Raw genomic sequence first — 576,716 nt, 5'->3', positions numbered from 1 at the left:
CTCTAATTCTTGTGTGTGTGTGGTGTCTTGAGAGTGCTGCAGTATGCAATGTGTACCTCAGGGCACAGCAGCCACCACGTTGGGACTAGTAGGTTGTCTCAGCAGCAAGACAAAAACAGTTTTAACCAACACTACTGATACCAGTCCTGATACCAGGACTGATATCAGTCCAGGTTTGGAAAGGCAGGTGTCTGCCAGGGAAAACAGCAACTTTGCTTGGAATGGCATTGGAGGCCCTCCCTCCAAGCTATTTTAATTTTGAAATTAAGGAGCTTTCAGGCAAAGATATAGGAATAGGAATAACAGTTATTTACTAGGCATATCAAAAATAAAAGTGTATTAGTACAGAAAAAAGCAAACAAACAAAAAAAAGAAGACACTGACAGAGTCAGAAGAGGACCTGACACCCTGTTTGTCAGGGTGTTGGCAGCAATCTGGTTTAAGTCCTCCTGAAGCGACAGATGTGGTTCTCTTGGAGCAAAGATGATCCTGTAGAAGAGTGTAGTTTTCCTCTGAAGGTCCAGTGGTGGTGGGATGGGTCCAGTCTTCCTCTGGGAATCCAGTGGAAACTGGCTGTCCTGGTGTTCTGAATCTCAGGTTTTAACCAGGTAGGAATGTTTGGCTCCTCCCACTCCGTGGAGCATCTCACAATGGGATGATGTAATTGTATCAGCCATGCAGTGAGCCTTGATGGCCCATTAACAGCAGATATCCCCCTGGAGGGAGGATGGACCATGGAAGAGATAAGAACACTGCCCCAGCAGGTTTTAACAGCTGGCCATTAACAGAAGACACCTGCACCCTCTTCCCCCCAGAGTCACAAGGAATGGGTCATAGAAAAGAAAAACACCTCCTCAACCATTTCAACAGATGGTAATGGAATACACACTTTTGGTTATGTCTCACATTACCACCCAAGACACAATCTAAAGGCTTACACAGAGCAGAAGCTGTCTTGAGACTCGTATTGAGCAAAGGAGGCTGAAGGCTCTGGAACCACATGTTCCAGATAGAGGACAAAGACACAAACTGTAAATAGTCTCTTTTAATGAACTTTAGAAAGGGCCTTGGATGATTTTTTTGAGCATATATTCTCCAAGGTATATACTTTTGATGGGAAGGGTTTTTCATTGTAACTGTCTTTGCTTGGGGAGCAAAGTCTTTTTGTTTGTAACCACAAACTTCTGCCAAAAAACTGCTGTCACTGCAGGATGTTGGAAATTGCCTAACCTAAGTATTGCATTGTTTAATTGCACAGCGTTGACTTTTTTTCTGATGCTAATGTATCTTACACTAGACATGCTCTGTTACCAGAATAAGGACCAGATTCTGTGTATGACCTCTATAATTCCAGCTCCTAATTTGTTTCTCATGAATCAAGTTCTCTAAGTAAGATTCTGTGATTGCATTGGATTGCCTACAAGAGTAATAAGACCTTGTGAGAGTTAGCTTGAAACACTGCATGAGACCATATATCAACATCTAGAGAAGGGTTTAGAAAGTGAGTCCTATGAGGAGCAGCTGAGGAAGCTGGGGATGTTTATCCCAGAGAAAAGGAAGCTCAGAGGAGACCTTAAGGCTCTCTATAACTGCCTGAAAGAAGGCTGTGGCCTGGTGAAGGTCAGGCTCTGTTCCCAGGCAACAACTGCCAGAACGGGGAGGCACAGCCTCAAGCAGTGCCAAGAGATGTTTAGACTGGACATAAGGAAGAGCTTCTCCCTTGGAAAGGTGGTCAAGAATTAGAACAAGTTGCTCAGGGAAGTGATGGAGTCACCATCCCTGAAAGTGTTCAAGAAATGATTGGACGTGGCACATGCTGTGTTCTAGCTGACCATGTGATGTTTGGACAAAGGTTGCACTCAATGGTTTTGGAGATATTTTCCATCATTAATTATTTTGTGGTTATGCAAGTTTGGAAGTGAAATTGTTGAGGCTAATGGAAAGAAGAGATGAGAGGAAAAAGGTGTTTGTAGAAAGGCGAGGCATGAGAGTTTGGACTCAACTGTTTGGACCAAATCAGTTGAGTGATATTGGAAGGAGCAGAGCCTTTTCAAGCTGTCAAAATGTCTGTTATAATTATGTGGGAATTCTCTGGCACTGGTAGTATTTAATATGGTTTCATTCAGCTTTATACATGAACGTATGAGCAACAGAAATTAAAATAATACACAAGAGAATAATCAAAAGATTCAGTAATGAGTCTAGCTGAGTTTGATATCCTCTTAATGAATATTAAACTAAGAGAAAACCTGCAAAGCAGAGATGTATATCTGTGGGTAGCTAGGGATTTATCAGGGAGGAGGAAAGCCCATTATCTTTTACTTCTTTTCATAGGTCTGCTTGAAGGCCAGCAGTTGGCTGTGTTGTTTTCTACTGGGAGCATATTTCTGTCTTTGCCAAAACGAAATATAAAACTGTGGGAGGGAAAAGGTGTCCAACAGTTCTTTGTGAAGAACTGCTGAAAGCTAACATGTGCTCAGGAGGCACCTTTCATGCAACTTTTTAAACAACTGTTAATTTGCCATAAACAATAATATAACCATGTTGTGTTCTGTTACCAGAAAAACCCTGGCAAGTACACTTGAAGAGAGAAATAGAAAAACTACTAAGCATTTTCACCAACAAAACTGAATGGTTCAGCTATGAATGGTTCTGTGTTACCTGTTAGGATTAGAGGCATATCTTCCCTGTTTCAACCTTTCCACTATCACATCTATTTCTCTATCTAAAAAATATGAAGCAAGTTGAAATAAAATGCCATTGAGAATCCTTTTAGTCTTGTAAGTATTTGCCTTGCTATGTATTGCAGAAAATGTTTTCTGTAAGCATGCTTGCTTTGCACTACTGTGCTGTAATCTAAATTGTGTTTCACTGCTGTGGGTTTCAAGAAAGATTGATGGGTAGTCTGCATCTGCATTGCCTCCATGAGCAGAGATACCTTTCTATTTTGGAACTCTTCATAGCAGTAAGACTGTTATTTCCTCAGATTGCCTTAAAAGATTAACAGGTGCTAATTGGTATCTTGTTTCTGTGAAACCTTTTTCAGGAGATACAAACTAACGGGTTAAATCAGGAACTTTTTCACCGCCTATTTTTCATAGTCATCTATCGATATCTGTGAGCAACATTTTGCTGTTTCTCTACAACTGCCTCACAAATTTATGGAGAATAGGTATGCTATCATGCAGGTAATACATGGCAGGTTTTTGTTCCTGGATCAGGGTTTTATCTTTGCTCAAAAGGTCTAAGGATTTTGACACTCATAATTGTAGTTGATGGTTAAAATTTCTTGTACAAAATCAAAAATCAGCCCAGGTTCTAACTACCATTCTTTTGCAGGGAATGTATGAGGATGATGTCTTATTACAGGTAGAGTTTCAAACTATATGACAATAACAGCAATTTTTGTTTCATTTTTTATCAAAGAAATATCACTAAGATGATTTGTATATGAATAACAAATTGCACAGGATTTGTTCATATGTTTTATTTCTCAAAAATATACTCTATTATTGCTGTAACTCATGCAATCTTTTAGTATTGTGAATTTTCTTTTCCTTTTTATACATCCTATTCCATCTTCTCTTTCTCTCTCAGATGTCAGTGCTTCTTTCAATGAGCCTATGCCATTGCTTGCATGTTGGGAGGGTCTTAGAAAGATTCTGATATTTCGTGCAATTCTAGTCTTTTAAATGCTGCTGAAACATCTTATGTTTGAAATTCTGTTCTGTTTCATATTCTTTTTTCAGGGGAGTTTTGGAGATACTGTGCCTTTTCTAGAGAGTCACTGTATCTTTGGGGGCCAGGCAATGCACTATTGCTCTGGGAAAACAATAATTTTGCTGCAGGCTGTCCTGATTTTACAGGAAGCTCTGAGGCATTGCCTTAGATGGTAAAGCAGCAAATGTTGAGTTCTTTTTTTTTTAAATCTTGCGCACACACACTGCTAGTAATGCTTGAAATGCCTTCTATTAATGATCCTTTGGATTTCAACTGAGCCATGGGTTTTCCTTTGCTAGGAGCAGCTGCCTGTGAATCTCACTGAATCGGCACCATGCAATTGCCCTTGCAGGGCTGCCAGCCCTCCAGTTTGTGCCAAGCTTGTGCCACGCCTTTGAAAAGCATAAGAACATATTTCCAAGTTCTGTTCCTTTCTGTTAATAGGCAAGCTTTTATCCAGGGCCTCACACCAGTGAGATTCATACTTCTAGGCTAATATCCAAGCATCAAAACTTACATCAGCTACAGCTGTTCAGCATTAACCCCAGTGTGCTACATCTCTCTCCTTGCAAAAAATCTTTTGCTCCCCTGCCACCCCATGGATTCTTTGCTTCCTCAGTCTTAAAAACACGAACTGACTTTGCTTCTCTGACTACAGCCTCTTGAATTATTTCACTCTTCCTCTTTCTTGTGAACACTTCTGTCTCTGATGACTGTATTTCTTTATAACTGTTTCCTAATTGCTGCCTTGGTTAACTCCTTTCTTCACAAGCAAATTTGGGAATCCTAGCAATGTCCTGTGTAAGGCTGTCATGTTAACACAGTTACAAATTCTTTTACTTCAATCTGGGCAGCTTGACCTAAAGATTTATGTGTGTGTTCTTTGAGCTGAAGTTAAAAAAAGAAAAAAAAAAGAAAAAAGAAAAAAAAAAAGAAAGAAAGAAAGAAAAAAACCCTTATCTCCTGTACTATATAAAGTTGAGAACTTTCATCTAGTATGCCTAAAAGTCATTATTTCCTTTGGGCTGTGTCCTTTTAATTTATTGTGTAGTTTGCAATGATATTCCTAACAAAAGATCTGCATAACATTCAGAGTACTTCAAGGGACAACTGCACCATTATGAAGAGAGAAATTTCTGTAACAGGATCTCATTGTCTAAGCGCTGAAGCATAGCAAACTAAGTCAATTATAAATCCAATCCAGGCAAATCTGGATTAGAGTTTAGGATCCAATTATTTTTTATGCTAGCAGAAAAGGATAACTACTAAAAATGCTTACAAATGTGTTGTAGTGGACTTTTCAGTCAGAATCTTAAAATCACTATGAAGTAGTACATGAAAAGTTTATAAAGTTTTATTGTTTTTCCCAAAGCTCAGCTTTTTCCTGTTCTGAGTCAGCCAGCTATTATTTTTAATTAAAACAAGAATTGTTTCACCTAGGCTAAGTGTTGCCTTCTATACTGGACTACCTAGGTTCCTTACTTTAATGAAACATGAGCCTTTCTCCTCTCCTATTGCATGGCTCATTAGTAAGATTCAGTTTCAAATGTCTCTCGCATTGGATAAACACTTCAGTAATTCAGGTATGGACACATACCCTCACTAAAAGCATTTAAGAGTTTATCCCTAAAGTTTGTAGATAATTTTCACAGAAAAATTTCTTAACTTATAAATAAAATTAAGTATGAATAAGTGTCACCTTATTTAGACACCCTACAATATGAATCATGTAGATATTATCATGTTTGATCTAAAAACCCTATCTCAAATGCATGCTTACACTGGCTTATCAGGGCAAGACAAGTTCCAGCTGTTAATTTCTTTTGAGGAAAAAGGCAGTAGATTCAAAAAAGTAGTATCTTCTCCAGTCCATTGTCAGCCTGGGAGAATGAAGAACTCCTTTGTGCTGATGCTTGCTGGCACTAAGGTGAAAGACACAGGAAACCCAGTAAATGGAAAGCTATGGTAATGGAAAGCTATGGCTTGGCCATTGACAAAGGCTACTTTTGTAAGGCTGTGTTTTGGCTTTCTGGTGGGTTTTTTTTTTTTTTTGGTTTTTTTTTTTGTTTTTTTTTTTTTTTTTTCCTCAGTAGCTCCTGAAATTCATCATATATATTATAGAAACAGGAATTATGCAGGAATGTGTCTAGTCCCAAATCCACACATATTGAAAAGTGCCCAATAGTCAAGTAAATATGCTCTAAAGGTCAGTTGGCTACAGTACACTGTCTAATATTTTTATTGCCAAGTAACTTGAGCAGTATTTTTTAAAGAGAAAAAGATACAGTGTTCTTCCACTGTGACACCTAAAAAGGTTATAGTCTAAATTACATATAAATATCCAGACACATTTCAACACTGATGGTTTTTCCTCATTTTTTTAATGAACAAGTAATAACAATGAAAAAAACTTTATTCTGTACCAGAAACGAAAGATATTTCTAAAGGAACTTGTAATTCTATTCATTAAATTGTGGTTATTCCGTGAAAAAAAAAAAAAAAAACCAACAAAAAACCTTTTCTCCCTGGCGTATTTCTTGAAGAGCCCTTTTCTTGAATATGAAAAATGGAACATTGTTTAAACAGAGTTCAAGAAGTGTTTGGACAATGCTCTCAGGCCTATGATGTGACTCTTGGGGTGTCCTGTGCAGGGCCAGGAGTCGGGCTGGATGACTCTCTGTGTTCCAAATCTGAATGAATTCCTACCAGCTTCTGTGATTCTCAGCACTTAACAAAGCACAAACCAGCTTTTTGAGTTTGTTGCCTTTTAATTTTAATACATGTCCTCTGTGTCTGGGGTGTTTTTTTGGGGTAAATATGTTTCCTGTAATCCAAAGGGAGCTTATATCATGGTTTTCCTAAATCACTTTTTATATAGACATTTCTCTCTATAAAAATCTCTATATAAAAACCTCTAAACTCTATGGTAGCCCTCTCCTATTTCCCATTTATGATGTATCTTCATGATTACTGAGTGGTCAGAACTGAAGAGATGAGAAAATAAAGTGGCACTCTAACTCTCAGCTCTTACTCTGTTCTTTCCCAAAAGCAATTTAACGTTCTTCCTGACATTTGGCAGCTTGCACATTTTGTGCCAATTGTTTCATTATGTTGTCACATTGCTAGCTCTGTAGGATACACAGATGTGACCACAAACTGGTTTTGACTCATGACTGGCTGAGCCTATAGAATGCAGTTGGCACAACATACTGCTCTCCATTTGAATAAGATGATTTGCTTACTTTAGTTGCTGGGTGAATATGCAAAGAAGTCCTTGTGGATGCTTTGCAAGCCCTTACTTGTGGCTTGCAATATATTTTATGGGCAATGTGATCTCCAGTGAACCATGAACCACTTTGAACTCTAATAAGAAATTAATCATTATTATCAACTTCCATATTTTCTCAAATTATTATAAAACTTAATTTGGTTCAACAGTATTTATCAGAGTTTCTCTGTAAATATACCTTTCTTAGAAACATAGGACAGTGAATTAAATTATTTTTTAAAATATCTGAATATTTCAAAATTCACCATATTATTTTTGTTTTTAAAAAGATGACTTTCCTGTTGGCTCAGAGGATGGATAATGGCTGCATAAGACTACCCACTTGTCACTGCTTGCCTTGTCAGACAAATCTGTGTGAATCTGTTTAAAAATCAAGGTCCTACAGTTTTGCTGTGTGATCTATAGATTTCTGATTTTGTGTGTGGCTGTTTTGGTTTTTTTTTTGTTTAAATATCCTAACCCTTCCGCCTAACCCTGAGTATTGTAGCTGACGTGCTTAAAGCACAGCCTAAGGGTAATTGAATAACATTCTGCATACTGTATCATTTATTTTTAAGGAGTCTATAGCAACAGTCTTCTGTTTTCCCTTGTTACTATGAAAAACAGGCCACAGAAAGATGGTTGAAATTTTCAGTGATTACAGAAATTGGTGCTTTATACTACAAAATAATTAACATTCATGGACTAGTAAGAAAATTTCTTCTCATATTGACTAGAAATTACAGTATCTTTTATTATTTCTGTGTCTGTGTGTATGTAGTAAAATGTTTCCTCTCTCAGGAGGAAAGATAAGGATCCAGTCAAGACCACATGGGTTTTGCTCATCTTACGTGCATAATCTTCAGAATAAGTTACTTTCTCTTGCTTTATGTACTTCTCCAGTGCAGTTGGTTACCCCTGGTTGGATGCCAGGTGCTCATCAAAGCCTCTTTGTCACAACCCTCCCCAGTTGTGCAAGGAAGAGGAAATAAAAGTAAAGTTTCATGGATTGAGATAGGATCGGGGAGAGATAAATCAGCAATTACCCTCACAGACAAAAGAGACTGGACTCAGGAAATGAACTGAATTTATTACCAAAGTAGTGTAACAAGAAACAAAAGCAAAATTTAAAATATCTTCCCTCCACCCCTCCCTTCCTGGGTTTGACTTTACTCCAGAATTCTCTACCTCCTCCCTCACAGTGATGCACCAGGAATGGACAATAGGAATTATGGCCAGGAGCCCTGCAGCTCCTTCAGCCTCACACTCTCCCTGCTGCTCCCATGTGCATCCCTCCTATGGGGCTGCAGCTCTCCATGAACAGTTCCAGTATGTGTTCCTCCAGCTGGGTGCTGTCCATCTGTCCTGGGTTGTAGTATAGGATGTATTCTATCACCATCTTCATGAACTGATGAATTCAAGTGTCAGAGCAGTGTCTTCCCAGGCCCCCTCCCTCTGGGGTGCCTTCTGTTAATGGCCCATCAATGCCTTGTACATGACCCATAGATAACTACCTCAGGAGTTATCTCTCTTTAATGAGCCATCAAGGATCTCCTGTATGACTCATCATCCCATTGTGAGATGCTCCACCCAGGGGGAGGAGCCAAGCATTCTCACCTGGATATAAGCTGGGATTTGGGACAGTGCAGGCAGCCCTCACCCACTGGATTCCCAGAGGACCAGAGCTACCAGACCTTTCTACGGGATCACTGCTTCAGGAAGACCACCTCACCTGGACTGCTTCCATCACCCTGCTCAGGTTGTATTTTGACTCTGTCAGTGGTCTTTTTGTATTATTGCATTTATTTTATTTTACCTTTTTTCCCCTTCTCTTCTCATTAAATTGTATTTCTGACTTGGAGCCTCTCACTTGTTTTGCTTTCAAACCACTACACCATCATTAACAGCCTGCTCCAGGGTGGTTTCTCTCCAGAGTCACAAGTCCTGACAGCAAACCTGTGGCAGCATAGGTCCTTTCTCTCTCCACAGGGTCACAGGTGCTGCCAGGAGCCTGTTACAGAAAAGGCTTTCCATGGTGTCACTTTGGGCATACAGCTGCTCGGGTGTGGACCTCAGCTCCACCATGAATCTGTACAGGTTGTGGTGGAATCCTTGATCTGGCACTTGGAGCACTTCCTCCTCCTCATTGTCCACTGACCTTTATGTCTGCAGGACTCTTTCTCTTTCATGTCTTGCTCCTCTCTCCTTGGTGCTCTTGTGCAGGTTTTATTTCCCTTAATTATGTTATCCCAGAGGAGCTATCACCATTGCTCATGGACGGAGCCTTGGCCAGTAGCAGTTCTGTCACTGGGACATAGTGAAAGTTTCTGGCATCTTCTAATGGAAGCCAGCCCCGTACTCATTTACTAGAACATGTCCCTGCAAAGCAGTACATCCAGAAACTTCAGATCTCCTAAAACACTACCCTAAATCTATCTCTTGTTTGCAATTTTACAAAGGGTTTAATTTTTAATCAGCTGTTGTTCTCTGTCCGCTGACTAAGTATCTGTATGTGAAAGACAGCTTCAGGACATTGCTTTTAAATACTGGGCATATGCAATTTGGCCCTTAAATATATTTTAGCCTCCATGTCAGCTGATTTTACTTTGCTAGCACAAATTTATCATTTACCTTGTTCTCAAATCTTTAGATGAGTTGTGTGTTGAGAGGAAATGTCTCAGAATGGAAAAATTAAAAAAGTTCGGAATATTACTGGTATTGTGTAAATTTATGAAAACTGAGATTTTTTTCCCTATTCTCCAGCTCCAAGTAACCACTGTAGGGAAACATTAAATTGAAATGTACACTTTGTCTTCTAGAATGTTTGATCTTTGCTTCAGAGATCTGGCAGAACATAATGAGCAACAATGTCATGGGAATTTTTCTTAAGTGCTGCTATCACATGAAGTTAAAAGATGCACAAAGGAAATCGTAGCTATTCCAAATGTGTCATAATTTTTTAAGGAATAGAAATTATTTACATATATGTACCAAGGAGAGAGAACTTGCAATGGAGACACACCATCTTAAAGAGATCAGCCAGATATGTGGCCTTAAAGGCCAAAGAACTGTTTTCAGTGGCAGTCAATTCTTAAAAAACAGCTTAGAAATTTTTAATTTATGTGTATTAATTTACATTCTTAAATTGAGTTGAATACCTTGTGTTAGTTATGTGAAATTGAAAGGGTTTTCATCACATCCCTCTACTTGTTTGCTCTTCTACTTCAAATTACAGTCTGAACTAGTAATTTTTGCACTCATCCAACTCTATAAAGGTCAGACTGGCCAGACATTTTCAGTGTCTATTGTCAAATAACTTATCATGGTATGTGAAACAGGGTTAAAGGTTTAGTACCAGACTTAAACAATGGCCTTCCTTACTGCTAAAGCTTCAGGTTTCATTTAGGGGCTGATTACACAGATGACCTGAAGACTAATTTCTCCCACTTAACCTGTGTTCAAATGCAAAGGTCAAGTTTTCACTGTATGTGACAATAAAACAAAGCTAGTCATTATTCTGTCTTTCAAGGGGGATGAACAGATTTCAGTTCCAACAGCAACAGATAGAATCTCAGAGAATATAATAGTTTTTCAGGATTAATAATACACTCTCTCTAAAAATGAACAACACTGAATCCAGGAACCTAACAACCTTTGATGAATTTAATAACATCTGAAAAAGAAGTTTATCACAAAGCTGGTTGAGAAACTGATGGCAGAAGGAAGACAACTATTAAGACTGCTGCCTTGCTCACCAAAGCCACTTAAGCTAAGAGCGAAAAATAGTGAAAGGGCTGAAAACTATCTACCAAAAAGATCAGACTCAACAACATTAGCAGTAATGATGTAGCTTGTAAATTACTTATTCCAAGTTTAAAAAAAGAAATACAAGGCATTTGTGGAAGTTACCAGAAGTAACAGTCCTTCTATCTGTGACTTAATTTGCTGGTCCTTTAGTGCAAATCAAAAATTCTGACAGACACATTGCAGCAAGATGTTTTTCTGCTATTTATTACTATAGAAGAAGATATGTCCTGGTTTTGGCCATCCCACTCTGATATAAGTGGGAAGAGAATGAGGATGGATGAGAACCTCTTTCAGTTCTACAGAATACCAGTAGAGAACTATTTGATGGATAAGACATTTTTTCTCCAGTACAGGATATATGGCAATTTAGTATGAAAGGACTGCTGTTATGCCAATACAGAAGTCGGTAGTGTAGCCATACAGAGAATATTGGGAGGGCTTCCATATGAGAAATAAATAAAGAGACTAGCAATCATCAGAATGGGTGGTGGAGGAGTAGAATTGATGTCTACAATATAATGAGAGAGAATAAGAATAACGAGAAGGAATAATTATTTGTTACATCTTCAAATAGAAAAACTGGGAATCATCAACTGCCCTTTGGGTATTGCGTTTGGAACTAAGAGACGTGGGTGTCAATAGGCTCTAGTTAAGCTGTGGACTTCTTTCTAGCAAGTTCCAGTAGGTGAGGAAGGCTTATGTGGATTTAAAACATGACAATAAAATAATGGAAGAAAAGAATTAGTTGAGAGCTATTATAATCCATGATGCTTTGTCTTGGTGCATTGCTGCAATCCACCACTTGCTGAAGTGCTCAGATGCATTCTGGAGAGATGCTTTGCACCTGTTCACTATTTTATTGGCTTTTTTAACTTGCCCATGTGAGAGAGGAGCCCAAATTCTTTGAAACTTAAGTTTGACGTGTGTGGCCATTCTTACGACATAGCTGTCCACTGCTATGGAAACTAATGAAGTTTCAGTCTAGTGAAAATTCAAAGCCTTTACCTTTTCTAGAATATAATGCACCAGATTGTTTCAGTTGGAAGGAATCTACAACTCCAGTGTGACTAGTGATGTCCCCTAGAGTTTAGTGTTTTGGCCAGCCCTGTTCAATGTCTTTATTGATGGTCTGGATGGTAAAAGGATTGGGTAAGTCACGACCTTCCCAGACAGCACTGCATACGTCAGGAGTGCTGATCTGCTGAAGAGTGGGAAGGGTCTGTAAACAGGGATTGGAGAAGTGACACTGATAGGGCAAGAAGTACAGTGTTCTACAAGACCAAGTGACAAGTCCAATACTTTGGCCACAACAATGCCAGGCAGCACTGCAGGCAGGGGGAAGGGTGTCAGGAAACTGCCCAGCAGAATGACCTGAGGGCGCTTGCTGACAGTGGCTGAACATGAGCCAGGGTTTGCCCAAGTGGCTAAGAAGGCCAAATATAGCGTGGGCAGCAGGACAAAGGAAAAAAAATTACTGCTGTACTTGACTTGTACTTGGTCAAGCCGTGCTTTGAGCCCTGTTCTGTGGCCCTCAGTTCAGGAAGGGCAATGAGATACTGGAGTGAGTCCAGAGCAATGAAGTTGGAAGGGTCTGGAGCAGCAGTCCTGTGAGGAGCAGCTGAGGGAGCTGGGGTTGTTTATCCTGGAGGACAGGAGGCTCAGGGGTGATCTTATCACTCCATACACCTGCCTGAAAGCAGGCTGTGCTCAGATAGGGGTCAGTCTCTTCTTCCAGGCCACCAGTGACAGGAAGAGAGGACATAGCCTGAAGCTGTGCCAGGGAATGCTCAGGCTGGACATCAGGAAGAATGTCTTCACAGAAAGGGTGATTAAGCATTAGAATGCTGCCCAGAGAGGTGGTAGATTCCCTGTCTCTTAAGGTGATTAAGGGAAGACTGGATGTGGCACCCAGTGCCATGGTCTAACTGAAAATATAGTTGTGTTCAGGGGGGGCTGGATGATTGCAGAGGTCTTCTTCAATACAAAAGATTCTGTCATTCTATGGACAATCATCCAGTCCCACTGTCTGACCACTTCAGGGTTGACTAAAAGCTGCAGGATGTTTTTAGGGATTTTATTTAAATGTTTCTTAAACACTGACAGGCTGGGGGCATCAACTAACTCTTCAAGAGGCCTATTCCAGGATTTGACCAATCTCTTGTTAATGAAATGCTTGCTAATATGCAGTCTAAACTGGTCCTGGCTCAATTTTGAAGAATTCTCACACATCACAGAATCACAGCATTAGTAGGATTCAAATGGAAGGCAGGAGATCAACTGGTACACCCCCTCTTCTCAAGCAAGATCCCCCTGGGCACACCACTCAGGAGTGTATACAGATGTTTTTGAATATCTCCAAAGAGGGAGACCCCACATTCTTTCCCAAGACACCAGGGAGAAGTGATCATCAGCCGCTCTTAGGTTCCTCTTCTCGGGAAGAGTAGACAGCAATAAGGTCACCCCTAGTTGACTCTAAACCAGGAAATCCCAAAGACCTCACCTTCTCCTTGTAAGACATTCTTTCCAGCCCTTTCACCAGTCTTCTTGCTCTCCTCCTCATTTGAGTACTTTAATGTCCTTAAATTGTGGGGCCCACCACCACACACAGCACTTAAGGTGATGGTATTTACATATTTACTGAAACTTATGGAGACAGAAAGACATTGTCTCTCTTGAGGACACAGTATGTTAAAGTGTCCTCTCCAAACATTTCAACTTTATATGGGTTGAAAACCTCCAGAAAAGGCTGTGCATGATCTATGTCTAGACAGGGAATATGCTGTGATAACTTTAAAGAAGGATGAATTGAGCAGAATGTGCTTTAAACCATAACTCAGCTTGCAGGCTATTGCTTTTTTGAGCTGAGCAATAGAGAAGAAATGTTGAAGAGAAGAGCCAGCATTCTTTTGCCTGTCACAGGCATATAAAATTTGATTGTGGTTTAAAGATGACACTGGTAGTTCTTAAAACTATTTCATGCTCTTAAGACAATTATTTTCAGTTAGTGTTTCGCAACCAGTGTTGTGACCTGCTCTGCTTACAACTTGATTGCCTAATATTTTCTCACCAGAGAGAAAACTCTTCCTCTTAAATCTCTTTACATCCTTGTTCACAACATTTGTTTGAGAAAAAAAAAATAGCAGGACTGAGAGAACTGTTTTGTTTAGGGCTTTTTTTTCTCTACTCACTCAAATCTTATCCAGATCTAGCTGAGCTATCCAAAGTATTTAATTGCCAGGGTTTTTTTTGAGAAGAAAGAAAAAGGCAATGTGCTAAAATAACTGCACATATGAACTCAGTGAGCTGGGTTCACACTGCTGCTGCCAGAGTGACAGCTGCTGCTTTACTGAGTACATCTGAGACTGCCAGAGGGGTGAAAAGAAGGACTGGGTCAATAGTCCAGTCCCTTACAAATTTGTTGGTACCGCTGAACTTGTGGGGCTCCCAGAAAAGGTAAACTGCAGACTGTTTTTTATTCTCCTTCTTTTCTCCCTTGACTTGTAACTTTACTTTCTTCCTGACAGTCTTGCACTTCTCCCTTCTCTCTCCCAGTGACTTGGTGGGGGTCTCAGAAAGTATTTATTTTTTTCTCTGCTGCTAATATCACTCTGCGTGCATCCTCTGACTCACACCACCTCTGGGAATTGCACTAGGCAGAAAACATACTGGTTTAATCTTCCCCAATCTTTTGTACCTGGTTCTATTTTTAGGAGATCAACATACAACACGTAATTCAAATATTCTTACTTTACCCAGCTGGAAGCAATGGAAGAAAAGTCTGATATTCCCAGCTTAAGATAAGCAGAGAGATAATGGCAGGGTTAATTCTTCAGTATTCATTCTCACTCCTTGAGTACCAGTGCTTGGCTTCAGGGATCCGTCCATGGTAGCTAATGGGCTATGAGGTTCAGTAATATCTTTAAATGGTAACTGTGCTTCTGTGCCTACTCTGTTGTGTAGACCAGCAAATGTCAGATCTTCTAACCATCATGGAAGTTTTAGAGTGGCAAATGTATTGCAGTGTTGTTTTTTTTTTTTTTTCCCTGAGTATAAACTTGTGAAGTTACATACAAAAGACTTTCCTCCTATCAAGAAAGACATCCTCTGAAAATCGTGTACAAAATGGAGAGTTCCTGAATAGTTTCTGAAATAGTTTCTGAAATCTAGTTTCAAAGTTGGGAAGGCCAGGTTTTACAGTTTTATAGCTAGTTTCTCACACCATTGCAGTCCCTTCTCAAAGGACTTCAAACTTCTTTCCTTCTGGGGGCTTGAAGGCATCAATTTTGTGCATAACTGTACAGCTGTCATTTTTAAACTTTCTAGTGCTTGGGTTGGTTGTCAATGCAAACAAGTTCTAGTACAATCAGATTTTTCTGGGCGTAAGAAAACAGAAGCTTTGTAGGGCTTCCCCACCAGGGTATTTATGAGGTTTGTCAACAGGGTGGCAAACAGATTGGGCCTGCTATGTTCTGAACTTCAGTTAGCTGCTTTCTTAGCTTGTCTGGCATATGACTGAGCATAAGGCTCATCATTCTTTTAAAGACATACTCTCTTAGTCTCTTGGAGACAGTTTCTTTGTTCCTGACCAGATGTTACTAGTTACTATGGAGAAAAATAATTCTCTGGATTATGGAATTTCTCTCCCATCTCTTTATTTCTTACCTTTGTGGGAGAAAGAATATGTCTAAGTGAAAATATTTTCTTAATACATACCTGTCTTCTGTGAGCCTGTTCCTTGAATCAAGTTTCCTGTGGATCTGTACAAGTCATGTCTGTAGCTAATGAGACTTCTGATGTTATCCCCATACCTTCTTCTCCTTCTGGGATAATTTTATTACTTTTCTCCCTTCATGTACCAGCCTTTGTGTGTGAACTGATTTCCCTTGCCTCCAGCCTTTCATTAGTCTGAATGTGACTGCTTTCCAGCAGACAAAGGAGATTTAACAGTCTTTCATCACAGTTGCTCTGGGATATAGGTAATACAACTTTGAAAGCATAAAGCTGATCCTACACATGCAGGATGCTCAGTCCTACAGAAGCCATTTATACAACCTCACAGCCTCATAGGTAGTTTTTAAGCTGCAGTACATAGGGATGGAGATGGGTATCATTTTTTGTGGCTTAAGTTCTGGAGTAGGAGTCAGAAGATGGAATTCAATTCCAGAGTCAGTGATCATGGGAAAAGTTGCTAAATATTGTGTCTCCCTCCACATATGTTAAACTGAGAGGAATTCTACACTACTATATTTCTTTAATAGGTGTGATATAGAGTGTGTGTGTTTGTATGTGAAATTTGTTCTATATCTAGGTTTTATTAAAAAAGGATGTTTATAATAAAACCTATTTACCCTCATTTTTATTCTTTTTTATATTTTTTTTTCCTATCTCTTGGAGATGGTGGGCATGTCTTCCACAAAGTATCCCATGTGAGAGCTCAGTTTTAAATCTGGGACACGGGGCTGAATTATTCAGTCTGACTTGGTGCAACAGTTCTAGTAACAAAATTAATATTACTGAAATAAGGATATTTACTAAATACCTAGTTGGTTAAAAAGTTCTTTGGGGTCTTAAAGTATCTCCATTCTGAGGAAAATACAAGGACATGTATAAAACAGCATTTTTTATGCAGGCTTAAGGTGTGCTAGCAATACAGCCAATCTGTTCAACTCTGTTCTCCCTTTATGCAGAATTCAAAATTGCTTATATTGTTTTTATATTAAATTTGCCAGGTAACTGTTCATCTAGTAGCAATTTTAGCACTGGCTGAGCTTTATCATGTGCATCTGAGCCAGTAGGACAGATGAATGGGTAGGACAGATGGGCTCCTAAATGAATTTCTGTATTCATTATTTATTTATTTCCCCCCCAAATTTGCTATGTGTACAGTTTTTCTTCAGCTTGTTTTTTGTAGACACATAATGTAACCTCAAATAAATGTTATTCTTGTTTATTGTAAACAGGAGTTTCACATTCTTTTGTACCGTGTCTTACTAAATCTTTATAGAGTTACATGCTGGATGAAGTCCTTCTGTTTCTGACGTAGGATGTGTATTCATGGATCATATGTTCCATTCCTTGCATATTTTCCGTGTTTCTTTGTGTGCAGTTCAAATTATTTCTTTCACAAACCTACCATAAAGAGTACAAAATTGTTTTATGATCTGGCGTTTGTTGGCATTGCTGCTGTATCAAATAAAATCAGCATTTGGAGACATGAACAACTTGTATTAAACTACTGTATGTTTACTTATACCTGAAATCATTCAGAATGCAGTATTTGTTCCCAGATAGTATCAGAGCAACCTTATTCTTCATGTAATATTCACTAGCAGATTATAGATTCACTGGTAGATTATACCTGCTGATTAATCAGATGAATAAACAGTCACAATTTCTCTTGAAGCCTGCCTGTAGATCTCTACTTCCATTGTTCGTATCTGCAATTATTAATATTAATAGGCATATAGAATTTTGCTGCTTTTTTAGAGCAGGATGTGATAGCAATATACCTATCTGTCCATATCTTTCATGTGTGCACTGCAAAGGGTGATTTTGCAGCTTATACAGTTAGCCCACAGAGAGAAGCTGGTAGCAATTACTTCGGTATGAACTTCACAGGTTGCAGGTAACCCTAGGAAAGCCAAGCACAAATGCATTTTGTGAGAGCAAGTAAATCTGCAGATGTTTAAGCTTGCATATACCTTGTCATCAACAAGACACTTTTGGAACTGCAGGAAAAAAGGTGTGTGAAACCTAAGGGATGAGCAGCAAAATCCACAATATGATTGAAAGTGGGTTGAGAAAATGTATATATATATGGGAATATAACATAAACCATAACATAAATTGTTATGGTTTAACAGCAGCTGGCAACTAAGTTGGTCACTCACCCCCTACTAGGATGAGGGAGAAAATCAGAAGAACAAAAGGGAGAAAACTTGTGGATAAAGGCAGTGTAACTGGGAAAGCCACTTCCCAAGGGCAGACAGGGATTCAGCCATCTCCAGAAATGTTGGGCCCCATCACCTGTAAGAGTGATTTGGAAAAACAAACACCATCACTCCAATCATCCTCCCCCTTCCTCCTTATTTCCCCAGATTTATATGGTGAGCACAATGCCATATGGAATGGGACATCCCATGGGTCAGTGGAGATCAGCCTTCCCAGCTGTGTCCCTCCTGTGTGCCCCCCAGCCTCCTGGCTAGTGAAGTGGGTAAATAGCACAAATATTTTTGATGCTGTGTGGGCCCTGCTAGGTAATAGCTGATGCATGTCTGTGTTACCATCACTGTTTCCAGAAAAAATCCCACATGCCAGCTATTATGACGAAAATTAAACCCGGTCAAAACCAGCATGTTAGCTTAATTGTGCATTCTTCTTTTGGACAATCTGATTGCCACTGACAAATGTAGCCCTTTTTATCACAGGTCCCAAGTTAGCTAAGGAGAAATGAGGAATGAAGTGGTTCCTTTAGCATTTTTCCATAGAGATAGCTGTAGCTACCAAGCTGCCTCACTCATATCTAGGCTGTACTTCCCTCTTCTAGACAGATCAGTCTGCTATGCCCAGACACTTTAATGTGAAAATGGGATTCCCCTTCAGCTTGCCAGAAAGATTAACCTCCAGGCAGATAAGTGCTGAAGTTCCTGCTCGATGTTTTCCTTTTAAGCTCTAAGCTATAGCATTTAAAAACATCTTCAGCTAACAGAATAATTTCAAACATTGGCAAAGAAAAATCATTTGTGGATGAACCATTTAAAAAAACCTGTAACTGGCAGAGGAATGCGTTACTTTTAAGGGTGCTGACTTTATTAGTTGATGTGAAGTTGATATCAGTGTGGCAGACTCAGAAACACAATAAATCAGGGAGTTCTGAAAGGCAGCCAAGTACAGAAAGAATGAATTACATGCAGAAAACTCCTATTATGGAGATGAATAATTTAACAAGATAAAAAAAAAAGGATATGTTATCTTAAGTACTGAAGGATTAACTGTATTACTTTACCTCAGACAATCCAGTTATTCCGTGAAGACTTTTCTCAAGTGCAGATATTATTTCAGTTAAGTTATTTGATTTTTAATTGAACTACAGTAAACTGGCAATGTGATACAGTCCACAGTTATATAGAAACTAAGGGAATGGTACCAATTTCTTGTGGTACTGAGAGGATTTTATTTTCAAAACACTGAATGTGGGTGTCAGGTTACATGTAAAATCCTGTACTGGTGGAAATGGTAGAAGTTTATACTATTTGTGATCTTGGGAAGCAAAATGAGAGACTGTCACTCTTTGAAGGTATATCTGAGACTTGTGGTAGACTTCTTTGTTGAAAGACTTACACCTAACACATTTGTATTTTATTTAGGAAAGTTTTTAGAAGAAGAAAAAGGTGCAAAAAGGATGTTTTTGATATGGATATGAGGGAGGCATTCCCCTTCCTGACCAAAGCCTTTCATAAAGTCAGTGTATGAGAAAGAAGGGACAGTTCTGGAGCATGTTTTGAGGGGAAAGCCAGACCATTACTTGAATCAATCTGAGAAAAAGCACTTTAGCATGTGTGTGTGTGTATTCACTTACCTCTTTCATTAGCAAATATTTTCTTTGGAGGAGGTTATTCCTCAGTCATCATGGAAAGAAGCTAGCTGGTAGTTGCTTTGTTTTCCTTATATTTGGGAAATAGGGAGCTGAAATTGAAAATTATAGGACTTTCTTTTTCAGATCAGAGACATGACTTGCAAAGGTAACTAACTCAAGTTCTAAATCTGTGAAACCATTTTGTTTGTCAAATGGAATATGAGCTGGTAGGAAGGTTGCCTATGAATATAGATAACTGAAGATTTTGTATGCATCCCATAGTTGTGACTAGAATATTTTCACATTGATGGGTTAAATAGTATAATACCATCTCTTAAAATAATTTTATTTGTTATTATTTGTATGCTATTAATTCAACTTTGCCCTTTGGTTTACAAATGCTGTTCTTTGGAGATAGCTGCACTTTGGTTCTGGTGGAATTGTAGAATCTTGGAACAAAGTTATTTTAAGTGTTCCTCAAGATTCTCTGGAATACTGAGTTTTTTTCTAATTAGTAGAAACAACACAATTGCATAGCATTTTCACTGTCTGTCACAAATTGTTGACTTTCAGCATACTGGTTTTTTATTCTTTTTGCATTGTAAGTTTTCATCAAGACATATTTAAAAGGATGCAATGCTGAAAAACTTCATGATTACTACAGTAGACTGTAAACCTGGGGAGGAGCCTGCCTAGGTATACAAAAAGACATGATTCATGAGATTAATGGCTTTTGTCTCTCTAGCTCAAGTTATGGTGCCCAGCAGCACAAACTGGTTCAGATGGTCATCTGCAGCTATCAGATGTTTTCTGGGGAAGAATCTAAAACTTCAAAATATCTGTAGAATCTGTCAAATATGGTACCATGACAGCAGGAGTCATGGTACCATATTTGGTATCAAGCAGGAGTCTGCTTTATGAAAACCATTTTGCCCAGGAGGTTTCAGAAATTATTATGGCATGGATTGCAAGTGGAAGAAGAAAAAGAAAGGAATAGAAAGAATAACTCTAACTAAAAAGGATTTAAGTGTGGACAAACCAAACTTACATGATTTCTATTCTTGTCAAATTCATGTTAACACATCCCAGGTTATCCATGTCTTCCTTCAGTGTCATTGGGGTTTCTGTATAAACAGGCCAAGGGCTTATTTCAGAATCTGTACCTTTTTATGTATTAGGGATAATTTCTTACTTTTCTTTAGTAGTAGAAATTTTACCAACATATAGAATTCAGCGGACATATTTATAGAAAGATAATTGTCAAACCAAACCCATTATGCTAATTCAATAAGGTCCAAATTTTTATCTTGGCAGATTTCTCTGTATTTTTCATTAAATTAGATGAGAGTATACATTTTATTTTACACTAGTTTATAAAATAGACTATAATAATAAATATTTCAGTGTTTATGTAATATTCAATATTTAATATTAATTTAAAAATTAAATTACTTTCTCTTGATCTAAAACACTTCATTAAAGTAATTTACCAGAAAAAAATTTGAAGTAATGTTATTTTCAAATTGGTCAAACCCAGATTTTGAAACTATGGAATTTCCCAGGAAGAATAGCTTTGGCTCCATATGCAATTTCTGGTCTGCTCATATTGTTTAAAATGGTTTTTTCTTCCTTATTAATTGAAGACACATTCTATTGTGCATCTTTCTTGTAAATGATGGTCTTTTAATTCTTAAATCCTAGGACCATGCAGATGGCTTTCCAGAAAGGATGGATTGTTAATGCACTGAAGCCACCTGCCATCTGTAAAAAGAATAATCTTACTCTAATCAGATTTTATGGAAGAATGTTTCACATTTAGATGTAGCATTAAATTAACAGCAGCAGAACAGTGAAACAATTGCACAAGAAATATAAAGCCAGTTTTTATAGCTTTCTGTCAGTATTGTGAAAAGATTGTGGTCTTCTGAAATGTTTTAGCAGATGCTACGAATGTTTGACTGCGGTACTAGCCAGCTGACTGTAATGGGGGATTTTCATGTTGACTGGAATTTATTCTGTTCTTTTAACAATGAAATTGTGATTTTTCTTTTTTTTCCCCCTGTCCTTTTTACATGCTGCCCTCCCTCTACACAGAAGTCAATCCTAGATAAGCAGATTAATATGTGGGATAGCTCATCTTCATTGTTCTGTGCAGCACTTCCAGCTTTTCATAGCCAGTTGGACTTGTTAGGAGAAGCTGAGCGATTGGTTGCTTCCTGGGCTCCGTTTCATAAATTATAGCCCGGCATGCATGAGCATGATTACTACAGTTGCAGTAATCCAGAGGCCTGTCAGTTCCTGACTTTATGCATGTTTATTTCTACTTGTTTTATAATATTGCCCTGGAATTTCCTGTCTTAGATAGTTTGCTATTGCACCGCCAGGACTCTGTGAGTAATTTTGACTTTTTCTACTCTGTTAATTACATACAGTAAACAAGAATGCTTGTGTTTAGGAAATGGTTCACTGGCAGCTAACATTTGAGATTCTGTGCTGTTTAAGATCAGGTAAGTAAACTTTGCAGATCTTCTCTTGCTAGGTTTAAAACAGTTTCATGTTACATGTGGTCAGTGTATTTGGGGTTCATGCGTGTCTGAAACAGACTGTTTGGTCCCCTAGCTTTTGTTCTTCTATAATAAAATATAGTGGTGCTGGATTACACCTCATTTGTGACTAATTAAGACGTGGCATGTCTCACATTTTCAAGTATACTGTGTATTAGCAATTGGGGTAGAACTAATGAAGAAATGCACACAATTCTGAGCTTGTATTTATGATAAAGAAATCCCACTCCTTTCCTACTCCCCCTGATATCTCCCGTAAGTAAGAACAGACATCAGTTAAAGGCAAGATACTGTTAACAACGAGTTTGTTAAACACTGCAAGGCTTAACACCCTCCCCTGTTCCTCTACCCCACCCCTCTGACCCTCCATGTTTTAGTGCTGTGATGTTTTCCTTAATTTGTAGAGATATATTTTCATGGCAAGCAAAATGACAGCATGTTAGACTTCAGACTTTTAAAAGCAAATTCTACTGACAGTGAGCTAGAAACCTGTGGGAAATGCTGTACAGGATCTGTGGTTTAATCAGATGGAGTTATCACAGTGACTCCCTTGTTGGTTTCCTGAGATTGTCAAGTGTTACCTCTGCACAACTCAGGTTCGAAACAATGGAGCAACAGATTGAAATCAGAAATTAGAAAGCTACTAAGGTAACACTCTCATAAATGCTGTAAGATCATATTCATTGCTGTAAACGCATGTCCATGCAAAGGACTTTCCAGGTTGCTTTTTTTTCCACTGGAAATGTCACTTTGCTGTGTAGCATAATAAAGGTTGTGTTTGCTGGTAAACAGCTTGGGTTATACCAAGAAGCAAAGATGTTCTGCTAGCAATATATAAGCCTATGCTATTTTTTATTAGTTTTCATTTTTGACATCTTAGCTTTTCAGATGGAATTGTATGACTAAATAATTTTAAATAGTAAATATTCTTCAGACAGCTGCCTTGTTCTGTCTAATGTATATTATTGCTCCTGGGAATATAAAATGTCCTTGTAAGACTTCTCTAGGTATCTTTTTTTTGCTAACAAATAAGTTATTTATCGACCCTGAAATAGAAAATAGAAATGTAATTTTAGCAATATTGCTGCTTGCACGTCTTGCATTGTAATGCCCAGATTCTTGCAAGATTAAAGTGACCATCACAAATTGAAAGTGAACACTCTGGTGATTCTCTCTCAGATATTAGATGTGGATCAACAAAGTGAATAGCTTAGCTCCTCTAAGTGGCTTTAGGAAGTTTAACAATGGGTTTGCTTGCACAGATATTATTTGAGGTAACTTTTGCCAGCTTTACCATAATGGTCAGATAAAGTAAGTCAATATGCTATTCCCTTTGGTAATCTTAAACCAAAATAAAGCAGAGTCAAGTCAGTTTGACTGAGATGATATGCATTAAATGAGATAAGGAACTATATTATAAATTATTAATTCCTATGATAATTATGGAATAAGAAATAAGAATCCAAAGTTATCTTAGAAATGTAACCTGGTGCTCAGCAGAATTCCTCTGAGGTATGTGAAGCACAAGGAGTTAAGTTGGTGAAACAATAAACTTGGAGAATATGGTATTTTGGTCTGAACAGCTACGTGACTTGTCATGTCTCATCTGAATGAAAGTTATTTCTGCCAGGATTTTTTTTTCATATAATCAGGTTATTTAGCTCTGAACATTGCTACTTAACTTCCGTGCTCAACAAAAAAAGAGGGAATGTGGAAAAAAACTTGCAAGTTTAAGTGAGTTTCTTACGATGCTGTGTTTCCTGTGATCCTAAGCACTGTGCTGCAGCTGAGCACATGGACTGCTGACAATTCTGTTAACACCATGTTTCCTGCTGAAACTGTATTGAGGTAGAATTCTATATGTGATATTTGGAATCTAACATATCACAAGCAGTGCCTTCAGGCTGGATCAAAGTCCTGTTGTGCTGGATGCTGTTCAAACAAGTAGTGAAAGGAAGTCCTTGCCCTTGTGAGATTGTAAGTTAAACAGGGTGGTAGGCACAGGATGGGTATGCGCACAACTTAAACATAACCTTGGGCAAGTTAAAGCAGGTCGACAGCTAAAGAAGGAATGAAATTCTGGAATATATTTGCAATATGATGTTGTATTATATGGATCTGTAGCAAAGGCCTGAGGCAGTGAAGGTCCCTATTAGGACACCTGTTTGATCAGTAAGAAGCAGTACAGCTGCATTGTGCCAAAGCTAATTAGGCCAGAATTAGCTTGCACTGAGCATTTTATTGCTTCTTGTCTAGAGGCTCCCATAATTCACAACTCAAGGTCTCTGATGCTACTTACAAGAAACTTTTTGTCTTCTCTTAAGTTAAATAATTCTTGCAATATTTCACATCTACTTTAGGAAGGTTAGATACCTAGAATTTTAGAACCCTTTGGAAGGGTTTTCTCAAGTATTTAGAAGAGAGTCACACGTTTGCAGCCTGGTTTGAAACACTCCAGGGGCTCTTCTTTATAAATGCAAGGGAGCGCAACTTCAAAAAGAAGACAGCAGAAGTTATAGCTTTTACATAGTGCCTACCTTGTGTCCTTCTGTCTTTGTTGTTTGTACTGGTGCTTGGCTGAAGCAAGTAAAATTCGTGTGTCTTATTCTCCTTCGTGAGTGAGGTGTCCATGTCAGCAGCAGTTAGCCTATATTCAATAATTCATGGCAGCCTTGGGAATTCAGCACTGGTCAAAGTTGGTAGAGAATCAGACAGGGCCTTCTGTTGCTATTGCTATAGCGGTGTAATTTTGTTTGAAATTATGTGATTTGAAAATAAGTGATTCTGTGTGTGGCAATGCTTGTCTTTGAAACAAATATTTCTGCATACCTCAATTTTACAGCTATAAAATACTTTTTGGTTAAAGAAGAGTGTATTTATGTGACTGTATTCTCATGGTTCTATGCAGAAATATGTCAAACAAAATATTATAGAATTTATAACTAGAAATTTTGTATTCAGAAGAAAAGATAAAGAATTTTGCCCAGGCAAATGTACACTGAACTTTTTCTTCTCTCATTTACAGTGGTTATTAGAATTTCTAAATTAACTATGCATTCTATAAAGATTATTACAGAGCTTGAAAAATGAATAATTAGGTTAAGGTTAAAAAGGTTTTTTTAAGTTTTTTTCCTTTTCTTTTTTTACTGGAAAATGTTTTTCCCTCTTTCTGGATGACCATTAAGCATTTGAATGGTCTTGGAAACAAGCAAGAAAGTGTAATCATGTCAATACAATAATGCCTTGTATTGTCTTAAAACAGTATAAACATTCATTTTTGATGTCTGTATGTTCTGAAAGATCATCCAGCATATTGAAAATGAGTGAGGAATGAGGAGGGCAGAGAGAGGAAAGAAAGAAAACTAGAAAGAAGAACAAGTGTGTTCCTATCACATTTGGAAGAAACCAAAGGGAATATTGAAATGAAAATCAGCTGTTCCAACCAGTATCTTAAAAATATCTTAAAATGTCAATTAATAGTATTTAATAAAGTAGATGATGCAGTCTGGCCCAGAGGGGCAAATAAAAAGTTTCTAAGTCATATTAACAAACCAGCTCTTTGCTTGCTTCTGTAATTTTGTCCTTGTAGTCACTTCCTGTATGATAGTTATGCAGTGAACTTACTGATAATAAAATACACCTCAAAGATGAATGTGTGGATGTTCATAGTAGGTGAGAATTAACGTTTGTATTGATACAGAAAAGCCTTATTATTTGCAGGTATTTAAATTCTGAGGATCAAGGACAGAATTGCTTTGTTTTTGTTGTATTAGGATTTGAGTTTTGTGCATCGGAAAAAGTAATTCTCTGCTCCTGTGTCTCTGCTTGCTCTGCTTGAATGGAAGTATTGTTACCCAAAGTAGAATACAGATGTATTTACATTTTCAGGCAGTAACACAAACATTCTGCACAAGTAGCATAGCTCCTGGCTTGTGTGGAGAGAACATACTGTTCACTCAGGGCTCACTGGAACTTGCTGTTCTCTGCATGAGAAATGACAGTGTCTTTTGCATTAAATAATTTGCTAGCAAGTTTTACCTGTCATGATGATTCGGAGAGCTAACAAAGCTCAACCTTGCTATAGCCTGGAATCTGAATTTCAGCCTGTAGGTAGTCTGTTAACTTTCTTGATATATCATATTCTAAATACAATCTCATTTATATCTCCAATTCTGACATAACAAACCAAAATCGTTTTGAATTGTCATGGTCATAGGTTCTTCAGTAAGGACTGTAAGTATATATTTTGTAGTTTGCCAGACTATGAAATGAAATTATTTTGGTTCAGTAATGGATTTGAAAAGCTAAAGGGAGAAAAGTAGCTTTTTGTGTTTTATATATATTATATGCATGAAATTAGATGTGTATAAAATTTTTATCATACTGTGGATGACAAAAATTGTATTTAATATGTGTTTGGATGTTGTCTGAGTGTAAAATTGGAACGGAAGTGGAAGAGGGTGGAAGGTGGTTTTATGGCCTGTGACAGAAAAGGATATAGATAGAATAAAGGGACTCTGCTGTATAAATTGATGTGACAAAGCTTGAAAGCTGTTTTATACTCCATTTCACTGGTAAACCAGAACTTTGAGAATATAAGGGATGTGCATGCTGTGAAGTGTGATTAATTAAATCTATGTTTGTCTGCAGTAGCAGTTATCCACAACAGTTCCCTCAAATCTTTTCTGGTTAGTTAAGAGAAATTGCATTTGACTGCAGTATATAAATGTCTGACACAGTAAGGGAAAGTAATACAGCTGATCTTGCTTTGAAGAAATTCAGTATGTGTTCAATTAATATTGTTTCAATTAGTATTCGGTGATAACTGTATTTCCCCTAAGGTACCACATTTTGCAAATGCAATAAAAAATAACAGTGTTTTGTTCATTTTATCTTAGAAATTTGAACACATAAGCCCCTTTTTAATATTAAGTGCCTCAATATATTTCTTTTTACATAATTTAAAGTACTATGTGTGATAATTTATGATGATTTACCCCTAAACAAGACACAGTGTGTGGCTGTACATGTACAAAAATTTACATGCACAATTAAAATTTGAATTTTTTGATGCTGATTTTGTTTGCTGTTTTTAAACCTTGAATATAAAATTTCATTCAATCTCCATTAAAAAAGTTTAAATTTTTCTTTAAAATCAATATCTAAGAGTAAAGATGTTCAAACATAGTCTGTCTATTCCTTATCTTATCATCTAGGGATCTACTCCCTAAACTCTGAGATCTGGACACTGATGTCAAGGTTTGTGCTTTCATTAATTTATAGCTAAGGAGTCTGCACTGATTCCTATCCTTCTGTGTCTACTTTCTGGTTTCATGAGTAAACTGATATAGAAAAGAAGATATGTTTGTATGAGAATGTATTTTCTACTTTCTTTACACTCAGTACATGCATATAGTGATATAAAATTAATGTGGTAATTATATATGTGCACAAACCATTACTTACACAAAGAAAACCTGTAACATACAAATTATGCTTGGAAAAGCTCTTAAAAAATAAATCAAAGGCTGAGTTTTTTAATATTTGCACTTTTCAGAATACTGTATGCAGCTTATGGGCTCAGCTCATGTGGAGGTTTGAACATCTGTGGCTCATCCATGTAAACAGATGGTGAGATCTGTGATGTCCCAGGCATTTGTGGTGAGACGTAGTGTTTGGCAGAAATGTATCTGTACATCCACCTCTTTTTGACCATTAAAATGATTGGCCTTGCTCCAGCCGTTTTGTATATGAAATTTCTAGAAGTGTGCAGCCCTTGATCTTCAGGAACATACAGTCTGTTATTTGCCTCTGCTATCTCCATATGGACGCTTCCTATTAAGATATTTAATTAGGAAGAGAGGGGAAGTTGTTAATCACTAACTCTTTTTTTATAATAGATTCCCAGTTACTGGATATAGGAGAGTGTGTGTGTATACAGTAAATGAAACAATTAGCTGAGACCTAAACCACCAGTTATCAATATGCTTTGAATTTAATTAAAATTAAAAGTTATGGGAACATGTACCTATTGCCCTACTAATTGACATTGTGGGGTATTTTTATTTAAACATAAATCTCTTCTTTGAAAAAGCATCTGTTGCTCTGAATAATCTCTTCAAGTTTATTTTGGAGGAAGATAGCTACTCCCAATGACAAAACAAAGTAAATAAACCATGGTCATTGCAGTAATTTCCTGAAGTCTTCTCACAGAAATAACACTAAGGCCCTTTATTCAAATATTCAGATTGAATTGCTTGTGTGTGCATAGGTGTGGGAATACTAATGTATGGCACAACCCACAGGAAGAGATAGTCATAATACTGGTGTTCCCAAAAAATGCTGATCAGTGGTCTAGTAATTTTTCTGTGCAAGAGAAATAATGAAATATGACTTCTAAAATCCAGGGAAAATGTAACACTAGAAAAGAATTACATCACTGCAATGGGATGAATATAACCTCCTATGTCTAGGATTGGAGTGCAACAGGGAAACTCAGCGAGATTAAAAAAGAAAAAAAGAGAGTCTCCTATAGGTTAACAACATTTGCTGGCATACTCAGTAAGGTAGGAAATGAATAGGGTAAAAGGTAGAAAATAATCCAAGAAATGTCTACTTTTGCAATGTTTTAGACAGAAATTTGAAGATGATGTTTATGGATAAAAGATCTGATTTTTCTTACATTATCTTCTTTCTGAATGTGTTGTTTTAATGAAGGAAGAATTGCTTTCTTTTGGATATTATTTCCTCTAGCTTCAGCAACTGATTCTTAATCCTGTCTCTTAGTGAGTCTTATTGCAGCTAAGAGCGAAATATCATCTTCAAATTCGGTTATTAACATGTGATTAAATCATTCTAAGTACTTCCCAGTCCTGGCTAAGATTTTTAATGTAATCCCTGGGTTTAGACACTCTTGATCTATCTGAACTATTTGGAACGTTACTTTAAAAATTCCTCTCTTTATTGAGGATGCTTTTCAAACTTAGAAGCTTTTCATGGCTCATTTAAATTTCTGCTTTCAGTGACAGTAAGCAATATAGCATGCCAGTTGTATTAGTGTTAGGACAGCCTGTTCTGGGAAAAAAACCCATACTTACTCTCTCTGGAATTTGTTCTTTCATGGTCATGGTTTGCTGCAAGTGGACCACTAAGAGTTATAACTGTACTTTGTTGATAGAAAGCAAAGTCTGTTCTGCTTTTGTGATTTTTTTTTTTTCTTTTAAACTGAGATCTGTTTGTAGGACTGCATGGTTAGAATCCTTAATAATTCAGGTACGAATTCCCCTATGAACTTAGGACCATGCCCTCACCCACGTCATACACCTCCGTGTCTCGTGGTCCTAAACCAATTCAGGCTTCATTTGTTTATTTATCTCTCTCTCCACTCCCCATACCCACCTCCCTTGTGAAAAGTATATAAAATTATGTTGAACTTATTCTTGGTGCAGAAAATTCCTTGCATGTGAAGTTTGAGTAGTATGAAATCTGGTATGTCCAATATGCTCTGGAGTCTGGTGATTAGGGTACTGAAAGGTCAAACAACAGCCTAGGACACTAAGACCTGGAGGAGACAGTGAAAACTTGTCTGTTCTTACCAGGACAAGTCCCACCATGTCTTACCTTCCAGACCATGCTAGCTGGCAGAGCTAGCACAGTGCCAGGAAACATGTTTGTAGTTCCTGTAGTGGATCAGTGGTCCAGGGTTCAAACTTGTGCCCCAGCCACACTTTGTTTAGCTTTTGGGAGTTCAGGTCTGTCCAGTGTGTTTATTCATCTAGCTGCTGTGTTTCTTTTTGTCTGGGCAACTTCTCAGCCTGCTTCCTATTCCAGCTGACCAGCTTCCTGGTCTGCTGCTCTTTGCTTGCTTGGAAAGGCAGGTCCTCCCCAGGCAACAGCCCTCTAGTTGTCCAACGAAGGGCATGTCTGTGAAGAAAAACCCACAGGTAAGAGGAAATGCTCTCTCCAGAGCAGGGACAGCACAAGCAGGATGCACACTGCCAGAGGAACCACAACATGCTTTGTACTAAATCTGTACATGAGGGCTTTGGGCACAGTCTGCAGCTGACCTGGGAATCCCCAGAAGTCTGGCCCCAGAACAACCCCCTCTCTGCTTCAGTTGTCTTGCTGCAAGTTTGCTCTGGGACTTTTGGGCAAAAAGACTTGAGGAAACTGTGAGTTAAACACTGGATTGAGACTTTGCACGGGAAGCTGTATATGAACTCACACGTTGTTTATGTTTACAACATATAGAGATAGCTAAAGAGAAAACAGCACGAAATATTTTAAAGTTTAAACAAGTTAAGCTAATGGCTTTCAGTAGGGTTGTCTGCTTCAAACTAGATGCTAGTGTAGCTCCTTGCTGTCTTGGGTTAGTATTACATTTTGGATACTCACAGTGAAAAGTTTGAAGAATGCGTGTTTTGCTTTTGTACATTGCAGTATATTTGTATCAAAGTTAATTTCTGTTCATCATAGGGATAACCCACGACAACTTAATATCTAGGATTTTTTTTTATTTTGTATTTTCTTAGTCTGTTATTGATTTGTTTCACACCTTTATATGTCTAATTATTACATAGTTCCTTTAGTTTGGATAAAGCTGTTATCTCATGGAGAAAAAAATGATTCTGCTTCAGGCAATTGTTTGATATGTGCATTAAATAAAAATCTAAAAGCTTAGAGTGGTGATTCTTTAGGAGATCTGAAATTATGTTGTTTGAGAGAGCTAATCCATGAACAGACAGGCTCTAAAAATATAAATACATACACACAAACATAAAGCATACAGATATATCACTGGGTAAGAAAAATCTGAGCCCAAATCTGAATCCTACTATCGAAGAACCAAATGTTACAGGTACCAATTTATGTGCAAATTCTTGCTGATGTTTCAACGTAAGCTATATGCTGTGATGATCAGATATTCACTAGTGACTGAATTTAAAGACAACCAATTTTGAAGGCATATTATGTAATTATGACAGAATGACAATTTATAGTAATTTATAGGGTTTTTTTTTCCTAGTTGTTACTTAAACTCATTTTCTCATCATTCAGATTTCTATGTCATCCACTGTCAAACTAATTTTGGAATTCAATTATACTTTTAATAATAAAATTCAGAGAAAGAACTTATCTAAAACTATATAAATAATAAAATTGCAGTCTATTTTAAAAGTAGTATAATGCTAAAATAATTTGGAATATTAATCTATTAATGAAATTAACTTGATAATTCTAAATGTTTAAATGATACATGACAAGATTTTACATGGAACTAGTTTTGCAGAAATACAAACATTGTGACATGTTGCACAGCCAGTCCAAGCTAATTCCAATTTAGATCTTTGCAAATAAAATGCAATTAAAGCATGAGACAAAATTTTAGGAGTCCTACTGTCAATTACCTGTGCAGATGATTCATAAAGAGAAAAGAAAGCAGATACGATCAGCAGTTTCATCTGCATTTGCTGCTTTGTGACAGTCCTGTCTATGGACACTGGAATTCTGGGTTTATTTTTAAGGTTTCTGGTGTATTATTGTTCAGCTTGGAGAAGTCTCTGGGGAGAATATTTTATTATTTAGGAATATTTGTAGAAGTAGTTAAAACACATTCCTTCACACGTTTAACTAAAGGAGATTTTTTAAATTTCTCCAAATTTACTGAATCCTTCAGCTAACCTGTATCCCAAATATTCAGTTTGAAGTACACATCTGTTAAAGGAAATTTTACTCCAAACAAATGAAGCTTGGCAAAATTTACCAGTAGCTGAAAATACGTTTGTATGAGTAGAAGAGTAAAGGAATCTTTATCTAAGAAGTGTAACTGGCGGGTGCTTAGCTGTCCTTATTGCATGAGCCTTGTGTGGTTGCGCCCACAAGGATGAGAAGGCATCAGTTTCTTCAGAGAGCAGTGGGGAAGGGGAGCCTCTGGTGCAGCCCCCAGTCACAGTGGGGCTGGGGGAGATGGCAGCAGCTTCACCAGAGCCACTGCAGCTGAGGCATTATTTGCTATCTTGCTGCCTTCTGCACTGGGAAGTGCTTCACACACTCACCCCTGAACCAGGACAGGCATGTGTTGTTGTCTGACAAAGCATATCTGTGTACCAGCATTAGCCTGGCTTGAGATGCAGCTGACCATCTGGACCCTGAATTTCTAATGGATTCTTTCCAAATCAGGCTTAGCATTCCCCTCTGCTACATATTCATCTGGTTTGGATTCTGTTTCTTGGGAAATATGTTGCTGATACATACTAGGCAGATCCTGTACAGCAGGAGGCTTTCACCTTCATATTTTAAAGAGCAAATTATAATTTTTAATCTAAATATTTGCATATTTTTAAAAGATTTTAAGACAAACTCCAATAAAAATGTAGTTGTGAATTGAAAAGAATTTTAAGAAGCTTTGCACAAGGTTTTCAGAGATAATGAAAGTTTTACATTGAAATTTACAGGTTTAATTCCTCATAGCTATTCTTTTATATGTAAATGATTACATATGCTTGTATGAAATTATTTATCACTATTATGATACTTGTATGAGTTTTTTTAAAAACCACTGAGAAAAATACAGAATGATATTTTCTTTTTCCCGCTTCAATAACTGGTGAATGATGAAAGGAATCTGTATAGATAGTTTGGCTAAATGAAGACAGATTTGTGAATACAGTTCCTTAGATCAAACTTCTCCTTTCCAAAGTAAAATCAAGAACGAATCTTCCTGTTGAAATGAATGTCAAACCTACCAAAAGATATAAAATGCATAGGGTTCTTTCACCTCCTGAAGAGAATTCTTGTTTTGCTGAACAACTGACTAATGCTTATGACGCTTCAACTTGAATGTACAACCTAAAATCATACTTTTTTAAAATTATATTTTGTGACTAACAGTATCCTGATTACTTATAATTGCAATAGAGAGAATCACAGAGTAGTTGTGGCTGGATGGCTTCTCTGGAGATCATTTTGCCCAGTCCTTTTGGTTACCTAGACTGGGTTGGCCAGATCTGTGTCCAGTCAGGTACCTCTCTTAACATTTCTGAATACTTTAGTTTGTTTTGGTCTTTTTATTTTTCTTATTAAGATATTTTTCCAAATTAAACTCAGCATGTGAAAGTGCCAGTCATAGTCTGTTTGCCTAGACCAGACTTTCTTTGGTGGGAAAATGACTCCTTTCAGAAGATTTTTCTCTAAAAAATATGGCCTTCTTTCACACCAGGAACACAAAAAGCTGTCAGACTATGTAAACAAGAAAGTTTGAAAATTCTTTCAAAGGGAAGTTTGGAATGAGAGAATTGCCTTGAGGCTCACCCAGTTATCACAAACACAGAACTATGTCTACAAAATAATCAAGGTGATCTACAAAAATTAACAGGCAGTCTTGACTAAGGCAGTGAAAACTGGGGAAAACAGGAAAGAAAAAGAACCTGTATCCAAGTTTGTCCCCAAACAGTTTTCAGATTAAACATTATTTTCATTAAGGCATGTACTTGTGGAAGGAGCAGACTTGCTATTTGTTGACAAAAAGATAAAAGCCTTTCAGGTATTCGTATGTATTTCTATAGTAAAAATACACATTGACGGATTGAGAAGAACGGAGCAGTAAATATTGGATATTTACCTATGGTGGAGTGCAAGCACTGCCTATCCTAGTTTGTTCTTTACTTGCGTTCTTCTTCCTTTACTGAATGTTTGTGTATTGCACAGATATTGGCATTTCTAACTTTCAGGTTAATCTCAATGTGTCCTTTGTCTAACTCTTTGTCAATGCAATGGAATGGGGATCTAGAGGTAGAAACACAGGGGATAAATCTCTTGTACAGTAGCAGGTAATGTAAATAGAGGGATTTTTTTAGTGTATTTACATTAAATGTTACAGGCATTTTAGAATTGGCTATAGCGTAAAATAGAAAATCAAACAAAAGACTGAGCACCATGATCTTTCCAGATGTCTTTGTCATGAAAAGAACTCAATAGCTGGGAGGAAATCAATGTCCTTCAAGGATATCATCAGGTAGTCTCTTCTAAAGTTTATGAGTTAATCCATAAATGTTTGGCACTGTCTGTGCCCTAGCTGCATTTTGCCAGAAAGTTTTGCAGGATTTTTTTTTTTTCTTTTATGGTAGGGCACTTCTCTTGCTGCCAAAGAGTCTCAGAGAGCTTTCTGTACTCCTATCACAATAATAGGCAGGTTAGTTTTTGTGCTTAGATATATTTGGGCTGATGCTCCCCTCAGTGGAATGCTACCCACAGTTTCTCTGGCCCCTCACATGGTGCCTGCTACCCCTTGCTGGTGCTGGCTGTGACTACAGAGCCGCTCTGCCCCTCAGCCTCCGTTGCACCCCCACCATGTCCTGCCAAAAAATGCAGAGTGCCTGCCTGATCTTTTCTGCCACCAGAAGCAAAACGCAGAGAAAGCCAACGAGGGCAGTGGGGGAAGAGAGGTAAGAGCCTCTTGTTGGTCTTGGAGGTTGAAAAGTCATCAACCAGCCCTGAGGGCTGTCTCCACTTCCTCTATCCACACCCCTGGAGAGTCAGCATGGCTTGGGATAGCACAGGCTACCTGCATGAGGTGTCAGGGAAAGCAGAGGTGCCACTGGTGCCCACAGTTTTGGGTCAGCCACTGTGGGGAACCACAGCCCTACCCAGCCAAAGTTCTCTCCAAATGCAGCACTCCGAGGGCAGGACCATGTCCTGGCTCCTGTGTGCCCACCAGGGCTCTGGACTGAGAGCCACAGTAAGAGCAGATGGCAGAGCCATGGCAGATAATTCCCAGAGATGTCACAGAGTTCAGGCTGGGACAGCAGACACTACAAAGCTGGAAAGACCCTGCTGCAGAGGACCTTGTCCTCTTTTTGTAGCCTAGTGGGGATGGTTTAACCTCAGGTCAGATTCCATGGTGAGAGGCCATGACTGTGGATACAAGGGCCTGGCACTGGGACAATGGGACCATGCAGGTGGGAAATCTTGCTGACTTCCTTGGTGCAAAGAGCCTTGACTCAGCTTCTCTGAGGGCTCAGGGGAGATGGACTCACCTATGGTGTCCACTGGGAAGGCCCCATAGAACACAGAGAATGACTGAGTCTGGAAGGGCTCTATGGAGGTCACCCTGTGCAACCACCAGCCTCCTAGAGCCAGTTACCCAGAGCCGCGAACAGGACCTTTCCAAGAATGTGCAAGGAAGGAAATTCCACAGATTCTCTGGGCAACTTGTGCCTGTGTTCTGTCACCCACCTAGTGTTCAGAGGCAGGTGTTTGTATTTCAGTTCTCATCCCTTATCCCTTCTCTTGTCACTGGTTAGCTCTGGCTGACATTCTTTCTCTCCTATGTGGGTAGTCCATTCCCTGGAGCTCAGCCAGTCCATCTTGTTGACTCTCCGAGTATTTCCTTGCATTTTTTTGTCAAATGTTTTCGAATTGTCCTTTCAAAGATATTTGAAATTTTTGCAAGTCTGAAATAACAGTAAAGGAAATCAAATTTAGTCCCCATGACCTGGTAAGATATTTGATAGGATTGGAGTAATGAAGTAAATTTGCTGAACGATATGACTAGGATAACACTATTAACAAGCCGTAATGCTTCAGACTGTGATTGTAATTTGAATCATTAGTTCTTCCTCTTCTTTCATAACCCCTTCCAGCCCTCCCCTTTAAATATTCAGGAAAGTATGTTTCTTTCACCTGTGCCAGCAGTAGGTCTCAAACTATATTTATTAAACTCATAGAAGGGTCACAACGTACAGGACTCAATAAAGAGCTGTGTAATATTGTGCTGCAGCGCAACTCTTACAGCTTTCTATGAGTCCTCTTGAAGTGTGAAACTATCTTGGCTGGTATTTATTTAGCAACAAAGGCACCTGTAGAAATGAAACCAGGATCTAGCAGAACTGAGAATTATGAAAGTGTTTGCCTTTGGATGACAGATTCCATCAAGGCAAAAATTAATTTAAATTTATATACAGAGTGTTCTTGTGAACTGAAACTCAGTATTATATATTTTTAAAATACATAAATGTATCTTAAATATTTTTTGCTATAGGCAACAGTGTTGCTCCTGGCTGTATTCCATTGGAGGTTTTTGCCATTTTATTCTTGTTAGTTTCAATAAAGAATGTGAGTCAGAATTTTCTCCAGGGTCTAGATAAGACTCCCTCTCACCACCTATGGTTGATGCTTTGGGTAAAAACAGATATACCAGAGAGAAAGAAGAGCTTATTTGCCAGTTTCTATTGGTGGGATATTTCCGAAAAATAAAGAAACTGTTGGCTTGGGACAAACTTGTTAGAGAAGAATGTTCCTGTTTTTTCGGATTACTTGGTGCTAATCACTACAACTGAAGTGATACTATTTGTAAGAAAATTTTATAGCATTTAAATGAGCTAAACTTAGGGCTCAGAGAGGATGGTGAATAGCTCTTTTGAGATTTTGTCCTCAAAATTTTCAAATGTAGGCTTTGCTGTAGAGGGTTCCAAGCCTTGCAGACCCTGATGAATGCATTGACTGGGGTTGAATGGGGTCATTTGCCAAAGCCATGAACTGTGGTACTCTGGAAATTCTAGATATTTATTCATCTGTGCATGACCACCTCACTTCTTATAAAATAGCTTCTGAAGTCACTCAAGTGCTCTCAGGATTAATTATTTTTTCCACTACTGCCTTCTACTAAAATGCACTGAAAAGGAAAAACACTCAAATAAGTTGTTTGATAGAACCGTTCTTATTTTCCCCTTCATTACAAGAACTGCCTACATATTTAAACTTACACTTTGATAATATGGTCTTGGAAACAGCATGTCTGAAATACTTCCTTGGTAAATTTCCTATTTTCATCCTGCAATCTGGCCTTGAAGGCAGCTCCTGTACCACAGCCTGAAGATAGGGGTGAAAGACAGACAAAGTGCACCAGTGGGTAAAGAGCTAATGCTACAACATGGAAAGTGAAACAAATGTATTTCAGTTGGAAATGTGGATTTTCAGGTGATTTTTCTGTTGTCTCAGAACTGAATGGGGATTTTGGACTTCTGTAAAATGCAGTGAAAATGACAGTAAGTCCAGGAAGGGGAGCAATAGGCTCTTTCTGAGAGGAGAGTGGGTTAGTGTGAGTACACACATAAATAGAAGTGTATGTTTAATATATATTGTAAGCATGTTATAGATATGTATGCAGGGCTTCTTCTGATGCTGTTCTTAAAGGCTGTGTACAACTAATTGTGGTAAAAAGCCAAAAGTGAGAAGTCAAGATAATGCTGCAGAGAGATCCATGAGGACATGTCAGTAACGGCCCAAATAAATTTACAAAAGCAACGTAAAACTAGTAGTAGATTATATTTAAACAGTGCATTTGAACTTAATGAGAGTATTTGAGAAGATGAAAGTATAGTACTAAGAATCAGGAATTTTTAGCCTGTGAGCAGTAGCTGATTACACAGACAAAAACTTTCAGAAGACAAAGAGTCAATAAGTAAGAAACTGAGTATGTCTTTCCAAGATGCAAAAAGACCCTGCAAATGCAATGCAGATGTCAAGCAGCATGCATAATTGTAATGAAACTGAGAGGCAATAACGCCTTTAAATATATCTCTAAAATAAAAAAACCCCACCCCATTTTTTGTTTTTCAGGGTTTTTTTTTGGTTGTTGTTTTGGTTTTTTTTTTACATTCAGTATGAGAAAATTAAGGGAAGCAGAAAATGAAAACAAAAATGGTCTCAAATTAATTGCAAGGTAGAAGTCAAATATGACTCATAAGCTAGTAAAGATGACTCAGTTGCCAGTTTCAACACTTTCAAAGAAAAGGTGACATTTACACTAAAACATAGCTGGATTTTGTTGACTGAAAATGAAGATGAGGATATTTGAGTGGTGGGAACTTGCAACTTACTGTTTACAGTCCATGTTCCCTGACTTTGCGTTTCTTAGTTAAGCTATGCTTCATCCAGGAAATTTTATTATGAGTGGGCATGCCTGCCAAGATGGTGCCATTTAGGGTTAAACAAGACAGCCTCGTATATAAAACTGCTCAAGTACACTAATGTTTCATGCTGATTTATTTTCTTAATGGGTCAAGTTTTCTAAACTTGGCTTTAGCTAAGTACTGAAGGACAATTTCATATGTCTAAACATGGGGACCCACAGGAGAAAGTTTTAGGCCACCTTTTGTACACTTCAAGGTATCTGAACATTAAAATTACAAAGGCAATTTATTCTCCGGTTTCCTTTGGAAAACGTATTCGTTGTGTATTTACACTACTAAGGGCCTAGATAAATTTTAATGTGTTTTTATTATGACAGTCATTATGCATGCTGGGAAAAGACATGCACGAAGCTAAATATGACAGGAGCCCTTAAATTGAAGATATTTCTCTTCCTGACAGTCCAAAGTTTTTGTTCTGCATCTTTCACAGGAAAATCCCTGAAATTTATTAATAATTAATCTTCAAGTGTGTCTGGCTTAGCTAGCATTGCTCACTGACTTTTTAATAAATCAGACATGAATAAGAATAGTTCAAGTAAACTTGGCATTCTACAGAGAAAATTTAAAAATATTTATTTACTTTCATGTGCTATCCTTCACACTCATTACCATATGTTAAAATGGAGTGCAAATAGCAATAACAAAATGATTTACAACAGGAGGCTGGCAAAATGACATCCAATCTTCTGTTTTCCTCAAAGTAACTTAAAATTGGTATTTTCAGAGAATATACTCAGGCTATTTATGGCCAAGTATGACAAATGTCATAAATTGATAGAACATATCTTCAAGCCAATAAAGAATAATCTCATATTACAGTAGAAAATTAAAACCATTATTTAGAGTAAAAAATTAATTAAAGAAATATTGTATCTTTCTGAATGGAAGAAATCTACAATAAATGATGCAATCAACAAAAACAAGATTGTTCACTTATAAGGTTTGCTTCATTTAAGGTTGTTTGATGATTTGAAAGCAATTAATCTTCTTTAGGCATCGTATCCCTATAAATATTATATTAGTCCTAGTTAACAAGCCAAATTGTTAACATGATAGTTAAATTATTACCTGAATTAAGAAAAAGAAACTTTCATTTATATAATAATCATTGATTGTATATTTCAAGCCTTTTGAGGCTGTCCAGTGAAAGTATTTGGGTCTGGTTGTATTTTTCTATGGGCATCAGAGGGCAGCACTTGGGAAAATAAGCAAGAACACTGTATGGCATTAGAGCTCAGACTGATTTCTCCCCTTCCCTCTGTAACAAGAATGAAGGTCCTCAATTTGTCCCAGGTATAGCAGGGCATGAGAAACTGGCATTGCACCCTAAAGTTTCCCTACTTCTCTATGGGAGACACATGGTTAAGGTAGAGTAAAAGTGATTTTGTTCGTGTTAAAACTCAATGGTAGAGATAAATTTCTGACAAAAGCTTAATCCTCATAGGGGCACGACAGTGTTTAAATGAAAGAAATAAAAACGAATACAATCTTTTGGTGCATCATAAAAATGTACAAAAGAAGAAATCTTTATTTCTAATCTTAGATACTAAGAAGTTTATTCTCTCATGTCATTATTGCTTATGTCAGTAGAGTCCTCTATTCACTGTAAAACGGGATGGAAACAGATTTTAGATGTTTTGTCAGTCTGATATTATCTGACGTTTATTTACTTTTTCTACTTCTCCGAAGACTACTTTGGATCCTTATGATTTAAGACGTGTCATAATTAGGGATTTTGTACTTTCCTGCCTGGAAAGTCCAGTGCAGACTGTATATGGCATTTTCAGGCATCAGATAAGAATCAAGGGAGATGAAGGGCAGAGGACTGCTTTATTTAGAAGTGTATGTAAAAGGAAATGCCCTAAGAAAGTTGCTTAGTTGGAGCAATCTTAGTTGCAAGATTTGTAAAACTAAACATGTTAGCTCATTTTTAAAAAGCACAGACCTTGATAATGTATGTGTGTACATAAAGACATCAAAATATAATTTAAAATTATAGTCTCACATTGCTCAATTAAGAACGTGCATAAACTGACCTTTTTAAAAAAAATTTTAAACAATGCCTTCTCAAAAGCTAATGTTTAGTACCAATACTTAAAAGTATCACTTTTTGTGATATCACAATTTGTTATTGGTATAGCACTACCCAATTTTGGTGGATAAAAACAAGATACTGTTTTAATTTGGATGATTGGTGGCATTCCTTAGACGTATAGGAATGCAATAATAAAAGTTCCTGCTTTAATGTGGTTGTGATTTTGAGGGGCTTCTGGCTTTCAGGTTCAGAGTTGTCTTGGCCTTGAATGGCCTAGTGCAGAGTTCTGAAGTCAAAGCTGCAGATATTGAATTTGGTTTTCTAAAGGGGCTGAAAAAAAGGCTTTTTGCTGTCCTTATCAGCTGCAGAATTGCAGTTTCATTTTATAACAGTCTCTTTCTGAGCTTTTTGTTCTACCAGTTATTGGGTAAATTTTTGCCTGGATCTGTATTGCTTGACCCCTTTGCATGAGCTGATATTAGCTCTTGTCCCATTAGTCAGAGTTCAGCAGAGATGCAGACCGTTTCTCAGAACATCACTGTCTGTCTCTCAGAAAGGTTATGAGTTTTGTGAAACTGGTCATGACATTCTTCCATCCACCCCCTCAGGGTCTACAGGGTAGTAAGGAGCTGCAAAACTTGACAAACTAGATAAATATATGTTGTAAAGCAAAGCAGCTGTTCAACTTCCTCCTTCCCCCTCACTGTGCAGTTCTGCGAACACAGTATTCTCATTGCTATATTCCCACACTTCAGTGGTCAGTATCATCCTGACCTGTAGTCCTCTCTTCTAAGGATTGGTTTTTACTGTTTATTTCTTTTCTGGGCAAAAATGTCAGTCGATGCCTTACTTCAGAACAGACATGCAGGGCAGTTTCCTCTCTTTTCTATGATGAGGCCAGACCCATGACGAACATGGAAAGCAAGTTGCGGCTCTCCAAAGTTTAATGATGTACTTAATGTGTTCCATTACAGGAATGTGCTCAATGTGTTTCACCCTAGCATGAGAGGAGCTGAGCCCTTTGAGAGCATCTGAAACACTGGAGCACATTAATGTGTCCTTGTTGGCAAACATCAGGTGAATTTTACTAACTTAGGCTCTGTTTTGTGAGCATGTGCAGCAGCTACCTGTTGTCAAAGCTGCTGGCACAGTCTCTATCTTAGGACAACTTAGCACTGAGTGTCTTTCACTGCCTTGTGGTGTTCAGATGATTCCCATCATTCTTCCAATCTGATGTAGGAAGAAAAGCGATCTTCTAGTTGCCAAGGAGTTGAAAAAACATTCAGAAACAAAGGCTGTGTAATCAAACCAGAAGTGTTTATGAGAGTCCATAAGCAATAAACAGTGTGACACTCCAATCTGCTTGGCTGTAAATATTCAACATCAGCCAAACCTTCCAGTGATTTAAACACATATGCCTTGTTTCCCATCTCTCCCACTCTGCATTAGTATTCTTTTTATCTTTTTAAGAACAGATTAAAGCAAGCAAGTAGTGATATTTTATCCTGGTGTATTTGCAAAGCAAATACTCTTTTCTTCAGGAAGTGCAAGGGGAATTGGCAGTAGTTTGTGTAGGTATGGAAATCCAGTATGGCTCAGTTTTATGCTGCTGGAATCAGCCCAGTTATTTTTAAGGCTGTTTGGAGTATTGCTTTGAAACAATGTGCATGAGTTCAGTTTGACTAGAGGATGTGAGCAGCCCAAGGAATCATCTCCTGGCCATTTCTGGTCACAGTTACCTCTGAATGTTCAAGCAGTCTTTGGAATTTGAGTCCATGCCTTCTTTTGCAAGTCCTCTTTTTTCCACCAAGGTTTTTCTGGTGGCTTTACTCCTTATTGCTTTGGCTCCTTCTTGGGTACTAGCGTCCTTTTGGCTTTGCTGGGAATTAATACTCCTGCTTACAAAGAATCATGTGCATCTATACCTTACTAATTTTCTTACAGTTTCTACCTTTAAAAAGTACTTTTGTTAACTGGATACTTTATTTCATGTTTAGGAATTTTCCATTCCTTTGACCTGCCTCTTTTCTTCCAATCAGCAAAATAAGGAAGAATAAATTTCACCAAGATTTAACTTACATTTTATTTTAGGCCAAGGCTCTTTGTACACTAAAAGTCTTTCTCTCTCTGTAACTAAATTTCCTTATTTGGAGTAGGTATGCATAGACTAGCATCCTTGTCTCTTAAATTCCAGGAATGTTTCTGGTGAAACAAAGTCTTGAAAGCAAATACCTAGAAACTACTGCAAACTCTTATATCATATCACACTTTTCTATAGACTCAGTTCACACATTCTCATGCTTTTTGCAAGTTTTACTACTAGAGGAGTTAAATTCAAGTTACAATTATTTTCCAGAAACCTTAAATATAGCAAAAGTGAGGTCCTCTAAGAGAAACGTAAGCTAAAGTAAAACAATAGTCTTGTATATGGGTAAGCAAATGTTATGGTATTTTGCTTCAGTAATTCATGTGAATCATAGTTGTTCCATGAATTCTGAGCCAGAAGTTGCTCTATTGTCTCCAATGTGACCTGTGGCCACCCCTGTGTGGCAATGAATGCAAGCAAGTGTTATGCTTAGGATCCTCCTTCTAACATAGGCCATGACTTGATAAACCAGAATTAGCTGTCTACTTCTTTCTGCATCCTCTGGAAAGCAAGTGGGAGTCCTAAAGGCCTGCAGTACTTGGGCATAATATTTGCAGCTTCCCTCATCCCTCATGTGTATTTTGGCACAATAAAGACTTGAACTATGTGGGATCTTCATTTTTATCTGCAAATCCACAGTTAGAAAAAGGTCATGTCTGTCACCAAATCTAATGAAAACAATATGTTTCGGTGTTCTCAGTGAAACAAACTCTGGAAACTCCTTTCAGGTGACATGAGATGTTTTGTTTCTGTTTTAATGATAATTCTATGTACTCTAAAACTATAACAATATGAGTTCTGTTGAATGGCAGATAAAAATGCTCCTTTTGTAAAAGGTCAAAGCAATTCTTCAGCTATATCAAAATGTATTTTAGCTCTGAAAATGCCTTTCTGAAGCAAACTCTCTTTGAAATGAAGGAATTTCCACATAGTCATTTTTCCTTGATGAAATACGCCCTTAAAATTTTTTTAACAAGTTTAGTTAGTGCCTAGAGAAATGTCCCAGTAATAGCTCATAGTTCTTAGGCTTCTGGACGGGAGCTGCTTTCATCTCTAGCTATATTCTCCTCAGATTTACACTCCTGGTTGTTTCAGTGATGATAATAAAAATAATTTTTTTTCTTCAGATTTATTTTTTGGTACAGTTGTGTGATGTGCTGCCAACAGTTTCACCCAGTCTGGACTAAAATTTACAAGGACCCCAGGTGGGATGTCCTCTGTGCAAAGAAATGAAGCATCTGTGTCAGACAAGCACAACCACAGGCCACATGGATAACCAAGAAATTTTCTTATAGCAGCAAATACATCCAGAAGTTTCTAAACTGGGTTGGCAGCAGTCTTAAAGCATTTTGATGATGAGCAGAAGAAAGTCAAGAATGGCTGTTAAGCTGTTCTTCCAATAGGCTGGAAGCCTGGTTCCAAAGCCAGAAAAGGCATGCATAAAAGAAAGGGATATAGTTAATTTGTAATTAATAAAAAGGTTTTGTAGTGAAATTTACCATCTTCAGCTGAAGATTGAAGGTGCATTCTAAAAAAGCAAGGAAACTGAGGCATGACAGTATCCAGTTTGGAAAAGCATGGTGATTCTTGATATTGAAGCCTCTTGGTGGAAGCATGCAACAAATGCAAGGAAATCAACAGTGAAGAAGTAAATATGGAACCGAGAGTATATCTACTCCAATACAAGATTCTGAAAGAAAAAAAACACCTTTAGAAATTATGTTTTATAGAAGTTATCACATTTAAAAATTCCAGAATTAAATTAGCAATCTTTCTTTCCAAAGGAAAATTATGCAAAATTAGGATGATATTGTTAAACTGGACTGCCAGGCCTACAGTTCTCTCACTCCCTTATTTCCAAGTGATTAATTCTAATTCTTTTGATCAACTAGAGTATATCTAGCAGATGATTCAATTTGCCATAGTGTAATGGTAGAAGCAGTATCTGTTTCTGTAAATATTTTTTATATTTAATTGAAATTGGAAATGATGGACATGGCTCTTTAGAAATTTAATTTGGTATTTTTAAAATGTAGCTGCAGAAGTAACCTTAAATGTCTGGTTTGAAATTGCTTCATTATAGAACTATAAGGAACATGTAGAGAAACGGCAGATGAAATTATTGCATATGAACAATCACCCACACGAGTACAGATTCCCTACTTTAATTTCACTTTTCCTGTCTGCTGATGAGGTAGTTACTTTGTTTTGATCTTTGAAAGCTCGTTAAGAACACTCATTAAGCCTCAGAATACTCAGTGAAGTATAGCTTCTGCTGTTACATGCAGGGTACAGTTCAATAACCTTTTCAGATTATAACAATTTGGAGGTAATCAGGAATAGTACCCCAGGGACTGAGTTACTGAAACACGATATCGATAAAAACAAACATAGAGATGTCAGGCTGATGTGTTGTCTAGGCTGGCACCACTATCATATTTTAAGATGCTCAAACTTTGTCACAAAGAGATTGGAAAGCAAATGAAAAGTACTGACACTTCAGCTGTACTTGTGCAGATTGGTTATTTTAATATCCTTCTCCTTCCTGCTCTTTCTTTCTTGTTAGCTTGAATTCATTTACACATTTATTCTTCAAACATTTTACCTCTGTTTTCTGTCCCCTCCTCCTCTCCAGTGAGGAAATCTTTTAGGCCCTTTTCTAATCTCTGCCTAAACTTCCTGAATTTTTAGTAATGTGCCACATTACTGCTGCTTGCATCCTCAGATTCTTCCTATGAGGCTTGGAATCTGTTTCTTTTGGACCGAAAAAGGATAAAATATTGCATTTAAATGTATAATATCTTAGAGCACTTAGAAAACAACAAAAGTGGGAGTACACAAGCAAGCTTCAGTTCTGCTGAGGGACAAAGCTCATGCAAAATTCTGTAGGGTTAATTTCCTTTTTCCTGTGTTAAGGAAAATCATGCTTATCCCTAAATGAGGAATATAAAACTTTACATAAATTATTAGCTGAGAATTATCATGTGGAACTTTTCTTGCACACAATAAACCCGTTCCTTTTAGTTCAGTCTTATCTTTCAGTCCATTAGTATCAACCACTCATGAGGCATCAGTCCCTTTTCCCCATGATGCTCACTCTGCTGAGTGCTCTAATTTTCATCTGTTCTAATTTTCTTCATTTCATTGGTTTCATGCTTTTTGTCTCATTCTACGATTAAGATGGTTCCTGTCTCTGCCATCCTTTCTCCTCCCTGCTCTTTCTCTGCTCCAAATATGCTTAACAGCTGTTTGCTTTCTCTGTTGCACATTTGATTCTCTGACTCATGTATCAATAAAAAAAACCTGCCACAGATGAATGGAAGCAAAGCTGAGATGTCTCAAAAATATTGCTTTTAAAAGTCTGCTTGCTCCATTACACCTATGTCACCTGGAGGGTGTGACAAGTCATGGTAAACTTCTGAAGATTTGGGCAGTCCAGTGACTCGGTGAGGAAGTCAGGAAGCAAAGGCATTGGGACTTTCTGTCCGCTGTAGCCTAGGGGGACTCACAGGGAGATTGTTCAGTAATCGTCTGTGGCTGGGCAAGGAAGGAGGAAATCCCCTCCTCTGCTAGCAATCCTGTGTTGTCAGAAAAGGGAATTGAGTGAAATGTAGGCTCAGACAGGGACATGGTTGAGTCTTTCTCAGTCAGCTGAGCACATGGTTTGCTGAGTCTTCTAGCTAAATTGTGAGGAATCTCCCTTTTTGGCAGTATGGAACAGAAGCCTAAAACATCAGCTGAGGTTTTATCTTTGATTTAGCCTTTCCAAACAGCTATTCTGTTAATCCAGGGTGGGTATATCTCACAGAATTGTTGCTGGGGCTCCACTTCATCTTTGAACCAGCAGCACTCAGAGCCTGAGGGCAAATGAGTCACCCAAGAAAGAAGGAGCTGTGGGAGAAGTTAGGCTTGAGCAGGAACATACATCTCTGTCTGATGCAGATAGACTTTCCTTAACCTTTACCTTTACCTTAACCAGAAGACCTGCTGGACTAGTGGCATGATACTATAAGAATTATCTTAGGTGTTATTAGGCATTACCCAAGGGCAGTGAACAAAATATTCCCGTATAGTTGTGAACCAATGAATTAGAAAAGAAAAATTGTTTTGATATCTTTACAAGCATAATATTATCATTTTACCACTTCTAATTACTTTTTCAATTTGGAATAATAAGCAATTAATTAAAAAATAATTACATTCAACCTCAGCTATAATGGAATTAACTTTTCTTAATTGCCAAAAGAAATAAAATTTTGGTACTCAGCATGGCTTTTGAAGGGAATGAGAGATCATCAAAGTAAATTAAATTAGGAGTGCAATTGGGAAAATGAAGACTTTTCACCATACAGGTAATTTCAATATTCAACATATTTATTATTTGAGGATATTCTGTTACAGTTTCAGAATAAGCCTTTAATATTGAATCAATTCCATATTAAACCAGGTTTTCCTGGATATTTGAATTACTGTGTTTCCAATTATTAGATTACATCTTTACATGACCTCTACCTTGATATGACCGTTCCTTTATTTAGCATTTCAGTGTCAGAGAGGATTATGTTGCACCACAGAAGGCCATTTAGAAGAGAAGTCTGATTCACCCCAGATGGGCTAATCTGGAGAAATAAAGCATAACTTCAGCAAGCAATTCAAACTGGAATCTTGCTGAAATAGCAGTAGTGGCAAAGGTCAAAGGCCCATCTTTCCCTGCATCATAGGATGATTAAATGTTTTGGGTTGGAAGAGACCTTAAGATCATTTAGCTCCAAAACCCCTGCCATAAGCTGAGAACCTTTTCCTCTGGACCCGTGTAACCTCTAGAGACTCTGGGCATCTCTTGCTGTCTCTGGCTCACTGGCATGAGTGGATGGCCTGTCACCCCATGCCTTATCACTGTTAAAACTGATGATATCCCCTCTCCCATCATATCTCATTTAGCGCCCTAGGAACAGATTTTTTAGGAACAGATTGCCAAAGATGATTTTTCCCTTCTGAGACAGGTGAATCCTTTCTGAACTCAGCAAGTTTGGTGCCATGTAGGCCATCCCATTGTCAAAGAACACCAAATTTTTGTGCTTACAACGGTCACAAGGTCATTTAATAGTAGACTGAGTCCACCTGTTTTGTGTCTATGTTGTCACCTGCAGCTGGAAGAACAGAAATAGGAATAACCTGAGGTTCTGATTCCCTCAAAGACTGTCCCAGTGCCTTGTCCAGTCTCTTTGGATCACCTTTGGACTGTGTCTTGCATTTTTGTGGCTGTGCATATGGGGGTAATTGCTGGAAAAAGGAAAATTCCTGAAATCTGAATTTCAGTTTCCCATCTCAGTTTTGGTTGAAGGGTGTCTGAGAAAGATGTGGAACTAAAACAAGCACAGATAATGCCTTCCATAATGTTCAAACTTCCAACACTCTCCAAGATATCTCTATGCTGAAACAGAGGTAAAATTTCCTGAATCAAACATGTTTTCTGTTTGGGTCAGAATCATACATATCAATTTTTCAGGTAAAAACATGTCTGTTACAAGGTTTGCCTTACCCACCTCCTTCTGCAAGCAGATCTTCTGCTGGCAAAGAATGAGAAATTCAGTTTAATATTGGACAGTCCTAAAAGAAATATTTTGTCTCTTTCCAGTTCCTCCAGAATATGCTATGTTTGTTCAAATCAACCAGAGCTATGTGACCAAAATGCCTATATTTAGTTTTGTTTTTATTTTTTTCTCTTTAAGATTGAATTTTATGCTGTGTAGAAATAGAAAAAAAATCTCCAGTAAAGAAAATTTCAGTTATCTGCTATACTGCTCTTGAAGACACTCCCAAAAGAGAGAGAGTAGTGATTTTTCAGTAACCAATTCTGAGTTTCAAATAATAAATCAATAATCCTTGAGCAAGATTGAAGTAATTTTGTTCTTTGTTATGCTGGTTTGTCACAACTTGTTAGGAGGATTTATTTCCCTTTGGGACCATGACACTGCTGCCATGACAACAGTAATTCACAAAGCCAGATTCATCCCGTGATATGTAAAATTATGGAAACTGTCTAGGATGTTGCTAAGTATTATATATTTTCTTTTCTTTTGTTAGCAATTTTACTTGGTGGGTGGATAATAACACCACCAAGTTGGGAAGCTTTCAGATGCCTATTTGCCTATTTCATTCTATATGGAATCTTTCTTGCAGAAAGTTCAAAATCTAATACAAAACCTGTTTTGCACATGATAAGCCCTTGGTAAGATGCAACAGCATTAGCAGAGGTCCAGGTAATTCAACCAAATAGGTTTACGTATGTGATCTTCATAGCTATTTTTTATGACTCAAGGTAATTTTCTATTACATTTTGGGGAGAAAGGGAATGTTAGCACAATTTATTCACTACCATATGCTTGTTCTCAGGCTATATGACAAATAGAGTCTATTTCCCAGGCATTACAAGGGGCTTTCAGGAGTAGAAAAGTCTGTTTTGAGCTCAGAAAGCATTAAAACAGTTCTCATCCAAGTTTTCTTTCTGTAGGAGAAAAACTGCAATTTCCAGTGCAAGCCTGTATCAGCTTGATAAGTAATGGTGATTTTGTCAAGCTCTTGCCATCATATCTCTAATTTGTCAAAGCAGAAAAAGCATGATTTCCTTGCATTTCATCTGTTCTCATTTTCCACTTAATGATTTTTTTTTCCAGAAAATTTTTAAGTGACACTTGACAGTGCTGGCACTGTTTCCTGAGTCATTTAAAAAGCAAAACAAAGGAAAAAGTCCCTTCCCTTTTCCAAAGTATTTTATAAGAATTAATTTCACTTTTCAGTGTCTTGTGCAGAACTGACAAGTGCAAGCAGTGGAGTCGCTGGTTTTCCACTCTCCAGTTTCCACATATTGCCTGCCACAGTGATAGAGAGAATCTTTAACTCTCTCCTTCCACCACTCTGTATCGAGCTGTTTGGCTTCTGACCTGCTAGTCATGTGCAGCTTTGGGAGTGCTTAACTGGCTGGTGGTAACACGTGTTTCTGAGCATCACTTCTTCCTCACTGATCTGAGAAAACTCTGAGCTGAATGATTTTTTTTTTTCAGCAGGGTGGGCTTGCCTGTGTGCTGTCAGTCAGAACACGTTCAAATTAAAACAATATGTGTGCTCTCTTGTTCAAAATCTCCCAGTGGTACCTTGATAGGCTGCTATTAGGTCTGCAAGGTGCATACCTGGAGTTTCAAACTCCCTTGGATTTTGGACCAGCCCCATAGCTCTGAAATCTACAGTGCCCACTTACCCCTTGTCCTCTGTAAGTGGAGTCTCTTACATCCCTTACTGAAGTGGGACCAGTGGCAGTGAGCACTGTGCAGTTCCTGAAATATTCCTCTGTGAGGGTAGGTGATCCCACAGAGATTGTCCAGGTTTGTGTTCTTCAGGAGCAGTAGACTGCTAAATGAAACAAAGACTGCACTGAAGTAGAATGGTTCATTTAAAATATTTTAGGTTCATTTTAGACTGGATAAATGAATGACATATATGTCTACCATTTCTTTGAAATGTAGTTCAAATTTCTGCGTATCCTTTGGACTTTGAGTTGGATCCTTTCAATTTTTCAGGTCATGCATGGTGTGTGGAACATTTCTAAAACAACGTTCTTCTTTGACCTCATCAGTCTCTGGAATTTTGTTTTTTCCCCTTCCATTTTTCTGGGTTCAGTTTCTATTATTTTTATGAATACACTTCAGTCCCTTCAGGAAAATTCTACCACACTCCTCCTTCTGTCTGTCTCCATCCTTACAGGCAGGACAGAACAAGCCTGGTTCCACAGATCACAGGTTTTTGGCTTTTTTGTGTTGGCCATCCCAGGGGCCATTAGGAATGAGAATCCCATGTCTCCAACTTAGAGAAATTTTGCAGTCTTTGCCATTTAACCCTAGATAACAAAACTGTGTGTATCTTGTGACTGGTATTCAGTATTGCATAAATTCTTTAAATCAACCGGAATCAATAGATTTCTGTAATACAAATTTCACAGTCATTCTGGAGGTGCTATAGAAATCAAAAGTAAAACACTTTGGATTTCATATCCATGCTTAGATCATATATGATTATTTCAATTTTCTTTAAAATATTTACTGCTTCCTTACTTCTGCTTGTAAATATTTTTCTCTGTGTGGGGTCATGCTGACAGTAAATTAATATGGCATCTTCCAACTCTTCCATAATGCAGGGCTAGAAGTGCTCTAAGTGAGATTCCCTGGAATAAAATCTGTGGCTGTTTACTGTGGATGTCTTCAAAAAACTTTATCAAATCTGACCTGTAATTTTAATATATTATTTTAACTGTTAGAAACTTGTTTATCACTTCAACCTTTCACCCAATTTCTTGGACACCTGTGCTGTTTTCTAAAATTTGGCTTTGATTTAACATCTATGTCCCCTGCCTGTGGACTGCACAGCAATCAATATTCCTCCTCATCCTATATACAGCTGGTACAACAGTGGCAGCAACAAAGGTCAGTGTTGAGACTTGCCAACTGAAAAGGAAAAAGTTGGACTTGCTATTGAGATTATAACTAATATTAAATAGAATATCTCCCCATCTCCTTATATTGTGTGTTTGTATGAGAGTGCCTTCTTCCCTTGTTCCTTTTTTTGTAATTTTCCCCTTTCATTTTCCAGGGGAAGAGAAAAAAAATGCTTATATTTCATTTGAATAAAAATTACTTCATTACATTAGAAACATTGGGAATGGTCTCATTTCTTGACCAATTCCAGGCATAGCTTTATTCTCTGCTTTTTCGATTACCATGATGATTTGGGATAGGGCATTTTTTTCTCAAACCTTTTACCTGCAATTTCTGCCATATTCACAAGCTGTTTTACGGCACTTTTGAAAGGCTCAGTGAGCTCAGACTCTCTGGAAGTTCAATTTAGGACTACAGAGGCAGTGAATATTTAAGATTATTGTTAACTGTAACATATATGGTAATAAGACAGTCTCCTCTTGTTTGTATCCTTCTAGGGAAACTTATTAATATTCATTAATTTGCATCCAGCAATGAATATTGAGCATTGCCACTACTTAATACATGACATGTTGCCTTGCATAACCTCCACTGCTGTATTTGTTAACTTCCAGCTAATTATTTTTTTTAAATTCAGGGCTATCTATAACTATTGTCTTCATATTGTATAACATGCAAAGACAGAGATCTGCTGGTTTTTTTAATTTTAAATCTGTGAAAGAAGGAACAAATGTAAGAATTGCCATTGATGGAAGAGAAAGTGGATAAAAAACAATCAATAATATATAAAAAAGAGTTTTTCCAAAGGAACTCTAGAAGCAAAAGTAATTTTGAAACCCATATCTGTCTCCTTTTTCCTACCTCCCTTCTGGACATAGCACTGTGATGATTTTGTAGCAAGGAGGACAGAATATTTGTAAAATTCAGGAAGCATACAGATTAATAAAAAATTATTCACATATTTTTGCTGGGTTATTCAGGAATCCTATGGGCTAGACACAACTGCTTGAACTGAAGTTAATGTTCAACTTATACTGGTTAGGATTAAAACCTTTGCCCACTGAAGTACCATTTGGGTTGAATATCAAAATCCTGTGCTCATTATTTGAATATGAAATACCAGCAGTTTCATATGACAATACCGGCTTTTGGAGAAATACCTATTCAGCTGAAGTATGGGAAGAATAAAATTTTGTGATATTTCTTTCCAAAGTAATGCTCTTTTATGGTAAAACTTCATAATGTGAGGCCAGAAAGATACTTCAGAGTGCAACTTCATTAGAGATCCAAAACTTAAAAGATTTAATTAATAAATTGAAAACATCATCCATTAAGAATGTTGAATTAGAAGAGTCAGATATATGTTCAGATTAATTTGTTTTAAAAATGCAGAAGAAATCATAGAACAGTGAAAGCATAGCTGTACTCAGTTCCACTGGTTGATGTGCCTTGGCTTTGATATATGTATTCAGAAAACCTACAGAATCCTGTTTACTTTTGAATTTAACTTGGTAAGAGCTGCATTTTTATCTTTATATCTGATACTTGTTTTCATTCAGTAGAACAACATGTATATCTAAGTAAAATCACAGTGAGGTCTGAAATGCACCGTGAAACATGTCAACACGAACATCAGTGGATTTTAACTGTGTTTCATGAATAGTCTTTATTTGCTGCTTCCCACTGAGAACTTTTATCACTTAACCCGTCACAAAGGCTGTAAGTCAACTATTTTGAGCCAGAGTAGATAAACTCCAATTCCAACTCCATTGCCTATTTCTGAGAAATTTAAAATTTATTCATTTATTAATCTATTTAGTATTTTATTTTATTTTATTTACAAGGGAAAGCAATTCTGATACATTTCTAAAATTATCTTTTAAACACAAAAACTGCTGAAAGTTTTTGCTGGAAGGATGGATTTATTAATTTCTACTTGTTTTATTAAAAATACTTTAGTTGGATTGATGATTTTAAACTGCATTAGTTCCATTACATTCTTCATAGAAATGGATATCAGTACTAGCTCACACTGAAAAGTAGGTGCACAAGGAATATCTTAACCAGATAGTGTGTGTAGGGAAGGCATATGTGTTTTCTATAAGAGAAGATAGGAGCTATTGAGCTGCCAGAGGAATTAACTTATTTATTTCCCGGAAGTCTGAGCTCAGATTTTGTTAAATATTTGAGCTTCTAAGGTGCTGGTGTATATTGGATTTTGAGAGAAGAACATGGAAGATAGTCTGGGGCAAGTCTGTCCCATTCAGGTTATCTTCAGCTGTTCGACTTGACAAAATCAGACACAAAGTCATTAAAGTAAGAAGTTTAAAGGAATAAATAAAATTTCTTACTGGAACAACTCTTTACCTTTAGAACTGGGTTTCTACACACTGAAGTTACTAACCAGTTCCTGTCAGCACAGGACTCTGCTGCATTTTGTGCTGAATTCTTGGTGAAATTGACTCGAATTATCCCTCTTAAGATTACTAGATCAGCATGAAAAGCTTTTTTCTGATCTTGTATTATCACTATTTTTAAAATTCAGTTCAGCTGAAGAAATTTTGGAGGTAGATTTTTACTAAGCTGTTTTCATACATGTAATCTTATTTGCATGGAACAGTTTGTTCCTGTTGCTTATTCTTCTTTTAGAAATATTGTTTTACTTTGGAACATTAGAGTGGTAATAGGTCCAGGGAACTCTGTTTAAGAAGTAGAGGAGAAATAAGCTAAAAAGTTGTTAAGCAACCAACAATTAGCCCTAACATGGTGCAAAAAACCCATTAGGTTGAACACAAAACATATAGGCTAAGGACTCTCTCAGTTAGGGTGGCTACCTCCTTGTGTCTTCATTACTTCAGACTTGACATAAACATAGTGAAATACTGAATGGCTCCTGAGCTACTTGCCAGGCATCTGATTTTCTTCTATTTGTCGGCCTTGTCTCAATTCTTCCTGTCATGGTCCTGAAGGTCAATGGTCAGAGGAACATGAGTACCTAGAACATGTGAAATTTCTCTATTAGGTGCTTCTCAGTCATTAAAGATTGCATCAAATTCTTCTGTTCTACTGTGAATGGTTGTGAAGGATCAAAGGTTTAAATGTGAGAGCCATGAGATATGCTCATATGGATACAAGCGCTGTGGGCTAATATAAGCTAATCCAACTATTCATAGAGATATCTGCACTTGAACATTCATTTTTTGGACCTCTCTTTCGTCATTCTTCCATTTGATGAAGAATGATGTTACTTTTGCAATGACATTTGATAGCATAATTTTAAGGCTGACGAAGGAGTAAGCAAAAAAAGCAAACATAATTCTATATAAGGTATTTTGTTTACTGTTGAGTGAATGTAATATAAGGGAAGCTAATCTTGATAAAGATAGTGAAGTTATATTTTTAAACTCTCCATTTATCCTCTTACTTTGAAATTATAGAATTTATTTGTGAAAGAGCAGAAAAATTTCAGCTTTAAACTTAAAGTATTTTATGAAGTTTCACCTAGGTAATGATAATATCAATGGAGGAGGATAATGTTCTGGAGGAGGAAAAATCTTTCTTAAATATTCTTCAGTTTTAGTGGTGTAAGTGTATGTACAGCTTTTAGTAGTTCAACTGATTATGAAAGGTGATTTTGTGGAATCTATGAAGAACTTCAGGAATAAAATTAATCAATATTAAGTTTTTTTCCTGCTGTTTCCTTCTTACATTGCTTTTTACTCATTTGTCCTTTCTGTCTTCTCTCCTGTGTCAGTGGTACTACCTGTTAACCATAAAAGTCTCAGTCACCCTAAAACTCTGCTGGCTGCTGTATCCTATAATTGACAGTGACCTGAAGCGGATGTTTACAGAGGAGTACAAAAGGGCATGTACAGAACAATACTTTCTCTGACATTTACTCCCAGCCTCTGATACAGAGATATGCAATGCAAATTAAGCTAGGAGTTTATATTCCAAATAACTGATTTGTTTTGGGTTCATTCCAGAAAAGGGCAAACAAGGAAAATCATAAATGAGTAGATTTTTCCAATTCTAAATATAAAACTGTCCCCACCTCTTGATGCTTTGCAGGCAGTATTAGCTAGTCCTTAATGTGTTGTGAATATCCTTTCACAATGTGCTTCATTAAGATACTATCTTCAGGAGAATAGAGGGTTTTCCAATAAAATGGAAACAACAAGTACATATATTTTTAAGAGTAAAATGCTTTATGGTTTGCAGAATAACTTCCCAGTTGCTTCATGTAATTAGAATTTTGAATGCAGTATGAACAACAGGTTTTTTATTTCTGATGGATGAAAGTAATGTCATTTGTTATACTATACTTATTAAAATACATAATTTCATGCTGTTTATTTTCTAATATGCTCATGCTACTTTTTTCTCATATTTAGAATATGCACTTGTATTTAGAATACAATTAAACATGTAGAGTTTTGAGACTTATTATACATACTTCTTCCCAAAACTTGTAGGAAAACAGCTAAGATACACTTGGGTTAACAGCTTGAAGAAAATATTTGTGTTCCAAACAGGTATGATAACAGCAATTTCTGAGATATGCTGCCATAGCAGTAAGCCTGCAGCATATTGTCAGTGGAACTGTGTAATTGTTTTCCATGTGTCCTAGAACAGTTCCTATAAAATCAACTTTGTGGGCATATTCACTTGAAAATCAATAAAATTCTCGCTAAGGGCAGAAGTCCTTGTAATGAATACCTACAGGTCTATTTTTTTTTCCTTATGAATTTGTTAGTAGCTAGTTAAAAAATGGGTTTCAAAATCCATCCATGTAGTAACCTGTGTATACACTCATTTTTCATATAACCGTCTTTATCTTTGTAGCTTCTAGGTTTGTCTGGATAAGTAGCATGGAATACCTGAGCTTTGGGGGTTTTGATGGATCATCTTTAGCTCAAAGAATTTGGATGGCTCAACTCATAAGAAAATGTAAACTTCAGGGTCTAGTTTCCAAGTTCTCTTTTTTTTTTTTTTGACATCACTTCTGAGTCTCACCACACACACACACACACACACACACACCTTGTCTCCCTCATTGCCACCCTCCATCCCCAGTCTTTGACAAAGAACAGATTTTTAAGAGATTTATAATTCAGTTCAGCCCTTTGCCTTCAGTGGTCTTGAATGAAAATAAGTTGGCCTTTTTGTCTGCTAGCTAATTTGTGTCAACTGTAAAACCAGAGGATGATGAACTAGATTAAGGTATTCCACACATTTCCCAGAGGCCACCAAACAGCTTTTATTCGATAGTATAAGAGATGTGAAAAACTAGGCAGAATTAGACCATAAAATCAAGAGACATATAAGAATTTTTTTTATTATGTGACCATTTATCCACCTACTTCTCCAAAAACCCTAATACCCCACTTCTCCTCAAAACAGAATGACAATTTAATAGCATAAGGAAGAAAGATGTAGAAGTACAACTAGTTTACTTATACATAGTAATGTTTAACATAGATTTGTTTTTAGCTGTCTTGCTATCACTTTTTATGTCTAATATGTTTCAGTATTTATGATATTTATGGACTTTTACTAATTCGTTATTTAAAGGAAATATTTTCTATTGTACTTCTGAAGGATGGTTGAGCTAAATGAAAACCATGGCTTATTTTCTGAGGCTCTTGTTTAATGTCTCCTGCATACAAATATGACAACGTTCTTCAGGCAGCTGCTAGCTAATGTCATGGTAAGGAAACCCTGAATTTTTAGTCCAGTTCTCAGCACTGGAGGGTTACGTCTACTGATGTTCCTCTTATCTGACCTGACATATGTCAAACAAACAAGCCAGCTCTGGGGCATGGATTTCCTAGGGGAAAATAAGGAGCTTGCATGTGGCTGTGGTTTGTGAGGACGACTTTCTGCTGCAGCTGCAGGCTCTGTCCCAGTTTGCTCCTGGCTGGAGTAAGGGTTTCTGCGCCAGGCGGCTCGGTAACTGCTGAAAACAGGAGGAAACCTCCCAAATGACTAGCAAGCATATTTGTGTGAGAATCACTCAAATAGAAGGAGACAAATTTTGAGCATGTATTTCTAAGCTAATGTAGTAGTTTTTCTGTACTGTGAAACAACACTTGGTAAGTAGCATCAAATTCTCTTCTCCTTAAGTAGCGACAATAATTACTCTTGTTTACTGATTTTATTTTATAGCTGTATGTATGCCTTGCTCTAGAGAAGCTACTTAAGTGAAGTTCCTTTCTTATCACACACTCTAAGTTGACATTCATGTGGTTTTGTGCTGGTAGTACTTGCCTGAATTTAGGAATAAAGACCATACTTTTATTTTTTCATAGCAATTGCCAGCAGAGGAACAAGAAGTCCTCTAATGGTTTCTAGAGCCTGCAGATTCATCTCATTTTTCTCTCTCTAGAGAAGGCAAAAGTGTTCTCAGTGAAAGGGGGAGAACATATAATTATTTATTATTTCTCCTCATGTACTTTCAGTTTTGACTGAATGCTCTAACCAAATGTTAAGAAGGAAATTCTAGTAGTCTATTCATCTGTTGAATCACTGAGCCTGAGATTAAGGGCATGAAGTTCAACAATCCAAGTGTTCGGTCTGTCACTTTAGTCACAGCAACAGTTATGGCAGTGCCATAAGGTGGAACAGAGTGGCAGGAAAGCATCCTAATGGAAAAGGATCTGGGGGTGCTGGTGACAGTGACTGAACATGAGCCAGGCTGTGCCCAGGGGGCCAAGAAGGCCAATGGCATCCTGGCCTGGATCAGCAATGGTGTGGACAGCAGGAGCAGGGCAGGGATTGTCCCCCTGTGCTGGGCACTGCTGAGGCCACACCTCGAGTGCTGTGTCCAGTTCTGGGCCCTCACTGCAAGACAGACACTGAGGGGCTGGAGAGAGTCCAGAGAAGGGCAATGGAGCTGGGGAAGGGTCTGGAGCAGCAGTGCTGTGAGGAGCAGCTGAGGGAGCTGGGGGTGTTTGTCCTGGAGAAATGGAGGCTCAGGGGAGACCTTGTCACTCCCCTCAACAACCTGAAAGGAAGGGGGCAGGAGGGGTTGGTCTCTTCTCCCATGCAACCTGTGACTGAACAAGAAGGTAGGGCCTCAAGCTGCACCAGAGGAGTTGAGTTTGGACATGAAGAATTTCCTCACAGAAAGAGTTGTTAAGCATTGGAATGAGCTGCCTAGGGAGGTGGTGGAGTCACCATCCATGCAGGTGTTCAAGCAATGACTGGATGTGGCACTTAGTGCCGTGTTTTAGTGTTTTAATTGACATGGTGGTGAGCAGTCAAAGTTAAGACTTGATTGCAGATGTCTTTCCAGCCTAAAGCGTTCTGTGATTCTGTGAAAACTCTGAGGGTTACTACTTAAGTAACATAATCAATGTTCATCAGGTAGGGCCTTCAACCTGATGTTAGCTCGCTGCAACCTGTTGGACATTCCTTTAACAGCAAACCTGTAACAGATTCAAGCACTTAGACATTACAGAGTGTTGAAATAGAGGCTGTTGTACCTCTACACCACGGACCAGAAGGCACATGGGATAAAACCAGGGTAGGTAAGGTAGTAAAGTGGTGGCAGGAGATACCATTGATACGTATTCAATGTAATGATATTTATGCAACAGTGTATTATAATCAGTCTGGTAAGGTGTGAAGAATCTCATTTCACTGTAATCCCTGCAGTAGCAAAGTTAGCCTTGTTAATGTAAAATAACAGATGCAGGTTAATACCCCTTTCATTCCTATAAGATTTTATAGTTTATATGAAAATTTCTTCTGTCTCTCTAGTTTAGTTTATGTGTGTTACTAATGATTTTACGTAAATTGTGACTTTTCTGCTCTATTATAAAATAACTCACTTAAAATGAGTTGATTCAGCAATCCGGGACTTGTCTGGGAACATTGCTTATATGTATTTAATATTATTGAGATGACTTTCAACACTAGTTTAAAATCTATGCTTCTATCTTTTCTGGCATCCTTTTTTTACCCTACCACTTCATTAATTTTTTCATGCTTCAAATGTGGACTTGCTAGCCTGGTGATTGCAGGCCTTATTTTCTTGCTCAGTGGGCCTGAAGCACCATAATCTTTCTGTATCCATTAGATCAAGAGTATTAAATATTTCCTATGAATACTGATTGAAAATGTGCTGTGTCAAGTGCTCTCTTGACTTCTATAAAATCAGCACTACTGTTCCTGAATATTCACCGTGATAAATATACCAGCCACTTGCTTTTATTTCAGCTTTTGCTTTTGATTAACTTGTATATTTTAATACAAAGTAAGCATTCTGTATTGATATCTATATTAGGGTTATGTATTTTCAAAGTATGTAAAATTTATTGTGAATTCACAAAATTAAAAGAAAGGTTACACTTTTTTATAACTTTGCTGCAATGCAGCATCAAAGCTATAAATACTTAGAACTGTTTATAAATAAGGATATAAAAATTGCAAAGTGTGCACTCCTTTAAAAAACTTACATAGCAAGACAATAATAATAATAAAACTAACTTTTTATTAACCATAATATATGTCTGGAAATTACTTGTCACATCCAAAAAAAGGTGGCTATTTTCAAAGGTGCTGGTATTGGGGAGGCAGAGAAGCAGGTGACCACAGGGGTGGGGAAGGGGCCAGAAATCCTGTTAGTTTCCAGCCAGCTAGCATTTGAAGAACTGATGCAATCAGCAGACTAAACATAAATTTTATAGGTAAGAAGTATATTATATGATATAGACTTCAGAAAATTAGCTCCAGCAATTTAGCCTTCTTGTGAAATGATTTTATGAAAGTCAAGGTGAAGTATCTCAATTTTTGAAAAAGCCAGCGAAGAAGAGAATGGCACCAATTCAGACTCATTTCTCCTCAGTGAAAGGAAGTAATCATTCAGCCAGTCTTTGCTAAGAAAATGGAGGAAGCACGAAGCTGTCTGAAACCAGAAAATGCTGCAACTTTAAAAAGAAATGTATTGATCAGAAAAACGCAGCTACAGTTGTATAGGTTACTGTTAAAGAGCATTTCTTCTTGTTACCTTATTCTACACTATTTCCAAGCTATTTTCACACTGACTGGTTGGTTGCAGAGTAAGATTTTTCCACTCTGTGGCTGCAGAAGAAATACCATGTTAGAAAACATCTTACAGAAGAATAAAAAGTTTTAGAATTGGAAAATAAAAAAGAACTGTTGCCTGTCTCCTGACCAAAAATAATAAGAAAAATATTTTTATGTATTCTCATGATCACATAATTGAAACAAAACAGTATTTTCAGACAAACATTATTAGATAGTGCAAAATTAATTGAAAATGAGACAGAACCACACAATTGCATTGTACTTTTGTGTCTTACTTCTTCTCATGGTTTTATAAGCACCTTGCTCTTTATAACTTTAAAGGCATTCAGCCATGGACATAAGTAATGGTTTCCTAAAAGATTGAAGGTGAGATGCTATCCTGCGGTAACAGTTGAAAAACTGCATACTTGTAATCTTTGATCATTTTTAATGGCATCTTGTGAGGAAAATAAGTAGCATGGGTCTTTTGTATTCAGGTACCAGCATTTGAATTTCTCCTCTTTGGTGAAATGAATGTTACCTCTTAGATGATTTCTTCAAAAAGAGTCTAATTGGAATAAAGTATGTTCATAATCCATACTGAATCAGACAGAAAGTTACTTGTGATTTCTCCCTCTCTCTCCCTCTCTGCCTCCCCCCACCTCCCTCTCTGCTCTCAAAAAGCCCCAAAAAACAACAAACAAACAAACAAAACAAACAAACAAAAAAAACCCCAAAACGAAAAAACAAACAAACAAAAAAAACCCCCACATGGGTAGAAAAAGACAGTTGAAGGAAATGTAGAAACACAGAATCCATTTTTCTGGACTATTTTCAAACTTGAATATACTGAAAAGACTCATAATTGTTTTTATGATGCAGTGTGGCAGAATCCACCAAGATTATTAAAGCTCTCCATTCAACCCCATGTCCTGTCAAAGTTAGGCTTCTAGTGAGTTACTTTGTCTGTAGTCTGAGAGCTTTCAGGAATACAAATGTAGGAACCTCCTGAAGACACTCCTGCTGTGTTGCTCATCTTGTTTCCTGTACTGATCAACAAGTCTGCCTCTGAATTAAGGGATTGTAAAACTGCTTCTTATAGTTCTTCAGGCAGTTAGCTGGGCAAGATCAAACGCCTGGTGAAGGTGGTCTGAACTACCTAACTTGGCCTGAATTGTGAGCGCCCCATAACCCATCTCTTCCACTGACAAAAACATTGAGAGGTTGTGTTGGATGGATGGTAAAAACCAGCTCAGGGACAGGTAGGTGCATCCAGAGGCTGCAGTATGTAATTTATGCTAACAAGTGTCACTCTTGGTGTCTGCTTCAAGGTCCATTTTAAATCGTACAGCAGTAGTAAATGCACACCACAAGCTGAGACAAGAGGCAATAGTAACACACAGTCCTTAACTTCCACCAAATTACCTTTCACTGTGTTCATGCTTATCAACTCTCCATCTGATAGAGGTTTTACTTTTTTTAAAACATATATATTTTATTTTTATGCTATTCTATTGGTCCTGATTATTGAGCATTATAACAAGGATATTGACATTTTCAAGCACTTTTTTCCTTTGAATTCAGACATGTTCATGTTTCTTTACAACATGAACACCTCAATTTCATACCACTCCAACTGTGTTAGGTTTTTGAAAACCAGCCTATTTTAAGAGACTGGCCTACTGCTCCTGATCATAGAATCATAGAATGGTTTGGGTTGAGAAATGCTTTAAAGGCCATCTTGCTCAGTTCTCCTGAAATGGACAGGGACTTCTTAATCTAGATAATTTTGCTTAGAGGCCCTTTCAGCCTGACCTTGAATGACCCTTGACTTTGAATTCCCTAACCCAGGAGAGGGGCATCACCCATCATTCTGGACAACCCGTTTCACTTCCCTCACCATAAAAATTTCTTCCATATATCTGTACTGAATCTACCTCCTTCTAGTTTAAATCCATTACCCCTTGTCATATTACAATGGACAGCTTTAAAAAGTCTATCCCCATGCCCCCATAATTCCTATTGGCCCCCTGCGAGTGCGCACTGATGGGTCAGGTCCAGTTTTTCATCCACCAGTACCCTGAGACATTTTTGGCAAGGCTGCTCTTGATCAGTTTGTTCCCCAGCCTGTGCTGATACCAGAGTTTCTCTGCCTCAGGTGCAGCACCTTGCACCTGGCCTCATTTAACATCCTCCTTGAGCCTGTCCAGGTCCTTCTGGATGGCACCCTGTCTTTCAGGGTGACAACAGCACCACTCAGCTTGGGGTCATGTGAAAATGACAAAAAGTGTACTCGACCCCTCTATGTCATTAATGAAGAAATTAAATTACACTGGTTCTAGCCCCTGTTACAAACCTCTGATTACAAACCTCTGTTACAAACCACTTGGCACTGATATCCATCCAGACACTGAGCTGGTTACCACCACTCTCTGGATGCAACCATCCAGCCGATTTCTCATCCATGGAATAGTCCATTCTTTGAAACCATCTCACCCCCAATTTAGAGAGAAGGGTGATGTGGGGGATCATGTCCAACTCTTAACAGATGTCCATATAAATGACATCTGTAGCCCTTCCCTTGTCTCATGCAGACACTGCATCATAGAAGCCCACTGGTTTGGTCAGGACTTTCACTTGGTGAAGCCATCCTGGCTGTCCCAAATCCCCTTCCTGTCCTCCTCAGCACAGCTCCTTAGAGGGTCTGTTCCAGGATCTTCCCAGGCACAGAGGGGAGGCTACAGGTCAATAGTTCCCAGGGTATAGCAGTCTAAAGATGGATACAAGCTTTCCATTTTCACAGTCTCAGGAGATTTCACCTGACTGCCATGATTTGTCAAACATTCTGGAAAGTGCTTGGCAACTACATCAGCCAATTCCCTCTGGGTTCTGGGATGCAGCGTTGTTTGTTACTGCTCAGCAGTCCCTTTCAGACTCAGTCAAGCAGCTTATATAGAGTTGTCCTTGGCTGCTTCATCTTCACATTAGAAATGTGACGGAGACTTGTGGAATAAGAGTGTGAGAATAAGAAATATTTTTAAGAAAGGCTTTACTATGTAAAATTTGTCCTTCAGCACAGTGTCTTTCACTAGACTGTTTGGGGTATATGTTTTGTTTCCTAATGCTCTACCTTATTAGTAAGGACTTTCTGGGACAATCTGACAATACTAAAAACTGTAACAATTTTTACAAGATTTTTGAGGCATTTTCAGGTACTTGATGCTACCTAAATTACTAGTTAACCATATTTCCTCCTTTCCGAAGTGACCAAAAGGAAAAAAAACTCAAACAAACAAACAAAAACCAAACAACACCACCACCACCACCCTCCCACACAAACAAAACAAAACAAAACAAACCAACCAAACAAACAAACAAAAAACCAAAAAAACCCACCACCCCCCAAAAAAACCCCCAAAACCACACAACCAAAAAAGACCGTGCTCGAGGGGACCCATTTCTGACAATCACTGCCAGCATGAGTCAGTCTCTTTAACACCAGATGGAGCTGCGGTCATGCAACCCCGAGCGTCCACGAGTGAATGAAGGAGCAACCAGAGCTCCTCTCCCCCAGGCCTCAACTCAGGTGCCAACTTGTCTGGTGCACTTGGTAGTCCTCTGGAAATGCTCTATCATGCTCTAAGAGCCATTTGCTTTGTACAGGAGTAGCAGTACTGAAAAAAAAAAAAAAAAGAAAAAGAAGGAGAAAAAGAAGAAGAAAAAGAAGAAAAAGAAGAAGAAAAAGAAAAAAAAGGAAATGAAAAAGGAAAAGAGAAAGAAAAAGAAAATGAAAAAGAAAAAGAAAAAGAAAAAAAAGAAAAGAAAAAGAAAAAAAAAAAAAAAAAAAAAAAAAAAAAAAGAAAGTCCTGAATCGTTTTAAATGGCACCATAAGAACTTGAAAAAAAATCGAAGCCAGTTCAGGGATTTTTTGGGGGGGAGTAGAGAACCACTTTTCTCCTCCCCCTTCCTCTCCTATAAGAAAAGGAATCTAGAAAACTCTGGCTGTCATTCTCTGTGCTTTTAGTAGAGAGTGGGGGTGGAAGTAAACACAGATTTTCTGCAGGGTAGAAAGGAAAGGCCTTGCAATCTGAAGTTGGTGACTGAAGTGACAAAGCATTATAATAGTGCTGCAGCTGTTATCTTGTCATGAAGACAAAAAAATTCCTGTTACGAACTCAGTAGTTTGGATAGGAAAGCTAGCTCTGTTTCTTTATGTCCCCAGGAAGAAGAAAGGAGAGATAACACTTCCAGTTAAGGAGCCTTTTTGTTGGCTCAAGGTCTCGTTTGGTGGTATTTTTGAAAGTATTTTTTGCAAACCACTTATTTGAGTTTCAAATACCAGTTTTAAAAGCAGCAATTAACAAGGTAGTTGGATCATTAAAAAAAAAAAAAAAAAAAAAAAAAAAAAAAAAAAAAAAAAAAAAAAAAAAAGTAAAATAAAGGCAATAGCTGCTATCTGAAGTGATTTGAATGCCGCAGACCAAAATTTTGATTTACCTGTACACCATCTCAAGGTAAGTAGATCATGATGCAGTCTAATTCTGTCAGGTTGTCAGAAATCATATTTTAATGAGTATGTTCCAAGGTGGAAGTGACTGAAGAAGCATCAGAAGTAGTCAGTGTTTAATATCTGAGGAGACAGGCAACGGGCAGCTAGACCTGCTTCATCCTCTCTGTGGTCACAGCGAGGTGAGATGGCTAACACCAGGGTGCCTCTTGTCTTAGCATGTCCTTAAGCCTTCAGCATCAAGGAAATGCATTGCACATAATGATTTCTGTCTGTCCCTGGAAAACTCATTATCTGAGGAGCAGAAGCAATGGTAGTGATTAATATTTCAAAAGAAAAAAAATTAACAGGTGGCTGTAGTCTATTAAAATGCTGTGGGATCTTCATGTACTTGAATCTTACCACTACAATCTACATCTCTGATAGTATCAAAGGATACCTCCCATTTCTTTACCCCAAATGACTGCATTTGAAATTAATTCACAGATAATACTGATCCTACTGAAATTATTGCTGTTCACTAAAACTTCCTGTTTGCTGAATGATTTCTCTTCATCGTGGTGGTGAAGTCCATGAATCTTAATGTCAGTGCCTTGAAGATTTGAAGTCTTTCTATAAATGGACTTGTTTGTTCTTTCTAGTTCTCTTTTGCCTAGATTTTTTCTCTTTGGCTGTCACTGTGTTACTCAGATCTGAATGCATTCAAATTCAGGAACCTAAGACTGCAGTTGAAAGTGTTTTCTACTTTGCACTGACATTTCCTTCAGAGTTAAAGAAAATTTCCAAAATGTGTGAGAGTCTCTTTTCAGCTGAAATGGGTTTCTACTTTCTACCCATGACTAATCTGATTCAAGAAAGAGTTAAAAGTAGAGACATGTTTAAAGGGCAGACTTTCACATCTTCTATAGGTATCTGTGTAAATTGTGTGTAATTTTCATGTCTGACAGATGGTATTGTATTAGCTGGATGAATGGAAAGGAAATGTTGTTAAAAACACTATCAGATTGTGTCTGCATTCCTTGCATTATCAAGTAATTTTTAATACACTTGTTCAATAGTAGAGCTTTTGAACTACTTTATGTGGGAATTCTTTGCTTATTTTATTCAAGACCCACCAATTTTTTTTTTTTTTTTTACCATAAAAATATTCACAAACAATCTATTCCCTGAATGAGTTTTAGATTTTTCACTAGAATCTCCAGCATTCAGTTCAGGTTTTTCTCACTTACAGCTAGTGGAGCAATCCACAACAAAATGTTCTTCCTTGAGTCATTCAACCTTGTGTACTGGCAGAATGGAATATAAAACTTTTACTATGGTGATGATTCAGCTCAGAATATGCACATTTGACAAAAAAGACACCTCTCATGTGAACTGAGTGTGTGCTTGTAAGATCATGGATTATTTCCAATGTATGCCCTTTAACTTCATGTAGCAGAAGTGAAAGTGTGTAGTTTGTTGCCTTCTCTATTTGCACTTTTCAAATTTATTGAGACTGTAACAAAACAAAAAAAGATTACAGATTTCAGTGTTTGCATTTACTGGTAAGTTTTAAAACACTCCAGAAATTATCTCTGCAGGATGGGCGTCCCTTTACCTATAAACCTTCATTTCTGCTAGGTGGAAATTGGAATTTAGTCCAATCTTGAACTATTTTATACTTCTCAGTTGCCAATTTTTGAGTTATCTTTTCCTTTTGACTACTCATGAGGCCTCTCTGGTGATTTTTCTCTGGCAGCTCCCTGCTGCTCCAAGGCACTCCAGGCTGTTATGTTGCAGACAGATACTGGCAGGGCGTGGGTGTAGAGCAGCAAGTGTGCTAATCAGCTGTGTGGCCTTCATTATGTCAGAAGTGACCCTGAACACACATCCCCTACCATCCTAATCCAAAAAGAATATAGAATGCTTTCTTAAAGGGCAAGGATGAAGGGAACATCTGGAAACACTTTAATGAGCAATCTACTTTGCTAAAATAGATTGCAATCAAAAAACCCCCATCAAAACCCCCACTAGAAAAACCCCAAACCACATCTAAGTAGAGTGTCCTGTGACATTGCAGACTCTTCCAGGATTTTCCCTTGCACCAGGCAGCTTAAATGTACAGAAAGCAAATGTGGGTTATATTAGCATATTGTGGTTTTTTAAGTGTGAAAGAAGAATTGTTATCAGATAATCAGACAATTCTCTTACCACAGATGTAATGAAGCTGGTGTGATCTGCATTATATTGAATGCTTCTGATTAAAATTCTGTTCTTATAAACGCTTGTAACTAGAAGATAGAAATATATATATGAGTCCTCAAAGTCTAGGACAAAGCATCAGAAATATACTGGTTGTGTTTCATAACTGAAATGTCTGTGCTCCGTTTCACTCCCCTTAAATGCATTGCTTTTCGGTTCACCACATCTGGGTACCTAATCTTCTACATATTTTCCTGTTGCATAGAAATAGAAAGGGTGATTACAGAAATTTCAGAGAAGTTTCTTGTCAGCGCAACGGCTCAGGAAAAGATGATGTAATACAATGTTGCATAAAAATGTATTAGTTACTTTACTCTGACACAATTCAATAGTTACAAAATACAATTGCCAATGCAGAACTAATTTCAGGTGACTTTGAAATGAATTGATAGATTTACATTTCTGCTTTGCAGGTCTCAGTACTGAAAGCAAGGGTAGGAAATGTCTTTCTTTGAGGTTTTTTGTAGCTATTTAAGGAAAAACTAAGGAGTGCTGCTCTTTCATCCTCTGTGTGCATAAATGCACCTTTCCTTTTCACTGGTTTTGTATATGGGGCAATACTGCAGTCAGCCTGAATCTTTGATGTCATGTTTTGCATAGACTGTGAGCAGGACCTTGGACAGGAAGAACATCTCTTATGTATAGTCATTCTGAGAACAAGAAAATTAATCTTGCTTTGCGAATTTTTGGCAAAAGAACTTCTGGAGACACCCCAAAATACCACAAAGATATGTGGATAAAAAACACTGAATACTCGGGAAAAGCATGAGGTATGCTTTTTGCCAAAGAAATCTGGAGTTTACCTGTCTGAAAAAAAGGAGACCTGCTTTCCTTCAGATGAAATAAATACGAATGGAGCTGTTGGCAGCTCCACCCATCCTCTGCTTAAACTATGCCTTTCCCTCATAAAAAGACTCTTTAAACATTCTAGGTTTATCTGCAGTCAAATATAGCAGCATGTATCATCAAAGGGGACAGTGTGGTGAGTGTTGCAGAAAGCTGCTAACAGCTGAACTGCGGCTGTTCCCCAAATGTCACACCACAGATAAATCAGAGCAGCCAAGCACATACATCATAAAAAGCCAACCAACCAATGAACCAACCAAACCAACAGAACAAAACAAAAAAACTCCAAAGCAAAAACAACAACAAAGCTCCACACAATATCCTACACCTCTTTTTCAAAATATTTAGCAGGAGGACTACATAATGCAGGTTTCCAGGAGCAAAGTTTCAGTTGGTAGGAACTGTAACTGATTGGTGCAGCAGGGCCACAAAGACTGTGTGAAGAGTGACAGATTGTACTGACCTGGGTACTTCATAGTAAATATTTATTTTTATCCTTAAAATGGAAGATAAGCCAAGTTTCACCACAAGCAACACCCTCAAAAATAGCAATTTTTGTTGATTCAAACCAGGAAACTCCTCTCATACTTCTTGCAAATTTTTTTTCATAATAGAGATTAAAGATGGCTACTCCTACTTAGCTATGTTTCTTGCAAACCTAGAAAAACAGCATTTGCCTGTGGTAAAGTGATTCTTCAGATTTAGCCTTGAATAGATTTTTGGACTCTGAATGCAAGATTCCTCTTAGCCTCTTTATCCAGGGCTGGAATACTTCATACACCTTAACCAAATGCAATTTATTTATCTATTCTGTTGCTATTTCAGTCCTAAGTGTTTCAAAGTGTAAAACCATGAAATTCCTGCTGAGAAAATAATGGTGAAATGAAAGGTCAAACCTTTTAGTATAGTGGCAGGTAAGCAGGGAGTTTTGGTGGCCGCCTTCAAATTTGTGGTAGGTGTTATTTATGCTCTTAGATGCTCTGCTTCATCGCCACTTGCACTCTTTTCAGAGACAGTTTCAGACTGGTTTAGAAGGTGTTTAAGGTATTTTAGTTATAACTGCTCCCTCTTGTGCTTACACTGCTCTGCTCTCTTTGCTGCATGGCCAGATAGATCAGACTCTTGGATTTTGTGCTGAAATGGAAGAGATGTGGTAACTAGCTGGGTCAGAGCTTGGTCTCAGTGATTAAATGTCAGATGATGTGAATCACCATCCAAAGAACAGCATATACAGGGCGTTCAGCCTCCCAAAGGACAGCTGACTCACTTCAATGTCCTGCTCATCAGAGGGCTGGAATGAGAGCCAAGGCTGTTTGAACAGCCTGTGAGTTACGGATAATGCTTGGACTGTAACAAGGAGGCTCTAACTAAGCATGCAAACCCAGCATGTTCCTGTGCAGCTCTGCTCAGCTGGCAGCCTGCATGGCAGGCCTTTGCTGTGAGTATTGCAGTGAGATGCTTGGAAAAAGTAAAAGGAATGCTGCATGGAATGAAAGGTTAAGTGCTGGTTGCATGTGAACTAGAAAGTGCCGTCAGGTGTAGGCAGTAGAGTGGGACATGAGTAAACATAAGCAGTGGAATATGCAATGCTCAGAAATTAAGGAATATACCAGATCATTATGTCAGCATAATTCAATTGCATCTTTACTCAATTGACATGCTTACCTGCCTTTTCACCAAAAGGTGGATCATTTGGAGCTTATATAAAGAAAAAGTATGGGCTCTAATTTCTATCTACATTTGTGGAATCTCAAAGAACATATACAATAGATGTATAATTAGAATTCTAGTGTTAAAGGCTTGCCAAAATCAGTGTACAAGTAGAGGATCAATCTGAACTTTGAAAATAACCCCTAAAAAGAGCAAGAAAACTCATTCTGACCTCTGACAGAGGAGGATGTCTTTGCTAAAATGATGCCTGTGCTTAGCTGAGCAGTAGGGATGCAGTCACCTAGGGGTCACCTATTGTGGTTGGCTTTTTTGGGGTGGGGGCATGGTTTCCTCTCAACCCCTTGTCCACCTTCTTTAAAGACAGATTAAGGAATGGGGATAGGGTTATGCTGGTTGCTTGTATACACCTCACCTCAAGTGGGACAGTTTGGGCAGCACAATATAAGAAAGACATTAAAGCGCTAGAGAGCATCCAAAGGATGACAGTGAAGGTGGTGAAGGGTCTGGGAGGGAAGTTTTAGGAGGAGCAGCTGAGGTAATTTGGTTTGTTCAGCCTGGAGAAGACTGAGAGGAGACCTCATTGTTGTCTTCAATGTCCTCCTAAGGGGAAGCAGAGGGGCAGGCACTGGTCTCTTCTCTATGGTAACCAGTGACAGGACCCAAGGGAATGGCCTGAAATTGTGCCAGGGGAAGTTTAGGTTTGATATCAGAAGGATGTTCTTCTGCAAGAAGGAGGCTGGGCACTGGAACAAGTTCCCCACCAAACTGGCCACAGCACCAAGCCTGAGAGAGTTTAAGACGCACTGAGGCAATGTCCTCAGGCACAAGATGTGACATTTGGGGTATAGTGCAGGGTCAGGAGTTGAACCAGGATTTGAATGCTTTTAGGCTCCTTCCAACTCAGCATATTTTATAGTACCATGACTTTCTGATATCTCATTATCTTGTAGATGCTAAAAACCATTTGATTCAGATTCCATCTTGTATTTTTTTACAGTTATGCCATGAAAGGGGAAAGACAGGATAAACTTCAATGTGCTGTCTTTGATTCTTTTGGCAGTCTTGGAAGCAGACCTTTGCTTGCTATAACTGCATGCTTGCATTATTTTCTTGAGAGGCTCTTCAACTGTGTGTGACTGGAAGGTGAAAATGAAATTCCTAGGTGTTAAGGTTGAACACTGTTCATTTTGCTGTCTGAATTTGTTGGGCTGTACTTAATGTGTAGGGAACTTCCACAGAGCACTTATCTGCCCAGGATCTCACTGGCTCACAGAATTCTGCTGTAATCACTGGGTTGGAAGAGAATTTGTTAGCTTCTGCTGCTATCCCACAGCACAGGCAGAGGTACCTATATTTCCATTTGAAGGAGAGGTTTTCTAGGACCCCTTCAAAGAAGAAGGCCATGGTGTTTTCACGTAGAGTATTCCATTACACCCCCTTCTGTGCTGTCAAAATTGTCCTAATATCAGCTTGTTATCTTTCTAATTGAAATAGATGGATTCAGTTCTGTTTGCCATAACTGGTTGCAGTCTTGAAAAGATATTCAGCTATTTATATTCTACTTGTTTTAAGCCTTATTTATGTTAAATATTGAGGGAATAGGCTTGAAGACACTAGTGAGCTATTCACTGTTGTTGCTGATGATTTCTTTGTAAATCTGAATTACACAAAACTAAAAAACACTTTTTGCTTATGTCTATCAAATTTTGATGTGTATATATTTCTAATTGATAGATCAGTCTTGGGAGTTTCTCTGTAATAAGAATTTAGGGTCCAGATAAGCCATAAGAAAAAATATGTGAACAAAAGGCACTCTTGCTATTCCTGCTGCATAAAGATAAATGCCCCAGATATTGTAGGTTATTTAGATGATCATGGTATTGTCAGTGTACTCATGGAATTCAATGGAATACAATGGAACTCAATTTCCTTTTTCCCATTGTCTTCCTAGTGCCATATTTGTGAATCAATTCACTAAATCTAGTGAAAATTAACTTGCACTTAAGCATAATTAATTTACTCACAGTTATGCATACAAAACGGTGTTTTTCCAGTGGTTTTCTTCAAGAACTGGGAAAAGTCCTCTGATACTTATTATATAAATATATTTTAAATTAAGTTACATGGAATTGCAATTTTAAAATGTCAGATATTCAGGATTTGATTTGCTACCAGATACTGTTAAGGTCTTTGAATTGTTTAGTAGTTATTTGATGGAATTATTAACAAAAACTTTTGAGGTTTTTGATCTGCAAGTTTATAAGGTAAACTGTTAAAAAAAGAATTAACATGCCAGCAAAAGGGGTAAAATTTGTTTCAGTTTTTCAATAAGTCCCAACATAATTTTTGCATTTTCTTCCCTCTCCTCTCCTCTCCTCTCCTCTCCTCTCCTCTCCTCTCCTCTCCTCTCCTCTCCTCTCCTCTCCTCTCCTCTCCTCTCCTCTCCTCTCCTCTCCTCTCCTCTCCTCTCCTCTCCTCTCCTCTCCTCTCCTCTCCTCTCCTCTCCTCTCCTCTCCTCCTCTCCTCTCCTCTCCTCTCCTCTCCTCTCCTCTCCTCTCCTCTCCTCTCCTCTCCTCTCCTCTCCTCTCCTCTCCTCTCCTCTCCTCTCCTCTCCTCTCCTCTCCCCTCCTCCCCTCACTTTGAGGCAGACACAAAGCACAAAATTCATGTACAAATTAAAAAATAATGCTAAGTGTCTTGGTTTGGAAAGACAGGTGTCTGCCAGGGAGGGGCAGGAGCCTCCCTTGGAATGAAGAATACAAACCCCCTCCCTCTGAATTATTGTAATTCTGGAATTATGGGGCTCTCAGACATGGATATGAGGATAGGAATAACAGTTCTTTGCTAGTATGTATAACAACGCAACCATACAACAACAACTACAGCATTTACAAGAAAACAGAACCAGGAACCCCGTGATGGTTTCTCAGCCAAGACGGGAAGGGATGGAGGAGAAGCTTTGCCTCACAAAAACCTAGCAGTCTGATCCTGGTGCCTCTGCAGGACTCTGAGGAGCACCGAACTGGAACAGCAGGAATGAGCAGAAATCCCGGGCTGGTGGCTGGGATGTGTCAGAAGCTCCTCGGTGGTAGCTGGAGCTGTGGGGATGTCTGGGCAGGGCAGGGAGTGTAGGGCTACAGCACAGCAAGGACCCAGGGCAGTGCTGGAGAAGTGTCAGGGTGTGACACAGGCAGCCTGGGTCCAGCAGGGCAGGAAAAGGTGAGCTCGGGATTCCTGGACACACGAGCAGTTGGTAGTTGTAATAAATGATCAGCCAATTTTATCAATAAAGAAATTTATGGAAAAATTTGGATATAAAAGTCAAAAAAAGTCACAAAAAAATGCAGTGTCAAGCTTGGGATCGGCACTGGGTGAACCACAGACCTGGCCTCTATCACACCGAATCTCCCTCAGTTCACAAATTTGGTCTTTGCAGGGTCAGTTTTTATACAGTTTTTTTCGACTGGACAGTGGGTTGCTTCATTCTTTCATCCGTCTTGTTTTTCTTACATATTCATGTATCTTTTCCTCCTTGCTGCCAGTCTGATGAACAGTTTGATGAACAGTTTTCTGGGCAGGGATGGACACTTGATTGCATTTACAGGAACCAGGCATTGGGATGCACACCCATGTCGATGTAGATAAGATGTCCATCAGGTGTTGATCACTGGGTTGTTGGCGATCCCATCTTCAGAGGAGACCCATCTCCTCTTGGAACCACCCTTCTTTCTGTTGTAAATGGGTTGCTTCCCCTGGTCCTGGCAGAGACAGCACAGTTCCTGAACACCTTTATTTCTTACACATGAATGATTTTATACCACATTTTGCTATAAAACACGAAATAATGGCATAACATGTATCACAGTGGTTGATCCCTAGGATTGGACTCCAGTGGTGAGAAGGAATTCTCTCTGCAGTAAGCAATAACTGCTTGGCCTTCCTCCTCTGATGCTGAGAGTTAGAGCAGCTGCTCCCAGCCCTATCCTTTACCTACCCCCAAAACTCCTGGTGCCTTCTTCTTCTGGGAGAAACTCCCAGAGACAAAAGAAATGTAGCCAGGTACTACACTCCTCCTCTCTGGCCACTTCTTTTGTTTTGCTTAAGTACCCGTAAGTACCCAGTAGTTAGTTTCCTAGCAACTTATGGGAAGAAATCCTATAAATAAAAAAGAAACAAATCTAGCTCCTACTAAACTAAATTTCTGACATTTTCAGCTTTGCATGTTGCAACACATGGAAGCACTACTTTTGACATATGTTTTTCAGTTTCTAGTCTTACTGATACCTGAGCTAGAGGTATACACCTCTGCTGCAGTTCATGCTGACCCTATGTAGATGAAAGCTGCAGAAGGGACATCATCGGCACCTCTGCATTTCATTATATTTTAAATACTGAAGTGACTCATTAAGAGCAAATACTGTATTGCTTTTAGTAGACTGTGTGAACAAGAAATATTGAAAACCATCTTTCACTTTTAGTCTGTCAGCAGACAAAATGTTGGATCATTAAATCAGAGCTATCATGTCTATAGCTTATCATATTAGCATTTAAAAGAAAAAATATTTAACTCAAGTAAATCAGAAATCAAAATTAAAATAACTCTGAAACATGTTTTCTAGATAACTCTCAAATTTATTTTACATTTAATTAAGTGTTTCCCGCTACTCTGTTATTGCATGCATTATTGCATCCCTCATTATTGCATGCAAGCAGTTTAATCTTTATTTGAGTACACCAGACATGGAAAAGAAAAGCAACTCCAAAACCATAAATAGGTCCATTTCCCTGAGTATGATCTACAGAATTTTTATACAAGTGCTACTTGGACAACATTGAGGTTTTTTCACAATATGGTTCAGGTAAATTGTCCAGTATATTCTGTCTTTTAGTAAGACATAGATCTTGATTTAAAAGAAAATGTTCCTGTTAGATGTCTTCTTTATCCATTTGTCAAATGGTAAAAGTGGATCAGCATTTTTGAACACTAATTTCATTGCCAACCTGTTTTTGTTTTTGATGCATAGAAAAGCTCAAGAAATAAATAGCTCAATAAATGATCTCTGATATTCTATGAATACTGAGTTAAACTAAAAAGTCTGGATCTCATGCATTTGGACGTTTGTTTTGAAATCCTGAAAATACCCTATGCCCATTTTTTAGAAGTAACTACTTCCCCAGGACATAAGTTTCTTTATCAAAAGTCCCAGACACCTATAGACAGAGCTGGGCAATTCCTGGAACTTCAAAAAATACTTATTCTGCAAAACCCATGAAAACCAATGAAGTACAGACAACTTGAAGTTTTCAAAGATCTCACTAGGTAATTTTTGCAACTAGAAATTCTTTGAATATCTTTAATGGTAAAGTTCAGTCTTTTATCCTGATCTGTGTTAACAAGACTCATGGTCTGATGAAGTCTTTAGTTAATAATGTAAGTTAGATAAATCAGAATAGTTAGATTAATCTAGCTAATAAATCTGAATTTCAAGGTAACATTTTTCTAAAAGGGAAACTTATTTCAGAGATGCAATAACATTCAATAGTATTAAGATTGTGGTATAAAAAAGCCATCAGAAGATCTGTTTGTCTTTTGTAAATATTTATTACACAACGGTTTAAAAATATTTTCTAAAATGTCTGTGTTCTTTAGGGTCACTGTAGTAATTTCCAAGTGTGGTGTCATGATTCATAGCCTCTTGAACATAACATCTTGAATAGCAGTGTGTGAAAAGAAACTTTAAATGGAGGTAGATTACAAAATACAGTTCTTACTTCTGGACCAGGAAGTACCTGGAATGTGGCTGGATTTTAAAATTGTCAGAAGCTATAACTTTGCAGCTTTATTTTTACTCCACACTGACCAAATGGAATAGTATTGGAGTCTCATTTTATGGGGCAGAGAACATGTAGGATATAGAGCAGTTTTATTGGAAGCCCATCAAAATCCTTGTCTAACTATGCTCAGTTTTAAGGGACCAATGTTGCAAGGGAGACAGAGGGAGGTTGGTTAGACCCTGTTTTTAAATATAACTCAGGTTTTCTGCCTGTAAGCACAACCAATTAGGAAGCAAAAAAACATACCACATTTTAAATGTCTGCCTCTGAAGCACAGGTTAGGCACCCAGTCATCCTACGCAGCTGAAGAAGGTTAACACAATCTCATTCACAGCTGCTATCACTAGCAATGAAATGAGTTGAGGGCTAGATCCCATCTCAGATGCTTTTCCTCAGGCAGAAATCTGCTGTCCTGTCAGCTGCCTTGGGGGACCAGGCTTCAAGACACTGCCCTGCAATGAACTGGAATAAAACAACCCCCTACAAAACACTTGTGGGGTGAGAGAGGCACCTGTAGTCATTTCAGTGATCTGGTTTGAAATGTAGTCATGATGGTCGTGTTGTGTTGATACAGCAATGATGAGACAAACTCCAGTGACACAGAGAGGGAGAGGCAGGGACAAGGAGATCTTTAAAGCTTCTTTGCTATGAGAACCAAAGTGTCTGCCACCTCCACCCTCACATACCTTTTATGGCTCACTGGAACAGCTATGTGACTCTTATCAGCACCTTCCATCACAGTTATACCCCTCAGACAGACACGTGTAACACGATGGTGTGGAAACCCTCAGTATTCTTCTTAAATTACAAGTATTAACAATACATATTAAATAGGAGATGAAGAATTAGTAATGTAAAACTTATCTTCCGTTAATTCCTATCCCTTGTGAGGAATATTATAGAATACCTTGAAAATGAAATAATTCTCTCCATGGAAACAATAGTGATGTGTGGTTTTGCTTTTCTCCAGTTTAAACATTAAAAGGTTGGGTGGCGGCATGTATATGTGTTTTTTGTGGTGGTTTTTTAAAAATCAAGGATTGCAAATACTGTCAGCAGCAAATAGATTGGGTCAGATCTGCTAATAAAAGGGAATAATTTTGTCAACAAAAAACCTTCTTTTTCTTCAGCTTATCTTAGCCTAACTCTACTTATGTTTTTCAAGTCATCTTGGGAATAAGACATATCTTAGGCATAATTATGCTAAACCTGTTCTGCTCACAGATTCTTGTGTTTCCTGAAAAACTTGAATGAGGAATTAAATGGAAACCTTCTGTATTCATAGTATGAATTTTTGTGAGAAACTAATGTTATCACCTGTCTTCATATTTAAATTTTACCCATTTTTTAAAAAAGGAAAAAAGAGATTTTGGCATTTATCAGAAGTCTTCTTACAAACTTTGAATAAAGTTAAATTGTAGAGATTCTGTAAAAAATGACACAAAACTGGAGAGAAACCTTCAATAATAGATAAATCCTGTTCTTTTCAGCTGTCATTGTAACATACTGTGGCAGAAATCTCTGCTCTTGCTGGCACAAAGAGATTTAGATTTCTATCTTCCCCTGTAATTGTTTATTAAGGGATTTCTTTTATTGACCTTAGAAATGTAATAGCGAATACAAGGAATTGGGAAGATAACACTATTTTTTCCTATCTCACTTTTTTCTTTTGAACTATGAACCTGTTCTGGTAACTGAACAGGTGTATTTGCATTTGGTATTATTCACTATTGGTTAACTATGCTATTTGTGAAGGCAATAAAAATAGTTACAAATTCAATTCAAACTCAAATATTTTCACTTCTGGCTGAACTTGGCTTTACCTTTTGTTCATGAGTAGCAGTTGTAGCCGCATTGTCTAGACTTAATTTATATTTTGATTGAGTTTTAAACCTTCTTTTTGGAAGATGATATTCCAAGAGATTACACAACACTTTCAATAATGGACAGACAAGCACTTTTTATGATTTCTTTTAAATATGGAGGAAAGTCATAAGGAAAAAAATATGTTGCCAATAGAACAGAAATTAAAATTTGATAGTAATTTGATGTGAAACAAATTGCACCAGAGGAATCATAGAAGCCAGATTGTAAAATTGATATTTCCCATAACTGTCATCATTAGAGATCTTACCATTAGTACCAATTGTACATCTACAGGCCATACTTCTTTCACAGTCAGTTGAATTAAAAATGGAAAGGTAGTTGAAGTAGTTAAATTGCCTTCTAAGATTAAAATTTAATTTACATTATTCTTTATGACATTTTAGTGTCATAGCTGCCATAGATATAAAATAGCAATCTTTGAGCTACATAAAGAGGATTTTTTCCTCTCTTTCCTTCATGGCACTCTGTTAGGTCACTTAAAACTAAGGTTTTGTAGTTCTACAGAAGTTTCTTTTATTTGAAGAACATAACATAATCTTTGATTATCTTTTCTGTGCTGATAACCAGTTTGTATTTGATACCTTTTGGGTAAAGGAGTGCTTTGTATGTCAATTAAAGGAAATAAATATAAAGCAAGATTTTTTCAGAGAGAAATTGTATTTTATTTTCCTAGGATTCATGACTCAGAGTGAATGCTGAATGTGTTTGTAGGTGAAGAACTTCTAGCTGCATTCTGACAATGTTTCAGTTTAAATTATCTGTATTTTTGCCTATATATGAAGATGAAATTATTTGATCATAGACTGTTGGGTCAAAATAGTTCAACCAACTTTTGGCATCAGTTGTAGTTTGTGTCTACCTATTCAACAGGTGAAATAAAAGGATGTAAGGAGGTGGAGAGGGAAAATAGGAAATAGATTTATTTATTTATTTAACACCTTGTATGTGTAAACCCCTGTGATGTATCTACTGTGTGCTTAATTATGTTGTTCTATTATAACCTTTTCATTGCAACTTCTGAAACTGTCTAGTAATTCCAGACAAATGAGAAGCCTTAAGTTCTACTGTAATTTGGAAAATTAGCGCAGCTGATTATAATAGTTCTGCTAATGTCATTTAGCAGAGGAATATATATAACTAGTTATTATAAAATATGCTGTATTGTTATATTTTAGTGAAGGACCAATAGTTATGAAAAGGAAAACGAAAGCAGGTTGCATCAAAATAACCTAACTGAGATAATTTACAAATATACCAAGATAGCAAGTTTAGATTTGTGCTACACACTCATAAATTGAAGTACAGAGAAAAATCCGACTTTCTGTTGCACTTCCTCTGAAACAGACAAATACCAGGAACTTAATTCAATTTTCTAAAATCCAGCTGCAACAAAACGAGCTTCCTTCAAATTTTACAGTTATAGTAGTTGCTAAACCATCCTATACTCATGGGCAAGGTCTGATTCAGCTCTGCTGCTTTAATGAGATACTGCCTGCAGTTGGGTATATAAGAAAAATCAGCACTAAATAAGCATTTTGTAACTTCCCTGCTCGTTAGTCTTCTAAAGCAGGATAATTGCATTAGAAAGGTACAATTAAGAAGACTACTTCCTTTCACTGTGTTCCTTCCTGTCTCAGCTAACTCTCCTGCATACATGTTATTTGTTTGCATGACCTGAATCAGACCTCACTCAATATCTGGATAATGAACTGAAAGGTCAAGATATACTTCAGTAAAGAAAGCAAACCTGGGACCATAAGTAAAAGTGCTGATATCCTAGTGAGATGCTTGGCTGGATTGTTCCACACAGAATTGTTTGAGGCGTCTCTCCAATCTGTTTGAAAGTTGCATCTTTTCTTCCAGTACTGCCTTCAGACGTCTCAGAATTTTACCTGATGCCAGCCATGGCCTTCTCTCTCGCCAAGAGAACCTCTTCAGCTGTTATGTGGCAGCTGGTTCCTCTAATTCCAATGTTTTCCACATAAGAACATGCGAAGTGAACTGTCCTTGTCAATTTGTATAGCTTTTCAGAGGAATGTTTTAGTTCATTCCTGTTGGTTTCCTAATATGAAGAGTTTTGCTCAGAGCTCTGAATGGTTTTCATAACAGTCATTGAAAACTCACTTACTGCCTTTTTGAGCACATTTACTGGCCTAACGAGCCTACAGAACTAAGGTAATTTGTTGCAAAAATTGGTCTGGAATTGAGTATTTGCATTTGTTGAGAAACAGTTGCAGTTATACAATGATTAGAACCTTGTAGCTACAGGCATGTACATTATATATTTGCAATAGCATTGTGTATAAACAGCATACTTTTAAAGGCTTGAAGGGACATACAATCCCACCATCATAACACAAGCTCTAGCAGTCCAGAGAAAGTCTTGCACCAGACCCAGTCATCCAAACTGAAAATAAAAGCTTCTACTAGGATTGACCAAGGTGTCCCTTAATAAATATCCCAATGGTTACTCAACATTATTGTATTTTTTACTTAACTGAACCTATTTAACATCAGTTGGATCCTTCTAGTGGTTAGATTCCTCCACACATTTCTAAATAATTTATAAAAAACGTCCTGATGTTGTTCAAGTGTGGTGAGCAGATGGCAGTAATGCTGAAATATAAGTAAGGGACAAAGGAAGAAATTAGTAGTCAGCTCAGGTACACTTCATCACATCAGTGCTTTGCACTTAAGTCAGATTAAATTTAAACATATTTTTCTCCCTAAAAAAGGGTGGTGACTTGCTGATTAATACCTATCTAGATTCAGGGAGTCACTTCTTTCCAATTCTCCCTAATATGAGAAGATTGCTTCAAGTACCACTTAGGTCTCCCAACAGATACTAGAGCAGAGGATTGCAAATTCTGTTTGAAATATTGAGAGTACAGTTAAATTATATAGTCTACGCATAGCTGACCTGAATAAACCTTCTTTTCACCCTTTCTGGGGTTGAAGTTGATACTCAATTAGTGGATAGTGGATATTTTCAGGTAGTGCTCTTGGAAATGATGGATTAGGCAGGTCTATGCATCCTGTCACCCAAGACAGGAGTGAAATGCCTCAAATCTGTAGTATTCCTCCTGGTACAGTCTGAGGCTCTCTTGAACAGAAAGTACAAATTGTGCTAAACCATGTGGTGATTTTTTTTATATACTCAAATATTAATTAATGTTTAGTTTGAGTGATCTCACTTACCTCCCCACAGGTCTGTTGACTTATGCATTTCTTACTGTGAAGAATCTCAACTATTACCAATTAGAATGTGGTTTGCTGACTCACATTTAAGCATAGTGCATTTGCCATATTGTGTAGCACACCAAAAATAAAGAGCGCATTTACTATAGTTTGCACATTTCACCAGCAAATGAAAGCTCCAGCAACTGTAAAAGTCTTTTCTTTAGGCAGAACAGAAGAAGTTTTTTGCAATGAGGATGGTGAAACTCTAAAACAGGTTGTCCAAAGAGGTGGTGAATACCACACCCCTGGGCTCCTTCATGATCAGATTGGACTGGGCTCCGAGCAACCTGATCTAATTGAAGATGTCCCTGCTATGGCAGAGGGAATCAGTTCAATGACCTTTAATGATCTCCTCTAACACAAACCAACCCATTATTCTATGAAAACTACATGTGCCTTAAAAAGTGATGAAAATTTTAAATGACACATACTGGTTTAGGATGTGGAGGCTGAGCTTCACTTCCTTCATTGTTTCACATGTATGGTTCAGTTTCTAAAATTTTTGTTTTATTTTTATTAGAGCTCATGGCATTTTTGTGTTAAGTGCTTCCCTGATACAAATGTGCTTTAATAGAAAACCAGCAAGGCATTTAGCTATTCCTAATTCATAAAAATAGGTTAAATAGTTCATAAGGAATTTTTCTTTTGAAATCAAGCTGCCTGCAAAATATGGGTAATCACGGATGAAGATATTTCAAATAGAAAAGCTGTTATTTTACTTTTAACTCCTCTGTTAGAAATGTTATAAAATAAGCCTGGGAACAGTGCTCTGATCTGTATTAGAGCCTTCTATGTCTGTCCTCCACCTTCCTGTTTTGTATGTTGCTCTTTTAGGTCTTTCCAATTCTTTAAAGCAGTATTTTTTACTGGGAAAAATTTCACTCAAGTAGCAGGAACGTTAGGAGTAGATCTATTTGTTATACAAGAAATTAATGTCTTTTTATGTCTTTGTAGGTTCTTTGACTAATCTCTTTTTTGGAATGCCATGCTGTCCATGAATCTTGATTTAAAATGAGACATTTCTGTAGATTAAGAGAAGATAAGTGAAATGGCAGAAATTTGCTGGATTTTTCTTGCTTGCAGATGTTCTCTCATTTCCCACAGTTATTAGCTTCTTCTTTGCCCCACCCTGAGTTTCCCCGAAAAAGCATGGATCCACTCTGTTGGTATGTGGAGCATTTGATGATTCCACTTAAAATCCAACATGGTGTATGGATTCCTGTTTTGCTTGTGAGTACTCATTTCTCTGAGATGAAACTACCATTAATGTTGCAATATCAAACAACACAACTGGCTTCTTTATCAAGGAATTGCATGTGGAATAACCATATTATCAGTGATAACACTTACAATAATGAGTAAAGGCGTGGGCACAGATTTGAGCTTGAAGGGGATAAAATTAGATATTAGGGAGGCTGAAAGATTTCCTCAAATTATTTTTTTAAAAGCTAATAAAATTGTAGCTGTGTATGCTTCTCATCTATAGGTTGTTCTCTAGAATGAAGAGCAGCTCATGTTAACCACATTCTGCCTGTGAGATTATTTGTATTATTAAATAAATATTGTAAGGTATATAGATTGATATTACTGGTGTTGATTTTTAATATTTATTTATGCAGAAACTCTGAAATGTTATTTATTTCTCAGACTTTAATGGTAGTAATACAAGTGGTGTCTTTCTAGTCTCAAGAATTCATGGTAATGCACAGTGGAGTTTATTAGTAGTTAACCTATGATTTATCTTTTGGGGGGCATCCTCTATGATTTCAGGAAGAATTTCTAATTTATTTCAATAAAGTGATATTTTGTTTTACCTATGCAGTGGACATTCTCAATTTAATTATCACATTAATATCTTTGAAGAAAGGAAGAAAAGAGGCATGACATTTAGTAACTGTGAGCTATAGCTTGTATAAAGGACAGCTCCACCGTCCTTAATAGTTTTTAGCTCTTGGGTGGTTCTTAGGTGGTATCTAGAGTGGTTTGGCTATGTCTGGTTAGCTGCATGTGCATTACTTTATTATAGTGTGACAAGTAGTCATCCTATCATTTTAGAAACTGTATTAATCTGAAAAATGTTGCAGGCTTTTATTTGTCAGCCTCTCAGGAGAGAGATTTAAATGGAAGACTGAGAATGAGCACCTACAGAGCTGCTAGTACATGTTCATTTCCAAAAATAATTCAAAAAGTCTGTCAATACCTTAAAAATTCATGTTCTGTTTAAGTTGTTCTTTACTTGATGCTTTGTCAATACAGTGATTTATAGTTTTCTCAGCTGAAAACTCAATAGCCTCTTAGACAAATTTAGAGTTGGCATTCCATGTTTCTTAAAGCAGAAGAACAAAAAGGAATACATGGATTACATTTTTTAAAGGCTTTAAAAGATAACCTGTGGCTAATCTCTTTGTGACCAAATCCTTCTTCTCTGAGAGTCCAAGCGAGATTGTTCATGACATACCCTGATATATGGCTCATTGGTTTACAAAGTGGCACAATTTGCTGTGTATTTCTCTATGTACACTAGTCTGTCCTATTCTTACTGCTGAAAGTAGCTGTAAAAATGGCAAGAAAGGCTGTGAGAAGCTGTTTGTTTGATTGTTTGTTTGTTTTTCCTCGTGAGGTCATGTTTTTGTATGGTTTGAATCTTTCAGTTTGAGCCTGTCAAAGCTAAATTAAATCACAGAGCTGCTGAAATACATTTTTCTTATGGTCCTCCTATAGATCATTTACAATCCTGGCTTGAGTGTTTGTTTATTGGAAACTATATTCATGAAAGGAGAAAAAGCAACACTCACAACAAGGAGAATGACTGGTCCTGCATTTGGGTCACAGACTCTTAGGTTTTATTTTACTTGGTCTGTGATGGAAATTCCACAGCCAAAGGCCACCCATTCTGGAATACTGATGTGTGAAGTCCCTGTCACTTTCTCCTCATTTTAACCTAACCCATGAAGCCTCTCCTGTTTCTTCCCACTTCTCGAGCTTCTACATCTTTCCAGATGCATGTACAGATGAGCGATCTCGACATCAAACATTTCTGCTGGGAGGGAAAATATTGCTGCATATTTAATTTGCTGCACAAGCAGGTTTTATTACTTACAACATCAGACAACTCAAACTCACTAAGCAGATAGGTAATCAGGCAAAACAAGAGACTAGAATAGAAGACTAAGGACTTTGTCTTAACCAAAGGTCCATAACATAATTTCTGAACTTTATGCACTTTTAAGGAGTTGCTGACTTCTCTAGGGAATCTAACTAAATTTTAAGTAGAGTCTTCTCTCCTGTCATAATACAATGTTACAAAAGTATATGGAGCCTTTATTGCATTGGTACAAGTATTGCTTTTAGGTGACAAAAATGTGAAACTGAGGTCCTTTTCATGTTTCATCATTCAAAATGCCATAGGTCTGTTGTATTAAAACAAGGGTATAAAACTCTGCGTTTGGGCCAATATCTGAAACAGATATTTATAACAAATACTTCATCATCTAGGACTCTGTCTTATGAAATATCATAAAGATTTATTTGCTTAAACTGAGTGTGTTGTATAACCTCACATAGTCTGATTCACAGAAGCAAGGAGATCTAAACTCCCAGATTAGGTGCCTTGAATTTATCTTTACTCCAAAATGGAAAATATTCTCTTTCCAGGCCTCATGTAGTAGTAATACATGGTTGCTTTGTGTGAAAGTACTTGAAGAATGATCTAGATGCAGACCATATTATATTCTTCTAAGATTGGATTTGTAACAAGGCCAATCTTCCTACTCAATTTGTCTTTCAATTTGCGAGTTAGTAGAGTGCTGTTTTGAATTATGGAAACTTAAGTTCAAGGATAGTGAAAAATTAGAAAATACTTGGGCAAAATGACCTGACATGACAAGACTCAAGGAGTTCAGTCAAATGAATTAGAGAAGACTGAAATGGGCACAGCATTAAAGGTCCAAACACCAAAGCAAAACAAATTTGTATGATGGAGGAAAGTAGCTTTTTTATAGAATTTGAGTGGTGTCAATCACAATATTAGTTGTTAAGATTGTCATGGAGTCTTCAATGTGGCAAAATTTTAATCAAAGTTTGATATTTTAGAGTGAATCTTGTCATTTAAATTACAATCTACGCAATCATTTGGATTTTGCATGTAATTGAGTTTGATCAAAATGATAACATTAAATTTTATAGTGATGTAAGCTGCTTTAAATTAGAAATATAGAAAGGGAAGATGCTTTTAGAAAATTTCCCATATATAAAATTTTTATAGTCTTCAAAGACTTTTCAACCAAGTGCATAGGGCTGAAATTAAATAAATTTTGAAATTTTTAATAGATTGCATTAAATCATCTTATAATAAAAGAATCTCTGTGGCTTGTAAGGATTTCAATTGTGCTGTATTTTCTCTCTTTGAGGTAAAGAAAAAGCTTTTTTCTTCAGAAGTTCTTGTTTGCTTGCTGGCATTTAGCAAGGCTCTGAGAAGTTCAGCTAAAAACATATTGAGCCATACATGATACTCCTATTAGCATTTTTTTTTCTGTGGGACATGAGTGGTCACATCTTATATTAACACTGTTATTTATTATTTTTTTAAATAAAAATGTGATTTTCACATTTACTATACAAAGTATTTCTCCTACCGCTTTATACTTAAATTCATCAACAAAACAGTAGAGCAGAATGAAGCCTTTGTGCAATATGCTCCTTCAGAATGATTATCTTCTCTGCTTCTTCAGTTACCCTGCTTTGTGTGGTTTGGGTTTTCCTTTTGTCTGTTGCCTTAATTGGATCACAAGGTGCTCAAGATTTTGTAGACCTTCACAACTGTGAAGTCTTCTGAGACATCAATATATGTTTTAATTTGTATCATCTTTCAGGTGTGTTTTGCCTGTTTCTGTCAGCATAATAGTTGAATTTATACTTGTTAACTCAGTATTGTGATCTTTTATTTTCTGGCTTTGATCTCTCTGTTTTTAGAGCAGTAAAAAAGTTTAAAAGAGTGAGTATCAATTCCTGAATTGTTGCTTGTTTTGTCATGGTCACTTGAAATGCACCAAGCTGAGAGATAGGCTTTCCTATCTCTTATTGTTAGACATCTGGTTAAGACTTTAACAGTAAATGAGTGTGTGTTTTTTTGCTATTCTCAAGGTGGTACATTGAGGATCTTATGCCTTTGTTTCAAACACAACAAAATTCTTGCAAAGAGAGAAGATCGTAGATAGAAGCAGTCTCATGAGGATTATTAAGTTTCTTCAAAGACAAATATCAAATCCTCAATGCATTTCCTCTTCTCTCTTCATTGAGCAAATAAACACCTTTTTCTAGGGAGAAAAAGACAAGATGTATTCCAAAAGCATTACTGCTGGACAAATGTAATGACTTACCATTGCCAGTATTTTCTACCTCTCTTACTACCTCTTCTATATGACTCAGACCATGTCTTACTAATAATCTTAGAGAGGACATTTTTACAGTTCAGTCTCTTTAGATTCAAATAGCTTAAAATGTAGCATGACATTTATTTATCTAAATTGTGTAGAAGAGAGTAGTGATTATCTGAATCTGTTGAAAAAAATCATGTAACATTTATTTTACTACACATTTTTTCCTTTTTAACCAATATATTCAATTGCTATTCTTACCCTATTTCATTTTATCCCCTAAGAAGAAAGAGAAAAAATTACTTCAGTTCTGCTCAAAGAAATAACTTTTTGATGAGGGTGATATAGGCTTATATGTTTATCTTTGCACTTTTTTCCTAGGCAGTTTTTTCCAGGCAGTTTCTGATGTAAATGGAAAATACAATGTAACTATAGCCAATACATTGCAATATTAAAATAAAGCCAGGATAATTTTGTTTTCTTTCTTCAACACAGACAAAACATTTGCAAATGAAATATAGCAGTTATCTTTATTATCTAGAAATTGAAATTGACAGCATTTATGTTTCGTTCTTCTGTGCATTGTAAAGATATATACACCATAGAAAAAGAAACACTTCTACCTTGGAAGGTAAAAAGGGACCAAATCTATGACCTACGCTTATTGTTTCTTTGAAGTGAAAATGTATTTATTTAAAAAGCATGAATATATCTGATATATCTGTAGTTTTCTAGCTGATACAGTTTATTCAAACTTCAGGTGACTTAATTTATGACAAAGGTATCAGAGGCTTTTTGAATACTAGGGCATTACTCTGGCTTATGTTGTTCCTGACTTGGAAGTTGCTGGAGTCTTGGAGATTATGCAAGGATAACATCATCTATTCTCTTACTCCTTCATGGACATCTGGTGAAAAATAAATAGATTGTGTTACATGGACCTCTAATCTCATAATTTGACCAGTTTTTCCTGTTTGTTTTGTTTTATCCATGATTATAAAAAAAAAAAAAAAAAAAAAAAAAAAAAAAAAAGGAGAAAACTGTGGATAAGTAACCTTGTGAAAAAAATTTCATGCCAATTCTGTTTGTAATTGTCATTTTTAGTCCTTTCTTTTACTCTAATATATAGGATACAGTTAATGTCAGACTCTGTAACTCTGTATTTCAGTGAGGTAGCATAAAATGATACCATCCTTATGGCTGCCACTAGCTGATAAGAATTGTGGCACAATACTGTGGTAAGAGAATCTTCCTTCTTTCAAGACAAAAATGAAACCAGTGCCACAGCTTTCACAGTGCTCATGGACATTTATTTTATTTCATCTGAGATTAGTAATGTTTAGATGGCCACTATTTCCTTTCCTATGGTTTTGAGAATTCTTCCTGTCTGCTGCACTGAGAGCTCTTGTTTGCAAAAGTTTCCACACACTCCAACAGTGAATGTCTGTCCCTGCCATAAACACCCTTCCCAGAGCTTGGCTTTCTCTTCTCATGGTCTTTAATGCCAAGAGCCTTTAATGCTATCCCACATGCAGGGTGGAATTGTTGGCTGTCCATCATGATTGTCACAGTGGTGGCAATCAGTAAAACCTCTGCCTGTGTGTGCCCTGAGAAAGAAATTCTGGATGGCATTTCCTTCCTGTGGTGACAGATAGCATGCTAGATAAAGGCCTTGTGTACAAACAAAACAGAATTAATTTAATTAAGGCAAGTTGGACATTTTGAGCAACTTTTGTATTGATACTCTTGATTCCTTAGCTTAGCTAAGCTCCTTTTCAAGATAACATTTGTAAATCCTGATTTAGAAGTTTAGCTACTATTAATCATTTGAAAATAGACGAACTACCAGTATTTAAATAGTTCTATTTAAATTAATGACTTAGATCTTCTTCAAAGAGTCAGTGTGAGGACCAAAGCTGGCTATGGATTGGACACGACCTGTATTTTTTCTCAATTAGGATAAAGACAGAATAGTGATGGTCAAGCTGTGCTGTACAAAGAGCCATAAAGTAATCTCAGAAGATATACATCTGCATTTTCATGGTTTGGTTTTTCTCTCTCAATGAGATTTACATTCCTAAGCATCAACTTGTGGATAATTTCTGGCCTCACACCTTGCCTGAACTTAGGCCATAATTCCTTGACTGTGATGTTACTACTGTTTCCAGATCAATTAGTCATGCTCAAAAGAAGATTTTTGTATGCAATAGGGCAAGATATAGCCTGATTAGATGAACTGCATGGTGACAACAATTATGATTTGAAGCTCAAATGTCCTTTGTATTATAAATCAAATGAATTGTAACATAAGGGCTAGGAAAAAAAAAAAGGAAGTAAAGCAAGTAAGTCTAAACATTTCAGTTGTACTTAATTTTTAAAGGAGCATCTGCAGGGCCTGAGCTCATTGCTTATTTTGGGAGAAGGGATGTCTATAGTCTGTTTTGGGCTTTTGAATTGTGTTTATAATGGGTGTTTTTTTTTTTTTTGACTTTCAGACTTACAAATCTGATATATACTTTTACTGCCAAATCATGTATCATGAATCTTTTTAATATTTTCAGATCTGCTATCATGCTCAGATATTTAAAGAGTAGGATATGTACTTGGAAAAGGGCATATATTCTCAACTTTAACACAAACCTCTTGGGGGAGAAACTCTGAGCCCATCTAGTGTGAGAGAAGAACCAAATAATGAATAAAATATTTAGAGATGCCTGAAAACATGAAGAGGATGACTGCATCTAAGTCATCTCCATTGGGATTTCTGTGCTGAGCAGTGGCTGGTTAGTGTTATGAGTACAGCAGTTACCTTTCTATTCAGTGAGGGGACAAAGAATCACCTTTTTCTCTGTAGACACTTAATCAGTGGAGGCCACTGCTCCTAAAGTCTTCCTGCAGAATGGACAAAGTAAAAGATGGAGTGTAGAAGCCGACAATGACTATGACTGTGACAATGACTATGACTGCTAAATAAATTAAGAGGCTGGTGATTTTAAGGAATGGCAGGACAAAATAACAAAGTACAGGGTTAGAAAAAGACATAGATGCAGTAAATAGTTTTATAGTTGGGAATTAGATCTCTAAGGAAAGGTACCGAGTTTTACTTTTTTCTGATGAGCTAAATGAAAAGCATCTCTCATGTCACCCATCTGCAAGAATAGTTGGGACTGCATCAAAAATGAAAAACCCTGATGCTATTATAAAGTTTTCTTTTCCTTCAGTGATATAATTTGTGAATTTTTGGCTGTATCCTTCTTCCAAATGCGATAGTCATAGTTTGAAAATAGAAAATTGGATATTTATAAGAATTGTTTCTCACATTTTCATCATTAAATGCATCATCAGATCCCTTATTAACATTCTTGCCATTTCTGAGAATGGGTATTTTACATAGGCATATCAGTATGTATTCCAGACCTTGTAATAATTTTTGTGAGGCAAGAAGGAAAGAGATATTTTTCTTGCTTTTCCCCAATGTACTAAATCATAAGCTATTTTTCTAACTTTTCACCACCTTGTGTTCTACCTGTAGTAGCATTTGCTGCACTTTTTATCTGATATTTTCTAACTCCTACGCTACAAAATCCCTGAAGATCCAGCAAGAGAGGACAGGGACAAATTAATAAAAATGTTTTTGTTTTGTTTTCTTTGTTAATCATACACTGTACACAGCAGAGCTGTCTTGGATTTTTTTGTATATTTTTGGCTCATTTAATCTCAACAGAGAATTGCTATGGCTAACTGACTCCAGCCTGTGAATCCTAGAGAAGGTGCAGCAACCCTCTTTGTTTCTAATTTCCCAAAAATAGTTATTTCATCTATATTGCTCTTCAAAGCACAGGCTGAACATAGGTACAAGGATAGATGTTTCTAATGTCATTTGGTCATGCTTATACAGGAACAGCGAAGAAACTTGATTTGAAATTTTGAAGCCGTTAGGTCTCCTTAAAATGTAGCAGTTCTTGGAGTTATCCTGTTACACATATGTAAACTAGATGTGAAAAGGAAGCTTTGAAAGGTCCCAGACAGAAGTTTATTATGGAGCAAAGTAAGTCAACAAGTCAGTGGATATAAATGTTAAAAATATTCAGTTTTTAAAGGAAAATTTGTGAAATCTTTGTCATTAAGGTCCCTGTTCACACATCCTATTATCCTATTTTTGTCCGTCTTTGCCGATTTTTTTTCTTTTAATCAGCCTGGATGCTAATATAGAAAGAATAAGAAATGAGGAAGAAGGGACAAAAGTAATAAGGCACAATTAGCATTACAACTTAACTGACATAACAGATATTTGTAGGATTATTTAGCAGGAATAAAAGAAGAAACATATAACAAGGAAGATTTATGCGGCTCTGTTATTCAAATAAATGTATGCTTGACTTGGAATTCAGAGTGGAGAAGGAATTGGATCTGCTGAAATCCCATGGGCAATAATAGAAGGAAATAATCAGGGACACTATTGTGTTGATGCTGCATGGCACACCCTCAGATTTGTAAGGACAGGCAGACAGTGCTCTCCGTGAGCAACTACAGACTAAATCAAAGCAGTGAATACTGCAGTAGGAAGTATTTCCCAGGAATCTTTTGTGGAAGGTGTACTACAAGATGCTAATGGCCTATCAGATTTTTGATAGTTTTGTTACATTTTCTTTGTATAGAAAGTGAAAATACAGCTCAGATAGGCACCCAGTAGTGGCATTTAGTTGAGAGTGTGGAAATGGAGGACAGCTTTTTGAAGCTAATGAAAAGAAGAGAAAGTCAAAGAACAACAAAACCAAACCAAGGAACTAGAAGAAGCCAGACTCCAGACTGCAGTGCAGTTAGAAAGTTAATGGATGAAATTTTTTGTAATGCAAACTTAGGAAATCAGGCTGTGACAGTGTAACAAAGTGAGAACAGCAGTAAAGACACAAACTAATAGTAGATTTAGTGAATGGTAACACGAAAATAAATGAAACTATTTTTATTATCCCCAAAATATCAAGCACCACGTAAGTATGCTGCAGTGTAAAGTGATGCTGCAGAGACGAGTAAGACAGAGCATTAAGTAGGAATGGACACATGGTACTTACATATGGGAAAAGTTATCCTCTGTGTTTTAAACATACATGACAATGTTGAAACCAACTTACTATGAGCTTTCCTGTGTAATTTGGTTGTTTCCGTACCACTATATAAAAAAATTTCAGACTTAAAAGTCATAAATATTTATGATATTTTTAAAGAATACATTTCTTGAATTTGGGTATGCACATATTTTAAAATCCATCCATAAATTACAGCATTTAGAGATTGTTTCCCTTTGGTTACAATCTCTTCTTTGTATGATTGATGAGGATTTTTTTTTTCCATTTATTGTACTTAAGAAAGTTAAATTAAAGTGTATCCCAGTGTTCTTGTTTAACATCTCCTATACTGGAGAAGTGCCACTTTGATAATTTTTATAACTTTGACCTAGAAAGAAATGGATATATTATGCATATTTTTGTCTCCATATTTTTTTTAAAATCCATTCAGTATGCCACTTAAACTGTGTGGTTTGTGACAGAAGTGGCATACTGAATGGATTTTGACCAATTTTTTGTTCCAAGGATTTTTAATCTATATATGCAAAATTATCCATTCAGGAGTTCTGATCAATGCAGATTCTCTTATATAGTTGGGAAAACATTTTCTTCTGGATGAGATGGTACCAGATGCTTTCTCACCTTCATGTGTTTTGCTTGAGCTGTGAATTAAATCCCTTCTGGATGTAAGTATTGCTGATTTTTATGGCCTCTCTTTAAGTGCTTCATGAAGTCATAGTCACACAAATTATCTTAGTCATAATCTAATTAAATAGAATGAGAGCTGTGTTTGCATTTTAGAGTTCTGTCTCCCACTCATCATAAATATAGCAAAATTGTGTATTTTTGCACAGGCAAATATATGTGTGTATCCCTATATATGAAAACATGTAAAAATATAACAGGCCTCACAGATTTGCTCCCAGACTGAGCTCTCAAAATAGAAAGCAGTAGGATTGAAAACTAGTTTTGATTAAAACTATGGGTTCTAGTGCTTAACTCTGCAATCCAATTGGGTGTAAAGCAACTGCAGATATTTGTTACACTGTCTGACTAGCAATATAATGCTAGATAATGAAAAATATAGGCATACAGAATTAGTTTAGTAAGACAGTGATGTATATATTGCCAGACATGAAAACAGTTCAAGGAAGAATTTTTTGTGCATTGTTCATATAGTGATTACCATAACAGTGGTTTGTAAAACAGTCTTTGAAGAAAAGCTTGATGTTTAAGGAGAAATTTAAAGAAATTTAAAAATCTTTTTATTTTGATTGGTAGAAGAACAAAAATAATCCTTATCATATCCCAAAATACTATTCCTTGAACACTAAAGAATATTGTAGAAATTAATACAGAAACCTAGATGTACAGATTTAAAGTTCTGCTTTCCATTTGTAACAGGATGACTTCATCCAGCACTGGGCAGATTACATCTAATGAAGAATGTAAAATGTGTGCAATTATTCTTGTTTACTTTCTAAAGATACACTTCGATTACTAGAATGGGAAAACAAGTATGGGTCTGTGCCTGATGTAGGTTTTATGATGTAATTTCCTATTATTTCATTATTCGGACATAAAATGATGCAGTGTTGGAAACTATGACCACACATAAACTTGCATTTCTTATGTACAGTTCTATGGTATTTCAGATTTACCCTAATCCCAAAGAATTTACTAGCATAAACTCATGCCATTTCTCCAGTCTGGTAAAAATTTGCACTTCTAAAATATCAAGAACACAATAAATGACAAATTTTTTGTTTGTCAGATCTGTAGTGCTGCAGGTATAACCAGCTGGTAAGGTCCTGGCCCAGTGGGCCAGGCCTTGCAAAATGTATGTGATTATCATGGTTATTACTGTAGCCACAGTTCAGGTGGGAACACATTCAGATCAAAATAATAAAATTACAGAAATACTGATAGCTCATCCAGGTGCACTTAAAAGTAGTTTTGCTGAGTTTGTTGTGACAACATTCTGCTATTTATTTCTGTTTTGTTTAAATTTTCCTAACATTTGCTTTATCTTTACATTGAAAGAATTTAGGAGTATTTCTGTAGTCAAATCTGAATAAGAACTTTAAGTCCCCAATATGTAAATGCCAGTCTTGTTGCTTGTGTAATAGAGTCCACATAAAGGCCCATATAAAGTGTGGGTCCCCACCTTTTGTGCTCTGTTGGTACCTATGGAGTACTTAGATTTCACAGGTCTCTCTTTTTTTTAAATTGCTACCAGTGCATTTTGCCACAAAGAGGCACCAGTGAAAAATTTGGCAGTTAACCCTTTTCATGTCTAAATTTCCATAAGGAGTATTTAACTGGTATCTGGCCCATGGGGATCAGTGGAGTGGGGATCAGAATTCTATGATTATGGATTGGTAAACAGGTTCTTGTGCAGTAAGCCAGTGAATACACACATTCTGGATGTCAGTTTCTTTCTAAAAATTAAACCCCATATTCTTAGAATCATCAAACCATAGAACATGCTGAGTTGGAAGGCACCCATCAGGATCATCGATCCCAGCTCTGAGCAAGACACCCCAACAATCACACCATGTGCCTGAGAGCATTGTCCAAACACTTTTTGAACTCAGACAAGCTGGGCGCTGTTAACACTCCCCTGGGGTGTGGGTTCCAGTGCTCAGCCACCTTCTGGGTGAAGAACCTTTTCCTTATATCCAGCTTAAATATCCTCTGGCTCAGTTTCATGCCATTCCCTCAACTGATCATGTCACTGATCATGGGAACGAAGAGATCAGTACTTGCCCCTCTCCCTTTCACTTGTGAGGATATTGAAGAACATCTGAGGTCTCTCCTCAGTCTCCTCTTGTCCAGACTGGACAGACCAAGTGACCTCAGCTGCTCCTCATATGGCTTCTTTTCCAGACCTCCACCATCTTTGTTGCCCTCGTTTGGACACTCTCTAGAAGTTTAATTTATCTCTTACAATGTAGCACCCGGAACTGCCCCAGCACTTGAGCTGAGGCTCCCCCAGTGCAGAGCAGAGCAGGATAATCCCTTCCCTTGCCCAGCTGGTGATGCTGTGCCCGATGTCATGGATCCTAGGACATGTATGCCCTTCCTGGCTGCCAGGGCACTGCTGACTCAAGTTTAGCTTGCCATTGACCAGGACCCCCAGGGCCCTTTCTGAAGTCCTCCATTCCAGCCTCTCACTTCTCACTCTGTCCATACACCCAGGACTGACATTGCAGAATCAGAATCCAGTACCTGCCCTTTTAAAACTTCATGTGGTTTGAGGTTGCTCAGCCCTCTAATTTGTTGAAGTCTCCCTGCAGGGCCTCTTTGCCTTGGGGGAATCAACAGCTTTGCTCAATTTAGTGTCATCATCAAACTTGGTATTCTTCTGAGCTCCATGTCAAAGTTGTTTGTGAAGATGTTGAAGTGAAGTGGGTCAAGGATGGAGCCCTGTGAAACTGCCCTAGTGACAGGTCACCAGCCTGATGTCACCCCATTCGTGTAACCCTTTATGCTCCATGTGAGAGCCAGTTGCTTGCCCATTACATAATTCCATCCTGTTGTGGGCTGGACAATTTTTCCAGGAAGACACTGTGAGAGATGGTATCAAAAACTTTGCTGAAGTCCAAAAAGTTCACATCTACTGGTTCTGTTGATTGGTAAGATGAGCTACCCTGTCTTAGGTCCAGTAAGCAGGACTTTCTTCTGATGAAGCTGTGCTGACTGTAACCAGTGACTGCATTTCCCTTCAGGTCTTTTTCAATACTTCCCAGAATAATTTTTTCTATTAATTGACCAGGAACTGAACTGACACTGACAGACCTGTAGTTTCTGGGGTCCTCTTTCCTGCCCTTCTTGAAAATTGGGACGGTGTTTTCCATCTTCCAGTAACAGTTGGGACCTTTCAGGAGTTCCAAAACCACTCAAAAACTATTGAGAGAGGCATTGCTATCACATGACCCAGCTTTTTGAGTGTTCTCAGATGAATCCCATCAGGGCACAAAGATTTTCAGGCAGCTGGAGCAGCCAATACTGCACAGTTTCAGGATCAGCTGGAAGTTGATCATCCTCACAGACATGGTCCTCCAGCTCAGGGCACGGAGACCCCATTGGTTTGCCATCAGTGTTGAAGAATGTGTCAAACACCTCTACCTTGTCCATGTCCCTGTTTGGGAGGTGACTATTCTCAACCTGTAATAGGTCAGTGCTAATTTTACACTGCCTTTTGCCATTTATATATTTGGAAAAAAAAACACCCTGCTTTATTGTTCCCCACACTTCTGGCGGCTTCAGCTCCAGCTGAGATTTGGCTGCATGAATTTTCTCCCTACTGTGGCGAGCAGCATCTCTGTATTATTCCCATGTCACCTGACCTTGCTTCCACTGGGCAGACACCTTCCATTATTGCCTCATTTCCAGGAGAACATCCCTCCTCAGCCAAAGTGGCCTTCTGTCTCCCCTGCTTGACTTCTGATATTTGGGAATTTCCTGCTCCTGTTCACTAAGGAGGTAATGTTTAAAAAGTGAGCAGAGCTGATAAACCCCTACACCTGCAGAAACTTCTTCCCAGGAGGACTTTATTTACTAATTCCCTCAGCAGCCTGAAGTCAGCTCTCCTCATGTCCAGAGTGTAGGTTTTGCCAGCACTTTCCTTCCCTCAACAGAGATTTTAAACTCAATCTTTTTGTGGTTGCCGTGGCCAAAATGGCCCCAGTCTCTGCTTCGCTCATGAGATCCACCCTGCTGATCAAGGTGGATCAAGGACAGTGTCTTTCCATGTCAGTTCTCTTAGGACTTGTTCTATACAGTTGTCATCCAGGTCTTTAGGAATCATCCGGCCCAGAGCTGCACCAGCTGTGTGATGTTCCCAGTTAAGTTCTGGCAAGCTGAAGCCCCCATAAGGACAAGGTGGTTGACCTGAAAGGGTCCCTCGTTTCCTCAAAGAATAATTAATCAGTGCCATTGTCCTGGCCAGGAGGTCTGTCCTGGCCAGACTCCCATGATGACATCCAGATTAATTGTTTGCCCCTTGATTCTTATCCAGAGGCTCTCAACAGTGCCCTTGCCAGCTGTGTTATTGCCAAGTGTGCCAGACATTCTAACCCTTCCATTACATGTGATGCCACCCCTCCACCTCTTCCACCCTCCTGAAGAGCTTGTGAGAAAAACAGCAAACCTGAGTCCTCTCTTCTTGAGGACATTTTTTTGGAGTTTCTCAATTACTGTTTCTTCTGCCAGAAGAGGGAGAAAAAAAATCAATCAATAAAAGTATTTTTAGCCTGTCCTGAGTGTGTAGAGATAAAGTTTTAGATTTATCTTTGCTGTATCTAAAATCAAATTCTTGTCCTGAGGTTATTGTGATTTAAAAGAGATCTTACCTACAATGCTGGTCTGATAAAAGTTCTGACATCATGAAACTAGTGCCAGCTGTGTCTGTGAAAGCTGCTGTCCAGTTGGAGATAAAAAGCTAGGAAAATCCAAAATGCTGGACTAGCCTTGGACATAGAGAAAACTTGTATTTCTCATTTTCAGTTGTTTGGGGGTGTGTTTGGGGTTTGTTTGTCTGTTTTTTTTTTTTTTTTTTTGTTTAAAAATGTTCTTTCCCTTTCTTTTGTACCTTCTCCAAATACTTTTAATCTGAATACTTTTAAATTCTTTTGGCAACAAAAAGTGTATATTCAGAAAGCTGTATTTTAGCTACCCTGTGAAGATTCTTTTTTACTGTTTTTGATCACATTAGCTTCTCCTCCATGAGGTACTTACTTTTCATTGACAAGCTGTAAATATGCTAAGCAGAAAATTAAACTAGTTTTTTAATAAAAATCTAGTACTTCTATTAAAATAATGTATATTTTAAAAATATTGAACAGCAGGTAAAAGAAAATAGATTTTGACCTCCAATCTCTTTCAATTAAATCCAGACAAAGGAAGAATAATGTAATTGTATTTTATATCTCTTCTCAGCTACTATCACATAATAATAACCTTTCAAATTCAGGTTTATCAAACATAAGAACAGCTCAATTTCAGTCTCTGAAGTAACTTCAGAGTAATTTTCTTCTTGGTTTTGTCATAATTTAAGTAAAGTATATAATATCATTAAAAGATACATATGTGTCTTGTTTTATGAAATCCAAGATCCTTGTTACCAATATATTTGTGTTTTGAGTTCAAGAATCAGAGGTTAGCAATTTGACCTTGACAGTCTTCGGTATGTGACAGGAATATAAAGCAGGAGGTTTATTTGGAGAAAATATGCCCAAGATTTTTCTAGTCTACAAAACCTCCTAACTGTGTTCTTCACTGTTAGACAAATAGTATTAAAATCATAGCTGACACGGTTGCTCTCTCAACTTAGGTTTGCCAGCCCTGATTTTATTCCACCTCTTCTGTGGCAAAGTTCTGTTCAAATATGAGATAGAAAGTTATCATACTTAAAGGTGTTACTTCCAGCTTTTAGGAAATCTCTTCATCTGTTCTCAGCCCTTACCTGCATGAAGAATCTTACTTGCAAACCTCTGTCTTAAATGGCACAACTGTTAGCCTTGCATAGCAAGTTTCAAGGGTTTCTCACTTGGATCACTCAGCTCTCTTTAAACAGTCATTTGTATGCAGTGTCTTATATGCTTTGATACAAAGCCAAATTCAGAGCTCCAATGCCTTGCTACCACTTCAGTCTCAGTCAGTTTCTCTGAAAATGCCCTGAAAAGATAATAGCATAAATTTGAGCAGCCTAGGGCAAAGGGATTATTTTTTAATAAACTCAGCTATGAAAAATAAGAAATATATGCAGTAGCAAATGTGAACAGAAGGAGGAAAATTACGATGGGTTTTAGAAAAGCACAAAGTGTGAAGAAATTATAGTGCTTCAAGGCACAGGTGAAACTAAGTGCTGCCCATAAAAGAAACAAAACCCATTCATTATACAGCCACTGAGTTGCTCTGTAAGATCATAATGTGAATGCATGTCATGGGTTGAAGGCAGAAAACGATTACTGATGCCTTATAGTGGTCAAAACATTTTTAAACTGGATTGGACATGTTGATTTTTTAAAGATATTTATTTTTCAAGATAAGGTATCAAACATGAATTTTGTGTGCTAGAATTGCAGCAGTAAATTTTAAGAGTTGTAGTTATAGAAAGCAAAGAAACGTGGTTGTATTATTCTGAAATTGTGTTATTGCTATTCTTTATTCAAATGAGTACATGAAGAGATGGGGAAAGCGTGAAGAGTTCCAGAAAAAAATTTCAAAACTTGTATAAGTAATATTCCATCTCTGCAGTATTCTCTCAAGTACTTTCCATATTGCATGCAAAACCTGCAAGAAGAAGCGGAGGGACAGCATTTCATCTTGTGCATGAGAAAATCAAGAACAAGGGCTTTATGCCTTTAGAACAGAACAATTCTGTTGACAGAGATAGGCTTTATCTGACCCTTAAAGGAAGTAGGCAACATATCAAATCAAGAGATTGTACTAAGATTTTAAACCCTTTGAGGTGAAGTTTTATCTGAGGTTTTAAATTCAAGATATTGGAAAGGAAGATAATTCTGAAACAGCACATTTCAGAATGATGGATTTCCCTAGGTAATTTTTGTATCTCTAAAGAAAAGTAGAGCTAGAAAATTTTTATCAAACAGGAAATCAAAAAAGACAGACAACAGTGACAAGAATATTAGACACAGTAAAGGAGAAAAATGGCATTATTCTGTACAAATTTTTTGTGTGTCTATGTAAAACTTGTAAAAGCCCAAGAAAAGCAATGGAGAGGATATGAATATATAGTTTGCAATTTTTGGGGAAGTGAAAAAAACCTGTCATGGGGAAAAAATAGGATAAAGACAGTGTTTGCAAAGACACCTTTCAAAAACTTGAAGCTTTGCCCAAATGTGGAAAATACAAAACATTATAAAATTTTAAATATTACATACAAAAATCTAATATGAAAGACCATAATGGGCAATTGAAGGAAAGGTACAAAGATACAGCAATCTTTTAAGAAACTTTCTCTAGATCATGAAGTCACCTGAAGAGTTTGGAAAGACATACATACAATAAAAGGAAAATTTAACAAAGATGTAGTACAGGAGAATTTGCAAAGTCTCTTATGATAGGCTTTTTCTTGTGAGAGACATCAAAACCTGCCCCAGATTTAGGTTATAGTGGAAGAAATTGTTAAATAAACAGGTAAAATGGGCAAAGACTATCAAAACAACACTTCTGTAAAAGCCCACAGATTAAAAATTTAACTACTAAATTTGAAATATGAGCTTACCAGGAAGCACAGCTTTGTGCTGCTCTATATGTTAAATAAGGTTTAAGGAAAAAAAAAAAAAAGAAAAAGAATTTGGTAATACCAAGCTATTCATGGCTTTAAAGAAAACTATGCGAAACTGCAAAACTGCAGAATGTGATAAAATAGCAAATGAAATCTAAAATGAAATATTAATTGATGGACTCAGTAGGAGCACTGCAAGATTGAAGTTGCATGAAGTCCATTCACTTGGAATGAACATGGCTGTGTAGAAAAGGGTCTTTGAGCAAAAGCAAATGGTTGCATGAATATCCTAGCTCGATGCTCAGAGGTCAAGGAAGAAATTGGAATATTAGGAAGTGTGTTGGAAACCAGCAGAATGTGAAGTAGAGTTTGTTATGCTGGTCTGTATGTGCCAAGGCTGCCTGCATGTTCAGCAGTATAGGATGTTCTGGTCAGTCATCTTGAAGGGTACCAATTTCTGTGAAATAAATGTATCATCCATTCAGTGCTAGGAGAACAGGGACATTGGAGGAGTTGCGGCAATTTTAAGCCAATTCCTCCATGAAAAAGAGTGCAATCTTGGAATAGTCATTACCCAAGAGGCACAAACCTGGGACTAGCAGTGCCTGACCTCGCCAGTGCTGTTGTGTGGTGTCAGTGTCAGGACACACAGAGTGTCCTCTTGTGTGTGTAACAGTCAAAATGTTTGTGAGAGAAGTTAACCTTGTCCATATATTAGGACTGCATGTACTTTGGGCAAAGGCTGTGCTATTTGGTCAGTTTTGATTCAGTCCCTAGGACTGAATCAGACCAACCCAACAGCTGAGTCCTCAGTAATAACCCAGGAGTGATGGATAAAATACTAACAATTGGTCTGTAAGCTTATAAACAAAGTTATCATATATACAGTCATAAGGAAAATATATTTAGTGGAAATATTCTTACCCCAAAATACTTTTTCTTGTCCCATCCCGAGATTCAAAACCTGACTAATTTCCCCAGCTTTCATGTCACTGTCTATCTGTTCTAAGTAATTTCTCAAGTCAGGTAAGTGCTTGATACTTATTCTAGGATGAATGGAAATTACTTAAAAAATGCACTATGTGAAATTAAGTGTCTTTTTAGCAGTCATGCCGTATTCTGCTAAAATAATATTCTCGGTCTCCAAAAAATGAGGCTTTATGGTATTATCTAAGGAAAGACATAGAAAACACAGCAATATCTTTACATTCCTCAGTGCTTTATAACCTGCTACAGCCGTTTTACTCCCACTGTTTTATTAAAAATACAGCATCCTGTTGGGCAGTACATTATCTAATACCTACCTGTGATTAATGATATTTCTAGTAACAAGTCCTCCAAATTGCCTGGCATTGATATTCGTGTTATATCCATAGAGCAATATGTCTTCACAAAACTTTTGAAAATATACTCTCCTTCTTGAGTAGGCTGCTAGTGTTTTCTGAAAAGTGGTTCTAATAAACTGTATTTCATGCTTTTCAAATGTAGGAGAAAACTTATGGGAAAGTAATTCTCCAGTGTTAACTTAATTTTGTTCCATAATATATTGGGAATTTGCATCATATCACTGAAAGAGTATAGTACTTAACAAGCAAGGGCCAACAGTAAAATCATTTGGTGTTATTTTTAACACAGATAATGGCAAATACTATTTTGCTTTCCAAATTAAAGAAGAATGCTCCTGCAAATGTGATAACAGTTTATGTCTATTCTGCTGAATTTAAATGTTGGTGTTACCTGGATCAATGTCAAAATTACCATTTTCTCCACTGGAGAGAGACAGTTGATGTGTCATTCATGCCTACAGAAGAGGTTATTGTAGTACAGGAAATATTAAAAACTCCACTAAAATACAAAAAATTATGATTTCATTCAGTCTAGCTGACAAGTTTAAAGGGCATTTTTATGCACTCTTCAGAGACATTAATATAGTATATAGTGAATTTCCCCATGTACACTTGCTTCTACAGTAGTGTTTTTAAATTTGGAGAATATAAGGAAATTAGAAATTGTACAAACGAAGTTCTTATCTTTTTTTTAACTCATATAGAAGTTAGTTTTTTGTTATGGCATTCATAGTATTGCTTGCTCTGCATTTAGCCAAGTGTAAAGTGGAATGCTCACACTCATGTCAATTATAAATTTTTTTAAAGGTAGTGTAGACACTTTTTTAATGTTGTATTAGTTTGAAAAATGCTTACAATGGGAAGCAAATTATATATAAAATATATATCATTGAATTAATGGAGGCAAAAGCTACTCTAACTAAGCAAGTTTGACTGATTTCTGAGTTATGCTTTAGAAGGTATTTAAAGAAATAAAAGAGCATGATAATAGGAATATATTTGGCTCTGAATATTCAAGTGTTTATTTGCACAGCTTTTTCTTAATAACAGATTTCTCATGCCTCAGCCTATCTATAGAAGCTGCTTTTTCCTACTCAGTCATAACTAGGAAAACACAGTGGCTTGCTTACTGGAGGAGAAAGCATGTACTGATGAAGCTTTTGCCTTTCTTTCACATCTGTTCCAGTTGTCTAGGTCTTTCACAGCCTGTTGCTTTGGAAAATTTCTCCAATGAAGCTTAGCAGATTCATTGGAGTGTCTCTGCTCTTTTGTTTTAGCTTTTTTAAATTCCTTTTATTTTCTTTTGTATACACTTGTGCTAGGGAAACAAGTCAAACTAAAATTATACAAGACAAATTAAAGTGTTCCAGAAGTGGTCCTGGACACTGAATGAGTCATACACTGCAGATATAAGCTCAGGCCTTTTGGATCTTTATCTTCAGTTGTAAAGTGAATGTGCTCTGCTTGGCTCTGAGATAAAAGCCTGTAAACAACACATTTTTTCAGAGAAATGGCAGTTTTCTTACAGCAGATTGGAGAGACAGAGGATCATTCAAAAGCCCTCTGTCTTGCGTGATAATGTGTTTTTTCCCCTATTTATTTAACTGAGAGCAATTTGGTTTCTTTACCAGCCCAGAACTGCTCAGAAACAGAGACATGTCAGAGGTGATCAGTACGAGCTCTTCATCTCACTCCTGCAAATGGATGTCAGATGGCAACAGGGATTAAGCTTTATCTCAAATCTTCGTTGTATAACTTTTATAGAAAGATTTTAGGCAGTGATTGGCAACCCAAATCACTGTTGAAAATCTTTCTAGATCATGAATATATCCAAAGGATTAAGTATAATATTTGTACAGTTGTAAATGAGAAAGGAGGAGAAAACTCTTAAGTCTAGTGTTGAATTTTGTTAAACACAGCTCTGATCCAGCCACAGGTGACCCTGGAGAATTATTAACCATAATCTTGCCAGCTTCCAGCAGCCTACTCCCTAAAATCACTTCATTCTACTTGGATATATTGAAACCCCTTTGCTCAGGTGTTAGGTAGGTGCCTAAGATAACTTAAACATCATATATAAGAGTGTGCAAACACAACATACAGGCAAGCAGAGTGTCAGCTCCTGATGGAAGAACATGTCTTAACCTTAGTTTCTGGTTGCTGAGTGCTTGTTAGAGGGTGGATGTGCCTGTTGCACACAAGAGAGATTGTTCAAGGTCAAGTCGTATGTGATAAAATGGCATAAGTATTTCCCAGATAGTTTGATGCATTCCTGTGCAAATTTTAGGGAGTTTTAAAAAAATAAATACTGTTAAAGAAATGGGAGGTTATCTACAAGTAGGAAGAGCATATGTTCATTGAATTGTGCAACAACTCCTATTTTACAGTGTTCTATAACTCTCTTTAAAGAAAATATGTTTTTTCTGTAAAGAGACAGACATGCATACAAACAAATCAACAACAAAAAAATCCCAGATGTCACAAGAACATAAATCTCCTGATTTACCCTGGAATCTGCTCAAGCAGTCTGTCAGAATTTTATGTTGTTTCTTATTCCTCCTCTTATGATATTTCTTTAGCTGTTTTTTTTTTTTTTCTCTTCTTAATTTAGAACCTGAAGTGATAATATTTTGCTCTGTGTGAATGTGCCACTTTGCTCAATGGAACTTCACACCTGGAAAATACCTTGAAAGAGTAGTGAAAACTAGAGCTAGAAGCAGATCATAAGGGCAAGTTGTTTAAATTGATTTTGTCATCTCTTAATCACCTGTTCAAAACAAAAATTGTAATTGATCAACCATCTCAGTAGAAGCATTTAAATTGTCATTGCCCTCTATAATTTAGAAAATAAGCAATCTCAGAAAAATCTTCAATTTGAAGTCGCTAGTTTTTTTGTTAGTCTTTGTTGTGCTTACAGTTCTTATATAAGTTGTTATTGTTTAGGCATAATGACTAAGGTAATGAAATAAAAGTTCATACATATTATTCTGCTTGTAGTCCAAAATAAATATCTTCTGTTTGCACCATTTCTTTGGCTAACGTTTTGGACATACCATATTCAACAGGAATGAAATCCATAATACTTTAATGAAAACTTGGAAAGCTTGTAAGGTCTGGAAGAAGGACATCTGTCTGTATGACTCATGTCCCTGTTACAATAAATGGCACCAGCCTGGTTGTTGGAAGTACTTCTGGGCTAGTTCACTGAGGTTTTTTCTTGCGGTGTTATGTGTAAATTATGTAAGAATGTAGATACTGCACTTAGAGAAAAACAGGGGTTAGGGAATGTTCTTCAATCTCTTCAATTAAATTTACACAGGACAATAAGTTAGCTCTCAGACTCCTACTGAGAACTGAATATCCTGCATTTTTCTCCCTTACTTTAAGATATTAAGAGCTCTACTATCCTGTTTTCTGGCTGTGATATGGACTGATGTGTTAAGGTTGTTCATAGAAACATGCCTGAAAGTGTTTAAGACAGAGAGTTGTAAAATGTAAAAGAAATATTTGACTCCCATTTAATGTGCTAGTTCTTCTTTCCTCAGTTAAAGCCATAAACTTGTACCTTGATTTCATACATCGTTCTAGGTATTTTATTAAACTCTTATGCTTTTGCTAAATGCATTAACTAGTTTAATTAGCTAAGTGTATTTCTCTCTTGTGTGTATTGCTAGAACAGATTGAACAATGATTTATTTACCTTTGTGTCCATTGAAAAAGTAATGTGAGGATAATCTTGTGGATGTTGATTTTTGCTGATATAATTGATGTTGTATTAGAAGATTTTACTGTAGCATCTCTGTTGGTCAGAAATTGCACTTTATCTCCTCTTTGGCTGGCTGAGCTAAGGGAAAAAATGTGTGCAGAGATGTATCTGGCTAAATGAAAATATAAATCTTTTAACTGCCTGATCTCAGAGCATCTGAATTTCCCTTTAATTCCACTCTTCAATGATTATTGCAATGCATGTAGCCAGAGGCTGACAAATGCTTCTTTTCAAAGCTATGATGCCATGCCATCATCAGTTGCTAGGGTTTTTTGCTTAGTTATTGTTTTAATACAATGGCAAATTTGTCAAATTCTGACAACTATATGAAAGTACCCCACTGCTGGTTTAAGCATTCTTAGGCTCCTGGATTTGAAAATTACTCTAGATGACCTTATTTTTCTGAATTTTTAGCATATTTGTGGTCTGAATACCATATAAGTTAAAAGATGCCTTTAGATTAGACTGAGAAACTGGACAAAAATATCTAATAAGCCTTATTTCATTATTACAAACCATACTGCCAATGTCTAGTTAAATATACTTGTGGCAAAAAGCCCACAGTCATAAGCCTGTAATCTTTTGCAATTTTTGGAGTTGGTATGCATTTGTTATTGACTGGAAAGCATTCTCTTTTCACGGATAAGCTTGCTGTATAGTTCAGGGTGACTATGTGTTGAATGATCTAGTGATACATCAAACATTTCCTCTAGTGGATCTTAGAATGTGTGCAGCTTTTATATACTGGTGAAGTGTCTTATGCCTGAATGTTGAACAAATTGAAAGGCCTTTGTTTTAATTATAAAAATTAATTTTCTTTCAGTGTAGAAGCTATTTGGTCGAGTTATAAAACCTCAACTCAGACTTGCAAAACACTCCTGATTTAGTCCTTGTCACCATGAATAAGAATATCTGTAGTCTACATGGGAAGAGCAAGAGTGTAAGTAGAAGGTTTTCTTTTTCTTGCTTTTATATTTAATATTAATATTCTTCCACACTACTTCTGGGTTGTATTAGCCTTTCAAATGCCACTTTCTGAGATGGAATGATAAAATCATTCTTACTTGTATCTGTGTCTAAATACAAGTGTATGTATCTGGGTGTCTCTCAACACCCAGATAGAAGATTACTGAATCTTATATGGTTTGAGTGACATTTTAAATTTATATTTTGCAGTTGAAACATTAGTTTTCCACAGTTTATTTTTAAAAAAATTGTTTGAAGTTATTTTTTCCTTGAACATTCATTGAAATATAGGAGTATATAATGTCTACATTGTACTCAGTTATAAACCTATATGCCTGCACAGATATCAGGAACTGCACTTGCTTTGATACAAAATGTTGACTGTGAAATGTTCCAGGAGATCAATGAGAAAATAAGCTAATTATATAAGCATAGATTTGGATAAGGCTAATTTTTACTTATTTTCTGGTCTTTGTCATGTGTTTTCTGCTTTGTATATACATCTCTATGTATATACAAAGAGTACTTCTGCAACAGAGAGGTTTGGACATTACAGTCTGTGAAAGATTTTTTTTACCTTCAAAATAAACTTCCTTATTTTGGTGTTAAATCCTAACATATCTTGCTCTGTGAACTTAATTAGAACCATCTGCAACTATTCTCTCTTTGAGCTGGGTACACAGAATATTTCTTACTGTTTGTTGTTTTGAAATTGTAAAATAGTTAATGTCTGAGAAATTATTTTGAGCTATGTGGTATTATCCTACATAAATAATTTTTGACTACTTCTTGTAGGGGAGTAGCAAAACCATTTGAGCTACTTGAACAAAATTGACTTTGGGGACGCCTCATCAGACTTGTTGAGCACAGCCAAGGACTTCATATCACATATCAAATCTTCTACTGTTCCACATGCCTGTCAATTTGAATTTTCATTGTCAAAGTCATCCCTGATCTGCCAGACCAGTAATTTCATGAAAAGACCCACTGGTGAATAAGTAAAAATGCCATCAGTTGAACTGAATAATCCTAAAAAGAAAGAATAGAATATATTTTTTATTTTTATTTAATGGGGTGTTGTCACATATCTTCCAAGAAAATTTTGTATCCATTTTGGAAGCATGGGAATCAAGGTGTTGGTTCAGTGATTTCAGATGTCAGTGAACATAATTTACTTAATATAGAAGATGAACCTGGAGATATGTGTGAACATTTGGATATTTTCACCAAATATAGAACTCACTGTGCATCATGAACTAACTGAAGCTAACTTTAACAGTGTAGCATAATAGAAACTGCTGATAGAAAATACTTTAAAATTTCCATTCCTTTTTTGACAACACAATATATGTAGTACTGTTAAAATAATTTGTAATTAAAAATGTGTGGTTAATATTTATTAACTGTACTTCTAATAGATTTTTAAATTCCATTCCATTCCATTCCATTCCATTCAGATGGCACAATATGCCTAATCCTGCTAGACCCTTACTCTCTCCCTGATGGTTTACACAGTATTGTTATTCATTCTTTTGTTGGTAGCCTATCAAGTTGCCTTTAACTATGTTTGTGAAAAGGATTTATATTTCTTTCTTTCAGTGTTGCTCACAGCATCCAGTGAGACTATCAGCAAAAATTTCCTTTCAGTCTATGTGTACTGTTTGTCTAACACTTTTCCTTAGATATACTTATACAGATCTTTATTTCTTTTATAATTTTTCCTCTTATATAATTTTCTCCCGTCCTTTTTTTTTCCTTCTTTTTCCAGCACTTTCAACTTAGAATATTCTAGGTGGTCTAATGCTTATGATTCCATGACTTATCTGGCACTTCTGAAAAGATAGCTAAATCTTTGTCTCTCCCTGTCTCCTTCCCTCTCTCCCTCCCTTACGTTTGTTTTTTTCGCCTTAATTTCCACCCCCCTCCCACCAAAAAGTTACTTCTAGCAAAGAATGGAGTTATAGTTAGTACTGAGCTTGGTGCTGATTAGCCATAGAATGAGATCTTTTTTTGAACGTTTTTTATAATAAAACAGTGAACTTGATTATTTAGTGTTTCAGAAGGGCTTCGTATGATTTTCATAACTGCATAAGCAAGGCAAAGTATTTCCCCACACTGCCTATACAGCTTTGTGTATGTAAATATATTTTTTCTTTATCAAAAGCATGATGAAGTTTATTTATTGGCACTTTCAAAATTGGACTTCAAGCCAATCTTCAATGAAATTAGCATAGTTTTACTGACAGTACACCATCTATAATAAATAACTTTTCAACAAAGTAATGTAATAACTAGATTTCTGTGGGAGTATATTAGAGCATATTTGGTCAGCTAAAGGAAGTAAGAGCACTTTCAGGTGATGGGCATGCTAGTATCAAGAATGAAGTCTGACTGTCACACTGTGTGGGATTTTATCTTGGAACATTGTGTCAGAAGTGAGTCAATCCTTGTGAAATCTGAAAGTAGCTATACTGCAAGAAGATGAACCAAAAAAGAGGATATATTTAGCAACTGGATCTGCTTAAACTATGGCATTTCAAGAGTTTCAACAACAACAAAAGAAAAGTAGCTGGGGCAGAAAGCCAAATTAGAACTTTAAGGGTATTTTGTCCACCTTTAATTTATTGTTATCTGCAGAAGCCTAGGAGTGCAAAACTTTTGAATTCATAGACATAAAAAGTGTATTTTCAACAATGATCGCTTTGATGGGATAAACTACGGATCACTAATAGGCAGAGAGGCTGACACTTTGTGATCAAAACTAAAATCAAAGTTTTGACCAATGGGGACAAAAAGTGGTGGACCTCAAAATGGAACGCTCTCCAAGGAGGGGTTGCAGGAAAGATTCTGAGATTTTAGCTGCATGCAGAAGTTGTGAGCAGGGGGAGGTGGTGGTGCTGGTGACAAATCGCCACTTGGCGAATGCAAAGCAGGCGCAGGGCGCCCGTAGAGGAGTGCAAAGGAGGGCAGAGAGCTATTTGCAAACAGCTGACTCACAGACAAGTTTTCATCTAAAGTTCTTAGGGCTAGATTGTCATAACCTTTGCTTATGAAGTGGGGGAGTAAAGCAGAAGTTAAGCACTTCTTTGATTCCCATGCTCATTTCTCCTTAGATTGTCATCTCAGAGAAGACATGGGCAGAGGGTTGTCTGCCACTCCTCCTGCAGAGAGAGGGAATGTCATCCTGTGTACCCCAGACAAATGCACTACACTCCTCTACTCACCAGCTAGAATAGTTAGTCAGCAACAGGGTAAGACAATCAATACCAAAAAGTAGAGTGATATAGTTATCCACTTGAGAGTATGAAGGAATTGCAAAGAAGATCAGTTCCAGGCCCTTTTCTGTAACAGAGCAGTTCTCTCAGACAGAAATTCTTGCTTTAGGTCAATAATTCTAAGTAAGCAATTTGTCAACAGACAATCTTGCAGTGTTCCAGAAGCATTTTTCATAATAAAATTGCATTAGTTACAAATAAATTGATTTTTCTCTCATCATCAATGGTGAGGCCCATTTGTTATCTGATAGAAGGATACTTAGAGAGAGATTGCTTGGACTAACCATTCTTAATTAATGGGAACCCATTACATTACATATTCTTTGCCTTCTTCCACCTCTCTGTCTGTAATATAGCCTTTGCAAATGGAACAAGGGATAGAAAAGGCAAAGGTGGGACATTGCCAAAGGGCAAATTGAAATTCATACAGTGGTGCTATTTTCCCCTAATTTCACTGATTGACTGGCAAACTGGACACTTTAGGCAGCATGTTTTCTTATGTAAAGCAGCAGCTTATGTGCACAGAATTTCTGAAGAGAGAGTAAGCAATGCCTGGCACAGCTTTCATAGGGTTTTTTGAGCATTCCTTTTACAGAGGCTAGTAATTAATGCCTATAGTGAGAGTCCAGTCTGAGAAACAATAGCTGGATTTGGATCCTATTAAATTAATTATTTATGTAATTTACTGTATTCACTTCATAATATCCTTGTGTGTACTTGATAATATCCTTTTAGCTGTGAGAGTACCTTTTGGAAAGTGAGGAAAGGTAGCATAGCAGGAATTACACTAGTTTATTCTTGACAAAGATATTGCATGTGCTCATTTTGTCCCAAATTATTCTGGATTTCTTCATTTCAGTCTTCCACCCTCTCCAGTCTTTCACGGAAGTTCTGACTAATGTTTCTAGCTCCCCTGTTCTGTTCAGATCCCAAATTCTATTCTCCATGCTTTTCTTCCTTCTGACTCTGATATTTCTGAGATTAATAGACATGCTTTTGTCATAAATCTCTCTTTTCTTCTCTTGACTCTTCTACTAGTTCATCTCCCACCTACATTCCTAATTAACTTCCAGACTTTTTAAGCAACCCTTCTTATCTAGGGCCTGGGCAGTATTTAGAATCTTGAGGTATGACTGCACCATTTTGGATCATGAAAATACTCCCACTCATGTGCTAACAGATATAAAAATCCTAATTTGTAACTCAAATATCATCCACAATTATGCAGATTTCAAAAATAATCTGTGGGGTAGTGATATTTATTTAGTCCAAATTACATCAACAGAAAAAAAAAACCTCTTGATGGTTTGAGTGGGTCTGACAGAGAGTTTTGTGGCTCAGCCATGCCAACAAACCCCTGAATTACTTCTAAGTCTCTGCCTTTTGAAGTTCTTGCACTGCTGTGTCATTGGAATCCATTGTCCCAGTTCTTCCTATCTGCAATGATTGTATGCTGGGAGGTTATCCCTTCCCAGTAACACACTTATGCTCTCAATTTTTCCACCCAGTGCTTTATTTCAGGCTGTCCTGAAGAGGCAGAGTGTATGGCTGAGGCCCTCTTTCATGGGAAGGACTGGGAGGTGTTAATCATTTGTTTCAAATTTACACCTACTTTTGTGTTTTACTCAGAGTAATTATCCTAAATCTGACACCAGATCCAGCCCTTTAGCTTTTACTGTTTGATGGAGACTGCTCCTAAATTAGGAATAATTTACTACAGGAGTGAAAATGACATAAAAGACCTCTGAAGAGCTCACTCTATGACTATAAGAAAATATTTTTAACCTAAAAAATGTGTACATTTAAACGAAGTAGATGTTAAAAGAGTAGAAAAGGAAAACATGGGTAGGTTACTGAGTCTTGGAATAGACAAATTAGGAGCAAAGACAATAAAGATCAGGAGTTTATGCATTGCACTTCACACTGGAGGCAGCTGGTGATCAGGGAGGAGTAAAGAAAAGGCATAAAGGTGGTGGATAATATAATTAAAACAGAGTAATATTAAAGAATTAATGATCTCCCTACTTTTGCTTCCTACTTACTTATTACATTTCTAATCCATGATTGAATTTCTAGACACTCTTCTCTCTTTGAATATGAAGATAGTCTTTCTGGCTCTTCAGCTTACAAACATTGCATCTTTTGATTTCCTCTTTCAGACTAAATTTTGAAATGATGCCTAGGAGAAGGCTGACTGATGTTGACAGAGTAAGAGATACACAAGAATGAGCATGTAACTGATGCAACCTATATATCGAGGGAAATGTCATATTGTGTAATTATTTTTTAATGTAATTTCTGTTCTTATTTGTCTTTCACTTGTCACTTAAAATTATAATTAGTTGTTGGCAATATATATGCATCTGTCAGACTGCAATGGATAATGCATGTTCAGTTTCTCCTGCATGAAAAGGTCCCTGAGATAATTATAATACAAATATTAAATATTTTCAATAGAAATATAAAATTTCAAGACTTTGGAAGTATGATAGATGTAGAGTACTAAAGAGAGGTAAGTAGCAGTCACATGGATGATGGTTTTAGAGGAACAAATCCTGTAGTAATGGCAGAACAATTTGCTAGATATTTTTGTTGAAAATGTAAATGGCTTCATACTAGCTTTTATGGCAAAACAGATCATCCTCTGGCAAAAATTATTCTTCTTTGGCCACTGACAGTAACAGAAGACAAGAATAATTTAAAACAGTGAATTTCTAAGTAGTATTAAAACTTGAGTAGGTTGACAAGAGCAGTATATTCCACAATTCCTTCAACTCTTAGATGATGGCCTTGCTATTCTATTTTGTTTCTTTAGCAGTGGCTTCAGAAACTGCTGTGACTGTACAGAAAAATGAGAACTTTTTAATGTTGTACAGTTTTTCCCTTTTGATGCAGAATGTATATCTTGTCTTTTGTCTACGTATACATAAGTCTGTACACATAAGGATAGAGCCTAGAAAGGCAGAAAGCATATGCTATGTATGTCCATTAGGAAGCCCTTAATGAAGAAGGAGCATTATTAGATTTCCTTAAATGAAGAAAAAGTTCTAAAAAAATCAAATCCAGTTCTGAAAAGGGTTAATGTCAAACTTCCTTTTCTGTGAAAGATGAGGCTTCTCTCACTGACCTTGAACTCTGTTACCTTACACAGGACCTCAGCAGGAACACTGCAAACTGCCTTTGAACAGTGAAACTGTATAACCTGTAGCCCCTGAGCAGATGCATCTGGTGGCTTGAGGTTGAAAATCCTAATATTATCCATGGAAGGACTGGTTAAATCCTCAGATTCTCACCTATTTCTTTCAGCACTGCAGAGTCTGGGAATATCTGTTTTGTCTGTTTCTTTTCTTTCTCCCTCCTTTCTAAACTTTGTTATAATTTGGACCAGAACTCAGCTAAAGTAAAGGAAGAATATGTTGAAGATCTGGGGAATTTCTGCTTCTCATTGCATCCTTTGATTCTATGGTTCAATGCAGTTTGAGGACACAGTTAACAGAAAGAGACAAGCAGCATTATCTCTAGTCAAGTCTGTGCAACAAAAGTCGCCATAAAGTGCTTCCTTCAGAACTGGGGCTGGATTCATGTAAATGTCTTGATTTTGAAAATGGAGAAAAAACCTGTTTCCAAGACTTTTGATTAAAATTTTTTTGTCAGTTACACCTGAATATTTGGAGATAGATCTTAAATAATGTTCCCAAAAGACCAAATAAGGCATATCAGGTACTTGTTTCATGTCTCTGTAAAGAGGGGGGGTAAAATGAAATGAATTTTGTGGTTTGTCCTTCCATATTCAAGTTCTGCTATTTACAATATTCACATTTAAATATGAAAAATAACTAGAAATTTCCCAACTTGTCCCTTTGTCTCTTCATATATCCAATAAGTATTGTCCCACACTTTCAGGCAGTCTTAATGAAGATGGCTTTTTATTTTGGAACTTCCAAAAGGCTGTGATTTACTGCCTCTGCCCTGTCAGTCCTACACTGGAAAAAATAAAGGAGCCACAGACTTGCTCTAGGGCTAGTAGTCATATCTCATATCTCAGATCATGTGTTCTAGAAAATAATTTGATTTTGATTTTTCAGATTTTTTTTTTCTGCTGCTATACTTCTGTTCTTGTTCTTCCTCCCTCATCCCTGCCTTTTTTTTTTAAAGTCAGGATAACTTGCCTAGATACTTGATTATTTATCACTTCACCTTCTCTTTATAAGTATATAAAACAAGGGAAAACTTTGAATCTGATGGATTTTCAATGTTATTTGTGGCTCTCCTGAACACAAGGCATTCTTTGGTATAACTTCCAAGCTTTTCTCTTGCTTTGAGTTCTTAGATGTTAGCTTCCCCTATGCTTTTGACACATACTTATAACTTTTTCATGGTCCTATCTCCATTTTGGGAGCATTTTCTGGATCTCTGTTAGGATCTTAGACCACCCATCTTCCTTTCCTATTTAAGATCCAGAAAGCAATTAAGGCTATGGTGCAATGTCCAAAATAATCACCCTGTTACAATGTGCAAATTAAGCAAAATTCTGTTAGCTCTTTTACCAGATGTTACAGATTAGGATATTGCAACACCTCATCTGGACATTTTTCTGTAAAATACAATGATGAAAACAGAGTTAAAAAATTAGGGCTCACCTTGAAAAGCCAGTGCAGCAATATCAAAGAAACACTTAATTTGGTATCAAAGAAACACAGATAATTTGCATGGTCTTAAATAAGTACAAACTACAACTGATTGCAAGGTGATTTTAAATAAATGAATTAGCATACATAATATTTTTTGGCTAAAGGATTGAAAAAGTCATCAAATTTTGTGTGAGAAGGTGGATATTTTTTAATGTACAAGTCATGCTTCTTATAAATTTTAAATTACCATGCCTTGATAAAATTGATTTCAAAACATAAGTGAACTTTTGAAAACACTTAAAGGCAATAATGTCCAATTTCTCCACTGGGTAAGTGAACTACAGTTTTCTACCTATGTAATTTGAAACTCAGACAAAGGTTGTGAGACTCTTATCTACACCCCTTTCTCTGCATGTTCTTCATTAATACTGGCAACTAATACAAACTTTCATCTCTTTCTGGAGCAGAAAATTTCATATCATTGATGTTTTTTTATCAGGGATCAAAATCTGCATTATATGACACATGCCAAGACCTAGATTTTTCTTAGTTACAACAGTCTGAATAATATAGTAAGAACAAATGAATTAGGATAGGAAGGGAAATTCAGACAAATAGTGAGGAAAACTTAGATTAAACTGTTATATATCTACAAGTATCTATATTGGCCTTGTTTTTGTTGTCTTTGCTTCAGAGATAAATTGTTAGATTTTTTCTTGATGCCTTTGAAAATTTCTCTAGAAATGATTTTCACTTACTATTCTCTTCATTAGAAACCAGCTCAGTGTCACAATCGAGAGAGTTAAAAATCAAGAATCAATGGTTTTTCTATGCTCTTTTCAAAATAAAGAATATTGTCTCAGTGCATACATTCTTACTTAATGATCCTCTCAAGAGAGAGAAAATTAGGATTTTTCTGTTCTTTTGAAACAGCAACTCCTCTGTTACAGGAAGGGTTTGCTTTAAAAAAAGAAAAACAAGAAACCACACTTGAAAATGAGATTAGATAAAGCATGGGAAAATAATATGTTTTGGAGATTGAGTGTTTTTTAATATAAAACCTGTGAGAGGAGATTTATGGGCACAAAAACCAGTGTGGTTTTATGGCTGTACCCAGACCTTCATCCATGCTGATTTGCAGGTTGTTCTGGCATCTCTCTCAGTATGTTATCTAGCATTTTTTTCTTTCTTGCATCTTCAATTGCATGTTAGAAAAACTAAAAAAGTATAAAAGAGAGACATCAAAGATACTTGTCACCTATCCATTTAATTACTCTTATCACTCTTTTCCGTCCTGTGCCTGTGGGGTCACTTTAGAGTGAAAAATCTCAGTTCATAAAAATATGTAAAAATAGCAGTCTTTTATATTCTTTTGTATTTTATCTTGATCAAATAAAAATTACTATGTTACTACCTGGACTAGTAATCATAATAGTAGCAGATAAAAAAAATAATTGGAACACTTAAAAAACTTCTGAGCCTTGTTATAGAAGCCGTAAATATCTCTACTGAAAGTGCTTCACGTTTTCCAAACTACCCTCTGGTTTCTTTGGTTGCACAGTACTGTGTGTAGTGAAGCACTCCCAATTAACCATTTACATTTTCTTTATCAGGAATACATCAGAAGTCTGATCAGAACTGTTGTTATTTTACAAGCATCTGCTATTTCCATGGTTGTGTCTTCCTCTTCATCTGCACTTCGGTACAAAGATTTAATTAAAGTAGTTAAAATAACAGACAACAGATGTGATCTACTCAACTACTAGTCAGCAGTTTGAGATTCCTCTGTGGATGAACAGAAATTAAGACAGCTAAAATTCTGTAATTTATTTCAATAACCTTGTGTATCAAGTTTAGTTAAACATTGTTGTCTTACAACATTGCTTTTCAATAGCTAATAATGTGGAATTTGTAAGAGCTGCCAACAGTCTTCACAAAATTCCTTTTGGACATGTGAAATTCCTGCCTTTTTTTTCTGATTTCCTAATGAGAGAGTAGCTTATTATTTCTTTATTATTCCTTGGCTTTTTTTCGCATTAAATAATCCACAACACTATGTCCTTAGTGTATGAGTTAGCAGCTGCAGAGGTAGACATTGGAATCTCTAAATCTTATATATTGTCATAGCAATGTAATCAGTCTCATGTTCTGCACAGGGAATGGATGTGGCTTGCATAATTCCTTGGGAAAGACATGTTTTGTTTCAGTTGCAAGCTGGGTATTCAATTGTGGCTATTCAATTGTGGCTCAAATCTTCACTTGCTTTCTTCAGCTGTAGGATCTTTTATTTGAAGAAAATGGTCTGCATATAGAAACAGGAAAGAAAATGTGACATTTTTTCCTCTAAAAATGCCTAACTAAAATTAAATATATACAAATTAATTAGCTTGTGTTGACCTTGATGTTATAAGTTGTTGAGTTGCTGTCCAATGGACTTCATCACTCACCAGAGTAATCAAGATAAAATGGGATGCAAATAAGGAAATAAACATATGGGATGTTTCTACCCTAATCATGCCTTCCCCTTCTTCCCCTCAGTGCTCACGAGTACTAGGTCTCTGTTAATTTTTTTCTTTAGTTAATCATGTGTTCTTTCTCTGTTCTTCCATGCATAACAATTACTTCTACTCTTCTTGTTTCTCTTTGTGATTCCATTTTAAACTTTAATGTCTCTTCTGCTCATGTTTCTCCATAAATAATCCCTCTAAATGGGAAATGCAAAGTAACTAAAAAAAATAATTCCACTACATTGTTCTAGGGTTGAATCAATGAATAGAGATGTAATGGACAAACCACCATAGCAGTAGTGAGTTTGGGAGATAATATTATTCTGTCTATCAAAACATTACAAACTAGCTCTGGTGCATAAATTGAAAGAATTACTATGATGGAATTCATGCATCATTGCATCACCAAGGGAAAAAGTGCAGTTAAGTACCAAACAGTTAAGTAGATCAAAGTACTACTTTCACAGAGCTGAATGATATTCTTTCCCCTGGAACAAAACTACTCCCTCAAGAAAAACATCTATTAGCTTAGCAATATTCCTTGAAGCTTTGCAAAGAAATCCTCAGAACCTGGTAGAATGCAATTTAAACTAAGTTGAAAATCAATTCATTACTTTTACCGTGGCTCTGGTATGGTACCTTATGATATGTGATACCTTAGGATATGAGGAGGGTGTTCCTTTCACACTTAGCTTTGGTTTTTTAGCTTTTTCATTATGCTTTACCTATATTGAGATCCTGCATGCTGTCTTTCAGCCAAAAGCAGTCTCAGTTAAAGAATGAGTGGAGGGAAAACATGCAGTTATTAAAGAAGATACAGAACAGGCAACCACATATAAAAGCTGTCCACACATTATATTTTCCTCTACCAACCTCATCTATGAGGCAATAAGAAAGGGATAATGCTGGTGGAAGTTAAATTTTAAAATGGTGGTGTGAGAGCAGAGACATAAGATACCTTCTCAGCCAGGGATCACAGATTTGTTAGTAGCACACTGACAATACTTTCATAGAATAGTTTGGGTTGGAAAGGACCTTAAGTATCATCTAGTTCCAATCTCCTACCATGAGCCAGAATACCTGCCACTAGACCAGGGCTCAAAGCCCCATTCAGTCTGGCCTTGACTTGTGGATGGGGCATCCACAGCTTCTCTGGGCACTGTGTTCTAGTGCCACATCAGCCTCACAACAAAAAATTTGTTTCTAATATCTACCCTAAATCTACCATCTTTCAGGTTACAACCATCCCCCCTTGTCATGTCAACGCATTTGTAAAAAGTCCCTCTTCATCTTTCTTCTAGGCTCCCTTCAGGTACTCTAAGGCTGCAATAACGTTGCTCCAAAGTTTTCTCTTTTCCAGTGTGAACAATCTCAGGCATTTTTCTCTCAGGCATTCCTAGTATGGAGTTGCTCCACCCCTTGATCATCTTGGTGTTCCTCCTCCAGACTTGCTCCAGCAGGCTGGTGATCTTCCTTGCTGGGGACCCCAGAGCTGGATGCAGCACTGCAGGTGGGGTTTTACATGAGTGTAGTTTGAGGATAATTGATGAACCAAAAAAACCCATTGCTTTACATGGAGAATTTGCATCTCAGTCTTTGGATCTTTTTCAGTCTGAAAAACTTAGAGAAATAAAAGCTGCAGAAGTTGCTGTGGTTGTTTCAGTGTTCAGTATTCTCTCCTTCCAGGAACAAGACACAGGAAAAATAAGAGAATGCTGGAATAGCAGTATAGCAACCCTTGAATTATCCTATAGTGAACAACATTTTGCTGAGACACTTTTATTTTCAATACAGGCTGTGTGTCAAGGATGCATCAAACCAGCAACTGCATCAAATATTAGCACTTCATTCTGCCTTTTTCTGTCCACGACAGCACATGGCCCCCTGCCCCAAGTAGTTCCTTCTGGAGCTTTGAAATAAACACTAATGTTACAGAGGTGCTTTCAGATGGGAAATTATTAAGGGAAGGAATTGCTCAGTTTACCTATGTTGAGGTGAAAATGAAAAGTCTGGGTGTTAAAATTATGTGTAACAGAACCTGCTTACCCAAATCTCATCAAAATGCTATCTTGGTGTTCTTCTTTCATCTATCACAGATGTCCAGAATTATTAAAATGAAAATCTATTTCTAATGTAAGAATCTATTTTGTGGATGGTGAAGTTAATTAATAACACCAACAAGGAACTCAGAAATAACACTGTAAGCATGCATTCTTTAGAGGTGTGATAAACTGAAATTACAGACACCACAGTAGCATTAGCAGATGTATTTGAAGGCACCTGTTCTTTGGTTGGTGCTCAGAGGTTGAAGGGCTGCCCAATACAATGATTGTGTAGGAAAGACTTTAATTTGCTGGCTGGGTTAGTAAATAGGAGCAGAGAAAGACTCAAGAAACGGTATTTCTAACTATTTCTCTCTGTTCATGAAGCACTGAAGAGTGTATTTTTCAAAGTAAAGAACAGAATTTAGGAATCTGTGTCTTCAGTGAAGCCAGAAACAGTAAGACACATGACTTAGTATAGCATTTGTAAGCAGAAGAGTGGGGAAAATGTTTGAAAGTTGGACTTTCTTACTGGAACATAAATATGAAACAAACAGTCTAAATATATGCAAAGAAAAATATAAATAATAAAAAATTCCTTTAAAAGCTCAGAACTTCTGGACTTATTTGTTGTCATTCCTCTCATGGAGTAAAAATGCGGAATGATTCTTCTTGCTGTGTAATTTTTTTAAAGAAGTGTGCCTTGACATTTTTAACTGTACATAAATGGACACATAAGATTTTATAAGAGATTCATTTTTTTAAAGCTTGTGTGCTACTGCTAGAGGAGTCTTAAATTTTGAAAAAGAAAATATTTTTAGTTATGCAACTGAGTTTGTATAGTGCCATTTTCAGAATAGGTGAAAATTTTATCAGTATATGAAGTGCTTGTCTGGACAAAGACAAGTGATTTGTCTACCTTGAGCTCTGCAATGTGGCACTACAAATTTTGTCCAGATTTTGTTAATTTTTATCTCTTACCCTTTTCCAAATGTTAAACCATCAACCTCCTCCTCCTCTCCCCACAGTACATGGGGATTTTTTATAATTTTTTTTTTTTAATAATGAATCTCTACAAAAAATGAATTTGTAACACTATTGTATGAAATGGCTAAAATGGGTGCAAAATAGATTATATTTGTAAGCATATTTATTTATTGTCTGTCAGAAATTGCATGTTAGCTGTTAATTGCCAGATTCTCAGGTGAAAACAACACTCTTAGGAAATTTTCCTGCCCACATGCTGATTTACAGCTACTTTTTATGTCTGTACAGCACTGTATGTGGTGCCAGGAATGTGCCACTGTATGATGGCCCATGCTCTGGGAGACTCAGAGCTCCAGCATAACTCTGTATTTTAAAAGCTGCAGAAAATTTTAGAAGTAAACAAAAGGAGAGTGGATTATATTTGTGCTAAACAGCAGAAACCTTGTACATATGCCTACAGTTACAATCTCTTTTTTTGCTGTTGAAGCTTATATTTCTAAAAAACAACCCTTCTGTGTTCAAAGATCTGTGTATGATCAGCGAGACTGATGGATAAAAAAGAATGGAAAGTGAGAGAAACATCTAGGATTTGAAGTGATTCCACAGTTTAGATGAAATCATATTTTGGCATCATAACACCGTTTTATGCTGGTTATTCCAGGGGAAAAAAATAAATAAATCAATTTGATTTTGTTATGATTTTTTGAAAGGAAATACCTTATAGAAATTTTGTTAAGATGCTTAGAGTAAATCTCTTTACTGCTTGGAAAAGAAGGGATATTAAGTTTAAAAATATGCAAAATAAGTGGTTATGATACCATAACTCATGTTTCATTTTATTTTTTATTTTTCACTTTTTAAACAGATGAAGAATCTAGGATGATAGTGGCACTGTTCTGGCCCCAAATCTGTCCTCTTCAGAGCAAGTTTTAATTTTTAATATTTGCAGAAGGGAACCTATTGTGGAAGCCATATGGAAATTTGGTTTTGGATCAGTCCTCCCTCGTGTCCTGTGCTTACTCAGACCTTAGGATAAATTGCTGATATGACAGTGCCAAATTCAGCATATTGCAGCTCTTCTTGCTTGACCAGCTGTTATTAAACGTGACAGGTAATGCAGTCTGAAAATAATCAAGGCCTTATGTTGACACAGGAGGGCATTTCAACTGACACGCAGATGAAAGCTATTGATATTTACCTTTGTTTCATTATGAAGTTAATGTGGAGTTTGGAAATGATAGCAAATACTATTCATCAATAGAGTGGTCCATTTACAGTGGTCTGAGAAACTGCAGCAACAGTTAGATTTTTATGTACCCTACGCTCGACTGAGTAGATGGAACTATCAATTTCTCTTCTTTCACTGCTGGGCTGAAAAGTATGAGGATGTTATTGCTTATGTAAGAAGTGGACAGTCTGTAACTCTTGAACCTCATGCAGTTTGAAAAAGGTTACTAAAGAGAGTAGTTAAATCTGTAGTTTGATTCTGACGGTTTATTCACTGATGTTAAATCATGCATCAAACAGCATGGATTTAAGCCTACTGCTGCACTGCAGGTGTTGCAGTCAATTATATAATTTGATCGTAATAATTTTGTTAAATGAATAATACTATGAAACAGCAAAATTTAATATGTATGCAGTAGTTAACTCTTGAGTCTTATCTTTCTTCTCATGAATATGACTCTATATAGGTCTAAAGAAGTCTTCTCTAGGATATCTATTAATGTGATCAAGTTTTGAAATTAAAAGGCCACTGAAATACCTTTCAAGCAAAAGAAGAAGTGGCCATTCTCCAACTGAAATTGTGTATTAATCTCTAATTCAGTATAATGCTCAGACTGGCCAGTGGAATTTAATTTTCTCCCTCACAGCTGTCATAGAGCTGTGGCCTTTTTATCTACCTGAAATCTAAAACACCATTTAAAACATGAAATTCGTGTGGTAATATAATTGGTTCTCTTGGACTGCCTTCTCTGAAACAAAACCAAGAGCTTACAAAGCACTTGGAACACCTGCATGTGGTAAAAATGGAAACCAAATATGTGTGATGTTATACATATCATTGTTGGTAAATTTATACTGTAACTTGAAAGCCAGTTGTATTTCAAACACAATTGATCCATATCAGAGAAGAATTGTACTGTTCTAGAGATATACAGTTATCAAATTATACACATAGCATGAAACTTCCTACAAAGTAAGTCTAAATGGAATTTGCATGGGATGTATTAATTACTAACTTGAGATAAAATTCCTAAGGAGCTATAGCTATGAATTCCTAGCATTAAGATAAGCCAAGGAATTATCAAGTTAACCATACTTAAAAACATGTTCAAACATGGAAATATGTAGTGGTAGCATGCAAAGGTTGTCATGTACTGGAACCCATATGAAAAATAGTGAAAAGGAGTAACACAAGCATTGTAAAGTAATTCGGATCTCAAATTTTCATATAGGTTGTAAAATGTCTAAACCAGAGAAATGTGCTCTTATTAATGATTTTCTTGTAAGAAAATTTTATTTCAGTCGAATATGAAAATGTTAAATCATGAAAAATATTGTTGAGTAGAAAAAATCCTATGAAATTATTTCAAATTTTGAATGAAAATATTCTTTAAGGATAAAGTTCCTACAGAATAATTTAAGATAGTTTGAAGTGTACAAAAATGCAGAACAATACCTCTAGTTTCTTATCATGTTCTTCCTTTTTTGTCATATCTGAGAAATAGTTCTACCACAAAATATTTTGTGGGTTTTTAAAAAAATATTTTTGCTAGCTGTGCCTGAAATCTTTTTCCATTATGAATTATGGCTTTAAAAATGTTATTACTTGCTTACTGCCATTTAGGGTGGGGTCACCATGGTGTCCAAAAGTTCAGGGAGCATGTCTTAAAGTATAATTAAAAATGTATGAATTTAAACCAGATTAATTTTAAAATTAATCACTGTTTTGCAATAGGATGTTTTAAGACAATTATTGTATTTTATTTTCTAGATAAGAAAATTCAACAACTTTAATGTAGTCAGACTTTATTGGAACATCTGATATGACATCCCAAATGTGCTGATTAGTTAGCATGGAGAGGAAAATGATCAGTTTAAGAACCAAAGGTTGGACAAAGAATTATCTAAAGGACAGGCAGCAGATTTTATTGAAGTGATAGCTACAATTTTATTGGGAAGTTACACAAAGATTTCCTTTGTGGTTTGGCAGACTTGATTTATTTCAAGTCATGAAGCATCATCTCTAAATGGAAGTCTGTGACTATCTACTGTTAAGATGTTACTGGCTTATTGGTCTAGCTGAAATACAAAGAAATGCAATAACTTGAAAGAAAAGTCATGCACATAGGGGATATAATTACAAATATATCTGCTCTAAGTTGGAGGCTTACTAACTTCAAAGTACAGAAGAAAAGACAGACCTCAGTCTCTTAGCAGAGTACAGGTTGTCTAAGTATTAACAACATGAGGCTGCTGTGAAAAATAAAATGAGATTCTAGAATACATAAGAAAAGCTCTTTCTACTACCGAAAAGCTCTTTCTACTACTGTTGTACTGTATAATGGAAAACCATCCAACTGGAATATATTATACATTTCTCTTTACTTGAGTTAGTTAAAGGTTTGTTCATATTGGGAGAAATATTGTGTGGACTGGTATTATGATGTCGTGCTGCTGAATACTCTTAGTGAAGGCATTAGCAGCCATAGAAATGGATAAATAAAGTCTGGCAGCTAGGAGGAAATAAGAGCTTGTTTCAACCAAAGGAAATATCAGTACCAAAAATAAAAAAAAATGGAATGGCTATAAAGAAATTTAGATATTCAAGTATAAGGTATGAGGAAAGTCAGATTTCAGAGCAGACTTCTAAGTAGGTGAGTTGGAACAAATAATATTGACTATTTTGTGAGAGGAATTATGTGGCTGCAGTGGTAGTAGAAAGCTTAATTTGGTGACAGCATAAAATTAATAGAATTTTTAACAGCAAGGTAAAATAAAGATCATTTTATAGGTTGTGGTTAGTGGATGGACAATTAGACCTTCCAGGTTTATAGAATATGAAGATGATAAGCTTCTTAATAAAGTTTCATTTCCCAGACTGACAAACTAACTACAGTTTCTGGTGAAGGAAATTTTCTAAATGATAGAATTTTTCTTGTGACTTCCAGTTAAAGAGAACTTTCAGGTCTCAATAAAAGAGTTTTGGGATATGAAGAGGGTTACTGTCAGTCATACCAGATGTACTCTTCTCAGGTCTCACACTGGGAGCTGTGCTTTCCTCTGAGTAGGAGACCTCCAGGGCAATTCAGAATATCTAAAATGGAAGGGTTCTCCTTTCTGTGTTGAATAGGTAAAGAACTTGCTTCCAGACTGAAGGTCCACTTGATCATTCAGACAATGAACATCAACAACTTGATCCTGATATCTGTGTTAACCTGTCTTTCCTATCCACTTCCTTCTTTCCACTTGGGTTTTTATTTTCAAGTGATTGAGAAACTACTGGGAGTGGAGGAAAGAGGAGGAAAAGAATGATATAAAGACAGAAGGAAGAGGAAAATAAGTGATAGTAAGACAGCATCAGACTTTTTTTTGCCTACTTGAACACTTAGTTTTTCAGCAAAATCTGTACATTCAGGTTGTAGGTATGGAGAAAAATGTATCAGCCAAATATGTTTGCTTTTATATAAGTCTGTGTAGCCTAGGTGAGGAAGTCTTAGGTGAGGAAGTATCTTGAAACCAGGAAAACAATGTGATCCTGTGTCTTCATTCTGAAAAAAATAATATTCTTAAATGAATAAATTTAAAATAAGGATTTAGTTTGTGAGAGGGATAAACAAAAATGTACATGCTCTGGCTTTTAGGTTATTCACTCCTGCTTTTAGTGAAATTTGGTGATTTACTTTTGGAAATCTGGAGGTAACTACTAATACATGATTACTTCCTTTGCTGGGACTTATGTTTGGTTTTATATGACAACTCCTTTCAGTAATGTTTGTTCTGAAATGATGTAATCAAAGATTTTATGAAGCCTTGGACTGCATTGTGTAAAACATTCAAGGTAGTTCAAATATCTTTGGTAGAATTAGAAGATATGTCTTGTTTCAAAAGAGATATATTTGGCATACCTTTCAAGTGGAAACAGGACAATGTAAGAAAACCTTTCTCTTTAGGAAAAGGATTTATTTTCAAATGTGTTTTCTCTGCCAGATTTTTCAGGTTTCTGCCTGCTGAGTTATTCAATATTCTCCTGCCACTCAGGATAAAAATGAACATAAAAGCTGCATCTCAGCACCATTTCCCCAAAAATCCTCAAACCAACCCACCAACCAATCCACTGGTGAAAAAAAAAAAAAACAAAACAAAAACCCACAAACAAAACAAAAACCAAACAACCCACAAAACAAACCAACCAGCCAGCCAACCAACCAAACAACCAAACTCCCCCAGAAAATAATAAAAACAACAACAACCCCCCAATCTCAATGATATCTTTCCATCTTTGAAGTAATTTTTGGTCCAGCAGATTTTAAAATTGCCTTAAGCCACAATAAAACATTATAGGACGTTTATTCACATCTTAATGTGAAATTCAAATAGCTTATTCTACTCATAATATTCAAAATGTCAACACCCAGCTCAGTCTATATAACCAGTATGAGTATTACATTTCATTCATGGACTTTGCACAATATAGTGTTTTCTCTCCAGCTACAAATATTTTCTTTCCCTGTGTGCGTACTATTTTCCTGCTTAAGATGTCACAATTGTAGAATTCTTCAGGGTTTTTTGTCTAAAATAAAATAACTAATAATGGTATCTCTCATAAAAGCAGACATTTCAGTTTTAAAAGACAGTGCATTCATGGTTTTGGTGTTGACTTTTGATAAAATATTTCAAGTTAAAGCTTTTAACTTTGAGGTCTGTTTCTTTTTAGGAAGCCGTACAAAGAGAAAAATTTCTCTGAGATGGATAATGATGGTCTTTGGTTTTGATTTTTTTTTCTGCTTTTGTACAAGGGGTTTATATTTTCCCCTCTCCCTTCCACGCTGATGAATTTGTGGATGCAGCTTAAAAGACAGGATATTTGGAGAAATTTTTAATGATCAACAACATATACTGAGGAGAAGTTTATTACCAAATGTGTTTAGTGCTGAAGATAGTCAGTAAGCCCACTGGTAGAGGCACTTTGGGGGGATTTTAGGAGCGCTTTGAAGGTAGCAAGTAGCATTAATCCCTAGTGTTCAAAGAACACTATGATCTTCTTTCATATCAGCATGAGGTCTAGCATGCTTGAATGGCTTCCTGCCCAGCAGAACCATTATGTGTAATGCCTCCTGAGCCTCTTGATGGGTTTTTTTGACAAATCTTCACTTGCCTGTGAGAGATGATGTTTTGCGTCTTCGGCTAGCATAGCTGAGTTTTTCAGTGGTAGGTTTTAGAAGAATGATCTCTAAAACTGCAAACAATTTTGTTTGATACTCAATTGTGTAAATAGGTTCTGGGAGATGGGTTATCATTGCACAGAGTTGATGAAGAATAAAATTGATCTGAAAAATCTGAACCTACAGATTACCATAATCTGTGGTCATGCGTTACCAAAAGCTGTTGGTTTAAAGCACATTGATGTAAAAGTAGTTGTGTCAGGAAAGAAAATAGGGTCATTTAGGCAATATCATGTCTCCTAAACTTTCATAAGGAAGCTTCACTGCATTGTCCTTCTGTGAGTGGATATTCTGAGTCTCTCCTCAAACACACATAAAAATTCACAATCTAAAATAGTGTCAACAGAGTTCCAGGGTTTAGCCAACTGTGTGGAATCTTCTCTTCCTTTGTCTACTTTGAACCTCACTCCTGCCATCTTCATTGATGATTACTTCATACAATTTTTATATTCACTTTATATACAAAAAGTACTATAAAAGATGATCCAGTTCATTGACTTTCACTGGTTTTGACTGGATACAAAGAAAGCACTTTCTATTAATTTATATTTACTTTTATTTCTTGCAGTCTGACAAACCAAGGAGTAACTGTAGGTGAATATTTAAACACGAAATCCCTAGTTTACAGAGTTCAGTAATGCAGAAGGGCTCTCTGTGCTCAAAACTGATAGAGCAATGAAATACTATGTGATTGTACAGTAAGAAGTCAAATAAATAAATTCTTTGCTCAGAACTAGTACTACGTTAAGAATGTAAACTCTACAATTTGCATGACAATAATGCCCTTCAAAAACATTTCTTTCATTCAATTTCTGTTTATTTTTAAAATAAGAGCTTTAGTTCAGATTTAAAACTTTTTCCGATATTTTCCCCTGGCAATTTTAATAGATAATTCTGTATATTCTGAAGAGAAGGTACTTCAGAGCGTGTCTTCAAGTGCTTTATATTCAGCCTCACTCTGAGCACCTCTATAATACTTTGCCTGATGTAACTCCTAACTCCTGATTTATACATGTTTTGTTTTTATTATTTTTACAGTTAATCATGACAGCACTGGGGACTTTTCACCAAGATTTATTTTATGAGGCATAGAATTTGATTAGAGCAATGAAAAAGAGCTGCTTGTAAATAAGAACAACACAATCTGTGTTAGCAGAGTTTATTTAACGATTCTTTAAAGATAAACTTGTGATTTTTATTTCCTTATTATAAATACAGCTCCAGATTTTGCTGTATAGATGACCAGGTTCCTATCACTTGGCACACTCCTGCTGGCATGACATCTTTGTTTACCATTAAATGTTAATTCCTAAAATAAATATAGTATACAGAATTCATCTGTAGGGAATTGTTTTGTCAAATTAAGTTTAGAATTGTCAATAAAGTATGTTGTTTCTACAGGGTGCTAAGGGTATAAAACCCTTTCTTTTGAATAAAGAAGTGGTAAGGAGATTAAGTAACAAGATCGAGTTATAGACTACTTATAAGACATGCTCACTGGAAATGGATTTCTTCCTCATGAAGTAGAACTATCTATCTTGAGTATTATGAAATAAAATAACAAATTAAATTCCTTGCTAAAGTGCTTTCAGCAGGCCAAAGTCTGTCTGAAATCCAAAATCTGTTGCACTGTAAATCGCCGTAGCACTTAATATTATAATGAAATTTTCCCAAATTACTTCACAAGATGAAATCATTAATATGCATAGGTTTTTTGTCCTACCTTTTTGTTTGGAAAATCCTTTTGTGACTGTAATATGTCTCATGCCACATCCTATTCCTAATATTGGAAGATCCAACACCTATAAAATTTATTCTGTTATGCATGGCTCTAAACTAAAATTCTTTTTAAAACATTTCCTGAAATATTCATAAACACTAACTTTGTACGTCATTTTCCTCCTTCCCACATTTGCCCTGTATGAACATATCCCTCATGTAAACCATTGCAGCAAGGTTTTAAAAGTACTTGCTAGTCAAACTTCTTATGCATACTGTTCTCCCTGAAAAAAATATGAGTAATAAGGAATTTCCAACTGCTAGGAATTTATTTCTCTTCTCTTTGGCCTTCTGTCTTCAAAATACTGAGTTTGAGTAATTTCTGTTTTACAAAGATAATTAATTTGTTTTGAGTATTGGGTTAAAATTCTGACTACGTTGAACAGAGATGGAATTCTTTCCATTGGAAATGGGAGGATATTAAATGGGAGGATATTAAATGACATATTCTGTATGAAAATACATTTGAGTTCTGGATCTTAGGTTTTTTTCTCAGTGCAGAGAATTGGGAGATTATTAATTATCTTACTGGTCTTATTTTTTAGTTATTGATTTCATATGGGTAAATGATTTATCTAAGTCATATACAGTTCAGTTTTGGAGATAAGATTTACTCTGGTGTGATAAATAATATTAGGATTTAGCAAAAGTAAGGGTTAATGTAATTCCTGACAAACTGAATGGGAATTTTCCCCCCTGATTCTGGAGAATGAAGAGAGGGTGATTACTGGGCAAGACCCAGGAAAGGCCAACCACTCACAGAACCAGAAACACACACAGGTTGTTAGCAGCTGGAGACTCCTTGCTGAGAGGTATACAGCAAGATGTGACCATTTGTCACCTCTGCAGTGTCTCTAGAGGTTTGCTGCCTGCCAAGAAGCTGCATCCATGGTGTCACAGAAAGGCTGCTGAGCCTGCCCACTCATTCTTTTTATTCTAAGCAGGACTGAATAATGCTGGAATGAAGTTATTCAGAAATATTAAAAGACTTTAAGTCCTTTAGAACATTCCCTTTTCTAGGGTCCTCCTCACCCTCCCAGCCAGAGAAGGGGATTTGAGAAAAAGGAGATGGATTAAAGAGGTGAGTGATTGTCTTAATAGCTAGTGTCATGCTCAAAGTCTCAGCATCTATGATCTTTGCACACCTTAGAGAAGTTGGACCTGTTTACAGCTGGTAGAGCTCAAGTGTTGAAGGGTGAACAAGAATGTCCTGGGCAATAACCTGTCTGGACGGAGAACTAAATTAGATTAAATATAGAAGAAGAATGGTGTTCTAAGAACTCAAGAAGAGCAAAAGGCTCTTGGGGCATTAGGAACCAACAGGGAAGCCAGTGTGAACTCCCTCAAAGGAATTAGTATAAGTTTCTCTAGAAAGGGCATGAGCCAATAGTCCAGCCAGATGTGTCTGTGTCAGGGAATGCAACGTGGGAAAAAAACGAGGAGCTGGAGGGTTTTGCTCAGGTGAAAAACTATGAGCTGGTTGCTACCACAGGAAGTCAGGGAGATGAATTCTATGATTGGAGTGCTGTGATAAATGGCTACAAGGTATTCAGAAGTGACAGGCAAAGGAGAGGTGAGCAACTGGTTCTCCATGCTCAAACTGGGATTACTTGAAGCTGTATCTGAGGAAGAGAAATGCACATGTCAAGAGTTTATGGGTTAACAAAGCCAACAAAGAAAACTTTGTCTTCTATAAACAGACATAAAAATGCAGTCAATGCCATTGTACTGTAATTATTTTGCTTCCTTTTTATAGTTTATTTATCACAAATATGAGACATGCTTTTTTATTTTTTTTTCCATTTTTCCCTTTCCCCCCTCAAATTGTCATTAACAGCTCTATGCTAAAGTAAGTTATGGCAATCATGAAGCTCTTCCTTCTCATTTTGCTAGGAAGAGCAAAAAGGGCAGTGTGGCAGTTGCTCGTCTAACTGCACATTTCCTGCTTGACAGGAGCATCTGATATTCATTGGATCACTGCACAGCTTTGCACAGCAGTACTATTGTTCTGGCTGCAACATCTATTTCAGTATATGCATTCAATTTTGGATAAAGGCTAAAAAAAGGAAAAATGTGCCATAAATCAAAGTGCAGCAGTCTTACACATGGTTTATCATCGGATTCTTCAGGCATTGTATCCTAATTCAGCACAATTTGCAACTCAGATTCATATTTTCCTATATGTTGTACATCCTAATGGTCTTTGACAAAGGTGCGTGGTATCAATCTCGTGTTTTTCACCTTAAACTTAACAGTAGAAAGGCATAGCATTTATGCTACTGTGGACCATTCTTGATGCATACATGTTTGATTGTGAATGTTAAGTTTATTTTGTTCCTTTATCAAATCCTTGCCTAAACTTGATGAAACAGATTCTGTACTCCCCAGTTTCATGTCAATGTGATTTTCTACAACTTTAGAGTACTCTCTGTTCTGAGGTCAGAATCTGGTGCTAATCCTTTGTCTCTAGTGATTTCAGCTCAGCCAATAATCAGCACTCTGCATAGTGACACTTCATAATTTTCTATACATATTGACAAGGTTGCTGGTTGAACCAGATTCAGTAATTTCAACACCTAGTGATTTTCTTCCATGCTGTTTTTAGTATTTGATAGTATTGGTAGACTAAAAATTTTTAAAAACACCCAAACCAACACAGGATTAATATGCAACAACATTCATAATGCAATTAACCACTATTTATGTATTCTGTACATAATCTGACATATGCAGTACTTTTCTAGGAGAACAACTGTAACCAGACAAGCACTGTTTTAGAGAGCTTGTAATTTAGCATAACACAATGAATAAGAGTAGCAAATAGGAAGAGGAAAGTATACATAATGTGTATAAGAACTATGGCTTTATGAATAGGTTCTAGAGTATGAGGATCCCTTTCCCAGAATCAATCTAATAATTTAGGTTGGAAAAGACCTCTAAGATCATCAAGACCAGCCTTTGGCCAATCACTACATTGTCAACTGGACCACAGCACTAAGTGCCACATTTACCCTGAGATTGTTTAGGTGACACTTCAAGAAATGTAAAGCCAAATAAATGCAGTAAACTCCCTTTATGAATTGAAACTTCAGTGAAATTTTGCATTTTACAGACTGTAGTCTAAAATTAATTTTTGATGAATATTTTCATAATTATTTATTTACATGCTGATCTTTCACTTTTTATTTAATATCTAACTGATAGCTGAACCTCTTCTTCATATTTTTGTCCTATCTATGATCATTTATATAGGGCACAGGCACTGGCTTCTTTAAGCACAGGTGGAAAGAAATGGATAGTGCTAAACTCATCACAACATTGTTTGCCCATTGCAATTCAAAGTTACTGCTCAGGAAAACATAATACTTTGAGTTTAGATTTGACCCATTATAATAAGTCAGGGTCACTACAGTTTGGTTTCTTGTATCTATTACTGAGGTCAGAACATCAGTGTTAATAGCTGCTGCTGCAACTTTGCTAATTTGCTGTTACTCTAAAAAAGCTGTTTTACTATTGTGACAATGTGTTTTATTATGACATTAGTATAAAGGTACAGTAAGAGCAGGAAATAATGTTCATTAATATGATTTCTGAATTTATTATGGATCCAGCTTTAAGCCTGCTCAATGCAAGAGGAATAAAGACAAAATAAAGTGCAGCAGAGGAAAGGCCACTGGTGTTGTCAGGACTGGAGCAAATGACATTCAAAAGGGAGAGTTGATGGGCTGGCTTGGTGTAGAGAAAAGGCTCAGGCATGGAGAAAACACACATCAGAATACCACAGTCCAGAGGGTTATTGTAAAGGGGAGGTAGACTGTTTTTCCCCAGGGGTGCCAGGTGAAACATTAAAAAGCAGCAGTAATAAATTGCACCAAGGGATAACTTGTTGGGTAAAAGAGGGAAATTCTTCCTGTGGGAGTGGTTCACCACTTGCAAGGGCTGTGCATAGAATCTGGAGGATATCCAAAAAGAGAGAGTGACCCAATACCACCTGGACAACCAGACCTAGCTTTGAAGCCAGCCATGATGGGATAAGGATGTCATAGCAGATAACCTGCAGAGGTGTTTCTCCAGTCTTATTTTCATAAGGATCACAAGCATGAATTTAACTATTCATTTGTTTAAGAAAACAGTGCAGAGGGTAGGAGGCTGTGGGGTGTGTGTATCCCATCCCTTACTACTCTTTAGTTGGCCAGAAGGCACCAAGCAGAATTTTGGCTAGGCGGCTGTACTTGAGTATCTTTTCTCTTAAGACTTGTAATAATTCCTACCCTGTCTCATCCTGTAAGTGGTAGATAGGTACTGCTTGGGACAGCATTTGAGAGATGAAGTGCCACTGGGCACAAAGAGGAGGTGAATAGAGCATGATAAATTCCTGAAGTATCTCAGTTGCTGTTTCAGGTCACACTGTCTAAGCACTGAGCTGGAGGAAAAACGCAGCTAGGTCTTAGTGTGTGGGATAGTACCAGGGAAGCAAGGCTTCCTGGAGTGGAATTTGGATAGAAGCTCTTATAATGAAAGTACAATTTGGTTCTAGGAAGGTTACCACTGTGTTTTCAAAGACAAAGAAGAAGAAAACCAACCCCATATTAGAACAGAGTGACTCATACAGCAAATATTTTCAGAAATGTTTGGACCTATTAGTGTGTCAGAAAGAAAGCTACAGGTGGATCCACTGATCCTGTCACAGCAAAGAGTAAGAAGGGAAAGGCAGACAGCAAGTCTGTCAGCCCAAAAATATCCCAGGATAAGTTTTCCCAGTGCAGCCAAATTCTTCCTGGGGATCACATCTATGACACAACCTGGGTTCTCAGCTGTTGCATAACTTATATATAGGGCTGAATCTACCTTGAAAAATGTCGATTCCTGTCCTAGGAGATAATTACGGCATTTAATGGACTGTGAAGTGTGTGTGTATTATTTATGTATACAGAACACTCGAGGGCAAGATAAGAAATTATTGTCAATGTATGCCATTACAAAGAGTACAATAAATTTTCAATCTTATAAAATTAAGTTGTAGAAGCAATTTTCTTTAAATGAAGTGGCATTTTAGCAATTTTTATCTGCCAAACTATTTGTAAGCAGAATTTTGTAGAGATTTCAATATTACGTTATGTTATTTAATGGGAGCACAAAACAGCAAGACTTGCACTGGAATGCTGTTTTCATGCTTGTTGAAGCCTGAAGAACTTAAGCTTTTTGTCAAGTGCTGAAAGCCAGTTCAATATAGCCCTTAATACCTGGAATAGAGTGAGGAGATGAGGGAATAAAGTTTCTCTTCCTTATCACCAGTAGAAAAGATAGTTTTCAGAGATGGCAATTTATTTCTTTTACTAGTAGAGTCTACGTGACTAGAAGTTGTTAAGACAAGTCCAATAACACTTGATATTCAAGATTATTGGATAGAGACTTTCAGCTCCAGTTTACTAGCATGAATCCAGTCAAAGTGGAGCTTGAATGAATGTGTCTAAACTGAGATGAACTCGCTGTTGTGGATTAAATACCTATTGTGCAACTTTTGTGTAGCAGAACTAATAACAATTATGGGAAGATGATGTAGTTTTTACTTCGCAATCAAAGAAACTGGAAGATAATTTTTTGGAAGTATGGTTTCCATCTGGAAAGATGAATCCAGGTTTTATCTGGAATATATTATGCTACTGACTTCAATTTTCCTTCCTTGAACATAGTGACCCTGAATCTCTGTAACCAATAACAGGTTTTCTACAAATTCCTCCAGTAATGGAAATATGCTACTTTTTTCTCCAGAACAAAAAGTAATAATGGGAAGCTTGAATTGGGTTTTTGTTCTGTGTTTTCTTTGTTTCCTTGCAAATAAAGAGCATTTTTAATTGGGTCAAGTATAATGAAAAAAAATTAGGAAGAGCAGCGTTATCAAATGCTGAATAGTATCACAGTGTTCATGAACAGTAGGTGTCCATAAAAATAGAATCATAAATTAGGGATAATACATATACTGTGATAATGTAATTTTACTTGTCACAGCTAATATATTTGTAAAAGTAATTTTTATATTTCTTTCATTTCTCTTTTTTATAGTTGTGTGTATGCAAGTGGAGTTATTAATAACATTTAGATGCCCAGTCTGGAGGAATGCATACAATATAGAGCACACTAGACATCAGAATATGCATACTGAATATTGCAAGTGTGCCTATTGTGTCTTTCCTGGCTTAGTTACCATAGAAATACATAAATGCAAAATTGCTACATTTGTTACTAGTAAAGGAATAAAATTAGGATAATGCCGTTAATATTGTGCAGGTGAAGGTGAAATAACCTGTGCAGTACTTTCAGAGGAATTTTGCTGCTATCCAGAGTCTGATTAGTCACTCCTGGTTGCTGCCTACATTTAAGTATGATGACTTCTTTATCAGAACAAAACTATTTGTTTTCTTGAAGTGGTGCTAATAACAGTGGAGATGAGATTACCTTTCTGTACTTTCTGCCAAATCTGTCTTCCTTGCATGTGTGTGTTGTCAATAAAACAGACTGGTATAGCTGATTTAATTTATATAATTTCTTCTGGCATAGCTTGAAATGATGCTGGGGGTTTCTCTTAGTCCAGCAAAGAAAAACAAACCACTAGAAGGGCTCAGAAATGTTCCTTTTTTATTGGTCCTTTTGCCATCTTCTGAAGGAACCGTAGAGTGAATCCATCACTACTTATTTCACTGATATTAAGTGCTTTAGTGGACTGCTAACTCTTCAGTTGCTTCCTTTTTGTGATAATTTGAGAGGAAAAGGCATGAAAAAAATCTTTGAAAAGCTTTATGAAGTTTTGGATTTTTTTTTCACTTTCTTTTTTAATATTGCAACACAAATCAAAACATTTTGAAAACATATGAAAAATATTATTTTTAAACAATTTTTTCCTATCCAGTTAGGCAACAGTAGGAGAATTAATTTGTAGTTTATACCAACCTATTTGAAATATTTTAATGGATTATTTTTATTACTGTACAGTTCTGTACAAGATTTCCTGTTTATAACTGACCTCATGTTTTAACTCTAGCTGACAACTAGGTGCCACATAGCTGTTAGCTCTCTTCTTGCCGTACTCCAGTACCACGGGGAGGAGAATCAAAAAAATATAAGACTTGAGGGTTGACAAAAGAACAGACTAGTAATTGAAATAAACTAATATATACTACTTGCAGTAATGAAAAGGGAGATAGGAAAGAGAGAGCAATAAAACTCCAGATAAACAAGTGGTAGACAGCACAAGGTCTCACCAGCTGCTGGTTGATTCCCAGCCCATCCACCAGCAGTCACAGCCTCCTCCTGGCCAACTCCCCCAGTTAATATACCAAACATGATGTCCTGTGGCGTGGAATATCTCTTTGTCCAGTTCATGTCGGCTTCCTTGGCCACACTGACACCCAGCTCACAGGCAGAGCACAGGACACTGAAACATCCTTGATTTAGGGTAAGCATTAATTAGCAACAAATAAAAGGTCAGTGTATCATCAATGCTATTCTCACATGAATCCCAAGCCACAGAAGTAGTAGTGTCAGCTACTACAAAGAAAATGCACTGTATATTTCTGTGGGTCAGCCCTATAAAATGTCCATTGAATTCCTTCCATTGAGTGACTTTGGGTTCCAACTGCTTTAACAGTCTTTCAGGAAAAATTACGTATGGTGCTAGAATATCGCATAAAGAAGCCAGTTCTGGTTCCATCACCACTGTGCTAGTCCAGTTTCACCAAAGTACATCTTTCATTAATCTGAGTGATTTTTACAGCAATACTCTTGATATGTTGGCCAAAAATGAGTGAGCTCAGATCCCCGTAACTGTAGTGTTAGAAAAGGATTCTTGTAGCTCCAAGAGAAGTGACAATATATAATATTTTACAGTAATTAACAGAATACAATGTAATTAGTTTGCGATTCCCATCCAAAATCAAATCCCTTTGGAGTACAAAATGGATCTCCTCATCCTTCTACACTACATATGAAGTGCATCTTTGTCCTTGAGTACAAGAAGTTCCACAAATGGATTTGCCTCTGCCTGAGTCAGTAGTAAGTAACCCAGAGTGGCTTTCTCAGAATGTTTTCTAAGTGGACTATGGGAACTTTGTCCCTTACTATATAAAATGTAAATGTAAAATGGTATATAAATCTTTTGATTGAGCAGGGCCAGATCGCTGACCAGTCCCCAAGAGTTGACTAACCCAGCAGCTTTTACTCAATGCATATCCCAGCATTTGAAGATCCCAATTCCCACTGCTCTCCATGTAGTTTTTAACAGTCCATTGCATTGTTTGGTTTTTCTGGATGAATGCTGCAAGGCATCCCCATATTTACGTTTCAGCCATCAGTCTCCATACAAAGGGGGTTTTAAGCAAGAGCTGCTTGACATGCTTAATTGCAGGGCATGTTTTGCATTCATGAGGACCCTGTGCTGAGGACAGTGTCCAGCTAAGTTCACCTCTCAGCCATGAGCCCACATGCAGGCTGCATCCCGTCCCTGACAGCCCAAAGTATCACGGAGTCACCAACTTAAAACATAATTCAGTGCTGTGTTGCCAATCCAGATCCACCTGAGACGCTTTAATCCTGGCACTCTGATTCACCTGTTGGTTATTACAATATTTTTCAGTGGTCCAGCTCTTGTGTACATGAGCATCTATGTGATACACATTCACACAAGCATTCCACAGGAGCAGGAATTTCTTGCCACAACGAAGCCCTTTAAAAATTTATCTTTCTTACCCTCACTACTTTAACTGCTAGGAAACTTCTCTACTCAAGCACTCCTCAATTAGTTTGGTACTCTTTCCAGTGCACAGACTATGTCACCATTTTGAAAGGATGATTGGTTAAGACCTTTTTTCTTTAGTTATACACTATGAGCAAATTATATAAAATGAAAGTAGTCCTCCTTACAATACTACTAAAATATTTTCATGGTAATGCATGTTCTTAGAGAACATGCATTAATTAATCTGCAGTCCAAATATTTTATAATGTCATGTTTAAAAAAGGAAATAAAATTGGTCTGAGTCACAAACCAGAAGAATGCTGGAGATGGCAAACAAAAACTTAACACAGGAAAAAAAGTCTTCAAAGCATATTATTTTATTAAACTATCACTGGTAACCTATAAATAATTGTGTTAACATACAAAAATATAATTTTATTTTCACAGACATGAATTTGCAAGTTTCAGTCTGTATCTTTGATGTCATTCCTTGGCTAGAATAATAATCTAATCATAACAGAGAATTATGAATGTTGCACCACAGTAGACCTGATATTTGCTAACAAAAAAGAAGGAAATTTAACATAATCTAGTTGGCAGATAGTTCTCTTATGAACACTTACTGCAGCTTTTTTAACAAATACCTATATTTAAGTTCTTTTTTAAAAAATCTCTTAGTGAAGAAGGGCAATATGAAATGAATTGCAAAAAATTAGAGTAAAAAGTCCTGACAGGGTCAGTACGTGAAGCTACTAGTCATAAATAAAGTGATTCTAGACAATAATCAGGAAAAAATTTCAATATCCTGCTGAGATATATCTGATTTTCTGATAATAAGGAATGCAAGAGAGTGTCAGAAAAATATTAAGTGGAAAAAGGAAAATGGCAATTAGGTAGTTAATATGTCATGCAAAAGAGACTTATTAAAGTAGTAATGTTTTAAGGTGAAGCATGTGGACACAATATTACCTCTTTTCTGTAACACTGAAAGTGTCACAAATGATTGCCAGACAGACTTTAGTTCAGTACATCTGAATAACAGCTGGTTCAAAGATATGTGATAGACACAGATTAGCTGCTACTGTGTGCTATTAACATTATTTTTCATCAATTTGGTCAAGAGTTATAAGTAGCTGATATCTGTGATAATACCAGAACCTTAGCGAAAAGGTCTAATGTTTAATTTAATGATCTTGACTCTTGCACTATTCAGTGAGATGAAAGAAATGGTAACTACCAGTTCAGTAGTTAATCATAAATGTTCTTTTCTAGAATAATAATATGTAATTCTCTTCTAAAGGTTATTGCTTATTACACAAAAACTTCACTGAACCTTTTCAGTTTAAAACAGCTCAAAAAGTATCTCAGGATAGCAGTAAATAATGATGAAAGTGTTCCACAGGGCTCATAACCATAATTTTTTTTCTGATAATTCAGACCATTGATCTCAGGTTTTTCTATGTACATCAGGAAAAAGCAAGCAGAACTTTAAGACTGAGAAATCAAATGTGAAACATTTTTAAAGTCAAAGATAGACTTGTCTTTCAAAATCATGATTTGGAGGACGACTTGCTGCATTGATAAAAAATAATGTGTGATTTGAAGTTGATGTCAGAAGTTATAGGCATTTCTAATCTTGCTGGATTTCTCAATGAGTTTTGAAATAAAAAATTTTAAAAATCCCCTAACCACCATGCATAGCTGTAGCAAGTGGTGGACATGCTTCTTCGAAGTTTCTCCCTTTTGCCCAACAAGATATCCCTTAGTAAGATTTATTATTTTTGCCTTCTGACCTTTCACTGGGCACTCCTGGGAATAAACATTTTACCTCTTCTCTCAATCACTCTCAAGACTGTGGAAGTCTGAAGTGAGTTTCAGCCTCCACTTTGGATGTCATTTGCTCCAGCTCCTGACCACACCAGTGGCCCTTCTTCTGCTGGACTCTATTTTGTCTTTATTCCTCTTGCACTGGGTAGGCTTAAAGCTGGATCCAGCATATTTAATATCCAGGTCCATGGATATGAAGAGGAAAAGGAAAGAAGAGACAAATAGTCACTTCCCTTTGTTCTGTTCTTGCAGCCTGGTATTTGTTTGAAGTCTATTCCAAGATACATAAATACTTCATCTATACACCAGGTTTTTCATAAGATAATGGGCATTAAAAATTCTCTATGTGGAGCAAATATAGAATATATTTCCTAATGCTTACAAAACCACTATCTTCTCTATGTTATGATATTCAGGGTTTTTTTCTTTAGAGATGTTAGGAATGGGGAATTCTTTGTACAATTGTAACAAAAATATGTAATAATAAACCAGGAGGGAAAAAAAAAATTTTTGGCCTGTGACAAAATATCATGAGGATAAACTAAGTACATCTCTAAGACGTACTTAGATCTCTAATGATAGAGATCATTTTTGCAAGCATGACAACTATTTGTCCCATAATACATTAATTATCATAGTAATATGCAAAATTTGCCGAAGAAGATAATCCAGCTAGGCAATCTGGAATCTTTCTGGTTTTCCATGCTTCCTAGGATAAAAATAGGAGGTAAGCAAAGTTGTTCAAATAATTAATTTCTTTCAATTAATATTTTCTGGAATGCTATTAACCCAATGTTTATTTGGGTAAATGTAAAAACCTATTTCTAGCTTTTGAAACAAATTCTTAGTTTTTCTTGTTTTATAAATAGTTCTTAATTTCATACTATAACGTTGTTTTTACTGAAAGAAAAATCCTCTACTTTTTTTTAATTTGAAAAGAAAAAACAGATCATTAACTTGCTAACACAAATAGAATGCTATGTATATACTCTGTTAAAAGCATACCAAAAAGAGAACCTTATTAAATTCTTACCAACTTGCTTTATAAGAGGGACCTGAGATTTAAGCTGCTCTTTTTGTGTTACACTGAACAAATGCCAAGCTTTTTTGTATTTTTTAGAAATTTTGTTGAAGAAATAGAGAATAAAGAATACCACTTTCATTAAACCCAAAATTTTCATTTTTGGACTCTTTGAAGTATGACTACTGGGCTAAAACTTTACATAAGATTATTGTTTATAGTTGTACTTATCTGACTAATATGTACTGATATGTATTGATACTGAGATGCTCCCAGTGTGCAGCTGCTTCTGTGATTAGAAAACACCCTCAGTTGCCTAAAGTTGATTAAAATAAGAAGTTTACATCCTGGCTTCCAATCAACATCATTGCCAGAAAATTAAAAGCCATCTGGTCTGCAAGGCCTGACTGGAATCTTACACTTGAATTGCCCTATCACACTGTACAAATTAATTTTTCATTTCTTTCAAGCCCTTCATGGAGAAAATTAAAATTATAAGAAAAATAATGTTTACCTCCATTTTAGAGTTCTTGTTTCAGTAGAGAATGAGACAACTTATCTTGTATTATAAAGGATTAATTCTGTCCTCTGAAAGAACATAGTCACTTTCATGCCTATGTAAAAATGAGACAGATCTCTATGTCTGTGTTAGTAGGAAAAACCAGATACTTGGGACATTTATTTACAGTCAAATAAAACTAGCATCTTTAAGGATATTAAAATCTTAACATTTCTGAAAAGGAATTTATTGTGCTTTGTAGTCACTATACCCACAGTTCAGGTTACAAATACAAATGTTGACTGTGAATCACATCTGTTTTGAGCATTGATGATATATATATTCACAATAACTCAGTATGTAATCTTGTTCACTGAGTGACTTGAAAAATATTTCTAAGGAAATTCATAAGCAGGGAGTTTCATGAAAATTTTGTTACTGTTTTCTCCCTCTGCTTTTTTTGCCCAAAGTTATTTCTTCTAGGCCACTTGCCAACACATTCCCAAGTGACAGGATTTTGCTGCACCCATTAATGAAATCCCTCTCTCTAGTTTAGGGAAAAGGATGTTGGGGGAGATGGTTTCCAAGGATTTACAGAAGTCCTGGTTTGTAACCCTTCCCTTATCCACTGATTTGGTCAGTCCATAATAGAAGGCGACTGGGTTGGTCAGGCAGGACTTTCCCATGGTGAAGCCATCCTGGCTGTCTCAAATCACCTCCTTGTCCTCCTTAGCACAGCTTCTAGGAGGATATGTTCCATGATCTTCCCAGGCACAGAGGGTAGGCTGACAGGTCAGTAGTTCCCAGAATATTCCTTTAATTCTTTAAAGACGGGTGAAATGTTCCTCTTCTTCCAGTCACCTGAGGACTTCACCAGACTGTCATGATTTCACAAATATCACAGAGAGTGACTTGGAAGCTACATCAGATATTTCCCCAAGGATTTTGCTATCCATCTCATCATGCCCTAAAGACTTATGCACATTTGGGTTCCCCAGGTGGTCATGAGCCTGATCTTTACTTGCAGTGAGAGACACTTTGTCTCCCCCATCCCCACCTTGAGATTCACCCACTCAAGAGGTGTGGGAAGAGATATTGTTAGTACCTCAGTTTTCTCATCCTTTAATTTTAGCAATTTGCGAGCCATGTTCATCAGAAGGGTGCACTTTTTTGACCTGTCTTTTCTGGCTGACATACTTGTAGAAACATTCCTTGTTCTCTTGCCCCTTGTCAACCTCAGCCACAGCTGTGCCTTGGTCTTGCTGACCCCATCCCTACACAAGCAGGCGAAACTCCTATACTCTTCCCAGGTTACCTGTCCTGCCCTGTTAGTTCTTGCCCCTTAGTTTAACCAGCAGGTCCTAACTCATGCATGCCAGTTTCTTCCCTTCCTTTCCTTATTTCTTACTGTGAGTCAGGAGCTTCTGTGCCTTTTGGAAAATGTCCCTAAAGATCTGCCAGCTTAGTTCTGCTCCCTTGTCCCTGAGGCAGTTTCCCAGGGCATCCTACTGACTAATTCCTTGAGCAGCTGCAGTTTGCTTTCCTACAATTCAGGGTCCTGACTACACTCTTCTCCTGTGCCAGATTCCTCAGCACTGCAGACTCCACCAGTGATGTTCACTGCAGCCCTGGCTGCCTCCATCCTTGACATCACCCATGAGCTCTCTTCCTCTGCTGACCATCAGGCCCAGTAACAGCTCCCCTGTGTCAGGGCTGTTCATTTCCTGGCTTAGGAAGTTGTCCTCTGTCCATTCCAGCAGTCCCCTGGATTGCCTACAGCTCACTGGGCCTCTTTTCCAGCAGAGGCTGGGGGTGGAAGTGCCCCAGCAGGATGAGATCTGGTGAGTTCAGTGTCTCCTGCGGCTGGAGCTGGAAGGTGGTGTTGTCAACAGGCTCCCCTGGGTCAGGCAGCCTCTAATAGACACCATCCACAAGGTTCCCTTTGTTACCTCAGTCTCTGACTCTCACCCATGAACTTTAGACTTGTTTGTGGCAGTTCTTCAGAGCCCTTCACAATCCATTTATTTCTCATGCAGAGAGCAGCCCACAGAGAGCCTTGCCTGTCCCTTCTGAACAGCCTGTAGCCATCAATGGCCTCACTTGCCATGGGATTCATCCCACCAGCTTTCAGAGGTGACAAGTAGTTCACAGCCTTTCAGCAGCACAGTGGCTTCCAGCTCCTCCTCTTCATTGTCCATCTGTACCCACTGGTGTAGAGGCACTTCAGCTGTGCTGTTGGCCATGTCACCATTTCAGAAGAATATGCCTTAACTCCACTGAAATATTTCAGTTGTGTTCACCTATTGGCTTCTATCACCCCTGGAGCCCTTGGCACATCTCTGTAAGACAAGCTTTATGCCCAACACAAAGATTAATTTTATAGAAGTTAAATTATTAATTCAAAGGACCATCACTTTATAATGAATCATGGCTTGAAGGCTAAATTCTGCACTGAAGCAACTTGTGTGCCAACACAAATTCCCTTCTGCTGATATGTCAGCATTGTGAGTAGCAACCTCAGCAAACAGGACGTAAAGACAAATAATACTTTTAACTGCTGGCAGCTATTTCTTCTTTAAATACTTGTCCAAGTGTTTTTTTAATTTTTAAGATATGTAGCCAGCTCTATCATCCAATTTGTCACTAGACTGCTTGCCTTAGCCTGAACCTTAAAAGCAACTACCATAAACTCAGCATATTCTGCAACTGAAGGATGGCTGAACAAATGTAAATATCCTGTAATAGAATTTCTCAGGAAAGGAGTTAATTTCATCATTTCAGGTTTTGGGATGCCTTTTTTCCCCTTTCTGTTTCAGATACATATGAACTTTGCTATCTGAAATGAGAAGCCTCTCAGGGAATCCTGTTGAATCCAACAATGCTAAAGCTTTTGTGATATCAACTTTTTATAAAGATTATATTATTATGACTATATAGAGACTATATATTAAGTCTTTAAAATGCATCTATATATATATACATATAAACTATATGAAATATATAATTGTGGGTGGTTTTTAACTGATACATTTTCATTAATTAATGTGGGGAAGTGACGACGGGTGTTTTGAAACACATCGGTTGAATCAACCTTTTTGTTGAGTATTGTGTTTGTCTTAAAAATTAAGTATTTTTGATAATCTTAATTTTGTCATATTATCAGACAGCAAGACACCAAATTTTATCTCTTCTGCTAAATACAAAAAGATATTTCATCAGAGTTAGTTGTAAATGTATAAAAAACCCATATGAAATATCTTTAAAAACAATTTTTAAGGAGTTCATACTGGATAAGAAGAAAGTTTTCGATGAGAGATATTTTAAGTTTATCAAGTATATATTAAATACATCAGAACACTTACTGAAATATTTTTATCCCTTACTGGTTAGAGTACTTTTGACTGCCTAAATTGTTTGAGTTGCATCAGGCAACTTAGGGAAGTTATTTAATTTTAGGGAAGCTATATTATTTTTCAGGTTTAGCTTTTCTTTGGTCAGATAGCTGTGCAAAAGGAAAGTGTACATGGTGAACATCAATGTGTTGCTAGTTAAATTAATCATTTGCAGGCTGCTGACTGCTTTTTGTGTGTGCACGTGTGGGGTAAATCCTGGTCTCAATGCACCTGTTCAAATGATACACTAATTTGTGTGATAGAATTATGTTTATTTTACATAAAAATTAATTTGCCAGTAAAAAAACCCAAGCAGACACCTCATTCACTTGATAATCATGAACCAGTCTATTTTGAAGCAATTTCTTTCTGTAAATCAGGTAATTAAATATGCTGAAGTGTTTAATTTTGAAGGGAAATAATACAAATGTAAGTTCTGTGTGAATCTCGGGGATAAATGGTCAGGGATTTTTGACAGTCTTTGATGTATTTGTATCTGTAGAAAGCTATTTTATTGTTTTTGCTATATTTTTTTGTGGTGCTGCTATGCTGAAATAGACATGCCCAGAGTAAGGAATTCATCTACATGACAGAATCCCAGCATGGGTAAGGTTGGAGGGTACCATGTTGGAATTCTGGAAACTTAGATATTAAGATTTTAGTATACAGAAATAAATGAGCAAGAAAGAAGCAACATGTAGGATTTAAGGCATTGTCTAAGCCATTCTTCTTCATCTTCTTCCTTCTTCTTCACCTTCTTCTTCCTTCTTCTTCATAGGTTTAGGTGGTTTTCTGTTATTGGTTGATGGAGTCTGAATTGCAGACATCAAGTAGCTAGTTATTTGGTTTAAAATGAAAATAATTTAGGTGGCATTTCATAATTGGACAGATTGTCCTTGAAAAACCAGGAAGAGATAGACAAGACTCCATTTTACCTCAATCCTCTAACTTGCTAGTTAGAGCTCACAGCTTGTAAGTCTGTAAATAGATAAGAAATAATAAACATCCAAGTCTGAACAGGAACTTTGACTCCCATGTATTAATCCTGATCCTGGCAGGGGAAAGGAGCCAGAACTGTCACAACCACAATGGGTCATCTGGGCCAATTTCCCTGGTCAAGCAGGGCCATCCTAGAGTACACGACAAAGGACTGCATTTGAGTGGTTCCTGAGTGACTCCAGTGGAGGAGACTCCACAGCCTCTCTGGGAAATCTGTTCCAGGGTCTAGTCATCTGCACAGTAAAGAAGTACTTCCTCACATTCAGGTGGAACTTCTGTGTCTCAGTTTTGGCCAATTGCTTCTTCTATTGCTCAGCACCACTGACAAGAGCCTGGTCCATCCTCTTGAGACCCTCCCACCAGATACTGATAGACATTGATCACGACCCCTCTCAGGCTCTTCTTGAGGCAGAACAGACTCAGCTCTCTCAGTCTTTCCCTACAAAAGAGATGTTTAAGTGCCCTTATTATCTTTGTTGTCCTTCACTGGATCTGCTCCAGGAGCTCCATGTCTCTCTTGCCCTGAGGAGCCCAGAACTGGACACAGCACTCCAGGTGAGGCCTCACAGAACTGAGTAGAGGGGCAGGATCCCCTCCCTCCACCTGCTGGCAGTGCTCTTCCTAATGTCCCCAGGATCCCACTGGCCTTCTTGGCGACCAGGACACACTGCTGGCTCATGGACAGCTTGTTGTCCACCAGGAGCCCCAGGTCCTTCTCCTCAGAGCTGCCCCCCAGCAGGGCAGCCCAAGGCTGGTGCCTGGGGTTTTGCTCCTCCCCAGGAGCAGGACCCTGCACTTGCCTTTGCTGAATTTCAGTCCTCTCTGTCCATGTCTCCATCCTGTTGAGGCCCTTCTGCACGGCTGCACTGTCCTCTGGGGTATCAGCCATTGCTCCAGCTCTGTGTCCTCAGCAGGTTTGCTGAGGAGGCATCTGTCCCTTCACTCAGGTCACTGGCAAGTTAAACAGTACTGGGCCTGGAACTGAACCCTGGGGAGCAGCAGCAGTGACAGGCCTCCACCTAGACCCTGTGCCAGTGATTACAACCCTCTGGGTTCTGCCATTCACTTCTCAATCCACCTCACTGTCCTCTCATTCAGTCCACACTTCTTGAGTTTTCCTACAAGGATGTTATGAGAGACAGTGTCAAAAGCCTTGCTGAAGTCGAGGTTCCACTGCTCTCCCCTCCTCCATCCAGGCAGTTGTGGCATCATAAAAGTCAATCAGATTTGTCAAGCATGATTTATCTGCACTGAATTCATACTGACTATTCCTGATCACCTTGTCACAGGAACTTCCAAGGACTGAGGTGAGGCTGACTGAAATTAGGCCCCTCTGTCATCCTTCTTGTTCTTTTGGGGTGATAATTGCTTTCTTCCAGGCCTCAGGAACCTCTCTTGATCTCCACAACCTTTCAAAGGTGATATAGTGACTGGGCTCTCTATGGTGTAGACCAGACCTCTCAGCACTTGTAGATGTATCCTGCCAGGGCCCATGGGCTTCACAGTCTCACGTTTGCCCAGGTGTTCTCAGAATCCATCCTTCTTGACCAAGGGAAAGCCTTCCTTCCAACATCCCTTTAGCCTAGATTTGTGAGTTAAAGATCTTAGGGCTGGTACTGCCAGTGAAGACTGATGAAAAAAAGACATTCAGTAACTGCCTTCTCTATGTCCTCTGTTACCAGGGTTCTTCACCACTCCTTCAGTAACACGTCCACCTTACCCTTCGTTTTCCTTCTGTTATTACTGTATTTCAAATAGCCATCATTGTCATTGATAAATTTGGACATCAATGTACATTCTCTAATTTTTAGCTGAAGTTGCCTTCAGATTTTCATAAATTTACTATCTAAATATATAAATTTGTGATAAGAGAGTTAATTGTGAAACAGTGTTCATTTGCATAAATCTAATGTTTCATGAACGGAAAAGAGTTGGCTCATTTTGAGCTCTCACTTTGGCTGTTACAGAAACTGATCTATTAGGCAAGATTCATTTAACATTGAAAATGTTTGGTGTTAGAAATGAAATATTTTCAGTACTTGAAAGCATTATTTCTATCATTATTATGATCTTAGCTTTTACATTTCTAAATTTTTTTTACAACATAGGCAAAGAAAATTTTCTATATTGAACTTGTTCATAAATACATGCTTCTGCTCCACTAAATCTTTCTACAAATTCCAGCAGTCTTTGCCACACACATACTCTTTTAAGAGCATAGCTGCAATTTTTGCTCCTTTGCTTCTCATTTCTCCCATGATGACAGACATCCATCCATGAAACATAACAGGATTTTGAATATTATTATATTCAAGTATGAAATAGAGACATAAAAGTATCAGGAAAATATATAATTAATTTATGTGAGTTATACAGGTTAGGAAGGGAAAAGGGAATATACAAGTTAAAGATGACTTCAAATAGAACATAAATTGGTTAGAGCATGAATGAAAAGCTAATATATAATAAGCACTACAAATCAGATTTAATATAATAAATATATCAAACAGAGCAGGTATGCACATGTTCATGTATGTTGATCTGTGATCTTTCCATAATACAATTTTATGAACATGAAATGTTTTATAAAATGATAGGCTTGTAATTTTTGTGATGAGCTGAACAGGTCAGTTTTGACTGGCACTAGGGATAGGAGACCAGAGCTCATTGCACAAGAACTGAATGTTCTACTAGGAATGTCTTGTACAGAAGCTGGCTCAATGACAGAAATTGTTATGAGCTAAATTCTAAATTCTGCGTTCAAGTATCATTTTGCCCAGATACTATTCCCACTAGAATTGTTATATGCCCACATATATATATACACACACACCCCCCATAAACTTGATTGAATTACTCAACATGGATGTTGCTAAAGAAAATTTGCTAGCTATGATTCCAACAGAATGCATTTCACAGCCTTAGAATGAAGACAGGATATTATAACTGATGATTTTCAGCAGGAGGAGTGAATGTAAGGGGAGGATAACTTTGGTTAGATGCTTTTTCCCAGTTCTACGAAGTGCAAGTCCAATTTTCCCTCTGCATCACAAGAAATATGAAGAGTACCTTCCACAGCTTGTTACCTTACAGTATGGTGTTGCATCAATGCATATTATTTGAGAGCCAGTGGTGAGCTCATACCACACTGTTTCATGGAGACTTAAAAAAGTAATTCTAAAACTCAGATGAACAATACCCTCCCTCCTGCCCCATTTTCTGTAGTAAGCAAAATAGAAGCAAATTCATATAATAAAACTATATTAGATGGATTGGAATCTAAATTGCATCAATTTCTAATACTTACTTATTTGAAGAGAGCACAAAAGCCAAATTCAACTATTTTTATAGCCATAGGAATGTGACAAAACATATGTTGTGGACCCTCCTGCTGGAACAGAGCATGTTCTCTGAAGAAGCAGAAGTTATTACTTCTTTTGAAGTATTTTAACAGGGGAAGTATAGGTTTGACCCACATTTTGAGGACCCACATTCTGCAGAATGTGACTATAATAATGAGCAGGACAGTTGATCAAGAGTGCCTTGAAAAAATCAAAGGGGTTTTAATAAAGATGAAAAATAATGCAGAAAAGCAAACCAACAAAGCCAAACACAGCACAGAGACAAACTCCTTGCTTGCTACAGCACCTTGAAAAGAGTGCAGTTCCTCTGTTTTTTTTAAACTTATTTTTTTAAAAAAAGTGTTGTGTTTTATTATTGATTTTGATTTATTTTAAAGAGAATTACTTTATATAATGCTATTGTCCTTCTAGCTTCTATAATTGAAGGAAATTTCAGTGTTGTATTTTCTAAAATAGAGGAAGCATAGGGAGGTAAAGAGCAGTAAATAAATACAGTTTTGTAACATTAAGTCGTAACAACAGAAGCAGTTAAAATAAGTCTTCAAAGCAGTGAATTCAGCCTTATGTGTGCAGGATGTAAGTATGAATGCTCAGATGTGTTTTGTTTTTTTTTTTTTTTTTTGTGTGTGGTACTATTTTATGGGAGGGCAGAGTACATGGTCTTTGTGTACCAAGAAAACATCTGTTCATAACAGTGGAGTCCGAGGGCATCCTGATGAGCATTACATTCCCATTGTTTTATCTCCCTCTTCTCTGGATGCCCTGCATAAGGAAAAATGGCCTTGCTTCAAGTATTTAGCATTCATTATTGATGTGTACAGTTGAAAAGAAAAAAGGATTAGAAAGACACACTTAAAAAATGAACTGTCAGAAATGTCTGCTAACTTGGCAGAGCAGCTAAAAAAGAGTAGGCATTAACCGTAAAGACACAAAACAGTTATTTTCAGATAGTACTGTATAGAACCAGGGACATACACCTTACTTTGTATTTTACTAACATTTGGCAAAGAAAGTCTGTACTCAGTGGAAATAGATAGGTAATCTTTCTACCTTAGTCCCCAGTCAGTGCTTTGTTACAACTGTCTGTTGCTTCTTTTTAATGCATGACTCAGAGCATGATAGAAATTTGAGCATCAAGGTGGCCTAAGCTTGTGAGTGGGGGTGTTGATGGGTGTCCTTAGAACCCATTTGCAGGTATTCAACCATGACTTCTGGCCTTCAGACAGACCAGCAGGCCTTCTGCTCTTGAGCTGGAAGATGAAAGTCTAGCTATAAAGAAAAAAAAATCAGAACAATTCCTGACCAAAGCACTCCAGGCATGCCTTACAAGAAAAGTGCTGTCTAATGCATTTCTTGACACACTGGTTCTAAAAGATTTCTTTTTCTTGGAGACGTACTAAACACATACCTTACGATTAGTTGGTGGAAGTATTAAAAAAATGCCTCTATACACCATATGAAACCAATTTGGGGATATTTTCTTTTTTATTGCTGCACTTTCTAGAGTTTTAATATTTTTAAGCAGATACAAATCCTTCTGTGTGATGTATTAGTTTAATTTATGCCATTTCTCGTGTTAGAAAAATAATCACAGCCTTTAACTTTTTAATTCTTCAAGTGGCTTTCTGTAATGTTTTAGTCAGAATAGTCATATTTGTAATTGAAAACCTGATAACGTTTTTAATTATTTATGGAATTAATAAATAAATAAATTAAAATCGTAAGTGTAGTGGGTTAATTTTGCTGTGTTTGACAGTAATTGTGCAGGATATACTAAACAAAAATTGAATCAATCTGTCATTGCACCTGCTCAGACAGATTTTATTAGGAAGCTGAAGTTCAGTACCATTTTATGAATGACCTTGAAAATTATATTTTGAAGAAACACATGTTAAAAATGTTGTGCCAAATATCCCACACTTGAATTCTCTGTTCACCTTTAATGTTGCCTGCAAAAATTAAAATAAACCTTTGGGATAAGAAAATACAAATGCAAAGTTTAAGTTTTGCATATAACTTGCATTTACATACTTGCAGTAAATGTTAAAACTTCAGGATAAAAATCCAACACTATAAAAGTGATAATTAGCAAAAATTTAGGAATCAGGAAAAGGTAGATGAAAGATGGAAGATTATTAAAGATGCAAAAAAGTAATGTAAAGACTGACAAAAATTACTGAATGTCAGTGATGAGTTCAGGTGTTTTGGCTGCTCCAGTCTTAAGACATGCATTGCCTTTTCATTGGGCTATATCCTGAAAAATGCCGAAATCACGTAGTTAACCAGTGGAATCCGTGTCAAGCTTATCTGAAATCTTGTTTTCAAGAATTCTTCACACTCAAATCTTAGCAATGTCCTAAAACTGCACAAAGGCTGGCTAATAAACTTAGCTACAGTATCTTTTTTTATAACTTGAGTAGTTACAAAGTATAGAGGGAGAGGTTAAAATAGTCCAATGCTCAAATTTTACATAGAGAAGTGAGCAGTCACTTACCATGTCTGCAAGACTTAATTGGGATTGGATGTGGATTGAACAGCTCCCTAAAGGAACATGAGGCCAGGTGGAGGACTGTGGTTTTACATAGCTACTAATGATTCATTTGTGGTTGCTAAATTATGTTATTACCCAGTAGGATGTATTATATATTTCATAATCTTGTCACAGCATTCAGTAACAATGTGGTAGTACAGCAAAGAGAATTCATACCAGGTGTAGCTCATATAAAGAAGAGGGCCCAAGTGACTCTCATTCATACCCACTTTAAGGGTAAATGCTTAGATGTGCCCCTGGGCTGGGGCAGCCCTGGCTGTACAGACAGACTGGGGAATGAGAGGCTGGAGAGCAGTGCCATGGAAAGGGCCCTGGGCTCCTGGGCCAGGGCAAGTTGAACATGAGCCAGCAGTGCCCTGGCAGCCAGGAGGGCCAGGCGTGTCCTGGGGACATCAGGGACAGCACGGCCAGCTGGGCAAGGGAGGGGATTGTCCCCTCTGCTCTGAGCTGGGGCAGCCTCACCTCCAGGGCTGGGGACAGGTTTGGGTGCCACAGGATAGGAAAGCCATTAAATTAAAATGTTTTCTCACCTGAAACATACACTTAAAATAAGCATTTTACTTGATGGTGACACTGCATCCTGTAAAAAGACAGTATAGTTTCTGTCTGTGAAGTAATGTGTAGATTATTTCTGGTTTGTGTATTATATCTGAGTAGCAGTATTTAGTAAACAAGGGACTAGTTTTACCAATGCTGATAAAATAGTAGTAACTAAAAATTAGTATTTCTACTGTTGCTTATTTGTACAAACAGTTTTGTTTTGCACAGAAGCTAAGCATAACTTTCATATGTTCGTTATAAACTGCCTGAGAATTTTGCATCAATTTTATAATTGCTTCAAATTTTTTTTCCCTGAACTTCTAGTATGTCTCAGAAAATGGAGATGGAACCACTTTGTTTCATCTGTATTCATTTCATGTTTAACAGGTCTTTTTGAGGAAATGTTAAGAAAAGCTATGCTGGTAGAAAATACTGGTTTATTTTCTCCACAGGGTTTTTACTCATCTACACAGAAAAGAGCTTTATATCCTGATGTTGCAGAACCCTACTCCCACCTTTGTATTTTTGTCCCCTCATTGTTAGTCTTTTCATACAAATTTTTTTTTTTCAGAAAGTAATTAATCAAAAAACTACATGTCATATTGATTAGTAAAAGGATTTGTTCTTCTCCATTTCATCAAAAAAAAACCCCACTCACTCATTCACTTACTCACTACAAAAAACCAAAAGTAATTCTCTGGCAACATAAGCTTACCTTTGACACAAGTCCTCGCGGTACATGGACTTAAATAACAAAGGCAGAACCTTAGATCTGGTCCTTGGATTAGAATACAATAGAATAGGAATAGTTCAATTGGAAGACACCTATGATGATCATCATGTCCAAATGCCCTGAGGCTCACCAAAAGCTACAGCATATGGCTAAGGGCAATACACCCTCAGCATTTGTTGTCCAAGTGCTTCTTAAACACTAGCAGCACTGGGTTGCTGGCCTCCTCTCTAGGAAGCTTGTTCCTGGGTTAGAACACCCTCTTGGTAATTGAATGCTTTCTAATATCTGGTCTAAACCTCCCCTGCCTCAGCTTTGAACCATTCCTATGTCCCATCACTGGATACCAGGGAGAGGGCATCAGCACCTCTGTCTCTACCTCTCCTCTTCAGGAAGCCACAGAGAGCCATGACGTCACCTCTCAGCCTCCTTCTCTCCAAACAGACAAACCCCAAATCCTGATCTGCTCCTCACGGGACATACCTCTAGCCCTTCCACTTGCTAGAATTGTTTACTAGAGTTGGAGAAGTGCTTGCAGGACCAATTTTTGTTTAGGAGTACAAATACTGATATACTACCTTAGTTGCTCTGTCTGGATCTCAGACATTTTTTTAATAATTTATTTTTGTTGGATTGCAGTGTTTGAACCTCATCATATGACTACAAGATGTTTCAATACAGTTTGAGATAGCCCAGTGCTGCTTTGAGCAACTTGGTGGGTAATTGGGGGACCAAGAGCATATGAGAACCTTATTATACCATGCAGAAATGGATGAAAAAGAAGTGCTGTGACCCATCCCTACCCTGCAGCACCAATTCAGTACTTCTCATGATACGTGGAAAGTGCTGCAGACACTATGCAGGCAAAAACTGAGGTGAATTTGAATTCCTCCTTGATATCATGAAGTTCTTTGCATGATGGAACTAAACAATAAGGGAAAATAATACACAAGGCAGAAATCAAGTAGTTCATTGGTATACACTCATTAATTTGACCAAATTGCATGATAGGTTTTCTGTAATGTAGATACTGTTTTCTTATGGAGCTAAGATATATTTTCTATGCATTGTGATTTTTTTTCACCCAAAACCCCTTTTATTTGCAGAGGTTAACTTCTGTCAATCATTGTAAATTATAAATTTTCACTGAACATCTTATTCTTTTTGTCATAAAAATAGCAAGTAATGAAATTGCTGATCATTCATTTAAAAATAATTTAGTGTTGCGAATGTATGGGAAGCTCACTATCCTATACATGAGGAAAAAAAGATTACATGGAGCCAAATATTTTCAATCAAACTCCAAGATCTTGAGATTGAAAATCAAAACATAGATGTTAACTTCTTGTGGTGTTAGCTTTCCTAATGATCTGCAACTCACTATGGGGGGGGGGTGGGGCTCACAGCAGAGAATGATTCCACAAGCCAAATAAACTTTAATGCTCAGATTGAAAGTAAATGTTCAGCACCCAGGGAGTTTTGTGTTTGATACAGTCTCTTGTTATTTTTTTATACCATGACTCTAATTTTCTGTGTGAAGTTCTGTTTTTTTCTTCATGAACTTCATGGGAAATTATAAGAAACCTGTGATATACCAGTAGACGGATATAATTATTCCATAAAAAGACATTTCGTTCCAGTTCATTAATGCTAGAATACTTACTAAATTATGTGGTTAGCATTAGGGGATTTTATTAACTCCTGTGGTCCTATCTTCACAACAGGAGACTGCTTAGGTAGAAGTATCTGATTTTTTCCCAAGGCATTTTATTTCCTCTGAAGTGATGCTTGCTTTTAAAGTCTATTTTCCTCCTGTATTTCATTATCTTAAGTTTACTGAAGTACTTAGAGAGCTTAGAGAGCTCATATAATTACATGAACATCTACGAAACGCAATTGGGGCATTAATGATTAACATTTTTCTCTCTTATTGTGGATGACATCAGGAATTGAGTCCTAATTCATGAATGAGCTTTCCCAAAATCACTACATGGTGGTTTACACTCAGTGCAGTGAGGTAATTTTTTCAAGTGAAATAGAATCACAGAATCATTAAGGCTAAACCATGTCCTTAAGCACTGCATCTACACATTTTTTGAATGCTTCCAGGGACAATGATTCCCTCACTTGCCTGGTCAGCTTGTTCCACCACTTTCTCAATGCAGAATTTTTTTCTAATATCCAATCTAAACCTCCCTAGGTGCAATTTCAGGCCATTTACTCTTGACTTATCGCTTGTTACCTAGGATAAAATACAGATCAACACCTCATTACACTCTCCTCCCTTCAAGTAGTTGTAGAGAGCAATTAGATCTCCTGTGAATTTCCTTTTCTCCAGCTGAGCAACCTCAGCTACCTCAGACACTCCTCATAAAACTTGTTCTCCAGATAGTTTGGTAAAGGTGTCAAGAGTACCACTTAAACACCTATAGGGCATGGTAACTGCTAAAACCACTCCTGGAAGTTTGGCAGGCTAGCAGACTCTTCAGGAATATTTCCAGCTTGAGTTCCATGGCAGGGCAATCCAGTGAGCCAGTGCACAAAAACTGGCTCACTGGATTGAGTGAGCAACTTTAACGTTGCTCATGATTCCTGTAAAAATAGAATACTTTAAAAATTAATTAATAGTTTTAAAAATCAATTTAAATTTAAAAGTTTGAAACACAGAATTTGTCTTGGGATAATAATTTCCTTGTGGCTATACAGACCTATTTAAAAATATTAATGTTATGCGAATCAGTGATTCAAGCTATCAAGATTTGCTGAGATCTTGACCAGAACCTATCATTTAGACTGTTGATTATCTAATGTCCTAAAAGTCATTAGAGAACTCAGGCTTGCATTACAAATGAATACAGCCTGGGTCAAAAAAACCAACAAACAAGCAACAGGAATTTGCTATTAAATACATGAACATAATCCATAATTAATTGTCACAGCATTCTGTTGTAATAGCAAATGTTACATACTTGGATTATAAATATAGACCTGAAATAATACCTGAAATTGTAAAAATTAATGCTGAAGAAATAGAACGAAAGAAAACCTGAGAAAGATACAAACTTGATGTTTTTGTATTTAAAATTTTTAATAGGTTTAGGTAAGCCTTTATAGGAATCAGATTTTCTTTTCTTTCAGTTTTACAAGGGTTTTTTTTACCTAGATAGATTTTTCTTCCCTACCATTAACCAAGTCTGAAATAGCTATAATCTGGTCTAAAGTGGAAATTACACTAATTTATTTATTTGATAAATGTAGTATAGATTTTTCTTTAAATACAAGACATTTGCAACATATATATTCTTTTGCTCTTATTTTTTTTTCCTCCATGTGTATATGTAGATGTATGAATTATATACAGTTCATAACCACCAGTGAGGGAGAACTTACAGATATATGAGCAGTTGCAGTCAAACTCTTAGGCGATGCAATAGGAAAATCATATTTTTATGTCCCAGTGCTTTTCAATTGATCTTTAATTTAAATAATCTCCCTCAGCAATTCCCAGATGAGTCTAGAAAAAATACCTTGCTATTATTTGAACATAATCTTCCTCTTGGTTTATTTCTGTTCTAACTGAATTGACTCTTATTTTACTGCTGTTAGTGAGGAACAAAACAAGACAGAGCTGCAAGAGTTATGCTTCAAAATGTGATGAAAGAAGAGAGAAATGTAGAATCATTGTGGTTGCAAAAGCCCTTTAAGATCATTAAGCCAAACTGTAAATGCAACACTACCAAGTTCAGCTCTAACCCACGTCCCTAAGTGCCACATTTATAGATCTTTTAGGTACCTCCATTGATTGTCTACTCCTTCCCTGAGCAGCCTGCTCCAATGCTTGACAATCTCTTTTCATTAAGAAATTTTTCATAATATCCAATCTAAAACTCCTCTGGTGCAGCTTGAGGCCATTTTCTCTTGTCCTATTGCTTGTTACTTTGGAGGAAAGATCAACCCCCACCTGGCCGCAGCCTCCTTTCAGGCAGATGTACAGAGTGACAAGGTCACCCCTGAGCCTCCTTCTCTCCAGGACAAACACCCCAAACTCCCTCAGCTGCTCCTCACAGCACTGCTGCTCCAGACCCTTCCCCAGCTCCATTGCCCTTCTCTGGACTCTCTCCAGCCCCTCAGTGTCTGTCTTGCAGTGAGGGCCCAGAACTGGACACAGCACTCGAGGTGTGGCCTCAGCAGTGCCCAGCACAGGGGGACAATCCCTGCCCTGCTCCTGCTGCCCACACCATTGCTGACCCAGGCCAGGATGCCATTGGCCTTCTTGGCCCCCTGGGCACAGCCTGGCTCATGTTCAGTCACTGTCACCAGCACCCCCAGATCCTTTTCCACTGGGCAGGTTTCCAGCTATGCTGCTCCAAATATGTAGTGCTGCATATGGTGTTGCTGTGACCCAAGAGCAGGATCCAGCACTACATCTTGTTAAAGGTAAATGCTCTTTTGCTCTTTTAAAACTCAAAGTTTTTTCTCCTGTGTCATAGGTCTTATAGAAAAAGAGTAAAAGCTGTGCCAAGAATAAATTATTTGGTTTTAAAGATTTTTCTATCATAAGTTACTACTGCTAGTGTTTTAAAGTACATCAAAAGTGATGAAAGTACACACAGTTAGACTAATGATAAGAACTGGCAGGGTTTGGAAAAGATTTAAGGGATAAATGTTTTAAATTAAAAATCAGTAACCCTTGCTGTATCTTTTTCTCAAGAAAGACTTAAAATAAAAATTCACCAGGTTTCAACATCTCCTCTGTGTTATATCCACAGTGACATAAAATGCTGCTGAATCTAGAACAACGAATGCTTATTATAATTGAAATTATCAATTCAGCATTTGGAGATGCTTTTGGGAGTCCCATATTGTCATCATTTGTATGGAAGCAGTCTGAAAATAAGAGGTTGCAGAACAAGTGAAGATTGAAAAGGTACATTGAAAGAGTTAAACAAAATTACTTTGACTACATTAAACAAATTAAATAATTATTTAAAATATTTTAGAAAAATTTAGTTTTTAATGACTTAAAATTATTGCACAGAAAAAAAAGAAGGTTATTATGTTCAATTCTCTCACTAGAAAAGATGTTGCAATAGTCCTTTTAAAACCAAGCAAAGAGCAAGTATGAAAATTCATAAATCATAAATTGCATAACCTTGAGGGAGTGAAAGGGTGAAGAGATAAACTTTTCACAAAAGATAATAGTGAAAAGAAATTATTTTCTGGAATGTCAGAAATTTCTAGCAGTGTCAATAAGCTGTAATTTTGCTAATTTTAGGCATGCACTGATATGTGGCAAAATAGTTTTGGGTGTATAAGACTTGCTCCTGCAAGAATATTTACTATGGGAACTGGGAAGAAAAATCTAGCATGTTTCTAAGGCTGTGCAGGTGGAGAAGGAATATCATTGGTTTTTACACAAGACGAGGGACAGAGGGACAAGAGCCTGAAAATGTATGTGTATTCTTCTATACACGGTTAAGTCAAGACTGGGAAATTCAAATTTATGAGAGTTTTATTTGCATATAAAGAGCAATATTCAAGAAACCGACAAAAATAAAAGTGCTTGTACAGGGCAGCTCTTTTAGAAGATAACATACAATTATCCATTAGAAAAGCCAAGAGATGAACATGAATACAGAAGAAACAACATGATCACCTAGTGGTATGGGTATTTTGTAAGTACTGAATCCTGAATGCATTCAAAATATGAATGCTGATGAATAATTTGGCTTTCGTACATAAACAGTAATAACTTTCAACATCAGTGAGTTTATGTGTCACTAAACTTCTGCAGTTTAATAATGAAAACAGAAAAAAATCAATTAGAAATAGTTCGAAATATGAATTAAGATTAAATGTGAGGTAAAGTGTGAATTTTTAATAAAGAACCTTAAAACTTTGTAAGTGAAGAGATGACAATGACTGATAGCTGATGGTGAGTCATCTGTTACATTGCTTTCAGAATTCAGAGCACCAGAACAAGAAATAATGTGATGAAAGAGATTTGTAGTAGAGAAAAATTGTACACATTTTCAGCAGGGACAGGCTGATTCAGTTTTAAGGGTTCTCAGAGGAAAATATGAGGTAGAAACAAAAAGAAGCATGACATATACATGGGTGCCTAAGCAGATGAGCTCGTAGAATTTTTATGCAACCCCAAAGAAATGAATGAGATTATTCAGAAAATAACTGTAAATGATCTTTAAAAAGTTCAGTACTTTTGTCAGTGGATACTAAGAGATAGAAAAGCATTTTCGTAGCCTAATATAAAATATTAAAGTATTATAACCTAAAATGGTGATAAACTTTAGTACCTTGACATGACAGAGCAGCATTACTTGGAGTCATATTGAGCTGAATCACTTAGTCTAATATGTGAAAGCTGAATCCTTTCTTCCCCTTGAGGATTTCTGAGGTTCTTCTCTGATACATGATTACCTGTCATGTATCAGAGAATTGAGATATTCCTTTTCTTTTTTTCTACCCCATACCTTTTCCAGTTTTTCAGTGGCTGGGTGAGGTTTGAAGGCAGTGAAGAGGTGTTGAGCATGAAGGATTCCTCACCACGCCTTCATAAAATACTGCCATCCCCAAACTGCACAAAACTGAAGCTATTATGTATCATATTTGCTGGTTCTTCTTTATTTCCCCTTCATGTTTTGGCCTCTAAAAACTGCATTGTATCAAGGCAGAGACAGGGCTTATTGGTGCCTGCAAATGGGTATACTGGTCCAACTTATTCCATCCTGTCTTGTCTGGACTGTGAATAAAGTTGCAGTTTTATGACTGTACAATATTTTTTCTGTTGCCATAGCAGAAGGAACTGACTGGATTTGCCCACCATAATGATACTCAGTGTAACATTTCCTGTATCATCACTGTGTTCCTCTATCACATCTCCCACTTGACAAACATTCTGGACAATCAGCTGCTACAGTGCATTCTAACTTGAACCAAACATTGTGAGTTTTTTAAATACTGAAACTCAGTATGTCAGAACTTCAAAGCATTTTACACCACTTTAAGACAAATTAAGCATATGATCAGAATTGCTTTCTCCTTGTTGAAAATTGATTATTTAGAACAATATAGCTTTCTTCATCATGTAATTCTTGTAAAAAATAAATGAAATAAGAAGTAGTGTTTTTCTTTCTACTACTGCAGCGAGCAGCTGCTGAAACATCACCTTTAGCAAGCCTTGCTGTAGTTGCTGTTACTTTATCCAACAATTTGGAGACTACCCTTCTCTTTCTGGGTCATTGCAGGCTAGTTCAAAATGGGTTAACTCAGTCCACATCAGAGCATGTCCTGCATTACGACACCCTGTTTTATTTTTGTAGATACTGACAGTATCAGCTTGCATCTTCAACATCCCATAATATGTGTGTGGTGGGATTTTTAATTTACTTTTATCATTAGAAAAGAAAACAATTTGTGAAGACTGAAACTTCCCATACAAATGCAGACGAGACCTGATGAGTCATTCACTGAAGATTACCCTGGATACAAAACCGGATTTCTCATTAGAATAATTCAATTCCTTTCTTTCTCTCCACATGCATTGTGCTATTCTGGCTTATATTTAATTTGAACAAGAACTAGTCTGTAACTTATCTATGTAGATGAAGAGTAAGTCTCTTCCCACCCACCTCAAAAGTAATTAGTTGTAGGTAATGATCTGTTTCAAAAGGAGAAATTGAGAAAGGCCTACCCCAGTACAGCAAATACTTTTGTGAAATCCTTCTGAGAGGACAGCAGGGGAGTGAAGTACTTGTGTTTTATGACTGGAGTGTTGTGATGGATCGATATTGGTTCTTTAAGGAAGAAAATGAGGAGGAAAGCTGCCTTTCATTTATGAGAGCAGCAGGAAGAAAGGAAAGGAGCTCTGCGTATTGTGAGATGATGAGCCAGCTGAAAGCTGATGGATTTGGGTTAGTGGTCAGACCAACAGAATTGGTGTTGTGGTAGGAGTCTTCTTCAGATGTCAAGAAGAAGTAGTAGAACTGGAAGAAGTGTCACATTTACAGGTCTTAGTCCTGTGGAAGGACCCTGTAACAAGGCACAAGCAACCTAGGAGACCTCTGGAGTGCTTTGATGACAACTTCTGATGCAGGTAATCAAGGCACCAACAAGGAGAAGTGGACCTGATACTTAAAAAAGGAGACCTGTACAGGAATTGAATGTGTGCAACAGCCTCAGCTGCAAAGGCTATGGGATGTGTGGAGTTCAGGATCCCGAGAGGAGGGAAAAGAGAAATAACAAGATCATAGCTCCTAGGCAGTAGGCTTTGGCCTGTTAAGGCATTTCCTAGAAATGGGATACAGCCCTTGTGACAAGAGTGGGACCTGGTTGATTTTCATGGATCACCTTCCCTAAGCTGAAGAACAGCACATGCCAATGAAGGGAAAATCAAGCAGCTATTTGAAGAAGCCTGCACGTGATAAAGAACTCCTGAACTCCTGATAAACCTCAAACATTAAAAGGAAGAATACAAGAAGGGAAGCCAGGGGCACATGACTCAGGTAAAATACAGAAATACTGTTTGAGCATACAAGGATGGATTTATGAAAGCCAAATTCATTTCAGTTCAGTTGAATTCAGTTCAGTTGAATCTGGAGAAAGATATAAAAGGTAACAGGAAAAGTTTCTACAGTTCTATCAGCAGTGAGAGGAAGACTAGAGAAAATGTGGATCTGCTGCTGAATGGGTCATGGGACTTGATAACAAACAAAAGGGAAAACACCAGACTACTCAAAGTACACACTGGAAATTGCCATCTGGAAAAGATGGGCAGAAAAGTACCTGGGCACCCTGGTGAACGAGCTCAGCAGGAAGCAGTAGTATGTCTTTGTAACAAAAAGGCTAAGAGGATTCTGAACAGCATTAGTAAAAGCACCTCTAATTTGTCAAGCAGAGCTATCCTTTCCCTCTACTCAGCCCTACTGGAAGCATATCTGGAGTGCTGTGTTATGTTCTGGGCGCCCCACCACAAGAAAATCATGAATCACTAAATGAGTGCAGCAAAGAATCATGAAGGTGATTAAAGAAACTGAGCATGTGACATAGAGAAGGGTCAGGGCTAGAACTGTTTAGCCTGGAGAAGACATACACATGTATCAATATGTATCAATGTGTCTTGGGGGAGTATTCATAATGGAACAAATTTCTTCTTAGTGCTCAGTGACAGGGCAAAACGGAACAGGCATATATTAACTATTTAAACATATGAAATTTCATCTTAACGCAAACCCCCATTTTTTCAATGAACTAAAATTTGTTTATTTATTAACTATGTACTTTAAAATATTTTTATATTATTTATATTTTTATATTATTTTAAAATAATAACAACAATAATCATTGTTATTATTATTTCATTATTGAGAGATGGTCAAACACAGGGCCAGGTTGTCCAGAAAGATTGAGGAGTAGCCTATTGATAAGTCCAGAACCTGACTTGACACTGTCCTGATGAACTACTCTCTGAGCTTGCTTGAGCAGAGCTTGAACTAGATGACCACAGAGTTCTTCCAAGCTCAGGGATTAGGTGATTTGCACCTGGTTGATTTGGTTTTCAGGAGACTGTGGTGTCCTGGACTATTTGACTCTGAGGAGAAAGGTTAGCAAAAACATACATCTTGAACCATGCTGCTTATGAAAATGTTGAAAGAACTTTCTTTTCGTATGTCATGGAATAAGAAGATTTCTAAGATGAAACAGTCAGGCAGTATACAAAACCAATTTCCTACTCAACTTATGATGGCATAAGTGTTCTTGGAAGATAATGTACTTGTGCAATATTACATAAAACATCAGCATGATGTTCCTGTTATGGAACTGGTTTATATCAAGTTTTTACCTTGAGCTATGATTGAATTAACTCAAGCAATAGTTGTGACCTGGTGAAGGAACACAGAGAACACAGAGAGGCAGCAGCCATATCTACCCCTTCTATAAGACAACAATCTTGAATGCTATTATCATTTGAATTTCTACCCATATCTTGGCAATTCAGGTGATCTGAGTTTAAATAATTCTTCTACTGAGGTTATTCTGTGTAGATGAAATACAGAATTTAACTGTATTTAAACTGTACTTTGATTTTTGAGAAGATAAGCCTTATGAAGAGAAGGTGGTTATCGTAATAAACTTATACTCTTTAGTTTATTCATATTTGGGTGGTTGTTTGGTTTTCTGCTTCTCAGTATAATTTGCTTAAAGACTTTAAGTCATTCTTCTTCTTTATTTTTTAATTTTCCTGCATCCTTTGTTTTGAGTACTTAGATACAGCTGTGCCTTTTTAGCTATCAAATACGTCTTTAGCAGAACTCTCCATATACTTTTATCGACACAGTAATTTATATAAGTTTCTTTTGTGAAATCATTATGTACAAACATAGGAAGACCATCTGGAAATTATGACTTCTGTTGTGTGCACTTAATTTTACATTTCTCAAGTTATATTTTTACAATTATATGCAGCATGAAGGCTTTGATTATTATTACTTAATGGAATATAAATATCTAACTTGAGTAGGATGGTCTTGAGAGTTCATGGTTCAACAAATTGACAGCTTTTGATGGCAAGAAAATGCAATATTTTTAATAAATCACCATAAATTGCAATTTATTCCTGCAACAGTATTTTTCAAAGTATTCCCTATATAAACTATAGGAATTCTATTACCTTATTGACCTGAGGGAAAAAATAGAACCTTCCTTGATTTGCAGTTTTCTTCCTTTTAAAAATTATTCTAAATCAACAGGTGCAAAGTAGATTCTTTTTCAAGGGCTGTTCTCAATTGCCTTTACTTGGGAATGTAATAGATACCTGCTTGCAAGGTAATGTGCTAAATAATCAAAGCTAGTTCTTAATTTTCTGAAAAAAAGTCCTAAAGTTAATAATTCCACTGATTTTGAGTCTTAATACCAGGCTGTATGAGTAACTTGGCCTAATGGTGGTTTCCCTGCCCATAGCAGGGGGGTTGGAATGAGATGATCTTTAAGCTTCCTTCCAACCCAAATAATTCTGTAGTTTTATGATTTTAAGACACTTTACCAACTGTGACAAGTAACAAAAAAATGTACATAATACAAAACTGCTGTAAGTATGTAGTAAAGGTTTTTTTGATGGCTGATTTCACCATTTAACTCATAATGGAGTTGGACACTGTGAGTGTTCAACTGCAAAAATCACCTCAATAGCCAGCAGTGAAAAGTCAGATAGAATATTAGATATTATCCAGAAAGACATAGAGAACAAAGTAATAACTGGCGTGCATTTAAAAACCAAGATGAGTATTTTTTTGCAGAAAATGTAGAAATAAAAATTTGCAAAGTGTAAGAGGAAGTTGTATAAATAGGTCCAAAAAAATCACATAAATTAATGGAATTACCATTTGAGATTCTAAGCCCAAATGAAGCCTCTATGTAAGAATATCTTCAACTTGATTTTAATGAAGGAATATTAGCAAAATGGACGAGGATCACATTTAGTCTTGGTTTTTTCTAACACAGTTTCCCTAACCATCTCTTTCAAAGTGTCATCAGATAGGATACTGGGGTAGGTATAGAACTAATATGGAATGTATGGCCATCTCTCCCTGTGTCAAACAAGGTAAGAAGCTGTGGTGCTCACATTTTTTTTTTTTTTTTTTTTAGTTACAGGAGTAAAACTGGATATATTATTTATTTTGAATAGAGAGTCAAATATTTATTTGTTCTGAATACAAACCTTCTGAATACAAAACTTTATTTGTTCTGAACACAAACAGAATAGCTTGCTTACTATTGGGCAAACAGCACACCTTAGTAAAATTTAAGCCAACAATAGCAAGCAAATAATAACGAAAATTCCTGTTCATGCAGTAGTTTAAACTTGGTGAGCTAAAAGGATATGAGTTCTGCACCTTGGGTTGCCATTTCAAAGTACATTATGAAGATTTCAGAAGCTTTTGTACTGTATTTCTTGTTAGTGTAAAATACAACCACATTTATCTTGTACTGTTTCCTGATAAAGTGAACTGCACATTGGCATTCTCTTAAAGTGGCAGTCATTTCTCCAAAATTGTATATAGCCAAGTTTAGTTTTGTCCTGCTAAAAAAGTTGCTTAGAAACCGCTTGAAATACAAGAAGTGTACACCAACAAGAAGGATGAAATTGTTTTCCCCTTTATACCATAGCTGGACGGCTTAAAGGCAGCTCTGATCCCTGATGATAAAACGATCATATTAAAATAATACCTTTGAAAACCTGAAAAATAAAGTTTAGTTAGAAGTTTTGGTTCAAATTTCTCTACTTGTAGTCTAATGTCTATTCACAGTACCATGCAGCTGCTTTGCTTACTCCCTCACCAACAGGAAAAGGGAATTGGAAAGGTTAAAAACAGGAAACTTGTGAGCTGAAATTAAAGACAGTTTAATAATGAACACCAAAGCCTCACACACAAACAAAGAAAAGTAAGGAATTCACTGCAGGCAGGAATTCAGCCATCTCCAGGTAAGCAAGGTCCAAACACACAACAGTGACTTGGGAAGACAAACTCCATCTCTCCAAATGTCCACTTTCATGCTGTTTCCTGCCACTTTATATACTGAGCATGATGCCAGATGATCTGGAATATCCCTTTGGTCAACTGACCAGAGGTCACCTGTCCTGGCTGTGTCTCCTACCAGCCTCCCAGGCACCCACAGTCACCTCACCAATGTGGCAGGAGGAGAAGCAGAAAAGTCCTTGGCTCTGTGTGAGCCCTGCTCTGCAACAACATCTCTCTCTATATTATCAACCCTGTGCTCAGCACAAATCCAAAGCACAGCCCATGCCAGGCACCAAGAAAATTAGCTCTACCCCAGCCAAGAGCAGTACAACATCTTTCAGAAATGCTTGTTTAAGTACAACAAGGAATAATTGCGTTATTACAGAAGATTATATTGTTTCTTTTCTTTTCTTTCCTTTTTTCTTTTCTTTTCTTTTCTTTTCTTTTCTTTTCTTTTCTTTTCTTTTCTTTTCTTTTCTTTTCTTTTCTTTTCTTTTCTTTTCTTTTCTTTTCTTTTCTTTTCTTTTCTTTTCTTTTCTTTTCTTTTCTTTTCTTTTCTTTTCTTTTCTTTTCTTTTCTTTTCTTTTCTTTTCTTTTCTTTTCTTTTCTTTTCTTTCCTTTTCTTTCCTTTTCTTTCCTTTTCTTTCCTTTTCTTTCCTTTTCTTTCCTTTTCTTTTCTTTCCTTTTTTCTTTTCTTTTCTTTTCTTTTCTTTTCTTTTCTTTTCTTTTCTTTTCTTTTCTTTTCTTTTCTTTTCTTTTCTTTTCTTTTCTTTTCTTTTCTTTTCTTTTCTTTTCTTTTCTTTTCTTTTCTTTCCTTCAGCTAACTCAGATAGGTTTTTCCTTAAGAAAATGGAACCTTTCCAGTTTCTTAATGGTAGATATTCATCTGCTTGCCCAAAATTTGTTTTTTCTTGGTTTTTAGTCTGGTGAATTTTACAAAATTCTAAAACTTTATGAAAGTGTATTTAAATTTTAAAGTTTCTAGAATACCATAAAAGCAAGAGTAGATACGGCTTAGCTAGATTACATTTAAATCTGTAATTATTTGTTTTTTCTCTTAGTGCTGCCAGAGATCTCTACTCAAATTGATAATTTGCTCTGTTCAGCAATTTTCAAATATTACTCTTTTCTGTAGCTTCTTTAGCTTGGGATATTTTAATATCACTCCTATTTTTTTAAAATTTATTTTCTCTAAGAATTAGGAATATTATTGTGCTATTCAGCTCCACTCACAGTGAGAGGATAAGGAGACAAGTTAATCCAGAACACAGTCTTTAAAAAACCTGTAGTCTCAAAGTATTTTGGATGCATGATACTGGTGGGTTATATGCTTTTTTTTCCTTCAGCCTGACAAAGATTTTCTCAGGTAAGTCACAAGATATATTCTGGCAAAACTCATTTACAGAAAGGAGTCTGTATCTTTTCCTCATGTAATGCTCATTTTGCCCCAGCAGCTAGATTTCCTAAGCTTGTCTTGCATGTAATCAATAGTCATGGAACTAGCCTTATTTATAATTTCTTGCTGGAAGGAACATTTTTTTGCATATTTTTTCTTCATCCAGGCTTCTCTAGAATGGGCTAATTTCTTATGCCAGTAGTGGAAATTTTTTGCAAAAAATTATGCATTAGTTGTGACAAAAGGGAAATTGTAATGCTTTCAGATACATGAATATCCTGAAAAACTCAGTCATCCAATATTTGTGTGATAAAAGGATGTTAAAAGTAAACAGGGTAGTGTGTGTAGAGAAAACAAACAAAACTTTCTTCAGTGATATTGATGTTAATGTGTTCTAATTTGCATTTCTGAGGACATAATTGCATACATAAGCTTTGGCACAGTCCCAAATATTTGACATAACTGGCATAAGGGAAACCTGGCAGGATGAGACTGGAGTGCCCTGCTGGGTGACTACAGGCTGTTCAGGAGGGACAGGCAGGGCAGGAGGGGTGGAGGGCTGCACTAGTGGGTGGGCTAAAATGCATGGAGCTCAGTTCGGCAATGTCAGCTGAGGCAACATATAATCTAAAAAAAATTCAAAATATGTACTGGAAATACAGAGAGGCCAAATATGTATTTTAGAGCTTATGCCTAAGTAATCATATGACTTGCTAGATAACTCTGATTCTTAGACTGGAAAAATAGGAGGTAAAGACTTGTGGGTAAAGCTTTATACTCAGAGCTGCAACTGGAATTTCATTAAAAAATATCAAGTTCCCTTTTGAGTAAAAAACTACCTCTGTACATTACTTTGCTGTGGTTATATCTTAATATAAAGCTCCACTACCAGGGAGTCCCAATATTTGATAATGTGCTTGTAATGTTAGGACCCTATTTTAGCATATTTATTGGAAAAAAATTAGTTTTTTTATTAAAAAATCAATAGTTTTATTTCCAGAAGTTGGATGAGATCAGTGAAAGGATTTCATCCCAGTATTTCTGACAATAAAGTCACTTGTTTCAGGATCTGAAAGAAAATTGCTATCATGAATATTTTGTCAGCTTCCTCTTGTATGTTCTTGTCATAAAGATGCATTTACAACAATAAATAAAGTATCTGTTTCAAAGCTTTCACTTATCCTGAAAATTTTGACATATGTGATGCCATATAACCCTTTTCTGTAGGTAATGGGATGGAAGAAGCTTTTTTCCATGTTAGGAACTTAACTTTTTTGCATGTGTGCATGTCTACTTCCTCCTCATGCAAGGGCGAGTACACCTGAGTACACTTCACAGAAGTCCAGATAATTGCTAACAAACTCATTTTTCAATAAAAGTAGTTACTATACAATTAAGGCAAGTACGGGTGAGCCTTTGTTTCTTGATTTTTCATGTATCATTAACAGGCTAAATTTTGTACTGACATTTTTTGGAACATTCTGACAAGTATATAGCTTAGTTATGAATTCCATAGGATTTGAGATTATTACTGAATGAGTCCCTCCTACTCAACTGACAATGCATCATGAAGTTGAAGTGTGATTAGCTCTTCTTTACTGAAGCCCACAAAACCTAGGTGTGTATACCTGTAGGTTTCTCATTATATGTGCAGCAGACAATGCAGTACTCCTGGCATAATCTTCTATATAAACAGATCTGAAATTCAAAATGATATGATCAACGTGACTTTGAATAACTTGCTTCAGTTATTTTTTCCCTGCTTTTGGCATGATGTTTTCATTACTGAGCATGTTCTGATCTGCAGACAATTTCCAAAAAATATGCTGTCAGAAGAATAGTCAGTGGAGATAAAAAAAGAAGAGCTTGTGAGAAATTTTCTGATTAAATAAGTGCAAGACTTAAAAAACTGTCTATATATCAACACCTGAGCTGAAGATAGTGGAAGTGTCCACAAAGTCCTGAGGCTGGAGCCTTGGATTTTAGACCTTTGGGCTAGGTAGATCTACCTAACCCCTGAGATAGACTTACCCTATATCTTTCCAGGAAACAAGTGCTGGGACAAGAGGAAACAGCCTCAAGATGTACCACAGGAGATTTGGATTGGACATTAGGAAAAAAATTCTTCACTGAAGGTGTTGTCAAGGTCAGCATCAGACTGCCCAGGAAAGTGTTTGAGTCACAGTCCCTGGAGGTTTTTAGAAGATGTAGATGTGCAGATGGGATGCTTAGAGATGTGGCTTACTGTTGGACCTGAACCTGTTAGTTTTACAATTGGACTCGATCTGAAAAATCCTTCCCAAACTTAATGATTCTATGATTCTTAAGAATGCAGCTCAGTATCAAGGAGTGTTTACTGAGTTAGCCCTCATTTTTCTGCTAAGCTGAGAGTAACTCCCAGATGAGTCTGGGAACCTAAAAGTCTGGTAGGAAATTGCCAGGATCTCTGCCTCAGAGACAGACATACTCATACAGCGTATTTTTGTCATCAGTTTCATGTTGGTGCATTACAAAACTCTGTCGTGTATACCAACCAAATGGCAATAGTTTGTTTGAGGAGATGTTTCCCATGAAGTAAAACTCACTGGATTCTTCTGGCATCTGTATAGTAATATGATTTATTTCTTTGTGTGATATTGGTAGGTCCACTCTTCTACTGGAATTTAAGTCCTTTGATTTTTGTTTCTCTTAGAACAGGTGATTTTCCAATTCTTTCAGACTTCCTATTCTTCCCAGGATTCATCATTCTTAAAGGACATAAAGGATCATCTATTGTCTTTTTTAGACTTTTTCTGTGAAAATACTTTGTTCTGTTGAATTAAAACAACTTTTTTCCTTAGAAAACTCTACATATTGATGCAAAGTGTTCCCTTCTCATTTGCCTCAAGTATATAATTGTCATCCTTCTAAATACATAGCAGGAATAAACATGGATATTCCTTATACTATTAACTAGTATTTCACAATTTCAATCTGATTAACTATATTATTACTAAAAATTTTTAATTTTTTAATGTAAATGAGTACTTTATTTATTCTGAGATACATAATCACATTTTAAATGGTGTAATTATTTGAAAATAACTGGAAGAAATATATAGCAAAAAAATTATACTGAACACACATAGAGGCTTGTTTTACTAAAAATATTTGCATCATTAAAAAAAAAAGAAAAAAAAGAAAAAAGAAAAAAAAAAAAGAAAAAAAAAAGTGAAAGAATTTCCAGACATAATAAAAGTTAATTTTATTTAACTATGATTTTAGGAGTATGAATCATCATTGTTTTCTCCTTTTCCATACTGCAAGTAATGAATAGCAATAAATCTAGTCACAGTGAAATGCATCATTGAAATGGTCTGTGAATAATATATTCTCATTTACTTTTTAATAAAAATTAGAGAATCAAAGAGCAAGAACATTTACTGGTTTGATAATTTCCTTGAGTTATATTTTCAAAGTGTTTAAATAGTTATTGGTGAGGAAGAAGTGAAGATAGTGTAAGAATGGAAAGCAGAGCATTGCTTGAAAGAAGAGCAGTGTATTTAGTTGAGATCTAAAATAGCTGTGCTTATAAATAGTGGTTGTGGATCTCAAACACACTCACAGCTCGAGGGGAATGATATCAGTTATCCAGGTGTAGAAGCTAAGGCATGGTGATGGTGAAAGCATTGCCGGTACCATTAACATTCAGAGTAAAGCAGAAAAGAAACTCCAGATATTAACACTATCAAGCCAGCACCTATCCTTTGTGTCCTCTAAATATATTACTGGTTCATAAAACACTAAGTATATAGCGAGGGTCTTTTTAGTGGAACTGTTTGAACACTTAAGGTAATAGTAAATAATCCTATGTCATCTTTTAATAAAGCATAAAATCATTATTTCTTGTTCTAAGTAAAAGTACAAAATCAATATTTAGATGTTTTCATCAAAATATTCTGTTGTAAATGAGGGAATTACTTTGTACAGATGTTGGTAGAATTATTAGAGATTATTATTTTCTGACTCAAGCCAGTCTTGAGTCACAGAGCTGAGTCAAGAAGTTGTTTTGTAGGTGGGATAGTAACAACCCTATTATTCATTAGAAGAAATGGTGTCAAACCTCCAAAATGAGCCTCTGGCTCTTTGGTGCTCAGCATGCCTCTGGGCTACAGGTAAACAAACTGAGGCGATTACTTTAGCCTATTTTTCAGATGACTTATGATTCAATTCTGTCATTGTACATAACATTGAAATGGAGGAACACAAGGTGCTGCATCCTTTTCTCCCCACGACCGGTATTCTTTTAAAGAGCATTGTGCTGGCATGTCAAAGTTCTTAGAAGAATGACTGCAGCACTGGGTGTTTAAGTCCTTTCATAATTGCCTATTTGTTCTTGGAAGAGAAAGGAAAAACTTTAGGATACCAGTAGTCATTTGATCCATGTTACAAGATTGGGCTCCAATTGGAAAGAATGGGAAGCTGTGCTAGGGTGGGTTGGTTAGGGATGATTCAAGAACTGACACTACACATTTTGTTAGAAATGTATACTGTGATGCTTTTAAAAAATATTTTTAGCCAAACACTAGGGAAGGTTAGAAATAGATAATCTTTTTAAGTGTGTCAAGTGGTCTGCAGAGAACTGGCAAAAAACCAATCTGCATTTCAGTGTCAGGATTCTTTGCTTTTTGACTTCTATCAGGCTGTTTTTATTTTCTGGCAGACTTGTGATATGTGGCTGACTTTTGTTCGTTAGGTTACAGTGGCTTATTTTTGCACAAAAATCTATGCCTACTAATGAGCAATTACTGATAAGAACTAAGAAACATGCCTGCTAATTAGAAGGCTAGCAAATGATCCCTTGAGCATTAAGTTAACCAACCAGGAAAAAATGAAAAAAGGAAACAGACATTTTAAATGTCCCAGCCCAGAGTCTGCTCTGGACAAAAAGTGTTGAAGTAAGTTAATTGGTATCTGAAAGGTTGCCATGTTCTAGAATTCAGTTAATTGGTTACAGGGCAGGGATTAACAGAGAGTCTTCCAGACCTTTAAGGTAAAAAAGAAAGCCTAATATGTTCCATTTAGCTGATTTCATGAACAGACACTTTACAGGAACATTTTTTTTCTTTTGTACATTCTCAGAGATAAGAAAATGTCAGGAGCAGAACTATTTCTTGTTTTCTTTTTATCAGCAATCATGGTCTTGGATCATTTCATGTAGCAGGTGACACACCTGCCATGCCAAGGCTTGATTTTCATTCTTAGTGAGTGATTTTGTGGTAATGACAGCAATGCGTTTTGTTATGCTTGCTCAACAATTTCATGATGGAGTGCTGGTATATATTGCCTAAAAGTCTGTTAATACATATAATGCTTCTTAAAACCATACTGAAAATTTAGGCAAATCTACCAAAGCATGTTTCTCTTCTGTTTCCTGAGATGGATAAAATCATTATGATGAACATTTCCTGGTTTAGGTGCCTAAATATCTGTACTTGAATAGGTGGCCAGTTTTTATACAAATTGATTTAGTTTTCATTGTCATTAAAATAAACATTAGGTGCCTATTATTTCATTTCTCCAAAACTTGGTTTTAATATTTGTGTTGGAATTTTTCCACTTCTTTCTGGCTTTATTCAGACCATATTTCTCTACCTCTCCAATTTTTGAATAGGAATTGAAGAAGCTGCCCAGTGAGATCACTTTCTCAATTCTGCTATCTAGTTTTGACTGTCTGTGGCTCCAATTCAAGGATTTTTATGGTGTTTGGACTTGCCCCAAAAACCCCAACTGGTGAAATGTATCAGAAAACCTCATGTGATAGACTATTTTTAGCTTTGATATCAGCATTTTTCATTTCTTGCAGAGCTATAATTAATTTAATTATTGTTTTTAATTTATTCAGCTGTCTTAAATATACACTGTGCTCTCACTGAAAATACAAGCATGAAGTTAAACTTCTCCCTGGATGACTATAACACATTAATTCTTGTCGTTTTTTTACAGTGATTGATTTTACTGTTGATTTCCTTCAGAGTATTTGCATTAATGCATACAGTTTTATAATATTTATTTTCTTAAATTATATTACAGCTGAATTAAGAAAAATAGCTAAATTATTAATTAAGATTTAATGATTAAAAATTGGAAACCATTTGCTTACAGCAACTGCTCAAGCTCCATGTACAAAAGGAGCTCTCATTAATGTTACTGTGGTGGGTTGGCCTTGGAAGGATGCCAAGTGCACACCAAAGCCACTCTATCACTCCCTGTCTCAGCTGTACAGGAGAGAGAAGGTGTGATGAGAGGCGTAGAGGTTGAGATAAGGCTAGGAAAGTCACTCACCAGTTACCATCACAGAAAAAATTGACTTGATGTGAGGAAGTTCACTATACTACCAATCATATCAGAAGAGGTTAGTGAGGAAAATAAAATTAAATCTTAAACCACCTTCCAACCACTCCTCTCTTCTTCCTGGCCTCAACTTCACTCCAGGATTCTCTACCTCCTCCTCGCCAAATGAAGCAAGAGAATGGGGAATGGGGGCTATTCACCATGTTGTTTCCACTGCCTTCTCCTCCACCAGGGGAGTACTTCTCACGTTCTTACCTGCTCCACCTCGTGGTGCCTCCCATTGGAGAAGGTTCTCCACAACCAGAGTCCTTCCCATAGGCCACAGTTCTCCTCCAGCATGGGTCCTTTCCACAAGGGGTAGTCCTTCAGCAACAGGCTGCTCCAGCACATTTGCCGGGGGGTCACAATTCCTGACAGCAAAACTGCTCCAGCAAGGGCTTCTGGTGGAGTTACAGCTTCTCTTCAGGCATCCACCTGCTCCAGTGGCCTCCTCCACGGGCTGCAAGGGGATCTCTGCATCCCCAGGCATCTCCATGGGCTGCAGGGCACAGCTGCCTCACCATGTCTGCACCAGGGGCTGCAGGGGAACCCCAGCTCTGGTGCCTGGAGTATCTCCTGTACCTCCCTTTCCTCTGACCTGGGCATCTGCAGAGCTGTTGCTCTCACATGTTCTCATTCCTCACTCTGACTGCAACTGCTCAAGGTTTTTTTTCCCTTTCTGAAGTAAGTTATCGCAGTTATCTGCTACCACTACAGATGCATCTTGCAGCTGCTTGGTGTTGGCTCTGCCAGACGTGGCAACAACTTCTGACATGCTCTCACAGGAGCCCCCACTGTAGCCAACCCCTATGAAGCTCTTTTCCAAAAGCAAACTTCTTGAGAATTTTCTCTCACAATGGTGACTCATTTGTTAAAATTTCAGAAACTTTCAGAGCAAATTTTCCCCCTTTAAATCATTACCAGTTGGAGTTTTCTTTACTGAATTATCTGCCATTATTCTTTGATCCAGAGAATATTATCATACCTTTAGATGATTAAATTGAAAAATAATGTTTACTAATATTTAAACAGAAGATTTAATTAGGGCCTCACCTTCAGAGGCATCCAAGATCCATGGTGGTTGCTTTAAATGCTCAGACCTTACAATTAGCATGAAATCACTGTGAGCAAGAAGGGAATGTGGGAGTTGGGACACCTGAGAAAATATAAGATAAAGTTTCTCCTGGTTTTAGTCAAGAGCTTAAAATCTCTGATTACCTTTCCCCTCGCTCCCCCCCAACCCCTCAATATGCATTTTATTATCAGTCTTTGGATTCTCAGTTCTTCCAAAAGCTAGATAGCTTCTAGGGAAGCATACATATTGTGGGAAAGAAATTCATCTAGTGCAAAGCTTTTGTTCCCTATAGAGGTTTAAATGAATATTTTACATAGCAGTGTGCTAATGTCATGATAAAAATACCTTCTCTTTGCTTTTAAAACCATAGATTGTCTAAATCCTTGAAATTTTTTATTGTATTTCATCATTCCTTTTAATTTTCTCTATAATGATATAACTTTCTCTAGAATGTTCCTAATAAATAATATTTATTGGAAACTAAGTTACAGAAATAAAAGTGTTATCAAATTAAAATTATGAGTATTTTCTTACATGGTGGATATTTTTTTGCCTTCATCCCAGGTTTCAGAAGAAGCTCTGCATCACAGCACTGAGGATGAAGAGTCTTCCCAGGGAATGGAGCCCTATCTCGTACGGAGATTATCGTCCCGTAACATTCAGCTTCCCCCACTGGCTTTCAGGCAGTTGGAACAGGCAGACTGGGACAAAAAGAATGACACTGAGACTATCCCAAGGCCCACGACTCTTCCACTGAGGATACCTCCTCTGATTGCCATTACAGCTGCTGAGTCCAGCAGGTAAGATCCAGTAATTTTTTTTTTTTTATTCAACATTCCCTGTGGCAGGTACAGGGCTGCAGATGCTGCTTCTAGGAGAGAAGTCTATTTCTTTTCTAAAGCCACTAAATGAAAAAGTTGAATAAAATATCTGTAAATTTGTGCCTGACACTTGGTAATACTGCTTGTAAAGCTTTTGGTCACATCTAGTAAAACAAACTCTAAAACATTGTTTTCTGAACATTATTAATATTTTGTATTCCAAAAGAAAATTTCTGGGGACTTTGATTAGCCATTTGTGATGATGAAGGGGAGGAGGAGGTAGAAGATGAAAGAAGCTTTTTATACACAGAATTCTTTTTCAATTATATAATTTCAAAACTAGTTTCAAGAAATCCTGAGGGGATTTTGCCTGCTCTTGTATATGTACATTATTTGTAACATAAATGCTTTGAACTTATTTGTTTATAGTAATTTCCATAGTAGCTTTTTCATATTACATCTGTGACTTTTTATATAATACAAGCTTTCTAAAAACTTTCTGATAACATACTATATTCTGTCCATATATTCCAAAATATAGAGAGTTTAGTATGAATGGTTTTTTTACAAAGGTGAAGGCAGTACAACTGTTTGGTGACATGATAATATATAAGGAAAAGGTAACATGAACACGGGGAGAGCTAAAAGGCAGTACTTAAGAATTTGAGAACATAAGTTTCTTGGACAATATTCTGAATAACAGTGGTGTAATGATATATTGAGAACATGAGTTTCTTGGACAATATTCTGAATAACAGTGGTGTAATGATATAGTGATGAAAATAATGTAGGCCTTGTAGTACATGAGTAAACTCATAAGTATCATTATGATGCTTAGCCAAAAAGCCGGCTAATATTAACATTGAATTTAATACCACTTCCCACATTTTATTTCCTCCTATATATCTTTATTTTTTGAAGAAATTAGATCCATTCTTGAAACATGCTCACAGAAATATTGACTACATCCATAAAAACATGTAAACATTTAGATTGTTTACAAATGAAAATAATATTTGGAGAGTTAAATGGAATGAAATTTAGTGATGTTTTGAAGATAGATGGGTGTCTTGATTTTTTTTTTATCCATGGAGTCTGGACAGAAGGTTGTCTGAGATATGGAAGGAAAATAAGTGCAATACTTCTAGGAACACTGACTGGGAAAAAAAAAAAGTGATCCTGATGTGATACATCAGAAAGATTAGAAAGAAGGATGAGAAATATTGCTGATGAAAGTGGCTAAGTGATTATAAATTTCTGGTGAATCCATTGTTTTCTAGGCTGGATTCAAACACAACAGAGAAAGACAGTTCAAAGGTTACTCAAATAACAAATCTAAAACATTGTGGTTACTATGCGTAGCTATCTGCTGTACTCAGAGAATGATTGCTTCTTTGAGAGCCTTCTCTGTGGGTATGCATCTCTCCTCAGCAGTAAGAGATAGCTTTGTACCCTGTCTTTGCCATTTATTCCTGTGGTTGGTAGGAATGTGTTTTGAAGCTGGACAAAACAAGATTTATTCTGAGAGTGACAGGGAAACAGCAGACAGATTGTTGGATGGAACTGCTGGGCTGTTCAAACAAATAAACTAAATGTAAACACAACAGCAAAAGCAATTGCAATTTTGATCTTACTCTGTAGCATAAAATCTTTAGGTTTTACGATTCTTTTTTAGCTAAAGAGCAATTACAGTGATACAGGAAGAATATTGTTCAGGAAATTGAATTTCTCTAGATGTTTAGTGCTGTTTTTCGGTTGTTAGCTCTCTCTCAAGCAGCTATGAATTTCCCATTTACATGCTTATTATGCCAGCAAAACAGCTGGAGAAAGCTATCCTTTTATCTGTGTTCTCATCTGCATGAAAGCACATAAACTTAGGGGTCCTATTATGTCTGTGAAAATGCAGCTTACCTCCCTTGCCTTTGAAATGTGCAGTTGAGGAAAGGGAATCAAAGTGTGTGTGTGAGGATTCTCTGTCTTCAGTAGGTAAATGAAGGTAGAAGAGCATTTGGGTCATAGAAGCTCATTTTAAAGAAGAAGAATTTAATCATTGAAAACATCCTAAATTATAAACGTTTGTGTTTGGAAGCATACAATAAAAGATTAAAAAAATAGTATTATAAATCCATTCTGCTTTGATTTAAATGACCGGAATACACAAAATTAAAAACAATGAACAGTGGATGTAGTTTTTTAAAAAAAGTATGTGTCCTGTTCCTGGACATGCACACATGCATGTCTGTAAACACACACTCTCATTTTCATTCTCCTTTTGTCTTCCTTTTTCTCTCTCTTTATGCTATCCCAGGATTGTTTCTGGTTGTGTGTTAGCTTTGTACAGGAATTAAAACAAAGTTCATAATTAAAAAAACCAAAACTAAACAAAATCCAAACAGCAGCACAAATTGAAATTTGGGAAGCAAACTTTCAGTAATGTTTTTCTTAATCTTTCATACTTTGTAAACTCCTACCCTTCTGACTCTGAGACATCACAATGCCTTGCCATTTCTTTCACCCTTCTGATTTCTTTCCAAGCATACATGGAGCCAAAATCTTATATTTTTTATCCAGCCTAGACTGAGACCCTAACAAAGATAATATTTAAGGTGAAGAATTTATGTCTCCTATTGAAGTATCATATGCAAAAATGCTTATTATACTATAAGAACAAGTGCTTGAAAATTGATAGGCTGACCTTACAGCTGGTATCATCCTTGCAATTTTGAAATGTAATAATTACTAGAACTTCTACAGGAAAGATTGGAAACAAGCAGATAATTGCTTTTAATATGTCAGGGTTTTTTATTTTAATTTTTAGTTTTAGTCTTAATTTATTATTATTATTATTATTATTATTATTATTATTATTATTATTTTAAATTGTTATTTTTTGAAGAATAACCTGTATATATAGAATATTTAATGTGATATTTTGCTGTAAGCTGGAATAGCTTGACTATTTGGGGTGTGGTGTATGCTTTGGACAGGTTTTTCTCAAATAACTGTAACTAAATTTACCTATTTCTTTGGTGTAAGCAACAGCTATAATGACATTTAGTATGGGATGCACAGACTAGGAATGATTTGCAGTAGGATTCTTTTGCTTTCTCCAAACAACCTCTGCATTGTCTTACTCCAAGGAAGAGATGGTTATGAGAAGGTGGGTTAGGACATGGCCCCTACCGAACACTGTGAATTGCCATGGCACATATACCTTCCCTTCCCGGTACAGATCCAAAGTGTCAGGGACTGAAGTCTTTCTTTGTTTTGCCTTTTAAGAATGGCTTTTTCAGCGAAAAAAGGTCTATCCTAGCTGTTGCTGTGATACCTGTGTCCTTGTAACATGTGACTAACAAAATCTGACTGAAAATGTCGTGTTCATTGCATGCAAACATGTGAAGATGCTGTTACAAGTATTATTTGAAAACAAAAAGTTGTTCTGGAATCAAAAGGTGCTTAGAAAGGCTTTCAAAACAAAAATATATAAAACAATCTGATGTCTCATTTAGTTACCTGTGATTTGGTATGGATACTGTCTCTTCTTACCATTTATCCCAGTCTTTGCTCAAACATCATTTGGGAGAGATTATTATAATTGTACAACATAAAATCTATTTTAAATTGCTTTTGTATTGCTTATGTACAACTCAGACTGTGCATATTAGTGTGTTTATGAAACTCTAGAGAGCTACAAGAACAACTTACATGACAGCTAATTTCTGAAGTGTCTTTTTTGCAATGTTCTTTCTATCTTAATTTATGTTTTCCCTTAATTTAAGTTCTGTGGATTAGATAGTCAGTATACTGCTTAAAACTTCCGTGTTTTATTATCCACTAAAGAGGCAATCAACATCCTCTATATTGGAAATCAGATAAAAACTGGATTTAATATTATCCACAGGCCCTTTAAAGATGAACTTAAATTTTTAAAAATCTCTTTTTGAAATGAAATATTAGCAAATTGTTATTAACATCATCCCTTTAAGTTTGATACAATGCCAATACAGAATTAGGATCTAGTTTCAAGCTAAATATGTCTTAACGCCTACCACTAACTTGCTTATTGTCTTTTTCATGTCCATGGAATACCTCAAAGACCAGATTTTGTCTTCTGTATTCTAGGCAAGAAAAGATTTTTCAAATGCTAGAAACTGAAACATGTGAATCCTGAGCCATAATTTTGCTGTTATTCACTTACTATACCAGCAAGCTATTTTTAAAAAACAGCTAGGATGCTAGTTTTTATTATTGTTTTAAGGATATAAGTGTTAGAGAGAGATCCCAAAGGCAAGAGGATTTGACTTTAGCTGAGTAGCACACAATAAAAATAAAATCTGAGAAAAGCTGCTCTTCAGGTTTTTTTTATTTGCAACTCGGTAGAATTGTGTATGTAGTGAAAATAAGTGGGAACTTTGGTTTAGATAATTCTGAAAGAAAAAGAGAGAGGAAAAAAAGGGAAAAATCTGTTATTTAATTTATTTTTAAACTCAGAATTATGACCTTGAGCCTGCCAGGTAGTAACTTTTCTCAGAAAGCTTCTCATGAACCTTCTTCTAAGCTCTCTTCAACACATCTGTGTTCCTGAGTCACCCGCTAGTAAAGAATAATGAGGAGCAGCACAATAATTCTTAGTATTTTTTTTCATATTTTTAATTTTAAAAGCATTAGAAAAATGAGAAAATCTTCACAATACCTTTGGATAACCTTTCCTTACGGTGAAAATATAGTGTTATTTTCATTTTGTGCATGCTTGCATACAAAGGGGAAGTGCAACTGGCCAAGGCTAAGGAACAAGCCAGGAATCAAACTATAAAGAGAATTTGAGAGTGTTTGACTTCTGTTTTTGTGTCTGCTTTATTCCACCTGTTAGGTGAGGATAAATCTTGGGGAAAAAAGTATGTCTTACATATTATAGGAAAATAGGAGAAGCCACATTATCAACAGGTGGTTCAAGGGTTGTTTGTTATCAGCAGAATTTTGGGTTCTTTGATCATAGGGCAACTTTTTTGCCACCTGGCCTGCTGGAACTGGATGGGCTCCATCTCTCTATTAAGGGCAGAAGGATTTTAGCTCAGGAACTGGCAGAACACATTTAGAGGGCTTTAAACTAGGTTTGAAGGGGGAAGGGGATGCTGACAACGCTGACATCCTCCTGGGAGTCTGATATTGTCCACCCCTCTTCCAGGAGGAAGAGGGGGACAACTTGTTCTATAGGCAGGTGAAGAATGTCTCAGGATCACCAGCCCTTGTTCTTGTAGGTGACTTCAACCTACCAGACATCTGCTGGGAATTTAACAAAGCAGAAAAAAGGCAGTCCAGGAAGTTCTTAGAGTGTGTGGAGAACAATTTCTTGTTGCAGCTGGTGAGTGAGCCCAGCAGGGGAGGGACTACGTTAGATCTGTTGTTCACAAATAGAGATGGGCTGGTGGGAGATGTGGTGGTTGGAGGCCACTTGGGGCACAGTGATCATGAAATTATAGAATTCTCCATATTTGGTGAAATCAGGAGGAACATCAGTAAAACTTTTACATTGGACTTCTGGAGGGCAGACTTTGGTCTATTTAGGAGACTTACTCAGAAAGTCCTTTGGGAAGTAGCCCTTAAAAACAAAGGAGTTCAGGAAAGGTGGGAGTGCTTCAAAACAGAGATCTTGAGGGCACAGGAACAGACTGTCCCTGTGTGCTGAAAGATGAGTCAATGGGGCAAATGTCCAGCCTGAATGGGCAAGGAGGTTTTGAAGGAGCTTAGAAATAAAAAGAAGATATATCATCTTCGGAAGGAAGGTCAGGTTTCACAGGGAGTATTTAGGAAGATTATTAGAGCATGTAGAAAAGAAATTAGGGAGGTCAAAGCTCAGTTTGAACTTAATTTGGCAACTTTTGTAAAAGATAATAAAACCTATTTTTACAAATATGTTAATGGTAAAAGGAAGGGTAAGACCAACCTTTGCTCCTTATTGGATGAAGGAGGGAACTTAGTAACTGCAGATGAGGAGAAGGCAGAAGTGCTTAATGCCTTCTTTGCCTCAGTCTTTAGTGTGAAGATGGCTTGCCCTCAGGACAAATGTCCTCCTGGGTTGGTAGATGGTGTCAGGGAGCAGAATGGTCCCCCTGTTATCCAGGAGGAGGCAGTCAGAGAATTGCTGAGCTGCTTAGATGTTCATAAATCTCTGGGCCCAGATGGGATCCATCCCAGGGTGATGAGGGAGCTGGCAGATGAGCTTGCCAAGCCTCTCTCCATCATTTACCAACAGTCCTGGCCCACTGATGAGGTTCCAGAGGATTGGAAGCTGGCCAATGTGATTCTCATTTACAAAAAGGGTGGGAAGGAGGATCCTGGTAATTACAGGCCAGTTAGGCTGACCTCAGTGCCCGGTAAGGTAATGGAACAGTTTCATCATGCAGCATCTACAGGATGGGCAGGGTATCAGACCCAGCCAGCATGGGTTTAGGAGGAGCAGGTCATGTTTGACCAACCTGGTCTCCTTTTATGACCAGGTGACTGCCTGGTGGGTGAAGGAAGGGCTGTGGATGTTGTCTATTTGGACTGCAGCAAGGCCTTTGACACTGTCTCCCACAGCACACTCCTGGAAAAGCTGCAGCCCATGGCTTGGACAGGAGCTCTCTGTGCTGGGTTAGGAACTGGCTGCATGACTGGGCCCAGAGAGTGGTGGTGAACAGTGCTGCATCCAGCTGGGGACAGTCACCAGTGGTGTCCCTTAGGGGTCTGTGCTGGGGCCAGTTCTGTTCAATATTTTTACTGATGACATGGATGAGGGTATTGGGTTGTTCATTAGTAAATTTGCAGATGACACTAAGCCAGGAGTGTGTGTTGATCTGTTGGGAGGTAGGAGGGCAGAGAGACCTGGAATGTCTGGATGGATGGGCAGAGTCCAGTAAGATGTAGTTCATTAAGTCCAAGAGCAGAATCCTGCACTTTGACCACAATAACCCATTGCAATTTTACAGGCTGGGGACAGTGTGGCTGGACAGTGCCCAGGAGGAAAGGGACCTGGGGGTGCTGGTGACAGCAGCTGAACATGAGCCAGCAGTGTTCCCTGGTGGCCAAGAAGGCCAAAGGCATTCTGGCCTGGATCAGGAATGGTGTGTCCAGCAGAAGCAGGGAGGTCATTCTTCCCCTGTCCTGGGCACTGGTGAGGCCACACCTGGAGTGCTGTGTCCAGTTCTGGGCCCTCAGTTTAGGGAGGATGCTGAGACACTTGGGCGTGTCCAGAGGAGACAACGAGGCTGGTGAGAGGCTTGGAACACAAACCCTGTGACGAATGGCTGAGGGAGCTGGGGTTGTTTAGCCTGGAGAAAAGGAGACTCGGGGTGACCTTATCACTCTCTACAACTTCCTGAAAGGTGCCTGTGGTCAGGTGGAGGTTAGTCTCTTTCAGTAGGCAGCAACCGACAGAACGAGAGGACACAGTCTTAAGCTGCACCAAGAGAAATACAGGGGTTTAGGAAATAGAGAATATTAGGAAAAGTTTTTTACGGAAGGAGTGATAAAGTACTGGAATTGTCTGCCCGGGGAGGTGGTGGAGTCACGATCCCTGGATGTGTTTAAAAAATGACTGGATGTGGCACTTGGTGCCATGGTTTAGTTGAGGTGTTAGGGTTTGGGTTGGGTTTGATGATCTTGAAGGTCTCTTTCAACCTAGTGATTGTGTAATTCTGTTATTTATCTCAACCTTTAAACTAAACCTACTATGTCAAGGAGAATTTCACTGATCAGGTCTTTGAAGGTTTTAAATTGTTACTAGTAAGAGTTAAGCATATTACTATTGTTATACTTGCAGACCCATATTGAACCTGTGTTTCTATCATACTGTGTCAGTCACATCAAAACTCGACTGTGGAATCTCTTGTGAAGAAAAACCATATTTAATTATCGTGGAAACCAAAACTGAGTCAGCATATAAGTGCACATTTCTCAGTGGGAAAAATTAGTGGGAGTTTTTGAGGTTAAGTGGATGCTAGAAGCTTTAATATTTGTGGAATACAAGCCTCGGCTTTTAAGAGAGTCTTCAGTTCTGGTGACCAGTGTCCACAATTTCTATGGTGCTATATGGATCCCGGAATAATTTTGGAGAACAATATAAAAATAATTACGTTGGCCAAGAGTTGCATTGACTTGGTGCTTAAGAAATACAAGGAAGCTTTGAAGATGACAGATCCTATATCAGAACACTTGCATAATAGCATTTCCTAGTACTCAAGGATAACTTCAGATGACACAATTACCTCAAGCCCCTCATCTCCCAAATAAAAGGATTTTTTAAAAATTATGTCTAGCATAAAGGGAATGATTTAGATCTGATGCCCAGGTGGAGGAACATGGAGGACAGCAGATACTGTGTACAGTCCTGCATTAACTATTCTGAAATCCTTTTTAAAAATTGGAATTTTGATCAACTCTTGCTCTTTTACTCAAAAATGGTAAAACTTCTAATTTTTCAATTTGATGTATTTATTTATATAGCATAGACTGGAAACAGATGTTACCGTAAGTTGTGGATAATTCACCTATGTGTGCATGTATTTTCTAGTTTAGGAAAGGAAAGTTTTGTAAGTATTGTTTAAAATATGTATTTTGAAACAGTTACTTTCAAACAGTAGATAATTTGAAAAAATCTAAAATAATACTGTGTTAAAGGAGTTAAAATATAATCTTGCCCCACAGTGGGTGGTATCTTCTCCTTCTCAAAACCTAGCTTTCGGACAAGTTGACCAGGGAGGATTGAGAACAGACCTTGACAGTAAAGTAAGGAAAAGAAGGGTTTGGATACTTTAGCATTTTCCACATCCTCTGTCACTTGGGTCCCTACTCCATTCAGCAGCTGGCCCGTGTTTACCTTTTTCTTATTTTTTCTTTGGTGTACCTTTCTGTTGCCCTTCATCTCAGTTGCCAGGTTCATCTTGAGTTGAGCTTTGGCTTTACTGGTGCCATGTCTGAAAAGCCAGGGGATATTTTGACATTTCTCCTTGGAAATGTATTTCTTCTTCTACTGCCTGCACTTCTTTATCTCTATCAGAGGTTCTCTGTTCAACCAATTTCTCATCCTTTTATTGTTTCCCACCCCTTAATCATAGTTTATCCAACATTCTAGGGAAAGTGAGTCAATGGCTGATTTTGTAGTATTTTTATGATTAAAGTGTTATTTTAATATTCAAATTTTATTAAATTCCTGGATGAATTCCATCTAAGGGGGGACTTTTAATGACTACACTCTGTTCTTTGTTTTTGCACTGGTATAGTTTTCTTTGTATTAAACAGAGTAGCAGGGATTTTTTTTCTTGTTTCATAGCTTATTCGACTTTTTAAAGAGACAAATCATTTACTAAAGGATCACTTTAAATGATTTCTCTTGATGATTCCTCTTTGCCTATTGCACTTAAACCATCTGCTTAGATGCTTAGGTGCAAAGGTCTACAGCTACAATGGCTCATCCTTTTGGGGATACCTTGAAAGTAAAAGACTGTTTCTAATGGGTTAAAATTTCAGTAAGGTAGCAGAAGGCTGGGCATTCATTAACACAGCTTTACTTTCTGTACCATAAGTTGTCAACGTATTATATTAATATTTCTTAAGAAATTTGTAATTTTCAGGTACTGTCTACGTTTTTTTTTTTTAGTTAATCAGCGAAGTAGTTATTTTGTTAAAATACATCTTCCAACAGTCAATCAAACCCAAATCCACACACTAGTTAAAACTGTGTGAAATTGAACATGGTGATTCACCAATGACAGTGCAATGTGAAAATTAATGCATAACACAATAATATCTTAATATATACTTCTTCACTATGTCACATTTACATCAATTTAGAGATGACAAAAGAAATCAGAAAGCTTATCCAGACAGAGGAATACATCTTCACAAGGACTTTTTCGTGTTGGAAATTATTATTTTAGATTAGCTTCACTAGTGAAGATGTTGGGCTCTCTTGATTGACATTTCAATCACCTTCACAGCAGGAGTGTATAAATACAAACAAGCAACTGGACTGTCAAAGGCACATAAAGCTAAGGGAAAAAAAAGAAATCACTTCAAAATAATGATCCAGGCAGCAGTTCTGGGTGAATCCAACCTTTGGGACAATTTCATCCAAGCTGCCTTGGCCCAGAAGGATATATTTGATGGTTGAGAGAGAGCACTGAGCAGCTCAGAGGCACCTGGTGTGGTTGTAAGAAGAATGATGCCTAGTCTCTGAACAGCCAAAGCACATGAGAGAGAAAACCAAATCATAAACATATTAATTCTGAGCATTTACATCTTTCTTTAGGTCTGTATGCAGACTTGCTATTGTATGATCTCTGTTAAGACTGATTTACAGGTTTTATTGTCAGTTGTGATTCCTTCTCCAAATTAGCAAGTGACAAGGAGTTGCATAGGTAAAGAAAGGCTGCATAGGCTCTCTCAAGTGTGTGGAGAGAAGCATCTGATCATATAACCTAGTAATTAGTAAACACAGTTCGTAGTAAAATTGGATGCCATTTTACATAAATTATCCTTGGCTAAAAAAATCTCTGAGATTAAAATAGGTAGATTTTTAAGAGGATACTTGCCTTTTAAAGAGTATAAATTATGGCTGTCCAATTTTTCTATTCTCAGGTATCTGCTTATGGCCAGTGCAGGTCACAGGATGCTGTCTAGAACTCTTGGTCTGGCTAAAATGCATTGTAAGAGTTTTTCTAGACTCTGGCCAATATGTTAACAATATACATTCCTTCAGCTTGATTCTGCAGAAATTTCATCCATGTTCAGACTGTTGATAACCATAGCTTAACTAATATATAAGCATGCGAATAGCAAGGCCTTGTTTTAGGATTTATATATTTTTAACATATTTCCATATTTCCATTAACAGTTCATATTGCTAGCAAATGATGCAGTTAAAGCAGATTCCAAATGTCACTTTGGAATATGAACACCTAATAGCTTTCATGATTGACATTTAAATAGTGTAAAACATAACATCCAAGTATATATAGAAGAATTTAGATAGAGGTGATAAGGAATTTCACTGGTAGGATTACATATTGATGCAATGGAAAAAGAATTTGTGCAATTGGAAAGTTTTACCAAAATGTTTATGTCGTTAAATTAATTTTTTTTGAACTTTATTTAGAGAAAAAGATAATTTTGTGGTTTTTACTGATTAAACTCAATTTTCTTTTGACTATGGAGCATTTCCTTCAATTTAAATAATATAATCTCTTATTAAGTATAAAGTTTAAATGGAGAAAGTCAAATTTGAATTTATTGAATTCATTTATCAATTCTTTGATTCCCATTAAAAAATTAAGTGGAAAATTCATAGAGCAGAAAATGAATAATATTCCAGTTTGGAACAGAGGAAAAAAATGGAATCTTCTGAATAGGAAGTTGTTTTCTTCACATTTGTAATTTATAATCAAAACAATAGGTTGAAATGATCCAGCATAGAAAGCGATTTCCACATACATATTTTACACTAGGTGTACTCACTGAGAACAGTTTTTTGAGTAAATTCATTCAACTACTAACTTTACTTTTCTGTTTCTAGTCTAAGGCTCCAGATTATCTTCTGAATATTCCCTTTTACTTCAGATAAAGACTGGAGATTAGGTCTCTGAAAAGAAAATTAATTAGATCCTCTTCAGAAAAATCCCCATAATTTATCTTTCAAAAAAATGGTCTTCTTTAAAGATATAGGGTTTATAAAGTGGAGATTAAAAAAAAAAAAAGGATTTCAATATTATCTTGAAAAAATTTATAGACAGATAGTTTTTGCTGTTGTTATAGGTAAGAGAATAGAAGGGTCAAGCTGTGAAAGGCTGCAACTCCAGTTTTACCTCTTTTCAAGCAGTGAAAAAATTTTATGGGATGTTTTTCTTATGTCTGTTGCTTTAACTTCTGAATACAGACTCTCTACTCAATGTGACAGAGTAAAATCAGGTTGACTGCCATTGCTTTCATAAAAATAAGTTTTTGTGCAATCTCAGGTAACGGCTAGGTAATACTTTTATTCTATTCTCTCTTGCCACATCCTTTTTCAATTATAATTTTCTTTAATTCATAGGTAACTCTTTTATTTTTTTCTAAAATAGGTGACAGGTTGGTTAAATACAACAGCTTGGTGATGAGAAAAGTGTCATTAGATAGATACAGAACCTCACAGCCCTTACAATAAAAGGTTTCCTTATGACCCTCTATGGCCTTATCAGATCAAACATGTCAGACATGTCAAACAAAGATATGTCTGCATATCCTTAACAGAAAATAAAGATAATTTTTGATAGCTGTGTAAGACTAGAAATTAATTGAACAGTAGAATTTGAGACATTTAAATTGAGACAAATCAGAAACATGGATTTTCAGCTGCTTTTATCTAGTATTATATACAAGCAATTGGATTTGTATGATAAATTTGTCTGAAAAGTCTGAAGGAGTTGTGTCTTTCTCTGACTGCAGTCATACTGCAGTTGTTCCTTCCTTAGTTTCCTTCTGCTAATCTGTTTAGCTCCTATCTTCTTTCTCTTCCAGATGTGTCCATTCCTCCAGATGTTTATTTTATTCTCCACAAGCTCCAAAAACATCTATTAATTGCACACATTGTGCTTTTCTTAGCCTGCCATACTGCAAGATAATTCTTTTTCATGTTCAGTGCCATTTTTGTAACTGTTCCTTATCTTTGACAAAAGACCCGAGTTCAGTAAGTTTTGAAGTTATTGACACTGGACCCACACATGATTGATGGAGTACCTTGAGTAGACTGCATATAGTAACTTACAAAATGTGTATCAGTAACTTATGCTATTTTGAGTACCATGGTTTCTAAGATATTTTATGTAAACAAAATAATTTATGCTTTGTGCCATTGTGGGAAATATGTTGTCAGTTTTTTTATAGGTAGCATAAATTCAAATGTGAATAGTACCACTTGATATATATAGAGAGAAAACTACAGCAAGATATTCAGTAAACAGAAGTAAATCTTGATGTTATGCTAGTTATTCTCTACAGTCAAAGGTCTAATCATATTTTATAATTGCAAAAGTAAAACGTGAAAAAATTCTTAGCCCCAAATATTGCTGTTGAAATGCCTCTTTTATTATGTATGCATGAATCAGTAGCAATTGCTCTACTGCATCAAATGTGAGTATATAATTGAGCTTTTTGATTCACAGATAAATTGGTGTAAATTCCAACTGTAACTATGCTTTTGTCACGTTTGTGTTTGATACTAAAATTTTTTGGTTGAGAACATTCTTGCAAAGCCTGATTCTTAGGCATGAAGGGATGGTGGCAAAATCCTTTTCAATTAAGTGGTGACAGGATGTGGCCTACACAGAGGTGCTAAAAGCTGCGTAGGAGATTAATGTAAAGACATCAGTAATATGGGGTTTTCTCTGGAGATAGTTCCACAAACTTAGCCTTAATTGAAATTAGAGGAAGAAAGGGGATCGTAAGATTTTCTCTGTTAAGTAAAAATTACATGCTAGCTTAAAGTGAGTAGAAATTATTTAAAAATACAATAGAATGATGATATTGTAATGTAGTAGAGGAGGAAATCACACGCACAAAAAAGAAAGATATTAAAAAACCTTTAAACCCCTAATATTAAGATAACAACATAAACCAGGAAAAGTTTGGTTTTCTGTAGTTTAAAAATCAGTAAGCTCTTCATTAAAATGCTTATATTTGAGATGATTGTTACTGGTTTCCTGGTTAAAGCAAAGGTTGCATGCACTTTAGAGAATATTTCCACAAAATAAAGTAAAAGTTGCCATCCTTAAAAACAGTTCACCCCTACAGTTAAATATACCTGAGAGTTATATTTCTTTCAATATTAATTAATATTGAATTTGTACTAGAAAGTTTTCTATGGTTCTGATGACCTGACCTCAGAGGATTTTTTCCTCTTGCCAAATGCCTTAGTGCATAATCAAATTGGGTCTGTTGAGTTTTTTGGAATCTCCACTACTGTCCTGAATAGAATCTGACCATCCCAAATTCCAAGTCAAATGTAAGTAGCATTTCAAGTAAAGTCTGAATTTAAGAACCACTTTGATATATGCTTGCCCTTACATAACATCCCTTGAGAGAGGTGAAATCTCCAATTTACAAGAAAGGTGAGGGATTTCTAGGAGTTTCTAAGTGTAAGAGTTTTCCCTTAATTCGAGGACAGTGAGTTCAATATGGTGTTGTTCTGTGTTGCATTGATACACCTTGAATGTTGAAAATAAACTCCTCAAACAAAAAGTTCCAACAATAAAAAATCTTAAACATATTAGTGAGAACAGTCTATCAAAGCCCAAGCAAAGACAAGGAAAAGACCTCGAACTGTGTTGAAAACATCCAGGAAATAAAGAGAATTCGTTCAAGTTATTTTAAATATTGAGCAGAAGTAGCCTGAGATGACAAGGACTGTAACATCAGAGAACATGTTTTAAAGAAAACTGAAATAAATTGTAGTTTTTGTAATTTTCAAAAATCATTTGGGGTTTCCACTTTTCAGCTTAAATATCATTGACAGTAGTGTATCTAAAAGTAATTGAAGTCAGAGAAGAGACACTTGAGCCTCAAACTTTTTAATTTTAATTTAGACCTTTGAATAGCTGCACTTCAACTGACAATAAATTTTCACTCTCCAGTCTCAGAGTGTCAGCATAGTCAATTAAATAAAAAAATTTGCAAGCCTCTGTAGAATACTTTCCAATGAACCTTGCTGATAGTGCAGGATAACAGAAGTAATATAGTCTAATACAGCAATAGTAATAGTTACTTTCTTTTGCACCAATTCATTAGATGCTATTAGCATTAGAATGAGAAGAAAAATTTTTCTCTCTTTTGGCTCTATAGCTTATTTAGAATTCCATTTAAAAAACCAAAACAAAGCTACTTTTTATTGATCATTCATTTGATTCCAGGTGGTAGGACAAGCAGTTTTAACACAGAGAATTCCATAATTGTTTTTTTTAATTAAAAATTAAAATGACTTGAAATAGTATAGATAGCTTAGAAAGATTATTAGATAAATAGCCTGGAGTCCAGAAAAAAATTTGAACATATTTGGAGAAAACTTCTCACTTTACAAAATACAGAAAATCAAACTTATACGCTGAGCTTGATTGCAGTAAGGCACTTGCCAAGAAGCAAGGTGAAGACAAAGAAAGAAATCTGGAAAACTATTATACCATTTTCATACATTTTAACAAGGCTGATAAAACGTGTATGGTGTATGACTGAAGTAACAGGGTGTACCATGGAACTGTGATGATAATTAGTAAATTATATTGTTGAAATTGTTTAAATTATTATAATTTCTCCTTCTATAGCATTTTCCACCAAGACCTGTATAATGCTGAATAGCTACATAGTTACATAACAGAAACGTATCAATTATACAATGTGCTTAACTGAGAATTAGGAGGGTATGGCACAACACATTGAAGAGTGTAAAATGTTTTGGAAAACAGTGGGAATATTTTTAATACCAGTAGAGGGGTGAAAGAGAATGAACTAAGAATATAAAATTCACTTAGAAATTATAGTTAGATTCTTTCTCTCAATCATTTGAACAGAAATTGCCCAACATTACCTGTTTTATGACAGCATTTACTGTCAGCAATTATTTCAGTAATAAAAGCAGTAAGTGGATTACAATTTCTTACTGAGTACTATCTCTCAGTCAGAGAAATCATGACTGTTGAGTTACCGGTGGTGGTTTTTACTTCAACACTAAGTGAATATTAGCTATTCATCATGAATAAGACCAAAAGTGATTTAATCACCTGAGTGATCAGTGGCACTCAAAATCCTAATTCCCTAATGTACGAGGTGTTTGCTTTTATCTGATGCCAAGTATTAATTAGAATTTTTTTGATTATTTCACACTGCAAGAAAATAAACCAGTACTTAACTTATTCTGTAGGCAGATGTTGCAGCATTTATTGCTTCCTACAAGGACATAGATTACAAACACTTTTGGGAAAGTATTCATTAGCAACAGTTTATGTGCATGGAAAGGTGCTATTTTGCTCTGGAATACCCTTGTGATACCGAATATGTGAACATTCTTTTCTTTAAAGAATTCCCTATTAAAGAAAAATTGAGATGTATAATCTACAAACCATCAGTAACAAAAATGGAAAGATAAAATTTTCCAAGAGTTCCCTCTTAATTCTGAGGTGGTAATCACTTCTAACAATACTGGCTGGGCACTGATAGTTTCCAGTATCTTTGACCCCATCTTAATCCCTGTTTGAGTACAAAATTAACACATTCTGATTGCACTGGGCCACGTTAGTACAAGCAGCATGCAGTCAGAATGCTCTAAAAGAGGCAATAATTTCTAAATCTACTATTGCCTTTGCAAAGCTGATAATGAGCTAGAGGAGAAGCAGGGCATTAGTGCTTCAGTTAACACCGACCAAGGGAGACACAGCTGGGAATAGTTTCAGACTTTCTCTCTTTGTGATTGCTGCTTTGGATAGTGACAACCTGGCTAGCATCCCTGTAGGGTTTATAAATTCTGTAAATATCAAGCAGAAGCTCAAATTTCTGTTTTTTTTTTTTTTTTTTTTTTTTTTTTTTTTTTTTTTTTTTTTAAGGACTGAAAAGTAAGTTTTAATAATTCAGTCTTTATTTCTCTCCACTTGAAAATACTGGTGAGAGGAAAGAAGGAGGTGAAGAGAACGAGTGGGTGCTAGCTGAAGTTATAAGATCAGATAAAGGCACTACACGACTTCTGTAAAAGAAGTAATTTGAAAAATATGGCATTTTACTGTGCAAACAGTCACCTATGAGATCTTTCACGTTTGTCTCTGGAGGGCAGTACTCTTCTTCTGAAAGTGATTAATTTGACAAATGTGACAGAATTTTCAGCCAATGAATTTCATATTTTCAGAGCATAACTAAGCATGATATATTATACAGGCTTCAGGCAAGTACTGCAATTTAAATAATGTTCACTTGTAGCTCAAATATGAGCTGAACAATCCAAGTTGCAATGAAGACAGTAGAAAAACCTCCTAGTGGTTTTAGCTGGAGGACTATCAAGCTAATATGACCTAAACTCAGAAAATAAAGCCATTAATATCAGGGTATTTTCAGCAAGTATAAGATGAACAAGTAACAAATGACAATTTTGGTAAATAATGCTTTAAACTCCTTTTTAGTTTTGAAGTTAACATCCTTCAACAAAGACCTTTACTTTGAAAAATTTCAGAAGAGAAATTAAATTGCCAGTATTTACACTCACACACATTAATGATGCTACCTCTCCTCTATCCTTCATTTAAATAACAAGTAATCCAGTGGCAAGCAAAATCACATTTTTTAATTCAAACTCTTAACATTTTTTGATTCACTAAAAGCAAGTAATAGGGAATGTTTTTACTGCAAATGTAATTTGCTAAGATAAATTACATCTATATGACTTGTTTGCTTAAAAATAATTTATTTTTAAAAAATGACCAATCCTTATTCTTGAGTATATAATTAAAAATATGAAATTTCTCCTCTGTTATAGATTTTTACACTTTAATTAATTTCAGGGGATTGTATTTTAAAATTTTGGTCTGTATCTGACAAAGGTAAGATTAGGTACATGTTAAGTAAGTCCAGTAACAGAAATACATGACACAGCTGAATGTAATTTTATTTTGAATGCTGTTTCCAAGAAGAAAATAAATTCCATTATTCATTCTAATGAGAGTTATAGGAACTACTGCTTTGTTAAGAAATATAAATAAAATAAGATCATATATATATTTTAGGATGGCTTGAGTGTAATTAACTGGAATCTATTGACAGGAACCTTTCCATCGATTCACTCCTTCTTACTACCTCAAAATGGTCAGGTAAAATACATGTATTCCTATTCCTGCAAAGTGACTCCTTTAAAGCTAATTTACAAACATTTTTACTTCTTCTTTCTATTTTGCTTGATAAAGTTGGAGACTATTAAACTGTTAAAACTGAACAAAATTAAAGAGGTGAAGAGGGATAAGCATCTAATTAAAAAGAGTTGTTTCAACATTACCCCTATCAGAAATATTGGTTCAGTTGAATTGATGAAATACATAGTAGCCTCTATTTTTGTTTTTTTTTGTTGGTTTTTTGTATCTTCAAGTGAATTTAAATAGCAGATACAAAGAAGGGTTCAGTAACTCCAACTTTGATCAGAAATTTTGAAATACATTAAGCAATGACTAGTAAGCTTCATATATAGCTTGGGTAGCATAAAGGACCCCTAGAAATATACTGCCTAATTCTGAATACATAGCTTATCTATCTTTATTCAAAAGCTCAATCTTTACCAGTTAGAATTTGAATTTTCTAGCAGCTTTAAAAAGAGATGGACTAAAACTTTAAGTCATGTAAAACTCACTGCCTTGGATTTTGCCTGGAGTGCTTCAGGTTTTGGGGTTTTTTTGTCCTAGTGTTAGTTATTTCAATATGTTTCTATGCTTTTTTTTTTTTTTTTTTTTTTTTTTTTTAAACCAAGAAATGAATGAAACTAGATTTAAGAGATTTTTTTAAAAAGATCTGGTAGGCTTTTATGCTTGTCAGAAGTCAGAGTAAAATCAAGATGATTTCAAGCTGTGCAATAATGTCTTACCAAAATGAAATGCTCATAAGCTCCTGAAACCTACATTTCAGTTCAAAAGCACTATGTTAAGTGCAAGAATAAACTTAAAAAATATTTTGGATGCCACAGATTGTCCTCTGTTTGAGTAAGCAGATCAGTAATTCTACTGATACAATGTAAAAGAAACTGCTGAAGTATCTTTAGCCTTCAAACCTCGTTCAAAATGGATTAAGTGCTCCATTAGTGATGTTTTTCTCGATTAATGGATGATGAAGAGTAGCTGTATTATCTGGGAATTACTTTGGAGAAAAGTTTCAGTCAATGTAGCACCATCCCCTATTGCTACACAAAAAAGAAACTCCACAGAGGCTGTCTTAGGGTTTATGCTTTGCTTAATCTGCTGCTGGGGTGCAGTGGAGAAGAGGCAATGGGAAGAGCAGTAACTGTGCTAAATCCCTCCTCTCTCGCTCCTGTGCTCTCCAACGGGTAAAATAGCAACTGCTGCAGGTTTTTTCCTACCGCAGCTGCAAATCAAGGCAGTCAGGTAAATGTTAAGATCTGTCCCCTTTTAGGTTCAGTAATTACATAGTGCTAGGGAGAATTGAGCTTGCGTTTTTTAGCACGCTTCTGAGATAGAGTGAGTCTTTGCTCACTGCTCCAAGTGGGAGGTTACATGAAATTGTGAACTTAGTGGGTGCAAAATGCCTTTCATCTCAGTCAGTTCAGCTTTTCATCAGTAGAGTTCTGCACCAGCCTGGGGGGTGTCAAAGCCCAGGCTTTAGTTTTGTCTGTCCATGTAGTTGAACTATCAAGTTCTCTGTTCTTACATATTTGTCATGTTTTAAACTACCTGAGTGAAGAAGGAAGGTTGGCTTTGTATGTCAGGCTATTTCTCTGTGGATGGGTTGTGATGAATGTATTGCACTGGACTGAATTCACTCCTTTAATATACAAAGCAAGAATAAAATTTATACAGAAAAGCTATGCTTTTACAATTGAAATGTCAATAAATTCAAAGAAACATCCTACTGGCATGCATAAACTCTGTAAGAAATAGAAATTTTGTGCTCACATGAAATTGCTAGCTTTAGGTTTACATTAAGATTTTGAAAGCTATGCAGTATTTTGTATTGTAGCAAATACTTAAATGGATATGATTTCTGCTTTGCTTTATACTATAAACTAAATTGGTATCTATATCACTGATTGTAAATAGATCTTTGAATTTATTGTGAATGAACACAGGAAAAGTTAAAAAGCACTCAATAATATTATCTGTAGGGTAATAAATTAAGCATTTCAATTATACTTATGTAAAGAAGACACCAGATAAAATAGCTTATCACATTGCAATATTGGGATTTTTTTTTCAAAACTGAAAGTGTTATTCCTGATTTAAAATAATACCAAAAAAAATTCCCACGGAGCTACCTGCAGGAATATCTTTCACAAACTGGAAAAACAGCCTTTCTAATAGGTGATAAGAATCACATCTGCATATTTATACCAGCCTACCTATTTATACATATTTATATTTATATTTATTAATTCTAGATTAATACCCTCTTTATCATGTTAATAGTGATTTCAGTAGGATTTGATTATCATTATGGAGTCATTCCATTATTTACAAAAGGCATTCAACAAAAAAAGACGGCTGGTTGTTAATTTCTTTCTGCAATAGGATTTCTGAATACACATTGAAACAGGTACAGTGGTCTTAGTCTAAATGCCCCTTATTTGCAATGGCAAAGAAGTTCGTGTAATGAAAAAAGCATTCTACAAATAGATTGTGTGATACCTATATGGGTATATTGTTGTAATATTTTCTTTTTCTAGGATTTGAAATCACACAACTAATAAAATATTCTGTATTTATTCAATCCTCTACTTTCTAAAGCAGTTTTATTCCTTTTTAATAATTCATGCTTTCTGTTGAGTTATAGAATGACGATCTGCTGAATTCCTTTTATATTGCTAGCAGCAGGAATGCGTTTCTGTCTTATGAGTCAGATGTGATACAAAAATTTATATGAACAGCTAGTGACTTCACTGTATCTGAAATTCAAGCTTATTGGACTTAAAAGACCTCAGTGAATCTGTATATGTAAAATATGGCACAGTTTCTAAAGAGCCATTGCATTGAATTATAACAGGACTAATATCAGTGCTGAAGTCAGTGGTGAATTCTACGGAACAAATTTATTGTCATTTATGTTAAGGTGTTACCATTGTTTATTTTGTTGTAGAGATGATGCAAGTTATTTCCTCTCACTTCACCACTGTTTACAAGGTCTGTAAACTATTAAAAAATCAGCTTCTTTGACATGAAGTGGGGGGATATTGTTACTTTCTTAATTAAATAGCTGAATAATTTCCTTTCTAATCCACTTATACTTGTTATCTCCTTAATACATTGTTATCTCTTTTAATGATATGTGTTTATCTCAATTTTGAATTCTTTTCTATTGCACTTAGGTAATATATATCCCTTGTATTCTGGCCAAAAACACAAGACAGCAGTTTATAAGGACTAAACGTCATTATTACGCTAGAAAATGAAAGTAAAAAACAAGGGGATCCCCATTATTTTCTGTAAGTCAGAACTACTTATCTTTAGTGCAGTACTTTCACAAATATCTGCTAAGAATTGCAGTGCTGTTCTGAAGGAGTAAGTGATACAGCAGTTTATCTAGTACACTGTGAATACTAGCACCATCAGCTGAAGAGAGCCTTGAAAATATTATCAAAACCTTTGTAAACAAGGCTACAAAGGCAAACAGAATTGTTATTTTTTCAGAGCAATTCCTTCTATTATTCTAAGTACTTCTTGAAAGCAAGGATGTGCTTTAAAAATATTTGAAAGGTTAAGAATAACTTAAAATGGCATTCTCTTACGAGGTAAAATGTTGCATCTTATTTTATGAGTCTTTGTGCATTTTGGCATCATGTACACAGAAAGCTCTGATAAGGCAAAGCTCTCAAGCTGGGTGTGGCTGGAGAAGTAGTTCTTATATTTGAGCCTCAACTCACTAAGGAGTTTCTAGTTTCTTCTGAGGAGGCTTAGGCACGTTCTAGGAGAATGGAAAGAAAGGTGTTCTAAATAATTTTCAGTTACAACTCTCAAATGTATACTGTTCTATTGCTATTGAGTCATCACCATTCTTAGTACTTTTGAGGATTCTGTGTGAAATAAGCTAGGCAAGCAAGAAAAAAATTGTCTTGACTTCATATAGGAAATATTGACAAAAAGGTATTATATACTTCTTTTTTTTTTGTTTGCCTGTTTGTTTGATTTTTAGATAAAGCTGCTAGCTTCCATTTATATCGTATTTTGCCAGGCAGTATAAATATTCTGTGTAAGTGTTCTTGAATTGTCTTAGCACACTGGTGTAATAAAAACTGGTCATAAAAAGGTTATTTTTAAAATTTAAATACAAGGATTAGTAGGATGAAATGAAAGTCAGATATTTAACAGTACATGAACATATTCCTACTTTTATACATATATTTTATACATAGCCTTTTTATTGTGCCATGTCTTGTGCCCTATGGTTCAGATTCTATTTCAGTGAAATACACAACATACACAACATTCTATTTGTATCTTTTTGACAAAGTTTTTGAAAAACACTTTTTAAATTCAAAACCACATCATTTTTAATACTGCAAAATGGGTATCCAAATGGAATGCGCCAATGCTGTTTTTAAAAAAATATGAAAAAAAAGAGATATGAAAACCTTTATGAAGTTTCATTGGCATGAAAGGTTTTTGCAAAGTACAGCAAGGTTTCTGCACAAGAAAAAAAAAACCACACACACACACAATCCACCACAAATAGAACAATAAAAAGAAAGAAAAACCCCAATCAACCAACAATGAAAACCAAACCAAAAATAGTCAGGAAAGGATTAAGAATTCATGTCATTTTGATGATTAATTCTAATGCAGTAGTTCAATTTCAACTTGTGCAAGTATTGGTATTTTATTATACAGGAGGCTGTACTTCTGCCGTATTTTCTATGTTTCTCAGAGACAATTTTTTTATTTTAAATGCTAAAATGCTTTGATTATCTGTCAAATAGAACTTGGTGTCTAAAGCATTAGGCAAACTCTGAAAATATGAGATTGAATGGAGAACACCAGAAGTGCCTTATGAGCTTAAATATTAATTCACTGCTAAAATGCAATGCCAGAGTCAAAGCAAAAGGCATCCATGAGACTGCTGGGTTTTATCTGTGGAAAGGGATGGTGGTTAAGGAAGTCTCTGTCAGGTGGGAAAAGGTCTGTTACACCCACTCTTAAGAAAGGCAAGAAGAATAATGGAAGTACTATAGACTTACTGATCTCACATGTGTTGTTGGAAAGCTCCAAGCACACTTTGAAGTCTATTTCAAGACCTCTAAAAGCAGGAAGGTAATGAGGACTACTCAGCACTTAGATTTACCATGGGCAAAAATAATGTGTGTTTGTGTTCCATTATGAAATATGGATTGGGATACAGAACAATGGGTGCAACCCACCCTCAGTTTAGTAAGGATTTTGAAATAATCCCTCAAAACTTTTTCATATTGAAACTGAGGAGGTCTTACCTGAATGAACAGACTGTTAGGTAGGACTGAAGTGTAGAGAATGGTCTTTCAGCACCTGGCTGGCAGGTGGTAAAGAGTACATCAGCAGAAGGGGCTGATAGCAGAGCCCATGTTGAACAGCAGCGTTGGGCATACAGACAGGATAACCTGGCAAGTGACTGACTAGATCATGGCCTCACTGGAAAGGATCTGGGAGCTCTAGTGGACTGTAGGGTGGGCAACAGCTGAACAGAGCACAATTCATCATAAATAAAGCTATGTGCCAAAGTACTCTAGGTGGTGGATGAATGGGAATGCTGGGAACTCAGAAGAGGCTGCCAGGATGGCCTAGGGCACATGATCAGTGATGAGTGCTTGAGAGGACAGAGATTGTTGAGTCTGATGTGGAGGAGGTAAAAGGCAATCTAAAGACAGCCTGCAGCTATAGCAAAATTAGTTGTAAAAGATAGCAAATTTAAGGTCTTATCAGTGATGACATGCTGTTTAACGAGGGGCAAGGCTCCTGTTTGGGAGGTTCAGATTGAACAACAGGAAAATTGTCTTTGTTAGGGATGTGGTGAAGCACCATAGCAGGTCATACACAGAGGCTAGTGATTTTCTGTTGAAGGGTTTTGAGATTCAAAGACAGCAGTGGCCTAGTGATCTAGTATTGCTGATAATCCCATTTTGAGCTTTTGGTTAGATTGGACAACCTGATGAAGGCCCTTCCAAATGGCAGTTCTGTGATTCTGTGAAATTGTAGAGCAATTGGTCACAAAAGGTTCATCTAATTTTAAGGCAGAGGGAACTAGCAATTGTGAAATACAATCCCCTTGCAGTATCCCACAGGAGGTTCACAAGGATAAAAACGTTTTTTCTCTTTGAGCTTTTCACAGAACAGCATCCTATATGCCTATATTCCATGATGCAATTATTCCCATTGTTACATGTTGGGTATAATTCTCTGCAGTTGTCTGACTTGAGTCTTTCTCTTTTCATTGTCCCATTTTTGTCTCCTGTACATGCTTTCAAAACTGCCACAGCCTGACACAGGTGGGAAAACGGTAGCATCTAAGATGTCTGGCTTGGAAATACTCTTAGATGTCTGGATAAATAGCAGGAGAATCAGAACTTGACAAATGTGAGCTCAAGCTCAAGTTTCCTTCAATGGAACTACTACTTTGGCTCTTTTCTGGTACTTATTTATTTCAATTTATTATATTCTGGGGGATTTTTGCTGCAACTGACAGTTTTTAGGGCAGGAGAGAAGACCTGAAAGGATGGTGCATGATTACCAGGATTATCTAGGAACTCATGGCTCAAAGAAACATAGACTGGGTGTTCTGCCCAACAAAATCCTGTATGTGTGTGTTTGGAGGGTGGCTCTTAATTTTAGGAGCACTGTATGTTTAGAAAGGAAGGCTGACTTTTAAGATGGAAAATGGAAAAAAATGCATCAACACATTAAAAAGTTGTCATGAGTGCATTAGTAAGAAATTAAGTTCAGAGAGAAATTTACGAGAATTGAAATGATTGCAGATTTGCAGATCTGTGATGGAAAGGGAAAAGGATTGGCAAGACCAATTTTATGATTGAGGAAGTAGAAGTTGTGCATGAAGCTAATCAGTACAGTCTAATGAGTAGATGAAGACTGATTAGAAAAAAATGTATGCTTTTGTAAAGATATTGTAAGAGAGACATTTTTACTATGCTTTCTTGCTTAGTACTGATTCTCTGGCAAACATAATAGAAGGACAAAACAAATTCATATTAATGGTTTTCAAATGAACACTTGCACGTGTCATTTTTATCATGTCATTCCATATTTTATCAGGAGGGTGGAGATTATAATTTTGCCCCAAATAACAACTGCTAGATTTTAGAATATTACCACACAGGTCAAGTGTCAATGCGTAAAATAAAAAAAAAAAAAAAAAGAGAAACCTAATAAAATTCCCTTCCACCGTGACGAATTGGTTGTGCATGAGCACAAAAGAATTTGAAATGTTAAACTAATTAAAAAGAACTCTTCAGTATGAAGTTCCTGTTCTGTAGATTTTAACTTTAAATAATTTTTTTCCCGCGGCAGTTACAAAGTCCTGAAGCTAGTGGTATGTCATATAAAAGCCTCTCTGTAGCAGTAGGCTCAGCATGGCTATAATTAAACCTTCCTCGCCTTGATTTGCAGCCAGTCTTACTCCTTGTGGGGAGAGAGCTTACTCATCGGCGAAGACAAGACCAGGAGAAGGTTTCAAGTTGGGAAACACGATTTCTGAACCTGATGTGGACTAGAAACACGATATAGGGAATAAGGGGTGGCGGGAGGCGGAGTTTAAGGAGTGAGAACCCATTTTTAACCCACCTCAAAGTTCTCGGTGAACAGGGGCGTGAGCAACTTTGCCACCTGCCGTCGCCCGGCAGTGAGAGTCCCGGGGGAGGGAGTCCTGTCCGGCCAGCACCCACGGCCTCAGGAAGGGAGAGGCGTGCCTCAGGAGAGGCGGGCGGCAGCACCAGCGGCGCTGAACCCCTCCACATCCACTCCCGGCCCCATTCCCACCCCCGCGCCCTGCCGGCATCTCCTGCGCCGTCTCCCACCTCCCGCACACCCCAGCACTCTCTGCCCCCTCCACCACAGACCCCTGCCGGGTCTGCTCTCCCCGCACCGGGGCTCCAGCCTGGCTTTAAATATTTCCGAGCGGGATGCCAGCCCCTCCTCTCCTCCTCCTCCTCCTTCCCCTCTCCCCGCCTCCCTTCCCGCGGAGCAGTCAAGACCCGGCGGCGCGGCTGCCCCAGCCGCTCCCACACTCGGGCGAGGGGTGGCGCGACAGGAGCTGTCCAACTTTTCAGCACAGTTTCTCGCCGCTGCCCGCAGGGAGGCGGCAGCCACCGCCCCTGCCCGCCCGCCCGGCGCGGCCCGACCGCCGGCAGCATGGAGGCAGAGAGCAGCAGCAGCCTGTCCGCGATGCCCGGCGGCAGCGGCAGCGACGGCGGCAGCGACGGTAGCGGGGGTCTCAAAGCCCCCAAGCATCTGTGGCGGCAAGATCAGCACTACCCACCGCAGCTGCGGCAGCACCAGTTCCTCCAGCACCAGCAGCACCCCGGGCAGCCGCCGCCGTCTCCCGTGTCGCGGGGCCGCTGCCTGGCCGGGGCTCGCGTCAGGCACCGCGGCTACTCCGACACGGAGCGATACCTCTACTGCCAAGCCGTGGACCGCTCCTCCTACGCCGTGGAGACCGGCCACCGGCCCGGCTTGAAAAAATCGCGGATGTCCTGGCCCTCCTCCTTCCAGGGACTCAGACGGTAGGAGAGGGCTTGGCCCAGCGCTCCGGCCGCGGGTGGGGGGGTGCGGCGGAGGGGCGCCGCTCCCGGCCGCGGGGACGGGGATTCAGCGGCCGCCGTGAGGGGTGGGCACCGCGGGAGCCCCGTCCGACCGGCCTCCCTTCCCCCGGCGGCCGGGATAAGGAAGGGGCACCCTGCAGTCGCGGAGGCTCCCAGAGGGAGGTGGGCTCGGGCTGCGCTGCCATGCCGGGGACCCCCGGGCCGGGACGCCGCAAGGAACCCCCCGGTCAGGGCTCGCCTGAAGCGGGCGTGACCGGGGCACGGTCGGCGCCGCGTCGTCCCGTACACGCCTGTCTGTGGGTGGAAGAGCGGCCGCGGAACACGTGGGTGGGAGCGGGACGGCGGCTGTGCCGGCGCGGGGCCGCGTTCCCTGCGCCCGGCGCCGCTCCTGCGCTGCCTCCGCGCTGCCGCTCCTCGCCGGAGCTGCCCGCGCTCCCCGGGAGCCTCCAGCGCTGCTGCCGAGCGGGATCCGTCTGACGTTCCCGCAAAGTTAAAATAATGAGAGCTCTGGGGGGTGGGAGACAGCCTGTCGAATCCAGGATTAGGGTCCTGTTAGTTTGAATGGGCTTAGTTGAGAAAATAGGCTAATGGTTTCTTAGCCAGAGGGAGGACTCCGTCATCTACTAGTCTATTGTTCCCCTTTAAATGAGCTGTGGATTTATTTTTCAGTGTGTAGCTCACCAATGTCTATTTTACCCTTGATGCCTGTAACAGGCGTCTGTTTTAAAATCAAATTCTCTGTCAAAATCAGAAAGATGTTGTATCTGAAGAATCAATTTATTATTCGGACTTCATTTTTAGTAGCTGGAACCACTTCCTTTTAGTAGAAAGACACACGCTTGCACTTGAATTTTAAGCAGACATTGTGAATAAAGAATCTGTGGAGAGAATGGTGGGCAGAGGGACAATACTTGATACTGAGGTACTCTGTATATGTTTGATTTCCTGGATAATCAGATTTTTATAGCGTGATATGCTTGATGAATAAATAATAGAATCCTTTCTGAACGAAGATTGCTTTGTGTGTTTCTGTGGTGCACACCGCATTCTTTATTATGGAGCCTTGGCATAAATCTGAAAAAGACATACTTGTATATTCTCTGGCAGTGTTAGCTCTATTTGTGCCTAATGGTAACTTCATTTCCACTTCATATATCGTTAAGAAATAAAAAGGGATTCAGCAATTGTCAATTAGAACTGTATTTTCATAGAAGTAATCTTTAAATATGTCTTTTAATATCTTTGATTTTCATGCAGCTGTTCTGTTGCTACACATTTGTGTCACTTCTGTGAACTCATGCTTGTCTGAAGTTAATGACGTCAAATTTTTCACCATGTAAGATTAGAAAGAAATAATAATAAGCATAAAAAATTAACAAATGTTCAATTTAAAGCTTTTTCCCCCAATACATTCCTGTTTCTTTTATATAAAAAGTCCTCTAGGGGTCTAGTATTTTTGACCTTTAAAACAGAGTGCTGAATTTTTATTTTCTAATTGCGAAAAAGTTTAATTTTTTATAAATCATAATGGTTGACTTGAATATGTTCATTATTTTTTCATAAGTGATTAGTTATTGAGGGGATACTAAGTCACGGTGGAAAGGGAGGGTACACATACTATTTCTTTTATTAGGATTTCAGGACTATTTTGAATTGCAATTCATATGACACCTATTTAAATAGAAATTAAAAATTCAATATAAAAAGTATTTTTGTTTTTTAAACCTTCATTCTATTTATTAGCACAAAAATGTTGTTTTGACAAGACATGCTACTTAACTGAGGTCACTGGATTTTATTTTAATTTTATGGCATTAGTGAAAATGCTTCAGATGAGCTTCCTTTTGGGAAGCAGTAAAGCAAGGCAGAGTAAAGTTCAATATAATTCATCATCAAGTGACTTAGAATAAAGTCTCAGAGTAAAACATCTTGAATGAAGCAAACAACTGTAGAATGGAAACGCAAAGTGAACTGTAACAAATTGCTTTACAAATATATTCAAGAAACACCAGAAAAATGATGGTCTTTCCAGGACTTTCATTTCAAGGTTTCAATAGATTGCTACCTTTCCCCTCCTTTTTTGCATAAGAAGCAAAGAAGAATATCTTCTTAGTACTGTTGTAAAAACAGTGACTTGCAAAAACCCCAAATATTTTTGTGAAAGGCACCTGTCCTTTTAGAAGTATTGCTGTTCCCTTTGTGTATTTAGAATTTATTTTTTATTTCTTCCTTACTTAGACTGTTTTTAAAAGAACATTTCTGTATGGATTCCTATGGATTTATTATGGTGTAAGGTGACAAGCTTGTATTTCAGAAGACCTCAAATTACTCTGAATAGGGTGTATAAAACTGTCTAGAACTGGGGAAAATTGTGTATAAAAGTATGGAAAATGCATCAGAAGAAAGGGGTAGTATTATACACTGATGTATCAAATGTGAAAAAATTAAATCTATGTAACTGGTTTTCCAGAATTTATTTTGTTTCACTCAAAACACATCATGGTTCTGAAAACCTCAATGAAAACCATAAAGGACACTTAATAAGCCAAATATACAACTTTAAAGTGTTTTCTCCTTTAAGTTTTGTAGAGAATTTAAAAATGTGCAACTGTTCCATTTTTCAAGAGAAATGAGAAGGAGAAATTACTAAAGTTAAGATTTCAGCTAGAACTGACTAGTACATCTTTATTATTTAAACTGAAGAGAATTAACATTTAAAAGGCAAAATCAACTAGCAAAGATTCTAACCTGAATCAGTTGAAAAGCACTATGTGCTTGTAGTTATTCCAGTGCTTTCACTGTCTTTTCGTGACCACCACTAACTTTGCACTCAACTTATTTGGAACACGTGCTGCAGTTCTTTCAAGGAATACAGTAGCATTTCATTACAGAGAAGGATGCATCAGGATCATCAACTAATGTATTTTACTTAAAAGTCGAGATTATTCCTGCATTTTTAGATGAGAAGGTAAGTACTTTGAATTCATATGCACAAGAGCTGTACAAAACCCAGGGTAGTCAAGAAGATGACTGAGGTTATCTGTGGCTGGGGAGGTTTTGCCATCATTTATTGTGTCTTGTGGAAATCATTTAATCTTTTTATGACAATATTTTCTCTTCTAGGTAATTACAGGTTCATACTAAAGTGATTTTTTTAGGATCATGGACTAAAAGGTACTATGTAATAATGAACAATAGTAGTGGAATTGGGAAATAAATACTTCAACTCAAATAATTTTCCAGTCAAAAATACAAAATATCCTGTGTAACAAATGAAGCTGTTCTGGTTATCTTAAAAAATTTCAGGTACCTCTTTGCACATAACTAGCACTATTGCATGGCCTATATACACAGGTTACTTGATGTAAAAAAACCCCACCGTAGCATTTTTAAAGGCAATTAGTCATATGTCAATTAAATCATCTTGCCATATCATCTTTCTATGTTCTAGTCTTCCTTACTGAAATTTCAGACTGGAAAAATAGAGAACAAATACCATCAGTCCTAACCACTAGTCATGGAATTTCCCAGGATTTTGTAGTTTTAAAGTAGATCTTAGTCTCTTAGTTTCTTTTTGTCAGGTTTCCCAGACAATTATTATTTTACAATAGGTCTTCTGTAAATTTAATCTCAAGTGTTGTTTTTGGTCTAGACTTTTTCACGAAAACAACTTTTCATCGGTGTTTAAATGAAAACATATGCTTAATGGTGAGACAACACTAGGTTTTACAATCTAGTAATCCTTGTATTTGTTCCCTATTGCTGTCTGTTTAAAAAACTACTTTCATAAGTGACGATTAAAATTAGTTGCTGTCAAAAAAATCTACTTGCTATATTTCCATCTCATGTATGAGACCTGGTCTGACCAAGTAGCATTCATTACTGCATTGCTTACATGTGAAGATTGCTCTAAAGTATGATTATTTTTCTTGAAGTGTCAATCTTGTCCTTGTACCACTCAATAATAGTTAATAAACCAAAATAACACTCAAAATTGAATGGAGTGTAATATTTCAGTTGCCCTGAAGCTTTATTCTCTATTAGGGGAAGAAAAGAGGTTTATGCATTAGTTTGTCAACTTTCTGAAGTCTGGGATATTGTATACCACTATAATAATTTAAATAGATAAACTCTTGGGCTTTGTAGCTACATCTAGAACCCCTGGAAAAATAATGGAGCCTTTGCAAATCTGTTTGGTTCTCCAACAAAATATGCACCTCTTTCCATCCTAAGCCACATTCCTTCCTTCTGCTTGGTTTGGAAAGCTCCTCTTGATGTATTATGGCCTACCTACTTCCATACAAACAAAGGAAAAGGAAGAAGAGTGTTTTCCAACTTACAGGCCCATAAATAACATTCTCAGAATTTAGTAGCAGCTTCTAATTTAGAATTTTGTTGTTTACTTGTCTGGCAGTGTATTATTGCTTTGTTTACTACTACATAGTACTAGCACCCAAGATGTTAAGATAATTGGCATATGGTAGCCCTTCCTCAAAGACACAAATAAATTTTACAGCTTAGTAAACATTGTTGGATTACTGTTCTTTATAATTGTCCATGGAGATAAATTAAACAAGAAACTTACGTTGTCAATATTTTAATAAGCAACTAATAAAAATGTTATTTTCATGTTGTGAAAAGCTTACATTTTCTGATTGTTAGCATTGTGTGACCTGAACTATATTAATAGCATTAATTTTCACGCTGTTGGAACTTGTAAAAATACGAGCTTTTAAAATTTACATATTCAAATGTATTTTAATATGAATGCTGCTGAGAATGAATGGCTCAGATTTCTTAATTTTGTGAGCATACACCTGATAATTTAACAGGATAATCTCTTCATAATCAAACAGAGAATAATCAGGATTTAAACACTTTTTTCTCAAAGATGTAACATACGAAGTTCTACCTTAAAATTATTAACATAGTTATTGAATGTATTCCTATATTTTAAATAGGCTTTAATATAAGAATATTGTTTGAGTATTAGTGAAGATGTCCGTTGAACACACAAGGTCATGATGTCAGGTCAGTGGTGCTCAGCTGATGCTCTAAACATGTGGAAACCAGTACGTAACTGAAGTGTAATTTAGATGGAAGTTTTGTGTAAAACACTAAAAGAATCTTAGTAGATTTCCTTAAAAGTCATCTGAAACAGAGTTAAATAATTTTAACTACGTCATATCTTCCTTTATAGAAGACTTTGGAGCTAGCAGGAAAACCTGTGAGAATAATGTTAAAACTATGAATGTGAGAGGAAGCTGGGAACATACAGGAGAGCAAGGCAATGCCATTTGACTGCTAAATAGTTTGACTCAATGGAAAAGTTCCAAGAATGAATTTTTTGCTACCGAAAGGCAAAGATTTAGTGAAAAAGGGTGTTGGACAAACATGACTGTGTCAGGGTGATTTGAATGTAGGCTGGTCCTACATTCAAATGTGAAGGATGTCAATGTACCCTTGCCACTGTCAGTAGAAGACACTTAGCAGGTCTAGAAAAATGAGCTTTGAGTTTGTTTTCATGAACAAGAATACAGGCTATTTCTTAGAACAAGAGGGTTTTTTCAGTAATAGAATGGATCTGCCACCATTTCAGGATCAAATCCAAAGCTCTTCTGGTAGTCTAAAGAAACTAGATTCAGTAATTAGAAATTAGATTTAGAAATGCATGTTTAGATTGCATATTTAAAGGGGACAAGGTGACAATAACATTAGCTAATAGAAATGAAAATGTACAGAAAGATTTTAAATTTTGTTAATATTGATTTTGATCCTGTTACCTGCATCTATTTCTTGATGCTTTAAGGTCTTAAGTTATATATAGCAAAGGTTCCAGGAGGGGAGCAATAGCTGTAGCTAGGACGTGTCTCACTGTTGTTCATTCCCCAGACTCCTTTTGGTGGTATCTGTCCAGTCCCCCTGTATGTTCCCAAAGATTTAGTGGGTCCTGCTGTGGAGATGTCAAACTAAAACTTTAGCTTAGTAATGTGGCTGGCATTGTGCGTAGATGCCTGGCTACTTACAGCTATTTTAAATAGGTCTGTATTACAGTGTCACATGATAGTATTTGTGCCAAAGTTGCACAGTATCTTTTAGTTCAGTTAAGAAAAATAACTGCGTGCTGATCATAGATAAGACAAATCCTCCCACTCAGTTAAGTTAGTACATGCAAATAAATGAAAAGGTCAGAGAGGAAATAATGGATATATACCACTATACAATAATGGAATCATGGAATGGTTTATGTTGGAAAGGACCTCTGTAAGTAATTTAGTCCCACCATTGCTCAAAGAAGATCTGTTGAGAACAGATTCCCCAGTGAGGTGTTATATCTAGTCTTGAACACTCCCAGGAAAAGAGGTACTACAATCTCTCTAGACAAATTGTTGCAGGATTTGGCCACTTCACTTTTCTAGTCAGTTCTGTGTTCTGACTTGGGTCCTTTCCTTCACATCATATCACTTCCAAGAAACTCACTCCATCTCCTTTGTATACATTCTCTGATCAGGGAGGTAGCGTAATTCCCTCGATGCAGTCTCACAAATGTGTAATAGCAATTTCACAGGTCCACTGGGAAGTCTAGTGCTCTTAGTGTTCTTTTCAAGTGCCATTTATTGCATACACAATTCTAGGAATGACTGATTCCTTTGGTAGGTTAGTTTGCATAGACTATCCCCTCACTCTCTACTGGTCTGGATCTGTAACATATTTTCACTCTGATTTCAGTGAGAGAGTTCAGCTGCAAGAATACTCAGGAGGAATAAACACAAGAAAATATCACCATGATTTCAAATAAAATAGTTTGTTGACGACTTTAATATCTCTCAGAGATGTTATGAGTATTTCCACTTTTGCCCCTCCTGCCTTGGGCAAGGTTATCTAAGGCCATATACAGGTCCAGATAGGAAAAGTAGGCATGATGGAAATGGTTTTCTCTGGGCCGTCCATCCGCTCTTCTAATTTCAGAAATTAAAACAATGCAAACCAAACCTCATTGAAAAATCCCCGGTCCAGTACTTGAACCTATGCCTCTGACTGCTGAGCTTTACTTTCTGTTACTTCCAGTATTCTAAGGTTTCAGTTATTACATGACACAATGTCATGAAAATCGGAGATTGCAAACTGGATCTTGAAATCCCCCATTACTTACTTTATTTTTACCATAACCACTTCCAAAAGATGTTTCAAAATCTGTCCTCCCTGGGAAAAAAGTACAATGTTCTGGACTGTACTGCCTAGAAAACTTCTCATGAGCTCATCTCACACAACAAGGGAAAGTCTAGAAGGAAAAAAAAGTGCAAAAATCTACCATCTGTTATTCCTCCTAAACCAGAGTCTTAGAGCATCATTCACACAAAGAAGTATTAGTGTAAAATGAGTGCTTGGTCATAAATGGGGCAGGGAAATAAAAACCTCAAAACATCCAAGAATTATTTGGATATGTATTTAATACGTGTCTAGAGGCAACCTGGACATATTCAATCCCAGAGAATTGTCCAGTTGTATACATTTAAACTTAGAGAGATTCAGTTAATGATAAGTTTATATTAAATATAGAGCTCATTTGGCAAAGGTATATTTTCACACTTCTAGGATATGTTGTAACAGAGGGATGAAAATCTCATGTGTGATTCTGGAACTGAGAAACTATTGGATGATCATCACTCAGTTATCACTACGGTTTTTCAGACCTGTATTTTGGCATGTGGTCACATTTGTGGTTGTTTATATCAGATGATCATAAACAGTAATGAGATTCAGAGCAGCTGCCATTCAAATATCCTTTACTGTGTTGGAAAGGTAATAAAAGTTTATCTTTGTTTTCAGTTATTACCTCTACACTCATAATTTTAGGTTAAACTCATTAACTTCCTCTGCTTTTTACTTATTTTTTTTCTCTCCACTTAGGAAGTGAAATAGCATCAACTATTACAGGGCAAAGTTAGGTTCTCAAGTAACAGTGAAGGGACTTTTTATAGAAGTGAAAAGACATGCTACTAGTGAGAAAGTATTTGGAGGGAGGATAAACATTCTGTTGAACAGTTTTATTCGTTGTTATAATATCAAATAAAAAATACCCCGGATTTGAGGTGCTTTTTTGTGGAGGCACTTGTATGCATTTGCTCTTTCTCTCGCTGTCTCACTCAAACACTTGAGATAACAAAATAAGACATTAGCAATGTCCTATCCAATGACAGGATAATGATATAAAGGGCAGCTGGATGTACATATGTGCTCCAGGAACTGATGTTCTTTTAATTTCCCTCTGTCTACTTCAAGCCTTAGATTATCAGCTTAGATTATCCATTTCTCAGTGTAGCAATGTTCTAGGAATTTTTAGGCATAATCTGTGCTTGGCTGAGAATAAAAACAGTTTACAGTTAAGATAGGTATTTTGATATATCTACATTGTTTATAGGGTTTCCCATATGTGAGCAGAAAAATGCCACCGGGATATTTAACATTACATAAATTTCACTGAAGATCTATTTTATTTTCATCAGTGACCAAGGAATACTGAATAGCATAAAATACAAATTACTCAGTTGCTTACCTGAATTTATATTTTCCTTTAGTGTGACTTGAAAAACTTTAAAGAAAATTGTAACATTAACCATGAGTAACACTCTGAGGACACTAAGAAACAAAGATATTGGAAAAGAGAGAGAGAAAAATTGATTTGAGGAAACAGAGCCTACCAATAAATCTTGACTAAAATTGCCTAGCAATTGGCCAGTGTTCTTACTAGCTTTGTCAATCTATCTCTGCAGTGATTTGTTGTCTTTCCTTAGGAGATAAATAAATTTACAGTCATGCTTAATGACTGTAACTAACAGTTACTAACAGTAACAGGAAAGGTGTTCAACTGGAAAATATAAATTCTCCTTGTGTGGCCAACAGAGCAGTTATAGAGTATGGCAGGAGATTGTTCTGAGCGAAGTAGTTTACCTCCCTGCTTGTACTACCAAAAACTCTGCATGTCATCAGGAAAGTACAAATAAGCTAGCATTCCATGTTGATCTCCTCAAGACTATCAGATTTCCTTAAATTAAGGACGATTTTGTATTAGCACTGTATTTTTCTTTTGGAAAGGTTATGCAATATTTCAAAGTAACATTTTGTTAAAGGCATAACAGACCTTTAATATAGAAGTTTTAAAACTGGATGGCAAAAATATTGTCCATTTATTGCCTTAGAATCCTAAAGATGAGAGAGATTTCATAGCTGGAAGAGAGCTGATCAAGGAATTAGCTGTACCATTTGCAGATATTTGCCTTGCTGCTTTGTTGCTTTGCCTCATTTTCTCTTTTGGTCTCTCTCGTTCTCTCTTTCACTCTCTCTTGCTCTTTCTCTCTCTTCCTCTTTTCTCTCTTTCTTTATTTTTCCCATACTTTTTGTGGTTTAATCTGGTAATTCCTTTCTTTTACACGCTTTCCATTTTTAATCCATACCTTTCATAATTTAACATGTCCAAAACTGTTTCAAGCCTTCAGTGCTATGGTGGCTGTTCATAGAGCAGAAGTATATATAAAGTGTTTTGCAAGATATGCCTCTGTATATTTATCCTAGTTTGATGATTGATTTTTTTTTTTCCAACAGCATGGAAGTAGTCTGATCATAAATGGCTTTTAATGCACACTAATCTGAAATGTTCCACCAAACTGGTATCTAATGCTGAAGTTCTGCAGTTTCCACCAGTTTTGTGTTCTTGCAAATTCCCAAATAGGTATCAAATACTTTGAGCTCATGAAGCATGAAAAATTACTATGATCAAAACAGCTTTATTTGTACCAAGTAATATGTAGTATAGGGTCTGTAGGAAGCCCTATTAAATTGCTAAAACTTTTGATGCAACATTTAGTAGTCTGTAAAAAGCTAGAGGAAAAGCTTGGGACTTGATAGTCCCACTGCAGTAACAGGCAACCATTGATGCTATAACAGTAGAAGTGTTAGTGTAATATAAATGCAGGGTAGTGTAAGAATAAAATATAATTTTTAGTTAGTGTTTTTATTGAGAAATGCATAGTCAAAGGAAACAAACTAAGGAAGTAACTTGAAGTGCCTCTTTTTTTGGGGTGAAATACAAAGAAAATAATTAAATTATTCATTGTGAAATTCTTATGTCTATTAAATAATGCAGCAAGACAGCATAATCCAATGAATGGAAACAACTGACTAATCTTTACATGGATCACACTCAGAGGCAAAATTATGTCAGCAAAATTTTAACTGTGAAAGTCCTCTATACACTTGTCCAGAATGTACATTAAATCTTTTTAGACCTATTTAACTTTTAATGAGAATAAACGTGGTTGAAAAATTAATGACTGGATCAAGGAAGATGAAAATTGTCAGATATGGGAAATATTTTTTGTATTGTTTTAGAAAACCTTGGTGCCCAAAATGCAAATTAAAGTAGTTGATTTTTTCTCTATTTAAAACCCCCATCTTTTCTTAAATTTAGAGCTGCCTTTTGTAAGAGTGAGGAAACATGTTGTGTAATTCGAAGAACAGAGAAAAAAACTTAGTTTGAGATGTTGGTAACAAAACTGAAAGAACTAGGAAATTAAACTGGTACAGAAAATTAGAGAAATGAGCAGATTGAAACATATGTATATTTTCTGTCCTCAAAAGACATGATATTCAAAATTTTTTACTTGTGCATAAATTGGATATTAGCTGAAAAATTAAACTTAAGTAGATGCCAATTTATTTCAAAGTACAGAACTTAGTCACTTAAATTCTTATTATGCTTTATATACTTTGCATTCCGTTTAAGGTAAAGCATTATTAGATAGTGAGAAAGAAAAGACAGTGAAGAAGAAACATTTCTGCTTCTATGTCTACTTTCCCTTCCAAGAGCTATGTATAATAAACTAATTGAAGTCCAAATTTCAGTAAACTTTGTCCCTTTAGACTTTTTAACAGGGAGGTGATAAGGCCAAAATGTCCCAGAGCGTTGTTATCTTTACAAGCTTATTTCTAAGGAAAAAACCAGCTTCTGTTAGAACTAAAAGACTTTTGGCTTAATATGAGCCTTAACATTCATCACTTGTTTGCCCTTCTCACAAAAAAAAAAAAAAAAAAAAAGAGAGAATCAAAAGAGAGTTATGCAATAAAGAATTCAAATGGTTCTAATATTTTTAGCTATACAGTTTTATTCAGATAAGGAATGGAATGCTTTTTCAAGATGCTGCTCTGTGACGGCAGGGTTTAGAATCATTAACAATATCATATGATGGACTGAGCACATGTTTTAAATGCAGGGTATCAAGTAACAATTCTAGTAGCAATTTACCCCCATTCTTACTTTAGCTCAAATGTACTGAAGTGTGCATTTTAATTTAATTTATTAAATTATTTAAATTTATTTCCAGGTTTTTGATTCTCCAGATTTACCCTAATTTGTAGCTTGGAGAAAAAAAAATATTTTGGATGGAAAAAAAATCCCATTATTTACAATACTCAATGAAAATTCATAATGAATATCTCAATATGAACTTCATGTTCTGAAGAGTTGAATGTATTGCAAACTTAGCAAGTGATTATTTGAAACACCCTGGAATATGTCTGCCAAAATAAGTTTAAAGTGAGTGTCAATTTTTATAGTAGAACACCCCATTTTCAGTGGAAAGATAAAGATGCCAAGACATGTTGTGCTTTGCTGCTGGTTTCATAAGTGCAAAGAGTTCAGTGCAACAGACAAAGTTCTTCAGTATCTGATTCCCACTTTTGTAGTTTCTCACCTGTAAGAAAGGATATATGTCCAGCTGGTCAGATGTTACCAAAATGTGAAAACTCTGTAAGAATATCAAACATGTTTGTGAATATGTATGCCTCAGCATGAAAAAATATGCTTAAAGACAGTCTAAGCTACTGTTAATGTTCTGTTTTCAAACACATGATATATGTGTAAAATTGCATGTCTCGGGCTGGATCTTTCACCTTTGATTTCACTTGTGATTATATCTTCCTCAACATACTTAGTGTCTCTTTTTTTGTCATTTATATATTATTTTGTCATTTATATATTATTAAATTTGGTTTGCGCTAAGTTTAATTTTAAGTATTTTAAAGAAGATAATTTCATTTCTATAATGCTCTTCTAAAGTTTAAAAAGTGTTTCTGAAAACTGTTGTTAAAATCACTGCTTTCTCCGTACTTCCTAAATCCACATTAAGAAAATCTGCTGCAGTGATTGTGTTATTTTGGTGGATTTGAAAGGAACTGGATTAAGTCCAGAGAATTTTTAGTGTTGCATCTTTATCAGAGATTTGTTTAGATTGGAAAAGGCCCTTAAGATTGCTGAGTCCAACTACTAATCCAGCACTGCCAAGTCTACCACTAAACCATGTCCCCAAGGGCCACATCTACATGTCTTTTAAAAACCTCTAGAGATGGTGACTCAGCCACTTCCCTGCAGAGCCTGTTACAATGCTTGACAACCCTTTTGGTGAAGAATTATCTACTAATATCCAAACCGTTTCCTCTTGTCCTCTCATTTTCTACCCAGGAGAAGAGGCCAATCTCCTCCTTTCAGGCAGTGGTAGAGAGTGACAAGGTCACCCCTGAGCCTCCTTTTCTCCAGGATAAACACCCCCAGCTCCCTCAGCTGCTCCTCACAGCACTGCTGCTCCAGACCCTTCCCCAGCTCCATTGCCCTTCTCTGGACTCTCTCCAGCCTCTCAGTGTCTGTCTTGCAGTGAGGGCCCAGAACTGGACACAGCACTCGAGGTGTGGCCTCAGCAGTGCCCAGCACAGGGGGACAATCCCTGCCCTGCTCCTGCTGCCCACACCATTGCTGATCCAGGCCAGGATGCCATTGGCCTTCTTGGCCCCCTGGGCACAGCCTGGCTCATGTTCAGTCACTGCAACCAGCACCCCCAGATCCTTTTCCACTGGGCAGGTTTCCAGCTATGCTGCTCCAAACCTGTAGTGCTGCATATGGTGTTGCTGTGATCCAAGAGCAGGACCTGACACTGGGCCTTGTTGTACCTCACACCATTGGCATTGGCCCATTGATCCAGCCTGTCTAGATCCTTCTGCAGATCCTCCTGCAGTCCGGTGTCATATACATCAACAGTCCTGCCCAACCTGGTGTCATCAGCAGAATGGCTGGGGGCACCATCAATGCCCATGTCAGATGATCGATAAGAACATTAAACAGGACTGGCCCTGATACTGACACCTTGGGAGCACCAATAGTGACTGGCTGCCAGCTGGGTATAGGTCTGTTCACCTCTCTGGGTCTGGCCATCCAGACAGTTTTTAAGCCAGGAAAGAGTGATCCATCCAAGTCTTGAACAGCTGGTTTCTTGGGAAGGGTACTGTGGGAAATGGTGTCAAAGGTGTCAAAGGCTTTTATGAAGAGAAGGCAGAGAAGATCCATAACCCATCCCTCATCTATTCAGCCAGTCTCCTTGTTGTGGAAGATCAGACTGGTCAAGCAGGACCTGCCTTTCCTGGCATGGAACTCATGCTGGCTGTTCTGACCACCTTGACTGATTGCACTTGCTGTAGGGTAATGATCACGATGATCTGGTTTGTGAACTTTCCCTGGACAAAGATCAGTCTGTAGTTCCCTGGGTCCTCCTTCTGACCTTTCTTGTAGAGGGGCATGAGATTTGCCAACATCCAGTCACCTGGGACTTGCCCAGTTGAGCAGGATGGCAGGCAAATGTGCTTGAATGTGGCCTGGTGAACAGTTCTGCTGACCCCAGGACCCCAGGGTCAGCATCTGGCTGACTCATCTGGCCCCATAGACGTGTGCAGGTCAAAGTGGTCTAGGACGTGGCTGACCATTTCCTCCTGGGTTATGGGGGCTTCATTCTGCTTCCTGTCCCTGTCTTCCAGCTCAAGGATGGGCACCCAAAGGACTAAGTCTTACTAATAAAGACTGAGGCAGAGAAGGCATTAAGTGCCTCAGCCTTTTCCTCACGCTTTGTCTCCAATCAAGGCTGGAAGTTCTCCTTGGTCATCTTCTTGTTGCTGATGCATTTTTACAAACATTTTTTATTGTCTTGTACTGTAGTAGCCAGATTAAGTGTTGGGGTTTGGCCTTTCTAACTTTCTCCTCATATATTGTTGTAGTCTTCTTGAATTGCCTATCCCTTCTTCTGAAGTTCATGAACTCTGTTTTTTCCCCATTAGTTCCAGAGTTCCAGCCAAAGGAACTAGGATAAACTATGGTGGATAAGAAAATATATTCAGCCTAATATTAAGATTCAGCCTAATAAATTAAGATTTAATAATATCTATATATTCTGAAGATATAATTTACTTACTATATAGGACAGCTAGTATAATAAACATATGGACCTTATGCTGGCACCTCAGATATTGCATAAATTTAATTTTACATGAATAGAATATAGCTGGTTATTCAAAGTGATATGAAGCATTCTTTCATTGAGACACAATATTAAATTTTAGAAGCCAGAAAATGTGTATAACTTTCAAAACTGACTCAATAAAAGAAAGTGGTTATTTATAGCCCCTCTATGTCTTATGTCTGTTATTAGGCTACCATTGCCTTAGTTTTGGTAGTGTTGCAGCCTCAGATGGAATGATGAGTCATTCTAAAGATCAAACTGTTCTGTAATAAGTCAAAAGATTCTAGAATTTAGTTATATGGAAGGAGATTGCAGATGCAAGGAAAAAGACAGTACTTAGGGGAAACAGCTTAGATCAGAATTCCAAGGTGTCACAAAAAGATTTCCTTCCATAGATAAACCTTCTTGTCACTTAAAATTGTGGAGAAAAACAGCGACAGTGTTTTGGAATATTGGTTTAGCCCAAGAAAACATTTTTTAGTATTTTTTAGTATTTACCTAAATAGATGTAATTGAAAAATACCAGTATATTAATATTGATGATATATTGATGATACCAAAAAAACATCACCCCCTGATTATGTTAATTCTCAGAAGGAAAGCATTTCTCTAGTGCATGCACTTTACAGCTTTTAAATTATATGAACTTCCATTTCTGCTTCCACTGATTTTGTAAATGCTTCTGAGTTTTATGAATTTCTGTATGATCTGTGAGCACTTTTGCCTCTTGAGACAAGCAGAAGGGTATCTGAGTGGGAGGAAGGTGGTGGAGTCAGATAAAATCACCTTTTTTTTTTTCATTACTTAGAAGGAACTTAATGGACAGACCTTTGGGAGAATATTAAAATTTAACACCAATAAAATTTATGTGTACTGTAAGTGGTGCAAATGCTAATTTTAAGTAGCTTTTGTTTCAAAATACTTTAATATTTTTTCTGTTTCATATGTCAGCCCTTACTTTTGATATTGGAGGATTATTTTCTCTGAAATCCTAATGGTGGATATTACCTGTCATCTGAACAGGTTCAGTGTATGGCAGGATGTATGGTTTGCAAATAAATCTACAGTACAGGATCTACAAATCTCATGCTGAATTGCTTGACTGTCAGGCTTGATAACTTTAAGTTCTATTCGTATGGAATATTATCAATATTTTTGCAAATACCAAGGAAAAGCAGTCACTCCAGTCGAGAGTAATGTGTTAGTTGAGCCAATTACTCTCTGGTGGATTTCTCCTAGCAGTAAGATAAGAACATTTTCAACTTGTTTGAAAACTTGACGAGTGTTAATTGTGAGTTGATATCCTGAGCTGATTTGGAAGTGGGAGTTTTCATAGACATAGAACAGAGTAAGATGTAGATATGGAGGGAATAATTAATGACCAACCTGGAAAGGAGCCATATCTATTTGATGTTATAGAAAGGGGGAAAAGACAACAGGTGATTAGGTAATTTTCTTTGCAGAAGAGATCTTTCTGAATAAAGTAGATATAAATTAATAAGAATCTGGATGTTAGTATCTTCGCAGGTGAATAGGAAAAGTTGCATCTGAAGTCTGAAAAAAGGGTTTTTCATATCAGTGTGCACCTGTTACCTTGCATAGAACAGTCCTGAACAAGTATCAGTTACATAATGTAGTCATACTCCTACATTCAGTTTTGTTTAGTTCATAGAATCACAGAGTAGCCTGACTTGGAAGGGACCCAAAAGGATCCTTTACTTCATCTTCTGGCCCTGTGCAGGACATCTCAGCATCACACCATGTGCTTGAGAGCATTTCCCAAATACTCCTTGAACTTTGTCAAGTTTGGTGCTGTGCCCACTGCCCTGGGGAGCCTGTTCAGTGCCCAGCCACCCCCTGGGTGAAGACCCTTTTCCTGATATCCAACCTAAACCTCCACTGACACAGCCTCAGGCTTTTTCCTCCATTCTTTCACTGGTCATAGAGAAGAGATCAGTGCCTGTCCAACTGCTTCCCCTCATGAGGAAGTTGCAGACTGCAATGAGGTCTCCCCTCAGTCTCCTTCAGGCTGAACCACCCTTGCACCATCAAACCTCAACCATATATAGAGGAGCTGTGCATCATATGAATTTATTTTGGGAATTCTGTAGGCTCAAAAATCATATTTATGCTCTAGTACTTGATGTCTTTTATTTCCTTTATATTTTTCTAAATATATTTTGTTTATTATGTATTTCAGTAGGAATTCTATAGCATGATTTTACATAAATATGAAATGTTACTTATGGTGTTATCCATTTGTGAGTGAAACATGAAAAAAAAAAAAACAACAAAAAAACCCTGAGAGATGTCTCCCAGCATGTCTAGAATTTGTGTATCAGTAAAACAGAAATGTAGCTCCAGATACTTTCATAGCACGTTCAGTATTCCAGTGAAACTCTATGTTTATTTTGCTAGGAAGGTCTCTTGTTTCACCAACATGTGAGTGATGATTGTCCTCAACTATCTTTCTCAAATGTTTGAGAATGAGACTTGTACACTACTACATTTTATCACATTATGGCACACTCTACTTATTTTGTCAAAACCATCACTTTTAGACCTTCTTGGCTAACATTAATATCCTAGTAATCAGAGGAAGTTTGTGAACTTGATTTATCAGGGGTACTTTGAAAAGTATTAGATATTTGTGCAACAATTACACCTTTTTTTTTTTTCTTTTTTCCTTTCAACATTTTTTCTTTTAGTTCAGTGATATGGAAAAGGTATTTCCCTACACTTGACTGGGGAAAAACTGCAGGTAATTCATGTACAGTGAAGTGGGATTACAAACCTAGATTTTTCTAGCACACTGTGCAGAGGCTATAGCCTGCAAAAGCCTTCAATTATTCATAAAGCCCTCACAAAACTCCCATTTTGAAGATTCAAACATTACTTGCATGAAGATTGCCAGCTAAAATGGAAGGACATGCAAAATAATGTTCTAGTTTTGTTTAGATGAATCTCTACAAAAAGTTTCTTTTAGAGTTAACACAAAATACTTACTCACTAGGTACATGAGGAGATGATAGTTGCGTGAAAACTGAGACTGAAGAATAAGATACTCCACATTTTCTGTCGGGTTAGGGTTGAAACCAATTTGGTACTGGGATAGTGGCAATAAAAACCTTATATATTAGCTTAATTCCCAGCAATTAGTTATTACTGTTAAGTGCAACGGAACATTTAGGCTTTGGATACCTGATGGTAATTTGATATAATACTGTTCATACAGGCTCTGTTCTTAAAAAATCTTCTTAACCTTTAGAAATACTGCATTCTTCCAAATAAAAAATTTAAAAAGCTCAGAAATTTAGGCTGTTGGACAAATACTTATCCTTGAGATAATTTTCCATAGAGTGGATCTTGAAATACATAATATTTGGGTAGATATGCTTGGCAAGAAAATTTTTAATATATTTTATTCATGTGTTCTTATATTTATGTGAACATGTAATATTTCAACGTGTATATGTGTTATCTGAACACTCGTGTATGTGTGATTCTGGTGATTTATTGAAAGTATGCAAAAAGACCAGCAACCGAGAGGTTGTAAATGTAAGTTAAATGTCTCTACAAACAGCTATTCTGTGTTAATATTAAGAGTATTCATTGTCTGTGTCTGTATGAAGCAGAGACATTCTACTGTCTCTGTGTATAGAACATAATGAAAATTACAGACTTAGTAATAATAGATTAAATATAAAATATCTTGAGACTAAGCAATGTACATTAATTATGACTGTAAGACCTTTATTAAAATGGAGATTATATACACATGTGAGAAAATTTATTATGAAGAAATTGAAGTAAAATAAATCTGTAGCCACTTTATAGAAAATTAGGTTTAACAGACATAAATGTTCTACACTTTCACTAACTAGGAAGACTGGCAAAACTAATGTGTTCCTAAGGGATCAATCTCGACTTCCATGTATATAATTTATTCTTGCAGTTGCTGTATAAATAGCAGGTTTGATAAATACAGTTGTAAAGTTAACTTCTTATAAATTTGGAATATATTGGGATTTTCTCTATTCCTGCTTTGATTATTTGGCATACAAAGGTGATGAGCAAGAAAGAGGAAAATCTTTATTACTTTCTAAACCTGCAGTGGGAATTCCTACAAATAAACTGGAAGTGAAACTGGAAACAGAAAGCCGGAATATGCATGAGGTCTATGTGTTAAGTTTCAGCTTAGTGACTATAAAAGCAATCTACCCAGAAAATCAAACACAAGTTCTGTCAAGCTATCTATTATTCAATTGCTACAAATTATTGTATGCCAAGTTACCTATTACTTGATTTATATATGGCTCTGCATGTAAGAAATTAAACTGTAAGTCCCAGTCCGATTTGAATATGGTGATGATAATTTGTTCCTTAGTGTTTTGTCTCAATTTCACAAGAAAGACAGAACTCCTTTAAGAATGCAGGTAAAGTGACAGTTTTGCAATCTATGAATGTGTTTTGTCTTCTGAATTATACCTTGTTGTTTGATAGTCAGCTCTGGTCACTCTTCACTTCTTGCTACTTAACATAGAATTAACCAAAAAAACCACCCCACTCTAGCTGTGTAATCTGAAGTGCTCTTAATTAAAGTTTCTGAGACAATAAACAGTTTTTAAAAAGAGTTGCCCTTTTACAAAATCTAAGCATATTATATGCCTATATATAGGCATATAATGTTTTTTTTTTGGTGTGGATGGGGTTTTTTTGTTTGTTTGTTTTTGTTTGTTTGTTTTGGTTTTTGTTGGTTTTGTTTTTGTTACAAGATATGTTTTTTATAAAAAAACATGTTGTGAACTAGTTATACCTGTGTGTGTGCAGGGAAGTCCACACTTACCCTGTTTTCCTGGTAGTTTTGCCAAATGATGCACTCATATCTATTGTGAGGTATTCTATTTAGTACAGGGAGAATGTTAGATGTATGACGACTGGAGAGGAAGCACTTAACCTAGAAGTACACCATATTACCTACCATATTATTTAAAAAACCCACCCAAATTCTGCAAATCTCCTGAGAGAACCTTTCTAGATTTCCAACTACTGACAAAGACACCTATGGAGGCAGAGGTTACTTCTCTAACTAGGTAGTTAGCTTAAATTCTGTTCTACCACCTTCTGTAAATTGAAAGGCTAATGAAAGCCTTGTGACTTATGTGTCAGTCTAGACATCCCATGGCAGGGAATAACATAAAACTGTAAAATACTGAACAGTGAGATGAGATACAGCTGTGGTTTTTGCCCAGGCCTTTTATAATTTTCACCAAAATTTTACTTTGTCTGGTACCTTATGTAGGAAATTACCATCATGTAGGAAATTTCTAGAATTTAATATAAAGGATCTATGGAAGAGTGATGATACAATGTATTTGTAATTGTAGAAGTCTACAGAACATCGAATTCTGATATTTTTAACAATAAACTCATATGTGCAGCTCTGTAGAAGACAGACAGTATGACTCATATTTCCTTAAGCACTCAAGATCCTGTGTTTCCCTAGAGAAGGGAAAGGTATGCAGAATACTGTCTGGTAGAAATGATGACACAAATTGTAATTTCTAGTTCAAGTTAATTTAAAATAATATTTTTATTGTAGTGCAATTTAGAAATGTTAGTACTCAGAGGATCAGATACTTTAGAATGGACAGCTAAGGTGATGTTGCATTATACAAAGGGTTGAAGAATACTACCTTGCAAACCTTTGTTGATGATTAATTTCTTTTAAGAAATGTTCATGTGTGAGTTGTTTCTTTAACCATCGTCTCTGGGATATTCAGCATATCTTGATTGATATTTGATTAAATATTAACCCTCTTTATCTTTCTTTTCATATTTTTATATTTAATATTATTTTAAAATGAGATCATAAACATGGCAAACAAATTCCTCACATTTTATTCTTCTCATTGCTTGAGATCTTTGACCTATATCTATGTAATACTCTGATTTAGTAAATTTAAACTAGTGAAAAATCAGCATAACACTGAGTAAGACCTGCCTAACAATGTCGAAAACTAATTTCAGCTAATTTCTGGTAGAGTGTCTGCAAGGTAAGTATTTCTAGGAGGATGTCACATCATTTTATTATCGTCTAAACAGGGTTTGGAGAGTAAAAAAACGTTCTGACAGATAGTTTTTAAGTGAGATTAAGAAAACACTGAAGTAGTGACAAAGATGAAATATCAGAAGAATCCTACAGGGTGATCGAGAACACAGTAAAATTAAACCCAGGTTTTAAATTATAAAATTCAAAGTCAGATATAAATAAGTTAAGAATACAGTTATATAAAATGGACTGAAAATCTTTGAGGAAGACAGAATTGTAGTGAATAATATTTGTTGTACTACAGTTTTTTTCCATAATAGCTATATAACATTTTCGTATTTTCTTCTTAGAGCTGTAATATTTCAGCACTATAATAATGGTAATCAAGTTAAGCCTATGTAATATCTCATCATTGAAGAAACACAATCAAGAGACATTACCAAGAACAAACAATTTTTAATTCAAAGTATGTACTTGCATTTTTTTTATGTGGAGTTGAGGTAAAGATATTGAAATGGTTGAAATAGTGCCGTTTTCTAATTTTTGCTGTTCTTCTGATGAAACTTTTGTGGGTTTGGGACAATACAGTTGGCTGAAAAAAGATGTGGGTCATTACTATTTTTCTTTGTACAATCAATTTTACTAAAGTTTTGATTTTAATCCCTGGTGTTCAACCTACCATTTGTTTGAAAGGAACCTGACAGTACAAATTGAAATGATAATTTGTCATTACTATACATAAGTAGAACTCTCACAGATATATTTTAGCAAAACCACCATCGCATTTCCCCAGACTGTGTTTATTGCTATTTAAAACACTTTTATCATACAAGGTCATGTTGTGCACTACAACATTTCATTTTTTGTTGACAGTAATTATCCTTCCAGCTCAATGAAAAACAAGTTTGTAATGCTTTTCATGAAAATGATTACTTGGAGATACTGCCAAATTTTAGATAACTTTTCACATTATTAAAAAGTATGTGAGCTTCAGCTGCCAGGAATAAAGACAGAATAATATTCTCTTACATTAATTTTGTATGTTTCACTTTCTGTTGTTTATTGCCTTTGTACATTTTAATGATAGTTTTGCCACAACCGTGGCTTACAGCCTGTGGTGTGGACAGAGGCATATATGGCAATAAGAATGCCTGCCTTCATTATTAACATTTTACTAGTTTGAAGATTGCTGACCCATATTTATATGTGCAAAGTATCTCATCCTTGAATTAAAGCTCACTCTGTAATAGAAATTTCTTTTGGTACTTTTGTATGTCTGTATATCCAAATCATTGTGTACATATCTGTATATCTGTTTACGTCTGTACATCCAAAACTCTAAAATAGTATTTTTGCATTAATATATACTCTTAATTTAAATTTCATCATCAGACAGCTGGTGAAGATCATGGCCACAGTAGGGCAAGACAGATGGCAGATTTTTCAAGAGAAATCTTGTCTGCTTTAGGCACCCAATTGAATTATTTGGTTTTGCATCTATTCAGCATTGCAGGACTACCTTGGGAACTATGGGAACATTTGGTATAGTAATATTTTGCATATGTAAGCTGAATACCTTTTATCCTGAATACTCTAAAAATATTTCTTGTAGTTATTATTTGTCATAAAAAGCTATACTTGTGTAATCATATGTGTAAACACAAGTTTCCTCGAGGAAATTCTTATTTATTATCAATATTAACTACAAAACAAAGTGAATGAAAGAATGTAGGTGCTTTTTTAAAAAAGGTGTTTCATCTTGAAAAAAATTAAATATCCCTATGCCCCATCTAAAATTAATTAAATACTAGTCAATGACACAAATATTATTTTCAGTCCTAAACAGAAGCAGATGCAAACTCAGTATCACACTGTAGGAAACTGAGCAGCAAGGCAGCACCTGTACCTTCTCCTGCGTGTAAACTGATACCATTCACTGCCTTGAGTTTCTGTGCTTAAATATATTTTAAGTAGCAAGGTACATGGAGTTGTTTTCCTATTGGTGCAGATCACTCCAAGAAGAAATATGACTGGAGTGCTTTGTGTCATTTCAAGCTACCAAAGAGGCTGGCTCCAGCAAACAGGAGTTAGCAGTTCTCCTGAAAAAGTAAAAGTAGAGAACACAGAATACACTTTAAAACTGGATCAGGAAGTATAACAATGACAGCAGAATGCTATTATTTCAGAAAGTCATAATTGACACACAATGTAAATCCTTAGAATTTTTAACCAGTAAACTATTTCATTTAATGTAACTTTGGATTAATTCCTGAAGTTACAACTAGAGAAAATATTCAAAAAGCTGATTCTTGGTAAAAGAGGATGCAGTCAATCACTTCCCTAGAATATTTGCAGCATGAATAATTTTATGCTTCTCTATGCAGAGCTTTGATAATATTTCAGTATTTCTTCAAAATGTAACTGTGATTTTAAGATTTAAATTCTTGATTGTTTGTTAATGCAGCTGCTGTACTGTACATTTTTTACATCATAAGAATGTTTGTTAGGGTAAGTATCTTATTTCAAGATAACAATTCAGGCAGCTAAAACTAACTTGTAAAAATCAGATCTGTGATCTCATGTCTGAACTGCCTGCAATAGCTCTACAGATACTCATGCTAGTTCAGAGTACATGCAGATTTAGGGAGGAGTGCATCATTACCAAAGCTTTGTTTTCTAAGAAATAGGGAAAAATACTAATATAATTCTAATGTGAGCCAATGGTAGGAACAGAAGGCCTATAGTCCTGACTGCATACCTTGTAAATAACCCAGAGTACCCTTTTTTAGGCTTGAAGGGAAGCTGAAGGAACAGCAGGAGTAAGAGGGCCTGCTTAGGTACAGATTGGGCTCTTGCGGTTGATTGGTTTCGGTGTCTGAACCAGTAAGTTCTCAAAATGAATATTTTAAATGAAGTTGCATCATCCATAAATATTCTATTCCATGTGTGTCCTTTGAATGCAAAGTTCACACTTAGTGAAGCTGCAAATACAGTTTTTCTCCCTTACCTAGCTGCCTTACAGAATGTACAGTCAAAAAACACTGTTGCTTTGACTTTCTTAATCTTTACTGTTTCTTCCTTTAATTGGTCAATTTCTTCCAAATTCATTATGAAAAAACGTCACTTTCTCCTTAGGATGTTAACATAATCAGACTAAACATATTGAGGTATTTTTGGTAGAGGGATATTTAATGGTTTAACCTAAGACCCTTTTCTTTCTGGCTGAAGGTTTATTTCACGTAATGTTAACTGAAATTTTTAAATTTAAATTATTTGTTTATATTTTTATAAATAAAACTGTTCTTTGTCTCAAAATGCAAAATTTGATTTATGTAAAATATTCCAAGAAAAAACCGAAAATCCCAGGTTTCCATAATTGCAAAAAAACAAGTGTAAAGTTATTTAGAAATAGATAGTTGTTTAAGTTTAATCCTCTCTCCTTAATTTGTCTTATAAAATTAAGTTTCAAGAGAGGGATACCTGTTTAGTTACACCTATAGAATCTCTTGAACTCTTGCCTGTTATTTCAAGGCAGGTTTAATAAATCTACCTCTCAGCTGCCTCCTTTACTCCAGATGATATAGAATATGCTAATTTCTGTATTTAAGTCAGGAGAAATTGATTTGGATTCTGTGGAGAATTTGGTGGGAATAATTTCAACTGACACATCTTTCTCACCTTATTTATGGTAAGACTGATTCAAAGGAAATGGTAAAAAAATACATGGCTTGAGAAGCAAGGATACCCTATTTCAAAAAGTGACCATTGTAATCTACAATGGTGTAACATTCTGAGCACCTGAGTTTTGTGTAATTTTTCTCTATACTTTTCACCAGTACTTTGTTCTAGGGGAAAAAAAAAAAACTGTCTTGAGCTAATTTTAGCAGAGAAGAATCCGGGTTCCCACATTGTAGCAACTTTAAAATAAATTTGGTCTGAGTATCCATAACATTCTGCTGAAGAGTTGACACCTATAAGGAAAAGTTTAGTTCTCTGGTAGTTAAAAAAAATATTTTAAAGCAATTATTCTGTAATTTGGCTGTTGAGTGTCTCCTCTTCCTCTTTTTTTCTTTATTTGGTTTAGCCCTTATTTCAAATCTACAGAAAAACTATATTTTACATGTCCAAATGCATTAGGTTGCCTGGATTTCTGTTGTTTGTTTTTGGTTTTGTTTGTTTGTTTTTTCATTTCCGTAAAAATGTTTATTATTGTGTGTAAGAAATTACTAAAATATGCCCATATAAAAAATTAATGGCTTTTCTAAGATCTTGTTGTTGCTTCACATTCTGAGAGCTGGATGTGCTTGATGTGTGAACAAATCCCTTCCAAGCCCCCTTTTAACTGCCTAACCACCCTGTGCAAACATACGTACGTATTTACTTACGAAGCTTTGCCTAATTTTAACTATGTGGATAACTGGTCAGTTTTTAGTGACGTACCAAAATCAGAAGTATCTGTGTAATTTATTTGGTTTTGATTTTGAAAACTAGCTGCTGGTGCTGGTTTGGAAATGCAGCATTTTAACTGCCATAGTGGGGGACATTATATTTTTCTGTGAGGATTGAAGAGAAAATTATATGCCAGCTTAGTAAAGAGAACTAAAGTGATAACTTTGAGCTGTGTCCCAGAAAGAGGTTGTGTTATGAAAATCAAAAAGAAAAAAGAACGAGAACAGCTTTGGATATGATCGAAGGAAAATACTTTTTTTTAAAAAAAAAAAATAAATCTGTCTTTAACATTTTAATAGTGATTTCACCGTGATTTAATCGTAATTTTGCAAACATGCTAGTACTAATTAGAATTAATTAGAAAAACTTGCTTAACATTACATTGAAGCCCTTTTTTTGGTGTGCATTATTAGTGTGCTTCACCACTGTTTCTTGTAACCTGCTTATGATGTTTCATTGGAGAGTTCAAAGAAGTATTGTGAACTAACTTGAATATTGTTAAATATATTTAGTAAGACACTTTTCCCTCCTCTAAGAAACTGCTAAGAGATTTCATTATTATAAAATACGTGCCACTGTAATTTGATGACAAAGAAATTCAACCATTGGAAATAGATAAATGCTATTATCAGGGTGTCAATATGCAAATAAAAAAGAGGACATATTTTGTTGGGGTTTTTTTAGGGTAAATACGATAAAGTTTGGAAATTTAAACACCAAACAGAAAAAGTATTGTTTTTGCATTTTAGTATTTGAATTACACCTCAGGAGATACATTTTTAAAAATAGTAATAGTTTGTTGGCATCTGTAGGTTATTTTCTTTTATTTGTATAGGGTTAGATTAAATATATGGTGAATGAAACAGGTCAGGTAACAGACAGTTGCAAACGACTTATGATAGTAGAGAAATGAAAAGATTGTTACTCCAATATGAGTAATGAAAGTGAAGAATAGAAAAATTGGAAATGGCAATTTTTGTTTGGTGGAATGGTAATTACATTTTCAGTGGGAAGAACTTGGAAGAAAGACTTCTATGGATCATTGGTGGGAGCAGATGGTCAGCTGATTTAATCATTACAGTGCCACTGAACGAATTTAAAGAATATGGGGTCGTATTTATTTTTAATTATCTTGAAGCAACTAATTTAGAACATGAACCAAACCTGAATGAATCTATCCTTTTTCTGGACAGGAAATTCATACTTGCCCATGGTAGATAGTGGTTAACTGTGTCTTGTGATATCTTTTTCCTTCTTTTTGTTCTGCTCTAACTTTTGTTCTGTTTTTATAAAAGGTAAATAATTGAGGTAAAATTAGGATTGATTTTCCCAGTAAATCAGAGCTTGTGGGGAGTCAAAATAAATTTTTATTTTCAATACGCAGTAACTTTTTTCGATAATACGCTTGCAAGTGTTTTTTCACGATTTCCATTTCACTAGTAGTAGTAGTGAAGACACTAAATTCGACTGTCGAGGCACAAGCAGGATCTTTTTCGAAGGAAGCGGGCCCCCTCTGCTGTCAGACGGGAGTAAATGCTGCTCTTGCACGCAGGTGGTTTTTTTTTTTTTTTTCTTCCTGCAAATACGAAGATGACAAAGGATGGCTGAGGAAAATGCAGTAATCAAGATCTCTGATATTTTTTCTTTCTTCATAATACAACATGGGATTATATGTAAAGATGAGGCATGCTATTTCCATTTTGTGTATGAGGTGGTCATAATCTGTAGAGACTCAGGAAAAATGAAAGACAGTGTACAGGACTTGGTGACTTTAGTTGTCAGAGCTATAACTCCCATGTTTTAGCTGCACAGATTCAGGCGACTCTTATTTTCATCTGTACCTTCCTTCCATCTGTGAGACTTCACTCGGGCTTCAGGATTTTTTTTTTTTTTTGGTTGTGTGTGTTTGTAGCTCTGTATTTGAATAATATACCTTTTGCAATGAAAGTGGCCTTTTAAAAAGAAATGATTGTACAGGGTTCCAGAGAGCCATATTTCTATATTGATGCCTGAAAAAATGTGTATTTTTGTTCCCTCGTGCTGGTAAAGAAAAGAGATTCATCGACTACAGGTTACTTACCTAATTATCGACAAAGAATATACAGAAATTACGCTTATGAAGACTGCCTTCTGTGGAACTGTTTCATAGTTGCTTTAAGAATGGCAACTTGGTTGTTGTTTTTCTTTCAAATAATGAGAGTGTTAAAAGTTTTTTCATCAGTACTAATGAAAGGACTTCTTCAGACATGTTTTAACACTATGAAGGCTGTTTCTTTATCTCTGTGTGAGTTTTCATATCCTATAAAGATAACCTAGCTATATGTATTTTGAGTCCTTTGAATTATTCACATTTTATTTTAAAATAAAAAGGGGTATTTATGAAAGGCAGACTTTGCAATTTTCAAAGAGAAAGATTTCTTTTATTTGCTTGTTGGCTCTTTTAAGTATGAAAACATTAGAACTTGCTAAAAAAGCTTAGGAAAGATGTTTTTACTGTAGTATGTGCCCCATTAATAGAAGCAAGGAATGGAATTTTCTTAACTGTAGTCTGAGACAAACTAACTGAATACTCACTCTCTTTATGACAGAAGAGTGGGATTTAGATTAGCATACACTTACTATAGTTGAAGATAAGCATAGAAGAATCTGAGGCAATGTTGTACAAAATGTATTCAAGAGAGTTTTGTACTCTATTTCTCTATTCTTAAACCAGTCCTCTTAAATACTTCCAAAGGTGAGAATTCTCTTGTGCTGTACAGTATTCTTAACATGGCAATCCTGTGAGGGGAAATTGGATTTTTAAAATGCTTTGTCTTCAAGTGATACTTTACAAAGATTATAACATTGTCATTTGAAGTCTCTAAAAGTCTCATTTTTTCCTTGAGAATGATTACATTTACTGTTATTTTTTAGCCCAACAATCATGTTTTATGCAAGTAGAGAACAGAAGTATTTTCTCTCTTGAAATAACTTCATTTCATATAAAATATAGAATCAGATTCACTTATAAATCTACTCCAAGTCCATTCACAATTAGAGATGACTAAAAAAACTAGCAAATTTATAAGAAATTACATTTGCAATAACAGCTATTTGGAGTTATCACTATAAATTTTCACCAATTCTTTATAATTTTACAAAAATCTGCATATTCTTGTATTCTTATATTCCTTCTGCTCTCTTGGTACTTCAGCATATCAAATCTTTCAAGCTTGCAGAAGAATTTGTGAAAACTCCACTCTGAAAATCCTCGACTTTCTTTAAGCGTGTTTCTAAATTCCTTACCCTCCGTTTGTGATCCACAAGCAAACCCTTATGCTTATTCTGATGTTTTTAGTTATCTATTGTTTTCTTTTGGTGACCTCATGCTTTCCTTCTGTTGTAATATGCAGAACATTATTATTTTAAAAGTCTGGTTTTATTGTTCAACCAAGGTTTTTCCTTTTGTTCCTAAACATATTATGGAATACATTTGTTCCTCCGTTTTTTTCCACTCCACATGAAGTTAAAATTGCTCATCTTCAAATCTGTGCAGTTTCCATTTCAGAAATTCTTTTTTTGCTAGCATTTCCCTCTTTCATATTACCATGGCTTTTAACTATTAAATTGTGAGCACTGTACCTCCCTTCCTTAGAACAGCTGGTTGTGGAGAGGGCAATGGTTTAAGTCTGGCATTTCTTTTTTGACTGTGATTTTCTCCATAGGCATGTTTCTAGGAAAAAATACTTTAAGATAAAGTGTAAGAATAGCACAAGGATATATGATAAGCTGACTTAAGACATTTTCATCTCCCAGCCATTTTCATCTCTGAGTCTTCTATGCAGGATGTGGATCCTATTGAATTAACAACATGACATGGATATCTTTTCCATGAACTTGTTTTGTGTGCTCTTCAGCTCATACAAACTTTTGTTCTGTAGTAACTCTTCACAAAGACTTCCAGAGATCAACTGTGTGTTACATAAAGAACTGAATTTTTCACCTTTGAACTTTATCCCCACTAGCTTCATGCCCAGTCCCCAAATCAGAAAACAGAACAAAATATTTAGTCTATCGCCTTTCCTTTGACATAATCTTGTAGATGAGTTCGAGTCTCCTGTATTTGCTTGCATTCTGTTTTTCTTACATATTTGCAGTGCATTATTGTGGGCTAAACCTAATTCTGAAAAGTTGTATTAATTCTAAAAAATTTTCTGATCCACAGTACTGATAAGGCAGCATGCAGACTCAGAGAGTCCCATATGTTCCTGATATTTCTCACCAGCCTCCTTCTACAGCATGTTGCTCAGGCACTGATTAATTGGATTTTGAGTATCTCCATGGGTAGAGTTTCTACAGCTTCTTGGGACAGTGTGTCCCAGTGTTCAGCCATCCTCATGGGAATTACTTTTTTATATATCCAGTCAGAATGTAACATGTTTCCACTTGTATCTACTGTTGCTTATCCTCTATCTGTGCAGTTCTGCTGCAAGTCTCACTCCCTCTTCTCTACACCTTCCTATTAAGTAGTTGCAGACAGTGCTGGGGTCCCAAATTAGTATTCTTTTCTTACATATGAACAAACCTACTTTTCTTAGTCTCATCTTTCAGTCGTTCTCTGGACTTGCTCCACTATTTCAGCATCTTTCTTGTACTTAGAACACCGAAAGTTAACCTGCTATTCTTCATGTGGTCTTAAGATAGTGAAAATCACTTCAGTCTGCTGAGAACAGTCTTGTTAATACAGGTAAATATGTGGAGTGGACTTCACTACTTCAAGGACACATTGTGGAAGCTTTTTGGGTTAGTATATAAGTTCCCATCCACCAGAAACCTCTGTTCTTTTCTAGATGGCTTTTCCTTGGCTAGACAGAAAAGTGCCTGTACCTACTGCATGGTGTTATCCCATTCCAGCTACAGTATTTTTGCACTTAATGATCCGTGAACTCCTTGACAATCCTGACATCAGAATACTTTTATGTCCCAAACAGCAGCCTTATTTTCCACTTATCAACCATCCCTGGTCTGGTGTTGTCACAACTGCAGCTCTCTGTTGCAGATGCAGAAAACTCAGATTTTTTAGCAGCCTGGAGATGTAGGTTAAAAATAAAAATTCAGATTTGTCAGTGTTTAAGACTAAATGTGTTTGAACAAAGAAAGGAAAAGTTCATTATTGGTTAAAATTTTACTGCTAAAGAACAGTCAAACTGTTATGGTGAATGTCACTGTATAGCAACAAATTGCAAAAGAGTACCTTATGGCTAAATTCAGTGCATAGCAAGATTTAAAAGAAAGGTCAAGAAGATATTGCTAATGGGTGTTAGGGAGATTTCAGGTACTGTGTTTTTCCTCCCTCTCTGGGTTCCTATGTGCCCTACATACCTGCTCAGCTTGCCTCTGCAGTGACTGTGTTTTTGCCACACAGTGTCTATTTACAGTGCACTCAAGAGGAGCTCAGCTAGAAGCAGATTTTACAGTTTCAGCCTAGTGCCCACCACTTTGCCTCTCACACAGCTGACCCGTCATTCCTCCCATCCTCCAGTCACTTTCACACAGTGTGCACAAGAAATTATACCCTTGGTGCTTCCAATTTCATAACTTAAAAAAATTAAGTTCAATGAACTGAGTATCATCCTGTGAGGAAAAGAACCTCTGGCTGAAGACATTCCATGCTTCCAATATTACTAGAATCACAGGGCATAATCTGTTTAACTCTGCTTGAAATGTACAAACTTTGCCCCTTGAGGTGGAAAGTGTGAATCAAACTTTTTCTACTGACCAGTGATTACAAGCAGATACGGTTCAACTGAGATGAAATATCACTGGATATATTAGAGAGCTACTTGAATTAATTACATTTGATTAAGGATCTGCACTTTCCTTGAATTTAGGATGATCTTGCCAACTCTTGTGTGTAATTCTACTCTCTTCTACAATTTTATTTTGTCCAGTAAACAAGGTGTTCTCTTCCCTGCCACTCTTAAGATACCCTGAATAAAGCCTGCTATTATTCATTTCTGCTTTGCTTCCTCCATTTTCAAACCCGGATCACATTTTTAATCAAGTCCAGCCTTTCTCTTGTTCCATATTGTAGGACTTGAAGCTGTGTCACCCCTTATCTGTACTGCAGGTTATAATTTCTACCTATGTTCAGACGACAAAAATTAAGAGGAAAAATGGGAGCTGCAGCATGGAAAATCAGAATAGCACTGCTGTGGTTTAATGCCAGCTGGCAACTAAGCATCCCACAGCTTCTTGCTCACTCCATTCCAGGAGTAGGATGGAGGAGAGAATTGGAAAAGTATCAGTGAGAAAACTCATGAATTGAGATAGAGACAGTTTAATGGCACAGAAAAGGAAGTAAATAATGATGCTTACATTAATAATAAAAGAGTTGGAACACACAAAGCCAGTGATGCCCAGTCCAGTTGCTCATCACTCTCTGATTGATGCCCAGACACTTTCTAAGCAGTGGCCTCCATCCAGCTTTCCTGCTTTTTTTATGTCCTAAGCATGATATCATACAGTATAACCTGCTGGCCAGTTTGGTCAGTTCCCTCACCACTTCTTGTGTGTCTCCAGCTTTCTTGTTGGCTGGGCATGAGAAGCAGGGAAGCCTTTGACTCAGAATAAACACTACTTAGCAGCAATTAAAGCCATCAGTGTGTTATCAACATTAGTCTCATATTGAATACAAAACCAGAGCACTGTACAGCTACTAGAAAGAAAATTAACTCTATCCCAGCCAAAACCAGGACTGTATTTTCCACTTATTGAATACCATTTACAAGATGTTCAGGTTCTACACTTTCTGATTAATCACCTTGCTTGTCTTCTGATATATACACATAGATACCATTCACTTAGAAATGAAAATAATATAACCTCAGGAAGAATTTAGCTTTTTCTTAGTGAATTCTTTTGATTTTAGAGTGACAGAATTACAGAACAGTAGAAGTTGGAAGTGGTCAATCTGGTACCAGTGCTCAGTAGGCCACCTGCAGATGGTCCAGGGCTCAGTAGGCCACCTGAACAGTAAAGAATTTTTTCATCATATCCAGATGGAATTTCTGTGCATCAGTTTCTGCCTGTTGCCTCTTGTCCAGTTGTTTGGCACCACCAAGAACAGCCTGGTCCATCCTCTTGACACCCTCCTGTCACATACCTGTATACACTGACAAGTCATCTCTTCTTAAGGTTGAACAGGCCCAGCTGTCAACTTTTCTTTGTAAGAGAGGTGCTACAGTCCATTAATCATATTTCTTACCCTTGGCTGGGGCTGCTCCAGGAGCTCCATGTCTCTCTAGTCCTGAGGAGCCCAGAACTGGACACAGCACTCCAGGTGAGGCCTCACCAGGGCTGAGTAGATGAGCAGGATCACCTTCTTTGATCACAAAGAGATCAAAGTCCTGTGACTGCACACAGATCTGTAATTCATCCTGTTTGTTCCCCATACTGCAAGTGTTTGTTTACATTTGATTTTGTCAATTTCCCAGTAGAATTGCAAAAGGATGCCCCATAGTCCTATCTTGTAATTAGGTCTTTCACTGGTTGTGTTTGCTTTATCCTCCTTTTGCTATGGGGGTGGTCACTATAGCTCTCCTCTTCCCACACCTTGTCTCTTCGAGACTGGCAATATTCCTATCCCCCTTCAAATCTGGTTTAAGGGTGTCTCAACAAGCCCTGCCAGCTTGTCAGCTGAGATCCTTTACCACCTTTGAGACAGCCCCATTTTTTACTGACAGGCTCACTATTGTATAAACTGACTGTGATCAAAACCCCATTTTTTTTTCTGGTAACACCTGCCCCAAAGCCAGATGATTATCCTGCATTCATCTTTGTGATTATCCTGTTTCTTGCCCCATCATTCAGAGCAAGTAGCAGGACAGAAGAGAATATGGCCTGTGCTCCAGATCCCTTGACCAGTTGTCCCAATGCCCTGTCTTGATTGGACCAGTTGTCCCAAGTTCTGTCTTGATTTATCCACAGCCTTTCTGTTGGGACCTCATCACTGCTCACCTAGAAAACCAGTAGAGGGTAATAATCCATGGGCTGCAGCAGGCTAGCAAGTTTCTCGGCGATGTCCCTTACCTGGGCTTTAGTGGTAATATGCCTCCCTGTGGGTTGGGTTGGATCTGGTTTGCATATTGGGCCCTCCATTCCTCTAAAAAGGGAACTACTACCCTTCTTTTATTGATTTTCGAGGAGGTTGTGATGCAAGGGGTAGGCTGCCCTTCCCTGGGTGATCCCTCCATCCCAGAAGAGCCTTCATCCACATCCTCATTTCCCTGTTTCTCAGATTCCAGGGCCTCAGAGTATCAAGGTATAAATAGACTCAATATTTATTTTTAATGGTTATCTTAGGATGATATCTAATTATCTCAAATGTAATAAAACCCCAGACATTGTGAAAATAAGCAACAAACAGCAGTTAATTCAGCTGCTTTAGGATTTGTCCTTTGGATTATTTCTTTCATTTAATATATTTCACATTTTACATTCATATGAAAAGAAATCCCAGTGAATCCTTAATTCTTTTTCAGCTTGCTGGCAAATGTTATTTTTAGTGAGCTTTATGTATGTTCTTTGCTAACATTAAATAGAATATCCTATGTAAGCACAGAAAATATAACTTAAAATTCAGCTTAGAATTTTGGATTCTGCAACTGCAACTCTTTGATTTAATTTTTGGCAAGTTAGTATGATTTGGTTTCAGTCAGGTGTTAACAAATATTTAACATGTTCTGTAAAGATCTGCCAATTGTGTTTGCCCTCAGCTTTATAAATAAAAAAAGAGAGATTTTGATTACAGTTACATCTGACAAGAATGTTTGAAGCATTTAAGCTCTCTGAAAATACAAGTGTTCCTTAAATCAGTGGTGAAGTGATGGTATAGATTTGTTCAATTCCCTCTGGTTTAGGATTTTTCCTGTAGAGGGTGACAGAGGACCAATGATTTCTTATTTAATTTTCCTAGTTTTAGAGATTGTTCCTGTCCCCATTTGAAGTCAATAGACACAGGCTGAGAAAAAAACCCTCTCTACAGCAGTAATTTTGGCCAGTCTATCAGATGATGTTAAAGCTCTGCTAATTATATTTATTGCCTAAATATATCGGTTTTCTTTACCTCACAGACTACTGCAGTCCTTTGGAGTATCTAATAGCAGATTAAATCTGAAGATTTAAATGTATTTTCAGTTTAAACATATTTCCAGATTTATATATATTTCAGATTTAAATAAATATATTTTATATTGAAATATATTTTACTCTTCTGTAATGATTATTACCCTATGATATACCTCAATAAATTATTTCAGATGTCTCTAGATTGATGCGCTAAATTGCCTACTTTGTTTTCAATTTTCTCTAAGAAATTATTTATATACTAACTTTTATAGTGATACTAACTTTTATAGTGTGCATCATGCTGTAGTCTCACAAAAAACAGATCTCTTACAATACAAAAAATTTATGAGGCATATGCAACCAAAAGGAGCTTTGAAGATTTCTTTCCAGGTACATTTTGAAAAAAAGTAACAATATTTAAAACTGCAGAGTATAATTCTGCAAGATAGAAATAAATTTCAATAGAAGCTTTATGAAAGTAAGACTTCTTAAGTCCTACTTGAAATTAAGAAAGACACACTATGGATTTGGCAAGCACACATATAACTACTGTTGATTCCAGAAAGGTTTCTGGGAAATTCTATGAAGGAAGAAGTGTTATGCATTTAAAGTATTACAATCCCAAGCTTTTCCATGTAGGGAAAGAATTTTTTCCACTTTAAACTCTTTTGGTGTGCCAATTTTGAAAAACATTGTAGAAGAACATCCTTTGTGGTTTTTGTGTTCCAATTATTTCAGATCTGCAAAGTGACTGGCTTAACATCTATAGAAAAGATACAGAAATTACTCCAAGTGAATTGTATGAATTGTTACTTTTTAATGTTTAATTTTATTTTCTAGTCCAAATTTTAGAAACTTCAGATTTCTAAAACAAATCTTAAAATAATGGGTTTGAACAGAAGCCTTTACAAGTTCAACAGCCAAAAAAGGAATCTCTGGACTCTGAGGCATCCTGTGATATTAAACCATGTTAAATAGCTATGATTCCTCTTTTAATGCACTTACTTTTTTGCCATTAATTAGTAGCTTCATCTCCAGACAAATGAATTATTATCTATAGTAAAACTTTTGGAGTTACTTTCTTTTCTTCTAATCTCTTACAATTTTATAAATATTTCTTTGAATTCTTCTCAGTTTTAAGTGCATGATCAAAATAAATTAAAAAAAATAGTTGAAATACAACAGATGGTGTAGATTTCTTATAAAGTAAACTCTCTGTGCATGTGTCTGACCCCAGAGAAATGTACTTGTTTATTTGTGCATTACATTCTGACTTAACCACCATGCTTGGAGAGCCTGGGTTAAGTCTAGTTTAGTAAAAGACATATTGCTTGTGCTAGCTTGAGAAATAAACTCTAAAGTTTAGGAATCTGGAATGTCGATGTACTTAGTGCCAAGTGCCTATGATACTTTATAATCCTAAACTTTTTACAAAGCCATCATGCATTCATTGCTATCAATAGGCAAAAATTGTGCTTCCATGATTAAGCTAAACAGTTTTCTGAAGGTTCTAACAGCATCTGTTAGAGTCTACCCTTAAGAGATCTAGGATTACAACAAGCTTGTTTAGCAGCTGTGCTTTTAAATGAAGTCTTTATCCCTATGAAACACAAACTACATGGTTTGACTCAGTGTAGTTCCTTCAGCGCTGTGTCCTTTACACTGACCTCTCCTTTCCCTTCTCCTCAGGACTGCTCTTCAGAGCAACTTATACTTGTAGTTCTTCTTGCTCGTGTGGGCCAAGTTATTTCCTGGGAACTACCTAATAGTTATCAGATCTATTGGTGCACTGCAGTGGCTGAAATGCTGCCTAACACTCATGCCTGTTCTTTGATGTAATTGTGTAGAAGTACATTAATTTTCTTTAATCTTACCCCATGAAATGTGGGGTTTTTTGGTTTTGTTTATTTTTTTGGTTGGGGTTTTTTTGTGGAATCATGACAATATTTGCAAACATGGAAAAAAAGAGAAATCTTTGACAAAGTCACATTTTACTGACTTGCAAAGTGAGATGTTTTTATTAGAAACTTCTCAAGAATGGAAGTGCTCTAGAATTTTAAGTGATGGCAAATGGTTTTATTATAGAGGCAAATATACCATACCAATGTGTATTCTGTTCCTTTTCTAAAAATATACTTATAAATGTCTGTGTATTTGATTATGATTTTGAAAGGTCTTTGAATGCCAGGTCTTTTGCCATGATTTTGAAAGGTCTTTTTAGGTCTCTAATGCCATGATTGGAAAGATTTTTTAGGCACCATTGTTCTGTTAGGATGTTAAAAATGTACTCAGATCAAAGACAGAAAGTGAATACAGCAGCCTAGAATTCCCTTTGAAAATTTAGACGCACATGTGTTTCCTGTACCTGGGTCTATTAAAGGTTTAATCTCTTGGTGATTGCCTGCCATTTCTGTGCTAAGTGCAACCAACCCCCTTCTTACCTTTTCGCAGCTGTTTGGTACCTGTGGTCTCCTCAGCAGGCCATGCATGTCACTGCTAGGAAAACAGTCTGATAAACACTACCTTTCACTTGGCAAATCCATAAATGCCATCCCAGCTCTTTGAGAATGTGACAATTGGCAGGTATTGAACTTCGCTTCACATAACATTTTATTTAGACTTCTATCACCTGATAATTTCTTCTTTTATCCTTTTCTTCCTCACTACTATGCTCCTCAATTCATTTATCAACCTGTCTTTCCATATAATAATCATATTGCCAACCAAGATTCTTATTTTTTACTTTATCTGGAACAATTCTCTTTAGTCGTCTCATACCTTCAGTATTATGTTATTTGCTCCAGGAAATTAAACCATGGCATACCAGCCATTCTTAACAACCACCTCTGGCTTATTCTTCTTTTTTCTCCACTTAGCACCATTCTCAGGTGCTCAAGTGCCTCAGTGTGGTCTGGCCTTAAAGCTGCTCCTGCAGAAACGACTTCATCAGGGGAGGTCAGTATCAGCTTCTGTGATCCTGTGATGCTGATCTGCTTGCTTTCAAAGAAGTAACACATTGAAGGATTGGGTTTGGCTTGCATTCCTGTGTGTCTGGCATTCTCAACTTGGTCCCAGTTAAGATGTAAAAAAAGTTCTGTTTCTTCCAAGTGACTGAATTTATTTTCTAATAAGAAAAACCCTCTTGAAGGTAATGTAAAATAGACATAATCACATAATAGATTTTATATGTTGATTAGCAGTTAAAAATATTACAGTAACTTTATCATACTCTGTGTTCAAAGTAGTTGTAACAAAGAAAGTTCTCTAAAATCCTTGTTTACGGTCTTCTATGTGAGATCAAATACTTGTTTAATCTTGTACAGTACTCTCTGTGGAACCAATTCTTTCTATATGCTGCAACTCAGGAAGTCTTTGTAATTTACTGAAGAGTAAGCATTTTAAGCTTGTAATTTTTTAAAGTACATTTATCCTAAGGTACATATTTATTAGGAAAGTTTGTGAAAAGTCCAAGAACTGAACACTTTAATTTCATTTTTTAGTATCTTTAGGTGGTCACTGGAAGACAATTAAAGCTACTGGTACTTCTAGATTTTTTGTAATGAATTTTCCTTATTGGGAGATTCTAGTTCTATGCTTTTGTCTTGAGATTTATAATGATTCAGTTAAATGTACAGCAAGCAGAATTTACATCTGTCCTTGATATAATTTTTACCTATGAGATGTGACTAAACAAAATCTGCAAAATTAGATTTAATTGTCAATGCCTTTAAATAGGACATACAGCATGCTTAAAGCACTCTCAGTACTAACTTTTGGAAATTAGGTATGTGTTTGCTCTCAAATGTTCTTACTTCAAAAGGACCAGTAATTTTTAAAATTTAATTTAATAAAAATTTTCATGATTTCCTTTCAATAGGGAAGAGCCAAAAAATTAACTCATCAGAATAGAAGAATGTAAAAATACTTTTTTTGTAATCTTTATTAAAACCTCTAGAGAGCATTTTCTAATTGAACCTGATGCTTTCTTAATGTATGTGAAAAACATATACTCTGTTTTTAACTCGGGAAGGTTTTCAAAATTTTATTAATAATTTTGGTGATCTTTGTAAGAAAACGAGATTTTTTTATTGTAACACTGTCTAGTAGGGCTGTTTCTCAATTAATTCTTATAGAAAAAGAAGTACTTAGTTGTCTTTTTTTAACACATTAAATTGGAAATGCTACTTTTTCTTTATGGAACAGTTTTCTTTTATGTCTTTATTCTAATACCTGTGTAAACACCTCATCCTACTGCCATTTTTCTGCTTTATCGTTCCTCAATCTTGACTCTTAACCTGAGCATTTTGTCTAACTCACATAATACTTATTTGATTTTGCTGGAAGTTAGATCTCTGCTTTTTGTTACAATGAAGACTGTTCATATTTCTAGTCTATAATAAAATCAGTCCACAGGTTTTAATTTCAATTCATACTTAAGACTTTTCCTAGCTTTTCTTTTTCCTTTGAGGACAAGGAGGAGGAAGATGGGCAGGCATATGTCAAAAGGAGGTATCTGGAACATGGATCATCTATGTTCAGAAATTTAACCTAACACAGTCAGCTTTTCATTAGCTATTCGTGCAAATAATGACTTAGTTCACTTTCTATGTTAAGAGATTTATCCTGCTGTTCTATTTACATGATAACTTACCTCTCTGAAAATGTAACAAACCCACTCAATATCTGTAATCCAAGATGTCAAAGGCCCTTGTTGACTTAGTTTAGGAACAAGGGTAATAAAACTGCTGATCTGTGGACTAGTGCTTTCCTCTTCCATAATTACCTTTGAAACATGGAACACCTTAAAATATGATCCCAGGTCCACTATGATAATTGTTAATGGTCTTAATCACATCATTGATTGTTGATCTCCAATGGGTCAGTCTGACTAATTTACTAAAGCCACTGCATTAATCTGAAGACTATGCTTTGGAATAGACATCAGATGGCAGTATTTCATAGCAGAAAAGAACATAGCTCTTGTTATACAGACTGCATTATTTAAAAGAAGTACTTGGAATTATTATGAAATTGTTAGTGTTTTTTACTAATTAAGAAAAAATAACAGAGGGTGGTATGTGTGTTCTTCACAGTTACGAGCATTTTAATATATCATGCTTTTATTTTTTCTACTTGTTGAATACCAGTTCTGTGTGTACTACTCTTCCAGTCAAGAAGGTGTGGAAGCAGTTATTGTGCTAGTTATCAAGTTCTTTTTCTTTCTGTGAAATACCATTTTATGTCTGGTTTGATTTTATTCTTGATGAAACAGCTTAAAATGTTTTGTGTAGTTTTAATAATATCTGGGCTTTATTCTAAATTTGGTTAATGTTAATTTTTACATAATGATTAAATTTTCTATAAAATGTTAGAGAAATACAAAAACCACAATGCACAGTAATTTCTGCATTCTGTAGTGCTGTTCAATACTGAGTTAAATTTGCAAGTACATTGTTATCAAATTTCACTATGACGCAGTACAGTTGAAACTTGTCTACATAATGGGGTTGACACCTGATAGCAATGTCATTCTTAATGTAAGCTAACCTTTCCACTACTGTTCTCATCTACTCCTGTCAGCATCATGATGTTCTCTTTATAATCCTCATCAGGAATTGTGGCTTCAGTGCTAAGTACAAAGGTGATTCCTCTCCATTGTGAGAGAAAGCTGCTTTTGCAGGATTTCTGAATTTGCAGCAAAACAGGGAGCAGTGTTTGCCTTTCACACCTGGTCATGCAATTGTAAATGCCCTTCATCTTACTGAAAGCCAAGACACTGTGCTTCAAAGAAAATTCTTATTCACAAAGGATAGCTGGATTCTAAGACAAAGTATAAGAGAAAACAATATATTGCAGCAATGAAAATTATATGAAACCAGTGTTCTGATTTAAAAAGAAATCTCTCACAGAGAAATCTCTCACAAAATGTTGATTCTTTGTTCCTCTGGGATGAACAGGAAGTATGCTTATAACTGAAAAGACTGTTGTTGTTACTGTTGCTGTAAAACAAAACTTTGAGCAAATTTTCATCTGCCTCCTGTTATTAGAGTTCATCTGCTATTAGGGAGTTACCAACACAGTTTAACGTTTATAAAATTTTTATCTTTTGTAATAAATGAAGTTGGTTATTTTATTAAAACTGAAAAATGTATAAGGCTACAATTTGATTAACAAAGGTGTTGTTGTATCACAAAAATGCACCAACATTTTATTTGCATAATTACATGAAAATAAATATGAAATTTATTAGCGGTATGCAAGTAGTTTTGCCTTTTTATCTTCTGTAAGTTCTGTTTGAATAGCTTTTTGATATTTTGTATCCCCATCATATCTGAATAGAAAAAAGGCATTTTCTTAGTTCAATCAGTGGTAATATTATGATGAAAATACTAAAATAAGACTATCTCATTAAACACATATAGTAGCTGTCATAGTCATATTGATGTGCATCTCTTAAATATTAGGTTTGTTTTTCTGAAAACTATTAGGTAGCAAGTATGTGACTTCCCTAAATTCATTTGAAAACTGGTTGTGATAAACTGACTCGAGGGCAGGGAGGAGAAGGCAGAAACTAAGCCCTTTTTCACTATTTAATTATAGCATTTTCTAGCTTAAGAGATAATAGTTTGGAATCTTGAATTTTTCCTGGAACATGGAAGATCCTTGAAAGACGAACATGGTAGATCCTTGAAAAAAACAGAAGAGTTATTCCACAGTCCCCCTTCCTCTCCACGTCCCTGAAGCTTCAGGAATAAGCAAAGGAAAGAGTAATCAAACAAAAGGAGCACACATCTGATGTTTAAGCCCTCCTCCAGCACTTTTTATGTACATAACCAGAAGTCACTCAAGCAGCTGCAGCACATTAGTTACGATAGTTTAACAGGCAGCTTTACAGCTCTGATAAAGCTTGTGCTAAAGCAATTTCTTCCTCTTGTGCTCACTTGCTATGATAGCTCAGAAGTGATCTTTGGCAGCAGGGCTGTGAAAGGAGTGGTAATGTTTAATCGGTTTCTGTGGAGGAGTTAGCCTGCTTTTTCCTTTGTAGATCATTATCTATAGACAGACGTTAAGGGCAGGCAACACCATGTTGAAAACAGAATAGGCTGAACTGGTGCAAGGTCTCTGAACAGTTCTTGGGAACTGATTTAGAACGGAAATATTTTAAGCAGCTAAGCCAACATTTGATTGTATTAGATCTTAATAGCAAAGTTACTTGAGAAACATGGCTCAGCCGACAAGTCCAGACAATTTGCCTGTTCCTGAAGTGGATAATACACACAGTCAAAATCCATGGCTAAATGAAGATCTTGTGAAGACCCTGAGGGAAAACCTGTTGCAACATGAAAAGTCCAGGACAACTCGAAAATCTTCACCTGCTTCTCCCCGGCTGTGTCCAGTTATTTCTCCTCGAAACTCTCCAAGGCTCTTGAGAAGGATGTTTTTAAATAGCAACATACCAAAACAGCGTCGTTTCACTGTGGCACATACCTGGTAAGCACTGAGATAAAATATTAGATTATTTTTTTCATGGACTGTATATCTCTTCGATGTTTGTGTTTGTTTCTCGGTTTGATCTCTGCATTAATCTCTCTGGTTGAAAGAGACAGTTCTAATTTGTGACTAAACTTAATTGCAGTCCAGAAGTTTAAGATAGTAATTCATATAAAGTAAGAAAACATATATTTCCTTGTACAAAGGCTGCCAAATTTCCTCTGATTTCTTGGGTAATAACTCCATTCTTTCCTCTCCTTCCAAAATAAAAGAAGTACTTGCATTCTGTGCTGTTCTGGCCTGAGTGACTTGACAATTCTTTTTTTTTAACGTGTCTGTTGGAAATATTTTATTTTTTTATTGACAATTTTGGATCCCTTAGCCTCTTAGCAGAATAACATAAGTTTATTTATCTTTTAACAGTGCTCAAATTAAGAAGGGCATGATAAAGAAGAATGATAGGTATAGATATTTCATGTGAAATAGTGATTTTTATTAAAACAGTTGCTAGAATAAACAAGAAAGATGGTAAGGGAAGCCCTTGGTAAATGATTCCCTAGTAGTATTTCTTTGGTAACTTGATAACTTCTTAGATGTATTTGTGATTAAATCTAAAAAAGACATTCTTTGTTTCTGTCTATCTCCTGTAAAAAAGCAGTATTATTTCATTACTTCTAAAATTATTCCTTCAAAAGATGTTTTATATGAGATTACTGTAACTCAAAACCACATTTGTGTTTGTTTGATGATCCTGAGATGTTTAGGTTTTTTCTTGTTCTTCCTTCCCCTCCCCCTTTATTCCTCTAATAAAAATATAATATATAGAAAGGAGGGCGATGAAATATGTTCAAAGAAAATAAGTCATGCATTCTAAGCAGCAAATGAATATGCTCATAAAGTTTATCTTAATTTATCTGAAATTAGATCTTCACTGTAGTTATGTGATTGGTATGTGCATTGCACATTGTATACTAGTGTGCTTAAATTTTTATTATGTATGTATTTATATAGTTAAAGTACTTGTAAAAAATAATATTTTACCCCTGAAAAGCATAATAAACAGCATGTGCCTTTATAATTTAAGAATACATTTTTGAAACTGATGTACCTGTTCAGATATTGCGTGAGTAAAATAGAAAACTGAATTAAATCAGGATATTTCATGTTTCTTTAACAATTAGGCATAAATCTCAACTGCTGTTCTGTCTTAAATAATTTATAAAAAATTCTATACATATGAAAGTGCCAGTTAAAAAGGTAATTCAGGCAGATCTGTCTTACAATGTAAGATGAAAAAAAAAGTCTGAAAGTTTAGAGAGGGAAATTATCATGTGTGATTTTGCATGTGTAGGTAGTCCAACATGACAGACAAGGAAAGGAGACAAATATGAAGTAAAAAAACCATGTTTGGGCAACATAAAAGGACACAGGCTTGCAAAGTATTAAAAGTGAAATTTTGTTCAAATGCTCTTTCTCTAGTGAGCTTCAGAAGTTTGTGTAAAATGCCTTTTTCACTATGATGAGTGTAGAAAACACTTGAGGTTTTCCCAAATATGTGAAAGACTAGACTTAAAATCAATACTTCATTGTTTTGATTTATGAGATGGGCTGATCAGAGTAATGATATTTTTTCCAGCAAGCAGAGAAGTACAGAGTCAAGCAGCAAGTTACAATTAATTACCTGAGAATCTGCAAAGAATAATATTTCTGAAATGACAAAGCAATAACATACATGACCAGAATATCAGGCATATGAAGGGCTTACAAAATTTATTTGTTGTCAAAGATGGTCAGGTCCGTAGTTACTGATATGTCCTCACTTTTTTCTGTCCCGACTTTCTAGTCAGAAATCTGAGATGCTATGTGATAGACCTGTGGTTTCTGTACACTTTGGCTACATAGGCACTAGAGTGGTTTTAATTCCATATGTATATAATCCATTTTAGACAGTTTGTAGGAGAACAGTGCATTTGAAAATGGAGTACTTTTAACCTTAATTCAAAATGTTATGCTATGAAGGATCCAGTCTGGGGTTAGTTAGGCCCACTATAGTAATGACCATCTCTGCTTTATTTTTCTTGTGTTTCTAGTGTAATCAGTTGTGTATTTTAAGAAAAATTGTTGAATTAATGTATAAATCATTTTGTTTGTATAAATCTTTTTTGTTTAGTGCACTGTTCATACAGGCATTAAAAACTTTAATAACATGACCTTATTCAAACCACCAGTAAACTGGTAAGCCATTTTGACTTTGCAAAATGTCACATTTTTTTATATTTTATTTTATTTTATTTTTCTGGTGATTAGAAAGTTACATACAGTTATATATATAGGTAGCATAAGAAATAAATGTATGATACTAAGATACTGCTGTGTGTTGCAGTGATGCAAACAACCACCATGGATCCAGAGGGCCAAACCCCCCTAATTTAGATTGTTTTGCTCCCTGATTTCAAGGTTCTGAAGCAGCATTCACACACAGTCAAGAACTGAGTGGGAGTTTCATGAATCGTTCTGGCAACCTATTTCTCCTTCTTTTTATCATAAAGTCTGTAGCTTGCCCTCTGTAATGTCTTGGATTGTAGAACATTTGACACCAAAATGCATTTTCTTAATCATATGACCTTGATCTTTTCATGGTAATAACTGGGTTACACTTTGAGTCATTTTACAAGTCCTTCTCTACTTCCTTTTTCTTATTCTTCTCTAGCTGTACCCCTGAATTCATTCAATAATTTGAAAGATAAATTGCTACTTTGAGGAAAAAAAATACGGCCTTTAGAGTTGAAATAGAAGGGTTTAAGTGGCAGAGGTGCATAAGGCCTTCATTTTTGTTGAAGAAATTTCTGAATATCTTCCAGTTTCAGAGAATGTTAGTTATGCCTAAAACTGAAATTCAGACTAGTTATCTTGAACTTTTAGCCCGGATTCCTCTCAGTCTGTAAACAGTATCAATCTACAGTCTGTAGGAAAAAAAAATAGCTACAAGTGTTTGAAAGTTTTGTGGCCAGGGTTTCAAATACTCTACCCAAACCCAAATACCATTTCTTCTCAAATCTGTCTTATATTGTATTACTGTAAAAATATTCATAATGCTTTATGATCTTACTAATAAAGTAACACTGCAGCACATATTACAGCTGGAAATGGACAAGATAAATTAAATCCTCTGGTATGTGCTTGACAAAATCAGCTTCTGGGTTGTCTTGGTTTGCTCTTCATGAGGCTTTTTAAATGTGCTGATTATCTCTGTGCCTTTTGGCCACAGATCTTGAGGGTGGAATCATGCATGCTATGATTTGTGAGGAGGGGGGGCTTGCAGATCAGGGAAGGAGACTGTCAGTTCCCGTCTGTGTGGACGTCCAGCGTGTGTGATCTCTCACACACACACTGTCCAAAGATCTGTGGAAGGATGTTTAGATACTTCTAAATCATACACTCTTAGATAACTCGTGTGGAAAGTCAGCTTTCCTTAATTTTCTATGAAAAATTCCTTTCTGTAAAGAGAGGAAAAGCAAGAAACATAAATATTTGGAGGAGGATAGTAAGGTCAGTGGAACATAACAACTAAATTATATCTGTTTAATTGAAAGGATGAAGTCATGGAACACATGTGCTTTTTTTTTTTTTTTACTTGTGTTTGCTGCCTTAATACTTCTCAATGAATACAAAATGATCAACCAGTTGGTTTTTTCTGTGTTGTATATGACTTTGGACTGTGTATTTGCTGCCTTTGTAATTTATTTGTGTGTGTGTGTTCAGGGACAGCAGCTAGTCATATTTTTTCTCTATTCTATGTGATATAAAGTCATATTTGTTAATCACAGGTCCAGTGTGGGTGTTCCCCTTTGATAACTGTTCCCTCTCCAGCTCTTAGGGAGTTCATTTAGTACTTCCTGAGACTCAGAGCTTTGTGCTCTTTAGATGCTTTTTTGAAACATGTACCCCCAAACCTAAGCATTTAATACAATTACTGACAGTAAAAATATAAGTATGTGCTCAGCTAAATGGAGTACTTTCATCTGAATTTAGCCAGTCTTTGTCCCCACCCATAGTAAATATTTTACATTGACTTTGGCATTCAGATATGAAAATGATAGATGCCTTAGAAATATTTTAGATAGATATGGGCAAGGTGTGCCATTTTAAGTTTCAGGAATGTAACTGTCATTGGCGTACCCATAAAACGAGGTTTGTCACTATTTTTATTGCACAATATCTTTTCATGCACTAATACTGCTAATTACAAAAAACAACAAAACATCAAGTGTTAGCTATAGGTAGATTGCAAAAGAGCAACATATGTAATTTGATGTGATTCTACACAGCCTGGTTCAGAGCATTTCAACTATGAAAATGGAATGGAGCTGTACCACATTAAATCAATATACTTTTTATCAGTACTGTTTTATTGCAACTTACAGTATAAACTTTCCTAAAAGATTTTGATACCTATGTTTTCCTCTCATTCGCTACTCACTGCTTTTCCGGAACTAAAATAATTCCATTTTGGCATGTAGAAGTAATTTCAAAATAAAGAAACATCAAAGCAGATAACTAAAAAAGACAGTAGGTTAATAACTAGTTCACAAAACCAGATGTATACCGGGCTGCATCCAAAGCAGCATGGTCATCAGATTGTAGGAGTTCTGTCCCTTTACTTCATGGTGCTGAGACCCCACCTGGGGTACTAAATACAGTTCCGGGGTCCCCAGCAGAGGAATTGCATGGACCTGTTGAAGCAGGTTCAGAGAAGGGACAAAAACGTCATGACTATGAGGAAAGGCTTGGAGAGCTGGAGATGAGCCTTCAGACAGAGTTAAAGAAGATCAGATTGCTTGAGTAAGATGATGTTTGCCATCAGGTTAATGAGTTGCATCCAATAGGATGTAGTTTAACAAGGGCAAGTGCTGGATTCTGCACCTGAGACAGGGCCATGCTGGCTGTGTGTAGAGTTGGGGATGAGAGGCTGGAGAGCAGTGCCATGGAAAGGGCCCTGGGCTCCTGGGCCAGGGCTAATTGAACATGAGCCAGCAGTGCCCTGGCAGCCAGGAGGGCCAGGCGTGTCCTGGGGACATCAGGGACAGCACGGGCAGCTGGGCAAGGGAGGGCATTGTCCCCTCTGCTCTGCACCTCCAGGGCTGGGGGCAGAAAAAGACAGTAAACTATTGGAGAGCATCCAGAGGAAGGCCACAAGGATGCTGAAGGGTCTAAAGGGGAAGTCATGTGAAGAGTGGCTCAGGTCACTTGATTTGTTCAGTCTGTAGGAGACTAAAGGAAGACCTCATTTCAGTTTACAACTTTCGTGTGAGAGAAAATGGAGGGGCAGGTACTGATCTCTTCACACTCATGACCTGTTACAGAACTTAAGGAAATGGCATGAAATGAGCCAGGGGATGTGTAGGTTGAATATCGGGAAAGCATTTTTCACCCTGAGTGTGGTTGGGTACTGGAACAGGCTCTCCAGAGCAGTGGTCACAGCACCCAGCCTGACAGAGTTAAAACCCTGTTTGGACAACATTCTCAGGCACATGGTGTGACTCTTGTGGTGTCCTGCATCAGATCAGGAGTTGGATTCGATGTTCCTGCTGGGTCTCTCCCAACTCAGCATATTCCATAATTCTATGATCATAAAGTCCATCTATGACTATGTAATCTTACTTATTCAATTAAAAAATATCAGTTTCTTCTTCTACTTCCTTGCTTTTCTTTATTCACACTTTCTAAATCAGATCACCAGTATTGCATAAAGTTTTAGTCAAGGTAACACCTGGCATATTACAATGGACTCTATTCCTTGTTTTTCTCAGACTTTACAGACTGAGTTATCACACTTTCTTCTAGAAAAATACGTAAACCACTTTACATAAAATGTAAAGATATAACAGATGCATAACATTATAAGATCTAACATCATAAAAGATGCATACATATTACCCAGGAAATAATTTAATTCCCAATATTTTCACAGAGACATACCATCTTTTATAAGGTAACTCAGTCCACTCTTCTTTAAATTCTGTCACATAAGGAGGTGCATGCTTGTATGGATGCATAGGTTAGTGGGGCAGAGAAAAAGAATAAGCTTTGAGAACATGACGCTCTGATATTTTACAGAATGATTTGTGGTAAGCTAAGAATGATGAGCCATGGTATTAACTACTGACAAATTTATTTGACACAGAGAAATAATACTGTTTCTCCACAGCTCAGACCTGAAGACAGACAGATGAGGAAAAAGTTAATGTTTCCATAAAGAAGGAAATAGCAAAGAATTGCTATTTGAATTTTCTCAAATAAGAGAATTTTAATTAATTTGAATTTTCTCAAATAGGAGTTGTGTTAAAGAGAGCTCGTGGTACTGGGCAGGGAAATTGAAAACCACTTCAGAAAGATCACAGTGAGCAATCAAAGACAAAGTTTAAAGTTTCTATTGTACAGGAACAAATAGCTGAGCAAGGAGGAGCAGAGGGAAAGAGAAGAAATGATAGATTTAGCTGACTAGATTGTTGTAGTGCAGGACTTGTAATTTATAAAAATACCTGTTGCATCTCTCCTTGTCTTTCAAAATAAAATGTATCGCAACCATTTTAATTGAGCTTTTTTTTTCTTGATTATGACCTGCTTGCCTTGTAAAATTGGAATTTCTTTGTGAGTTTTAGTTACTGATGCACTATGCCTGGACCATGCTATTTCCTGACCTATGGTCTTGTCCTGTGTTAGACAGAGTTTGGGAGAAATTTAAAAAAAAAAACTAGCAGAGGTGAAACAGAGTTCCTGAAGTTCTACGTTTGTTTAGCACCTACCTCAAAACCTCAAACTGCTTTGCTAAAGTGCTATTGCACCCCAGAATTTTTATTATGTCTTTTTCTACTTGTATCACAAGCTATTATACATGACTGAAAAGGTTTTAAATATTGTACTCTTGCAATGTGATATTGTCTGTTTTCAACAAAGTTTTTTGAAAATCTGCAAAAGGTTTCAGTAGGTTTTTCCACAAGATTTTTTAGCTTAATGTGTAACACAGGCCTGTTAGACTCAAGCAGTCTTCCACATTGTTCCTTATTGCATTACTCTGGGTGTATTTTTGCAAACTTACTCTTTTCTTTTTCACTTTGCATGAGTAAAGTACTATTTTATTTGTGGCTTCCTGAAAATTTATTTGTTCTTGACCCATCCCAGGGGATCCTGCCTGGTTTCTCTGCAGTCTGACACATTTTCAAAATTTTATTACATCTCAGATTTGTATTGCAGGGTTAGCCATTCCCTCCATCTGTATATTTGCCTAATGATTTCATAAGTTTCATACACAAAATCTTAAATTTTCCAGTGTGTTATAAAATATTCAGAGATTTATTTCCCTTTTTGTTTCCTTGTAGTAATTCATATCTCTAGATGTGTTTGTTGTGGGAATAGATATCACAATATTTTTAACAGTCTAACAGTGAGCTAGCTTTTTCTTTCATACATTCTTGAAAAGCTTCATGTTCTTTGGGATTTGTAGGTATTACTCCCTTTTTTTTTTTATCTTGTGACATTTCTTCTGTATCTCATGACCTTTTTGGTATTTCATTCTTCTCTTTTCGTTTAGTACTGCACATAATTTTTTTCTACTGGTCATCCAGGAGAAAGCTTACAATTTGGAGGAGTTTATTTCAACAAGAGATAAATTACCATTTAAGTGACTGTTGTGGTTTGAAAACAAACTAAGTGAGAAGCTCTAAGTCAGAAATAAAATTTAATGAGAAGAAAAGGAAAATAAAATAAAATAAAATAAATACAAAAAACCCCCACCACTGACAGAGTCAGAATACAACCTGAGCAGGGTGATGGAAGCAGTCCAGGTGAGGTGATCTTCCTGAAGCAGTGATCCTGTAGAAAGGTCTGGTAGCTCTAGTCCTCTGGGAATCCATTGGGTGAGGGCTGCCTGTACTGCCCCAAATCCCAGCTTATATCCAGGTGAGAATGCTTGGCTCCTCCCCCTGGGCGGAGCATCTCACAATGGGATGATGAGTCATGGAAGAGGGTCTTGATGGCCCATTAAAGAGAGATAGCTCCTGGAGGGAGTTATCTATGGGTCATGCACAAGGCATTGATGGGCCATTAACTGAAGATGGTGATAGAATACATCCTAAACTACAACCCAGGACAGTGACAAAAAGGATTGGGAGAAGGGTCTCATCAATCTCTGTCTTTCAAGCTACCAGTTCTTTAAGGAGCAACTCTTAAGTGGAACCAGCAAGTTTTACTCTGTCATTGGGCAGAGTATCTATCAGACTTCAGACTTTACTATCAGACTTCAGACTATCAAACTATCAGACTTCTACTTTATTCAAAAAAGCAGTGAAACATTTGGAGAAGGCTGATTTCTGTCCTGCTCTGGGGGAAACGTGCAGGCTTGGAACTGTTCTCTATCTGGGTCAAGTTCCTTAGGCTGTACAAGCAGTGGTGCCTCAGTTGGGGTGGGTGGCTGCCAGACCTGTCCTTTCATTCATACACTCCTAATGTTTGATCTTGGTCACTAGAGAAGCTTGGTAATATTGTCATTTGCTTTCACTGCAGAGTTTTAGGGAATAATCTTGTAAAACTTCTATTGCTATCCTGTGTTGTATATTCTCTCATATATTCTATTGTATATTCTATCATTGTATTATACAATATTGTATGATAAAGTAAACTTAGTAAATCTGTTGTGTGTTGATTTTTATCTTCCAAACCCTCGAAATACAGTAAGCTCTCTTCTCTTCTTTCTCTGTCACCAAACAGGGCATGACAATACATAGTGAACACTTAATGTTAGCAGAAAACTTTTCTTCTGGTCGTTGTATATTCCCCTCTTAGTAAATGCTCAGTATCTCCTATCTGTTATTTTCAATGGTTTAGTTTCACTAAACCTTTGCATTCAGTTGCTTAAAAAAGGACACATACAGAATTAATAAGAAAAAACTAAAAATTACATGCACAGGATGAAATGTAAGGAAATATACACTCTGTTTAATTTATTTTCATTTTTAATAAAGGAACACTCATCATCATGTTGTAATGCCTTAATTTTAACCTGTTTTTTTCTTATTTGGTATTCTCCAGTGTACTAAATTTACCAACACTCATTAAATATTCTTATAATGTAGAACTTATCAGTTAGAATCTCATGTAACAAGTACTTAACAGGTGTGTGTTCTTGATAGTGGGGTAAAGTTATTGTAGGCTACTAGTAACAGACTTTTATTGTTCACATAAAGTTGGAATACTTTAAAGTGTCATAAAGTATAAAAATGAATGACATATAATTAAATATATTATGGGCCAGACTGACTTTAACTGGAATGCCCAGGAGCTTTCATAGTGTTCCTTAATGCACTAATTTACCTCCAGGATAATCTCTTGATAGCTTTTTGGCTAATTGAAAAACCCAATTAAATAATTGCAAATAAAGTGATTCAAAAAGTGAACTATAGATTTTGTATATATGTGGGTTTTTTTGTGGTTTATGCTTTACCGGGCTTCTGTCATAAATCTGCATCTGCTGAACCTGACTATCTCCAGAATAAGCAGGAGTGTGCTAGATAATGAATCTCTACAAAGTGTTTTAAGAACTTCTGTCTATAAATTAATTTTCCCTAAAATAGAATAATTTATTTTGAATAAAAGGTTTTAGTTGCCTTATTCTGTCTTAGGGAGGGAAAATTAATGAACTTTTATTCAAAATAAATTTTGTCATTTATATCTTCATCTAAAAAATTTATATTTCCTTATTAAAGTATGCATTTCTGCTGTCCATTTTAATGTTGTAAAAGTCCTCCAGATATATGCAAATAATTGCTTTATTTGATCCTTACTATAAATATGATTTTGTGTTACACAGGACACATACAATCACAGATAGCATTTTTATTTTCTTTTGGGGATAGAGTGGTTCACTGGATGGTGAATCAGACAAGTTAGCTATTGTATTTCCAATGTTAATAAAAAACTCTAAAAACCTTTAAAATCTGCTGCATGTTCATAAACACAGTCACAAAGCAATAAAATATAGATCATTTAAAAATATTTGCTTCTTGGACCTCCTCATTATCATGCACATATGCATGATAGAGATTAAATTCTCCAAAGGTGTTAATTACAATCGTGGCATGTGGTACATTAGGGAAAAAAAAAAAAAAAAAAAAAAAAAAAAAAAAAAAAAAAAAAAAAAGAAAGATGAATGGGGAACAGAATAGACCACATAATTAAATGTAGAAATCTAGCAAGATCACTAAAAATATTCATTAAAATGCCTATTGTACAATGAATTATATTCCTCCCATTAAAAATAATTTACCACAGAAGAAATACTTAAAACTTCTAAACAACAGTATGTTTCATTCGTTTCCAAGGAATGCAACATATGTCTGAGAGAGCTAAGTTAGCTATGCCAGCTACAAGATGACCATTTTAAGAATCATTGTGTACTTAAACATTTGTCACATTTTGTGGCTAATAGTTGCTGCCTGGATCCTTCCACATGTTTCTCCTGTGAGTGTGTTAAGGATGGTGTCTCATGTTTCACTTGTAAGAAACAAGTTAAGATGTGCTTTGTTGATATAAAAAATTTCAGCGGTAGCTGTGTCTGAGTTTTAACAAGATTTGATGGCAAGGTGCACTCAACTATTTACAGCATAGAGGGCAGAGTAAGACAAAGCTGTCAGGGAGATCCATTCCTTGAGCCATGAGTTTCAGACAGGGCTCCCTTGCTTTCCAAACTTCTTAGAGAGGAGTTTAGGAGGGGCTGGATCCAATCCTGGCAGCACAGACTTGGACAGTGGTTTATGTCTGAAGGATTACGTGTACACAATCAATGCTTTGTGTCACTCAGCTGAGATGTCAAAGTTTAGCAACCAGTTAATCATTTACTGAGAATGTGCTGCTGCAAGGAATCCCTCACCCTCGAGGTGTCGCCTGGACAGACATTCCTGCTCAGGAGGAGGTGCTGGTGTGCAGGACAGCCCCCAGGCCCTGGGCTGCCCACTGTTTATGGCTCACAGTCATGATTGCACAGCAGCAAGGTGTGCAGGTCACTGGTCCAGACAGCCCTTGGCTGCCAGGTCTCTTCCATGCCCCAAAGTCCAGGGTAAGCTGGATGCAGCCATCACAGCCCCCGCTGGAGACTGTGGCTTCAGCTGGGGCTGGGGCTGGGGGAAGCACACTGCCACAGCATCAGCTGTGTTTGTCTGCAGTGGCTGTGCAAGGTAGAAGCAAATGTAGATGTAGATGTAGATGATGTAGGTGTAGATATAGGTGTAGATGTAGATGTATCAATGTTGTTGTAGCCAGGGCCACACAACACAACTCTCTGGTGGTGCTATCTGGTGCCACTAGCACAGCATAAGACCTGTGACAATTTCAAAATTTTGGCCTTTCATCAACAATAACTTGCCCAGAGAAACAATATATGTTGTGAGGAGGGGAGTGGACTATGAGAAAAATTAAACCCCAATCATGTGACCACTGTAAGCAATTTGAAAAGGAACACTAACACTGAACCATGTTGAGTTTAAGATTGGACTGAATGTTTCAGTGTGTAAAAAGTAATTTCAACAGAAAAAAGACAGATTTCAGATAGAACTTGTGAGGAATTTAAAAAAAAAAATTGCAAAATACCAACTTATTGTAACTGAAATATTTAATTTGAAATACTTCACGATTTCCCACCACCTGATCTCCAAGAAATTGCTGAGCAACAAGGAATGCTTGTTTCAATGTCTCATCTTTTAGTAAATTCACTGTGGCCACTGTAAATACCCAGTGGCCATACCTGCCAATTATTCTCTAATTTTCAATTTTACATTATCAATATTTTTCTGACCTCTTCTGTGGGGTTTTGCTCCAGTCTGGAAGCCTTCCCTTGGAACACTATCATATGCACATCTGTCTCTTCATAAGAGTGTTCTGATACCCATTATTCCAACTAAGAAGGTCAGCACCATATCAACCATGCTCTCAGAAGCATGATATCCAGTATTTCATGATGTGGAAGGTCTTCTGTGAGAAAAAAAAGAAAATTATATGTTATTTATTTTTTATTTATTAATCTCTTAACTTGATTTTGTCCAGACAATTGTTAAAATTTTTTAGGACTAGTGTGAGAATCTTTTAATCTGGCTTATAAGCCAAAAACCCTGAATGAATATACTTCCTAAGAATACATATTTTCTGTATTTTTATTCAAAAAATATACAAAATTGAAAGTGTGTCTTCACAGTCATAAATCTTCTCTACAGAATCTTTGTCAAGACTGTTTTTTGAGAAGTTGTTGTAACTCTCTTTTTCTGCTTAGTTCAAATGATCAGTCATCACATTGTCCTGCTCTTCACAAAACAGTTGTGAGTTTTTTTAATTTTAAATAATTAATTACAAGGCTTTCCAGAAGATGACAGTGCTTCTTTCAGAGATTATATTACAAGGTAGAAGTTGGACTTTTTCCTCATGAATTTAAAGTATTTTTGTGAATAGATCAATAAAAATATTTTTTAAAATAAATTATGTTTCAAACTGTGAAACAAAAATAGTTTAACCTTAATGTCCAATGAATTGTTAAAACATGTGACTATTTGATAATTAATAATTTGTAAATTAACTAGATTCTGAATAGATAACATCAGAAGGGATTTTCACAACCCCTTCAGGCTGTGGAGCATCTGTTGCAAATCTTGTAGGTATACTGGGCAAGGGTAGCTCCATTTGTGGTGTGTGAGGCCTTTTTTCACGTGAGGTGAGGAGAATAAAAGTAAAATCACAGATGATTCTAAGGGAGGAAACCTCTGTCTTTTATTCTCCATGTACTCTCATTTATATAGTTCTCCATACTATGTGCTACATTTAAATAAAAATCTACTCTAGACATGCCTTACAAAATAAAAAAATGTTTTGTGTGTTGTGTCTTTGCTACGAGCTGCTACTTGCATGTCCAAAGTGCAAAGATCATCACCAATCAAAAACAAACAAAAGAAATTTATTAATATTTAAAAGCCACATAAAAATGTTATCAATTATTTGAAAGCACACGATGAAACATCATTGTTAAAATGACAAGGGCAGGTGAAAACATGAAGTGACTTTGGCCTGTAGAAGTTGCTTGGTAATCTATTCTTCATATAATCTTGTGCTATGAAATTAAGCTGTTCAGTAGCTGCTGTTTCCATCCACACCCATTCTGTAACAGGATGTTACGCTTTAGTTGTCACAGAAGGAGCTATAAAGAAGACAAAAAAGAATGATTTGAAATGAAAACTGTGCAAGAACTGAAGTTTAGAAAACTTGGTTGGAAAGTTCAGAAAGCTTACATCAGAAAAGAATATGACTTTTCTGGAATTTCGTGTATATAATGTGAAAGAAACTCTTCCATAGAAAGATGATGTAGTTACTAATAGATGCAGTCTTCATTTGTGAAACAAAATAGTTACACGAAATACAATTTAATCCTCTTAGGGATGTTTAAGCCTTGAAGTAGGCTTAGCTCTTTATATAGATTGTGCAAAGGTAACTAATACATTTGCATACCTAATTATATAATAACTTACAGAGAAGCTTACTGTTTAAGTGTGACTTTTGCAAAGTATAATATATAAAAAGTATAAAAAGTATAAGTGTATAAAAAGTATATAAAAAGTATAAAAAAGTATAATATATAAAAATATTATATTTTGCAGACAGTAAAATAAAGGCTTCATGAGGAACAGTAGTCTTAGATATGGAATTCAAGATGAACAATTGGAGGTGTAAAGAAAGCTGGTTTGGGGCATTTGAGTGCAGATGAAGTAGCCTTGGTGAGAGTTGGACACAAAACTCAAACACCTAGAGGTAGAGCCTTGTCAGCAATGTTAAGATTTGAGGCATAGGAAGGCTGGAGAAAAACAAGAATTGTAATGCTTGAGTGTATGTGAAAGTAATTTGATTGAAAGCCAGTAAAATTGTCGGACTCACTTTTTACTTCTAGAAGACAAATAATGCCTCAGTATGTTGACAAACAGGTTGCAATGCAGGCCACGTGCAGTAATATCAATGACCATCTCATTTTTAGTGAGCTTATTTTAATTCCTGAGAAGTTGTTAAACACAATTGTTATTTGCCCATTATAATCCAGTCTAATGAGTAAGAAGTAATGATTCTTTCTGTAGCAAGTTCTGTGTGCTATAATAACTAATTTATCAGTAGTTCTCTGAAAATCTTAGTTGCTTTTATACTCATCATGTCATAGTTACATGATTGCAGGTAACATTTTGGCATGAATTTGAAGTTATTTTACCTTTTCAGGAGTTCTGTTGCCCCTAAAATGGGATATTTGAATATCACTGGATTTTCATGCAATGACTAATAAGAATAATTAGTATCATGCTTTAACTAAAATTAATTTAAATTGTTTAAAAAATAAAAATACTGCCACAGAACTATTCTGTATGATAATTTACTGCTTGTAACTACAAGAAAAAAACTCCAGCTTTTCTATAAAAAGACTATTGCAACATTGCTTAAACTGGTAATTTATAGCTAATTTTTAAGGGTAAAATCTTTGGGTGAGGATTAGGAAGCATTTCTGTAGTCTACTTCTGCTCCATTAATTTATTTGAATAGAGTGTTAAGTCATAACATCTAATTATTAATTGTTGTGAGTTGTGACAGTTGTGAGACTGAGTCAAAATATCCTGGGATTTTAAACCTAGCAGTGCCATCAGTTCTTATACTTTCGAGTTAACAAAGTTGTTCATAATATACTGTCCTAATTTCTAAATACTTTACACAAATCACTGCATTATTTATCTCAGGAATGTTTTGGAAAATATCGGGAAAAAGATTGAGAAGTATGAAATGCTATCATCGCCTACATGTTAAGAAAACATTCAGTTTTCATCTTTAGAATATGAAATACTCATACAGAGTTTTTGTGATGTCAACATTCCAGGTATTCTAGGAATCTAGGAAAACAGTTTTGAACTTTTTAACTATAGCAGAAACAAAAGCAATACAAGCTTTAGGGTTTCTTGACACATAATTGTTAGAGAACCCACTGACCTGTAGCAAAAATCTGAAACATTAATGTAGTTGAACATTACAAATACATTGGAACAAATTTATCTTGGCTGTCATCAGACTGAGCAGTTCATATGTGGCCCACTAGCCTTGACAATGCAGTCCAAAGCTCAGCTGTGTTGATTTACAAGAGGAATAATAAATGCAAAAGTTTACCTGCTTTGATAAAGGCATAGACATAATTTGTGGTGGAGAATACGTCAAACATGGGTTTACAAAATAGTGGCTCCTTCTTAAATACAGTGTGTATGTTCCCTTTTTGAAATTACAGTTTCCAGTGTCTTCAAAAACTAAGGGGCAACCCCTCAGTCTGAGGCTCTTTTGCTTCTTTGTTTGAAAAATACATTTGTTCTGCTCACCCAAAGTATTACTGCTCTGATGGAAAAGATGATTGTGATCACCTTTAAAGACCATGTCTCTCATGTGTGCTGATTATGGCTGCTTGGACAAATATTTTAGCATTTTTAATTCTTAAGAGCCCATCCTAAAATATTTATAGCCTTTCCTGTAAGTGTTTTCTGAGTTCAGGTTTGGTTTTTTGGTTATTTTTTTTTAATTAACAAAAAATAAATGTTGTCTTCTTCATTACTTTCCTGTAGGCTTGGCTGTAATGTATTTGCCTTCCATACTTATATTAGGAGAGATTTACAATGATGAATTTTCTAATATTGAGATGCTGGAGACACGTAATATCTGACTAAGTACATTAGACATATATCAATATATTCAAGATGGGTCAACATGCAAAACTGCAGAAATTACGATTTCATTTTCAATATAATTTCTTTTACTTGAAAATAATCTAAACCACTTGGGATCATAAAAGGATGAATGTTTTCCAGAAAAGACTTCTTGGCTGATCTTGACATATTTCTATAATGGTTACCTATTCGTGATTTAACTAGAAAGGCTATGGGAGCTTGTTGAACTCTAAACCACTTTATTTCTAAGTTTTGCATTGTAAAGGGACAGGGTTTTCTCTGCTAAACCAAAGATCTGAATGAAAAAAAAAAAAAAAAAAAACCAAAAAAAACCCAACCAACCAAAAAAAACAAAAAACAAACAAACAAAAAAACCCACAAACCTTCAGAAAATAGACATATATATTAAATACTGTAGAAATAAAATGTGGAAATTTAAAGTCCAAATATCTTTTTATATTCTCTAGGGGGTTAATTAATTTTAATTTTACATTCTGCTTCTTGTTTGTATGTGTTTCCATACTCACAACCGTGGTAATTAAGCCAAAGTTTTTATCATGTCATGGCTTTCCATGAAATGTCTATCACATAGGTAGTGATTCTGTAGGTAATGGGTTAAAAGCCCTATGGCAAAATGAATAATTTCTTTGCATTCTTATGCCTCTTGTACATTGTAAGTGTTATAACCTTCCTGAGACCTTCATGTGTGCTACTTCTGCACCTGTAGGCCTCTAAGACCGCTGAATTTTGCAGAACATTCACTGAAATTGCTTAAAGAAATAATTCTTTTTATACAGCTCCAAACAAAGCAGAAACTGGGGAAGATGGTAAAAGAAAAGATTCCTATTCTACTAATAATTATACTGCCATTAGAGACATAAAATATTTTTCTTTCGGGGCAAACTAGGACTATTCGTATGGTAGCAAACCCATCTTTAATAATTATAAAATTCAAGCTGGAACAATGCAAATATTACAGTTTTACTTGAATATTTACTACTAATAACTACATAAATTTTTCCAGAGATAAAAAATTAAAGAAAAAGAATTAATTAAAAAACATTTTAAAAGAAAAATAATTTAAATGTAGCAAACTTGAATTAGCTATTGGAAATTGAATGTAGTTGAAATTCTCCTTGCTGATGCTCTCTGTGGAAAAAAAATAGAAAATTAATGTCATGCTGACAATTTCCTTACTGTGAAATATGTGGAGGGAGAGCTGGGCAAAATATTATGATAGTTTTAAAATAAATCAAGTCAAATTAATTTTGCCAAGATCATTGTTTTGTAAATATGCTTTGTCCAGAACTTAAGACCAAGAGAAATGTAAATATTTTTTAACACATAGATTACATTTCTTTATATCTTAAATAAAATACTCATTTGATTGCACATTTATTGCTGCCAATTCAGAAAGACAGGCATGCAATCATAAAATGAACATAAAAAAATCAGGAATGAAAGACAAGAAAAAACATAAGAGTTAAATACATAAAAGGGAAGACAGAGTGCACAAATCATCTATTTATACCTCAAAGAGTAATCAAAAGGAATTTTCTTGTCGAGTTTGTTGAAGTGAGTCTTAACCTGGAAGTATTTTTGTATATATTAAAGTTGCATGAGTATATTGTAAAGTTTTGATTCTCTTTTTGTTTGTTTGTTTATCATAATAACCCATCCATTTAAAAACTGATCAAACAACTTAGTTTAAAAAAAACTTAGTTCAGAAAACAAAATCTTTCTGTTGTTGTTTCTGACCAGCTTAGGTGTCCAATGTAGAAATTGTTTAACCTGTGTGGGAGAACAAATGTATTGAATTAACAGAAACATGGCAAAATAGTAGATCTCCTTGCAAACTGATTCTTCTCAGTCATTGAGCAAAGCACAAACACTGGAGCTGTGAGACTTTATTGTTGTTTGAACTGCACTGCTTTGGGTAGTAGGAGGTGGTGGATGCCAGGGGAGGAGCAGGTCTGAACAGGCAGGGAGAGGGTGTGGGTGGTGTGTTGTCAGAGGCTGGCTGCTTGATCCGCTCAGGTTAGAGATCACTTTGCACTGAAATGTTGCTTTCATTGGGAGTTGAGACCTTGTCATGGCTCTGAGTGAATCTTCCACAGCTAAGACCAGAATTATACCTGACTGAGGAATAAATTGTCCCATGTGATCACTTTTGTTTTATAACCCATATATTTATAATATGTGCTATGTTTATATCATAGATATATTTAGGGAGAGGAAGTAGAAGCTCTGCTTCTTTTAAGAGGATTTACTTTTAACAGAATTTTATATGTTATTACATTCAAGTACTTATGCAATGTATGCCACTACAGAAATACACATTTCAGATATGTAGTGACTGAAAACCATTGCAATTGGTTAAAAGCAAATATTCTACTATTTTGAATAGCAACATAGGTAAATTTGCAAAAAAAGCTGCAACGGTAGAGATTTGTTAAAGATCAAAAAACTTCTGGTTTTCCAGTGATGGAACTGCAAGAGTGAACAGGAACACCCTAGAAAGTAAACAAAAATAAAAAGATTAGTTTTAACTGATTTCTAATGAGATTATTCCTTTTAAACAAACTTCTTTGTAAAAATACTTTACATTTGTTTTTATTTCTTCTTTTGGAGGTAATTTTCACCAAATAATTTCAGACTACTGTAAATTAGGATGAGTATCCCTATTACTGTTCAATATGATTAAGGTAAGCACCTCTAAATTAAATCTTCTCTGGGATAGCTGATGTTCAAGCTACTAAATGCCCTCTGTCAGAAGTCTACCTCCTCTCCATTTTCTAACCCACCTGAATCAAAAGAGGAACAAGTGCAGAACTGGCAAAGTTATGTGGCTATCACACAACTGTGGAATGTCTTGCATTGGAAAGGACTCTGAGGATCACCTCGCTCCAAATCCCCTGTCATGGGCAGGGACAGCTTCCACTGGGCCACACTGCTCAGTGTCTGGTCCAGCCTGGTGCTGAACACCTCCAGGAATGAGGCAGACACAACTTCTCTGGGCAGCCTGTTCCAGTGCCTCACCACCTTCACAGTGAAGCATTTCTTCCTAATGCTGATCTAAACCTGCTCTCTTTCAGTCTGAAGCCATTGCCCCTTGCCCTCTCACTACACGCCAATGTAAGAAGTCTCTCTCTGCCTTCCTTGTAGGCTCCCTGCAGGTACTGGAAAGCTGCAATTAGGTCACCCCAGGCCTTCTCTTTTCCAGTGTGAGGAAACCCAATCCTCTCAGCCTTTCCTCCCAGTACAGGTGATCCATCCCTCTGAACATCCTTGTGGCCCCTCTCTGGACTATCATTTGATTTTAATAGCATTTTAGTAGTAGATGGTTACTAAGGACAGACTGACACTATTTCAGGAAAAGGATGTCCTCCAACATGGCTAAAAGAGGTGGAATAAAAAAAAAGAAAAAAAAGAGAAAACAAAGAATGAAAAAAAAGAAAAAAGAAGGATTGGAATACATGAGGTGGAAGAAGCAAATGCTTATATTTAAACTGCATGATAATAATGAGTTCTAGCACCTTTTGGAACAAAGACCAGCATGCTGCATAGCCATTACTTTCCTGTGTTGCCTGGAAACTGACGTGAAATATCCCTGTTCATTTGCATCTTGCCCTAGCTCTCCCCTGCTGAAGTGTTTGATAGCTCAGAACAGAATATATATTGAGCAGAACACAACATTGGTAAACCCATTAACTATGTGGGGGGTTTTAAAGTGTGATTAGTTCTACTACATTTCAGTACAATACCGCAGAAAAAATAAGAAGGAAATTAAGGTGGAGGTAATACAGGACTATTTCAGTTCTGTTAATCAGCAGTGTATTTTCAATAAAAAACAGAACTTAGTCCAACATTCATAATATCAATACTGATAGGTCTGAAAAACTGATAGGTTTCATGCTTGGCAAACTTTGGCAAATTATGCCAGTTTCTAAAATAAGAAGTAACAGTCTTTGTTAATTCCTCAATATCTATCATTTAAAATATTTATTGAAAACAATAGAATTAATAGTCTCAGTAAAAGACATGTGAATCCTATAGGATTTAATTAAAATTAGCTAGGTTTTGTGCCACGTATCTCCCCCCCACCATCACCCCAAAAGAAAAAATAAGAGAAAAAAAAAAAAGGAGTACATTTGTGGTACAAAGAATAAACCCAAAATTTTTGTTATTGGGCAAGTTATTTTCAAAGACTAGATCCTTCTACTTAAACAGCTGTAGAATAAAAGCTACTGTTGTCTGATAATGTGCAGTTTCTAAGTAAACTTTTATGTTTGTAGTCAAAAACTCTTTGAAATATTTGTCTGGAGAAAAATAATAATTTTCGACAAGCATTATTTTTAGTCCAGCAAATTCTGTAGAAAAGGATACAGGACTGGCTTAAGGTCTAGGTCCCTGCATGCCTCTCTAAATAGCTAAAAGTTAATTGCACTGTGCTTTTACTTGATCAAGCCTAATTCCAAGTATTAAAGGACAGTGCTAGTATTTCTAAAGTTGTATAAATTCTGTCATACATTGGAATCAAGGGTATTGTGCAACACCTAAAAGTTATTAACATACCTTCAGTTTATCAGAGCTTGTTTCAGATTTTCTGGTTTCACATAGGTTGATAATTGGCTTTTTCTAGCCCATTCTATAATTCTTTTTGAAAAGAGCTCAGTGTTTATGTGTGTAACATTTGAAATGTAACCTGATAAATGACTGAGAGATAAGAAGAATGTTCAAAAAAGTTAAAGTAAGAGCAAAAATACAAACCAATTTTGCTTCTATTACACTTTACTAAAAAGTAACAGGCTATGTTGTGCAGGAGAACTTTTGTTTGCAAGTGATTAATTTAATGCTTGCTTCAGACAGAGACAATGACTGCTCAAAAGAAGAGTAAAATTAGTAAGTTTATGTAGGGGGTTATGTGTTCAGATGCTTTATGTGGGGGGTTATGTGTTCAGATGCTTTTCATTTAGTATTTCCAAAATAATTCAAATACATAGAACTATTACTTCCAGCTATCAGTGACATCAGTGTTATTACCTGAAGATCAGATGGTGGCAAACATGATGCTGTGTTTTTAATAGACTTGTTTTTGGAGAGAAAGAGAATTTGGTTTTTGAGAAACCAGAGTATTTGTAGCAAGCATGCCTTAATTCTGTATGTAACAAACTCCAGAAACTTTTTGGAATAAACAGACAAGCAAACAAACAAACAAACAAGCAAATAAACCCTTTTAGTGCAATGGGCTTTCATAGAGGAAAAGGATCCTTCAAAACTAGTTAGATAGTGTGGTGGGTTTGGTGATTTTTGTAGGTGAGAAGGGGTATGTTGGGTTTTATGTAGAGTTTTATGCTTTTGTGTCTTTGGAGTTTTCTTTGTTGTTGTTGTATTATTTTAGGTTTGGTTTTTTATTTTTTTAATGAGGTAATGAATGTAAGTCACATAATCCATTTTTTTAATATATATTGATTTCAAAATAGCATATTTTATTATACCCTTTAAAGCTCCTGGAGTCAAGACTATCAAGCAGTAGTGATTCCATGTGAAGAAACATGCTGAAGAAAGTTCATTGGCCATAAATACAAGAATACAAGAGAGAAAAAACCAGCTTTAGCTAGGCTTGGCTAACAATGGATCTTAAATAACAGTTCTGGGTTCTAACAATCATTGTGGGTAGTTATCTGGAAATATCTACTTGGTGATAAGCAGGAGTCTTAAATGACACCTAGATTGTTAGGAGTTACTAAAAAAGAAATAGGAAATAGGGAAAAAAGCAAAGATTGGTCAAATAGAATTAGGTGCTTCAGTTTGGAAAAGAGCTCGTGTTCCTATGAAAATATACACAGATGTGAGATGATGAGGAAATCTGAAAAATCCCTCACTATTTCTCATGTAAGACCCAGGTTACTCAGTAGTGATCAGGCAGTAGGTTACAAATAAATTATTTTTTCTCAGCATTTATGTGAATGCTAAAGTATATGTGTGATCAAATATGTTTAGGTAAAATCCAAGGATAAAAGCCTGTTGAAAGTTATTCAACGCAATGATGTTTTTTATTCAACCACAGCTTCAACTTTCCATATTCTGACAAGAAATATTGAGAGAAATGCCGTTCTGTTTCGAAGTTCTATTTTCACATTTTCTGTGAGCACCTGTCAGTAGCCTCTGTCAGAGAGTCCAAATCTCAGCTAGGTCAACTTATACTCCAGCCCAGCGAGGTTGTGTGTGAGTGTGGCCAGAGGGTTTGTTTGTCTGTAGCCAACCAGTGCTACCTGGAGGGTTCCCAAATAGAAAAGATATTTTTAGAACTGTTAATTTGAATTCAGTGGTATCATGTACAACTGAAATTATTCTCCAGTAAATAAGTGTGGAAATTGACTGAGTCAAAGGCAGGAAACCCTTCCTTTCCTTTTAATGCTTTTCAGTAATTAATAACAATCCCTGTGAAGACTTCTCCTGCTCACCTGAATTGCCTGTCATTTTCATATGTCCTGAATATTGTTTATCTGCATGCTAGACAGTATTTCATCAGCCTCAAATTCTGGTGAATTGCTATCATTGCTCATCCCAGGGGAATGCTGAGGAATTCATCTTTTGAAAGATTTTACACTTGCTACCAGTAGAAGCAACATTGTATCTTAAGATTCTTTGTTACTCATAACAACTCTGGCCAAACTGAGATGAGAAAAACAATCCCTAGCAAAAGTTTACCAAGAACTCAAACAGCTTTATAACTTTTGCTTTAAATACCTTACTCTTTGATAACTTGGTTGATCTCATTTATTACTTTTACTTCATTGATTTCTATCCTAAAAGGGTTTATAGAAATTTCTTTGTGTTTAAGACCAAGAATGTAGTACAGGTTAAAAGTTAGGGCTGGGTGGGACTATACAACATTGGTAAAGTATACTACTAGAGATTTGGGAATATCTTAGTCTTGTAATGATTAAGCTAGCCTTTTTTTGGTATTGTGGAAAGTAAATGAAAATACCATGCTGTCCCTTTTGCTTAGGCGGATTTATCTTAAAGAATTACATTAAATAATTACAAAGCAGAAGATTTTCAATATTTTTAGGGTATGGGCATATTATATTGCATTTGTTAAAAACTTTATTTTTGAATAGTTCGAGTAAGAATGTTTAGGAAGGAATTGGTTCAGGTGTGGACTGTGCTTTTTTCCTTTTTTATGTGGAATAATGTGAAATCTTTAAATTGGTATGTGTGTGACATGCATCAGAAATGTGTAAGACAAAAAAGTGGCTCTTTTATTCAAAAGACCAGCAAAGACATAGTGGCCTGCTGTTAGGTAAAAATAATTACCCAGGATTTTCACAGTATTTAAGCTGATTGAGGATTAGTAGAAATTTTTTGTGATCACTGATTATTTGTTTATTATATTCATTTTGTTGAAAAGCTATCACATTTTCTCACTTTAGAGGACATTTTGGGACAGTGTTATAATACAACATTTAAGCTACTGCAAAAGGCATATAATGTGGTTAAAAAATTACTGTATAACTGACTTTACTGACTTTCTACTTGCTTTCCTTTGTAAATAATTGAGATGGTTTTGTGTGTTCATGTAGGTATATCTATCCTTTATTAAATGATATAATTTTATCAATTATATTTCTTCCTGTCTGATATTTTTCGTGCATATTTGGCATTTTTTGTAGCAAATTAACACTCTTCACCTGACTGTCTATAGCTTGATGGGCTAAATACATCAAGTAGAAATATTAAAACAGAGTTTGAAATGTATCTAGCTGACTTACAGATTCATGGAGCTGTATCTTTATATGTATATGTTTATATGTATATAAAAAGCATAAGTTTACTGCAAGTCATTTTCAAGATAATGCAACATAAACCAGCAATTGCTGCTGCATACCCTCTTTGATCTATATTGGTTATGTCAATTACAATATTCTGGATTGAGAGATCCTGAAAAATTTGTTGGAAGCTCAGAATGTCTGAATTAACAATTGATAAAAAATTAACAATTGATGAGCTGTTATGACTTCAGCTCTTGTTATAGCGGAGCAAATCACCTTGTGAATTTACAGTACGTTCCCTGTTTTCCATATGTTTGTCATTGATGCCCCAAGTTCCACTACTCTATCGTCTCTTTTTCACATAATAAAACCATCTAAAGTTATGCATCTGTATTTAGCCACAAACTCAGCATCTGTGATACCACTGTTGTGCTGTATGGAGCATTTTGGAAGTGGGTTTGTGTTTGCTGTTTGGTCCTCCTCTGCTGTTTCTTCCCTGGCTCCCTCTGACAGTAGCTGCTTGCACAGACACTCTACACCAGTTTGAGGGATAAAAATGTGATAGGTATTAGCCTCACTTACTCTTTTTTACTCTGCTGAGAAATGTGTTTCAACAGAGCAGATCTGCAGTCTTTTTGTAAGTTTGCTGAGTCCTAAGTAAGAATGCAAAAATAGGAAATTCTAATGAGAGCTGAAGGAAGAGGAGTATTGCAATGATTCTCGTCGCACTTCACACAGCAGGCCTGTAGTCTGTAGGTTATATTATGTCACTCATGAAGAGTGTCTTTCCAGCAGTAAAGCAGAAGAAAAGAAAGGAAAAAAAGGGAAAAAGTGGTTTAAGGTGGTAAAGCCTAGGTATTGTGTGTTTTAAAAATCATCACTTGCACTGAGTGCAGAGCCGTGGTTTATGTGAAGTCAGAAGAACTGACTTCTTTTACTAAGAAAAAAAAAAAGCCATATTGCACTGTTTCTTATCTATTGCATAGTAAAAAGGAGCATATGAGCAAACACCACAGAGCAATAAACTCGTAAAAACTTGTAACCCCAGGAAGGCTTGTCAGTGCTTCAGTTTTTTAGTTGCTGCCCCTACTTTCCTGGCCTGAGCCCTAGCATTGCTAGAACTTCAATTTATACATTCTGGCTTGCCAGATACTTTGAAATATAACATCCTAGAACTTAGCCTAGAGTTCTGTATTTGAGAATGGAAGCTTATGCCAAACCTCAATTTGTCATTTGGACTACCAGTGCAAATCGTTCACAATGTGAAGTTGTCAAATTTATCAGGAAATAAGCTACAAGAGGGAATTGAAACAAATACTTCAGAGGATGCAAGTCACTGTTAAAAATATAAGTATATTCCCTGCTAATTATTTTGGGGCTGTAAAGGACAAGTATAGTGACTTTAAAGATTAAAAAAATTCATTCATAAATGTTAGGTTAAGCAATGTTTGGGGAATGCTGGTGGTAAGTATTAAAATGCATTAATAATAGTAATAGAACACAGTGTTAGAAACAGTGTAAGACAATGATATTGTAACGCCAATGAGAGAGAGAAAAAGTAGTCCATTGCTTTTAGACAATTAGAATTAGGCAGGTAATTAGGTAGGTGAGTATGATAAACTTCTGGTTTTGGATAGAGCCCAGTTACCTGAGCTTGCCTGTGAAGTCCTACCTCCCCAAAGCAGATTAATTTATGAAGCTGGCTCATGTGGCTTTCTATGAGCACTGCAGCAGAAAGTAAAGAAAATACTGCATAGAGGTAATCTCAGAATTTCTGAGCAGCAGTATTCAACCACTATGTTAGAAAAAGTGAGTCATGAAACAGTGTAGATTATAATTACATCATGAAACAATGTAGATTATAATTACAATCTTTAAAGAAAGTTTAATTGTGACTTGGATTTCTTTTCATAAGGTAATTAGTCCCTATTATTTGCAGAACAAAGACTTGAAACAAATCCATTATTGTATATATATATTTCAGTCCATTATTGTCATTAAAGTAATCATACTACTATAATATTGTATGAAAGAGAATGTGCCTTGCTAATTTACAATATTCATTGAACTAATTGTTGTCTTCGAAAAAAGCAGCTCATACAGAAATGCTAAAACTGAAATAAAGCAATTTCCTGTTGGTCTAGGCAGTAATTTAGGGCAGAATCTGTGGCAGAACGTTTATATGTAGCAAGCATACCATAAGTTATGAAACCACACTGTGAGCTTTCTTCTTCCTTCCATCCTGTGTTCTTTGGATGTTATAGGTTGCAACTTCTGCCAAATAGAAGTGCATATATGGATAAGACTTGTAAGTAAAGTACTTTTTAAAAACCTTTCAAACTTCTAAGTGCAGATACTTTCTAATGAAAATTTGGTGATTCTGTATTTCATAGCTGAAAAAGAAAAAGAGAATAACACTTTCTGTATATTACAGACAGGTTGTATTTGCTTTTTCCTGAGAATGGAAATAACTATTATTAGTAAGCAAAGTAACAAAAGCAATTGATTTGCCCTTGTAAAATTTGAGACTATTTTTCAGCTGTTATACAAATACCAGAATGGTTACAGTGCTACTCTAGAAATGCTAAAAGGACCACAGAGAAATTATATTCTAGGACAAAAAAAAAAAGATTCCAGAAGAAGATGAATAAAGTATACAATTAGTGTTTAAAGTAGTCTACAGGACATCAGTGACTTGAAAAACAACTTTTTTTTTTTTTTTTAATGTGATTTAAAGAAAATATACATGATTTATAATAATTTCATGTAGCGACTTTTAAAATCCTAATTTTTTCAAACAAATAACGTTTTTTTGAGTCATTTATTTAAACTTAGTATTAAAAAGACGTCAGAAAAGAGAAGCTCTTCGACAAGCATATAAGTTTTGTAAAAAGGCATTTAAAATGATATAGTAATTTATCAATATATTTACACAAGAAAGATGAATCATTCTTTATTAAATGTAAATTAGACTTACTTGATAATTATATTTTTATATAGACACACAGAATTATTTTGACTACAAGGGACCTCTGAAGGTCATCTTGTCTTGTCTAGCTTTCCTCTCAAGCAGGGCCACTTAGAGCAGGTTGCCCAACCTCCAGAGGGCTCTTGAGTATATGCAAAGATGGTGCCTCTACAACCTCTAAAGGCAACCTGTGCCTGTGCTCCCCATCACAGCAAGAAGAAAATGTTTCCTGATATTCAAAGGGAGTCACTTGAGTTTTAGTACCCCTTGCCTTGTCACTCAGGACTGCTGGGAGGAGCCTGACTCCATCTTTTTTTATAACATGCCTGCAGATATTTGCATAGATTGATATGACAGCCCACACCCTTCTCTTGCCTTCTCTAGGCATAACAGTCCCAGCTTTACCAGTCTGTCTTCATGTGAGACTTGCTCCAAACCCTTGATCATCTTCGTGGTCCTTTCTTGAACTCTTTTCAAGAGCTACATATTTCTCTTGTACTGCACACGATACTCCAAGTGTGGGGTCATCAGTGCTGAGCAGAGGGGAAGGATCACACCTGTCAATCTGAAGGCAACTCTCTTCCAGTGTAGATCAAGGCCATGGGGCCATGTAGATCTTTGCCATAAGGGCACAGTGCTGGCTTACATTCAACTTTGTGAGCTGTAGGACTCCCTGGGCCTTTGAAGGAAAGCTGCTTTCCAATAGGGTGGCCCCCAGCAGCTGCTGCTCCATTGCTCAAATCTTTGTGCAACTTTCCTTCAGCCCATTTCTCCAGCCTTTTGAGATTCCTTTAGATGGAAGAATGAACCTCTAAACACCTTCCAGTTTTGTCATTGGCACACTTCTTAATGCTACGCTCCACCTTGTCATGATATTGAGCAAAGTGAGATCCGGTGCTGATGCCTAGGATACAGAACTAGATGTTAGCCTCAACTGGGCTTCACACCACTGATCCAATTATGGATCCAATTATTCCACCAGTTTTCAGTCTGCTTCACTGTCTACTCATCCAGCCCTATGCCCCATTAGATTGTTTCTGAGGAACTTGTGGGAGACATTGTCAAAAGCCTTTCTGAAATGGAGGTAGAAAATATCTTGCTGTTAGACTTCTTAGAGGAGTAATCTTCTCCTGCTCATGTGACTTTGCAGAGTGCAAACTCTGTTGATTGCTTTTCATTTTGTGTGACTGTCATACATAAATAATAAGAAAGTTTTAGTTCAGTTGTATTTGGATTCGTTTTCCCCCTTTATGATGCAAGAATTATTTTTCTCATGAACAGTTTCATCAGTAGGGCTCCCTGTGGGCTCTCAGAAATGCCTGTCCACTCTGCTTCTCTGTTCCAATGGTTCCAATCATTGGTGATAGCATATGAGGTGGTTAATTTCTGTTGCTTTTAAGCATACAACATGAGAGATGCTCTTGCCTTTATTCAAGCAGAAGAAAAAGCAGCCACAGAAAGGTTTGTTTTAGAATGCTAACAACTTTGAATGCATATTATCAGACTGAATGTATAAGAGTTATACTTAGAAAAATGTAGCCCTGTTTTCGTATTTAAAATAATCAGCAATTATTCCTTTATAATTTGCTTATGGTAGTTGCATTCTTAGTTGCATACACTGAGAACCAAAGGGACAGTGAGAGGCAACATCCTGCACAATGTTAAAAGAGGGCATGTAATGCAGGAGGATCATATCTGTGGATAGGTCATAGTCTCTCAGCTCTATTTATTTTGCTGCAAATTTAGTAGGTAGGCAGCGAGCCTCAGGCTACTTGTGAGTCCTTATTTTATAAGTAAGGAGGAAAATAAATGGATTATCCATAAAGCCCTTGCTAAATTAAACTGAGGAAAAATATCTCCTGGGATATATAATTTTCCATTATTTTTATAGCATATTTTCCAGGTTTTATAATTCATAAGAAAGCAAGTAGTGTAAGTTTAATGATATTGAATTAGTTCTTTAACTGTACTAAATTTGTAATTATTTTTTGTTTTGTTTTGTAATATCTCATACATTGCACAGTTAGGTTGTCAGTTTGTTGGCAGACTTTCACAATCATATCTCTTGGTGTTGTAAAGCTCAGTATGCTTTGTAAAAGTCTGTTCTCTGTTTTTCTAATATTTGAGCATTAATTATAACGTTTCAAAGCAAAACCACCAACAACTAAACTTGCAGTAGTTGATACAGAAAATATGTGCCTGTGCTTTTTGGTTAATTTTGCTATGATTTTTGTCATCCTAATAGAATTACATTAAGCAAAATATGTAGTTTGGAAAGAATTTTGAAGTCCTTTTGATGCCATGAAATTAATATGAGTCATTTGGCTAAAACAGCTTAATTTCTGGTAATCCTTGTAGAGTCTTAATATGTTCCAATTCAATTTCTGGGTTATTCTTAATGTTGTTTCATAACAGGAAGAATGCAAACATTCTCAAGTTTTTTGGAAATTAGGACCAGGTAACAACCAAGAACACAACACTTGGGATGGTACAAAAGCAGGGTTATACTCTCATGTTTTCTTTTGTATCTGCCACAAGAAAAGTTTACTTACAGCTTGAATTATTAATAGTTCTGAGTGCTTAGCCAAATTGATACTATAACATAAAGTGGAACAAGTAATCTACCTCAAAAATTAATGTTTAAGGATATTTGATAGTGTTAACACTGTCTTGTAAACCCACACCACGTGTTAGGGGTATTTACTGTTCTGTTCTGCAGAATGATACACAAGTGGAAGGAGAGAGAACCTGTGGTTTAGAAGTGAATTTTCTCAGCATATTTGTGTAGGTAGAATGGCCACTCACTGCTGACACACACTATTTCAGTGACCTCATGGAAATCAATTAAACCAAACAAAAACTCCTGGAACTACACACTATTAAAATTATAATTGTTTTATACTTAAAACAATTAAGCAGTGATAAAGTTTCAGTGCTCTTCAGCATATAAATACTGTCAGTATCTCAGTAGTGATTTCAGGCTCATGTAGAATTCTGTGCAGGCATTGAGCCTTCAATTTTATTTTGAGATTCTTGAGAACTGGGATGACAAAGAATTATTTGTGTTCCTTTTCTTTCTTTTTTTCTTCTTCTTGGGTATTTTTTTTTAAAAACCATAATATTACTTTTGTTTTTTGTAGACATAGTCAGTAATCTGTACTAAGCACTTCATACAATTTGCCCGTGAAATGGCTTTCAGACCTCCATCACATAGGTGATGTTTCCATAGGAGGAAGTTTCCAGAGCACAGCAGGTACAGTTTCAGTCTGCTAAGACTCTTACAGGATATGTTGGAAAACAGGATATGCTAGAAGATAATATTAATCTTATGAGTGCTCTGGATTTTTTTTAATTTGAATTTTTTTTTTCTACTACTAGGGCAAATCATTATCTGTATAATCTTCATTTGATGTAAATAATTTTCAAAAGCTAGTGTAATGATTACAATAAAAAGACTGTGAAGCAGGACTGTCTACTGTTTTGACTGAACTTAAGATTTATATGTCTGCTGTTTGGAGTTTTAGTTTGGGCTAAAATCTTTGCTGCCCCCTTTTGCTGATGGTGTCCTGGCTGTTCTAGCTATGTATCATGACTGGGATAAGGAAAGTCAAAAATACAGAGTATATACACATCTTTCCAGCTTTGTTATGCACATCATGCACAGATGGGCATGTTTGCTGGAACCACAAAATTCCTAGGTTGGCAAAAGTGGAGCATTTGTGTTATAGATAAGAAAAAAGAAAAGCCAATTACTATTGTAACCAGGTTACAGGGCAGAGCATTACAAAACCCAGTGCAGCAGCTTCACTGCTATTTCATAAATAAGTGATTTAGCTCAGTCTGATTTGGATCCTGACACCATATTTGGCTGTGTAGAAGTAGCTCACAACAAACAAAACATGGTGTGAAACAAATTAATGTCTTACATTTCCTAGTGTCATAACAGATATTTTGTATCAAATTGCACTTTTACCTTTAGTTTAACAGGAACTGAAACCTTTCTGTAGCTAACAAATGCTCAGGAATCTTTTTTGCTGTGGAGTACTCATTTATTATGCTTGCAGATGCAAAGGATTGAAACATTTATATACAGCAACACAAAATAACTAAGAACAGCTCTACAAGAGTATGGATCAACCATGTGCAGAAATAGAAGTACTTGGTCAAAAGATTAACTTGGGGTTTGTTTGGGGGCTTTTGGGTTTTGTTTTTGCAGTTTCTGGTTTTGGTATTTTGGTTTGGGTGGGGGTTTTTTGGTTGGATTTTTGTTTGTTTGTTTTTGGTTTTGTTTGTTTGTTTGTTTCATTCATGCTTGTGCATACAGCAGTTTAGGGACTGTCTTACATAACTGGATCTGTTCTGGCAACCTATGCCCAAGCTAAAGCAAGACATTCACAGCTTAGAAATTTGTACACATCGAGAAATTTCTCCTGTGTTCTTTTTGGTTTTTTTTCCCTCCTCTCTGCAAGAACTGAAAACAAAACAATGCCTCACGATTTAGTGGTTTGAAATGACTTTAAAGAGTTTGATTAATCATGTTTGTCCTCTCTCCATTATATACCATATGACTGTGTGTTTGAGGACCAAAGTTTCAATTTCATTATTGACTGATCTTTTGCAAAGTTGGTCAAGAAAATTTTGTGCTATATTGTTGGAGTGTTTTTTATCCTCTAGAAAGTAGGCAACACATGAAATTGTAAAATTTGATCTATAAGGTTATTGCTAAATATTAACAGTTTTTCGAGCTGAGATACTATAAAGAGTATCTCAGCTCAAAAAAAGAGTAGAATTTCAGGGTAGCACTATCTGAAATCAGAACATAAAACTGCATAAAAATATAAACTCTTAATCTTTTTAATAACCTGCTTAAAAATACAGCTGTTTTTTTAATTGAATTGTTTAATTCTGTGGTTTAAACATTTTTCAACATATTTTTCTGTTGCAAATGATTCTAAAAATTTGAATTTAGGGCAGGTAGCAGAATTTTGCAAGTCTTGTTATACCTTAAAAGCTGTGATTTTCCAATATTAAGAGGGGAAAAATGGAAAACAAAGCCAATATGGTATTATTTTTAAAGTATCTGACTATTCATGATGAACAGAGTATAAGTTGCAAGTCTAGGAATATGTTTTAGCTGGAACCTTTTGGCAGTACAAAATTTGTGAGTAGAATATTGTGATCCACTGGCATTTTTAGGATGCTAATAAGTACATGCATTGCTGTATAGATATTTAAGGTCTCTTTCTATTTATTTGCTTAAGTTAAGTACCATTTTTGAAGAAGTTCATAGTTTGGAGGATGTTTGCCTTGTGCCCTTCTATGAATTCATATGTCCAGTGAATACATACAAAATCTTTTAATGTCGTGATATTTTTAACTCAGAAATTACTGTCATGTGTAATTAAATCTTCCTGCTGTGTTCTCTGGATTTTACATGAGATCTGTAGGAACACATCAACAAGTATGCTCTTGTCCTTTTCTCTGACACATGCTGCTTCAGATGAGTGCAAACTAAGGCAATATTCGTGGTACTTTTCCACGTTTAGAACTCAAGTACAAAAATCTGTACGTGATTTAACTGCAGTGTTTTCAGTTAGCAATGATATTGGCTCATTATTCTTATTTTACTGCAAATATGAAGTCAAATGAGTTACCTTGAATGCTGCTGTTTAAAAAAATTTAAAAATTTTAAAAAATGCTGCTGTTTAAAAAAAAAAATTGCAGACCTGCATCAGGATTTATAGCAAGAAATCAGTAAATATACAAGAACTTCCTCCAAAGTTTTTGAAGCTTATATGCAAAGAGTTTTAAGGAACAAAACTAGGAGAGAATGCAAACTATTTACTCAATGCTCATATGATGTCCAGCAAAAATATGGTGTTCAGGATGTGCAGAAATTGATATTCTGAGCTCTAAAGATGTGATTCAGCAAACTATAGAAAGGCCTATTTTTAAAGAAAATTGTAAACATTTAAAGAAAAGTATAACTTTTAAGACTACTAATGTCTAATTTGCAAGTTATACATTTGCATTAAAAGATGCTATAAACGACTTTATCTGTGGGTGGTTGGAAATAGAAAAATATATGTAGTTTTCAAATTTATATGAATATTCATGATCTTAAGCAAAAATGCAACTGTTGTATGAAATACCTCATGATCCAAATGATACACAAAAATCTTGACATTTCTGTGTTCTTTATGAACTGTAGTACTGGCAGACATGAGTGAAAGCTGAAACACACAGATCAGGAACATTTTTATATTCTAGTAATTCTAATGAACTGTTTTCTGGACTATATGTAGATTCATGCTAAACAATGCTGTATTGTCAGAAGTTGTATTTTCACTTCATATTACAAAATAGAGAAGATAAATTAAGAAAATTTGCAAGGTGCAAGACTGAAGATGACATTTTTCATCTCTATTTGCAACTGATACATATCTGTCTATACATATACTGCCTTAGGAAGCAGCAGCACATTCAGGATCTTACATTAACTGTACAAATATTTTATATATTTTAAAAATGTGTATCTCTGAGCTAGGCTCTACTGCCCTTCTGTGAGGAAAGTTTTTTTTTGTACCTTCCCCAGTTTACTCTGGACAAGATTCCTGGACTTCTACTTTTCCATGTTAGAAGTTCATATACAGAGTCATCTGTCAGTTGCTCTTTTCTATGTCTGTGTCCTCAAAGCATGACCTGCTTTCCCTGGAGACTGGGAGAAGATTATATCGAGATCCCTTTGTGTGTTCCTAGATCAGTATAGATGAAGATTGGAAAATTCACTCCACGCAGCATAGGTTATTAGGACTCTTCTACTAAGAAGTTAGTCTCTCAGTGATAGCATGTGGTAAAACAGACATTAATTTGTGATTTCTACAGTGCAGCTTTGGACACCCACAGTGTTTATTAGGAGCTTGCTCAGAGGCATTACAATCTTGTAAAGACCTCTTGGGCTGACAAATTTAACTGGCAAATAGGGTGTAACAGAGGTTACTGCAGCTTCAAGTGGTCAATACTGATAAACCAATGCCTACATGGCCCATACTTGAGATTATTTCTACTTGTGTCCCACTGACCACAGAACACTGTGTACACAGACCTGGTACCTGCCTTTGGGTTTCACTTTGTTTATGCTCTGTTTATGTGCTACAGGACTTCTCTGCTGTGCACAACAATGTGGTAAAGGTGGACTAGTTTCACAGTGCACTCTGGAGCCAAACTAAAGCACAAATGCAGCATTGAACTGTTGGCATTTTATCTAATTTGCTGATTTTGCTAAGGTGTTTTACAGAAAGAAAATATGCATATGTTCCTTAAACAACAGCATCATAACATGCATCGTATAGAAAAAGAACTCTGAAATGAGTGAAAAATTATGCTTTTTTTCTGAAATGTAAAATTTGGTCAACTATATAAAAATGTGTTATATATATTACTGGTGTAATCCTGAACAACCAACATATGGAGCAGTTAACTAAATAAGCCATTTAATCTTTTCAGCTACAAATACAGATTTCATACTTTATTTCTAATGTGGAAAAAGAGATGGAGTTTATAGTATAATTTCTTGTAAATAGCCTTACTTTAATAAAATTTATTTATTGTTAGGCAAACTAGAGTTGTTTTTAATAGTATATTATTTTATCATCATCCTAAACTTCAGCAAAGTTGGTGGTTCAGGTTTTCCATTGTAATTAGAGAGAATACTTTTTGTATCTAAATTATGCAATCTATTTTCTTAATAATTTATTAATTTATTAATACTTAAATATTCCTGTTTAGGCAGCAAGAAATAGAGTAGATGGAGAAGTCTTTAAACTAGGATCTTTATTTTGACAAACATGATTAATAATAAGAATTTACTGATGTAGATATTTTGATTACTTTTTTCAAAGTTCTCTGGTGCTTCTCTTAGAGTCAGCATAGGATTAAAATGAAATTAGATGTGTTTACCTATTCTCTTAATCCCTGTAGAGGTGCTCTGTTTAAAACTTGGTGCAGACTCAAAAGGCAAAACATATTGCCTACTTATTTTATGGGAAAAAGCATGCATGTAAATAAATCTTTAATTCACAATGCCTGTTTTTAGGAATTTCCGACAGTGTTCTTTACAGATATAAGAGGAGAAAGATGACCTATGGTCAGTACAAAATTTGAGTACATTTTCATTTGTGTTACTCTTCAGAACACACTATGAAATATGTCTAAATTTCATAACTATCCAGTGGAATTCATATATATATAAATATCTATATATCAGCTATTGAAATAAAAAGACACATTGCATAAATATGCTCCAGGATTTTCCTGAACTAAAATTGCCTAGTATATTATATGCATTTTTTCCCTAACAAGGAAATAGACAGTTAAATTACTGTATCATTACTGAAACAGCCTTCTAAGTTAATTTTAAATTTTATCAGAAAGAAGGGAAGAACCAGAAGATGATATGTAGAACACATTGGATAATGTAGCTACTGTGATAATAGGAACTATAGTTTTCCATAATAAATTTATCATCAAGGACACTTAGGAAGGAGGCCAGAATGGTACAACAGAGCCACCTACATTACAATGATGTGATGTTCAGTGCCTTTTTTGTAGGACAATTAATAGAACATAAAATGAACCCCTAAATAATACAGATGTTTTACACAATTTTGTGTTGTCAAGTTAGTAAAGTAAAAGCTGAAAAAGTTCCACAGTATACTAATGATATTATGAAGAACTGACATCCAGAAATGTGAGTACAAATTTTATTTCCCAGAAATTTGTTCACTGTCTTGGACACTAGGAGGGAAGGTATGCCTTCTGGAGAAAGAAAACCCCAGCTGTTTAGAAAAAATTACAGAGACTAATGTTGCTGAACTCATGCATTTCAATCTGTAACTGCAGTGCTACCATGAAGTTTTTTATCTTATTCTCTATCTTGTGGGCTGAATAATATGAATTCTTAACTATCTTAGTGTAGAATCCATTTTGGGAGCAATACGGGAAAATATAAATAGTACACTAGCCTTTGCTAGTTTTGCAAAAGAGTTTGTCAAGTGCAAGTTATAATTTACTGTTTTCTGAACATGCCAGTGTGTGAGAACTTAGAGTCTGGGGTACATTTGCTCTGCAAAATTAAAATGCTGTGCATTTAAAGGCTGTTGGATACAGACTGAAGCAAGCAAGACAATTTAAGCTGTTTGGTTTTTCTTTTGTGCTGATTTTTAACATAAAAAGCGTTCATCCTGAAGTTGCAGGGAGTATATTGTGGCCACAAGTGTAGAGGTGAAAGTGTATTCGTTTAGTCCTGCATAGGGAAGACAGAGTTGTGATTTTCTGTCTTGTCACTAGATGTCATTGTTTTTCTCAACAAAATTGCTAGTAGACATTTAAAAAGTTGGCCAATATTTCAGTGAGTATATATAACTCGATAACATGGGTTATAAAGAAAAGAGTTTCGTTCTTTAAAGGAAGTGAGATGTTTTACATAATTTGTTTTGTCGGTTGTGATTTGCTGCCTCTTTGTGTAAAGTTCTGGGCACAGGCTGCAGGATTGGAGGCTGCCCATTCACCTTGCTCTGAGCACTTCACACTGAATAGATGAAGCTCTGGAAAACAGACTGTACCATTGCAGAGAACAGCTAAAGATGAGTGGGACAGGGGAGAGCCTGAGAGAGAAAAAGTCCCAGTGACCACAGCATGAAGAGAGCTAGGCAAAAACTCTGAGTAAAGCCAAGAGTGAGATGAGTGACCATGCCAGAGCAACGGGAGAAAGAAGATCTTTTCCCAGGGGCATGGCTGGGAATACATTCTTAGCAGATGCTTAGGAGATTTGGTTTTGGATTGAGAGTGAACTCTAAGGGAAGAACCCACTCTGTGGTCTGCATCAGCCTTGTTGATGAAGAGGCATCTATATTCATCAAGTGTCATTCAGGTGTATTCAATGTGTCTGACTAAGATAAAGTGCAGCAGAGCTCTCTCAAATCTGCTTGAGATAATCTCATTACCACCTTATGCTTTTTGACATGAGGGTGTGCAACGATCAACCTACTTCAAATATCCGTAACTCATTATTGGAGCTAAGCTTTTCTTTTTTTTTTTTTTTCTTCACTTTTTTCCCTAATCACATTCTAAGTGAATGTCTTAGTCATTTTGTCTCACAGTGTGGCAATAAAAGATATAAGTAATTACACGTTAATATTGTTTCCTTGCTTTATGTATGCTAAATTCATTAGGAAAAAGTTGGTTCTGAAAGACAGATATTATTTGCCCAATATTCATGCAAAAAGGGAACTTTTTGCAATTTTTCCAGCAATAGTTCATGTAAAAAAATTGTTAGATACTTGTATAATATTCTTTCCTGAATAAGGGCAATTTGATTACTTATAAAAGCAAATTCTTAGAACTTTAATCTCTGTTTTCTACTTTCTTACATAAGATACAGTATATTAATTCCTATTCCTTTACTAAATAAGCCTCTTACGAAAATTTTGTAAAAGTAGGTGGCTAATCCATGAGTGCATAAGTTATGAGCTAATTTGTATCTTAAGATCTTATTTTTAAAACCTTAAGTAATTTATATATTATAATATTATTTTGTTATTTTGTTATATATTTTTGTTATATATGATAACATTATTTTCATCTTCTATATTCTATTCTAGGCAGATGCAAAGGGTATATCAGAAAGCTATTTCAATAGGAATATCAAGCAAAAATATCATAAATTCTTCCAATGAAAAAATTGCTACTTTAAATTTCCTGTAAGTCTTTATATCTGAATGGATTTCAAGACAAAATGTGAGCAACAGGTTGTTGTGCTGGTTACATTACATTTGTTAGTTAGCAGCATTTCAAATATTTGGCAGTCATGTTTTCAAATTATTTGGAAAAATCTGTCTGTGCTAGATGTACTGCAAGTTTAATAATATTTTTTTTATGATTGTGTTTTATATGTGCAATTTTTTTCACTTGTAAGATGATTCTTGCCTTGCATATATATTATATCAATTTAAACACATGCACATTTATGTTATATAATATAGAAATAAAAAAAAAAAAAAAAAAAAAAAAAAAATTTGGGTTTTTTTCTGTATGTATTTTTTGTTGCAATGCAGACTATGAGATTTAATATCAAGACTACCATTGCAAAAAAAAGTAGGCAGAATATTCCTTCTGAAACAAGTGAATTTTCATAGTGAAACTGATTTGTATCACTGCAAATTAAAATACACAAATTTGTAACTTACCCTCAAGTTTAGGTGAATTTCTTAGTGTGATTATTTTCAATGACAGACTGAATGAAAAAAAAAGCGTGTGGGCTGGGAGTGTGACTTCTTAATGCTGGACTGCATGGCCCAGGTCATGACTTTGACCTGACCAGCCAGAAGTTAATTTTCTCAGTAGTGTCAAAGTAAAGTGCTAACATCTCTGTAATCAATTATTCACAGTGCCAGAGATAGTGGTAAGAAACTCACAGTTCCTCACCTCTGTTACTTGCCTAATGTTAATTGTCCTTATTACTGAGACCAAAAGTGTTTGAAATACTCCTTGGAATTAGCTTTTTATAGTTGTGGGTTACAGGCCACATTCAATAATCTCTGGTAGTGGCCATTAACATCTTTCAAACCTATCAGTAATAAGAAAGTGGGTTTGGAATATAGCCATGGCTTTTATTTTCTTTTCTTAAATTGCTGCCTTGGTTTTTGAGTGTCCTTCTTTTTAGAGTCCTTGATAAAACCTTTGCTTGCTGATGTCTTGAACTGAAATCCATTCCAGTATGTCTCATACCTCCTTACAGTGCTTGCTATAAATAAGAAATCTGGAACTCTGCAGACTCAAAAATTAAGTCAAAACTACCACTTTGTTGCCATAATAATGAGGAACATATCAGCATAGTTATTATATTCAGGCTGGCCTTGGAGGTTTTTCATGTATCTGACATAGCTTAGCTAATTATAAGCTATAGTGCTTTAAGCCACAAAAGCCCATGGCACTGCACAAACAAAAAGGGAGTTAAATTCTTTGGGATTATAAGCAGGAAAATGGATTATCAGTAGGAACCTTTTTAAGTCAGCAATTTTCTTCTTGTTACAACCTGAAGTTGAAAACATATCTTTCAAAACAATTAGATTTTTATAGCTGGAGATGAAACAGCCATGTTTGTTCTCAGTATCTTTATTTAGTGAAATTGAAATGATTTATTGAAATTCAAATTAGGCTGTACGTGTATATTTTTATAAGGCAACCATTTAGTTACCTTGTATGGAAAAAAGTTATGAACACATCTAGTGCTGACCTTTCCTTAAGCCTGCATTTCCTTTAAAAGGCAATTCTAAACCCTCATATATTTCTGTTAGCAAATCCTTCTCACAACAGTGCTATGATCTTGACTGTCCTCTTTGCATAGTGACAATCAAATGTGCAAATGTTTGGAGAGAATGAAATTTCTGTTTTGGATATGATTGGGGTACAGAACGTGGATCTTGACTTTTGCACATCTCTGTGCATCTTCTGGCATCAGTACTAGGGCAGGTCATAGAGCAGCTCATCTCGAGTGCCATCATGTGGCACGTGCAGGACACCCAGGGGACCAGGCTCTGCTGGAAGGGGTTCGGGAAAGGCAGGTCCTGTTTGGCCTCCTTCTAGCACAGGGTGACCCGCTCAGCTGATGAGGGAAAGGCTGTGGATGGATGTTATGTGCCTGGACTCCAGTAAAGCCTTTGACACTGCCTCCCATAGCATTCACCTGGAGAAAATGGCTGGTTGTGGCTTGGATGGATGTGCTAATGCGCTGGCTAGAAACCTGTCTGGATGGCTGTGCCCAGAGAGTGGAGGGGAATGGAATTATATCCAGTGGGCAGTCAGTCACCAGTGCAGCTCCCAAGGGCTCAGTACCAGGATCAGCTCTGTTTAGTATCTTTACTGATCATCTGGACAAGAGGATCTGGACAACCTCAGTCCATTTGCAGGCAAAACCAAGCTGGGCAGGAGTGCTGATCTGCTGGAGAGCAGGAAGGTTCTACAGAAAGATCTGGACAGGCTGGATTTATGGGCCTAGGCCAACAGTTTGAAGTTCAACAGGGCCAAGTGCTGGGCCCTGCCCATGGGTTACAACAACTCTAGGCTGTGCTGCAGGCTGCATTGCATTTGCATAGCCAGGTTTTGTAAGTAGGGTGGGAGGAGTGGTGGGGAATCTACAGGAGTGGGTTCTGTGAGAAGCTGTGAGAAGCTTTCCCCATGTCCGAGCCAATGACAGCTGGCTCCAAGACAGACCAACCACTAGCCAAGGCCAAACAAATCAGAGATGGTAGTAGCACGTCTGTGACAGCATATATAAGAAGAAAAAAAAAAGTTATTATGCAGTTGTAATCACTCTCAGAAAAGAGAATAGTGAGAATATATGAGGAACAACCTGCAGACACCAAGGTCTGTGCAGAAGGGGGGCAGGAGGTGCTCCATGAAGGAAGGAAACCCACACTGGAGCAGGGGACACCCATGAAGAACTGTAGCCTGTGGGAAGGAATCATGGCAGAAAAGTTTGGGGAGAACTCTCCTTTGGGAGTGACCCCACGTTGGAGCAAGGGAAGGATTCCTCTCCCTGAGCAGCAGCATAAATAATCTATGATGGACTGAGAGAAAACTCCATTCCTCATCTCCCTGTGCTACTGTGGGAGGAGGAGGTAGACCCCAGGAAGGAGGTTAGGACTGGGGAGGATATTTTTAAGATTACTTTTACTTCTCATTATCCTTCTCTGATTTTGAGTGTTAAAAAATTCAGTATCCCAAAGTTGAAATTCTTTTGTCTGTGATGATAGTTGGTGACCAATATCTCCCTGTTCTTGTCTCAACCCATGAGTCTTCTGTTATACTTTCTCACACCTGTCCAGTGGCACAGGGGAGTGATAAGTGAGTACCTGGCATCCAACAAGGGTCAACTGACCATACAAACTTAAAACAGAGTGTCTGGAAACCTGCCCTGTGGAAGAGGACCTGGTGACAACAGCTGAACATGAGCCAGGCTGTGCCCAGGGGGCCAAGAAGGCCAATGGCATCCTGGCCTGGATCAGCAATGGTGTGGGCAGCAGGAGCAGGGCAGGGATTGTCCCCCTGTGCTGGGCACTGCTGAGGCCACACCTCGAGTGCTGTGTCCAGTTCTGGGCCCTCACTGCAAGACAGACACTGAGGGGCTGGAGAGAGTCCAGAGAAGGGCAATGGAGCTGGGGAAGGGTCTGGAGCAGCAGTGCTGTGAGGAGCAGCTGAGGGAGCTGGGGGTGTTTATCCTGGAGAAATGGAGGCTCAGGGGAGACCTTACAGTTTGCTACAACTACCTGGAAGGAGATTGCTGCAAGGTGGGGGTCAGCTTCCTCTCTCAGGTAACAAGAGATAAGACAAGAGGAAATGGCCTGTAACTGTACCAGGGAAGGCTTAAATGGGATTTTAGGGAAAAATTTGTTCACTGAAATGTAGTCAGGCATTGGACCAGGCTGCCCAGGAAAGTGGAGGAATAAATGTTCCTGGAAGTGTTCAAAACTGTGTGGATGTGGCACTTGGGGACATCCCTTGGGGTTGATGGACTTGGCAATGCTGGGTTAACCACAAGTCTTGATGATCTTAAGAGTCTGTTCTAACCTAAACAATTCTGAGATCCTAAGATTCTCAATTATCCAATACTGGATTCAGCAGTCAAGTCACTCAAATAAGATGGCAAGCAGTAATGTACAGTCCAGTGGTGAGATGTACTAATATCAAAGATCTCTTTGATTTTTCAGGTTGGGGACCATGCTGAAGCAGGTGTGATACTGTGTGCCAGCCCCTAGTGAAATAAGGGGAGCACTAGACATTGTCAGGCACATTAAACTCAGCAAAGGAGTTTCTACAGATTTCTTCCTGAAACAGGGAGATATTGGTCACCAACTATCATCACAGACAAAAGAATTTCAACTTTGGGATATTAATTGAATTTTTTAACATTCAAAATCAGACGATAATGAGAAGTAAAAGTAATCTTAAAATTTCTTCAGATTTCTTCCTGAAGAAACTGTCATTAACTAGTCAACATTATTTTCCAAAATACTTTGTATGAAGTATAATGTCCAGAGTGAATTGTTGGTGAGCATATTTAATGCTGTACTGCCTTGAAAACGGTACGCTACAGTATTGCAAGTACTGTCTGTGCATGCCTGCTAATGTTCCCTGATATCCTTAGCAATGAGGAGAGACAAAGTTTGTCTAGATAAGGGGAAAAAGAAAATGAGAACAATATGCATCTCTAAGGGAGAGCTAATAGAGAATAATTTGTGATGTCACTGGGCAAAAATAGGGCCCTGAATACCCAGATCTGGCTGGAAAATGAGAATTAGCTCTTGGCGAGAAGGAATTTTAATATTACCTTTCTGTGTCTGGAACAAACCCAAATATGGTAAATTTATAAATGTAAAATTTAAGTGACAATGCTCAGCCATACTTTCCAATATGGAAATGTTTAAAATTTATTTAATTGTGATATAAAAAGATGAAATAAGTTCTTCCTCTGCATGTGCCAGTATTGAGATTCAACATGCATTTCCCACAACACTGCTGAATCCTTTAACAGGGGATAACTAGGATTCCTGGAAATACAACCTAAGCATGCAGTCTGATTTAACACTTCTTCAGTCTGTTTAGCTTTTCATGATCTGCAGGACAACAGGTCCAATTTTCATTTTATAGACAATGAGATCAAAGCAAAATACCCTCTTTTATCTCCTTTAATCCTTAGCATGCTTGGTCCTTGTCCCCTTCCTTCTGCTCTCATCACCTTAGTCTGGATTATAATTTCTAGAATATAGAATTGTCAAAATCAAAACACCATAGGTTTAAAAATGGGCAAAAAACTGCAATCAGCATCCTGCTGTTTCTTCCCACTCTCCAGCTGAAAACTGTGTGAATTTTCTATAGCACTTTTTTTATAAAACCTATAGTTCAACAGCTGTCTTTCCTGTTGTTTGTTGTTGGTTGGTTTTTTTTTTTTTTTTTTTTTTTTTTTATTATTATTAGCATACTGTGTTGTATAAAGAGTTACAAAACAAAAAAGTTTCTCATATCTCCAATATTTGAGAAAAAACAACCCAAGTTTTCTTAAAATTCAGCAGTGTGAAATCGCTCTGGATAGAGAAGTTCCTCTTTCTGATGACTTCTGCTCAGTGCCAGCTTAATTATACTGCTTGAAGTACCATTTTCCTTCTGCTGACTATCTTCTTCAGAAACATCTGGCAACAAAAATAACCATACATTCAAACTTTCTAAACCCCAAGGTTTGCCACATCAACTAGGCAACAGCAGCAGATTATGTGCGCAAATCTGGAAGCCAATGTGTGAGTTGTCACAGCAGGTACAGCACTGACAACTCATCATCTGACCAAGCTGTAGCAGACAGGTTTAATCAGGGGCAGGATGATTTAACACTTCCTAAGCAATGCTCACATCTAGCCCCCAGCTCCAGACAGTGGCCACAGTAGAGACAACAGCTGTTTCCAGCAGAATTATATCACCTCTGCATGGCAGAGATATTAATTAGCAAGATGGGAATATAGGAAAATCAAAAAACTTCAGCTTTATGCCTAGACAGGTGACTTTCGTTCTTGCTCTCTGTATAGATTTATAATGATTCAGCATTTAATTAATTAATTAATTTTTTTTTTTTTTTTTAAATTTTTTTATTTGGAACCTGTTTGGCTGGCAGGCACAGTCAAGGTTCAGTGAAGAACTGCACCTGCTAAAAAGATTTTACAGCAAAAAGCATCAGAGGGTAAAGACAGAAAAACAATACAGACACCAATGAGAGGAAGACCACTTAATTTACAGCACTGAAGGGATAATGAATTTGTGTAATATGCTTGAGGCAAATTTCTCTTGAGTGTTTTTCTTAAGCTACTACAGTAAAAGGCTATGGTCAAAATCCTTTTGTTTTATATTTAATTTTCCTATTAGTTTTATTTTTGCCATTTTGTATAGCCTCCTAATTATTGTCTTAACAATTACAATTTAACTCCCACATTTTCTCATTAATTTTAGTCTATTTTACTTTCTGCTTGCCCCCAAAAAAACTTCAGGAATGTGTAATATACCTTTACATTGAAGAACAGCAAGAAATGTACTTAGTTCTTTTCAGACAGGAAAGAATACATACCCTTTTCTTTGTAAATCCAGTATTAATTTGTTTATTGACAGTATCAATGATGATATTAACAGAAGTTAATGTATCTTGTACCTGTTACTTCTACTGTGACAGAAAACAGAGATAAGCAATTGCCTGAAGGAATAAGAAACAGAATCTCTGCATCAAAAGGATTAAAATGCAGTATTTCATATAACATGCTTTAATATCAGTATTCACTCTGATGTACCTCATCATGGAAAAAGTACTTGCAAACTTGCGAAATTTTACATCTGGGGTATTAGTTGATGAAAAATATCAAGCAGTGACAGCAAAATGAATGAAATGCGGTGAAATCTATAAGTGTAACAAGAAATGGATTTTCAGCCCCCAGCAACTGAAATATCTATTAAATATATTTAGCACAACACAGCCACCACAGTAGCACTATTGGGAGCTGCTTACCTTATGAGAAAATGAGTCTTTTACATAGTTCAATAAATCAACTATTTAATGCCAGGAAATGTTAGTTCAAAACACTTCCTTTTTCCACCTCCTTCTTTACACTGCAAAAGATGTCAGACAGATTTATTCACAAAATTTTTAGAACACATGTCCTAGGGGCAGTTTTGGATTAAAAAAAAAATGTTGCCTTGGGGACTTTTGCTTCAGAAAACAGTATTACTATTGTTGTCAGGAATTTCAAGTAAGTTTGTCTTGTCCCCAGGTTTAAAACCCAAACGGGCTTATTTATGAAACAATGTACAAAGAACCATTTTTAAAAGCATACACCCGATGTAACACTAAGAGTCTTGTTCGAACTTTGGCAACATGTTATTGACATCCTGGTAGGCTGATACAATGCCAAAAAAACCCTTAAGTGGAACGACATACTACTGCAATTATAGTAGTGTTTCCATGTTACAAAAAATAAAAATAAAATAATAAAATAAAATAAAAAGCCCAAATCAAAACCCAAAAAAACCAACCACAGTATTTAGAAAGAGTATTTTCATTACTATTCCATCTGCTGTGAAAACTTGTGGAAAGTAAAACAGTTATCCTAATTCCTGATCAAGCATTTAAAATCAGTATGCTGAAAAGTTAAACTGGCTGTAAGAAATAGTAGCTTATTACTCTTCACAGGTGAAGAAAAAAAAGGGTGATTAAAAAATGTTTATTTTGTCAGATTGTTTTGTCAATAATGAAATAGGAAATCTGCTTAGAATTTTTTTTTTTCTTTTCTAGCAATGATTTTCTTTCTCCTTCTTCTTCTTCTGCTAATCATTTAAAAAACACTAAAAAACCCAAACCAACCCCATATTCAGAATCCTCTAAACACCCTCAAGGCTGAATCTCAGTTATGAAGGATACAAAGAAGTCTCTTCCTATACTTTCAATTATTTGCATGCTAGTTAAAATCCATATCCATCACTTATCTTCTTTAAATATCTCTAGCATAGTAATGATTTTCTATAATAAACAACTCTAATAAACAAAAAAAACACTCAAAAATGCTGAGTTCCCATTGTAATAGAATTTTAGTTTCCTGTGAAAAGGGGCTTTCCAGAAACACTGAATAAAAGATGTCATCATATTTTAAAATGGTGGCATTTAATATTTTAACATCATAAAAATAATTTGACAAATAAATGTCTACTGAACTGTGGAATTACTTCAAATATACACAGGTATAGTGTATCTTGATTAGTAAAAGTAAGTATGAACTTTTAAGGGGATGAACATTTCTTTAGGTAAAAAACCCCAGGAAAAATACAAACAAATTAAATCAGTGATTCAGATATTGAAATTATTGAAATTCTTTACATTTTCTAATTTGAATTATATTAAACTTTAAAGATTTAAATATTTATTTAAATCTCTCAAACAAAATTAGGGGACTTAATCTCTTCTGTGTTTGAAGAACTTTTACCCAAGTTATCAAGACCTTCTGCCTGAGATTCTGAGTTCATCTTGGATTGAGACCTAAGGCCATTTCACAGACATCTGGTCAGACTGTCCTCAGAGAATGAACTTTACAAAGATTGAAGAAATCTTCCATCTGTCCTGAAAAATGCATCAGTTGTATAAATTACATGATACAGAGGGACCCATGGTGCTCAGGACCTTTACAGTGGGCTGTAGCTTACAGTGGTCTTTGCATAGCATTTGTCTCTGAATTCCCTCTGGATCCTACATGATACTGTTAAGAAAGCAAGAGAATAATTAATTTTTATACATTCAGTTAAAAGCATTGGAACTAATAAATGACAACATAGGGTGCATTGCTGCCCACTTAAGTGGTGCTTTTACCCTGTGGCTGAGGATTTTGCATGAAGGCCTTTAGTGGCATTTGGGGATAAAATATTCTAGGGTAGCAGTGGAGGATTGTCTAGGTCAAGTGAAACCAAACTTCATGCAGTCTGGTCTGTATTACCTGCTGGAACTCATCTTTACAATGAACTATTTCAGGACTGTATCCTGATTTTGTCTTAGACAGAACTAGCTGGAGTGGTCTGGGAAAGAGCCACGAAGAGAGAGGCTGTGGGGCTCCAGAGCCTGGCAGCTCATGGGGTGTCTTTGTTTTTGCAGTGTGAACACAGCCAATGCTGAGGCTGGCAGTGTCACAGGTGACAACACTGTTGGTAGCTAAGGAAGTTCCTCTATGTATATCTTCCTCTTCTATGTGTATTGATTGAAAGATATGAGTGTGGAGCTAGACAAACTCAGTTTGAATCTTTGTGTCTGAGGTTGCTTTGTGGCTGCAACCAGAATATTGTCCGGTTCTTGATACTGTTACTTTAAAAAATGCAGTCCACAGATGTTTGAAAGAATGATTTGGAAGTATGGAGAATATTTTCATGCCATCTACAGGATTGCTATAGGACAGGATTTATCAAAGAACAGTTTCATATTTAGAGCTAGTAAGGTATTCCTTCCTGAATATTTTTATTGGTAAACCCTGATGACAGTGGTTCATCTTGTTGTTAAGAAGTTGGTGGTGGTGGTGTTGAAAGGAATTGAATTTATTACCCAAGTGGAACACTATGATTTACCTGCACCAAAGCTTTGAGTTGGACAAAACCCCACCTATAAAGCATAATTTTAAAAATAGTTATTGGATATTAAGTGTGGAAAGTCTACCTGAGAAAACACAGTATTAAAATACTTAATATTTATATGCTTTCTAACCTGGCAGGGAAAGCTATGACAATTTTACATCACTGTACAAAGTTAGGAAGATATTGTAGTGGTTTGAAAGCAAAACAAGTGAGAGGCTCCAAGTCAGAAATACAATTTAATGAGAAGAAAAGGGGAAAAAAGGTAAAATAAAATAAATGCAATAATACAAAAAAGACCACTGACAGAGTCAGAATACAACCTGAGCAGGGTGATGGAAGCAGTCCAGGTGAGGTGATCTTTCTGAAGCAGTGATCCTGTAGAAAGGTCTGGTACCTCTGGTCCTCTGGGAATCCAGTGGGTGAGGGCTGCCTGTGCTGTCCCAAATCCCAGCTTGAGAATGCTTGGCTCCTCCCTGTGGGCGGAGCATCTCACAATGGGATGTTGAGTCATACAGGAGGTCCTTGATGGCCCATTAAAGAGAGATAACTCCTGAGGTAGTTATCTATGGGTCATGCACAAGGCATTGATGGGCATTAACAGAAGGCACCCCAGAGGGAGGGGGGCCTGGGAAGACACTGCTCCAACAATTGGATTCATCAGTTCATGAAGATGGTGATAAAGTACTTCGTGCACATGCTATACTACAACTCAGGACAGATATATAAAGATATTTAAAAATGAATCACTCAAAAAGCCCTCAAACAAAACCAAAAAACAAACAAAAAACCCCCCCCCCAAAACCAACCAACCCCCCCCAAAAAAGCCCCCCAAAAACACCCCCCAAACACCCCACCCCCCCAAACCTCTTCAAAACCAAAAGAAAAAACAAGCAAGCAACTGAAAAGTTTAAACTACATTTTACTGGGATAACTTAAAAAAATAATGAGCTAGACTTTGTTGACCTTTGTTTCTTTTTAAAAACAGCTGCCTATAGTGAGATCTCCCAGGTGTAAAATGTAAGAACTGAAATACTTTTATATATTCAAGAGACAATTCCAGGGGATAATAATAATAACAATAAGAAGTTATTGTTTTCTGTGTTTCCAACTCCTCCATTTTGCTATGTAACAGTTTTTTCTTTTTATTTTTTGTACCAAATACAAGATCTCTTTTCCAGGAAAGACTGGACAAAGGTGATCTTCTGAAGTCCATTCCAGCTTGGTCTGTTTTATGCCTCCATGATTCTAAATGGCATTGCAATGATTTTGTACCTCACCAGTACCTGAAAGACAATTATTAATTCAGATATATGGGCTTGCAGAAATGCTGACAGTCTGACCTTCAGCTCAGTATAAATGTTGATCAGTGAAGCATTACTTGTCTCTCTACATTGAAAACAAAGTAGCCAAACAAACCACACACGCACAAAACCTAGACAAAACAAACAAAAACCAACAGTAAACCAGAACTGACTGATCTGACTGAGAATTTATTTACTTTTCTTCAAAAGAAAGACAGCCAATTTATATTTTCCATTTTTACAGACATGCCACAAGCTTCAGCATACCTTTACAGTACCTTCTTACATGCTTTGCTCAATTGTGCCAGAATCTTTTCTATATCATGGGTAAGGGGTTTTACTTTTGGAAGTCTGTGTGTTTATAATTTCTTTTAAACATTGGCTGTTTCAGATCATTGCTTTTCTGGAATAAATGTCCTATTATTTAGGAGCTTTCTTTTCAATATGCTTGTGAGCTAATTACCAGGCAGTCCAGGCATAGTTTTGAACATGGTTGTGTTGCAGTATTTTCAGCTATTTTGGCGTATCTGTGTGTGTGCTTATAAATTCCCTAGAGACCTGAAAGTTACACAACTTTTAGTGAATGTATACAGATGGACTATGACTTTAGAGAATGCTTAATATCTGTCCTCCAGATCTTGCCTTGAGATTTGAACAGAAATGTTATACACTTGCGAAATTTTTATCGTATGAACACTCTTAAAACTCAAATAAAGTGTCTATTTTCTAGAACTTTTGAGACCTCCTAAGGAAAAATAGAGAGATTTAGTGCTGGAGGGAGGAGGGAGTGTTCTTATATGACAAGCTAATAATTTTGTCCCCAAAATCTGAGATTATATTTTCTTTGCATTCATACTGGAATTACATTGAATTGTGTGGAAAAAAAAGCTTTTTATGAACAATGAAAAAATTACAGAATCTATGTAAAAAGCATCCTTCCTAAAAAAAGGAATGTATGCTTATCTAAAATGCACATGAAGAAAAACATATCCTTAAGCCTTCCTTAAGAACATGCCTTAAATTTTACAAGATTTGTTTACATCTTTAGATTTTTAAAAAGTCTAGGTATTGATACATTTCATAATGAATATTTGCATTATGATGATTTTAGATGTGACTGAAGACATCTGGTTTCAATATTGCCACCAACTTTGTAGCTAACATGTGAGTGCTTAAGGCATACTGCATCTTGCGACAGCTATCTTTTCATTACTATAAAAAAACAGGGCCTGTCTAAATATTTCATCTGGGTCAATGTAATAGGATTCCATAACCACTGTTTAAAACATCACAACAAATTTAGAGCAGATGAAGAAGCTAATTTCCATAAAACTTCCTTGTCCAAACCCAAAGACATTTTATCAAATCATTCTGAAGTTTTATCAAATATTTTGAGGTGTGTGGTATTAATTGCCTGGGTAATAAAAACTAACTGCCATAGGGTTTACCTTGTTTATGCATGTGAGATCCCAGTTCCATGACTACTTTCTGAACATAAAGAATTGCTCTTTTGTACAGTCTTCAGCTCTGTTAAGAAATATATTAGGGGCTGATGGTTTAAAAATATTTTCAAGACTAATTTTTTTCACATGAAAATCTTGCTGACTGTATATTAAGTCTTTAGTAAAATGCTACTTAAATACTGATTCCTAAAATGCTCAGATATTTTTCCATTTTCTCATATGACATATAGATTCTTTAAAAAATTCATGAAGGGTGATGAAATGATCTTCCAGGAAGCTTGTCACAGTTTAAAAATAGCACATTCTACTGGTTAATTGCAATTTGCCATCAAACTCATATAAGTATCACAAAGAAATTTATTATTGAACATTATTATATGCACTATTGGTGTATTAACTAGATTAATTTTATTTGGCAGTCACAGCCTTACATCTTTAGAACATGTTATGAAGAATAATTAATCTTTGCAAAATGATGTAAGAGATCTAAATGAGACTGAAAATGTACTCTCTGGGAGGAATTTCTTTGTGTAGGATAGATCGGGTATTGTACAATACTTAAAAAAATATATTTAAAATTTTGGTCACCTTTTTGACAGAATTTATGCATAATTTTTTATAAAAGCCTTAATAATGGTTTCTTATATGGTATAAGAATATATATACATATAATTCCTAATGTGTAGAAGGTATCTGTGTACTGCTGAAGTATTAGCACAGAGAAATGTAAAAAGACTGAATGAAAATAAATTGAACTGTAAATTGAGGATTCAGAAGACATCCAGAAACCTATGAAACCTCCTAGAATAGAATGTATAAGAATATTCCAACCAGTGAACACATTGTGAAATAGTGTTTCATTGAACTTCAATTTCTGCCTTTACCTTCTAATAAATTTATGTAAAATTATTTGAAATATGCTTTTTTGTCAAGATAAGTTGCACTAGTGGCTGCAAGTAAAATTTTTAAACATCGGATTAATAATAGAAAATCTACATGCCAAGATGTCATGTCACTTGATTTGCCATCAGAAATTCCATTTGGGTCTATTACAGTGCACCAGCTCTCAGTTTAGATATCTTCTTCCTCAATTAAACATAACTTTGCTTCTTGATGCTGGGGAAGAATATGGATTTTATGCTCTATGTTTATGCTACAATGATGACATGACTAATTTTAAATAGATATTCCTACAAGAATAATTGTAAAATGAGTTTGAAATTTTCTTGTGGACTTTATTGCTTGTGAATCTAAAGATGATTTCAGATATTTTCAATTTTTTTCCATATAAGAAATAATGTTAAACTAAGTTCAGTTGTGAGCTCTCTAAAGAATAAGCAAAAAGAGGTACCTACTGCTCAAGTAACTGAACTGGGAATTTCATGTCCATTTCTGTATTGCTTTCTAAAGACTAGACTGAGAAGAGGAGCAGGTGATCTTGGGCCTAGTTAACAGTTCCTTTCCATACAGATGTCATAGTTTCTGTTCAGATAAAATCTACAACAGACACCTTATTCTTGAAATAGCAACTGGCAAATTTACGTTTGGTATAATTTCTGTGCTAATTTAATGTGGTATGTTCTAATGGAAAAAATCAAACCTGGGTTTCAGTGTTACTAGCATAGTCAATTAGCCTGATTTTTCAACAGCTGAGCTTTCCAAATTTCTATTCATTCAGTGGAGCTGCTCTATGTCCAGTGGAGCTGCTCCATGTCCAGCCCTTCAGGGGAAAATTTCAAATGTTCAGTTTTAATTTAGGTAATTCTGTTACTCTCCTAGCTTTGAAAAATATTAGTTGGGCCTTCACCTTTTCTTTTGGGAAATCAAAACTTCTATTAATTTTTTTGGTAAGAAAGTATTGCAACATGGCCTTTCAAGTGATCAAACAATAGCCAGAAAAAAATCCTCTTCATTATTCAAGCAGTCTAAGTTTTACTTTTAGAATTTAAACATGGATTTAAATGAGCGTTTAGAAGCAATTTTACCAAACATATTGCAACTTAATCTTGCTTGAAAAAACTGAAAATTTTTTTATGTTATAAGTAGTAAACTTGTGGACATGATAACAGAGATCAATAAAATAATATAAAAGGTCTGTTTGACACCTGTCAAGTGCAAGATACAAAATTCATGCATTCTTTTCTTCACAGAATATTTTCTAGAGAGTTACAGTCTTCTGGATGAACTGTCACTGAAGTATATTAATAAATTGAAGAAAATAGTCAAGCAACAATTTTCTCTGTATTTCAGTATTAGAACAAGCTTAAAGTTAGTACCTGAAAAAACATTATGAGAAGATATAAAGTACTCAGATGCTGGCATCAGGCTTTAGTTGTAATGATATATTACATTTTGATAATAGGTTTATTTACTTGGTAACCTAAAGCAGTGTTTATTGGAGAAGCCATTCAGTAACTTCATAGTTTTAGCTTAATATTTGCAAAGGAAGCATATCATGCTTCTGTCTTATATGTTGTGTTCTAAAGATCACTTCCACAATGAGTTATCTGCCAAATTCACCCAATAAATACCCTCAGCGTGGACTAACATTGCATTATTTTAACATGCAAATCCTGAGGGTAGTCAGAAATCATGTATATAACTTCACTATCATTTTGTAGGGAGTAGTGAGATGGTGCTGTGCCCAGTTACCTGCATTAACTGAGGGAGAATATTTGAGAATGTAAACATATCCAACTTTAAGGACAGTGTCATTTACTCAGACAAATCAGTGTTGGCCTATGTGAGTAATAACATCTGTTCTGCTTCTTCATTCACACAAGCTTTCAAGCAAAATATATAGAGAAAAAAACCAGAGCCTTCTCAGAACACTCCCGAAAATACATGTTATGAGGATCACTTTCTCAGGAAAAAAATTGGGGGTTTATTCAGATGGGTATTTTTATTCCAATTATAATAATTATAAAAATATATATTATAATTATATTATAAAAAGATATATATTATATAAATACATCTATAAAATAAAAATATGTATAATTATAAAAATTATTTAATTTTTATTTAATTACCAGAAACTGTCCAGTTTTGGAAATAGAGAACATCAGAAAAACAGACTTTGAAAGCATGATCTCTTTCTTCTCTATTTTAGTTTATTTATCCGATATTCAACTTTATTGGAGAATTTCATGTGAAGGCACATATAAGTAAGTGCTTTTAATACTTGTTTTTAGAGGAATTATGGCTTCTTATCCATACAAGAAAGTATATAAGATACATACAAGAGTACAAGAAAATAATAGTATTCTAGTAGCTTCAATTAATAGCAAGCCTGGAAAATGTATATTTAGGAGGAAAAAACCAAACCTTTAAACATATCTGTTTTCTTGACAGATGTAAAGTATAAATATAAATATCTTAGATTATGTCTACATTGTAGACATACTTGATATTTATTACTAGGACATTGTTTTAGTAGCTGTATTTTTGAGTAAGTGGCAAAAGTAGGTTTTTAAAAAAATGGTTACTACTATTTTACTACGGCCCAAATATAGCATGACAAGTAAGTGTTAATAGTTCAACCAGTGCTTCCTTGGCTTTCCATAATGCTAAAAGGTTTCCATGTTTCTCATGGGTTATGTTGGCAAAGTACTGTAAAATCAATCTATGTTATGAGAGCTTTCCAAATTTCCCAAGTGTTACTAGCTAGTGACCAGAGGGTGCGACTTTAGAGACCTAATCCTCTGACTGTACTTTTCAATGTCTGCCTTTATACCAGTGATATGTTCCTTTTTTCGGTCATCAACTGCAAGAAAAAGAAAATCAAATGTCAAATAGGTGTCTCATGTTTGCAGTAATAATTTAATTCTCCATTTCCCTTGACTAGGTCTAAAATTTAGTATGTAAATATAGGATGTAGTGCCCTGCCATCTAAGGCCTAGATTCAACTGATCCTGCAAAGACATCAATATATGTCTGACTTGGGTCCTATTGCATTTCACCATCTCATCTGACTTAAATAATAGCAAAATGGAGGGATTTCTCTGAGGAATATTTTAGTATTCAGACAAGAGATGAATCTGTAGTTGAGCTGTCTAAAGCACCTGAAGTTGTTGTCTGTCTCTCTCAGAGATACTCAGTTTAGGAGTCTGTTCTTCAAAAACCTTGGGAGCATATACAAAAAAGAAGGCTCATTTTTATGTTTTGTGTGCTTCCTAAAAGCAGCAGTTTATAAGCATTATACTTTTAACAGGCTGAGCTATATTGTGAGGGAAGACTTCCATTTCTCCCAAATACAACTGAGAAGTAATTGGTGAGCCTTCAGAACTTCTCTCTGTTCACAGTCACACAGTTAGTGGTTAACACCATGGATGGCATTGGGGTATTCCGCATTTTTTGTGATGTAGGACTTGGACTTCAAACTTTAGAAAAGGCTGTTATAATCTCATGCAAATTTGTACTTCAATCTGAAAATCAGAGCGATTTGCTACTTAGATTGTCACATGTTTGCTCTTTATTGTACTACTTTAAATAATAAATTAAAAAGAAACTAAGAATGGCTTTGTATACAGGGAATATTGGCCCATATTAATCTTATAAATCTCATTAAGTACTTTATAATCAGCTTATTATTCTACTTCTGTTAAGAATGTTTTAGTCCACTTCTCTATGTAATGAATAATAATTTCCCTCTGTTTTCTACTTATTTTAGGACTGCAAACCGTTTGAGATAAAGATCTTGTATTATCTATGTTTCTTAATAACCCTAAGCATCTGTGGTTCTATGTAGCTATGAAATACTATTCTACAATTAACTACTTGTCCATAGCTACATCCCAGTTACATATGCACAACAATTTTTCATTCATCAATATCTGTTAAAGCAACTTCTGCATACTATTCCTGGGGCAGTAAGAATCTTTTAATATTATAAAAAGTCTAGGGTTTTTTTCCTATTATATGTAGCTGGGAAGCAGAACTGTTATCTGAATTAGCTTTCCTTTGGGCACTCAGCAGTTTAAATTATGTGGTAATTCTTAAACAGCTTTTACTTAAGAAGTTGACTCTGGTTTCAATGTATTTTCAATTATGAGTTTAGGCAGTCTTGGCTCTTGTACTTGAATTCAAGTTACAAATATATGTATCTTTGTCAGAATACAAGTTGTCACTTAAGGCTAGAAATTGCCAGACACAGAATACACAATAATAAATTCATATTTTGGCCATATCTGAAAAAAAGGAAATTGCATGTGTACAAAAGGTAATTATCATTTTAATTCCTGTCTAAAGAATTATCAGTACATGTGTGTGGAGGTGGGTGGACAGCATTATATATTTCTGCATGAAAGGTGATCTGCAGACCTCTAGAGATTGTTGAACTGGTTCTAGAGATATATGGGAAAGGCAATTAGAAAATAAAAATGAGTCAGCTTGCAGGAATTAGCTCTCTGGGATCTGTACATCCACTGGTAGGGGCAGGGGAATTATAGTTTGATGAATTGAAAATAATACTGAACATAAAAAGGAAGATGTTCCACATAGGCAAAAAAAAAGTGTGTTGTCTGTATATTTCCTGAAATCAGTACCAGGAATTACGATATTAAGAGAAACTTAAAACTTCTCATGTATGGCTGCGCAGAAAAATCTGTAAAATATAGTAAGGGCTGAATAGTTTGACAAGATATATGTAATCAATTTCTTTATCAATATTCAATGAATGAACAGAAAGCAGAAGAGGCATAGTGTTGATAAAATTATTTTAAGCATCAAGACAAGCATGATAGATAATAGGAACAAAGGTATTTAAATCTAAATTACTACATTTTATCTGGAAACAAATCTCAGGCAATAATACTCTTAAAGTTAAGGGGACTGGATGATCTTTGTTCAAGAGCTTTGAAAGAACTGGTACAGGAAATCTCACTCTTATAGCAGGGATTGTTAATAAGATTATAAAATCAGGAGCAGAATAATATTAAACATGTAACTTGTATTTTAAGATACCTGGAGTGATCTAGACAGGCACACAGCTTTTTTCATTTAAGAAAGAAAAAGAAAAAAAAAAATTAAAGACTTTTGAAGAGTCACTAGTCATCAAGACAAATATAAAATTGGATACTATTGTTATGTGTTTACAAAATTAATTTGCTCTCTGAAACCTTATTTTGCAAATAGTAGGTAGACTCATAGAGGTGATCTTTGTTATAATGATACTTGAGAAATTTCTATTTAAAATAGAAAACATAAGTAAAGAATTTTAAGGCAGATTAGGAGGTAGTAACAGAAGAAAAAAAGGATTGTAAGAAGGTAATATTATTTTCTAAGTAAAATGCTATTAGAGTTCAAATATTTCACTTAGTATGTTTATTCATGGAGTGCACTAGTGACATTTTCATATGACTCAGTGTTACAAAACTACCACTATAGAGAAGAATCAGATTACAGGAACTTGCAGTAGTTCAGTAGGAGGGAATGTGAAGCGTACATGTTTGACGTCCTGAAATCTTTTGAAACTGTGAAAGAAAATAGAAAGTGTATTATGACAACGAACATAGGCTGACCACAACTGAAAGGCAAGTTCAGTGACTCAACACTACTTATATTGCTTCCATAATTGCTAACCTTTTTTATGACATAATCTCAATGTTTAAATGGTTTGATTTCGCAAGGCCTGAAGGTTTTGACATAATACATTTATTGATGACAAAGTTACAAACAGACAGAAATTATGTGGCTATAAATAAAGTTAAAAGCAGCAAAACTGAGGCAAATCACATCAAATAATAAAGATATTCATTCATTAGTGTACATTACCTCTCAAATTCCAACTTCATATTCTGATTTCAGAAAGAAGTTACAGTCATGTGGGTAATTTTTGTTTTTTTCTCAGAAAAGTTGGATCAAAGGTGCTAATTTGATAGAAAGCTGGAAGATCTAGGTTATTTATTATGAAATTCATAATAAAAATTGTAAAGTTCATTCAGGTATCTGAAGAAGTTCTAGGAATCCTTACATTAAAAAGTATTTTCATTTCTTTAAAGGAAAAGAATTGCAGTATATTTATTTCCATCTGAAAAATAACAAGAAAAAATTTTGATTAATAAACAGCTCCAGACAAAACAGAATTATTCTAATGGTCATTAATGATTTTAATGGGTCATCTACATTTTGGATCTTCAAGATGCTCTTTTTGAAATTATTAAGAAGATTATTCAAATGTCTAAACCATATTATAAATCATAAATTGAAATTTAGTTGATTGAACTGTTTAACACAGAAAGCATACTTGATAGAAATGTTAGATACATTAGGAAGAACCACATTTCAGCAAAAAACCCCCAAAACTTCAAAGCATTTTCCTGTGTTTTACATGTGCCCATTCTACTGCTTTTCCTTCCCCAGCCCAGAAAAGAAACTACCTAGATAGGAAAGTGTCAAAAGAAAAATAAATTCGACAAGAAAAGTAAGTTTTTTTCCATTTCTTGTGGTAAATCATAACTGACTTGTTCAATTCAGGTAGTTTTCATTCCTTTTACAAAATATATTTCTGTTCAGAATAACATATGATGCTTGGTAATATAGGAAGAACCATCTTCATGAAGTTCATTTGCAACAGAGTAGTGAATGTAATGCAAACATTACTAGATATGGTAAAAAAAAAATCAAACAAAAAGTATTACCAAGTAAAATTTCATCCTACCTTGTCATTTAAGATTCAAATATTCTGAACGGTGTTCTATTTGAAATGCAGTTGACCAAAAAAGTGCAAAATAACCTCCATATTATAGAACTCCTATATCATGACTATTTGCTGGAAGCATTTAATCTGACTTCAGTTTGCTAACACTATATAAATAAAAAACCGGTCATAGTTTTTTCATTGTTTCCGTTATACAGTTGTGAAAACATACAATTTTATTTCTCTTAATAACTGCTGCCAAACTGTCTTTGGGAATTTTAGCAATATCTAATACTTTCATTGAGGTAAAATTTTAGAATTTGTGGTTATTGGAAGTCAGTTCCTGTTTCATAGCAGACATACATCCAAAATGAGAGTGTGTTAGAAGGCCCATATTCCATAGCAGTAATATGACTCCTCACAGAGAGCACAAGCTCTGCTTCTGCCCAAAAATAAGATAGCTAGGACATAGGAGGCAAAATAACTAGTTAAATATGAGTATAAACTGTCACTCATTTTAGTATGTTAAGTTTGTATTATGCCAGCAAACTAGAATAGTTGCTTTTCTTTTTTTTTTTTTTTTTTTTTTTTTTTTTTTTTTTTTTTTTTTTAGGCAAACAAGATTCATTGGTCAGTTGGTGGGTAGGAAAAAGGGTACAACAGGAAAAGAGAGAAAAAATAATCTGCACCCCTTATTTACATTTCTTTTGCATAGATGTAAAGTTTTTGATTATATTTCTGGAATGATTTTTAAGGCATCTGAACCCTTTCTTATTCAACAGTAAGATATGAGCCTTTGAGCAAAAGCAGTGGTGCTTAATCTAGGGAGATATGTTGCTATGAAGGACATTTATTTTTCTTCAGGTATCACTAATCAGTGGTATTCAGGACAGCAAGATAATTTCTCTTCAAATGAGATCAAAAGATAGTTTAATCTCCCTGAGATGCCTTGCCATTCTTTTCCATTCCACTCCTTCTAAGCCAGTTTGAATCTATGGAGCTTTAAGGATCTTTTTGTATAAGTTATAAGACGTAAATGGCACAACAGAAGTATAGCAACAACTGATGCTTACCAAATGAGATGAGGATTTTATACACCTAAGAAGATTTTACATTTTAAAATGAGATTACCTGAAAAAAATCTCTTGCTCTAATTGAAGGGAAAAGAGAGACACAGAACAAGCTAAGAATTTAATAGAAGACATATAAAATATTCATTTTTCAAAGTTTTTGACCTGAAGATTCTTTGGACTTCAAAAAAGGCTGGGGTTTGGATGGAGAATGTTCTTCTCAAATTACATTTATAGTTCAGCACATCATTTTCAGAACAAAAATATACTTGATAACTAAGCTCTTTTTGTTCTTGACGGATAGCCGCAAGCTCTTAGCAACATTACCTAATTCATGATTGTTGTTCAAAAGTGAAGTATATGTTTTTTGAAGTTTTCTCTTTTAGTAGTCATTTCAATGAGATAATTATGACTCTAATCTCTCAAGCCCTCGGGGCAAGTTATGTGGTGTGGGTTATTTTCCCACTGCATAATGCTCATTTAGACCTCTCTGAGTACAGGAAGCAAATTCTCTGTCATTTTTCAGTTCAAAGTGTCTGAAATCATGTGAGACTCTGTCAGAGCCCACTGGGATGATGTTTCTATAGCATGACACCAAATGCATGTGGCTTGTCTTGTGATTCGTCATGAAAATATCTGAGAGTGGAAGGTCTGTAGGGATGTAATGACTGCAAAGGAAGAATAGGGACAAACTACTGTTATCTGGACTGATTGTAGAAAGTGCTTCTAAGTTACACAGGTTTTCTTTCTGAAGATCTAGTTTCGTTACTCCAGAAGGGAGTCCAATAGAGAGCTCATTTCCTTGCAGGGCAAATGGCCAAGGAAGAACACAGGACAAAATCCTGTTTCTTTTCTTGACACACACTAATGTAACGCTTGTTTGTGAGCAAAAAGTCTAAAATGTTTTAAGAAGTTCACTGGATTTATTTGCTCACTCTGATGAAGATTCTGATGAGATGAATTTGTGCCTCTACTTTCTATGCTATTATTACTGAAGACAATTTGTGGGAACCTAAAAAGTTGTATGACTGAAGACCTATCACTTGGATGATTTCCTTCAACTATGTGCAGTGGGATACATTTCTTGCCAGTTCAATAACAAAACTGATATTTCAATCAAGGTGCTCTTCATGGAAAGTTTATAAATAATGATGTCATCCTAACATTCAAAATATAGAAATTAATCCCAAATGTGGAGATTTTTCACATCCCTGTGTTATATTTCCATAATATTGCAGATGAGTACCTATTAGGATTTAGGTGACACCTATTTTTTCCAGTTCTTTCCTTCTGTTTTAAATAATCTCTTGACCTTTTTTTTTTTTTTTTTTTCCTTAAAAATGGATGCAAAAATGCTTTCAATTTTTTTTTTAAGAAAAATTTTTATTTCAGCCTTCTTCCCAAAGCTTGAATTTACCTTCTGCACTAGTCATTTATGTTAGCAATGTATTTCTTGTATGTACTGGCGTTGCTCTCCAGAAACTCTCCGTTTTACTGGTAGCATATTTCAGGCTCCACAACCATTCATTACTTGGAGGACATTTTGAAACTTTTTATGGAATAAGTTTTTTTTTTATTGATAGTTGTCCAGAGTCTACTGCTCTGGACACCAGCTCATCTTGCAGCCTTAAAAAATCTGCCATTGGTCATTATTGCTAGTTAATAATGACACTGATGAAATTTCTGTGAACTCATATTAGGAGATTGCTTTTCAGCATTACTTTAAGAATTATCTTTATCTTTTCAGATACATGTTTTGCCCTGTGTACTACTGTGTTTCAAGCAAAATATTTCATCCAATTACTTTTGTTTGCCCCCATTTTGTAAAAATTAAAGAAGCAGTCAATTAAACTGATCTCTTTGGAAAATTTGGACTCAATCTAAGCATACAAATATTAGTCCTATATGCCCCTCATGCAGTTTTCTTCTCAGGATGTAATGTCTTTATTATATATATTTTCATTGTTTTTGCTGAGTTTATATTAAAAATCTAACACTGGTAGAACATTCTTATCTCTCTTAGCATTATCATAATTTAGAAAGGTATGAAATGATAAGACATAGGAGACAAGATTTTAAAATAAAAGAGTTGAGTCAGAATAGGTGTAGGAAAGAAATTTTTTACAGTGTAAAATACTGGAACAGATTCCCCAGAGGGCTGGTAGATGACCCATCCCTGGAAACATTCAAGGTCAGGCTGGACAGGGCCTGATCTAGTTGCAGATGTCCCTGTCATTGCAGGGGGTTTGGACTAAATGACCTTTAAAGGTGCCTTCCAAGCCAAACCATTCTATGCAGGATAATGGCCAGAAATGTCACAAGGTAAACTCTGCCTTTTGTGTCTGCTAATGCATTTGCATCTATGAGAGGAAAAGAAAATATTCTAGAGGACTTCAGTTTAACAGATACAGCCCTTAGTCCATTTTTAAGTGAATTTTCTGGTATGGCTAGTAATTGAAAAGTTGAGTGCTGTGGGAGGAAGACTACATGGAAATGGAGATACAAATACTCGTGTCTTTGTTTTTCCTTCCCTGAAAAAACAGAATGGAAAGGTGCTCGCAATTTTGCAGTGTTAATAGGCTGATTAAAAATAAGGTTTATAGGACATATTCTTTAATCCTCCCTCTTCAGAAAGTTCATTGGGCAACAAGAACTGAAAAATTCCCAAGGCTGTTCAGAGGGAGAAAGAGGATAGATTCTCACCCTGTAGTCCAATGCAGCTATTATTGGAAGTGAAAAGTGGTTCCAGAAAATCTGGTTCCTGCTACAATGTACTTTGTCCCAATTATTTTAGTGGAAAATACTCAAAAATACTTTGTATAAGGACTGTTATCTAGGGTTCTTTCACATCAGGGAAGAGTCATAATCCCTTGTAGACTTTTGTTTGTGTCTATGTCATCCTCCCTCCAAGTTCTTTATGCCTAGTCGATATTCTGTTTGAATGGGGAAGATGGACTGCACTATTGTATAGCCTAAATTCTAGTGGTCAGAGCACTCTTCTGGCAACCAAGGAATCAAATCTGCTTCAAATTTTCTTTCTTCTTTTTTTTTTTTTTTGCTTGTTTTTTGTTGGTTTTGGTTTTTGCTTTGTTTTTTAAATGCAGAGTGGCTGGCAAGTTATTATGGGCTTGAACAGGAAGAATTTCACAAGGCAACCTATCTTACTGGGTAAATTCTACAGCTTTAATTTACCCCTACTCTGGACAGCCCATATATTGTGTATTCCAGCTTGCTGGTGAGTTAACTGGTTTGTAATACTGTATAGTAACTTTATATACGCCCACACTCCTTCTGCAACTCTGCTTCTGAATGAAATTAGCTGAGTCAATGGGTGCTATGCTTTGTGCTGAACTTAACACTAAAGAAAAACAGAGAAATTGTAACACATATGCAGAATAGACTCATTTACAGATTTCAAATGTGGTAAGTGACATGTCAGTGCTGAGAAGCCATTTCTCAAGATAGTAAGTCATTATGTAAGTCTAGTGTTGAAAATGTCAGTGCCTATGAGTGATCGGGCAAGTATGCAGTGAGATAAGTGCAATATGAAGTAGTAATGATGGTGCAGATTTGTGCAGGTTTTGCTACAGTTAATATTTCATAATAAGTTTATTCAGCTTAGAGAAAGCAGTAGACAACTAGAATAGATTTTTTTTTAAATATTCATATTAATCCCATGATGTTGCAGCTTTTAGAGTTTTGTTTATAGTCTCTTCAAACATCTCTGGTATAAACTGCCAAACTATTTGGGAGATGTGGTATAGGGGTGCTTTTTACATAAAGCATAAACATAACATAGTTATAACAGCTTATCTGGTCCGTTTTATGTCATACTAAATAATTATCTTTACTGAATGATTTTATGTTTTGTTTTGTAGCATTTTAGTGAAAAATGCTGATTTTCATTTTTATTTCTAACTCTCAGAGTAGGCTTTCTATCATGGTTGTACTTAAATGAAGAAAAATACCTTCTGTATAGAGTAGTAGAACACAAATTATGTTAGAGCCCCTTTAAATTTTGTAATCGGTTGTACTTTTGTGCTGTAAGTCTTCAAGTAAGTAGTAATACCAGTAAAATACAAATATTGAGTAATATAAAAATGTGTGTGGCATTACAGTCTCCCTTTTTATTACTGAATTGAAATAAATGCCATTTCACTGTCAATACACTGTGACATTCAAGTACTTTAATATTTTTTTCTTTCTTCAGAGTGGCATCAACTCTACTAGGGCTAATTTGGGGTATTGTAGAATAGGGTTGTGACAAGCAACAGAACTGATCTTAAGGAAATAGGATCTATACAAATGTGACGTGCAATAGCTTATCACGTTACTCCCAAGTTCACCCACACCCTAATCAAATACAAAGTCTTATCACAGGTTTTAATGTCATTGAAGTTGCAGCTGGCTTCCATACTGCAGGATTTCCTGCCCAAAAGGGCAAGGGGCCGTTAGAAGTTTAAGAAGCCTTAGTGCAGTGTAAACCATTTAGAAGAATGGCAAGCAAACAATGTATGCCCCGGGTATGCTGAAGTATAAAAGTCCAGAAATCTTTCACATCTCAGTACAGATCAACATGGTGAACTCTGCTTCCTGTGCGTCTCTTTTCCTGCAGATTTTTTCACTTCCATGCAAAATTTTAGGTGCTTTTCTGTCACCCTGGAGACTCGGGCCGTCCTGAGGAAGGCTCTACCGCTAGTGCCCCGTCCTTCCCCTCCATCCCGGGCGGGTGGGAGCGGCAGGGCAGGTTGCGCGGCGCCGGGAGAACCCACCTAGAGGGCCCCCTTGACGCCAGCACAGCCTCTGCCAGGCAGAGCCCTCTCCGCAGCCGAGCCCAGTCTGCTGCAGGACCAGTGCCACGCAGCCCGACACTGTCCGGGGCTGCCGCGGCCGCTGCTGCTGCTGCTGCTGCTGCTGGGCGAGGAGACCAGCAGCCCCAGGGCAGGCTGGAAATTCTGGTCCGGGAAAGGGAAGTGTGAGCCTGTTGACTCTGCATTGCTTCAAAATAGATGCCGTCTCTGTAGCCTGGGCTTAAGAATCTTCCCGAGGATGTTTGCCAGAGCGTAAGGAGTGATAACTACTGTCTGGGAGCTGAATTGGGAAAAAAGGACAGCAGAGAAAGAATGCTTAGGTAACACGGGACTTATAGCTTTGCTTTCGTTTTGCAACGTACAAATTGATGCACGTGGGTTTATATACAGTATAATATCAAAACAGAATTAGACTCTGCAGTGAGAGTCAATAGCTTAGTCATTTCACTTAAAGGGAGCAGGCAGCCTTATTACGGGGTTAGACAGCAAAAATGAATTTGATCATGACATGATCATATCCCTTGATAGTATCTAACTATAGTCCTGTCCTATGGAGTGGAAAAAACATACTTCCTTCCTTCTTTCTTAGCTGAAGAAACAAAGTCACAGTATCAAATTCAGAAAGAAGTTTGGGGTTGTTGTACAAGGCTATTAAACATCCTCCTGTTCCCCAGGCTCGTAAGAAAGGAAAACTGCGTTAAATTGATCATTGATGAATATGTGTCTAAGAAAGAAGAAAAAGCAGTATTCATTTCTGAACATGGCAAAGCAATCTGAAGTTACACATCTCTCCCTAAACACTGATTTGGCACAGATGGCAAGAAACTATCTTTTAACTAACCTTTTCCAACTGTCCAAAATGCTGCATATGAAGATGCTTTAATTCACAGTCAAAGCACTTGGATTTTTATCAAGGCAAACTGTTGGCATTGTCAGAACAGTTTCTGTATACTGATTAGTTTAATATTTTCTTTAAAATAGCAAGTGATGCATAAATGGATGGACGTGTACCTAGAAAACCCTGTGAGAAGTCTTTCACTGGATCCTGGGAATTTTTATTTTTCTGGATTACAGTAATTCTTGCAATAATATCTGCTGTTGACTGCTCATGCAGTTGTTCTGGCATGCATCTATGAATATAATAACAGATAAATCAGTCTGGCAAGGAAAACACTAATGTTGGAAGACCTGTGAACATGATGCATGTGAATAATTTCCCCTTTAGGAGGCATTCATGGATATGGTGAGTAATCAATACACATTATAGACTGTTAAACTCAAAATGCTTGTTTGCAAAATACTGTGACAACTACCAGATGCTGTGCGTTTACCTGAATATATGTCAAGTGTGGACTGTGAGTCCTCGGAAATGAAAATCAGACACAGATAGTAATGATGAAGTAATGTGAGTTTAGCACTTCTTCATATTTGCAAAATAGGCAAGTCAGAGAAATTGCATCTTTTTTTGGTCATGTTTTCTTACATAAGTATTTTGAGCAAGGTTATATATTTTCTTCTTGTATCAAAGGAACAGTTCTTCACATTTGTTTCTTAGCCTGATTTGAAGAAAATAACAAAGGCATATTTCCCCCCTATGTTTCCCATATTTTTCCCTCCTGGAACTTATTTATTTATATACTTTAAGTGACCTGAAAAAAAATGCTCCTTCATATGGCAATTGAGTAATCATTTGTTAAAGATATGCGTAAATGCTGTAAAATGTTTTTGTATCAGAGGTTCTCAAATGTGGCCGTTTGAAAGACAATCACATAGCATTAAAATCCCTTTATCATCATTAAAACATCTGTTTCCTCTTTGAATCACAGGCATCTATAGTTCTTCCTGACTGAAAAATCTTTCTACTTGCTTTGCAATACAGTGCAGTCAACTTGCTTATAAATTCTACCAGTGGCTGTTGCGTCATGTCTTCCTCCTGATGCTGCCTTGGTTAGTGCTTAATGAAGATTATTAGCTAAGGCAAAAAACACTTCCCCATAAAACTTTTGCCCTTTGGGTATATACTAAGTCTTGCAGAGCAGTGGAAGCAGGCACATTTTGGGAGCTGCCGCAGCACACCGGCCCAGGAGGCGCGGGCGGAGGGGCCGGCGGCAGGGCAGCGTCGGCGGGGTGGGCGCAGTGCCGGTGCGCGGGGCGGGCTGCGGGCAGAGCCGAGCCGGGGGCAGAGCCGGGCCGGGGGCAGAGCCGGGCCAGGGACAGAGCCGGGCCGCGGGCAGAGCCGGGCCAGGGGCAGAGCCGGGCCAGGGACAGAGCCGGGCCGGGGACAGAGCCGGGCTGCGGGCAGAGCCGGGCCGGGGACAGAGCCGGGCTGCGGGCAGAGCCGGGCCGGGCTGCGGGCAGAGCCGGGCCAGGGGCAGAGCCGGGCCGCGGGCAGAGCCGGGCCAGGGACAGAGCCGGGCCAGGGACAGAGCCGGGCCAGGGACAGAGCCGGGCCGGGCCGCGGGCAGAGCCGGGCCGGGGACAGAGCCGGGCCAGGGGCAGAGCCGGGCTGCGGGCAGAGCCGGGCTGCGGGCAGAGCCGGGCTGCGGGCAGAGCCGGGCTGCGGGCAGAGCCGGGCCAGGGACAGAGCCGGGCCAGGGGCAGAGCCGGGCCGCGGGCAGAGCCGGGCCAGGGACAGAGCCGGGCCAGGGACAGAGCCGGGCCAGGGACAGAGCCGGGCCAGGGGCAGAGCCGGGCCGCGGGCAGAGCCGGGCCGGGGACAGAGCCGGGCCGCGGGCAGAGCCGGGCTGCGGGCACAGCCGGGCCGGGCTGCGGGGCAGAGCCGGGCCAGGGGCAGAGCCGGGCCGCGGGCAGAGCCGGGCCGCGGGCAGAGCCGGGCTGCGGGCAGAGCCGGGCCAGGGGCAGAGCCGGGCCGGGGACAGAGCCGGGCCGCGGGCAGAGCCGGGCCGGGGGCAGAGCCGGGCCGCGGGCAGAGCCGGGCCGGGCTGCGGGCAGAGCCGGGCCAGGGGCAGAGCCGGGCCGGGGACAGAGCCGGGCTGCGGGCAGAGCCGGGCCGGCCGCGCCGCCGGGACACGCCGGGGCCGCGCCGCCGTCACCGCCCGCGCGCCGCGCGTCACCGCGGGGGGAGTGAGGGCGGGGGGCGGTGCCGCGCGCCAAGCGGGCAATTAGCGGGCACGCGCTGCTGCTGGCGCCTCTGCTTGTGTTCTTAATTACCGCCTTGGCCTGAGATCGCGGTTCGGTCTCGGTAAAGCCCTTTGAGAGCCAGCTTCAAACCACACTCCTCAAAAATTACTGGCGAGATCTCGGAGGTGTTTCCTGTCCCTTTTTGGCCGCTTTTTTTTAGCGGAGTGTGCTGGAAAGGACACTGCAGGTGTGCCCGCACCTGACAGGGAAACCGCTTCCATTGTCTTCTAAGAATGTGGTTTACTTCTGGTGTTGTTAACTTAGATGTTTTAAGCGCTCCTTAACCCACAGGTTAATTTCCTGACTAAGCATTTTTCAAGCACGAACAGTGGAGTCTGCTGAAAGACGTTTGGAATGAATACTCCGTTTTTTATTTGTCTTCACTAAACGCTGTCTTCCCTGTCTGCTCCTTGCCAGCCCTTGCTGTCTGTCATAGTATGTGAGCCCATTGTCTGGGGAAGCCCAGCAGAAGTATTTGAAGGGAAGACATAGGAAGATAATTATATGTTCTAGATTTGCTATTTTAACTGAGTGCTAACCATACCATGGTTTCTGCCCGCATTTGTGCTTACCTAATCACAGGCCTTAATTTAGAATGCAAATGTTTTTAGCATTCTGTTGTTCATCTCAGCTCTCAGAGAATAGGCAAGTTTGCTTATTCATGCTACAGTAGATCTGTAAGGGGCGGGTTTGAGTGTCAGGATGTTAAGTTGCCAGTCACTGCTTTTCTTTTAATTCTGAACCTTCAAAAATCCATGCAATGCCTGTAAGGTATGCTGCCCTTTTCTAGGGGGAATGGGAGTTGTCCCAAAGTTTTCTGTACCTATATACACACACACACACACACATATATATAAATATATATATATATATATATATATATATATAATCTCTCATGCTGTTTTCAAATGCCCTTTAAAGGATGACAGTGAAGATAAAGGAATGTCTTTCATGGGACAGTTGATCATCTTTAACAGTGTTTCTTCATTCCTGATGCAACACATTGAAGGTGTCCTGTGGCCTGTGTCGTATGCTTCCTGATGTTTGTAACGTCTATGAGCATGCAGAACCAAATATTTCAGAACTAGATAACTGATATTAAAAACATTTTCTGTACCTCAGAGACATGCATCATGCCTTCATGTGCCAGTTCCTGCTTATCTTGCAACGAATATGGGAAAAAAGACTTATGGGGAATAAAAACGTGAACCTTTCTGAAATACAATTTTTTTTTTTTTAATAGACAGGATTTAGTGTTGTGTAACAAGTCAAGGAAGTGGATATGTCTTTTGTGTTAGGCCTTCGATTTGGATTTAGGGAAAGAACAGCCAAAAAAGTGATGGCCTATAAAACAGAGTTTGATTTGGAACCCATAATCTTTAGTAAGTGCAGTGAAAATTCCAGTATCTAAACCCTCCTGATAATGTTAGCAATAGGTAGGAATGGACTACTGGTGCAAAGCAGCTATATGTAATGTATAATGTTCTCAGGCAGTATGACTGGGAGCACAGCTATATCAGACAGATAACAGCTTACAAAACTGAGACTGGAGTAAGCATAAAAGGTATTTTGTCTGAAAATATTTCAGAGTTTGGATTACAAAGAAGCAAATATAAAATGCATTAAAGAGGTAATGGTTGGAGCAAGTGGTGTCGTGGGTGAGGATGAAGTTAGGCCTGGAAATACTGACACATTTGTGATGATAATTGGAGAAGCAGGATTTTGTAGTGATTTACCACATTACACACTATACAGTATTAATTATGTATCAACAGTATGCAGCCTACAGCCATTCACACTGAAAATTATTTTAGAAATATTTTCTGCTGAGTTATGTAACATGGCTTTCCTTTCCATTGCATTCTATCTGCATTTGTGATGACAAACCAAATAAAGATGGTATTCAATTTTAGCTAGCTTAATTGCATAAACAGCTACTGTGTGTGCCTTTAAACTGGCAAAGATCTGAAATCAATCCCAAGGTTAATACCTTAACTTCAGAATCAAAAATGTAACCTGTAACTGTTCTATCAAATTTCAGCCTATTAAGATTAAATAAAATATAGTTTGCTTATCAAGACAGTGAATAAAAGAAAAGAAAAAACACCTTTCTTGGTTCCTTGTTAATCCCCCCATATCTACTTGACTATTGTTGCTCTATATACTTAAATGAAAAACAGTGCAAATGCATGGTTATATATGTTACCCTTTGCCTCACACTAATTTCATTATTAACTGTTTTTTCAAAACTTCCTAGTATCATCATTTATTATCATTAGCATAATTTATGATTAGTGCTGTCTAACAGAGGAGGTCATGGATGACTGCAAGTTGGCCAGTTTGATGGCTGTCACAAGGAGAGCTGGAAGGAGGATCTGAGCCTGTCAGCCCAGAGCAATTATAGGGCTGTCAGCCTGACCTTGGTGCTGGGGGTGGTCACGGAACAGATCATCTTGGCTGCCATTATGTGGCACTTGCAGGACAGAGGACCAGGCCCAGCCAGAATGGATTTGGAAAGGCAGGTTCTGCGTGATTGACCTGATCACCTTTTATGGTCAGCTGATCCGCGCAGTGGATGAGGGAAAGGCTGTGGGTGTGGCCTGCGTGGACTACAGGGAAGCCTTTCCCACAGCAACACTGCTTCCCACAGCATACTCGTAGAAAAGCTGGCAGACCATTCAGAGGACAAGTGTACCCTTTGCTGGGTTAAAAACTGTCAGGCTGGCTGGGCCCGGAGAGTGGCTGTGAATAGAGTCACATCCAGCTGGTGACAGTCAAGAGCGACATTTCCCTGAGCTCAGGATTGGGACCAGTGCTGTTTATTGATGATCTGATGAGGGTGTTGAGTGCACTCTCAGTAAACTCACAGATGACACCAGTTTAGGTGGAAGTGCTGACCTGCTGGAGGGCAGGAGGGCTCTGCAGAGGGATGTGGACAGGCTGGATCATGGGCTGAGGCCAGTGGTGTGAGGGTCAACAAGGGCCAGGGCTGGGTCCTGCCCTTGGCTCACAACAGCCCCAGGCAGGGCCACAGGCTGGGACAGAGGGGCTGGAAAGGACCTGGGGGTGCTGGTGACAGTGACTGAACATGAGCCAGGCTGTGCCCAGGGGGCCAAGAAGGCCAATGGCATCCTGGCCTGGATCAGCAATGGTGTGGGCAGCAGCAGCAGGGCAGGGATTGTCCCCCTGTGCTGGGCACTGCTGAGGCCACACCTCGAGTGCTGTGTCCAGTTCTGGGCCCTCACTGCAAGACAGACACTGAGGGGCTGGAGAGAGTCCAGAGAAGGGCAATGGAGCTGGGGAAGGGTCTGGAGCAGCAGTGCTGTGAGGAGCAGCTGAGGGAGCTGGGGGTGTTTGTCCTGGAGAAATGGAGGCTCAGGGGAGACCTTGTCACTCTGTACACCTGCCTGAAAGGAGATTGCTGCAAGGTGGGAGTTGGCCTCTTCTCCCAGGAAGTATGTAGCAGGATGAGAGAACACGGCTTTAGGGAGTTCAGCTGGGACATCAGGAGGAATATCTTCACTGAATGTGTGTTAGGCTTTAGAATGGACTGCCTAGGAGGATGGTGAAGTCACCGTCCCTGAGGTGTTTAAGAAATGACTGGACATGACACTTAGTTCTATGGTCTAGTTGACAAGGTGGTCAGTTTAAAGTTGAGGTACAGGATCTTCAAGGTCTTTTCCAAGTCAAACAATTCTCTGATTAGTAAATCCCTGAAAGAATGCAGTTGTTAATAAACTTCAATCTGTTTTTGCCAGTATTCTAAAATAATGATGCCAATTTTTTTATTTTTGCCTTTTGCAGAATGCTACATGATTTTCAGCCAGCCAAAATTGGTTTGGTTTTCCGTTATTATGCAAATTATTCCAGTTTATAAAAGTAGAATGGGCAACTATAAAGAAAACTGATGGAAAGTTAAACTATTATGCTAATTCCTGAAATCAATTTTTCGTTATGTTCTTAGGATATCATGAGTCACCTCAGCTCATGAAGTTATCATTGGGAACTGAGTCTGACCAGTGCTATGCCCTTCTCATGGCATAACTCTTCACTTCTAACCGAAATGTTTCATGCAGTATTTATTTATTCATCTGCTTTTTTTAGAGGAATTTTATTATTTATATTTTTTAGCGGGGAAAGGAAAAAGGCTTCTTTTCTAACTGCATTTCTATACAGTATTTAATTAGCTTTCATATATTTTATACTTAACATAAAAACACTAGAAGAACATTTCAGTTTATCCTGTGGAAATCTGGATTTGAACCTGAATATTGGAAACAATAATGGCTTCTTAAACTAAGAAGCACTCTTTTTAAGAGCAAAGAAATTTGGTCTCTCAACAGTAGATTTTGACAGTAATGCTAAATATGAAAGGTCACCTAAATCCCTGTTTTCTTATGCTCAGTGACAGATGTAACTTTTCTCTGGGCATAGTCAAAGCCTGTTTCTCATGTTAAAATGAAGGGAGTGAGATGCAGTAGGATACTGACTGAAACAATAGTTTAAATTTAAGGTATCTTAAGCCTTTTCCTTTGTATTTATAACACCTTATCTGCCCAGTAGCATCTAACCAACATTCAGCATGCTGAATATCAGATGAGAGATGAAATAATTTCTGCTGTTTGGAAGTAGAGCAAGGGTTCATTTGGGTTTTTTTATATTAGCAGTCATTTGACTTACTGTAATGTTTGCATGTGAAAAGTTGAAAGTACTCCAGATACCATACTCAGCTAAGCTTGCCAGCACCTCTGATGGGTGGGTTAGATATGTATCTGTATATGTGTATGTAAATTACATCCCTTACCACAGAAGTTCTCTATAGTCTTCCATACAATAGCTATGGCACTGTTGCATGGAAAATTTTTGCTCGGGCGAGATAATTTAACCATACAAGCTAATATAAACTCTAATTTCTTGATTTGGATGTCCTAGATAGATGAGTATGCTGTTGGGATTCTAATCACTTTTCCCAGAATAATGAGATCACATAACCTGCATTTTCAGATTACTGTTATATTAATGTTATCACAATTGACTGAAACAAAACTTTTTTTTATATTTGAAATGTGGATCTTACCAAACCCTGTCTTCTGGTCTTCTGTCCTTAGCATATAATCTGCAAATGAAGCTGTTATTGCCTAACTTGATCCTTTTGATGTGCTATCCAGTCATTTTCAGGCTAAGTTGAAGTAATTTTTTGAAGCATACTAAAAACTTACAGAAAGTCTTGCTGTCACTTAATATAATCCTGATTTATATGTTCTTGGAAAATCAAGTCACAATCAAGTCAAATCAAGATGCTTCTTCCACTCATAAAACACCTGTTGAGTGTTCATGCATTTCTTCTGCAGTCTTTTCACTCTTAACTGCTTACAAAGAGTTGCCTTATCTTTGGGAAGAGTTAATCCATACTGCAATTACAAAAACTGCAAAAACTACCCTGCACCACTACGTACTAGGTATAATTTAATAATTAAGAAAAAAGCCTTCAAACCCATTTAAATTATTGTTACATTTAGTACGACTGATTACTTGCTCTTCCATTTGTAAAGTATTTTGTAAGTAGGTTAGTGGCTGCTTATATTGTTTCTAAATACTGTGGCCTGAGTTTAGTGGGTGTGGTCTTTATTCACCAAGGAGTTTATTTGAGGAATTTGGCCCTTGATGGAAAAAGAAATTATAGTGTTAAATAAAATGGTGAATTAGGAGGTTTACTTGAAATCCATGCATTTGGCATTCATTGATAGCTAACGAATTGTCCAGGTCTGTAAGTGAAGACTGACTATTTTGTTTGCTGTTTTCAACACAGTATTTGTGGTCAGAGAGAAGAGTAGAGAGAAGGGGAGAGAATAACAGAAAATATTGAAAGCTGACAAAAAATGCAGGAGGTTACTCAACAATTATAACTTACAGTTTATCATATTCTCATCTCATTAAAATAGAATTAGTTAGGTTTCAGGGACACGCTAATAGTAATTTTTGTTCTAATATTAATTCAGTATTTCCTGCTGAAACCTAAATTGAGTACATGATGCTAGATATTTTTTGTGACTCACTTAACCCTTTGATCATAGCAGAATGATTTAAGATAATTGTTATTTTAACCATTACAAAATACAAGAATATTTCCAGTAAAAGCTACTTGTCAGTAGATGTTAATAAACAGAGTAATTTTACCTCTGTGATTCACTCCATGGAATTAGCAAAATGGAGGGCACGAAATAAAAGACTTCAAAGGAGTGGATAAAATCAAATGCATCATCTGAAAAAAGAAAGAATAATTTTTCTCAATAAATTATTTTTGTATCTGATCTGTTTTTACTATGAAGAATGTAAAAATACTAGGAGAAAGAGAGGACATTTATTTCTCTGATTTTACAACTAGCTAAACTGATGTTCCTAGATTACCTTGAGAATTTATTACACCTACTCCTTCATGTGTCATGAAAAATGGTATGAAAATTTGTATTTTGCCTTATTTAGGCAGTAAGTCTTCTGCTATTGTGAACTGAATAAAACAATTCCCTGCATATTAAAGATATTCAACCTCTGGAAAACTGTAGTGAAATTGAGTATACCCAAGTCTCAGATTCAGTTTTGTGAAGGAATCTGTTTCTTTTAGTTCTATTTGGCTTAGTTAATCTCTCAAAAAGATGATCTCTAGTCTACTTATGTCACAAATTTTAATTTTACTGTATGACTTTACTCAGTAACATTACAAAAAATGTGGAAGATTTAACTTTTTTCCTGAAGTGGCATGGCTTCATATTTTAAATTGTCTGAAGCAATCAGTTTAGATTGAATTGTTTCATATTGTCTCCTTTTAATTTGTTTACTTTGGTATGACAGAGGATGGCTTGCTCTCTTATGAAAACTGATAATTCTTAAAGAGATGACTTTTAATCTTTCCATCTGCAATGAAATTTAGCTCCTTATGTAATGATTTTTGTATAACACTGACCAAATTCTTAGCTTTAGCCACTACAAAATGTATATACCTGGGAGATTCAGAACAGGGCAAGCCCTTCATGGTGAAATAGCCTTTTTGGTAATAGTAGAAGCATCACGCTTAGAGGCTTATAAACCCCAGTGATATATGCACATGGATACTAGGGAAAAATATTCCAAAAGTTACTTTTTTGTTTGCCTTTGTATTTGTGACAGCCTATCCCTCTACAGTATCCAACTATGTTCTCTCTAGGCAAATAATGCCCTCAGGGAGCAAGGAATGCCCTCAGGGAAGTGAGTAGGTTTTAGTTATCAGATGATTGATTGCAATGATTTTCATTTAGCATAAAAATAAATACTTGAGATATAATAAAAATAGCAAGTTGGCTGTGTTTTTGACTGCTACTTTAAGAAGCTTTAGTTTGGTGGATCTGGGCTTCAGTTGCTATTTTTTATTTTTACTGAATATTGACCAGTAAAAAATTATCTTGATACAAAAGATAATAGAATCATAGAATGGTTTGGGTTGAAAGGACCTTAAGGATTCATCTAGCTCCAACCTTCATGCCATGGGCAGGAACTTTGACCAGGTTACTCAGAGCTTCATCCAGTTTTGTCTTGAGCTCCTCTGGGGATGGGGAGTCCACAAACTCTGGGCAACCTGTTCTAGTGCCTCACCACTCCCACAGTAAGAAATTTCTTCCTAATATCTAACTAACCTAAACTTCTTCCTTTTCAGTTTAAAGCCTTGTCTGTGTTCTTGTAAAAAGTCAATCTCTTGCTTTCCTCTAGGTACCCTTCAGGTACCAGAAAGTGTTATGAGATCTCCCCAGAGCCTTCTTTTCTCCAAGGTGTACAGCCCCAACTCTCTCAACCTTTCATCATGGAAAGGGTGTTATATCCAGCTAATCATTTTATGGCCCTCCTCTAGATCCATTCCAACAGGTCCTTGACCTTCTGATGCCCCTAACCCCAAAACTGGATACAACACTGCAGATGGAGTCTCAGCAGAGCAGAGCAGAGGGGCACAATCCCCTCCCTGGCCCTGCTGCCCACACTGCTCTGGATGCAGCCCAGGAAACATTTGGGTTTCTGGCTGGTGAGTGCACCTGGCTGAGTCACATTGAACTTTTCATTCACAGATACTCCGATGCCTTTTTTCCCAAAGCTGCTCTTGATCCATTCTCCAGGTCTAAGATTTTATGCATCTTAAGCCATTTTTAAAATTTTGTTTTCAGGGTCTATGAATTTAAGAATGTCATCTTCCACTGTTCTTCTTGGGCTAGTTTGTCTTTAACAGAATAAGTCTAATAATCAAAAAAAGAGAGAGGTATGTCATCCATACCGACTCTCAGAACTTCAGAGGAATAAGTATCGTGTCATGTTCAATATCTACATACATTCAGAAATGTATGGAAATCTACCCTCAACTATACTAAAATGTACATATTCAGGACAAAAAAATGGAATTTTAATAGGTTATATTTGAGAAGTAATGTACAAATCATGCCATCTTCCACTAGAATGTTTATTTACTAAAATAATAGCAGTGTGAGAAGTTAATATATTGAGCTTTGCATTTGATTGCATCTGATCATCTGGTCATCAACTTACTTATATCTAAGCATCTAAATAATAACTTAGTCTTACAACTTCAGATACTTTATTTAATCTTTAGTCCTGAATAGCGGTATTTTATGCAATGCTTTTCAATTTATGGGGCTGTCCAAAAGTTCCCAGCAATTGAAATCTGTTTGTTTTTTCGTTTTGCTTTTGGTGGGTTTTTTGGTTGGTTTTTTGGTTGGGTTTTTATTTGTTTGTTTGTTGTTTGTTTTTTGGTTTTGTTTTTTGTCTTAAAATCTGTAATTTTTTTCCTCTACTCATTATAAAGTATCATTTCATGCAGTAGATCTCATGGCATAACTGTCCCAACAAACATGGCCTCTAGCTGCTATTTGGCTTCTGTTTTTTGCCTTTCCTCAATGTTTTGATTTGTAAACAGTGGGCCTAAGCCTTTACAAACATTCTAAATTAGCAACACAATTTCATTTTCTGTATTTGGCTTCTGTGTGTATTCTACTGTATGGCAATTTTTTCATCTGGCATCCATCATCTCATATTTTTAGTGTTTTATTTTCTTGTTCTCAAGCAAACTCAACACACAAGGTGAAATAAAAATTATTATTTTCTCCACAAGCTACTTAGAGTTTTGAGGTATGAAGAAATTAACACCTGGGAGAAAAGTGGGAAATAAATTCTTTGAATGTTAGTATCATACAGAAAAGCGTATTTTCAGGTACAGGCTGAGACATACCCAGCGCAACATCCACTTATTTTTGACTTCAGCCCTTCCACATTTATTACTGTTTGTCCCAGAAGCTGAGAGAGTGTATTTTTTGTCTTTAACATTAAAACATTGGAGATTTGGGGAAGGTTAAAAATCAACTTTCTTTGTTACTGTTTGAACTTTTCACCTTAAATGTCTCAGGAATGCTCTTCAGGTTAAAAAGTACAGCAAAAAAGTGTGCAATTCCCCCACAGAATTTACCATCTTTTTGAATAATTGGCATGGAAAATGGTCTTTCTCATGGAATATCTGTGGCAGAGTAATCTGTCCTATGAAGGTATAATCCTAGAAATTGCCCAGACAAGGAAAGTACTGCTGTATTTTTGGTTTTGTATTCACCTGTCTAATTCAACAGTGTCTTTCCAACATTAGGTGAGTTTTTACTGGGGGGTTTAGTTTGGGATATTAGACACTATATCTGGATAAAAATAGAGTTAAGGTGCTATGTTGGTTATATGTATAATAAGTATTTTCAATTTTAAATGCTGTTGTGCTAAATCATTGAAGAACACATTGGTGAGCTATATACTATACAGTATCTATAGCAAGAGTGGAATCTCTATACACTGTATAATCCTCAAAGCCTGATCATATTTCTTTCTGTAGGATTTCATTTTGCAAGGAGATGTGGCTTGTGGTGAAGTAACTGCCACTGGGAATGCCACAGTCACAAAAAGGTATGCATGCTGAGCTGCAGCTGAGCTAATATCTGCCTATTTATGGCAACCAAGCAGGAATCAGAGATTAAGTCATAATAAGGTAGGGATTGTACCAGATAGAGGCTCACTTGTTTGTTCCATGAAGAAGGATTTTAGAGAAGATGATTTAGAGCATTGCTTATTCCCTGCAAAGTGACTATGGATAAAAGTTTTAAGAGGTTTTTTGCATAATGAACATTTTTGAACCGTGGCTGCGGGCAGTCCTGCTAGAATATCAGATGCTCAGGCTGTTGTTTCATTTGTTATACAATATATTAAAAAAAAAAATTCTGAGCAGCAAAGTGGAAGTACTTCCTGGAACAAAATGCATTATAATATATCAGAATCTGCTTTTAGATTCTATATATAGGAAAGATATGATCATACCAATAGTGGAATCTGTATTAAGAATGAATAAATAATAAATCACTGGTGAAAACAAACACACCTGCAAATTTTTAGTCTTTCTCTTTGCAGTTTTCATTTAAATGTTTCATTTTTTGCCATCCCCCGATACCAAAAACAAAACAAAAGAAAACAAAAAAGCCCCACCACAAAAATGTTTATCTAGTACTTTTATTAATGATTTTGATACTTGGAAAGTATAAAATACACAAACATACGTACTTACTTACTTACTTACATACAAACTGTGAGTTTAAGTTCACTACTTTCCTGAACTGGCATTTGCTTTCCATATATTCACAGATATTTTACTGGATTTTAGTCAAGTGAGCAGATACAGAATGCTAGGCAGGAAGAAGTGCTTTGAAGCTTTGAGACTCTCATTCATATATATATATATGTATATATACACATATGTATATATAAAACATATATATATATGTTTTATATATACATATATATAAACATTTATATATATAACATTTATGTATACATATATACACATGTATATATAAAAACACACACATATATATGTATTTATATTTTTATATATATATATATATATATATATATATATATATATATATATATATATATATATATATATATGTATTTAGAGATGAGGTTTTTTTCCTGGTTTCTTAAATGAGGCCTACATGATTATATATATCTGTTTTTTCCATTTTATAGCTTTGGAACCTATCATCTGATTTCAACCAAACCTTAGATGACAGAATTTTAAAAGTCTTTTATAAAACAGCCTTGGTTAGAAAAGACCTTCAATTTGAGCTATCCCTACGGAAGTGAATTCTGAGTCCTGGCAGTGGCCAGGCAAAGCCCTTGTGAGCCATTTGTCAGATTTGTCAGTTCAGTGCTTGCTGACCCCTGTACCCTCAGACTGAGCTTGTGCTGGTGTCTCACTGGAGAGGGAGACATCTAAGCTTCATGTTTTTCATGCAGCAACTTACTCTTGCAATTCAGGTGTACTGTGACAATAATGCCAGTGAAGTGTGTTATTACACATGGGTGGGAAATAGTATAGTCCAAGCATTTTCCATGTAGACATGTTCAGGACAGAAATACAGACAGAATGGAGCCTGCAGTGATGATTAGTCCCTATCTCTGATAGCTACAGATTTAATCTCTTAACGTCATATTTTGAATATTTTCAAGAATCCCTCATACTGATCTTAAGTGCTTTAGCTGCCTCTAAACTCCTGAAAAGAAGTGGCCTTACGGAATGGCAGGCTAGTCCAGTTGTGTTATCATTCCACATTATCAATAATGTAGGTAAGAGACAGGATTGGGAAAGCACCAGAACCTCTCAGAACAACAATGATGCAATATTTTCCTTATTGAAAAAGTGCTCAGTATTTTAACTGTCAATTACAGAAAACACAGAATGAGATAGTTAGAAGCATCCCTAAATTTCTTAAAAACCTACTCTTGTTTTCTAGCTATTCACCAGTGCTTGAAGTGCTCTAAAAATGCTGAGTATTCAAGATGCCCCAGTTTTATGTTTCAGGAATGTAAGTTGAGGACATCAATACATTTGGAATGAGATTTGTTGTAGAAGCAGTGAGTGCTACAGGCTTTAAGATATATTTCTGATATCAAAATAGGTTTTGGCATCCTAGGTAAGTTTTGCACTATCATTAATGTTTGTTAGGGGACACTTTGAAAAAAGCACAAATGCGCTTACATGTTCTAAAAAAGTAAGGAAGACCTTTTTTAGTGTTCTGCGTCTCTTGGGGGATCACATAGAATCAAAAAATGGTTTGGGTTGGAGGGGACCTTTAAAGGTCATCTAGTCCAACCTCTTCTGCAGTAAGCAGGGGCATCTTCAGCTAGATCAGGTTACTCAGAGCCTCTTTCCAGCCTGGCCTAAAATGTTTCCAGGACAAAGAAATCCACCACCTCTCTAGGCAGCTTGTTCCAATATTTCACTATCCTCATTGTAAAAAAATTCTCCTTTAGTTCTAGACTGACTGCCTTCTTTAAGCTCAAAACCATTTCCCCTTAACTAATCACTCTGTTAAGAGGTCTGTTGCCATCTTTCTTATAAGCTCCCTCTTCGTACTGAAAAACCACAATAAGGTCACCCTGGAGACTGCTCTGGGTGCAGCCCAGGACATGTTTGGCTCTCTGGGCTGTGAGTGCTCATCCTGGGTCACTTCTAGCCTCTCATACACCAGCTCCCCTAGGTCCTTTTCTGTCAGGGCTGCTCTTAATCTCTCTATTTCTGAGCCTGTGTTGATCTTGATTGTTGCCCCAATCCAGAGTCAGGACTTTGCACCTGGCCTTGTTCAACCTCATTAAATACACATTAATTCACTTCTTGAGCTTGTCCAGGTCACTCTAGCTGGCATTTAATCCTTCAGGTGTGTCAATGGCCCCACTCTTCTCGGAGTCGCCTGCAAACTTACTTGATCCTACTATGTAATTGATGAAGATAATAATCAGTCCTAGTCCCGGTATAGATCCCTGTGGGACACCACTCATCACTGATCTCCATCCAGACACTGAGCTGGTTACCACTACTCTCTGAATGCAAACATCCAGCCAATTTCTCATCCACTGCATAGTCTATCCATGAAATTAATCTCTCTCCAATTTGGAGAGAAAGGTGTTGTGGGGTACCATGTCAGGTACCCCACAACAGCCTTTACAGAAGTCCAGGATATCTGTACCCTTTCCTTTGTTTACTAAATTTTACCATAAATTTTACCATAAATTTTACCATTAATTTTACCATAAAAGTCCACCAGGTTGTTCAGGCAGGTTGCCCTTGGTGAAGCTGTACTGGCTGTCTTGGTCCTCCAAGAACAGTTAGCACAGTTTCTAGGAGGATTGCTCCATGATCTTCCCAGAAACAGCGGTGAGGCTAACAGGTTAATAGTGCCTGGAGTCCTCTTTTCACTCTTTTAAAAATAGATGCACTATTTTCCTTTATCCAGTCATTCATGGCTTCACCTAACTGCCATGACATTTAGGTAGCTACAATCAAGGATTTTCAAGTGAGACTTTCTGTTACAGAGCAATGCAGTTTCCTTTTCAGGAGAAAACAATATATGATGTTATTGAATTCCTTTACGTTAGAAGTCAGGGCAGGGGAATAAAAAAATGAAGTGCAAATTTGTGAGTGGTATATCTTGTTATTGCACATAGGTTTTCAACTACTGAACATCAGAATTCCTCACACACTATAAAATTGAATAGCAAATATTGGATAATTTTTGTATTCTAAACATATCTGCAATGACAGGAGATGGCAGAGTCTAAGAATTCTCATTAAAAAGAAAAAAACCAACATAATTTTAGAAATATAACCCTTGATAAAGATTTGCTTGAGATGGTAAAACAAATGCCTTGCCTGTTGGTCCTCTACTGTTGGAGTTTTAAGGGCAGGTTTAACTAACATGGTTAGGCAGATTTAGTTACAGACCACTGGATTTTCTTATACTTCTCTGTAAGGGCCGTGTTGGCAAAATAGAAGTCAATGGGGTTTAATTGGCCACTGGAACAGACTTTCAATAGCATACTGGAAAAAGACATGAAAATGATTGACTGTTGTATGTTAAAAATACCTATGAAGAGGTTTCTACAACATGGAAGCATGGCAGCAGGGCAGCTAGAAAATCCATTCTGGTAAATGAATTCATTCAAGTACTTGTTTTTGATTCGTTGGTTATTTGGCTGGGGATTTTTTGCATTTTCTTTATTTGTTTACATTTTTTGCCTACCATTTTTGAGGACTAAATTTTTTGAACAACAGGGATCTGGTAGAATTGCTTTAGTGATGCAACTGATCATATCAGTAAATATAAGTAAAACGTAAATATATGTAAAATGTATAAACTTAAAAATTAAATATAGTTTAAATTATATCTGATACCCATTTGGGTTGTCATTGCATTTTAACTATTTCTTTTAATGTAATATATGAATTGTTTACCTTCTCAAAAAGTAATTACTGCAGGCTAGTGATCAGCTACTTCTTTTAATGTTATGAAAACAAGAAAGAACACTGATGAAACTGTGAACAAAGTAGATTCTTGGTATAATAATAGATCCATGAAGAAAGTTCAAGTAATTGAAACATTTAAAAATGGGATTTATAACAGTAGAAAACTTTTTTACCAAGGTATTATTTGACAGCCATTCTTTGGTTTCCATAAATACCAAGAGTACCTCTGGCTTAAATTGCATTAATAATTTCAACTTTAAAAAGGGTAGTTCATTGGATAAAGATAGTTCTGTTCTGGAGCAGTCTGCCAAGCTCAAATGCGAGTTTATGGTTCTGAGGGTATCCTCGTCCACCAAAAATAGCAGCAAGAATGCAGAGAAGTTTTTTTCTCACATTCCACAGAATTGTAGAATGCCCTGAATATTGGGCCACGTAGTAATCTTCTGGGTCTTTATTGCAGTTCTTTTTGCTGAGACATTACATTTTGCATAGAATGCTCCCGTAGTGATTCTGTATCAAGGTGAATAGGGCAATCAGCAAACAGCAGAAGCAATTAAATGTAGATCCTATTGTTTCATGGCAGAGCTGTTTAATAAATTATGATGCCCCTGGCAGCAGCTTCTTATCTCAATAGGTTTTTCATCTCAGTGAGAAAAGCAGATTAAAAATAATTTATGAATAATCCAAATTGATTATTAAGGGTTTTTTTTTACGAGATAACCAAATAAAAAAAATCTATTTATTTCAGCAGTATTATTTGCAAACTTCTTTTCCTTGTTAGATTAATTTATAATCCTTTATACTTAGGTCTCACACCTCATGTGGATCAAAAAAACTAGCATGGCCGAGCACAACTGCGTTCTGTAATTGAACATAATTCTGATGATGGCTTTCAGTTCCACTGTGTTGTGTAATTCAAATATTTTCAACCTGATCTGGTATGAAATATCTCTAAAACAATATCAAGATACAAATCTATTAAATAAAAAGTAAAGTAGACAGTATACTTATTATCCATGTGTCAAAATTTAACAATTCTATTATTTTTGCCGAAGATTTTCTGTATTTATTATATGCCCAGGAAAATGCATACTTTTATGTAATTTCTGAATTCGGATGTTTTCTAATAAACTAAGCAACTGAAAGTAATATATTAAGGGGCTTTTTTGCTAACGTGCTCAACTGCTAATAAGAGCTTGTATATCTTTTACTGACAGCCTAGTTTTCTCTTACATTATTCATTAATTATTTGGGTTAAATTTTATATTACTTTAGTTCCTTTGTGCATATTTAATTGTAACATAATATCTGAAATTGAGTGACAAGCATACTATGTTTTTTCTGTCTCATTCAATTACAGAAATAGTTTCTATCTTGATTTAACTTGAGTATTTGGCAATATGTTACACTGTTCTTGCTTTTCCTCACTAGACAGAACAGATAGATGTTTTACAACATGATTTTTATAAGGTGTTTGTTCAACAGCTTCCAGATAACATTTCAAGCATGTAATTTGAGTAATATTTAAGAATGGATTATTTTTTATTTCTTCAATAATACTTGGTATATTTGGTCATTATGTGCTTACATTTCATGTTCCACTATTATCTGCAGTAGTTTTATGCTTATATTATCAGTTACTTTTAGTTCCTGTTAAACACTTACATTTTTTCTTCATAAGACAACATTAGTACCTCTGATATGTTATTTTCTGTATAGTTCTTGCTGCACATCTTGCTGCAAGCATTATAGAACACTGATACCAATAACATACAGTGTGGAAAACATGACTGCTGCTGGAACCTAATAAAGTGTTTTCTCCTAAATTTTTTTTTAAGGGAGTAGATTCTTGAGAAAACATTTTCAGAAAAATGGTAAACTAGCAAAAATCTCATTTATTTTCTTTGTGTGGTTTGTTGTTGTTGTTGTTTTTTGTTTTTGTTTTTTCTTGTGTGTTTTTTTTTTAATGGTTTTGTTTATTTGTTTTGGTGGTGTTTTTTGTTTGTTTGTTTTTTGGGTTGGTTTTTTTGGTGGTTGTTGTTGTTGGGTTTTGTTGTTGTTTCCCACCCCCCCAATCAAGATGAAATATCTTCTGCAGAAGTTTCAGAAAACTTTTGGATGATTTCTTTTCTCACATATCCTACTTCTGTGTATAGACTGTGACACTTCTGTGTATAGACTGTGACTATAAATATCAGAAAGCTTCTAGTGAATTGTATTCTCACCGGTGAGCTTCTAGTACCCAGTAGGGCTTTTTAGCTCTCTATGTGATTAATAGGTCAGTTCTGAGTTCTCAGAGTACTATTTCAGTGCCTCATAATCCAGCTCTGCTGTAGCTAATTTCATTGAGACGTCAGCAGCTGTTATTCTCACCAATGTTACTGGTATCACTCTTAAGGACCCATGTGACTGCTTTTCTCCTTTTTGTCTAGTCATAATGATATCTTTCACTTTGCAACACATCAGACATCTCTTTTAATGTAATTTGACTTCACTTCTACTGTGTCTTCATGAAGGCCTTTTATTTTGACATTCACATCTTACTAAAAATAAGATCATGTGCAGATTTCTGAACTAAATTTTTGGTAAAAAAGGACCTATGTTCTCATGGTCAGGAAGGAACAAACAAAAACTCAAGCCAAAGCAATGTAATATTACTGATCATATTATTACAGAATAATCTTATGGATCTGCTAACAGGATAGAATGTACATTGCTACAAGAAATGTAAAGATAAGTTAAGTCTTCCATAGGAAATGGTTATTTGCTTTCCAGTAGTCATGAATCTATTCTGACTGAATATTAAATAGAATTCTAATTTAAAATAGAAACCCAAAAAGTAAGGGTAGATTTAGGGGAAAGCCTGATAAGAATATGAAAAGAATTAGGTGAGATAGTGATGCTCTGGATATTCTTTAAAAGTAGAGACTGTGGGTAATTTAGAATTGTGCCAGTGTTAAATAATTTGCAGACATACTACAAAGTAGTTGCTGTATCTGCTGAATTTCTGTTCAAAATATTTTCAAAAGGTATCTGAGAAATTTCCATGATTATAGGAGCAAAGCACCCTGCATACCATATCTGTAAAATATTTTTTTACATTTTAAAAGGCTCTTTCCATCCTAATAGCAGCAATGAAAAGTTGTGACATGGTTCTCAAATGACCTACTTAAATATCTTTGAAAATTTTACAGTAATTAGTGAACTGATTTTCCTTTAAAGCTTGCTTCTGCAGAACCAAGACTTCACTCTGAGATTTTTTGAGTTTTGTTTTATAATTATAAAATTATTAAACATCAGGTAGGATTATTATTCCCATTTTCCCTCCTTCTTCTTTTTCTCTTTTTCTCTAGCAGTTGTTTGCAGGGTTTAAATAAATTTTTAGATTTCTTTGACAATTTAATTTTTTGTCTTTAAATTGATATGTGATACTACTGGAGGATCAATAATTTCTTATCCTCAGCCTGAGATACCATGGTCATGTGTTTCCAGCCACTCACACTGCTGAGCACAGAACAACATACTGAGACAGGTTGAGGAAAACTAAAAAGAATGGTTTTAGTTTCAAAATTAGTATCCTTTTTTTACTCTGGTGTGTGAGGTGGTCTCTCACATTTTCCTTTCACTGCAATATCTTTTGTATCTGAATCTTGATCTAATGAAATGAACATGCTTGAATGACAAATCTTGTTTAAAAAGTGTGTATTTAAAGGAATCCAGATGCCTATCCCACAAAATGCAATTTTATCTTTGCTTAATTAAAAATTCAAGGATTTTTTAAAATTAAACAAAAATTTTAAAAAATCATCTGCTGGCACAAGAGATTGATTTTTGGAACCAGTGAAATAATTCTAATTTTAGAGCATATAGACTTGAGTCAAAGACAGCTGAGCTTGCTAAATTTTTGTCAGAGTCAAGGCATTTTTGTGTATGTTCCCAGCTCCAGGTTGTGAATTTGAAAACTGTGTCTAAGATAGCTTTAAATTTAATATTATAGTCCTGAATTATTTTATTTTTAGCTATCACCAAAATTAGTAAGTTCATTGTTTGTATACTTTTCAATGTCAAACCAAATTCCTGAGGATAAACATTTTGCCTTTTAGGAATAAGAAACAAAAGGTGTTGTGTTAAACAGCATTTTATTGTCTTAAACAGGACACCGAGTCCCATTAGGGTTTCTGCCTGGAAGTGGCCTCCTCCCTGTATATGAGAAATAGCATATTGACTGAGCTGCTGTGTTCTCAGGGATTCTCTAAAGCCCTTAGCTGTTATGCTTTGGGAAGGAAAAAGCCAAATTGCCCCACAGCCCAGTACTCAGCTCAATGAACCATGTATGGTGGAAGACCCGAGGCTCACACTCATCAAAGCTGCATTGTGCTTATTACTCATGATAAGGACCTCTGTAAAAGGATGGCAGCTCTTGGAGGTCAAACTCTTTTCTGGTTTTTAGCATTCTGAATAGTTTTGAAACCATGCTTTCACAAGATATTAACTAGCCCAAAATTACTTGTTGTTAATAATACCCTTTAAAAGTGTAGAGATGGTACCAGTATCAGTCTCTGGTACCATTCTGAAACTACTGGCTCTTTCTCTGTGGATCAGTGTTTTAGCAGGGTTCTTAAAGTACTTTATTTTCTTATTTTCAGAGCTGATTATTAATCTAATATATTTAATATTAATATTTTGGGTTTTGTTGAGTCTACTCTGTACATGAGTAGTAAAAATTATATATATATATATATATATATATTAAAATTAGACAGTAGCCTCTGTTTTCATACTGTAATTATTCTTGACAAAACTGTATCCAGTATCATTCTGTGACTTAAGTTCTTTGGGAAAATATTTTTCACAAGTCTTAGAGTCTTATGCCATTGAAAATATTTGAACTTTCACTAAATCTTATCTACTAAGATTATTTTATAAGTTGTCATTTTACATTTCACCCAGACTTCTTTTAGAAAACATTTTTTTTAAAAATGGGGGTCAGTTGATGAGAGGCCTTGGTACCCTCCAAGTTTATATTCTAATATAAGAGACATATTATTAGGCAATAAACCAAGGTTTCTTATGGATCAGAATGTAGTTTGAGGGAGTAATTAAATGAAAATCTATAGATTAACAAGCTTGATGGTGATCAGTCTAAATGGTTCATTATGTAGCATTTTTTTGAGAGACAAAGAGCTTTTGCTTAATTTTGAAGTAACATCCTTTATTCGCTCTTTGAAATAAGGAACAATTAAACGAAAAATCACATACAAATTAACTAAATGCAAACATCTCATTTTTCTGTGGGACTTGTAGGAGGACTGAAATTGTTTTGAGCATATAGGTAGGATTTACTGGCTAGAATTTTTTTTTCCCGAGAAAATGGTATAGGTCTTTTTCTTAAGATAGCAGGAATGCCTCTGCCTCCAGCTCAACCAGAAGAGGTGATATATGATACTGTTAAACTAAGAAAGAAGGACTAATGATGTTTTGATTTTTTATTGTGATTTGCTTTAGTCAAACATGGATTTCTTGACATTTTCAGAAAAGCAGAAAAACTTTTAGAGAAAGCAAGTGCTATTCCTCATTTGTCACTTTAAGGTCTTCTTACCTACCACTTTATATATAATGGAAACACAGTCTTTCTCAACCAAATTTTTATAACTACCATTAAGAGACGAGACTTGTTGATTTTCAGACTACTTCTTTCCACTGTGAAGTACCTTTCTTCATCATAGTTTTCTTCAACAGATACAGGCTTAATATTACCAAGAAAAAAAACACATTAATGTAAAATTTGAGGGGAATGAGAGGGCCTAAAAATCTCAACATATTGAAAGGCACAATTGCAACATATTGAAAGGCACAATTTCAACTACTGTGATTTTCTCTCATTTCTTATTTATTGTCCCACTAAATTAGAACAAAAGAGCTATACAAAGTGTGATTGTTGAAAGGATTAATAGAACCGCAAGAAAGAACAATTGAAGTTTTCATTTTTTACATGCTTCATTATGCATCCTGTTTGTTTCTTAGTCATAAGGACACTAAAGCCATATCTGGTTTCAAGTTTATTTTATGCGTAGAATCACAGAATCATCAAGGTCTATCTTTATTTCAGTTCCTTCCTTTGGAGGAAATAGTGAAATGTCTGTTATGACAATCTAGTATCTTAATTTTTATGATTTTTTTATAGCAGGTATTATTACCACTAAAGGCAATATGGCATTTACAGATGTGAAGTGCTGGACTTTTTAGGGTGCTTTGCAAGAAGGAGTATATGTCAGAGGTTAATAGAGCTCTTTCAAATAATGAAAAAACACAGTTTTGTTCAATTCTGTCTTCATCTTAGCAGCTTGCATGATATGTTTGACACCAATTCTTGAATATGATGCTGTTGCACAAGTCACATTAGATTTAGATTTGAGAAGGACCACAAAAGGTTCTAGGCTATCAAACCTGTCTGACAGTTCATGTGAGAAGATTATAGATAAATGGGAATTTTGAATATTTCCCAAATCTCCCTTGATAACAGTGATTTTCTCTGACTGTTAGGGTTGGAGCTAGAAAGATACAAGACGACTTCTAACCTAAATGCCAAAGGTATTATTTTAGTTTCTCTTTGAACTACAGGAATGTCATGTTCCACCACCCCTCAAATCTCCTCCACCAACCCCCAACGCCCCCCCCGCCCCCCCCCCCCCCCCCCCCCCCAGTTTTGAAAATGATAGAATGCATACCTTTCTCTATAGGAGCTAGAAGTTGCTTTTTTGTTTGCCTGGGGGTGGGATGAGGGGGGTGAGGAGGAAGCAGGGAGGGGACAGGAGTGGGGGAAAAGGTGGGAAGCAAATGCAGCATCTCTTTCCCAGGAGCTGGAAAATAATTTTCTTTTGTCTTAAGAGGACTGGAATCTGGATCTGCAATTCTGAAGTTCTTCTCTCACTTTCTTGTAATAGTGGCCCAGTTGTATAATGAACACTACTCTAGAAAGAAACCAGAAATACCATATTTTAGATATATTTTTATGTTTGCATGGGTAACTTATTATTAAAAATATTCTTGCATTAGAGAAGTGAAGGTTTAAATTTTTTAATTTCCTTAATTATTTTATTTATGTATCTTCTAGGATATTTCATTTTCATGGTAATTTTTTTAATTTAATAATTTGTTTCACATAAGAATATTTAAGTTCATTTTGGAAAGGTAATTAGTAACATTCCTTTCTGTGTACCAGATTTACCAGGGGGATAAATGGAAGCACAGAAAGCAGTTTCACCTGTAGTATTTATTTTTGTAAAGTAAGTTATTTGTTACTGTTACAGTTGCGTGTAAAGATTATAATTAAGAGTATGATTTTTGTTTTGATAGTTGACATTGTTGGAATTCACAATAAGAACTAACCTCTGCCTCAAGGAGTTTAATCTGGATTCAGGGGCAGGGGTGGGGTAGAATTCAAAGGTAGAGAGAAGTGCACTACAAGGACGAAATATTTGTAGGGTCCTGAAGGTTAACTTCTGCTTTCTAATTCTGTAGCTCATACTACATCATCTTGCCCAGATAAAACTGTTTTAGTTCAATTTTGTTGTATATGGTTGGTTATGTTGCGTAACTATACTTTAGGAGTAGATGTAACGGGTACCTCTAGACTGGCATTCAGGGTTTTTAGCAGATGTTCACAGGAGAAAGTGCAATATGATACTCCCCACAACTGCTCTCCCAGAGCCCAATTATTTTCAGCTCAAGAATTTCCTAAGCTTTTGTCCAGTATCTTCTGGAAACTTTATGAACCTTTTCATCTTCAACATCCTTTGACAGGAAATCCCTCAAGTAACAGCAACCTGTTGTATGTAGGATATCCTCCATTTTCACTTGGGATGTAGTATAATATTTTTTTCTGAACTGGTTACTCATTGAAATTTAGGTTTATCAAACTTAGTCAGGGAATACTGGGTACTGTTATATATTACCAGCTTCTCACTGAAGAAAATCTTGTTCATGATTTTTTTTTTTTAATAAGTTGTTTTATCTTATGTAAAAAAGAGACCATCTTTGAGGCTGATAGGAATTTTTTGTCAGTCTTTAAGCTTGTTTTATCCTCTTTTGAGTCAGGTCATTGTGAAAGCCCAAGAAAAACACCACTTAAAAATTTCTGGATGTCATGCAGTTCCTTGCCTTCTATTTATCTGTGTTCAGATGGAAAGATAGTACCTGACAGTAAAGGTGACTATTAGTGGTTTGGACTTGTTTTTCTTACTGTTTTAAATGTTCTTGCTATAGAAATTTTATTTTTTAAATTTAATTTTTCTTTCTGCCTTGTAATTTGTGCTATAGAGAAAACAATTTTTTGGTGTGCTTATTTCCCTTTACAGCCAGGGATAGATAGGCAGGAATAGCAATACAAGGCCAGAAATTTTATACCCACTTTCGAAGACAATGTCATTATCAACAATTATCTGTCCTTATTCCAGGTACCTCCATATAGTGAGACATAACACTCAGATTAGTTAGATTCTGATGAAATATTTACACTTACAAAAGTATTTAAAATATTTAAATACTTTTTCTGACTGTACCAAACCAATTGTACTTTGCAAATCTCAAGCGTTCAAAAATTTTAATGATGGAGAATGTGGAAATCACCAGTTACATTCTCATGAGCTTGTTATGCACATGCAAATTGAGTAGTTGCAAAGAGGCTTTTTAATAGACTCCCTGTTTCCTCTCATTGAAGTTTACAGAATGTACTAAGGCATGATTTCACATGCAGCTGTTTGAATAAATTTAGCATCATATATAAGTAACCTTTGTAGCAAAGACTGAAACTGTGGTTTATGAGCTTGCATGAAAACAAGCCTAATCTTGTTAAAAAAGAGGATTTGAAGGAAAAAAAGTTAGAAAATGTTACAAATTTGGTAATTTGCACCTTATGGTGGCTGGAAAGTTGGCATTCCTATGCATGTGATTTTCTTGTTCCAAATGCACAAAAGCACAATGTAGCTTCAGTACAGTACACCTTATCCCTTCACTGCCTTGGCAGTTATCCAATATTTCTTGTTCAGTCAACAACCCAGCACTTCTTGTTCAAAATAAACAATTTTAAATCTGCACCAGATTTAAAAAGGCCTATTTCTTTATGAACTCTTCCCATTGTAGAAGCTGTGTGCTTTACAAAGATTTAAAGCTGTGCTGTAACAGCACTGACAAAATAGTTGTTAGGTCTGTTCTAGAGATAGGGTTTTGGAATATGGAGTCAGAAATTCACAGTATTCAGAAACTAACTATCCAGCATTTCTAGTACTTCAGTAGTAGAAAAAATAATACATATACTGTTCAAATCAAGTTTTTTGCAGTTGGGATTGGTCTTTCTACTAATCCATCTTCAAAGTTCAGAGCTAAGCACTGCTGAAATTGAGAAAGGTGCCTGTGGAGATCATGTTTGAAGGGTGTGGATGTGACTGAGAGTAGGTGCCCCATTATCACACAGGAGCTCAAAAATCTCATTTTAAAAAACTACAATATGAAGTTGTCAGTAATGAACAGTCTTGGGATTTATACCAAATATAAAAATTTCTGGCTGGGTGAATAATTTTAGGCAAATCTATAAATAACAAAAAAGTAACATCTTAGAAGAAATGTTGGGGAATTCTAATGATCAACAGTGTTATAATTTTGTCAGAAGAACTTTGAATCGTAAGTGCAGATTAGCACTAGATTCTGCCCTTCTTATACGTGAATAATTTGCACAAGAAAAAAACATTTTATGCACTTACTTTTTCCTAAATGGAATTAAATAATGACCACGAGGTTAATCCTTAAATACATCTTTGCCTCTTAAGAAAGCTGTTTTGGTTTTCTAAGGATTTATTTTCCTGGACCATTACCTGATAAACAGCAACTTGTTTCAGTAATGCTTAATGACGCAGGACCCATCTGGCATTATATCAGGCTGTGCAGCTGGCTATTAATTACTGAGAACTCCTCCACAGCTCAAATGAAACCATCCACCAAAGATCTGATTGAACAGATTCTTTTTTCTTTCTTCTATAGAACTAAAAACAAAGAAAGAGTAAATAATTCATACTTATTTACTAAGTTAGTCATGGATACAAAAGTTTCCAGCAACATGAATGTTGATTGCATCAAGGATTTCTATTCTCCACTTGTCCTGTGTTTTATTCTTGAAACAATGTACATTTTCTCTTTTGAATTGTCCTTCCTTTATGGGGTGTATTTTTTTTATTTTTTATTTAAAGGTTTACAGTGTAACAATGCATACAGTTTTGCCAAGGATGTTGGATTTTGTATCTTCATCCATGCCTGGTAGAAGTGAGGTGCTGCAGATCAGTGTTGTCTCGGCCAGCCTGGATGCAGCATGAGCATGCCTTCCCCATGGGCACTCAGTGGGCTGCAGATCTGATAAACACATGATCATGGTCAAGGCCACGCATATCAGCACAGATAGAACCACTTGGCATTCAAGGCAAGCCCAAACAGCCCTGTTTGCATCTCATGTCCTCGTCTGGTTGATCAGGATGAAGGTCTCTTATGGGGACATACATATGTTGACAGGAGCTGGACTGAAGTCCCAGTAATTATGTGCCCAGCAGCTGGTCCCTGTTTTCCTCATTTCTGTCAGCGTGCATGTGTGCACATGGACACCCACATGCACTTTAGATCTCTTCGTGAGAGATCAGTCTTTGAGACCCAACCCTGCTGCCTTCTACTCAACACTGATACATGCAGATCACCCATAACCTGCACCCTCTGGTAGCTGCCTTCTCCAGGTGCCTCACTCATAGCACACACCTCCCAGACAACTCAGACTGCTCACCGGATTGCTTGTCTTGATGCTCACTGACAAATACACAGGGACTTTGTCCAGTTGCTGACACGTCTGTAAACTGGCCCCAGCTGCTTTGGCGTAGAATGGATAGCCCCTTTCCCAGGAGCAGAGAAGGATGTGCGGTTTAGTAAGCAGACCGAACAGACTCTGGGGGATTTAACACGGGGCATCATCAGACAAGGGAACCAACCACCTGCTTTAATGCTTTATCTCTCTATTTTACCATGCCTGCTCCTCTGAAAACCACCTTATCTGCCTTTTCTCCTACTTTTTCTTCCTCCCCTGGACATCCCAACTCATCAAAGCCCAATACCTTGTCCCTGATACCCCATAACTTGTCCCATGCCCCCCATGGCAGTAACCCTTCAGTCTGTAAGGAGCCTCTCCCATCAATTCCCCAGGGAGGGGCTAGGTGGGGACTGTCTATGACTGGACTGTTGGGGCATCACTTCTCCCATCATGGCTCTGTGCTCCTCTGTGTCTGTGAATGTGTGAAATTAATTACATTACCTTTATGGTTCTACTGTTACTCTGAAAATAGCATTTTGAGCAATTTCTCTGTTGTTTTACATACACTAAGTGATAAATCTTCTTTAAAAGCATATATTAACAAAAATGTGCATCAAAAATGTTCTAAAAATAAAAATACTTTGTAGGAAAGCACAGAAGAAGTAAATGAAGTGTTGTCTCATAACTATAATGGGAGATTACTAGTATGAAAATAGTTCTACAAGCTATTTAATGGAAAGAGATCTAAAAAACAGTTCTTTGTGTTAAGACATCACTAAATAGTTTTAGTAAGCATTTTATGGAAACGTATTGGATGTTTTACAAGCTGTTGTGGCTGCATTATTGCTCATCTCATTAAAAAGAAATGGGGTAAATGTCTTTCTGACTTTGACAGCACCCCTGAACTGGCATTGACAGAGAGCTTGTCAAGGCAAATAGCTGCTACAGTCCCACTCCAGACTTGTACATTTTGTAATAAATTTTTGTACACTTCTAGAGGTCAGACATCCAAGGAATGCTGGAGGCCAAATGTGGTCTGACTCCACCAATTATTTAGCTGTTTAAATGAGCTGTCCTGAATAAATAACTGAGCCTGGGTATTTGAAAAATGATTGCACAGTAGCTGGAGCTGAAGACTTGGCAGAAATACTTGTGCAGCAGGCTAGCATCACAGCCAGGTAATTGGTTCATACAGCAGTATTTTTTCTGGTCTCACAGAGGAAGGAGGTCTGAGTGTGTACATGTTACCAATTTTCCATACCTCAAGATTCTAATTTTTGGAAGAAAATGTACATTATGAAAAGTCAATTAGTGATTCTAGCAATTTTAATGTATTACTTATCTAAAGGAAAATTTTTATCAGTCTGGTATAGGAGCAAAAATACAAAAATATTTGTTGCAAAAAATAGATTGGGTGTTCAGTTTCTGAGAGAAGTTGGGAAGACTGAGTTAGCGGTAAACCATATGCTTTGTTTATACGGACTGTGTTTGTTACTTTATTTTCTATGTTCCCTTTTCAGGCTTTTTTTTTTTTTTTAAGTGGTAAAAACTTGAGCAGTGAAGGAGGTGAGGAAAGAGGAACTTCTCTAGTCAATTGTATAGTGTGTAGCAATTTTTTGTAAAGAAACTCTAGGCAACCATTAATTTTAATCCACTGTATTTTAGCATTGAGGGATCAAAAATTTAAAAAAAAAAATCCTAAATTTTCTATGATACTGCTAGACTTAACGCCCACCCCCCCCCCCCCCCACCCCCCCCCCCCCAAATCCTTGTCTTTGCTGTTCGGTTGTGCTTGAGGCTCCTCAGTAACACAGATGAGGTTTATCATTCCAGAACAAAAACTGCAATATGTTCTAGCTGGTGAGTTGCACTGTGTAGAATGATGAAATTGCTACTGCCCGTGAGGAGCTGCTGGCACTAAATTTGCTGTTTAAAAGGGTCACTGTTCACACACGGAGCCATCCTCAGCATTCCGTTGCCATATGAGTGGGTGCAGCCTTCCAAGCTTTGTGTGTAGAGAAGAAGACATGCTGTCTGCTCAAGCAGACTGTGCTTCCCAAGCAGCTCGTTCCTGTCTTGCCAGCCTGAGGAACTCCCTTGCCTCCCTGGATCCCCACTGCTGCTAATGGTGCACTGTTGCAATGGGCAGCTACACATGAAATGGGCTCAGCACTGCAAAGCATTTTCAAATTTCCTTAGAGAAACCGGGAACAGGATGTGTCACTAAAAGTTGAGGTTCTTGCAGTTTTTTTCTTAGCTGATGTTTTATAAAGAAATTCAAGGTCTTGTCAGACTGTTTAGTGATACAATGAACAATGAAATCCCTACCAACTTTGCAGAAATACTGCAGCTTTGTGGAAAAATGTGCTGATTAATACTACTCTGTCTTTGTGTGAAGCTTGAAGATAACAATAAATATGCATATTTGCACATCTAAGTCTGTTAGAAAACTGGAACTACTGTTGATAAGGTACTTTCTGTTGAAATCCTTGTAACTGTCTAACCACCATCTTTCAATGAAAATGACTTTTTAAATTGGGAAGGGATAATTTTAAAAGTAAATTTTATCTGAAACTCAGCACAAAGAAAGGGTTAGGTATTCAACAGTAAATGAAAGAGCTGCAAAGTAATGTGAGGTGGGAGCCAAGCTTGGTGAGTAGAAATAAAAAAACTGAATGGGAACACACTAATCGTTATTAAGGTAATTACTTCAACACTACCTGCAGAACTTCAATATATCATAAATTTTCTGGAGAAAATGGCTATTTTACCCCCCCCCCAAAAAAAAAAAAAATTCAGGAACATCATTAAAGGTCATAAATCTTGTAAATTATATAAAGTATATTGCACTAATTTTGAAATTCTGTCTAAGACAAGAACGAAATGGAAGTAAAAATGCCCTCTTTGTGAAGCATTTTTAATAACAGGAAAAAATATGCCTATGGAGAAAATCCTAAAATTCAGGTATTGGAAGAGAAACAAGAAGTCCTTCAGCTTGTAACAACAATAAATGATGAAGTTTGCTTTAACAAAATGCTGTTTAGGATAAGTCAAGTAATGGTGTTTTTTCATAAGTTAAAGAAGAAAATCCCTGAGAGCAATAATTTCTGATTTAAAAAGAATCTTGAGTAGATTACTTGTTTTGCATGGAAGTCACCTTTACAGTGAAGGAGAGAATAGCTGACATGGAGGCAATTACCTAATAACCCAAGAATGTGAGGCTTTGAAATGACAGCTGCAAAATATAGTCGAAACCATCCTCAGTCTGTTGCTTGAAAAGGCCCCTTTTAGTTTCTCATAGAGTTTGTGTAGAAATATTTGTTTCTTACTTGGAAACAGCTGACATTTCAAGTGAATCCTGAAAAGAAATTTGAACTACATTGATGGAAGACAGTCTTGGCAGTCTGTGAGCTGTGTACTCCCAAAGTTCAGTTCTGCTGTTCCCTGTCATATGCTTTGCCTCAGAAGCTTGAAAATCCTTATGCTTTCAAACATGTATATGGTGGAGCCTTACATTATTGGTGGCATTCTACAAGAAAATGCCTTAGCAATTTCAAATTATGATTTCATAGTAATAAATAATACCTTATATTTTTCTATGAAGATCAAAGGTAAAACATTGTCTGAGGCCAATGTCAACTTTCTCATTGATCTCCTACAACTGAGGTTTTAAAAAATGTTTGAGATGAAGTCTTTAGAAAGACAAAGAATTGTTAAAAATATTCTGTGCTTTTAACCTGTTAATTACATGTTTAAATTGGTTGGACTCACTAGTGATTTTGTAGATAGCTCCTGCACATGTAACAGGGACATCATAATTGTTCTACAGAGCAAGTGCTTTTTTGTCATAGTCTATTTAGCAGGACTAAATTTTCCTTCTTTTTGTCTTCTGAATATGCAGGCTGCAGAGCAAATATCCCTTTCTTTTGCTTTTTGTGGCTTTTATAATGTTAATAACTTCATTATAATCCTGCATCCCAGTGCTCTGCATGAACACTGGCCAGACTTTATAAAGCAGGCAGGAACATTTCCTGAAGTAAATAATGCCAAGGAAAACCACATGCAGGATGTGTGCTTGGGTTCTCTGCACCTTTTATAGTCCTGGACTGTGTAAATTGGTGCCAGGGGGGTTTCCTCATATTGTTCTATTATGTTTCACAGACTTCTCTATTTTTAAGTGAATTGGTATTTCTGTTAAAATTTTCTAAAAAGCATTTGGAATGGAATTTTCTCTTTATTTGTATTTGTATTTTACTAGAAAAATTGTAAGTTTAGGCAACCTTGTTATTGTTTTCTTCAGCTTCTATCGTAAATATATTTATATAAATACAACATATTCATTATATTTATGCATATATAGTCTAGGAACCAATTACAATTATAAAGAATTATGGGCAATTTAATCAGCATTTAAAGCCATCTTTTTGGGAAGGGAAAATGAAAGAAAAGAGAAAAAAATTACTCCTGACATAGTGATTTACGAAGTTACACATTTCAGTTAAAATTCAGTCCTTCACCTGTTTGATGCTTTCCAGCTCCATTACTTCTTACACTATGCCTTTGTCTCACAGCTTCACCAGAACTTCGTTGAGAACTTTTTTTAACAAGGATTTCAAAGGTCAAATGAGTATTTCAAATAAATCTTCATTTAATTATTTCTACATAAAAAGAGAAAATGAAAACAAGCTTTTTTATATTCTTGTTTTCTGTGTATAGCTGAGTTGGTCACATCTTTACATTCCTTCTCATTCTATACTACTTTTTGTTTTCCAGTTTGACTGAATAATCATGGATTTTGAAGTGGTATCCACACAGTAATGTTGAGATACTTATTTAGCCTATCTCCTTTGAAAATTTAGGCCCAATCAAAAATTATCACCTATCACTTATTAAGCAGTACTAAAACAAAAGAAATATTGGCAGTAAAGGAGAAAAAATAATGTGGCAAAAGGACAACTCTTTTCATGTACAGCTCACTAACACACCTAAGATCTGTGACCTTTTTCTCAGCATAATTTATTCTGGCCATGGTGCTGTGCATTTAAGTGTCTAATGCCTATTGATTTTGATACAGGAAGTTATGTACCTGAACTGGAGGGGAGAATCAAAATCTCCAATGCCTTGCTTGGCAGTCAGTATTTTAATTTTCCATGAGAACAGTCTGAAGAGAGTCCAAAAAAAGGTATTAGTTTTCAGAAGCAGTCAAATGGAAATGAAAAATTAATTTGCCTATCTGCTTCGCTTTTTTTTTTTTTTTCACCTCTATCCTATGACTGCTGAGTGTAAACCAAGCCTATTTAAGTTCAATAAAGTAGCTTATCTGCTCTGTTGATAAATATTGCACAGGTTCTTAGGTAAGCCTTTCTGCCTCTCCCAGTACCACAACATACAGAAAATCTAAACTATTATGTGACTTTTGATAGATTATGCCTACTACCTACCTGCTCTCTACCTACCAATACCATGCCATTGTCTTGTCTTAATTTATTTTGTTGGTTGTCTTAATTTATCTGCATCTGCCTATGTCAGTTTCTTTTCCTTGGAGTCTAAGGACTTGGAGGTAGAAACTAAGTCTGTTGTTGCTGTTCAGCAGCTAAACTGTGTGTTAATGTAGAAAAGCAAAGCTGCTAATAACAGTGGGAGGCCCTTCAGGTTGCTGAGTGTTGACAGTTGTCATTTTAAATTTGAAAAAAACTCACATATATTTACTCTTTTATAACTTCTTATTATCTCCATAATTTACTGAATTTATCACCCAATTTGCATATGTTCCTTTAATATTTAATATATTCATCCACTATTCTTAAATTAGGTTTCATATTGATTGCCTGGAAAATAATTTTGAAAATTGAATAGAAAAGGTATTATTACTTCTATCAGAATGGAAAGTAACTGAAGAGATCATTATGTAACAGTTTGATGCAGGATCACATACATCCAGAAACTTCATGAAGATTTTAAGTAACCTAATTTACTGTCTGTATGGTATCTGTCGTGTGTGGTATCCAATAAGCAGGAAATATGTTTCAGGTTTTGAGCATCATTATCTTTAAAATGGCATCTACACCAAATTACCCTGGGTCCAAATGATGCAAGTTTCTTGTCTCAACTCACAGAGCAAGGTGAATAATCTATCAGTTTGTTTTTCACAGTGTTGTTCTCAGTGTCCAGGTTACCAATATCAATTGCCTGTTAATCCATCTGTCTCAAATGTTTTTCATCCCTTTTCTACTTATAAAATCAACTCTTAGTCACTTCATGTTTTACTTCAAGATAGTAATGAAAATGTGATACACTCTAAAGGACTTTATTCAAAATGTGGTATTACTATTTGACAGTTCTGTCCCTGTTTACTTTTGTCCATGGTATCTGCTTCTATCAAGTATCAATTGAATCAAACCTAGGCATACCTGTTTCATTCCCATGTATGTCCAGTGTATATAAAGCACTACCTAAAGTTTTGCTAAATTCAAGATAGAGGAAAACTACAGCTTTCAATTTAAATATGTATCTGATTGGTTATTTTGCCAAAGAAAGTCATTATGATCTTGCAAAATTTTAAGCTATTTTGTTTGCTTATTAAAATCTTATCCTTTAGAGTCTTGGTTAGTGATCTACTTTTGTATTAGAGTTTAGCTGGATCCTTCTCCTTTTCCATACTGGCATTTTCTCCCTCGTCCAATAACCTCTGCTCTCACTGGTGTATTCTGTAGTTCATGAAAAAAATCTCTCTACCTAAATATTATTTCAGATAGTGATTGATGTGATGTGATGTGATGTGATTGGGGTAGATTTCACTTTGATGATTCTCTACCAGGTATTTCCACTGTTATTATTTGGTCTCTATTTTTAAATGGTTTGACATCTAAATATTACAATACTTCTATTATATTTATATTAAATGGGAAAAGATAATATCCTTTTGTTAATTTGAAAAATGTCAAACACTGCTTTCAAGTTTTTCAACAGACTTTGAAGTAGTTATTAAAACTGGGAAAATTAACAAGCTTCTACAAAAATTATGAATTATCTTTTTGTCTGGTTTTCTTTTGAGTCATAGTGTCTTCAAAGTTTCAGTGATGACAAGCTATAAAACTTACAGTGCCAGAGATGGAGAAATTTCAAATTTTAAGTGTACCTGGGGTGCTGCAAGTTAAGAACAACTTTTAGCCTATATAACATGGCCAGTAAAATACTCCCTAAACTAGGATTTTCAGTTCTTGATAGTGTTTACTAGGAGAATAAAGACAAAATTCACTAAATACTGGTTTTATATGTGTGTGAATTTGCTCTTCTGTTTGGGGATAACCATATGAGCAGCATATATTGTAATTAGCAGGTATTTACCTACTCATTTTGTGAGGAGGAGTAGCCAGAAAAAACATTGCTTCCTTTGGCTAGAGAATGTGCTTAGAATTTTAAAGCTATGAGGACTTTTAAATTACTCAAAAAGAGTTCATACTTTTCAGTGTAGTGAAGCAGAGTTTTAAAATATTGCTAATAATCTGTTAAACTTCTTGTGATACTAATATGTGCAAGACCAACAAATATTCTCAAGTAAAAAAGAAAAATTTACCAAATCTGATTTGGACTCTCTGATACCTATTTACTCTGAACTGTGATGAACTGAAACCATTTCTCAACACTAATTTGTGAAGATTTAGCTGTCAGGTTGAAGACATTTTAGGTTTTATTCTGAACAGTTCTTCTGTTCAGAGCTTCAGTTCTGCAGAAAAGAAAAACAGCCTTGTATTGCTAAAAGAACACATTTAAGTAATGAAACATTGTGGACCAGGTTTGGCCTTCATCTGAAAGTCATGCTGCTATATAAGAAGGTAGCAGTAGTGTATCTCAGGCATTTTTTTACTAGGCTGCCAAGTGTCAGTTTCCCGCTGGAAATGTGCCCCTCCTGCAGGAGCCTGCAGCACTTCCCACCAATCTCCTGTGCCTGGGGCAGCAGACTCCAGCACACAGGAGCATCTGGCAGGCTCAGGTACGCAGTAGCAGTGATTTGAAAGGGCAATTAGCTTCAGAATTGCCTTTTTTTCCCATTCAAACCATTTTGTTAGAAGTACTCTCTTTGATTCTGGGCTAAGTGTATGAAAATATATTTCTAGTTTCTTCACTGGAACTGAAGAAAATAGAAACATATTTGCTTGGCCAAACATGGGAAAATATTGTTGCTTTTGAACACAATAAATCTTAGAAGATTGAGATAAACCATGTGAAGAAAATCCAGGGAAACCTGGAACCACATCATATTGGTCAGGTTCATAGAACCATATTCTGAAGTGATGTTTGAACTTACCTTGAATCTAAAATAATGCAACTGTGCATTCTCTTACTGCTGTGTATTGCACCATTTAACAAAGCCACTGCTTTCATTAGATTTTAGTTTAGTGCAAAGATGTACCAAATTGTTTGGGTGCGAAAAAAATTAAAAAAAGGTTTGTGCAAGCCTAACTATAGCAACTCTGAAGAATCAGTAATGACAGACCTGAAAGATTATACAATTATTCAGTTCCTTTCTCTCAACTTAGACTCGTCGCAATTTATCTGCCTGTTTTATTTCCTTGTGATGGATTGCCTAATGAATTAAAAGGTTTTTCATCTTAGTGTCCACTTATTTTTATTTAAGACCCCAAACCATTGGTGCAATCCAACAAAATGGGGCATTGCTGATGAAAAATAGCCTAAAACTTGAAACAACACCAATAAAATCAAGAAGTTATTTCAAGTGCACTCTGAAACCTATTTAAAGGGCATAAATTTCTTGAGCAACTGATGATATACTTTGTGTTACTTGTGTATTTTCTTTTTTAAATTTACCTTTGATATTCTAAAAAGTATACATGCAATCTTTGAAGTGGCAATTTCTCTCTCTTGCATGTGCAGTCTCTCACATCTGTATATCATAGCATTTTTTTTAATATTCTTTTATTTATCTTGGTTTTCCAGGATTTTTTCACTCCTGTGTAAGGGAGGGAATAGATTTCACCCAGTCATCTGATATCTTTGGCTCCATGACTCTGCAAGCCCTAACATCTTTCATTAGCAGGTTTTAATTTCAGAATATTCTGAGCAGCACAGCAGTCAAATATTTGAGTTTCAATAGTTCTTTGTGACTGTTTTTTTTATTTTTCTGGTGTGAAAAACTTGAAATGAGAAGTTATTTCATTAGTTTTAATTATCTTTTATTGTTTAAATAGCTAAAATATAAAACAATTGAACTAATCAGATTTCTATTACTGGTTCCCTCGTCTAGCTGTCCAGTTACTTTTAGTGGTTTTCCTCTTTCAATTTTAAGTGTTTTGGTAGAGCATAATTCTTATATATTTGTAGAGAGTATTAAGTTTGTCACATGTTTGTCACAGTAACTCGCAGGAGTCTGTAGAAATTAATGGAATATAACTTATAATTTAGAAAATTTATGCCGTTGATTCATAATGTGGTTTTGTTTAGTCTTTGGATAGATTGATAAAAATGAATAGAGCCATTATTTTTGTTCTGTTTTGTTTTGTTTAAAGCCAAATTTACTCGTTTATTCCTAGAAAGAAATTTACAGTTTTGAAAATGAGATAGGATGGTGGGAAGGAAGATGAGGAGATACTAAGGAAATTTAGTTCACAGTTCCGTGCCAGAGTTAAGGAGAGAACTTTGTCATTTTACTTTCACTCTTTCAGCACTTTGCAGGTCAGCACAGGCAGCATCTCCTTTTTGTTCATTTTATCAACAGCTTTTTAGTATGATTTCTCAGGAAGGAAATAAATGTGTTATGTAAATTAGGCCCAGGGTTTGTGTCATGTCTCTTTCAGGCTCTGTAAACTCTATTTTGAAATTGGTAGCTTATCTCTCAGTGGCAGAACTGCTCTTAGCAGCTCAATGCAGCTGTAGTTTCCCAGAGTGAGTAAGATGAATATAAGTAAGACCTAGCATGATACCTGACATCCTAGCTTAGTCACTGGGGGTTTAGGCAGGAGAAATCTTCAGTGATGAAACTAAAGCTGTTAAGCATCACCTGCACTGTCATAATTTTTGTACGGAAATCCTGTATATATAGTCTCAAGTTGGAAAAACCATCAGGACTAGAATTATGGGACCACTCAATGGCTCTGATTACAAGTTAAATCAAATTTTCAGAGTTATTAAAAAGTACAGTGGCTGTAATCTGAGTCTTAATTGTCCTAGAGAAACAAAAGCAATGGTCATAATATACATTCTAATGCAATAAAATTATAAAAGATATTGAAACAGTGTTTAATTGGTCTGTGTGTTTCCCTGCTATGAGATTAATATAAAGTCAGGTGCAATAGTGGATTTCAAAAGAAGCCAAATATTTTTAGAATTAAGATTTTAGCATTAGCATTTTAGTGCCAGCAGAGGTATAGCTAGATAAGCTTCCAATTGCCAGCTGGTTTGCTGCAGAGTTCATGTGAGGAGTTCCCTCACCTGCATGCACAACACTCTTCACAGAGTACTCTTTACAGCCTAAAAATTAGTGGCCATGTCTCTGTTTTCACAGCTCTTGAGGCTAGGAAATGACACTTCCAGGATAAGAATGTTTAATAAATTGATTCTGTGTGTCATTGCTCTCTTACTCATGTGTTCACAATGTCTCCTATTCATAATTGCTGTTGCTGTTCTTAGAATTATCTTGAAATGTTCATCAATTTTGTACATTTTACTTATTTCCTTGAAAAGTGTGAATGATTACCTAGTTAACATGGGAAACAACTGGTAATTGAATTTCATTTTTGTCAGATTTTCTTTTGCTTTGACTCATAAATCAAAAAGCCTTTTCTTACTACAGTTATTTTAAAATTTCTTCATTTTTCATATCCCTGTTTGGAATATTTTTCTCTCTGTAATAGAATAGTGTGCAGTATTCATTATTTAAAGAAAACAACAACCCACAATAGTGATGCTGGTGAATTTTCACCAGTGACTACTTGTTAATTTCAGAAGGTACAATGATAATATTTTGGGCATATTACTTTTAATTCTTTTCTTTCTATTCTATTTGCTTTTTAAATTTGTGAACAGAATTTAATATCTATTTTTAATTTTTCTTAGGATGCTTTGATGCATGCAGGTTCTTATTAGCCCTTTTTTAGCTCTTCAGTCAGGTTGCTGGTATTGCAAGTAAAGAGTCCTGTGCCTCTTCCGAAATATTCTGAAAAAAAATTTCACTCTCACTTAGGATTTTTAGAAAATACTTGATTTCAGCAGAAAAAATTCCAAGAGCTTTATCACGTTTCAAATTTATCTACATAACTGTCTAAAAAGCTAAACCTGCAGATTGATTGATTGATTGATTTTCTGGCCCCAAGGCTAAGGTTAATGAGAAAGACAATAATCATGGTAAAAAAACCACAAACAAAACCCAAAGAGTTAAAAAAAAAAAAAAAAAAAAGAGAGAGAGAGAAAAGTAGGAGTGTTCTGAAAAGAAATGTTCAAATTTATAGATAAGAAGGGCAAAATCAACATGAAGCCACCAACAAAATCTAGTGTAGCTTCCTGGGATATAAATAATTTGTTAAGCATGCTGGGAGAGTGAAGATATTTGTGCTTCACATGCTTCTGTTGTTGTTAGAAGAAAACACTGATAAATTCAGAGCTTGCTTTTCTGAAACTCTTCTTTTAGAGAATCTGTCAAAATGCTTTTCATGTTAGTCACTGACTCACCTCCTCCCCACCTCAGGACACAGTCCTAAGTGAGAGCTATCTAATAGTTTCATGCCATTTGCTAAAAATACTAATCCATAAGACAATGTCTTATATTTGGGGTCATGTTTTGAGATACTCTCGGTGAATTATTTAGCGTTTCTTTTTCGGATATGTTTAGAAAATGCTTTCTGACTTTTGTTTCACCATCCAGTTCCTTTCTGTCCCTCTCCTTTCCCTCTTTCCCGCTCCTGGCTGCGGAGCGCAGCTGGCTCGCACAGCCTGTCTTGGAGCTCCCCCTGCTGTGGTACGCCTCTAAGATTTGTTCTGCCTGGTTAGCTACAACTAATAATAATACAGCCTTCTCAAACAGCTTTTTCCTTGAAATTTTACCTCTCTTTTACGTACCTGCAAGCTGAGTCAAACCAAGCAGTTTGTTCGCAGCCACCTAATGAATAACTGATATGAATGATTGTCTAAAGGGTGTAGGTGGAACTTGCAGCCATTGCAAGATTTCAATGAAAATTTCAGTGAAGATTTCAAGAAATTGTTTTAGTAGGCTGAATTAATTCTTTATTTTTTGCAATATGTTAATGTTGTGTGCTTATAATTTAAAAGCAAGCGTTAAACAGTACCAGTACCATGGTACTAGTCTTATTAGTCTTGTCATGATGCCTAGTCCACCCTGTACTTTAAACAGTGAAATAAAAATTTCTCCTTGAGAAAAATATTTTGAGACATCCAACTACCCCTAGTACCTAACCTAAGCAGCTGGTAATAGACATGATCTCTGAGAAGAAAAAAAATATTTCCAAAGATCAAAACATAAGACAATTCCAATTATTTTCTGTTTCAAGATCATGCTGATCTGTATGCTAAATATTTGCCTTCTTTTCATTCCCTGATAATATATTTTCTCAAAATATTTTTATTTGATTTGATGCTATGCATACTTGCATAATGCATTTTTGAGGGGCAATCAAGAAGAAAAGAAATTTAATTTCTGCTCCTCTTTCAGCAACCCTTCCGGGAAGAATATTGATGGAAAAATCAATTCTTTATTCATCTGGTGGACATTTTCTGGTATTATTAGAATAATAGATATTGCTAAATGCACTGATGAGCTCTCTTCCTTTCAGGGTTTGCCAGAATTCCTAGACTTCCTGTTTTGAAAAAAAGTACCTTTACAATCTTTTTTAAGCAATCAGACTGAGAAATCAAGGACTGTGCCAAGGCAAAGAAAAAAGCTAAGCTGAAAAGTTTTATTTCTGAAGGGAAGGAGTAGGCTATATCCTCGGTAATGCATGGAGTTGAAAGGCTGAAACTCTGATCCTGTTTTTCAGGAAGAACTTTACAACACTAAATTCTGCAGGTTTCTTAACTGATGCAAAAGAGCAAAGATTCATGCCCTTATAAAGGAGAAAGAAGAATTTAATATTGAAATAAAATCATTCAGCTTTAATTTGTGAAATAAGAGTTTATCAATTTTTAAAGTATTGTTTGATGATTCCCTAAATTTTCCTATAATTTCAGGATTATGTAATGTCAGGAACAGGCAGACACCACTACTCTGAACTCAAGAAATATATTGAGATAAGCCGAAGGTGCTGACTGCCTTTGAGTCTAATATGTATCCACAAAGGGACACCTTATGCAAAGGTATTTAACTTTTCAGATGCCCTGAGAACTCTCACCCATCTTTATTACAAAGTTCATATTCAAGCTGAAACATTTTGATTGAGGAAAACAAATACTTATTTCAAATATTTGTACATGAATCCTGACAAAGATAGCGTTTGAGTATAAAGTATATAAACTAGAAGCTGATCAGTGTAGAAGTCTCATAAAGTGAAAGGATGCAAAGAGGAGTGGAGATCCAAGAGAATCAAGACTGTTTTTATAAGATTGTTAGGTGAATCATCCCAGCAATCCACTTTATACTGTATGAGATAAAAGCTGTCAGCCTATCTATATTAAAGAAATAAATGAATTTAATTAAAAGTTTTGTTCTTTCATTAGTGTAGCAGGTAGAATAGAAATCAACTTGTGAAAAGAACCCAAAAATTAGAAAATTGTGAAAATAATATATACTGATTAAATGAGGGAGTTTAACCAATTTGACTTCTCCAGCAAAGAATAGAAAAGTGGCAGCACAGACATATGGATAAGAGCATAATTGTTTAACAAGGGAAGATATATTTTGCCAAAAAAAAAATTAAATTGAATGACTAATAGGCAAAAGTAGAAAATTATCTTGAGAAACAATATATACATTTTAAATAGAATAGATATTTTCTAAATTAATTTACCAGCATTTGCAGAGATTCTTCAACAACATGTTTTAGAGACATGTTCTGTTTCAAACAGGATTAATTTAGTGTGATTTAGCAATCTAACTTATTCAATGAGTTAGATTAGGTGATCACAGTAGTCAGTTTTAGCTTCACAATTTCTAATGCAATTTGCGTTACTTAAAGTGCAGCCTGTATGTTAGTTGCTATCTTTTTTTCCACAGATTGTGGTACACATGAGTAATGCCAAGGCGACTGTGAGATCTCATAATAGTTATCTAAAGTTAAAAAAAAACCATTCAGGCATTACTCTGACTATGCTTTCATTATGAGGGAAAACTATTGTCGAGGCATGGTAAAAAACCACAAATCATCACAACATATATCAATTATATATTAAATAATTTAAGTGCTTATTTTCTTGTGTATTGGTAGTCCCCAATACATTTGGTAAACTTTAAGGATCTTACTTTGGAAAATAAAAACAACAAGAAAAAGCTGTACTAGTAACACAGTGCTGTTGATAAATCTAAGAAAAAAGTCTTGAAAGATTTGATGACCTGAAAACATTCAAAAAGTTGCTACTACACTAGTAAGATACATTTTCTTCAGTATGTATGCAGGTTTTGTGCAAAGGAAATGGCTAGTTTTCCCACCACTTTCCAAAAAACGCCCTTAACAAAATATTAGAATGCCTGGAATCATCTACAGGGCCCTTTGAGTCACACTAAGTATTAGGACCCTATCTGTGCATCCCTCTGAGCCGTAGCAATCCATCAGTGGCATGGTTAAAAAATGTCAATGCTTCAAGAGGTGCTGCATTAAGGAAGCCCTGTTGTTCTTTTGTAGTATGTGCTCATATCACTGTTCTCTAACTCTGACACATTTTGTGATATACTGCATTAGAAATGAAGCATAGTTTTACATTATAAGAACAAATTCTGTTATCATAAAAGACTAAATCATCTATTGATGTGTTTTCAGTGGGAGTTTTGTTCACCTAGAAGCAGATAATTTGGCTGAATGTTGTAGTTCACAGTACACTCAGATTTATTCTTATTCTTTTCAACTTCTCAACATCACCTCCTGGTAGGACTGGAATATGAAGAAAGGAAAAGAAAAGATAGCTTTGTTACTTGGATCTGATTGTATTATTTCCTGCTGTGACAATCTATGGTTTGTGATGAAAGACTGTTAACATTGTTAACTTTAAGGGGAAAAAATAAATCTTCCTTTAATTGAAGAGGAAAAGTAGTAAGTAAATAAAATTTGTGCTTGGGCGTGTTTAATTTGTCATTAGCAGGTTATTTTCATCTTCTGTGACTGAGAAAAATATTGCTAGAAACCCAAAAATGCTTTTTAGAGAATTATAAGCTAATGTTTTTGAAACTATATGAAATATTATTTCCAGTCACAGATATTTTCACTTATAGAATAAATTAGACATATAACTGATGAAAGTATTTAATACAAATTCTCTGGTATTTTACTTTTTAATTTAAATGACACATGTTGATTTTGTTGTGTTAGGCAAGCTAAAATATGGGCTCAAAATGCTTTGTGATTATTCTTTAAGTAACCATTATATTTCATATGTATATACTTAGAGAAATAATTGTTTCTTTTGCTTTTTGTTAAGGATTTTAAGAATTAACTCAAAGTTATAGTTTGCTTTTTTTTCTCTCTGGAACTTAATTTTGTTGCAAAGTAGAGGAGATTGAAATCCCTTTCTGATTGTATATACAGGCCTCATAATGGAAGGACCTACAAAACCCTAAATGTAAATACACTTAAAATACACTGTAAAGTACTTAACTCATCTTGGGGGTATTTTAGAAAGAAACATATAAGCCCCAAATACAATCAACCTGCACAATATCGAGTTTGTATAAAAATATTCCCAAACATATGTGTGAGTATCCAAGTCATTCATTATCAGGTTTATTAGTGGAGTTAATTATACAAAATCATGTGTAAAGGGGACTCATTTTGTAAAGTACTATTTGCCATCTGAACACATCAAAGGATTTATTCTGCCATCACTGGAGGAGATCACACAATATATCAGGAGATCCAGTAGGGAAAATGTGCTTGAGAAGATCATCTCCATTAAATTCTGCTTGAGAAATAAATTTTGTTCCAGATTTCTGGAAGAAATCCTAAATTAACTTGCTGTTACAAGCTTCTTCCGAACTTGAAATTATCAGAACAAATAATACCAGTTTTAAAGCATTAAGTATAAGCACTGTGACTCTGTTGCAGCAGAAGACTACTGTAGGTCCCTTCATGACTGCAGCATTTTCTTATTTGGGATACTCTCCTTTGTTAGTAAAGGTATCCTCACCTGCAAGTACAAAATACCTGAGCACAATATGCGGCACATCAATAAACGAGATCTGTTTTCTACTTAATAGTAATAGATGCAGTGCTTTTGTTCATTTTTAAACTGAGAAAATGGAAAGGTTTTGCAGAACAGTTTTGGGAAAGATTTCCTCATAGTAAAAGAGTGTTCTCTTCTATCTCCCTGATCAGCAGGGATGAGCAGCTGGATGCTGTTCTGGGTTGCACATTCAGCAGTTGAAGCAAATTGGTTGTGAGGTCTCACGTGTTGGAAGGGCTGTAAGGGACAGGGCTGGACCAGTTCCTAAAAGGGAGAGGGAGTAAGCCTGGGAAAAGCAGGCATAGCTCTTTGGTGCACCCACAGCCCTGGCAGCATCTCTGTCTGCTATTTCCTAATGGCATGGAAAAGTTTGAAAACAACATTTACTGTCTGGTTGCAATTCCTGCTCTATCTGCTGGAGCCAGAAATGGATGCAGTTATTGTTGCAGTCAGGAATAGTTAAGCTGGGATTTCTCTAAGGGCTGAGTAATGATATCCATTTCTGTGTCCTTTTCTGCATTTATTTTTTTACTCTGTGGCTTTGTGTTAATGACTAAATGGAACCCGGGCTCGTGTTTTCTTCTGGTTTTGTTTTTTAAAATGTTTGAGAACTGGCTTTGTTTCCTAAAAAATAATGCTGTGAGATAATGGTGTGCAGGTGTATTCCTCTGGCTCTAGGAAAATGAAATTAAACATCTGCAGATCAGGTTGCGTCACCTCTTGTTTAGGTGCTCAGAGAAATCAGAATGGGCTTCTGATGAACAGGGAACTTGTAGGACATCCATCATAAGAATACAGTTTACTTTGGTCCAGCTTTACTGTTTAAATTTGGACTTAGATTCATTGTTGTTGCAAATAGTTGACTACTAAATCTTGACCGTACAAGTAAGAAAAATATTTCTGCCTGTAGTTGCATTGTAATCAGTCTGAGTGAGTAGTTCCACTTGTGAGTTGGGCCACAGGTTGTTATGATAAAGAATATTTTTCCTCAGAGCATCCTCTTCAGCTCATCTTCAGAGTATCTTTATTTCTGTGTGTATGGCTGAGCAGGATCAATAGTCTGCATTCAACAGCAGGTAGTAGAAGTGTTAACACTTACAAATACCCTGTTATCTATAGAATATATCTATAGGATATATTTATATTTAAGGTAAAGCAAAATTTTCATGGAAAAATCACAATTTCAAATTTGCAGTTTTGCCAACAAGAGTTTGACTTTTTTTATATTATTGGAATGGTGTTCTACTTTAGGCAAGTATTTGATGTTATTTTTTCATATGTAAGCAATTATAGAAGCCTTTTTATATTTGTCCTTAATGCTGAGGCATGTGAATAAGGAGAGGGGAAGGGAAGAGAATGCAAGAGAAGGGTGTTGTTTCCTTGGCAACAGGCACTCTGCTGCTCGGGGCATAGGTGGCATCTATCTTAAAGACTGTTTAGCAAAGCATGTAGGAAAATATGAAAAAAAGAAGGATTTTCTCAATCAGTCCCAAATAACTTCAGACACTTCCAAAAAGTCTCAGCTGATTTGGTTGTGAATTTAAATAAAAGTTAATATGAAATAAACATTTCTGTTTATTACTAAAAAAAAAAAAAAAAAAAAAAAAAGTCAGGAAAAATATCTTAGAAACTCTAGTAATCGGTTGTCCTGATGTTGCAAACTTATAATGCTCAGCTTTAAGTCGGAAATAATTTTTGAGAGATGTCAGAGGCTAGCCAAGCAAATTACAGCTTTTGAGGCAACCTGGCATCACTGGCACTGGGAATGCTGAAAGCAATTTGGAAGTTATCTACTGTGGGTGTTCTGGTAAGGAGCACATTATGCTTTTAATTTTTCTGCAATGTAAAGGTAACATGAGATTCAGTGTAAAAAGAGGAATGTATAATAAACTCATGTAATTTTGAAACTATATTCTCTTCCAAATTTTCACAATTTATGATTCACAAAACTCTGCTGAGACTCTGTTCTGACTTTGCTATTCTTCCATTAGACATAAATTCATGTTCATCAACTTCTTGCCAATGAAGCTGAAGTCCTTTCCTCTGAAACTTTACTTTTAGACAAAATTATCTTCAATTAGTTGTTTTGATACAATAGTTTTAAAATTAAATTTGCATTTTTCATGTGTGCATTCAGTTATGTCTGGAATTGCAGTAGTTATGTCAGAAGAATAAATGGCAGATGTGGTAGATGTGGGTAGTGTGTGTGTACTGCAAAAATAGCTAACACCAATGAAAATAATATAAATGTCTCTTTCATAGAAAATTGTATTATCTTAGCAAGTATTTTCAAAGACAGCCTGCTTGATATTGCAGTTTGGGAGCACTACTTTTTTCCAAAGTGTTCAGAAAAGCAGAGAACTGAAGCAAATTATATTTGGTTTACTGGTGAGAACTTGGAAAGAAAAGACAGCACTGAAAGAGATAAGATTCAACCTAGATACAAAAAAAGAATTTTTTTGGGATGAGGGTAGTGGCACAATGTAACAGTTTCCCAGAGAGATATTTTCCTGGAAATATGTAAGGTAAAGCTGGACAGGCCCCTGAGTAACCTGATCTGGTTGGAGATGTCCCTGCTCATGCACAGGATGTCCTTTAAGGGTCCCTTCCAACCCAAACCATTCTACTCCCTATTCTTTGATTCCGTGGTACAGATGTACATCCAGACAGAGGTGTTCCAGACAAAACATGTAGTTTCAGGATCATGGCTCTTCCCAACACTAAAATTTTCAAGATTAAACTTTGTGGAGTTTTGCTTCTTTCCACTTGCTCTGCTGGATGCAGGCAAGAGCTAAATGGTATTTATAGGTGTATGAAAGATAGAAGTGGCTGCAGTAGCACAGCAGTTTGGTGTTTCATTGGACATTTGGAAGTATCTTTTGCAGCACTGACGGAGAAATAGATTGATTTGCTATTTGTGACAAGTAATCCATAGATATTTTATGGGAACTTCAATGAGAATGAAGAAATACTAAAAATATGACTGCCTTCCAACTACTTGCCACATTTCTTTCTTTAAAAGGGTCACTAGGTTTTGCCCTGTTTTTAGCAGGGATCCTCAGAGCTCCCTTCAATTCCACTACTCTGAGTTCTATGTATGTGTACTAAAAGTAAACACAGTATATAAAGGATTAAATAAAACCAATATTGAATGCAGGTGGTGCTAGCTCCTGCAATTTTCTCAAGAAATTTAGGATGGAGAAAATGTGTGATCTGTTGCATTTTTAACACACATTTTAGACTGGAATTGACATATGTGGGTATTGAGGTTAGATCTGCAGGAAGGTCAAAAGTTTTACCAAAATGTAGTGAAGGATATTTCAGATCATGGATCCTAAATGTATTTGTCTTCTGGGTGCTTTAATATCAAGAGATCTGAGACATTACATAAGATGGATTGGTATTGGTGCCTTAATTATTGACACTTGATAAACAAACACTCTGTATAACTTTCAGTAAAGGGTTTTATTTCAAAGGCCAGAATTCCCATTCTTACATAATAAAGTACCAGCTTTTAGAAAGATAACATACAAATTAAAGGACAAGAAAGTAAAGAATTTTGCCCCAGATTATGCAAGCTCACTGGGACAAACAAGAAGCAGACAGATTTCCTGGTTTACAGTCACAGACTTCACATTTCAGAAGAGCAAATGTGTATCTAATTACTTTCAAAAAAGATTTCAAATGAAGTATTGGGGGAATCAGAAAATTTCGATATAAAGGTAGTTTTTTCACTTCACTCTGTCAGTGTGAGTGCTCTTTTGATATCTTTAATTACATGGACACCGTGCTTTTCATGATACCCTCTAATGAATGAAGGAAGTAATGTTATTTACTTCTGTTTAAAAACTACATTCTCTCCTAGGGCAAGTTTTATCCCTCATGATGGTGTAATACAATGAAATATTCTGTTACAACCAGTGAAGATGCATTATTATATTCAGTAATTACATTACAAGATTTTTTCAAGTCATAAGAGCAATCTAAATATACCTGTAAAAGAACATCTCTAAATAATAGCAATTGAAAACTTTATACTAACATGATAGAGGGTTTTTTTTTTGTCCAAGGATATTTTTTATCCTATTTTAAGAAAATGACTTATAAAGTGTTTGCATATTGCAGATAAGAACTGAGAAGAACTGAGAAAAGCGAAAATTAGTTTAGTGCAGGTTAGATAATCTCTAGGGAGTGTAATTTTGATATGTTTTGCTACCCAGAAGCCACTTTACAGACTTTTTTACAGCACTAACTGATCAACTTGTGGATGCCAAACAATTCATGTTGAATTCAGTATTTCTAGATATGAAATTTTATTTCTTTAGATTTAATGTGTGCTATATGCATTTACAGTATTCACCAATTATTATCTCAATCAACAGGTCAGAAATTTACTATTATATATCTAAGCAATGTGTTTACAAGACATTTATTATGGAAAAAATTAATATTCTTAGTAAATAAGTTAAATTAACTGTATTTTGCTAGTAAATAACAGTATTCTGAGTTATCCAAAAGGACAGGGATGAATGCCACTTTAATTAATTAGACACAATACAACAGCAAATTTTTTTTTTTTGGCAGTCAGTATTTCAACATTACTGACGTCTGCTCTGAGCAACTTAACAACTTGTAAGGCTATATGAATTTTGTATTCTATGCATCTGTAATTAAGATGTTAAATAATTCAAAGCAAATGAAAACAAAACCTGGATGATTTGGTAAGCCATGGAATTAAGGAACATTTCTCCTTATGTTTTTTATAGTTGCCCAGAAAAAAAAAATATAGCAATGCTATAAAGATTATAAGAAGAATTTATTGTGCATCATTTATATTCATAATTGTCCTAAAGAATGATTATCAGTTTTTTATATTAATGACTCTTCATTATACAGTACCCTACAAAGTGCAAATGTTTCTGGAGTCTCTAACAATTCGAAAAAAGGGTGCATAGAAATGAGAATTAGAATCATAGAATCACAGAATGGTTTGGGTTGGAAGGGACCTTAAAAGTTCCAAACTCTATGCCATGATTAGGGATGTCACCAGCTAGATCAGGTTGTTCAGGGCGCATCTAACCTGACCTGGACACTTCCAGGGATTGGGCATCCACAGTGTGTCTGGGCAACATGCTCCAGTGCTTCAGAAATCTCTCAGTAAAAAATTTCTTGCTGACATCTAATCTAAACCTGCCTTCTTACAATGTAAAACCATTATCCCTTGTCCTGTCCCTTTCCAACTATAGGCTATCCTTGCTTTTTCAAGACTCTTCCAGGTAGTGGAGGAGTTTACCAGTCACAGGTAGGAATATTTACTGCAGAACTAGTGTTTTAGCCATGTGTTATGGCTTTAGCTTTTGAGGAGTTTGGGTAATTTTTTTCTAAACAGAAAGCTGGTTTCCCCTGTATTGTAAGGTGACTTTAGATTACTGGTTCTTAGATTTGAACTGGTGCTAGATAGCGCAGACTTGGTTCAGCTAGGACTTGTGGGAAGCTGTCGTTCTGCTAGTGTCTTTTATTTCTTAAGTGTTTCCAGCCTTGCATTCACCTGCTTGTCCCTTCTTAAATTATTTCTGGGAAGTGCTATCTCACTGGTTATGGGCAATACAACAGCAGGTTCTGATGTAAAACTTCCTTATCCTGCCTCTGTAAATATTATTGAGAAAAGGATACAGGCATTATCAAAAAAAACCTACTAATTGGAAAATATGGCGTCTGTGGATGAGAATGTACTAGCATAATCTTCTGATTTGAATCTTATGATTCAATTCCATACCTTCTGATGTATAGAAGAAGCTTTTTGTGTTCTTTCCCTTCAACAAATATAAAGCTGTTTCAGTTATCTTGATTGTATGTCGGTGATATCATTAGCCATTTTTCCTAACTTCTGAGAGCAGCACAGGATTATCATTGCCATGGCAACTTTTGAAATCCTTAAAATATAGTGTATCACATGTTCTTTTCTTAGGGATGGAGTCCTGCAAAATATGTCAGAAATTTCATATTGGTTGCATCTTACTGCTAGAATAGTCATATAATTATGCACAAAGTAATAGATAATCTTAAAAAAAGAGCTATGAGATTAGATTATCAACTATGTGTATTTATTTTCAGAGGTATGTTTTCATTGAAATGTTTGAAGACTATTGAAATTACAACTACCACACCCACTCTTTAAATATACGGAAAGTTGTGAAGAGGGGAATTGCAGTGGTGAAGCAGGCAGAGCAGCAGCAGATAGAAGGCAATTTAATGCTACAAATTCTCTAACATCCTTTAATTAATCTCTTTGAAACATATTTTCTTCTCTAGTCATCAAGATTTTCAATTATGTGATTTAGAATGCTCAAGTGGGAGCAGATTAAGTAAGGTATGGCCATAATTAAGGCTCAAATAAATAAGTATGTAAATTGTGGATTCATAGGTGAAACCTCATCCCTGCTTTATCTTACCTGTTAGGCATGGGAAATAAGCTTTCCTAAAAAGCCTAATGCCACTTGCATCAGAGATGCTGGATTGTCGGATGCAGCCAGAACGGCAACTCCCAGCCACACAGGATCTCTGCAGGACCTGAAGGGACCTGAAAGTGATTTTACACAAAACTAAGCACAGAGGAGTATACAAATGACAGAAAGTGTTTGGGAGGAGGAAAGAAAACAGTAGTGGGTGGTAAAAATACTGCTGTAGACGGTAAATAACATCTTTTCATGACGAATACTCATACAACATTAGCTCATGCATGCCTCTTCTGTTGTCAGTTCTTCTTCTCTTGGTGTTAGGCTGTCATAAAAGCAGAAGCATGCAAAGATGACTTTCTCTGCCTAATGTCTGCCATTGGCATTTGAGAACCATTATTTTTAGAGTGGACATCTTTGATCTTTACCAAGAAGAACAAATGAAAGAGTAGGAGAGCTAATGCTCTGTGAGTTGTAGCAGTGCCATATAGCAGTTGGTTTTCAAATACTCATTATCCAAGTATTTTTATTCTGCAGTCTAGTGAGAAGCAAATTATACTTATCTGATTTCTACAAAAAAGGCTGAGAGGATTTGAATGTATTTGGGGGGAGGAACTAAAATTGCTCCAGATTTCTTCTTGTCTTTGTAATTCTTCCTCCAGCTGTGGCTTTAATTAGTCCTGCAACAGCATCACTGAGAATCTATCCTTCATTGCCCATATTTGAACATTATAAATGTACATGCTTTTGCATGTAAAGAAAATAGATTTACAAAGATGGAACTTGTTTCTAAAGTTGTATGTAATTTTGGCCTTTAAGATGATTTCAGCTGCAATATTTAAACTATCAGAGAATTTCATCTAAATGATAACAGAAGCTCATCCTTTCCATCCTCCATCTGCAGATATATACAATATCAACATACAAATACTGACTGCCAAGTACTTCCTGGATGTGTCCTTCTCAGATGGCATTAGGGGGCATGCTTGACTGACACAATAAATAATGGTTGCCAAACATTATGAAATAACACTTTTAATATTTTTTAATACTAATTCAATGTAGCAATGTTTCATTGTTGTTAATGATATTATATTCTGGTTTTGTTCCTATGTGTCATTTCCATGACCTTCTTTCAAAAAGACCCTGTTGTGGAAGAATCTAGCCCAGAATCCACAGGTACAAGCTACAATAAGAAAAGCTTACATACATTTCAAAATTGCCCTAGTATTTAAAAAACCATTAACATATGGGCTAGATTTAAAAAGACGCCAAAAATGAGTGTCAATTTACACTAGGGCACTGATAACTCTGTCTGCTTCTTAGGAAATCTCTAATTCCTTTTCCTGAGTTTCAAAACTGTTTTATAACATGTTACTTAATGAAACAGGTAATGATTAACAATACTTAAGTGTTCTAAGAAGACATCTGTAGCCCAACTGTACAGAATAGTTTTCAGAGCATATGGCCTGCACAAAAATGATGGCAACAAGGAACCTCTTAGCTTTAAATATAGAAAATGAAATTCTGTCCTGCTGTGTGGATGCATGGAGTGATGCCTACAGCTGATGTATGTTTAGCATCACATCAAGGAAAGGAAAAGGTATAAAGAATGTCTTGGCCTTCTCATTTCTATTCTCTTTTTATAAAACTGTGTTATTAATACAGAGTTAGAAGCATTGAATCATAAAATCAATTAACTTGGCATGCTTGTCTCTAAGCTTTCATCCCATCTTCTACAGACCACAGGGCTAACATGGAAGTTTGATCAAATTTCCCAGGGGCTTAATCACTTCACTAAGAAATGAAGCTTTGAGCATTTAAGAGAGTGGAGATTCCATGAAAGTTTAGGGCAGCTGGTTTCTGTTACTCATTGTAACTGTGACGGTTATTCTTTTCTAGTGTTTCCTTGTAGTATTCTAAATACTATTTTGTGTAAACTGCGACTGTTCTTTCTTTAATCTCCATGAATGGCTCGGAAGAGTTCAGCTTTACCTCTCTTTATCCTTCCCGTAGGTAGCTGAGTACAGTAATTATATCTCTCTCCCCTTATGCCTGCTATCCAGACCCTGTTCACTTCCTCACCAGGAGTCTCAGCAAGACGTTCCTCCATTCAGATCCCACCAGTTTCTATTGTCAGTGGAAAAGTTCAGTGATGGCTCCATTAATAGTCTAAAGTGCTTGAGATAAAAGCCAGTCTAGCAGACAATCTAATAAGCCCCACCGAGGAAGTTAGCGCATTAACTTGGGCTAATAAGCCCCCCTGAGAAAGGGAACACATTATCTTGGGCTTGATTCTGTACAATACAATTGCTCAACACAGCTTTCTAGTTTTTCCTTCACCTGGGTCGGCTGGCAAAAGCTTTGTCACTGCCCAGTACCCAGCAGTGTGTGAATTGTTGCTGCTGTAGTTCAACAAGCAAACTTACAACTCTTTATCAGAAGCTGGTATCCTTTGAAGGTCCAGCTGTTTGAAAATCGTGAATATTCTAGCTTTATACATAACAGTTACAGTCTCCTTAGGTAAATTAAAGCTAAACCAGTTACCCTAACCCCTTTGCTGGTTGTATGACATATAAAATCTGCTTCCCTTTTTAAGTACTACTTTGTAGCTCTTTTATCACTGAAGCAACATGAGGACAGAGGGAGATAAATTGTGCTATTTTAGGATAGCATATTGGGATGTGCATCCTGTTTTGATCCTCTGGGTCTGAAGCAGTATCTAAATCTATTTGCACTGCTTAGCTAAGTTAGCTGTACTCTACACCAGTACAACATACTGTCTTAATGTGTTAAAACAGGAAAAAACCCTCTTTAAAATGAACAAATTTTTTCCTGCTGCTGTTTTTTCTTTTGGCCTTAATGTGAAAATATTCCTTGTGGCATTTGTCACAGGTATTTTCTTATAATCTTCTTATTTCTGCTATCCCCTAAGGGCAAAAGGATAGATATAATGAGAGCAAAAGGGTTGTCTTAAAAACCTGTTTTGACAAACAGTGAAAATGTAAGTCAACCTACAGATGTAAAATATGGAAGTGTCAGTTGTCAGGTTCTCCTGACTATAAATATTTTTAGCCTTCATGTACTGAGAAATTTAGTTAATAATATTTATCCTTTCAGCCACTTAAGGTCTTTTTTTCAGCATGTTTCTGCTGAATGCTGTACCTGTTCCAGAAAATAATTCCTGGAAAAACTCCTGGATTTTTTCCCTAGGAGTTATGTCCAATATAAACTTCAATTTTGTAAGACTTCTAATTTCACTCTAATAAAACGCTTTTTGCCATACTTTTCTTGTAAGATTTTGTTGTTAATTTCCATTTCTAAATCATTAAGTAAAACTGTTGAATATAGAAAACCCCAGTGTTTTTAATAAAGTACAATCAGCATTTGTAGGAATGTATCATACACATAGAATTGCTGTAATGAGAATTTATAGGACCTCTAACAAATAACTTTTCCCCTCTGATATTCTCCTCATTTTCCCCAGTCACTGATTGACATCTAGATTGCACTGTGCTTGTAGACTTGTTAATTGTGTGTGGTTGGCAATACCCAGGGGAAGTAAATCATGAAGTCTGGAGAGTCCAGGTGTTGGGCTTCTCAACAACACCAGGGGGTGAGTCTGCTATTTGCTGAGGGAAAGAATCAAAAACATGACAGGAAAATGATGAATAGGAAAACATAGGGAGAAACGTTTTACAGTAGCAATGGCTTCTAATGTGCATCAAATTCACTTTTATAACCTTATATTCCTCATGAGACTCTTCAGTGTCACTTCTGGACTGAGCTTTAAGACATTTGTTAATCATATTTTCACAGTACTTCTACTGAAAGTCTAATAGGTTGCAAATTCAGTAGTACTGAATAATAGTTTTGTTTTGTGATTTTTTTTTCTTTAGTTTTAAGTTGTGGAGAGCTTTATTTGGCCAGGAGTTTCTCTACATATGTAACTGGGATGATAGGATGTTTTAAGCTGCTGAAGGTGATATTTTTCAAAACACTAATTCTTTACCATTTATTGTTAGCACAATTTGTATTAATTGCTAGGGAGAAACATTGTAGAGAGCACTGGTAAAAATCCTGGCGGTCTAGTCATGTTTGAAACAGAGACCATTTTTGTATCCTCTTATATAGTTCTCCCTATAACTCAAGTAATTTTTGTAATATTTTTCTTTTTCCAGTTTATGCCATAAATACTTTTGATGGAATTAAATAGCAAAGAAACTTTAGTGATCTTAAAATACCTTCATTACTTCACTTTTAGTCTATCTAAAGTTTGATCTACCTGTATGTATAATGACTGAAAAACTACTTTTTCTATGATGGTATGACAACTCAAAGTTTACTTGCATGTTTTGGTATTAGTAAATACAGTTATATTCAAAAATACAAAAGTAAAACTAATTTTAAATGCAACTGTATAAAAATATATACTGGAAGCTGATGATTGTAGCTGGTAATTGAAATAAAAAAATTCTATTATACTATCCACAGAAAGATATAAATATTTTGTACAGAAGCTGTCAAAAATAAGTGTTGTACTAAATTTTAAGTATGTTAAGTAAAAAAATTCTTAAAAATATTCAGAAAGATTTTTGGATAACCAAAGAAAGACAGTGTTATATATATATATATTTTTGTTCTAACTCCACATTAATAGTGCAATAACACAGAAAAATAGCATTATTACCCAAGGAGAAACAGTAATTTTTTCTAGGGCTTCTTTAAGTATTTATACATGCTACTGATGCAAGTAAAAATTGTAACTTCTGTGTTCTAATGATTTCTTTCTTACTGTTCTGTTTTCTAGGTAAGTACTCTCTGTCTTTTTCTTCCTAACATTCTTCTCTGCCTTCTCGAAGTTCAGTGAAAGAGGTAATAATCAAGACAACAAAAATGAAGGTCTGAAGGTTTGGTAAGAATTTACTTTGGTTTACATGCTCATCTACTTTTTTCTTTTTTAATTGAAGCAGTTTACTGATTACAGAGGATTAGTTTGTGTAGAATTGGATGGTAAGAGGACCCATTTAGAGGATCTGAAATGCTGGCACTGTCAGGCTGCCCAAGTGAATTGCAGACAGCATTCCCTCCTCTCCAGGGTCTAGGGTCACACTAAATAGTGTAACAACTTTTCTATTTCTTACATATCCAGAGAGTTTTCATGGCAGATATCTCTATGTTTGAAAGTTATTTGGCTCATATCAAAGATGGAAGAAACTGCCTGTTTGGAAAAGGTGTTAAACAAGGCATCTGAAGCAGTAATAAGGCTCTTACTAAAGTACAATTTGATCTTGCTTCCTTGAAGGGAAACAAGGCAATTACGGGGCAATAGTGAAAAGTGAAAAAATAGGGGAAAATGCCTATAACTGTGGTTCTCTTTAGTTTGCCTCACAACCATTTGATGAAGCAGAAGAACAGATGACCTTTTGAACTTCTCCAAAATATGGTTGTCTGTGCTGAATTGAAGCCATTTATGACATTACTGATAGCTTCCAATGTAGTTTCAGTTACAGGAATGCAGAATGCACCCTTAGCAAGGCTAGGGCTGAAAACTTTTAGTTAGAAGGCCAAGGAGAGGAAAAAGAAAAACAGCAGAGGAGGAGACTGAGTATAACTGCAAGGAAGACAATGACACAAGTGTATGTTTTTACAGCAGAAACCTGGATCTCACATGCCATGCTTTTAGGGTTTAACCAAAGATATTTGAAATGGTGATGTCCTCTGGAATCATTCTGCAAATCAGAGTTTTGAAAGCTTAGTGGTGCAAAGGGGATTCCAGGGGTCCTGGACATGAGCATGGGAGGTTGATATGCTAGCAAAGATGAATCTCATCTATCTGCCTGACCTTTGTACCAGCGTCAAACTGGAAAATGCTCTAGGATGCATATTACCCTCATTTTAAAGAATGTCTAATTCAGCTTTTTAACACCTAAAGAAGTTCAGACATAGAGAAATATTGCCTTAAAAAGTTACAGGTTACTGAAAATAGGAGATTTAATATCTCCTAAATGCAAACTTTTGTCTATTGTTCATAACTAAATTATTTAATCTAGCTATAAAAATCAAATATTCCTCTAATTGAAAGAAAATGAAATAATTTTCGAGGACCAACAAGAACAACAAATCAAAAGTCACATATGCTGCGATTTTTCACATTTTACATGTTATTTAGTGACTTCTTGGTGAATCTACACATAGTGACTCTATACTGAGATCTTTAAAACTTCTGTATTTGTTTTGAGAATATCAGGGAGAAAAATATTGGCTAATATTATGATGACATGTTTTTAAAGCTTTTCATAATAGATGTTATCACTCAGATGTATAGGAGATAACATACTTCAGAAAAAAAGTAGTTTGATAAGGACTATGTTACTGAATCAACCTGTGGAGAGGAATATGTGTGTTTTAGCATAGCAAGTGATTAGCTGAATAGGGAAATTAGAACATTCACTAAGGCTTCATTATAAGGAGTTTAAGAATTCATGAAAATTGTTTCTGGATTTTGCTGCTCAAGATACTAAAATAATATATCTTGTTCTGAGTTGTTACGGAATAGAAACTGTCTTTCAAAGTGACTTGTTTTTGCTTTTTTTGTTTGTTTTGGTTTGATTCGGTTTGGGTTTTTTGGTAAAAAACTCTTGCTCTGCAGTTCTGGTAAGAAAAAAAAACAAGCAAAAAACATTTAAAGAAAAAAATCCTGTAAACATTCAACACTATGTTCCACAGTATTTGCCTTCAGATTAATGCATCGTACGTAAAGGGGGAGGTTAAATATATATTTTTGTATATAGATAAATATGTATAAAACACACCCGTGATTATGTGTCCATTCCATACAACTTTAAAATTCTTGTAATTTAGAACACCCTTTGAGGGAGTGGAGTAAATTCTGTGGTATGGTAAAAATCTGCCATGACATGTGGGCCTGGCAACCTCTTGTTTTTTGGTGCTAGCAGATTGCATAATGCTGTAAGCTTTCTGACAGAAGATTAGGTTGAATTTGACTTTTTGTGAGTTTTTTGACAAGGAGCCTGTTGAGGACTGCCTACTGTGATCTCTGTATTGCCATCTTCAAAGCATAAATAATAGAACCATTAAGAAAGGGTGCCATAAGAGGAAAGGAACTGGCGTTTGGAAGGTAGAATGAGTTTCTTTTGTACCATGCAAAATAAAGAAACAGACATATTTCAAGCAAGATCTTTAATTTATTTCTGCAGAGACCGTTCAACTGTGCAAATTGTACTATTTAGGAAATATCTTGTGTATACACATAATATCTTGCAGTACCTCATGCATGCACAAGTGATAGTGTTGACAAATGGTGCAAACATAATTGCATTCTCATAAACACAGCAAGCTGAAATAGAATGCAGCCTTGCTTTGGAGCTATTTCTAATTTTTTTTTTTTTAACTCAGTCTTTTTTGAGTTTTAATATTGGCATTTTATATTCTAGCCGCTTCTGCTGATGTTTTCCTAACATGTTTTGTCAAACCAATTTAATATGCAGCTGTTCTCTCTGCTAGAGGAAAACTGTATGCAAATCATGTATTTAGTAGCGGAATCTTATTGACTTCAAAGCTTGAGGGTTTTTGGTTTTTTTATGAAATCTTTGTTGTTTAGCATACAGTGGGCTTTTAGTGGGTTTTGAATACATTTTCTTTGTCATCCCTATACTTGTTGCATTATAGTACAGACACAGAATTAAGCACTGAGAATGTGTTCTTCAATAGACCAAATAATGTATCTTCTAACAGGCTGTTACAGGAATTAAAGCTGTGAAATCATAAGGATAGGACTAGTAAATTGTCATTTTGGAACAAATGGACTAATAAAAGAGGAACAATCATGGATAGTGTGTGCTATGGATGATGACAGCAGAAATGGAAATGTACCTGGTTTGTATTGTTGTAGCTAAGCTCAAAATCTTTGTTCTTATCTCAGTTTGAGGCTAGTACTCTCACATGTTTAAGATAACATCAGATAACTATAAGGTTATTGCATACTTTCCGTATTTGGAATGTGTGTAAAATTACTAACATAATACAGTTTGCTCAGACTCCTGCATAATCCTAATACAAATAAGTCTGCACTACAGAGCTACATGAGTTTGGTACAGTGACCCTCTTGCATATGGAAAATACAAGATACCTAGAGGGAAATTACAGAACCTGTGTTTTTCCATTTGGTTTTGGATTTGTGAATGATCTGAGGGTAATCATCCTTTGGTAAATTTTTCTAAGTCGCTCACCTTTTTAGGGCCAGAAGAATAGCCTGTTTCCTGACTCTTCTACAAGTTTCGTGCTTTTACTTTCTTTCGTTTTGGATCTGGAGCAAATAAAAGTCCAGAATACCAGTCTGCACCCAGTCATCAGAGATGCACAGGAAACTTTCAGCATTGTTGGGTGGACATGGGCATTATTATCTTTCTCTCTGCCTTTCATTCAGCACAACCTGCCTTGTTCCATCAGCATGACTCTATTCCCCATTTTCACCCGTATTCCAGATGGGCATATTCTCTGTTTGTTGTACCCAACCTTGTCATTCACTGGTGGCTTCCAGAAAACAAAACAAAAAATTTTCCTGTGTTTACAAATACTTTAGTCTTCTAAAAAGAGAACCATATTTTGAGATATTATATAGTGGTGTACAATTTATTTTACACATTATTTGTACACCACTATATAATATCATGATGCTATCCTGCAAAATTTTACTCTTTCCTCTTCTATGTCTTAGCCTTTTTTGCTCCAAGAATTTGGCACAGAAATGACTTGTCAGACAGAAACCATTGTGAGTCTGGTGGTTTTCAATTGGTGGGGTTCTCAACAGAAAATTCCATCATATCCTGAAACTGTATTTGGATGAGACCATGTCTTGTTCTGAAATGGAACTATGATGTACAGTGACTACATCCAGAGTACAAATCCAGTCTGTGCTCATGCAGTTCCAAGGTCTGATTTCGCATTATTATGACATCCAAAAGCCTACACTGCAACTGACTCTGTAACATGGTTCATTCCAAAGGAGGCTTCTCTTTGTACTGTGTTCCTTCCTCAGCCTTAAAATCAGTTCCCTGTGATTCATGGGCAGTCCCATTTTAGCTTTTTCAAACTGCTCTGTTTACACCACTTCTTGCTGCAGTATTCTTCTCCAAATGTCTACTTCCTTAACTGGAAACGCACAAAGGCTTTGAGCACAATAATGGCTAAACCTTCCTAAAAGCAACATCACTCTGAAATCAGTTACTAAATTACCTTCAAAACTCCACTGAAATCAAAGTATTAATTAATTGGTAACCTCTGCAAAATTTTAATTTTGTCCATGCTTTATTGTATCAAAAGAACAACGCTATAGAGAGTCTTCTCTGTAACTCCTGGAGAAAGAAGGAAAAAAAAAAAAAAAAAAAAAAAGGTGACCAAGTTTGTCTGAATAGATAAAAATACTCTTAAGTTCACACAGAGAGTTCTGTCCTCTTCCATCAAAATGAAGGCATGCTCTATCCACGTATCCACATTCAAGTAAGACTCAAGAGTCGATCTTGGAGACAGAGCAGTTCTCAATATCTTCTAACAACCAACATGATGTTCAGCTGTGTCAAACATATAAAGTTAACGGGATCATATGACAAATTTAAGAGTGGCATTAGAGTCTGACTGATTATGCTGGCACCATCCTGAGGGGGTAAAATTTGTCAGTTGTCCACAATTGAATCTACACTGACACGTGGATAAAACAAAACAGATTGTGATCTTTATAACTAGCCCAACTCCAGCTCTGAAAATAACTTGCCTACTTTTCTCCCAGGGCTTGCTGGGCAATATTCCTGAATTTTTTTTTCCCTGGCATTTTACCTGCTGCAGTTATACCTAAGATGGCATGATGTTTCATGTGGTACTGGTCTCAGGTTTAACCTCAAGCCATAGAAAACATTAAAGTGTTGACAAGGATCACCTTAGCATTTGTATTTATAACATACTAATTAACATCAACACTACAGAGCAGAGTTGTTTCATTTTCTCCATTACTGTAGGTATCTGATAACACGGGAGTAGGTAGCCTTTAGCTGGTAATCTTTAATAATTCAAATGAGAAGTTTAAATGGACTTCAAATTTAAGGTCATGAAAGGAAAAACAGTCTTTGGTACAAAACTTCAAGAGCTTTGTGATGATGATTATTTACTTTACTGTAAATTATTATGCATGAACAATTATATACAATACAAAATTAAGATTATGGCTTGAATTTAATTTTTCTCCTCACTTTTATATTGATCTTCAATACATGTTCATCAATTTTGGAAGGAGTGTGAAATAATATTTGCAAATACTTAGTAACCATATTGTTCTCCTTAACTCTTGCTCTGCATCTCACCCCAGGAAGCAGTATGACTCATTTCATACAATGAGGCCATTTTGTAAAGAAATATTTTCTATGAGGTGGTGATGGCTTGCATTTTATAATGATAGAAATCAGAACTTATCCATAACAGACATAGAATACAAACAAGTATATCCATTATATTGGAAGAGAGGATGATTAAACACTAATTATTTAAACACTTTGAAAAGGGGAAAGGAAACCTTTCCCAGCACTTCCTGAAAGAGAAATAAAACTATTTTTTTAATTATAAAAAAGCAAATCATAATAGCATGCCTAAGCAGCAATGCAGAAGCTGTGTCCCTGTGTGTGAAAGCAGATTCTCTGTTCATTTCAGTTGCAAATCAGCATGTTATTTTCTCTGCAGTTCCTGATGTTTATTTGTAGCAAAGATCAGAAATTGGGATGATGGTATCAAGGAAAATACTCAACATGGTTGGTGCAACACAAAGTAGTGTTACGGCTATCATAGTAAATAAGCCAAAGTGCAGTACTTACAAGATCTCTGCGGAAAAAAGGGGATTTGTTTTTTATATACAGACTTTGGTTTATGCAGTATATTCATAGCTGCGAATATTCTCACCTTTTCAATTTGCTTCATCTTCTACAACATCCTTAAAATTCTATACCAAAAGAAAAGCATTAAGAAACATACGTGTTGCAAACTTTGTCATTCTAGTTTTATAAAGGATTAAATTATCCTTAGTTAGTAAAGTTAATTTTGACTATGCATACATGGATTGATAGTCTTCACATGTTTAATTGTGATCTTTTACAAAGGACCATAGTCTTATATATTTAATGAGGCTGACAGGACAGTTTCTTATTTAGTCTTCACTGGTTTTTGTGGAGAATCCCCTTACCTGTTTTTTTTTTTTTTGTTTGTTTTGTTTTGTTGTTTGTTTGTTTGTTTGGGGTTTTTTTTTGTTTTGTTTTTTGTTTTTTGTTTTTTTTTTTTTTTTCCTTTTAAAAAGCAACTCTGTCCCACAGGCTATAGAATGTTGTGAATCCTGACAGGTAAAAAAATTTATTCCCTTGTTAATTTTTCTGGAGTGTTCAACAGTATAATATAATTTATTTTTACAATAATCTGAACATTTAAAATGGTAGCAGCTCTCCTATTGTTGGACATAAGGAGATCAATGGCAAAAATACATGCTATTTATTTATTAGATATTAAGTTTGCAAACCAACAATCTGATTTTTTAATGGCATCTTTTTGGTCATATTGCTCACCAAAAACACTTACAGATTAATGTTCAGCATTTCCACAAGAGAGGGAAAAAGGATTCCGTGGTATACCTGGTTAAAGGCAGACATCAGTATTGTAGACATTGCATTTGGATCTGTTGCACTAGGCACTTTTAATGGAAAAGACATCAGTATTCCTAAGGAGCAATTTCTTTTGTTCTGTAAGTTTGAATACTCATCTTAGTGAAACATTACTTCTTTCTTTGCTCTTTCGGTTAATAACTGGAATCAATTCACCAGGGGCTCAAATGAGCACCCTAATCCACACAACAAGAGCAGCAGGGAAGCTGGAGGCAGTTCTGCGCATGTACACACACCCTCTTATCCAGGCTCAGCTTCAACAGGTTGTGACAGAGTCAAAACTGTTGAAAGACACCCAAGATCTTAAGAGTTATTCTATTTTCAAACATAGGGAAAAGACATATAAGTGTTGATTCCTAAACAAACCCTTAACTATTTAGAATGATAGATCCTATTAGACAGTGCTATAAATTTCTCAGAGCAAGAAGAACTCAGGTTGTTAGAACATATATCAGGCTATGTCCTGTAATTATGCTGGATCACCCTGTTTTTAGGGCAAAAGTTTCTCCTTTCTCCTAGACAATATAGAATTAAGACTCCTTTGCCTTCAGGAAAAGGATTTTTTCCAGCAGTTACATTAAATTGAAGGCACATCTTTCTGCTCTTTCTCTCATGTGTGATTTGTGTGGGGTGTGATAGCCATATGGACAATATCACTGTGTTTTTTATTTTGTTTTGTTCTATAGGAAGGTTTTAGACAGCCTGGTTATATCATTCTAGGAAGAGATAAAGAATACTGGGAGACCTATACAATAAATTTTAAAATGTCATGGAATGTAGAGGTGAATTTATACCAAGTAGGGATATCAACACCTTACAGTTTCTCTATGGGAATCAGAAAGCCTCCATAATGTCAGTGTTAAAGAGGACAGCACAGTTCTTCACTTTATTAATGAAATTATTAATTAAAAAGAAGTAAGTTTTCATAAAATTCTTTATAAACTGACAGTTTTATGGAAATATTTAATCATAAGTAGAAAAATTTGTTGTTAGCATGCTGTAGAAATATTGCATATTATCAGCTAACTCTACTAACTCTACTAAACTCTAACTCTACTAAAACATCTTTTTTTTGCCTATTCAGTAAACAGCATTGGCAATACTAACTTGATATTCTAAATATAGTAGTAGCAGCCAATGTTCAAGGAAGATGTTCATTTGGTGAGACGAATAAACAGAATTATTCTGCTGTGTAACTACTGCAGTATGTCATTAATGTCTTTTAATGAGTAACATTATATGGAGTGACACTATCTATGCTTGCAGACTGAATTTAATAAGAACTCCTGATTTTTTAATTGCTTCTATTCATCAGCTATTTTATGTCCTTAAATAACTTTTTCTGTGAAAAGAATATTATTTCCTTGCAATGAGATAGCAGAAATTCAATTTTTCAAACCTTTTTGGTTTTATTGTTAAGATGCATGCCAAGTAAAGGGCAGGCTTCTGGGCCAGTGTTGCATGCAGCGCCGGGCTGAATGAGCCCCCTGCAGCTATTCTAATGGATTAATGATATGTGAGGTAGAGAATAGAAGGTCTTAATTCAAGATTCGGTGCATTATTTGATGAGATAAAGGGAAGCAAAAGTGTGTAGGAGTCAATTGAAAAAAGAGGGTCTTCAAGGGCAGCAACATGTAGCCCTGCATTTCAATAGCAAAAGTGTATTGTCAGAGTTAAAAGAACATATGTTGAAATCAGATCCATCTTTGTAAGACAAATTTAAACATTAAAAATTGAAGCCAAGTATATGCCATTATTGAATATTTGTCTCACCCCTTTGAACTGGAGGACTTTCCCAGTCTGTATTTGATATAGGCTGCATAAAACCATTTTTGTTATCCCCATATGTAACAGACTTACAATATGTCTATTCACTCTGTGCAGTCCTGTAAGCTGGTTCTTATTCACACCTTTATTATATGAACCCATATGTTATGAGTTTTTGCTTCTGTATTTGTTTTGGCTAGTACTATGTAGGACATATAGCATAATTTCTCAGGTTACTACCAATTAGCACTTATTAAAAAACCATGCAAGTAGTTTTGGACAATTGAAGCAATAGTCTTCATTTAAAATAAATTAGCAGTACAAGTTTTACGAAATTCATTCTCTAAGAAGTGGGGGAGACAATCAAAATATTCATCAATCAAGAAGATGTGTCTTGAAATAACACCTTAATTCCCATATTTCTTTTGTCTTTCCATTCAGAGTTAAATGATTGCACATATTCAGCAGTCAGGGAATGTTCAACAGCAATATTTTAAGTAGTTACTTAATAAATAAATAAATAAATAATACAATATTTAAAAAAAAAAATATATATATATATATGAAGGGAAAAATCTTCAAAGCATTTATGGGAAGGGGACTTTGTCCAGTCTATTAATCAGTGAAGGTTCTTAATAATAATTGTACTCTGGACAGGCCATATCTTCCTGAGAGAAATTTGTCACATATTGCCAAACCATTCTCATGTAATCTGTCAATTTTTTGCCAGTCATATTTCAGGGAAAAAAAATCTTGTCACAAGTAAAGAGGTCTAGTCAGTAGATAGAAACTGACACTATACAGATGAAGAAAAATCTTTTCATATATTTGGACTGTGAATGTGAGGAACATCTGACTTTTCCAGAAAATGTTCTCTAGTTTAGTGGAGGCCATGACATTGGCAGAGGTCATCTAATCAAAACTCTGCAATTTAACAGTAGTAATAGGTGTCAAAATCTTATGTAATTTCTCTTGTACAGCAAGAGAAGGTTTTGCTAATTATTTAGCAAAAAAAAAATTTTGCTAATATCAGAGTGTTTCCTGATGTCAAACACAACCCAAACTTACTTTTAAAAGTTTTGCAAAGATTGTCTAAATTTGATACATAAAATAGTAATACAAATATGCTATATGCCAAATTAATGTAATTCCTTAAAAGACACAAGGTTAGTATTCCTCATTTCTGAGATGTGCATATGAAAATAGGATAATAAAAAAGTAGTTTTTGTTGAATAAAAATTGAAAAAACTGTTTAAAAATTTTCATAAGGCAAGTAGGAAGATGTTTGAGTAATACTTGAATCTTCATATTATATTATGGGCACAAACTATGATTAAGTTTAATTTCATTTTTTTCAAGTAGTTTGAGGTGTTTGAATTAAACTGTGTGGCAATCCAAATATCAATATTCATCCACACAGTAAAATCTCAGATGGATTAGTTGTACATCTACTTCAATATATCAGATTGAAAAACTGAAGATATTTATTTCACATAAATGTTGATTTTAGAGAATATTTGAGTATTGTAACATGGTGCAGACCACATTGTCAGGGAAAAAAAATTAGATTGCTCTTAAGATATCAAGATTAGGTGGTTTTAATTTTTCTGCCAAAATTCCATAAAAGTCAGTCCAAATGCCTTGATATATCCCAATGCTGAACTGTTCCACTGAAATTTCCCTTGAGACTAATTTGAATATGGTCTAATTACCTGCATACATGTTATATTGGAAACTATATCAAAGTAAGTTCACTTTTCCTGGCTGTATACTTTACGAAGATGTTAAAGCTGAAGATGTGTTCAATGTGTTGTTTTCAAAAACTCATCCTTCACTGAGGAACAAAAGAGCTCTCAGGTAAAAGACAAGTTCCATGGAGCATATCTGGTCTCAGTGTGGCTTCAAAATTATAATAGTTTCATACTTTGAATCTACCCAAATAAGATAAAAATACTCATGTCCAATGGTCAGATTTGCAGAAAGTGTTTTGCAGTTGATATGATATTCCATCTCACATGTGACCACAGACCATGAGATGGGAAGATATTGTTTGCTGTAAGTTTCCCAATAAATTTTCATGGCATCTAAAGACAGAATACTGGGAGGAAGATTGGGACCCCCCAGTTCTTCCAGTCCAGTGCTGCTGGGGGCAGCAAGGGTGCAGGCATCAGCATTGCAGTGGAGAATTTACTGACCCAGCATGGCTCCTGAAGTGCTGTTGTACCCACTTTAATTCCTTCTTCGGTGAAGAATCTTCAATGCATAAATTAAATCAATTTTGTATCTGGAGCAAATATTTCCAGTTGTGCGTATGTACCCATAATGAAATGAAAAGAAACTATTCCACTTCATTAACAGGGAAGAAACTGTTCCATATATAAAAATACTGATTTACAACCAACTTTAGTTGCACTTAATTAAACTCCAAATATAAACAAACAAACAAAAATCCTACCAAACAAGAACCCAACAAACAAGCCACAACTGAAGAAAACCCCTCTGATTTTCCTTTGATCTGATTTTTCTTAAATGATTTTTAGATTTGACTGATTTCCTTACCTTTTTCTCGTTTCTTTTTCTTTCTTAACTAAAGAGCTAATAGGCAGGATATTCAAGTTGCTTGCTTTTTACCTTGGGTTTGTTTGTTTTTTTTGTTTTTGTTTTTGATTTTGTTTTTGTTTTTTGTTTTTTGTTTTTTGTTTTTTGTTTTTTGTTGTTTTCTTCATAATAACTGTATTTGCTTGTTGGAGAATGGCTACTTGAGGCTTTGATTAGATATATTTGCTTATTTTAGCTTTCTGCTGCGCAAAGCTGAAATAGTTTCTGGAGGATTTTTTTAATTGTTGGTATTTTTATATCCTAAATAGAATCAGATGTAGGCTTACACTAATGCTACATTTAAAAGACTAGTGCAGATTTTCTGCTCACATCCGTCACATTTTCATCTTTCCAAGGGAGTGGACTCCTCTTTCCTTAGAGTGTGTGTTAATGCAAAAGAAACTTTATCTGGATTGAATTCAATCCTGTAATAGCTGTGCATTCAAAATTATATTCCAGTTATACAGACAAAAGTGTTTCAGGACACAAACAGAATTAAGAACAACCTGTTAAATGTCTTATGTGTTACATTTATCTGTTTGTATTAGATACAAAGAAGGCACACAGTATAGATGACTTTCCACCCTTTTCCTGTTTTTACATCATCTAACATGGTCAATCCTGTGAGGACTTTGACATCTGCCAAGGGTCCATGACAAATTGTTTCTGCTTCCAGCAAGGCACTGAGGATGGCAGCACCTGGAGCAGCTGCATTGTGGTTGCAGGCCAGAGCACCCCTCTGATGCATCTGAACTTTTGAACACCTGATTCCACCTCATTTTAGTGGTTCTAAGGCAAGGCTTCCTTCTTCCCATTCTGTCAGACACCTCTGTTACTTGTCTGCTCTCACTGAGGTGTATTGGGCACATCCTATCCATTTGCTTCTTTTTCCTTCTCTAGAGAACTGCAGCCTGGGAAAGGTAGATGTTGTCACACCTTCTGGAGCCAGGCATAGGGTATTCCTCTTTTGGGAACAGTGCAGCATCCATTGTTCTCACATCTTTCTTTCTATCTTGTTTCCTGTTAGGTTTCCAGCTTTGCAGCCTCCTTTGGTTTAATGCTGGGAATTCTAGAGGATTAATACCAGCCAGATAGATTGAGGTGCTTATAATACTTACATATGATACACACAAAATACTCCCAGTTTTTCAGTTCTTCATGATAGTTTTTTTGGTTTTGTTTTTTTTTTTTTTTCTGTGCTGAGCATAAATATCTTTCTATCCCTCAGATTCTCATGCTATAGTGTAAAATCAACTTCATAATTTCATTGCGTGTGAAAGTAGCACTGTAGTACTACTTTTGTTTTTCTTTTTTTGTAGTTGGGACCTATAAGAGCATTGCACAGAGACTGACGTAGAGGAGGCCAAGTAGATGTAGTTTCATAATTAAAGGCAATTCCTCAGATAACTGTGAGTTTTTTAATTGTATAAAGTATCTATAGGTATGAGAAAATAACTTTATATGTTGCTGGTTTTTAGAGGGAGTAGGTTCTTAGACAGGTTTATTCACATTTTGTTAGTTTGTATTAGTGAAGGATGCTTTGCTATGCAATAAGAAACATACCTCAGAATATAAAACTTCATAAAATATATAATAAATTTTGTGATTTTCATTTTGTCTTCATAGACATGAAATTCCAAAATAATTTGTAAAGCAAATCTAATTATTCACATTGTAAATTAAAAAAGTTATTTGACCTTTACAAGTGTACCAGGAGATAGCTCCTCCTTCTCCCTTTTTGATCTTTTGATATATGCAAAACCAACTCTTCTGGCCCACCTGCTGCTTTAAAGTGAATTCAGTCTGTGGCTTTTTCAGGTATTAGTCTTAACTGATTAAACTATGCTTATGGTCTGTCTCCCCCCAGAAAACAAAACAAAATAATAACAAAAACAAAAAACCCAACAACAACAAAATTAATAGGTTTAGTGACGACAGGTGAGGGAATCTGTTCCTGAGTGACTTTTTGCTTTATCTGGTAATCAGTAATTGGTTGGAGTATGACTGGGTGGAAATAAGCAGCCAGCTTCCTGAATCCATGAGGATGACAGATGCAGCTGAGATGGGGAGCTTTTGCTTTCCAGGCACAGGGCTGCTTGGCTCCATTGGAGCAGCATACTTCAGTGGCGTTGATTACCTTCATGTTCATGTACATTTTGTTTCCAGTTTTCCCAGGAATGCATCCTTTGGGCTGTTAGTCTTGTGCTGCTTCTGTTGGGATAAAATGAGTTTACCACCTAGCTGTGATCACCTGGCTCTGGGGGAAGTGGCTAGATTCCAGAATGCTTGCACTCACGGATCACCTTATGCTATTAACAAGCCAATTGATATTAAACAGCAAAGGAGACGGTATGAGACTTTATTATTCTTCAGCAAAGTGTTTGCATTGTCTGCAGCTTGCTGCCTTTAAACCTTCTGTGCATGTGTGTAGAGAGAGGGGGAGAGGGGCTGTACTATAAAAAACATCATGCTGTTTGTGTGTTCAGTACTGAATCATGGAGAAGTGTAATGAAAAAAGAACAATGGTACAATTCCAGGTAGCAGAAAAAAATACAGCAGCAGAAAGTGATATTTGTGCTGTATGTATGTGCAGTTACCAATAATTAGAAAATTTTCAGTGACAAAAAGGAACTTAATTTTTAAGTTACTTTTAAGTATGGGTAACTAAGGCTATTGTCTTTAAATTTCAAGCAAAACCAAAAGTAATAATTTGATTAGTGACAAATTTCTTAATCAAATTTTTCAGATATTATGTGCGTTATGTACAACATTAGATATTTTCTGTATTTTTCTCTAGAATATATTTGTTACATTTTTTGCAAAATAGCTGGATCAGCATATTGTTCATTTGGCAGAATTTCCATCCAATTTTATCAAACTGTGACATGAAGAGAAACTTTATTAATGGAATTGAAAGAGTTACTGAAACAACTTTTGTGAAAAAATCGCTCTCCCTTGATTTTGTCCCACTGGGGAAAAAAAGGATGTAAAACTCCATGTCAGATCAGTGTTTAGTGATTAGTTTTACAGTAGAGGCTTTTTTGAGTAAAAAAAAGTGAGATTCTAATGAAAAAAGTTTACTTAAGAAAAAAAATAACTTTTCTACCAACTGCTTTACCAAAAGTAATTTCAGGTGAAATCAGTATTTGTAGTGCAACATCTTTAATGTGTTTATATATTTCAAAGTATATTTTATTGAAATTACTAGATTGTAAATTGGAAATGTAGTTTGTAAATAGGAAATACAAATTTCTAGAAGAAAAATCTGAAAAATCTGCTGGAAAACTTCAATGAAAACCTTTCTCCAGCTGAAAAAAAAAATGCTATTCCATATCATTTCTGATGTTAATTAGAAAAAAAAAAAAACTTAAAAAGATAATCAAACTAATAAGAAAAAATTGAGTACTTTTTAAATTTAATGCTTCAAAAGTACCATGATTTTGCTAGAAAAATTTAATTTCTTCTTAATTTTTTATGGTTTGAAAAATAAGTGTAATACATAATTTTTCCCAAGATTTTGTTTCTTTGTCCAAAGATAGTATCAGGCTATGCTAAAGCTTGAGTTTTGATTTTGGTATTAGAAGGGCATATTTCTCTACTCTGTAGGTGATTCCCACCATGTAGAGTTCCATGTTTGCTGAGTACATATCAATGTAACTGTTGTGGAGTTTTTTGGAGAGTGAGGACATGATTTGTGTTTGGATCGAGGGTGATCTATCCTGCCTGGGCCTCAGTGCAGGCTGCAGGCTGTGCTGTGTCACAGCACGAAACTATGTTAAGGTGCCACATGGAGATAGTGTGGTTTCGTGGCGTGAACAGTTCAGCCACAAATAAGAATAAGAATAAGATAAATAAGGCTTGTTTGCATTCTTTGTATGGACTGTCATGGCAAACTATACTGAGAATCTATATAACCCGCTGTCTGAGAGGGAATAAATGGAGAATGTCGTGGTAGCCACATTGGTTCAACATGTTTTTGCTCTCTGTCTTCCCTCCTATTATTTAGAGCTCTGCTATATGTAACTTCATCAGAGCTGCTGATATACTGGCGAGAAAAATCAATCCTACAGTGAAATACAAATGATCTTTTAGAAATGCATAACTTGATTTTACAACCAGGAATTATTTTTCTGTCTTTAAGCCAGATAAATTTCCTCTGTTGCACTACATTGAGAGTGGGAAATGTATTTCAGTCTCAGCTGTCTTTAAAGAGCATGGAGGCAGGTGCTAGCATCTGCTAAATATGGTCTGATATATGTCAGTCTCCATCTCCAAGGCCTTTTTAAAATGTCACATGAATCTGGAGGCTGCTGCACTACTGCCTTTCAGAAGGATGATGCTCTCTTGTTTAATAACTGTTCTAGTTAAGATTTTAACCTTTATTATTGTTGGTGTAATACTTAGGTCTCCATTTTTGTAAGAGATTGATGCATTGTCTCTTCTTATCCTTCCTTTTGTGACAGCTCAAACCCAAATTAGTTTAAAACCTGAAGATCTTCCACAGTTTAATTGGTTTTTACTTGTTGTTTTACCTTCTTTAGAAAACTCATAAACAACAGTGCAGGATTGTATTCTTTACAGTGGGACTATTTGTTGACTTTTTCAGGGAGAAGAGATCTATGTACAGGTTAATTTGAAGTATATAAAAAATGCATATGGGTCAAATTTTTCAGTGCATTAGTTTAAGGCAGGACTTGTAAAAACTAGCTGAAGAATTTCTAAGCAAAATATAATTGTTTTGTCTTTTGTCATGCCAAGTATTATTAAGGAGCTTGTAAAAGAGTAGAACTCAAACTATTTAAAAGGATTAAGGTGAATGGGAGTATTTACATTGTGGAAATGAAAATATTTATTATAACTTTGAAGCCAGAACTTGAAGTAGACCATGCAACATTTACATGCTGGGTCCCTGAGAATGCTTCTACCTCCAAACACACCAAATTAGTCTTTCTGATTGAGGATTTGCAACAAGACTTTTCATGGCTAATAGAAAAAAGTGCAGAGTGTGAAAAGAACTTTTATGGGTATTGTTTGCCATTAGGTTGCATTTGTTTATTCTTGCTTTCAGTGAGTGTATGAATACAAGGGTTTTTCTCAAAGATCACACTATTTCTTGACATGCAAGATGTCTCCTAGCTGCCTTTGTTTTTGTCGTCAATGTAAAATGTCATCAAGGTTTGGGGGAGTAATTGCATGTTTCTTAACCAGGGACTCAGGAGGTGAGAGGTAGACATATTGAGGATATGGAGTTAGAACTATGAATTATTTTCATAAGTGCAGGTCTCTTTTTAGAGTAAAAAAATCACTTATATGTGCACATATAAACCTTCTACATAGATACACACACAAATATATACATTTTGAAATGATGAAATGATTGTTTTCACCGCTGTTACTAAAACTAAGACAAGCATTTCTCTTTTTCAGTCGTGTTAGCTGGATGTGTCTTGAAAATTAATACTTTTTACAGAAATGTTTAACACCAAATTCCTTAAAGATTTTCAAACTGATAAATCCATATTGACTTTAGGATGGGTAAAAAGTGCTTCAAAAGAGATTTTTGATTTTAGATTTTTATATCATCAGGCTTTCACATGCTAAAAAAACCCAAAAAAAACCCCAAACAAGTAGGAGAAACATTTCAGATTTCTACTACGAAATAGAATTCAATTACCCTCTATACCAACCTTTTAAAATTTTGTGTCACTTGAAATTAGTATTATGTTCTGGAATAGGATGAAATTTCAGAATTGCAATATTACCAGTTAAAGCAAAAAGATTGTTCCTGATATTGTTCTGCCCCTGAGTACAAATTGGGAGTTTTGTCAAATCACCAAGCCAGTTGCCATTTTGTAATTATATCCATTAAGTGTTTAAATTCCAATGACACAGTGGTTAGGACATAGCCTAATGGCAGTGTTTTAGTTACATCTTCATGTCCATAGAAACAGAATGAAACAATCAGTGAGTCACAATATATGGTGAGCCATGTTGCAAAGCTCATCCTGTTCCATGAAGGAGGACCTGTTTTGTCTACTGAAAAAAAACTCAAAACAAACAAACATACAAATAAACAAAAACCCAAACAAAAAACCCCCAGAGTTAAATTATATCCAACAGATAGGGAAAAATATTTTTCTTTGAAATACAATATATCATGCACACTCTTAAATGCAGTGCTTTGGTGGCCTGGTAGAGCTGGAAGTGACAACTTGATGAACACTTGGCTAGTCAGATATTGATATAAAACTCGAGTATTAAACCCTATCATTAGTGCTTCTTAATCTGTGGCACAAGCAGGCACAAATGAGGGAGCTGAATTGCTGTGTAATTTATTTCTGTTCTATTCTCACTTGGTGTGAGCAACTTCATTTCACAAGGAGGTCTTGCACTGAAACATTTTGGTATATTCTATTTTGTTTGAAATGCTCTCTAAAAACTGCTTTTTATTTTGGTGCAATGCTGAAGTGTGTGGCTTCATCATATGAAAACTCTGCCATGTTCTTTCAGTCTTCCCTGTTGTAACTCTTTATGGGGTAGATTCTTTGTGGAATTAAACTTCTGGAACATTTGAAAGAGATCCTGCTTTAACAGGTGATCAAAAACTGATCAAAAAACTGTAGTGGCAGACTGAGGAAGATTCTCAACTGACTTACAGTGCTGTTCCTTATGGTAAAATTTTGATTCCTTTTTCTACCTCATCCTCTATTGCCCTGGATGGTTTTTACCTGGATTGGGAGCAATTTGAACAAAGGTAGAATTAGTCCAGCAAAGAAATTATGGCAGTATTTGTTTTCAGGAATTACAGTGACTCCCAGAGTATCAAATTAGTTTAGAAATAAATAGTTAAATTTTCTCGTTGTAGCAACAAGTACTGAAGTGTGCATGTCCCGTTGCATTTAGAATGTAGTTTGCTAATCAGTAATTATATATTACATAGTCAGTAGCTGTGCTTGAGGGTGAGGGGAAAAGACCAACTAAGTAATTCTTCTGTATATTAATTTAGCTTGAAAGTTGAGTCTGATTTCAAACTTTCTCTTCTCTGAAAGCAGTGCTCTGAAAGCAATGTTCTGAACCAAGTACTGATCCTTCACCTTGCTTAAGTAACACTGTATTGCAGGCAAGTACACCAAGGGTTGATGGTGGATTTAGGCACAGGGAGATGTGCCATAAAAAGTTCTGAAATTTGAACACTGTCATTCTACTAGTGAGAATGTCAAATGCTGTTTCTGTCCTAAGAGAAAAGCATCTCTGTCAGTAACAACCAATTTTAGACTATTGACAGCCACACTTCCTAATAATTTTAACTGAACACATTTTAAGAAATTACCTAAATAACTGGGCAATTCATTATTTTCATACAGTGAGATAGATCAAGTGAAATAATGAGGATAAACAAAGCTCCATCCTTAAAGGTTGAGGGAAGAGCTTTATGAAATACTGCAGGCATCCTGATGGCTGAGGCACAGGGCTGTGCTGCCTCATTTCATGTATCTTTGGCAACAGCTCTTGCCTCTTGCAGTCAGAAGAAAAATGTTTCTCACCTACAGCCTTAACTAGTGCAATTTGAGAGTCTGGACAGACATACAGAAAGTAAAATAAAATTACTAAAACTCTCAGTCAGTGCTCTCAGCCAGCTGTTCTGCTCATAACAATTGATATTTGATCTCTTTGTGAATCCATTTCTGAACCCCAGCCATGTCTGTATTTGGCCCTGGGTATTAATTTACTGTCCAGTTCAGTGAGCCAGTAGTACCTACAATTGTTTCTATTTTTTAGATGATATAATGTATTGTCTGTCAGAATTTAAACCTAAAACATTTAGCCCGTGGCTTGTCATAGCCTAAAAAGTTGCACCCCAACAACAACAACAGCAGGCTTTGAAGAAGAATGAAAACTTTTCAAGTGTAGCTGCATAGTTGAGTCTTAGTCTTCTTGATGAGAAAGTTAATGATTTATCATCTAGCAGAAAACTAAAATGAAAAGAAGCCCTGACAGGCTTTTTGGACCAGGGCAAATCATGACCAAGAAATGTAATGCTCTTTAACAGGATAACTGGACTAGTATTGAGGAAAAATATATGATAGTCTATGCTACTGTTCCCTGAGAGACTTGTAAGGAAAGCAATTGCAGTGGTTTGGATTACATTTATATAAACTGAGTACCCATCTTTAAATTTAAATGTGTTTTCAGAAAATAGCAAACCTTTAATTTCAAGTAGGGTAAATTAAATGAACTTTTGTGGAGATCTTGATTTAAGTGGTTAAACAAGAAGAAATTTGATGACAATCTGAGGAAGGGTCAAAAGGGTTAGTGTCATAGCTGAGATCAAATCCAGATAAATTTCAGTGTAGACAAGTACGAAGTGTTTAGAAAGAAGAAACAGACTGTATAAAGAGGTGGGCACATCTGCAGACAGCTATTAGGAGAGGACTGGTAGATTGTGGTGAATAACAAAGATGGTGGTGATACTCCATCTCAAATACAGCAACAGAAACAACATGGGAAAGGACCTCAGTGTACCGAATATTTAACAGAACAATGAGTTTAAATAAAAACTGATAAATATGAAGTTAAGATGTGTGGTGAAAAAAAATAATAATAGCAGCTCCCTGAAAACATTATGTCAGCACTGTTTATCTGCCAAAGAAGAAAATTATATCTGTAGTTATAAAGAAAAATGTAAGGAGCAGAAAGGGAAACTTTATGCCATTATTTATAGCTATGTTATGACCAAGTCTTGGATGTTAGCTGCTCTGATTTCTCTTGATCTCAGAAAAAAAAAAGGAGTTGAAAATGCTACAGAAAAAGATAGCAAACATGATGAATAGCAGGAACATCTAATAAACTGAACAAAGACTAGGGATTGTCAACTTAGAAAAGAAGGACAACTGGAAAGTTTGCGAAAGACTAGGAAGAAAATGAGTGGATAAAAGCTGTTCAGTATCTTCAGAGCAATGAGAAGGCACTGGTCAGGAGCAGGGCGCCATCCTATAACAGAAGAAGGAAGACATCTTTCCATGGAATATGTAGAAATTATATACAAGTCACAATCATCAGAATTAATTTAATACTTTTAAAAATTCTATTTAGTTGCTTCTATTCCTTCACTATGAAGAAATATTTTAGAATATTTAAACTTCTTTAATAAACAGTGAGAATAAACAGAACACTATGGAAGTTTAGCCTTTCTATTTCTAATCTACAAAAAATAATTCAAAACCTTAATTCGAGCAGCAACAATGAAAACATACCTATTTCCTAATATGCTTGTAACCAGGTCTCCTAAGAGCAGTGTGGTAATTAGCCAGTGTACACTAAGACAATACCATTAACACCCCTAATCCCCTCACCGATGTGTGAGGCAGAACGTGGGTGATAAAGGGCTGTACAGAAAGTGTTTGAGGGAGAATGGGATAAACAAGCAATCATAGTTTTCACTGGGCTGAGCTGCTGACTGAGCTTTGTGTATTGGGATGGGCTACAGGAATGTGCAAAGGGAAGTTTAAATATGGCATCAATGGGCAGCACTAAACTTTTTGAGTGACAGCAGTTATCAGTCAACATGAAGCCTCCTGTCTGATGGCAGAGGTGTTGTGTGCCAGCCATGGGGATTCTGCATGTGGTCTGAAACACTTATTTCTTGTACTAACATGCTGTGAGGAGGAATTGACCACAGCTGGATGCCAGGTGCCCACCAAGCACCCAGCTCAGTAGAACACTGGAGACAGAGAATCAGATGAAAAACCTAGTAGGTCAAAACAAAAGCAGTTTAATGAAGTAAAAGCAAAGGCTATGTGGAAGCAAAGGAAAAAATTTATTTTGTTCTCTATTTCCCACCAGCAGACAATGTTCAGCCACTTCTTGGAATGCAGGGCTTCAGTACACAGAGAGATTTCTTCAGGAGACAAGTATGAAGAGTAAATAGCCTCTTTTCTTTGTCCTTTCTCTTAGCTTTTGCTGCAATGCAAATCCTATGTGGTATGGAATGACCCTTTGGTCAGTTGTGCCCTCTTCCTTAATTTTGCCCATCTCCAGGCTATGGATGCAAGGATGGCATGTTGGGAGTGCCAGCACTTCCCAGCAGTCCCAAAACAGAGGCATGCTACCAACACCTTCCTAGGTACCACTGGAAAGCACAAAACTGTGAGAGCTGGTGTGGGGCAAATGAGCTCTGTCTCAGCCAGACCCAGTGCTCATGCACCACTGAAGTTCACCTTGCTGTTGTGGAAAAGATAATAGTTGTTTTTCAGCTACTGACATTCCTTTGGGCGTATGAGTAATTTAAGGGAGTAGTGCAGATGCATTAAGCTACTTTAATGTAACTGAAAATTTTTCAAAGAAATTCCAAAACAAGTTAATTTCTATATATTTCTACTAATTGCATCAGGGTTCTTTAGAAAATGGCCCAGTATAGTATGCATTTAAATTTTCTAGATGAGTAATTTGGCCGGAGTTGATGCAAGCTTTCAAAAATTGGTGGAGAGCTGGGCAGTAGGTTTGAATTTGTCCCTTTATCTTCCCTTATACAAAATATCAGCTAAGATTATTTTTTGACATGCTCAAATACTGAGTTTTATAGAAGTAGCTTCCTTCACGTGAAAAAGATATTTGTATGATAGGGTCTCTTTTCTTTTTATTTTTTTTCCTACTGTTAATACTCATAGTCTGCTTTATGATTCATCTGGAAAATATCCATCATAATGTGCATTCATAGCTTATATTCAGTGCTAAGAATCAAACATGTTAGGAAGCTGTCCACTGAACTTTATGTGCATCTTGATAAATTATAAGATGTATTGTTTATGTAAACAAGTACTACAATTGTGTGTTTTCCTTAATCTAAAAGTTGTTTTCAATAAAATCAACATCAAATAGTTATTAGAAAAACTTATCAGATATATCAGCTAACAAATACCTTCTCATAAGTAAATAGATGTTGGCAAATAGATGAAGAAACTTTTTTTTTTTTTTTTTTTTTTTTTTTTTTTTTTTTTTTTAATTTAGTAATGGAAATGTACATTTAAATAGCTTTATGACTGAGACAAATCACCCAAACCAAGAAAATTTAAAGCAGATGCTTGCATTTCTGGAGCAAGTTTATGACTTTGTAATGTAGTATATCAGCCATTAACATTAAAAGAGTTGCATAGATGCAAAACAGAAGTATGGACTCAACATATATTTGCTTTTCACTTGTCCTCCTTTGGGTTTGCAAATGCCTGATTCCAAATGTGCTTGGTGTCTGAGGTAGAAATATTGAGGCAATATGAAGACTTTGGTTGTTTAGTGTTTGAGGAAAATGATTAGTTTTGGTTAGATGCCTAGGTATGAGGGATTCATCTTTCACTTATAGCTGCTAAGGATTGGTAGTACTGCTAAATTCATGCTGTTTATTACTATATTTTTAAGGAAAGGTATTGATGCACCTCTCATGCTATTTCAGTCCTACTTGCTCATTCTGTGATGGCTTTCTCAGTTATGGAGAACTAGATGAAGTTCACTCATTTGAGTTTTGTGGCACTTGTTTCATGCTGGAGTTCTTTGCAATCTGCTTTATATTACTTTGACAATCTGAAGTATTCCTAAAATGAAAACTGATTTGCTGCTCCTTACAGCTAAGATTTTGCTAAATTTCCTTCCAAAAAGAACCCAGAACCCAACAAAACAACAACAAAATCCCTCCCCCAAAACAACAAAAATCCCTCCACAATAAAAACATCAGTTAAAAAACTCCACCCCAAATAATATAATTACTTGTATTTGCAATCACGTCTGATCAGTCTGCCCTCTTCTACTGGTAGGTTTTTTTTCTCTCTCTTTAATCAGTAAACTACTGCAGGTGGCTGTTCAGTAATATAATAATTCAAAGAAAGAGAGTTCTTTATGCTTTGCCGGTTCATTCAACAACCCCAAATTTTCTCCAGCATTTTTCTACACAACAAATATAGTCCTCAGTATTACAGCAACAGCTCACATGCATCTTTCATTTGCATCTGCTCTAGTGCTGTTGGGATTAAGCCCTATAAAAATCTCAAGATAGAATATGGCATAATGACTTCAGTGTCTCTTCAAACATTTTAATAAAATGCCTTTTCTTGTCACTTAAACATCACTCAGATGACACTACCATTCTGATACTTATTAACAGCATTTCCTGAAATGCTGCTATTATTAGAGAGGATCATTAATACATCTTTTGGGGCTGGGAAAGCAATCATATCAGTTTATTTTCTGCTTATGAGATATTGCAGAAATAGATAATCCTGAATTATGCTCAGTTTAATCAGGAAAGTTTGGGAACCCAGAGATTTTCCACTGAATTTCAAGGTGTACATAAAAGCACTTTATAAAAGGAGGTATTTCCCAGAAGAAAAAAATTTGAAAACAAATTTCAACTTTAATAAATTTAGATAATTTTTTTTCCTTTTGATATTGATTTATTGATTGTCCCATTGGAATTATTTGAATATGAGAGCCTGTGTGTGGCTGAAATGTTCTTGGTTCACAGCTAATAATCCTTAACCCTAGTTCACTTTGAAGGTTCCTTGGTATTAGAGTGACTCATAATGAGCAGTGATAAGAAATATCTTTGTTGCATTTTGAGATAAGCTATTGTTTTACTGATGAGAAAATAAATGCAGGGAGTTGACATTATTAGTACTGATTATTGCTGAAATATGTGATATGGCAGCTCTCTGAAATAAAAAATCTACCGAAGAAATGTTACTTATCACAGGGAAGCTAGATCTGAACTGCTGAAAAGAGCATTTTCAAGGTTGTTTGGAATAGGATTCAGCTTCACAAAATAAAATTATTAGGAATGTGGATTCTTTATCACAAAATAGAATCTCCCAGAGGAAATATAAAACACAAGGCAATATCAAGACTGTCACTAAATGTGCTTTCCTCAGAATGACAGCTGTAATGGGACATAGTGTGCTGATTTATCACAGCAGAATATGCTGTCTGTATGAGAAAAAGCAAACTTTATGACAATTCATCTGAGATAGGTCCATGGTAATTCTTTAGTACTGTACTAGTCTCTCCCATGATGCTGTGGCACTTTAGAGCTTATACAAAGCCAGATACTTCCTAGGCCAATTATCCTCCCTTCCCACATGTGGCAAAGAACCAAAAAATCCAATTCCCTATCACCAATCCCTCATTTGCAAGACATGACAGAACCAAGTGTACTTAGAAGTTAAAAATGGGTGATAAACTGGCACACAATATGATTGTTTGGAAAGTGGGATAAGTAATCCTCTAAAACCTGCATAATGAGTTGTGTGAAAAAAGGTGCTTACAGTAAGAAGTGAACACTTTGTGTTCGATTTCCTGTGTAGAAAGATAAATGTAGAATACACACTCTGCAATCCAGTACTCCACAATGAAGAAAAATGTTTAAAAGTATTGGTTAAAGATAAAAATAAGCCTTGATATCATAATACCAAATTAAATTTCTGTCCTTTTTGTGTGGTCCTTAAGTGATTTCTTTCACAAAAAATATTGTGTTTTTAAGATTAGAAGCTTGAAGAAAAGGAATTGAGCAAGCAAAAGAAATTAAATTAATACAGCTACATCCTAACAATAATCAGCTGGATTGTAATTCAACTCCCAACCCAAAGCAAAGCATCTTTGTTCATAATCACCCAAATTTCTTTTGTGAGTATTAAAAAGAGGAGGGCACCTCTAAAGTTTCATCCAAAACTGACCTTTGAGGTAAATGAAATTAATCACATTTTCAAGAAGCCTTTCTTTGTTCATTACTATACAGAGACTAGTGAAAATATTTCTAATTAAACTAACTTTTAAGTGACTGAAAGTAAGTGAGGTAAATTCTTTTCCTGTTGAAACAACAAATTTTTTCATCCTCCATCATTTGCAATAGGAACAAGTAAAGCTATCAGGTACAGTTTTTTGAGTTACCAGAAACAATATAGAACACGAGATGAGAAGTCAACAATTTTTTTTTAATTCTATAGAAGAATACCCCATAATTTCGATTTTATGGAATGAAGGCTTGCTGCCTTTGCACTGTGTGTCTATAGGGACTGCTGCAAAAAGGGTCCATTTTGAGATGGAAATGATGCTGTGAGACTGCTCATACTCCTGAGATCCTATTTACTAAAAGAGGAAAGTTTGGAGAACCCAGAATTATCCTTGAAGGTAGAAGATCCATTTTTAAAAATGAAAAATGATTATACGTAGTTAAGAGTTGCTGGTTTAAATACTCATGTAAAATATGGATTGCTGCCAATACATTTGTAAGTTTTTGAAGAAGTGGAATGGAACAGCTTTTTATCTGCCTTTACCAATGTAGGAAAATTGATTCATATAACTACTTGGTTATTAGTCTGATGCTCACTTGAACATTTTCATTCCGTCTTTTAAATTAAAAATAATTTAGCAATAGCATAAAATACAGCACTGAATAATTAATAACTTTAAAATATTCAGTATTTTAATTCAGACTCTACTTGCTTGATAAATAGCTTTTGGGATTTAAAGAATGAAATAAAGGTAAGACTGTATATATTTCAAAACAAACAAAGCACATCCAGGAGGCATTTTGATTTGTGGGGCAAAAGGAAAGTGACTAACATGACAAATGTCAGCAATTCATGTGATGTGAGTGACAGGAGAATTGTGCTAACCTTATGAGGTTCAGTAAGGAGAAATGCCTGGTGTTGGGGCACAATAACCCAGGCAGGGAGTAAATAGCTAACTGGCAATTCTACTGAAAAGCACCTGGAGATTTTGATGGACATCTGGTTGAATATGAGCTAATAGCACACTTTCACCATGAGCAAAACAAGCTGCATACTGAGATACATTAGGAGATCTGTGGCCAGCAGATCAATGAAAGCAGTTATTTTCATCATAAATTGTGAGTTACTGAAATACTTCTTGTAGTTCTGGGACTCCAATTAAAAAAGGGGTTTGGAGAAGCCCTCAGAGATCCAGTAAGAGAACTTGCAGAGAGGACTAAAGAGATGTTCAAGTTTACTCAAGCAGAAAAGAGGAACTAAGGAGGGATCTAATAGTCTGAAACTATTAGTAACAGGCTAATAACAGCTAGTGAAGGATAGCTGGAAACAGAGACATAGAAATCTGTTCCTCATAGTGAACAGTGTTCTAAGCAGGCCAATGGTCACAAATTGACTTTGGGGCTTTGTATCTTGTTTTGAAATACTTTTTTGGGAGCGGGTTTTTTCCAGCTGTGAGGGTAGTGCAGTGTTCCATCTGATACCTGGAGACACTGTCAGATCTTCAGCTTTGGAAATTTCTCAGACTCAAGAAGATGAAATCATGTCTGTAATTTCCAGTATTGATGATAACCTGCTTTCCAGCAGGACTGTGGGAGAGATGAGTTTCTGAGACCCCTCCACTTAGTGTGTGAATGTGGTCCATTGCTGCAGTCTTGAGTACTGTACAGCAGAAGATTTTTTTTCTTCACAATGGAAAGTGATCGATGAGGGTCAAATACTGCTTTCTGTCTGTAAATGAATACTGAATAGAGAAAAAGATTAAAATTTCACTCCTTACTTTATGTACATGGTTGAATGCCTCAAAGACTTACAGTAAACTTCTTTACTTCTTCACAAAAAGCTTTCTTTACCTTCATCTGTGTTTATGGATTCAGCCAGCGCATTAGCAAAGCTAACTCAGGTAGCCAGAATATGAAGAAAATATAGCTGCTATGACTTTTTTTTTCTCTGCCCTCAATTTCCTTAATAATAAGGTCAATCTTCAATTTCTATAATTTCACATTTTATTTAATACACAGCTATGAGACATTCCTCTCTTCTTGTCTTATCTGTCCATACTTACTTTCCCCTCTGCAGCTCCATCCTAGTGGATGACATGGACTAAAAGGTGTATTAGGCCTTTTCCTTAAAAACTGTGGCACAATACACAACCTACAAGGAGGACAAAGGTGTTTTTTGTAGTCATAGACATTTTAATTTAGCCTGATTTTTCTTCAAGAACAGTTATTGAAAATATTAGTAATTGTCTACATGCACATTCTAATTCTCAGTGTGCTCTTTAAACACAAGTCCTCTTTGCACTTTATCTGATTGAAATGAAGACAGGTGAATGCTTTTTAAATAAATAAGCTGGCAGAAAAATTTAACAACTATTTACTGGATTAATAATATTAATTGGCGTAACAGTCAGGACTGGAATAAAAGAAAAGGGCTAGTAGAAAACAAGAGTTCTTTGTATTTCTCCCCAGTAACTGATAAGAGACCTCAAAGGACAAGGAAGACTTTGGCTAATACAATTCTCCTGAAGATTTTTGAATCCAGGGTTGTTGAGGCCAGTGCCATGTGAGTTTATTGTAGACATGGAAAAAGGGATTCTCCATTTTGCCCACTGAATTTCCCAACACAGTCATCAGATGAGTACAGAATTACCGTGGCAATGTAATATGTGAGTATTATATACTTGCTCATATTAAGTGAAAAGTGATCTACTACACAGCAGGCTGCATAATCCCAAGGCTCTAAAACAAAGCCATGCAAAACATTTTGAGTTAAAAAGCCAGAAATTTGCACTTTCAATGTCAAGTGGCTCAAATTTTCTGTTCTCTTCGCAGAAACCAATTGCTAACATTCTGAGATACTGTATCAAACTTGATGCTTAAGTGTTTATTGAATTGGAATCCTGGAAAACAAAGCGATTTTTTTCTTGTCCTGGTTTTATGGGTTTTTTAATTAAATGTTTTCTATTGTGGGTCTTCATGAACATGTAATTAAATCGTTAAATATAATTATTCATGAGTGGAGGCAATTATGTTAAAAAATGTGTATTATTGGATCTACATATAAAGCTTTTGCTGACAGGGACTGTAATATTTTTGCTAGAACAGAATGCTTAATATCTGTAATAGTTACCAGTCCATAGCAGATGAATCACATAGAAAAGCACAGGTACACTTTGAATTTGAAAAGCCAGGGCACTCTTTTTACTCTCCTAACAGTTGCTCTTGAAAAAAGTTTCACTAGATTATTAATTATCTTTTAAATAAGATCTTATTTAAAATATAATTTTAAAAGGTGATTACACAATTAGTTTATCTTATTTAAATACTAGACACATTATGTACTTCAAAAGTTATTTTTGCCCTCAAATCAAGATGAAACTCCCTGTGAAAAATGTGTTGCTTTTTTGCTGGATGCTGTAAGAGACACTAGTAAATTTTGAAGCATTAATACTTAATTGGCAGTGTTTCCAATATTTAATTGGAAGTTAGCTGGAAAGCATTATTCTTGTCAAATAATGGCTATGCCAACATTGCTGTGCAATAATTTGGGGGCAGGATGGAGCTTTAGGGAGGAAAACTCTGCAGAATTCATGAGATTGACTGCATTCAGTGTGTCTTTAGTTGAATAGTTGATGATAATATGAGGCGAGCCAGGCAAACCTACACCTATTCTGGTGGTGACATTGTCTCTGATGTCAGATGGGCAGGATAACATATGACACTGCCAAAATACTAGCATTAATGAAAAATTGTTAGGTTTGGGACTTTTACCAGAAAAAGACAGCGTATGAGCAGTGTAGACAAACACAACAATTCTGTCTCAGTCTTGGAAAGGCAGTTCTGCAGACTGAAAAAAACTCACATTTTATGAAAGTCACAATTTTTTGACTTGTATCAAATTTAACAGATATATTTCAACTGATTCTTAAAGCAAATCCATTCAGAAAAGCTTACAGTTGAAAATATTTGGACTTCTAATGAGGAGAAATATTGACAAAATAAGAAAATGAGGGGAAACATTAACAATCAGCAAAGTCTGTATTGTAAAGCAGATAAAATTATTAGGTGATACTAAAGGAAGTATACTGGGTCAAAGTATGATCAGAAATGGTAAAATGTCTTGAAGATTTCTAACAAGAATGATGGACATGAAATAAATGCACTCTACTGTATTTCCTGGTTTCAGCCATGATTGCTGACTCAGCTTCATCTGTTGCAGTCAACTGTCAATTTACAGGAATATCATTGAACTAATTTCCAAAATGTCTTTATTCTTTCAAATAAGTATTGTCTGTTCTCCAGAATTATGAAGCTGATAAAAATGTTTTAGTGCACTGGCAACCAATTTTGCAAAACAGCATAGTACTCAAAAATTTTTACAAATGCAACCTTGCAATACAATATATAATCACAGCTTCTACAATTTGAGAATATTGAGCAATGGAAGTGCTGACTCACACCTTGAAAGTAGAGAAAAAAATAGAGGAAAAAAATCCAGTTATGAAACCAAGTTGATAAGCACTGCTAGGAACTTTCAGATCTCTATTTTACTTTTTCTTGTGCTCTTAAAAGTACTACTAATTTTGTTCCAAACTTCCAATTTAGGCATGAAAAAATTTTCTGTACTAGTTAATGCAACTATAAAAGCCTAGTACAAATTCCCAAGGTATGCAGCTGAAATCACATAAAATATTTTAAGTCTGAGGGAAAAGCTTAGACTTTACTATGGGCTTTCACCAAGACTTTGTTATAAGGGGAAAAATAAATTTTGGATGAAAATGGTAAAAATTCCTAATTCTTCTCTCACCAAAACATATATGTGGTAATGAAGCAGTTTCTCCAATGAATTGGAAAATAAAAAAAAAAAAAAAAAAGACAAAAATATTTTAGACTAGAAATTACCTCCTCCTTTCCCCAGAAACTGATTTGACTTTGAAACCAGAGGTTTCTTCAGTTCATATTTGCTCTGTCATCTCCATGCTTCTGATGAAATCTCTTATTCCTTCCTTGTCTGCTAACGCCAAACTGACTACAGTTCTTCTGGTAGATTTCCATCTTTCCTTATCTTCTCAGAGTACCACATAATTCTGTGTGAAAACCCTTTTCTTCTCATTTCCTGTGGCTTTAATGAAATTTTCTGCATATTCAAACTTTCAGCTAGATGCACCTGACTCCAGGACTGGTACCTTGCTCTTGTCTTGGGCCTTGACTTCTCATGAAAAAAAGCTGCTGCTCCTCTTCTGAACAAAGGGTTTTGTCTGCTTCTATATGCACACACACACACACACAGGTGCAAATTCTCTATAAATTTATGTGTGAAAACTGAGAAACAAAAGTATTTAATAAAAAGTGCAAGAAAATCTAATCTGAGTTTCTAACCTGAAATATAATGTCTGTTTGGGGAATGTCTGCTCCTATTTTTTTTTCCATGTGTTCTTATTAATAATTTTTCATATTTTCGTTCTGAAAAGGATAAAAAAAAAGTTTGTTTGGATCTTTGTTCTACTTCTGTTCTAACTTTCTATTCTAATTCTTTAGGTTACAAAACTTTATATAAATCTATTACTCACATATTCATGTGAAAGGAAATAATCATGGATGAACAGCTGTATCTGAATTCTCTACAGGCAGTCTGTGTCTTGCAATCTCATGTCATGGTAAATGGTGATAATTCTTTTTCTATTTTCATTATCAAAGAATAATTTTAAAAATTTTTGTGATAGAATGAAAACAGAATTTTCTTTCAGTTCTGTCAGGATCTGAGAGGAAAATAAGTTTATACTTTCTACATTTCAGAATCTCTGTCTAAAAATATTTTTTTGTCTAGAATTAATCTTCAGCTTCTATTCATTTTTTTAATAACAGATAGGATGGAGGGATATTGCTAGTGAAGAGGTTTGGAGTTTAGATTGATTTTTTTCCATGGTAAGTGAAATTGTTAGGAATTGGTTGGGGTTTTTTTAAGTATATACGGAGACTTAGCCCTGGCTGTTGAAATAATGGGCTGCCTTGGTGGAGCTGGAAGGTGGCAGTGTGCCCCTTCCCACTGGGCCAGGGCATGAGGACATCGAGTGGCCAGTGATGAAGAGCTGCCCCTGAGCAAGGCACCAGCAAACGCTGAGCCATGTCATAACTTGAAAAGGTATGGGTTATGATTTTCATATGCTCAAGGATCTGAGCCTTTTTTAATGAGCACAAACTGTTACTGGTGGACTTGTTCCCAAGCTGCTGAATTAAATTCTAGTTTATGATTCATGCTGGGTATGCATTTTGGTAAGGGAACTGTGTATTGGAGATGGCCCCAATAGTCCCCACAATTTCAAATATTGAAATATTAATATATATTGCATATATATTCAGGTAAGTAAAGTACAGATGGTCACTGTTTTTTATTTTTCAGGAAAAAATGTATTTCAACCCCAGCTACTTAGAAGAGTCATAACTTAGCCTTGCTGCTGCAATCATCTTTAAATTGGTTTATTTGTTGCTGCTCCAGCTTTAGTCACATTGTGTTGAGACTGAATAATATGTTAAGCGCTTTGAATTTCACAGAGCTTACATTTTTAAATATTAGGAATTATGCTTCCCTTAAAAACGTTGTCTAACCCCGTTTTGTCAGGGATTTAAGCCCTCAAGAATCCAGGGAAGGAACTTGCTTCAGTTTAGGACAGCCCTCTGCAGATGTGATCTGTGCATTTGTGAGAGGTGAGAGGCCCTGCAGCTGAGAGGCAGCTGGTCAGGATGGTCATTGTAGCTAAAGATCAGCTGATGATAAAGATCAGACACATCTGGTGGCAGCTAGCTGAACAAACCCCTCCAAAGGAGGAAAATGACCTGTTTATGGGTGTGTTATTGTTTTGGAAGTAATTGTTCTGAAAGTAACGTTTTTTACTTTATTGAACACCAGAGGGCACGAAAGTGTTTCTACAGAGGGAGAAATGCTCTGCAGGCATGTTAGAGCACTTCTGAGATCGCGTCGCTTTCACGATGTCAAAGCCTATCAAAAGTTGGATTCCTTTACAGCATCACAGAATCTCTCAGGCTCAAGGCACCTCTGGAAATCCTTTAGTCCAACCCCCCTGCTCAGGCAGGATCACCCGGAGCAGGTGGTCCTACACCACGTCACTTGTTATATTTGTGGCCTTACATCTAATTATGATGTGCTCTCAACGTGAAGTGACCAAAACTATTACGCTATAGTTTTCCGTATTTTTTTATTTCTGTCAAGGATGTTTCAGTAAATTCTTACTAATGGATTTTCTTCAGTCAGCTGCAGCAAAAAACTTTCTAATATTACTTTCACGTCTGTTCAGTTTTTAGGGTGACTTGCAATGCCAAGCATTACCTCTTTCATCCTTTCCTGAGTTAATTCTCATAATTTATTCTAGCAACTTCATTATAGTGCTTTCAATATAAAATCTAAATAAGCTCAATAAGCTCTTCCCATCATGTAATATATAGTAATTCTTGTGTTAGGACTGTGCAATTAAATGTCAGTAGAGCTAAAGGAATGAATTACAAATATAATTACCTCAATTTTCATAGCCTCAAGCAGAAATTGAATGGGAATAAATATAATGAAAAATTTTTAAAAACTAAATCTAAGAAATTTTTTCCTACCTACAGTGTAATTCCTTCTTTCAAAATTAAGGTTGTTACATTTACATTACTATAAATTATGAATTATTATTATACATTAGAGTCATGTGTTAAGCAATGTTCTGGTCCCAGTTCAGATACTGATTCCTTTTAGGTTAAAATATCTAAGTTCCTTCAACTTGCATTTTCACTGCTTGAAAAAACGCTTATTTACAGATGGATAATTTTAATTTTAATAAACTGTTGAAACACACAAAATAGATACTTACAGTGTTCTCTTGATCACTTTATTTAACAGTTTTCTTTAAATATAAAATATGTAGAATGTTGGTTAAGTCAGTTTATTCCTTAAAACCTTTAAAAATACCGGGGAAATTAGAATTTGGATCATACTTAGGCATGTAGATAAGGGAGTTATCTCCATTTTTTCCTTCCAGGCACTATTTTTGTGTTTTCCTGTATTTTTGTCTGCCATGTTGACTACCAATTAACTCTGCTAATTTTCACAGGGCATATTTTCTTGGAGACTAAAATTAAACCACTATTTGCTAATTCTCTAAAAAGTGTGCCGTGGGCAGCCCTAACACCTTTCCTCTAATTGTTCCTTTATTCAGCATAAGGCTTTGATACATAAGAAAAATGTCCCTGTTTAAGAACTTATGAATGTTGTTCGTCATCTTTAAAAGACAGATGGATGTACCTATCTGGGCAGCAGAAGAATTGATCCATGCTTTTTCCGCTGTCGCGCAAGCAAACAGGGCTGAGTTGCCCAGACTTTAAGACTCAGATTTCCCAAGTCTTGCTGGCAGCTAATTCTATGTTCTGCTGCTTTGAAGGCAGGCATTCAAGTAGGATCTTTTTTCCCATCTTTATGAAAGATAATTTAATATTATACCTGATACAAACAGGATTTCTTGTATGTGTTTACAGGTAGTTCAGTAAATTGAAAAGTAGACTATAAATTAAGCTTATTTCTTTTTGCATTTCAGCACCATCCAGAGCTGTCCCATTTTTTGCCCTTGTCCTAAGGCACTTCTCAAATTAGCTCTGATCTAAGTGACTCTGATGCTGCTTCTGTTGCAGTCACCTAGAAGTAGAGTGTGTTCCTGCCAAATAGTTCTTGAAATCCCACTAAAAGCATAGGATTTTAATTGTTCAGGGCAAAAAAATACCATTATTCTATGCCAGATCTTCGAGGAATCAAAGAAAAAAACCTGGACGTCTTCCTAGGTAATTTGCTGAATATACATTTTGTTTATCTGTGAAATCCCCTTTCAACAAGCCAGCTCCAAACATGAGTCAAAGGTGCCTGGTAATCATTTGCACAAGCTCTTCAATTTCATTTGTACTAAAATTAGGTTCCTCAGTAGTTCTAGAGACGCCATTTGTCCTTGAAGTTTATCAGCATCCTTTGAAAGAACAGATAAATAGAAAAGCTTAGATTTCAGCTGTGATTTAAAAAATGTGTGACTGCAACACACATTCCTTATGCAAAACATTTATTTTGGTAAATATAGATTTAATAAATAAAGTAAAATTTATTGGAAAATTACCAGGAATAACAGCATTTCTATAACACAGTTAATCTGCCTGCCATTAAAAAAAAAAAAAACAAAAACTTTCCAATTGTGTTTTTTACAGAATTCTGTAGTTTATATCTCTATAAGCTGAAGATCAGTGCATAGTGCTTGTATAATGTCCATAGATAACCATAATAGTGTGTAGCAAGGATAATGTGTTTACACAGTCTGCAGGAGTTTTTGGAGAAACTCTGACAAAAACCTTGCTCAGTAAAAGTTGTTTGTGCAAATTTCATAAAAAGCTCTGCTAGATATATTTCAATAATCTTAACATTGCTGCAAGGCTTAGCACCTTCGTTGTTAAAATAACTTCTTTCTGAGCTCAGGTCTCTCCTGGTTTTCTGATATTCCCTTCTTGATGATATCTGTCACTTATAGTAGGTAGTGTCTGAATGCATGACTAATGGAAGAGCTATCTGTTTAGGCTGGTACATTTTTGACATCTCTCATCTTGCTCTCTAGTATTAGTACTTTAATCTGTAGGAAAGAATTTCACACTGTTTTAATCCTTTGTACACTTATCTATTCATGTGATTTGCTTCCAGCACAGGCACACTCATTTTGCTTTCTGAGTGAGAGCTTCATCAAATAACACTGGTGACAATGACAAAAGCATCAAACTTCCTTTCACTTTAAATTAGTTATCACTATTTACAATAATTTCAACAAAATAAATATATGAGAGAACACAAATAGTTAATGACAGATGAGAAAAAACCCTTTATAACATGCATCTCAAATCCGGTCATATCTGTAAAATTAGCATTAGCAAAAAATACATTTTTATGAAAGTTACTGAAAAGACAAAACTCAGATATTTTATTATGTTTTCAAAATTATTATATATTTCATAATTACAAAATGAATGCATTTAAGTGTATGTTGTGTGTATGTGTAAAATGTGTGTATGTGTAAAATATATGTATGTGCAAGTGTGCTTGTGTGTATGCATATTTTTATGTCCTTCTAGATAATTTTTAACCCTTTAGTGCAACAGTTTTAATAGGAATCTGGTAGTTAAATAAAATTATTAGAAGTTCACAATTGTAGTAGGCTAGGTATGTAAGACACCCTTTTAATAGAAGGGCTACAGGCTATGATGATTCTTTATAAATCACAAAAAGTTCTTAGCAGAGGATTCTTATGGATGCTCCAATCACAAGAATAGTGTCACTACTACCAACGAATTCAGAAACCACTGTTCAATAAAAAAGCCTTATGGAAATATTTTTGCCAGATTTTTTTAATCACAGACACAAGGGCTGCAGGATTATGCACTAAAGCTAAGAAGGTATGATAAGTAATAATAATCAGAAAGCGTTTGCAGTGCAAAGAGGTACTAATCTTTGATAGACTATTAAACTTAACAAAATATGGAGACAACATGCCTTTTTCTTGATACTTCATCCTGAATGAAATAACTTGTGATTTATTTTGCATTGCACACTTTATTAGGGCCAAGCTGCTATCAAAAATAATATATATCAGACTCCCTGAAGTGTTAAAATAGATCAGAGTAATGGAAAAAATGAAAGACTGAAGGAAATCTGCTTGCCTTTTGAAAGTTGAGGTTTTCAGTTTACAGGTTAGTCAGATTTGGAAAGGGTTTTTTGTTTAGGGTGACCCTATTCTTTCAGGAGAAAAAGGAATACTTCATATTTCAGGATACTTATTACAGGGGAAAATATCTCTGTTATGAATATTCTGAACCAGAATGATGTAAAAAATAGAATTAGAAGATTTTTTTTTTTAAATAAGCTCAAAGTTGTCTGAAAACTAGATGAAATGTAGAAAATAATTTTATTAAATTCTAGACCTTACATAATTTAAGCTTTCCAGCATAAACTTTTATTGAGGTATATGAATGAAAACTATGTGAAACTAAACACTATCATTCTACTGAGGAAAATGAGAATGTAAGTTTATCCTATATTTAAATTTTTCCCTCTTAATTCTTGTTTTGAAGGTTGTGTTTCATTTGTCTTGATACCAAGACAGAAAGGATAAAACCTGGGAAAATATATAGTCCATAACAAAATTTACATTAATATTATTGAATTATTTATAATTTGAATTGTGCAAGATATATATTTGAAATAGTGGGTAAATATTTTATTCTAGCTATACAAAATTTAGTGGCATTTTGTTTGGAGGTGTCTAACTAAACCATATTTTGAAATAGGAAAATGATGGTTTGAAAACCGGAGGAATAACTCTGAGAGAAGCATCCATAAAATGCTGTGTGCTATTTTAAACCATCCTGCCTTTTGTAATGACCTCAGTTTGAACTGTTTCTGAGTTTCCAGTTGTTGATAAATAAGAATTTTTTAAACAACAGTCCTCCTTTCTACCCTTTTAAAATATGATACAAAGTTTCCTCTTTCCCAGTCTCCTGGGACTTCACTTGACTGCCATAACTTTTCAGACATCATGGAGAGTGTCTTGGCACCTACAGCTGCCATTTCCCTCAGGGCTGTGGGATGAAACCCACTGGATCACACTCACTTATGTGCATTCAGGTTCTTCAGGTGGCCATGAATCTGATCTTTACTTACAGTGGGAGAAGGGCTTTGTTCCCCCAGTCCCCATCCTACTGTCCATGCACTTGAGAAGTGTGGGAGGAGAGGCTATCACTGAAGCCCAAAGCAAAAATTCATGAGTGCCGTGGCCTTTTCCTCATCCCTGTTACCAGTTTTACAGTTTTGTTCAACAGGGGCCATTACTCCTTCTTTGACCTTCCTTTCCTGGTTAACATACCCACAGAAGCCCTTCTTGGTATTTGTGTTCCTTGCCAAGTTCTGCTCCAGCTTTGCGTTGGTCTTTCTGACCCCATCCTCAATAATTGTCCCTCTCTATACTCTTCCTGTGTCACCCATCCTAGCTTCAACTGTCTGTGCAGTTCCCTCTTTTCTTTTAGTTTGACCAGTAGATCCCACCTGAGCCATGCTGTTGCTATTGTTACAATAGGAACTGTAACACCCTTTTTCTCAAGCTACAACCCTGCCACAGAGGCACACAGAGGGTACAGGCTTTGGGAAGGCTGCCCAGAGAAGGAGCATGACTGTGCAGGAGCTACAAGGGGAGGATGGAGGAAAGCCCTCAGCTTAAAAGTATCCTCATAGTTTTTTATTCTACTTCCTACATCTACCAATACTTCATCTGTCAAAATAGGAAAGTATACCATGTCTGTGAGCGTATTTATGCTAATGGCCAGACCTTGTTACTTCTTACAGGAGGTTTTGCACTTATCTGACTTCAACTGACCAAAATAAAGTCTAGTGGGTTTATGTGCTCATTATTACTTTAAGTTTTGAATTTTTAATTAAGCTAAGTATTATTTTGCTATTTATTTGTAAGAAACTTTCCTGTATAAAGTGGTAGTTGACATATATGAGAGAATAGTGAAAATATTTCTAAAAATTCACCTTTTGTGAATCCTGTAAACCTGAAGATATCATAGCACACTAAAGAGGTACCATTGGCCAGCTAGGAGTGTGGGGCTGATATCCCACTATCTGTCAAACCATGTGGAGCAAAAGTTGCAACCACAAAACTGCATAGAATGTCAAAGATATGGCAGAATAATATTTATTACAGCATTCATTTCTATAAAAAGTCTGCATTATCTCTGAATGCAATGATTGATTATACCTCTTTTATATAAAACTGTGAATTTGTTTACTCATACTGTTGAGCTAGTTTTTTTTTAAAGAAACACTTTTTAAAAAGCAGCAACTTCATGTCAAACCCTTTTATATTATTTTAGTGTTTCTAGAAGGGTTTTTTTTTGGTCTGAAAGAAAAGGGAAATGGCTGAAAGAGTCTATCTACTTCTCTGTAAAAGTCAAGGTGTATTACAGACTTATTTGCTCCTTCATTTCTTTGAATCTCTATAAGCACTGTGGCGTGTTTTGGTACAGTGATTTACTGCATGCCACTACACAGTGACAATAAGTGGTTTTGATATCAAGGTATAAATTTAGTCTTTAGTAATCTTGTAAGGAGCTTATTTCTGTGACCTTATTGTGGTTGCCTTCATTAGAAGATTTAGTGCCACAGTGAAGGAAAGGCACCAAGGAGGAAAGAGAGCTCACAATAAGTGTTCAGATTTTTTAGTTCAGTTTTCTTTATTAAAAGAAATAAAAAGGCAAATCTTGCTGCTGCGTTAAAGTGTTGTACAAAATCATTTTTAGAAACAGAATGTGAAAGGAAAAAATACCTGGCAATATTAAGATACTTAGGATACAATTATAAAAATGCAGCCTACCCTGGCTTTATTTGCCAGAAGAGAAACATTGATCTTGGCAACGCTCGCATTCAGTGTTATTCAGGCATGCTTAAAGTGATCTATTAATCTGTCAGACTTTAATGATATAATGATTTTGAAGGACTATAGCTTATGATACTCAGAAGGCTCCTTACTAACTGCTGTTGGAATGATTTCAATCCCATTTCTTTGGAAATTAATTGCTATATTATTTTAATTCAATTATATAGTCCATACTTTTAACTGCTCAAATAAAAATATCAGTTTTGGCCTTGTTGAGGCTTTCTCATATGAATCCTACATATTGAAAACTTATGATATTGTTGATATACAGTTGATGCAGTAGCTCATTAGTCAGTGTAAAAGGAGAAAAATGGTTCCTCCAAGGAGAAAAATATAGCGAGCTATAGTACATCTACAATCTTTCTAGAGAGTGTGCTTAGTCATAGTACACTTTAACATGAAACAGTACATTTTATCAGATAATTGATGGATAGTCATAATGTATCCCTAGAAATTAATTTTTCTAAGTCTCTGAACTTTTCTGGTATAGCCCTGAGTAATTCTTAATTTTTATCTTTAACCTTGCTCTGGTTACTCAGTTTCTTCTTGATTACATTTCTTATGAATAAAAAATCTGAATTTATTTTGTTTCAAGATCACTGGAAGGGGAGAATACTCTGCCTACCAGGCAGAGAGATCATAGTCACATTGAGAGCCTCTTGCTTTTAGCACTGCTAAAGGTAGGCTGAAACAGTTGCATGCAAGAGTTGAGGCTTGCATAAAAAATAAATAATAAAGCATAAAGAAGTGCAAACCCAGCCAGCCAAACAAACAAAAAGACTCTGAGCTGGAATGACCTCAGGTAGGAATGGTCTGGGTTCAGTTCTCAACGTCACAATGCAGGAGTAATGTCATCAAGAAAAGCTGCAAAGAGGCCTGAAAATTATCTCCCAGACTGAGACGTACTTTCTTGGAGTGGCTGATCTCTTGTAGATCATTAAGCCCTCTCAGGAAAGCTGCTTAATGTTATAAATTGATTCTCTTAAGAAACTGTGAGGACGGAAGACACACTTGAAAAGAGTTAAGAATTAAACAAAGAGGCAATTGAGGGATTTGTGATCGTGTTTCCAGCAGCAGTTTTACTCCCTGTTTACTAACTTCTTGCTGTGCTGCGGGCACACGTTGAGAGATGCAGCAGAATTTAATTTGGTGGGTTTTTTTTTCATTTTATTAATTAGTGGGGGGTTTGTTTTGGTTTTTTTTTTTTTTTTTCTCTCCATACTCTTAGCTGCCTGATGTCAGTTGAACAAGTTGTTAAAATATAATCATATTAAAAATACTTTAAACAGACTGTTAAGATATATGAGAGTTTTTGTCTGGGCAGCAGTGAATAATCAGAGCATTGGCTATTTCTGGTCTCCTTTAGCTCCATAGTTCTGTGCTCTTTAGTGGCTGCTGTAACTATCTAAGGGTTTACCATAAGAGTTCTCACTTGAATAATGCGATAAGAGCCCTGAATATAGGAGATGTTTATGCAAAGGGCAAGCCTCACGCAGCAGGAAATCCCAGTTATCCCTTTAGCCTGTGCTCTCAGCCAGCCACATCTCTGCCAAAGCATACCATAGGAAAAGGACATACCCTTACACAGTTACGAGCGTTTCATGATTAGCGTGGGGCACTTCCAGCTCTACTGTCCTGTGTCCCCTCAGGGATATATTTATTAAACAGTTTTGGAATTAGCTTTTCCCATGGCCTTTCTGTGGGATCCCTTTGGAGCCTATATGCCTCGTCCATCTCCAAGAAATAAGATGAGATTTCGCTTTTTGAAGTCCTACAGGTACCTCTTCTGGTGGCTTACAGTGCAATTGACAGTGCTAATAGTTGCAACTGTGGATCTTTTTTGTTCTTCTACAGGATTACAGTCTGTAAAAAAAAATTGAAAATTACTTGTATTAATTGTGACTCTCTTTGGCTTGTAAAGGTTTTGCTGAACATGGTATATCAGAAAAACTGGTATTGTTTTTGTATAAGAAAAAATACTGTGAGCAAGTGATCATAGAAGTGTATGAATCTGCACTTTTCAAGTAAATGATAACTTTGAATATTTTTGGCACACCACGTTGTTAGAAAAGGTAGATTAATGTTTATGTCAGTGTTCTTATGAAAATAATAATTCTAAGTATTCACAGTACTTATTATAAGTTAACATATTTAATTAAAATATGACACACAGATATAGACTATCAAACCTGAATTAATATTTATAGTTGTGAGGCTTTTGCCAGAAAATTATATTTGCTAATTATTTTTTGTTAAATATTTTTGAAAGTAAATATAGCAAATGAGGAAAACACAGGGATTGTATTTTTTCCTAAGCTATTGTTTAAAAATAGCAGCAGCAATGCTTGACTTCTATTATTTGTCACATTGCTTTTGGCAATTGAACCAATATTTGTTCTTCAACTTCCTTACATTTATTTATGACAGATTCATGTATATTTTCAAGTAAAATTTCTTACTATCCTCCCATTTGTATATAATTAATTGAAAAACTTTCTAGATGTTGTAATAATATCTTTTTAATCAACGCAACATTCAAATTGGTTTGTACATATGTACAATACAAAATGAGGATAAATGCTTTATGTGGGATTACTGATAGCAAACATTGTGTAGGTGAATATTGAACTGACTAGGTGAACTGTCCAATTTCTCTTAGTATTTTCTTTTGTAAAATTTAGTCTGTTCATACAGCGGGAGCAAGGTTTATGACAAAAAAAATAGTTAAAGCTATTAGAATAGAAAATAAAAATATGGTATCTGTTCAAAATTAGATCACAGAGTTTAGTTGAGATTCCCTTAAGAAATCTTATAGCAAGGGACTTTTCACTTAAAGCAAGCTGCTTTTATTTCTTGTACAAATTTTTAACAATATTTCTATTTCTATTTCTATTATTTCTATTATTTCTATTTCTATTTCTATTTCTATTTCTATTTCTATTTCTATTTCTATTTCTATTTCTTTCTATTTCTATCTATCTGTCTATCTATCTCAATGCTTTAAAGGCCAAAAGAAACATGTTTCAGGTAAAAGGTTAATATAGGATCTGATTATTTTCATTATCCTATACATACTACACATTTTCTAATTTTTCAATATAGCAAAGCACTTAAGTGTTGTTAATTAAACTGAAAAAAACAAGAAACCTTAATCAAAACTCCAGAAGTGTAAATAAATTATTTGTTACCCTAGAGCATTACATGTTTGTTTTTCAGGACCTTTTAAGAGCTAGGATGAGGTTGAAGATATTTTTTTAAAAAAAACATCATAATGGTATTACTGAATTTGAACCATATTCTTTGCTACTGTTTAATTTAACTGTAAGTCTCCTAGAGGAGAAATAAAATTCCTTAATATATATACATTGCCCTGTCACTGCCGTGGCTCCATTCACACTGTAGGTTAAATTTAGAAATCTACTACAAAATTTTACAGTGCTTAGTGCCTATGTAATTTAATAACCTTGTTTATGTCAGCTGACAGTTCTGCTCACGTTACTCAATCATTTGATGTCAAGGGACTTTGGTTTCTAAAACTGTGTGTCTGATAGTGCTATGCATTCCATGATGAACATTGTTAGCAAACCATTTAAATTGTGACATTTGCTATAATTTAAATTTTCCTTTTCTTATATTTTGGGAAAAAAACCAGAATGTTTGTTTTGTGAGATAATCTATTGATTAAATAGACCATCATGTTTTAATTTACATACTTAATTTCTGGGAGATTCTGTGGTACGTTGACCCCCGTTACAGGAAATTAATAATGCCACCTTGTAGTGAAATAGTGAATAGGGTTTCTTTACTCATCAGGAAGTGCTTTCAGAAGGTAACAGAAGACCCAGGCTGATGCAAGTTTTCCCAGAGCAGGGGAAAAATATGTTGAAACAATGCAATTTTTCTAGGAAGATACAGAATGCAGTGCAGTCACTTAGAGCTCTTCATATTCCACCTGTCCCATCAAATAAACCATGTCTTAAAACTTCAGCAAATTGAACAGAACAAAAAAGAAAGAAGTAGATTAAAAGAGCTGGTAGATCTACTCTGATTCACTCCACACCAGAAATGCAAATATTCACAGCATTTGATGTAGAACCAAGATCAGGAGTGGGTACTTCACAGAGAGGAAACTCAGGAGAATGCCAAAATATTTCACAATTTGTGTAACTTCTTGCAGGCTGGAGGAGGAGGGTTGTTTAGTTTTGTAGGGATGTGTACCCGCTCTGTTCTTGGGAAGATGAACATTCTTCTCCTCCAATACAAAAAGGAGTGTATGTCTTTATTCTGTTTTCAGAACACAGAAAAGTTCGCCTCTTTTCCTTTTGGTTTCGCCTCCCCTTTTTTTCTTTCTTTTGTTTTAAAAACTTGAGTCTCTTTAAACTGAAGCACTCCTCTCTTACTGAAATAGGGATATGGTTTTCCTGATGCTTTTAGATTTGCTCAGGAAAATAGCAGATGTGACTGTGAAAACTGTGTACTAATAGCAGCACAGTGGTGCTTTTTCCCGAAACCTCTGAGGAATGAATAGAGATAGAAGCTTTAGGAGCTTTTCCCATGATCTCTATATCCTGTCTCACATGGATGAATAAGAACTAAAGCACCTATCAAAATTGCCTGCACGTAACTGAGATGTATGAATAAGAACATGTTATCTGACACTCCATCCTGCTAGATACTAAACACACCTCCCATTGACAGGTCCTCAGGACCACGTAGAAGATTCTCCAGAGGCATCACGATTTGCCTGGCTGGTCATTAAGTCTTTTTCCATCATATGTATGTTATTTCACCATTTGTGAAAAGCAAGTGACTATCTGCTGCATTAAACCTTTCTGTGGAGACAATTTTGTAGAGATGATAAACTCCAAAGTAAAATACGTGTTATGGAGAAATGGCATGGTCGATAATATGTGCTAAATTGGATAATCAAATAATTAGTTAGTTTGCTAAATTATTCAATTGTCAGAACTACATTTTCATTCAGTTAATTGGGGAGATACGCTTCCTGAAACAGTAATCATGACACTTACACCTTCATCTGGAAAAGAAAGAGAGGTTCTTTGTTGGGTGATGTGATTTTTCTTTTGTTCTGCTTTCTTTCTGTTTTTCTTCTTTGGCTGCCATCTGGCATTTCCCTGAACTAGAGGAACAGTCATGTGGCTGAAGCAACTGCCAACACCACTTCTGCAGCCAGCTGCTCACGGCATTTGTACATAAGGAGGCAGTTTCTTTCCTGCCAGATGATTGTACTCCAAGACACTAAACTCTTGGGAACTGGGCTGGAAAGTGGTATATCTCTCTTAAACAGCAGTTTTCAGGAATCCCTTCTCTAGGGGGATTTCTTAATTATGTCAAAGCTGTCTTAGTGACAAGAGAACTTTTTGTTATTACAAGCTTGTTGATGATATGGAAATAGAAACCAGATTAAAGTTTATTATTTTATTTATTAGGCTTTACAGTCCCAGCTCACTTGAAATGTCTTGGTTCTATTTGACCAGCCATTCAACATTTTCTGGGAAATAAAATATTTGAAAGCATAAGTATGAATTTTTCTAGTGAACACAGTGAATCACACATTTAATTTCAAATTAGCTGTTCATATTCTGTAATTCATAGAATGCCATGTCACCCCTAAAGGGATGTTTTGAACCTCACTTATTTTAGAAAAATTTACATGTCAAAATGTTATCTACCTAAATCAGACATTTGGCAATGTTGACTTGAGGTCTTGAGAAAAGTGGCAAAATAGCAAGGCACATTGCAAGTCAGATTAAGTAGCAATAAGAGAGGGCAAGTGAATCACACTTAACTCTTTGTTGCTGCAGATTTGTCTTGTCAAAACTGCCAACACAGTCCCTGATAGTGAATAAATATGGAGTCTCAATACCATTTCCTAACAGTTCAGAAAGTCAAGCTTCACTCCTTATGTCTCAAAAGAAGAAAAAACTGCAGCAGAAATAACGTCTTCATGAGTTTCAGCTTTTGGTTAAAATTTATATTTCAAAGCTGATCATGACACAGATAAGTTAAGTGAATCTATCACAGTGAGACAGGTTGCATCTGTCAGTGTTTCTTATTGCTGCTTTGGATTAGTGTTACCTGAGTGCCTATTCTGTGGGATTTTGTGGTTCTTGCTGCAGTCTTGGAAGTGATTTAGTTAGTGTGAAATAAATAGAAAACAGAAGTATATCTGTATGCATTCTATTAGTGATTTTTTTTGAATTTATGCTTAAGTATGTTCTGAGAGTCAAAGCCAGATCTATGAATAACCACAGGAAACATTCCTTCATACACAGTGAGGTAAACTATGATGACTGGTGTTACTACAGGTTACAATAAATAAATGGCTGGGCTTTGCTGTTTGTGGCTAAAATGTCCCCACACAATGCCAGCCTTCAAGATGAGGCTGGGCACAGACACTAGCATCTCTTGGGATGCAGAAGAAAATTGCACTAGCCATAAACACCAGGAAATACTCAGTTTGATTTACAAATTGTAGATGTCTATGAATATTTATGTAAATGTCAGAAGTAACTGGCTTGTAATTCCCTGATGTATCACAAATTCTGGGAGCACTATAAATAGACATATCATCCAATCTGATACTGAATACCTCAGGAGCAAGCTGACGCAAGTTCAGCATGTACCATGTCCAAATGTTGTAATTAATTTTTAGATACCTCATTAAATAAGAAAAGTAGTACAAAGGTAACATATTAATGTTTGTCTTATGGCAGTCTAGAATTAGTTTTTTTCCATTGTAGATCTGAATAGATTTCTTTTTTAAGGGAAAGCTGACATTTCCTCTTGGAACTAGTAAATCCAATTTATTTCTGTGCCCTAAAAACCTAATAATCTCCAGGTCATTTTGTGTTTGAGTTTTCTCTATGGGAGGAACTTGTGAGTGTTAATTGAAAACTCTTCTAATATGCTGAAAGGTAATTTAATGTTCTAAAGCACCTCTCTTTATAGGGCAATAAAGGAAAATAAGAGCGAAAAAAAAGAGGTTCCTGCCCACCTGGAGGGGTCTGGCATAAATACCAATCTAGTGCCCTTAGCAGTAGGGGCAGTTATAGTGCAGCACATGGGTGGTCCATGCAAGCTAATCCAGCTCTTGGTCTCTGCCAGCAGTCAGCACAAATATTTGAACAGCAACAGTAAGACACTTGATGGTTACAGTATAATCTTCCCTGAGGGATAATCTCAACATCTTCAGTAGTTCTCTGTGTATGATTATGCCAGAACTCTCCTCACTGTGTGTGTTACTTAGCCTAGAAAGTCCGAGTTTTACTTATTCACGCTAAAAGTTGATCATTATACAATAAAAAACTGCTGAATTTTTCTCTTTTGCAGATTTTTTTTCCACTCACTTCCACAGATAAATCCTATGCAATGTACAAGATTTTATTCATCCTGGTGTCTAATTTTCCCTATAATACAAGTATTGTGACTCAAGGATTTGTTGTTTTATATACTGGTAGGCAACATTTTTTCATCAGCTTTCTAACTAAATTTTTCACATGGAAAAATTTTGTGTCCATATAATTCATGTTGCCAGTCTCTTAACACCTCCTCCTATCACAATGCTCTTTCTAATGCAGAATGGCCAGAAGCAAGCACAGAGCTTCTGATGAGGACAAATGGTCTAGAATTATAATATTACTATTCTCCTGGGAAAAAAAAAATCTTTATGAAACTTCTATTGTTCCCCTCTATCTCATTTCTGATGTAGATTAACAGACTTGCTGATTAACTTGTTTTAAGTGGTGAGCAATGACTTCGCATTCCTGTTGCTGTCTGTACTAGCCAGGCTAGATATTCTGTGTTCTTAACCCTGTTGGTTAGTCTTACTTCCATTACTGTGTACTTTTTCATCTCTACTCATTTTTTTCTCAGAGAAGTTTACAAGGATATTGTGTAAAGGCAAGGAGGATCATTTCAGTAGGTAGAATTTCAATCTCACTGGAAATTATGCATTTTTAAAAGAAAAAATCCAACCCAACCTTGTAAAAATAGGTTTACATAATTTTCTATGGGAAGAACATTTATGTTTTAAGATAAGGAAATATAAAATGCTATTCAGGTTTTCTTTTTTTTTTAAATAGTATCTCTTCTTGTTAGAAGGCTAGGAAGTACTTCAGGAAATATGTCATAATGCATGCAGCTGAAGAAATGGGGGGTTTTAGCAGTAGGAAGAGACAGATGTTTCCCATCAACATACCCCTACACTTGATCATTATATACATGTGTAGTATATAAACAGTCTGCACACATACAAACATATGCGTGTGGGTGTATCTTACACTGAAGTGTACAAATTATCAGAACTTTTCCAGGAAGAAGGTGAATACACAGCACTTGCTTTATTGTTTGTCCATGTGAACTTGGTTTTCCTTTATTTGTTTTACCTTTGCATCATTTCCAGTCAATACTTGGCTCTTCAGAGATTTAGCTTTCACAGGCTTTGGTACAAATTTCTGTTGCAGTTGTAAAAGTAAATGACACAGTTGAACAAACACCGGGATCAGATAAACTCTTGTTAACACTAGCTGAAGTTGTTTAGCTAATAAAGAAACCTGAAATGGAAAAAAACCCTAACTATTTAAAGGGGATATAATTGTCTGCAGATGGAGGATGGGAGACCTCACTTTTTTTTTGTTGTAACAGATGTAGGTGAAGCAAAGAGACAAATATAACAAATAAATTTATAACTCCAGCTGAAGCTACATGTGCATTGGCTTGATAGATGCTGTGAGTTACCCTGTGAATACAACTTAGTTGGCAGCTGCAGGGAAGTGGTCATTGCAGCTGGAGCAGAATCTGCTGCTGAGACGGCCCTGGTGGAAGGCAAAAGTATCATGTGGCACTATGAAGCAGATGCATTTTTTTACCTTACTTCTTATGTACTAATAGGTGTGGATACATTCTTAAATTTACTTGGTTTTTCTAAGTATGTGGAATGTACTTAAACTTCTAGGTAGCCACCCAATTGCATAATTTTTCTGCTTGCTCTTCCTCGTGACACAAAAAAGAAAAGTAAATATTGTCATGCAAACATTAAACTGGAAACTCAGAGAAAGTGGTTATTTTAAGCAATAGAGTTCATCTGGTTTATATCATGGACTGGAGGCCAAGTCAACATCATTTGCATACTATTGAACCAGGGACTGAACAATCAGAAAATTGATAATTAAGAAACTGGATTATGTCTCTAATGCATTGGAAGTAAAATCCACCAAGTTAAGTTTCTGCTAGTGGCAAAGGAGAAAATGAAATTTCTTATAAGCATCATATAACAAAAAAACTACTGCAATGAACTTGCCATGCAGTATGTAGAAGTGGTGGGCTCCTTAGGAGAAGTGCCATTGAGACCTGAGAATCAGGAAGAAATTTACACTAGTCTAGCATATGTGGTTAATCTTATGAACCTTCTGAAAGAAGATGTTGATTTGCTAAGAATTTTTATGTTTCAAATAGAGGGGAGAAAAAAGAGGGGAAAAAAAAAAAGAAAGGAAAGAAGATAGGAAGGGAATGTAGTTTCTTAAGATTGATCCCAGCATCCAGATGATTCCCTTGATGAGCTAGTCATGCAGTCTTAATGAGTGTGTAAGTGGCAAATGGTGTTTGTTCTATGTCTCCTCTATGCCACAGTCTTAATTTAAGCTCTCTCCCACATGACACAACAAAGTGTAAATTGGAACATGGGACATGACATATTTGAGGCTTATCTACTTCGGCATAAAAATACATGTGGTTCTGCTTTACAATAAACTCTGCTTGGCATCATCAGAGACAAAAGGAATTTTAGAAAGAGTGGTTTTTACAATACAAATACAAGCACACATTAATGCCAAAATAGGGTTTATTTTTTACAGATAAGAATAAAATTATTTAACGCAGGTAGTGTATTAATTTTTAGGTGCATCCAATAGCAAATTGTAGTGTTATGTCATTAAAAATCTGTTTCATGATACTGCCAAAATTTTGTCCTCACATACAGAGGAACAGTTAGATATATCTGTAATAAAAAAAAAAAATTAAGTTTTGTTTTCACAGTTCTAATGCTTGACAATTAGACTACAATTAAAATATAAAGTTTTACTTATATGGTACATAATTTTCAGTCTGGATTACTAAATGCACCATATATTAACCTAAAAATTCAAGTAATATTTAAATATAGATATGTAGTAATACAGGTAGAGTCTGTTAAACATCTAATCACACAATTATATGACTGCCTTATAAATGCTGAAAGTCATATAGGGTACATTTTTATAAAAATCTGATGTAAAAACTCTTTTTTAGGTAGCTTGATGCTAACAAAAAATTTCCAGCTGCTCTGATTTTAGTGAGTACAGTGTGAGGGCTCTGATTTTTCCATGGTTGAATCAGCAGATTCAAACATCCCAGAAGTCTTTTCAACTGGTGAACTGTGACTAGATGGCATGACATGGCCAAGAGGCTGTAGAGGGGGTCAGGCTCTTCTCCCAGGCAACCAGAAGCAGGTTGGAGGACCAAAGGACACAGTCTTAAGCTGTGCCAGGGGGATTTTAGGCTAGACATTAGGAAAAAAAATCTTTACAGAAAGAACAGTTGAGAGACATTGGAATGGGCTGCCCAGGGAAATGGTGGAGTCACTGCCCATGTGTTTAAAAAACAGGTGTTTAAAAAAAAGATTGGATGTTGTACTCATTGCCATAGTTTAGTTGATGAGGTGGTGTTAATTTGGCTTGATGATCAATAAGGTCTTTTCCAACCTAGTTAATTCTGTGATTCTGTGACAGGCCATGTCAGTAACACTAATCTCTCCTGCTCTCTGGAATGTTATATGAGGGGCCAAATACTCTTCTGGAAGGGTCCTTGCTTCAGGGCTCAGGTGATCTGCAGTAGCGTTCAAACTAAGAATGGTTGGCAGCCCTTCTGCTGCATTAAAATAGATTGATCACAGTTTTCTACAGGATGATATTGTTTTCGGCTCACACATATTACTCTACAGTTAACTCCAACTGTTTTTAGTTATATCTTGAAAGAATTACAAGAGGTTTTTATAAAAGCCTTTCTTTTTTCCTTTGTTCTCAAGCAACTAAATCTTAAAGGTTTATCAAACCCAGAAAACCCAGGAGCCTTCTTAAGGTGCAGCTGAGATTTTCGTCTAAAACCTGGACTCTATAAACTTGAAGGAAAATACTTAATGTGAGACTGGAAATATCATTTCAGTGGGTAGCAAGGCAGAGTAGTGTGACTTTGTTATCCACACCCTGAAAAATTTAGTTATCTAAAATTCTAGTTTTCACTGCTCAGAGTGGATGTGTGACCCAGAGTGGTCATTGTGATGCCCTGCTTTTTCTTCTAGGGTTCAAAGTAGAGAGCCATTAGGCATCAGTATAAGGAATTCACCCAGACTAATGTCATGCAAAACTCACCAGCTTCTTCTTCACTGACATTCTTTCAAGACACAGATTTCCCAGCTGTCTAACTATCACTGCTTTAGGAAGTAGGGAAAGGAGCAGAGAGTCCTGAAAAAGCTGTGCTTGCTCTTTCCACTAAGAGAAAGATTTGCTGGATTTGTATTTTCTTCACCCTTTCAAAGAAACAATTGGTCTTTGGCCAAGAAGATATTTTATAATTTGGACGATTTATTTTAAATTAGTATGTTGTTCTGATTATGGTTTACACTAGTTAATATAAGTTTAAAAGAAGAAGGATAAAAAGCAGTCAGAGGATGAGATGAAAGTGATTTATTGCAGTGTAGAAATATCTAATTGATCTGTAGTTTACCAGGTTCTTAACTTTGATAAAGAAAAATAGATGTATTATATTAACAATTTATTGTAAATATTTTCTCACATGATGCTTTTAAATTCTTTAGATAACATTTCCTTTGGTGCAATATATTTATTTAATCCTGGAACATTTAATTCACCATTAAATGTCATACACTCTGTTACTATAAAAGGATAAAACTGCTTCCAAGTACATATTGTTTCAGTAACACATGAGCTTGTCCATGCCAGGTCTTTGGGTTTATAAAGTCACTTCAAAATAGCTGCTTTACAATTATGGTAATGTAAAACAATGTAAAACTCTTTGTTGTAACAGTATAAAGTGTTCTTGAGCATTTGCACTTGAAGTCCTACAGTGCTTATCCTAACTTTGGACAGCAGCATTGTTTTTGCATTTATAGTGTATCTTCTAGGAAAGTAAAATATGAATTCAATGTTAGACATTGTGGTCCACATCCTTAAAGAATGGGGTTGTGTTCTTCAATAATTTTTTCATCTTTAGTTCATCTGTGTTTAATATTTTTATGTATGACCTAAGTATTTGGTTTTTAACAATAGTTGTTGTCCTATTGATTAATTGAAGTCATTGCAGAATTTCTGCCATGTTTTGGGAATTTATTCTGGCTAACAAATTTCCTGCTGTAGCTACCTTTTTTCTGTTTCTTGGGTCACTAAGAATATCTACTAACACAATGATTTCATTTACAGAAATGAAATAATTTCATTTACAGGTAGATTAACACTTGGTTGATATGACATCTGTGAAAACAAATCTTTTATACATAGTAGGAAAATAGAGAAATTGTTGTCATGATTTTCTGTATTTCTAATAATCTGGTGATTTCCTTAGGCTTTGTCAGCTTTAAGTTGAAGTTAGAAACAATATGATACTACTTTTCATCCACAAATGTCAGGTTTTACTGTAGCATTATAATATCTGTGAACTCAGAGTTGCAAATTGAGAAATGGTTAACCACAGAAAATTCAGAGGAGTCATAGAATTAACTTCTATGGATTTCATATGCAAGTTTTATTTGGCAACATGACAGGAAACTGTAGGGCAAAGAGTGGAAAGGAGAAAAGAACTGTTAAGGGGAGGATAGTATGCATTGAAAGAGACAGGGTATGACAGCAAGACCTCTGTTTATTCACTTGGTAGCAAAAACTACATCACACTGCTGCAGCTCCATTTTTTCATTTCTCTGTTTTAAAGGGCTGAAATTGTTTCCCAGCTGCCTAGAGCCTTTTGATCTGTAATGTCTATCTATAGTAAAACAATATTTGGAGCTCCTTAGAAACAGGAGCTCCTGGAGGTGACAATCTACCCTGGTGAGCTACCTTCATGGTTACACCTTTCTGAGATCAAGAGAACATGATATCAATTCCCCTTCCAGTAATATAAATTGAATGATTGTAAGTATTTGTCTAATAAACAGCTAGTAATATGTGTAATGGCCAGGCATAGGTCAGAGCCATCCCAGGTTGCCAGTAACCAGTAGAATCTGGATGCAGATGTCAGTTAGAGTCACACAGAACCTTAATTACAGATTTCAGTGCAAAATTTTATGGCAAACCCCTAGCACAGACAAGCATTGCAGGCCAGTGGTGCTAACACACAGAAACTTCCTGTTTCCAGCCTCAAACCATATTCATAAAATTTTACATAATTTTTAATCAGTTCTGTATCTCTAACAGACTCTGTAATTTCAGAGGCATTTATTTAATTTCTTTTTGGAACTTACTATACCATAGTGAATGCATTATTGCTATAAAAATTTTGTTTGTGACTCTTATTTGGCAAATATTCAGAATTTTCAAGGTTTCTGTTGATACCTCTATCAATTAAATTTAACAAAAAATATTGCAAAAACTTTAAAGCTCTCTAAAGAATTTTATAATGAAGGAAATGCCATTTAAGCAATTCTGCTGGAAATTTAATTTACAAACTTACTTGCTGTACTATCCAGGCCACCCAAGTGGCCTTGAAGCACTGAAATTTCCCAGAACATCAGCTCACAGGACCAAAACAGCATTCCTGCTCCCCATGTGTCCATAGGACTGCACACTTTGGAGTAATAGACAGTAAACCAGTACTGATTTAGCTCCTTCCTCTTAAAACTCCTGTAAAGTGAGGAAGTCAATGCTGTAAAATTTAGTTTGTGTAAAACATCACCTTGAAATTTTGCATTTAATCTTCAATCATATTGGAATGGTACAAAGAGTTAATGTTTGATGATAAAGAAGTCAAGAATTTTTGTTGTCATTCTTTTCCATTTTTAGTTCAAAACAAAACTTGCATATTTTCCTCTAAAATAAATAAATAAATAAATAGATAGATAAAAAATTGGAGGCCTAGTTTAAATAGATCACACAGTGAAACTCTAAGATGTTGATCAATGTTGAATATTTCTGAACATATTAAACAGAAGCCACATGCACTACCGAATCAAACATATATTTTACCTGTAATTTGATATGCACTTCAAATTAATTCTCTGTAGCACACTGGAGTTAGTGACCACTGGTGTGTTATACGAAAGTACAGGGAAAATATTTTCAGGATTATCTCTTTGATGTCTATTTCATTTGGTTTGACTCTGAGATTTCCATGTTTTGTGAGAATTTTATATATATAAAATAGTAAAAAAACATAGAATAGTGGTCAGGTAGTTCAGCTTCTTGCTACTTATACCAGCAAATTTACTGGGACTAATGTTTTCCAAAAGCCATAGGAAATGAAGTTAACTGAACTGAACCTATCTTGCTGAGATCATTGTCAGGAAAGTGACATATCAGGATGAATAATCCAAGTTTATTAAAACCAAGGAAATGAATTCAAATGAGTAATACTTGACTGTAGATAGTCCAGTATCTATACTATCTATACTATCTATCCAGTATAGCTGCATTTCTAGCATTTATATATATAGAGAGAGAAGTGACAGTGGAACACATGAAAAAATACAGCTGTGAGATGTGAAGAGGGTCTCCAGTTGTTCATTCAAGTACAAACCTGGTTACAAAAGCTGCAGATGGTTTGGTTCATTCTCCATTATTTATTTTTTATTTTGCTCTTGACATATTTGGTTTTTTAAACATAAGGGGCTGTTTTTTGGGTGAGGCTTCTATCTTACTCTCTCTACAAACTGGTTTTAAAAAAGATTATCATGATATATTATTTCTGTACTTTTTTTTCCTGTAATGGAAAATAAGCCACCAGTTTTCTGAGTGGTTAGAGTTTGCTGAAGTTACAATGCAAAATGAGGTAAGAAACTGTTATTAGCAATCATCAACTTCAATTTATAAATCAATTGTAATAGAGTAAAAATCAGTGTGTGTACCTAAAATCTGTCATGTAAACTATATTGAGCCGTTAAATACCACTTTGTGTACTTAATAGCCATGTTTGCTGTAGCAAGGTTTAGTTGTTCAGGAATAATAATGGCCCATCAGCTTTACCTGAAAGAAATCCCAGACTGATTTCAGACATGAGTGAGGAACTAAACCATAGGTGCAGAAATCTAAATTAAAGAACAACAAGTCAACAACTATTTGAAAATATTATTTTAGCATTACTTTTTGTGTAGCAGTGATAGTATTAGTAGAAATTTTTTGCAATATGTGTCATGTTTTCCACTTTCAAGAAAAATTTTTACTTTTTTACTGATATACCTACCAAGGGAAAAGCAACAGGTTCTGTCACTCCATCGTAGTGGCTCCACTTTTCCAAAAGGGCCTCTCTTAAAAGAGCTGAAGTGGGATACATTTGAATGTGGAACTGTCATGCATATTCGCTAATTTAATAATATAATATTCATTAAACCAGGGGTTCATGTCTACACAATGAACTGGAATCACTAAAGTTCTATCAGATTCACATGCCTGTGGATAAATCTCTACAGGAGAGAAAGATTCAAGTTATTAATTTCATTACATACTGCAAGAGACAAAAGATTAAATAAGTTTCATGTTCAAACTAAGACCAGACCAAACCCAGGATGCATAAAGGGTGACTGTATTGTAGGAGAGGACTAAAGATTGTTTAGAAACATGATTCAGTGGTTTGTCCTCATTAAGATTTTGTTTGTTGATAAGAGTTGAAGAGAACTTTTTGTCAGGGAAATTACTCATATTATTCCTAAGCTCCAGTGCATATTTTTCTTTTTTCTAATGCTCTGAAAGCCCCTTAGCCATAAGGGGTTTACAGAATTGAAGGAGACATATTTAAGATGGCATTCCCCCCCAAAAAAGCAAGGCCAAGTCAGAAGGATTTGACAGAGCTTAAAACCAAAACACCTTAGACCCACAAAATGAGGTTATTCATGTAGAATTTTTTCATCTAAAATGAATGCAATTCATCTCTAAAGCTACCTCAATCAATTTTTTTTTTTTTTTTTTTTTAAATCGATGGTTTCTCATTACTGCAGTATACTTTATCCTCTGCACTGGACATCATCTAGGAACCATGAGAATCAAAACAGACAAATTCTACAACCTAGAATCATTTTCTGAAGCAATGGAGGAAGGTCGAAAATAAAAGGAGCTTTGTTGTATCTCATCCCTCAGTGTGACATGCAAAGGACAAGACACAGAATTTAAAATTGTCATTTTGCTGGACGCTAAAATTAATAGAATCACAGAGTCATTGTTATTTTCAGTCTTATATTTTCTTTACCATCCCACAGGTCACCTTCTGTTTTATGGATGCTATTTCTCTCTTTTTTGATCTCCACAGATCTTTTATTTGCTCCCTTTTCGGCATCTCTTCTTGAGTGATCTTTTGTTTTGTTTTGTTTTCCTGTAGGTTCGTTTTATTCTAGCACCATCAAGACACTTTTTGAGAGACATGTTTTTCTGCAAATCTTGCACCTCTATAAGTATTTTTCATTGATTAAGAACTTAGAACATTAACATATTTGAGCTCTCACTTATTTTGTTACTACAGGTTTAATTGTCAGCGTCTACATAGTTGAAAACCTTCGTTCAGACCTTAGAAGGACAGAACTTGGAACTTAACAAATAAAACTTTGTTTTATTTTGAAAACAAAACCAATCTTCTCCAACATTCTTACTATTTTAGAAGTTAAGAACTGATATTTAGTACAAATACCTATGACCTGTATTTCAGAAGTTTATGGTCATCCCCATCAAGGCTATGAATGAGTAGATCTGAAGACTCCTTGCATTCCTGAGAGCTCAGCCTCTTCTCTGAGGCTTCTGAGCCTCCAGTGATGTGCAGTGATGTGGCACATGTCTGTGTCAGGCACCTCAGCCACAGGTCCTACTGCTTAATTTGATGGGACTAGGCATGCAGAGGGTCTGTATTAAAAAACCCTCATGCATATCCTCAAACAAGAGGACATGAACCTTTCACAAACTGCAGAGCTGAAAAATGCTATCATAGTTCTAGCAGTCATGGTTTTCAAACGGGCTTTTCTCATTTGCTTGAGTTAAAAAGATACTTTTCTGTTGCTCTAGGTAGTTGAAAATTTATTAATTATTAGAAAAGTTTTTGAGTCTTTATTTTCCTTAGATGCCTTTCTGAGAAAGAATATTGCCAGAATTAGTGGTTGCTATAAGTGGTTCTGTGTAAGCTTTTTCATAATAAAGATTTCTGCACAGAGCTTTCTGTAAAATTAGGACTTTTTTGAACCATCTGGCCAAGAGTCATAAAGAAAGTAAGCAACAGAGTGCTTGAGGGGAAAGATGCTATGCTAGAAGGAAAACACAGTGCAGATGCAAACCAGAACTTCCAGTGCACTGTTTGGAGGACTTTGGAAAAAGATGGGATAACTAAGCTCCAAATATTCATAACATTATTAAATTTATCAACAGTGTTATAAACAAGTTTAAAACAAACATTGTAGAAATCCTAGTTTTTTCCTGCAGTCAGTACAGTATGTTTTAGAATGAGAACTTTTTAGGCAAAGCAGCTTAGTAGCTCATCCTTGTCTTTGCAAAAAAGCATCCTAACTGAGAAAGGATTTAGATGCCAAAACTTTTTTTAAGTTGTAAAAGGCAAAAGTGAATAATTTATTTGTGTTCTTGTCCAGAGTAACAGAACACAATGGATGGAAGCTAAAGGGGAAAAAAGTCTCTGCCAGTTTCTCTCTTCTTAAATGTCACTTTATCTGGATGATGATCAGCTGGTTTGACTTTGCAAGACTGACTTTATTTACACATACAAAATTGCTTAAACAACAAAAATGAATTCCAGTGTTTTAAAACTTCATATTCCAGGGATAGTAATGTGCATCTTGCTATGATTTGTAAACCTGCCAGTGTATTAGGAATGCTAGTTGAAATTAAATTATAAGTTATGAAATATGTGTGTATGAATATGTAAATTAAAATAATATATTATTACAGCCAACATTTAATGTTGGTAGTTGTCTTTAGCAATGTTTGCAATATAAAATACAAAACAATTTTCTGAATTTTTAATGTGGTGAATTATTATAAAAGAAAAAAAACCACTGTTAAAATATTTGTAGATTATTTTTTCTGAAATTTTCTATAAATTCAAATTTATGTAAGCTTTCACATAGTCTTAGAGATTTTTTTTTTCAGTATTTTCATAGGTAATATTAGGTGATAATTAAAAAAAAATTCAGAAGCGTATTTTAACCTTCCCTTAGACATGTAATGGAAACCAAACACATCATCCTTCCAAGTTACATGTAAAAAGATGACAGTAGTTTAAAGGACTCTAGTTTTTGAAGGTTTTGTGAAAACACACTGAAATACAGCCCATATGGTCTGTGAGAGAGGCTGCATATATTGTGTCAAATAAGATCTGCTGCAATTTGATTTCCTTTCTCTATATTAATGGAATAGATATTCATGGAAGCAATGCTCAGACATATACAAGATAATGAAGTGAACCAAGGTAGCCATGGCTTCACTAAGGACAAAAAGGGCCAGACCAACCTCTGGGTCCTCCTGTGATGGAGTGACTGCAATGCTTAGAAAGGGTAGACTACCTGGTGTAAACTGCCTGGGCTCCTGAAAGCTTTAAACACAGTTCCATATGGGATCATAACCTCCGAACTGATGATGTGGAGTTGGATTATAAGGGTAAACTAAGGAAAGGGTGAGATGGGTGCAGCCAGAGGGTTGCAGTCAGTGTCTCTGTGCCTGGGTGGAGGCCAGTGATGAGTGGAGTCCCTCAGGGCTGCATTGACACTCAGGCTCTGCAGTGTCTTGGTCAGGGGCAGAGGCACTGAGTGCACCCTCGGTACATTTGCAGGTAACAGGAAGCTGAGCAGGGCAGGTGACACTACAGAAAGGTGGGACGCCATCCAGGGGCACCAGGACAAGTTTGAGAACTGTGACCATGAGAAGCTAAGGATGTTAAAAATGTCCGAGTGGAAGGTGTTGCACCACATTCAGTGTGAGTCCAGGTGTGAGTACAGAACTGGGAGGAGAATTTATAGAAAGCAGCTCTGCCAAGAAGAGCTTGGAGGCTCTCATGGCTGAAAAGGTGGTCATGATCCAGCACTGTACCCTTGCAGCCCAGAGAGCCAAACGTGTCCTGGGCTGCATCCAGAGCAGTGTGGGCAGCAGGGGAGGGAGGGGATTGTGCCCCTCTGCTCTGCTCTGCTCAGAGCCCACCTGCAGGGCTGCATCAGCCCTGGGCACCCGGCACAGGAAGGATCTGTTGGAGCAAGTCCAGAGGAGACCACAGAGATAATGAGAAGGCTGGAGTTCCTTTTCTATGAAAAGAGGATGAGAGCATTGGGGTTGTTGAGCCTGGAGAGGAGAAGGCTGCAGGAAGACCACATAGTTAAAGTGACTTAGAAAAAAGAGGGAAAAAAGCTTTTTACAGGTGCAGATAGTGATAGAACAAGGGAGAATGGTTTAAGATTAAAAAAAAAAAAAAAAAAAAAAAAAAAGATAAACTATTAGAAAGAAATTATTTATTCAGATGGTAGTGAGGCCCTGGAACAGGCTGCTCAGAGAAGTTCTGAATGCCCTTTTCCTGGCTTTGTTGATGGCTAGGTTTGATGGGGCTCTGAATAGCCTGGTCCAGTGGAAGATGTGCCTGCCAATGGCAGAAGGTTTGGAACTAGGTGATATTTTAGAACTCATTAACCCAAGCCATTCTATGTTTCTATGAGTTTTTTCTTCTTTTTAAGGAAATACATTTTAAATTTGATGTACACAATTTAATTTAAATAAATTAAAGGAATAATAAATTCCTCTAAATAAAGGAATCAGAAGATTTGATTTGTTTTTCATATTTTAGTTAGAGATTCTCTCTTTCTGTGTTTAACATAGCAGCATGTATCTAAAAGGAATTTAGCTGGATTGAATTCAGTGTTAAAAATAGAGATAGCTTTGCTAATCAAGTACTGAAGAAGACCACCAAAAAAATCAAATAGATTGATTTTTTTTTTTTTTATTAGAAGGCTACCATTAGAGTGTGTAAAAGTAAAACACTACCTAGGTATGAAGTAAAAATTTACTAGTCTCAGAATTGCTGTCCTGCAGGAAGTATGTTGAGGTCTACATATAAATACTCCTCTGTGGATAGCCATAGAACAGGCTAAGCTGTGACATGTTTGATGACACACAAAATATCTCCTGCTCATAGAAGGGTAAGCAGGAAAGATGCACATTGTCCATGGCTGTGTATTAGCAATACTGAAATGCATGCATCCAATGTAGGGAATTTGTATTTCCACAAGAACATGAAGTTTCTGGCTACTGTCATCTCTGATAGTATTTACAGCCTGTGTAGCTGAGGGTTTCTTGGGGATTTATAGTGCAACATGGTTTTCTTTTGCCTGGTACATTGTTTAATAAGGGGGAATTCAAACATATAAATATGGAATAAAGAGTTCAGATAGATCTAACAAATTGGTCCTAAAATGAGATGAAATTTAGAATTTATGGATATCAAAACATACGGTATCTCTCCCTCCAGATGCCTGAAAATTCAGCACAAGCAGGTCCTACATGAGTTTCCAGCATAAGTGTTGTATTATATACACAGATATTCCTTTTGATCCCTTTGCTTTTCCTCCTCTGGGAAGGAAGGAGGGGGACAGGTCAGAAGTGCAGCTTTTTTTTTTACTACATTAAATATGGATTGGGGCAGTGGTCTTGGCATTGTTCATCTCTCACACAATCCAAATATGATAAGATGTGAGGCCAAATATAGAAATATGTCAAGTTTACATTTCCATAAAAGGAAAAAAATTAATTCTATCTACATTCAGTTCAACTACTACAGTAACAGAGTAGAGAGGCAAAAAGTCTGCAATCCCCATATAAACTTATGGATTTTATCTTGGTACCATTGGATTTATCAAGCACATCATGAATTGCCCAGAACCTAGGTTTCTAACATAAAATTGGCAGGAAGCCTTAGTCCACAAAGATAGACAGCTGAGAGGAGCAGTTCTGTCTGTCTTAAAATAAATGTCTGAATCATGAAAACAGACTATCCCAGGAAGTGCCTATCAGAGCTGTCTCTAGCAGGAGCCTAGCTGACTGGTTTAAATGAGCAACCAATCCTCTGGCAGCTCAAGGCTAGTGAGAAAACTCCTTTCTTAGTGTGCCTTGTTTAACTCTCAGTGAATAATTCATGACGAGTAATGTACTCTCGATGTAACCTTCATTTGTTCTCAGAGAAACTCTCCAGTAACTTGCAACTCTTTTTAAATACATAAGGTTTTTCTTCCTTTAATTACAGTTTTAAGGTTGACAGTTTTGCTAAAAATCTAACACATTTTGTACCTTTGAGTGTTCGTATAAAATGTTTTTTTTATTATTATTTTTTCACCTCATACAAGCCAGATTAAATCCAAATCTCAAAAACAAACAGAAGTGAAACATGAGTAGCAAATTTTATAAATTCAAGGGGATTTTTTAAACAAAAGCGTCATAGAGGTATACTTCCTTTTCAAGAAAGGACATGTAACATAATGAATAATTTAGATTTAATTTTAGTTCCTGACATTTTTCTGAAGGACTTAGAAGTATGAATGATGTCATTCTACCAAACAAGAGTCTTATCCATGTCTGACTCATTCAGGTCATGGTCCCATACCTGTAGATGCCAAGTTTCCAGTGAAGGGACGTGGAGAAATCCACTCTACTGTTTTGTAGAGAACTCTTCTGTTTCACTAATGTAATTACCTCACCTCAGATTTGCTTTTAGGATGACTTTCTGACAGTAAAAGTTGATTGTTTCCAAATAGGACAAAGTATAAATTTTCAGATTGTACATGCAAGTTTTGTTTGCTTGAAACAGTGGTCTGTGTGTACTCTTGAAATACATGCATAGTCTTGGAATGGTGGTATTCCTAAGAGTCTTCCAACATTCTCTTGTTTATCTCACACTATCTTCTGAACAAAATGATGATGAAAGAGGACGTGTCTTACAAAATATAATGATTCTCAGATAGTAAGCTTGATATTTGAGAGTAACTTTGTCCAGGACCAGCCCTAATTATGATATCTTTGTAAAAGAAATACAATTCTCTCTTGCCTTTCCTAGCAGCCACTGCTTCATTGGAAAAAAAAAAAAAAAAAAAAAAAGAAAAAAAAAAAAAAAGGAAAGAGAGAGAGAGAGAGAGAAAAAAATGTTAGTCTATTTTTTTTAGCCTAAAAAAGCTGGCATATTACTCTTGGAAATCTTAGCTACTGCTTACTACTGCTTAACTCCCTACTGAGTTTAGTATGAACCACCAGTGTTTATTTTTTAAGCAACTATTTAGCTAAGAAATTGTACTCCAAGTTTGTGTGAGCAAATAATTAAAAAACAGAACAGTCTGATGGAAACATTGATAGATTTTTTCCTTTTAACCTTGTAATTAGTGCTGTACTACTTCAGTAAGCCCATTTAGATCTGACAAAAAGACTATGTTTTTATAATGCAACCCTTATTTTTATATGTCTATGTATTCATAGATAGATAGATAGATAGATAGATAGATATAGCCATGGTTCGAGGTGATTTTTTAATTTTTATTTTATTTTATTTTGTTATTAAAAAAAAAAAAAAAAAGCAGCCTGAGAAAATACATTAGGCAGCCTTAGCTCAGCTGAAGTCCAAAGACTTCCGGTCTGATAGTATTTAATTTTAGGGTATTCAATGCCCAAATGCATATAATGTTAATGCAAAGTTAGCAGACATAATTTATTCCAACCTTAATGACAGAGGTAACCATAGACCACAGCATAGCTGATGGCACTGGTTGCATTTACAATATAATGTTTATCAGAAGAAAAGTTCTCCTACTCCTAAAAATTAGCTCTTTTTATTTTCTTTATGAGTGTCTGGCAATGAAGCTTTGCACAGGTTCTATTTTTATTTCTGCAATGGAATCTATGCAGACCAGCAATGGTCAGTCAGTACTGAAGCTGATAACCTCTAACTGCAAAACTGATTAAATCAAATTAAAAGTAGACAGGAGTAAAGGCAGAAGGACACGTTTTCAGCCTGACATGTATCAAGAATCTGACTTTGTTTTGTAAGGCAGCAAGGCACCATAAGGTCTCCCTGTGACACATTCCTCCTTTACTGCTCATGGTTCAACTCAGGCAGTTTCAAAGGAAACTGAGACTGAGCACCTTCAGACAAGGCATCATATTAGAATTGAGTATTCTTACAGAAGACTCTGCCATGCAGTCTATGAGGAGTCTGGCAAATTTGGTTTTGTGTAAGTCCTGTAAAGCACATAGTAACTTTGTTTACACTGTAAGCACTGAGCTAATAAACCATATTTATTTATAAATTGGGTAGCTCAATCCAGGCAGCTAGATATAAGTGGATACGGAAAGGAAACACCGGTGACATACATCACATTTCTGCTGTGCCCTTTGGTTTGCCTTTTTTCATTCTTATGAATTCTACATTTTAGTTACCATTACATTTTTTAGTTCTCTTACTTATGCAGATAAGTGTAATCTTTTTCATCTTTGCTAAAGGACTCCAGTCAAAAGGGAATATGCTGTTACCTAGGCATGAATGGCAAAGTTTAGTTTTCTGGAATTCTAACCCTAAAGAATGTTTCTGAAATCACTTGCTATGTTAAGCAGTGGCAAAATCTGCAGCTGGGTCAAAAATTTGTTCATCTAGTTCTCTGATTTAATGTGCTTTTGAAAGATAAGTCTCCTGAACTTACACCTGCTTTACTAGTTCTCAGACCCACTCATGCAGATAATATAAGATAATTTTGTTAATCTTTTCTGTCCTTCAGTTTGTTGTGCAGTACAGGACAATAAGAGGACAATCTAGTTCTGTGGATGAGCTAGAATGAGCTGTGCAACTCATGAGTTTCACTAAACTAACTGGTGTGGTGCTCAGTTTTGGAAAAAATATCTCCTACAGTAGAATGTGTGCTCCAGCAGATTCGAAAGGTGGATTTCAAGTTTAAATGAGTATTCTTCATTTATTGAAAACTATATTTCATATAAATATGGAAACTGGAAAATATATAAGAAGAAAACAAAGATATAACCTGTGAGCAAGACCAGATGCAACAGTAACTAAGAAATAACAGGGATAGTCCTGAGTGAATGAGCCCAGCTCCAAGTTTTTCAAGATATTTTAGTTATCTGACTTGAAAAAAGACCCGAGCAAACCCGAGTAAGACTAAGACATTTGGTATTCCAAATGACACTCATAAGAGCCAAGCCATTATTTATGTCTGAAGACTTGAGGCTGGGAATCCATTTCTTCAGATTGGACAGAGCAGCAATAATAACCTGCCACCTACCACTTTTTTTTTTTTTTTTTTTTTTTTCATCAGTTTGATGTCCAAGTGCTTTTCAAGCAGCATTATGTGGGTTATCCCTGTTTTAGAAACTAGGAAAACAGAACCTGGGATGTTTAAGCAAGTTTTCCATAACCTCAAGAAAGCGATGTTCCCAAGCATGGGACAGAACAGTCAGTCCCCTACCTCATTCCCTCATACATGCTTTTGGCAATTCCTTTTAACATTCAATTCTTTCCACTGTAGCACTGATTTAATTCAATTAGTTACTGATTTGAAGATGAGTAGCTAAGCTGTTAAGCATGCTCAAAGGGGATAGAATACAGCACACTTTTCATTTAATGGTGTTTTATTTCTGCATCTTTTTTCCTTAGACCTTAAAAATGACTGTAAAAAATAAAAGGATTCCAAAAATGAAAAAAAACCCCAAAACCCTGGGTTTGTTAGGGTTTGGGGTTTTTTAATTACAGGATTACAGTCACAAATCAGCTATTTAAATAGTAGTCATTTCTCTATTTATTCTCTAAATTTTCCTTGATTGTTTTTTCTTTTAAACAATGAATTCTCATAATTCCTCAGATTATGAAAAATTCCTTAGATTATGAGAAATTAATTCCTCAGATTATGACAAATTGAGAGTTTTTATTATTTTACCCCATGCAAAATACAAAAAATAAATGCTACACCATCTTCTATGAGCACAGTGGATTATCATGCTCCTATCTTTATGTAAAAACTTTGACAAATCTGCCTTTGATGTTAATTGTAGCACAACAGATTTTATGTACAAATTAGGAACTACTGTTAATTGCTAAAGCTGTTCTAATGGGTTCTCTAGAAACCTCTCTAGAAAAAGGTTGGCCTTTCTTATAACAAAATTACAAGGCTCCTTTGTTTTAATGTCGAGAAAGTCAGCTGATGAATTTCAGATAAAAGGAACATTCCCTGGAGGACTGTAAGCTCTCCTTCCTCATGGTAGACTCCCTTATTTGTGGGAAGACTGTGATTTTAAGGTTGCTCCCTGAAGTCAGTTTCTGATTTGGCTGCCTGAAGTATGGTTGCTTAATATATATTTCATAATAACTGAAGCTGGTAGGTACTTGGAGAACAAGAGTTTATTTCTAAAGAGCTGAGGATGGAGAGTAACAAAGAAAACAGGTTCATGGTGGGAGATGGTATTTGGTTAATGAGATGGAGGACTCTGATCCCATGAGAACATTTTTTCTGAATTGACATTAAAAACAGTGACTCCAACATTTGAGTACTTGCAACTAGAGTGTATTTATATTGTATAGTTGTGCTTAGTATCTAGATGTGTTAATATTTCTAGTTATATTTCTAATAACTACATGTAAAAGGCTGTGTTTTGTCTGATACACTATTGAAAACAGATCATCCTTACAGATTTACTTTGTGACAAAACAGCAATAGTCTTTGAATATTCCATTCCAGTATGGCATTGCAAAAAACTTAGTCAAAAGCTCTGTTCTGCTTAATTTAATTTTCCTAAATAAAATTGGAATAATGTTTATATTAATAAATAATCAAGAAAAAGTTAAAAAACCACCAGAGCTTTAAAATGGCCAGGTATTCTGTAACAGTCGAGAATCTCTATTTTATCTGACTTTTTTTTCATGACCTATTCCATCTGTTAAAGGAGTGAAAAAGTTTCACAACATGGTGCCTGATTTATGTGCACTTCTATAGACATGTGACCTGCACAGTGACAGACCCAACTGTTACTAAAGGTCCTATGACTCTATGACCCTTCAAGCTAAATTTACCACAGATTCTTTTTCCATGCATTGAAGTTAACTTTTGTGATTCCTTAGAACCCCTACAAAAGGTCCTTTGCAAGTCACTAAGTGATATTTGGGAGATAAGTCCCAGAAAACATGAAAAACACGAAGAATAGAATGTAGAGCAAGAAACATTATTAACATTCCTTCTGCTCTTGTGGAACACTTCATATGCAGATCACTGGCAAAAGCCTCCAGGGCAGTTGGGATCTTTCCTGGTGATATACAGTGTAGTTGGTATGCATTTTATTGTACTGCTATAAAATGAAGTGCAAAGATTTTAGAGAGCCTTATACACATTCCAATTTGATTAAATTTTTTATCTTTTGATGTGTAATATATTTATCATATCTTCCTTCTATTTGCCAAGTCTATATAAATTTCATAAATGCAATCTTCAGTGCTTGTTTTCATTATTAACCTAGATGCACTACCATTCAAAATAATGTACTGCAACACTTGTAGAGACTGTAAAGGAATGGCTATTAAGCATGTGATCACTTGTTTAGCAATAAATTTGTTTTTTCAGTTTAAAATCAATTCTAACACAGTTCAGAGTATTTTCAAAAATTTATAAATTAAACAATATAATCTCTATTTTGTTTGCTGCATTTCCCCCTCTTTTGATGCTGAAATTGCCAAATATATCAAATAGGAATAAACTCTCAAAGATTTTATGATTATTTTTTGTCTAGAAATTATAAATGGAATTTTTAGTAATGCATAAACTAGTAATGTAATTATTAGAACAGGAAAAGATACAGGTGGTACAGCAGAAAGGATGTCATGTTATAGTTCTTCAGTTAAGGTATTTTGTCCTTCAGTGATTAATAAGAATTGCTATCTATGTGTGTTTTACTTTAACAGTCAACAAGGTATTTAATTTTTACTTAACTTCCCCACAGTGTTCTGAATGTCTTTCAGACAGGGAATACTTTCTGGTTTGTAAAATTGGACAATAGCACTTATTCACAGTATATAAGCAAATGTTTGGAGAAAGAGAAAGGGAAAAACTACATTTCTGTGTAAGGGTTTTAGTTGATTTGGAATAAAAAATCTTTGTTCCTTTCTTTACTCGGCAGAGACTAATTTATCTGCCCTGTCAGTAATTGGAATTACTCTGCAAACTGAGAAATGTTACTGTAACTTAACGTTCATCCTTTGCTTTCGTTTATTACACAGAAGTATTGTTTCTTCTTTTTTCTTTTTTTTTATTTTTTTTTAATGTTATTGACCTTTAAACCTGTTGTTATCAAACTGCAAGAAAGAGATAGGGACTCTTTTCAGCTGCCTTCATTCTCATGTGACCTGAAGGGAGAATAGGTTCAAAATAGACTAGTTCCTCCCAGAGCAATACAAGACAGAAGAGAAAAGCACTGTCATTTCCGAACAGCACAGTGCTAGAGTAAACTCAGCATGAAAAAGGAAGGAGTTGCAGCACGTTAGAATTCTTCCTCCACAGCCTGGATTTTTACAGGAGACGGATTTGGAGGGTGTTAAAAAGCAGAGGATTTTAAAAAAGCACTTTGAAATGGAGTACTCTGAGAATGAGCTTTTTAAGGACAACTGATGTCTGACTGCTAGCAATACTGAGGGAATTTTTCAAAATGAGCATTGTTATGAAGCCAAGATCCCGATCTACCAGCTCCTTAAGGACTGCCGACACAATGTGGTAATGTGGTTCGTTTGTTTCTTTCAGGCTCTCCTTCCTATTGTGACACGGAGATATGTCCCAAGAAAGTCACAGGCATTAATTTTGATTTCATAGATTTTGCATGGTTATTGAAGATGTTCAGCTGTTGAGTTGCACAATTATTAATAAGAAGCTAAATTGTGTAGCTTTTTGTTGTAAAATACAGTGTATATAATTTTTACAAAAAGAACGATTTTCCTACTTTTTGTAATACATTACATAGATTTTACCCATTCAGCAGTCTGGTTCAATCCCTACAGTTAGAGATACCTTCTAAAAATCTTCAGTACACTTATTTCAGTAAAAGAAATCATAACAAAAAGCTTGCATTTCTGGAGGCTGGAGAGCAAAATGAAGTTATAGTTTGTGTGACCTATTTTGAGATGCTTATATGTAGTTTTGCTACATAAATAGACTGACTGGTAGAGCTGTGTCCTGGGAAGCAGCAGACTTTGTTGCAGCATGTGTAAGACTGTGCTGTGTTATGCTTCATGTGTTTCCCCTGCCTTCTGAGGCTTAGAGGACTAGAAGCAGTCTGTGATATTAATCTGTCTGATTTTCTTGAAGATTTTTTCAGTTAGTAATCAGCAAAGCTTTTTTTTTTTTTTTTTTCCTTTTTTTTTTTTTCTTTATGCTTTTTTAAGCATCACTTTATGCTTTTTAAAACTTTATAGGCACTGACAGGACATCTTTCTATTAAGTATGAGAAATAAACTACATTTAGGCCTTTAATGTGTCCCACATTTTGTTCTTCTTGCTTTATAAAACCACCATAATTTTAATAAACATATAATAGACTAATCATTCAGATCTATATTTTACAGGTATAAAAGATGTATTTTAAAATACAGCTTTTTTAATATATAAATTGCTGACGTGTTACTGGCAGATAGATTAATAACTTAATACAGTTCTTTGTCAGGAAAGACATCCACTTAATTGCATATTAGCCTTATAAAACCATTATGTTTCAAATAGTTTTGGCTCCGAGTTAAAGCCATATCAGTATTACCGTTAAAGCGGTTAGTAATTTCTTCCAGTTATCTTGTACTGAAACCATCTTGTAATAAAAGTAATTGAACAACTACACTTCTCAGTCTGAAGAGTAGTCCTAGTTCTCAGAAAATCGTAAGGCAGAGGTCTGCTGAAACAAATGCAGTAAATGTTGTCTCTATGTCCGTATTAAAATGCAGTACCATGTTGGTAAACTAAATATTGCTAATGTGCTGCACTCTGCAGGGTGTCTCCAAGGAAGTGAGCTAAAACATACATACCTTAGCTATTACGTACAACTGTGCAAATAAATCAGTACCTCTGATTAAGTCTGCCTCTTTTTTTCCCCCCTTATTTTTTGGTTGTTGACTACCTCCATTAATTCTCACAGGGGGAAAAAAAAGAAAGTAGTTTAAAAGAAAAAGAAAAATCCTTGTAACTGATATTTGCAGGTTAATTTGAGCACCAAGTATTCTGTCTAAAATACCTTCCTGCCTCCCTTTTGTTGCTGTTGCCTTTAGTTCTAGCGGCTGCTAATCTGATATCTGAGAATACCTGTTCTGCTGGTTGTAAACTGGGAGTCCGCTGCTACCCTGCTGTTTGGGAACACGACCTGAGCTCAGAGGTGGCTCTCAGGGAGACACTTGAAGGCTATGGAGAGGGTACATGCTGTTCTCTGGCGGTGTGGAGCAGAGCCAGGCAGGCCCTGTCCCAACCATAGGGAAAACGGAGTGCAGAGATAAAAAGAGAAAGGGAGGGAGCTGCTGGCTGCCCACACTGAGCTCAGCTCCTGGCTGCCTCTGGGGAGGTGGCAGCTGGAGCCAGCCCACCCCACCCTCACTGCCCAGACAGAACCTGCAGAGGTGGGCTTGGGCAGGACCGGTTTCCAAACTGTCTGCCTGGCTTCACTTTGTGTGCATTATTGCCTGAACTTGTGGGTATGTACCCGTGGGTCAGCACCTTCCTGCAGTTCTCTAGGAGAGAATAGCACCACTATAGTCTTGCTTAGGGGCAAATTAAATCAGGGTTAAATCAGAAGCACTGGTAGGTATTCAGGCCAGAAGACAGGAAGTGCGTAATTCTCCTTTCTGAATCTGTTGACATAGTGATCCCAGTCTATGCAAGAGGAGCAGGAGTGCCTCAGAGGAAGGAGAAGATGGGTCTCAAGAACACAGGGACTTGAGTGACAGGACTGTTTTAAAGTATGGATACCTCTCTTGAAAGGTTTGAGAAAAAATTATCCCAGGATTCCCTCTACTATTTCTCATGTGGATAAAGTTCCTGTGAAGATCAGAAACTGGGCTCCCAGCACACAAAGGCCATTGAAAGTACAGAAAAGATGTAAAGATAAGATAGAGGAAGCTCTGCTCTTGGTGCCCTGAAATCAGACTCTCTCTTTGTCCAAAAGATATAGTCAGTTCAGTGTAAAAGCAAAATTTTTTTTTTCAGTATCAATATTAGAAAGCAATCAAAGGATATGTCCAGTGGTGGTGCTATGATGGGTACCCCAGCTGACTTTGAGCAGATGCAGGTGAGCTCAGATTGTACTTATATCTCCTCTTTAAAGCTGCTTAGGTTGAAGATGGCTGCTGTTTAGTGTGATGGTACAGTCTGTAGGCAAGCCTTCTCTTTCCAATGTGCCTTGGAAAATTTATCCTGATGTTATGGTGACTGAAGTAAAAGCAGATGGTATTTATACAGAACATAAAGTGACTTATATAAAGGTTATAACTTGTTACATTAATACTGCTCAATTCTCCCACTCATTCCCCAGTTCAGATTGTGAAGTATGGTTTTATATCATAAATCTTCTGGAAAATAATCTAGAAAGGTTGATTGTGCAGACTATTCAACTAAGACAGTTGATGTGTCTTTTTATTCCAGAGAAGAAATAACAAGGAAGTAAGAAAATCACAGTAGGTGAAGCTTTGGCTTAGACAGCCAAATGAGAATATGATTATGTTTTCTTGACTATTTGTCTCTGAACAGTAAAGGAGTAGTTCCACTTAAAATGCCATATTTCTGTTGCTTTTTTTTTTCCTTTTGTAATGAAAGAAAAGTTTGAATGTATAAAAACCCATCTATTTGGAAGAACTGAATTAAAATTTTGGAAGCTTAAATGAGAAGTTGAGAAGGCTTGCTTGATGGCAAGTTAAGCAAGCAGCCTTGGTTCTTGGACAGAACCTACTGGCTGGAAATGGTGCAGCTGATCAGATTTTAGAACTGCCTTTGTTTTTTATGATACATATAACTAGCCAAAAGAGCTGTAAGCCTCTGGAGTAATGTCAACTTTTTTCAGCAATTCTTTCTGCATGATGTGACTGGAGATAGTTACCTGTTTAATTTGTGAGTTGGCATTACTGGATTTTATTTGGTTTTTTAACGTTGGCCACTTTGGGCTTTTCGGAGATTTGGAACTCAGGGTTGATTGATCTGAAAAGGGCACAGCCTGTCTAGTGACCCAGAGAGTCACTAGAATTGACTTCAACAATTCTGTCTGTGGTATTATGTAAAACAATGTATCTGTTCTTACTTACATCCGTTCTTACTTCACCCACTCTAGAAGTGGGTGATAGTGCTTGTCTGCAATATGGTAAGTTCAGTATATTAAAAATTACTGAAAGCTGTTGTTCAAATATGGATTTCTCAGTCTGTGACATATTTATATATAAGCGGGACAAAACTGATCTCTTGTACGGACTTTCTCTGACCCTTTATATGTGGATCACAAGAGTGATGTTAAATAAAATTTTATTGAATGGAGACAGTGAAATTCTTGTGGCTTGACATCAACGAATAGCATTGTTTCTGGGGCAGAAGGGCTAGAACAAACAAATGACCTGACATTCAGTTATGCTGACCTCAGGTATTTGCACTGGTTTCCTGACTTAAAGATACTGTGAAGTGGACCTCTGCAATAAGTGTGACCCAGACTTTTGGTAGCCCTGTCTGACAGGAGGAATCCACATCACACTGCTTAGGAACTGGCAATCCCAAAACAATTCCGTTCCTTGGTTAATCCCTTGGTGATGGCAAGCCTACTGACATTACAAAGATGATAAATATATTCAATAAATGACACTGAATGAGTCATATATGTCTAGGTTATTATTAGCAGACCTATATTTAAAGTCAGCTGCTGACTTCCAGGATGGGAATCTGTGTGCTGGTGAGATCAATGCCAAAACCAGGGTATTCCTTGAAGGAATCTTTGTCTACAGGGCAGAAAATGTAAACATAGGTAAATGTAACTGTGAACAATATGAACAACTTTCGTATCTCTTGGTTGCTAAAGGGTTAAGGTTTTTAATTTCTGTGTTGGATTAATTTCTTTTCCTCCTCAGTATTATGATTGTCTATGTGAGGCATTGGTGATATTACTTGTCCCTTGTTGCCATATCTTACAAAACTACTCTTAAACAAAAGAGGGTTGGGACCTCACACAATATCCAATTGTACTTTGAGAAGTTGAAGGTATTGAACAGATTGCACTGGAAAAGTTCAATGCAAGCTGCACACCATCTAAACTCACAGGCAGGGGTCAAAGTACAAGTATCATATGTAAAACTGTGGGATTGCTGAAAGTTGAGGAAAGCCAACAAGATAGCCTTTCCTACATGAAGTCTGACTTTGATGGACTTTATAGGTGACTTCATTAGGAAAAATAGGCTTTCTTAAGCAGTATGAGCCTTTAAATCTAGACAACCATACAAATTCAACGTGGTATATATGCTATTATTTATTGTTCAGCACTAATGAGGAAATCTGCACAGTCAACATGACACTATTTTCCAGAGTGTGATATGTAAAAAAGTGGGTTTTTTACAAAATGAAAGTGAAAAATGCAGTTTTGTCCACAAATAGTGGTGGATTTTGAAATGATTGAGTGTTCTATTTTCTAACAGAATAGGACATGTTCTAATGGGCCTGACCAGTAGTTTTCCTAACCTAGTATTCTGTCATCCCCTGTAGCAACAGGAGTACCTGGGTCCCTGTCCAGTTTCTGCAATCCATCATGTTGCCCAGCATTTACTGCTGTTGTATTAGGGATGTTACAGGGCCTTCCCTTTTGCAGATCATCTATGTACCTGTTTCCCTATATATTTGACTAATGTCTTTTCTGAATCTGCCAGTAAACTGCCTTTCCCTACAGCCTTCTGACAACCTTTCTGCCTGTGCAGGAAAGCCACATTCATTACTGGGCTTTAAAATGAGTTATGTCATTGCAGCATTTAATGAAAGAGTCTATATTCACTTATTTGACAGCTTCATGGTTCTATAATATTCAGTTATAACTTCCACAGCCTTTTCTTGTAGAAATGGTAAAGTTGTAGCCTTCTTATAATTTCTTTTACAGGCTACTGACCAATCCCTTGATCACATTAGCCCCCATTCACTGTATTTTCTCAAAGACCACTGTCTTCCTGAAATGCAAAGACCAGAGGACAGCATTACCAAGAAGTGAGCACATCAAAGTTCTCACACAGTGGTCAAATTATAGCTCCTTTTTTTCTCAGCACTTTTGTTGATGTTCAGTATGCTGTTAGCTATTTTGACTGCCATTTCAAGTTGAGCTAGTGATTCTAAATAATTTTAACCATTTTTGGCATGCTTCCATCTCTGTATTTTTGTAGAGCAGAAGTAGTAGACTTGCCAACATAAAATCCAGTTACTTTAACATTAATGTGATAAGAACTCCTGTCTTGAAATAACACGTGTGTTTTTTAAAATAAACAAACATTGCAAACCATGCCAAAGAGAACGAATTGCTAAGTGCAATTCCAGCAAAGGAAGGCACTTCCTCAGAGATTCTTTCAAGCTAAATCTGGATAAACTCATGTAAAATTCTTTCTCCATCACACCCAACCCCACAATTAAGTCCTCTGCCACTCACTTGAGTGTATTAACAATACACTTTCAGTTTTCCTGAAAATATAATCTTGTCTTTACAGCACACTTCTCACACCTTCTCCCTGAGCACATCTGGTATGTTATCAGCTTGTGGACAAAGCTTTGTTCAAATCTAACAACCACAAGGCCCAGTGAAAGTGTGGCACTTTGGCCTCTGTTTCTAGTGTAAAATAAGGAAGAGGACAGCATGTTTCATGGGGATTTCACTTGACAGCTCAGATTGAATGACCAAAAGCCAATTTACAGCTGGTTCAAGTGGGAATAAAAGGTAGTCCCAACCTGGATCAATGTTGAGATACCATGATGGAAGTCTTCTCCCTTGCCTTCCACTACACCACGTCTGAACCAGTTGTTTGTATTTAACTCCTCATTCAGGGGTTATCTTTCTACCTTGTATTCTCCTACCCGAGAAGCACAAATAAAGTGTAAGGCATAACAGGTGAGATGCAGCTCATCTAGACAGACATTTATTCTACCTGATCTAGTAACCTGGTGGAAGGAAATACTTGCTCTCAGGGTATGACATGTCTGTGACATATTTTAGATGTCTGCCTCAGAAGCAGAGATACTCTTGATGTCACTGATTTTACCAGCCTAAGCACTATTCAACATAAAGCAATACGTATACATGAAATCTAACTTGTATGTGGACACATGCAGTGTACATATATAGCCAGATGAATTCTTTCTGATGCAACTAACTTAGCTTATGCTGAATACCTGCTTTAATATTTAGTAGTTTTACTATTATCTTATAATGTAAGGGAAATGTTCACATAAAATAAGGGAAGTCCATATAGAATAGGAAGTATTAGAACACAACAGCAAGAATAAATCAACTACTTAGGCTAAATATAATGTTGGAAGAACCTTGCAGTCAAAGTGAGGTCAGCTCACAGCCCTGAAATCACTAAGTAGTGGTGTCATCATTCCAATGACAGCACAAATGACTTAATCTTATTATGATGATTCCCATCAGATTTCAGCTATGGTGCTTTCTAATCCAGACTAATATGCACTAGAGCATGTTTCTTATCTAACATTACACAACTAGAAGTAGATTTCTGCACTTCTTTATTTGGTACCATTGCTGATGCTGTGAAGATGGGGGCATTCATGACTTAGATAGATGCTTAATATGATATTATATGACCTTTTAAATATTTTTTATTTCATCAAAAATCATGCAAGCCTTTCAGATCTAAATTGCAGAAACAAATTTGTTCATCTGGCCTCATTTTCAAGGATTTGAGAGGCACAAACAACTAATGATTTAAATTTGTTGCTTCTCTATTTCATTTGCCATTTTATAACAGCACTTTTTGGTGTCTTTATAAATACACTCAAATACTAATACACTCAAAACCTCACACACTAATTCAAAAATAGTTTTCTCTATAGTTATTTAAGAAATACCTTTTACTTCTATTAAAGTGTTAAGCATTAAAAAAAAGAAAGAAGATTGCTTCAGAAACATTATTAACTGTCTTTTTCTTTGTCAGATTTCTCAAAATAAATCCAGACAGATTAATTTAAAAAAATTAATTTTTGTAGCTTCATTGTGTTTTGTTTCACTTTAGCAATTTAAAATCATTATTGAAATAAACTATTTGAACAAAAAGTCAGCTTAGACTAGAAAAAACGGTATTTATGTTTATAAAAAAATCTTTCAGTAGTTCTAAAATCTATTGTAAACTTTTTGTGAGTTTTTTTGTTTGTTTATTTGTTTGGGGTTTTGTTGTTGTTGTTGTTGTTTGTTTTGGTTTGGTTTTGGGTTTTTTTTAAGTTTCAGGTAATTATGTTAGTTAGTTATCTAAATGTTGAAGAACTTCCCATATGGAGTTCCGTAATACCCTACTGAAAAATATCTCTCTAGCATGTACCCATGACAAATTTCAGAAAAAGGCCGCAAATATATATATTTATACCCACAAATGCTGTATTCCTACAGGACAAGACAACACATGGCAAAGAGTTGCGTGTTGGTGCTTGCTGTCCTGCCCTGGATGCTGGGGGGATGGTGTTGTAATAAGGCCAGTTAAACCTCTGACAGGGCGTTTATGGAACCCCAGAGACTAATTCCACTGCATCTCATAGCCACTGCCAGCGTGCTCCCTCACACACATCAGAGCAGATTACAATTTAGGAAAAATTTAAGAAATTCTTTCCAAGAGGTGCATATGGATTTGTAAACAGCCAGTCCCTATGAAAGCTCCTTGGGTGCTGCTGCCCTGGCACGTCCCCTACACAAGATCAGTTATGTAAGATCATCTTCTTCTCAGAGCTTTATATTCATAATCATCTTTATTGTCTCAGATGTTTCCACATTTAGTAGTTTTAAGCTTGTGAGCCGTGCTTTCATTTGATATGTGGCCTTTCCTTGGCTTAAACAACATACATTTTTCTCTTGTTCTGGCCCTCTACATATGCCTTATTATTGGGTTCTGACACTGTAGCTAGTTTACCTTTATTTCCTCCCATCTGCATGTTTTCTGTCCCAGTTTCCTTTCCAACTGAGTTAGAAATAGCCTTTGCCATTTGAATGCCATTAAAATGTACCTTTGCAAGACTGCCAGAAAACTTCTTTTCATGTTGTTAACTTCACTTAGTGAAAAAATACTGTTTTCAATTTTAGCCTGCAAAACTTCTAGATGTAAAACAAGTTTTTTTATGTCTAAAACTGAGCAATTGCATTACTGCATCTTCCATCCTTCCTAGTTCAACATCTGTATTGTTTGACACCCTTATTGCTGTATCATGAATACAGATATGTTTGAATCAGTTTAATCCTTTTAGTGTATTTGCACTTTAGGTGTGTGATGTCTGTAAAGTTGGTCAATAGTCCTTTTGTGGAAATGTGCATATATACATAAAATATATCATCTACATTATACTGTATAAATTACAGTTTTGTTGCTTGTATCTGTATGTTTTCCAGGTGCGTCCAGTGAAAAAAAATATTATTTACCTGTCACAAGTTTTATATCTTCATATTTAGTGTGAGAAAACACAGTCTGATAAAGTCTGCACTTCTTATGTTCTATATGACCAAGTGAAGTGCATCACTTTCCCATAAGTGAATGTCTTGGTCTAACTACCATTTAGTCTTGCTGATTTCATTGCATGCCATCTTAAGAGGTGTCTGAATTAAACTCTATGCATAAATATCTTTTTTTTTTCCCAGGTTCTAACTTTTGTTCCAGTCAAAAATTTTTCTTTCATAAAAATCTTTCTTTCATCAATCTTTTATTGCATTCTCCCTTGGTGTAGCTTGAGGAATTTTTATATATGCAAGTCTAATTATCACACAACATTGTCAGCTCTCACATTTAAAAATTAAAGATTTAATGACTATAGAAAATATTGTAAATTTCACAAAATAAAAGGTGAGGTAAAGATCAGGGTTTTTTAAATCTTACCATTTTCAGACATTCTTTCACCATGCTTGCATAGTCAACACAGGAATTCATGTACATCCAGAGGGCATTTCATAAAATCAGAAATGACATCCTAAGACAGACAGGTGCTTCCAGATTTCCTCTGAGCTCTCTCCCCAGGGACTTCTGGGGAGCCTGACCTTCAAGTTTAGACATTTGTGCAAACCTGTGCTGTAAATTTGCCCTATGTGATATTTAAAAAAAAGTTTTTCCAAGTTTTTTCAACTGATGTTTGGGACCTTTTTTAAAAAAGATATATTTTTTTTGTGTATGTGTATTTACTTCCTATTCTGGATTCATATGTATGTTTATTTTGCATGCTTTGCATAAAGATGGTGTGATAATGCTTTTATCTGCTGGTGCTGAAGTATACACAGGAAAAAGGAAATACAGAGGAAGGACATTTGTTAGACTGAAATGCTCTTTCACAGATGCTGGATAGATTAAGTCCGATTCCTGTGTGTAGTTTTTAATTGCTTTTCATCTGTTATGTCTGAACCTGAATTAAAAAGTTGTTGGCAGGTATAACCCCATTTTGTGGAGAGAAATATAATTTGCAGTAAGAGTGTGAGATTTCTATTTAAGCTTTCTTTGACAGACTCAGTAAGGGTAAAATGGAACATATTTGTCTATGACAAAAGAAAATGTCAGGTCACGAAAGAACAGCAGTACCTCATCTGGTAGATGTTCTGGTTATACTCATCAGCAGAAGCTTTTTAATGGGCAGAGACCATGTTAGTCTCTTGTTGCACTCATTGCATGCTTATTTTGGCTACCAAATGGACAGAGTTACCCTGAGAAGTTCAGTAGTGGAAAGAGATAATAAAACACCATATGTTCTTACTGGGTGTAAATGGAACTAAGACCCTGAAGGGATCCTTTGCTGATGCTGGAGACTGAAGACCCTTTTCCCACTCATTTTCATTGTAGCACAAGTTTCTTTCAAATTATTTTCAGTGGTGTGGAAGCAATTAAAAATATACAAACAGCTTTCCATTTGAGCATGATTCTGTAAAGCATGGCTTGAAACTAATTTGCAATAGGCAGCTAGGTGGAGAGGAACATTTACAGAGATGTTAATGCTTTCAAATGAGTTTAAGGTTTTCTTTATGTCATCCTCAATTTTACATTACTTTAGTCTTAAAATAGTACTGAATTCTGAAATTGAAATATATAAAGTAAAATAATTTGATTTCCTACTACTATTTTTATCCCTTGTCAGTCATTCAACCACCTGGACATGAAACAATTCATGTAAAACAGATTGCAGTTTCAACTATATTCTGCTCAATCCTGGAATCTTGTTTACTTGAGAACAATGGTTAATTTAAATGGAAAAAAAATCTACATTATAAATTAAGTAAATGCTAATTTACAGCAGCAGACAGTTGGGGTTTGATAGCTTTTCATTCCTGACTCATATTCTCTCCTTTTCTAAATTTCTTTAGGTTTATTTACCCTTTAATACCCACTGTTTCCTAATTTTATTTTCCAGAGATTCTGAAAAATTCAAACCAGTCCTGATTTTGTTCTGTCAACAGAGCAGAGCTGAAAGGAGAATTGGGTGTGTGTCAGGAACTATTGTGATTTGTTTCTGTCCAGATTGAATAACAATGATGTTTCCCTGACTTCTTTTCTGCCTTTATTCTGCAGTATAAACCTCTGCATGAATAAGATAATGAGATAGTAGATGTGTGCCTTTCCTGTGATAAGAGAAAAAACATTCTGCTCAAGTTGCTCTGGCTGCTCTTTGGTTTGTGTCTCAGAGAGTGGATATTTTGGCTCTGTCTTTATGTCCTTTTATAGCTCTCAGTTCTTTTCTTGTGGTTTAGAAAACAGACTTTTAAATTTTGAAATATAATGTTTTCCTATATCCAGCTCATGATACACCAAAACCTCCACTCTAAGTATCCCAACACCTCCAAAGTTTCAGTATTACTGCTCAATGTTCAGTGTCCATTTCTACAACTACTCTACTAGCTCTGGAAGACAGTCAGTGTCCGAAGAGGTGACTAGATCATTACTTTCTCCCTCTCTTTAGTATATTAAAGTCCTTATTTGATAGATTTATCTGCCTTAAGTTGCTGACAGTTCAAAATCTATTTCACGATAGAAAAAAATTGGTGCTTTAGAACCCAAAGACAGTAAAATTCTGTACCAGGCTGTTATCACGGTTACCTGTTATTACAGGAAATCCTGGTGATAATAGTCTTATTTTTACCCACACATAGAGGAAATCTGTCAAGAATCAAGGAGTAATTGACACAGGGTGTGTGTGTGGGGGAAAATTACAGTATTCAAGGGGAAATATACACAGCATGGGAGGGCTTTTAAAAGTTAGAATATTTTGGAAAGGCATGAGAAGCGAATGCATAAATCAAAGCCAATGGAATCCCTTGGTTTAAGTTTGCTCATCATCTGTGATAGGCCTTACCACTGCATAGTTACTTTCTTTTCAAAAGTTCAACCTATTCTGTGTCAGTTCTCAAGCAAACTGTTCAGGTGCCCTTCATTTAATGAGCTGGAAAATGATGCTGGCTGGCTCAGTGATATTGAAGCTGTGCCCTTTTCAGCCTAGTCTGCAAAAGCTTATTTTTTTTGATTTATCCTCTAGGGAACACTGGCCAAGCTAATCTCTGTTTTTGTTTTAATGTCCCTTTTGACATTAGTCAAGACATGATAATTCCCTCCGTACCATCTGCTCTGAACTCCATGCTGCTAAGGAAAGATCTATGCTTGCCTAGGTTTCAGTATGAACAAAATGACTGTTTAGGTTTGGTGCCACGTAGAGTCCAGGACATTTGAGGAAACATTAAGTGACTCAGTTGATATTGGCACAGGCACTGTTTTTGATGCTTGGTAACACTATGATTAGTGACTTAATTGCTGTTTCCCATTCTTTAAGGGTCAGGACATGAGCTGGGAAAATATTAGGAACCACTTTTTGAACCCCTATCCTGGTAGTAGTCAATTTGTAACTGATGCTCTTACAAACATGCAGTGAGAGCCCTTCCCAATTAATATGAATTTCACCTATAGATATCTGCATTTCCACAAAAAACGTAGAATCCCAGAGTGGTTTGTGTTGTAAGGGACCTTAAGGATCTCTGTCTGCAACCTCCTTGTCATGGGCAGAGACACCTTTCCCTTGCTAGGTCAGGGTACTGCCAGCCCCATCCTGCACAGCCCCGAAAACTTCCAGGGATGAGGTGAATATACTTTGGGCCTTACTCATATTTATCAGCAGTGCCACAGTTTTTCTTTGATTCACAGATAGTAATTGCATTTGCATTTTTGGCAAGCAGGGTGTTCACAGCTGTGAAGCAATGTATTTTTTTTCCCTTGGTATATCCATTCTTGAAAAAGGCTGGAAATGAATAACTAGGAAATGACATTTTGTAAAGCCATCACAGCTTTTCATCTTGTCCAAACAGCTTTTCCACCACAGAAAGACTTCCCTCCCCCACAGTTTCTCCCCATGTTAGTAAGATGACCATATGGCTTTGTTACTAATATTGTGCATTTATAACTTTCTAACAATGATTTATTTCAAAAGTAAAATATTGTTTTATATTTGTGCCATTATTATGGTATACGTATCATTACACGGTACGCATCATTAGATGTATGGGACGGATGTGTTTTTGAGTTTCCAGTAGCTCCTCAGAATGTTTTGCTTCACCACCTAAAACTGATTGATTTCCTAACATTCTTATTGGTTTCTGGTACTAGAAATAGTTCTGTATGATTCATTGTAACTGAAAGCAAAACACTGTATCTTTTTTTAACATTCAGATAGGCCAGCTGCTCTCTCTTGCCTTCTCCATTTTTCCTTTTTTCTATTTGAGGTATTGAGCATGGTAAAATTTGGGTTTTTGCTTCAAAAAAAAGATTTTATTTTAGTTTAAATGCTTGTTGATATTTGGAAATCCAGAATCACAAGATGAAGAGTTTTCAAGGACTTTCCAGTTACTTTCAAAAATCCTAACAAGAGAGCCCTGAAATAAAATAATAATAAAATTGGGATATTAATTGAAATTTCAGTTCAGTTGTTCAGTTGTAGAGAAGAAAATCTAGGGCTATCAGCTCTTGGAATGTACTTTTGCTCATTAACACATCACTTTTCTCCAATCTTTAATAAGAAGCATTGATAAATAGTATTTCATTTGCTGCAGATGGATATTTCCTAAAAGGGATGCAAAGTAAGAATCCTTTGTTGCTTATTTTCCCTTCTGCACACATGTCCAGTCCATTCCCCTTCTGCCTGTTGCTCCTCTTTTTAAAGTGTGAGAATCTTGTCAAGGACTTTGCCATAAAAATCCTGGTGAATAATGATTTTGAGAGCAGACTTCTCAACCTCTTTGACCTTGCTATCTCTGTGTTGCTCAGAACCAGCATCTGGTTTCAGAGTTACTTTCTATTTCATTTGATGCTAAATTAGCCTCAGACATTGTATTCATCGATGGTAAATTAAAGGAACCATTTCCTGAAATTTAGCTTTGTAGAATCAAGTCTTGTGAAATATTTTTTATTGCAGGTACTTGGAAAAAAATTAAATCCAGCTTTCCATAAAGGATGGAATATGGAGACAATCGCAAATATTACTGTATAATGTAAAAGTTCTTGATGATTTAAATGATCCAGATATTCTCATAATTGTTTCTTTCACTTACTCAGGTGCCAGGGAATTGGATGAACTTCAATATTTGAAATATAAGCAAAAACTCTCTGCCTTCCCTCTCTCCTTTAAAAACTCCTTGAGGAATTTATTTTGTTTTAATCAAACATTTAATTTCTCGGGCATGTTATCCCTGAAATTGTACAAACTCATGAACATTCTGAAAATTTATGCTTACTAAATTGCACTTTTATGTTGACACTGAAGTTCATTTGCAAAAATTCTGTTTTCTTATTTCTACTTCATTCGTGCATTAGAGAAGTCAGATATAAATTAGTTTATGTTTTCATCACCTTAACTTTTAACAATCACAGAAAAATTTCAAATAGAAAAATAATTTACAAGCCTGCTATCTTTTTTAATAGCATGTTTTTCTCATGGATGGGCAGTTTCTCCTCTGTGGGCAAAAAGCCAAGGCTTGGATGGGTTAAAAAGGCATGTTGTAGGAAAATACGTATTGATGAGGCTTCCTTAATGCAAAACTACAAGATTCCCAGGAGGAGATACTTGCCCATGTGCTGTCCTGGCAGGGCTGAGTAGTGAGGTATTCTAAGCATGTATTTAGTCACTGACAGGTTTTTCTCCTTTATACCTCAGTAATGTTTCATCTGGTACATGAATTGTCTGTTAAACTGTATTTATTTATTTTTATTTGTTTATTTTTATTTGTTTATTTATTTAGTCCTCTCCATTATTGTTCTGGAAAAAACCCCAAACAAATAATTTAATTCTGTCTGAAAGGAGAATTCAAAATTTTTTCTGTGTCTTACAGAAGTACAGCATCTTAGGGGCAAAAATAAAACCACATTTTATAAAAATCTAATCAGCTTCTCACCTGAAGTGAAAAAGAGTTTCATTTTCTAAACTTTTTTTCATAAATTTTCTTATATTAAATATTTGGTGGAGGGCGGTTTTTTCTTTTCTGGTCATTACATTGTTTTTTTTTTTTTTTTTTTTTTTTTTTTTTTTTTTCTTTCTCCATTACTACCTTTTTTTTCACATTGAAATGTCACAGAAATACCTGGTTTAATGTCTTCCACTCCATTTTTATGGAGGGGATCGTGGTGAAAAGCCCATATACCAAAACAAGTAAATAAGCTAGTATTCTATCCTTTCTATTCCTTCACATGTTTTCTATGAGGATAAGCAGTAAATTTCTAAATTTCTTATTTTCTCATCTATATCTGGTTTTGATACATCCTTTAAAAACAGTGTTTCTGATGCTTCTACTGCTTTCCTTAACTCCTACTACTACATTAAAACTGCTCCTACTGACATTAATTAGTATTAGTTTTAGGCAGTACAAAGTTTTTTATTTGTTTTGTGTTAGTTGTTTTCAAGGATCAGAACTCTTGGCGCTTTACAAAGTTCCCATTCTTCAGGTAGGGAAATGTAAGCACAGAAGGGGATAAAATGATTCAGTCAGGATGACTCATCCAGTGAGAGAACAGGTTTTGAATCTTCTTATCCTAATTTTTTTCTCACAAAAGAAACAAATGTAACAAAGGATATCCTGATGGTTTGTCCCTCCTTCAGCTGCCTGGGTATCCCCTCCACTCTGCTTAAGGTTTCTGCTTGAGACCCAAAGCCTGTCCATGGATTTTACCCCAGATCATGGGTTAGACACAGTGGTGGGTGGTGCATATATGTGGGAAAGGGATTTGTAGAGAATTCTCAAAGCCTGACAGAAAGCTCACAAAGTATTTATCTCTCTGCAAACTTCTAGATAGAAAATGCTGGCTTAGAAATGCTGCAGAATAGGACAGACATTGTTGAGAGAGAAATGGAACTAGAAACAAATTTCAAATGATGGCCTTGCAAATAGGACTGGATACTTTGGAGAAATAAAACTATGAAAGATGCATTGTAAGGGCAATTTTAGATAATTGGCTTTAAGGCATTAACGGCATTGTGTGGCAAAAGCTGATAGGCCAAGAAGCACTTAAAATGTATTGTAATTAGGAAATAGTTTGGCTTCTGATTGTGATGGTATGAATTGTAACATCTGTGTTGTCTCACCCTTCACATGAGCTAGAAAATGGAATAAAAGTTTTTAAAATGCCTCTCAATTGCCCCGTTTCTGGGTCAGAAAAGGGTAAAATCTGACACATCTGCAGTGGTGCCAGCTGGGAGAGCACATCACCACTGCCCTGTGTGGTCAGCGTGGCAGTGCTTCGGGTGCCTGGGCTGAGTTTGGCTGAAATGCACTGCTTAAAAGGCAGATTTCATTTGGCAAAACAGTTGATTCTCCTGGGAACACTTCACAGGATGAAATAACTAGATGTCAGGGGAAAATAGTCGAAGACTATTCCAAAAGCAACAATGTTACAGTGACATTTTTTCATCTGTAGGAACTGATGAGAGATAGTGGGCTTTCTCCTTGCTCTCTTGGATTGTGCATTTTTTAATATTTCCTGAGTGATATAATCTACTCCTTGGCGCCAGCAATTATGGCGTGTCCTCTCCCACTTTTAGTAATGACATCAGGATCAAGAAAATGGACTTTTGGAATCAAATTGCCCAAGAACTCTTTTTTGCACTGCACCAACTAAACCATGCACAATTTTTCCTGGTAACAGGAAATTTCTTTATGCAAAAAATGCCCTTATGCCTCTAATTATTTTTTCCTACTTGTAAACATATGTCATGTTAATAATTTTGTCCTAAGAAACTCTGTAGTTCAGTTGTTATGATTTGCCCAGACTGTGCAATGATTTTGTTAGTTTAAACATATATTATTTTGGTGTTTGGGGAAGGGCTTGTGGAAAGGATGGACAAGAATAGTAGAAAGCAATCATCTCCCGTCCCAAATTTTTAGTGCAAATTTGATCACAAATCTTATTCTGTGGAATTGCTTTGTGCTTACAGATAACTCTGTAACCGATAAGAAATTTTTAGCTGGCCTTAATAGATCTGCAGATATTTATTTCTGCATGGGGCAAGGCTGAGTTTTAAATTTTAATAAGATTATTTGGTCTTCCGCTGTAAGAATTTCACAGAAGATTTTGTTTTACAATACACAGTGATTTTTAACAGCTCTGGTATGCTGGGTCACTCACATTTATTTTTAAAAAGTGTATTTTTTTCAGCTTCTCTTTCAACTAACTGCATATAATCTGCTTAAAGGTGAGGGTTTTTTTAATACTGGAAAAAAATGCCTTTCTACAAGCAATGTAAACTGGCATTTCTGTTAGTACATTCCTGCACAGAGAAAAACATACAAAAGTGTGATATCTTAGCTTAGCATTGTGTGTGGCATCTGAAGACTGTAGCAACCAGTGTTAGAGGTTTTTCTCTCATTTTTAGTTAATTTTTTAATAGTCCTTGAGCATTTTTAGACTTTGGTTCATTTAGATATTTTACCAAATGAGAGTTGTATAATATGTATAGTAACTTTACACCTCATAATATTATCTTTATTTTGTTAATAGTTAAAGCACTATATTTATGGTTTAGTAGGTTTTGCTTTGTAATGTTTGCTTTCAGAATCCAACAGTCGTGTGCTCAATAGGGATCTTACCATGACTGGTAGAAACAGACAATATAGGAGCACAAGAGAGTGTAACGAAAATATGCTTATATAACAGCAGTAGTTAATCAAAATGAGAGTGTTCCAATGATCTTGAGGATGAGTAGAAGATGAAGTTAATCAAACTTTCATTATAACCAAAATGGAGTATGTTCTTCTTCTGTGTACTAACTGTCAGAAGGCAAACCTGCAACACTGCATTTGACCTCTGAGATTTCTGATGGTCTGCTGGTAGTGCTACAACAGGCTGAAATAGAAAACTGGAGTCAAGCAATAGTAAATGCAAGGGTCTTCAACATGTGCTCAAATGTATGCACAATAACTTGATATCCATGTAAGTATGACTGAAAAGTCAGGCATAAAAACCAAGATTGCATTTGGCTTTGAAACTTTGGTTTAGTCCCATGCATAAATAATTTCATACTTCACCTATATGGTTTTATATTATTTTTATCTCACTGAGTACTCAAAAGAAATGCAGCTCAATTAATGAAATATTTGGTATTTTATACTTTTCTTGCTTCTCATTATATGGTCACATGTTTTATTGACAATCTGCTGTTCATATGTATTGTAAAAGCAGCTCTAATGCTCTCATTAGCTTTTCTATGCTGATCACCACCATGACACTTCACTGCTTCTAACAGATTATTAAATTAATTTTCACATCACCCTTGTGATAGAAGGAATTGTTACCATTCTTACTATATTAAACCATGGAGATTAAAGTGAAAGTATTCCCCAATTCAAAGATTCAAAATACAATGTCTAGGACTTTGGTTTTTTGGTTTCCTTGGCATGGAATGACTCTTGCATTCAGAGCATTGTTTCAATGAAACAGTGAGCAAATGATGAGGGGCTGGGTCACTAGGGAGATGTAGCACTTCTACTTCTTACTCTTTTCCATTGGCATTCACTTTTAGCACTCCTAGAGAGACAATAGTGGATCTGATGGACCTTTGATCCATCCTGAGGAGTAGCTGCTCAGAGGTTCTGGATTAATCTGTGTTTGTGAGTGTTGGTGGCTTGAGCATGTGGATACCTCAAAAATGAAAAACATTTAACGAGTGATGCATGATGAAGTTGATGTGACTGGTTTGTTATCACTGCTTTGCAGCTTGAGCAAAAATTATTTCCAGTTCCTGATAATATAATTAATCACTGTTACTTCTTGGTAGCCCTTTGATCAGTACCTATCTTACACAGTGAAAGATACAAATACCCCACTAACAGGGGCTTCTTCCTCAAGGTCCTCTGAGACTGAGCAAGACAGGAGACTTTAAAAAAATACTACAGTAGCACATGAGGTGACATACCTAATCTTGGCCTATACTTACAACTTTTTGGAATTTATGAAGAGATTCACAGAATCAGAAAAAACTACATTTGTAAACACTTGGCTAAACCCATACTTCATGCAGCAAAATATCAGTCCTTAGATTATCTCAAAAAAGTTTCCAGAATGTCAAAAATATGAAAAGATATTTTCTCTGCCAGTTTCTATCAACATTTGACCCTCTTTCCCCTCAAAAACTTGGAAAAAAAATTTGCAGCTCAGAATCTAGTAATTTAGCAACCAGAAAGCACAGTCCTCTAATGTGGAACATCAGGCAGCCCTCCTAAGCACTGCTATTAGGCATTGTAATAATATATTTGACATTAAAATAATGTTCTAAAAATCAGGAAAAACAAGACCTAAATGATTCATCGTTGTAGATTATAATTTGATTTTGGACTAGTGAGATGAATTATCTTTGACATTACATGCACTAAGTGAATGTGCTTAGGGTCTAACAAAAGTGTGAGTGCATACACACAAGATAATTCATCTCAGCAATCTTCCAAGTTTAGCTCCTGAACTTGTTTCCTTTTAGAGGCTGTTGCTTGGATGTGGAAAAGAACTTCCAGAACTCAAATCACTACATACACCTTGAGATATTTAGTAGAAGTCTAGGGAAGACGAAGCAACAGAAAAATCTAGCACATTTGGTAAACTAAATACAAAAACACTGTATAAAATAAAAATAATTCAATATGAAAAATAGAAACTAAAACAAACAAACAAACAAACAAATCCAAACAAAAAAACCCACCAAAAAACCCCAAAACCAAACCCCAAAAAACTCAAAAACAAACAAACAAATCCAATACCTAGAATTTAAACAACTGAAATGAACTCAAGTGGAAAGGATGAAACAATTTTGTTAAATGAAAGTAGAAAAATTTTAGAACTCTGAAGGTCTTAGTACTGTGAGTTTTTCACCCTTTACAAAATATAGAGCTGGCTTTCAGTGATAATTGCTGTTAACATATCGCAACACGAATTCTTTTGGAAGCAGAATTTGTATGTGATTTATTGCCAGCAATTTGTTATTGCAATGAGAGGAATGCTACAATGGTCTGAAGGGGTAAAAAAAAAAGTTTCCTGTCAAATATAATTATGTGTCCTTTACTTAGAGCTTTCATTGTCATGGGCAACTTAGAACAATACCTAAAGAAACAACTGCAATTTCTTATCCAGCTGTCTCCTGTCCACCATCCCCTGAAGATGACCTTGATTTCATGTTGATATTTAACTGTGCACATTGTACTGGTGTAACAAATCATCTTCTATGTGCAAGGTCCCTATAGTTTGGGGTTTACAGCTTCTTCTGTTTGGACATTTCTGTCCACAGCCCATATCCATTTTCTTCAATGAATAATTTTTGAAGAAAAGTTTGCTTAGGTCAGTTCTGCATGGATTTAATAACTATAAAAACTATAGTTTTATAATTATAACATCATATTTAATAAGTGATGCTGAGGATTTCAGATCCTCTTGTCATAAGGATCACACCTCCTGGCTCACTGGATCTCTTTCCTAGAAGGGCCTGTTTGCATGAGTCCAGGAGGAGCCACAAAGCTGGTTAGAGGGCTGGAGCACCTCTTCTGTGGGGACAGGCTGAGGGAGTTGAGCTTTTTCAGCCTGGAGAAGAGAAGGGAGGCTTAGAACACCAGGGAGACATTAGAGCACCTTCCAGTATCTGAAGGGGGCCTACAAGAACCTTGAAGAGAGACATTTTATGAGAGAATATATTAACATGAAACAAGGTAAAGGCTTTAAGATGAAGAAGAATAAGTTTAGATTAAAGAATGTTAAAAAGACATTCCCCACGGTGAGGACAATAAGCCTCTGGAACAGGTTGCCCAGGAACTTTCTGAGTGCCCCATCCCTGTTAGTGTTCAAGGCCAGGTTGGGTGGAGATTTAAGGAACCTGACCTGGCAGAACGTGTATTCCTTCTTGTCACAGGTGGGTTGAAATGAGATCCCTTTTTGGTCCCTTCCAAACCAAACCAGTCTATGACTATCATTTTATGTTGCATTTTCTGGCATGGGAAAGTAGCATGGAGTAGCCATGAATGCTTAGTCCTGCCACCTTCTGTCACAGGTGCTCTTTGCAAAAGATCTTTGCCACTAATCACAGGGTATGTGTAACCATACCTTCTGTGTTCTAGCATTTATCACCACTGCGGCTGTATATGATGATGCTTCAGAAAGACATGTTTTCTTCTTTCAGAAAAAAGCTTTGTAATGCATATTACTGTTATCCCTTGGAATTTTTTTCTCTATTTTATGGACCCTATGTTTTCATCAGTACTGTAGGGGATTAATTTAAATATTATAGGTCTGAGAAACTACCGCTTTTCCTACATGCTTGCTTTATCACACCAGTAATTCATTAAGAATATATAAGCAATTTAATTGCTTTTGATAATGGCATCCAACTGGATTCACAGAAAGAGGAGGCTGAGTTCTTGGAGTGTATTGAATTTTCCTTCTCTGGCACAAGTTTGGTTCTCAGTCATGGTCTGCTAATATCCTGGGAAACTGCATTTTAACTGGGATTAGGAAATATGCTTGGTCGATGGTTTGCATATTTTTATGAATTGATAAAGGAACATTTTTATATGCTTTGAAATTTTATTCTACTACATTTAAAATAAGAGAAAATTAATGGCACTGTGCATTACAGTAAATTCATGGAATATGGTCACACTTAGTGCAAGTTAGTTTAGTATCCTAGCATCCAAGTACTGCTCAGAAAGTAGTGGTGCAGTAGAAGAGGTTGGAATAGTTGGATCAAAACTCATCCTGGAAAGAAAAATTGTCTTGAAATTCTTGAAGAAATTAGGTAAAGTGATTTTAAAAAAGATTTGAAGATAGCTCACTATTTGTGCCATCCAGGGAAATCTAAACAGACTCAAGAAATGGGTGCAGAGGAATCTTATGAAGTTTAGTAAGAGCAAGGTGCTGGACTTGGATCAGAGCAGTACCTGAGGGCATGAACAGATCAAGAGCAACTCCAGGAATAAGGACTAGTGAGGCTGGACTTGTGAGGCACTGACAGCCCAGAGAGCCAAACATGTCCTGGGCTGCATCCAGAGCAGTGTGGGCAACAGGGCCAGGGAGGGGATTGTGCCCCTCTGCTCTGCTCTGCTGAGAGCCCACCTGCAGGGCTGCATCAGCTCTGGGCTGGACACCAGCACTGGGAGGACATAGAACTGCTCAAGCAAGTCCAGAAGAGGCCACAAAGGTGATCAGAGGGATAGAGCACCTCTCCAATTAGGAAATGCTAAGAGAGTTAGGTTTGTACAGCCTGGAAAAGAGAAGGTTTTGGGGTGACGTAATTGTAATCTTCAAGTACACAAAGGGGATTTACAGGAAGGATTGAGAGAGACCATTCACAAGAGCATGTAGTGACAGGGCACAATGGAATGGCTTCAAAGTGAAAGAAAGTAGGTTTGGATTAGATATTAGGAATAAAATCTTTACTGTGAGGCTGGTGAGGCACTGCAACAGGTTGCCCAGGGAAGTGGTAGATGCTCCATCCTTGGGGATCATAGAATATTAAGTCCATAGGATTATAGTATGATTTAAGTGAATGGTGACAGATGGACTGCAATCATATAATGACAGTAATAGAATGGAGAACCATCAAGCTGAGACTGCACTCCTAGAAGTGCCATTTATCTGCATATGGGGGTGTCAGGGACCAGCAGGCTTGTGGGGTACTTGGAGCACCCCAAGTGCCTAGTCTTTCTTACATCTGGATCAAGTGGCTCTGTTTTTCCACATTATTTTTCTCAGATTTCCCAAAATACCTCTAATTCTTTAACATTTTCTGCATATTTTCTCATTCAGATCTCAAGCGGTCAAAGATTTTAGCAGAAGCATGGGGAAGAAGAGTTATGTCACAGTCTTGGTGGCTTTTTTTGGTATCTAAAAGAAGGAATATTAGTCCCATTAGGTCTATTAGATCAGAAGAATCATAAAAAATTACTTAAATCTAGTAAAAGTATGAACAGATTGCAACATTTCTTGGAAATTATTTTTCATTTCATTTCTGTTGTGGTTTGTGTTTGAATTGTTGTTATACTAAAGTAAGAAAACTATTTCAGCTTCAAAGAAATATTAAAACATCAAATCCATGTGATAAGATGTGGATTCTGGCATTCTTATTGAACATCACATAAGTAAGAAAAGTTCACTCCAAAGACCAAGTTTAGAGAATGAAACTTGCCAGGTGAGGGATGACATTCTGTCTGAAGAAAAAATAAAAGGAATAACAAAGGAATTCCCAGTATGGCTGAACACAACAGGCAATCTGATTTAATAGGTGCTTTAAAAATATTTCATGCCAAATGGATAGACTAAATCAAGAATAATGGGGTGACATTGTGGAAAGCACATCCTCAGCTGAGTACGAGAAAACTGTTCAAAGCTAAAAGTACCAAAGCTAAAGTACCAAAGAGAGTGAAGAGTCATCACAGGAAACTCCTTGCTTGGAAACTTCATCAGAAAACATGAAGCAATTTGTTTTGAGTGATTGCATTTCCTGAGATGCTTGCTAGAAAAACATGACACAGAAAATCAATAGATAGTCAGAGTTCCCTGATTAACATATTTGAGTTGACCTGTTCGTACAAACCAGTCTGCTTCATTGTTTTATTTTTGTTTTTGGTCCTACACATCTTCCGTTTGTCTGTTTCCTGTCTGTTTCCTGGTAATTCTAGACCTAGTATTAAGCCCTCTACACTCATGTTTCTAGAAGTTATGCCAAGAGCAAAAGCCAAGTTCTATTGCTAAAAAAATCACTAAATGTCACATTTTATGCATTTGCTTGGAATTCTGATTGGAAAATCTATCCACAACACTTCTAAATATGGAGTTAATCATAGGGCTTGCTTTCTTAATTACTGAACTGGAGACTCAAAGCCAAAACCAGATAGCTGGCTTGAATTCTACAGTGGTACATGAAAATTCAGATTTAGATCATATGTTCCTTTTAATACTATTTGCTTACAATTGATTGGAAATATCTAAAGTAATGGAAGGCAAAAAATTTTCTTACATTTCCTAGAAAGAAAAAGTCAGTTCACATATAAGCGTTTTTTTCTTCAAATGAAGAGAGTAGGTATTATATTCCTTCTAAAATATCAAGACACAAATATTTCTTTTCTTCCTGCATTTTACTGAGGTGAGGTGTGGGGTTTTTTGGGGATGGTTTGGTTTATTTTTTGTTTTGGTTTTTTGTTGTTGTTACTGTTGTTGTTTGGTTTTCATTTGATTCGGTTTGGTTTTGGGGTTTTTTTTAACTACTCTTGGGGAAAAAGAGAGAAAGAAAGGAGAAAACCAGATGTCAACAGTTCTGCATCATGGGGTAGGCATTGTCAGTAAGGAAACACTTTGAAAGGTCTCAAAGAAAGAATTAGCCTCTTATTCAATTATATAAATCCACAGGTTTAGTTTTACTTGGGTTTTTTTCTGATGCTGCAGGTTAGCCTATCCAATATCTACGATCTTCTGAGAACTCGTGGCAAGAGCAGACTGGTGACAACTTATTTCTTTATGATAAAGAAAATTCTAAAGTTTCATCTCTTAATTAGTAATAACTATGCCTGCCTAAAAAAGGGGACACACAAGTCAGCAAGTTAGCAGTTGTCACAATTTAATGCTTAATTTATTAACAAGCAATAGAAAGGCCCAAGTGAAATTGCAAAGACCTACCAAGCAATCTTAAATACAATCACAATGTGGCCTTTCTCTACAATCCATATTCATGGTGCATGCCATCATCTGTGGTAACCCACTGCTTATTTAAATCTGAAGCAATCCAAGCAATAAATTCAGATTCTTCTTTTGAAGGTAGCATCCAATCCTCCCTTTTCTCCAGTTGCTAAAGCCTCCTTCCCCAGAGATGGGCTTCTGTCCTAGGGCACAAACAATAAACAGTTTACTCTTTCCTTGGAACCTTATAGTTTCATTACCTTGTTTTTACTCTAAATTAGCTCCTGCTCAAGGGGAGTTGCTGCAGGGCAGGTCTTCTGTGATAATTTCAGTGAATTACAGCTGCTATACCAAATGCACCTATTTTGTGTGATATTGGGAATGTGCTACCTGGTGAAAAAAACAGGACATGGCTTCTTGAAAGTGAGGACATTGAGAAGTGTATATAGGTCATAGCACAGATGGCTGGAGAGATTGCTTGACACTGGGACAATGGTCTCCTTTGATGGAGGAAAAAATTGCTCCTCTAGAACTCGCCTGTCCTTCTGTAATGCTAAAGATGGCCTTAAAAGATAAGATGTCCCCAAGAGTAACAATTAATTTGGCTCTCCCTCCCTGTAGTTTCCAAGATAAGATGAAAGTGGGAAGACAGTTAAAGAGGAATATTATTATTAAAATACCTAATAAGTTCTTCATTTTAGGGTGAAATATATTTCTTTCTCTCTCCTACTATTGCATATTTCTCAAAAATTAAAAACCACACAAAAACTGAAGAAAATAACCACCTACCCCCCCCACCAGTGCTGCAGGATAAGTGCTAAATTCTCAGTACTAAGTAAAACCAACACTTAGATTTTCTATGTATCCTTAATAGCAAACTCTTGGGTATAGTGATTATGATGCCGTTATTCCTTATGTAACTGAAGTTTATATTTTGTATACAGACCTCCACATTTTTTCTTTTAGCAGCCTTGCATAGAGTAAGGAACAATTTTTTAGGAACTCAAAAGGAAGTTGACTGTTTCTTTAATATGCAAAGAATCTGTGCAGTCATTAACAATGAAGAAGAAGTCATCCTAAGATTCATGATGCAGAACCTCTCCTGTTCTTGCCCCAGAGTCCCAGTATTCTCTGATGCAAATCTCTAATAATCTTCCTGAAGTTTGCTTCGTGATGTTATTTGCCCTTATTGCATTGGGAGTACAGGGAAAGATCAGCCATGAATGTTTACAAATCACTCAGTTTTCTCCCCATCTTAGTACAGACCCTGGATGACAGAAAGTGAGCAAGAAGTGCAAAAAAGATGAACAGCCAAACAAGGAAGAAAACACTGAATTTCATCTCAAATCAGCACTGGACACTGAATAAGGCAGGCTCTAAAGATAAACACTATTCACAAACGCCTTAAAGCATTTTGTCAAAATGCAGACACAAAAGTTGCTGAATTATCATTGATTTTCGAGGCTTTTGCATCTCCAGAGTTGCAGCAAAGGTCTTTGAACGTATAAAATTCTGTGATGTCTGTGCCAAATGCTCCTGTCACCAAAGGCAGTTTCAGTTTGCATGCATTATGCAAAGTGCCCAGGGCTGGCTGCAGAGCAATGGTGTAAAATGCTGTCTTTAAATTGCCACTTACTGCCTGTGAAAAGAAAGCAAAACCGTTCCTGTCCTCTTTAGTAACAACTTCCATGAAGATGTTGTTACGTTTCTCTGTTCTTTCTAATTCACAGCATATACTTGCTGTGGCTTAAAACTTAGTGGGAGTGAAAAGATAAATACGAAGCAAGCACAGCTGACTTTTTGCAATTTCTGTTCAGGCAAGTTAAAGAGGCTATCCTGTTTTGTGTCTTAAACTTTCGATCTTTTTCAGTGTATCCAACAACAAAGAGCAAAGAGCTGGTGTGAAAGTGTTCAATTCTCCATTCTGATTCTCTTCTTTTCATACAGTTTAGTCAGAAGAACAGATGCTTGAAAAGACGACTTGTGATTCTGACAAAGTAACAATTTATATGATTTTCATTGTAATAACTCTTCTTTTGATTTAGAGTTCTACAAGCTTTTGGCAAATGTCTCAGAAAGATCTAAATAAGACACTTTATTGTAACATTTCAAAAACTTTTTAATATAAATATAGGTTTCTGAAAAAACAGTTCTGTATTCACACTCCTTTTTGTCTGTAGAACTGAACAATTTTTTTCTTGATACATATTTTCAGAGAAGACTTTCTTGGAACAGCACGAGGCAAATCCAGCTGATATATTTGGATCGTGTTTTTTTTTTTTTTTACTTTTTACACCCATCTAGTGGTCACCACGCAGTACAACAGGATAGAATTTCTGTTGCAGCAGCAATGCCTTGCACAGGTTACCTGGCGATGTAAACCAAAGGACTTCTGCCAGCTGGTGAAACTGCAGTTCTAACTAACAGACTTCTAAATTTTAAAAATTCACTGTGTTACAATCCAACAGTGAAATAATTTATAGAAGCCTGCCTTAGTTTCTGGAAGAAATAAGACTGGTAAAATAATATTCATATGATGTCCACAAAAGGGGGAATGAAGAAAATAAAACAAAACTGCAAATTAAACCATATTCCTTTGATCCAAATAAAGACTTTTGATTCATTTGAATATTTAAGTGCACTGTAAAGAAATCTATTTAGTATTAACTCTTCATTCAAAATTTTTGTCCTGTGTGAGGGACCTACATTAATCTTCATTTATTTGTATCCATCTTTTAACTATTAATTTAAAGTTCCCAGGCAAGTTTATATATATTTAAAATGATACTGCCATTGCAGAAATTAGTCTTACTGAAAACCGTCTTCTGTTTTACCTAAAATTGCAGGAATTATCTGCCCTCCTACCCTCAGTAGAAAAACAAAATACACAGACCATGTATTAACTAGGAGACTCTGTTTTCTTGAAGCTGTTTAAAGGGGAAAAAAAATATTCAGGCAATGAAATATAAATGTTAGGAAATTTGGATATGATGAGCTAAACCCTTAATTAGTATTGTGATTATTTTGTGCTCCTGTAATATTTAGAAATTCAAGCTAAAAGGGTATTGATTGATAATAACAAGAACAAGTAATAGTAGTCATGTTAGTAAAAATAGTAATGCGGTTATGAACTAATGATGCTACAAACTGCAAAGGATATTTTACTGCAGCATTCAGAGTATCTTGGCCTTTCCAATAGATTCTCAAATACTCTTTGTGAGAAGATCTCACAGTAATCACAAAGATGCAACAAATAGGGAAAATGAATGGCAAAGAGGAGCTCTGCACAGTCCAAGATCACCTAGAAGGCTGGTGGCAAAGGTCTCATTTGATGTCTCATGGTTTAAAATTTCTCAGTTTAAGGCTGTTAAAGCAGTGAGACATTTAAAGACACAGAGGTCTTATACAGGCTTAATCAAATTAAATCTAGCCTGGGATAAGTGCATGTGTTTGGATTTACTGACAGGTAATTGTTCTGAAAACTACAGTGAAAAGAGTATTCAATTACTGTGCTCTCCTGATGTGTTTAAATATTTTATGCATTTTTTTTTTAAAAAAGAGAAACGAACTAGCCAACTACATTTGTTTTTCTACATTCAAACTGTAAGTGGTGAATACAAAGATAAAATAGTATAGTCTGAATGTGGCAGTAGTAATATGAATTATGGAGCTTGCAGTTCCAGAAATATATGCAAAGGAAAAAATAAACAATGAAATAAATCACAAAGCAAAAGAATATCTTCTGCCAGGCAGTGTGCATCTGTGTCAAAATAAGCAATATATGCTTTTTGATTGGTTCATTTAACAAAGGGGAAAAAAAAAAAAAAAAGGCTGTTGGAATGCCATCACTTCAGCAAAGGATTGAAGTGGCAACCTCAGGTCAAAGGGAGCTAAACCAAGCTGGTACAGAGCAGCATGTGCCAGCTTGACACTTGTGCTAGGCTGATCTCTAATCAACAGCTGGCTTGCACTGCATCTTTTCTGCTGTCATTATCTGTGACTGGGAACCTGTGTGTGTCCTCCAAATGAACACCATTTTAAAAATGAGTACTTTATGTGTGTTCAGCAAAAATGCACTGTATGGTACTAGCGCTTATCTATGTTTAAAAAACATATGAAAGATCCTCTGTTCATCCCTCATTCTTAAATGCTTTAGCAGTGTTATTTTTGTCCCCATTAGTATGGCAAATGATCCTAGAGACCTAGTCTTGCTAATCCACACATTTTTAACCTCTCAGATTGCATACCACAAGATATGCAAACATGAAGCTACATGCTGCAAAAAGCCTCCATACAGTACCAAATGCAGCTGTTGGGCTGTCAAGCAACATAGATTGCCATGAACTCATCCTCTCAGCTCCACTCACCCTGTAACAGTGTAATTGTTTGCAGACTCCAATTCAAGGTCTTTGCACTGATTTTCAAAGCCCTTTGTGGAAACATTACTGTCCATATAGAACAGCATCTACTCTCTCTTTCTGTTCATCGTCCTTCAGCCTCTCATGAGAGAAGTATTCTCTAGGAATGATAAGCCTCTTTACCACCCTCCATATCAAACACAACAATCAAAAGTACTGAATCTAAACTGTGTGGTTCAAAGACACAAAAGGCTACAGAAGTTCTGCTGCTTGGCCTCACTGCTTGCATCTATTTGTAAAACAGCAAATGTAATGCAGGCAGATGTGCTCAAGCATACACATGTGCTTAATGCCACCCCAGCACTTTGTTTACTGGGACAAGATAAAGTATTAACTTGAAATATTTTTTTAGTAAAAAACTATTAGGATTGGATACTCAATAAGAAAAAAGCCCTCAGCTGCCTCTAGCAGTGGGAGTCAGGATAATTGGTGTCCAGTTCAGGAGAGATGGCAGCTGAAGAAGTAAATAATGAAATGTCATGTTTTCTCTGGTGTAAAGCTCATGGATACTCTGCACGCAGAGAAGTATAAAGCCTTCTTTATTTCTAATAGCATGGGGGTTTTCTCTGCCAATTTTCTTTTCCTTCAGACTTGGGGTTTTTTTGTTGTTGTTTATCACTAATTTTGAAGTATCTGTCTTGTGTGCCTTGTGGTTTTTTGTAGCAGTGGACATGACCAGGTCTATTTTCTCCATTACTATCACAAAGCAATTAGCTATGATAATTTGTCAGAAGGGTGTTCATTAAATTTTAAAATTCTTAGGTCAGTAACATTAAAAAATTTTTCTTCTTTTTGCAGTTTCGACGTAGACAATGGTACATCATCAGGACGAAGTCCCTTGGACCCCATGACAAGCCCTGGGTCAGGGCTAATCCTCCAGGCAAATTTTGTCCACAGTCAACGTAGGGAGTCTTTCCTCTACCGGTCAGACAGTGATTATGATCTATCTCCAAAGTCCATGTCCAGGAATTCCTCCATTGCCAGTGATATGTAAGTACCTTATAAAATACTTCTGGGCTATAATTTATCCAATATCAAGATTTTTGCTGCCACAAGAATTTGTTTTATTTTTGTTTAAGTCAGACTGTAATACTTATGCTGTGAAGTAATGGAAAATTGTTTGTTTGTTTCTTTAATGAAGAGTATACTTGTTCCTGCAGCTTTTTGAAGGATATCATGAGGGTGTGCTTGATTTGTTTATGCACTCTATTAACTTTGACGGAATAATAATGATAGTCACTACTGGTGTACTAAAACACTAAGGAGAACTATTTTCTGTCTGTTAAGTTATTTTTGAGAGAAACAATACAAATGTAATTTATGCTTCTTCATGATTTTAAGAAAGATTCAATTTATTTGCAACTGGGGTCTTTTAGATTTTTAGAGAATAAATTTACCAGCTTGCAGAAAATAATATATTTGAGAGAAAAAAATTCCCTCTTAACTAAAAGAAAAAATTCTAACAAAAAACCATTTTAAGCTTATTCTGTCCTGTCTCACTATTATGAGAAGTGTGTATTTTCTGCTAGTGAGTCATACTTTTCAACTGTGTGTGGACCCCAGGTTCCATGCGTAGTGGAAGTTGGATGCAAATAACTGTTTATTTGTAAGATGCCACAAACATCTAAATGTTCCATCTTCTAGTTACTTTTAAGTAGGAGAAATTAATATCTCTTTTTTGTTTGGTTGGTTTTGGGTTTGTGTGGGTTTTTTTTGCCAAAATGACTCCAAATTTCATGGCCCAATTGGTGTTTATGGTTCAAATATATATCTAAAATAAAGGATCAGCCCTGACAGAATACCACTGTGAATGGTGTTTTATAATGAGGCAAAGACCAGTACATATTGCCTTTAAAAAATAAGAGCAGTCACAAAGAAGGATAAGGGTCTTCATAATAATGAGTGAAATTAGAGCCGATACCTATTTTGAAGTTATAAATGTACACTCTTATTTTTTTCAGCTTATATGATTTTATAACTGTTACTTTGTTTAACTATAGCTCTTGTTCTATGTAGAGTGTCAAGGTAAGAAACATTTCTCCCTTTAGACAGGGTTGGTGTAAGGTCTATGACTCAGTTAAGATCTGTAGATTGAAATACTCAGCAAACTTTGTTCCAAGTGTGACCAGTTTTTGTTGAGACAAAATGAGTTAAAAAAAGAGCAATTCACCTTGTTTTGTTATTAAAAAAATGCATTTTTCTCGGGAATAGTCTCCCCCTCCCAGCAAATCTGACAGATATCCCTTTTGTTAGAGGAAGAAGATTCAAGCTTTCTGTGTGGTACCTGTACCAGGATAGCATTTGTAAAGATTTTTACATTCAGGAGGACAATCCAGCTGACTACATTGCTTAGATGAGTCATTTCAATGAAAAATTCAATTAGTGCTCCATCCTTGAACTCATAATCCACTTCACTTCCTAGAATTTTGGGTAATATTTCAGCACATGGCAGTAAATTGGATAAACAATATAATTATTGAAAAAGCACACATTTTTCCCCTTTTCCCCTCTCTATTCTTCCTTTCAAATTTTTCTGGAAACACATTTACATATAAAATTTATTTGACCTCACATCTTGATAGATTTTCACAGTCCTTGTGACATATAAACTTTTGTACTAAGAAGGTAAATATTCTTGCTACTGTTTAGGAGGGGAGCACATTAGGAAATGTAAAAGGCAAGTTGTTCTCACCATGGAATGTTAATCACTTATCAATAAGCCTAACTATAAGAAGCTTGGCTGTACCACAGAAATTAAGTGAAAAAAAGAAAAGGATAAAAGAGGGGAAAGTTTAAAAAGATAAAATAGCAAAGATTAAAAAATAAAAGTCACAAAAGTCCTTCTGTATGTATACAACCATACAAAATCTGAATGTACTTGTGGAAAGGAAACCCATAGAATATTATTAAAATAAAGAAACTACTCTGATTCAGGACCTTGCTAAATGAGGAAGAAGATGAAAAAGTTGAAAGGGGAATACACAAGTTTTGGGATACTTTCAAATTATCCTATTTCCCTTTTGCATCTGTATACATGCTGAAGTATTGTTTGTTTTTTTTTTTTTTTAAACAAGAGCAATATATATTACAAAATATACAGATCATTCAGTCAATTAATTGTACATGGCAGTTTAGTCTAGATCCCCTGATTCTTCAACTAGCCTCCATATTTCTGTTTGTAAAGAAAAAGACAAAGCAAAAGACATATGTCGTGTATTTGAAAGGAATAGATTATAAAGAATTCTGACATTTCCATTAGTCTGAAATACTGAACTTATAATAATACATTCCAGTCAGTAGCAACAAAAGCAACACTTCCAAGTTTTAGTCAAGTGTGGAATTTCATGTTAGGACGGCCAGTGGATGGCAGTGCTAAAGTGCTGAATCCACTGTGTCACTATTTATTATGTATACAGCTCCAGACAAGGAAGGGAACAAGTTGTGCTCAGTTGTTTGCAAACCCAAAGTGAAAAGATGGGCTCTGCTACAAACAACCTATAAAGTCAAAGTATAAGATGACAATCAAGAGACTAATACAGTCAGATACTATCCCCAGGAGAAGATACAATGCTAGTCACTATGATCAAAATAGTAAAACTCACGGAGAAAACAAAGGGAGTTTCATTCAGGGAGTTCAGATAGAAAGTAAAGAAACAAGGGCAGAGAAGAGACAGGTGGAAAGTTATTTTTTTTAATCCGAGAATCCAAAGTACATTTTGATGAATTAGTTATGGAAAAGAATAAAGGGATAGGATGAGTGCAAGGCTACTTTGATGAGAGAAGGTTAGTGGAACAGTTATGGATGCAGTTAGGCAGAAAAAAAACTTAGTGTAAGGAAGGAAAAGCACAGAAAATGGAGGGGGGGGGTCAGAAACATTGATTCAATTATTCTTTGGAAGAAATAACACGGTCTTTGAGAATAATAAAAGCAGGACATGGAGATTATATACAGAGTTTAGGAGAAGTTGCTAAGGTTTGTGAATCGGAGAGGTGAATAGCTTAGACAGGAAGATGCAAGGTCTGAGGCAGATGAACACAGGTGTGTTGTGAAGCCTCTCTCTGGGATTTCCAGCAGAGATAAGGATGCACAAGAGAAAAAGAAACAACCGAGTGAGGCAGTGAGGGATAGTGAGGCAATATGAAGAATTATAGTTCAGGATCTGTCATGAAAGACAGGAAAACAAGTTTAAAGGGAAAAAGAATAAAGAATGGAAAACAAAAAACAAAAACAAAAGCAAAAACAAAACAAAACCCCACAAAAACAACAGCAAAAAAAATCCCAACAAAAACACAGAGGAGAAGAGAAGTAGTATCTAGATGAAAGAAGTGCAAAATCATTATCTGAAGAATTATCAGGCCTATCTATATTTGAAAATATTAGTGAAGCAGAGAGCTGTGTAGATGTCTTGCTGAGGTAACCTGATTGCTTAATGCTGACTTGTTTGAACTGGTGTGGCTGCCCACAACTTACAAACACAGGAAGACGTAGAAGTGATAACCCTTTTTATGCCCTTCTTGTTAAGGGATCACTGCCCTGGCTAATGGAGCAGGAGATCAAATTAGTAGAGAATTTCTGTTTTAGCAAAATACAGTTCTCTAATCAGGTTAAAAAATAGGTTCCTAGAAAAGAAAAAAAATCAAGCCAATAAACTGTCCACTGCTGCATCACAGCCCCTGTTTTTTATGCCACTCTGAAGGCTGAAACCTTGTGTAACCCCCCCTGCAATTCTGAAAAAGCAGACCAGAGGATAGCAGTACAGACCAGAGGACCAGACATTCTGAGCAGACAAGTCTGTCCAAGCTCTACTGTGTCTTCTGAGTGTAAGAAGGCATCTTCTCATTTAAGTCTGTTCTCCCATTTCCACAAGTTCTCAGAACACTGGTCAGACACGGCACCCTGACCTTCTCAGGATTTGGCCAACTGAACCTCATTCATAAAAAAGCAGTGCTGGGGGAGCTTTACAGCCTTCTTTAGAGAATCTCAGCATAGTTTTCTTTATCAGCGTATCACTATAAGCTCCAACTAGTATTATTACACAAAATTTGCTGATTTCTATTAAAACTTGCTTGCATGTGTTAAAGGAGCAGAACTCAGCCAGGTCAGTCAGAACACTGACTGTGGGGAACTGCAGGGTCACTGGTCTGGTGATCTGCTAAATGGCCACCATACACCCATTTCCTGAGCTGGACAACCTACTGCTACACTGTCAGTAACTTCTGAAGACAGCAGCATTCCTCTGCTACTGTCTGTGACAAAAGAAATATCAAGATGATGAAGTTTACTCCAGGACATTTTCCCTATAAATACAGTTGCAGAGGATATTTTTTCTCATAAGGTAAACCTATTCTTTTGTTTCTGAGCCAGTAAGGCCTAGTTTTATTAATAAGATATTATGGTTATGAATCTTGAGTTATGGAGAAAAAACCCATCTTTTCCATGAAAGGTGCTAGCCAGGATTCTAGGACAGCAGACAAGACGCATTTACTGAGAGGAATAATTGCACTTCAGTTTAACAAATTAGAAATAATTGTCTTTTCTCTAGAAAAATTTCACCTGAAATTCCTTTCAATGTATCATATGCTTTCTTAGGAATCTCTGATAGTACTATATCATGGACATTACTGGCTGAAAATGGACAGTTAAACTTCAAAGTCCAGCCTAGTCTAAAAAGATCTTTTAAGAAGAATCTTCTATGTGTGACTCTGTTTAGAAACAATCTTTAATTAAAATAATACATTAAATTGCTTGAGACATTTATTTGTTCAAGGAAAGAAATGTACTACATCACTACACACATAAAAAACCAGACAAATAGTTTTCTTCATTTTTTTGCTTTTTTTGCATTTAGGATCCTTAAATGAAGTTCCAGGTTGCAGCTTAAATCAATCTAAGCAATTTTCAACTCACAGTATCTTTTTGAATTATAAACAAAAAAATTTTTAAAAAATAACACTGTACTTTCCAGGTTTTTGACACATTTTATAGGTGGAATTCAAAACAAAGAACTCAACTTAGAATGTAACTAGCTTAAAGTTGAATAATAAATTTGTGTTAGCCTTATTTATTGATCAGGAAATTGGTCATGTTGGAAAACAAAAAGAAAGCATTTTTGCATTGAGAAGACTTTAGCTGCTTTTTATTCAGAAGAGATTTTTTGTTGATGAAATTTAAATATATTTTATTTACTTTCAATCAGTGCAGAAGCATGATTGGTTTTGTGTGAGATTGCTAAAATTTTATAGTTTTCCAAACATAGCTCTCAGTTATTAAATACATCACTTCCCCTTTAAACACTTCTAATGTTTTAGGCATTTTTTCTTCACTCCTCTGGAAATAGTGGATGTTTGAAGGAAAATAACAAGTTGCTACTGAAGTTACAACCAAAACAGACAATTCCTACATCTATTCAGTCACAAGTCGGATGTTCTTAAAAACATGGTACCAAAACCAATTCTTTGCTGGGATTTCTGGTATAGCACAACACCACTGCTCCCTGAGCTTGCAACAGTGACCTGCAGGGGAGGGGAGGGTGGACATGTGCATTTTGTGTGTCTGTAATATTGAAGGATGGGAAGAAAGTTGCCTTTCTTTGTGAAGAAAGGCAACTTTGTATAAAGGGACTTGAATGTTTTAGGGGATCCCTTTTGGACTGTTTCCCTGGCTCAGTGGTTGCCTACATACACAGGTTAACTTTATTTCAAAACCCAGAAGAACATTAGGTGTCATTCCACCCTTCAGGGCACAAACTGAACGTTCTGAATTCTTTTAATGGCACTAATGCTCAGTTAGTTGTAGAGTTCAATCATTGAAAGTGTACAGTCTGAAAATCTGAAATGTTCTTCTTAACATCAGCTTGTTTCTTCTAACATAAATTTAGGGACCTTTGAATTTGGTTAAGGGATCATTTTTTTATAAACCTTGAAACTATCTGAGGCTGGCTGATGGGAAGCTCTCTCAGGCTGAGTTGGATTGTATGAGTGCCTTTTTCTCAGCAGCTCTGCTGTTTCTTTGAGGGAGGGAATCTCTCATCCTGCATCAGGAGGAGACTCACATGGAAAATCATGTGGTCTTACTCTTCAGAAGCAGCACATCCATGTTGGTTTTAAACACCTAAGCAGGTGGAACAAGAAAAGAAAAATCTGATGATTAAAAGTAGTTCCAGGCAACACTTTCATTTGCAACAAGGTAAAGAGTCTATGTGTGTCAGCTAATGCAATCAAAACTCACTAACAGTAACTCATTAAGTGGCACTAACTTGGTTGCTTTCAGTCATGTATGCAAACCCTGTCACTAATTTTCTCGAACCTGAGAAGAAAACAGAACTACTCTGTAGTCTCTGATGCCTGTTTTGACAGTAGCCTCTGATGTTTGTTTTCCAGTCCTGATACAGCTACATGATGACTTTCTATGAAGAGTCCAACAGTGGCACTCCTGAATTTGCCTGGACTCTTCTGATTGAGCCCAGCATTTTTCTCATCAAAATTCTATCTCCTCTGGCTTAACCCAGCCTGTCCTTCAACACACAAAACAAAGCCTCACACTGCTCTAGCTTCTTTTCCCTTGCCATTGCCTCAGTGACCCCCAGGCAGGATACCTTCTGATTTTAGAAGAAAAAACACCTGCAGCATTGAAACACTCTGGCAAGGTCATGCTCTGTTTGCCTTCAGAACTGAGTAATTCTGTCAGATGTAATAGAGGCCAGTTGCTCAGTTGCCCACTATTCTCCTGTAATCTAAAGGATCTGCTATATTATGACAGGATAAGGCATTGAAACTTGATGGATGACTAAGCCAATATGATACAAATGTTTTCTTGAGTTATCCATATATTTTATGTAACACATCTTGCTGACATCCTACTGTGATGGTCCAGCACATCACTAACTGTGTGATTTCCTCAGGTAGATTACACGAGTCAGATGTGTGAGTGCAGTGTCTTTGGAAAAGGTATAGGCTTCTGAGCAAAGTAGCTGGGGCTGACATAAGAGGTCCTGGCGGTCCTCAAACTCTTCCAAAGGTGTTAGGAGACTTTCTTAGTAGATGGAAGAAGCCTAGTAGTGTTCCTACAAGACATTATATAGGATGGGACAAAATAGTTATAATTCCTGTGTTTTTGAGATAGTCAGCCAATTCTGATTCCAGCTCATCCAGCAGTTCTGAATGAAGCTTTGGATTTGATGGGTTGTGTTCAGATCACTGTCACCGAGACAAAATATAGCCCTTGTCACCCAGCAAAATATTGTTATTTTTAATCTGGTCAAAAGCAGAGGCACTGTGAAAAGGAGCACAGTGAGGTGCACCTGTAGCTAGATAGTACATACCTGAGAGTCCCTGGATTAAATCTCAAAATACTGATTTAGAATTGCTAATACTGTTCTTTTCCAATTCCTCAGTCTGTAACAGATGTGGTCCTTTTATCTTTCCAAGTCTTGAGAGAGTTTCTCACTTTGTTCATCTTGTTCAATGCAGTTCAGCTTGAATTAAGATTTCAGTTTGGGTAACCTAACTCTGATGACTGCAACGGGGTAAACTGGAAGAATTCAAAGGCTTCTTTCAAGCCTAACGAAGTCTATTTTCAGGACCTGAGATGCTGGAATGGTGAAATGAAGAATTAAAGTATTTTCTTATATAAAATATAAATTGTATCTATAAAACTCCAGGCATTTTAGCACATAACGTATGTGTATTAGCCAAACATAATAATCCACATTTGTTTTGAGGTTTTTTGTATCTCTGATTGTAAGGCAGACAAGAGTTATTTTCTTGATCAACATCATAGTGGAGTAACTTGATTTGTGCTCCTTATGAAGTCAGTTGGGGTCTTTGGAAAGACATATCTGAAGTTTTTATCAGTGACATTTACGCTGGAGAATTTTTTTTTTCTCCCTTTAGTCTGTCTTTCTAAATCTCACTTGCTCAGCTAAACAGCCCAAGGAGAATTGCTAAAACCAGCATTTCTTTTGGCTGGGATAATGGACTTCTCAGATGCTGTGAGCCAATCCTCCTTCCAGTTTTCTGAGCCAATCCTCCTTCATCTGGCTAAGCTCAATTAAATTCACTGTCCTGCACTCCCAATATAACAGCAATACTTTTTTACTAATTAGGGCTAGCTGCGTTGCTGAATTAGACAGATGTATCAGGAGGACATAACTGCACAGTGTTACAGAAAATTGTGGTGTTCTGAAACACTCAGACAATAGCTGATGAGAGTCTGCTTCATTTAGGGTCTAATTTCTGTGGTTTCAAGTAGCTCTTTTTAACAATCCTCTTATGTACATGTTCGCAGAAATAAACAAATGCTCTGGGAAAAACAAGCCCCTCCTCTATAGCTCATGGCTCCAACATCAATTTTAATTGCTTGTCTTCTCAGCCCTAAATCTCAGCCTGCTCACACTGATGTAGTCTCTATCCCCTACCTGAGATACCTGATCATGCCCCAGATTGTGTTTACCCTTTTAAAGATGTGCAAGTCACTAATAACCCACTGACTATCTAGGAAAAGCTGTTATCCCATTTCCACAAGCTCTCTTTCTTAATGTGGGAAAAACATTAAGAGCTGCCACCTACTCTCATTTAGTTTTGGCTTTTTGGGCAAGGCCTAAGCTATTTAAGCTAATTATTCTCAAAGTCTTTAAAAACTGAGATGACATGATGTAAGCACTATTCCAGCAGAATAAGCTGACTCGGAGCACTGTGATTTCTGACTTCACAAAATCAATTTTGCAAACTAACCCATTTGGTTTTTTTCCAAATGCAGATGATGATGATGATAAGCTGCATGGAGCAGGCAACCACTGCTGCTCACTGTGCTCAAAGCCCAGCTTCTGATGGCTAGTACTATTACTTGAAGTTTCCATTGCCATATCAGGGTGCAATCTAGAATCAACTTTCATTGCTGCAAAAATGTAAATCTGAGCGGTGTGAATACTTTAGCATACCAGATTCAAATGTTTTGTGTGTGCATATTTGGTTTCAATTATTAAATGTTTTTGGAACAGAAAAGAAAATCCTGTCAGTTAGGGTACTCTATCAGCTTATTCTCTGTCTTTCGTTTGTGGTTTTGTACATCATATAATTGTGTGCCAGCATATATGCAAACAAAACACAAATGTCTCATCTAAACTGAGACACAATTGGACAATAATTCTGATTCAGCCTTGTATACAGAAATGAGTGGATGCTATGTTTAATTCAAATCTAGATGTTTACACTGCAAAAGGCAACAGCCATGTATTTTCTGACAGAAACAGAAGAGTACTTTAGTGTTCATCTTCTTTCAGTTTTTACATTTTATGTAGACAGTGAGGATTTGCCATACTTTTATGCTTGTTATGCTCTTATAGTGAAAAAGAAAAAGAAAAAGAAAAATAAGAAAAAGAAAAAGGAAAAGAAAAAGAAAAAGAAAAAGAAAAAGAAAAAGAAAAAGAAAAAGAAAAAGGAAAAGGAAAAGGAAAAGGAAAAGAAAAAGAAAAAGAAAAAGAAAAAGAAAAAGAAAAAGAAAAAGAAAAAGAAAAAGAAAAAGAAAAAGAAAAAGAAAAAGAAAAAGAAAAAGAAAAAGAAAAAGAAGCCCAAATACAATTCTTTAAAAAATGAAGTAAATTCATGTGTCAGTATGATGAAAGCTCAGCTCTTAGACCTTGATGTGGAGCTTCATTCAGGGATTCCATACAGCCACTCTCCTCTTGGGCTTTTCCCTTCAGTTGGCAACTTTATTCTTTAAAATGGTCTGTGTCCAAAGTTTGTAGCCAGAGTATCCAACACAGATTATGCCAGTTGGATTTAAGCCCTGATCAGCATCCTCAGCTGGTACTTCTCCTGGGGATATAAGTAAGGTTTTGATTCAAGTGGATAAGTGTTGCAAACCAACAAGATCATACTTTAAACTGGTAGCATTGTGTCAAACTGGTCTAAGTATGTGTTGCATGTTTTCTCCCCTCTATTTAAATAAGGCAGAGCTCCTAGTTATCCTGCTTATATCTCACAACTTCAATGCGTGTCCTCAAGATCACTCACTTGCTGAAAATTCATGTGAAGGTCTAGAAAGACGTAGAAGGTCTTAATCTGTGTTTACTATGGCCTTTAGAAAAACAAACACTGAGAACCTTCTCTGTGAAACTACACAGTGGCAAGTCCCTCATTTTCCTGTTGATCTCCAAGGCCTGGGATTTCCTTCTCCTTAGAGGATATTGTGAGTTTTTCTGACCACTATAAAAAGCATCCACTCTTTCTTAACTGCATCCTGATAGGTCTGCAGAATATCTCTCTAGTTACTTCTCTTATTAGATGTTATATTAAATTATGACAGTTTAATTATGAAGTAAAGGTTATGCAGTCACCCTTCTTATCCTTGTATGAATCTTCCTGCCTGCTTCTCTATCTATCCATGCATCTCTAAGTTCCTTATTTATAAGGTAAAAGTTAATTACTGTTCTGTGATTGGGACAGAAGAGACAAATTTATGCCAATCCTGAGGAAAGGAAGCAGAACTTTTGTACTGAACATGTTCAACTAACTTCTGACCTAATGCAGTGCTTTCATCTCTTCTTCAGTGTGGGGGTCAGCATAGGTTATATGGTTTGAGTTCAAGTGTCTTATAGGAAATACTAGGAAGAAGAAGCCACAATTTTGCAGAAGTCTAGGCTTTGCCACTTTACCATGGCTACTAGCTTGCAATATGGTATAAAATCTCTGTTCTGCTAAAAAATTTAGCTTGTCTTTTATGTGGCAGTCATTCATCTCATGTGGGCCAGTGCATGTTTTATCAATGGTGTTTCGTGGTGGAGAACTGATAATTTCAAAATTTGAGGCTATGTGAAAAATATTCTGTTTTCAAACTTTTTTCCTTTGAAAAACGAAGATGTGAACCAGTACGCTAGGGATACTAATTAAGAGAGTCTAACACTGATGTCAACAATTTCTTCTAACTTTAAAGGCTAATACTTCTGTCTATATTTAGAAGCTTATGACATATTGCAGTATTTACACTCCCTCTTGCTGCTTCTGCATACAGTATCATAGGGTGAGTGAAAGAACCACCCATCAGCTTCCCTGTCATCTAAAAACAGGAGGACACTCACATTGTAGTGTTTATTACACTGTAGTGCACTGTGTATCAATGGCATTTTGAATCATGTGCTTTTGCTCTTGTGTACAAAAATTACCACAGCTTCTTTGGACATGTCTGCTCCATTTTTTAAACATTCTCACCTTGTCCAGATTTTCTGACCCAGTGTTGATCAAAAATTGCTCACCACCTTTTACAATTGCATTGCAGTTCAAGTGGTCTGATGAGTGCTGAAGTATTTTGTGAAACCTGTGAATATCTGTACTTTCAGTGTCAAATTTACCAAAATAATAATATCTGGAATTGTTGCTCTTGACACAAGGGAGATTTGAAAAGTGTAAATTGGGTTCTGGCTTGCTTTCAATACATTAAATTACTACTTAATCATGCCTCTTTTAAAGAAGCTAACAAGCTACAGTATGGTATCAGTGTTCTTCAGTGAAATGCAGTCCAGAAACAACTCAAGTAGAATCAAGTTTGAAAATGAGAAAAGTGGGATCATGTTATTTTATATAAAAGAAAAATATATCCTCCAGGGCAGAAAGCCAAGAACATGTAGCTGTCGCCTTTTATGAGTGTCTCAGCATCCAAGGAGTGTCAAACAAGGGCTAAATGGGAAGAAGAGGAAGTACCATTTACAACAAGGAATCTCATGAGAGATTTTGAGAAGGACGGTCATATTTTCATATTTTTTTTCCAATTTGGACTTAACTGTTAGAGACTATGTTTCGGGAGCTGTCTGGTACTTTGAATTTTTTGTGCATTTGTGTCATGTATTGGGCATTCAGAGTGTTTGCCACTGACAGATGCTAGAAAGAACTATCTCCATGTCTCCATTGTCTTATTAACAGGCAGAAATAAATGAATATTTTTGTTCTTTGTCTAGTGCTGCTGCTACCTGTAAACACTTTCATCTTCAGAATTATGCCCTTTTGTAATTTCCAAATGTGCAAATTAGATTAGATTACTAAAAAATGGTTTTATGTTTTGAGCTGGGACCCCTTTAAGTTTTAAAACAGAAGCAAAAAATGGAATAGCTCTATGCAAATAATAAAAATATCCTTTCTATAAGATAAGAAATTAAAGGGTTACTGAGAACATTTAAGTCAGCTGTCACATATCAGATAATGCCATTTCACAGAACTCGAAGACAAAGAGCATAATTTTCCTGGAAGTGAAGTGGCATAGTCACACTCTCTCTCAGTGAAGAAGAGGATAAAAAAAGAAAAAAAAAAGGCATTTGGCTTATCTTCTGCTAAAGCCTTTATGTAATTCATTAAGCAACCCTTATCTAAAATTATAGTGTAGGGCATTTGCCTGCGTTTTCCTGACCCAATGAAAACATGAAGAGGTATTAAACCCAGCTGGTCATTAACTCTCCAGTTAATGCTCTGGGCTGATTCATGTTGTCTATTACACTCGATTGGATTTGGCTTCCCTGAGCAATTAGAGCCTCCAAGTTCCTTCCATGGAGGATGCTTCTTCTGGTTTGTTCCAAGAGTCAAGCTTATATGCCTTCCACCCAGTCTGAGTCTGTGGTTTCACCTGAAGTAACACCCTATTCCAACCACTCCGGCAAAGACTGTTCAAAATGCATATTTCTTCCACAGGGTGTTTAAAAATGTTTAAAAATCCATTTGTAAATCACAAAAGGAGTAAATGAGATGATAATAAAAGTGCTTACACAGATTTTAGACATTTTGATGACCTTTAATAATGTGCACTTTTGTTTCATCCTTACAGACTGATTGTACAGTGGTACAGATTGCACTCTATAGATACTGCTTTTTAGTTAGGTTTTTGCATTGTCTGCAAACCCTTGCTTTCTTGTTGACAGTATATAGATTATCAGAGCAATGTTGTAGCAAGTTAAGCACAAACCACATTTCTCCATTTATTATCCTTTTTTCTAATTAGATTTTCATGGACTTGAAATCCAAGGTTTAAAACTTGTATTTTATGCTTAAACTTATATAACATTAAAATAGCACCTAATCTATGGTAGTTTCTGTTAGAAGTTGCAACTTGTAACTTATGATAAATTCACTGCAGAGAAGCACAAGAAAATTAAAAACCTTTTTTTTTTCCCTTCAGAAAATTTATTTTCAGCTTGATTGCTGCCATATACTGGATAACTGAAAATGCCAGTTTTTCCCTATATCTATATTTTGACTCTATATCCTCAATGCTGCAGATGCTACTTTCATGTCCTTCAGTCTACTTGTGTTTACAGGGCTGTAGTTTTTGACAACCATTTCAAGTAGCAGTTTTCTGTGCTGAAAAGAAAGAACCCTACTTTCTCTTTCTGTTTGTAGGCCTTTTGCCCTACAGTGTGTCGTCATGACACCTTCTCCATGCATCCCTCCCATGGAGGTGAGGCTGCCACAGTGACAGCACACCCTTGGTCACAGGCCCCATAACTACAGAAGTCTCAGTCACTCTGGGAGTTTTAGTAGGTTTTTATTCATCTGTGATGTGCTGCCCAGCCATCCACCTGTTCCATCCTCACATGCCAGGTGACAGCCCTCAGTGGAGTCACTTTTGGAACATTCACCTCCATTCTTTGGGTTGATTTGTCTGTAGGTTAATCCCTGAAGGTCGGTCACCTGCCCAACCCACAGCACAGAAGGTGGGTGGGTCTGTCAGCCTTCCCACAGACTTGCCAGGCAGTTGGGCAATAACTAAGCTGATACTTGCTTTTCCAAAAATGTGTGGAGCAATAAGAAAGTGTGACTGCAGAAGAATAAAACTGGAGTTACCTATATTGCATTGTAAAACCTGATTTTCTTTCTGTTAAAGCAGCAAATTTTGCTGATACCTAACTCACAACTCTATTTTTTTTTTTTTTCCCAGACATGGAGATGACTTGATTGTGACACCATTTGCTCAGGTAGGCACAGCTTTGCTGTATTTCTCACGTGGCCTTGTAATTTAAAGACAAAATCACCAAGCTAGTTGTTTTCTGTTGTTGATATCGCATATGTTTGCTTGAAACAATAAGTGTTTCAATAGAAAATAATAAACCTTCCATTCTGTTTAACTACACCACTCTTTCTTAATCCTTTTTGATTAATTAAAAAATTGAAGTGCAACAGCATGATAAACACCTTTGATCTCTTTTCAAATAGTGTAGCAGGACATCATGATTAAGACATTCCTGATTACTGTTATTCTGTTATTTTTCTGATTAAAATTTCTCCATTTGGACGTCTCTTATGCATTAAATACAATGAGATTTTTAGACATAAGTTAAATTTTACCCAGAACACTCATGTTCCTTTACAAAACCAGGTTTGTTTTTTCTATTCAGATTCTGCTTCATAAAATACCAACTCAAAATTCTTTATAATTCAGATAAAAATGCCACAATTTTTCACAATACAGCTGCCTTATAAAGTAAGAAAAGTTAACATTGCTATTCCTTGGACTAATGATGATGCGTTTTACTCCAAAACAGATAGGAATTATAGTCAAATCATCATAATTATGAAGTCATATGTGATTGAAGGTGAATGGAAAGAGAAAGGTCGCATCACACAGAAGTGTCAAATAAGAGTAAAGTGGCAGCTTTAGCCACATTATGAAGGTTGCTTTAGTCAAAAATTAAAAGAATATTAAAAGAATATTAAAATAATATTAATTTAATAGTTTATTGTATATTTAATTATATTACAAATAGATGCAGTCAAATAATAGATGCATTACAAATAAGACTCAGTCAAGTCCTTAATATGAATAAAACCATCATCTTTTACCACCAGAGGAAAGATTAGCAGGGGCCTTTTATAAAAGTACTCTGAAATTTGATGACCTATATAATTGTTTTTAATCCATGCAGAGTTAAAATTAAGTCAGTTTCCTTCCTGATTTTTGTAAAGAAAAACATAATGAAATCAATACTGTTTAGTTAGCCAAATACATTTTTTATTACCTCAACTCATTTCAAAATTCCCTTCACTAGCTTGAACACTGCCAGTCATTGCTAGTTTTTAAACAGTTTGTTACAAGCCTTCATTATTTTGTTCTTTTTTCTTCATTGTCCTACTCCTTTTCTACCTCCTGTATACATTTAAGGTGCTATGAAAGGAGGGTTGTGCACTGTTCAACTCAAATCTCTGAAATCCAAGTTCCCATTGCTGCTTTTGGCATTCTTCAAATGGATTCAGAGGCAGCCCAGTCTGGGCTGAGAAAAATAAAAATAGTCAACTTCTGTAAAGATATGGCAGTGATTAGTGTTGCTGCTTTCTCCTATTCGAGCTTAGCTACAATCAACTCATGGTTACCCTCTGGCATCAGCTGAACTACCTCTCCCCTGATAGAGAGGTTCATCTTATTATCCTCTCATGGTGCAAAATTTTTTGCATGCTCCTCAACTGCCTTCAGAAGACAGTGTCTGTGCCACTTATAACAAAACACACCCCCTCCACTACATTCACAGTCTGCTACCTCACATGAAATTAGGTCCAGAAAGGAATTAGTTCATTTATGTTGTCTTACCCAACGCATAAACTTGTAAGAGCCAGCAGACTTTTCCTGCATTTTCAGGGGAAAACGTCCTCTTTCTCTGGCATTCTGCTCTAAGGTCTCAATTCAACTCTGCCTTTTAGAGGATGCACTTTTACTGTTTGACTTTTCTTGACATTCTAGACAATCTCAATTGCTTTGTCCTTTCTGATTTATGTGGACTGAACTGCAAATGAAGATTCTGTAATTATTTCTTATGCATGAAGTATTAGGGTTGAATGGGCTATTATTTTCCAAACTCAAATGCTTTTATTGTTATTTTAAAGAAATAAGTAGAATTATGTAAAAATTTTCTCCCCTGCAAGTCAGCCTGCCTTCAAACAGATAATGAGTTGTTTAAGAGGGGAACCAAAAATAGATATAAACTACTGGCTTTGTATTACAGACATATTATTGTTAAATAATAGCCAAAGGTTCTGGACTAACCAGCCCAGGAAACCTTTTACAGTGGTTTTGCAACGTGCTTTCCATTTTCTTTCAGCAGAGTGGAGCAGATATAGATCAGTCTCACTTGTGCAGAAATTCATACTGAAACCACTTTTTTTGTTCCAGGTTCTGGCCAGCCTGCGTACTGTCCGGAATAACTTTGCTGCATTAACCAATTTGCAAGACCGGGCACCCAGCAAGTGAGTGTCATTTTTTGGCCACTGAACTTTTTGCAGTGATACCTTTTTAATGTAAGCTAAGAAAACAAATAGATGTTACAGATTTCAGTCTGTGCTACCAAACCTGCATGAAATGGTGATGAGGAATAAGTTTATTAATACCCTAAAGATGGTATATTGATAGCTGAGACAACAGCCCCTTTGCCTTCTAATTGATCTTGCAATTGCTTTCCTTGCATAAATTTGGAGTAGGTTTTTTCACCTTATATGGTTTTAGATAAAGTAGTCACATGTCTAAGATCATTCAAAGGTGATCATTCTGGCATAGTCAGAGTCTTGGAAAAGAAACAGAGTGAATAGACAGCTGCACTCACTGAGATCTGCTTGTATGATCTGTACCTAGAACTCCACTTATCCAAGGCAGTGATACCCTACCTACCCACCGTGGTTCATAACTATAAATTAGACATTATAAATATGATCTCTCTCCAGTCATGCTACAGCATCACAGTTAATACCAGTGTTAGTTACACTTGCAAATGTAGTGAAGTGATTTCCCTCACCCAAAACATGCATCTCAAGACCTAGAAGTAATTAGCATTCCAAAGAAAATAATTTATTTGCATATGTTTATAATTCACATTTCAAACTATGTATACGCTGTGATTAGGCAGGCATTTAACAAACCTGTAACTTCCTAAAATATTCCTGTCCTGGAGTTCCCAAGAAAGTTCCCAGGTAATGTATTTTCTGTTACATTGTTTAGTCATCAGTGAATTTATTAGGCTTAAACATTTTTCATTTCCTTTTTAATAGAAGATCACCAATGTGTAGCCAACCATCTATTAACAAAGCAACTATAACAGGTAAGAAAAATTTATTTGTAAGAAACATCTAAACTGAAAAATGTATTTTATAATAATAAACGTACATCGCTTCATATCCTTATATCTGTTTTATTGAAGAGGTTTTGAGTTTTTGAGTCACATAGTGATTCGAATTGGTGACTTTTAGTGCTCTATCCTGTTAACTTCTGTTTTCTATTTTATTATCCTAGTTTTAATTTAAGTTCTTTCCCAATTCTTTTTCTTTGTATACCAGTGTATGACTGTGTCACGAGCACAGTAATCCACTAGTAACTTTTTGCAAAGAAATCCAGTAGAAAAAACTGATATGCAGAATCCATTCATCTTTCTTTTTGGGACATAGAGTTTGGTAGTTATACGGACAGAAAGTCTTCACTTTAAAAGTGCTTCTGCTATGAGGAGAAATTTTCAAAACTGAATTGTCTGATTTAGAATTGTTACTCGTACTTTTATAAAATTTGTATGCGCAAAAAAATCCTTTTAAAAGATAGTATTATTTCTAAGGAAACATTGAGCAAGTGTAAATTACATTAATATTTTGGAAAATTTTACTCCATGCTACTTTTGGTTATTTTGATGACAATTTGGTCTTGGACATCGTTATGGAAATACAACTGATTGAACCCCATATTTTCTACATCATGTTAATTCACAACTTACACTGTTTAGTTTTCCATATAGTTACTTTCTCTGTTGTATTCTGTCAGAATGAAAGAGCATTTGCTTTTCTTCTTGATGAAAGTATACAGATATTTATGAAACAGGCAAATTATAATTTAAACTGCCACCAGAAATGCAATTTCCCATAATTTTCAAAATGTCTTATCTTTTCAACTGAATTGTACATTTGTATCCCTATGAAAAAGTGGTATTTCTGCAATTTTGAGGAGCAGTGTGGCTTTTCAATGTTCAATAGTTTCTGCCTTTAGGCCCTGGAATGAGTTAAAATCAATGGGTTTTTTTCAGCTAACCTCTCACCTTAAAAGGACCCAGTCTTGGCAGTTCTGCACAGTTTTATTCTCCTAGGAACTCATGCAATATGAGTGTGTAGGGCTCATCAGGGGATAAAAGGTTAAGAGGTTAAATCTATTTTATAAACAGAAAGGCATCACATTAATTAAATAATAGAAAGAAGATATATGTATAGACCAATTATATTAATGATTCTTTGTTAAAATATTCCTTGAAGAGGTAATTTTGGGCATTGCTTTCAGATTGCATCCTATAAACCATTTCAGTTTTGGATATTGCATCTATTTTTGATTTTGTGATTCCTCTTATAGCAGAGTAACTCAGCACTATACTAACTGGAGACAATAAGCCTCTTTCTTTAACTCCAAGGTACTAACTTTAGAAAACCTATAACACGGTGAAATTCATGACAGTAAAAGAAAATATGATCTCTAGAAGAGAAGATGTGAACACTACCTTACATGCTCTCTCACAGCTATTTGCCTGAGGTCAACTTCTTTTCTCCAACAGGAGAAGCTGTTCAGACAGCAGGACCCAAGACACTCTCTGTTGAAAGATGCTGTTGCTCTTTTTTAATTCTCCCTGATCTGAAGGTTTCCATTCAGTTAATTCTCAGAGTGTACTCTATGTCAGCCATAAATCATTTGAAATTTTAAAGTTTAGACAGGAGGTACTACAGGCAGCTCTCCAATTAATCTAGAAAATTCTTCTTTGCCAATAAAGGCAGCAAGAAAAGGCAAAGAATAGTAAAGATAATTTAATCTAATTTAGTTTAATCTGATTTCTCAGAAATTCTGCTGGAATTACTGTGCCCAAATTATGCATTGAACTGAATGATCTGGAGCCTGTGTGCACTGGATATGAGTGGTTGAAAGGCTTCAGTGATATAACAAAGCCACTATAAAGCATGAAAATGGCTCAAATTCATTTTGACTATTGAATGGAAATTGAGGCTGGATACTTTATTGCATGAAAGGGTTTACCTGTTCTTAGTTACAAGCTGGTTTTGATATTTCCATGGCAACAAATTTCATGGCATAGGTGCAGAATTATGCATAGGTTTGTTCTAGGGGCCTATAGAATCCTAGTAAAATGTCCTAACAGCAGTATGTTAAGAAGGAAGGTATATTAAAAATGCTTCTACATTTCAGAGAATAATTGAAAACCTTTTTAGATGCTACTAAGTTTTTTTCATTCTTGTGGGGAATGTTCAAAACGTAGCTCATACAGATCCTTCCTGCTGAGAAAGCCTCCTAGTTTTGCTGCTCTCCGAATTTGTGTCATGGAGTATGCGGAACGGTACACCAGCTAGGGTAAAGCCTCATCATGTCATCCAGATGGCACAGCTTGAGATCTCAGCATGAATTTATTGGCAAGGTAGCAATCTAAGTGACTGGAGGGGCACAGTGTCAGTAGGCTATATTGATGATAAATCAGAAAACAAACACTTAAGATGGAGATTTTATGTTGCTAAAGTTCCTGGAAGACATGTCTCTGGGAATTCTCTCTGAGGAAGGGGATGATCACAGAAGGGAACTACTGCAGAAGATATGGGGGTACCAACAAGGGAAACATGATAAGCAATCTAGTAAAGCACGTAACTAGGAACACAAGAACAAAATTCTCTCGTTTGCTATCTGAAGAATTCACCATGAGGCATAAATCTGCGGCAGCATACCTTAAGAAAAAAACTAAGAAACATTGAGAAGAGAAGGGGCACAGGAATCATATATTCAAATTCTTAGATGCAACAGCCATCATGGTAGCCTTAGAACTTATAGTGATTTTTCAATGGAAATATGTAGAAGTTGTGATCAAAACAAAGTCTTTTCTATTCAGTATATTCTTATTAATCCCTTTTGAAGACTGTGCTGAAAGAAGGCAACGAATATCAATTACATACAATATCATGTTCATTATCAGACAACTGTGTTATAGCTGTTCCTTTTGCAGATAAATTAGGAGGTAGGAAATGGGAGCTTTTCATGTAACAGCAGAATTTTTAGATGGCACTCTTCATACTTGCTTAAACTGTAGGAGGTAAATATCAGTTTTAACTATAGTCAGTGTGAATAAGCAGAGATGGGAACTTATTTCTGTTAGAAGTCTTCAAAGGGATATGAATTTCCTATAAGTGCAATTTTCCCTCATTACTGAGACCAGCCTGGGATAACTGGGTTTGCTGAAGTTCTCTCTGAAGTTTGCTAGGTGTTCTGTAATTCAACCAAAAGAGGAATTTCCCTCACTATGAATCATATTTTCTGGTGTTTAATTTAAAACTGACAGTAATTCTCTTAATGCAGCCAGTGAGATACAAATATTTTTTCCAAAAAATGAAACTTTCTGTGACTCAAGGATTGAGTTCGCCAGTTTTATACCACAATTCTGTCCACTCATCCAGTCCACACTTACAGAGTTTTCTTATGGTGGTATTGTGAGAGAGAGTGTTTGAAGGCTTACTGAGGTCACTGCAGGAGACCTCACCTGGAGTACTGCTCTTAGATCTGGGTCCCCCTTGTGCCATTTGAGAGGGAGCCATGATCAGAGATGATCAGAGGGCTGGAGCATCTCTTTTGTGCAGACACACTGATAGAATTGTGCTGCTCTATTCAGAAAAGTGGAGATTCCAGAGTGATCTTATTGTAGCCTTCAAGTACATAAAAGGGCCTACAGGAAACCTGAAGAGAGACTCCTTACAAGGGTTTGTCAGGATAGGACAAGGGGAAATGGTTTTAAGCTGAAAGAGGGCAGATTTACAGTAGGCATAATGAAGAAATTCTGAGAGTGGTGAGACCTTGGAATAGGTTACCCAGAGAAGTTCTGAATGTCCCATTCCTGGAAGTGTTTGAGCAGGGTCTCTGAGTGACCTGGTCTAGTGGAAGATCTTGCAATTAGATGATCTTGAAGTCTCTTCCAACCCAAACAATTTCATGATTCTATAAATTCTAGTAGTAGAGAAAAAGAAATTTATATTTTGCAGTCTAGGTCATATTTAGATTTAGCTTCCATTGAAATCCCTCCATCTGATCTATGAAGTTCAGTAACCTAGTGGCAGTGCAGATGTCCATTGTTTTAGCTAGTTTCAGCTGTCTCATTTTTGCAAAACAAGCTTACAATTTTTCCGAGTGTTTTGAATATAGGATTGATAATTATCAACTTTAGTGGAGTTGAACAAATCTAGTAGAGTTGAACCAGTTCTCCATCATTGCTGCGAAAAGCACTTTAAAGTGATCTGTGTATTGTTTTCTTAAACAATCTATAATATTTTTCATAAATAGGACAGTTTTGAAAAACAGACATGTTTTTCAAAGAGGCCTTATCTAGGTCATGATAACCAAACTCAAGTTGTCTCACTTATAGCCTTGTTAGCTGTTATGCAAACAAAATCATATTGCTTTGTGAGATACAGGGCACAAATTACATTCAGACTGAAATTCATTCATACATCCCCTGACAGTAAGGTATGCAGTGAAGAGGTAAGGCATCAGAGAGCCTGGAGTCTGCTCCCCACCCAGAATTTCACAGTCACTTCCTTATCTTTGGGGCTGAATTAGCAGCTTTGTCCCTTTTCACATACAGAATTTGTGAGCATTTAATATTGATAAATGGAAGCCATATTTTCTTGCTTTCAGAAACAAATCACAGTGTCATAGCTAGTACAGAACTTTCATGTACTACAATTTTAAAAAATAGCTGCTTTAATGGAGTCATTTAGTAAACTAGTTTTCCTTTTCAAAAAGTATTGGTTCCAGTTCAGCCTCATTTGTTTAGGGATGAGGTTGTTTCTAACAGGATACAATTGTGAAGGCTTGCTGAATGCTTTCTTGATCTTGACTTGTAGAGTTTTACTTAATGTTGCGAAAGTTTTCTAACCAAAAGGCTTCAAATGAAATCTATTTGTAGGGCACTTTTAAGGTCAGTGGGTTTGTAAAACAGTGATTCACCTGATTAAGGCAGAACAGCAGGAAGAGGACTGACGTGGCTTTGAAACAGATAAGCTGTTCATGTATCACCTCACATTCGAGGAAGTGAATAAAGCCAGGGTATAAAATAGAATACTCTCCATATTTGAATAGTGCTCTTCAACACTGATACCTGTTAGGAAAATATGTAAGCTTTCATAAAATAGAAAGTTAAATGAAGAAATATAAAAGTCATAGTTTACAAGATTCCTGGCAAGAATGCCCATGTAATTAAAACTAACCACTTGAATAAAAATTAGAAAATGAAAGTAGAAATTTTGCAGTGTGTAGATGACAACACTTGGTCCTTGTGTATGAATTAAATTTTTTAACAGTCTGCTTGGTAGACATATGTGGTGGTTATTGAAGTGCATAGAACCTAGAATGCATCATAGGGCTGAGCTCTGCTTGTTGTCTTCATCTAGCACTTAAGATTACTTTTTCATAAGACTGCAGCGTAGTAGAGCCTTGATTTTGTTGCAGACTTACACATTTTGGAGATAGACTGGGGATCAATTTAATAAGAAAGCATGAGAGGCATTATCAACCTCCACATCAATAATCTCATACACAACCCCACATAAATCTTTGCTTCTTACATTTAAATTGGTCTCATATTTTTCTGCACCAATAAAAGTCCTTATATCACCATTTCACCTAAACTGTCCACTTCACTGAAAAGAGAGACAGGGTGACAAGCTTCATGAACTTCTTCTCCTTTCAGCATGTGTCACTTACAGGCACTGGTAGAGTAGCACATCAGAGAACTGCACATGACCCCAGGCTATATTTACTGTACTCGTAACAGTGGCAGAAGAACTGAAAAGAGTGAAACCTGGTTTGGTTTTTAAGACAGAGTTGAGAAGAATCAGAAAGGAAAATAAGACTCTTGCCTGTGTCATTTTTCTCATTACTTTTACAAATGCTGTCCTTTGTCTGATGAATATAGAAAATAAAATTGAAGCAGATATGGTTTCTGGTATGACTGTTGGATGCAGTCTGAATGTACCTTCTTTTCACATCTTAATCCATTTTCTGATGTTTCTGGTCAGGGACACATTTTTACTTGTCCACTTTAAAAGATATATTTGAAAGTAGATCTTTTTTTTTTTTTCCCCTCTAATAGATTACTGAGAAACTGGCCTATTCAAGCCTATTCACTTTCCTGAGCATCCACTTAAAAATTAAGGGCTACATTGAAATCACCCATTAAAGTGCATAAGTTCTCCTTTTATTATATGCACGTTCCTGAGTAAGGAGCCTGAACACAGCAGTGAATCACAGCAAACAGAAGCCAGGGTCAGATGACTCTGAAGACCAGCTACTGCAAAGCCTCTCTTTTCTGTATTTTCTCTCTCTGGCCTCGTGTATTTTGCTTTACATTATGCAAAATCACTTCTCTTCAGATGAAAGTTGTAATCCCAGGTCTGGTGGTAGGAATATCCACTGGTGCCTACTGCACTTTCTCAGGCACGAGGATTAAAAAAATTAAGCATAAGCAATCCCTAAAATTCAGTCTTCTGCTCTCAGGCCAAAAGTTATTAGACCAATATATTAGTTCAAAAAGACCTCTTTTCCCAGTGTTAGGTAACAGCTCAGAAAACATTTGGTAGTGGGAACTGGTCAGCAAATGGAAGCAACTGATTGAAATTCCATCCTGTATTCAGACATGCCCCTGTGCTTCATGGTTCCATTTGGCTCTCTTGGTGACAAATCCCTCCAAACAACCACATGCATTCTTTATAGTCAGCGGAGGCAACATGTAGAAGACTAATGGCAATAGGACATAAATACTGCCTCTGCAGTCAGAAGGCAGTAGAAATCAGGTGGCTTTATTTACAATTCATTCAGCCCTTTTATAACATGCTGTGCTAGGAAGGCATGTTATTGGTCCGTAGGACTGACACCTCTCCCATTGGCTAAGTAACAGGAACAGCAAACACCTGTTGTTATGGGAAAGGAATATTGTTTACACAAAGTGTTTTCTTGGGGAAAAAAAACCCTGTTGAAAAGTTTCCCTTGGGAAGAGCTCAAAAATTCTCAGCTTCAGAAAATATCAGGTACACTCACACATGCTCTAAACTCCCACACTGACCTATGCAAAATCTTGAGTCATCCAAGAGACATTACTTTGGTGTCACTACCCATGAGAGACACCAGCAGTAGGCAGCCTAGCATAGTACCAAAGTATCCCCTACCAGAAGCTTGTCAGGGAAGAACTGCAGAGAAAATTTTACCAAATTTGACTTTGAGAGGAAAGATGAGAGGCAGTGAAAGACCCAGTTGTTCTTACTGGAGACCTTTCACTTGAAATGTTAAATGTGCCAGGTTATGGCTTCAAAATTTCGTAATCAAACCAAAACCATAGTTCTCAGCCAGGTTTTTTGTAGTTCAATGACTCTTGCTTTCTGTTAACAGAATTGTAAAATGTATGTGCTTTTGTCATAGTCCTTAATCAGCTCACCTTAAGAATATTCATCTTTATCTTGTGTCGAGGCAAACTTTTTTTTGTGCCAGGACAGTCTTGATTTTATTCCCATTACGATGAGATTCTGAGTTAATGAAGTAGCTCTGGTCACAGGCATATAGTTTTAGTTATGATGAAATATTAAAAAATATTCCCAAATATTTGTATTAAAATGCTAGCATAAAATTGCAAATCTGATTAATTATTCATTCTACACACAGTATTTTAAATTAATTTCTGCAATGATATTTATATTTAATGTTTAAATTAGATTTGAATTTGGATGAATGTCAGGCCAAATAAATAATAGAAATGAGAGACTAAAAATTTAGGATCTATCTCTCAAATCATAGGATAGTATGGTAAAAATAAAATAAAAAAAATAAAAGGTTTATTTTCTTAATTACAATGAGCAAGGTAGGATTATAGCCAAGTGAGTGAATTTTGCACTATGGAGCTTACTACTATGCTAAAAAATTGTGAATTAAATCAGGAGCATATTACAGAAGTGACTATTGGATTAGCAAGCATTTACAAATTCTCCCTGTACAAAGTAAGTCATATGCTAATAGTTTACTTAGTGCACATACTGTGAGAGCTATTGCGTAATTAGTCTTTAATGTAAGGATTACAAAGATGAGTAGAATAAAAAGCCTAGGAAGAAGTCTGTGCCATAGAAATGAAGAAGAAAAATCAAACAAGAGTTTCAAAACCTGGAAAGCTGAGCTAACTAAAGGTTGTCAGCAGGTTTTGGGAAGGTCCAACAGAGGACAGTAGGGAAAGAAACTAATGGGAAAGAAAACAGTTTGAGGAAGAGTCTTTAGTATTGTTTTTATCATTATTTTAGATATGGTTGGCTTTACTATTCATATTACTGGGTTTGAACTCTGCTTTTCAAAGGGAAAAAGAAAAATAAGAATTTTGTGTAGGTTCATTCTTTTGAGCTGGATTTCAGCTAATACAAGCAATAGCAAATGATACCTGACCCCCAAACTGTGTTTTGTATCCTGCCCTTTCTCTGACCTTTCTGTTTCCTAAACAGAAAGAGTTCTGTATATATGATCTATTTCAGCACTTCAACTGCAAAAATCCATTTCTTCTGTAGTGTCATCCTCTTTTTTTTTTTTTTTTTTTTTGGTGGTGGTTTGGGAGTGAATCTCTTTTTGCATATCAGTTATAAGCTGAAGAGAATTTGAATCTCATTAAATTTCATCTCATGAATCTCACCACAGTCTCATCTGTTTGTTTGAATCTAGTCATTGCTCATTCAGTCTTTAACTCTGAAAATCTATCACATAAAAGAGGTGAGCAGAGAAGCCTTAATCCTTCAGCAATATATGTTGCAGTTTAAGGTGGTATTTTCAAAGAGCAAGTAGCTGATTTAGCTATTATGCATATGCCTTTCACACAGGAAAACAACAGTCATGTGGTTAAACCATGTAGTTATCACATGCTTCTGCTGCTTGGAAATGTGTATAAGCATGTAACCTATCAGCCACAGACATTCCTTGAATGATATTGTGAAACCAAAATCTGTTTGCCTTGCTTCTGCTGATTATCATGATGACATCTCTGAGTTTTAGCTTTGCTGAGTTAAATCTGAAACTGCAGCACCATTAGTCTTCTACAAAACTTTTCTTTGGTCTAGTGCAGTTCCACCCTCCTCGCAGATTTATGCTCCCTTGACTTGGGTTTTGTGTTTGGGTTATTTCTTCCTTAGGAGGCAGGGGTGGCTTTATGATGGCTGTATGATGCAGTGAAAAGCCATGGTGTGGAAGAAAAAGGCTCCTTGTAGCCTCAGTGCACACTCCAAAAGAGAAGGGCACAATTCTTTTCCACAAATACTATTGCCTAAACATACCAACTGAAACACAGAGTTGATGCTCAAAGGAATAGATGTTTTTTTCATCAAATAATATGTTTGTGATAAGACCTGGTGTGCTGAAACACTTGCCAGTTCTACTTTGAAAACTCTGTTCTCCAAAAAAGGTGTTAGTCTTCTCTATAAAAGAAAGGGGTATTAAATTTCATGCATTTTCCAAGAATTTCTTTGAAGATTGGTTGTTAGAATACATAGCTATTTCTACTTCATAGTACACGTAAGTTTACTCATATGCATTTAGCTTTGAAAGCAGTATGCTTTGATGGTTCTCTGAGAGGTCAGTCCTGCAAGCATTATTTCCAATCACAGCTCAATCCTGTAAAGCTTAATTATAAAACATCCACTAAGGCCACATTACCATTGCAAAATAAAAAAGGTTTACTTAAGTATTCTAAAGACTAAAATTCCATGGAATAAAATCAAAATCTAATAAAAAATTTTCTTTTAAAATATAGTTCTTTAGAAGTAACAACTCCATCAGTCAAAAATATACCATAAAAATCCATCTTTCTCCTAATAAAATATATTTTTTTTACTTTTCAGCAACTTGGTAGAAAAGGCAAATCACCATTTTACTGTCTGGGTTACTGATTAGCTCCTCATCTGGCAGTGCTTGGATAAGTTTATTTGGAAGCTCTTGTTAATATTTCAGCACAGGGAAAGAGCTTCCCTAGTGCATTCTCAGGTGGCCTTGCAAACGAAGAGGACTACAAAACATATAAATACCTCTCAGCTCATTCTATTTAGTGTGCAGATAACAACAGAAATGAGCAAGTGCAGTGTGACCTTCATCATCAGAATAAGTGCTCAGTGTTAATAAATGCCCAAGCTAAAGCCCACAGTCTCACAGATTCATGGCTAACACATTAAAGCTGGTTTACCTATGATTATATCCCTGGCATCAGTAGCAACATAGCTTTAAATGAATTATACATAAAATCCATACTAGCCACTTTCCTTTCACGAGAGTTCTCAAACTTGTCTCTGTGTTGTGTTGCTGGTTGTGTTGCAGGATGGACTGTTGTTACCAGGTGATAGTCAGGATCATTAATAAAGACTAGTCTCTGCAACAAGCAGAGTAAAACTAAAGCATTAACTATTTCATAGAAAAGATTGTTCCCCACATGTAAAGTTTAATTGTGAAATTGTTTAGCACAAAAACACGACTCAGAAAATAGTGTTCTTGACTTTGTTCACTTCATACAGCTGTTCTCTTAGCTGAGGCTGGAAACAGAAAGCTGGCTGTACTTTAAAGGGGCAGGAGATGGTGGAAGGGGTTCTGCTTATTGTATTCTTCTACAAAGGGTTTCTCCATGAAGAGAAGGTTATTAATGATACTAACATGGCCCCTACTTCAATCTGGCCATATTTCAAGGCTTCAATTTTTGCTTCTTTCCATTACAGAAACTCCTGTGATATGAAAACATGGCTTCAGTGTTACTAACACTTTGGAAATGTACAGCTGAGAATAAATGCCAGGCTGTCCTATGAAGTGGAAGTGTTAGCACAACAGACTGTAGTCCATCACAGCTGTAAATGGGAATGGAATTTCAAGGCTACTCCTAAGGCAAAGAACCTGGATCAGTAGTTGTCATTATGAGTCTGACATAGGTGGATTGCATGTCTTGCATGAGTCTGTTAGGTGGATTTATCAGAAACACCCAGCTAGAAATTACATTTGACGAAATAAATATCCTCTGGCTGCTATTTCTGGGGGGAAAAAAATATATATATATAACCAGGCTTCTAATTTTAAAATTGTTTTACTTTCAATTTTTAATATATTGTTATCCCATCCTGACACACTGTACATATTTATCTTGTATAGGTAGTTACCTCCCCAGTTCAATGTTCTACTACTTTCATATTGGACTCAAGAGCATTACAAGTTTATTTTTTAAAATATACTAGTAAAACAAGTAAATTTTAAAATTTTATTTACTGCTGTAAGTGCACAGACAAAGTGCACTTTATATGGTGTAAGGACTGTTTTCTGATAGTCTTTGCTGCTGTATTGATGATCTTAAATGGATTCTACAACCTAGACAAATAAAAGTCTTATCTCATTTAAAGGAGTTACACAATCAGAATTTTTTTTGTAAGCTTAGACTCAAATCTCCCAATAACTTCTGAATATCTTTTCATACTCCTACACAAACAAAGGCAAATACACTATTTTCTTAGAGCCAGAGTCTTGAGTTCATGACAGGCAATATGAATGGACTCCACAAGCAGAGCTGACAGTTCCACTGGATCTTAAAACTATTGCATTCAATATAAACAGAATTCAGGCAAAATTGTTTTCCAAGATTCTGTCATTGACCATTATGCATGAATCTTAACCATTTTTTTAAGGTGTGGAAATAAGGGTTTCATTTCACTCATTTCTCAGTTACTGCTCTTGATTTGGCTGTCCAGTCTGTAATTGAGGTAACAACCTCAGTGAGTAGAATTTGATTAAGTTTTTTCTGGCCTGGCCAAGATTTGACGTAATTTTTTTCCATTTCTCTTTCTCTGGATTTTCACCTTGCTACATAGGTGGTATAAATGATAGCAGTCCTCTCCACTTGGTAGTATTACAGTTGTTTTCATTGAAAAAGGTGATGGCTGGTCAGCATTTGCACCTTTATTGCTGTGTCTGGAAGAGTGACGACAATAACAGTCCAATTTTAAAAATTAAGGAATTTAGTCATGGCTTTAGGGAGCTGTGTGTAAATGGATTAAGCCTGGTTGCCTCAAACCATTTTTGACAGTTTTTTCAGGGGTTTTTTTAGCAAAGGCCAACTGTAGCTTAATCCTGTTGATGCAGCAGGACAATTTTGTAACACATCTGACCTTCTGAAAAAGAATCACTATTTCGAAGAATGTAGATGTATGACAGGCTCTGTTTTTTCTGTTTCCTGCCTTGCATTGACTTCATTATTGTAAGAGACAGCTGCCACCATGACCAAGAATAATATATGACTCTCAGATTAAGAAAATGCTGTTAGATTTTTCACTCCTTTCTCTTTTAATTCAACCTTTTGAAGTCCTATTGCTTTCTGTGGAAATTACTCACTTCCTGTAATTGAAAAAAATGCATCTGAGTGATGTGCTTACTTAGCAGTAAAGGAACATGTATAATTTCTAAATGCTTTTTCCATCTCGTTATCCATGCATACCCAACCACTTGAAGAAAAGCTTTTCAAAACGGAAATAACAACAATATTTGTGAAGTGCAGATATTACAGTGAAACAATGCAAGAACCTCAGAAGCAGCAGGTGTGTCTACAGCTCTGCCAGTCTGCTATGCTTTGCCTCTGCAAGTCCATCAAAGTGCCACTTCCCACTTTGTGGGCTGAAGTCATACACAGGACCAACAGCTGTAATTATTTTGAAAAGTAATGGAGTTTCAAGTGTTTTTGCTAGGACTGAACATTTGGCTCTCACTTTTGGGTGGGTGGGTGGGAGTGCTAATGATTCATTATGCTCACAGTACCTCAGTTGAAAACTGTTTGTTAAAATGCATCTGACTGTAAAATCAGAAACAATCCAGGAATTTGTATTAGTATGTAAAAAACCTGGGGCTTAAATGATGCTAATACATTTCATTCAAAGGGTAATTTTGCTTTAGATTCAAGGAATCAACTGGGGTAATTTTCTAAAATTGAGTTTGTTGGATTTTGTACATATAGAATATGTTGAGGACGTATAGATGACACATGAGGGTATGGATACATAGTAAAGGTTTGGACAGGAGAGGAAAGCTTGTAGGAACAGACATTTTGGGACATTTATAGTAACAGCCGACAATCAGCCAAGTCATATTATGAGGTGCACACCAGACTGACACACTATTCAGATGCTGCAGATTTCAGTGTAAACCCTGTAAAACTTGGTGTCATCAAGTCAGTCTGACAAACTAATTAATCACTGTCCTCCTCTCCCATGGTTTTCACACCAGCTCAGGCTTGGAATGTATTTTATCTCATAAATTCTCATAAATTTCCCCCTTTTGTTTTCTACAACACAACGCCTGTCGTTTGATGCAATATCCTGCCTGCATGCCGGGATATGACTTCCCAGTTGCCACACACACTTCTAATGCCTGTTCTTTCCACACGGTTCTCCCAGCATCATGTTGAACATTCGAGCATTGCATCCATATAGCTTAAATGCTCCCGAAGGAATGTCGGGTGTCAAATCCCGTCACTCATGGTGCCAAAATAACCACAGGGTGCCAGGTGCATCTCATCCTCCTGCTGCTGCAGTTAGGTGGGATGGCATCGAAATCAGAGATGCTAGGCGTGACACGACACTGCCATCGAAGGGGAAAGACTCGGCCCCTCGGGGGGAACGATTTAGACACTTCGGCTGGAAGCCCCGTTGTTCAAACCCTCAATGCCTTTAGAAAAACAACTTTTCCCTGGCTCTCGGGTGAGCTCCCCGTGGTGCCCGCCGCCCGGAGGTCCCGCTGCCCCGGCGCATCCCCGCGCCGCGTAACCGTGTACGGGAAACGCCGGGAGCTGTCGGGCTGGGACAGGGCTGGCCGGAGGGCAGGTCCCGAGGGCGATGGCTCTGACTGCAGCGGGAGCGGGGAAGGGGCGCTCGGAGCGTCCCTCCGCTTCTCCGCCTCGACCGACGGGGGCTGCGCCCGGCGACGCTCCAAACAGGGCACACATAGCCGGAGCTGTGCCACCGGCACGGCCCGCGGTTGGAGCCGAGCTCTTACGTGTTTGCAATCTGCGGGGTCATGTCTGTGGAGCCATGGAATGATCTGACTAAAGGCGCCTCAAAGATCATCTTTTTTCCAGCCCTCTGCCGTGGGCAGGGACACCTGGGCTAGACCGGGCTGCTTACAGCCTTACCCAGGCAGGACCTGAACGCTTTCAGGAACGGGGCGTCCACTTTTCTGGGTAACCTGTTCGAGTGCTTCACCATCCTCACAGTAAAGAATTTCTTTCTGACATCTGATGCAAACCTCTCTCCTTTCTGTTTAAAGCTGTGCTTGCCAATATAAATGCACCTCTCCAGCTCTCTTGTAAGCTGCCTTTGTGTAAACAAAAGCCACAATAAGGTTACTGATGCCTTCTCTTTCCAGGCTGAACAATCCCAGTTCGCTTAGACTTTCTTAGTTGGATCTGTAGGATCTGGAGGGAGACGATTTAGATGCTCCTGTAAAATTGTGTTCCTGATGGGGAAGAAAACAAAGTCTCTTATTTGGAATCACCTTAAAAATACAGTGGTAGTAACTGATGCACTTCCATACAATGTAGAAATAATTTTGTATTTCCTAGAATATTAACTACTGAATTAACTAATTAACCACTCTAATTCCTCAATATCCCTATGAAGTCACTAAAATCATCACCAATGATGGCACTCTATAATGGTCAAATTGAAATCGGATGTCAGATGTGCTTCTGCAATCTGCAGGTAAATTTTAGCATCTCTTATTCAACCACATCAAATTTGAATCTGTCTAGTTTAATCTTATTTATGTCTTTATTCCTTTTTTGATGTTTGCTATTTCTAGCATGCCTACTCCTTAATATATGCTTAAAAATCGGCTTCAAATGAGACAGCATCACTAGGATGACACTTTATCTGCTTTAGGCTTTAGTTATACATAAGGCATATGTGGGGATAGGTCTACATTTCTAAAGATCTTGGGAGTCTGTGCAACGAGTGAGAATTCTGTTCTTCCAGTCCACCCTAGAGCCATTAATTAGGGTGTTATATAGCAATAGTGTCAGGAAAGAGGCAAGTTTCCTTTGTCTAGAACAACAAATGATAAAATAACTCCTTTCCTCCTACATCTAGAAGTCAGCAATCTGCTTAGAGCATCTTTTAACTCTGTGTACCTTTTCCTCTGTTGACTTTGGACATGTCACTGTGATCTCTGAAAATCCCCCTGCTAGCAATGTGAAACAGTTCCCATTTTCAGATTTAAAAGTAGATACTTTATGAGATAGTCTAGAAAATGTAGCTGAAAGAGACAGTTTGTGCCTGTCTAACTGTGACACTCTATAACTGGATTATAACTGAATGATGCTTAAATTGGCTAGCTTTCTATAGCCTTATGGATGTGGACATGAATTCACTTAAATGAAACACTTTTAAACTAATTTCCCAGAGAGCAGTGGTTGCCCTGAAATGAGAATATCCCTATTTGCTGAGTGCACATCAACCATTCTAAAACACTCTCAGTTTTTCCTAGTTACTTTTATAGTTTTCTTCAGCCTAAGCCTCTACATCATGTATCTGATGCTCTGTTTAAATATCACACTTTTTTGTCCAGTAATCCATAAAATATCTTGGAAATAAGAGAGTTATGTATTAAAAAGAGAGAGAGAATTTACAGTGATACTTTCTGTATTTCTCCAAAGGGATTTTCCAAATCTCTTCAATGGTAAATTTCCTATGTTTAGATACTGTGCTCCATGAGGTAACTCGGCTGAGGACAGTGCAAGTGGTATTACCTGCAGTCTTTCATTTGATGCTTGACCTGATTTCATTTACCATATAAATCTTTAGACGGTATCAGAACTATTTCAATGTACATTAATTTTTACAGCAGCTTTATTGTAATTGAGCTGTCCTTGAAATAAGTTGAGTGACTCTACCTTCAATTATAGCATTTGCTGTGTGAATTATTGAATTAGATAGCTGTTATCATTAGATCAGTTATCTAGGAGTTGTTATTATTATAAATATTCATTATTAGTTTTTTATCTTTCACATTTCTGATAAATTTGTGTAAAATACCATAAGGAAGGGCTTTATTTTTATTGATATCATAAGGGTGTAAGGCCTACAAGGAATGGAAGTACTTGTGTTTGCACCACTTCATGTAATAAAATTTACATTATTAATACACAAGCAGTATGTGTAGTGTGGCATTTTCAACTTTACTAGAAATCACAAACTGTAATAAAGACATGAGCCTCAGAAGCAGAGGTCTGACTGTGTTTCCCAGGACTAGTCACCCAGCACTGATGTATATTAGAAATTATTAGTATTCTATCATGGTTGTTGCCAGTCCACTGTCCCCAGCCTGAGTTGCTGCATGAAGTGGTTGCTGTTCTGCACAGCCTCCAGGATGCAGTCCCCCCAGGGAAGTTTGCACAGGAGATGTTTTGCAACTGATGACTCTTGCAAGCATCCTGGATATTCTCATGCTGCAGGTATCAATGGTGTTTTGAAAGACAACAGCATAACAGTGTTTTGCTGCCCTTCAGCATCAGATTCTCAGAAAAACATTCTCAGTTTTTCTTAAAGGATTAGCACTTATAGATTTTTTAAAAAAGAAAAACCTGTAAAAGAATATTGTTAATACAGTAAACTTTGGAAAGTAATAAGCACATATATAATTTCTGTACATTTTGCCCTACACCAATTCTATCCAATGCAAATTTTTAAATCTAGAACAGGGTTAACACTTAACATGAGTGTCCTAGAAGATTTAGTTTTAAATCTGGATGTAGACTATTCATGCTCTGTTACACAATCAGAGTAGAAAGACAGTTAGAGAGGCAGTGAAGTTACCTGGACCTGCTGTCTGAAAAAGTCAAAATACTAAGGATGTTAGGCTGATATTTTTGTCCCCTGATTATAATTTGCAGGGTCAGGACTAACTTGTTCCAGCTAATGTCTGAAAAACAGTAAATATTTTACTATTGGAAGAATTTACTAGTTGCAGCTAATCGACTTTTTAAAATGGGATTTTTCAGCATTTCTGAAGATGTTTGAGTCCACATTGTGATGTTCTTGATTATTGGCATCTCTGATTTAAAAACAAGAGAAGTCTCTTTTTTCATTGTCATACCACAGTACCAGTAAGGAGCTCCAAGCTATAGCTGCTGGTCTGCATCTCAAAGAGGTTTTTTATTATTATTAGGATGTAAAGGAAGAAGGCTATAGATGGGTAGATTCAGAAGAAATAAATGATGGAATTACAAAGGCAAAAACCACTCTGATGGCATTATTTGGCATGAGGGGCAGTTGACACAAAACAGCAGCAGACTTCATTTTAGCAGTTTTAGATACATCACAGCAATTGGAACATAGGGGAATAATTTCAATCAGAAGAGTGTAGCTTTGCTAACAGATAGACAAGATCCTGCATGAGTGAAACTGCAAATGTCACAATTTGAAGGTGAAGGGACCAGAAAAGTACTGTCTCAGGGCTGAGTCAAGAATGACATCAGAAGACAGCTTGTAAAGTATTTAAACCCGAATGCGAATAGCTGATTTCTGGCACATTACAGAAGAAGTAGACATAAGAGGGGCATTATGAATTATGTGAACATACAGAGACTGAGAAAATTAGGGAGATCAGGTCTGTATTCATGTTTTCACAAACTTTTAAAACTATTTTGTTATCTGTTTTCTTGGTGCAACTTATGACTTGGGTCATGCCAATTGCCAGATCCTGCAGCCATGAAGCACCCGCTGGGTATATTCTTACTCAAGCCCTGAAATTGTTTCTAAGAAGTATCTAATAAACATGTTTCTTTGTACCCTAATGATGCTTTTGTTGCTTTTACTGGAATTGCATTGATGTTTACAGGTCTCCTACTGATCAGGTTAACACATGTAATAGCTCATAAGAGGAGCTATTTATTTTCTAGATTTGCCTGTGCAAGCCTGAACTATTAGGTTCTGCAAATCAATGCTAACAACATGAAAAGAAAAAGCAATAGCCTTTAACGCATAAAGTAAGTTACACTTAATCAATATAAACAATAAAATCTAGAGTCTTTTGGGCAATATTTTGAAAAAAATTAGAAAGGCCATGCCTCATTGTTAGCCAGGTGAACAATTTAAAGTTCTATGGTGATGATGTTTAGAGATAATCATGGATCAGGCTGTGATGTTATTAAATAGTTCTGACTTTGAATTCAAGGAAACTCTAAGAATAAAACTGCATGTTTAATGTTTATTTGTGACTTCTGATAGCTAAATGCAGGAATTCCTTGTAAATCATTATGAGTTTTTCATCATTTCCAATAAGAGGAATAATAGCAAAATGGGATATAAAATAAAAGTGACATGTACAGGTTGTATAAGTATATTCAGTGAAATAATGAAATAGCTCAGGTAATGCTCAACAATAAAAAACCATTAGGCATCCATGAAGGTTGTTATAGAGAGTTTTTTAAAGGTCGTGCTTGCGTTTAACTTGGTGATAAAAGAATAAACTGCTTTTCTGAGGTACTTTATCTGAACATCAAAAATGCAACTGGAAAAAAACCATAAAATCAATAACATCCTTTTGTTTAGTTGACATTATGTGCATAGAACTGCATTAACTGTACCAAAAATATCCCTTTTGTGTCAGTGAGTTCCAACAGACAAAGAAGAAGAAATGAATACATTGCCACTTACGGAGTAATGGCTTAAAAAAATAATAAGCATCCTACTCTGGGTACTGCATTTTCCTTTATTTTCCTTTATTTTATTTTATTGAAAAGACACTGTCCTTTCTTGTGGACTTCAGACCAAAATGTCTCACTTTTCTGCCTGTACCTTGCTTCCTTCAGGCCTGACATCATACTGCTAGATGACATCACTGCAAAGCATTAATTTAAATTTTATTACTAGAGCTTTAGATTTGTTTATATTTGAACCTGGCATTCTCTTTGAAGTCTGTTGACATCTATTACCCCTTACTCTTTCAACCTTCTTACCAGAGGATGCTGGCAGACATTATTATTTACCTCGTAAGTGTTGAAATAGTTTTTCTGGGATTCTAAATTTTAATTATATTGCAGTATGCTCTGCTCTGTTAGGAATCTTTCACACAATGAAGGAGGTACCACATGGAATCAGAAGAGTACATTTATTGTAGGTTTTATCTTTGTTTAACTATAGTTTCACTAACAAATAAAAAAAGCTTCTGTGAAAACGTTTATTTGAGCATTACCTGGCTGGAGTGCAAGAACTTAAAGAATTGTTTATACTTTTCTGAGAAGCATAAAGGAGAATTTGTATATCAGTCTTCCATTAAAAAAAAAAAAAAAAAAAGTTAAATAGTGGAAATTAAATTCCTTTTTAAAGGATATTCATTATTGAGGCAAAGGGGAAATTAATGTTAAGCTTTGCTACACACTATTCATGGATGTTCATGGAGATTTTTAATTAATATTGAAGCAAAGGAGGTTTATATAGATAATGCTCTTGGCAACATGATGGGATTTTTGGGGATGGTGCTGTGCAGGGCCAGTACTGGGACTTGATGATCCTTGTGGGTCCTTTCCAGCTCAGCTTATTCTGTGCTTCTGTGATTCTGAGTTAGAAAGACATAGCAGGGCAGACTGAATTTATGTGTGCAGGCTAACAGTGATAAACAGCCTTCTGGTCTTAAATCTTTAAAAGACAGTGTGGAGCCCAGGTTTTTTCTTCTTTACATCTCACCACTGACTACCTTAATGTACTTTGTTACTGCAGATGTCATGAATTTGGGTGAGTGGTTCTGAATTTTATGCATATTAGAGACTTTGATAGAGTGTCCTTACACCAGTCTATTTATAGGGATTAAAAATGCTAATCTGGGCAGATTGTGAAGTGCTTCTCAATAGGTATTTTTTTAAGTAGAGTGGTGCAGAGAAATCCTTTGTAGTTTATATGTAGGGAGCATAAACCAATGTCTATGTAAAAAGCAGGAAAAAAACTAAGTAAGAAAATTATAAACCTGAATTTTGGGAGCAACTTAGTGATGTTAAAGATACTAGCTGAATTATTTGCATCTAAAATAGTAAACAGAGATAATCTGAATTATTCTGAGTCATGAATAAGCCAAAACTGCTTTCATTTATCTTAAAGAAGGAGAGAAATTATAAGTGAAGGGAATATTAACCTTCGTCTTTTCCAGGACATCACCAAGTGTGAGGATCTAAGGACATACCCTATTGCTGCACTCATCTGTGGGAACAATTATGTCAGATGCAGTGGTATCATGATACCATGACAACCTTTCCCTTTTGGATAACAGTTGTCTGTAAATTTCCAAAATCATTTCAAATATGAGCTATTAATTGCATGGAATTAGTAGTGCTATAGCTACATATTAGGACTGAATCATTTGGGAATTCATTGTAAGATGATAAAAGTTTCTATTTCCAGTTACATAATTGAGACCAGTTTCACTAGGTAAGAGATTTATTTGTGATGGTTTAGGTAAATGCAATCCCTAGTTCCAAGAAATGCTTTTGCTTTGGCCTTGTCCTTCACTATTGAGTAGTGTGCTCTTACCCCCCCTCCAAAAGTTCCTGTTTAAGTAACATATCAAAAATATATCATTTTATGCTTAAATATAAAACAGTGTAGCAAAGATTAGGAATTTTGCTGAAATAAGTTTGCTGAAATCTATTACTGGTGGAATGATAATTTAGAATTTAAAAGAAATATGGCAGAACTGTCTGTTTTCTTGCACTCCAAATTTCTGCATGGAACAACAGAGAGAAAAGATTCCTTTAGTAACACACTTCCTTCAGCATATTCCTCCTCTATCACATTGTGGCTGCATAGCCCAAGCATCTCAGGACTTCTGTTGTGTTGATGATGACGCTTAAAGGCATTATAATCTGATGTCCTTTCCTTCTTACCAATAAGTTTCATTTTCTGGCAGAGCTAATTACACAGCCCTCCTTATCATGTTAAACAATGCGGCAACAATGTTTTTTTGTGCTTTATCCAAACTTTGCCTTTTTTTCAGACCTGATGCGGGACTCATGGCTGATGACTGTATTGTAAGGGACCAGTTGTATTTGTACCAGCAAATCATGACCTTTGTTAGCCCATAGCCACCCATAAGTATATTATATTCCACCTCAATGCTAGGGAGACTGCATTTCTTCTCTAATTTTCTTCCATCATGAATTTCCTCTTCTACTTAACTGTTTTGCTAATAGTAAAGTTTTTCTTATGATAAGCAAGCAGATCTCACATTTTAATTTGTTTCCCTATCAGACTCAACTGGAAAATTCCTATATTTTTATTTATTGCAGCAGATATAATTGGAATATTTGCTCACTTCCCAAGCATAACATTTTGCTCTTTTGGGTGCACTGAGACTGTCATTCAAGTATCACAGCCCTTGGTGGTGCAGTGTAATGGAATGCTTTAGTTAGATATGCCTTTTATTTTCTCTGAGAGCTTGCCATCCCTACTATATTAACTTTAGCTGCAAGTCATGTTTTGCCCCAAAATTATTCTTGTGTAACTGGTGATGCAATTCAAATTGTACCCCAAAAAGATTCTTGTTTTATGAAGAAAAAATAGAAGATTTTGAAGGCAACAGGGTACCTGAGAACCATTTTTAATCACATTACTCCTAGATAAGTATGATTCCTAGGTGGAATCCTGAGCTGAATTTCAGAGATCTTACTTATTGTCACAGTTGTTGATAAGCAAGGTATATGGTATAGATTTCATAGCTTATTTTTCCCCTCTGTGTCTCTCTGTTGGAATACAGATACTTTAGGTTGCAGACTGTGTCTTTTTACAATGTTCTTCAGTTAGTGTCACTAAAGACTTGAAGTTCAGATTTTTAAATTCTTTAGCATTACTGTAGTATGTATAATTAATCCATCTTAAACCAACTACTGACTAAACTTCTGTAGAAATGTACAAGTCCATAAAAGTAACTAGATTCGATTTTTCATGTAATTTAATTCATATTTCTCATTGCTTCACTTTATTTTGCTGTAGTTAAACAAAGAGTTGTTAGACTGATAGGCGCCATAAACTTATCTAAACTGAATTTTCAGATGTTATTCTTGCTTGCAAAAAGCTATACTGATAACAACTGTGAGCCAATGGATGCTAGTCTCATGTGAAATCTTACTCTAAAACACTGAGTATTTCATACTCTTGATCTTCATCTGTAAGGAATTATAGAATTTTTGGCTGGGTTCTTTTCATGTGATGATACCCCACATGTTAAGGATGAAGAGCTGGAAGGCATGATGAGGATGCTTGCCAAGAATAATTGGCTTCTACTGTGTGGAGCAGCTCCAATATTGTATTACAGTATGTAATTTGGGTGTGCATATTGCCTGTAGTTCAAAGCATTTCATTAATCTGCAGCAGCAAGATTATGAAATGTCTCCTTACATATTTACTGAACAAGCTATATGCAGCACTTGAGAAAGGGATTGCCATTTCCAGCTATGGAGGGAGTTCTCTTTGGAATATAAAGAAATTAGTCAGAGTTTTTTCTTTCCATTTTTTTTCTAATGACTGTCACATTCTGCCAGTCATTCTTGTAGCTTTCTATTATACCTAAAAACCTCTTTGCTGGCACATGGATGTAAGTGGCAAGAGTAATTGCAGAGTTCTCTGTGGATTGGTAAAAGAGTTGTTATATCCTTGCATATATGCTATTTATTAAACTGTAGCAGTGTTCTCAAAAGAAAGTTTATGCAAGTTCACATTTGTCATCTGCAACATATAGAGACATTAGAGATCTTTAGTTGGTTGATTCTGTCTTGTTTTCTTTTCTCCAAACACTTTTTATGTGCTTCTCTTACTCTTTTCTATACATACTCGTTTAGACTGTGCTCTGATATTTTTCTCCTTCAGCTTGAAGGGATGGGAGAGATGGAAGGTGTATTTCTCCTCATCCTCAAGGAAAAATCCAAAGACTTTAAACTTAAGTCTTTACATATCCACAGTCAAAGATCATCTGAATCCCAAAAGTAAAGAGCTGTCCTTAGAATTTTACAGGACAATATTTCTGTGTAGATAATTCAGGTTGGACAGGGCTCTAAACAACTTGATCCAGTTGAAGATGTCTTTGCTCATTGCAAGAGGTTTGGACCAGACAACCTTTAAAAGATTGAACTGCTACTTGAACTGCTCCTTGATTCTATGAAGCATCTCTGGCAGGAGGTAAAAAATGCCCAGCTTTGATGACTGTAAGGTGCATGTGGTTCTGGACCATCCCACAGGAGGACATCAGATTGTCTGATTTTGTACACAGCACTTTGCAGCCATGAGCTCTGCAGCACACAGTACAGCAGCACAGTCTCATCCTGACTATTCATGTTAGACACACCAGGGCTGCCAAAGCTGCCATTCACCAGCTTGCTGTGCCTGGCAAGTAGGGCCATCAGCGTTCAACCAAGCTCAGGGACTCCTTTTTCCGTTTCAGAAACAAATGCTGTGTTGACAATGAACTGCTTTAAGGTTTGTGCTGTTATGAGGTAACTTTGTAGATTACGTAAAACACTAATTTTTGCCTTTCACTTTTCATTACCTTGACCACTTATCCAAACTCACTGGAACACATGGCTTCCTGTTTGCTGGACTAGTTTTACAGATTTATCTTCTTAGTCCTGAGTTTGAATTCATTTGTATAAACAAATATAAGCTACGGGCCACATCCTCACCTACAGTAAATCAGTGTGGCACTTTTAAAATCTAGTGGCTGCCTACTGGCTAAGATGCAGCCATTTATTTTTCTATGCTTATCTTCGAGGAGATGTACTGTATTTTAGAGTATAAGGCATTTAAACTACACCTCTGGGTACAAAAAATTCTCCTTGCTTTAAAGAAAGAGTGACCTTTACACTGGACCAAATGGAATTTAAATCAGAACACTCCTCTATTTAAGGTTAAAACAGGTTGTGAAACCCATTAAGAAGCAATCTAGAGTCCTACAATAATTGTGGTGCAGAGGTTAAGAGAATGTAGCTGATAATCAAAGCCTGACCTAATGTTTCTTATGGCAGAATGTTCAGCTGTTTGTTCCAGCATGCTATGTTTTTTTTTCTAATGAGTGCACATTTCTTTTAAAATCTATTTTTAATTGATTCTGGTCACTAGTGGTGTTTCTCAGGACTTAGGCCAAATCCTGTTCAGTATCTTTATTGATCATCTGAATTAGAGGATTGAGTGTACCCTTAGTAAATCTGGGTACCACATCATGTTGAGTGGTAGTATTGGAAGGCTTTACAGAGGGTTTGGAGAGGTGAGCTAGATGGGCTGAGACTGACAGTATGAGGTTCAACAAGGCCAGGTCCTGCCCTTGGCTCACAACAGCCCCAGGCAGGGCCACAGGCTGGGACAGAGGGGCTGGAAAGGACCTGGGGGTGCTGGTGACAGTGACTGAACATGAGCCAGGCTGTGCCCAGGGGGCCAAGAAGGCCAATGGCATCCTGGCCTGGATCAGCAATGGTGTGGGCAGCAGGAGCAGGGCAGGGATTGTCCCCCTGTGCTGGGCACTGCTGAGGCCAGCCTTTAAATGACAACCACCTCTGTCATTTTACAACCTCTATTCATCACTCCTGACAACTCTGTGGAGTGACTCTTTGGTGAGATTCCGGTTTGTTGAAATCAGTAGGACTGTCAGTTACAATAAACTCGATGTTCATGCTGCTGGACACCACTGCCCACCAAACCTGCTCTATCACTCTTCCCCTCAACTGGGCATGGAGAGAAAGGATAACAAAAGGGTCACAAGCTGAGATAAGGCCAGAATGAGATTACTCACTGATTACCATCAAAAGTAAAACAGAATTGACTTGGGAAAATTAGTTTAGTTTATTAACAAACAGATCAAAGTAAGAAAATGAGAGTTAAAACCCAAAGCCTAAAATCTCACAATCTTAAAATCACCCGTCCATCTGTTCCCTACTTTCTGTGCTTACCTTTTTTCCCAGTTTCCTCTGCCTCTTCCCCTCCAGTATTGCAGGGGAGTGAGGAATGGAGGTTATGGTTAGTTCATCAGACATTGTTCATGTAACTACTTCTTCCTCAATGCAGAGCTCCCTCACCTGCTCCATCATGAGGTGTCCCCCATGGGAGACAATTCTCTGTGTACTTCCCCAGTGTGAGCCCTTCCCACTGACTGCAGTTCTGCACACACTGCTGCAACATGTGTTGCTTCCACGGGTTGCAGTCTTTCAGTTTCTCCAGCATGGGTGCCCCACAGGGTCACAGGTCCCTGCCAGGACCTTACTGCAGCACAGGTTCCCATGGGGTCACAGCTGTCTCTCAGGCATCCAGCTGCTCCAGAGTGGATCTCCCCTGTGGGCTGCAGGGGCACAGCTTCCTCACCATGTTCTGCACCACGGGCTGCAGGGAAACCTCAGCTCTGGCCCCTGGGGCACGTCGTGCCCCTCCTTCTGCACTGACATGGGTGCATTCAGATCAGTTCCTCTCACATATCCTCACTCCACTCTTTTCTGGCCACAATTTGCTTCTGCACAACAGCTTTTTTCCTCTCAAATGCATTATCCCAGAGACATTGTCACTGGCACTGACAGACTCTGCCTTGGCCCATGGTGGGTCCATCCTGGAGTTGCCTGGCACTGGATCTTTCAGGAAGAAGCTTCTGGGAGCACCCTTGTAGCCCCCCCTGCAACCAAAGCCTGGACATGCAAACGTAAAAGATACTTCTTCTAAGGACATTTAGCATGTCTTTATTGCACAGGTCTTCAGTAGAGACTAAGCAGGTTGAAATGAAGGGATCAACATGTTTTCCCTGGAACTTCCACTTCCTGTTATTTTTGGACATATACCACTGATCTATCTTATCTTCACAAACTGAATAAGCTTCTTTTGCAATGGAAAGGATGCAGTGACTTTGGGTTGCCCTTCCTGGCAGTATTTTAAATTTGCTTCTTTCAAGAAGAATTTCACTCACCACATCCCATTGTGCATCTTCTTAATCTGTTCTTTCACTGTCTTTTATCAATCCTGTTTAAAATTATTTACTAGTTTATGCAATACCTGATTTGAAACTATCACACTCCTCTTTCATGTTATTCAGTCTCTCTTTCCTCAAAAAACAACTGGAGGTAATGCATTTTTGCACAAGTTTAAAGATGAACTGCAGTCTGTGAAATATAAAAGACACATAATATAGTTTAAAAATCCTATGCATCTTATTTTCCAGTACTTTTTACTGATAACTGATGACATTTAAAATGCTTGTGCTTCCCTAAAAATTTTGAAATATTTCCTTTAGGTGAACTGATTTCACCAGTAACATGTAGAGGAGCTCTACTCCAATTAGCTTCTGAGATCTAATTCTTCAGGAGAAAAGTGGTGCTGGCCCTCAAATCTCAAGACATTTTATTTTGATTTTTAAAGTGCAATCATTAGAAAGGTTGAAGCCATGAATTTTGTTACTGGGACTAAAACTGTTAATTTTTTGTTTGTTTTTTTTCTTAAAAAATTCACTTCTATGGTATTTTAAATTATATTACTTGATTTTCTTTTAATTTGTGTTTTAATTTTTACCTATTATGTTCTTTGTCTTTTATATTATCCTGTGGTTTGACAAAAAGCAAAATGAGAAGAAAAATTGTGCTGGTCACTTGCAGGCCTAGAAGGGGAGAAGCTTACTGTTTATCCATGTCAGAAGAATATTAACAGAAAAAAAAAAGCTAGAAGAGAAGACCCAGAGTTTTGATGGATTTCAACCATCTAATCCTGATTGCATCTCTTGAGTACTTGAATATATTTATAGGCAGTTATGCCAAAACCGAGGAGATTACAAAAATATTTATGACAATAGTTAGAGAATAGTTCTGTTAGAATTACCTAACTAAAACCAGAGTTTATCCACCATCTTAGTCTTATAATCTGTAGGCAAAAGGATTATTCACTTCTTCAGCACTGTCACAGAGAAGTATGGAATTTTACAAAAGATAGAGGAGACGATCTGTACATTTTGTAGAGTAAGGATCTGATGCAGCACATATTCACTGGGAATAATCCATCAAGAGTATCCATTCAGACAAGAATTTCACATTTTTCCATTGTCATGAGACTCCAGTGATAAGAAGTGTGCTGCTAACCCAAAGGCTGACTCAGACACCACTTGTCCCGGGAACAAAGCTTTAAAAACTAAATAAATATTGAAGCTAAAAGAGATGTTTACCAGTTGCCTCTGTAACCTCTGTGTGCTATGCAAATACAACACAGCTAACTGTGTGTGGAGGGAAGAACAGTTTCATAAAAGGAAAAAAGGAAACTATTCATGCTACTGCCATTTCTTCTGCTTTCAGGAATGAAGACGATTGAAGTTGTGTGTTCTTATATTTCTCCTTTTCCTTTGTTGGAAAGAAACCATTCTTTCTGCTACAGAGCAGGGGCAAGGCTGAGAACTTTCCTCTCTTCTGCAACATCTGAGACAAAGCCTCTGTCTACCTGCTCACTCTTGCCATCAGTTAAGTTAGTTTATCTTAGTAATATCATGCATCTCTGTTTTCAGTTACAATTAGCACCAAAAACAGTTGGACATTTTAGAGTGTTTCCTTTAAGAAATAGTTGTGTATTACCAACAGCCACCTTTTGAAATCACTGACCAGTGCCAGCTAAATCTGATAGCAAGGTAGTGATTTATTAAAGATATTAAGTACAACCATGTAAAATGGCATATTTGTAGAAGAGCCTATTAACACTATCTTTAATAAACAAATAAACAAAACCCCACAACATGTAGTTTGAGCACTTTTCGTACAAGACACCAGGGGATTCGTATGAAGAACAGCTATAGTCAATGCCTTAACTCTTGAAAACTTTTCATTCAGTTTTCCTACTTTATCAGACACTAGGAATTCTATTCAGGTGTGGTGTTTTGTTTGTTGGTTGGTTTGGTTTGGTTTGGTTGTTTTGTTTTGTTTTGTTTTTGGGTTTTTTGGGTTTTTCGGTTTTGTTTTTTTTTTTTTTTGCAAAGGCAGATTAAACTTTTTTTTAACTTTGGCATTTATATTTTTTATATAGTATGAGCTCAGTCTGTATCATTGCATGTCAGGAAGTTCAGCAGTGAAGTCAACCATGCAAAGACACGAAAGCTTAACAAAACAGGGTTTATTTGCTTTAGCACTTAGAGATAACTTTATTTTTATTTTATTCCACAGTGATATCTGAACATGTATTTTTAAAGTTTCTGAAGGACACTTAAACCAAACAGATATAATACAATTCTGTCCCAGAAGGAAACTCTAATTTTCACATTTCAGCTTGATCTAAGCAAGTTCCAGTTGATAATGAACATTTTGTTACAGAACAAATTTTCTAGGTTTTAGAGCTATTGACATCTCAGGCAAAAACCATAGTAATCTGCTTAAAAGCGAAGCTGATGATTTCTACTGGGCACATTTTGACAAAAACTTGAGTTGTTCCTTCATATTCTGATTATATGTCTAAAGAAAGCAGGAAAACAAAACTGTTACTTGGTATTTTTTACAGTGAAAATGTACACATTTGCATTTAGTGATTTGTATTTCTTGCTTTCATCACAATGTCCATGGTAATAAATGGACATTAAATGAGCTCTTCAGCAAAATCCTGATTGGAACAGTATAATATCCTTTGATCCCTTCTGGCTGGGAGAAAGACAATTACAGAATTGCAAACATGACAGCATGGCCATTTGAGCCACCCACTTTTTTACAAAAACGGCATTTAGTTTTTTCAATTGATAATTTCATCACAGCATGACTGAAGCTGAAATGGACTTCTACAGGCCACATAGTCCAATTCCAATCTCAGGCAGTGCCAGCTAGAGCAGGTTGCCTAGATTTTGACCTGATGGCTTTGGAATATTTACAAGTATAGAAACTCTGCAGAACAACTTGTCCAAGTGTTCAGTCACCCCCATTTTAGAAGTTTTGCAATGTTTGGAGGGAACATCCTGTAGTTTAGTTTGTACCTATTGCCTCTGATTTTGTTCCACTTTGAAAATCTTTCACTTCTCTCATTATGTTGAACCAACATCAGTACCCTTCTTGGAAAAATACTTGCATACAGCTACAGAGGAAACTGATTTGATCCTCCTCATTAGAAGAAATTTTTTTTTCTATGAGACAAAAAACAGGATAAAAAAGCAACTTGAGCAATTACTCCATTATTGAACTCCTTGTCCACAAGAGAACAAAATTTATAGCATTGTCCGCAAAATAATCTCTCACAACTGTTGGGAGAAAAAGAGATTTAAGAAAATGAACAGGTCTTTTCTCAAAATGCAGTTTGTTCATGAAAGAAAGCAAAAAAATTGCATTCAAAGGACATTGGGCTACTTGAGCTTCTTGAACATCAAGAGCTTCCCTCTTTTTTTTTTTTTATTTTGGGCAAAGTTGATTTCTAGATTAAAAGGCTTGCTTCTTTTTGTCAGTAAGTTATAGTGGTCCTTCTGGCAAATTCTTACAGGCAGTGGAGTAAGGAATATGTTAGTACTTTGCAAGTTGGTCAGAGGGGAAAGGAGCTCTGGGTATGGATGAGTGGTAACAAAGGACCATTCATTTGGCCTTGCTGAATATTTGATAATAGCAAAGAGTGGATTTAAATATTCACACTGCAAAATTTTGGTGTACTTTGTTATTGAGACAGTAAATTTAAGTATACTGAATGCATGTTTTCCTGCTTGGCTTCAATTGAAGACATTTTTTTTTTTATATTCTGCCTTACTGTGGCATCTCAAGACTGTTTATTTAGATGAATTTGCAAATACTTCATAAAGAAACTCTTCTTGACTTTGGGGCAAATCATATCTGTATGAATAACTTTGTTCCAGACTTTTCTTGCAAGAAATACATAAAATGATTCCAGAAAAAAAAGCCAGCACAAGTTAGCCATCCCACACAGAGAAACCAAACCACATTGTGAGAGCCTAATGATACAGTTGTTTATTTAAAGGAATCAGAAAGGTTTTATTTACTCTAAACTAACTGTTATAGGCCTGTTCCAGGAGCCCAATAGCTTCTTCCTAGATATCTGTAGTGTTCCTGTTACCTGGTTTCAAAATGATATAAACACATACTTTTCACCCTTTTGCCCTTGACATAGTCTTAGTACACAGATATTGTTACATGCGATATTTGGTTTGTTCTAAGACCATGAGAGAAATAAAAATATTTCAGGAATAAAAATAATGGCATCCCATCCTTCAGGTGTGTCAACAGCACCTCTCAGCTTGGGCTCATCTGCAAATCTGCTGAGGGTGCAGCAGATCCCTTTGTCTATGCCACTGATGAAGATAATAAATAATTCTGGTCCCAATACAGACTCCTGAGGACACCACTTGTCACTCTGAGTCCTTGACCACAACCCTCTGGATGTCATCAACCAACCCATTTATTTTCCATCTTACAGTCCATTTCCAACTTAGAGAGTAGGATGTTGTGAGCAACCACCTCAAGGACTTTATAGAAATCCAGGACATCCACAGCCCTTCCCTTGTCCACTGATGTAGTCAGCTCACCACAGAAGGCCACTGGTCAGGCACGACTTGCCCCTGGTGAAGCTGTGCTGGTGTCTCAAATCACCTCCCTGTCCTCCATGTGCCTTAGCACAGCTTCTAGGAGGATTTGCTCCATGATCTTCCCAGAGAGAGAAGTAACCCTGACATGTCAGTTGTTCCCAGAGTACTCCTTTCGACCCTTTTTTAAGATGGGCACATTGTTTTTTCCAGTCACTTCTCACCTGACTGGCATGACTTTTCAAATATCATGGAGAGTGGCTTGGTAACTACATCAGCCATTTATCTGAGGACTCTGGGATGTACCTCACTGGGTCCCACAGACTTTTGTCAGTGTTCCTTAGATGGTCACAAACCTGATCTTCCCTTACAATGGACTTTGTTATCCCAGTCCCCATCCATCTATCCATTCTCTCAAGAGGAGTGCAAAGAGGGAGATGAATACTGTGAGAGAAATTTGTTGAGTATCTCAGCTTTCTTTTCATCTGTTGTTGTCAGGTTTTTTTTTTTTTTTTTTTTTTTTTTTTTTTTTTTTTTTTTTTTTTTATCATTGTTTATCAGGGGGCATACACCTTCTTTGGCCTCCCTTTTCTGGTTAGATCTTCAGTTCATTTAGAACAGCCTGGAGGTTTTCAGAGCTTCATCCAGCAGTCTGCAGCTCCAAAAGACAGTAGATATGCCAAGACTATCTGGATCACATCACTGCTCAGCAGAGCTCTTGTCTTGCCTCCAAGACACACCCATTTAAGGCAAGTGGTCAAAGCCCTTCACTGTGTACTTGCTGAGTCAACTCTTCTCCAGTCTCCTTGCATCATTTAGATGATCTCAACTGATCAGACAATAATGAAGAATATGTATTCTCAAAACCTCAAAAAGTTTTGATTTTGCTGTTCTGGAATTCCATAAAATACTGCAAAGACTAGTACAAATACACTTGAGTGCTTTTCTACTTGAGTTGAAAAGTATAATATTGCTATTGTTCTCAAGGAATAGCAGAACAACATATATGAAAATCATGAAAAACTATTACGTAAAGTGGACACTCTACATAAGTATTACCATATAGTAATTTTATCCCTTCAAAATTTTTGAACAGAAATTATTCCCAAATAACAATGTGAGTTAAAGTGCAGCCATCTATGGTGGAGTGTTAGGCACTGTGCTAAGAATCAAGTCTTTTATAAACACAGACAGAACACTCTTTAAAAAAATAGCTGTGCAGTGCCAAATGATTATGGTAGAGCTTTTTCTTTCTGCTAGCCTTTCTTTTGTTGGTTTTGTTGGTTTTGTTTTGTTTTGTTTTGTTTCATATGTACCATACTGAAAGCTACATATATTGGAATTGCTTGTAATCTGTAAACTGAAAAGAGAACACTTGCTGTCACTTCCTTTTTTCTAAAAGCATATCCAAAATAACTTGCAAATTCTTAAAGCAGCTGGTGTTAAAATGTTCTCTTCCTCATATTAAAGCCTAATGAGACATAAAAAGAATCTTTGACATTTCAAGATACCTCCTATTTACAGAAGTTAATCTGTTTTAGAACTTCATCATCTGGGTGGGAAAGCTTGATCATGTGTCTAAAACAAACACACAAACAAACAAACAACCCCGATTAGTAGACCAGTCCTGGATCTAATTACAGGATGCTATCTTAGACGTAACAGAGAAGTCAGAAACAGTGAGGCTCTCAAAGCTGCACAGCTGATAATTATTCTTTTATTCTTAGCTTAGTGGCACCAGAGTGTTATAGTTGAAAAGCTGTTAACCTCAACATTTTCCACCACATTGTATAACAACAAAAATGTGGGCCAAATTTAGAGCTTTTGGTAATGTTCAGAAAAAAGCTTTCCTATGGTTGTTCCGCCCTTCAGAACTGCAGGTGTGCTTGTTTGATGGGTACTTTGCCATCATTTAGAAAACCTTTTATTTCCATTTAAGATTGGTCTGACAGCTCTAAGTTCTAAGAATTGTCAGGAGGTGCCAAGTCCAGCAAGTCTTAAGCCTAGCACTAGCCATCAGAATTTTACTTACACTGAGTGGTCAGTCAGGTCCCCACAGCAGTCACAGAAGTGAGTGGCAGTCTGAAGTAGGAGATTGTGAGAAGAATCCTAAGGGTGAGGTACTTGTGACTGATGGATTCTGCTTTCTAATGTGCTTTGAGATGTACTGGGAAGGTGAAGAGTAGATAAAGATTCCTGAATGTAAGGTGCCATTGGTAATGTATATATTTTTGCTAAATAAATAACAATCTGAGCATTTTATTAGTTTTACCTGAATATTGTATCGCTTGAGTTTATTTTGTTGTTTTCATACTTTCTGGAAAAAAAAAAACTCATCCACATACTCTCCTAAATATTAGAGGGGATGTTAAGAAGGAAGAGCTTGTTAAGAGAAACATGGTTCCCAGTATGTGATTTTCAAGAATTGCTGTTGGGCAGGCTTCAGGCTAGCAGGCAAATAACATCATACAAATTTGTTTTACTGTGATCAAGAACTATTGATCTGTGATGTATGTTGTATTATAGACCGTCATGAATTCTCTTTCAATAGATAAACAGGCTGGAAATCTTGACTTTATTGGCCAGGGAATTCCTTTGGATGAGACAGCATTTGTAGTAAGTATGCATCTGAATGACAGGGTTTACAATTTAATGGGAATGGGTTTTGCTGAATGTTGGTTAATGTGTTTACTGAAGTGGCAAGCACTGCAAAATTTTCATTAAATGGTTCTGCCAACTAATCTCAATTCAAACAACTTCTTGTATTACTTTTTTGAGATGAAAGTGAACTTTTTATTTAAAACTGTGGGACGTTTATGCAATAGCCATGTGAAGTACGTGGAATAGTATGTGAAGTTTAAAAGTTGTGAGGAAACTTGAAGTTTCTGAGCATGTGCTCAGAAACGTAAAAAGATGCAGATCTAGTATCCAGGATGTTGTACAGTTATGCACTGAGCTATTTGGCAGTAGTCCATGCTGGGGTGTTTCGTCTGAAAAGGAGTTTTAGTTAATCCGTTTTCCCGACTCTTTTGATTGTCTGATATTTTGAACGTAAGGTTGATTCAATGTGAAGCAAGTTAAGGGCAATGTTATAAATGTGAAGCAAGTCAAGGGAGATGTTATAGATGTCCATAACAAGCCCACCAAAGAAACATTTCTCTGCCTTCATGTAATGTTTGTGTGTAGCTGATCTAGATGTGTCCATGCCAGGAGTTTCAAAACCTGTTGTTTCAGATACATGGCTTGCAAGACAGGATACCTGGGCTGAAACTCACTCAGCTCTGAGTTTAATGTGAAGAAACATTCTTGCCTTCCAATCTACATTAGAATAAAAAATAGCCAGGCTTGGTAGGTTAGGCTTGCACTCTGTATATAGGATTATTTTTCTCGTTTTATTTGCATACTGACAGATTTCCTGTAGTTGGGGAGTTATTGAAGAAAGGTATGTCTTCCTGTCTGTAACTGAAACTTCTGTAAGACAGTTAGTTCCAAATGAATATTTAGCAAATTTGGTTAAACCATGGTTATCCATACCATTATTGGGTTCATTTCCCATATTGTGTTCTTACGTCCAGTTCCAAAACTTTTTTTGTTGGCTCTTTCGTGCTTACAGCCAACATCCAATAATTTGTGCTTGCTCTAGCACACACACGCACAGGCTTTGGGATAAGAGCAAATACGACTGCAGTTATTTGAGCGCTCCCCTGACCGCTGGCGCTTCGGCGGGCCAGCGCTGTCCGGAGCGCTTCCATGCGCTCTTACACCTTTCCCCAGGTTCCCTTAAAGGTCAATCACATCAAATGTGATGGTGCCGCGGTGGGTAGGTAAGGGAAGGACGGGGATGGCGGCTCAGCGGCTCTGCCGGCGGGGTGTGTGCGTCCGTGCCCGCCCCGCTCGCTGCCAGCCGGGCCGCGGTGCGGGGCGCGGAGCGCAGCCGGACGCCTCCCTCGAGGGGGCGGCGCTGCGGGCGGCAGCGGCCCCGGGGCGGGCGGCGAGCCCCGGCGGCACCGAAGTTCCTGGCCCTGGCCGCCCCGGTGTCCCTGCAGAGCGCGGCCCGGCGGAGGGGCAGAGCCGCTGCCGGCGCCGGCAGCATGAGGGAGCAGCGCCCGTGTCCGGGCTCCGGGCAGCGGAGGATGGGCGCGCTGGCGCTGCCCGGGAGCCCCGTGAAACTCTTGCCAACTGAGCGCGCCTTTCCCTGTCTTTTCGCAGAGGAGGCCTACCAAAAACTGGCCAGCGAGACCATGGAGGAGCTGGACTGGTGCCTGGACCAGCTGGAGACCCTGCAGACCAGGCACTCCGTCAGCGAAATGGCCTCGAACAAGGTAGGAGCCCGCGGGCTCGCCCCCCCGCCCCGCTGCCCCCGGCGCCGGCGGGGCTGTGCGGGTCAGGACGGCCGGAGGGGCCAGGGCGCCGAAGCCGCCCCGGGAGGAGATGCTTGACGTGGGCAAAGCAGTGTCCAAACGTGGGTTTGGGAGCTGGAGAGGCTTCTGTTGAGGTTTTATACATCGTTCTTCTAAATTTCAGCGCAAGTCGTCAAAGTGATGCAGGTCTTGTAAAGCTGTTTTCTCGTGCGTGTCGGTTTAAAAATAATAAGAGATTGTTCAGGGGTTCTCGCAATAATCTCTTCAGTTGCTCCTTCTTTTCACAGAACCCCATACAGAATTAGGGATCTTTCCTAGAAACCGTGTAGAAAGTAGCATGAGTGGTGATAAAGATAGTTCTTGAGCCCAGAGGAGCTGTATGGTGGATTCTATTTGTAAACAATGATGATGACAGCTCTCATAACGCTATTTGTTATGAAAGAACATGCTCTCAACCAAAGTGCCATCACAATAGACACCTACATCCAGAGGTGTGCTTCTGCATCAGAGTGCACACTTCCTTCGCATCCTGGAAGCTGAGGATTTGCATTATCTGGGAACTCTGTGCCAGGATCTGCTACGGTCTGTATGTGCTTTGGTTTTGCAATTTGAAATTGAGTTTCCACATCCTTCATTCATGAGTAAACTTTCTTTCCTGATTTTGATTTGCAAGGAATATGCAGGTACATTTCTGGAGTTAGCTTTTTTAAGGTGAATTAATGAAACTGCTGTGTTACTTCAAAATTTATTTTTATGTTTTTCATCAACTTGTACTTGAACAACATATACAATTAGAAATGAGAAGAAAGCTTTAATTAAACAGGCTAGATTTCCTACTCTTACATCTGCAAAAGCAGCTGATTATATTTTAGCATCTTTTAACCATTTCACTTGTAATTAATATTTTAGCTTGGAAAATAGTTGTTTTGATTCAGCTTATGCCGTCTTAATACTCTACTGTCTTGCTTTGGCTGCTTTTACCAGGTATCTGCTATTTGTTATTGACTGTTTTTAAGTTCTTATTGAAGTGTGCCTGCACGTCAGATGTTAAGTATTATTGCACTTACGCAGTTTCATCTCACAATGTAATATTCCCTGTTCTTTTCTTGGCTTTAGAGACACTTACCACCAATTCGATCTTTGTTTTAAGAGTTACCTACCTGGTATTGTGCTGTTCTCAGGACTGTGTTTTCAGGGTTTTTTTTTTTTGCAGCTGAAAGATCTTGTTACTCGGTTCCTATTGTGTATGCATGGGTAAGTTACAAAGTCAAGAGTTTCTAAGGCTGTTTCAGCACCATATGAATCTGAGACTTTGTTTCCAAAGGGAGCCAAATCAGACCGACCTATGCAACCTGGTCTTTACTTGCTAACAAGTTTGAACACCTGTGGATTTCCTGACTTGTGATGTCTGTATAACCATTCTTTCACAAAATGCTGCATTTTCTTCAAGTATTTATTTCTTAACTCCCTATAATAGGTAAGATATGCAGTGTATTTGGTGAACAGTGAGGGCAAGCTGTTTCTAGAATGAGGTGAAATTAATTGCAAATCAGTGATAAGTTTTGCCAAATATTTTCAGATTTTTACAAAAAGAACATTTTAAAAATAAAATTTGACAACTGATTTGCACCTATAAGTAGACTTAGAGTCTCTGCTTATAGGTGCTGCTGAGTTTGATGCTATGTTTTGTTTGTATTTGTTTTAATAAGTAAGCATTTTCACTCTCTTTTTGGAAATCAACTCCTTGTATACAAATTTGTGTCATCTTTCAGTGCTCATTTGAGAGGTTTTTGTTTTGCTTGGTAAGATATTTTAAAAAACCCAAACAAACAAAAACAACAACAAGGCTTAATCTGTGCCACTAACCAGCATGTGAACAATCTTGAATATTAACCAGCAAGCCCATACAATAGTGTGAGAAAAATTAGTGCTGGAGAGTTTTCATTTCAGGAGTGCAGCAGGTTGTTCTAAAGCATAATTTCAATATTGGTTACTGAAACATACCCAGCATTTATACATTACCTCCTATTTTAATATAACTGCAAACTTTCACCTTTCAGTGAGACATATAGGTAAATTAAACTATTTTAGCTTATTGAAAAACTGAAGTAGAGAAGCTTTGTTCAAGGCTGAGAGCACAGACTTTGGTACAGAAGTGAACATGCAAGAGTGTTCTGTTCTCTATCTGAAGAGTATGTCCTATAAAATCAAATGAGAAAGTCAGGAAAAGGAACGTTGATGGTATGGAGGTACATAGTTTGTCACTGTTTATCTCTTTCCTTTTGTCTGGGTTTCTTTAAGAACCAGCCCACAAGACTGACTGTTGTTGGTGTGGTGTTTGGTTTTTTTTTTTTTTTTTTTTTTTTTTTTTTTTTTTTTTTTTTTTTTTTTTTTTTTTTTTCCCTGGACTTTCAGCTACTTCCCTTATTTCTCTCCTCTGTATTTTGTATGCAATAGCATTTTAAGTATTAGTTTTCCTTGTTTATGTGAACACATGCAAGACAGAAGGGGTGGCATAAGAACTGAACTCTGCACTAGGTAAGAACTTTTGCCCATTGTGGAAAGGCTGGCATAGCAGAGGAGAAAAAACAGGGTGGGAGCAGTATTTCATATCCTGAATGCTTGGAGTAATCCAGTGAGTCTTATCTCAGGTCCTTCTCTGTGCAGTGGGTTGACCGTCTGAACTGTTGGCTTCATCTGTTTGGAGTCCCTTTACTGTTTTAGTGCTTGTGTAGGTCTAGCATTAGCATATCCCAATCCAAGGATATTTATTTTGTTTAGATGCCCCTCATGCTCAATTGGCAGTAGTCCATGACATGCCAGCTCGTGGCTTTGGATGACAGAAAGTGGAATGATGCAGATATATAAGAAGATCTTTCTTCTCTCTGCTTGATATTGATTAAAGCAGGAGTGAGAGGGTGCTATCCACAACCTTTGTATGAGCCCCAGCATCTTGTAGGACTGTTAGCCAAAAACTTTGAAGACAGGCTGTAGGTCTGTTCTGTATGAAGCCTGTTGTGATACTTGACTGCCTACATTACTTCAGTATGGCTGTAATATCCAGATGATTTCCCATTTCCCAGTCATCCCTGTGATACAAAGATTTCTAAATGCCTGCAGCTGTTGCATGTGGATTAACTGGTGGATAGATCTCTGATGCACCCATAGGCATAGTTTGTAAATTAATGTGATTTTGCAAGGACATACTATGCAGTTGTATTTGTCATTGTGTTGTTATGAATCTTACAGTACTTGGTGTTTACTTAAATTGCTAGCTTCTGAAATTGGGCACTAGCAAGAGAAACCCAGCTTTTTAAAAGCACAGCATATTTGTCATATTTGTTCTTCTCTAGAAAACCTTGAAAGTTTTGAAAGGCTTCAAAGCAAACATGTAAGAAGCACCTTAAATTTGGAAAATTATCTCAAATGTCTATCATTTTGGAGAACTGTTTCTCATTGTCTGTATCTTATACTCTTAATATTGCCTATTGATAATAGACTGTAGTACTGTTGTGTTTTTCTTAGTAATGCTTTCTTGAACGGATAAAAAATACTTTTAGGAAATAGTTTACAAATCTGCATCTAAAGATAGGATCTCAAGGCATAATTAGATATCACTTTTTAACTGTTCAGATTTCCACAGATACCAACCTATATCACTTTTTGTTAAATTGCATTGTGAGTAATATCTCCTGAAAAATAGGGGGTTTAGGAGGCTACTAGATTTTTGATTGTGATTTGTAACTTTAGATAGAGCTGCAATTTGTACACATATACAAGCAAATGATATTTTAAAATTTCCAAGTTGCAGACTGATGATTTTTTTCTTTTTTTCTTTTTAATGAATTTCTTTTTTTTATGACTAGCACACTTTTTTCTTTTCTTTTTTTTTTTTTTCCCTGCTAAATAACATTAAAGTAAAATTAAATAGATTTTAAGTTCTCTGGGAAAAGAACTGTCTTCTTCCAGAATGCAGTTTAGCACTACCTAGCTTATGGATCTCAGAGTTATTCTGTGATAGACAATACACAAATTAAAAATTCCAGTAATAAAGATGTAGCAGCTGCTCTCTGTTAGATAGCATTATTTGTAGATTAGTCAAACATGGAGGAGTATGTATAATGAAACTTTGTTTGCAAAAGTGTATTTTCACTTCTGTAATCATGATTTTGCAAGCATCTCTTGTTTGGTACTCTTATGTGTTTAAGTATCTAAGCTTAGACATGGGAAAAGTTTCAAACTGAGTCATTTTTGTTTCAGCTTTAGAGCTCCTGCAGATTATGTTTTTTCCAGGATTTGCTAATAATTCGTAAAGAGCAAGAGTTTAGAAGATATCATTTTTAGGATACTTCTTTCCCACTACAAATGCAAGTCAATACCCTTCTTCAGAGATCTATTTTAGGTATCAGAGCTGAGAAAATTTTGATTACATTTAGTTGGACCATGTTAACTATAAATCTACTTTTTAATAATAGACTTTCTTATAATTGTCCAGCTTGTATACCAGTATGTGCAAATGCTTACAGATTAGAGTACAAGTCTATTTACAGACAGTTACTAGTGCTAGTTACTTCTTAAAATTTTTTTTGAGATTTTTTTTCAGTTATTTGAAAATACCCAAAGCATAGATTTTATCAACAGGCTAGCGTCCAATGACTACCCTACACAGGGCTTATGTTTTTGGTCCTGTACTTGTCACCCACCGTGTACATTCAAACAATAATCTTATTTTTTTGAAATAAAGTAATTTTAAAATACTTTATTAAAAAATGGGAAAATATTTAATATAAACCAAAATGAAGGCAACTTGAAATGTGTTCAGTTTTTTTTTTTTTTAACAGTTCCTGCTCTGCTAATTTGAGCTGGTTTGTAATCACATTCTCTTCCTGCTAAAAAGTATTTTTCCTTTCACCTTTTCAGCACTTAAAAGCTCACATAGGTAATGGGGAGCTGACTAACGTCAAATCTGGGGAGTGAGTGTGTCTAAATGTATTACTTAGGTCAAATAATGGACCATGTGTAAACCCTAAAGTGCTTCAAACAGAGGTGCTGTGTTACCTTCACTGTGTTTTCCCAGGAAAGCCCCACTGCCAGCATTCCAGTGTCACCCTTGCTGGGGTGAAAAAAGCAGGGCTGGAGCCCCTTGGCAGCTCTTCACAAAAGCCCCGACTGAATAGAGAAGCATTATTGTGTTACCCCAGGCTGATGGTAGCTCTCTGAGTTTACCCAGACCCAGAATAAAAGCAGCTGATGACAGACTGACTTCTGATTTAGTCAATCCATCTGTTTTATCTTTGTCTTGTTCTGTGAAAAAGCTTAAGTGCTGTGGTGGCCAGTACTTTTTTATTGTCCTAGATAGGCTGTGTCTAGAATTAATCGATGTGACTCAGTCATTTGTTAACAGGGTAGATTTTAGCATTCTCTTTTTTGTGTTCTTGCTTCCAGCTTTGGGTCAGGTTCATGGCACAGTAAGGAGCTTGTCTTCAGAAATTACCTTTTGTATGTAAAAGCATAATTTTTTTGCAATGGTTTTTCCAAGTGTAGAAGCTCAGCTGGGGTAAAATTATCTCCTCTGTCTCAGCCACTGGTTAGACCAACCTGTTTCAGTTAAGGGACAAGATAATATGTCATATTCACTTAGGATTTAAACATCGGTCATTCACTTGGGATAGCTACTGCATGTAAAAAATAGGTACTGAGAACAGAGCAGTTGAAAAGAAATTTATTATCTTCATGAGCAAATATAGGGTTTGTTATGTAGCACGACTCTTATATAATGTCTGACAATGCCATTACATTTCACTGGTTGGCATGATTGTTTAATTGGATCTTAAATTCTCAAATCTCTCTAAGAAAATCTGAGGATTTGGTTAGTTCTTTAGAGTGCTGCTTGTGATAAAGATTATGATTAAGGGGCAGCTGTTGGCAAGAAACTGCTTGTTCAGTGCAGTGTCAGAAAATTTTTTTTCATTAAAGATTTCAGTTTGTACAGCGACAAAGTAAAGCTGTGTTGATAAGTGGCAAGCCTGAGTTTTAATTAAAGCATACTTCTGTGGCTGTCCCAATTTTGTTGTACTTTATAGCAAAAGAAAAGGGCAAGAGTATTGTGGAGGTAAGGGAGGACTTGTTTTCTAGGAAGACTGCTCACTTTCCATTCACTGAAGACAGCTTGAAAGGATTTCAAGACCTCGGTGCTTGAGTGCAGTTCCCTGTACACAACTTTACTTGCTCTAATGTGAGATTACTCATGCTTCTGGAGAGCAGCAGACTTGCCCTCGGGTAACTGCAGTGATGAGTGAGGTGTAGATATTTGTCTATATAAAAAAATAAAAGGAGATAGCGCTTTCCATGCTGTATTGTACAAAGATGTGCTGTAGCAAGACAAAGGGTAAAATTTGTGTTCCTGCAGATGGTTTGCACCAGGTCTGTCTTATCATTTATCTTCTCAGAAATCAGGGGATGGAGTAGTGGTGCCACTTCAGCTATGGCTGAATCTCTTCTGTACAAATCCTGCTGCTTCCATAGGGGTTGTGAGCTGCCCTTACTCTTTGTGTGCGTACACGATGGCAATCACTGGCCTTCTTGGGTCATGGGGAGCAGGCAATTGTGATTTCAAAACATCTTAAATCTGTGTTGGGGTCAGCCTCTTCCACTTTTTTTGGGACTCTTCTCCAACAGAATTTTCAGCACAGGCTGTCCAGTTCTGCACTGGTGGAAAGGAGCCTTGAGTTCATAGACATAACAATTGATAGAAAGAACACTGGTATTTCGAGGCTCAAAACCAAGGTAGAAACCCTCAGTCTCACAGATTCAATTTTCATGTTGAACTTCAGAGGAAAAGTAGGGTTTTGCATCTCTCATTAACTGCTTTTTGAAAAGTCAAGGATGCAAGAGGTGTGTAAAAGAGGCATTATGCCTCTCTGAGGATTGCTATTATCTAACGTTTTCAGCCTTTTAAGTGCTTCCAAGATTGCAGAACTTCCCAGTCCCTAGTAACTTGATAATTTTTCCATAAATATAAACAAATGGTTCATGCCAATATACAAAACGACGTTTTTGTAGCCTCTTTAATTATAGTAAATACTGGAGTATGAAAGATGCATTCCTTTAGCATAAAGGGACAGAAAATACAGACAAAATGTTAGAGACTAATGAATTAGGGTTTAATGTGGGAAATCAACGTTATTTTCAACTATCATAATGACAGATTTTAAAATTATGAAAAAATTCCAGGAGTTGAATTATTTAGTTAAAGTGCAGACATCATTGTGCCTTTTTTTTTGGCACAATTTTTTCTTCTGAAATCCTTACTTAGGAGGGTTCTTCACGGGTATGAATTCCTAATAATTTCCTTAGTAATAAGGTGGTATTTGTGACAACGGAAAGATATGAGAAGTATTTAAATACTTGTGACAATATTTAGAACCAAGAATGCTGTCATTGTGTTCCTGATAGGGTGTTTTAGTCAATGTTAGACTGTAGCATATGAAGACTTTAGGAAAAAAGTGACTTTTTTTTTTTTTTAATAAATCAGTTTTGTGTTTCCAATAAGAGGCAGCTTCAACTATTACATGAAGTTTTGGTACAACAAATGTGGTATTTGATGAAATGTCATTTCAGACTTCGTCTTATAGAAACACTGTACTAAGAAACTGTTCTCCTGTTTCAGTTATATTAGTAAGTATTTTGGTATCACCTGCTGAAACTTTGCATGTTTAAGACACTCACCACAGGATTAAATATATTGTAGATGGATATTTCCTGGTCTGTGATTTTTGTTTGTTTTGTTTGTTTTTTTTTTTTTTTTTAAATACAGCTTATCTCAGTAGAAATTGATCCCAGTTCTGGTTAACTCACAACCAGTGTCCATGTGAGCTGCAAAACTGACTCTAGGCAAGCTAAGGCATGATGGAAAGTGATGCTGCTCACCCTGCCTCAAAACCATGTGAGTAGGGCAGTGGCCAGCACCTCCTCTTGGTCTTGTTCAGCTCTGAGCAGGTCAGAGGTGAACCTGCCCTGTGCCTGCCCTGTTGTGGGCATGATGTGCTGCAATGAGGGACTGCTGGATCTGCAGCCAAGAGAGACACTGCTGTACTGGAGCAAGTTCTGCCTCTTGTTCTCTCTGTTTGCCTGCTCCAGGTGTTGAAAGGGAGCTGCACAGACAGTAGCAGCATCTCAAATCACCAGCAGTGGAGCAACACTGAATCAAGATAATGTGTAGGGCCTGTTTCCAAGATTGTATGAAAATAAAATTTAAACAGCTCACTGTTTTTATTAAGTTGTAGTCCACTAGTGTATGGCCAGCTGATGAAAATGAGCTGATTAAATACTTGCATAAGATCCCACAGAAAGACGATACCGTCAACTAAAACTTCCACTCAGAATTGCAGTAGGAAAGGCTGCTGGTCTGTGCAAAATGAAGTAAATGTTAATTTTATTCTGGAATAAACGGCCAAGTCTTGCAGGAAATACAGATGGTTAACTGCAACCTCCTAACCATTACACTACATCAGTCATATTCCCCAGATATGTAAGTCCAGGGGTATTTTTGATGCATGTAAAGATGTGTGGGTTTTAATTTAATTTGTTTACATGATTTAGAGGACCTGTAAAAGCAAGCATTAATGTATTTAAACCAAGCTATCTGATTTGTGTTCAAGGTTGATTGTACAGCCTTAATGCAGTTTTATGCAGGGTTACAGAAAAACTCACACTGCCAGCTGAGATACTAATATTTTCATAAATGTGATTTTTGTGATCCAGAATGAGCAGTTATAACAGAGATGTCTTTTTCTAATGACCAAGAGTAAAATGAATAGCAATAATGATGCTTTACTTACCATAAATCAAAGTCTAAGAGAATTCTGAACTGGGTAGGTAGAATTTTATAATAAAATATGGTTGACTTGTTCTGTACTGATACCCATCAATAGATTCAGAACCACTGCACCAGTTGGTACTTAAAAAGTTATTTCAGTTACAGGGACTAGATATGAAGGTGTCAGATATTTTTTCTACTCTTTCCTAGTGTATTGGTTTATATTGAGCATTGTAAAATATAAATGGAAGAATTATTTTGTGTAGAAACAATTTTCATTATATATTGTCCCCCCTTTCGGGACTTCAAAGGATCATCAAAATGAAGAGCAACTTTTGATAAGTGAGGGTATGATTCATGTGTACTTGCTGACACAAGGAAGCAGTTGATTATTTTCAGAGCTGATCACAACAAAGGAAGGATAAGCATCTTAGGTTTCATTTAGTTTGTGCTCTTTAACAGTATTTGTACATACTTCATCCCTGGGACATGGACAAAGTAGTGCAACTTCAATTACTAGAAGGCACAGTAGAGCTTAGTTTAAGAAGAAAAGAAATGGCAGGATAGTGCTCTTTCTCTAATAGAGTGAAAAAGAGTCTTTGGAACAGAAACAAATAAAAAGCAGGCTACTGTATAGACTCTGTGGGCCTGAGCATCTTCGACTATGTTTTAATGAAAAATTGCCAAGACAGACTAGAAAACAGACTTTTTTTATGCATGTAATAAGACTTTGAGTAGTTGATATGTTTGCCAAACTTCATTGGCACCGTGACAAGTAATGACAAATGCAAGGAACATTTGAATTTGTAGTTTTAAAGATTTGATAACTTAAAAAAAAAAAAATTGCTCTCTACTTCTGCAATGATTATGCAGGTCTACTACTGCTGGCTTTACAGTTTTAAATACAAGATCGTTGGTGTTGTTGAGTATGTCAGCAGTAGTATGATTCTTGGCTATTGTTGTGGCCACAATAGTAGCACTGGTGACTTTGTTATTTCCTATACAGTGGGGACACCCTGATAGGTTAAAAATGATGCATGGGTAGCATGAGAGTCTCCAACACTTTGGTTTTGGCCGTGCTTTCCCCAGAGGGAACCTCTTCTACAAGTACACATGAAAAAATGCTCTCAGTTTGGTAGCTGAAATGAATGAAAAACGCTATAAAAAAATTACATATGAAGGTTAATTATGAGCATGTTTGTAAGGATATTTTTTACTCAGCTATTGTTATTTGAATTGAACTGCTCACTTTTTTGAGGTTCAATAGCAGCATCTCAGAACCAGGGGGACAGACAAGCACTTGAGACCTTGCAAAATGCAGTGTTTATATGTAGTTATCTGGGATTCTTCCTTCCTAGCCTTAGCTCACCCCTGTTCAGCTTCTGCTGCCACAGAGAGCTGGAGCTTGAAAGTGCTTCTGCAGCCTCATCCCGATGCATTTTTGGCACGAGCTGGAGCACGTGTCGAAGCAGACCTTGTGTTTGGTGTTGCAGGGAGAGTGCTGGGATTCCTCTGCATTTCTGCCCTCTGCTGCTTGCTGATCTCCTCGGCAGAGGGTGCCGGCTCCTGCTGCTGCTGCTGCTGCTGTGAGTGCTTGCCCTGCTGACCCAGGATAGGAATCACCTGGGCTTGTCCTAAGCAAACAGGTCCGGGGGGAAAAAGTGCAAGCCCGACCTATGCCATGGCCAAAGCAACAAGCAGAGATGAGAGTGGCTTTTTGTAGTAAATGTAGGCAATTGTGTCTCAGCAAGAAGCCAGAAAGTATCCTCACTGCTTTTACAATGCTTTTCTGTGTGTATGTGTCAGTTTTTCTGTTATACACTGCTTGCAGGAAAACAGCTTTAAAGACCCAAAACATTAAATTAAATCTGTATGAATGCCTTTAAATTAAGTATTTTTTGCTTGCAATGGAAGTTTTAGCAGGAAAAAATTATAAGCATAGTCCTAGAAGTATTAATACGATGAATTTTTTGACAAATCACTGAATATCTGTTTGGCTACTTAAACTTTAAAGCTCAACACCCAGGTTTCTAAGTAAAATGATTGCATTTTTCCTGTACTCTGAAGCATGGCCAAAGTTTTGCATGCCTGAATATTCGACCCAGGTAAGATTGCATTTCAAAATTTGGTAGTCTCCCCTGCCCCATTTCTTATCATCAGTAAAAACTGACATGCCTTTTCCAGCTGGGATGGATTTTCTACAGCTCTTTCTGGTTTTTGCTGAGAAGGTCTCAGGATAAAGAATTTTTTGATATGTAGTCAGAGCTTGGCATTTCTAGCACAGCTAGATTTTAAATACAAAATGATATGCTTGAAAAAATTGTGCAAAAACAAATCTTGGCATTTGGAGGCTAAAACATTTTTTTTTTTTTGTGGTTAGGAATATACATCTGTAATTTGATCTTTTTTCCCTAGGCCTGCGAAAGATAGATAGGTAATAGGAATGATAATACAGAATAAAACTGTGCTGTTGAGATAAAATAAATCTGCAGGAAGAAAAACAGTTTGATAACTATGTCATGGTGTTTTGTCTTTTCAGCTAGCTACTATTCCCATGCTCTTGTGTCGTTTAGATTGTATAGATGTGGAATAAATAAAAGCATGCTGATGTACATAGGCAGTTTTGGTTTGTTCTTGAAGTTCTTATCGGAGCTTGAAAAATGTCTCAGTTGTAGAAAACTAAAGCTGCCTTACTGATTAGAGGCAGAATGAGAGGACAGATGTTGAGTTTTAAATCTTACTTTAACCTGCCATTTCAGTAGTGTTGCTAAGTATGAAATCGTATCTTAATTACTCTTTAGGGAAGAGTTTTATGGGGTTTGTTTTTGTTTTCTTTATTTGTTTCCTTCTACAGAGTCTTGGCTATTGTGAAATAGCATGCTGTATACAAATCTGTCTGTTCTCCCCACACCCTGCCCAGCAGTGATGTCTTACCATTGGTGTTGCACGTAATTTTGTTGAATGGTGAGAGTCACACTGACCTGTTGTACTGTGTCTGCTGATTGTTGCTGATGGACTCATGGGTAGCAGCACTGGATGGGATAAGATCCATTTTGATTTGTACTTCTTCACTACCAGGGGTCTCTGAGAAGTCTGTTTTCAGACACAGACAAATAGCTCTTTGCTATTTGCTTTATAGTCCTTTTTCGCTCAGAAAATCTTTTAATCAAGACCTGGCACTTTAATTGGTGTTAGTAACTTATACTAATATTATAATATGTGGTGCACTAGACAATAGCCAAGGCAAATCCTCATTTTATTCATAAAAAGTATGTGTTGTGCTTACACTGGACTGAGTGATACTCGGAATTCTTACCACCTAATCACAGAGAAAACAGTCTAAATAGGAAAAAATGTTTTGTTTTTTAAAGCTAGGGTTATGATTGTGGAGCAGTAAATTAAGCAGTAACTAACAATATAGGCGCATCAATCTTGTGAAGTCAGTATGAAAGTTAATTAAATATCTACTGAAGTTATCAAATATTTTATCTCGTTTTAAGTGGAATTTGCCTTAGATGAGACATAAACTCCTGGTTAACTTTACAGTCCTGCACAGATGAACTGCACTTATTACACCCTTTCAATTTCTTTTCTCTGGTTTGGAGATTGAGCAAAAGATGGCATTGGACAGAGGTGGGCAGGATTTATGTACCAGGGCATCCCTCCTGTTGCCTGAGACATTAGAACACTTTGTGAGAATTGAACTAGCTGGAGGCAGTGAGTCTTTACATTTATTTCATCAGGCTGGGAATGGAGCGCAAAGCTGGTTTTATTTGTCATTGTTGTAACTTTGATAAAGACCTGATAGAATCAGTTGTTACACCAAGCTTCTTTGGAAGATTGTAGAAAGCTTATTTAGAGGCAGACTGTGAGCATTTTTAACGTTTCTATCCTTGTCAGGGATAGAAAGTTAGCTTTTTCATGTGTGCCTATGTAACTGGCTAGGTTGATGTCTTTCTGCATCTGCCGAGGTCTTTCCGGTGTTTTGTGTACTGTGCGGAGATTTTTGAGCTGCTCCAAATTCTGTAAATGGGAAAAAAAGCAGACAGACTTTCTCAAGTTGTTTTTTTTTTAATCAGACGAAAATGTGAGACAAAGATGATGATGATGCCGTACCTATTTAGCCCTTATTGGTTTTGCTTGATATCAAGAAGTTTTTCAAATTAGGGATGATTTTCATAGAGAATGTAAGAGTATCTAAGAGGACTGAAATACGAAAACTGCATTGTATCTTGTTAAAATACCTAATAATAATGAAAGATTAATAGATAATCTTTTACTTGAATAATGTCTCTGCATTTTGTATCCATGCTGCAAGTTAATCAGAGAATATACCTCAATCTATTGTTGTACTTCAGTTAGTGGTGCCTAATCAGTGTTCAGTATGCGATGTTACTTTTATGGTTTTTAACCTACTTTTTGTCTTCAAATTTTGTATGAATGGCCAGATTCATTAGTTTAGTGTTCAGAAAAGAAGTGATCATTTAGTGATCATACAGAGGTTTTTAATTTTAAATGAAATTTTCTTTAAGGCTTTTCTGTGCTGTGCAAGTTCATAAATGAACCAAATTATCAAAGCTAAAGTATATTAATTAAATTGTTATGAATGTTTTAATGATTGTTAAGTGCAAAACGATAACTGATTATAAACCATGCATAAAAGCAGTGTTTGCAAAAAGGGATTACTTTATGGTGTTACAGTACATAGTGGAGACTCCTAATACAGGCCACATTTGACTATTTTAAAAGAAAATATTGATTTAACTATCAAACTGTTTACTTGTAAATACAGATTTATTATCAAACCGAGGTTTCTCAGGAGCAACACATTCTTGTAAAAAAATTAGCAAAAAAGTGTTTTCTACATTTGAACAGTGAGTTGTGAATAATATAAAAAAATATTTTAAAAAGACCCCCCTAGAGGATGACTAATTTTAGGTGTCTCCCCCCTAAAATCCATTTCTACAATGTTAATGAGAAATGCAAAAGTTTACACTCATAAGTACGTGTGACTTGAGATATTCATGGTGCTTGCTTCGGTGTTAGTTTCACACAAAGAAGGGAAAATCATGCAGGTGAAAGGGCTCCTGCAAAACAATTTCTACTGTTATATTGACCATGCTGAAGACTAATACGTGTAGGGGTTGTGTGAGTTGTAGTTCTCTTCACTAAAACCTGGTGCAAAACTTGCTGTATTTGTTGGGGCTTCTTGCTGTAGCCCGTGGACTCTGAGCTGGTGAGGTGTGAGCCCTGTAGCACAAGAATGATTCTGGGTTAATACCTCTGTCTCACAACAATCTATGCTGTGGAGTGGGAAGCAGCAAGATGCTCTCAGGATGGAGTGATGCCACAGGTCTGCTGTCATGGGACACTCTCAGAAGGGTGACTTGGGACAGTGAGGAGTGTACACCAGGTGTGGGTGCATCACTTGCTCTTATCAGCACTTGGCCAACGCCTCCCAGCATGGCCTGGTCTGAGCCTGCTGAGCCCTGGCTGTGTGTGCAGTCATCCAGGGCTGAGGAAGTGAGCACCAGGCAATGGCCCACACATGATGGGAATGCAGCAGGACCCTGTGGGCGCTGTCACCACCATGCCAGGAGACAGAGACCCAAAAGGCACTTGGTTTCTGTGTGCAGGGTGAGAGGCAAACCACTGCTGTTGGCAGGTGAGGAGTAAGGAAACAGGGATATACCACAAGCTGCCTCATGCAAATACTGAGACTTCTTGTGAGAGGGATTTAAATCACAGAGGCAATAAGAATGCTATTCAGGAAATTATAGAGCTGCCTTTAGCCTGATTGTGTTATCATGCATCTCCATCTCCCTCATGGGGACTCATAAGCCAAACTTCACAGTAAACCTGACTTTGGGACTGGAAAACACATGGGTTTTGTGATTGTTTGCTTGATTTGACCTAGAGGCATTCAGGTGAAATGCTCACCTACACAGAAAAACAAGCATGAAATTTTGTTTTGTTTCCCTGCATGCATGAGACAAGGGTGTAATGGATGTTTCTCTTGTTCCAGGTGAATAGATGTTCATTATTTTGTGAATCTCTATAGGTATAGAGCATATTTATAGCATCTAAATAAATAATCAAGTGAAAGGTATGAAGGACACATTGAAATAAGTATTAGTTAGTGAACAACCTTCCTTGAAAGAGCAATGATGCTATCACGTGTACTTTAATAAGAAATATAACAGCCATGGTTTAATAAGAACTCGACAAAATTGCGTGAAACGACTTGCAGTTTGCTTTCAAAATGTTGGTATCTACAGTGTGTGATTTATGGGCACGTGCTGAGGCATGTTTATCAGAGCTATATTGAGCTTGTTGCAGTGTTAGTAATCACTTCATACTCCATGAATCTCTGCTTTTGTCTGTGGAATTTTTTTTCCCCATGTGTACAAAGATGGATGAAAAACTAGTTTCTTTTAGCATAAAATTACAACCATCCAGCAGTATTTGTGATGAACTGTTGATTTGGCGAGGTCTACGGTGGGAACACATCAATAAAATGAGAATGCCATGTTACAGAATTAAGATTAATCCAGCAATACGTATAAAAAACTGAGGTTTGTTCTTACGTAGCAAAACAGCTTTCTGTATGAAATAGGAATCCCTATGAAGCTTAGTTGGTATAGCTATATATATATATGTTGGTATAGCTGGTATAGCTGTATCAGTCTTGGGATAAGTGTGCCATTGCAGGTCTCTGAATTAAGTATTACACCTCTTTGCACATTTCCTAGATACAGCTATCTGCAAAAATGCATAATGTGGATATAAACTTTTGTGGGCATACTGTGGTAAATACTTATGGGGTACTTATTTACTTGTGGAGTGCATCTACATATAAAAACAGAAATAAAGTTTTCATATGATTCTGCATTTTTAGGGTTGTTGATCTGTCAGTTGCCAATATTCTGTCAGAGCAATAACCACCTGAACAATTCATTACTGCTTTCTGTCTCCTCAAATTTGCTGTCATAACTGCAGCTATTGCCACACCGTATTCGACTTTTCTCCAATCTAAATTAGCTTTTAACAGTAGCTTCTTTGTAATTTGCATAGTTTTGATGGGATCAGATTCAGGGGAAAATAAATACATAGCAGAATGTTTTACAAAGCTTAATATTTGTTGAAATTAAACTCGGTTTACTGTGGGGTGTTTTTTAGACACTATTACATACATATGTACTCTGTTATTACATGGAAAACTTCAAAGAGAATGATTAGTATGCATTGTGTCTTAAAGGATTGACAGTGGTCTGCATAATAAGAGTTGAAATAGGGTATTGTTTCTGTTGCCTGTGCAATTGGTCATGAGTGTTTATTGAAAGTACTGCAGCTGTAGAGAATACTTGTAAAGACCCTGCTCTGGTATGGTGAAAATTAGTGAATCACATTGTGACATTTATGATGTGAAAAAAGCTTAATGTTCCTACATATTCATAGTTAATGCTTTTATTTTCACTAGAGGGCAGTAAATGCAAACACTGAATTATGTATTTCAGCAGAACATATTAATTTTTTTTTCTTTTTAATTTAAAATAATAAGAAAACCTAAGCCTTTTTTAAACACCTTAGCTCCTGGGTTTTACTACATATTTCCTCTAAAATAGTTCAGAAGAACCTCGTCTTCTCAGCCTGTTTAGCAACATAAATCCTTGTATTTTATGCAGAAGAATTATATATGCCAAATAAAAAAGATCTCTGAAATGATACAGCATAGGCCATTCCATAATTTTTAACAAATGTAATTTTGACAGGCAGAAGGCTTCCAAGAAAACCTTTTTAAAGAAGTGTAATTGTGCTACAGTTAACACACTTAAAACAGACTCCTTCAAAAGAACTGGAGACGTGTTCCATTTTCACAGTCATCAGTTCTCAGCCACCAGTGAAGTTCATCTCTCTTTTATATCAGCATGAGACCCAGCTGTGTCTATCCCTGCAGCTCACTTAAGTGTGTGGCAGCTGGTTGCTGCAGTTGAAACAACTTCTCAAATTTGTAAAATTACTAATTGCTTGTTTGAGACTTTTTACTTGAATCCCACAGTTTCTGTTCTAGACAGGAAGTCTTATGTGGAACCCAGAGAATTTTGATGAGGCTTGTTGATTTAAGAAACCAAAGAAACTTAGAAAAAAAATTTAAAAATTCTTCCGAAAAAGTTAAGAAAGCGTAGTTTTCTTGTCTCTGGCTGTCCTGCTGCTTCCTCTAGTCCTTCTGTGGGTTTTGGCTGAGTCCATCTACTTGCACTTGCTTGCTGAAATGACCATTCATTTTTCTGCTGTGGTTTTCCAGTGCTGAGTAGACTCTCCCTTTTGAGGGGAAGCTTTTTGGTGGTGTACATACCAGCACAATTCACAGATGAAGCTGGCTAATGCTGTGGAAACAGGGCTGCATTTGTGACAAGGGCAAGTTGGATGTGACAAGGGTGATTATTACTGCTGTTCTCTGGTGTGTGAAGGTCAGCCTGAAAATCATAGGAACATAGAAATGTTTGGGTTGGAAGAGAACTTAAAACTTTTCTAGTTATAACCACCTGCCATGGACATTGTTTTTTCATGTTTCACAGGGTCTTTGTTTGGCTTGTGAGATTTCTTCAAGCTACCTGTTCGTGTTTGTAATGCATACAACTTTGAAAACCAAAACTGGTGATATGCTCTGGATGTCTACCTCTTTGCTTTACTTTTGGCTGCTTACTAGAAAGTATGAACTACATCCAGCACACTTGCACTCAGAATTGATGCTCAGACATCTCACAAAATGTTTTTAATGCAATTTCGTAGTAAATCCAAGGGGTTGCATTTGAGAGCACTGTTCTTTCCTCAACACTGAGTACATTTTTGTATTACCCATCACTTATCTGTAGTAGGAAGGACCGAGGTGATAACTCTCCCATGCGACAGTCCATAAAAGTACTGCAACTGAATCACAGAAATACAGAATAAGGTTGGCAGTGACCCCAGTGGGTCATCTGGTCCCATCTTCCTGCTCAAGCAAGACTGTTGCAGACCACATTGGATAGGATTGAGTCCAGATGATGCTTGAATATGTCCAGTGAGGGGGATTACACAGCCTCTCTGGCAATTGGTCCCAGTGCACAGTCACCCACATAGTTTCTTCCTCATGTTCAAGGGGAGCTTTCTGTGTGTCAGTTTCTGCCTGTTGTCTCTTGTCTTATTGCTGGGCACCACTGCAAAGAGCCTAATCCGTCCTCTTCACAGCCTCCCTTCAGATATTGTACACATTGCTGAGGTGCCCTCTCAGTCTTTTCTTCTTGAAGCTGAACATGCTTTGCTCCCTCAGCCTTTCATTGTGAAAGAGATGCTCTAATTCCCAAATCATCTATGTTTCTGTCTTCTGGACTTGTTCCAGGAGCTCCATGTATCTCTTGTCCTGGGCAGCCCAGAACTGGACACAACACTCCAGGTGAGAGGCTGAGTAGAGGGGCAGGATCACATCCTGTGACCTGCTGGCAGTGCTCTTCCTACTGCACCCAGGATACCACTGACCTTCCCTGTGTCTTGTTTGCGGTGTGTTGGTTTCAGCTCAGCTGATTTGAAGCAGTTTCAGCTGCCTCCCATTGCTTCTTGTTACTTCCTTGGTGCTAGAGAATCAGGTCTGGTCTGCTGCGTTTTCTATTGTCATGATTCTCCATAGTAGCTGTGGGTTTATAAGTTTTTAAGTCTATCAATAAATAGATTGAGGGTTTTTTTTATTACAGAATATTTTCTCTGTCACATGAATAGTATTTGTAAGCTTTTTTCCTACATAATGCACTTAAGAGCAATTAGGAAAAGATACACTAAAGCTGTGTGCACTATTGCATTACCTGTGTTGCCAGAATAACAGGCTTGGAGCCTCTCTTTTTTTTAGAATCACAGAAGATGCAGATTTTTTGGGGTGACAGTATCACTATGAAATGCCCTGTTGTGACTTTACAAACTCTTCAGGATTCCTGCTTTCTTCAGTGTAGCTTATCTAGTCATGAACTGTGTTCCTTATTGCTGGTGTCTTTGCAGTTAAATTCCCCGAACTTAGTTTACATGAATTATGTCAACATTCTAAACAAGTGAGGCTGCTGGTGGTGACTTTTACATCCTCACAGTTTATCCCATGAATGACTCCACCCCCCAGTTGTTTCTGTTCTCAGGAAATTTTCACACTGGAAATCTTCATGGTAGTGACTTAATTTCAGATCACCAACAAAGAAATTTAGTACCATAAAACAATTTCAAGTCTTGCAAAACCTTATTTAAACCAGTCCCATTAGGTGAAGACAGCCTGTTTATGACTGTTAGAAACGAGTCTATAATCAGATTCTGAGCCCATTCAATATGCTTTCTCTCAACACTGGGAGTAGTGTTGCAGAATATTTTACAGTCCAATGTAATAATAAAAAATAAATCCAATGCTCTATGACAGTACAAGACTATTACATGTTCAAATACATAAATGATTCTGACCAGCATTAATTACACTCTTCTGTCCCAGTTCTGTATCAAACAAAACCGTTAAATATGCGTGTATCAGCTTTTCTCTCATTATACTCAGGACTGGGGTTTTATGAAGTGGTCTGATCTTACCTATCCATCCTGCTTGCAAATTTTAATTAGCACAAATTAACATTTTTAAAGTCTTTAAAAGGGTACTAAAATTGAACATTGCAGCTCCTGGGATCTCTGCCACCTCTTTTTATGACTTCTTTGGAGAAAGTTGTCCAGAATCATTGATTGAATAATAGCTTACAATTGCTAAGGGTATTAAGGGACTGCATCATCTTTCTGTCTTTCAAGGTCATCGTCTTGATTGTTTCAAAACACTTAACAGTTTTCATTAAAAACTTCCTTTTTTTTTTTCTTTCCTGAATTATATTATTACTTACTATAATTTCAAATTGCATCCTTTCTATTTCCATATATTTTGCTTGATTGGAACAGTGGTAGAATATGTCATTATATCCTTCTTCCCCATGTTTTATCTTCATGGATGTATATTTGTATAAAAACAAAAATCTCTAAATTTCATTTTTCTTAACTTGAGTTCCTCTAGGTATTTATTTAGTGGCTGCTGTTTGCCATATACTCATCTACCCACCATAACCTCCTCTAAAGCTAATTATTCACTGATTGCAACCTGGGAATTCAGGAGGAAAATCAGTCAAAACCATTCCTGTTAGTCAGAGCTGGTGTGAATTTTCTGACTATCCACATCTGATACATACTACATGTAGCCGGAAGTCAAGGGGCATGCTTTCTAAATCAGTGAAGTCATACAATTAAATTCTATTTCAGCAAGTAATAATTTTATGAGGTTGAGACAATGAGTCTTGAAAAAATAATACAAGTCAGTAATGAGCAATGCGTATCAGGTGTAGTTTCCTAAATCAGTAGAGTCAATATGCAGCTAGAGTGAATTGATGTAATGTGTATTTACATTGGAGGAAAGTGTTTTTTCCTGTTTTTATATCAAAATGACCTAGCTAATAACTTCATAAACACCATCCTTCAATAAATTCAACCAGCTGTAACGCAGTAATTCTTATGGATGTATCTTTGTCACAGACATTAGTGGGGAAGAAAATAAAATTAATGATTTTTTTAATACATGCCAAACAGCTGGTGTAATTTACATACCAGCCATTTAAAATTTTCCTTATCTGAATCAAGTTCTTTTGGGAACAGTTCTGTGGGAAGAGCTGTTATTATTTCATGAGGAAACAGCCTTTGGTAGCAAGGAGAAAATATTTAAAACTTGGCTTTTTCATCTTATGTCTTCTCATACTACCTATTGCAACCAAAATTTCATACCCACATGTTTCACTCCTAAAGTAGCCAAAAGTTATTTTACCATTTTCTAAGTCATGCTTGAAATTGCTTCCTGAAGAAAGGCATCATATTTCCAGCCCTGTGTTGATGCTGGATATGTGGCAGCAGTGCTCTCTTGTGGGTGATCAGAAGACAATGAAACACAGATGTAGAAAAGCTTTATATTCAGCATTACGAAGCTGAGCTGGAGGAATCAGGAGAAATATTTTCTACAAGTACCTTTTTAAAGCATTCTTTAAAGTCTTGCTGAGTGTCTAGTAAACCCAGGTCTGTTTTCAAAACTTAATTGTTTTATATGCATCTAGCTTCACAGATCCAGACCAAGTGTAACTGAATATTAAAATGTGTCAGAAATGTTTTATATTATCTATTTTAAGGCAAACATTATGCCTTCCACATGAAAACACTTCACTGATGATCTGTTGATTAGAACCAGCTGTCACATTGCTCTAGCTTTCTCTCCTGTAAGGAGATTTGTTGATACCATATTTTGTCCTATTGATTTTTACAGGCTCAATTCTTTTTGAAGCACTTAGTGTTGCTGACTACTTCAGCCAAAACCTCTCATATGACCGTTCTCAGTCAGCATCTCCCAGTGAATCAGCAGTGTGGGATTAGGCTGAATGCTGCATCTCATTCAGCCTGTCCTTAGGCATTTGCCCCTTGTCACGTAAGGTAACTCTCCCTTTCTTTTGATGGAGCAAAGACTAAGAAATTTGCTGAAGTAATGCATGTGCCTTGCACAGAGTGGAGCAAGACAATCAGAGAACCATAGAATGGCTAGGGTTGGAAGGGACTTTAAAGATCATCCAGTTCCAACCCCCCTGCCGTGGGCATAATGTATTCCTCCTTTCAAGTTTGGGTCTCTGAGTGGCAGATGGTGGGATCTTTTATTTAATGCTTGAGTCAGCTCACTGACACACTCCACTTTCAATTAATCCCTCCTTTTTTTCAATGATGTATAGCTGTAATTGATTATAATAATCTGCTGAGGCAGAAAGAGCAAAAGTTGAATAAATACAGTGAGAATTTGAGGACTTTTGTTATCTTACTTCTTGCATCTCCATGGAAGCTTAACATTTACTGGGAATTGTAAGACATGTGACTTGCTTTAGCTTAATAGCAATGGCTGCTATCTCTTTAAATTAATAACAAAAAATTAGAAAGTAGTGTCCTGGCCCAACAGTCTGAGGTAGATCAGTTTTTTAATGTAGATGGCATAAAAGCCAAAAAAATTCCTTGCTGAAGTGCACCATAAATTGCTCAAGAAATGAGGGAAATCTATTTATGTTGGATTTTTTCTCCATAAGAAACACCTCAAAATATATTTTCCTTCCGTATGAAGAATTAAACCCACTAGGCAGTCCAGATGGATATACACACAACACTAATTTTAACTTCTTGGATGGTGTGTCCATTGAAAACTGGCAAATGCTGCTGAAATGACGAGACCTTAACCCAATTATTTTTGAATGGCATGTGAATGCTGCTGGCAGGGATACCATTAGTAAAGGGCATTTGCTGTCGGGAAGGGGAAAAAAAAAAAAAAAAAAAAAAAAAAAAAAAAAAAAAAAAAGAAAGAAACAAAAAGAAATATCCTATGCCCAGGAGAGTCCCCAGCATCAGCCAATGGGAAATCACTGTACACCATGACACCAGCCCTGCGGATTTATATCTTTTAGGGTGGCACACTATTGGCTGCTAGTATGGCTCTATGGGAGGGATCGCTGCCACTGTCTGTGGCTTCCTCTTCAGGTCCTTATTTGGTAGCTGTTGATAGAGCAAGTCTTTGAGCAGCTGAGCATCTTGACATACATTATTCATTAAATCCTGGTGTTCAGGAAATATGCATATCCCTAGCTCTTCAGAAATTTCTTCAGCTCATACAATATGTGTCTTCAACGTTGCCTCTGAATGCTTGGAGTTTCACAAATGGCATTTATACAATCGGAAGACCACACGGTTGGATTTCACCTCAGTATGCCTCCTGAGCACACAGTTGCTGAGAACCTGAAGACCAGCAAAAAGAATTAGGAGAGGAAAGAAAGAATCTTTAGTCTTTTGCAGTGTCAGATAGCAAAGAACTGATTAGCTTAGATTGGTAGTATAGAAAAAAACAAAAATGCCTGAGGCAAACTATTTACTCTCAGTTTCTTGGGGCTACATAAAGGTAGGATTCTGTTTTACCTTTTAAGAACTTTGATTTGTGGTGCATGATTGCATGATCACTGGATAATGTGAGGATTTGTGGGTGATAGGATTATGAATAATTTGAAATAAAAAATCTAACAACAAGCCTTTGTTCAGCAAGAGGAATTAACTGCACAGTACAGTCTTAGAGTGCTAGGAGTTTTAAAATAATATTGCTTCAGTGGATGATTAGACCAAGTCTAAAGCCAAAGAAATTCAGAACAGTTTTGTGTTCTTTCAGAAAAATAGTGCTATAGAACTGTGTATCTAGCCACTAAAAGGTTTAAAAAACTCCAAATACCTCGAAACAGAGATACTATACAATAGAAGACAGCATGAGTAAAGAAGCTGAGGATAATGGGTGAATTCATGACTCATACTGGTTTTAATAGCTGAAGAAAGGTGAAATTATGAACACTGTTTGAACAGCATTTTTGGTAGCCTCTGTGTGTGTGACAGCCTATTGATTAAAGGACTAGAAGCTGTCAACTTCTAATACTGATCTATATTTTTATATGGTGAAGTGTGAACTAGATTGAAATGGCAATACTGCTAGAAAATAGAATTAAATAACCTTTATCTCTTTTGTGGAAAAGTTTTGCATCAAGGAGTTAAATCAGTATGCCTGTAAAAACACAGAAATGAAATCTACTTAATAGAAAATCACATTTGAGCTTCGGTATACCCCTAAAAAATCATATTTGTGCTTAAGAAAAATGCTGCTGCTTTCATACTTTTATGATTGTTATTGTTATTATGATTGTTATTTTTCAAAGAAAATCTGATTTCTCCTGAACTAAGTAATTCATATGTTAAATTAAATTACTAAAAATAAGACAAGCGTACTATTTGCACAATTGAATCCCTTATGCTCTCTTTTATTAATACCTGCTTTTACAAAAGATATATGTCTTTTAAAATAGAAATGCATATTTCTGATTATGTCCAATAATCAGTATTCTCAGCTAATGCTGAATTGTTGCAATATATTATCAAGGATTTTGATCAGCCATCTGTGAAGAAATTTCATCCCATTATGCTAGCTAGGTAGATTCCTTTCTTGTTTACCAAACCAATCAGATGAAATTACTTTGCATTTCAGCTAAAATTAATTTACTGTAATTTACTAGAAAGTATTTCCTGCATATCTAGGCAGCTGCTGATATGTTCCTCGCTAAATCAGAAAAAAATCAATGACCAATTAAACAAAGAGAAAAGTTTACTTTTACTGTTTAGCCTTTAGAACTGATAGACTTTTTTTTTCTAATTGAAGTTTAGCAGAGACCATGGTAGCTGTAATTGAGTACACATGGGGAAAAAATGTCCTTTGTGTAGAGGCTGTCCTATACTGTCTACAATGATTTTAGTTAGGAAGCTGTCATGCTTGAGCACAATTTTATTACACTGCTTTTTGAGAGAAAAAAATGTGAGAAGAAAAGATGTGCTGTTTTTTATGACATTCAAAACAATTACGTAGAGTATTTATAAAATTCTGAAGATGGAAATATCTTATTCTCAGATATTACGTTATATGTAATATCAGATATAATACTGTATATGTTTCTATCCCTTATTATACACATATGTGCTTCAGGCTGTACTTTATCTTCTGTGAATTATATTTTGGAAAATGGGAACGTTAACCCCTGGTTTTTGTTCAGTATCTTTTCTTGAAAAAACTGAGCACCACTTTCACAATGACAGCCTTAGAGTTATCTGCCTTTCTGTAGCTTATTATAAAAAACAGTGCCTGGCCTTGATGTTAATTGAACCCATGGGCTTCCAACCCAGACCTTTAGCTATTAAGAATGCTGCTTATGTATCCAGAATGCTGCTAAAATCAAAGATAGTTTTCGATTGATAAGCAGTATAGACAGAAGCTTTATGTTAATTTGTAAGGCTGACTTATTTAAAATTCCTTCTTTGTTTTATTGTAGAATACAAGCTTTTGAAATCTAGTAATGTAACGTAGTTTATTAATTTTGAGATACAAGCATATTTTAAAAATATCATTGGTAGATATTTCAGATACAAAATGTAGTTATGTAAGTCGAATGTTCCAAGTATTAATTGAATGGATGGATATGTTCCATTCATGTAAGCTTTTAGAAATGTTACCTAGAAAGAGGCAGCCAGAAAGGCTGAAACTGGGATCTTTGCCATGCAGGTTTGGGAGCCAGTTCTACGAGAGTCCCCTGTCACTCTTGAGCATTTTTATTCCAGCCTCCACTGGACATGGAACTTGATAAATGCTCAAACTGAAGGCCAGGCAGGACTGGGCTTTTCGGTCCGTGGACTGCTTTCTAGCTTCAGTGCCAAAGGCTGTGGTGGAGGCAGCCTCTTTACAGTCCCTGGGATGCAGCAGGTTTCTGTACTGGAGCAGAAAGCCTGCAGGGAAGGGACCCTGCTGCTGCAGAGAGCCTACAGCAGGAGTGGTTCTCTGTGCTGCCTCTCAACACAACCAGCTGCTGGCTGCTTCTCTACTTAAGCTCTTTGTTATTGAGTCAAGAATTTTACACTAAATTTGTAAAATCTTTTAAAGTGTAAGCAATAACCCCTATATATATGTAAAGCATGAAGCCCAAACTTGTTCCTGGCTCTGAATCAACTCCATTTAGATCTTGGTGTTTCTTTCTAACATATGTTCAAATTCTTCCCAAAAATGGATCAGTGCCCTGTTTGCCATCTGGGAGCATGGTTACTGCAAAAGTTTTTCTGTGTATCTTTGCTGACATCAGAAAAGTATCTTATTTTTCGAAAATACCCCTTCATGTATGTTTATCATAGGCTGACAGCAGTAATATGAGTGCAGACATCTGCACACAAAGGGCTTCAGCCCAGAAAGACCTAAACTACAAACCCCTTCTTTGGGAAGGTAGCACAATTTAGGAAATTGTTCTCAATTCATTATCATTAATGTGCATACCTTTATGCTCATGTTTTACAGTTTTTGCTACAGCAGATTTCTTAGATTTATAAAGGAGATAAAGATGCACATCTATTTTTTTCACTGTAGGGACATTTTTTATGTTATTTCAATGTTCTGCTTGTATTTGTGTTGAGGGCTCTGCATCTTCTTATCCTCCCCATCCCCCCAGCCCCAGCTGAGATTAAAATCTAAAATAAATAGAGACAAATGAAAATTTTTAAATTCTGCTTAAGGAAATATTTTCAGGATTTTTTTTTCTTTTTTTTTTTAGAAAAGAGTTTATGGCTCCATTGCTCTGACATCAGTATTTGGCAGTGAATAAGCTGTGAATAAGTATAATAAGCTTAATGGACATTTTATAGCCAGTTCATTTCCAGGGGGATTTTCTAAGGCTATAGTCAAGGACTGTGGTATTCCAAATGAATGTATGTGTCTCCAATCTAACAATTTTTCCAATTTTTTTTTAAAACTAACAATGTGTAGTGGGATGTGTGGAAGTCTTTATTTCTGAGAAAGAATACAATATATGCATAGATCAGCCAAAAACCTCTGCTTCCTTTCCATGCTGAGCTCACAATGTCATAATTAAATTATACAGTTTAAATGTTAATTAATAACAAGTGTTTTGATCTTTATGATTTATTTTCTTGAATTTGGAAAGTATATGGCATTCAGATTTTAAAAATTCTTATTCAAAATATCATATTTAATATTTACTACTGTTAGGAACATGGTGGTTTTATGTACTGTTTGACTTGTTTTGAACATAACATGCCAAGTGTTACTTCCAGGAAGCCAAATGATGAGATTGTGGATTCTTGCCAAGTTTCAAGCACTTAGGGGTATTTCCTGGACAAGTAAATCAGCGTTGGCTCATGGATGTAACCAGCTTCTCTGGTTGGCAGTGAGAGCTTGTGGGAGCCATGCAAGAGGCAAAATTTCATTATAAAGTAATTGTGCAGAGCAGTGTAAATATGTGGATCTTTGAAAGAGTAATTATATATGTGTGCACTTGGGACAAAATTAAATCTTTGAGAAATAGGTAAAATTGGGAAAAATAATGGGTTTAAATTTGGTTTTGCTGTTTTGATTGGCCTTTTTCTTAGAAAAATTATTTTTTTCTCAAAACACAAGTTATTAAACGTAAGAGGTTTGAGCAATGTACAGATACAGTGAAACAGAGTATAATCAACAAAAATTCCTGAATATCTTGATTGTTGTTGGTCTCTCATGTTTTATTTTTTTCATGTTCTCAAAGAGCATTACTGTTCTGCATCAGAAGCTGCTGTCTGCATATGGTCTTCAGCTTCATCTGAGTCTATGGCAATGGCGTTTGTAAGGCTTTGTCAGACAATGAGAAAACCAAAACACTTCTCTAAACTCCTACTTAGTCCAGAAGTTTTCAAAATAAATGTCAATTAAAGTCTTGGTCCTCTGGCGTCAGCAGCATGCGAAAGAGTGTGAGGAAATCACGCAGCTACAGTTCCTCAAAGCCAAAGGCATCTCCAATTGAATTTGCTCGCAGCAGGAGGGCCTAGCAGAGGCCAAGGGACTTGCTTTACTTTACATCCTTGTTCAGCAGTAACACAGACCATTCTGCAGTTCTCATGCAGATGGTTGAGGTTTTGTGTTCTACTGCCTCATGGAATGATTGGAGGTGGGAAGATGAGGATTTGTGTCAGACTGGTGGGGAACACAACATTAGAAAAGACTGTTATGTACCTTCCATTTGTTGTGGATATTCATACAACAAATATTGAGCTGAAAATTCTTAGAGAACTTATGCTCCATGAGTTTCATAAGATGATTCCCAGTATGCAATAACAAACCTCTCTACCTACTCCCTGCAGTTAAATTTGTTACTTGGGGTGAAAGAAAAAATCCTTCCTATTTCTTGTGTCATGTAGCTGCAAACACTGATTGTTCCTCTTTCAAAGCTAGGAAACCTTTAAGAAAACTTCCTGAAGAGTACATGCCAGTGGTGGCTAGATGGTCTTTTTTTCCTAAGTGTGGAACATGACACAATTAGTGTTTTTCTGCAGCAAAACCAGCATCGCCAAGTTGGGCACTATGTAGAAGGCTTTACTAGGAAAAAACCAGGCAGATGAGGGTCTATTGAATTTAGGATCCACTAAACTCCCTATTTAAATTAAGGAAGAGAGAATATTGAATTAGTAATGGATAAACTGATGACATGCCCAGAAGTTAATGTGGTTTTGTCAACTCCTGACATTTGATAAAGATTCCTATAAAGAACATTTAATTCAAAGTTGCAGTCTCTGGAGACAGGTTATTCCATGGCATCTTCAGTTTTTGTCTTACATATTACAGTTTCTCACCTTTTGTGGAAACAGAGAAAAAGTGTGTAAGCATGATTTAAGTGTGTTAAATGTTTAAAAGTTTAAAGACAGACTTTTAAAAATGTTCTTGGGATTTTTGGACCAGTGATTTTATTGTTTGGTAAACTTGACTTGATTTTTCAACATTTGACATTTGTGACAAACGTTTGACATTGCAAAAGGGATTGAGACGGGGGCGGGGGGGAGGTTTAGGTTTGGTTGGTTTGTTTGTTTTGTGTTTGTTTTGTTTTGGGGTTTTTTTTGTGGTTTGGGATTTTTTGTTGGTTTTTGTGGTTTTGGTTTTTTGTCTTTTTTTTTTTTTTTCTAGAATGCATAGCTCTGTAGTTCTCACAGTATGTGTAGCTGTATTTGCAGTATGGTTCTAATTTTCAGACACGTGTTGAGCACTTCCTCTCACATGGATATATCTGAGATCAAAGCCGAGCTTTTGGCTTGTGACTAAAGTAGGATTCAGTCTTTGTAGCTCTGGAACTTCCTGAGATGATCACACGTCAAGATGGCAGGAAAATTCAGTGGCTAATGGTTAGAATGTTTTATTAAAGGTGATTTTGCTGGGCACATTGTGAGTAATATGGTAATTGGTGGCTTAAAAAGATATTGTGCAGAAAATAACATCTTTCCCTATGCAAGGCTACTTTGAAGAAATAGCTTTGATGATTCCACTGGAATGGAAATAGAATGGTTAATATTTACTACAGTGGTCTATCTCCTTTGAAGAAGAAAAAAACTATAAATTACCAGTTTTCAACATAGAGGAATGTTTATCTGTGTATATTCTAAGGGTAGCTATTCCCTGATATAATAGATATGCATGACTGTGTGAACAAGGTAAAAGGTGATTCTGAAAGCAGCACAAATCATTTGGCTTTGTTAGAGAAAAGATGACTGAGAAATATAACAAAAAAATGAAGGGATGGCACAATAGGAGGCAAAATTCAATAGTGACAGATGCATGCTAATTTTCATTGGCAAGAGTTGTTTGAATTTTTAGAAAGTATTGCTGCCTTCTGTTTGTTGATAATATCAAGGCAGAGGTATAGTCAATGAAAATGTGTCTAAGACAGCGAGAGCTGTATTATGCAATTAACCTGTCAAGCATAATACCACAGGATATCATTTCACCCTGGAGTCTAGAAGGAATCAAGAAAGGCTCAGTGATGTGTACTTAATTAATTATACATTTCATGGAATATTAGTATCTGCTTCAGATATCCTTTAGAGTGCCTAGAGTGAATTGCTGACTAAAAGGGAAATAGAAGTTGTTTCCATGGATGGGTATTTTCTACCCTAATGTTTCTTGGAGATGCTTGCAGTTTTCTGAGGTAGTGGAATGGTCAAGTCATTGGGCTGAATGAATATAATAATTTTAGGTCAGAGACAGTAAAACTTACCTCTTTTAATAATATATTTAGATCATCTGGAGCAATGTTGTCAAATAATTTTGAATAGATTAATGATGAGAGGTAAGATAGACTTGAAATGTTACCTAATGAATTTCAAAAATTGTAAAAGATTAATTTACAAATCTTGTGAGAAAAGTAGTAGAGAACAGCTCCTCCACAAATACATTTGTATTTACTTTCCAAATGAAAATCAAAAAGTCAGAAAGGCAATATTGTAACTTCTGTGAGTGCAAATGCCTCAGTTTTCAGTTACTAGTAGGACACTGTACCTTAGTCATTGAATCACTGTGGTGTATTTTAGAATGTTAAGAATGACATTGTCCAGTCCATGAAAAAGTTGGTTGGGTAAATCATTGGTACATGTGATTTCTGCTTTCATATTTGTCTTACTTTAGTACATATTCTTAATGCCATGTCCTTTCCCCAATTATAAAGTGACTGCATTTTCTTATGCTAAGCAAAATATGTCTTGGTGTAACTAACTTTACACTTTTTTGTTTTCTTTTCCAGTTTAAAAGAATGCTCAACCGTGAGCTAACCCACCTCTCCGAAATGAGCAGGTCAGGCAACCAGGTCTCCGAATATATATCAAACACTTTCTTAGGTAAGATGATGAAGAGTTAACTTTCTTGCCTTTGGGGGGTTTTTATATCTTTCTGGGCTATGTTAGAGCCTAGAAGCAAGTGGTTTTCCATATTAATTTCTGCTTTTAGAAACTGTGCCTTTAGCATATTGTTGTCAGCATTTGTACAGAGAGATCAGATTAGATCCATTTCCTCACAGTTCAATTTATTTGTGTATGTGATTTCTCTGTGTGTGTAATTACAGATAAATATTAATATACATATTACAACTACTATATTGCTACCATATTAGGAAATTAATATAATGAATTGTAGAGAATTGCAGAGATTCACCAAATATTCTGAGTTGAAAAGGACTTACAAGGATCATCAAGTCCAACTCTTAAATGAATGGTCCATACACGGCTCAAATCTACAATCCTGGCTTTATTAGTACCATGCACTAACCAATTGGGCAAATCTCAGAGTGGTAATTATATATATATTTATATATTTATATATTTATATATTTTTATATATATATATTTTTATATATATATATTTATATATTTATATATTTAAGATAATTCTGCCGCTGTATTTTCTTATTGGCATTACTGCAGAGGTTTCAGTGTGCTAGAAGCAAATAAGCACATGTAATCTCATAAAATCTCACAGCATGCAGTTAAGATATTTTGATATTCCCTGCCTGCACATGCACAGTTAGGTGCATGTGACTGAATAAAGATCTGAACAGACTTTTTCCAGGGAGAATTTTGCAGCTCAAGATCTTGGCATGCTGGGATGTGAGCATTAACAAAAGCCCAACACAATATTACAAAGAATATTCCTTCATGGCTTTCCCCGCCCCCCCCTAAAATTCATGAAAATCAAGATAACCTTCATTCCTTATTGTTGATTTTGAACATGAAGATAAAGATACTATTTCAATCTCAAAACATGTTTTGAGCAAAATACCATTAATTCATGAAGACTGTGTAAAAGAGAGGCACAATCAAATACCTCTAAAATAGAATACCTTAAAAAGTGACAGTCATACATGTTAAGATCCATCTTATTCTGTATGAGATACCATAGCTGTTGCTTTTTGTGGGTTTTTTGAGAGAATAGGGGTTTCTGTAAAGCACAGTTTGTCCTGTTCCCCTGTCCCAAATGGATGTCTGAATGTGTCTGCTCAGCTGGCCCATGTGTGCCAACTGCTGCTGCACAGCAGGGATTCAGACAGCAGGAGAAGGATAAGCCTCTGCCATGGACAAGCAGTACTGCCCAGCTTCAGATGCCCTGAAAACCACAGTGTGCAGCTGACTGAAAGGATGACCCACTTAGGCTGTGGAGACTGAGATGCCAGCTTCTGCTTGCTTTCACTTGAAAGCTTAAGACTTACTTTGACAGGGCAAAGAAATGCGTCCGTCAGCTTTTCGCATGAGATCTCGGTCTTGAGCAGAAGGAGGGCTGGAAAGGCAATCACTTCTAATTTACTGGACTGTGGGTACTGTTTCCTATCTTCATGAAGAACTAGATACTTAAAATTGTAGGTATAGAAGCAGCACAATATAGAAAACACCTCATCTACAAGTATATTGCTCAAATATTTTCAAAATATGCAGTCTAAGTATATAGGCTCTGAACATCTATGTAAAGAGAACACTTTCTCGCCTTAAAAATACTCAGTGAGATTATTATCTATTTTTTTTAATACATGACTTACCTTCTCACTATCTACAAACTTTCTCACATTTGTAAGTTAGGAAGGTGTCATGAGAAAACAAGGGGTTTTGTTCTTCTTATTAAAAAACTCAAGCCAAACCCAAACTGTTTTCCTTTAGGACTACATGAATGTTTGAAGTTATTTATAATGACAAGAAATATAATCTGTGTATAAGACATAAGGCTCCTACACTGTGTATAATACTACACATTTTTCTTTTTCGGCGTCATTAACCTGCTTTCTGTGAATGGAAAATGTTTTAGAACCTGTCACTAAGCATAGCATAAACAGGGTCAGAATGGCAAGCTGTCTTTTCTGGATGTTCAGATGGCCACAGCCCTGTGTGCTCAAAGTTGCAAAAGCAGAGGCAGTCCCACGGAGTTTCTCTGGAGACCCAAAGTCGTTCAGACAGACATTTCCTTTCACTTGAGTTGGTCTGACAGCTCAGCTTATGAACCTCTGCTTGATGAGTCTAAACTTTGTGCATATGACTGAAACCATAAACATCAAAGCACAAGCACAAGTCACAGCTCCTCATCTGTTGTCAGTTTGCACCAGACAAGGGCTGCCCATGCTATGCCTCCTCTTTTTCCTCCTTACAAGGAGAGGGCTCAAGTATGGTGGGGTGGTCAAGGGACTCAGTGCTGCAGGCTACAACCTGGTGACAGTTCCAGAGTCTCCTCCTTGTTGTGATTTGTTTTCAATTTGAGGTGTCCATTAAATGTACCTGCTAAACGGCAATAAAAAAAAAAGTAAAGAAGCAAACATATAACAAGCTGGTAATTAAAAATGGACTGGCTAACCTCATCTGGTTTCCATGTCTGTATTGGAAATGAATATTGCAGAAAGGAAAGAGTACACATGTAAAAAATCCCAAATTTTATTACTTTCTATTCAAATTTTATTTTAGCTTAAGGTGTATTTTAGCTGTTTTGACTCAACTCCTGTGTCACAAACTTATTTTCTGGATTTTTGTGGTTGTACTGATATATTCCTTGAGGTCTAGAAAAGATGGAGGTACATTTAAGCAGAAAAAAGAGATAATTTGAAGGGAGTCTCTCAACTCTAGGTTGAAATACAGTATGAATAAAAGGAACAGAAAATTATTTATGTTCTAGTATTTTTGTCAGAAAAGCCCTTCAGTGCGCTAACTTGGATTTCTTTGGGGCAGATGTTTGCAGTGCTCCACAGCCCCATACTGTTTTTGCAGCAATCATGTGGCAGTTGCCTAAATATACTCTCAGTTTAATTCTTTCCTTAATTAATTTTTAATATACTCTCAGTTTAATTATTTTCTACAGTTTTGCTGGCACATATGTTGATAACTTGTATTAAGTGATGCTGCTGATACTGCTGGGGAGGCAAAAGCCCACAGCAAAATTCAGAGGCTAACATAGCACTTGTTTTGTCATTATTATTGACTCTAGCTGGGAGATGCAGAAATGCTGCATTGGTGGCATGAACTGCCAGCAATCCAAAGTGCTTCTAGATGTGGCTGGCAAAAGGATTTCCTAGTTGTGCAGCCTTAGTAGACAGGACCAGTCCACAAATATTAAATCCTCCCAGTCCTGAAAAAGTTTTCTTCAGGTTTACATGAGGACACACATGGACAGTTTTTGAAATAAAATTTCAGAGAATGTTTCTCCTGACTAAAAGAAACAAAGTTGGGGTTTTTTTCTTGCAAAATGTATTCCTGTGCGGTTGTAATAACGTTTTTATACTGAGATGATTGACCCTTTCTACAGCACTAGGGATATGGCAGAAGTGGTAATCAGACAGTCACAAGTTGCTTTTAAAGCCAATTCAGAAATAATGAGGCAATTTGAGTAAAAGAGATCTGCTTGTACTGAAGTATAGGTCTATATTTAACTTTTTATGGGTTTAGTGATCTTGATAGAAAGAATCTATTGCAAAACTTTAAATGAATTTTTTTTCTAAGTATTAAAAAGTCCATAAGGTGCAACTCAACAATGATTTTTACAATATTTATAATTCCTTTATAAATTATTCTCTTTTTATTCATTTTTTTGAAGACAAGCAACATGAAGTTGAAATCCCTTCTCCAACACAGAAAGAGAAAGAGAAAAAGAAGAGGCCAATGTCCCAGATCAGTGGAGTCAAAAAACTCATGCACAGCTCCAGCCTAACTAATTCCAGTATTCCTAGGTTTGGAGTTAAAACAGACCAAGAAGATGTCCTTGCCAAGGTAGAGAATATATATATACTTGAATTTATATAAACAGAGTATGGAGATTTTTCAATATTCTTCCATTCTCTGCTTATAGACATTGATTTCATGCTGCAGAACCAAGCATTGATATCACTTCAAATAATCCAAATTTGTTGGGAGTGGAAGAATAGCAAGTAAAATCAAAATCTGACTTTAAGGGTTAATTTCAGCATGAAGTTAATTTCATCTGGAGATAGATTGTAAATTAGCATTTATGTTTGTGTTAAGAAAGTTGCCTATTCATAAAGAATATCTGAAGATTGAAGAATAAGCATACTGTATAATGTCACAGGAATGAAAATGTATAGATAGCAAACCTATTTTTTAAAAATGCACAATGATATATAGCATTAGAGCTATCCTTCCTGTTTTTAGCTGTATCATTTTATGTACATCCTTTCTCTTATTTTTTAATGAAATTTCTTACTATTTTTTGCACCAGCAGCCAGCTACTTGCTAATAACAGAAAATTGGTATAAAGGCTTTTTGATGAAGTTTTGCATTTTAAAATATGGGTATCCTAAATTTTTAGTATCCTAAAAATGTATCCTAACATTTTTAGGAATCTTATTTGACAAGTGTTTCTGAGAACCAGGGAGAGAGCAGTAGAATTGCAGCATCTCTGGAGGTTTTCCCCTTGCTGAACTTTGTTGTCAATGGACAGTGAGATAGCAAAATGTGTCAGTTAAACTCATTCAAGATACTGTAGAATTTTTCCCTCTGGAGCAGTCTACTTAAGAAGCAGTCTTTCCTGCTTAGACAAATAAAATCTGAAAAATGTTAATATCAGATATAAATTCTGTTATTGCAAGATGAGTAGCAGCTGCAGAGTTTAGCCCTTGCAAAGTTTAGCATGTAACTTGCACAGTGGCCAGGTTTAAATGAGTCCTCTGTTTTTAATTGCTTCTCTCAAAAATTGCAGGAATTTTTGTGTTAGGTTTCAACCTGTTCGTTGCTTGATTCTACTCTAGGAACTTGAAGATTTGAACAAGTGGGGCCTTCAGGTTTTCAGAGTAGCAGAGTTATCTGGAAACAGACCTTTGACTGTCATCATGCACACTATATTTCAGGCAAGTAGGAGCAATCATGCTGTTTTTTCTCTTTTATTGGAGACTGTTCTGTGCTTTGAAATCTAATTGTTTTTTCTTTACCTTTATAGGAGCGGGACTTGTTAAAAACTTTTAAGATTCCAGTAGATACCTTAATAACTTACTTGATGACCCTGGAGGACCATTACCATGCAGATGTGGCATACCACAATAACATACATGCTGCAGATGTTGTTCAGTCAACCCATGTCCTACTATCAACCCCAGCATTAGAGGTAAACTGCACTGAAGAAAAAAAGTGGTAGTTGAGAGAGAAGAGGATGTACTGAGAGTCTTCTAAACTGAAAATAGAATACGTTAGTTTCTGTAATTTTTTAAAAGAAATCTTGGCATTTCTTTAATGAATTCTGTTATTTTAAAGATATTTTGTGAGGATAAAAGTTACATGTAAATATTGTGCAGAAAATATCACATCTTTTCAGTTTAAATCAGCCAGATTTTTGCTGTTATGACCTTTTGCACTGTAACATAATATCTTGTTTCCACCATCTTATTACTTATGCTATATCCTGTTCTATAGTAATTTCCCATGTGAGACTCTACCTAACAACTGTGAGTGGAATTCTTCAGGAAAGTTTATTCTGATCTGGAAAGACTTCCTTTTTATTTATTTCTAAGACAGGTTGGAGTATGTACTAAATTTTCACTGGATTATCTCTTTTTTTTTTACCCCCTCCCTTCCCTCTCCCCTCCCCATAAATAATTCAAAATCGTTGGGGAAAAAAAATCTGTTGGTTTTGTAGCAATTTTCTTCTTGAAAGTTCTTAAATCTCAGAAGTAGAAGGATGTGAAAATTGGAGATTTTTCCCCTTTTAAGTTCAGGTTTTAACATAGCAAATGTTGACGTTGATATATCCCAGAAAATGGTTAGAAAAAATCAGGTAAAGAAAGCAGTAGAAATTTTATTAGTTCAAAAGTATTTACCTTCATTTTTAAGAAGAGCTGCATTTTGGCTCTTTCTTATAATGGTCAATATTTCATGTTACTGAATACATTTTACCTTTTTCTTAAAAAGAGGGTTGTAAGTGGACTTTGTTGGCATTTTTGGATCCTCAAAGACTTGGAAATCTCTTGAGAAAGATTTTCTTGCTCAAGAAAAGAAATCAGATAATTCTCCTAAAACACCACTGGCTTCAACACACAGCTGAAGTAGTCATCATTAAAATTTTGGGATTTTTTTCCAGATCAGCTTTAGCCAGTGAAATGGGAATGTCTGCCCAGTGACACTGCTGGTCTATGCACTTCTGAGCTGTCCTTGATCAATTTTGAAAGCATTTGCATCATATGGGTGCTTCTGACAACAGGACACTGGGCTCAGTGACATTCCAAGTCCATTGCAGTCCTCTTTTCCTGTCCTCCTAAAAATGTTATACAAATGGAAAATAAGTAAATGCTAAGTGAGATGTTTTGTAGTCTGTTGCTATTTCCTTTAGCATTATATAGGAGATGTGCATCTTTCAAGTATAGGACAATACACAGGAGTCAAGCTGAAATATTTAACTAACTTATAAGTTAGAAGCCTGAACTTAAAATTATCTAATAAAGGTGGATTTATTTACAGACTGAAGCTGAAAATACTTCAATTGTGACAGAATTTAGTGATGCTCTCTATATGAAGTACAAATCACTTTTCTTTAGCCAAACTTGAAATATTTATGGAATTCCACATAATTGATGATTTTACAAAGAGCTTGATAGCTTGCATGTAAAGTCTCTAGAGGTCATAGTATATTTCAAATGTATTTTGCTTGTTCACATCCAGATTCAGAGTCCTTTTTGCTGAAAACACTTTTTCACTGGTTGGTGATTGTCATTTCTGTTTCATTGTATTCCAGGCGGTGTTCACTGATTTGGAGATTCTTGCAGCAATTTTTGCCAGCGCAATACATGATGTAGATCATCCTGGGGTTTCAAACCAGTTTCTTATTAATACAAGTAAGTTTGTTGTTTAGTAGTTTTCTCAAAAATTCGCTCTGAGGTCTGTACATAACACCTGAAAAATACACAGTTCATTCCTTGTTTGCTTCTAACTTTTCTCAGTAAATAGATAGATGCTTATGTTTTAAACCTGATATTACTTTGGATTTTTTGTAACTTTAGAAATAATTTACATAGTACATAGTAATTTAAAAGTAATTTACATAGCAAGAATTATTACGGTATCAACTGTAAACCTGGCATTCTTTCAATGTATTGCATATTGTCCCTCCTGGAAATATTTACATTGAATAGATAACGTTTTAGGAGGAGAATGAAGGAAGATTAAAAAAAAAAAAAAAAAAAAGGCAAGACAAAGGCTTATGTGTTTACACTGGAAACACGTGACATGAACAAGGATAGAAATTCAGAAATCAGAAAAGCAAGGTTCTTTTTAGCAAACAGAGTCAGGACAATCTCTGGCTGGATCCAGTACTTGGCTTTTGATCTCTCATGCCCTGTAGACAGAATTTCCTCACCCTGTTTCTGCAGATATTATAAACATGTTTGGTTTTTTTCTGACCCTAATGTCATCTCCAGATTTGAAACCCAGTGTACTTCTGCATTCCTCAAGGCTCCTGTCTGCAGCATTGGTGAACTTCTATCCTCCTCTTATACATCCACTGAAAGAAAAACACTGTTAACTATATTGAACCTGATCATGACATATTTACTCAATGGTTTGTTGACCCACTGGAAACCTGCTTGGATTTTGTTGACTTATGTCACTGTTATCAGTGGATAGCACTTCATACATCAGCAAAAGTTCTATCATACTGTGATTCCTCTGCTCTCTGACAGATTCGCCTTTTAGGATAACTGACCCAGAAGTACAAAGTTGAAGTATATACTAATAATCCAAGCACAGAAGAAGAAAAAGAAGCAGAAATGGAAACATGCCTAGGGTTGTGTGTTGGACCCATCTGGTTGCACATTTATAGATACTGTCACTTCTGCATATGGGTGAATTTATTTCACAGGTGTTAAAATAGAATGACCCTCAAATCTGCAGTAGAGTTTGAAGAAGGGAGCTCCCCTTCTGACTCATTGCTGCTGTATATTCAAATAAAACATGCACTTCAGTGTAACCTGCACCTAGTTTCGTTTGTCTCAATGTCCTAAGGGCCACCCTATAATGAAATTGAATTTGATGACTCATCTGCATGAAAGAGGATTAACATTGACTGGATTTTTTTGTGCTTTGCTGGGGACCAGTACAGTACAGCAGTGTAGTACAGGCAGAGAGTGAATTGAGCTTTGTGCAAAAAAGAGTGAATAATACCTGAATTCTTAAGAGTGAGCATATGTAAGTAAAATTTTTTTTTTGCTTTTTTGAGTCAGAAATTGAGTACCGGGTTACATTGGTGGCTCCCAGGTTCTGTGAAGAAACCAATGGATTGTTTAGGTTTAGGAGGGTTGATTTAGTTCAAGCGATGAACAGTGGTGCATCAAACTTCTACTTCTGGTTAGATTGATTGAAATTCAATTAATGTCGGAGTCATGCTGATAATTAACAGCTTACAAAATATATTTTGTTTTTCTCAATTCAGCTTTTAATAACAGAGGCTTCTGTGTCAGTCAAGTAAAAACACTAATTGAAACTCCTATTGCAAAGCTGAAAGAAACAAAGGGATTTTGTTTCTTTTAAATTGTTCTGAGTGCAAAGAATAAACTGCAGGAACAGAGACAGAAAAAGATCTGGTTTCTCGAACCCAAAATTTTCCTAACCTCTTGAAGATAATTCACTTCCTTCCTATTGTTTTTCCAGTGAACTGAACAATGTATTAAGATTTCATTAAATATAAGAATGCATTTAAAAATATATATAGACTTAGTTACTTAAGGTATGCACATATTTGCTGTATTTTCATCTTATTTTTTATCATTAGTCTTGTGATTTTTCTGACTATTATTTTCCTATTTAAAGTCTATTACAGAGTTCTCAACTAAACTGATCCCTCTTGAATGCTGTTAAAGAACAAAAAAATATGAATTATATTAGCATTCCAGAAAAATATTCTTGAATCTTATAATGTGTTACAGAGGTTACCAACTTTCTTCCATTTTTACATCCATTTTGATGTTGAGTGCATTTTAGCTGTGTCTGTAGCTCCAGCTTTTCCAAAGTATTTTGGCAATGTGGAGTGTTTTGCTGTTGCAGCAAATCAGAAGGCTGTTTGAAAGGAAAAGAAACTGGTGTCTGTTTTCTGCATAAGAAGAACAAGTATGCAAGCTTTGTATGTGTTCTGTGAAAGACAAAAGAGAGATCATTTTACAAACTTGCTTTCTTTCGACTTCTGCTGTAACAGTTTTGCCGCCTTTGGGATAAGGAAGTGCAGAGAAAGACTTTCCTGATCCAACAGATCAATTTATTCAAGACAGGAGAGGAAGACAGCAGGAGAATTAATAACGAGATTAGTGAAACCTGAAGGTTTGAAGATCAAAGCTGTTAGAGGCCTCCCATTAAACCAGAGGCATTTTAAAACATAGCTGCTGTAAAAGAAGGAAAGAGCACAAAGAGCGGAATAGACTGATGTATGTCTAGGCCACTCAGGCTAGAACACTGTAATAAATAGAAGTTAATATAGCACATGAAAAGTATGATTGCATAAAAAATATTTGCGATTTTTTTTGTGATACATTTATTTAAAAGCTGTATCTTAAAATATATGCAATCTGACTGTGCAGGATTCATGGGTTAAAGCTAAAGCTGTGCAAAAAGTTTTGTAACTGCTTTGGTTTTCCAGAGCTGTGTGTTGGCAGGTCTGAGCTGACCTTACAGGTGTGCCTTAGCACAGGCATGGCTGGGAAAGTGTGTGCCATTCTCACAGCCATGTGGGTGACTGAGGTCAGAATAATTCCATTGGTCAGGGCAGCATTACAGACAGCACCAGAGACTGACCACACTCAAACACAAGGCAGCAGGCAGGGCTACTGCCTGCAGTTTCACACCACATGACATCACACAAGAAAGACAGAAGCATTACCATCCTGCCACCAGCCTTCTGTTGTCACCAACTAATGGCTGTAAGCCTAGCTCACTAGGCATCAGAGCGTCTTGGATAACTGCAGAAAGACATGATTTGAAAACCAAGAAGCAGGTGCTCTGCAGCAGACCTTCAGAAAAGCCTCAGCTGAGTATTCCCAGGTCAAAGTGCTGAAAAGCTGGAACTTGACTAACAGTAGAATTTTAGACATTGTGACAGAGAGAGGCATGAGAAGACAACACATCAGTGTATTTTAGTTGAGGTGTGTTTATGCACATATTATGCATATAATATTTTCTAAGTATTATGCATATAATATTTTCTACATCATGCAGATATGAAAATTTATTCTGAAAATTATCTTTCTTATATTTTTTCTAACTTGCCACTCCAGGCACGTGTATATGCATCATTACAAAGCCTTTTCTTTGTTTTGTCAACGTTTTTTGTCTTGACCTAGTAAGATATTCAGTCAATAAATTCTGTAACTTTTAGGGCTGTTACTAAAAGTTTATCTGTAAATCTTTTTATGCATGTAGTGAATTTGAGAAAGATCTTAAGGGATTTGGTAGAAGCACAGGCTTTAGTAATGTTCTACCCTGCAATTGTTATTGCAGATTCTGAGCTCGCCTTGATGTACAATGACTCATCAGTACTGGAGAATCATCACTTAGCTGTGGGTTTCAAGCTGCTACAGGAAGAAAATTGTGACATTTTCCAGAATTTGACCAAAAAACAGAGACAATCATTGAGGAAAATGGTCATCGACATCGTGAGTTCTGATACTCTGTCTTCCATAGAGCTAGCGCATTGAATAATAAAGCACAGAAGCATTTTATGATAAATTACATGTCATCAGGCCCATAAGCAATGAAGTGAAATTTGAAGTTTTGTCATGTATTACCCAAACATGAATAGTGGGTTTTTTTAAGTTTCAATAACCTTCTATGCATTTCTAGAAGGTATACAATTATGTTTCAACCTGGGGTTTTTTTTGTTTGTTTGTTTGTTTTGTTTTAATGTTTTTATGAAAAACATAAAAAATTATGTTTTTCATACTGGCATGTATGCCATTCTACCACCACAGTTAGAAATTTGCTACCAAATTAATAACAAATTTGGGCTGATATTCTGAACAATGCTGAACAATGATTTTGTCATATTCTTAAAATAATTAATATGAGAACCTACTATTATGAATCTACAGGACTCATACTTGTATTTTGTATTCAGACATAGAAGCTTTGGGTTCCTTCCGAAACTGTTGATTTATATGTTCAATTATTAAAAAAAAAAAAAAAAAAAAAAACAACAAAAAAAAAAAACCAACAAAAAACCAGTAAAGTAATTTACACAGTGTTCATTTTTTGTTTGTTTTTTTCTAGGTACTTGCAACAGATATGTCTAAGCATATGAATCTACTGGCTGATTTAAAAACTATGGTTGAAACTAAAAAAGTGACCAGTTCTGGTGTCCTGCTTCTTGATAACTATTCAGACAGGATTCAGGTAAGGAAATGCATCTGAAAATTGTCACTTGTATTGCATGCTTAATAACATTGTCCTCCCCATTCTCCAGCATGGATCAGAGCTCTCCCTTTCGCATCATGATTCCCTGCTTCCCTCTTTTTCCTCCCTGGTCTAAGTGACATGGTCTAAGTGACTCTCTGGGAGACTAACAAAGTACTAAGATAGTTCAGAACTAAATGAGGCCTTGACTTTCCCTTCAAATTATCAAAAAGTTATTCTCTTTCTCACAAGGATTTTGTGACCTTTATAGTGTCAGAAGCAGCAGAAGCCAGGTAATTCATGGCTATTACTCAAAGTGTAAAAAGCACAAAAAGCATGTAAGTTTTGTCTGTTCAGAATAAATCTCACATTACATGTATTTTCAAGATTTTGTTTTACAGTCAACAGAAATGTAAATAAAAAAGGAGTTGTTTTTTTTTTTCAGTAAAATAACACCACAGATGTTCAATCTATTCTAGGTTCTTCAGAATATGGTGCACTGTGCAGATCTGAGCAACCCCACCAAGCCACTCCATCTCTACCGCCAATGGACAGACAGAATAATGGAGGAATTTTTCCGTCAGGGAGACCGGGAAAGAGAGAGGGGAATGGAGATAAGTCCCATGTGTGATAAGCACAATGCATCTGTAGAAAAATCACAGGTAATTGATTTGATGAGATAGTTAAACCTTTTAGAAGAAAGGGATGGTACATAGCCACATTTAAATAATTTCTGAATGCACTTTTTCCTTTTCTTCCTCTGAGTTAATTAATTCAGCTCTTCATCAGTAAGTGAGACAAACTGAGACTTTTACTGAAAAACCATAGTGCGTGACAGTATGTTAGCTGAAGGAATTCCACCACTGCCCTGACCTGAAAAGCAGCATACACACCAAAAGAGATTTTTGTGCAGCTAATTGGGGTTTCCTTCAAAAACAGAATATAAAGCTGGTATTTGACTCAGTAGATGCAGTGGAGTTGTTGGGAATGAACAGTTCACTTGAAAACAAATCCTTTCCATGCCCTTATCCAATATCTTGAATCAGGAAATTTATTTTTTTTAAAGTACTTTTTAATAATTTTGAAAATTTATTATGTAAACTGGTATGGTTTTCTTTCAGCCACCTTCAAGGGTAATGTATCTTGTGTCCGTTCCTAGCGATATATATTTTCATACTTTGCATGACTTACTCATTTGTCTGTGAATAATCATACTCTTATGTTATTTGAAACAGGTGGGTTTTATAGATTACATTGTTCATCCTTTGTGGGAGACATGGGCAGATCTCGTTCACCCGGATGCCCAGGATATCTTGGATACACTGGAGGACAATCGAGAATGGTACCAGAGCACAATCCCTCGAAGTCCCTCTCCTGCACCTGAAGAAAAGGAAGAGGGAAAGCAGGGTCAAACTGAAAAATTCCAGTTTGAATTAACACTGGAGGAAGATGGTGAGTCAGACACCGAAAAGGACAGTGGAAGTCAAGTAGAAGAAGACACCAGCTTCAGTGACTCCAAGACTCTTTGCACCCAGGATTCAGAATCCACTGAAATTCCTCTAGATGAGCAAGTAGGGGAAGAAGTGGAAGAGGAGGAGAACCAAACAGCAGAGCCTTGTGTGGCAGAACATTCTCCTGACACATAACAGTGAAAACTCAGTCTTTTTCTCCCTTGCTCTCTCCCTTTCTTTTCCTCTTTCTTTCTTTTTTCTTCTTTTGTTTGTTAGGTTTTTTTGGGTTTTTTGAGGGGGGAGGTGGGGCTGGGGCAGTTTCTGTTTTGTTTTGGATTTGTTACTTTTATTTTTTTTAATGTAGGTAATAATTTCCAAAGCGTATGTCACATACTACAACCGTGGTCAGAACTTGGTGTTATCTGCCAGGATGATTGTTGATCAAAACTGAAGCTGATGACTCAGTTTGGCACTCAGGAATATTGTAACCAGAATTTTCACCTCCATGGCGTCAGAAAGCGGGGGGGAGAACATCCATAAATTACATTTTAATAAGGTCTCTATTTGGCAGATTTCATTAAATAAAGCAAATGCTTTCAGAGGAGTACCACCTGCCAAACGAATGTCAGTGTGCTTTGATAGTTCTTGAATTCATTGTATTGTATTGTAAGACATTTCATAATGTTCATCTGTAGAGGAAACAGACAGAAAAAATATTGAGGTTCCTACTGGAAAACAAATTCACAAAAATGATGGGACACGAATGGGTTCTGTTACCAACATGAAGATAAGCTGTGAAAATTGCATAATTTTCTAATTTCTAATCTTCTGAGACATTACTGAAAAAAAATGTGACCCAATGGGTTGCACTAACCTCTCCATTTTGTATAATATGTGAAAGAGATCTTTTTTAGAGCTTATTTTTATTAAATATACCAAGGTATTATATTTAAAATAAAAAAAAAACCCACTTTCATCTGCCACTGGTTTTTTTTTTTTCCCAAGAGTAACTTACAAATTTTCAGTACTAATCTGTACTACACTGGATAATATTTCTAGGGTTTTTTTCTTTGTTTTTTTTTTTTCCTTTTTTGGCACCTTAGAATGTCATGGTAATATTGAGCTGTAAAAATCTATTATTTTATATATTAGTGAGTTCCATGAATATTCTTTGTGTTACATAATTTTTTTTCAATACGATAGCTTTTTTTTTTGTTTATTTGGTTTTTTAATCACAATTTTTCCAGACGTGTTAGTGAACTTATACAGTGCTTTTGCCCTCATAGTGGCCTGATCCTGCCAACTCTTGTCTTACTACAAGAAGTGGTCCCAGTGATACCAGCTGGGACCACTAACACTAGGATTTGCAGGGCTGGAGCCTGTAAATGAGTAATGAGTTGTCATCAGTACCAAGGCACCTCTTTTGATATTCTAATAAAATTTGTTCCTCTGAAACATGTTTTTTCAGGCTGCTTTTGTCTGGGAGCAGCAGACTGCTAAGCCAGAATAGACTAATACAGCATATGAAATATTTGTTCTGGTGCAAAAAAGCATTAGTATCATATTTCCAAATTATGACTCCCAGTAACTTTTAATCTAGGTATCTATCTAGTTAAACCATTTGCTAATCTGGGCGGTGTACAACATAAAAATAATGATTATTTTTTCATGTCTTTGTTGCAAGAAGAGCCAGGCCAGTCTTGTCTTTTTAGATTATTATGTAAGTAAGCAGTGCATCATCAGAGTTGTAATTTTCTCCATATTATTTCAGTCTTAGATCTTTTCTATCCAGTTTGTGCTAAGGGAATCCTACCTTTCAGTTTAATTGGTACTGAAAGCTTCCATAACTTGGAAAGCTAACGGGAGGTAGGAGTTCATATTTGTCATTTTTCAGTCTTGTTTTTTGGCCACATGGAAGAAGATATTTTATTTCCTCCATTTTACTCTTCATTTGATTTGTAGTTTTGAGTGCAGAAGATGGGAAATATTTGCCTAGGGAGGCTGACAGACTCCCATGCTGAAAATTCTATCAAAATTACAATATCAAGATAATTTCTTAAGAAAAAGTGATAGGAGTAGCCATTATTTTCACTTCGGATTTTTTTTTTGTAGCAAATTTGCAAGTACTGCAAATTAGCAAATGAATGCAAGTAATTTTAAATTACCGGAGATCTAGAATAAAGACCTGTTTAAAACTAATTGGCTAATAGTTCAACTTTTAAATAATTTTTTCATTCTTCTATGTCCACGTCATAATTTTCTTTTTACCATTAGCCCTCATTAGGGCCTTAGCACAGAAGATGAAGAAGAAGTAAAAGAATGAAGATAACTCGTGGGTTTTTTTTATGGGTTTACTTTTTAAAATTCTTTTTTTCATTATTTCTTGCTGAATCTGATCCATCTAAAAGTCCTTTCAGCCCCGAAGAGTGCCTGGAACCTCAGTAGTGGAAAAGCAATATAAATTCCAGAATAACCAGTAGGACCTGGAAGGTTTTGTTTCTGCACTAATTGAAAGTAAATGAACATAAAACCATATTGTGAGATGTATACCTGTACATGTGGACAATCAAATCATAGAAAATGATACCATTTCTTAGAGTTGGGGATATAATGCACTGTACAATCTTTTTTTTTTTTTTCCTCTTTTGCCAAAGTGTGTTTTAGCATCGTACACTGCTTTTAAAAATACAATTTACAAGTGGCTTTATGTGTTGTGAATATTTTTGCCATAAAAAAAAAATGCAGTGGTGGATACTGAGTGGGAGGAAAAAAGAAAAATCACTTGGTTTATAACAGTTCACTTTAGCTTGCAAGTTGCTGTACTCAGTAATGCTGTATTTAAATTCTTAAATTGTTTTGTGTCATTAAAAAAGGATAATGAAAGAATATAGCTAGAACAAATAGCATTCAGAAGTTTAAAAACTTGAATGAAATGGATTTTATAGAAAGCTTTGACAGTTCTTTTCAAACGCATTATTTATTTTTTGTGCCATGCATTTTTCTCACCAAATGACCTTACCTGTAATACAGTCTCGTTTGTCTCTGTTTACAACCATGTATTTATTGTAATGTACATACTGTAATGTTAATTGTAAATTATCAGTTCTTATTATAACATCATCCTTGTCAGGGTGGTGTTGCTGTATCTGGAAACTCTTGGTGAGAGAATGATTATTGTGTATACATATTCCTTGTACATTTCTTCTCCTGTAATATATTCAGTGTCACCACAGAGCTCGTTTATGGAAGATTCAAGAGAAGTATAAAATACATAAAGATATATCAATTTAAAAAGCTGCAGGTCTTTGGTCCCAGGGCTGTGCCTTAACTTTAAACAATATATTCTTGTTTAGCTGCATTTGAAAGTAAGGTAGCCTTGGGGCTGGGGCTGGGCATTTCTACCATATTTTTAGTTGCTAACTGATGGGGGATACTCTTACGAGCTAATATGTGTAATACTACAATAAATTTTCATTCTTGACCCTGCTGGAAGTTCAAGCACTTGCAGACTTCTGGTAATGTAATTGTATTGTCTCTGAATATCTTTTTACAGCCTGTAATTGGGGATTATTGCAGCCATTTTTTGTTCCTAAAAAAGAGAAATAATTGATGCTGCATTTCAGTGTTGAAATGCACTGAAACAGCTTTGGAAAGCATCTCTAATAAACATTTGATTTTAATGCATATTGTGAAATGGAATGATCAGAATTAAGAGGGTGTAACTCATACACTTTTACAATTGTCTGTAATGTCTCTTCTTTAGTAGCACAAATGATCACTGTATAAGCAGAATCCATAGTAGGATATACTTCAGTCTTGGAAATGCTTTCCAATATTAGTGTTACAAGTAGCCAAAGTTTATTTTATATAGGTGTAGCTAAAGCTTTGTGCAGGTGTGTGTAGCATAGTGCACTAGCTCTCCAGAAGAGCAGTAAACTGTTAGATGTTTTAATAACACTGCTATTAGGTTTGCAGGTCAGACTAAGCAACTCTTGCTGTTTGACTTGACACACTGCTCCAGATAACTCAGAGCTGGCATCACTGAATTTGCCAGAGTGAGGTAAATTCCTCTTCTCCATTTCAGTGATGTCTAGCCCTCGTAACTTGCGACTTATTCATGAAAGGAGAGATTCTTTTCCAAGAAAACCAGAGTCTCCTTTTTGACACAAACTGTAGATTTTAGCAGCCCTGGCCCAAAGGAATTCGAATGCTTTTGTTTTATATGGTCTAAAAGGGACACTACAACAACAGAAATCCTGAACAATTTCTTGTTACTGTTTTAATTCGGTATTTTCTTTGGGGATGTCTTGAGAGTGGCAACTTGTGTGAACATTGCACATGGCTATTCTTTCACTGGTTTCTTAGCCTCTCTTACAGCCTATGGGTTAGTACTGTACATCAATACCTTCATATGAAATTTTATATGCAATGGAAATAAAAGCATGTGTTGATTCTGCCTAGTTACTGTATCAGATTTTTTTTGAAAGTTAACTTTTTATACATGCATCCCATAGCTTTGACAGCTTAAGAGAAAACATATTTCCAGAATAATTTAATTACTGTATTTTGTCAGAATAGCGTTTCACATAGATAATACAAAATAAATGTGAGCCAGAAAAGTCAATCAAATACGGTATTTCTTAAGGAACCTAATCCACAAAGTTGTGATGTATAGTTATAATGTAAAGGCATGCAATCTTGATTTTAAGGAAGTTTTACCACTGGCTTCAATGGCTTTAAAGAAGCTAGATGTCTGTAGATTGTCTAGAGGAGCAATATGCTGGGATACCAGGAAAACAAAAAAACAAAAACAAAACCCAAAACCAAAGAAAACCAAAAAAACCCAACAACAACAACAACCAACCAACCAACCAAAAAAAAAACCCAAAAAAACCAAAAACAAACAAACAAAAAACAAAAAAAAACCAAAAAAAAACCCCAAAAACCCCACAAACCCACAAAAACAAACAAAAAAAACACAACAACAAACAAACCAGAAAAACCAACCAAACAAACAAACAAGTGCACCACAGTTAAACATTGTCACAATCTCTGTATGATAAAAAGATCTTGCTCTTAAAATTCATAAATTACAGTGTCTTCTTGAGGAAGAAATTCGGTCTTAGAATAAATCCAATTCTTAAAGTGGTTTTCAGGCACCTTTTACGTGCCTGGCTTTCAGGACCAGTGTGACGTTTTGTGGGACTCTGCTTAACTGAAAATAGCTCCTGGTTGAAAAAAATAAAATCTGTGTTAATTTTTTTTCTTAAGTCTCTTAGATCCTTCTCTGGGTTTAGGGGTTAGTTTGCAAGGAGAATGAATTCTTAGGACTCCTTTTTATTCACACCTTTGTGTCAGAAAATGCTGATAAGTGCTGTGTGGGGAAGATGAAGGATGCTGCAGTGGGTGGATAAATCAGATGATGTCTGTCACTCCTGTCAGGCTCCTCCTAGCATGTTTCCAGCAGCCCTAATAAGAAAATGGCTTGCATACATCATGATTATTATAACAAAGAAGGAGTCCCAAATTATTGTTGACAGTACTAAAACCTTTTCAGTAGGCAGATCAGGTACTACAGCCCTCCATAAGCCTGAAGCTTAAGGCTTCCTTCCTACATCCTCTGGCATCACATTGTCAGTCTCTTCACATGGAAATAATGCATCAGAACAGAGAACTTTCAGAGCAAAACCAAAATGTAACCCCTCTTTCAGTGAAGACAGCTGCCGCTGTAGCAGTTCAATGTGTTTATGAACAAATGACTCTTCTATTTCCTAATGAGACAAATAGTCTGAATAGCTGCAGCTTTGTTTGCTTAATCTCTCTGCAACGTGGAAAATGAAAGTCACAGCTACTAGCACACGTAGTGTTTACTGGAATGATCAGTCCAATTTCTCACCAGCTGTGATTAATTTTGCTTAGGTTTTTCCAGGAAAAAAAATCAAAAAAGTTCAAAGATGTTATAAAAGCCTATAAAACTGAGTTCAATTTAGTTTAGACTGAAGAATAAAGAAAATCTCTGGCTTCCTCCTGTCAAACTCATTGATAAATCTGCAAAAATAATAAAGGAGAATAGAAAGTCCAAACAGAAATCAGAGTGACAAATTGGGAGCAAAACCTGAGCAGGGAGAAATACTCTCCAACTAAAATAATCTCATCTCATCAAAGACATCCCATAGCTTGAATATAGACATTAAGAGTTTGAGTTTGATTTTTGTCTCAGTTCCCTGGGTACAAACCTGTATCTATTTTGCCTTTTTGCAAAGCAAATATTTTGAGTCCTTTGAAGTTATTGTGGTGATGGTAAAACCTGTTTATTTAGTTAAGATGTGTATATATAAATTAAATTTTTTTTCAATACTATGCAAATTTAATCTCAGCTTTAAAGACTAAAAATGTGGGATGACTGTCTCAAATAAACAAGCCCTTAGCATGGGAGACACCACAGCTCAGTTAACAACACCTAGTGAAAGCAAGAGGGAGAAATAGGACTCCAGATAGTGTTAATGATCTAGTGCTGATGAGCTGGGCAGGCAGCAAGTACTGAGATCAGAAACTCATAATTGATGTTACTTCCAGTCATACACCCATCATTCTCTAACATCTTTAAGTTCAAATGCCTACAATATCAGCATCTCTAATTTGCAGCAGAGACCATTTTTTGTTTATCTGAGGAAGTCTGGAAAAGAAAATAGATGTTTTGCAGCATATAGTAGTCGAACTAGAATGGCATGTTTTATACATGTGTAAGACACAGCTTGCAGCAAATGCCTGTAAGCCATCATTGCATGGGACTAGGTAGAGACAGTTAAAGTTTAAATCCTCAGAATCTTCTAAAGTTGAGACTCCAGAAAACCAATAGCCAAATGCCTTAAGAACTTCAGTTAAATTTGTTACATTACTGTGTGCTGGTTTTGCCTGGGATAGAGTTAATTGTCTTCACATTGCTGTGTTTTGGATTTGTGCTGAACACAGAGTTCAAAATACAGAGATGTTTTTGTTACTGCTGAGCAGAGCCTGCACAGAACCGAGGACTTTCCTGCTTCTTGTGCTGCCACACTGGTCAGGGGGCTGGGAGTGCCTGGGAGGCTGGGAGGAGACACAGCCGGGACAGGTGACCCCAGCTGACCAAAGGGATATTCCAGACCATGGGACATCATGCTCAGTATACCAAGTAGGGGGAAGAAGGATGAAGGGGGACATTTGGAGCAATGGAACTTGTCTTCCCAAGTCACTGTTGTGTGTTTGGGCCTTGCTCTTCCAGAGATGGCTGAACTCCTGCCTGCCCATGGGGAGCAGTGAACTTGTTCCTTGTTTTGCTTTGCTTGCATGCGCAGCTTTTGCTTTCCCTATGAAACTGTCTGTATCTCAACCCACGAGTTCTCCCTCTTTTTACCCATCTGATTCCCTCCCAGTCCCATTTGTGGGGAAGCAGCTGTGTAGAGCTTGGTTCATGGCTGGGGTTAAACCAAGACTGAAACCTAAAAAATGTGGTCTGTCTGGGGTTGCCTTGAAATGCAGTATGAAACCCAGGGAAACACACAAGTAGGGAGAGACAAGGAGGAAATACTTTAAGGAAATGTAGGGGAAAAAAAAGGACAAAAAATGTTTGAAAAAGAGATCACTGTAACCTGGCTCAGGTTTATGACATTTCTTAGCAGGGTTACAACCTCCAGCTGTGTCCTCTGGAGTTCTCTTGTGCAGTAGGTATATGGGTGTCCTCACTGAGAAGCAGTGGACAGGCTGGTGAAGTGAGAGCAGAGAGGGAGAAACAAGAGGAAAGCATGAAAAAAGTCCTCACTCAGGGAGTGGCCCAAACCACAGCGCTGCTTCTCTGGGGGAGACTGAGCACTGATGTTCTGGGCTGTGCAGTTGCTCCTTGCCCAGCAGTGGTGCAGCCACAGTATCAGCTTGGCTGCCCAGTGCAGGCTGAGGTATCAGCTGCTCTGAAGTCATTGGAGGAGTGGTGTCCCTGAAAACTGCCAGTGCCCTGAGGCAGAAATGCACTCCCAAAATTCTCAGAGGTGCTGTCAAGGGCAGACACGCCAGAGAGAAACCTGATGTGCTCCTGTGGGTTGCCATGGAGGATTGCTGCCCCCTCGCCTGGAGCCAGCCAGTAGTAGCTGGCTCACTCTAAATTTCAAAGGCCTTTAAATCTTGTTTTCCCAAATGTGACCGGATTGCTACACCATTTGAAGCCTCAGATCTGCAGCACTCAACAGCACGGCAAGGTCGGGGCAGATGTGACCCACAGATAGTGTCCCCAGCAGGACACAGGCTGTCTCCTAGCACCCTCCCCCACAGTCAGTAATTAGTAATAATGAACACCATTAGTACTCAACTTATTCATTATTCTATGCAAGCTGAAAAAGCCTTCAGCAGCATGACTTCTAACTGAGGTAGTTATGGTTTGGTGTCTTTTCCCTGCAGCTAAGTAAAATATCTCTCAAATTCATGCTTCATAAGAAATGCTTCATATCATTGTCCAGTTTTTCTTCACCAGAATCCCTTCATAAATATTAATACCTTCTGGTGATTCTCCCAGGCCTGCTGCGGTCCAGAGAGACTAGTGGGGACCCCCCTTAAAAATATGTTGCTGCAGAACCATTCAGCCTTTGTGTCTGGGTAAGTTGGCAACAAGCCTCTGACCCTCTGGTCTGCCGGCTTTGCTGGTTCCAGGGCTCCACCAGCCAGGAGGAGTGGGAACCCCCTGCACTCTTTCCTTGTGGGAAGGCTGCAACAGCACTCCTGGAGATCCTCTGCAGCTGGGCAACTTGCACAAGCTTCCAGGCTGGAGAAACATAGTGGTGAGGCATTTTTCTCTGACAGTTTGGATGTGCTGCAGAATCCTTGGGTCTTTGTGCTTGGAGAGTGGTGGAAATCACAACCAAGAGCAATGGCACTCTCTTGTTAGGATGAGTGTGTGGGGTGTGACATAGCAGCCAGGGTGATGTTTTGGAATACCTGTACTGTTGTTTCCCACAGCCAACCTAAAAACTTGAAGGATTTTTTTTTTTTTTTTTTTTTATATTTGAACACTTTTCTGATGCATTTCTGCAAAGTTTAGATGCAGCTTGTAAATGCAGTTCTCCTTGGCATCACTAATAGTGTTTATTTCCCTGAGGAGCAGACATTAGAATTTGTCTCCTGTTAGCAAATGGTATCCTCATGGTGGTACCCAAACTTTCCTCTGCTGCACAGGATTCAGGAGGAATGCAGATGAAGTGACTCCCCTCCCCCTTCAGCGCATTCCCACTGCTTTCTGGGGACAGGTGGTGCCCCTGCAGGGATCGAGGGGTGCTGCCAGCTGTGCCACAGCCCTGGGCTGCACATCCTACTGCTCTGCTGCTGCCACAGCACTGCAGAGGAGCAGCTTAGCTGGTCACTGGCTGATGCAATGGGAATTTTTGAGCTCATAGTGAGAGGAAAACTTTGCTTCGGGCGCATGCTAATCTCTACACATTCATTTCAGTACAGAACAGCATGTTATTGTGAAAAATAGATCAGAAAGCTCTTTGAAGTAGACTTCCTGTCCAAAACCCCCTGTTGCATTTCCAGGTATCGCTATTGGACTTTTTTGTATGTCAATTGATGGTGTCATATAGAGATCACTCTGCCTCTGATAAATTGAAATTTCCTCTATCTGGATAGAGCTTTGTACTTGATTTAGAAAGAAAACGGGAGGGAATGGGGATTTAATTTTGGGCCACTGGAAATCCAGCAAATCTGAAAGCATTAAGCAAGGGCAGGTATGAATCATTCCTTTCTTCTTCGCACTGCTCCAGATGAACTGCTCTTATGTTCAGCTTCATTAATAATTAATACAGTGGGGAAGCGGAGTTATCTCCTGTCACAGCCAAAGGGCATGTCTAAAGATCCACACAGCTGCTCTCGCCCAAGGCTCTGGGAAGGACTGCTCTGTGTACAAGAGAAGTGAACAGAAATCTGTGCTTCACGCTGTAGCTAACAGTGGTAGGTGACAAAAGGTGAAGGCACCATACAAGGTGAAGTGAAGGTGACATGAAGGCTCTCCAGGAGGAGAGAACAAACACACAGTAGGGAACACAACCTTGACATCTGCAGCACAGCTGGCACAGCAGCACAATCGTGCTTTTTAGAGGAGAGGTAAGCATGAGGTTTCGGAGAATCTCTTAAATAACAGCTGAAAATGCCTGAGTTTTTCATGAGGCAGGTTGCAGCAAAATAAGGACTGCCCAGGTCTTAGAGCCCTGCAGCCTTCTGGACCCGCTCTGCAAAGGTGCCTGCTGCTTGCCTGATCCAAATCTCCCACTCAGGAATGGCTGATGCAGGGAAGTGCACGAGGGCATAATCCTGGCTGAGGAAGTTTGTTACAGTGAGTACCTGAGCAAAGAAGGAAATGGTGGATAAAGTGATGCTGGGAAGACCTTTAGGATAGCAGTAAAGATGCACATCCATCAAGTGTTGAGAGACCAGGGCCATAGCTCCCTTACAGGGTGAGGGAGGGACTTTCTGTTGTCACGCTCCTGGCACGAGGAGGAAAAGAGTCCTTGCAGGAACATCTTCAAGATAGCTTGTGAGGAGTAAGTTAGGCTCTGGACAACAGCTCTGGTGAACACTGGCATGGCAGATTAGGATCCTGTTTTAGTCCCTCTAGAACTTATTTTATCATCTCTTCTTGCCAAGATAAAGTAGCAACTTCCTCCAATACTAAGGGAAATTAATGTCTGATTACTTTGAGTAATTATCCACATCAAGATGGTGGGTTTGTTGTTTGACATCATTTAACAAGCTTTAGTTCAGTAGACCTGGTTGTGCATGTCTGAAAGTTAGTCCTTTCTGAAAAGCTTCTACAGTACAAAAATCACTAATATGTGAGCTTCCGAAACTAGTTCCTTAGGGAAGATTATTGTGTTTCTAATCTGTGCTTGGTGTGAAATGATGCATATGCACCCAGATAGAGATAGATATAGATTATACATATATAGAGACATTGATGATATAGATATGCATAGGTAGATTGATGATGTAAATATGTATAGACACAGATATAGATATAGATGTTATAGATAGATATAGATATAGATGATATAGATGTAGATAGATGTAGATGATAGACTAGATATAGAGGATAGAGATTAAATATAGATGTAGACGATACAGATAAATATAGATCTAGAAACAGTTTAAAAAGAGGAAGTTCAATGTGAATGAATGAAGGAATATGCTTCTCTAGTGCAGCAGTTGTGCTCTGCAGAGAACAGGAGCCCTCCATGGCCAATTAGCGGTCTGCCCTAGAGCAATTCCAGCAGTAACTAGGAGTAAATGTCTGGTCAGGCTGCCTGTAAGAAAGGACATCCCTTGCATAAATGTCAGCAAGAGGGAACCTGTGAATGTTCATTGACAGATGCAAGGCAAGTCCTGCAGGCTCTGACTGACCTGACCTTTGCCAGGACTAGAGGCTGCAGTGGGGAGCTGTGCACTGATGTGGCTGGTCCCACGACTCCAGGTCTGCTGCAGGTGGAGCAGAGGGCTGGGGGATGAGCACAGTCCTGAGGCACCATCCCCCTTCCTCTGGATATAAGCAGCAAAGTCCATGTGGCTTAGAAGCAAGAGTTAAGATGGTTATGTAGCTAAGCACAATTAATAACAAACACACACCCTCACAGAGGCACGTACAAGCTCAGATGTTCCTGTGTTTCACATGAGGAGCACAGCTCAGAGATTCCTTAGGATGGTTCACAGTAACAGAGCCATAGGGAAATCATGCAACAGGGCAAACTGCCTTGTAGCAGTCCGCTGTTTCTGCCACAGTGGAGGCTCTGGTATCCAGACATACAGCACGACTTCCACTTTGCTTTCATGAGTGGGTCGGGTCTTGTAACAGACGCATTGTACCAATATGGCAGACGGTTACAAAAGACGTTTATTAAGTAAAGTTTTCAGGTTTTATACTTTCGGGTCTTCTACTACGTCAGACAGGATATAGCCCTACTTTCCGGGTTAGTAGTTGGAGTGGAAAAGTACTGGCACATGTTAGTAGGGGGTCTACATTCCTTTCAGGGGTAGCTCATCTCGAGAGGGGGATGGGACTTTGCTCTTTCCCTCACCGTTACAGCCCGAAATCTTCCGCGCCGCCTGTCCCTATCTAACCACACTGCCTGCACTCTAAAAGTGTGTCATATACTCCACATTGTGGTAGTCAGGAAAGTCTCAATGATCAAAAAGGTAGTGGCATTTCAATTATTAAAACAGACTTTAAATTTAACACTCACTTAGAAAAATAAAGTTCACATTGCCATTGGTTCAGGGTTCACCCTAGCAGGAGTGAGATGGTCAAGTCACAGAGGATGGCTGTGTGGCCTAGAGTGGGTAACAAAATACTGCCTCCTCTTTTTATTTATTTCTTTTTTCATTTTCCCTTCTTTTTCTTTCTCCTGTTCTCTTTTTTTTTTATAATATAAATGAAGAGAGAAGGCAGAGCTGGCTCTCTGATAAAAACAGAATGAAATTATAGAATTCTATCACTGTTTATCTGTGGGTTTTGTTGATGACAAATTTATTTCCAGTAAGATTTGCTAGGGCCATCTAAAAAACTCTGTGTTGAAATATGAAATCTGCATCTGTTCATCTCTGCTCACCTGCAATACTCAGTAATTTTCTTGGAGATCAGTGGGATCCCATTCAAGCCTAGAACTTTCAGCAACTGTGGTAATAAAGAGACTGGCACCCCTGTCCTACCCTTCTCCAGGGACTTACTGCCAGCATTGATGCCCAAAACCCCGTTGACCCCAATCCCCTTTGGCTCAAATAATGCACATTAGCTGGAGCACTTCTAGTAAGAGTACTTCTTTTGTCCTGTCAATCCTGTGCCATGAACTGAGGGCAAAGGCTTGCCACTGTGGCTGTTTTAGCAGCATGTTCATCTTCCTAGTTCACACACTCCCATCCACACACCTGTTCACCTGTTCCCTCTTTTTCCTCCCAGGCACTGAAAAAACGGTTAAAAATCTCCACTTCCAGTAGCTAGGCTGCAACAAAACTGATTTCCCAGAGTGATTCTCAGGCTCTAGGAGGAGGGGAGGAGCTGGAAGAGGTTGCAGAGTCAAAGGAGGGGCTACAGCCTCAGTCTGACCACCCTTCAAATCCACTTCTTTCACAGCTTTACCGAACTAAGCCACTTGTCAACTGTATTTTAAGTGCAGTTCATCATATTCACCACATTTCATTATCACTTCTCACATCTTTGCTCTCAGCAACTCTTTGAGCTCACAGCTTTGCTGAACATGAGTCCTTTCCTCTTAGGCTGGAGCATTCACTGTTGTTTTCCCTGGTTCCATGAGGTTTCTTTCTTTGTACTTCATATGTCATCATCTTGATACTCTCACCCTTTCATCTTCCTTGGTTAAGCACTGTGAAGGTCGTTGTTCTGCTCTCTTTGCTATTGATGAGATGGGACAACGCACCTCTACCGTATTATGTCATTTAGAATGGACGCCTGAAGTGAGTGATACTGGTACATAACAGACAAACATTCCCCTCTTGGCTCTCAGTTTCCAGAAAAAACCTCCCCAGATGCTCCTTCCTGGTAAACATCCTTCAACAGCAGGTATTCTCAACCATAAAGTGTATCTTTGATTCTGCCTTAAAAATAAACTCTTGCAGATTTCAATCAAAAGGATTTTGGCTCCATTCTCTCTTCAAAGCATAAGCTGTCTCACTCCAGATTGCAGGAAGTGCTTGGTTCCTTCTGATGACTCTGGATGAAGTGCACACAGAGCATGTGGAGTCTCTGACCTGTTTCCTGTTCACCTTGGGAAGGCACTTCTCCCAGAGGAAAGTCACCCACAGGGAACGTTTCCCATGACTCAGCCATTGCCACACAAAGCCCAGCATCACCCATGTCATGACACCGAAGGTGGAGTTGCTGACAGACACAGAAATGTGCACTAAAGCAACAAATGTTTGGTGTCTGCTCCCTTCCTGTGTCTCTGCCCAGGAAAGGTATCTTCACAAACAGTGGAGATGATGCACATTGGAGAGTTTAGCAGCCAGCCCAGTGTGAATGGTGTGCTGTCATCACATACTCCCACCCTCCTAGGAAGCTGTAGTTGCATTCTGACTGAATCTATCCACATCTTTGCTCAGGATGGAGTGGGAAGGGTCACTGTGCATGCACACAGGCTCTCTGCTGCTCAGTGAGCAGAAGGCTGTGGTCCATCAGACCAAGACACACATCTTGCACTAAACCACCCAACAGACTTTTTCTTTGCTTGGAGAAATGTGACAAAAACAACCACCAAAAAAAGAAGGTAAAAAGCTGACCTTGGCAGATATTAACACAGTAGAAAAGTTTAACAGATGAATCAAGAAAGTCCAACAGTATAAAAAAAATTTAAAGGCTTGTTCTCAGTGCCTGGTGATCCAATTGGAAAAGGATGAAACTTGGCCTCAAGCTCATATTTTGAGCTGCATCTGTGTGAAAGAATATCTGCCTGCAATGAAGCTATTTGCATTTGTCTGGAGGAGGCAGGACAGGAGTTTACTAACTGCAGGGATACATGTTAAATCTAAGGTTCTAGGATTTGGACCATGCTATGGAGCCCTGTTTGATTCTACTGCTCCTCATACTGCACTTGAGAGATAGTCACAACCAGAAGTGGGCTGAGTGGGAAAAAAGACATTTTGATGCCCACAAGATGTCTTACTCTGGGCTGTCTAGGTGGGAGTGCTGGGCTCAGGCCCCTCCAGAATCAGGTCTGCAAGAGTGACTAAGATGAGTGTTTTTTTCTCCTTCTAGAGGGAAGTTGGTGCCTGCAGGGCTCAGCCCAGGCTCACCTGCTGGCCTGGCAAAGGGGTCCATTGGCTGGGACTGAACAAGTAATTTCATGTGGCACAAAAATGTACGTGGGGCCACAGAATAGCTTCAGAGAGCTCTTCACAGGAATGTTTCAAGCAGAGAACCATGTCTGAGGGCAGTGGCTGACTCAGGCTCTGACAAAAGCTTCTGTGTTCCAAAGGGAGGGGTCCTGCAAAGCAGTAGAAAAGTAAATAAAAATTGAAGGGCACTGTTTGTAAGCTGTCTTCCTCTGGTTCCTGGAAAAAGCCCAGGATTTAGTTCTATCTGTAGAGGGATCTTGCAGCCAAAGGAATTTCCTCTGCAGACTGGGTAGTACCTGGAGCATGGGGAAATGTGGTAGTAGCCATATTGTCTCTGGGTGCCTTAGTGCAAGTCTTCATCATCTTTCCTGTATTTAACTAGAGGCAGATTGAAAACAGTATGCTGCTGGTGAAACAGTTCTTTACTGCTAAAATGAACAGGCAGAGATTACTCCACCAGGTCCCCAGGACACTCATAACTCACTCATACCTGGTAAAGAGCAAGGCACTCCTTGGGAAATCCTGTCTGTCTCTGAGAGGAGTCTGTCTGCCACATTGGAGAAGAAAGTAGAAAAGATGAAGGGTGAGGGAGAGAAAAGATATTCCATTTTCCTTCACGGATATAGAGAAGCAGTGAGGCAAGGCACAAAATTCTCCCCACATTCTCATTCAGCTACCATTGTAACAAGTTTTCTGACCTAGATCAGAGTTCAAGAATTAAAATTGGAATTGTGCAGCACAAACCATTGAACAAGCTCTTTGAGAGTGTATCTGTGCAGTGAGCCACAGCTATGTGAGCATGGATGTTCCTCCTAGGAGAATGCACACTGTGCCCCTCAGTGTCCTGAATGCAGGCACTCAGAACTGCAAGTAGGCTCTACTCCAACAGCCAAACCCAGGTGCAGCCTTGACAAATCCCCCATCTCACTTTTGGATGACACACAAAATCCAGTGAGCAAATACATTACCTGAACCAGGCATGCACCAAAGCACAGACACTGCCTGTGAGTCACCTGCTATTTCTGACTTTGATGAACCCCCTGAGACATTGGTGACATGTTAATGCCAAACCATCCAAAGCAGTGACTCTCACCTCCCATCCTCTTTTCTCACCTCGAACTTCTAAATGGGTATATGCAGCATGCCAAAAAAAAGGGGAAATGAAACAAAGCTTAATGAACTCAGGTCTTTTTACAGGTAGGAAAAACAAAGTATTGTTTGTCTACAAAGCCCTGTTTTCTGCTTGTGACATCTGATGATTATGGATATATGGATTCTGTATAGAAGCATCATGGCAGGGCAAGGCAAACTGCCTTGTTTGCCTGCACAGGTCATGCACAGCTCTCAGGTAATTTTGTGTGATTCCCATCAAAGCAGTGTGAACTAACCTGTGCCAGGCAAAATTACAGCGCCTCCTTTCCCCATTTTTCCACAGCATATGTCTATCAGTCTGACCATGGCAGAGTTTTGCCTTGGGTTGCTCAAGTCGAGGCCACTTGGTGCTGGCCAGACAGAACTTCTTTCTGCTGTTAAGAAAAGGTTATTCCCAAAAGCCCCTCAGTATTGACATTCATTGAACCAACTTTGCAAACCCTTTTTTCACAACAGACTCAGGCTTCACTTCCCATAGCAGTATTACATCTTGATCCAGGCTTTTAATTCAGCCAGAACTATCTTGTGTGAAAGCAAAAATTCTGCCAGAGGGTATTCATTCCACAACTTTCTCTTAAAGCACTTGAAAGCTCTGAATGGATGGAGAATATGCAAAGGGATGAGGTTAAGACATAACCCTAAATTCCTGCTTCTTTCATGACTTGATGCTATGAACAAGCATAAGCAAGAAGATATTTTGGTTTGAAGAGTACATTTTTCTTTATTGCCTGCAAAGGCTTGAAGTCCTTAACTTGGCCACAACCCCATGCTCCACCCAGCAATTTAAGATGTATGGAATAAAACAGGGAGCTGAAGCTGACATCTTTGCCACATTCAAGAGGAGGTCATGGTTAGGCTTGAATCTGCCCTGTCACCTGGCAGGACCACTGTAAACCACAGTGTGTGCAGTGGCTTTGCTTTTTCAAAAATAGTTGTGACTCTTTCCAAGAATCAGTACAAACTAGTAAGCTGCTCAAAACTGCTTGAAATGAGACGTAATCAGAGCACTGTTCTTCCTGCACCTCCCACGCAGGTGCGAATTGCATCTAGCTCTCCTATAACCAGAATCATAAACATACGTGGAAAATTTGGGCTCCTAATGAGAACAACAGGAAGCAGAGAGTGTGTGCTATAATTTTAGCTCATTGCCTCCATTGAATCACCTCCAATACAGCCAGCATCACATGTTGCATTAAGGAATGGCAGTGCCACCTGGTCATAACATAATTTAGTCAATTGAAAGTAAAAATCTTGCTGTGTAGACGTCATGGTGCATGTACTGTTACACGCCTAAAGGATGTTTATTTCTTCTACCTGAAGCTATGCAGGCTTGGAAACATGGAGAGTTTTAAATGCCTGCCATGGATAACTGATTTCAGCTTGCTTTCAGGAAGCTGACAGCCATAAATTCATTTATGAAAGAAATTGTTTCCTCTAAGTAGTGAAAATGCTCTAATGTGAAAATAAGCTGAAAGCCAAAAATATGCACATTTATGGGCATGAGAGGTATTTTTCTTCTTCCCTTTTTTTTTTCTCTGTTGATACCTCCACCTTTCAGGAGCTCCTGAAGTAGGAAAACTTGGGAGGTTTTCCAGCCTGACGGTCAGCAGTGGCAAGCTGGGCATGTTGTATTCAGTTGTGATTTCTGCTTCCAGAGGCTGTAGTCAAAGTTGTTGCTGAGGAATATAAAATAGCTCTGACCTGTGTTTGGATCTACTATGGTGATAAAACCAGGTTGCACTGCTCCAGGAACTGCAGCATTTTCAGTTTGAATGATAATGTCAGAGAAAATTATTCAGTGTTTTAAAAGCGTTTATTTCATGCCCCTATGTATTCAAACTGTTTTTTTGATAGCATAGCTGAATAGCAAGTGACTCATAAATGTCTGTTTTAAAGAATGTCTCTACTTAACATGTCACATATGAACCAGGCAACATGTGAATCCACTGCTGAAAGCTAGTGATCTGATCTGGTGGGGAAGGAAGCTGCCAGTCCTGGTGAAGGAAGCACTGTATACTGAAAGTGGAGACAGGAATTCTATGTGGGTTTGGTGTCATTAAGGTAAGAAGAATCAAAATCCCCCACTCCCTCCTCATTTACTGCCATGTAGTTACTCAAAGCAATTTGACTAAAAATAGAAAATCTTCCAGTATTATATTCAAGTAGTTGGATACTTTCCTTTTAAGCTCTTATTCCTAATTGCTTTATATTTCTTTTGGAGAAACTGCCTTTTCTGAAGAGAAATTTTTCTCAAGAGGGCAATTTTTGTCAGAGCTGGACTGACAGGCTTCCCATCTGCAGTATAATTCATTCTTTCACTAATCATAATCTTCAAAAATGAAACTCACTTATATGCAGGAGCTCTATCTGAGCTGGTAAGACAGGAAAGCTCCTGGGTGTCTGAGCAGGGGCACAAGGGTGCTACTGAGAACAAGGAAGCCCCACCTCAAGTCAACCCCTACCCCCCCCCCCCCCCAAATTTTGACAGAGCATTTCTGTGTCGGAAAGAGAGGGATCTTTAAGGACCTTAAACTATGTAACTGCACAGTGACAGTGTGGGCTCTTAGAAAGCCTTGTGGGAGTGCAAGAGGGTCACAACTAAGCAAATACAGGTAATGCTTTGGTGTAAATGGTCTTGGGGAAAGAACTGGATGGTGCAGGTATCTGATCCTATGCTCTATGACATAGAGAAGAGTTGATACAGCAAAAAAAACCTTTGAAATGTGGTTGCTTCTGGTTGACCACAGATATAATATGAGGCCACCAATAGATTAATCTTTTTCTGAAATTGTCATACATGGATACCTCTCTGGGAAGATGCTGACCTGATACCAATGTCTTAGTCAACACAAGAGTAGCTGAAGACTCAATTGGTACAGGACTATGAAGGACTACAAATTACTTCTTGCAGTCATTCCTTGCTGAAATTATTGAAATACTCTTCCTCCTGTAAACCAAGCTAAAATGAACCTGATTACATCAAACCCATCTGCAATTCTCTCTCTCTCTCTCTCTCTCTCTGTATCCCTTTGGCTTTGCACAGCCTTGGCAGCACTTCTTCAGAGCTCAGCTTTTTATCTCCTCTCCTCTCCTCTCCTCTCCTCTCCTCTCCTCTCCTCTCCTCTCCTCTCCTCTCCTCTCCTCTCCTCTCCTCTCCTCTCCTCTCCTCTCCTCTCCTCTCCTCTCCTCTCCTCTCCTCTCCTCTCCTCTCCTCTCCTCTCCTCTCCTCTCCTCTCCTCTCCTCTCCTCTCCTCTCCTCTCCTCTCCTCTCCTCTCCTCTCCTCTCCTCTCCTCTCCTCTCCTCTCCTCTCCTCTCCTCTCCTCTCCTCTCCTCTCCTCTCCTCTCCTCTCCTCTCCTCTCCTCTCCTCTCCTCTCCTCTCCTCTCCTCTCCTCTCCTTTCCTTTCCTTTCCTCTCCTCTCCACATAAATGACTGACAATTTAAGTGAGTAAGGGTTTTGTGGTTAGCCATTGTATCACTACCATCTTATGAAGCAAGTGACAAACGTGCTGGACTGCACACACTGGATTCATTCTACATGCAGTAACATTAAAATGCACTTTTTGAAAACAACACATTGTGAACTGGTAACATAGTTGGTAACAGGAAGACAAGTAGATAATTCTGAAGTTTTATTGAGATACTCATGTTTAACATTGTTTGAAAGGTGAATCAGGCTTCACACATTTTCTGAACATTCTTATGTGTGCTGTACTGTGTTAATTGCTATCACTTGTTGAACACATCCATTTATACACACTGCTGCTTTTCTCTCCTTTTTGTGTAAATTCTGACCTTTTTGTAGGAGCAAGGTAACTTTTGATAGCATGTTGTAACAGCAGACTTTAATTTCTGTTCCTCTGCTGATCCAAAGCGATTTTAAAACCCAAAAATCAGCTGGAGAAAAAAAATCATGTGGGAATGTAAAAAATGGGAAGTGCTTGGCATTCAACATACATTTCATTAAATCATGTTAAATTATATTATCAAATTATATTATAAATTGCTCTTCTGTTTCCACTGTGGTCCTATAGAAAGATTTGATGGGCCAGAGGAACATAGCATAATAGAAGTTGATTCTCCTGGAAAGCTCTTCTGCATTGCTGAAGATTGCAAATGTGACACATTGTGAACTTGCTTCAGAGAGAGTTTCACAATAACTTGACAGTGAAAACATATTTTCACTGTAGAGTTACTCCTGTTTCAAAGCCGAAAACTGATATTTTTGAGCCACTAAGTGGCCATAATACAGGTAAAACTTTAATCTCCCAAAGCCTAAAATACAAATTGGGGAAGAAGCTTCAGCCTGGGTATTGAAGAATTATAGAGACTGTAGAATATTTATAAGATTACAAGCAGATACTTTAAATTCTTTTTATTTGGAGAGTCATAGCCTTGTTTTCATTAGACAATTGTCAGTTGGAATTCTGTCATCAGATAGAAGTGTGTGTGGGGGAGGAAGGGGCAGGAGAGAGGGGGAGGGTGGTGTGCTTGTGCATCTAGAAGGAACTAGGAGGATCCAGTACAAGAATCAGAATTAGCTTTTTTTTTTTTTAATATTTGTGGAAATATTAATTGGTGAGGTTTTGAGCACCTGGTCTAGTGGAAGGAGTCTCTGCCCTTGACAGGGCAGGGTTGTCACCAGGTGATCCTTAAGATCCCTTCCAACTCAAACCATTCTGATTCTGCAATTATATGATCCCCATGGAAAGTCCAAGGAATTTCTTTTTTTCTCCATGTATTAGTGTGTGTGATTTAATGTCAAGAGAATTTGGGAGAGCTAACAGTAAAACCCATGAGTTCAGGGAAGAGATTTTCCACTAATAAGAAACTAAATGTCTCCCACTCTATAAGGCTCCTCTCCATTCAGGATTTTGCTGGGAGGGACGGAAACCTGGAAGCCTTCTATGACTGTATCAGTGCCCTCTGGCCATCATCTGCAGAAGCAGATTATGCTCCCATTGCAGATGTGGCTACCAAGTCAAGCATATTTTTATGTCTCTCCAACATCTTGGGCTCACTGGACCAGGTTGCAGTATTCTCTGCAGTCCCTACTGGGTGTCTACATTTCTGGTTCTACACCAAAAGTAGTCTTCACCCAGCATTAGGGCAGGCAGCAGGGCTGCAACTGACCCCGTAAGAGCACTGGTACTGTCCCTGGGGCTGGTCTGCTGTAGGGACTGCCAGCAGGCTGACAAGGTCCCTCATCAAATACAAGTGCAGAATGTGGACAGGTCACATAATGCTTAGCTCTGGTCATCCTGTCCTCCTCATCCTACAAAGCTCTGCTTCCCTTTGATAAGGCCACCAAGGCAGCATCTTCTCTTGCTCATAAAGAAGGAACAGCAGAACTTGCTGGGAGGAAAGATTAGATGCTTTCATGGTCTGAAATTGCATCCATGTTCTCTGTTTCAGTTTTTCTTACTGTTTTCATGTATCACTCAGTATCTGCAAATATTCTAAACCTCCTCTGAAACTGACACCTCCTAATTCTTATATGCCACTTCCTCCATGGCTTTATTCCCTTCCAGATGTCTCAGTAAGGTCTAAATTTGGAACCTCTGCCATGCTGCCTCTTACAGTTGCAAGCACCTGTCCCTGTCTGACTCTCGGGACCCTGCTCTGCTGTGGGACCTCCCTAGTCAGTTTAAACTGAGAAAGTGAGAGAGGGTGGAAACTGTAGGAGATGCAAGAACCAGAGGATCTTTGGGCAGGGAAGAGTTCTTCCAGGCTGCTCTTGACCTGCTAGGAAAGCATGATATTTTTAACATTGCTCTCTCTCAGACACACCATTCAAAGAAAAAAGCCTTGTAGAGCAAGCAAATGACAGCCAAGACAAAGCAGAGGCATAAGACAGGGAACATGGGCATGGCAAGTCCCTTGGCAAGTCACAGTAGCCCTCCACATGAAAAGCCACTGCAGAGCCAACTCATGCCTCAAATGAGTTGCTCTGCCTCCATTTCTGGGTTTCTATTTTCCTATTTTTAATCCTTCATGCTCTTGTGAGCAATGATTACTGCCATTGCTATATAAATTAGAGATGAAGTATTTCTCCTAATTGCTTTCTGCAGGCATATTAAGGCAGAATACTGAGATCTGAGAACACAGACCATGCACAGCAGAGCTGTCTGAGGGCTGTAGGCTGCACAAGGATGCCTCCCTTGGGAAAAAAAGGGGAATTATGGAAGGAGTCACATTTTTTAATGAGAAGAGATGGGGAAGATTGAGAGGGAGAAACCCATAGCTTTAGTAGGTTTTGCATGGAACATAAATTCTGCCCTCCACCCCCACTCCATGAGCAAATTTTTGGGTAGCAGTATTGGGAGTGGCCTTTCCTTCAGCCATTGAGAGAGAGCAGCCAGCTCTGCTCTCTCTTAAAGCTGTAAATCTCTATTTAATGTAAATGCCTGCCCAGGGCCTCCAAACCTGGTGGCCTCCATATCTGGGGTTGATAAAAGGATGAGGAGGCCTGAGCTGTCCACAGTCTGTGCTCAATGAAGAGTACTGCCAGCCTGTGCCTAATCTCTCTACATCCCCATGCAGTGTACTGCCCAGGTGGAGGAGCACAAATCAAGAGCAGGCCTTCTTTTCCTGGGCAATGACTTAATAAGAAACACTTTTCATGTTCCTGGTATTTCACTAGTGGATCTGTGTGTTAGCCTTTAAAATTGAGGTTTGGGAACTTACCTGCATAATAAATGTTTACATTTATTATTACATGTGAACATTCTTTTGAGCATTCTGGGGAGCTAGTGTTAGAGCCAGAGTTTGAAAAGAAACTTCAGAAAATATGAACTGCAATAACATCATGTGAACTAGCAGTAGAATACATCATTTTGATAGAGTGCACCCTCATGTAACTTATGCGTGCCATATGGCAAAGCAAAGGTAGTTCATAGTGTGCTAAACCTGTACACTGAGTAGAATTTCCTTGCTTTGCTATCTTGCTGAATCCTCTTCTCATGTTATGTGAGGATACTTTTTCCATTAGAAAATGAGGTGCATTAAGTTGCAAGGAAGAGGAAAAGGTGTTTCCTGTTCCACCACTGAAACCAGCTCAACCCTGTTCTTATCCTGGGATCAGAAGGTGGGGACAAAAAATGTTAGGGAGTGAGACGAAACCTCTGCTCACACAAACAGTGCAATGTGCATTATGGGGCCCACATTAAAGCTGTGTGTTTCACCCTCTCCATATCTCTGTAGCTGCTGTGGCTGAGAAACTCTTTCTGCCTTCTAGTCCCCTGCCCAGGCCACAACAGGCTGTGTGTCCTGTGCAGCAGCATCTCTTGCTTCCGGCTGAATTGCAGGGCCTGAACAGGAAAACCTGTTAGGCTGGGCCTATGAACCCATCTGGAAGTGCTGGCGAACACACAATTAACCTTTTACCTGAAAAAAATGCAGAATTTTGAGTAAGCCTCCAAGCTTGTGGATGCCAAATTGTTTCTGGCAGTGGAACTATGATTTCTTTCCTTAGAGTTGGTAAGAACCAATTAAAGGGTCTCTTGGCACAAATTCTCCGGAGAGTTTCTAGCCCTTGGTGCCTGCAGAAATGTGGGAGGTGTCATGAGCAGATACAGCCCTGTGGTGCTGAGATGAAATGGGAAGATGCAGACCAGAGTGCCCACAAAGGATAGAAGGAGACCATCTTAGATAATTTTTCTTTAGAGATTTTTTGGGGTTTTTTCCTTTCTCTTGAGAGCTAACAGCATGAGGTTCTTCTCCTTCTTGTTCTTTCTGTCCTTCACCTAAGCAGCAACTTCTAACACACTAAACACACATCTCAGAGGCACTTGGAGTACAGACAAGAAACCCTGTGTACCAGACAATAGGAGGGATGAAGCCAATATATTATATGGGTTTTAGGCGCCCATTTCACAGCTTTCCCGGAGTCAGACTCATAGTTTGGGAAATTACAATAATGAAATCTTTAATTAAATGCAGAATTGAAAAGTGTTAGCAGCTGCCACCAGAATGTGTGCTGCGGGAGGAACAGGATGGGGTATGCGTGGGGGAAAAAAAAAATAAAATGAAAAGGCTGGACTGGAGCAGAAATCTTTCCCACGCTTGGATCCGCGAAGTTAAAAGTAGCAGATACGGATCCCTGCCAGGGATCCATTAGACGGCAACAAGCTAAGGAAAAAGCCTTGTCGCCACATCGTGGCCAAGCGAGGCCACTCATTTCGGGCGTGGGCAGCACAGCCCTCCCACCTCTCTTTCCGAGCAGGAGAAGGGGGAAAGCTGCGCACACGCGTAAAGGCAAGCTGCAGGGAACGGCCCGAGGAGAGGCTTGCGAGGCCGGGCAGGGTCACGGCATGCCGAGTACCCGCGGCACCGGGACGCGCTCCGCGGCTCCGGCGCTCCCTCTGCCGCCGCTGCGCCCGCCAGCGCCGCCCCGGCAGCTCCCGGCGGGAATTATCCTATCCATCCCGTCCTGCCCGCCCCGAGCGGGAGCCGCCGGGGCACGGTTTGGGCAAATGAGCACCGAGCAGGTATGAGCCCTTTTGTTTTCAGCCCTGCACTGTCCCTAGGGACACTCGCCTGTGCAGCCTGCCCTCCAGCACACGGCTGTGCTGAAGCGTGGCAATCATACAGAAAAGTCATAGCGAAAGCTAGGCTGGGACAGATGTTAAAATGAAGTCCAATCCTTAACACAGCACTACCGAGTCCACCACTAAACCAGGTCCTGAAGTGCCATATCTACACGTGTTTTGTAGGCTTTTCGGGTTGGTGCTTCCACCACTTCCCTGAGCAGCATGTTCCGATGCCTAACTACCCTTTTCAGAGAAGAAATCTTTCCTACTGTCCAATCCAAACCTTCCCAGCACAACCTGAGGCCATTTCCTCTTGTCTTGTTGCATGTTACTTGTGAAAACAGATTGACCCCCACCTTGCTAAAACCTTCTGTCATGTACTTACAAAGAGCAATGGAGTCACATCCTTCTCTCCAGGATAAACACCCCCAGCTCCCTCAGCTGCTCCTCACAGCACTGCTGCTCCAGACCCTTCCCCAGCTCCATTGCCCTTCTCTGGACTCTCTCCAGCCCCTCAGTGTCTGTCTTGCAGTGAGGGCCCAGAACTGGACACAGCACTCGAGGTGTGGCCTCAGCAGTGCCCAGCACAGGGGGACAATCCCTGCCCTGCTCCTGCTGCCCACACCATTGCTGACCCAGGCCGGGATGCCCCTCTTGTACAAGACTGTGTAGCATGCCTGCTTGCCCTGTGCTTAGCAGGGAATGAAGAAGGTAATGCAGAGACAGAGAATGCAGCCAGGCTTAGTTCTGAGAATGAGTTCAGAGAATGTCAGTCAGGCCTGACATTCAGCTACAGAGATCAAGGTAATGGTAAAAGTGGATTCACAAGATGGATTCACAAGCTCAATCTGTGTACCAGGCTAGCAGCAGCCTGAGGTTGAGTGAGTGCTTAAAAACTGAAACTACTTCCCATGAAATGATAAAAGACTACTCCCAAGGCCAAATGCTCTGCCATGCAGCAGGTGAGAGGTGACAGGACAGCCCAGGAGCACCTGCACTGCACAGCACGGTGTGGTTGCAGCACACATATATATTAGAGAGGGCCATCAAAATGCAATCATGGGCTACACAGAGTGGCACCCACCATTCCTTCCAAAGGGGCAAAGGGAAAGGGGACTGGAAGGCAGCTGGGGGAGATTTTAGCCTTTAACATCTGTATGGGGTGTTGAAATAACACAAACGAAGGTTCTTGTCATGAGACCAGAAAAGACGGTGAGTTAAAAGATATCTCTGGCATTTGATTTTCATTTCAATGCAAAGACAAGGAAAAAGAAGGAAGAAACCCAAGGTTTTTAGATGAGCCTGTCATTACCAGGCAGTTCAGAGTTATACTGAAATAACCCAGCTAGTTTGAAAACTGGCCATGGATCACAGTAGTGGAATAAGGCTCCAGCAGAAAGTTTTATTGACCACTCCCTGGGATACTAGTAGCTGATGCAGAGCTGTAGCACCCATAGCAAGATTTACAAAGTGCTTGTAATCAGGCAAGCAAAGCCTTGGATTTAGTCAAATCCATTAGCCAATGGATTTGCTAAAAAATCCTTAGCCAAAACCCCTCGGACTGTTAAAATGGACAAAAGGACTAGGTCATTGTTGATTTACTAACTTTATTCCTATT

The 576,716-nt window shown here is 36.6% G+C and overlaps 1 protein-coding gene across 2 annotated transcripts; it reads left to right on the top strand.

Annotated features, from left to right (window-relative positions):
• Window positions 1-239,795: 239,795 nt before the first annotated feature.
• On the top strand, window positions 239,796-550,754 carry PDE4D (phosphodiesterase 4D). Of its 2 annotated transcripts, XM_066339533.1 has the most exons (15): window positions 425,058-425,536; window positions 455,370-455,561; window positions 469,489-469,525; window positions 471,712-471,785; window positions 472,581-472,630; window positions 507,319-507,431; window positions 537,516-537,609; window positions 541,331-541,503; window positions 542,499-542,597; window positions 542,687-542,851; window positions 544,472-544,571; window positions 548,218-548,372; window positions 548,986-549,108; window positions 549,588-549,770; window positions 550,344-550,754. In XM_066339533.1, exons 1-15 carry the CDS (start codon window positions 425,472-425,474, stop codon window positions 550,752-550,754), a joined length of 2,034 nt encoding a protein of 677 aa, XP_066195630.1. In that variant the 5' UTR covers window positions 425,058-425,471. The 2 variants fall into 2 exon arrangements, with proteins under 2 accessions (XP_066195629.1, XP_066195630.1); XM_066339532.1 differs by lacking the exons at window positions 425,058-425,536; window positions 469,489-469,525; window positions 471,712-471,785; ... (9 more) ...; window positions 549,588-549,770; window positions 550,344-550,754 and adding an exon at window positions 239,796-240,064 and having other exon boundaries at window positions 455,370-455,565.
• The last annotated feature ends 25,962 nt before the right edge of the window (window positions 550,755-576,716 follow it).

This window comes from Sylvia atricapilla, chromosome Z, assembly GCF_009819655.1.
Source record: "Sylvia atricapilla isolate bSylAtr1 chromosome Z, bSylAtr1.pri, whole genome shotgun sequence".
Taxonomy (NCBI): Eukaryota; Metazoa; Chordata; class Aves; order Passeriformes; family Sylviidae; genus Sylvia; species Sylvia atricapilla.
The sequence above is the reverse complement of the archived record's forward strand: the minus strand, read 5'-3'. Positions and strand labels throughout refer to the sequence as shown.

What these genes read in the sequence shown, in the direction of transcription:
- PDE4D (XM_066339533.1), top strand. Translation starts at nt 425,472, where the DNA reads ATGAGCATTGTTATGAAGCCAAGATCCCGATCTACCAGCTCCTTAAGG. An exon ending in TTGTGACACCATTTGCTCAG is followed by an intron (nt 469,526 to 471,711) that starts GTAGGCACAGCT and finishes TTTTTGTTCCAG; the next exon opens with GTTCTGGCCAGCCTGCGTAC. An exon ending in CATCTGTAGAAAAATCACAG is followed by an intron (nt 549,771 to 550,343) that starts GTAATTGATTTG and finishes TATTTGAAACAG; the next exon opens with GTGGGTTTTATAGATTACAT.